Source organism: Ischnura elegans, chromosome X (assembly GCF_921293095.1).
Source record: "Ischnura elegans chromosome X, ioIscEleg1.1, whole genome shotgun sequence".
Classification (NCBI taxonomy): Eukaryota; Metazoa; Arthropoda; class Insecta; order Odonata; family Coenagrionidae; genus Ischnura; species Ischnura elegans.
This window is the reverse complement of record NC_060259.1, coordinates 79,417,520-79,994,235: the sequence shown is the minus strand read 5'-3', so window position 1 is coordinate 79,994,235 and position 576,716 is coordinate 79,417,520. Positions and strand designations below refer to the sequence as shown.

Below are 576,716 nucleotides of genomic sequence, written 5' to 3'. Positions count from 1 at the left end.
TCCATGGATGAAACGCATTTCTTTCTGTTTTTCTCGCACTAAGTCTGATACATTTCAAACCCATCAGGTTATAGAGAAACACACAGTACTTCTCTCACTGTAAGTAACTTTGAGCCAAGTATTTCTTCACTTTCTTTTTCAACCACTTCAATGTGCGAATTTAGTCTTAATTTCATACTTTTTCTTGTTGGCCTATTCTTAAAATGAACGCCACGTGTGTTCATGATAAACTAGTTTTTTTCACCACTTTTCTCCGTATATCCTAAAAAAACTTAGCACATTCTATCCTTTGCGCACTATAAATAAGAACTAACTATCTCTCCACATTGATCTACAAATGTGAACTGACTGCCTCGTTTCTTCTTCATAGAATATTTCTATCAACTGTTATGGCCCAGGAAGCCCTGCTCATTTCCTTCATTCCTTTATAATTCACAAACACAATTGTATCAAATACTTATAAAATTTTGTACATAAAGAGCACTTTTGAACAAAGCATGCGGTAATTGTGCGCGGTCGTATGGTGGCAACAAACTAAGGTTTAAGGGGTCGGTGCACAGTACATAGGACGGCGTTGAAGGGTTAAGATTGACGTTGTATGCTTTAAAAACATAAATCATGACACAAGAGGAACTATTCAATTCTGTACCACTAGCATGCAAATATTGCCAGCAGGAGCAAAGTCTGTGCCGAGGGAGGGGAGGGGGTGGAGGGGAAGTCTCTAGTAAGTGGTGCGGGCCGTACCTCAGCGGCGCCGCGGTGCGGGGTAGCGCCCTTGGGGGTGGATTGCATTACGACGGACAATATCTCGTAAACGCTTAGAGATAGGTCAAAACAAACAAAAAATCGGCCCTAAAGGGCTTTACTTTTACGTTTTACATAGAATTAGCACTTTTTCGGCCTCAAAAATCTCAATTGAGGGTCCTCGGTACTTAGGGCCCTTGGGGCACGGGTTGCCGTTATTTTAACCCGGCGGTAGTCGCGCCCATTTTCCCAACGTGAGTGGTCGCGTGGGGTGTCCCTGACACCCCAAATGATTTTTGTCTATTTTTTTCGTAAAAATGCATATTTTTCATAAGTTAACATTTATTTTGCGTATTTGATAATTGATATAATCAGTATTTAAAATCATTAACTTAAATTTTAATTTTTTATGTCAATAATTCTGAACACCCGAAGTTGGCTGTTCGAATTCCTCCATGAAATACCAAAATTTAGTTTTTCGTCGTTAGCCTAGGAATACAAACAAATATATTGAGATTAGCAGACATGGCATGTAATTTTATAAAATCTATCACTGTTTCTCATTATATATGGCATTATTCTTTTATTTAAAAAAATTTATCATTGACTTCTATTTGCCATGGGTAAACACTACTTACCAATAATTAATCGATTTCCCTACATGTATTCTTGAGGCCAAAAATTTACAATGAGTATACGATTGCTTTTAGCTATTAAATTACTCCTTTCAGAATTGCCATGCAACATTGGAAGGGTTAACTAATTTATTCTACAATCTTCAACAACAGTCAAATTTCATGCTACTGAAAAGTTTTATTGAATTGAAAGATACATAGTTGGAAATTATTCATGTACACTATTTATTTACTTTAAGCAGTCACTGCAAATTTTCAACAAATGCTTACCACACATTAATTTCTTACATAATTCACAACCAATTTTTGTTTTTATATCTTTACTTCTAGGGCAAAGAACGCATCTTCCAACTTTTTTCTTCACTTCCTCCTCTTTCTTTTCCTCACAATCAGACTCATTTTGCGCATATTTCTCTACTTTTCTTCTCAGCCCTCTGGGAATCGTGCTTATTTTTGATCTCATTTTTATGTATGGTAAAGTTAAGGATCGAGCTATCTCACGAAGAAAACTTCTCCGCAATTTTGAATTAGGATTGATATCCCTAAACATAATGAATGCATTGATGCCAGCAGTGTTTAGCAAATGAAAGAAAACAGTCATTGGCCATCTCCTGGTGTTTCTGTTGGTACAATAGGTGCTGCACATTTCATCTACTGTGTCTACCCCTCCTTTAGTTGAATTGTAAAAGGTCAATATTTCCGGCTTCCTTTTATTTCCCGTGGATTCGTCGATAGAAATTCTGCTGTGCATTGTTGATAATAAAATGACATTTTTTGATTTTTTTGGGACGTACGAAACCAAAGCTATATTCTTCCTAAAGCAGAATAAGCTGCTATTTTCTTCTCTCTCTCTTACATTCACTATATCCGGTGGTAATTCCCTTTTATTCTTGCGCACTGTTCCCACAAGCGTCAAATTATTGCTTATCATTTCCTCTGCTAACGGAATACTAGTGAACCAATTATCTACTGTGATGTTTCTCCCACTTCCGATTATAGGAGAAACCATTCGCTTTACCACCTCTTTCGGACTGTTATCGACAAAAAACGGACCCTCTGGTTGCCGTCCTGCGTAAATCTCTAAGTTCAAAGTGTAGAATACACTCGAATCTACCAGGGCAAAAATTTTGATGCCGTATTTTGCGGGCTTGGAGGGTAAATATTGTCTAAATGAACACCTTCCCCGAAAAGGAACAAATTGCTCATCAACTGTGGCAAATAGTCCAATTCTGTAATGCTGTTGTATATTAGCAACAAATATCTGAATTATATCCCTAATTGGTGCTAATTTGTCTGCCTTTATTCTCTCCATTCTAGTATTGAGGTCGTCAAAACGAAGACACCGAAGGAAAAAGAGAAATCTGTGATGGCTCATTGAAGAATAGCATAGTTCCACCCCTAATCCACTGCGATCCCACAAATCCAATAAATTCTGTCTCCCAGATTTATTTGCCCCGGCGAAAAGTAAAATGCCAATCAGGCATTCAATTTCTTCCATGTCTGTTTTGCTAGAATCTCTTTCACGAGAATAATTTTTAGCTACTTTTTGTATCTGAATATTGGTGCAACTTACAATACGCTCTATCATTCGTTCATCAAACATTGCACGAAAGCAGTCTATTGGTGTTCTGAACCCATTTTTGTTGCCAATAATCCCACTCCTCTGAGTAACAATGTTACTTCTTGATGTTCTGACGTTTGGTCTTGGTGCCTGCGTATTCCATTTAGTTACCCCATCCTTACCGACATACACATGGTCACTTCTCTTTTCTGAAAGTTCAACGTCACTGCACTGTTGTTCACTATCAATGCCATGCTCCGACATAGAACACCCGTCTTCTTCCTCATCCGAAGTTCCTCCAGAATCAATGACTTCCTCATCCGATGATTCATTCAAAAGACGAAGTATTTCGGTTCTTTCTTTTTCACGGGATACAGCTGACATCTATTATAGATTGGAAACGATGAATGTAAGTATTAGAAGGCCTATTGTCAACGGCAAATGAATGATAACACATAAATGATAATTTACGTGAATAAGTACTGCGCTTACCTTATTGAACGAAGTATTCAAGAAATCACCGCAAAAACTTCGCAATTTGCTGCGAAGGCAGAATGTAATAAGTCCTCCTCCAACTATTCAATCTAAAGTCGAGGTATCTCTGTCTTTTTTTCAAGAGAGGCTGCAGACATCTATAATGTATTGAATGCAAATATCATAAGTATTGCAAAATCTGTCTTTCATGTTACCGAAAAACTAGAAAAATGATTTCTATATCGATTTAAAAAAATTCTCTTACCTCATTGACGGTCGTCGGCAATTATCAAAGTCAGTGTTTCTCCAGAATGTAATAATTGGATGACGAATCCATGGAGATGATTATCACAGCTCTAAATATCTCACGTCTGTCTTCACAGGCCAACCATTCAACAAGACAAAGCAAACTGAAGTCACAGCCCTGTATATATACCCACCCCTGTCCTACTCCGATTAATCCCCAGCATTGAGCAATCATCCACCAGTGGTAATTGTTTTCAGACTAGATCAACTTACACGAGAAGTATCTCTATCACTTGCAAAGCATAGAGACTACCAGCTGTGTTCTCCTGTAATTCTTACCCAAAATTGAGCAATCATCCACCATTGGTATTTGTTTTCAAACTAGATCAACTTACATGAGAAGTATCTCTATTACTTGCAAAGCATCGAGACTACCAGCTGTGTTCTAGTGTGATTCATACCCAAAATTGAGCAATCATCCATCATTGGTATTTGTTTTCAAACTAGATCAACTTACATGAGATGTATCGATTTCACTTGCAAAGCATCGAGACTACCAGCTGTGTTCTCCTGCGATGCTTACCCAGCATTGAGCAATGGTCCGACTGCGGTATTTATTTTCCGAAGAAATCAAATTATGTGGAGAATATCTATGCCTCTTGCAAATAATTGAGGCTAACAACCTTGTTCCCGTGCTTTTTTAACACATTTTACATGCTTCCACCAGTGGTCATAGGAAAAATTGATTCCATTTGCTTACAGTATAACTGCGTGAAATAAATTCATTTCAAAAATTGAATGCGAAAAGGTAGTAAGCTTATGCATGTATGCATATTTCTCCAAATCTAAAAATGTAATCGTAAATAAAGAGGACTAGCAATGTACAAATAACTTACAGAAAAATAGAAATTGAGAAACTGGATGAAACTAACATTGAATTTGTTTATGCGAATATAGCCACTAAAATCTACCCATGCGTAAATATTTATTCGTGTAAACATAGAAAGACAACTTTCATTGTGAGTTCCAGAAATAGTAACAATCAAATGAAATTCAAATGGCTGAAAACATTTAGGTGACAAAAAAACTTATGAGGAAAACCGTAACGAGAAAGGTCGCGTGGGGTGTCTAACGCACCCCACTCTGCAGAGCTTTGACGAAAGTAATTTTGTTTAAAAACTTGTAGTGATATTATAATCATATTTCACAGGTGTCTTCAGAAAGCTTAAAAATTCAGCTAGAGGAAGGTACAGATCAATGCAGTCAAAACGGCAAGAAAAAATCGCGCTTTTATAAGGCTGGGGTGTCTGGGACACCCCACGCGACCACTGCCGGGTTAAAGTAACCAAATTTTAACACGTGAATATGAACCATCATTTGGATCATTTTGAGACTAGGAAAACATAACTTTTCTCAATTCTGAAAAATAAGGGCCGGCCTAATGTACACGTGGGGTAACGTCCTCGCCTGCCAAACAAGAGGTCGCGGGTTCGAGTCCCGACTGGGTAGATTTCCCCTGTCTAGGGCATGGTTGTTCTTGTACGTTTAGTTGTTAACTTTGTTGAATACCCCGATGAATAATGGCCAATATGAGTTGTATTCGGTGGTTTGAGAATAAAATAAAATAAAAAAAAAAACATTTTTCATGTTGCTTAGAAGCAGCATTTGGTTATGATGGGTTAAATAAAGCGGTTTTGATGGTATAGCCACACTATGAAGATGTTACCCATTAATACAAGCCATAACCAATGTAATTAGTGCGTACTATATAAGCTGTATCAATTGATTACTTTCGTCAGTTGATATTATGTTATAGCGCATTTCACCCGGTGAATAGTCGTCACAATTTTTCTCATGTTACTTTCTTATTTGGCATAGATATTTGAATGATGGTATTTCTATACACTGAACGATATTGGTAGGTGGCAAAAATGAAATAGGCTACTTTAATCCTCCGTTGGTCGCGTGGCGTCTACTAGACGCCAGGAAATTTTCTTATCTTAGCCCACATCATATTTTCATACATAAGAAACTCATATTCCTCGTATCTTATTATTTTATGATTTTGAAATAGTCACCAATATGATTATATCTTTTGTCACATTTATGGAATAAATTTTGACATTTTTTTGCTTTTGGAACCTGGTCGACACCTCTCGACGACTTGAGTTACAATCCGTTTTATGATAATAGTTTGATGATACTCATCGCGTTTAAAAGTTTTTAAATACGTTTATATTAAAAATAACTACTATCTAAAGCATTAAATCTTGGATACTCTTCTTATTGCCACGAATTTTTTTATTGTAATCGATTTGATATGATTTCGATGAAAAAAAATGTAAGAAACGTCAAAATAGTAGTATTCAGTCTTTTATTAATTCAAATATCTCCATCATTTAATGCATAAATTTGCTGTCCATTGATGGAATTAAGTTTTTAATGAATGATTTATTATAGCTAAAAATGTTATTTCTATTTTATTGCATTTTGTTAAACCCTTCCAAAATGTTGGTTGTGAGACGCCGTGCGAAAAAAAGTGATCCAAAATATGACACGACTTACGAAGGGTCAAAAGCGAGAACACTCTTAGTTAACGTATTTTTAACTTCAACCTCACTTCGTCTTTTTAATTGACTGATAAATTTACATTTGACATTTAATATGCATATCCATAAAATTTGCATTGCATGATTGCCACGTTGACATTCATTATGAACGACTCTTTCTATTTTTTATTTCATCTCTATTGCTAGGAAAAGTTTATAAAAGTATTATCCACCTCCCTTTTAGCGGTTACTGTTATCATTTTATGTTATAATTGTAACAGGCAGTTGTTACCTATCACTTTGACACGGTAAGAGTTTATTTCAGTCACACCTGGCATACAGTAACGAGATGCGCGGTGACATAAAAGACAACTAGCGGCCATCTTCGAGCTCCTCATTTTTAAGAATACTAGCCAGCTATTTGATCCACATTATCCAAACTAAATACTTGGAAATTTCCTCCTTTCCTTCCTTTCGATGCCTTATAGGTGTTTTTGTAGTAAAAAGTTCAGATTACTAATGGTGAATGTGTAGTTACTCTTCCCTAAGGACGTTCGATGTAATAATTGTTACACAAACAGAGTAAAAAGCTACGCATTATGCAAGTTTTCTCAATTGTTCTCACTCAAGAAATATCAAAATTCATCAGCATTTATGCTACGCTATCCTCTTAGAGGGTTGCACACATTATGTCACTATTTGTTGAACACCATATATTTGTGTCATTTACCGTATAATTAAATATATTAATGAATATTTCCTTATTTTCGTGTTCCGCTCGTCAAATTAATATAAACTTTGAAGACACACCATCACGTAAAAGACCATATATTTCTTCAAAACTGTTTAAAAAAACAGATTAATAAACTTCTATTCTTACGATAAAATAAGCGTATTATTTCCGGAAAGTGCTGCCATTTTACGGGCTTGCCAAGTTTTTATCGTCCAGTCATGAAGGGCTGACAACATTTTCAAAGAACCTTCTTTCTGCAGCTAAAAACTGGAAATATAAATTCATCCCAATGAAGATTAAGGGCCCTGAAGTAAATTATGCCATTGCACGAAGCGAGTTTTTTTACGGCTGAATCTAGCCGAGCCGTAACACGCTCAGATGATAACATTATCTTAGCACTACTGATGCTGATTACTGTGAAAATACATTTGTCACTTCAAATCATCTCTGTACCGATATCGGTTATATCTAAAGCTGTACAAAAAAATAGGTATATAGTTGTCGTTGGAGGACCAATTGCAAGTAAAAAATTCTCGTCAAATTCATTGAGAAATAAAACTATTTAATTTAAAGTAATGATCATGAAACCAATTCTTGTGTCCTTAGTTGATGTGGCTGCATTGATTTCGCTTGATAGCTTTTATTTTCATCATAAATAAACATTACTTAAATGCCTCCTCATTTATTTGTCACTTCTGACCTGCTAGACGCAATAATACTTCCTTTATGCGCAGAGTTGAGGACAACAATTAGTCTATAAGATTTTTTTTGCTTTCAGTAATAAAAAAAAAACATATTTCATCACGTAATCATAGAAGCAATATTGGTACAGTGTGTTGATACGTTTGCCGGTACCTTGTAAGTTTTCCAATAAATAAACATTGCTAAATATTTTAAATATAAAATTGATGGTTTGAGGCGTTACTTGATGGAATTTGTTCTTCTGTTATGAAAATTAAACTGTATTTCCGCATAAAATTGCACACATTTTATGTGGAAAAGCATAGTTCAATTTCCATTCAATTATAAATATAATTTTGATGACACATAGGAGGATAGGAAAAACCTGCATCATAAAATGAAAAACGCGCATCAAAGCTTCGGTACTAATAGCCATATTAGATGAAATGTTTGCGCGAAGAGCTAAAACATAAACCGGTGCCTGATGAAATTTTTATCTACTTAGCGTTACATAAATTTACAAAAGTATTTTGTTTTAATAATAAAATAGTTCGAAGAACTTGCTAAATATCAAGCCTGATACACTTATACTCGCGTACTTGGACAGTGGAGGGAGAAAATTGCGTTATGCGCTTACTTCTACATTCTCCTTTTGGCTCACGGAGGGACGTCGTTACGGCAAATAGCCCGGTCGCCTGCTCATTCAGCAGAGGTTCCCGGGATCTTTAAAAAAAAATACTGGAGGGCGAAAAGAAAATAATCGGTCAGGTATCACCTCCCTCGAGGAACTCTCGCCCTTTTCGTCGCCAGGGAAACGATCGGGACGCCGCCGAAAAAAAGCGACGGTCGCCAAGCGTACGTCTGGAGCATCTGCCATGCATTGCTTCCGCTTGACCAGACACGAGGCTTTTCCAATACACCCAGTCCTAACTTTAACTCGCACACTCGCCCAGGGATTCCACCGGAAGGTAGATACGAATAAGTATGGATAGAATTAAATAACAGGTGGTCATTTCGAACATTTGAGGTAATCATTTCGCACATTCATGGTAGGTAGTCAGTTGCGTTTCTTTTGTTACTTCATATTGAGAGGATAGGTAAGGGGACTTCCATGCCCTTCACCAGAGTTTTGAACCCCGGTCCTTTCGGCCAGAAGTTTTGCAGTCTACTCACTAGGCCACCACGATTCCCATTGAGACAATAGGTGAGACTTTTCTCAATTGAATAGACCTATTTTTTGCATAATGTTTGAAAATTCGCTCATTTTCAAATTGAAACAGCCGAAATGTGATAGATTCTTTAAAATCTAATAGGTTACAGGAAAGGATAACGATAATTATTTATCCTTTTCTACTATCCGGTATGCATCTTATATTAAATAGCCTGAGACTTCAATAATACCACGCTAAAGAAAGTTCGAAAATTATTTAATATTTAAGCTAAAAATTGACCGACGTCGATAACGAAACCAATATCAGTATCTTTGGTTGGTGCGGACATACTTGCATGGAATTAAGTCGGTGAAGTTTTACTTTTCTCGTGAATGTATTAAAATTTATTAATTCTCTTTTTCCGTATTAGTTTGTATGTTTGGCATATTAAACCCAAACTGAAAAGACAAAATTACCTCCATGCTACACAAATAAGCACAATCTGATCTCTCCACACCTCTTAATCACTTTTTTAAATATAAGTAAACTACATTTATGGATGAAGGGCTAATTAAGATTCAATTTTTATTCGATGAGCTGAAGAAATGGTTGACTTTTAAGTGTATAAACATTCTTGAAAGCTACCTTTGAGTTTGATTCAATGTAAAATTCCCTGCAAAAAGTTTGATAAAATGAATTTGTTTAATAAATTAGCACTCTGGGCAGGTTGCAGTTACATTTCAGTTATCTGCTAAATTCAATTTTTTTATCATTGTATGAGGTTAAAATATAGATTTTTAATTTAACAAGCACTTTAGATCCAAATATGAAATCGGTTTCTCCATTACTTGAGGATAATATACAAAATCAACATTTTTTTTTAAATCATTCCCAAAGGAGGGGGTGGTAGTGCGGTATTATACACGAACATATAGGATAAGATTAGTCGGAATTCAAATTTAAACATTCTGAATCCAAACTTAGTCATGTTTTCTATTTTGAAGCAATTTATTTGTTCAATAAAATTTACTACTATAATTTTATTTTTCGCCGTTTCCGATTTTAGACTTCAGTTAAGATTTATTTTTTTACTAACCAGCAGTGATCTGATAATACGTTTTATTCTCTTTCCACTGGTATCCACGTTATATTTCTTGAAGATGCCGATGAATCTCAGATAATCAGAGGGCTCGAATAGAAATCGGCTCTTTTCAAAAGCAATAGTGGCACCTGAGAAAAATAAGCATTCTTTTATGTTTCAGGGTGAACATGTCTGAACTTTTACATGTTGTTGGACGGCTATAAATGGTCGTATCTAAATGAATCCGAGCACCTTGTTCCATGAATTAACGTCCGCATTAACGCGAAAAATAAAATGCCATTCTTATAAAAGTGTGATGTAGTTCGGCAAAATGAGCTTCAGATCCTGGTGCAGGGTATTTAATTTTTCATAGAAATCTATTCACAGTGGATGCAATGAAAACTTCGCAATACGATGTTATTTCCGTGGTTTGGCATTCTCTCTCTAGCGTACATAGAGATGCTAACATACAAAAGAGCGAGTTGCCTTTTCATTGGATTTCGGAAAAAAATGCGGATTAACGGAGAGAAAAAAGCACAGTCAGAAACTGCTTCCTCCAAGTAACACCTATTATTTCCGTTCACGGAAACAACCAAGCCACCGTGAAGAGAAGGCAGGCGGTTCCCCGTAGTGGATGCTGCAATCGCCTCCAAGGGTATGCCTTGAACATTGGATGCTTCCGCATGATCAGAGCAAAGACTTTTCCGATTTGCGCAGTCTTTTTTGTACACAATACACGAAAACTTCCTCGTACTGAAAAAAATCCGACTTAAGAATCCAACTCACTGCTCTGAAAAATTTTTATCCTCACTATTTTCGATGAAAGCCAGTATAACCTCTTTGTTTTGGAACAATAAAGTTGAATTTGGTTTATATTTCTAGGTAATAATTTCCCCTTTGTTTTAAATCATAACGAACCTTTTTATTTCGATTTTACATATATTTTGTTATGCATATATTTATTTGCTATCCTCGGTGGTGGTGGGGTAAAGTCTTAGCTTGCCACCAAGAGGTTTCGGGTAAGAGTCCCGCCTGGGTAGATTATTCCTATCCAGGGAATGGATGTTTCCTTTTGTTTGATTGTTTACTTGAAAACCCCGATGTAAAAAGGCCAATGGTGCTGTTTTCGGCGTTACAGGAATTAATCAACTTCCAATGATTATGCCACATCTACCACACTAAATATACGAATAAAACTTAGTGTAACCATGTTATATGTAGAACGATTTTCGACTATTTTTACTGCGACAAGGACAGAAATCGCAACAATACAGCTCATGTGATGGGTCTGATTGGCTAATTAAAACCATTTCCAGGCATTTTTTTTGGTTACCCCTTCACTGAATCTTGATTTAACATCAATTTTCCACAGAGCTCAAAGTATAGTCACCCCAGCAGTCAAGTTAAACTGGTTTTTTTTAAACTTACTCTAACTTTGTCTCAAACTATTAACTTTTTCCATTTCCCACAACACTGAAATTTGGGGTATCTAAGTTGCCATCAGGTTACCGCGCTGTCACCTTGAGGGTTCTCGTATATATTTACACAGAGGGATCGAAGGAAAGAAAATAAACGCTCGAGGACCACTTCCCTCATGTTATACCCATTCTTTTCGTCGCCACGGAAACGGTCGGTCCGGCGAGAAGAATAAAAGAAGACGATCGCCACCCGCCGGCGTCCGTTTTGAGCGCCCACCGCCTCCGTGCGATACTTCCGCATGGCCTGAGACAAGACTTTCCTCATTTGCGCCCTTCCATTACGGGGCGGGGACTTTCTTATCGTTTGAACATTGCCGCCCCACTCTCTCTCTCTCACCACCGGAGCCGATGTCATCAGCGGGCCGAAGATTGGGCCGACGGCCCCCCCAAAACTCCCCAAGTTTCTTCTTCGCCCGCGGGCCCCCCCCCCCCTCCCTCACCCCGATTGATGGGGTCTCCTTCGCCCCCAGCTCCCTGCCCCCGACACGACAACCGAGCCCTTCCCGCCCTCGCCCCCACGGCCCCCGCATCACGCGCTCATTCTCCCACGCGAAGCGCAGCCTCCGGCCTCTATTACGCCCCCACACTCTCTACCTTCCCCAACCCCGCTACCTCCTCCCAGCCCCCAGCCCAACATCCGCCCCCTCGCTTCCTGGAGGGTCCCTCCACCTTCCATCCTGCCCCCGCCGCCTCCCTTCCGCCCCACCCCCCTCCCCTTCCCCATTAATTGCTCGCCCCCCCACCCCGGGCCTCACCAGACCCTCCTGTCGACTGATGGGCTCAATTTCGACATCCAAATGAAGTCGTTTTTCTGGTGTCATTGAGCCCCCACATGGTCGCCTCTCGTGATCACGGGCGAGAAACAAGACTTAAGTATATATCCGTGGAGGTAAAATAAATCATTTGCTTGGCTGCGGGAGATTTTTATTCCGGTAGGTACATGCGTTATAAATGGAGAAAAATTGTGCCACAAAAACTTTTACCCTGAATAGCTGATGTCAGTAGGAGCCAAAATCACTGATGATGTTTAGCTCTAAAACTCACCGTTTTCAATCAAACTGATAGTTGACGAGTTGAATTTGTGAAAGTCCATGCATGGTGATAATTGAAACAGCAGTAGTATTTTTCAACACTTTTTTCGAGAAAGAATAAAAATGTGGAAATATACTACTGCTCTTTCAATCATCACCACCGTTTTCAAATTTTACACTACAGACACTTTGAGCCTAGCGTTCCGATTGACCGAGAGTGTGTACTGCTGCAGGATTCCTTTATAGTCTTGTGTGTGTGCTCTTGTGGTGATCGGACGTGTTGCGCTTGCTTGGCCTTGCCTCTCTGCCTTGAGCTGTCTACTGAATAAGGGAGCGTAAGGGAGCTACTGAAGTGGTATCATAATGCCCACTTGTTCTCAATGTGGTTTAGCCACCAAAAGAACCCAAAAAAGTGTGAACTGTGACACGTGTGAGGGAGTGTTTCATATTGCCTGCGTTGCGCTCAGTGAGGCTGATTTGCAGCTTCTTGAGGACACAAATCTAACGTGGAACTGCGCAACCTGTATGGCGATGATCCGCTCCACCCGAGGTGAAGACACTCCGATTAAAACCTCAAGCATTGGACCTCTTCTCAGTGGAGATCAACCCGAGAGTTCCAGTTCCATTCTTAAGGAGTTGCTGGAACGTGTAAAGGCGATTCAGAACGACCAATGTGAGTTTTCAAAAGCTATAAAAAGTGAAATAAGTGAAATGCAAAAAGCTATAGCGGCTTGGGAGTGTTTGATTACCGATCACACAAAGTCTATCGCCCTCATAAATGAGTCACTAACGAGCAACTGTTCTAAAATTGATAGTCTTGTAGCTGAAAACCATAACCTGTCAAAAAGAGTAAACGACCTTGAAGCGCAGCTCAACTTCCTTGAGCAGGATTCTCTTAGGAATGTCGTGGAAATCCACGGTATCCTGACCAAGCCTGGTGAAGTGTTGGGAGCTCTAGTCTGCCAAGTTGGATTGGGCCTTGGGGTCAAACTCGACGCCTGTGATATTGACTATATTTATCGACTTAAAGCCCGCTCTAACACTAGCAATAGACCCCCTCCTATCAGAGTTCGCCTCATGAAGTGCAATCTAGTGCGTGAATTGCTAGAAGCTCGCCAAGAAAAACGTAATTTCTCTACAAAAGACATTGGCTGGAGCGATTCACATACCAATATCATTTACGTGAATGAATGTCTTAGCCTAATAAATCGCAAGTTGTATGCGAGGGCAAGAGAGTTAAAAAGGGATGGTAAGCTAAAATATTTATGGGTAAGAGGTGGAAAAATATTCGCTCGGCAATACGATGGGAGTGATAGACACCTTTTGCGCACTGAGGATGATCTCATGGTCTTCCAATGACAAAAATCTATGGGGCCAAGAGGCTTCTCACGTGAAGGTCTTTTAAGCTCGACCTTGAATATTTGCCATGTCAACGCTCAATCTTTATCAGCTCATATTGATGAATTCCGAAGTTATTTTTCATGCAGCAATTATCATGTTATTGCAGTATCTGAAACCTGGCTAAAGCCTTCAATCCCGAATGAATACGTGAACTTGGACCATTTTTCATTGATTCGAAATGATCGTTCAGTCAGAACCGGTGGTGGTGTATGTTTATTTGTAAGAAATCACTTTAGTTGTAAAGTGCTATCTAGCTGCAGTGAAAATTTTAAACCGGAATTCCTGTTTGTAGAATTATCTTGTAAATTCGGAAAAGTTGTAGTGGCAGTTGTCTATAGACCTCCTAAAGTTGGTTATCTTAATGACGACTTCGAGTCAACGTTGTACAGTGTACTACCTCATTATAAAAATGTAATTGTGTGCGGTGACTTCAACTCTGACTTGCTTAAAGTCACGCATGATAGCAAATGTATTAATGATATTTGTTACCGTTGCAATATGTCGATTGTACCGCTGCAACCTACCCATCACCTCCCTACCACAAGCACTTTATTAGATTTATTTATTGTCGATGACTTATCTAAAGTTATTGATTATGGTCAATACTCTATTCCATTTCTTTCAAATCATGACTTGATATATGTTAAATTTAGATTTAATATTCCTAAAAGTAAAACCAATGCTATATTCTCACGTGATTTCAGAAATTTCGATTTGACGAAGTTTCAAGAGGATTTTGATGGTCTTTCTTGGGCCAATTTTCTGTCTGTCCACACAGTTGATTGCAAATTGAGCATATTCATATCCAATGTGCATAAACTACTAGAAAAGCATGCCCCTTTAAGAAAGACACTACCAAAGAGAAATCTTATTCCATGGGTGACTCCTGATATCAAGGACTTGATGAAAAGAAGGGACATAGCGAGGCGTAAATTTAAAAGAAATAAAACGGAAGAACTTTATCATCAGTATAAAAGCCTGAGGAATGCGACCCTAGGTCTTATGAAAAAAAAGAAGAGCGAGTATTATAATCAATGCTTTTCCAGTAAATGGGATTCAAGGTCAATCTGGAATGAGATTCGACGGCTAGGGCTTGTTAAGACTAGTAAAGAAAATGAAAAAATGAATTTTTCTGCTGAGGAGTTAAACGCATATTTTCTTGACTCACTTAACCCCAGCTCCTCCAGCCTGTCAGGGAGAGGCCCATGCCCCCTTGTTTCCAACTATACTAACCCAAGAGATAATCAGGAGTTCGGTGATGACATCTTTTATTTTCCTTATTTTACTCCTGAACTCATGTTGAATTATTTTCATTGCATCAAATCAAATTCAGCCGGAATAGATGGGTTAGACAACAAAACGCTAAAAAATATTCTGCCAGTAGTTTTCCCAGTGATATTAGATATTTACAATTGTTCCCTAAACTATTCATCCTTTCCCGTCAGCTGGAAAACGGCTGTAATCAAACCTATCAAAAAAAACCACAATCCCTCTGAACTCTCTCACTTTCGCCCAATATCTTTGTTGTGTACCCTATCTAAGCCTCTGGAAAGGTTTGTGTACAACTCAACAATTGCATTTTTAGCAGAAAGGAATCTTATCGATAAATATCAATCTGGTTTTCGCAGCACCCACAGTACTCAAACTGCTCTCATAAGAGTAACAGAAGATATCCGTGTCGGCAAAGATAATAAGGAAGTTACTATTTTGGTACTCCTTGACTTTAGCAAGGCCTTCGACTGTGTCAATCATGACCTCCTCCTACTCAAAATGAAAAAACTTGGATTCTCTGTACCTGTTCTAAAATGGTTTAAATCTTATTTGTCAGAGAGAAAACAAGCAGTTAAAGGTAGTGATGGCCAACTCTCTAGTTTTTCTAATGTATCTTGTGGTGTGCCGCAGGGGTCAATCCTTGGCCCCCTACTTTTCACGATTTTTATTAAGGACTTGCCTTGTTCCTTAATTCATTCTATGTATCAATTATATGCGGATGATTTACAAATATATCTCCGCTGCCATCCAATTCACCTGCTTAAAGGCATTGAAAAAGTAAATGACGATATCAGCCGTATTTGTAATTGGTCCCGTGAAAATTTGTTGAAAATTAATCCTCTAAAAACGAAAGGGATTATAATTGGCGCCCCACAATTTATTAATAAACTTAATTTTGATGCATTACCCAAAATTTGTGTTGACGGCTTTGAAATTCAATACTCTCAGTCTGTTAAAAACTTAGGAGTTACTCTTAACAATGTACTCACTTGGGAGGAACAAGTAGCACATATTTCAAATAAGTGTTATATAACGTTGGCCCAGCTTAAGCATTTTAAGCATTTAATACCTCTTGAATTGCGCAAAAAGTTAATTCAATCGTTGTACCTTCCTCATATTCAGTATTGCTCGCTGGTAATGTCTGATCTAACTAATGAATTGTCTAATAAAATGCAAATATTGTTAAACGCTGGTGTAAGATTTATATTTAATGTGGCATTACATGAACACATTACTCCTTACTACTTAAAGATCGAGTGGCTAAAACTTGAAGAACGAAAAAAGTTACAGTATTCTATTTTTATGTTTAATTTATTGTCAAGCAAGACTCCTGATTATTTATATGAAAGAATAATGGTCAACATTAGCAATTGTGATAGGGTTGTTAGGGCGAGGAGACGTTTTAAAATACCTAAATGCAGAACAAACTCGTTCCTGCAATCCCCTCTAAATACTTCTATGAGAATATGGAATGATATCCCAGATTATATTGTTAAGGCTAATAACATTAAACAGTTTAAAAGGCTTATGACAGCTCACCTGTATCAAATTTTCCGCGCAAGCCTTAATGAAAAACCATCTGGTTCATTGGCCAATGTATAATAATAAGTGTATATATGTTATGTTGGTATATTTTGTAACTATTCATTTTCTGAAGACGTGTATAATTTATTTTTTGTTAATGTTTACCTGGGTATACTCTGATATGTGTGTTACCTTTTGTATTAATAAGAAAGTGCACTTATATAAGTGTATATGTATGTAAATTGTAATCCTGTTCCATAGGACACTAGTCCTCGAACAATAAAATCCTATTCTATTCTATTCTATTCTATAGTAATCGCAATCTCTGGCAGGCAAAGCGTTCCAAGTATTGAGTTGTCCAGAGGATCTGGCAATGAGACAATATCATAGCCAATCGAAGTACTTGGCTCAACGTCTCCGTAGTTTAAAAATGGTGCGCTTTTGACGTAAACATCAGCGTTAAGTTTGGTTCCTATTGGCATCAGCTATAAAGGGTTAAAATTTCGTGACACAATTTTTATCTTCAGCAATTTAAAGAAAGGTTAGTGAAGAGTCTGATCTGGAGTGCAGCGCTTTAGGAAGGAAGACGAGAAAAGACTGGAGGCATTTGAGATGTGGGTGTGGTGAAGAATGGAGAAGGTGAAGTGAACGGAGAGGAGGAGGAATGATAAAGTGCTGGACAAGGCGGGTGAGGAGAGGCAACTTTTAGATAAGATACGGAGGAGATAGAAGGTATGGATGGAGCGAGTACTTAGCGGGAAGGGGATGTTGAAAACATTGTTAGAGGGTAGAATGTTAGGTAAACGAGGGAGAGGAAGGAAAAGAATAGGATTTTTAGATAAAATGAAAGGGAGAAGGCCTTATTGTGAATTGAAGAGAGAAGTGGTTGATGGGGAGGGAGGATCACAGAATTCTTCTCAAGTACTCCATGGATACCTACCTTAATTGGTAGAATACTTTAATAATAAGGAATAATACTTTTTCTCCTCCTATATTAATAGGGTTTTACATCAGAGTTGGTAGGTTGAGGTGATCGTGTTGGTGAGGTGGCAAAGGGTGCTGGCTTCCAACACCGTAAGCCCGTGTTCAAATCTCAGCGGTGGCAGAGATTTTTCCCAGGCTTCCCGATCCCTGCTTGAGTTGAGGTAACTTCAAGTGTAGCTCTCCGACCGTCGGATGGGACATAAAGCCGTGGTTCCCTTTGCGTCTTTTATTAGAAGCTGTTTAATGCCAACGCTTGACTTCTCTCCACCCTTCCATCATGACGCAAATGACCACGGTCTGCTCCACTAAATACCATACCAAACCTCATTCAGATTTAAAGTCTTCGCCACTTATAAGGTCCCTTCCTTCCATCAACCAATACGTTATCTTTGCAGTAGTTTCTCACGCATTAAAAGGCAGCCCAAGGACGCGATCATCGCTTCACTGACATTTATAATAAAAACTAAAACACGATCCTGACTATAGGACGGAAATGGAATTTCAGAATTGGTGTTAGTCGCTGTAATTTATTGAAAATATTTGTAGTCAATGTGTAATATTTAGGTTACTGGGGGAAAAATCTTTCAAAAAGTTTGGAACGATTAGTTAACATAGTGTTAGAAGGTATATGAGGAAAATATCAGGATAAAATTTACGGTGGAATACGTTACCTTTGCAGCTGGTTCTCACGCATTAAAAGGCAGCCCAAGGACGCAATCGTCGTTTCACTGACATTTATAATAAAAACTAAAACACAATCCTGACCTTAGGACGAAAATGGAATTTAACGCGAATTGTATGGCAAAATGTACCTCATATTCAAAAATTAAATTTCACATTTTATTGTTCAGGGAAAATTTTTATCACAGTTATATTATTATGCACGCTTTATTATTCGAACGCGGCTAATTTATTTTTGTATCCGCAAGCCTGTACACTTTCACAAACTTTAACGAAAAAAGTATAAATGAGAAGACACTAATTCAAGTAAACCATCTATCTTTATTGTAATATCTCAGATAATTTCAAAGGCGCTGTACACTTCCATTCGACGTTTAGCGTTCGAATGCCGTCCTATAGTCAGGATCGTGTTTTAGTTTTTATTATAAATGTCAGTGAAACGGTGATCACGTCCTTGTGCTGCATTTTAATGCGTAAGAACCTGCTGCAAAGGTAACGTATTCTACCGTTAATTTTATCCTGATATTTTCCTCATATACCTGCTCTTACCGTGTTAACTAATCGCTCCAAACTTTTTGAAAAATTTTTCCCGCAGTGACCTAAATGTTACACATTGACTACATATATTTTCAATAAATTACTGCGACTCAACATCAATTCTTAGTGATGAATGCGAGAGTCAAAAATGTAGGTGAAAAATGATTTGGTAACTTTCGATGTAAACAGTATCCTTCCCCCTCCTTGAACGTCATGTATCCAAATCTTGGACTGCTTGAGAGCTCCTAAATCTCGTACATGAGGTAATAAAACTTAGATCATAAAAGATCCACGGTAGAGAGCATGGACCAGAATGAAAGGAAGAAGAGAAGAGGGAACAAAGATGATGTCTTGAAGAGGGATAATGTCGGCTTGAGTTGTTCTCAAGAGAGCATGGGATAATGTATTCGAGGAAAAGTAATCGCTACCGACAAGAGAAACGATCTTAATTACATAAAGGAAAGAAAGGCGCTCGAAGAATGAACTGTTGAGTAAAAGGAGCGGTTCTACCGATAGAGATAAATGGCTGAAATGAAGATGTGCGTCAAACGAGCACTCATTGCTGCTAAGAGCTCTGTTTGAAACGTAGCGAGTAATGAAGATGTTTCAAGTCATTGCCCATTTTGATAACTGCGGTTTAAACGCCGCATTTACTAATTAACACATTTTCAAGCTAAGCAGCTTATTCTTGGAAAATTCAAGGATGGGATTCGACGAGGAAAATAGTTTTGAAATGGAACTGAAATGATTATTTGCAAGACGGTGAGTAAAGTTTTCGTAATTAAAAGCTTTAGATTGGTAATTAACGCAACTGCTTGGTATACTTATTAATACAAAAACTACGCGGTTTTAAGTTCTGTTGAGTGCCAATTTTTGCTGTCGCAATTATGGTTAATTCCCGAAAATATACAGGTAGATGTACCTCACAAAAAACTTGAAAAATATAAACATTAAATAGATACGCATTTGTAAGTGATGTTCACGTTTTCTTATTTATTATTCATCATTTTCATTACTTTATCTGTTACGCTGAGGAGTACCAAAATATTCAGAACAGTAGACGAACTCCTCCGTACGTGAGTAACTCCTCTCACCCATGAAGCTGAAATGCAGAAATTAACTATATTGGATGACAGGCCAGGGCCACCTGGATACTTGACCGTAAAAATATCACCAATCAAAATTATTCATTACTTTATCCGTTGCAGCCTTGTCGCATGGGAGAACCTAAATGCACTGATAATTTAAACGCCCAGGCTAACCTCAAGTGCATATCAGTAAATATGTAGTTTTGAAAGAATTATTATTGATATTCGCGGATAATAATTGAAACTACTATGTTGTCTAATTTTTCTAGATAATTTAGAAGTAAGAATATGTATTGCTTTATTTACTAAATATTGTTGCCATATCAATCTATTGTGTTTGACATTATGCTCTTTTGTTTCCACTCCTCCTGTGTATCATTGGCCCTTACTCCTTTGGGCTCTTTTCTGTAGCATGTTCTAAAGAGGGTATTCCGAGCCAAAATTACCTCATAATAATTAGAGTCAATCTATCTTTATTGCCATGATATTCATTTCAGTTGTTGTAAAAGCAGTCAGTGGAATTTAACTTTTATTGATACTAATGTCTCTTTTTCACTATAATTTACGGAGTAAAACCTATGCCACCCATAAACTCCATCGACAAATTACTTCCCATTCCCTGGACGTATTCAGAACTTTTTTATAATTAGATTCAGGTAAGGTTCAAGCGCATTAAAGGACAAAATAAAAAATTTCAATGGATTTATTTAACGTTAGAGTGGAAATTTGTAATACTCCTTTTAAGTAAATTGAATTTCTTAGATTTTAATCTAAATATTATAATAACACAATCATAATTCGGCCATCAAATTACCATATTCTATCATCATTCATTCAATACTATTATTTACAGAAGATCCTTTTTAACTTAAGCACTTTAGCATACAGTTTTAAACTGTCTTTTTATATTTAAATCGCCAATCATTTACTCCCATCAGCTGAAACTAGCCAATCAGCACGCTCTAAACACGACAATCATTACCTCAAGTGAGCAATCCTCATTTTCTCACATCCCAATGCTTTCAAACTCAGTGTTCTTTATTCTTTTTCGGAAGGCACTCCTCACGGCATTACTCAGAGTGAACATCTTCTGAGTCAATATCGTCATTAATGCAATCCATAGTGAGCGACGAAGTGTACATAAGCGTCACCATACCTTACCACCGTGTGTTCCGAGTCAAAACGTTTCCGAGACATCCCCTTGTTTGCCAAAGGGGGAGAGAAGGATATGAATATTTTCCGGCGAGCGCGAATCGGTCGGTTTGTCTCAATTACCGCGGCGACCCCCTTCACTTGCCGAAGGGCCGACGCAGCCGACGCCGGCATTCTGTCGACCCCACGTTGCAATCCGACGAAAATGGGAAGAATATAGACGTGGAATTCAGTTGAGGCGCCACGTATTAGTTATTTTTTATCACGCATTACCAGTTAAAACCGAATGCTTTCATCTTGGAATATACAAAGTAGAACCTTGGTAACATTTTCCTATGGCTCAAATAATAAAATCCTATCACAGAAAAAGTACTGGGATAAAGTGCATGCCTCATATAAGAGGCAGAATTTAATATGGGAGTGTACACAAACATATAAAATGGGGCTTTATACGTTCTCAGTATAAATGAAAAATATCGCTATAAGTTTTCAAAGTAGTTTCACCTCGTCCAATAATATAGCATTTTTTAAACCTAACGTGTCACAAAAACTCCCTTCGAGCGCTGTGTGCATTGATCTAAAGAAAAGTATCTGGAACATCTCGTCAAATGGAATTTCTCATTTCTATGTTATTAGAAAACGCCTGGTTTCACAAGTGGTGTCAGCGCCATATCCTAACCCCTGGGGATACGGCGTGAACATCACATGGAGATCTTCGTACAATTGCTTTTTTATAAATTTCAACTCCTTCATAATTCATGGAAATAAGAATGAATGATTTGACTCCAAGCTTCTAGAGTGTAACTTTATTGGGCTCTTGACTTGCAATTTCACTTGTAAGTATGGACGATCAGTGCTGCTGCCACGTGCTGGTTGACTATGACGTGGTAGCTTCGACACCTTTAGACAGCTAGGCACGCTGAACTATACGTTGGTTGAGATCGCAAACTTAGCAACTTGTGCTCTGTGATACTACCGCACCTTGAGATGTAACAAGAAATGTATTAAAATTGTCCGCTATCCACTGCACCATTGAGATCGGCCTGTATTTAGCTCTTACGTATTTCACTTTAATGACCTAATTCCCAGTCAACTTATATGAGCAAATTGGATCCGAGGCTACCCACTAGAAATGGTGGCACTCAATGCCCAGACTGATCCTGTGAGTTCAGTTTATTTTTGTACAGCTTGGATTGTTCTTTGTCACATCATCAGAAGTTGGAATTTTCAATATATATTTTTTGGGGAAACTCTCGGTTACACACAATAACTTTTATGAATAGTGTTTCTTTCTATCACATCATAAATGCTCAAGGTGATCCATATGCAAGGGGAATGCCCATTTACATAGCAAATGCTAATATGAGGTCCATGCATGATATCAAGTCACTTTGTTCGTCTCTTTAGCGTGTATTGTGGCCGAAATTTTGTGAAGAATGTGAAAGAAACCAATACTGCCAGTGTTCCTAAAGCTATGCATGAGTGAGGAACTCATATATTTTCATAGGAAATTCTTCTACAGGGTATTTTCACTGAGAATCGATAATATTATATCAAAAATAGCTATAGGCAATACTAGCTCGAAGGCTTCTTGACTTGATGATGTCTTTTTTCGGGTATGCATTCTCGTCTGTTGATTTTTGAAAACATTTTCGCTTACTACCCTGTAAGCATTTCAGGTCGAAGACCCTTGTTCAGATTCAGGACTTTTAGTCTGACGACACTGTCTGGAAATTCAGTAAACAGTGGTCTTAAAACCAGCAGACGTGGACTCATATTCCAAAATGCAGAAATCATATTTTAGGGTGATTTCTGGGTAATTGTGTATCATCTCCGATCAAAGTACAACTAAGTTCTCAATCACCCGTTGAAGACCACGAAATGGACCACTTGTGACATCAAAAGTCATATTACGAAATAACTCTCTTTGTAATGTTCCTCAAAACTTGATTATTCTGACCCTTGGTTTCAACTACATTTCCACTTATTTCCAACTATATTTCCAGATCCGATAGAAGCGATAAATTAAGAGAGATGTTTTGCTGAACGGGTAGATATGGGAGTTTGTTTTTCCCCCGAACCGTGAAGGTCTTTAATCAACGCTAGTCCCAACTTCGTTGGAGCACTTCATTTTTATGTGTCAACGGCTGGTGTCCTGAACACCCCCTGCCACACGCCTTTTAGGCGGCTTGCGGGGTATTATGTAGATGTAGATGAACTGCTAGATGGCCATTACTTTGATACTAATTATCTAGGAAATGAAACCTAGGGTTGGAATAAAAAAGTTTTTTGGCACATCACAAGGTGAGCTATTTCGCACAATGGATATGTGGTTCCACCGAGTGAAGCTTGAGCACTTGATATGTGACAAAAGTCATCTTCTAATCCTGGACCGTGCCGACACTGTCAGTGGCCGTGACAGTGCAGGGTGGTGGTCGCGTTCGTCCGCTCACAGCTGCCCCAGCATTGATCCGCGGGCTCGAGATTTTTGGCGATGCTGCAACTGGGCCTCTCCTTGGAGGCGGAAGGTGCGGGGGCGGGGTGGGGGGGCAGAGCGAGGGGGTAGAGCGGTGGCGAAGATGAGCGGCGGCTGTGGTGGGGAGAGTGCTATGAATGCTGCTGCCCCGCTTGATCCAACGACTCTTGTCCTGTAGCGGACGGGGACAGCTCTGGGCCGGGCTATGGGTGGGCAATTTCACGGTTTTCGACGGGTGATTGACTACCGAGTTCTATTCTGATCGAACTCGGTCGATTAAATTCGATCATAGAAGAATTGAATTCCACCGAATAAGTTTTAAGTGAGGGGAGTGCATAGCGAATTTTTCCACGAGTACCTTTTTGTATGCGTATTATCATGCCATTGTCTTTGTTCCAATGTGGCCAAAAGTTTACTCAAGAAATTTAAGGAAACTAGCACTGACAGGGTTCCTAAACATTTCGAAATCGTATATTTCCTCAGAGAATGGATCATATCGATGTCGAAAATACCTGTGCACCCTCCTCACTTAAACTCTACCCGATAGAATCGAGTTCTACATTGATCAAGGTTAATCAACCAAGTTCGATTAAAATAGAACCCGGGCCCACAAAAAAGAGTAGAATCGAGTTTTATTTTGTAACCGGTAGAACCTAGCTTTAGAGTAGTAGCCGGTTCTACCGAGTTCTACTTTGATCGAAGATCATCGACAATGACCCTAATAAATGGTTCCAGCATTTTACAATTTGCGTTGGCGTCTGTTATTTTTAAGACGAAAGTTTACTGAAAATCTAGCCTTCTGTCTTCCATCTAAAAGTCCTGCACCTCAATTAAGGGCATTGGATCTGAGACGCTGACGAGGTAGTCAATTTTTATCGATCTCGGTTGATTAACTTCGTTCAAAGTAGAAATTGGTAGAACTGGGGTCTACTTTGCTTTAGAATCGTATAGATACATGACTCGGTATAATCGAGTTCTAACTTTATTGAAGTGCATTGAATATCACGCAAAAGTATGGTGCCTACACTTTATAATATGCGTTCATGTCTGTTGGTTTTAGGACAGCAATTTACTGAAAATCCAGTCACTGTCTTCAGGTTAAAGGACCTAAGGACCTTTGGGGGTGGTGCTTCACACTGATTGGAACTACTCGGATGAATTTTAAATCCGAACGCTTGATTCCCATTGGTTCGATCTATTGGTTTGGCACGATCGGAATCAGTGATATTTGAAAAATTTTCACTCCGACGACCATATGAGCAGTGAGTCATTGGCGTTAACATTTCAAAACACAACAAATTCCGAGGCCATCAATCGAATTGAATCCCTCGGGAAGAAAACCAATCGGAATTATTCCAATAATGATCATGCACACTCTCTAACCCTCCTACTATCTCTCATATCCTCCCCTATTATCCGAAAAAAAGAAAGTAATGAATAAATTTCCTGACATTATCTTTCAGCATATAATTGGGCATCACCAAAAAATTAAAAATCATTATTATCAACTTATTTTATTAAATTCCATCGTATAGGTATTTTGAGATTTCGTCTTCATAAACATCACGTAGACCCGAAGGTTCTTTAAACTAAGTAGAGAACTTCCCGGATAGAGCTCTTCTATGAGTAGAGCTGAGAGGAGAGTAGATCTCTTCCATGGCTTACCCGTAGACGCATTAAATTCAGAAATTTGGATTGAGGGGGACAGTTCCTTAATATAAACCCCTCGCTCTTCTCAGATTGTAGTAGGATAGTAAGCTTTGGACACCCCAAATAAAAATCCTCGAAGTTGAAGGTGGTCCAGGGAAATTACAGTCCATTTAATACTTGGTGGCCCCTGCGCGGACGTCGGTTTTGGCCAGGAGTGAGTTTGAAAAAGTACCTAATATGGGTTAAAATTAGGTATGGACGGTTCCAGGATTTTTTTCGGATCCGGATTCGGATCGGATCCAGATTCAGATTGGATCCTTGATTATCGGAGCCGGATCTTTCGGATCGGATATGTTCGGATCCAAATGCATTTTAAAATTCCTGACGCCGAGATTCCCCCGATGATTGCTCAATCTCTTGGGAAGAGTCACTCTATGTGCCAGTCGTATTTTGCCTTTTTTATTTCTCACGGCTGAAATTCTGCTACGTAACCTCTGCGAGAGCTTTCAAACAAAACGGTTCATGAGGTGGACAAGAATCGCATGCGACGGCGCATTCGAAGAGAGAATCGGAACTCTTTCCACCCTTATTGCGCGTTCCATTCACTGAAGCTATCATTTAAAATTTCGAATCCAGATCCAATTTCTTCCGCGACTTTGGATCCGATGTATCCATTGAAGGGAAATATCCGCGGATATTTGGATCCGAGGTATCCGATCTGACCATCCCTAGTTAAAAATTGTCATTTTTTCCGGGGACTTACCTCCATTCGAGTTCCACGCTTGACTAATTATGAAGCGCTTCGCCTCCCCTCGGAAGTTTCCCAACAAATTTACATTCTTCAGTACTAGCTGAAGTTGTAACTTCCCCTCTACCCTGAATGAGTGAATTTCTCGCAATCGAGGAATGGTCCAGCGTAGCCTCCACCAAAACTTACCGAAACCAACCTTCGGGTTGATCTCTGAGTTAGTCAATCAACATCAACGGTCAAAATTCCTATGACTTATATTAATAATAGATTTTTTTCAATATGCCAATAGTGGGCAATATATAAACCAGAACCTTAATTATTGGAAATTAACAATAAGATTTACTATGTTATTTATTTCAGTGACTTATTTACATTTTCTTTGCTAGTTATACTATTTATTTTGGTTGATATACTCATATACGATAACCTGTGCTAAACTTCTTGTTAACCAAGAGGTCCAGGTGATTATGTTTAGGGAAGCAGAGTAACCATCACGATAGAACATTAGTTGGTTTTTACAGTATATGGGTTTAAGGGTAGATATGTATCAAATCAATTTCTTTAGTTTATGGTCACCCATTTATGGATGAACCTTAGCGGGTAAATTTCACTTGTAATTGATTGTTTCTTTCAGAGATGAAGGAAACCATAACCCCTTCTAATAAATGCTTTCATAATACGTGCTACTGATGAGAGTTGAGCGTAGGGTTGAGCTTGAAGGTCCGTATCTTGTCCAGCCTGGACTCGAACCTTTTCTATTTCTAGGCAAATTTGGTGTCTCAAATGCCCCTACGATTCTCGTACTTAGGAATTACGTTAAAATACTAAATAAAAGGCACCACAGCATAGTTTAATGGTTTTTTATGGCATAGAGTCTGTTTCTATCGACTTTGAGCGAAAGAATACTTATGCTTATATACAGTGTTTGAGTGCTTCCTAACGCTCTCCCAAAATTCTTATTATTACTTATTCTAAAAAATTAAAATTCTTATTATTCATCGGGATAGAAGCAACAAAATCTGAATAAATGTATCCAATTTTGAAAGATGTTGCACATGTTTTTGCAATAAATTTTTGTGTAAAATGCGGGAATGGAGCCTCTCTCTTTCTACCGTATAATCAGACGGAATGGTCATTATTGCCTCTTTTCTAGAAATCGTTACTATCCTTATGATGAAATCAATCTTGAAAATATTTTTACGAAAGCAAGTCAATAGTTTACCATCTGTTCAAACTTGAAGAAATTTAGTCTTCTTTCTATAGATTCTAGTCTTTTACCATAAATTAAAACACCTGGCTCTATAGGGAGAAATTATTTTTCGATTTTCCGATATATCGAAGACCGGCGTTTAAATGATTACAAAACCTCATTCTCTAATGAAATACAATATTCAGGAGGAGAAAACTTCCTTCTTAACGTCATTTGCTTACTAATAGATAGCAAAAAGTCCTGTTCCGTAATTTCCCGGTGACAATTGCGGTCATCACGGTGCCAAGCATAAAATCGCGTTTAGATTTCAGCTCCAGCCTCTAATACCAAAGGCTGTTATTAAAAAAATAACGCCGAAGGGCATGAATGCCGTATCTTCAAACTATGCGCCAATAATCGAATAATAGCTCCAAGCTATGCGGTACTCGTCAGCGTTCATAGTCATTGTGGAGAAAAATCGCAGAGAAGGTATATTCATATAAAAACGGTAATTATAGTTTTTCTTCTACCTTTAGTAACTCATTGCCTCCTTCAAATTAATTTTTTAATAATAGCTATAAATTGAGGTAATAACCGAATGCTTGCGTTTGTGTCATTCAATGTTTGGTAATTATGTCAATGCGTTCCCTAAAATCGTGCAAACGTCTTATTTCCCATGGAAAAGGAGACACATTTTGAAGACCATTCCCAAATGATACCTTTTTCGTGCTAAGTTGAGCTATGATTCTTTGTCGACAAATCGATGGAGTATTCCTGACAAAAAATAATAGTAGTGATTTATTATTTAACTCTAGGATTGCATTCGGTGGCTGGAGTCTTTCAAGTTTTTATTCGGTGATTACATGCCTTTGAATTGGTAGCTTGGATCAAAATGTTATACTCTTATATGATTGCAGAAACTAACCATTTCTTCCATCCAAACAATTTTGCTACTCGTAATCACCTGTAGATTTCTTACGTACCGTAAATGAGTGAGAAATGAGGTGATTATGGGGAAATCAAAGCGTTGTCATGGCTTGTAGATACTTACTGGAGTGATTTTTAAAACCAACACTATATTCTTATCCTTTGGCTATCACTGTAGCTTAGAGTCACGGCCACTTATTGCAGGTGAAGATGTCAATACATTTAAGATGATAATTACCTAAAATATTTGGACAGTGTCCCAAATAATCAAACAAATATAAAACCAGGAATAATAATAAATAAATTGAGTTCTTGCCGTATCGGATAAGGAGGCTAACTATATCAAAGTAGTCAGGTCGGCTTTTGCAGAACTTGAACGTTAAGTTATAGCGTAATTAATTTTATTTTTTATCTTGCACATCGCTCTTTGAAATTTATATCACCTGTCTTTATTTTAATTAGGCAGACTTACAAAATCAACATAGGTATAGAACGTAAAATGAAATGGAGTAAGAATATAGGGATGGATTCAATGAGGATAGATTGTTTGTCTAAATTAATTCCAGTTTAAATTTTAATCCTGCATAAATAATAAATCAATCGTAAATTTTCGTCTACAAAGCTTTGTACTTTTAACCCATTATAACCCAATGTTTCCTTTAAGTACCATTAATAATTTATACATTTTCAGCTCTATTCAGGAAATATTTTAACCACGTGTTCTATTGTGCTGTAAATTTTAATGGCGAAATATGTAGCTGCCACAGTAGTTGTGAATGGGTAGAACATTTTCACATTTTTATACTGAGAAGACTTGAAATTTATTATCTCCCAGAAGCAGCTCTGACTTACAAGAAGGACTCAATTATCACTAGAGTAATCAAGCATTCCAAACATTTTATCTAAAATTTCGTCAAAAATATTTCGCCGAATGGTTTAAGCGTAAGTAAGTTTATCACATGCCAAACGGTACTAATTGGTAAAACAGTCTACTACAGGGAATGCTGTGGCACTCGTAAGAAATAAACGTTCTGCAATCTTCAAAAATCAATAATGCGAAGATAATTTTGTCACAAATATGCAATTTGTTCCCTTATCCACCTAAATTTTCAAATTCACGCATTTACTTACCCGTCCACTGGTTCTTCTGATAGAGGTGGATGAATTCAGTTATTTGGGAAGCAAGATAACTAGTGATGGGAGAAGCAAGAAAGAAATCATCAGCAGAATAGCCCAGGCAAAGAGAGCATTCCACCAAAAGAAAGACCTGCTTACAGTGGGAAACTTAAATATAGAAGTAAAGAAACTACTTATAAGAACCTACATTTGGAGTATGCTCCTATACGGAAGTGAGGCATGGAAAATGACCGAAGCGGAGAAGGCAAGGATGGAGGCCTTCGAAATGTGGTGCTACAGAATAATGATGAAGATCAAATGGATCGACCAAGTTAGTAACGAAGAAGTCCTAAGAAGAGTAGGAGAGAGGAGAAGCCTCATGAAAACCTTAACAAGAAGGCGGAACAACCTTATAGGCCACATCTTGAGACATGATGGCCTGATGAAGACAATCGTCGAGAGACAAGTGGAAGGCAAGAACGGAAAAGGAAGACCTCGAAAAAAATGTATGGGACAAGTAAAGAAGGATGTGAAAGAGAAGAAATACATAGGTGTGAAAAGATTAGCTGATAGGAGAACTGAGTGGAGGGCTGCGTCAAACCAATCCTAGGATTTTTGACCAGTGATGACTGGTTCTTCAGCAATCGTCTTCATCAGACACTCTAAATTTATCTAAAATTGACTAGAATCAATGTTTATCGATATATTTCATCATTTAATTGTTATAAAATACCTTGGATACACGACTCAACGATAGTGGAATTACTTTCACAATAGAACCTTTTTCCCAATGATCTTTATAATAACCAGTGTATATCAAAAATAAAAAAGTAGACTGACTGCGTAGTCTTTCACACAGTTTTTGATTGTGCAAAAACTGCTTCACCTACATCCTGTCAAATATCGCTTTTTGTTATTAGCAGTTTAATAAAAGGTTTTTTCAGCACAAATATTAATGGGCTTAATACAAATGGCTTTCAGTAATTATGTCAACACATTTGTCCAAAATTGTTTATACCTATACATCTACTATAATTAAAATACCATGATCAACAGTACTTTCAATTGATGCCTTCATCCTAATGCTTAATTTGGTTTTTACATGCATGCGTGGTCACTTCTGAAGGACAAAAATTTATCAAAACAGCCCTGTTTTAATGTTTACAGCACAAAAATTTTTCATGCGAAAATTTTTGTAACATGCTTTAAAAGAACAATTGCTTCACTTCAGTATTAAAGTTTTGCTACTGCAACCTACTACTTTGTTGTCATGCGGGCCAAAATATGTTCGATTTCATTTACTGTGGTTTTAACTAAGTACTCGGAAAAAATAATCAACACATAAAATGGTGAGTATGGAGCATTGGTTGTAGCGACGTAAAATGAACGCAATGTTTAAAACAGCGAGAATGTCATCTAGAATAACTAAAGCCATATAAAGGCAAAACTATGAACAATTTTAGAAGCATTTTTTTGTTTCTTTTTGTTTTGCTGATTTTTTGGCAACTATGTACTTTTTTGTTTACAGGGCTGAACATTGAGGCTCAGATTGATGATATGAGACTGGAAAATAGATCCACGTTCAGAGAGCAGGACGAAGTGAAGACTGAGTCCAAGTTTTGCCTGACGGGAACGCTGCCGAGGAGTATGTTAAAATTTTCTTTCGAGATCTTCTCTCTCCTTGGGATTTTAATGTGAATGCCCTGAAAATAGTGAAATTGATTTTGTGAATAGACACTAAAGATTAAATCATGTATGTACTAGGTAAAATGTTTTTAAGTCACATGTTTTATGCTGACTTAGCCTCCATACACCTTCAATGAAGATTGCACTTCTTTGTCAATACTCACTGATTGAAAAACAATCCTTACGCGTCGAAATTGAGCAGAAATGAAGTCTCAAAGGACTATTGAATCTTTGTTTTCTTCAAAACATCACGTAGAAAAACCAATTTCAGAAAATCGTTGCGTTTGGTGTAAGAGAAACTTCAATCCTCCGTAAGTGCATTTATCACCGTGGTGTAAGGTGGGTTTCCTGCCTCCAGGATAATTCTATTTAGTCAATGACGGCAACACCATGGAGGCATCACATAATTCAAAAAAAGGGAAAAATTCTTCCAAAATGGCTAAAACCAAGTAAAAGAAAAAGTATGAACAATTTCAGGTGATAAATCTTGTTGCAATTATGTCATTTAAGGCTTAAGAATGACAAGAGATGACAATGATCTCTTCACACTCCCACCCATCAGCAGATTAATAAACGTTGCTATAATTTAAGTTTTTACTAGTTGATCTTTATATTTTCAGAAGGATTTTGCGAAAATATGCTGTTTTTTATGGTCAAAGAGGACCGAGATTTGAAACTAAACGTCAGAGATAGCTACATTGTAGAGAAAGAAACACTTTTTTTGACACCCAACGGCCAACATACCACAAAATTTTTCCCTTATAACCAATCAAACGCAAGGAAATATAACAATTTTCGGTGACATTATGGCAACTTTGAAGAGACTGTGCTACCCGAAAAACAACCAGGTTTTTCGCTCTTTTTCAAGCTCGTACTGTGATATTTGTGGCCAAATGTACGCCAATCACATTTCAGATTATCTTATTAAGCCACAGAGATGATAAGCTCGTTTAATTATTTCGGGGTTGCTCTTCAAATGCAAATTAATGTTACAAACAGTGAAACGTTTTTCTTACATCACTCAAAAGCTAATCACATTGGTATGGATTTAGAGAGCACTTCAAGCCCTCCTAATAGACGATTTCACTTTTATTAAACTTTAGATAACCTTCATACGTTCTAAAATGCGACTTAAGACTCAAATCAAAGAGCTACGGAGGACGCAATCTAGGAGGCAATTTTTTCCCTAAGCATAAGAAGTTTAGAATTTTTTTCATCATTTTGTCAACAATAATACATAGTGGAAACTTCTCAAGCTAAATAGATTCTTTGATAAAAGACTAACCGTAACTAACCGTAAAATACTATTGAGTGAGAGTTCAAAAACCAATATTTTAAGAAAAAACGTTTTTAAAATATCAGGTACCGGTGAAGGATCTAGGAATAAACTTTTCATCCTTCCGAAGTAATCAAATTTTGTATTTAAAATTAATAATTTTTAGCCGCCTTCAAAACTCTCGCGGTGTGATCTATTGATTCTCATTTACTTTGCACCAAATCAGATTAATCAGGGTATCCACAGAAATGCTACGGCTACCCAGCTGCCTACGAATATCAAACTCCAACGCTGAATTATCTTTGAATTATCTCTATGCCACAAAAATCAGTATTATGTAATTTATTGTATCCAGTAAGGAAATTTATTCGTATTTCAAAAGATAATAATTGTTATGGAATGTAATTTGTCTCCCATATGATCGTATTTTCCCTAAAATAATAATTCGCTGAAAATGGCAGCGAATGTTGTTGCAATGAAGCCCTCATCAATTTTTAGGTGCCCGCTAACCCTGAGGGCATATTTTGCCCTTTCCTTGGTATAATTGCAGTTAAACGGTACCAGAAGGAATCGAACTCCGCAATTCTGGATTTTAAGTCGAGGGTGGAAACATTATTTAATGTTTAATATATTTATCGTTCCTATGTAATTGATAATGATAGGAAGACTTTACCGTATGTTCACCTATCCTATGAATACTTAGTATCAAATCCTTATTGCCATTTACGAAATTAGCCTCATGTTATCAAAAGGGGGAAGAAAAGGAAAGACCTCAAGAAAAGGAAAAGTGTTATCTATTTAAAATACGATTCTTTTGGAGCCACCCACCAAAAATAAAATCTCAACAGTTATCATATTTTTTAATAACTTTCAGATAACTTACCGGTTTTTAATGTATCCCTACAAGCTTCTAACCAGAAATAAAACCATTCCTGGTTCCACAGCTACATGATAAGAACAGTAAAGGATATCGCATATTCTCTATCATAAATCCTTATCAGATGATCCGAGAGACCATAAAGGGAAATAAATTTGAAATTTTACTTCCTATTTTTTAGGATGGGAACGTTATAACATTTTAGTTCATATTTTTTATTTTTAAGCTTTTGCTTGGGAGTTAAGCTATCTTATGGCTTTCGAAAACCAATACTTTTTGGCTGTACACATTTTTCTTTGAAAGAACTAAGAAATCCAGGACACTTCTCACCCATCAATTCTAATTTAACAACAATAATAAAAGTTAAATCGCAAGCATTACCATTCAATTTTTAGTGTGGATGAACATGCAGCCAGATCTTAAATAAATTTTAGGCGGAGGTGCCTATTTTTATCATCCAAGAGTCTATATTCCTGTGGAATTACTTTCATAGGAATTTAGAGCACATTAAATCCCTACCAGAAATACCATACCTGCCACGTCAATGCCGTTCAAGGGCAAATTACCCAAGACATCGAAGAATCACCCCTACATCGGCATCGGATCTGATGATAAGATTTTCTAGTATTTCAAATATTGTTTTATTGAAAATATTGCATACTTCACGTCAGCCCACTAATCTGAAACGGTCGGAAGGTAGGGCTGGTTTGAACAGAATGGCTCCCTCTACTATTTTATGCGTCATTTTTTAGCAATGAAATTCATATGTTAACTTTAATGTCGTGAAATACGTGATTTGAAAATAGGCGAATGTTGTATTACTCACGGCTGCATGTCTAAAAGAAATGTCTCGAAAAGATAGCCTTGAATATTCGAACGACATAACTTTGGATTAAAGGAAGAACAGGTTCGAACTTCATCGATGTCGAACATCCTAAAACCTCGAGATGGTAGTACGGATAGGGACTTCTTTTTCTTTTTCCGGCAATAACCAGGAATATATATAGTGCTACTACAAGTCCATAAGTCAGTATATCTTTCGGGACTGAAAAAATCTTTCGGGAGTAAAAAAAAGTCTTGATTAACCTCGAACGTGGTAAGCCATTATTGCTTCCTCTGCTTCCAATGAGAACGTGCGGCGTTCGAGTCTTTTGAAGCCCTTTCAAAAAATACACCCTACCAAATGCGAATCCTAGCGTAAAATAAATCCTCCAATTTATTGGTGACCCGACAAATCTCGGATACCTCGACCCAATATGACTCTCCCAAGAAACCCGACGAGGTTTCAGTTGAATGTCAAGTGAAGCTACCTTTTGTGAATTCAAGTAAAATAGCTGTGTGAATAATCGAACAAAAGATAGTCGTTATTTCCCTCTCGTCTGATACATATATACACATAAAATGTTTTAAAATAATTCTCGTTTTTAATTGGAAATGGAGTGTAATCGATGTTTGATTTTGGACGAGGCATAGTGGATATTGGAATCGTTTCGGAGTGAAGCACTTTTCCACTTGAATCTATTTCTAGATACACATCCAGATACATCTCGCCTCCAATAGTGGCGTGCCAGAAATTTTCTGTGGAAAGCAAAGTGAGAATACCACACAAAATATCCATCCCTGCTTTTGAATCTAAAAATTCTTCGATAAATTCTTCTCTACAAAACTGTCTTTTATGATATTCGAGGGTCACAATAACTACCGGCATCCGCATTGGCACCGTGAATTTTTGAAACTGACTCCGCTTATTATTGCAGACTGGTATTTTTGCCTGCTGCACCAGTACCTGTATTTAGGTAGGCGCTCAGTTACCGGTAGTACCCCGGAGAAAGGTTTTTTTTTCTAACAGGTTTTTGCGTCGAGAATAGAATATAAGTTAAACGCTAACTGAATAGAAGTTTAACGCTTTCTACTGGTTGTTAGCTGAGTATGAATTGCTGGTTCGATTTGTCCGATGGTAAAGTGGAAACGAGACGATGTGTTCCAATGTGCCCCTCAGGATAACTTGCCCCTAATACTCAAATGGTAAATGGCTTCCAGTGAAGATCTTATTCGTTAGCGGTGAATTCTTCTCGGATTTCCATCCGGGTGAGCTCCATCTCCATCGCTGCCGACGTTTCGATAGAATCCTTTTCTATCGTCATCAGGGCCGATGATGCCAGTAGGAAAGTGCCAGGTTTATATATCCTCGGTCGTTATGTTGGGTCGTTCTGATTGGCGGAGAAAGAGTGCGCTTTTCCCGCCACTTTCAAAATCGGGTTCCATGCCTTACTTAAGTTGAAACCCTCGTCTCTGTTGAAGTTTTTCTTGGAGAGTCGTATTTCAATTGCCTCCTTGGTGAGACGATCCCAGTAGCCGCTGGAGTGGCAGAGCATTTTGGTGTTTTCCCAGCGAATCGCGTGGTCGAGATTGATGGCGTGCTCCGCAACCGCCGATTTCGATGGTTGGCACAGCCGGAGATGACGCTTATGCTCTTTGATTCGGGTCTCGATCGTTCTTCCCGTTTCACCGATATACTCCTCACCACACTCGCATGGTATGCTGTAGACACCAGGCATTTTCAGTCCTGCAGGGTCTTTGGCACGGACTAAGACTTGTCTTAGTTTTTTGTGAGGCAGATGCACTGTCCGTCTGCTGTGTTTATGAAGAATGCGCGAAATCTTGCCGGATACCGTAGAGACGTACGGCAGGTATGCGTTGGCCACCGGTTTCCGCTCTTCTTCATGTGTCTTCCTTTTTCCTTCAAAGGCCCTTTTCAGGGCCATGGAGATTTCTCTCGAGCTATAACCATTTCCACGGAATGTCTTCTTCAGATGTCCGAGTTCTGCAGGAAGGCTTTGTTGGTCGGAAATGACTTTGGCTCTATGTAATAAAGATGAAAGAACCGCTGATCGTTGTGCTGGATGGTGGTGACTTCTTGCGTTTAAGTATAAGTCGGTGTGAGTCGACTTTCTATAAACCTTATGGCTCAAACTCCCATCTTCTTTCCTTTGCACCAATATGTCAAGGAATGGCAATCTTCCTTCTTTCTCTGATTCCATAGTGAATTGGATGATCGGATGTCGGCTGTTCATGTGGTCCAAAAAAGGCTTCAGAGTGTCAACCCCATGTGGCCAGATGACAAAGGTATCGTCCACGTAGCGATAAAAGTATTTTGGCCGGAGGGGAGCCGAGTTGAGTGCATGCTCCTCAAAATCTTCCATGAAGAAATTGGCGATGGCCGGAGAAAGTGGGGATCCCATGGCCACGCCGTCCTTCTGTTCATAATAACAGTTGTCGAAGGTGAAGTAAGTCGAAGTAAGCGCGTGGTGAAAGAGCTTCACTGTGTTGGCCTCGAATTTCTTTTCTAGGAGAGACAGAGTTTCATGGAGTGGCACTCTGATGAATAATGACACTACGTCCAGGCTGATCATGATGTCCGATGGATTAAGGTAGATGCCCTCTAGGATTTTGACGAAGTCAGCGGAATTTTTCACGTGATGTCCACAATTTCCGACGTGGGGCGCTAGAATGCCTGTGAGATGTCTGGCAAGATTATAGGTTGGCGAGCCAATGGCGCTAACGATCGGTAATCCATAAGGATGGTATCCCGCTAACGTAGCGGGATACCATCCTTATGGATCTTCGGTAGACCATACATCCGTGGTGGAGCTGGTGCCGGTGGACGCAAGTTCCGTGAAATATCCTCGGGGATGTTTGATTTCTTGATGAATTCAATAGTCCGTTTCGTTATTGATTCAGTGGGGTCCCGTGGCAAAATCCGGTACGCCGCATCGTCCAGAAGGTCTAACATTTTCCTGCGGTAGTCTTCCGTTTTCATAATGACGGTCGCGTTTCCCTTGTCTGCCGGCAAAATGGTGATGTCTTTGTTCCTTGTGAGTCTCCGAAGGGCAGAGAGTTCACTTGGCTTAAGATTAGCCTTGGGCGGTTTGGCCTTTTTGAGGAACGTGGAGACTTCATTCCTTATTTTTTCTGCTACATCATGAGAAACTTTCCTCACCGCCTGCTCTATCCCCCCAATGATGTCTTTGATAGGAATCTTATGCGGCGCTGGTGCAAAGTTCAATCCTTTGGAGAGAACCGCTCTGGTGGAGTCGTCAATTTCAGTGTCAGTTAGGTTCACTACCACTCGTTTTTGGTCGATTGCTGGTGCCTTTGGCCGACGTGCTTGTAGATGATCAAATTTCTTATTCAATCTCTCCGTTTCTTGCGTCAGGAGTGATTCTGCCGTGGCCATTGTGATTCGGTCAATAAACTCCCAATCGGAGGGTGAGAGTTTTGTGGACAGCCACAGGTGAAGATTTTTCCCGTGTTTGGCGTTGGCGTCCAGTAGTCTTCTCTTGTCATGAATCCTTTCCCGGACTAAGGCTTTGCTAGCACGCTCAAGGATACGTTCTGCTTTTGGCGACACAACCGAGGATTTTAATCTGGCGAAAGTTGGAATTACTCCTTCATCCCGGCATCTCAGAAGGAAGGTGAGACTACAGATAAGTGTCGCCTTCTCCCTCCGCTTTGCAGCATATTCCTGAGTGCTGCGGTAGATATCCTCCCCGTAGAGGCTGGTTATGTAAGATTTCACTTTTTCCCGGCGTATGATGGCGGTGAATTCTTCTCGGGTTTCCATCCGGGTGTGCTCCATCTCCATCGCTGCCGACGTTTCGATAGAATCATTTTCTATCGTCATCAGGGCCGATGATGCCAGTAGGAAAGTGCCAGGTTTAAGAAAAACTTCAACAGAGACGAGGGTTTCAACTTAAGTAAGGCATGGAACCCGATTTTGAAAGTGGCGGGAAAAGCGCACTCTTTCTCCGCCAATCAGAACGACCCAACATAACGACCGAGGATATATAAACCTGGCACTTTCCTACTGGCATCATCGGCCCTGATGACGATAGAAAAGGATTCTATCGAAACGTCGGCAGCGATGGAGATGGAGCTCACCCGGATGGAAACCCGAGAAGAATTCACCGCCATCATACGCCGGGAAAAAGTGAAATCTTACATCTTATTCGTTATATAAATCCTGATTGAGTGAAAATGAAATTAATTGTTTTATTATTCTTTTCAATCTCTTGTTATTAGATAACATATTATGCATCCATTAGTAATTATATTATACTATTTTTAACAAAAAATTGTACTTAATTTTCCGTTTTTTAGGTCTGTAATAGCATCACGCGCAGGATGGCGTTACTCAATGGTTATATTGATCGGAAGTGAGTTAACAGAATGAATCTAGTTAAATATTCATCGATGATAAATTGCTCTTGTAATAACGAGAAGTAATTGATGATGTTCTGATTGTCTCGGCACTAATATTTTCGCATAATCCTTAAATTTTAATTGCATTTCTATTTACCTCCTGGTTTTCTTCGGCCCTGATAAGTAAATTAAAATAATAAAATCTTGAAAGATGGTACTCGAAAAATTGAATTTGTAACTAATTTAACTAGCGTAATACGGGAAATAGGAATTCGTTCATTCCCGCGTGGTCATGCTTCAGAATTCGAGCATGAAATCAGGAGACGAACTCGGTTCGGATAAGTTCGAAAGGTTCGGAAGAAACACCCCATCCAGTCATTGAGAAAGTGCGAACTACTTCTAATTGAGTCTGCTTTGTATCTGTTTCTCGAAAAATAGAAAATAAAATAATCCAGAATATTTGTGAATATGAGACAAGGTTGAATTTTTACAATACTGCAGGACAGCGACTTTTAGTTTATTTTTAGACAATGACAGTGAGTTTTAAAACAAAGAAGACATGAAATATAGAAAAAAACTAAGCGTGGAGATTTTCTATAATAATCCACTGAAGAGTTTACCTCCATATAAGACTCCTAAGTATTATTAATTACAAATCCCCGTGGAACAAGATGTCTCGGATAGAGGAACTGGTACTCTTACTCGGTATGGGCAGTATTCATGAGGCCGTGCCTTTGTACGGATCGATTAATAGAATTAACAAAAAGCATCAGTTTGATTCGTTGAGTGAGTGAGGCCAGGGGTATATTAATTTACTAATGGTACTTCTATGAATTTAATGCAAATTCTAAGAAAGCCTTCATTTTTTATGACATAGTTTTATTATATTAATTTATTATGGGTCGTTTACTACCTACATTTCTTATCAAAATTACGTTAATTAGCACCCTCTGCGCTCGAAAATTATCAGAAAGGTACGACTTACACAGCGGAACCTAGTCACTTACTATAGGTGTTGATTGATTTACCTGCAGAGGTGTGGCTATTCACCATATTATGAGATAGCCGAGCAGCTTAGTGCTCTCTTAGTGATCACAATGACGGTGAAGGAATTTCAATGGTGATTCATCGATTTAATTTTCACACTAAAACCTTTGAGATAAGCTGCCCGCAAATCCATGTCCCAACCCACGCTCAGACATGCATCATCCGGGACAGGACAGAGGCCAGACGCCTCCGTAACCACAGCGACTCGAGCGCGACCCGTGGCGGCTGCGCGAACCGTGATTCAACTCATGAGGGAGTCGGCAGGCAACGGCAGTCATTTGTCGTCGTTTCGCATAAAATATCGTAGAATAATAATCTCGACGGAGACCACTAAGCGGCTCAAAGTTTAAGAGTTCCATCCACCTCGAGATTCGAAGCAGTCTGCACAAATCATCCCAGAAGAGATAGTAATTCTTCTGTAAAGAGTCCACCGCTACCACAATTTGAACCAAGGTCTTCTGGGATGGTGAAACAATGGTTTTTCTTCTAATGACTTGGTCGTTTCTTCTTTCCGATGATAATCTGTAAGTCATCTTATTTTTTTGGGTGACTCACCCTTTCAGTCACTAATAAATATACCCTGATAGAGAATACTGCCCGTATGCGTGTGTATGCATGAATAATTACGATTTTCTCGCACACAGTACACACTATGTCTCCAAGCACGAGAGTGATTTCCTATCGCAGCTAAATTTCTATGGAAACTACAGAGTTTTGTATGACTCGCTCCCTCAGTACGCAGAGAAATTTACTCTTAATAGGTCGCTTGATTTACTGGAAGTAAAAGGAAGAGCAAGGTGCAAATATCTTTTTCATTATATTTTTGGCTATTGAGTACAATAATTCTTAAATTTTATTGACGCATGATGCATATTTTTCCAAACCTTACAACATGATAATCACTCCACGGTTTTTCACGGTAGTAGGAGACTAATGTCTCTAAAACGGGCCACGGCCCCTAAATAGATGAATGTGAAATCTAATGGGCAAAGAGCAAATTGGAAATATCACACGAATAAGAGAAAGCGAAGTTTTGAATGATAAAAATAATAGCCTTTCGATTCTTTTGTTTTTTAGAAAAAATTAAGCATTGGTCCTATTTTTCCGTATCGTTGAAGTAAAAGAAGGCAGTAAATAACAATGACCAATGAAGTATTTCTAATCATAGTTCAAAATATCATCGATTTTTTCTAATATTGGATTACTGAGATACATTCCAATTTTAGCAGCATTATATATTTATTTAATATGATAACAATATGATACTCTATACTTGAGAATGGAAGTATCCGTCCGATGAGAAAAGACATGACGGTATAATCCACTAATGTATATTCCAGTTGCAAAGGCTACCTTCCGTTTTCAATTTCAATCCTGGTTGGTGTGCCATAGAAATTTCACTGAACCGGCAGAAATGTTTTGGGGTGACATAAAAGGGTATGTGACCATGGGGATGAGGAAATGAATTCGTCAGGGTTGGGCAGGTGGAACTGAAAAAACGCGACCATCAGGAGTGCTTGCAGATCGAGTTCGAGCCTCCGTTCACTCGTTGTTTTACAGAACTCGCAATTCTTATCGCTAAAAGTGGCCGTTATGAAAATCTAGCACGACTTCCAATCTTCATCTTTTGGATTCTGCATAGCGTTGGAGCTTGAAAGGTTTAGAGTGGAAGCATTAATGATGAAATTTTTGGATGAGTAGACAAAGCTGTCCTTTTTACCTTTAAGTGATTTCACCGATCTGTATTCACATCATTTGCGTATTTCGGATTGAAAATTATTTTCATGATAATTTTACCCTGTGATTCGCCGGGTTGTTCTACCAATGTACACCTAGCTGTCCTTTTTTTGAAAAAAAATATAATCATGTTTATATTTTTCCATCCTCGGCACAATTTGGGTTCATTGGCTTTTGTATTTAGTATGCTGTCTTTTAATTTGAATAAATTTGTACTTTCCCTCTCCATATTTTACTAATATTCATTCATATATTTATTTACAAGTTAAAGAAAAGAGATGGCATATAGAAATTGTAGCTTTGTAGTATTTCATTCTCTAATTTTAATCTAGAGGTGAATTCCGCAATAAATATTCAGTGAAGGTTCCAGCATTTAATGCTCAGTGTAAATGTAAACGTACATCATTATTTTAATGTACGCAGACGTATTTCTCCTTACATTCTCCACCTTCGTCCACCCCTGATATAACGTGATAATAACAAACTACCACCGATACTCGTACTGGACCGCAGCATACCTGAGGGGTCGTACTGAGATGGTCACATCGAGGAAAGATCGAGAGCAAGATGAAGGTCCGATCAAATGGCGCAGCACATCATTCGGAGACAATGAGACGCTAGCGAGCCGAGCACAAGTATCCAATGGATGGAACGCGCGGGGATGATATCGAGAAACCCGCTGGCGGAAATGGAAAAGGGAAGAGCACGGAGTGCGGGCGAAACTAATCCCTGGACTGTTAACTGTTGAGGATAATATCGCGGAAGGAAGGGTACGCATTTGTGATTACTTTTCGACTCGACGCGAATCCTTTCCCCCCACACAACCCCTAGGGGTCGCGTTGGAGGCCCTTCCCCCCTCATCAGGCTAACACCTTTTCCAGAGAACCATTTCATCTCCACGGCTCTACCTCAACCCACAAGCTCGCATTCCCCTCACCCCAAAAAGTTCACCTCCTCCAAATCACTCGCTAACCCTCCTGCAGCATTGTCCCCCTCCGCCTTGACAGTGCGAGCCATTTCCAATCTGGTGTCGTTGGCGCGAGCGGCGACAGAGGGTGGGAGTGCATGGTGCCAAGGTTTTGTGGCGCGCTATCCTGGGGTTGGGGAGGCAAGGCTGCTTTTTTCCGCCTCTCTTCTCTCTCTCTCCGTCCCCGCTTCGCATCTCATCCTCTCGCCGCCCCCTCGGGGGCTGGAGTCGGTGGCGAGGAGGCCTCCCACAATTGCAGCCGCACGTCGCCTTCCCTTCGCGGCCGACTCCGCCGCCATGGCCCGGAGACCCTTTTCGCGCGCGCGCGGCTTTTGAAGAGGCCGAAAGAAAGCTTTTGGAGTGAGTGCTTGCTTGCCGCTGGCTCACTCACTCTCTGTGTTCGGATCCATTCTGGGATGCGAAGAGTTTCAGTCTCCGCTGTCGTTGGCTTTGTTCCTCCCCGCTTGCGATTCGGGGAAGCGTACGAGCGTTGCGAAATCGAAGCTCCGCAAAGAGTTCTGGGAAATATATAAAAAAACATTATGAGTGTTAGAAAAAAGCTATTTATTCCCTTTTCCATCTCAGTTTTCTATTTTGGTTCAAAGAATAGCCCCTTAAGTGGCCATCGAGAGAGGTGGTATGACTTTACTCCGACTTGCATTTCTTTGCATAATATTTTTTTTAGATTTCATGAGTAATGAAATTCCTTGAATCACTGTTTTGAATATAGTCTTCCTGTCTTGTCTTTCGATATCATTTACGTGCAGATGCTAAAAGGTGTATTATTTTTCTTGAATTGTAGGAAAGAAACAATTCCAAGAAGACCACTGTTATTTCTTAACTAAGTAACCCTCACAAGTAACTTATCACTTCTAAAAAATACATGCTAAGATATCATAAATAGGAAAATTTACCAAAGTATGCTGCATTTATAAACTAGTTCCTCTTAGTTCTTTATTCAAATTCTATGACCATATCCTTTCATAAATTTTATTTGGAACCTTTTGATTCGATTTCAATGGAGAAAAGTTACATGGATAAATGATTCACATTTTTAAAAACGGAATACAATATATTAAGATCTTAATATATTGTATACTAAGAGGAACTAGTTTATAAATGCAGCATACTTTGGTAAATTTTCATATCTATGATATCTTAGCGTGTATTTTTTAGAAGTGATAAGTTACTTGTGAGGGTTTCTAATTTTTTTAGTTTGTTAACTTGATAGTCACAGCATTATAATAAGTTTTATGATTTCAATAGCAGCACTAAAACTTATCATATTGTAATGGACTAATATCCACTGTTAATGATACTATTAATATTGTATAGTATGATATTGTAGTATGAAATTCCACGAAATAATATAAAGAAATAAGAAAACTGTTAGTTGCACATGGTACTGAGAGTGCACAGGTATAGTTTCCTTTTATATTTTAAGACTTTTAGTTGACTCATGGATTGATAATTTTTTCTGCGACTGCCATTCGCAACAAATTTTGCCCAAATTTATTCGCCTCATTCCAAAAGATGTATTAATAAGATATTTTATAGAAGTTGGACAAAGGAAAGCTATCGTTAAGTTTTTGTGTTATTATCAATTTCACCAATAAAATAGCAACCTTGGCTTCATTAGAAATTTATCGCATTCTGCTGACTGGATCATTACTCTCTTCAACTTATTTTTAAATGATAGCAATAAAAGTTGTTTTTTTATTTTATTAACTTGCAATACCTTGTTTTACTATAATAGTTCTTGATTGCCACATATTCACTGATTTTCTTTGGCAAAAAATAGGCCTCATAGAAGGATTGATTTTAGGTGCGAATACTCAATAGGATAGTGAACCAAGTGGCCAACTCGTAGGCATGATAGTTTTTATAATATATAATTACACTAATATATTTTTGTATTGTTGAAATTCAACCCCTCTTGCTTATTATTCATCGCTTTCTGCTTCCAATTTTTCAATTATAAGAAATTACATCTTATATTTGTGTCCTTATGTATTAGCCTTTGGTGTAATTTTGTGCACTCACTAAGTACATCTCTAACATAACGATAATTCAAAACGCTTCTCTCCTGTTAAAAAGGTTCTATGAAATCACCTATAATATGCGTTGATGGATGTCACAGATGGAGTATTGGAAGGTTATATCTATGATATTTAACCATTTATTCCCTGATTCCCTATGCTTGCACTGACTACTCACATCATGATGTCCATGTGCCCAGAAAATGCGCAATGTGGTGATCAGCTTCTCCATATTTATTAACCTCCACTGAAGCGACCCCGTCCCATGGATGACGGCATGGAAGGATTTCATGGACTTCGCCGAGTCGTTTCTTTGTTCGTGCTTCATGACCTCTTTTCCGTAGAGTGATCTTCCGTTATAAACGAAGGTCACCACTCTTGCAGAGCCCATTCATCATCTTATAATGCTACTGAGGGGAGGACACACTCTTCACAATGGTCTTTCAGATGTGGTCTTGTGTGACATTATTAACTTCGGCCCGAGGGTCGGAGCTTGAGCTTACATGTCGCCGGTGACGGACCAGCGGAGAAGGAACGTCGCAATTCCTCCAGCCTCCCACAGCGTGTAAGAAGGAAAAGGCGGAAACTATGGTTCTCCACGGCAAACTTATATGAACACAACCAACGAAACTCATTAATTATAGCGAGGCATCGTTTTTGATTTAATGGAAGCTCGCTTTAAGTAACCACGAAGGAGTGAATTTGATAAATTGAGCGCAGACTCCTAAGAGTAGAATCATTCACTTATTCCTTAGGTTAACTACGAGATTTTCCTCTGCATATTTCCTGTAATTTAACCGCTATGAAAATATATGTATGATTAAATTTACGGTTATGGCACATATTTTAATTGCTGGCTGAGGTCTCATGAAATATTTGCTCTAATTCCATTTACATTGATGATAATAGTGACTCAAGAGTCAAATTTTTCTTGACAGTACTAGAAATTAATTTTATTTTTATTTTTTCTTACTTAAAGCGCCGCTGCTTCCTTGAAATACGTAGTATCTTGCGATGCAGTTAGTTACGTTTATCGTGCAAATCGCGTGGATAGCGGGGCAAAATGAAAATATGGACATAATTTAGAGGATAAAACAGTTAGCACTTCAGCACTCTTTTATACGATAATGCGCCATACATTTATAGCATCCATTGCATCCACACAGCATTTCCCAGATGTTAAGCGAATTAGGCTGAAAGCCGCTAGAGACTCGGAGGCTGCGCGCAAGGCTTAGATTGCTTGCATGGGCGTACCCAGCGAGGGGCAGGGGGGGCAGCTGCCCCCCAAGAAGCAAAATTTGCTTTAGTCTTTAAGCAAAATCAGTACTGAATTGAAACGAAATGATTCAACAAATTTTCACTAAACCCACGAAAAATTATATGCATTAGTATAAGATATGTAAATAAAATAAAACTATTTTCTCAAGGAAATAATCTAATGAACTAATAAAGCGCTGTTATAATTTTCTTAAAATGCTGGTTTCAATCACCTTTTCCATGCTAAAATGTCACAACTTGGCTTGAACAATTGAGAATATATATATTTAGGAGCGACACGGAGATGAGAGAAATGATCATCATAGAGCCCCTCTATATATACAGGTCCAACAGAAGCTATAAATTAAAAGAGATATTTTGCTGAACGGATAGATATGGGAATTCGTTTTTCTCCCGAGATATAAAGGGTTTTAATAAATGCTAGTCTTAATATTGTTTGAGCATTGACTTTATATATGTCAACGGCTGGAGTCCTCACACCCCCTGCCACACGCCTTTTTAGCCAGCTGGCGGGGTAGTATTTAGATGTAGATGCTTTATTTAATGTTATTGAAAGAGGTGATTCTTAAAAAGAGTAGGCATGGTGAAGTGAAATAGTTTATGATCAACTAGAAATTTTGAGCTAATTTAGAGGATGTAAATAATTTTCCATAGTATTGGCAGCATTTCCAAGGCAATTTATTCCACTTCTTTGAGGATTTCTTCCTTCATTTGGTATTATAAAGTAACGAAAATTTTCTTCACATGATCACCAAGTTTTGATATGTCAGGGTACGGCATATTTAAGTGCATATTGCGTCTAGAGTGTTTTCTAACATGAAGTGAAATTTTCTGAAATTTTTTAAAGGTACTCCTAGTTGACTCAGCCGCTCTGAATAGCTCATTTTTTCGGGTTATCCCCCTTAGGCATTGTTATCATAGGCTATCCGCTGTGATCTCCAGAAATAAGTGGCATGCAAAATGAAGGGTCAAGGGAAGACAAAGTTCACGGTTAGTGAAGAGATTAAGGTGAAGATGACTTGCTGTAATTCGCTGGATTTGAAATACTTATAATGCATGCGTTTTCATGTTCTGAAGATCTGTTGATATCAATGTTCGAAAAAATATATTGAAGATTCACCCACCGTCCACTTTACGTTTCAATCAGTGTAGCAATCCTTCATGAGCGAAATAAGCATGAGGAGCCTACTTACGGGTTTTCTTATTATAATAGCCAATGAACTTGCAAATAATACATTTTTAATCCCGCAATATATATCATTTTTTATCCCGTAAAACAGTGTCCATTCATGGAGCGCAATTTTTGGCCAATAAATCACTATAAACGATTATCTTAAACTGCTTTTGTAACCAAAGTAAATACACCAAGCCCACCCTGTCATTTAAGAATTTAGTTTATATTCGCCTTTTTGCTGTCTTTCTGATATCACTTACTTGATGGATACCTTGAAATAGATTCATCAAAGGCAATTGTTGAAATTATTTATTCGCAAACAAAATACTCTATTATTTACTTTAAAAAACTCAATTCAATACGCAGAAATTAACATCCGTCCATCGTACTTTTATAAGCAATAATATTTATTTTGTAGAGCCCATACGTAAGCCAATCTGCTCGCGATGTGTGTACGTCATCCTGAAAAAATCTGCTTTATAGATCAAAACATACTGATATGCATGTTTAATCATATGATTCCTGTAATATGCAAATAATTGTAAGTATTACTGTTCTTATGTTAGATAGCACAGTGTTAGGATTTAGTCGGCTTTATTTTATTAAGTTTCAATTTCCTTATTTAAGTTGATCCTTTTAATATATAGTGTAAAAAAAAGATAAATGATGAGGGGAATTTTTTTCGCATTTCTTTACTTTTTGGTTCATTTCGTTTATTTACCCATTTAATTTTCACAGTGCCTCGGAACTTTCATAAAAAAGTGCTCTCAAATACTTCGTGTAAGACAACCTTTTTCACGTCGACATTGCTAGAACTAGACATTGCATTATGTGGCTCGATACCTTGCGACGATGTGTAGCCCAGACTCTCCATCTTGTAATATTGTTCATTCCCACGGATCGCCTCTCCCAGCGATCAACCGGCTGTGAGCTCGTCTACCGCGAATTCGACATTAAGTGTCACCTTCTCCTCTTAATTCGAAGATACGGTTTTGGAGTTTCAAGGCTTTCTTCTCAAAATTGGTACGGCCTTATTTACAGGAGGTGACTACTTACACGGCAACCGACGCAAAAAATATGCGGTTCGATTCCTTTGAAGCCTTTTCTTTTGATAAAGAAAACCCTTTCGATTGTGACCAGGTGTGAAATAAATACACGATTTTACGTCTCACTACGCGGACGAGAAAATTTAGGGCTCAGCTTTGATTTCATTATTACCTTGGCATTCAAAGCAAAAAGTCCTTCGCCAGTTTTTCAGAAATGGCGTTGAATTTGGGGTGCCATGTACGAAATCGACAATTTATGTCACCCAAGGCTCCTTATCCGAAATATTTTCCACCATGAAAGGAAAATTCTTTGGAAAAAAACTCGAACGTGATCATCTTCTTATACCGTATCTTTGGATAAGAAGCTAAGGGTGGAACAAAACCTGAATTTGGTACGCGGCACATCCAGTTATGAAGTCTTCGTGCGAAAATATCGCAGGAAAGATATTTTTCCTACTAAGCCCATAACCAGGTGTGCCGCCAGTTGTAGCGCGCCTCCCTGGAGTAAGTAAGCTCTTCCCTCGAGAGGAAAGAAATCTGAAAAATGAGTTCGGGGTAATCATACCATAATTTCAACCTCGGCTTTTACTGCGAAGATGTCATATTCGTGTCTTTCGAAGTCTGTTTTTTTTGCAGACAGCATCTTGGTTCGGAAGGCATAGATGAAGTAATTCCTTGATTTTTATTCGAGAACTTTCAAGCCTGGGAACCATCGCATGGAAAGGTATAGCGGTACGGGGCGGAAAGGGAAAAGTTAACGCCCAGGCGGACTTACAGTACTATGGCCATCTCCCGTAAAGACGTCCTCGTTGGTTTCTTTAGCAAAGTATTTTTGTTGGATTACGTAGTGCAAGCTATTTTACCAGCATCTTTATTTGATCTAGACATAAAGTATGAAGCTTGTTTTCATAATTTTCATAAAGGAGTGCGAATCTAGTTTTAAGTCGACAGTGAAAAATATATGATTTTATAGGAGGAGCGAATAAACATTTCATAATTTCTCAGGGATGAAATATAGGGTGTTCTTTCTATAAAATAAAGGCACTAATAATTAGGTCATCCTCGAAAAAATAATTACCAAAATAAGTACCTCTGAGGACCAAAATCCTAAGGCTCCTAGATGAAATCTAACTGTTTACTCCACCCAGTGCTCAAAAACCTTCATCGCAATTTACGTATACGTTCATTTTTGCCTGCTCATTTCATAACATTTTTATACGTAAGGTTTCTCCTACGGACAAAGTTCACATTGGCGATTGCAGAAATGCACATAAACATTTATCGTCACATTCTTTCATGAAAATAATATTTCGTGTTGTATATTTTTCCTAGCGTAGGACTAAATACATTTTTCTCGATAATCAATCAGCAGTTTAACTCCTATCGATAAATTTTAGGATGATACTAAATGTAGAATTATACCGAAGTAAACTTCCTGACTTACATCCGACAAGTCCTGTCAAAATAATAGACTTGAGTACTGCTATCGGCCCAGCTAGACTTGAGTACGCCATCATTTTCTGTAGATTTCATAATTATGGCGTCGTGCAATGAAACAACAGCGTTTGTACATATTTTTCAAGATTTGTGCTTGAATTTTGCAAAGCGAATAGGTGCGGTATTTTCTTTCGTGATTCATTCGCGGGTAAACACTAGTATATACTCGATTTTTTACTATGGACGCCGCTCAGAATTTTATAATTTTAATGGAGAAATTTATAGGAAGTTCTTCCCATAAAACAAAGACCCATATTGAAAAATTGTAGTTCTCCTCACAGTAACAGTGTACCAAACACGTAACCCTGGAGAGAAGCATTCTGATGACTCTCAGACGAAACCACATCGTTAACCCCACCCACTGCTCAACGATCTTCGAAGGTTTGAAACAATACGCAGCCGGCGTTAAGTCCTTTTGCATATAAGTTGCTGACGTCATGAGTTCGTGTTGAGTGGTTCACCGCTTCCCACCAACTCCTCTCTCGACGCATCAACCTCGCATTTGTTGTTGCTTGCACTCTTGTAAGCGATAATTTCCCTCAATGAGCGATTCTTTTTTAACCACTAAATGAACCGGAACTCTATTGACGCCATTAGCTAATTGAAAGTGGACGGCCGAGCACATAACCACTTCTCAGAAATTCCTAATGCCTTCTTATTGGCCTCGCTTATTTCATTGTTGTTCACGATACTTTTCCGACATGAAAATATCTCTTAGAATAAATATATAAGTAAGAACTTTAATGACGTCACCTATAATGAAAAGAGAGTGGACTTTTCATGGTATTTTATTTATTATCTACTTTACTATCAACTACTTATTAGTTATTACTTTATTACTAATCATTGAATAAGTATTCCTTTTTAATTAATTATGCGAGAATGGATGAGGAAGATTTTTTCATTGTAGCATTCCTTTCCCTTTCATCAGCCGAATTATTTTTTATTGCTGTTTTGTGTGTGATTGAACAATCCCATTATCTTCCAGCTAAACCCGTTGTTTCTTACGACTAACCTCGTCCTCTATACCCAGGTACCCTCTTAGAAGTACTGGCAGTTACTTCACTCACTTCATCATAAAACTATCAGCTTTATACTACCATCCAACGGAAGTCCTTATTTCCAGTTATGTAATCATGCATCAAATGAGCTATATTGTCCACTTAGTATCGGAATTCTGGTTGGAAATCTATCCATAAGAGAGATTTTGAATTACACGTTTTTGTAGACGTAGATTTTTTATCATTTCCTCCTAATGATTGTATCTGAATACATTTATCTACGGTTTTTCTTTAGAAAGGAACTAAGAATCATGATGAAGGTAAAAGCCATTTTACAGGAGTGGCCATCAAATCAATATAATCAATTGAGATATTTAAGATAAGCATTGCATTAAAATATCATGGCTTAAATATTTACAGTCATACTAATTTTATTTTATTCCTCCGTGAATTAATGACTCTGTAAATATCGTGAGAAGGGTGGTAGACCTACTCTCCATTGATAGACAAATCGGCTAATATGTTCCATATAATTATGCAACTAATAAATGCGAGCTTAATATATTCTAGGAGAGAGAATTCACGTGGCTATAATGAGAGTAATACTTCTTTGGGCATTTGATGAAAACTTTTATTCCCAAGTGTTAGATAGTTATCAATTATTTCCAAACGCATCAATTACTGGTCCTTCTCTTCACGCTTAATAAGGGAAGGCCCGGGAAAGAAGCATAGTGTAGTTAAAAAGAATAAACGGTTTATTCAACAAATCGCTAATAGAAGGGGTCGCAATACGCATAGCGTGGGTCAGCTGAACGGTTGGGATAGGCCATAACGGTCAAAATAAAACAACAAAGGCGTGCATTTGTCGTTTAGTTGAATAAGAACGATTTCTGCTGCTTTCCTAAGAATTTCGCAAAGGCTTGTGCATTTGTTTTTTGCAATAATTTTCTAGTGATCAGTCATATTGTCGTGTACCAAACGACTCAGAAAAGGGGTTTAGTGATGCGTAGCTCAGATGTTCCGGATCTTCACACCTCAGAGACAGCCACAGCAAAGAAGTATGCACCCATTCTTAAGTGAAATCTGGCTGGAAAAGACGTTGAGAGCGACTGACTGTTGGAAAAAGAATTTGGTATTTGGTTTAAGACCAATAGTTACTAGTCGGAACACGACAATATGTTCCATTTATTCGATAGCACGTTTATTTAACTTTAATTTGAGACTGTAGTCTTCCACTAACCGCCAAAGATATCTGAAATGTTTATGCATCCTTCTAATATTGTGGCTTCGGTCAAGACGGATATGGGAAAAACGGATAGGTATTCGTTTTGGAGGAGGAAAACAACTTTGATGTGACTACCATATATAATAGGGACAAACAGGTGTGAAGAGCCGCACAATTACCATCACCAATAATTTTATCTATCAAAAGCAAAAGACAACTCGGAGTAGTGAGGAGTGCAGAAAGGGTCCACTAATCAGTGTTACTTGCTGCTGCAATGCAGCCGCTTGCTGTTTTTTGCGATTTTCGAAAAGGTTTTTACATATTTTTTGCACAAATTTTCCAGGGTTCAATTACACGTTCTATTTCTTTGATGGCAAGTTTCTTTGCGTTCATATCCCCCAAATCCCATTCCGAATGCTAGCCACAATACTTTATCGACTATTTTGCCGGCTCTCAGTGAAAATGAATTACTCGAAAGGACTAAACCCCATTGATTCCACTATGCAATTTGGACAAACAGAAGCACGATCAACACCAACACCTTCGGCGAAATTCACACCACTGCAAATCATACCGATATCCTATGTCAGCTCCGAAAATAACCGTAAACACATGAGACTACAATCAGAGATATTGACGTCCACTTCTGTTAAAGCTGAGCAGACCAAAAAATGGGAAAAAATTAAAGAACAAAATGATAAAGACAACTGAATTTTCAGGACCCAGCACATGCACGAAGAAAGAGAAATGTAAGAATAAGAAGGCCATATCACGGTTTCTTTTGCTAGGTGGGTACTAAAAACTACAGTTAGCCGCTTATCGAAGACTAGATACAGTGCAGCCAGTAACAAGGATGAACACCGGAGAACTACACGTTATATGCAGGAGTAGGCAGCTACTTCCGAAATGATTGTCAAGTCTAGTTCGTTAAATTTTCAAGTTATTATTGCCCTAATAACGTATCCGTTCTTCCCGGGTCAAAACGGACAATTGATACGTTTTTATTTAATTGCTTTTAGGAGAAGTAACCGTTTAAGTTCTTATTTTTTATATCGGAGACGAAATTTAGGTAAACAAAGTGCAGATCACTAATAGTGAAACCTCCCTTGATCACATAGTTTTACGTTTTTTACACTTTCCCTTAACATATGCGTTTTGCCCGGGCCTCCCAGCTCTAAATACAGCCAAACTAATTTTTAGAATTTACTTTTATATATTTAGACTATGGACTTCACATTACAAAGAGTTCTACTGACATTTTCTCTTACGAATCAAGCATATTGTTATTCCGAGTTATGTAATGTTTCGGTAGACGATCTAAAGCACTGCACGAAACAAGTAACTTTGTACGCAGTCACGTGCAAGGGTGCAATGGCTGAAATACACCTAGGCTGAAAATCGCCATGAAAAAAAAGTTTGAATTAATTGGGATACGAAAGGCTTGGGGGTGTAATTATTAGTATACTGACCGGCAATCGGAAAATCCGGATTCACATCACGCTAGTCCAAAATATTTTTAAATGGTAATTTTCATCCGTGGTGTAAATATCGGTAGATGACGTTCTATCACCTGAATAACCTTCAATTTAACTATTACAAAATAGACGAAATGTTTTACTTCCACCGTTATTATTATTTTTAGGCGTGAAATTTTTTAAATCACGAAATAGCATTTTTCCTTATTGTTTTCTGTTCACTATTCTCGTTGTGTATTTACTTTTTCCGGTTTACTTTTGATGACGCCACTAATGGCGCGGTGGATAAAATATACCTTCTCACGGTATCTCTTAGCCACTTCTTTGTTCTGAACAGAGAGATAAATTTTGAGGGAATAAAAACAGTTATTTATCTAGTGAACCTAATTCATAAAGTCGTGTTGATACAATGAAGGAACGAAGTGCGGAAAGTAACAATGTACCTTAGCTTGCAAATTGTCTACATTTAATCATACATAATGAAAAGTAAAGAAAACTTTGTAATCCTACATAAGTATTTTATTTATTTGGATTTCTAATATGTATTTATGTGTAATTCAAGGTCGTACCCAGGATCAAAACTAGGGGGGGCAAGCCATGGTTGTTCAAGTAGTAGGTAAGATTTAAGCATGTAAAAGGTGAAAATCAACATTTTAAGGAAACTGTAAGAGCTCTTTATTAGTTTTTAAAAAATTATTTGGTTGAAAAAAGATTATTTTCCCTATAGGCATTTGCGATTTTTGCTTCAAGGGGGGCCAGCTACCCCCTCCTGCCCCTCGCTGGGTACGCCCATCGAGGAATTACATAATATTCTTTACTCTTCATTATGTCAAGTAATTTCCATTCATTTCAAGTCAGGCCTGAAACAACTAATTAACCATACGTACCCATGTATGGTCTCCTAATAGACTAAAAATTTTTAAAATATTGAAAATCGCGTTGGTGTAACCACAGTGGAGGCACTGGCCGGGCGAACTGTTGACAGCGTGTGACATCAGGGCTTAGCGAGTGTGCGCCTGAACTAACGCCATGGTTTCGTAAGATAGTTTTGATTAATAAAAGTTATTGCGTTAAAAATTATTTTATAAGTTGCATAATGTCTATCAGTTGGTATCTTTAATAATAAATAGGAAATATGAAATATTTGCGCTTCCTCTGTCTCACCCATTGACCAATCATGGATTTTTGCAATCGGCCAATAAAATTTCGTCTCCTCACTTCGAAAGGCGCCAAAACAAATGATACACTAAATTATATCTACCAGTTTACAAACAATAACAATGACAATATATCACACTCTCTACATCAAGTTTTAACCCTGCGTATGGTGTGTGAAGTGGTTGAAAACGTTATATTTTCGAAAAAGTGATCATCTATAGTAGTCACGTATATTCAGCCCATTAATGCTTGTGTGGTGATCTTGATTTTGCCTACGAATTTGTGTGTTTCAACGATGAATAATCTCATATTCAGTGCAGTGAAGTGGCCACTGGTAAAATAATTTTCTTTGTGGTGTTCCTATCCCGTAATTTGTGATGACACTGAGGAATTATAGTTCGCTGTGTGTGTGGGTGCGAGGACTTAGCGTGCACAAGTGAGGCATGGAGAGCTGCTAGACAGGCTTTCGCCATCCTGTGTTTAGTGTTTATTTATTTACTAATTCAAATCATTTTACTTGGCAGCTGAGTGACTTTTTTATGTTAGCTTTTATTAAATAAATTGGCATTTGCTTTTCACATTTTGTGATTTCATTTCAATGATATCCCGCATTGTATCCCTACAGATGCAACACGCAAAGCAAGTGGAATGGGGACTGGAGGGGAGGGGAAACGGTAGGGGAGGGTGCTATTTTACGAAAAATTCCGCCGAATGCGCTGCAGTTGCCCCAGCCGCGTCGTCCGTTACGCTATCTACGCTTTTTAACATTGAATGTCATATCTATGGGTGTAACCTTGTTGTTTTGCGGTTGTTCTCGATACGATTACTTATTTTCGTTGATATTATTTCCTGCCAGAATCTCCTATATCACATATATATATAGTATCAGTTACACTCCGCTCTCTGTTTTCTAAATTATAGAATTGGAAAATTGGTGACAGCATAAGTGTTTCCTCTCGGTGCTTCAATGAAGTCTTCACCCTAAAAAACACGTATAGCACTTGTGAAATTTATGTTGCACATCATTATTTTTTTCCATTTTATTTCTGTCCATGAAACTTAGGTCTTTTTTCCATAATTCTCTCCATTTCCAAATTCCTTCTCTTCCTCTATTTTTGCTGTTATCCTTCATTTTTCCAAGCGATACCGGTATTTTAAGTTGCAGATAACCTACCGCGTTTTTCGTCGGAGTTCGATGCACCCTTCCTTGTCACACACTTAGGCTACTTTTTCCTTTCCCTGCTACTTCGTCCATTTTATCTTCACACTATCCTACCCTAACCCCAAGATTCGAAGAATTTTCCTACATACCAGCTTGTCCTTACAACTGATCCATCCATTGCCATAATGTGTACAAATATATCCTTACATTTCCGCGAAAAATACATATAAACAGGCTTCCACTCCGAAAAATATGCATGATATTTTCCAAAAAGGTGTTCATATTATACTCGTGTTCATAAGTAATATTATATGAGGTACCATTTACACCATCCTTGATAATAATGATACACTTTACGAGCTCTAGATGTAATCCTTTTTTGCAAAAAGTATTTATCTCGAAGAATTTTTTATATACCGTTGCTAAACTCTTTTAAAAGTAAGTCACGGACTTACCATAAATAAAATTATTCGGCATTGGTAAACTCGCTACAAGAATAAAATCACTGCATAGCTCAGTGCATAAAAAAACTCGATAACGTTCCTTTTTACGACAGCGGATAAAAACTGCTGTACGTACCTCCCGCATCAACATTTGCATTCCAGTTTGCGAGGGAATTTCCAGAAAAGAAATCCTTTTCCACACGCGTCCGGGCCACATGCTTTCATATTTGTTTTCGCTCGTAAAGGCGTTCGCAGGTGATTTATATGCATTGTATAAGAATTACATACAAAGACAAACTTCATGCATATGTATCCGTGGGCAACGCATTTACATCGCCTCTTGTTGCCGCGTTGCGACGGGAGGGCCGGAGAGGAAAATGAGGATTTCGAAATTTTGCCGAGGGAGAGGGTGGGGTTGCTGATGGGAATGACGCTTCTAAATAATAGGGAAAAGACAGGGTTGGGGTGGCGACGTTATTAAGAGGACCGTGGAATAAAGGACTAAGTGAGTTAATGAGAGGGGTTGATGGGAGTATTTGGTGCTAGGCCTCAGTATTGCGCCAGGGGTGGAAAGGGATTAATTGGTCGGCGTGTGGCAGGGGTTGCAAAGGCCTAGTCGAGGCTTGGCTTCACAGGGGTGTATTTCGTGGGTTGCCGGAGACCAGAATAAATAGGAGCGGGCTAAATATACACGAGTATATTAGTACTCAGATAGTACTAAAGTACCTTATCTAACGATCTGATCATTGGATCATATTTCCTCATAGAAAGATCCTCCAAGATCGTTAAAATATTAATAGCTTTGCCTGGTTTCGCTTATAGTCTCTTCGCTCTCATACTCTTGTACTAAAGTACCCTGACAAGTGCAATGAAACCTCTCAATTGCGGACGCTAACGGTTCTCGAAAATGTGTCCATATGTGAGAGGTGTCCGTAAGTCGGAGGTGACCAAGGGAAAATCTCTACGCTTAATACTACTCCGGAAGAATTATAATGCAGGAATTTAAACCAGTTGAATGAAATCCTTTTATTAAAAAAACGCATGACGATGGTGTCCGTCAAAGAGTAAAATTGTGCCTATTAAGTGCCCGTGTCCGTAAATGGTGATATCCGTATACTAGAGGTTATGCATGAATATCCTTATGTAAATGTATATCCTTCTGTCGGGGGTTTGAAAAATGTCCTTAAGTGAGATGTATCCATGAACAAAGGTTTTAGAGTTCACCCTTATTAACATGGATAGCACTGCTTGAAATTCATTTACTACACCATTAAGTTTTTCCTACCTCATATCTGTGCTTGGAACACGGTTTTTCTTCTCGCCACTCTCTCCTTTTCAAAACTACTTGTCTCTTCCTCTTCTTTTTGTTATTTTCGGCTATTTTCCGCCCGAGGACTTGAGTACCAGTAATATGGATTAATTTTGTAGCACACGGGTACATAGGTACATAGGTTTTCAATTGTCCCCTTAACAGTGTAGAACTTTCGTTGTGGAAATCATGTGTAGCGTAATTATTCCAGTGAAAGGTGTAAGAAACCGTACCGGGATCATTAGCTGCGGGATAAGCAACAGATGCATTGACCTCTCATGCTTTTCCTATTCGCTCAAGAAATTTGTTTTGATAATTCTCTTCGTTTTGGTTATATTTCCTGCTTATGCGGTCTCGTTAGTAACGTAACTATTGCGACGCTATTGCGGTAACTCATCTTTTTCATGCTTCCTTTTTCCTATGGCTGGGCAAAGCAAAAATTTTTAAGTTAGGTCTTGGTTTGGAAAATTAAACCCCATTTAACCCATAGTTACACGCTAAGCGGGGATTTCGCCGCATTTTTCGAAAATTCGAAATAGCGCGTTTACTGTGTACAGATCACTGGTGGCACACTTTGGTATTCTGTTTCTACACGTTTTTCTTGACCAAGAACATTATCGCCCGCAGTTCCTTAAGAAAAATTAATCGGAGTATCTACCAAGAAATTTGCATATTAATGTAGGAAGGTTACTCGGGATTTCCACCGGGTCAGGTTCTCTAACTCCATCTCGGCCGACGTTTCGATGAACGAGTTGTCCATCGTCAATAGGGCATGGGATGCCCTGGGATGCCCTGATGACGATGGACAACTCGTTCATGGAAACGTCGGCCGAGATGGAGATAGAGAACTTGACCCGTTTGAAATCCCGAGTAATCTTCCACAATTCTATACGCCGAGAAAGCCTGCGATAATTCTTCATATTAATATACTTTATTTTTGTCTATAAATTAAAGAGCAACATATTTAAAGTACTATTCATTATTAGGAGTTCTCCAAATGCGTTAAATTCCCTAAAATTTCAATGTATATTTAGGAAAGTTAAAAATATTGAAGTGCGGAAAAAAAGCCGCAAATGCACAATGGCGTTATCCTCGCGTGCGCGTGTGGCTTAGGGTTAAGTACTCTCACACCAGTTTAATAATAACAATAGTAATAATTTTGTTTATTTTCGTGGGCACTAGGGCCTATGATAAAATAAATGTACAGCTTTCTACATTTTCAGCATTGGTTGATAAATAGAAGAAAAGAAGTGAATAAATAGAATTAAAGACAAATGCAACCAGTGCAGATCACCAAAAGCATGAAAACAATTCAGCAAAACAATATTTTCAAGAAATAAAAAATCGCACTTAGATTAAACAGACTAATTACAAGAATTTAAGGTGATAATTCGTTATGATAATTATGTCAAACAAATCATTTTTTTAAAGAAACCAAAAAATTAGGATAACACTGTGACTTAGCACAATTCTAAATTTAATTTTCCGTCTAATCACATGTGTGTCAATAAAAATAACAATAACAATAATAATTAGGCTTAACATGAATATAGACAAAAGAAATTAAACCTGATGCTAAGGAGGCATTTTTCAGAAACCCATACGTGCTATGTTTAAATCTATTGATGTTTGTAATGCTTATTATTTGTGCTGGGAGAGAGTTCCATATTCGTGAGGCCGTTACTATGATCGATTTGTTCATATGAGGCGTGTGATGTTTTGGAATATGGAGGTCAATGGTATGATTTCGGGTAGGTATATTATGTACTTCTGTTTTTCTTACGAATTTCTCGTTCAAATATGGCGGGTAACCGGTTGTTAAGACACTAAAGGCTAGAGTTATTATCAGAAGGGTGAGACGCTCTTTATACTTAAGCCAGTTAAGGCGGTTGTTAGAGTTACTAATATGGTCGCATTTATTTAGGTCGTAGATGAATCTTACAGCTGAATTCATAGTTACTTGGAGTCTATTATTGTTTTCATCGTCTATAGGTTTGTGAATAAGGCTGCACAATAATCCAGGTGAGGGAGACTAATGTCTTTACTAAAGAAATTCGTATATACGATAAGTACATTAAACCTATTTTTTCCAATCAGTTTTCATTGACATTGTACCACACTTTTAACCATTTATAGCCAAATTTTTATTCCACCTATTATTTACTTTTATGACACAAATACATCCCTTAATGAGGTCTGCACTAGCCTTTGTGAAAACACTATTACCTCCAGAAAGGCTTCTTGACGCTCAATGATTGCCGCCATTCCTTGTCCGCATCAAGACAGGTATAAGCTATCATGAGCCCTGCTGATGTAGAACAAAAGGACCAATGAAACGTCGGCAATCATCGAGCCTTTCACCCACTTGGAATCCCAAAAAAACATTCCGCAGATTATTCACTGGAATAGCATCGGAAACTCCATTACTGCGTTGGTAACAATACGGGTTATTGACAATTACCCATGTATATGGTCGTCTAGGTAGTCGGATTAGCTATATAAATTCATGTTTACCCAAATTAATCACTATGTACACGATTATTCACGGATTTCTTCGACGGACGCAGTGCTATAATTGGCGTGCCTTCCTAACGGCATTGAGTTGTAGATCAGGCAAACTTACGGAAACCTCCAACACCACTAAGATTTGAAATCCGGTGGACAGGGAAAGAAAGAGTACACTTAAGCCATTGCATCGACCGGAGTCTTAAATCCCCCTATCTTTTGATGATGCTAAGGTATTCGGAGGAAGCTACTGACAGCTGAATTCATTCCCTCCACGACGGATAGCTATAAAAGAGAGTTGAGAGAAACGCGACGTTGGAATCAGCCTGCGCTTAGCGTAAACCGCCAAGGGGAACGGGGCATAACGTCTCATCCGGAGTATTATACTTGAAATTCCCTCCATGCATCTCCTCAATCAGGGATTTGGCAGTCTTTGAAAAATCTCAGTCTTTTCTGGGATTTGAACCAGGGCCCACAGAGTGTAGGAAGCCATTATTCTGGCCATCACAACAACCCGACCGTAGCGCTTGAGAAACAAACGTCTTCAAATAGGCAACGGTTTAACCTGCCATCCGACGGACGGAGTTTTGTGCTTGAAATGCCCTCCGCACAACAATCAAGTGGAGAACAGTCTACATTTTTGCGAAACCTCCGCCTCCATTGGGATTTTTAATCGGTCCCGTAGGATGGGAAACAAGCATTCTAGTCACCATAAAAATCAGTATCTTGTATTCTCTTAGCGTTTAACCCTTTGCGGTCCAACGTCGAGGCTGACTCGACAGTCCTAATGCAAGCATCACATCCAACGACAAGTTTAGATCAACATCACAAGGCACTGCGATTATTCAAGGGCTCAAAGGATTTTTACATTATTTCATGAGATATCACACACCGAAAATTTTCCGCGAAAAACCTCTTTGATAGAACATGAATACTGCTAAAACCAGTGGAATTTTACTTGAAAAAATGAAATAAGAACATTTAGAGGGCAACAATCAATCATGTCAATTTTGTTTCCTAAAAATTATTATGAAAAATATATTACAAAAAAAAATTGGACCGGAAAGGGTTAAACTCGGAAGGCCGTGTTCAGTGGCAGATGGATAAATAAAGCACTGTGCTTAACACGATTTAATTAATGTTTACATGATTTAAATAGGTCTGATGGATTGCGAATATTTAAATACGGGAGTTTTATCGCTAAAATAATAATAAAACTAATTGCTTAAATCAAAAGCTCGACTCACCTGACTATACAGGGAGGAATACCTAAAAATGAAAAATTTAATTTAAAAACTAGAAATCAGATATTTCAAAACATTGAGGTATCAAGGAGTGGAAAGCGTTATACAAAGATATTTTTAAGATCGCTTTTGTGAACGTTAAGCTTTTTAGGAGTGAGGGTTTCTCTAATATCGAAGATTTTTTTGTTTAGGCAAGGGTTTTAAACTTACGAATATTTCTCTTTATTTATACTCACATTTCATGGTTATGAAATTTGCTTTTTGCTATGTTTCTCAAATTATAGCTAGGTACTTTGTTTCATTCCTGCTGTAACTAACAGCGAATTGTTTATCTAAAATATCCATGCATTGAAGCAATCAAATTCATAATATGAAATTCAAAATTCATAAATCACCATGCAGTAATCAAGAATACACCAATTTGGATCCTCTAACTACCGAAATTCATTAGCACTGAAGAGTTCTCCGGTATCACAAGATAAAATTTGGCTCTTTTAAACATGAAAACTCGGTTATTTTCATTAAACCTTGACTCATAATCATGATGGACCCGCTAAAGTTTTGTCTCTAAAAAAATAAATTTTCAAAACGCATTCCATGCATGGATGTGTTAAAGGTCATAAATTCTACTTTTAAAGATAAATCCTTTTTAAAAAAATCCGGAGCTTTATGGAGGGTTATTCCGGTATGCCATGCCCCAAAACCCCTAGAGTTATGCCTTTTTTTATTATTCCCCTGCACTATTTTCAGGATCCACCCCTGGCCTCGGTCACCGCCCCAGGGTTTGGAGGCCACCTCCCAACAGGGCAGTGTTCTCCCCAAGGGTTTGGTGCATCCCGGGGTAAATAATCCACTAATGGGACAGAAAACTGTAATAGGTGGATGGGGGAGGGATCGAACGATAGACGAGGCGAGGCCATGCTTTATTTGCCCTCAATGGGTGATCAAGAGCCGGCCGAATCGTGTGGTCGGGAGATTATGACGCTATCCATCAAGGCGGAGTTCATTGTAATCAATACACCTCACGCCAGTCCCTGTCAATGTGGACGCCACATAAAAACCCCGATTCATGCGACAGCCTAGGAGATTCGTCGGCCTTTCACAGCTTCCCCCACATCCCCCAAAGTCCTCTGCCCTGTCTATGAATAGTTACTCTCCCCTCGTCTTAAAAATTGATTAGGAGTAATTGAAAGCCGGGAGGTTTTTTGTTTGTGAACGAGTAATCCAGTGAGTATTGAGGATTTTACGCGTTCAGATTCTATCGAGATATATTTTCTCAACCTAAAGGACAAATATTGTGATTTTGTTAGCTACCCGAAGATTTTATCACCTGAGATGAATATTAATTTAGGTTAGGAATTTTCTAAAAGGAAATATTCAATGTATCTCAAATTATTTATTCAACTTATGTGTCAGTCTCATCTCTTTTCCCGAAGATAAAAGTCTATTAAGCTGCCGTCTCATGAATTGACTGGAGGTACATTTGCCTTTTGTTATTTCTCCAAATGCTTGCGATGTGCTTCATTTCAATTCTTATTTTGCTAACAGAAGATTGCTTACCTTAAAAAACCATGGTATGAATAGAAAATAAGTAATTAAGCCAAAACTGTTACTCACTCAACAAGAGCACATTAATTGGGATGAGCTAACTACCGGAATTCATTAGCCTTGAGGCTAAATCACTTGCCTTAATATTCAATTTACCTAAAAGTATACGTGCGGCATGACATCTCATCATGCCATTGCCAGCACTTCCTAAAAGGGTAAATCTACAAGCAGAATTTTTTGTCATCTTGCACGGTCACCTAATATTCATACCTCCGGTCAATTAGTGGGACTTAATAATCTCCTCTCTTCTGGGAAGATATCAGCTCAAGATGAGGTACCAGTCGAACATATAGTTTGAGGTAATTTTAATACTTTCTTATAGTAAAATTCCGATTTTTAATTTAATAGCCGTTGTGAAGTTAATTGCATGCCATGAGTGCAGAACGAGAGAACTCAGTGCTGTTCAAAAAGTGCAAGATTGTTTCAATATAATAAACAAGCGCTTGATATGAAATAATTTATTACATATGCAGATCTATTTCAGCGGATCCCATGTAGCGTTTTCCCCAATTCCGAGCTGTACTTGCGGTGTAAAAGATAGAAAACCTTCCTATAAATTTAGTGTAACAGCCTTGGCAATTCCTTACGCAAAAACGCTGATAAATTCACCTAAATATGCTTACAATGTATCTGATACATTTATCCTATGACTATTTTTAGAATAAACTTTTCAATTTCAAACAATTATTTTCTATGAATTTCTACAAAAGTTTTAGAAACAACAGTGATTCTGCTACTCTACATATAATTCCAAATTTCCATTTCCTCAGCTTGAATAAACTAAAATAAGTAACATAGTATTATGATAATAATAATGGTATGCTTTTCCCTCAAGTGTTTCCCTTACCCAAGCTAACTCCCTCAATTCCCTGACGTTACTTTTCCATGTGTCCTTCTTTTCCGCTCGTAACTACATGTCTCTGTATCTTCTCCTGGGGAATTTTCTTTCAATTTTACTCTCCATCATATATTCCACATATAATTTCTACTTTTCATCTCATGGGCTGTTCTTCGGGTCCTTTAATGACTATAATTTAAGAACGGGTATGGTACTCCACAATGCCGTTCCTTCATCCATTGTTGGGGACATCTCGTTTCTCGCCATCTCCATCCAATTTTTCTCGCTGAAAAATAATGTAACTTTAATTTAGTATTGAGCTTGAGAAAAAATTATATTAATGAAGATCGTTGTTATGAGGAACTTATCAGTCGCGAGATTAAAGCATAGTTTACTCGGCGTCACAATTCCGAGAATCAATGAAACATAACGAAAGGTTTTAAGAAATCAAGAGCAATATACTTCATTCTTAGAAGTTTATAAAAAATAAGGAAGGCTGGGTGACTTGCTCGTGGATGAGTCTCCTATAATCACTCAGAAATTCTTTTTAATATAGTTTTATCAATAGCTTTCAACTATTTAATTAATTTCTTATCCATTGCGGCATTTAATATCGACAGGCCAGCCAGCGTTCGAGGTGTTCGAGGGCCAGGGAACATTTAATGCCTCTATTGCCATGATTTTATTGTACTCATCTCGTTCAAATTATTAAAATACAGATAATGTAGTGACGTTTATTTTCCGAATCGATGCCTAAAATATTTTAGAAACTCATTTTTTACCAGTTTATGTATTTTTGGGTATTTAAGAGACTATATTTATATAAATTTGATCAATAAAAACTATATTCTGATATGTAAGGACTTAAAACCTAGCAATTATCGAGAATATTGATCATTTTTGAGGACATAATCACCTTCATATTTGTTTGTTGATGGATCAATCAACTATATTTGGTACCTAAAAGTCATCTCGCGAAACACTAATTTCTGTGTCATTACAACAGTGACTGCTGTAATCGAGGGCTGACTAAGCATCAATCCTCATCCATAAAATGAGCAGCAAGTCATCCAGATACCCCATTAAAACTCATTCTAGGAGTTCAAAACTTAACTCCACGATGGGATGAATAATATTGCCAATAAATCATGTCACTACATGGCTGGCGGAAGAGAGACACAGTGTGGAGGATAATCAAAGATACACGAGCCATTCCGTTAGGCGCCAGCCCGGTCGTTAAATCTTTGTGTTACGGCGTCCAGCTCTTCTCTGATGGAGTCAGGATTGAGGAACATCGGCCATTGGTAGTGGTGGACGAAGTGGAGGAGACGGACTGATCAACATGTATGATAAAAAGATCGTAAAAATTTGCAAAGCTGTGGAATAGATAAATGTATGTATATGTATCGTCATTTACGGATTCATTAAGGGAAGTCAAATAAGTGATTTGCGAAACTGGTTCAATCCAAAGCATATACAACTATGAAATTACATATATGTCGTCTCTCATTTTTCAATGAGCATAAAAATATTTCTTCCGAGGATCAGCAGCCTGCGGTATCAAGTTTTTTTTTTGTTTTCAGTTAGACCTAATGTAGCTGAAGAAACACGTTGATTTATTTTCATTTTCCAACAAAATTACGTGAGGTTGTGTAGGATTTAGTCTGAATTAGGCATGCGAAAGTCAAGACACTTCATTTACATCTACATTGTATCCCGCAAGCCGCCTAAAAGGCGTGTGGCAGGGGGTGTTAGGACACCAGACGTTTACAAATAAAAAATGAAGTGCTCTAACGAAGCTGGATTAGAATTTATTAAAGTCCTTTATGGTTCGAGGGAAAAACGAATTCCCATATCTATCCGTTCGGCAAAACATCTCTCTTAATTTATCGCTTCTATCGGACCTGGAAATATGGTGTGGCTCTAATATTATGTTCTCTGTGTCGCTCTCAAGTATATCCATTCTCAATTGTTCAAGCAATCTAAGCCTAGCGCGCAGCCTCCGAGTCTCCATGGGCTCCCAGCCTAATTCGCTATACTTAATACCCGTCTTACAGCGAATACATCATTTTTTCATCTTCTGTTCCTCGTTTCCTCAGCTTTAAATTAAAACTCTAGGAGATAAAATGAAATCGCATATTTTTAATTCTTAAATAAGACGTGGTTTGAAGTTGTAATCTATGTTTCTATGACAATATTTTCATGGATGAAAGCTTCTCAGGTTTCCAACCGGGTCAAGGTTTGCGTGGTGTAGACCGACGTTACGTTGAGAGACTTTCCCGACATCCTCAGGGTTGATGATGCCGAGTGTGTCGCTCTGATAAACAGCTTTTATTTGTTGTTAATCGTTTCTCCGATTGTTTTAGCAATGTTATCTCTTCTTTAATTTCCCTTTCATAGGCTACCCCGGCCTAGATTTGCAAACAGAACTCTGTCCGTGTATGTTTGACCCACGTACTCGTTTTGGTGGTAACTAAGTTTTTGATAGTCATTTCCTAATCAAATCCATGATGGTGTAGCATATGTCATGGTAGGTCTTATGTATGTATTGTAAAAAAAACTCCCACCTCTGGTAGCGTGATGTTGTTGTACATGAATCCTATGTCGCTGTATTCCGATATTCATACCCTCCTCCTTCACCTTTGATTGGGTCGGGATTTTTCCTCCTTTATCGTCCTATTTAATGCCAGGTTCCAAGTGCTGCTTAACTGCAGTCCTCGATCTCTATTGGTGTTATTTTGGTGAAAACGGATCTCTATGGCTTCTGTAAGGCTTCTAGGAGGGTAAAAATATCGGAACACAGCGACGTCGGCATCATCAGCCCATGCCATTCACCGGGAAAAGATCAGATTCTTCATAATATTTTCAATCGTACAATAATCTTCAACGGTCAAAAATTCTGATGTTTTTGTTGACACGACTCTCTTTTCAGCTATCCCACCACTTCTCGAACTTCACAGCTATTCTCATTCATATCTTTCATCGCCTCATGGTGATAAAACTTCGGGGCTGCGTCGCCGCATCACTGTTACAAAAGGTTCCATCGTTTCACAGCCGATCCTTTATTATGGGTTATGGTTGGATAATTCTTGATTCGTCACTTCTATATCTGTATCAAATAATGGAGGGGAGGTAGATGAAGTTGGAAATGATGGGTTTCTTGGTGAATCAGGTTTTGGGTGGATACGTATTTCGCTGCCACATAGTAACACTGATTTTGAGGTTATCAATCCTGTTGAGATTATTTTGCTTTTATTTGCTTTGTGAAAACAATTGGCGTCGCACCGTCATCTTGCTTGCCGTTGCGTCAGCCATCATTTTGTACGAGTGCGAAATAAAAAATGGCAAAATCGTGAACTACGAGGTACACAGAAGCGCAGCGGTGGATTTAAATTACAATAATTCACAGTTGAAGGATTATAAAAATAAAAACGTTGAGGTCCATGTTTGTGTGCTTTGGGTCTGAAGAGATTAATCTGAAATTAATTACGTTCCTCATTCTCTTTTAACAAGTCTCCGCGGCTTAATTTCCGCACTATTATAATTTCTCCTTCCTCCATCGTAGTCAATAAACTCGTGTGGTCCATGAACTTTCCTTGGCAACTTTTATTCCGTCGAGAATTTACATACAACTTTCCATACATTATTTTTATTTTTTCTATACATACCACTTTTTTATCGAAAGGGTAATTATCTTTTTTTATTTTTATTTTGGTAATTGAAATATCTTGAATATGTTCTTCCCTTTCTTTAATAGCTTTCTTTTACCTAAGGAATACATTGCATCATTTCCAAGTTGAGTTTACTGTCGTAATCTGTCCCGGGGTAAAGTTTGAAGTCTTTCACCTGATTCTAATATCACTACTTCTCGAACGTGTTATGGATGCTAATGACATTTTATTTTTTCCTGACATTTTCCATCCTTTTTCTGAATCATTTATATTAGTTCAAGTACCGTTTAAGTAGTTGTTATCGTACTTGAAGGAAAACGACTTTCGTTTTGCTATCTATTGTAAATCTTACTTTCCCCCGCTGCCCTCTTCTCCAGGTAATGCAGAACGTACTTGTTAACGAACTCGCATCACCTAGTCACGGCATTTTCATAGATTACTGTGTCATGTTATCAGTTAATCTTACCCAAAGATTATTCACTGCGGAATTCAGTTGAATTTTCTGAGCAACAACGTATATATGACGGGTGAAGCTGATTTTCTCGAAACTAACCTCTCCACTGAGTCACCAACCCTTTTCCTCCAAACGCACAAGGTAGCTATTAACTTGGCGGCAGTGATTATTTGACGGATAATGTGGAATTTAACTTGATTTGAGCAGTTTTTTCTTTTATCTCAGAGCATAAGTGAGGAATGCGAAATTGATTGGCCAATTCCCAAGTATTTGCCAAATTAAGAGGCATGAATCCTGCTTGGATGGCGTGAATTTGTTTTTTTTTACCGCGCTTATTGAGAATAAACATAAATCGGTCAGTGATATAAACTTAAGGAAGAATTCCGTGCATAACATAGGCCAACAATAAAAAAACGTTTTTACTGAAAATACCTTATTCTTATGTTTTTTAAGTTGCTGAATCCAAATATGATGGTTTTAAAGTTGTATCATCCACCATTTATTCAAATTTCACAGTTACATTTATGAAATCAAGCAATATTTTTTTAGAATTTAACAGCTTTTTTATAGTTATAATAAAATTGAAAAAGTAGGTCTAATGACCGAAGATAATGGGGGATTACTGTTGGTACTTCACCGAGAAGTTCAGCAAGCGAATCATCGCAGAAAAAGCTACGTAAGAAGCTTCAAGGAAAAAAAGGAAAGAAAATGTAGACTAATTCCAGTTGACAAGTTAACCCTGTATTATGAAGCTGTAGTAAACACAAACAATTTTATTACGATGTAATGATCATTAAATACCAACAATTTTATGATATAACACAGTGTTTCATTGATTTCCCTATATACCGTATAGGGATATTTGACTTAATATTAAAATACATATTGCTTGGAAACTATGGGTGATACAAAAAAACTAAGGCCAGTTTTGGGTTTGGCACATAAAAATCTATAATGATCAGCTATTAAAATAAAAAAAGTTTTCAAACAAAATTTTTTGTTGGCCTGTGTAATTTGAAAATATACCAGTTATATTATGTTTTGCAATTGAATTATGATGCTATTTACCCACATGAAGATAAACTGCGAAAAATAAGTATATGAGCACTTCTTCGGACTACCATGGAGTTATATGTTTATATTATAATATGTTTCCTTAGGTGGTGGTAGTGAAATCTTTTTTTCAGGCATGATATAAATCAACAACGAATGACAGAGTGCTTCTTTCCCTTCTGTGCTCCGCATGATCATCGACATTATCTTCTTAAACTTAGGAATTCAAGACGTCTTAATCTATTCAAGCCATCAATTTTCCTACCTTTCCCGCGGGCTGAACATCTTCATATCATGTGGCCTCAAAAGATTTCCTACCTCCCATCATGTCCTTCATCCTCTTTTCCCTGAGTTTCACGAATATTTCCGGTAATTTACCCTCTTGCCTCGGTAATTTCGTTTTTCCCAGAGGCGTCTGGCCGCGGTAGGCAGTCATTTGGGTCCGTGGCGTCATTTCAAACACACACCTGGGGAAGCCAACGGGAGACCGTCTCAAATTATATTTTCGATGAGCTCAATGTGAAAGGAAAGATAGGTTATGTATAAAAAAATATGGCCAGGAGAATTTAAATTCTATTGGAAATTTGCTATGAAAACTGTAGACATTTTATATGTGTGATGAAAAATTGTTCCAGACCCCGAGCAGAAATTAAGTTGACTAATTATACAAGCTGTGGTAGTCCTAAAATATGCTTTCTGCTTCCTAACTATTCATGCGTGATACTTCTTTGTTCTAGTGGCATGGTTCCTTGTAGGTGAATAGAATTGAATTTTATCTCATCCTTAGGTTGAGAGGGTAGCAAAAAATGCATATTTTAAAGCTTTTATATCGTATATAAGTACAGTTTTCAAGGAATTTCTGATATTTAGGCACTGTTGATTGGTATTTATTGTCATCTTGAATCAGATAAATTTTCGTCATTCGTATCTTTCCGAGCCCTGCTGTGCTAAAGCGTGAAATAATTTTCATCCCCCTTCAATGTCATGGCTGAATAGAAATTTAAGTTTATTTCATCAGACCCATAGTTCTGAATTTGGAGTCCACCGTGGTATACGGTAAAACTACAATTACATCAGAAAATCAAAATTCAGTGCACATTCATCGAGAAAAGCCATCGCCTTTCCGAATAAATCTTTGTGATGTACTCTTGGAAAATTGTGTTTTAAGCCGAACATTAACAACTGCGAATGTCTTTCATGGTGTAAAATGATTCAGTCTTTTTGACCTAAAACTAATTCTCACATGTTTCATCATCAATGGTTCTAAGATTGGTATGATGAAGCTCTAAATTCAATTCTCCTATGAGTTAATATTTTCACACTTAATTATTTCTCCTCTTTTACATCCTCCTTTTCCTGTTCCATATATTTCATTCCAGGTCTCCGTTTTCCTTTCTTGCCACCCACTTGTCCCTCGACGATTGTCTTCATCAGGCCATCAAGTCTCAAGATATGGCCCAAAAGGTTGCTGCGTCTTCTTATCAATGATTGCATGTGGTTTCTCTTCTCTCCTAATGTTCTTACGACTTTCCCATTGCTTACTCGGTCGATCCATTTGATTTTCATCTACTATCTGAAGCACCACATTTCGATGGCCTCTAACCTTGATTTCTCCGCTGCTGTTATTGTCCACGCCCCACTTCCGTAGAGAAGCATACTCCAATAGTAAGTAATGCTACATTATTTCCTTACTTCTATATTTAAATTTCCCACAGTTAAAATATGTTCATAGTACGGTAAAGGTATGACTGCAATATGAGATGGATACACAACATTTTCTTTGTGAAACTTATGTGGCGTCCTTTACGATGAGATCGACCTTAAGGCTTGGCTAAACCGGTTTGAGTTTCCATACGAGACTAACGCTTAAGGAAATACAAACTGTTTCTGAGAAATCGATTGATTGACGGTTGAATTCGAGTTAATTTGCATTTCTTTACGTTATTCCTGTCACACGGTACTCAAACCCATTTGGTATGATTTTTCGGTCGGCTTGGCACTAAAAAGAGGTCTGAAGTTACCTTAAGATAATGTCAGAGTTACCTACCTTGTATTTGGAATTTATTATGATGAGGATTGTCATCAGTCCTGCATTTTCCACTGTACTGCAGACTGGGAACCGCCTCTACATATCCATATAACCTGTTAGACACGTATTTGGCAGGAGTGATAAATATGCGGTATGTATTTAGCTACCCACATGTAACCTTGATGGCCATGAAAAAATACACACTAATGAAAATAATACATACCTAGTAGCTTAGCCAGAAATATCGTTCGGGGGGGCCACAAAAGGGGGAAATTTTTTGAAAAACGAAGTGTAAAGTAGAGGGTTTTAAACTAATTTTAACACTTCTTATGATCGAAAAAACTTCATTTTTCAAGGAATTCTTTTGTAAATTAACAATTTTGTTTCCAATTCAATACTTCAATATTCCAATATTCCAAGTCAGTATTTTGTTTCCTTTTATGATGAAGCAAAGTAATCATATTTTAATATTTCGGGGGGAACCCGGGGGTCAGGACCCCTCGCCCCTCCCTTCCCTCCGTAAGCCACTGTACGTGCCCATTCATGTAGTTGTTGTGAGGCCCTACCAAGTGAGCATCGGTCTTTACAACTCGGGACTGTAGCAACAATACGCTCACATTGAAAGCTAAAATTGCCTACGAAACATTGCTAACATCTAATTCATTTCATTCAGAAAAGTTTTCGGGTTTTTCACCGGTTGATGTTGTCCATGTCTCCCGAAGTTTAGAGCAGCGACTTGTTGATCATCTTCAGGCGATCATTCCCCTTAGGATGATCAGCAAGCCGCTGCTCGAAACGTCGGGAGACATGGACAACGTCAACCGGTGGAAAACACAAGAAACATTTCTGCGCCTGATACGTCGGGAAAACATAAGATCATTCATCTATTCATTCGCTTCCGTCTATTAACTATGTAATCTCCAACACATCAACTATATACGTATGACGTGAAGGATATTCTAATATTTAATAATGATATGGAACAAGAAATTGGCAAAAAATGTCAATACCGCCCCAAATATTTGTCAGTGGTCCTGCAATATCGAAGAAAGATTGTATGTAGGGGTAAAAGAGTATTTATGGTGATATCGGTTATTTTTCATACTGGCTAATATTTAATTTCACGGATATTATTGGAATCAGACACCAAGTAAGGTTATATTTCTGGAATTTCTCAATGTAGGGCGGTAATTTACCTAATATAGTAATCCCTAGTGTGGTTAAAGGTAATCCGTAAGAGTTCCCTAGCTTAAGTCACTCATGGTGCCACTTGTGGTCATGAATTTCGTTGCTTGAATGAATAAAGAAATCTTCCATGCCATAAAATAAGTAAAATTTTAAATTGGTCTAATCTTCGAATGTTGTACCGCAGGTCTCTTTTGCCAGGAAATATGAAGCATTGCTTCATTGAAGTAATCCTTGATCCATAAGTTCGCCAAAAAATAATAAATACAATACAAAATTCTAACTGGTACAACGCAAAAAGGACTATTTTGGCTAAAATAGTGACCAATTTTAATAAATCTAGAAGAGTATTTATACATTCTCAACGGTGCATTAGGTAAGGTGACGTTACTACAAGTAACAGTGGGGATTACCTTTATGAATATTTTCATCCCTGCTTTGAGAAACCTCAGTAAAATTCTAACAATTTGTAATACGTGGGTGATGTGTCACTTGCTTACCGTATGGCTACAATCTTTTTCCATGGTTGAGGCAAGTGCGGATAACGAAGAATATGATATTTTTTAAGACATTTCTTGGAACAAACTTCCAACTGTACTAAAACTATCTAGCGATTTGATCGTTGGATAATTCTTCCTCATAGAAAAACCCACTAAAATAGCTGGCACATTAATTGCGTATGCTTGGTTTCGCTAATAGTAGGGCCCTCTTCGCTTCTATAGCGTTGAGGTGTCTTTCCCTCGTTCCGTCCCTTCCTTCCCTTTCCCTACCCCAGAGGCGTCGACGGGATCCTATCGCGGCGGCGCCTCTTTCCTTTTCGCTTCCTCTCCAGCCCCTCCCCGGGTGATCGGGCGTATAAGCCACGGGCTTGGTTCCCGGCCCCGGTGCGTTGTGTCCTTCAAAGGGTTCACCTAGAACCCTCATACCTACTCTCTGTACTGAAACTATCTAGCAATTTGATCGTTGGATTATTCTTCCTCATAGAATAATCTTCTAAAATCGCTGGCACAGCAATGCTTTTCCTGGTTTTGCTAGTGGTAGGACCCGCCCGCCTTTGTGACGGTGCGGGATTCCTCGTCCCATCCCTTCCTTCCCTATCCCGTCCCAGGAGGCTTCGTCGGGCTCCTATTTCGGCGGCGCCTCCTTCCTTTTTCCTTCCTGTCCTCCCCCTTCCGTGGTGCAGAGGTGATAAGCTTATAGCTTCAGACTTCGGCCCAGGAGAGTAACCCCGCGAGCCCGCCCTAGGGTTTCGAATCCACTGTACTTAAGCTTTTGACAGCCAGACAAATTGGGCTTGTCGTAAAATATTTTCTGGTATATAAATATAAAAGTCTTCATTTCTATACAGGCTATAATGGAAGTATTTGTCTGAGAGTTGAAATGCTAGCAATACCAGGGTTGATATCCACCGTTTAAAAATCAATCTGGGTTTGAAACTCAGCTAAACCAAATTATATACTCAAAGTGAATTTCATCTCTAGTATAAAAAACTCAGCACCGGTGCGCGAGACTACGTACAAATTTACTTGCTTGATTTTCCTGTCATTGCCAAATAAATGCTGCCATTCAAGTTAAATCACGTTAGTTACATGAAAATTGCGCTCCAATCTACCCATATAGCTGGGGAAAAGCGTGAGTTCAAGGATAAGCGGAATGCATGGGTTATTGGGATACACACATGGTCCATGGTAAAGCCCGTGAACTTTTCCAAACAAAATACTCGAAGGGGCCCAGATACAGGAACTCACTCCCTCACCCTGACTTTGTGGAATTCACAAGCCTCAGGTTTAGTTCGGGGTGAGCTCTACCCATACCTTTTCAAACCAACCTTCAGGTTCAATCACTGAGTGACAAGAAAGACCAAGTCTCAATTTCTATTCTTAAGATGCTTTTTCTCCTCAACGAGTGTTTCTCCTCAAAACTTGAATAAGAAATACTTGTATGGCTAGTGTGGCGAAGCCCTGAAGAAACAAGCATTTTTCAAGCGTATTGTGGGAAGATTTTCGGACAAGAAAATAAAAGAGAGGTACGCAACGATTCCTCCGGGGTATCCTTCCGCGTTTATCCATTTCACTGGGAAATATTTCGCCGAACGTTCCAGTTGGCTTCCTCCGGTCCACTGAAGGGGTCACTCAGGTCACTTCAGTGGACCTGAGAAAGCCAAGTGGTACGTTGGCGAAACATTGTCCAGTAAAATGGATAAATGCGGAAGGAAACCGGGAAGAATCGCTGCCTACCGTCATAATCTCCAGGAAAGCCTACTTGAAAACTAAAGGAGAGGTGCTATTTTGTGCTCGTCCGGCCGCACCTTCAATGAGTAGCGAGTTTATGGGATCTGGTGCAGAAAATCGTAATTTGTTTAGTTAATTTGTTTAAAAACTTAGTTTAATACAAAAGAAGGGTGTGCGATATGTCGAAAACTGCTGCGGGCTTACAGAAATCGTTACGCACGTGTTAAAAAAATTATGCTGGGAGCCGCTAGAGACTCGGATGCTGCGAGCTATACTTAAATTGCATGAGCAATTGAGAACGGATATCTTTAGGTGTGACAAGGAGAACATCATATAAGTGTTCAACAAAATTTCAGACAGAAACGATAAATTAAGAGAGACATTTTGCCGCACTGATACATAGTTGTGGAAATTTGTTTTTTCCTCACACATCTAAGGACTTTGATAAATGATAGGCTCAATTTTGTTTCAGCATTTCGTTTTTATATATAAATGGCTGATATGCCAACACCTCCGCCACACACCTATTTAAATTCAATTAATTAATTATCGTGGGCCATTTGGCCCATGAGATAATTTACAAGTGCACAACAATTCAGTAAAAATCATTTGTCGATAGTTCAAAGAAAAAAAACACTGCACCAAGACTCAGTAAATGTAAAAAAAAGAGAAAAAAAAACCAAAAACAAAAACAAAATATAAACCTATACAAGCATATACATACAATTGCATCCCGAATACGGATACCCGGGTCTCTAGCCACACAACATTTTCAGAGACATTAAATACATTTGAAACATTTTCACAATTTATTCAAAGAAAAATATTCAGGTGTAACGAAAAAACGTAGTACCAATAGAAAATTATATCATGAATACAGAATATATTCTCCCCTCATCACATCAGTACTCAATCATGTCAGCATGGCTAGTTACACTGGGAATTGCCATGAACTATCATTAAACAACTTATATACTCTATTCTTAAATACATGTTTTGATGGCAAATTTCTTATTTCTATCGGCAGTGAAATTGAGACGGCTTGCGGAATAGTATGAAGATGAACTTTTTTAGCGACTTGCATCACAAGTATTTGTTTTGCGTCACATCCTACCATTTTAATTTGACATACTCATTCTATTTTGGTCCTTTTGTGAGGACTTGCATCAGAGCACGATTGACTCTTGGATGGGACGTTCAATCCTAGGTCCTGATTTTCGTCAATGCCTGAGGCTGGGTTCTCTCCTTTCTTCGTTTGACCTTTCGCTTTTACCAATACACGCATCTTTCCGTCCTGAAGCGCTGATTCGTGCGGGACAAAGATTATATCCGCCCAGGATGGCGCCATAAAATCAAAGGTTTTCTCCTCGCGGACCTGATACCTGTTCCTTGTTTGGCAGAACACGATATTTTCACTGCTGGCATGCCTATTTTGAAGACAAAAGGGGACCAGTCAAGCGGTTGGAATTCTCATTCTCTATTCTCATTGTAATTTTTATCTAGCCAACATTATAGCCGTTTATATCCATTTTAACCGTTACAATAAATATTTGCTATTTAAGACCGGTTTATAGAAGCAAAGAATACAATCGCGCACTTGATAAAAAATTACCTTTACGTCTCCAGAGAGATTTTAAAATTAATAATTCTCACTGGTTGAAATTTATCATTATTTTATAAGCAAATTGCCGCACAAATCAGTGCTTAATTTATAAACATTTAGGTACTGGAACGCATACCTACGCATTTAAACGCGTATGATTTTCAAATATTACAGGTCGCCCCCAAAAACTTCTTATTTTTTAAACTTGCAATAAAAGTTACAACGAGGAATCATGTTTTGTCACACATAAAAACGATGGCTTTCTTGAAATCACCCAATTTTCCTTGAGAGTTGCTGGAACGCCGTTCCGGTGCAGTGGTGTGGCCAGGGGGGTCCGGACTCCTCCCCAATATAAAAACAATTATTTTCCTTCATAAAAGAAAACAAAATATTGAAAAATCGTGAATTTTCAAAATATTTCTTAAAATAATGAAGTTTTTTTTCCAAAAATTTTCACCTCTGGTTTTGGACCCCCCGCACAAATTCCTGGCTACACCACTGTCCCGGTGCGCTCCGTTTGAAGTGAAGCACTAGCACACACAATATTGACATTGAGTTGAGCTGTTTTTTAGTCGCGTCGATGTCTTTTCGGCGTATATTCTCTCATTCCCTATTATATTCATGATATTTTTGAAAGAAATGAATGGTACATGGCTGATATGTTGTGGGAATACATTTTAGAATATCATGATATTACGTACATGAACGTTTTTAACGATTTGCGTGAAAAGTATTTGTTACATTTATGGTGGGGAAGAAATACGATCTTGTCCTATGCCTTGATTAGGGAAATATACGACAACAGTTCTCAGCAGTGGCGCCAACTCCATGGGGCCTGAGGAGGCCCGAGCCCCCTCAAAAATTCGTGCGTGAGGAAAAATGGAATGGGCGTGAGAAAAAATGTGTCCGGCTTGTCGATTTTCCCCGAAGTGTCCAGATAACGATATTCGAGTTATCAGTGTTCTAATGTTGATCATATGACTTTTCTAAAATGCTTAAAAAACTTAAAACTCATCATTTTCAAAATTTCTTGGGGCAAGATCCCCAGTTTGGTTCCCCCCGATATTTTTTGTAAGTCGGCATCCCTGCTTCTTAGTTGGGGGTATGGGCTCTTATGGGTGGCATTGTAGGCCAAGTAGCAAAGAGTTACAATCTCCTCCTCCATCTGTTGATTGTTATGTAGCACTTTCTGTTCCTTAGGCTATGAATAGTCTCTGAAGTGGAAAGATTGGCAAAGTGGGCCACCCAGATGGGACGGAGGACGTAATGAAAAAATCTTACAAACAAAATATGGCATATATATAATATAAAACAAAATCTAGTAATTAAAGATAAACTATATAAAATACAAGTATATAAAATTCATTACTTTTTAAGAAAATCATTATAAAAACTAATAAATCACTGTGATATTTTTTTTTTTAAATTTTGGTTTCATTAACAGTTTACGTGCTAAAATTTAACTTGAACGACTACAGCTTGCCCCCCCCCCCCTATTTTTGATCATGTGTACGCCCTTGTTTGAGTTAAAACGAAACGGAAGAAAAGCGCATAAAACAAATGACTACGGCAGTGTACGTCACAAAAATTTCCCGAAAATTAAAAATCAACCTAACCCAACGCTTATTTTCCCATTAATTTAGATAGGTTCCTTAGTAATGTTTTCTACGATCGTCGCTATTGACGCAATATCACGCTAAATACTACCTGCGGTTAATATGGTGAATTGTTTGTTCCTTTTTATATTCCCAAGCATTTACGATACATTATAGATGAGCATAATTTAACAGTATGTATGCAATTTGCGTAAATAATAATATACGGATTCTCCAGCCGGTCACTTAATGTGATGTCACCCATCGCACAAATAAATGAGTTTTCAAACTTGCCACTCGCGGAGCTGACCATAGAGCGATCGGAATACCATAAATTACAATTACAGATGATAGCAGAAATATTTTATATTCGAGATGGTACAATCTATCAAATGCATAACTTCTCAATGCTATTCGAGAATCCAGACAACTATTGGCCGAATTTGGAAGTAGAGCTCCGAGGATACCTAAGGAAACCACGTTTACAAATCATTGGTTTTTTCTGGGAATTTACTGATTTTTCTAATTATATTTTTGGTATTTAGCCATCATAATGTCGCAAGTAATATATTTTAAGCATTCATATTAATGTAAAATGACCTTTCAGTTGCCATTTTTTGCTACAATTCATTATTTACTGAGACGGTGGTTTGTTTGTTTAATGCACTTGGGGTAACCGACGTATTGCAATTTTTCTTTTCTAGCCGGCTGAGAATATTGTTATTTTTATCGCAGACACTCATTTATTATCATTAGGAACCCTTTGAGTAATTTCCGTGAGATAGTAGAGGATATTTCAACTGAAATGTATTAATTCCTTCATCTTAACTGCTATTTGTCGTTGCCCGTGGGAATTGAAATACCTCCTCAAAGCCAAGAAAATCTTCTAAGATATTTTATACTTTAATTATCGCAGTGGCTCGACGACTCATTCTATTGCACCTGTGTTATCGTCAAAACAATATCCTCGATGCCTCAGCCATGTTGGCAAATTACGTCACTGCTTTCAGCGCCACTATCGGTGATTTGAGTCTCGAATTCATCTCATTATAAAAAGCGAGCGAAGCTGCAAATTAAATCAAGCTTCTATGGGACCAACTGGGACCTTCTCATTGGATTCCTTTGAAACCACGTGCATATTCAAAGTTTATGGCGAGTTGTGGTTTAAATTTGAGTTAGGAATAAAGCACCTAGTACTATTCCACAAGGGAATAATCGTAAAATTATGGTATCCGGATTCATTCGCCATGAACTGTATGGTATGTAAACAATCTCCACGTAAATTAATTAAGGAGGAGAAATACGGTGGGGTCCTAGGCCTTAATAAGGGAAATATCCGACGACACTTAATTGTTCCGGGAAAAGGGGTCTTAAGGGCGGCACTGTAGGTCAAGCGGCGACCAGTTACAGTCTCCACCACTATGTGTTGATTATTATGTAGCACCTTCTGTTCGTCAGGCTATAAATAGTCACTAAAGGCGAAAGATCCGAATGAGATGGATAAAATAAGGAGTAAAAATCCCATAAACTCAGTATGGCTTCAGATTTTTGGACAATTTCAAATTATATCCATGTCCACATACTACCCTGCAAGCCACCTCAATAAGCGTGTGTCGGGGGACGTTAGGACGCCAGCCGTTTACAAATAAATAATAATAATAATAAAATTCCTTTATTCGGGCGAGGTTGAGGCTAAGAAGTCCCCTCTTCCACCTAACCCTTCTATAGCGTCAATCCAAGCATATTAAAAAAAATAGTAGACAAAAGTTTGCAATACAAAGGACATATACAATATTTGTGAAATGTCAAAATATGAACAACTTTATGTGAAAATTTTGTGGAAAAAAAATTTCTGTTTGTAGGAATAAACATGAGAATTATTATCAATATAAATCGTAATGTGAAAAATGCATGTGTTGAAGCCCTTTATTTTTCGGGGGAAAAAGGAATTTCTATATCTATCCGTTCGGCAAAATATCCCTTTTGATTCATCTTTTCTGACAGACCTAGAAATGTAATGGGGTTTTAATACGATGTTATCCGTGTCTCTCTTAAAGATATCTATTCTCAATCGTACAAGCAATCTAAGCCTATTCTCCTTGTCTCTAGCTCCAACGCTCCTGAAACTTTTAACATCTGTGAGACGCTTTCTGTACGCCTGTAGAATTTTTTGACCCATTACCATAAGGCCAATAAGGTAAAATCCCTAACACTTTGCGTGTTATGGGCGTAATATTAAGCCACGTAAAACTTTCGATTTTTGCTACGGGCGTAATATCACGCCAATCATTTTTTTGAAAATGGTAGTTTGCCATTATTTAATAAAGTGGTAAACCTCTAGCTAAACAAATTTAAAAAAAACAAAAGGAAAATCCATTCTTTAAAATGATACTAAACACTTATTCCTCGCATCAAAGGTTGTTTGTTTCGAAATAACACAAAAGAATGGACAGGGACCAGAGCTGGGGCACAGATTTACAGTATTAAGGTTAGTATGGCAAGTGTTAACAAGATTATTTTAAAAATATAACTTTGCCTGATCAGACATTACGATACGTCCATCCGTCGTAAGTAAAGAGCAACAACTGAAAACGTACTACGAAATATTTATGGAATGCCTTAACATTGTTTAATTTGACGCGCTTAAATGATGAGAATCCTCCTCGTCTGTCCGGAACGCTCTGGAAAAAAATGGCGCGAATTCTCTCCATTCGTATGCAATGTGTTAAGAATGAGCTTTCTGGAAAGGGAAAATCGAATTTTTCCTTCCAATCATATTTCTTCAAAGATCATATAAGAGGATAATGTGTATAATAATAAGTGAAATTAAATAAATTTAAAATCTTTTAGTACATATATGTAGGTTTCATTATTGTCAACGTGATTAACAAGCACATGTAGGATATATATTCTTCTAATACCATTTATCCAAAACAGCATAATTTCATTCGACAGTATTTTGGGATGAAAAGCTTTTGTGTATATTTTTTTGATGTCGCAAGAGTTGTTCCCTCAATAATTTGCCATTGAGTAGATAAAAGAAATGGTTATGTATGCATTGATGAGAAAAACATGAATTTATGGCTTAGTTTGGATATGGTTAGTTTTATAGAGATGCAGAAAAAAGTAGTGCGTCAAAAATTTCGCGTTGACGCCATGTGTTGTTTTGGAAAATCATAGCTTCGTGTAGTGCATATTTGTCTTTAAATAGATCCAAATCTCGTCTATCAGTAGTAGAGAAGTTCCTGAATTTGTAATTGATCACAAACAGTAAATATCTTGTCATGCATTTCGATTCAAATATGATATATTACTGCTTATAAATATCATAAAATATTATTTAAAACTCTAAATGTTTCTTCAAGCAATCACTGAAAGGAACTTCGAGCACTGATGTTATTCCATTGCTTAAAAATAATATAATTCAAACCCATATAACTTATGGAGTTATTCTTAGGAACGTTTTGTCTCAGACCGGTCATACTCAAACAGATTGCATCATTACTAATAAGCGTCCAACATCATCTGCGAAGGTTTTTGCCTGGATTTCTTTTTATTTTTCATAAAGGCCTGTCGCGTAATGAAAAATGGAGAGGTCCCAATAGATATCGGTCAAGATTCAACTAACATGCCACTAAACACGGGACATTCATTGAAATGCACAAGTATATATAGACATCTGTCCGGATTCATCTGCTGGGTCATTTAAAGGGCATTTTTGAGGAAAAAATTATCATCATCACTGCTCAATAATGCTAAGATTGGTTTGACATCACTCTTCCCTCCATTCTCCAGTCAACTAGTATTTGTATTTCTCTGTATTTCTTCTCTTTTACATCCTTCTTAACCTGTTCCATATGTAATACACTCGCGGTCTTCCTTTTCCATTCTTTCCGTCTATTTATCCCTTGATGGTTGCCTTCATCAGGCCGTCACTTTTCACATTATAGATGATTAGGCTGTTTCGTCTTCTTATCGAGGTTTTCACGATGATTCTCTTCTCTGCTGATCTTTTTAGAACTTTCTCATTACTAACTCCATTTGATCCTCATCATTCTTCTATAGCACTACATTTTGAAAGCCTTCTCTCTTGATTTCCCCTCTGCTATCATCGTCAATGCCCACCGTTCAAAACTACTTAAAATTAGACAAAGAATAACGTAATTCATCCTTTAAAAATTAGATTCCTATTTTATTTCTGCAATTAAATGAAGAGGAACCTATTTTTTTAAGGACGAGTTACATTCTTCTTAGTCGAAATAATTAAGTTCCGCTGTGACTGAGTTCTCTTTCTCCGTTTCTAAGTATTCGTTCTTCGCCGAGTATTCTTGGCTCAATTAAATTGTTTCTTCTGTATGATATTCAATAAAAAAATATTTTACGGCTTGAGTTGTAGGAATACATATTGCACATTTAATAATCATTACTTATGTAAGGAAAATGGTAATTTTTGTTAATTATAACACCGTATTTTCTCCTTAATCCTTGGATGTGATTGGAAATACTGAACATTTTTGAGAATTGAGGGGGTGAGCGTTTAAGTAGAGTTAGCTGGCCAGTGTTAGCCACACACATTACACATTTACCTACGGTATAGTCAGTTTTAGTTTTAAAATATTTAAAAAAAAGATAGTGTTTCCAGTTTTTTTTTCAATTAGCCTCGGGGTGGATTCAGCCTCTGGGATGAAACAATTTATTCAATAATTTATTTCACTTATTTCATTTCCTCGCGTACAGCAGTGAAAGAATTTTGCCTCACTCTTCTTGTTAGGTCCTCTGGACATTTTTGCTAACAATAACGCCATGCTGAACGCGTTCCATCTCTTATCTTCCTTTATAGCTTTCCTTTTCTTGCATCCCGTGTGCCTTTTCCATCTTGATTTATTCCTTGCATCTTTATTTCACACCCAACTGAACGTTCTCAATCATCAGCTTACAAACCAGACTACGAAGACTTAAATAATTCTTTCGTCAGCTTTTCCAATGGCTCATATAAATGAGTGCCCCTCCGAGCATTGGACGCCTCGCTTCCTTCTCAGCTCGCTTCCTTTTGGGACCAGAGTCTTCTTCTCCGCCGTGCACGGCACTTACGACCGTGAGCAGTCTGCGATTTATGTCCCTGAGGCTTTGTCCATTTGATGGCCCTCTGAGAGTCGCTGATTGATTCCCTCAGCGGCCTCACCATCTGACTCCACTTTCCCTCTCTTTTATAGGCCGAGTTAATGTTCGGCATCCCTTCTGCAGACTGTTATCCTCTCTTTTTTAAACACTGTGGCCAGAATCTACTCGAGGGACTTCCAACGTGTGTGTATTAAAAGGACGCTTACTTCCCTCTCGAAAGGTCGTATTTTGTATCCTTCTTTGGTGACGCATCACTCCTATAAAACTTCGATGCATCAACTTTAAATTTTTTTAGAGGACATGGAGTAGACCTTTGTCAGCATTTGTTTTTTCCCATTACATGAAACCTTCGCAGATAAGAAAAATTTGAACAATTTTTTCTTGTTTGAGATATAGTCGAATTGTGATTAACTTCCCTGAAACGTTCTGTTGGATTTCATTCTTCCTCGAATATAATTCTGAGCAATATTTATTTTATTTGAGAATCATGAAAATATTGACCATGCATTAAATACATAGATAAAATGGACCAAAAGTTATCATGAAACTTACATGAAACCTTCGCAGATAAGAAAAATCTGAAAAAAAAATTCTTGTTTGAGGTACAGGCAAATATCGATTTGTGATCAATTTCCCTGAAACGTTCAATTCGATTTCATTCTTCCTCAAATAAAATTTTGAGCAATATTTTTCAATTTGAGAATCATGAAAATATAGACCATGGATTAAATACGTGGATAGAATGGACCAAAAGTTGTCAAGGTGATGTCATTCCACCTCAATTCAACGAACTTTGGTACCTAAGCGTCTCATAATTTAATGAAAATTTCTGTTTGGGTCTATGTCCACCTAATACTAAATACCCCGTGACTGCTCTGTGAGAAAAAATTATTTCTAATTTTAAGCACATTTTTATTTTTTCGATTTTTGAAAAAAGGTGCCTTGAATCCAACAGTTCCTATTATTTCACCACCACGCTGTCGTGTAGCCATGGTTTACGGCTTTTTGAAGCTAAGGCTTCGCTCAAGATACGGAATTCGTACCTATTTTATTAAATACCCTTTCCTATAGTTTTTATGTGTAATGTCTTTAAAAAACGTTAATTTGCTTTTTTCTTGAATGTTCAAACCTTTTTCAACAATCTGCACGCAAAGAACTTACTATTACATAAATGAAATTTAGTGCCAACTCGTAAATGCATATTGAGAAAATATTTAAACAATTACATTTTCCTCATGCGTGGTGTCCTCTATTGGAAATACATACCGCAGGCTTATAATAATAGTCTGTGGGTGTTATAACCGTATGCCATGCTGTGCCTGGCCTGCTATGCAAATTGCTAAATGCAATATAACTATAGCCAAAAGCTGCTATTATTAATATTCAACGCCGCAAATATTTTTAATATATATTATTAACAATATGCTCTTCGCGAGCCTTATGCGACAGCTGCCCTGAAGACTTAGATGAGTAACAAGCGAATAACATTTCACCTTAAATACCGGTCAAGGTATGCGTACTCTTACATTCATTCCTAAAATTGTAAGACGATATATATTCGAAAGACTATTGGTTGATCCAAATTTTATGCTATTAGTAGGAAAAAGGGTTTATGTTTTCAACTGATTTCGACGGCGTAGTTCACAATTAAACCCTTCAGTATAGATGCAGTCGGAGGTATTTTTTTTCATTTTTATTTCCTTTTGTCAATGAATATGGTGAATGTCTATAATGCATAAGGGATTTTAGTGAATACGTTATGTTTTTGGCTCTCACGAAGTAAATAATTGTTTCGTTTGAATATAAGCGTTCATGAACGCTGGAAATAAAATAAAGTTAATTGCATTTGCCTATACCTACTAAATATGAAGGTTTTTGGGTTAATTGGAATTCATAATGTAATTTCAATGGATTTTCAAAATTTAGCATTCCGTGTAATTCTCTTTTCACGATGTATAGAAATTAAGTGCTCCTTTAATTGCATTACACCTACGTATGCATACTACTGCGCAAGTCGCCTCAAAATGCGTGTGGTGGGGGTTGTTAGGTCACTAGGTGTTAGCAAATGAAAGGAAAATGCGCACACGTAATTACGCCTAGAATTTATTAAAAGGCTTTATTGTCCAGGGGAAAAAAGAATTTCCACACCTATCCGTATGGAAAAATATCTCTCTTAATATATCGTTTCAGTTGGAACTGGAAATAAAGTGAGATTCTAATGTGATGTCATTCGTGCCGCTCAGAAATATATCTATTCTTAATTGCCTAAGCAGGCTAACCCTATCAAGTAGCCTCCGAGTCTCCTGCAGTCCTCAGCCTATTTTTTTAACATCTATGTAACGCTTTCTTTGCATCCGTTACAGTTTTGACAAATAGCAAAGCTTCCCTTGGTATTTTACTGAGTTAACGGATTAAGCCTTTCAGCGCTGGATCCTATATGTTGGCTACCTATTCAAGGATCGGCTGGACAAGTGGAAATTAGCTACTCTCTTTTATTTTTTCATCCAAAATCTTCCGACAATGCGCTTGTCGAATTCTAGTCCATTGACGTAGTGGCCTAAACTCAACTAGCGAAGATCAAGGTATTTGGATGAGGCGACCGACAGCTAAGGTCATTTGCGCCATGAGGGAAGGGTGGGTAAGGAAGGGTGGAGAGAAACTCAGCGTCGGCATTAGCCTTCTCTTAACGAAAGGCGCCAAGGATACCATTCGACGGACGTCCTATCCCACGGACGGGGTGTTGTCCACCACTCCACAAAGCATTCAAGCAGGGATCGGGCAGTCTCTTAAATTTCTCTGCCACCGCCGGGATTTGAACCCGAGCCCGCCGGGTGGGAAGCCAACACTCTAGCCACCACACCAACCCGATCCCCGCGAAGATCAAATGGCCCGAGATGTCGTATGATGGATTACACTTCTTTATTATCCGTAGTGAGCGTGGGTCCTCATTTTGGAGGGGGGCACAGCCTCCTCCATTATATTTGACCCTGTATAGACTACCGTTAGATACTCTAAATATTGGTTAGCCTCGAAAGCAGAGCGTAAACTCGGTTATGAGATGCAATCGCGCCTGTTAGGGCACTTCAGAAATATTTGTAAAATTCCGTATGGCGATTTAGTTCCTAATGCCTAAAAACAGCGAATTGATTGGAGGCGAGGATCAATGCAAGGTTAGGAACACTTTTTTTAACTCATTCATTCCCAGAAATTTTTCTCGCCTATTGTAGTGAATTTTTCATTGAAGTTCATGAAGGAAATGTTCCAGGGATCACTGGAAAAATGCTTTAAACATCCTTAAACATCAGGTCGCAGTAATAATTTGGGCCAAAAACGACCCACTTTATTAATAGGGTGTAACCTGAGGTAATATTTTAAAACAATTTTTTTTTATTTTTCTCAAATCGTAATGACATCATAAATGCGACTTTTCACTCTCGTGTAGCTCATCTATTTTTTTATTTAAACATTTGAAAATATAATCAAAGATTGCGGTGCGAATTTAGTTGGTTCTTTATTTTTTTTCATTTCGTGGAGGCGGCGCATCCTAGTGTCAGATCTCCTGTGAGTTACCCCTAAAATATTTTCGCTAGGAATAACGTTATAGTAATTTCCATTTAGTTTATGAGGTTATGGTTTCAAGAATCCTGGTAGTGTAGAAGATTATTCGATAAAGAATGAGTTTATAATTATGTCAATTGATGAATATTATCCACTTCTTTGCAAACAGGCTCAAGATTTTTCATATTTTGCTTTTTTCTGTAGAATGAAGGTAATCTTTATGTTGCCAAGAAAATTATATCTAATTGAAAATATCTAAAATTATCATAAGCAGGCGATATATAGTGGAATGACATCCTTTAAGTAATGAAAGTACAGAGAAATGGCACTTTTCCACAGGTTTATTGTTGAAAGTACGAAGCGTTTCGACCGTCAGGTCATTACTAAGTACAATGGTACTTTAAATTAATTAACTATTAACTAACTAGTTAAATTACTAGACATTAATTTACATTATTAAATAACTATAATTTAACTAATTATACGAATAAATAATTTCGAGGATCTTGTTCCCCATTGTTTATTACTCCATGCTTTTTTTCGTTGGTATCGAAGATGCTTCCGTGTGTTCTGTATGCAGGAGAGAAAGTTGGACAAATGATATTGGTGTCTCGTCCAGAAAAAGTAAAGGTCTTCAGTGCCAAAGGCGGTGACGCTAAATAATGCCTTTTCGTTTTCGAAATGACGTCGCGATGGGAGCGCTTAGTAGTATCGCGGCGGGATGTTACTGCCACGAAACCTAAGTCATCATTGATGAATGAAATTTATCGTCCGTGCATTCCATCAATCGTAAAAATTGAGCCATGATTGTATTTTTACACTCATGAATTACAGTGGTATTTTAGATCCTACATAGTGTTTTATAAAATGATATGAGTGCAAGAGTTCCGTTAAAATATTTTGAAACCCCTACCAACCGCAATTCACCATATACTAAACGTAGCCATCTTTGACCTATAATTTATCTATTTATGTATTCAATGCACTCCAAAAACAGCACGAGGCTAAATACAGAGGACCCTTAATAACAAATAAAATAATTAACCAAGCAAAACGTAACCGACAATGAAAAAATTACATTCAAAAGTATTTACAAATAAATGACAAAGAATCGCAGACGGCATAGGGTGGTGTTGGAGTAGGGGGAATATTACGATAGAGATGGTGATGGAGGAATACGAACACTTCTTTTGGTAGATTGCACAAGAAGAGGTGGCCCTCAATTGAGCGTAGTCTTGAGTTAATCCTTGGTAAATCCTTTTAATCCATTCACATAAAAATTATCAATCCGCCATTATTTCCATCAGTGGTGTGAGATTGGTCATGTCATGCATTAAATCGAATATTTATTTCTCCTCTGGCTCCGGAATCGGAAAGATTTTCGCTAAAAAAATAGAAAAGAATTGAATGGTGAGCAGAAAATTAAAGCCCGCTTTTTTGGAATACAAGCCGAGGGTGGAGTGCGGGCTTGATCTTCTGAGGGCCCCGATTTTTTTTATCCCCGTGAGAGTAGTGCTGAGTAACTCAACGGAGAGAGTCGTAACTGAATTTCAGTTTAGCTATGGACTTGTTGAGTACCATTCGTACAATATTTAGGAGAGATAATAATAATATTGAGCAATTGAACAAGGTTATCATTTAAATATCATATATACAAAACCAAGTTTGGAGATTTAGGTTACTCCAGAATCTATTGCATGCTGGAAGGATCGCCATCAGAAATTTTATCGTAATAATGAGCATATTGTTGCATTAAGAAAATTTCTTCCAGATGAACTTTTGATACGAAAGTGATATACAATAAAGATATTTTAACAAAATAGCAATGGAATTGAAATCAAGTTAACAAAATTAAAAAAGGAATATAGTTTGAAAATAGTTTTATGAGTTATCCCTGGTAATATTTTTATTGCAGAATAGCCAGGGTTTCAAAGAGTTTGAGACGAAACAAAAAACAGCTCTTTCACTATGATTTTGCTCTCTTTGATTATTTTCGGCAATTTTTTGCAAATTTTTGTTCCCAAGAAAAAAAATTTACCGGCGGTGAATTTGAACTTCGACTCGTATCAAATCAAATAAAGCATTCAATGGTTTCCAGCTCAACTTTGTGGAAGTTGAAGTTGACAAATGACAAAACGACTTCAGTTTCTTCCACGGATATATTTGGTTGGTATGACATGTTTCAACCACTAGAGGTACTTGATAATGACCTCTTGAGGTTGATACCTGTCGTGCCGAGAAAATAAATCCGTGGAAGAAAATGAATTCGTTTTGTCATTTGTCAAATAAAGCATTTGTTTCGCATGATAAAAACACAAATGGTAATTTCCACACTATTTAATTTAACACTCAACGACCGACCATGGTTTCAACACTTTGTTTCATTTTCAAGGTCAAAATGACACAGTGTTGAAACCACGGTCGGTCGTTCAGTGTTAAATTAAATAGTGTCGAAATTACCATTTGTTTTTTTATAATGGATAAGGCAAAATTCCACAAATCAAGCCTGAAACGATTTTATACATTTATTTCGCCTTGTGATTATGATCCGAAGAGCTGTTTCTCGATAAAATGAACGATTTGAAATGACTCATACGATGTATCCTCGGATACAAATCTCTCTGTAAATGTGTTCTACATCTACATACTACCATGCAAGCCGCCTTTATAGGTTAGTGGCGGGGGATGTCAGGACATTAGTTGTTAACAAATAAAAAGGTGATGCGCGTACGAAGTTCGGCCCTGCATTTATTTAAGTTCTTTATTGTTCGAGAAAATTAACGAATTGGTATACCTATCAGCCCATAAAATATCTATTTTAGTTTATCCCTTCTGCCTGTCCTGGAAATATAGTGGGGTTCTAATATGATGTACTTCGTGTCGCTCGGAAATATACCTATACTTAATAACGTACTGCCTGAATCGACGCGATCAGGGAAAGTTATTTAATCCATGGGAAAGCTATTAAATCTCTCTTACCTAGTGAAACAATAATATTTTTAAATGAATGCTAGGAGCTGGGAGCGCTTTCCCACACATTTTTACATCCTATGGAATGATAGTTCAAGCGATAGGTTTTCAGGGTTAAAAAAGGTGATCGCTCAAACCATCATTTTTAAAATCACACATTCATTCCCACCGTCCCTTTTTTCATAGTTCTTCCCGTCATTTCCCGTATTTTAAACTCTCATTCTGTAAAAAGCCGAGCCTCGCGTTACATTTAGTGGCAGTGCGTTCTCATTGGCTGAAGGTTGGTGCCAGAGATGGTTTCATCGACGGAGTAAGGGACGTGCATACATCTACATCTACATAATACCCTGCGAGCCACCTCTAGGGTGTTTGGCAAGGGGTGATCAATCACCAGCATGCAGCATGTATTTGGACTCCCACATGAACACCACACCGTCCAAAAAACGTCCCGTATAATAACAAACTATACTACTATATGCTGTTAGAAATAGAATAGAAATTCAGAAACATGCATTAAGTTTTATATAGGTTAGTAAGCTACACTACAAGTCATGCAATCTATTTACGAGTTCTATTGCTGCCGTTATAATCTCTTATCGATCGTGGAAAAAATGACATTCGGAATCTGTCTGTTCTGCAATCTATCTCTCTTATTTTATTTATATGATCTGATCTTCCGTAGTACGTTGGCGTCCGCAAGATATGGTTAACTTCGTCAGAAAAGACACTGCTCTTGAATTTATCTAAAAGGTTTAGTCTATTTTGCAATCTACGGTCCGACAGAGATTCCCATCCGAGTTTATCTAAGAGGTCAGTTACACTAACAAGACTATCGTAACGACCTTTCATATACCTGGCAGCTCTTCTTTGCAAGCGTTCTAACTCTGTTATTAAGCCTTTTTCCTTAGGGTCCCAAACACTGGCAGCGTATTCCAAATGTGGTCTAACGAGGGAAAAGTAGCTAATTTCTCTCACTTTGTCGTCGCACTTTCCTAATATTCTTTTAACAAAACCCATTTTACGATTAGCTTGACCGGTTATTTCTCGAATATGTTTATTCCACGATAGATCATTATTGAGTCTAACCCCTAGATATTTCACGGATTCAACTGCCTTTAACTGGGTGCCCCGAATGATATAGTTACGCTGTAGGGAGTTATTCTTCTTCCAGAAATTCATTACGACGCATTTTTCCAAATTTAATTCTAACTGCCAAGCATCGCACCAAGCTTGGATAGCAGCAAGGTCATTCGTTAGTTCATCTATATCTTTGCTGGAACGGATTTCTCTGTAAATTACAGCGTCGTCTGCAAATAATCGTAACTTACTCTGCACTACTTCGCCAATGTCGTTTATATAAAGAAGGAATAGGAGTGGGCCAATGGCACTACCCTGAGGAACGCCTGAAGTAACTCTAACCTCATTGGAAACTGCACCGTCTAATACTACTCTTTGGACGCAGTCGCTCAAAAATTCTCTAATCCAGGAAATGACATCTTCGTCTAGACCATAAGATGGAAAAAGCGATGGGAATGCCATCCCTCGAGCAATCGCGGAAATGATGACGTGAAACGGTCATTTTTTTCCGCTATCATTGGAGCGATCGCTAAGCTGCCCCTCGCTGCATTCTTAACCTAGCAAATTTCCTCAGAGTCTGTAGCGCTCCCAGCCTAATTCGTTTAACAATCATTTAAAAATATTATTGTTTCACTAGGTAAGAGAGATTTAATAAGTTTCCCATGGAAACATATGCTTACACTTAAATAATAAATCCTGTGATAGGCATCCGTGAATTGTGGAAGTGATATTTTGGCATGGGAAGACCCTATTGAGATTATGAGCGTGCTTTGTAGAAAACGTTAGCGAGGACACTATAACATTTTTATGGAGCTCGTCTGGAAAACGAATATTTTCTCAGTGAGTAAAATTTATTTGACTTTCTCAGGCTGACGAACTAGCTGATCAATTAAATATCAATAATCTTAAACAGAAAAAAACATGTATCATAAATATTTAATAATGCTTTGTTGTTTTTGGATTTAATATACTACTTGAAGGAATATTCAGGAATGGGAAAGGTAAAAATAAGACTGCCTACCAGAATGGGAACTACTATGGAAAAAGTACCAGCCTATGTAATATTCAGCCGTGCAGAATTTTTCTTTGGAGTAAAATAGCCAATCAACAAGTAATCCCTCATATATTTTATGAGAAAATGTATTACCAGTCATACCAATTTGTTACCTAAAATGTATATTTCTAACAGCATGACTTTTGAAGAAACTATGACTGCAAATGATTATAATTTATTTAAAATCTTTTTTTTATTAACATGTATATAATAAAAGTAAGTGACTGACTGCGCCGGGAAAAGGTCCATTAATTTCAATCCTTCCCATAAAAAATCATTAAGGAAATATATGCTTGGCAGCGAGGTAGCCTTTTTAGTGCAATGATGGAATACTGACTGATCGTTGATTCAAATTATCTCCCTTTACTACTTGCGCAACAATATTTCATGACAAAAACTTTTCATTACCACACCATTTTCTAGCCACTTATGTTTTGCGGTCTCCAATTTAAAAAATTTTCTTTCATGTATGAAATAATTCATTGATAAATTTGATGCAATTATTGAGAAACTATAATAAATACGCATTGTAATTAATAATAGAATTAGCAACAACAACAATGACGAAAATAAATCAATAAAAGAGAAGGGATAGAAGCAAGGGATGAATTAGACGCTGCACTAATGGTAAAACGGTGTTGTTGAAAAGCTGTAAAAAGTGAGTTAACTACGTGCTTTCATTCTTATTTCATGGCTGGTGTATACTCACCACATGCCATACACCAATATGTCAACTTGCTGAATCTGAAATAGTGGATACATTCCACGTTCATGTGTCTCTTGTGGCGATGTAAATTAGCCTCGCAGAATCCGCTTACACTCCAGATTTCGTTGGCGAGAGAGGCATTTCAAAATAGAAAATTGGCCTTGATTAAATCGTAAAGGAGGGATAAGCGAAAGCCACACAGAGGTAGGTTTTCAGGATTAGGAATTTGACCTAGTGGAATGATGGTTGAACCCAGATTGGAGGCATTATTGAAACGCAAGACTGAATTGTAAAGATAGAATTAAGCTGTCTCGGGAGAAGCAAAAGTCGAAATCGTTTATGCATGGAAGACGGGAAATGAAATTTATCGGAAAATCCCAAATGAGGAAGTGGATATAGCCAACGAGAGAATGAAGAGTCACTGGTGTGCTGAAGATGACTCGATCGATGGGAAAATCTCGGCATAGTAACGGATATAAATAGCTAAATAGACCATATTTTTGATGCTATACGTATGCGATGTTTGTGTTTAAAAAGATGTTAACCTTACTTCGGGTGTAATGCATCACAAAGTCACAGCGCGAGTGTTTTTTCATTTCTCCGCGCCGCTAGGTGGCACAGACTCCAGACGTTCGTAGGCACTATTTGTTTTTGCAGGCTCTATGCAGCCTTTCCGCATTTCGCATTTATGCTGACGGGTCAGTGGTTGATTATTTAGCATAATAAAATAATATAATATGGGGATGGACGGAATTTCAGGATTTTTTTCGGATCCGGATTCGGATCGGATCCGGATTCGGATCGGATCCTTGATTGTCAGGGCCGGATCTTTCGGAACGGATATTTTCGGATCCAAATGCATTTTCAAATTCCTGACGCTGAGATTCCCCCGATGATTGTTCAATCTCTTGGGAAGGGTCACACCATGTGCCAGTCGTATTTTGCCTTTTTTATTTTCCACGGCTGAAATTCTCCTACGTAACTTCTGCGAGAGCTTTTAAACAAAACAGTTCATTAGTAGGACAAGAATCGCATGCGACGGCGCATTCGAAGATAGAATCGGAACTCTTTCCACCCTTATGGGGCGTTGCATTCACTGAAGCTATTTTCTTTTAATTTCGGATCCAAATCCGATGTCTTCCGCGACATTGGATCCGATGTATCCGATGAAGGGCAATATCCGCGGATATTTGTATCCGAGGTATCCGATTCGACCATTCCTATCATAATAGCATAGTTAGCAAAATTACATAGTATAATAAAGAACACGGAGCATATGGAATTCACACGCAAAAATACATTAAATTTAATAATACTAGAAGTTTAAAGGGCACGTTAAATCACTCCTTGTTGGATCGGTTCGGGACTGTATGACGGCATGTAAGGGGGTCTACGCATACATAAGACATCATTGAAGTGTTAGACAACACAAATAATGGTGCTTTAAACTTTAAAGTTGTACCATTGAGCCATGCTAAGATTTAATAATGTTTTTTCGCACGTGTTCCTACCAGGCATATTACGCCTGAACCCAGGAGTTCTAATGCAGCGCCTGTCGGAAGGTTAAGGTCGAATGAAAAGTCATTGCCAAATTAATATTCAATTATTCATTTATTTGAAATTTCACCATATTCCAACTATAGCTCTTTTGGTCTCAGTAGGTGGAAATTCGCGGAGTTGGCCATCAACTTAAACTATAAGTACTTTTAATGATGTATTACTATACTTCAAGGAATATTCAGTAATGGGAAAGGTATGAATAAGCCTTTCAACCATAATGGGCACTTCTGTGGAAAAGGTACGTGACCATTTAATTTTCAGTCGTGCAGAATTTTCTTCGAAGTCCGATAGCCGCCAATCAATGACCTCTCATGCTTTTGATGAGAAAATGTAAACGAGTCAAACCAATTTGTTACCAGGAATATCCCCAACAGCTTGACCTATGAAGTAACTATGACTGCGAATGGTTATAAGTCATTTAAAATCTTTTTTATTAACATGTACATAATAAAATTAAGTGAATGATTGCGCCAGGAAAAGGTCCATCAATTACAATCCTGCCTATATAAAATTATTAAGAAAATACATGCATGGGAGCGAGGTAGTCTATTTAGAGCAATGATGGAATACTGACTTATCCAAGTTCAAATCCACTTTTAGTTTTTTTGTGTATTCATCAAGAGCTAAAGTGATGTCTTTGTCATGATAGATGTTTCTAGTAATGGCCTATCGCAATTTCTTTGAGCTAGTTAGATAATGTCAGCTAAATACTCTGAAAGCAAACCTAGGTCAAACTTTTAGTTTATTTCCCATAAATTTGCCTTCGAAATTTCTAATCAAGCATTGGTCGCATGCCTAATCGCGTATTCAATTTATTTTACTCCGCTAATTTCTTTCCAACAATTTTTTTCCATCCTTTTAATTTTATTTATTTTTTATGTCGAACAGTCCGTCTTTATCGTTTTACACTAATTCCGTGTTTACTTAGCCTCTAGCTGGATCCTTCCCACTTCCTTGATTTTTATCGTCTTGGATCTCTAGTAAGTCTTCTAACAAGGCTTTCAACAAAATGTTCTCATGTCTCATTGCTGATGCGAATATCGACTATTGAGTTTTGGCCGTAAATTCCGTGCATTGATAAGGGAATTATTTCTTAACCTTGACTTTCATTAACTGATAACGCCATTTATAAGAAATAATAGTGTTCAAACTGGTTTCCCAGTATTTTTACGCATTTAAATGCCAAAAATCACATTTTTTCATTAACATTTTGCCATCATTTTGGCACTCTTCCCTTTGAAATATAACATAAATACTGTAAATCAAACAAGATTTTTCTAGGTTAGATTTTGAATCTGTTCACCTGAAAGCTGATACTTCGGGCGTTTTTCCATTCAAATTGATTTTTATTAAAGGTAACTTGGAAAGGTTTTTTCTCCCTTTTTCCTTACGATTGCCTTGCTCAGCATTTTACATGTGCAATAATTGGCATTTTTTAACTGAAAAATCTTTTTGTACAATCAAGGGCGTACCCAGGATCAAAACTAGGGGGGAAAGCCATGGCTGTTCAAATTGCAGGTAAGGTTTAAGCATGGAAAAGGTGAATGAAACCAACATTTTAAGAAAACTGCAATAGCTCTTTATTGGTTATTAAAATTATTTGCTTGAAAACATATTATTTTCCTTAAAGACATTTGCGATTTTTGCTTTTAAGGGGGGAGGCAGCTGCCCCCTCCTGCCCCTAGCTGGGTGCGCCCATGTGTCCAGTTTTACATTCTAGTTCCTCTTTTGTCAAACCTGGATGTAATGTAACATTTTCGAGTTAGAGACGATTTTGAATAAAATTTTAGGGTCTCTAAAGTACACATGCGTCGTATTACATGCATACATTCATCCTCCTCATCTTGAATTATAAGCCTAAATAAGCTCGAACAGGAGTCAATAGTTCGTTTTCCTGTCATGAATCCACATTAATCAACTCCCGTATGAAGTTAAGGTTTTCATTGCAACTATTTCTCAATGCATCGGTTATGACTAAAATAATTTCTTTTGGTGAAACCAATACACATATTCCCGATATCACAGAGAATTTCTCGTCTCTCCTACAGGTATTAATATTTCTCCAAAGGTATTGCTAGGCCTCTTTCTCACTCCTCTTAGCATATTAAATGTTATTGAGTCCAAGTAACATTTTTCTGGGGATATTGAAGAACGTTACCAGTCTGACTGCACATTAATAATTCTAAACATTCTCACAGTGTTTCTTTATTCTCTCCTACTATGCAACTTCTCAGCGTATTCTTCCCAACTTATCATCCACCTTTTTATCTTTAAAAGGAGTATTTTCCTTTTTCCTGTGATCACATTTGATTTGATTCATTCTTTGAGTTGCGGGCCTACTATATTTTCAAATGATTTTTCCGTTACTTTCTCAAAAACAAACTTGGCTTTCTCCTTCCCTTATTTACATCCATTTCCTGATTTTACGCCAAACATTTTAATTTCTTAGGTGAAGAGATGGATGACTAATATAAACGGCCATTTTCACTTCATTTGACTTTGACTCTTCAAAATGTTGCCTTTATCATTCCACCCACCAATGATATTTGATATGTGGATTTCTAACAAGGGCTGGGAATATCGCAGATTTCCTTGATGAAAGAACTCAACGCCTATGGCTTTCTTCCATGTATAAACGTACTCCATGTATATAATATCTGATAAATCCTTGACTTATTTTTTTATATATTTACTTTTTCGTTTTGTATTCTCTATAATATTATGCATTCGTCTATTATATTGATGTTCTATATTCCGTTTGAAGTGATGTCGTATCTGTGTGATTCGGAGCGATTTAATACGATATGAGGAAGATATTAATTTATTTTTTTGTATTCCGTTATCATATTATAACCCTCCTGCTGCTGATTAGCCTATGAGTCTTTTTCAAGAGCTATGGGGTGGATAATTATCCTCCGGTATTTTATGCATTTCCATCGATTCCCTAATCTACCGACGGGAGTACCTTCTCTCCTTGATAATGTTTTAAGCTTATTAAACCTAATTTCGCGGCCCGGTTCCAACTAAATATGCTCCGCTGCCATAGAAATTCGAAATTACGTCTTTGTTAGCACCCAACGGTGCTCCTTGATTCATCCAGCATCAGATTATAGTTTTTCCGTAGTAAGAGGAGCCTCTTAATCTTCTTATTACCGTTCGAGATGAGTAGGAGTATAGCAGATAAGAGGCATGAAAATTCCACCAATTTCTGCCCAAGAAATTGGCCATCGCCTAATGTTTCATGGAAATTTATTCAAATATTATGGATTTCATTGGTTCTGATTTTGACAATCCTTTGCTAGTCGTCAAAAAATTTAGGATGAGAGTAGAATAAAAATGCGTTTTCACCAGACAAGTGAATAAGTTAGATACACCAACGGATGAAGTTCGCCATGAAAAAATATTTGACTTAACCGGCATTCGAACCCGGATCTCCCGATTGCCGGTAACACACCTGACCGGCAATCGGGAGATCCGGGTTCGAATGCCGGCTAAGTCAAATATTTTTTATGGCGAACTTCATTCGTTGGTGTATCTAACTTTGCACCCGTGCGAGTGGCTCCGTACAAAGTCACTTGTTCCTGCAGTGCTTTGAAGTCAATAAGTCATGCCAAATAAAAGAAAATATAGAATGGAAAATGTAACGGTAAATGTTACCAAATTCTGGGTAAATTCAGTCGTTTCAATCGTGAAATAGTGGCAGTTTCTCATGATAAAATAAAAATTAATTGCACTTTTTCATAGTTACTTAAACGCGTAGCGCCCTTAACCATCGAGCGGGCGCGCTGGCACATGAGGTACGTCAATCTTCAAAAACCAAGGATTTCAAAATTGTACGTACAGTCTGGCATTACAGTGTACTTTGACTGCCCATGGTTCCGATCTAACGATTTGATCGTTGGATTATTCTTCTTCATAATATAATCCTCCAAAGTCGTTAGAACATTAATAGCTTTTCTTGGTTTCGCTATTTAGTGGGCCTTTTTCGATATTATAGCGTTGAAGTGTTTTTCCCCGTCCCGTCCCTTCCGAGCCTATCCCTTCCCAGAGGCGTCGACGGGATCCTATCGCGGCGGCGCTTCTTTCCTTTTCCCTTCCTCTCCAGCCCCTCCCTGGGTGATCGGGCGTATAAGCCACGGGCTTGGTTCCAGGCCCCGGTGTGTTGTATCCTTGAAGGGTTCCCTTGAACCCTCATAATCTTTGCCCATAGTGGCGGCTAGATAGTGGGCCTTTCTCGCTTCTATAGCGTTAAGGTGTTTTTCCCCGTCCCATCCCTTCCAACCCTTTCCCTACCCTAGAGGCGTCGACGGGCTCCTATCGCGGCGGCGCCTCTTTCCTTTTTCCTTCCTGTCCTCCCCCTCCCCGGGTGATCGGGCGTATCAGCACGGTTGCTGGGTCCCACCCCCAGAGTGTTGTACCCTCACAGGGCTCCCCCGAGCCCTCATTACTTCTTGTCCATAGTGCGAGTTTTCAAAGCTCGAAGTGTTGTAGCTAATTCATTTTTAGATCGGCAAGAGAAACCCATGGCGTACAAAGTACGCCGCGCGACCGGCCGAGTACCTCGTGCTTTGCTTTTCTTGAATGGTCTCGTGTATTCTTACAATGTCATTTTTACTGTCTATAGCGTGAGTTTTTAAGCCACAAAGTATTGTAGAAAATTATATTACATCGGAAAGAGGAAGCCGACAACCTTGGCGTAAAATTACGCCGCGCGACCGGCCGTGTACCACCAGTGTACCTTTATATCTGTATCACCTATAAATGCACAATATTGAACTAATTTCTACAAGTAGCGATAAATTTTGGCAAAAATCGAGTGTTATCATGTAAATGCATATACCGTGGACAAAGTACGCCACGAGCCCGGTCGTGTAAAAATACTAGGAGCGCCCTCTCGAGGGTTAAAACAACTGAGGAACAGTGCAAATACTTGTTATTTCAATGCAGTCTCTCACATTCAAAAGTTTTACGCTGTAAAAATGTCTTTAAAAATATTATTTTAGGTGAAATGGAGCAAAAATTGTCTGCTGGAAAATTGCTAGGTGAAAACTTTTCATTGAGTTGAAATTCACTTGCATTAGCATATATTTCAATGAGTCAAAATGATAAATGAGAAATGAAAAGAGCATGAGCGAAGCATAATTTGCAATATTCCACGCTGAAAGAACATAAAAAGCACCTAAGGGAAGCAAACACGCAAAAAAGCAATTTCGAATGCACCGCCTTTTTATTGCGGGAAGTGCTTCCTTGAACATAAATGGAGCATAAAATCTCGAGTGATGATCATCACGTGAGAAAACAGGTTAGTAGCTAAGTGTTTATTCTCACTCACGGGGCATTACCCATGGAATCGCTTGTTACTCTGAAGACCTGCAATTTCCGCTCACCGTTCCAAGGGCATTCTCTGCATATGAACGATTTAAAACTTTGAAATTACCATAACAAGACACTTGAGATTAATCAATGATGATGCTTATGAGTGCACATATGCGTAGAAATACGGATTTGAATAAATCTATATTTGTCATCAAAGATATATATGCTCTAGATTTTTAAATGGCCTTTATAAAAATACTTTTAATATAAGGCACGGTCTCAGGCGTTACTTTGTGGAATTGCTTCATCATAAAATAAAATAGAATCACTTTGTTTTATTCCACACTTTATTTTAAATAGCACGACCCGGGTTTCAACATCTGTACCTGATGATAGCATTAGATGCTGAAACCCGGGTCGCGCTATTTAAAATAGAGTGTGGAATAAAACAAAGTGGTTTTATTTTACTTTATTCTATTTATAAAAATAAGTTATCTGCTATTTTTTCTTCGTTAATAAACAAGACTGGGTGGATGAGAATGCGTAGTTTCATTATTACGAATTTTCTATCTAGATCACAGAGACGTGATTATTCATAAAAATAAAGGAAATCATCATCATTAGTCAAAATTCCTAAGATTAGTTTGACGCAGCTCTCCATTCCTCACTCCTATCCACTAGCCTTTTCTTAGCGATGTATTTCTTCTCTTTTACTTCCTCTATAGCCCGTCCATGTAACTCATTTGGGGTTGTCCCTTTCCCTTCTTCCCTTCCTCCTATCCTTCTACTGTTGTTTTCATCAGGACAGCATGCCTCATAATGTGGCCAACTAAGTTGTTGCGTCTCCTCCTTCAGTTTTTTGAAAGACTTATATTTTATCCCGCTCATCTTAGAACTTCCTTATTATTAGAGGGTCGATCCATTTTTATCTTGTGAAGGAAATTGTATGCTGTAATGATCTGGAAAGTGTGAGAGAGGCTTGATACCTTAATAATAATTAATCCAATAGAATTTCGGTCAAAATAATTAAGTTTATTACCACTGTATCCCTGTCGTTACAATGCATGTAAAACCTTTGAGGTTCATACGGTGATATTGATATCATGAGTGTGCAATGGTTGGGGATGTTAACGTCCGCTCCCTTTTTACGTGGGAAAAGCACTGCTCCACGTGGAAACTTAGTAAGGGAGGAGTGAAGGGCTATACATGTCTTACTCGGTGAAAAATAGTGTATATGAATGACCAAATTAAATGTCAAGTAAATGAAATGAGCTAATGAGAAATATCTCCAAAAATTATATTCGTTAAAAATGGATAGATAATAGAAATAAAAGGAATGATGTTAATCAAACTGCTGTTGAAACGAAAAGCCCTCACGTCAACGTGAACCGTATTGAAGATGCAGATATTTTTTTAACGAGGGAGCAGATAGAATAACGTGCTAATAGATACCTGTAATATAAGATGTATCTCAGTAGGTTCTGTTAATATGGTGGCATTTAGCATTCTTTAATTAATGGATTACATTTGAGCAATTTTAGATTGTAGTAAAAGCGATAAATTTAACAGGTGTTCTTGGTCTAATGCAAATTATTTGAACTTGTAAAGGTTCAACACTAAAGTAATAGCGAACTGGATGATGTATTTTCCACAAGTACGGGGTTTTCTCTCGATAAAACATAAATTATTAAAAATATATAGCTATTGGTTAATCAAAAGGTGATTTCCCGGAAGTATACCATTAATTTATCAATGTAACAATCGAGTGGTTCCACCACACTCATTGCAGTATTTTGTGTTTACTCTGCGCAGGTACACATTCCAACTGTTCAATCTAGTATAATGTATTGGTACTTCAGATATGGGTTGCATTGTCCGTAGAATCGAGCATCCCTTTAATGCAAACTGAGTATTTCACCTCCTAGTCACTAGTTAGTTATATAATTAGATTTAGATTATTTATTTGTTATGTTCACTATTACACTCACTAACCTGAGGCACGTATATTCCTCTCTATGTATTCTAATGTTGACTGCCGCATTTATGCCGTTTAGTTATTTACTTATTCTTCATCATAAAATACCAGCTTTTACTCCTAATTTAAAAAAATACCGCTGGATTCTAATTGCACCAATCTCAACGTAGATACTGAAGTAGAGATCCTACCACAGGCATACATTCCTTTTCTTATGGCAGCTTCTTTCTGGAATGGGACCAGCACAAAAAAATGATAATTAAATTAAGTTTTTCTATGTATCCTCATGGTTTCTGACTAAATTCCCCTCGTCTTTATGACACCATTGTAAGGCATTTAGGATTTAGACATCTTCCCTTACCCCATGTCACTCAGATCCATAAAATTTTCAACGGAGCACATATTTTACGGTCCGGGGCTTCCCAGCTTGGATAGCGGCCGACCGGCCACTGTGGGTGGTCTCTTGGAGGCGGGCTAACTTGGGCACGAAGTGCCTCACAAGGAGACTGGGGCTGTAGACATTTTCTCCCTCATCAGTTAATTCTATGCTATATGCTCCACGTTGCGTGACCCGAACACGAAAAATAAACAAAAAAAAATGCCTCGTCCGGTGCCGAGATTAGCTCCTGAATGTATGCATCGTACCTGTAATCCAGAGTGCTAATTGCGCTGGTAGTAACGGGGTGAGGTGATTTGTCTGTAGCATCTTTCGACTGAATCCTGTTTTCCCCTAAGTTATGCATGAGTCACTAATTACTTGAACGTTCTTCTCTGCGTTTTTGTGCTTCTTAGCTTCCTACTCCTTAATTCTACCCGATCATTCCCAGTCTCCGTATTTGCTCCTGTAAGTTGCACCATTGTGTATCTCCTCAACTTGGATATTATCGAGGGAAAAAACTTATTTCCATGCAATTATTTTTTAACCTTTGTGCTTGTAATTTTTTCACATTAAAGGTTACATTTTTCAGTAATTACTCTGCTCCGTTGGTAGCTTTTTTGTCGATAAGTATCCTCTCCTAATATCGCTTACGAGATGAAATTTAATGTGGATGCAGTCTTGAGCATTAGGAAATCTGGATTCACTTAAACTATGGACCCTGTTTTTCACTGATTTTTAGAAAAAACTGGGTGACCTACACAAAAATAAAATATTTATTTATTTTTCGTAGTCAAAGGTATTCCTTTTTGTTAAAGGACAATTTCTGATACCGCAATAATTGGTTAAAATTCAACTTTCATCATGTAAAAACTTTAAACCACCAAAAACTATATATTTTAGTGTTAAAATTCAGCATCATAAATTATCATAACTGAAAACTCTGAAAAATATGAAACATAAGATAGCAGAAAAATATGTGTATTTTACTGGATATGCTTATTAATTCTTTTGAATTTTGGAACTTTATAGCATACATATCCAGAAGAGAACCATATTAAAAGAATACAATTACTCTACGACTTTATCAATTTCTTTTCCCCCCTAATGGCCTTCTCGTTCACTCAGAGTCCAATAAAATTTATTAGGGAATTACGTTCCTCACGGTGAGATAATTAATTTGTTAGAGTGTATCACAAGTTAATGGGTCAGGACTCCTCATTTAGGGCGAGTTTGTTCGTTCCAATGCTACATCTGTTCCCTGAGGCCGATCCCCTTGGATTTATTTCTCTTTTCGTCCATCACGTACCCCATCTATCATGAGCCGAGCCAAAATGGTCGTCCCTCCCCTGGTCCAACATTCCGTAACGGACGCTTTGCCGCTGCCCTAATAGCCACCCGCCCGCTGTGTCCTTCTCTCCCCTTCCAACTCCAACCCCTGTCCCTTCTCCAACCTTCAGCATGCCTACATCTTCAAACGCGCGTGCATCTTTCACAGAGAAAATCCTAGGAAATGGGTATGTAGTCAATGTCATCAGCATTTCCTAATGTTATGAGGATGCCTCAGTCTGACTCAACCAATATTTATTCTCGACAAATTTTTCGCATTAAACTGTCGCTATATCATATTGAAATTTTCAGGTGATGGAGAGTAATTCCCTTCCAATATTGCATCGTCTCAAATTTAAAAGTTTTATCACCAAACATTTTCAGCTGTATTTTATAGTTTTTCAATGCCAAAAATATTGGCAAATATTTTCGTTAGGTAAATATTAGAAATAAAAATAAAGGCTGGTGAGTATCCAGTCTACATACATGGAAAGATTCACGATGATTTCCAAAGTTTTAAACAGGGAATACGTCCGAACATCCATTTTATATTCTATGAAAATTTCAAGATTATACCTTTTAGTACGTTTTTTTACAATTAATTCGTCGCGGGGAAAAAATAAAAACCGGTCGGTCGATAAAATTGATTTGTCACCTAAACCTGGCGAACTAAATTCCTTTTTCCTTGGTCTTCGACGACTTTTTCATGAATTCGAAAGGAATTTCGTGTTTTACTTTGAGTTGAGCCAAGGATGAGAATCGCCATGATAACCACAAGACCAAGGAAGCCATAACACTTCAGGTTTATTCTTGTGGCAGAATTGATGCTGCGGTTAGGGCCTTTCTTGTTTTCAGAGAAAGTAGAGTTCTGATGAAATGACTCTGATGAATGGGGAGGACACAAAACTCCCTCTAAAGCGGTCTGATTACCTGAAGTATTGCTTGTTAAAAACTTACGATGACATGGATAAAATTTAATCGCGCCTACCACTCGCTTGCGAGAAAGCAAAAGCCAGTCGAAAGTTCAGTTTCCGCCTCGTCATCCGCTGTTAGGGTTAGAAATGAAAGACGCTTAGTGAATTCCACAACTTATTTTTTGAAATATTACCGGTTTCGTCTGTTACGCCATAATCAAGTACATAAATACCCCATATACCGTCAATTTATATGTACTTGATAATGGTGATACAGCTGAAACCAGTAGTAAGTTTTACTACCGGTAAAGTTGTTGAAGTCATGAAGTGTTTTTCATTGCTGATATCACCACGTACCTTTCACTACGCACAAGCTTCACGTTTCGATTTAACGCTAATAGGGTCTTTGCTTCATCCATAAATCAATAAATTAGCATGCCATAACAATCGGTTAAATTTCATCCCTATCATTCTAAGAATCATTCATAACGCTATCTTTAACTTTTCAGTACGCAGAGAAGACCCTTATCTGTATCTCAAAATTGAAAATTTATCTTATTTTGAGGTCAAAGTTTCGCATTTGAGATAAAAACAAAGGCTACAGGGGATGCAATCTATCTACATGGAAAGTTTTATGACGATTCTGTAAGTTTTTAACGAGTAACACGTCTGGGAACGAGACATAATATATTACCGGACGAGCGGGAGTTTTTTCTGCTGGTAAATGTTAAATCCCCGTTGGAAAACTTTAGCGTTAGCAGCTCAAGGGACGCTCATTAACTGGCAGTAAGTGAGGAAATTTAGAGGCAGGAGCGGAGGATTCAGGAGTTGAAAGAATACCTACTCCCTGGTGGAATATTTCAATACACTATTCTCAATAGATATTATGACAATACTTGGCAACAATAAGGCCTAAGGTGAATTAAGAATCGCACTACCACTATCTTTTCTCTATTGGAAATATAGTCCTGAAACGCAAAAAATATACTTCCTTCTAATTTAATTTTAAATCTGCGCCTAAGCCAATTATTAACATGGATGGCATCACACTCAGGTCACTTATGCATGTATGTCCCAAAAAGAGAATTTTTTGTGAAACAATGCCATGGGTCTATTTTGTGAAATATTGTTATAAAAGGTAATGAATGGAATTGATTCCCCCAAAATTTACAGTAGCTTAAAATTTTATTCAGTAATATAAAAATTTTCTAGCGCCGCAGGGCGAAGTTGAATTCACTTGACTGATACGGGCAATGCCTTGGAAGTGTTATTAAGGAATTAAAACAGCCAATCTGGGTTTGTTTTTACGAGTTTCTGCAAATAAACAGATTTTAATGGTATATTATCCGAAAGCACACTAAATCATTGCCTATATTTCCATGCCTTTACTATATGTCACTCGTATCTGCCGATATCACCTCATGGGGGTGTGCTTAATACTAATCAGAATTACGATCGGTTTTCATTCGAAACGGTCGATTAGTTAGCAATGCAATCGGAATTTGTTACGTTGGACAAGCTGTATTTTCACGATAACATGAGTCCTCCCACTGAGTTGTCGGAGAAAATTTTTTTTCAAACTCTACAAATCCGATCACGTTGCAGACAATTGGAATTGACCGTTCGCAACTTAAACGGATCGGAGTAATTCGGATAAGTGCAGTGTGCATTTCCCCCCTTACGGTGCATCCTGGCATAACTTTGCTTTCTCCGTCACAAATGCATCGGAAACCTACCAATTAGCTAGCTAAGCGAAGAAGTAAAAGGAGATTAAATTATCAGTTTAAACATACCTTTAATGTAACCCAAGTTTCCACTCATCTGACCAAGAAATATCTATTTTCGTGGAAAGTCTTTATCCCTGTGCTTACATTGCCTTCAATTCAAGACAGAGACAATATTTAAGACATATAAGACAATTTGGATACAATATTGTGCGTTGCTTCCTTGACTGAAACAAAATACCCACAAGTGTATTTGAAAAAATTTCTTAAATTAATTAAATAATAAAATGAGATGGGGTTGTTACACTATTATGAATACTCTAATTGAGAGTTCTATTGTAAATACATATTAAAGTATGATAATATCAACTGATGAGGTACATAGTGATCGTCTATTAATGTACAAAAGTGAAAAACTTTAATAAGAACGGAACAATATTTTTGACGACCATAGCTTCTGATTTTTGCTGCCAGATATAATAATAATAATAATAATAATAATAATTGTTTATTACTCCAAAAAATAAAAGTACAGAATAGAATTAATTACATAAAACGGAGTAACTTTAGGTAGCCATTAAGGACAGCCTGTTTTTTGGCTACCATCATTTGCATAGGGTCATGCTGACATATAAACATTTGAATTGAAGCAAGCACAGCATTTGAATTGAAGCAAGCACAACATTTGAATTGAAGCAAGCACAACATTTGAATTGAAACAAGTACGTACATATATTACATGGTATTACATCATAGAAAAGAAATCCTCCACACATTGCAGTCTAAACAGCCAAGACTGAATATTTTTCATAATTACGTTATTATTTTTTGCTTTCAGACATGATACGGGTAATAAGTTGTACACTTTTGGCCCTATAAACAAGAAACAACGTTTATACAGCGTAAGGTTAGTCCTAGGTAAAGAAATACGTGATCTTCGTATGGTGAAGGAAGGATGGTTGTATAATAATAACCCCGTATTTCCACTTCTCATGAAAAATCGACGTAAAACCTTGTAAATGAAAAGATGTCTCAAGGGAAGCAAGCCTATACTATAAAATAAAGGAAAGGAACTTTCAATACGGCTCTTTTTTTAAATTACTCTAATAAGCCTTTTTAGCAATACAACAATGGATCTTATAGAATTTTTATAAGCTGCACCCCAACTAAACACACCGTAGTTTAGCCTGGTATTTACTATGGCGTTATAAATGAGTTTCAAAAAATATGTAGGGCATTTGTTACGGATGAAATAAAAATTTGATATAGTTTGCCTCATACTATTTGCAACATTTTCAACATGTTGACGCCATTTTAAACACTCATCCAGGATTATTCCCAGATACTTGAAACTAGACACTCGCTGTAAGGGAAAACAATCCGAACACTCATAAATGTGACAATCCTTTGAGTGGTAGTACAAATCCCAATCAATTATATACCTGTTACAAATATTGTAGCAAATGTATTTAGTTTTATTTACATTCATTTTTAATTTATTTGCTTCTAACCAATTCCTAAGATTAACCAAATCAATTTGCATATTGTTTTTTACAATGTCCCAATTTTCACTATCGTAACTTAAGGCAATATCATCAGCAAAGGCAGTGATGTGCCCTTTATCTATTGCATTCTTTCAACAGCAATCAAAAAAATCAGTTTTCGAAATAAATTGTCAACTAGATAGTTAATTTCATTATTTTGTAGTGTGTTTCATCTTGTTACTAGTATCATAGCAATGACGTATAATTCTGGCCGCGGTCTGACTAGTATTAGGAACAGCGGAGTAATAGATTCGTTCACGATCCGATTGCAGCAACATGTACGGTTCTTCTGTGCTCTGGGTATTCTGTGACACCACCCTTTCATCCCAAACATGGGCGTACCAAGCGGTGGGCGGGGGGTCAACTGCCCCCCCCTAGAAGCGGAAATAAATTTAGTTAAAAGCAAAAGCTATGAACAAATTTTCCTTTTGAATAAAAATTATATTATTATAAGACATGGAAAAATATATAAATCATTATTTTTTCAAGCAAATAATTATAAAAACTAATAAATTGCTGTCGTAATTTCCTTAAAATTTTGGTTTCTTTAACCTTTTCTGTGCAAAAAAAGTTACAACTTGAACGGCCACAGCTAGTTTTGCCCCCCTCCCCCCAACCCTAGTTTTGATTTTGGGTACGCCCATGATCCCAAATAATTCTAATTCCCACCCTAAGGCTATCCCCGTCTCACACGCAGCTCCTCCATTGCATGTAGGTGCAATCCGATGCGTTGTAGGTACCTACAAACGTATGGCAGTCCACCAGACTCGAAAATGATACAATTTATCGAAACCGATCGTCTCGATATAAAATTAAAAAGTTGACAAATTGCTCTTCTTTTCAACACCATTGTCGAAGCAAGACAGCAACTCATTACGTCTTACATTTGGAGCATTCGTCTTTGTGGTAGTGAGACATGGATGACGGCGACAACATACAAATCAAGGCTCGAAATTTTCGATTTTTGGTGCTACTGATGAATTATGAAGATCATATGGATATAAGTTTTCTTGGAAATTAAACTTTTACTTATGCCACTTCTTTTTTAACCCTTTCTAAGCCAGAACTTATTCTGGAAGAAATCAATTTTCAAGATTTTTCATTTTGAAAACTGAAAAATTATAAAAAAAAATTACATTCAATTATAATTATAGTGACAGCTAAATATTTCGTCATTAAAATTTACACAACAAAATAATGGGCAGTTAAGATATTTCCTTAAGAGAGCTGAAGGTTTCAACATTTTTGATGTTGCTTAGAAGCAACATTGGGTTATAGAGGGTTAAATAGCGCGACCCTGGTTTAACTTGCGCCTGAAGATGATATTAATTCATCGAAAACCCGATCGCGCTTTTTAAAAAAAAGTGGTATAAGTAAAAGTGTAATTTCCAAGAAAACTTATAATGGAATACCACATAGTAATGAGTTAGTGAATTTTGTCAAATGGATATAACTAGTCAGTAATTTGGAATTTTGGCGAAGATTACGGGAGGCGCAGTCTTTTGAAAATCTCGAGAAGAAGACAGGAAATCTTAATCGGCTACATACTAAGATATAACGGTGTGATGAAGACAGTCTTTGAAGGACAAACGGAAGGGGAAAACGGTAAAGGAAGGCCTCGGACAAGTAGTGTGGCGGAAATAAACCACATTTTCAAACATAATTGAATTTAATACAAAGAAAATAATGATAATACAGTAGTTAATGCGGCTCCGAAGGACCAGCGATGATAGACGTGAGCAGCCGTAGCCCATGCCTGTCACCGCGACGAGAAGCGTTGGAGTAGTTCCTCCAAGTTGATCGGCAGGAGAGAGAGGCAGAGAGAGAGGTGTTCCGTTGACGGCGACAAGTGGAAGAGAGAGTCCCTCGGTCGCTGCCTGGCTTCGTGGCGAGAGGGGAAGGAGGGGAGGGCGATGGTTGCTCCACTCATCACATATGCCACATTCACATTACGATTGTCGAAACTATCGTGCGTTTACACGATGATTGTTAAAACCTGTGCTTCCCTCTAGTGCTGACACAAGTGAACGGGAAATTGGCGGTTAGCAAAGCTGTTTAGGTATGCAGGGACAAGATATTACTGTGTTCAACGTGTATTTAACGAATAATTTTTCTTCCGCTCATATTCTTCCTTCCTAGGACAAATCCATGAAAAAAATAGAGCTTCACGAGCTTTTCGTCTTTCTCATGTCGCTTCCTTTTCCGGTCTCCCAGCGCCTAACCATCGCAAAGTGGCAACGTTCGGAACTACGTAAACTATTGTCAGGACGTGCATTCACACGGCTAGTTGGGCCAACTAACGTTAGGACGATCGCTCGAACAATCGTGATGTGAACGAGGCAATACTCTCACAACCAAGACAAAAAAGGAGCGTCTTGCGTAGTATCGAACAAGTAGTATGAAAAAGGCAATGAATGATGCATAATAGAAGAGTTATAAAAATATTTAAATGCCTAGCCGATTGGATAAATGAGTGCAGAGCCTCTATCTTCGAATTGGTGATTTTGGATGATTATACTGACGATAATTCACCACGTGATGAAATAGATTCTTTACCCTCACCCAAGGGCGGATCCAGGATTTTTTCCTGGAGGGTCAGGCATCAGGGCCTGAAAGGCATACGGTCGTCTCATATTTGGGACTAAAAGCCAAAAGAAAAAAAAATTATCTATGAAATTTACTATTAATTTTATTATAAAAGTTATCAATATGGAAATATTTATAACTTTTACAATAAAATATAAAATTTACTAATATTCGCATTAAAAATCATTTTTTTAAGCGCTTGGGGCATTGGTGGATTTAGGAGGGCACGTGCCCCGTGCCCTCCTAAATCCACCAATGCCCTCACCTATCTGAACCGGCCTTCAGGTTGAAGCACTAAGAGAGTTCATAGTGTTGGCAGAGTTTGAGAGGTGTAAATCAGGTTTTTTAATTAATGGGAGAGTAGGGATGTTTTTGGATGAATTATATATTTTTCAGTGATATATTCTTACAGCTTAACCATTAAAGTAATGGGTGAATATTCTGCGAGTATTCAAAAAATTCCTTCAACTTCCGGTCAGGTTCGAATTTGCTTTGCTACTCGAATTAATGTTGACAGACGTCGGAATCAATTAGATCGGGGTTCCTGCGTCGACGCAATTCTCTGCGTTCATATACACTTTGCCCCGATGATACCAAAGCGTGGGGAGAGAGGATATACCGTGTACAACGGAGGCGAAAAGACAATAACTTTGCAGTAAGATTCCGTTTTCATTATGAATGCTTTTTATCCATGAAATAAAATATTTTGATTACTAGCTTTCACACGATGTGTCCCTTGTAGCTTTTCTAAAATAAGGCGCTGAGGGGCTTCTCGAAAAGGTTTGCTGTAATCATGAAAACTTTATTTTAAATAAAGATCATTTTTAAAACTAATGTACTGGGAAAGTAAATTATATACGAGTAGGTATGTAGCTGGGGAGCTTGGTACCCCATTCAATGGAGCACAAGGCTTCTGACTGAAGTCTCTTGGGTTTAATCCTGGGAGAAGACTTCAGACACCCCCAAAGCAACAAGCCTCTTCGCGCGAGACTGTCCAGGAAAATTAAGTGGCCTTACACCCGGAATGTTTCCTAATTTTAAACCTGTGACTTAGTCTGAGGCGAGCTCTACTCTCACCAATGCCATTCAACATTCGGGTTGAATTACTGACAGGTTGAAATGTTTAAAATTACTTTCTGGTGAGAACTTCGATATATTCCTCAAAAGAGCATCAAACAAATAAGAAATCTTTAAAAAATCACTTCCATTCCAGCTTTTGTGCTTAGCAACACCCAGTTCCTTCGTGCCCGCGTCTGCCTACTTAATGATTTCTTTCGAGCCAAGAAATTTAATATGGCCAATGATATAATCTTTGTCATGTTGTAGCACGTGTATTCTAAAATATTCATTCACATTTTTTGGCAGCTCAGGTCCATACTGAAAAAATAGGTGATTTTTAGGCGGCTAAAAGCGCATGGGCTATCTTCTGTTGACTTCTGTGTGACCATCATTTGAGAAAGATCTCTTAAATTTGGGTCGTAAGCATCCTTATAATTAATATTATCATTAAATTGTTACAATTAGGCCATTAGCCTGGTGGTTACATGAACGTACGATGCAAAACGATTCGAAACATTCGTCGTTTCTAGGTCGTTTCAGTTCCTTATGGTCCTATTCAAGAAGGAGAACTGCTTTGCATTTGTCCTTTGTTATCGGCACTTTATCTTGAACTGCTGATCATTTTTTCCAGCAAAGCTAGGTTTTGTAATGTCCTTTCCAAACTCCTTCCATGCTTTTTTCCCATTCATTATTTTAAACATGCCACATAGCCTGCTCCTTTTCCTCCTCTCCTGTAAACTCTCCCACCTCAGAACTCCGAGCATTTCTGAAACGCTCTCCGTTTTCTTGCGCTTTCCCAACACATACCTAGCAGCCTTTCTCTGCACCTTCTCCAATTTCTTCACTGCTCCTTTATAATGTGGGTCCCAAGCAAGTGATGCGTATTCTAATGTTGGTCGTACTAGAGCTGTATAGGTCATTTATTTAGTGGCCCTGGTGTTACCTCTGAGGTTTCTCATCACCCAGCAAGGCCGTAGCTAGGGGGGGGGGGGTCAAGGGGGATTGATCCCCCCCGAAATGAAAAAAAATAGATATTTTATGCTCGCTTGGTACTCACACGACGATATTATATAGTGGCGCAGGGACATCTAGTAGTCCAATGCGACTCAAGTCAATAATTATCCAAGCGAATTTGTAGGTGCAGTGTGTGTAGTTGTAGTGCAGTGTGTGAAATAATAGTGCTGTGAATTAGTAGAGAGGTTAGTGACTTATGAGCCTCCTGAGGGACCGCAGAATTGACATCGACACCGAGGAGTTAATTCATTTGGTCGCTGCAAAAAAAGCTAGAAGGCGAAATTCAATTTTATAATAATATTTTTATATTTTCCTTTAAGGGTTTATAATAAATATGTATATTTATTATACCGTACCGTATACGCTATTTTATTTGTCCTATAAAAGTAATTTTATGTTTGTCTACTATTCCATTACCCCCCCCCCCCCCCCCCCCCCCCGAAAATATTTTCTGGCTACGGCCTTGTCACCCAGTGCAACGAGTCTTTACGAGTTTTTGATCGTTTGTTCGACGTTTAAACCTCACCTACATTTTTAGTTAAATGGACTCCTAATAGTTGACAAGCTTACATCCTTACCCGAATCCCGAATAAAGATGATAAAAAATCCATAAATTAAGAAAAATTTTCGGCCGTTCACAAGTGTTTATCAAATCCACATGCAGCAACAGGATTATTTGATAAACGTCTACATTTCCAGGAGGAATAGAAGTACCCAGTTTGGAGAAAACCATCAAAATATCTCTATACTAGGGCATCGCAGTATTTAATCTGTTCTTAACTTCACAAATCGACACTATTTATATTGAAATTTAAGTTACTTATATAAAAACGGGAATATATAGCATTGATTTTCAAGCTCATCAAATGAAATGCATTTCTCTATGGATTCACATTGTGTAGAAAGCAGATATTCAGCTTCCGGGAACTTCAGCTAAAACATTGGCGGCGCAGTTTCCAAAGCCCGGAATTCATTGATATGAATAAATATATACAAAAATCGAATTAATTTGATAAAATTCTTCATATCCTGATGCAAAATTAACTCGATTTCTTTTATAAAATTCCAGTTCTCCATCGTCATGAACAGGCTATTTACTTAATTTCCTCGACGAATTGAAATGTGGAATTTCACGTAAATATTATCACTTTTTAAAAAAGGCATTGCGGTCAGCCAAGTTGGTCTATTGATACATTTAATATTGAACTCAGACTTCGTAATACAACATGAAACTTTATCGACGGTCATATAAATATTTAGTTCAATCAACTCGCACTACAAATAATGTGCAACCTTATTGGATGTCAGTGAATAAACTAGGAGTAAGACTTTGGGAGCCAAATAATGCTGAGATTTAAAGCGTGAAACTTTGTTTTTTTTCTTTTGGAAAGAAATCTCATTTTTCAACGAAAATCAAGGACCATCCTTGAATAATTATTTTTACTCGGGTGTATATGAATGTTTGAGCCGAATAGCGGCATGGTTAATCTCAATATGATCATGTTAAACATCCTCTCAAAGTTTAATTCATTGGATTCAAAACACGGTCCAGGAAATAATGCAATGAGTTTTTTTAGATGCTGAGAAGTTATGTAAAAAACTCACACCATGAGATTTAAATCTCCATCAAAATATGGGTGCTCTTGTTTGTGGAAAAAATCACCAAATATTCCGCTCTAAGCTGGACCGAAAAATTCTTTTTACCCTTCCCAGAGCCGGAATTTAATCACCGTTGCAGGTGCAATTGAACAAAAGGCTGGTCCAGGATATTTTGTTCGATCAACTCGTCCTGCAAATTATGTAAAACTATTCTGGTTGTCTGCGAATTAACTGGAAGTAATTTCGCTCTTGGAGCCAGATAATGCTGGCAATGTAAGCGTGAAACTTTGCTATTTAAAATTTGTAGAGAAATTTCATTTTGCAACGAAAAGTTGAAGACCTCCCTTAAGTAATGTCATTTACTGGGGTCCTCCAGTATCCACTAAAAAGTATAAGGCAAATTTAGCGCAGTTAATCTCAATATGATCGGTAAAAGTCTAAGTTCAATATATTATTGAAAGCATTAATTCCTCGTCCCTAAAGCGGGCCAGGTAATAATACCAAGAAGAACTTTAGATTCTGTGAAGCCATACAAAATCATACTTTAAGTTCAATTCATGTAATTCGAAACGCGGCCCAGGAAAATATACAAAGATCCTGTTAAGTCATATAAAAACAATCACACCGTTTGATTTAAATCTCCATCAGAATATGGGCGCTCTTGTTTGTGAAAATATCTCCAAATTGTCCACTCTAAAAGCTGGACCGAATAATTCTTTTTCGCCCTCCCCAGAGCCGGAATTTAATCGTCGTCACAATTGAACAAAAGCCTGGTCCAGGAACACGGCGGATAGGATCAAAACACGGGAGATTTCGGATGTGGATGGCCCCATTCCGGTGGCGACCCACCGTGAGCGCGATGTACCCTCGCCCGCCGGAGGGGGCCGGCTGTTCCATCTACCATGCATTCCGCCCCCCACCCCGCCACGTCCGAAACACGCCGAGTTCGCCCGAGCCCCCCACCCCGCCTTCCCCGCCATCCCTACCGCCCAGCGCCGTCATTCCAGTTCGCTCCGCCAGTGCCGACCGGCCCACGGCAAGGAGAACACCGTTCAAACGACCCGCAACCAGAGACGACGCTGCCGCCTGCCCGCCGAGAGTCCGCCGCCGCCAGCGGTGATATGGTCCCTTCACTCCGAGCCGCTCACGTCGCGAGCTAGGGCCCTCACTCCCCCCTCCGATGGCACCCACCTCACGTGACCTTGTGAACGGGGCGTGAGCCGAGCAGACTGCGGGTCTACCTCCTCTCCCCGACTCGTGGGGGACTCGTCCCGAGATCTTTTTTTTCTACCGAACTAGTATCCCTCACCTTTGACATGTTATTCCACTTCCACTGCCGTTTGCTTCGAAGCCACATGGGCAGGAAAGCTAAAACGTGAGCCGCTGCTTTTGGTGTTACCAATAGGTTTTCCTCGCTCAAGAGACCATTTTTTTGACTCCGGGGGTAAATTTTCTACACGAGTGTGCTGGATCGTATATACCCTCTTTTTTTCCCCCGTCGAAATCATCGTTTCTGCCTCCAGTAAGCTCGTGAGCAGTGCTTCGGGGCAGCGGGTTCAAGGAGGAGAGTGAAGGAGGTCCGCCAAGGCCAAGGGGTTCTTCTTCTCTCGTACGCACATGGAGCCCTCGGAGGGCAAAAGGCCGCCGGCCGCGGCGGCCGACAAGCCCGAGTCCAGCGGTTCGCCCTCGGCCCTCGCGCTCATATGCTGCTGCCTGTGTGTGCTCAGTGTCACGTCGAATTCTTACTTCTCGTATCGCGAGCTGGCCCTCGAAAAGCGGGTGGACACCCTGGAACTGCAGCTGGCCTCGCTCGCGTCCACCGGCTCCGCCGACGGCGACGTCGTGTCCAGACTCCGCCGGGAGATGCAGTCCCGGTTCCGGCAGCAGATGATGGCCGAGCTGGGGAAGAACCGCGCCGCCTTTGCCCGCCACCTGACGCTGCTCACCGCGGCGGAACCCGGCGACGTCCTGCGCCGCAGCCGACGAGACACTTCCGACTGCGTTTGCCCGCCAGGTGAGAGAATAGTATATAATTTGAATAGATTTCGGCGATGCCTCGTGAAGCATGGATGACTTGATGAATTCACAAACGTTGTATTATTCCATACTTTTTATTAGAGTGAAGAAGTTGATGAGTGTATCCTAGATAATGGCTAGGATGTCAAAACTGGTCTAGAGAATGGTTTTGACGGCGTGTACTTCGGTTCTGTCGGGATGAGAGCATAACACCCGCACAGGTGGAGGTCTTCCCTTCGCCATAGATACCGGTTTTGCATAAAAGTCTCCCAAAGTTTTCCGTTACACTACCTCCCTCCTTACCCCTCCAGCCTCCGCTTCCCCTCGGACCACCAAATGAAGTCGTGGATATGACTCTCCCTCCGTACCGGTTTATCCAGGGTTTTCGGTATAAATTTCGTGTGTCGCCAAGCGTGACCCTTTAACTGTCTCGAGTTGATGTGTGAGTTTACCTGTTTTTCGTGTGTTTGATAACTCAAGGCCGAAATTCTGTCGCTTGGGTCTATGCGGCAGGAAGTGACTATAAACTCTCACGTATTGAGCTATTTATTTAGTATGACTATTTTTAGTTAAGGTACGTCATCCGTTATGTTTTCGTTTTATAAAGTCTAGTCTGTTATACATTTTTTGGTGTTTATTTAATGTAAGGAAGATATCGTGTTCAACGTCATAAATTCTAACAGTAACTCCACTTCGTAGACTTGAGACCCACTTCATTAGCCAAATTAACATATAAACGGAAATATGTCTATATTTTGTCATGAGATAGTATCCTACTATATCGAGAATGAACTAGGTAAGCGAACAAGCATCAGTTATTCTGCTATTTTTTATTTTATATTTTTCGTTTATTTATAGCAGCTGTGATTATTACTTACGCAGTAGTAAACTATATATTATATCATATCATAAATTCTCATATCGTCTGTGGAAATTTACGTTCCATAAATTTAATTATTTTCTTAGCCGAGTTTTCCTAACTGTGAAGCTCGTCTATACAAAGCCGCTTAATCGCATTATTTTTCTGGTAGGAATTTCATTCGCGTCGACAGTGACTACGTCCATGTGTATCAATTGACGGATGAATCTCGAAAATATTTTATCGCAATATCATTTCACAAGTGGCGGTTTCATAAATGCCCATCGAAGCATTCAACTGCTTACGTGCGATAGCCCTCGATCCAATGGAAAGCGATTGTGTACTACGAAATGTATTCAGTCCATAAACAAGAGTTGTATTTTTTCGTTCCCCCACCCTAGCCAGTCGATGACCCTTTTCCTGATATGGGTGGAATATCTTGCGGGGAATTATTCGGTGCGTGTTGTTTCAGGTGCGGGCACTTGTTTACTTTTCCTGCTCGCATCTTTGCGTCTTCTTTTGTTCACCGTGCTCTCTCGCGTGTGAAGAACGGGCAGAGGACCGCATGACATGGTGGCCAACCTCCACTTCTTTCCTACTCGTGCATCCATTGCTACTCTCGAAGCCTCGTATAAGGGGATAAAAGAGCTGCTATGTGGCGAGTGAAATGTCTCTCGCTTGCAAACACTCGGACAATATCGCCGGAATAGCGTGAATGCCCCCAGGTTGGAAAGAAAAAGAGAGAGAGAGGTCCAGACAATTGCGACAAGAATTAAATAAATAGTATTGCTGCGGTTATTTATTTTGAAAAGATGGCAAGCGCGATTTTTCGGTGGCTACAGATGGGAATATTTTCTTTTTTACTCATGCTATGCGTTGTGGCTATTAAATGCTCCTCATGATTCAGCGGTAGTTACAGGCTCACCATAGCGCGCCTTTTGCAGTGCCTCTCGTAAAGCCTAATGGCCGTTCCCACGAATATATTCGTCTAAGCTTACGTTATAATGTGTATGATTTCGTACGAGTCGCAGTTACGTGGTGTTTTGTCTTTTAGATGTGTTGGAGAATATTTGTCTACGCTTAACGCTTGTAAACCATACGCAGTTTTTTACTTTTTGTTGAATTTGAGTCGTGGACCTTTGTTATTTGTAGTATTAACGTTGTTTCCATTCTATACTCTCTGTAAATATTTGTGGGCTCACGACGAAGGTACTAAGTTTTTGCCATAAAAAGTAAATTGCACCTTTGTTGTTATTTCTGATTGAGGGATCATCTTGATCATACCTTGTAATGTAACTAGCCAGTGAGAATGCTTGTGTGAACAAGGGGCCGCTTGAATAATTTTTTCTTAGCCCGCTCTGTTTGGAAAATTTTCAAGGGAATATACGCGGTGCTAGTTATCATATCGATCGAATGATTTTCGTTTTTTGCTTGTTATAGGGAGAGAAAGGGAAAATGTGTAGTTTTCACTTGAATGAGCGCCGTAGCAGGTAATCTTCGCCGACGGCTTGAATACAAATTGATTGCTCGGCCCAGGCGAGGTGTTAACCCCTGATGCTTAAGAGGTGGGTGCATTGCTCTCATGAAATTCGGTGGAAGTAATTCATATCCTGGCACTTCCCTTCCATTATGTGGTCTACCTTAACTAAAGGAAATATTTCAATCATAAACTGCATCCCATTTGTAGGCAAATGTTTAAGCCTCAAACTGAGGGATGATTTCTCTGGACGAAGATTCTATTTTTCATTTTGGATTGGATGTACTTCTACGAGTAGGTCATATCTTGTGGAAAAATTACGAGAGTCATGCATTTAAATTTAATTGCATGGTCATCATTTTTTTTTATATTACCGTCATTAGATTCAAATTATCTCTGTACCGTTTGAAAACATGAAAGTCATGCATTTAAATTTACATGCGTGTTTTTTGGGTGGGTTAAAATCCTAAGCGTTTTGTTCAAAATTATTGCTCCCGAAAAATATGAATCAAATGCAGCGGTTACGAATCGTGAGAGTTCACCGATGTCATTGAGATGATTTTCATCGTCATTGCAATGATACACAGATTTGGTTGAACTCTCGCACCTAACCAGCATAATCCTAAGACATTTGAATATCCCTCATTTTATGTATGTGAAGTTTGCTATCGATTTCATCTCACCAAGTTAAAGTTATTTAATTGAATTATGTTAATATTTTCCAAAATTGAGGCAGTTGCTACGACACATGTATTTGGTTCATGAAATTAATGTTAACATGAGTGATAATGTTTACTGAAAGCAGTAAGAATTCATGAAATCCGAAAAAAATTTAGCGTGATCGAGTGGAATTAGTAGTGATGTCCATATTGAAATAATAAGAATAATAATCTGTTAAATTACCGGTAGAATGATGATGAATTTGGTATTCAGCGTCATGTCCTGAAGCGATTACTAGTATCGAAATGAAGGAATAACATTGACTAAACTGCATTTGGATGTTTTCGTCTATCCGTTGGCATATCATTCAAGTTGCCAAAGGGGATCGAGTAATTGGTTGTGTGATAATTTTTGGCCACCGGGATGACTAAGTAAATGTTTACTTTTGATGTCCCAGGCGTGGAATACATTCCCCATCCCATGTCCACAGCAATTCTATCCACCAGATACAAATAGCAAGTAGACGCGATGCCTCGGGCAAAAGTAAATTGGACATTAATCGAATTTCGTCCACTTTCCCGTCGTTTCACTTGCCAATAAATTCTTTGACTTTGCATCGGAGCGTATTTTCAGTTGTGACACCAGATGAGTCGGATCTTGTTTGAATGTTTGGCTCCGATGGAAAGTTGATGATGTCCAAGCGAGCATACCGGTTGATAGACAGCCTTGCTTACGTGGACCTACCGTAGCGTCGGCCTGCCTTAGGGCCTAATGGATCGCGTCAATATACGACCTCGCCAAGCTATGTGAAAGAAAATGCTAGATATTTTTCTAGCCGTGTAAATTTTAGGTTTTACTTGTTGAAATTGTTTCCTAAGTCCTATACCTGAAGCAATCTACGCAAACCATAGCAACCAACTTGGTTTCGTCGGTAAAGATTTTTCTTAACGGCAGGATGGGGTTCGAATCTCGGCTAAAGAGAATATGGTTCGTGATATTACGATCCGTTCTTGACGTACCGGTGGAAGATCACGTCAAAATAAATCTCTTTCATTGTAGCGTGTGATAACAACAGCAGGCTCTGTGCGCCTTTTTAATCGGAATCCCATTGTCGATTACTCGGCTAATATCACCTCCATACAACCCCTTATAATTTTAAATTTATCATTATCATAACCTACCTAAGTGGGCACAGCTGGCCATTCGTGTATGTTAAACCTGAAAGAAAACTTCCAAATTGTCTTTGCTTAGCGTATCGGTGGATTTCGCCGTGTTCTGAGGTGTCCCAAGTAAGGCGGTGGAGCCTCAATTCAATGCTCCGTCCTCAAAAAGCCCTAGTCATGGGTAGTTTTGTGGGGGGAGTTTTTTTTATATTCTTCATTTTATTATTACCATCCGTGAGTTTGTTGCGGTATGTCGTTATTAATTTCTCTTTCGTCTCCAAACGATGTGGGTAGCGATAAAATGTAGAATTTACAAAATGTAGTTTGTTACTTTTAAGTTAGATACGCTCTTTGAAAGTTTATTCTGTCGTTATCTATTCGTAAATTTTCCTTTGGGAATGTAGCGGAAAAGCAACTAATGTGTGATTAAATCAGTGGTGCGATAAGAAGGTCAAGACAAGGCAGCTGTGGGGGAAAAAGTAGGTAAGGAATCCGTAGGTCATTTACTCGCTCGTGTGCCTTAGCCTCTGTTCATGAAAATTGGACAAGCCGCCTTAGCTGTCAAAAAGCTGAGTCGGGCTGTGCGAATTACCATTATCAAAGGGAACAGTACTGGATGTTGCTCATAAAACAGAGAGTCATTTGTCGATTAATGATCGTTTGAAGACTTGATTCGAGTCCAAGGTATCGAGTATTAATATTCCACCTATCAAGCATATATTGTATGTTTAATGAATTCATAAAATTATATAATGCCTTTTTCACCAAAGGTTCTCGTATATGACTAGGGATAGACTAAATTAGCACCCTTGTAATTGTATGTTTTGTGCCATTTTAGTCTTAGGGTGTTATTAAATTAAATTTTAATGGCAAGGAGGTTACTCGTGCAAACATTATAGAAGTTATCTAAAATCTTCGATGGAGGATAGCGTAAGTGCTGAATCAGTTTCGGTCCTCTTAAATTGATTAGTTTTGAGGAAATACTTTTGCGAAGACTATTTTTTTTAATTGTGTAAAACATTCGCAAATCAGTCGAAAAATGTAACCACTAACATATATCAATATATTCACTGCGTTTTAAAGAACCTTACTACCAAGGTTAAGTCCAGTTTGCGCTCTTAATCGCGTACGAAGGAGTTAACTCCATTGAGGATGATGCATGTCTCTATCAGTTGGAATGATCTCGACCAATGAGTTAGGAATTGACTTAGAAGATGGAACAAAACCCGTGTTGAAATTCCCGCTCCATGAAAAAATTGGGTCGCCGTGCCATGCAAAATATCGTCGAATATTGTTCACTGCGGCGGAATTGTTATTGGCGTTATTAACCATTATCAGTAACGAGAGAATCTGGACCGTTTATCATGCATTTAAGATCACTTTGGAGCAATGATATCCAAAACGCGCTAGTCCACATAACATGAGTTTGGAATGAACAGGTTTTTTGTGCAGGTATTTTTGGAGCTACTGATCCTGTGGCTTTGGTTATCTTTTTCTATTGATGTATATTGTGTATATCAATATACTTATTCATTGGGAATAGTTTAAGTGATGGCTTATGTTAATTTGAAGATGTACAAAGAAAATAGGTTGTTTTACAATTTTTCTGAATGGACCTTTTGCTGTTTCGGAAATCACGGCTTCATTTAAATGAAATTGAGGCTCACCCATGTTAGAGTTTGAAGTCACTTTTCCAATTCTTTTATTAAAGAGTTAAGTTCACGGCTACGCAATTCCGAATAATATCTTTTCGCGTTTATCATTTAACAAAACTTCGCCACCATACACGGCATTAATGAAGGCTAGATAGAAAAAATATGGCACCGAGAACGTGGATAAATAATTCAATTCTTGTATTTTTAAATGAAAACTGTTTTCCCGTTATTTTTCCCCACCGTAGCGCCATTTTCATGAAACTAACGTGATTTTAATTCAAGTATTTGCTAACAACACCAACGGTATTGATTTAAGGAAACTACGTTTTAAGTTTACCATGATTCTAATGGCATAACGAACTTCTGATCAGTTTTTGTGTGGGCGTCACATATATCCTATCATTTATCATCATTTTTTCTTATGTTTAGTTCAGTTTGGCCACTAAAACCTCGTATATAAAAACCGGATTTTCAAATTCAATTCCGACTAAACGTAGCACGGAGGGCCTATTTTTGTGGGTGTCAAGTGATATAGCACGGTAGAATTTTTAATCTATGGAGGTCACATTGCCTACCTTGAAATTTTCATGAAAAAAAGTACACGTAGAAACTCGGAATGACCTTAAACTTCCGCGAAGTTGTTGTCGGTAGGGAAAGAAGCAGCACAAAACAAAGCCAAGCCAACGAATACGTCGCTGCAGGATGGCGAGAAAATAACTTACGAAAGCGAAACTCAATGCAGTGGACTGGGAAACTCATTGAATGCAAGCAGAAACGACCCTTGTTTATTTACTGCACGTGCTATTTTCCAACCCTTGTCTTTAGCTGGACGTGAAGCGTTACGCAGTAAATTTGAGGTAAATTCTTCCCCCATAAAACCCACGTTGTGCGCAAAGATGCCGCCCCCCGTCCTTCTTCCAGTTCTCTTCAACGGCGCACGAGAGTGGCTCTCCTGGCCGTTCCTCTTCTACCTGCATCCGGGGAGGGCGGTGTTGGGGGGGTGGGAAGAGGGGGGTTTGGGGGGGGGATGGGGGTTCGCTGTAGCCGGGGCAGCCTCGCGTCGCCGCCAAGAAGCGCTGTTGCAATGCCGACGAGGTGTGGGCTAGAGGCCGAACCGCCGTGGATGGAAGTTGTTCTCTCACGAGCGGCGGTGCTCCCTTGCCAGGACGTTAGTGGACCACGTGCTACCATCGAATATATTTTTTTTGGAATAAAACTGTTTCAAATCCCAAATTACGAAATACCTGAGAGTACAGATGGACCGCAAGTTAACTTGGTCAAACACTTCGCATCTACCGTTAAGAAGGCTGCAGGCATATGATCTACATTATATATCTACATATATATCCTCTTCAAAAACGAAACTCATATCTATTTTGGGAATAATACAATTCCAAAATCCCAAGTTACGAAATACCTGAGTGTAGTGACGGAGAATGAGTTAACTTGGTCGACTCACATCGTATCTACCGTTAACAAGGCTGCAGGCATAGTATTTACGTTATATCCTCTTCAAAAACGAAACTCTATTCTATTTTGGGAATAATATAATTCCAAAATCCCAAGTTGCGAAATACCTGATAGTAGTGACGGCAATGAGTTAACTTGGTCAACTCTCATCGCATCTACCATTTGAAAAGCTTCAGGCATCGGCTCCGCATTTTATCCTCTTCTAATACAAAACTCTATGTATTTTGGGAATAAAATAATTCCAAAATCCCAAGATACGATGTACCTGAGAGTACTGGTGGACAACGAGCTAAGGTAGTTGGAGCGCCTCAATACAGGTGACAAGAATTTGATGAAAATTTGGTCACATATTTTTTGAAAGACGCACTTTCAATGATCAAAAAAAAAGGAGATTCCCATGTGCCATTTTTGAGATATTAACGGTAAAAGTAGGATAATTAAACATTTACTCTGATGGAGAAACACGGTTTTTTCCGAGGTAGTGAAGCTGTTTGTTTCAGGAAATGGTTGAGATGGCACTCATTGGAAGCAATATTTCGTGGCTAATCTAAGAATGTACGGGAAATTATAAGTTCATGATAAGATGAGGAAAATAATTGCGAAAAACCGCCTAAACTATCAAGGCGGCTGGGAATCTCTGGTACCAACATCGCAAAACGAAAACCACTACACCAACAAATTCGCCAAAATTACGAAAAATATTTAGTTTCCCGACTTTTACATGCGTCTTGCATATATTTTGCTTATAAATATACATATTTACCAAGGATTTATCTCTTACATCGTGAATATTTAGTCAAGGTGTGTGGTCAACAGCTCAGTGTGCTAAGATTGGAAGCAGTGTTGAAACTAGTCAAGTTGACTGCTGTAAATACCTTTTAAAAATCATTTTTGACGCTTGAATTGTGCAGAGGCTCAAAATTGCACTCACATTTCATTCCTAATTATCTTTTTGTTTGTTTGAATTTTTTTGGTGACCCTCGTGCTCAAATAATAGGTAGCCCGAGTACATCAGCCGATGTCGCACCTTAACTTGGTCTACTCACAACTCATCTTCCGTTTAAAATACTGCAGTCGTAGGCTCCTCATTATATCCTTCTTTAAAACAAAACTCTTCGCTTCCAGTCAATACAAAATTTCGGTTGTACAACTCAGCAATCAAACAAATATTGACGTACGCATCTCCGGCATGGCAACAGGCAACTCCGTCACATCTAAAGAAAATCCAGAACGTATAAAACGAAATCGTGAGACGAATAATAGGCGTAAGCCGTAGCCGTAAGCGTAAGGCGTAGCCGTAAGCGTAAGGCGTAGCCGTAAGCGTAGCGCGTACCCGTGGTTCATAAGAACCGTAACAATCGTAAGGATCTGAAAATAACGCCAATCCTAGCATATCTGAAATATGCACTACTAAAGTTTTCTAGATCATTGTCTGCCACCAATAACCTTCTGCTAAGTAACCTCTTGGACTACGAACCTCCTACAACACCCAAACATCGATACCCAAAATGTGCCCTAAATCCTACCCACATCCCTAGCCGTAATTAAATCCTATATGCCATGACTCTTTATACTTTATAAAAAGTGAATTTTATAATGCCTGCGAAACCATTTATCCAGAGGAACACCCATTTGACAGTTATTTGACAGCAAGAGAAATAAGACTTTGACTTGGACCACGTGCTACCCGCCCGGCCGCAAGCCATCTTAAATGAATAATAAGTCGTGTTTATTGGTGCGGGAAGTGAGGCATTTAAAACTTTCCTCTCCGTGCTCACTGATCGATGCTCGGGTTGTTAAAGGAACTTTTTTTCAGTTGAGAGCGTGAAACGTACGAGTTCCATCGCTGATGAGGTCTCCGGAAAAGAAATAATTTAACGACTTAATAATCAAGGAGCCCAAAGGAGACAGTCTTGTCTTAATCGCCTCTCCAAATTCTTTATGACGCGTATATATTACTTTGTTTGCTCACTGTCGCGATTTATAACCTAAGCAAAGATTTATGAATGCTTTTCGTAGTGATTTAACAAGCGAATACGTCAATGGTTTTATTTATTTAGCTATATTGGCTTTCATTCTTTTGGGGCTTCATAGTCAATGGAAGGTTAGGACAGATCTTATTAAATAAGGAATTACCTTAATATTTTCTGTTTAATCATATGCAAATAATATCATGTATGACGGAGTATCACTACATGCTACGTGTAGGCCTTCGGTCATGATTCATTTAGGCTAATTAGCGAAGTGATATCTTTATTTTCCTTATTTCGGTGGCTTCCCCTTTCTACGCCCCTGGGCATGTGCATAGAACGATAGGCAGCCCAAAGAAGTCGTATGGTACGTTTTATCCTTTCATCAAAGGACCATGATTGACACTGTGGACCTGATACTACATTAGGTTGTATCTTTATCAGAATACGATTGATGGATTCAATCTGGGCCCAGTTCCAAAATGGCTTTTTCTAGACTCTCTCGCGTTTTTGTTTATGAAGCGAATCACATCATTTTCTTACCTCAATCTCGGTTCATCAACCTAGCAAAGATTTATGAATAAAGTTGATTTAATTTTCAGTTTTTTTTTCTTCTCAAGATTCCGCAGAGTGAAAGATGATTCTCCATTTTTTTCGGTTGCACTGCGTCCAGTGTTACAATTTCATTAGTGATTTTCCGGGCTTCCTTATGTGCGTTTCTTCCGGTCATGATTGAGTAAGGTTTTCGAGTACCATCCTCATTAGTCAACAGTCATAAGATTGGTTTGACGCACCTATCCATTCCTCTCTTCCATTCGCTAGCTTCTGAAGGGAGATTCATTCTCCTTTACATCCTTTATAACCTGCCCTATGTAACTCATTCAAGGCCTCCCTTGTACTATTTCCTTTCCGCGTGTCATTTTACGATTGTTTTCACCAGGCTCTGATTGTTTTCACCATGTCTCATAATGTGGCCAGTTAAGTTGTCCCATCTTCTAATTAAGGTTTTTAGAAGACCTCTCTTTTCCTCCACTTTTCTCAGCACTTCCTCATTCCTTACTCTGTCGATCCATTTTATCGTCATCATCTGTAGCACCACATTTTCAGTGGTTCCACCCTTGACTTCTCTGCTGCTGTCAACGTGCAAACCTCGCTTCGATAGAGAAACATGCTCCATATCATCTAATGAATGATCTAACATCTAATGAAATCTAATATCTAATGAATTGTTTTCTTACTCCCATGCTTGTATCCTCAGTTGTAAGAAGATTCTTCTTTTTGTGGAAAGCTTAAAGTGTTTCAAAAGTTTGCGAGTAAGAAGTGTGGAGTGATTTCCCGAGGTTCTATATATTATCTGTGCCAAAAAATGGTAGGTCTCGGGTGTGGAAAAAAATATTCGTTGCTCATATTCCTCATTTATCAGTGATTTTGAGGTCATTATGGACATTTTTTATTTCAATTTTTGTGCCCAGTTAGCCGAAAGACTGACATTTTACGGTCGTTCGGCAGATTACTTCCTTAATATCCGTAAACAGGTAGAGTTTGCATAAAAAGGTACTAATTGCTTTATTTTTCCCTCCGTATCTTTGATGCTTGCAATATGACCGAATTGAACGTTTTGGGTTTCTGAATGTTACCATTTAATTATTGTGTCACTGGTGGTGTCGAACAAAGTAGCTGTAAGTTATTTCAAGGGAGTTGCGAGGTTTTTTCCCTCCCGAGAATCGGGATCGGGTTCATGTATTTAGACCTTCAAGAAGTCATAACTTGTTGTTAGTCGTGCCGGCCAGGTAGGAATCCCCATGCGTGTTCATCGGGACTGGAAGACATAACTTGCGGCTGTTCGCTCGGCGAGAAAGACCTCTTCTGCCGATGGCATGGGTGGTCTTCTGTGGGAATGAAACTTTCAAGAGATCACGCGACGTCTAGTCTCTAGCGTCTAGAAGGTTAGTGAACACGAATAATAAGCCGTGCTTTAGTTAATGTATTAGTGCTATTGAAAAGTTGAAGGCTTAATGTAACTGATAACTTCAGGCTTGACTTTGTGAAACCTCTCCATATTGGAAATAAAGGAGTAAAACTTTGTCAGATTCACTATTATATTAATATGGGCACGACCCGGGTTTCATAACGTGCCCATACTAATACAATAGTGAACGTGACAAAGTTTTACGCCTTTGAAGGCTTAAATTGTCATAGTGTACATTACTTGGTTGTCGATGTTTAATAATTACCTGCGAGTTTAACTTTGATCAGACTTCTTACATCTGTTGAAATAGTAGGTAGTGGCACTTTTTCACAAGTACGTAATGCGAACTACCCGTTAAATGTCTGCAGAAAAGTGCATAACCATTTATTTCAATATATCAAACTTCCGCTATATAATGCTTGAATTGGTTGAACTTTTTACATGTGCTTTAATCTGTGGTCCCTTTCTCAATTGATGAAACTTCAACTGAAATTTTGCTAGTCGCACCGGTGACATGGATGACTTATATGGTATCTCTTCACTTTATTATTATTAACTCGCCATGATATCAATTGGATTACTTTAGGAAAGAGTTCCACAACCTGCACTTTCAAAGAAGCGATTATAAAATACATTATGGTCATAATAAGTGGGCCATTGCGTCTGCGGATGAATTGCTCCTTTTCGGTATGTTCATCAGTGATGACGACATATTTCGCTTTCGTTACAGTCCACTCCTTTCGTTCCAAAGGCAAGGAGTGAAATTTACCGAAATGCCAGCGGATCATGTCATATCAGATGAACGTACGCTGAAGAGAACCCTAAAAACTTTTAAATTCACCCATACTACTCCACGCTTGGCCTTCTATTGCGTCGTATCGTTTCCGTTTGGCCCCTTGTCTCCTAGGTAAAAGCCTGCAAGTTATTAGGTGTGTCGATTAGTGTGCCTCCCGCGTGGTGTCCGTTGCGGGAGAGGTATTGACCGTGGGATCAGTTAACTAGGGGTTTTCTCCGTTTGTTGGGGGTTCGCGAACCCTTGTACCCTAAAGAGTGGTGGGTTGTCTTAACCATCAAGGAATATTCACATAGTAGCATTTAAGTTTTTGGATTTTTGGTACATTTTCTCATAAAAACTTTTTTCTGGTTGATTTCCACCTATCCACATCTAATATTAACTTTTCCACACTCCCTTTAATTGTGCCTCAATTGACAAAAGTGTAAACGCAAGTGATCGTTAAAAATACGCGGAAAATTACCCAAAACAAGAATTATTTTAGTTATCAATGCTCCGTGAAATCGTGAATCAGAAAAAAACCTGGACTCCACTGTTACCCGGGTTCAATGGATGCTGAGCAATACATTTTCGTTGGCTAAGATTTCCGCTCTGATCTTACTTTTAAAACTTATTTCAGTACTACTTTTATAGCATTTACTCTTCATGGAGTTTCACTATGATATTTTCCATATATGATCCCGTTGGGAAATAATATTGCAACCAAAACGTTAACCATAGCGTTTACCTTTGGTGCCTATGTCATCTCGCCGGCAAACGCTTGAAAATTTTTATTCACGTAACTTCCGCTACTGTATACATTTACGTCTACCTAGAGGTTCTAATCTTCCATGCGTGAAAATTTCATGACTCAAAAGAGGATCGTCTACGATCAGGTACGCTGAAAAGTAGGATTACAATTTTGACAATCTCTAGCTTTTAATTTTAGCGTTCTGACGCAATTTATTTTCAGTTTGGTCCGTGGTTTTGAGAGATATAGATAAATAATTAATGAAATTAGATCACAAAGAACGTTGAAATATTCTACTAATAAATTTCACCATGTTTAACAAAAATATGTTTACCAATATCTTGAGTAATTTTTTTGTAAAATTTTGTTGTTAGCATTCTTATTCTTCCAATCCTTATGCCTGCGTCAAGAATTATAGGACTCACCGTCACTTAAAGGTTTGAATGATTGTGGATGGCATATTTGCTCCCTGAATATTTATATTTACTTTAAAATGTCAGTCATGACACAGTTTAGCAGATATGTTGGAAAAGACCGAAGGGTAGCGTTTTTGGACGGACTCGACACGTACTCAGCTAATCGTGACTTCAAAACTAGCAACAGTGCTTCAAGACAGATTGCATGCGTGATCATTCTTGGATGCTGATTTATGCGAATAAATGGCTAACAAGATGGCTTCCACTGTGGCATAGGGTTAAATTTTCTGCATTTTCTTCGATAAGATTAGTTAAAATAAATGCGTTACGTGGCTGTATTTTTAATAGGATTTAGATGACGATGCTTTCATATGCGGAGGAAAAGTGTAGATTATAGTTGATACATTAGTATAATTTTGGGAAAAACTTACAGGTGCCTTATCACATTCATTAAGCGTAGTATAAATAAAGCGTGGGTGCCTTATTATGATACTGTTGGACGTATTGTTTTGGCAAAGGAAGTAATAATAAGTTGTTTAGTGGAAATGGGGATACATTTCACTGGAACCCTAAATGTAAGTTTGAGTCGAAAAAATATTGGTATTCGTTGGCTTATCTACCTGAAATGTAGCCAAACTTGGATTTTTGACGTTGAATAATTCTGCATTTTCATTCAGAGTTGTTTGTACTGTTTTGTTCCCAAAGAACCGTGTAAGGGTAGGTTTACTCGTTATATTTTTTATCGCCACGATCTCTACCCTTTTCTACTTTGAGTCTTCTCAGACTTCTAGATTATTCCCACTATATTTCCGGGTCCGACAGAAACGATAAATTAAGAGATATATTTTACCGAACGAATAGGTTTCAGAATTTGATTTTCCCTCGAGCAATGTAGGACCTCGATCAGTTCTAGGCGTAATTTCGTTGGAGCATTTCCTTTTAATCGTAAACGGCTGGTGTCCTAACACCCTCCGCTCCACTCCTATTGAGGCGGCTTGCCAGGTAGTATGTAGATGTTCTCTGTTCCTTTCTCTCTCCCTCCATTTCGTCCGCTTCATTCTCCTCCAAATCCACGTCTCGGAAGCCGCCAGCACAGGCTATCCTCAACATCCTCAGAGTCCTTGTTTCCGCCGCGTAATTTCGCTAGCATTTTCTTGCTAACTTTCATATCTTCCTTTTAATCAACTATAATTTTTCGTATTAATTTCTTTTTTCTTTGCTAGTGTTAATTTATTCCACAATTCCTTCCTGTTGGGTCTGCCTTACAGCAATATGCTGCCCAAATAGGTGCACTGTTTTCTAAAATATATTCACGAAGAGTTTCAATTTCTAATAGTAATTCGTTTTGATTAGTGTAGTCTTGGTAGAAGCTACTCAATAGGTCGCGACGCTTCCTCTCGACTGTGGTCGTATTTTCTCTTTTTTCTAGACCGATTACTTATTTAAAACTTACGTATTCATGCTGAAACACTCTAGGGTACTAAGAGAAGGAAATTCTGCATTCGCATGCATCTTAGGTATAAAAACAAATTACCTGGTGATGGAAAATACTCAAAGCGAGATCAAATTTTCAAATTTGTGATGTAGGCATTTTTTGAGAGGGTGTTAACATACTTACGTCTCAGTGCAAATTTCAAGATGATACACAATCAATGAAAAAGTAGTTCTTCCTTCAAGTGGGATTGATGCATTTTCTTAACCGAACTCTTTCCTCAACGTTAAGGTAGGATTGCGGGCCTTACGTCGTGGGGGTCAAAGCTGGTCAACTCCACTCATCGGAGTACAGCGCGGCCCAAATTCCACTTGACGCTTAATTTTGAGCCGCCGGTCGTGGACAAAGTTTTAATGCGGTTACAATATTCCCGTGGCGTGGAGCGTTCCGTCACGTTTCTTATGGAGCGGCCGTGCTTGGAATGGAGCTGGTCCGTGGCCGGCGTGTCCGGCATGGGTCAGTGGGAGAGAGGAGTGGCACGGGTCGTCGATTTCAGACTCTCTTGTTTCCCATTCATGGTTCGTCCCCGTGGGCAGCGGTGGGCGGAGCAGGCAGAGGCGGCCTGAGACCATGTGGGACACTCTTTCTTCTCCGCTTCGGTTTGTCACGTGTATCTCTTTTGTAGCGAGCACTGTTTGCTTGTTGCTGGTAACTTCGGGTTCTCACCAAGGAGGTTGTGCATGTCTGGAGGCGCTGTTTCCGAGTTATTAGCGTCGTCAAAGTTCCGCCATCTTGGTTTGACAATTTTTGGACAATGCGTGCCATGGGCGTAATATTACTTCTATCTATTTTACTGACTTTGTTTGCGTGAAGCTGTAATATTTCGCCCATCGTACTTTTCCAGTTTACTGCTTAGTGGTTCTGTTATTTCAAAAATCAACTGCTCGATGGAAAAATAGTTCTTTTAATGTCTTGAGGACGAAAAGTCCTCTGAAGCTACCGGCACCCTTATCTCAGCCTACTTTGTGTGAAAATTCTTTGGAGGAAAGAACCGTTCGTTGAGGGTCCAGCGACCCTTTTTGTCATCCAGGATATTGAATGATGTGCTTGGAACAATGCTTTTGTATGATTTCCATGGTTTAAATAGTTCAAATTGAGCGTGATAAAAATATTATGCATTTTATGGCGGTACATCATTTGTTGCAACTTTTTTATATAAAAAAACGGTAGGTTTTCATTATTAAAATATATATTTAAAAGTTAGCAATAAATGTTATTCAACTCATTCATAAATAAGAGCAAATTCCATTTTTATTGAAATACACATCGATATAAATATATTTTTGATGATAATGTTTTAAAAAAGTTTGCAAATTTAGTAAAAATGGCTGGATTTTTCAGGAGGGCTTTAAAATTAGTGGCCGGCAGTCAAAGTGTTAAGCCCGTGCGACACTTTCCAATTTATTGGCCAATAAATAGGCGCGCAATATTGTTTAAAATATTGGGCGTTACGTACAGTATGACACGTATCAATATTTGTACCAATGTTGGCCGAAGTAGTGTTCTAATGTCCCGCTAGAGAACGCCATTGTATTTCGATGATTTTACGTTGCATAAGCATTCGTGCGCAGATTTGTACGCTTCAATAAGTATTGAAACAACTTCTTAAGTCCACATTTTAGAAACTTCTAGTGAATTTTCGGTATAAATCCAATGTTTTACAGCCAAACCTGATGTTTTGCGAAGAGCTTCTTGTTTTGGCCACTAGGAGTCAACTGACTTCTGATTGGAGATTGGCCGCGAGAAAATAGAACCTGTTCTAAATTACAAATTGGGCAATGATTTGTGTCCAATATTGTGAAAAGGATATTGGACTACAAATTGGTGCGTGTCAGTTGGACCACAATCCAATGAATTGGCCAATTGGGAAGTGTCATGCGGGCTTTAGTCTCCCACTGATATTTTGATGTGCCCAAGTTTTGTTCTGAAAATGCACTGCAAGGAGTGAAAAATGCTAAGTACTAAAATCACTAGTATTTCGCCCTTGATTGTTATTGGGTTTCTTCCATCATTCGCGATGCTTCTATTAATGTAGAAACTCTGTGTCTGTTAGCCATAGTACTGGTGGGCATATCCTTGAAAATTTACTTTATTACTGTAATTTTTAGATTTCCGTTGGCTACAATAAAATCAAATACCAGTATAAGTGCAGGTAAAAGACTAGTTTACTCTGGTAAATTTTATTTTCAGCTGAGCTGGTTGAAGAACGTAACCGTGGTTATTGTTAATAATTTTTCCCTGGGAAAAGATGGTTGAGTCATAACCTCGCGAAGGCTACCAATGAAGTTTGAAAAAAGGTTTACATTGTGCGTTCCATAGGTTATTTTAATGTATTAACGAGTTTTGGCTAAAAATTTCACCAAATAGAAAGCATTGACGCTTATTGCATTGTCAATGTTTTGGTCAAAGTGGGCGTGGTTTTTCCGACCCTAGCACCCCCATTCCGGCCACACTGCCCCCTCCAGACATTAACAACCTCCTAGGGTTCTCATGCGCAGCCACATGGTAAGAGCAGGTTGAGGTTGGAGCTGAACTTTCTAGCTCCCGAGTACAGTATACTTTTCGGCGTGGGGAGTTTGCTAGGGAAATTTTATAGAGGGAAATGGGTCTATATTGAAATAAACGCTTGAAATTTCCCACGATTGTAAACTTTAGGCCGACCTATTTTTCGATGTTACTACATCATCTTCAAGGTACAAAATGTCTGAGAACCAGATGGTCAGGAACCATTTTGTACATTGAAGATGGTGTAGTTACATGGAAGCCTAGGTCGTAGTAAAGTTTGTAATCGTTGAAAATTGCAATTGTTTATTTAAATATGAAAAATTCAACTATATCCCGCTTGAATCTTCGGAATTTAAAAATGAGTTTGGCTGAAAAATTATTTACCACCCAAGGGGCGGTTCTTTTTCTCCATAACGTCGTAACGGTGTTACGCTACAATAAAGTGGCGTATCTTATGTCTCTCTCATCTTCCCATTATTTCAATGACTCACTTAGCTAGCGTAGGCTCCTGTAACTTATCGCGTGATCGGAAAAATTATGTATTGGCACATAGATTAGCTATTTATGATATGCTATTTGTTACAATCCCGTGGCGTCGTGAAAACGAACAAGAAACAGAATCCGTATTACAATTATTGTGCCACTGTAATTATATTAAGTTAAGTTTCCTGGATATCAGACAATTACTTATACCACTTATTTTTTATCAGAACGCGACCCGGGTTTCAATGAATTATCATCATCTTCAGGCGCAAATTATGATAAAACATTATTAAACGTAAAGTATTAATAAATCATAATCATAATTTGCGCCTGGAGATGATGATAATTCATTGAAACCCTTGTCGCGCTCTGATAAAAAATAAGTGATATAAGTAATTGTCTACGTCTAGTAACGCAACGCTACCCACCCAGGCGAGAAAGCCTGTTCGTAAAGTTGGACGTCATGTTTACGTATCGCGTCCAGTAGGATTCGTGAATATTTTCATTTCTCTCTTTTTTCATTTTCTCCTCCTTACCTTTTCTATCAGTATTTTCGCAAGAATATATGAGTACAACCTCAGTCCTGCTGATCTGAACTGAGCGATCTTCAGCGGATACTTAGATGATGGGCTGCATAGGCTTTCATCCGGATTAGTAGAACCAGTTTTTCGGCAGATTGTTTTACTACAGTCTTCCGAGAATCAATCGCTCTCGTAGTTAGTTTCTATGGGTGGTGAAAAATAAGGTAATTTTTTTCGAATTGTGACGGAAGGCCCCTCACACATTATGTCATGGATTCCTCTGAGTCCACTTGACAGAGATTTAAAATGAAAAGCTTTATTTATATTTTTCGGACGTCTTTTGCTTTGATATCTTTTCTAATGACGGGTTTTACTTCAAGTAGCATGTTTATTTGTGGGATCAAGTCGAAGTGATTGTTTTGAAGATTACCAGAATAAGTGATTTGTCCAGCAACTTAGCTGAATGGACTCTTTTGGAATGCACGGAGTCAAGCGGAAAAAGAGGATTCTTTGGTGTTTCAAATGGAAGACAATCGGTCGCGAATTCGGGAGATCTGGGCTCTTATCCTGGTTAAAGCATGTGATTTTCCTCAATGGAAATTTTGAACTTTATGTGCACTTGCGGGTAACCCAGTGAAGGTATGCCGCTGGTTAATCCACCGTTATTTCCTTGAATTGTGATTTTATTTACTTCCCACACCTGAAATAAGAGACTACGTAAAGGAGTGGTCATTTAAGGGTTCGAAATGATTGTGCTTTATTCATGTCCAGGTATGAATATATCTTCAAATTTTACTCAAGTATACCAAAAATTGGGGTGTTTTCCTTGAGCTATTATTACTCAAGACTTTTACGTCACCAAGAATATCGCACTTGAACTTGTATTGAATGATTGATGAAGCACATAACTCAAGGAGGCTGTAAGTGACCTAGCGCCGGTTCTTAGCATTGGTGACTTTCAAGAAAATTTATCGTCAAAGATAGTCCACGTTCTTTATTTTCTTTATGGGTTCTCATTTTTGATTCCACTCTTGGCTTCCGAGGTCGTAAAAGCGATCTTACTTGTGAAGATGGATGTAGGAGATAGTTTCCGGAACGTATGGAATTCTGTCATAACACACGCGATTTGACGCGATGGTTGATGTCTAGTGTGGCTGTTCTTTTTCATCCGTTACTGTTCAACATTTACTCAGACTTTTATCATTTTTTTAACCTGATTCATGACAAATTTGCAGTAGTTTGTTCTAATAGGATGCGTGACCCTAGATGGTCAGGTTGTTAATGTGGAGTAATTGGAGTTAAAAATTGTATTTAATTCAAGAATTACCAAGTCATAGTTATGGAAGAGAGAAGACATCATCGCTTCTTCAGAAAAGTTTCTCGGGTTTCCCACCTGTTGATGTCTTCCATGTTTTCCCTGTCTTGGGAGACATGGAAGATATCAACCGGTGGAAAACCCGAGAAACTTTTCTGCTGCTGATACGCGGGGAAAACCTAAGATCATACATACATCATCGCTTCTTCTTTTTATGTTATCGTAAAACAGACCCATTTTAATTTTTTCGCTGTTGTTTATTACATCCTCAGATTATCCTGTGGTAAATGCTGTTTTTCGTCCTTTGAATACTCCTTATGTAGACTAATTAATCATTGAAGTTACCTTTTACATCTGTCGAGTGATGATTAAAATCGTTGCAAATACTCACAGTATTATATTGACTCTAATATTTTTATATTGACTCAATATATTTATATTGACTCTACAGCTATCTCGTTTTATCACCCCGCATCATTGAATCATGTAAGTGCATCATCGTTTCCTTATCAAGCATTATTACATCGCGTTAGTGCATTATTATAGCTGAAGATCCGCTCATTCGATGTCTTGAATTTCCCCCTCACCCTACCGGAAGCAATACTTTTTACATTTCCTCGCGTGTGTAGATGATAGCAATTACTCCTTCTTTGAGATCATTTCATTGATTTCCACTCGCTTTCGCTATGAGTGACTGACTGTTTCAGGTCGTGGCGACGACGTAATATTGGTTATGATTAGTCGGATGAAGCAGAAATGCGTTCCCCGTTTAGGGCTATGAACTTGACAGTGGTTCGAGTATTGGCATCTGACTCGTAAATTTCCGAGTTCCTCTCGGTATAGTCTACCCTTAACTCCCTCCATCCGCTTTGCCTCAAACCGAGGAAGTGGAAATATATGCTTGAGCGACTCCGTAATGATTAACCCCGCCCCCAGCCAGACTCTCACGTTGCACAGCTCCGTGTGGACGAAGGGCTGGCTCGTGGCAGGCGCCATCCGAAGCCGAGGTGACGGCATGATCGGGCTTAGTGCCGCTTCGGGTGCAGATGAATGAATACCGCACCCGCGCGGTCTTTCAACGCTGTGGGGGGGGTCCATGTTTCCTTTCTCTTGCTGCATTGCTCACGGCCCTTCCGCCAAAATTCATGCTTTTGCTCATTTTCAGCCCGCAAGCTAGCCGTTGCTCGTTCAGCGATTCAATCCTAAAGCCTGAACCACACGATCATTTTTTTTCGTCGCGAAAGTGATCTCTATCGAGATCATTTTTCCCGTCGCGAAAAGCAATCGCTCTAGTGATAATTTTTCTGAATCACACGGTCACTCCCGCCGTCGCTTTTCGCATCATTTCCAATATCACAGCTCGTTGTCATAGGACCCACATCACGGAAATATATAGCGTGTTTGTTTATTTATGTCGTTCCCACAATTGTCAAACGTTGCGCTGCAATCGCTCCACAGGGGAATGCGTTCCGATTGGCTGATATGGGGTTTTAGTGACGGTTTTAGCGACGGAAAAAGCGACCGCACGAGTGATGAAAAATAGCGATGGGAATCCTCATCGCGATCGCGAAAAACAATTGCCGGCGACGATCATTTTGCACAGTGATCGCGATAGTGATCACTTTCGCGACGAAAAATAATGATCGTGTGATTCAGGCTTAAGGGTGGTTTGGATTGGTGAGTATATAGCTCACCTCAGATAAAGCCACAATCGTGCGAATTATTAATACGAAGTGTATGAAGTAAGGTGTTAATTTCGCAAGTTGGGATGCAGGCCTTTCCCTTGATTCCATTCGCACTTCTTTAGAGATGGTCATGACGTCAACAATGGTTTGAACCCGGGACCTTTCTATAAACGGCCAAGAACTGCCCACTAGGCCATCACACTCCCCAAGTTTATTTAATACAGTTAATTTTTTTATCGTTACTTTTTTTACAATGTCACCATTTAGCATTTCCGAATTTTCCGTCAGTTTTGAGGTTTTCATGCGCAGCAATGAACTACTGTTTAAACTTCGTTAAAAAAATGTAACAGTTCATTTTTCTTCGAAATTATCTGTAATCTCTGTAGGAAAGAGATCCATTGGTGAATATTCCGAATATGTACTGGCGAATCGTAATTTTTCAACATGCCTATGAAGGCATCGTTGAAATTAAGGCCGCACTGTAGGAAGTGGCGTTCACATATTAGTTTGTGCATTCTTGTAGGAAAAATAACCGCCAGTGAACATTCCGAAGATGCATCGGCAAATGGTAATTTTTCAACCCGCCCTCATAGGCATCATTGAAGCTTGCACCGCAATGAAGGAAGTGGAGTTTTATTTGTTCACCTAAACTGTTTCCCCCTCCCACTCCCCTCACTCCAATTTCATATGCCCCCACCTCCTACCTTGCCCTGGGTATATGTACCGAGAGAGTTTTTGTTGGATTACCTTGACAATGACACAAAGTGTCGAAACCCTGGTCGGTCGTTATTTGTTAAATTAAATAGTGTGGAAATTACCATTTGTGTTTTAATCATGGATTTACATACTAGTTTGCGCATGCTTTGTAGGAAATAGGTCCATTTGTGAACATTTCGAAGACGCATTGGTAAGTCGTAATTTTTCAACACGGCCACCAAGGCATCATTGAAATTTCTACCGCACAGAAGGTAGTGGAGTTTTTGTATTAGTCTGCAACGGCTTTAAATAATCTGTTCTACATACTAGAGTGAGAGCTCTCCTACACCAATAGCATTTTCAACCATTTCAGATCGGGGCTTATCCATAGCTTCTGTTTCGTGGAAGTTCTCATTGAGTCTCATCACGTTCAATTCCCTCCAATTTATTCCCACAAACAGAAAAGGCATCTCCTCCGCTCTGGACTCGAATCTCTATCCCGGAAGAAGGCCCTTTTGTCAACTTTTCATTTCCTTCGGGCCCAACCCTCCCCTCCACCTCTCCCGTCCCTCCCCCCCCCCCCACTCCACCCCTCCGTTGCCTCCGCAATCTCCCGTCGCGTGGCGCTCGCCGCAAACCCGACGATGGTTTTTTATTATTTTTTTTTCACGACGCGACCGAGCGGCCTATGTGTGTAAAATGTCGGAGCAAAAAAATTGGGCGGTGACCAAGTCAAGGACACGTCAGGTCGCACGCTTTGTCCTTTAAACGCGAGTGCTTGAAACGTGGGGATTGCGTAGGAGAGTCCCCAGAACGTCTCTTAGAAGTTTGATTTGTGTTGCAAATTTGGGCGCATTTATAGCGGTTTCCAAAGGTTTCCGCAACGCGGCAGTGTTTCTAGGACGCAGGGGCGCAGCTAGGAATTAAGGCTGGGGGAGGGGTTTTAGACACAACTAATACTGGGGTGTCTGGGGGTGTGGAATACCCGCCAGGGTAAGCGAGAGGTAAGGGGGCATTCCTTTAGAAAATTTTCTAGATAAAGGGTTCAAAATGGTGAGTTTTACGGCTTTCGGAGGGACATTTTATTAATATTTACACTATTCTGTAAATAATATTAACACAATTAAGTAAGAATGGATTAAACTGTAAAACTTTTCTGAACTCTGGGAGGGGGGGGGTTTATCCCCCAAAACCCCCCCTTGCTACGCTACTGCTAGGACGATCCATTTCAAGGGCGTACCCAGGATCAAAATTAGGGGGGGAAAGCCATGGTTGGTCAAGTTGTAGGTAAGATTTAAGCATTGAAAAGGTGAATGAAATCAACATTTTAAGGAAACTGTAACTGCTCTTTTAATTTTTTTAAAATCATTTGCTTGAAAAAATATTATTTTCCTTAAAGTCACCCCAAGTACGCCCATGATCCACTTATTATTAATATGCATCTGTGATAAGATATTTTCACCGGCGAGGAATAGTATCGACATGTTATGAATGATGAGACTTTTTCTCGCCGGTGTTAAAAGTAGGTGAGGAGAACTTGAGCATGTAGAGCAATTCAACCATTTGGGCAGCGCATTAGAGAAAAACGTATACAGGAGTAAGGGCATCAGGAGGAGAATTGCGTTAGTAAAGCAAGCGTTCATGAACAGGAAGGAGCTTATGAGAGGATTGTTGTACAAGAGTTTAAATAAATGGTTAGAGAAGAGTGTGATCCGAGGTTGGTGCGAAGGCCCGATGTGTAGAAGTTTACGATGCAGAAACATGGACACTTATGGAGGAGCAGGGGCGCAGCCAGGAATTAAGGCTGGGGGAGGTTTAGGTGCAACTAATACCGGTGTGTGTGGGGGTATGGAATACCCACCAGGATAAGCGGTAGGTGGTAGATTAATAAATTGCGGAATTTTAAAGATAAACGGTTCAAAATGGTGAGTTTTACGGCTTTCCGAGGGATACTTTATTAATCCTTAAGGCCTGTTTACACGATACATTAACACGTACGAGTTAATTTACGTTTGCGTGAATGATATTTGTGGACCGGATCGGAACATGTATGAATGCATGAACCATATTAGAACATTTTCTATTTTCTTTGCATGCATTCGCACACGTTGGATGGTTACTCGGTGCATTTTGGCGTTCATTCTCGCGTTCATACATTTAGGCATTAGCCCGTACGTGTTAATGTACCGTGTAAACAGGCCTTTACACTATTCCATTAGTGATATCAATGAAATGAAGTAAAATGGATTAATTTTAAATATTTATCTGAGCTCTGGGGTGGGGGGGTTTATCCCCCAAAACCCCCCCTCGCTGCGCCACTGTGAAGGAGAACGAGAGAAGACTAGAGGCGTTCGCAATATGAGTGTGGATAAGAATGGAGAAGGTGAAATGGACGGAGAGGAAGTATAATGAGGATGTGAGAAGTAGTCATACCGGAAACTAGGATGTTGCTCGGGATACGCACATGCCACAATGCTAATAAAACTATTAGTTTGCAATAGAAAACGAAAAGCTAGCTTAGTAAGTGATTCATGCATGATTTATAACTTGTCAAGTAATGCACGCAGAGTCAGTTTCCACAATTATATTAAGTTATTAATTATACATGCTGAACCTGTTTTACCTAGTTCGAGTCAAGTTATCCTGGAGCTAAACAATCTTAGGTATTACGGTCCTTTATTTTACGCGAAGTAAAATAAATAAATAACACCTAAAATCAATCGGTTCGGCAATCTATTTATCTTATCTTATCCTTGAGATCTTTTCTACCATAACAATTAGCCTCTCTCAAAATACCTTGAGCATCAGGCACATAGTATTCGGCTCTAAATATCCGCAAAAGATTTTACCCTTAATTTTTTTCTTTCGATCGGTTAGACGTTCCGATAGTAAAATCCTAATTAAATCAATTACATATGATCATGAATATTAATATCAGTTAACAGCCCTGGTTAAAGCTTATTTCTTCATGATACTCGTGTTGTTCTGCGTCGGCGACAAGAGTGGCGGCCTCTTTAAATGCATTTTAATGCGCCTTGGGAGAAAGAATATTTTGTGGCCAACTGAAAGATCCTCTTCTGCCAGGACTTTCCACGAAGTTTGTTTTTTCGGTCTCGCCTATATCGTGGAAGTCCTTTTTTGGACACCGTTGGCACGTCCTTTCCAGGTTGAGGAATTTCTTTGGCGAAGCGTTCGCACATATTCTCATATCTTCTGGTGACGTAAATTTCAAGTTCACACGTCGAAACCCTCTCCCGATTTTGGTGTGGTGCAATCTACTTGCATAGCCTTGAGGATCTCCCGTAGAGCTTTTCCATGTATTAGCTTCATAAAAACTCGTACGTCTTCTAGAAACTAATTATTGCAGTTTTCGCTACGATCTTAAGAGTAAATGGCTATTGCGAATCATTCTAGTTGTGTTAGAGCAGTATTTTAATACTCTGTACAGTGGCGTTGCCGGGAATTTCGTTCAGGGGGGGTCCAAAAACAGGGGGGAAAATTTTTGAAAAACAGGGTACTAAGTAATGGGCTTTAAACTAACTTTAACACTTTCCACAATTGAAAAAACTTGATTTGTTAAAGAGATACTTTGTAAATTCATGATATTTTAATATTTTGTTTTCATTTATGAAGGAAAATAATTGTTTATTTATATTTCGGGGGGAAGGGGGGGGGGGTCCGGATCCCCCGGAACTCCCTGGCTACGCCACTGACTGTGTATAACCTCTGGATTTTTTTTCATAATGATTCGCTAATGATGTTTGCGTCGGAAGTTTTCAACGATTTTGTTTGGATATTTAACGATGGATAATAATTTCATCTCCCAGTTTCGATTCCCTTTACGAGTTTATTACACTATTTAATTGCATTACGAGTGTAATTTAAGGTAGGTTCATAGATAATAACGCCTGCGTTCCTGTGTATCATTCTGGGAGAATGTTCAATTCCTAAAAACACGCCACTTTCTTGACAATGTAACCTGCTTACGGTGCAATGTTCTTTTCATTCGCCTCAAGAGATGTTAAATCCAAATCTATTCCGTAATTTATTAAGGTATCATGTAAAGACTAATACTTTAATTCAATTAGGATATATTTTGGCTATATGTCGTGGTATTTTTTGTACTTTGGCTTAGTACAAACCGTGCAACATTTTATGTGTATTTTTGAGCCAAAATTGGGACCATTTTCACTTGCGATAATTTTTAATTAGATGATTTTTCCTCACTTTTTATAACTATTTTCTGGTACGTTTTTATGTTATGTCTGTGGATGTACTATTTTAATACTTAATCACGCTGCTGTACGATATAGGAATTACATCCACGCCGTATCTCGGCGTCTTCCAGGCAGAGTGAGCAAATACGACAGTCTCATGAAGATCCAATAACTTCGAGTTACAGAGGAAAGACTTTTATATTATCTTGGGAAAAACGCTCACAAAACGTCTTAGGCGGCGCATGAAAAGGAATGCTTAAGTAAATATTTGAATAGTTTTGAGTAGGGATGGACGGATCCAGGATTTTTTTCGGATCCGGATTCGGATCGGATCCTTGATTTTCGGAGCCGGATCTTTCGGATCGGATATTTTCGGATCCAAATGCATTCTCAAATTCCTGACGCTGAGATTCTACCAATGATTGTTCAATCTCTTGGGCAGAGTCGCACTATGTGCCAGTCGCATTTTGCCTTTCTTATTTTCCAGGGCTGAAACTCTCCTACGCAACCTCTGCGAGAGCTTTCAAACTAAACGGTTCATGAGTAGGACAAGAATGGCATGCGACGGCGCATTCCAAGATAGAATCGGAACTCTCCACCCTTACACTGAATTCACTGAAGCTATTATTTAAAATTTCGAATCCAGATCCGATGTCTTCCGCAACTTTGGATCCGATGTATCCGATGAAGGGCAATATCCGCGGATATTTGGATCCGAGGTATTCGATCCGACCATCCCTAGTTTTGAGCGGTGATATATAACTTTGCTGTTTGGGTCCCACTCCAACTCGCTGCTAGCATTAGAGGTTTACAATTAGTGACGAGGTACTAGAGAGATTAGAAATTCTAGGAATTTCATTTGCTAATTAAAATTGAAAGAAGCACATGACTTATAACCGTATGAGTTCTATAAAATATTTTTGTTGTCGTCAATTTCAATGTCATTTTGTAAACTGTTGTTTTTGGATACAGAGTCATTGTTAGGCGGAAGGTAAAACGTAAGACAGCTGAAGATGGTAGTGAAAGAGAATATAATTGAATTTCGAAGTCTTTCGAGGCCCATTTATTACGAACATGTTACTTTTGGACTATTCGGTTGGAATGTTACTACCATTTTTGTTAGCAAATCATAATTTCTCGCAGTGCAATGAATTATGCTACTAGTATTTTTATGTTGACGTGTTAATTGAATAAATGACAGCTTTTATTGTAATTAGTTACTTCAATTAAATCTGCTTAAATCGTTGTATACTTGTGATTGGAAACTTCATGCATGAATCATTAATACATTATAATTGACGCATGTTTTCCACGCAAAGTTTTGGCATTCTTTCAAGGTTAGTTTTTTTTGTAACTTACTTCATTCCTCTTGATATTTTTAAGTTTTCAACTTCTGCTTAGATAGGAATCCAGTCAAATATTCCGATGCACGGTTTAAATATTATAATTTTGCGCTAAAATGTTTTACTTCCTTTCAAGGTAATTTTTTTTCTATTCACTCCATTCTTCTTTATATTTTTAAGTTTTAAACTTTAGCTGATATAGGCATCCAGTAAAATATTCCAGTATATAGTTTAAATGTTATAATTTGCGCGCTAAATTTTTGCTTTTTTCAAGACAAGTTTTTTGAGCATTTCAATCCATTCCTCTTCAAATCTATATATCTTTATAAATAGAATAAAATACCTATAAATGCGTTTAAAATTGACTCAAGGAATGGGGTCGTCATTCCATCATTTTTCGATAACTCCCTTACACCATTTCATTAGCTTCCCGTGGAGTAATTTCGCGTTTATTGTCTCTGTGGACCCTTGCTCAAGCGTTGCCCCGCGGATCACGGTGAGGGTCATGTCGCGCTTCATGCCCGCCTCCCTTGATATGCCTCTCCGTGACCACGAGAACAAAAGATGAGCAGCGCGGCGCGACCGTCAGTGTAATGCTCGGCTCGCACTATATGCGGCGCTTCCGTGGGCCGGTAGATGGCGGGGTGTGTGTCCTCGTCTTGCCAAGCCAAGTGCAAACAAGTGACAAACAAATACGCGTCCTCCACAACTGTGCATCATAGCTGCATGGAGTTACTGTTCTTATTTGCATGAATTTAGAGCCATCAGTGCTATTAATTCGTACTCCTATACCACTTAGAGATTTATGTTTAACTGTGTTGAAATAAATACTTAGAATTTTCCACGATTGTAACATATTTGACGACCCAGGTTTCATTGTTACTGCATAATGTTCAAGGTTGAAGATTATGTATAAAATTTAAACTCGGATTGTTAAAATTTTATAATTGTTCAAGTTTGGAGATGATGTCGTAAAATTGAAACTTATGTCGTACTAAATTTTATAATCGTAGAAAATTGCAAGTATTTGTTTCAATATGGATAAATTTCACTCCATCACGCTGGAACCGGATTTTCCTTCGGATTATCCATTAATCTACTAATGTAGTATGAGATTGATGGTTTTCCCGACTCATAGCTGACTTGCTTGATCAATTTTTAATGATTTAATGTTAATTTATTTTTCGGTGATGTTATCCTGAAAAAAAACCTACTTTTACGTTAAATTTGTCCCTCAAATGGGGATTACAGGTAATATTTTGGTGAAACTCCACTTTTTGTTTGTCGGCTCGTTTTCACTTAGCAGAAATGCTTAAGCGTGTTGAAATTTATATAAATAGCATCGTATTGGTGATGGCGTTTGATATTCAACTTATATAATGTAAATATTAAGAGTGGAAAGCTGTAAACATTTGCATATCATTGAGGAATGGAATACATACAAAAAACGTTGACTGACTGACTGCTCTGACGTACATCATTCCACTCATTCTAAAATAAAGTTTAGTCGCAAATAGCATAGTAAGTACGCGCGTTTTATTATTTCACGCTCATGTTCATTTTTGACCGTAAACTAACGATGTGTTATTTGGATAATCACGCCGGAAATCTATCATAGTACAAAACTAATCTTTATTTGCGGATGAAATGATTCATGGTGTTTTTACGTGTTCAGGCCAGGAGAATGTAAGCCACAAAATGTTCTGGTGTAGGTACAATGGGTGTTTGCATTCTTTTTTGTTGACAATATATCTTATTATGTGTTTATGTTTTCTAAGTGTTTACAGGGAGTCAATTAGTGAACATTGATTTCTTTAATTATATTTACCGGTATCGGTGGCGTCGTGGAATATTCCTCGCCTGACAAACCAACGGTCGCGGGTTCGTGTCTCGTCTGGATTGGTTGTCCCTATTTAAGGCATTGGTGTTTGAAATAGTTCATCTTCATTGATTTTTAAAATCCCCTGAGGTAAAATTTGTTGTTCTATGGGAGGCGAAGATAAATAAATGGTGAGGACAAAAAATCGTAACGTTTTATTCTCCTTAATCATCTTCCCCCATTGTGAGTTCCCCTTAATAATTAATATCTCGTTTGTTTTGCTCATCCATCGAAACGATTTTACACAGGTAATTAAATTCTAAAGTACTCCCGATTTCCAAGCATACTCCAGTCGTTAGTCCATCGTAAACGATCATAAAAAGGATCGATTTCGTGGTCTTGCTTGGTCCAATAAGTATTATATCAGATTATCAGCTTGTTTTCATGATCTCCGCTATTTATTGGTTGATTGACAGTGGAGGGTATAATTAGGGGAGACCACTCGAAATGATATGTAAATTGCATGATTTGTTTACGCTCCATTTGGGTCGAGCGGCGGTGAAACTACGTTCGGAATTGGGATTCTTGTGCTGGTTTTCCAGCCCGCGGCCCACTCCACCCCATCTCTAAAACTCACGCTCGAGCCGGATGCTGATGGCCACGGGCGCAAGGAATTCAGGCTTCTGACTGGTTTTGTCCGCGAAATTGAATGGAGTCTCAGGGAAGGGATGCATCGCTGGTGGCTTTCATTTCACTGTTTGAACCTACAGGCATGCGTTTTGGAGCTCCATCCACCACAACGCCATTCAAAGCTAGTATTTATTCATACCTTACGAGTGACCATTTCATTATCAACACTGTCTTATTTTAGTTTTCCTAAAAAAACCATTTAAGTGCACTAAATTTCATCCTCGTGCATCAGTTATTTTGGGTATATAAGACACGGTCTCAGGCGTTATTTTCTTGGGATTGCTTCATCATAGATTAACATAAAATAACTTTGTTTTATTCTATCATGGCTTTTTAACCTATAGAAATACGTGTGTTTTAAATGCAATGTGAAAGAAATATGTTATGGGAATTTCGAATTTCAATTTATCTTATCACATCCAAACAATCACTTGTTTTACGATAAGGGTTTTTATCTTAAAATATTTAGATGTATTACATTTCTTTATTTCCTTATGAGAATTCTATGAGCCTTTTTCGTTAAATTATTGTATGTTTCGGCGGAAGAAATATTTCATGAGAGAAAGAAGCTAATAGTGAAGGTACTCGCTTAAAAGTTAACTCAACCACTACGCCATACTGAGATAATACTCGCTATGGTATCTCCTAAGGATCATTTTTTTGCGATATCTAATCTGCTTAAATTCAATCCAAGGAATACCAAACAGTTCTTGGTTTCCAGGCTTTCTGCCTTTACATGATGTGGACTAATGGCAGTAACAATCACTTTCGTCCCACTAACAATTTTCTCCGCGATGTTCAAATTCATCATTGCCATTGATTTTTAGAGGCATTGCGGCAGAAAGAACAATGTAATAGATAAAAATGTTTCTGCAATTTTCCGTAGGGTTTCAGTCGAATTTGGAGGGGGTCCATTCTATGAATTTTTGTTGCATCTCGTCTCGTCATCCCAAGCATTTGTATGGATGAGTCAAACAAATCATCGGTCGGAAGTGGTTATATAATATACAGATCAATTCCTACTTTTCGTGATTTATCTTAACTGTCTAAACTCGTTGTTTTTAGATGCAGCTAATTTTTTTCCTGGAAAAACATTTTAGTATTCTAAATTACATCCTCGTGAATTTTTTGAGCATCGTTTATTATTTTTTGCCCACAGAAATGTGTGTTCTGCATAGAATGTGAAAAAAATATGTGATGGAAATTTCAAGTTTCAACGCTAATAAGTATATGGGACCAATAGCCTTTACTTATCGAGCTTTGCGCTTTCCGTGGAGGTGGTAGGCCAAGACGTTTTACTTACAATTGGTAATCTCCAATCGAGTGCGTTGGGTTTTCATTCGTCCGCTTAGCATTATCCTGCCGCTGTAAGAGGTAGGGAGTACATTGAGTAAGATCGTAATCGTCGAAGGGCAATAAACTGGAATACTACGACTCCTATCGAGCGTTTTTCGTGTGATTGAGAGCGTGTCCACATAGTCTGGACGAGGACCTTCACCCCTCAGCACCTGCTTTTTTCCCACGAAGCTTCGGTGTCCAGAAAATCGTGCAAATAACACTTTTTGTGGGGATGCTCCAGAGAGCACTTACGGAAGCTGAATGCAACGCAAGCTCTGCTCGAAGATACTAGCACCGCCCACTGAAAACCTCTTGGGCCAACTGTTTTTTTTGCTTTGGAAGAGGAAATAAAAACAGTGATGAATCGTAATTTTTTTACGGGGTGGGTGGCAAAGTGATGCGACGGATGTTTCTCGTCCACAAGACCACGTCATCTCGTCACTCTTCCATCGCGAAGGGTTGCGTAAAAAATAAGCATCAATTTGCAGTGTTGTTAATTTATGGTTTATTTGTTCGTATGTAGGAGTTTAATCGTGAAATGGCCTGATGGTTTTAGTTTGCACTAATGCTGTGGCACTTTAAGTGTCTTCCTGGGATATTTTAGTCGTAAATGATTTAATAGTAGTTGGGTTCACGTTGGCAAGTAGTTTTGGTTCTTCTGATGAAATGAATTTTTTGCCGTGAGGAGTTGAAATACTCTTTAGAAAGATGAAATTTTGTTAGGCTTTTCGGGTTACAAGGTAATCCTCGGCAAGATAAGGAAATGTATGCAGTAGTATCATGTTTCGTGATACACGTATTTCCGCAAATAAAAGTAAATATGTTTGCATGAATGTTGTTGGAAGCCTTTTTTAGGCTAGGATAATAAGAAGTGTTCCTTGATTGAACTCACTTTTTTTTAGTGGGATTCTGATTCAATGCCAGCCTCTATGATGTGTTTTATGTGCGGGTGATTCATATTTCCCAGGCGTGGAGAGGTTCAGTTTTAAGTGGGAACAAGATTGGGATCCAGTAACGACATTGGCACTTGTTACAATAATATTGAAAAAAGAGGAAATGGTATGCTATTATATAAGGCCCATGTCATTTTATATGCATGGATTTCCAGTAAGTATTATTATTTGTGGCGTCAGAAAGGATAGCTTTGGTGATTTCATCCGATATCACTGATTTAAAGTATTGATAATATAGAAAAGGCCACGTTTCGTCTATTATTGAACTATTTTAAGTGCTCTAGCATCAAACTGACAGATATTCGTGTAATTGTACGTCAAGGTGAAGAAGCTCTCTTCCGTCGAAACACTACATTTCGCCTCTGCTTTCTTATAATTTTGAAGAGTGAGTATCGGAGTAATTGTAATTTTACTTCGTATGATAGGGAAATGACGAACTAGGGAATGTACCTCTATTCGTTTGTGGAGAGTATAATACCTATCATTTTTGTTAGCAAATTAGTGTACATTGCATATTATATTGGCGGGATACATTGGGAAATATGTATTTTTAAGGGGCTGTTTAGGCAGCAGAAACTTTTACGGGTAGGCACCTACATATTTGCCGTTTTTAATATGTCACTGTAATGTAATTACTATGTGTATCGAGCAGTATACATCGGAAAGAGATTTCTTACTATTACACCTTTGTATCGATATCGGGCAGTTATTAACCATATCGAAGTTATTAACCATTTGAAGTCTAAAATGTGAGCTCTACTTTTACCAATCTCCTTACCTGAAAATGCTGCTTTTTTACACGTGCGTATGTAAAAATACTGGTACAATTGGGATTCCTCTTAAGTACCAAATTTTGAATGATTGCTTTTTATCATTCCAGAAACTTCTAATGAGAATTCGTACGTTCAAACTGGTCTGCCTCCTAAAATTAATTACGTTAATAGTACATACAAGTGTTTCTTCCTCCCAGCAAGTAACTGTGCATAAATTTCCTCGGGATAAAATTTTTTGCAGGATATATTTTTCCCGTCACGCTAGTTTCCTAAAGGGGAAATACATTTTTTTTTACTCATTCCTTAAAGGTTTTTACCTGGAGATTATCCTGGATCATGGACCATGTGTGCGTTGCCCTTGCTCTTTTTGCGATTATAAAATGGAGTGGTATTCTGGGTAATCTATTTTTCTAACTGCTCTACATATCGTTGATACAAGTAATGTTGTAATATTCGTTTTTTTTTGGTACGGCGACAAGTTAGGCCATTAGCAACTCACAATTTCTACTGTTTGATCATTTTTCGAATATGAAGCGTAAAATATTATACAGGGTATCCGATGGCCGGGAAAACAGGGAGAAACGGGAATCATGCGTGGAATTCCCTGTCCCTGGAATAATGTGTGAATTACTCATGAATTTTCACATCAACCAATGATTACAAAATCCTTTATATATGATGAATTTTACATAAAATTTTACCATATCAATACCCATTTTCTGGCCTAAAATGTGTTAGGCCAGAAAATTTTAAGTGCAGTAGCGTGGCAGAATTGTTAAAGCCACATCGGAACGGGGAATGTCAGAAAAGATCACAGAATCGAAATATCTAGGATAAATATAAAAACTTTGTGTATGTCCATAGTTTTTATTGGCTTACGTCGCGTTTCAGTGAATAAGCTTCGCCATCGTACAGATAGAAGGTTTCAGTCATGAAGTCTTATATATATTTGCGGTTGATGGTGTTCGTCTTCTACTGGGTGAATTGTTTATCCTTTGCTTTTTGCTTATCCTTATGCTTCTTGCTTATCCTTTGAATACATCTTATCATTTAGTATGTCTATAAATGTCTATCTTGACTCCAGTAAGGTTCAAAAACACGAAAAATAGAATTCCAGGCGACATCAGCATCTACTTTTGATGTCAAAGCAGTTTCTTGGCTTGCATTGAATAAATAAAATTTTTAAATACAATGTTTTTACTAACCTATTCCTTGTGTATAATAAGTGTTAGTCTTCAAACTAGAAACGTAAAATAATGCATAAATGTAATATTTTTTTAAGTATTGAAGTAATTTTGGGTGTTTTTTTCTTGGAGCATGATAAGTTTTTATTATTTTTCTTTTCTTCTTTATATGATACGGCTGAGGGGATCAGAATCGTTCCCCGCATCCCTCATGTGAGATAGGAGGACTGTATGGATTTCAGAAAATTTGAGCCTTAGCTTATTGGCAATCCTTACATTCGTGTGTCATGGGCCATAGGATATACGGTGGCGTGTCCGCGCCTTCCGCTAAGCATTGCATGTAGGTGGCTCGTTTTTATGAATGGGGTCAATTAATTTTTTTTGCGCCCTCTTACCATGGACGGTTTTCGGTGAGTCACACTTGTTAGGTCGCTTAGGAAATTGCCCTGACGTGTTTTAATGTTAGAAGTTGTGATTTTATTGATTTTTTTACTTAACCACATTTAAAGTGTAGGTATAATAAAAGGTTACTCACTCCTGTCGTTGCTGACTCAGTAGCTAGAATGTTCCACGCCAATTGATTTCTCGAGAATTGTTTTGGTAATGTCTGGCTTGAAAACTTTCCGATTAATGTGCATGCTATGCGTTTCATTTTATGTACTTAAAATTTTTTATGCCCCCATCCTATATTAAGTGTTCAGAGCCACGCTCATGTCGAAGAATCACTACAGGTAAAGAGAATGAATGATGATTAAATATAGATGCTCTCGTATGATGTTTGTGTTGCCTACGAAATTTTTTTGAAAAAAAAATATTTAAATAAAGAGTCCACTTAATCAAAGTATTAAATATTCCCTCGCTTTTCATCGGCACGTACTTTTATATAGCATACCCCATTGCACGAATACTCCACCAGATGCGTCTTTGAATCTGGAAGTTTATCTTTCGCATCGGTTAGTCAAGTTATTTATTAGCTTTTGTCTGTCTGAGTTTCATTCCGAAGTTTATTCAGTGGCATACTATTTTTAGCATTTACGAAGAAAGTTATATTTTTATTTCATCGATGGTGTCTGATGAATTTTTTTAATCTCTGGAGACATTTCTGTTTCACTTAAATAGACTTCTTGAATTGATCAAGCAGAAGAAATAAATGGTTTGTATGTGGAGGAAATCGTCAAAGTATATTTTTGAAATCTAATGGGAAATGAAAGACTGTTTAGCTGGAATTTCAACTTTTTAGCTAAATCTGCTTCTTCGTTAAGTCTTCTGCGGTGACATAGCCCAAAAGTTTTTATTTAGCCTGACTAAATCTGGTTGTTGTGTTATGATTTATCTTTGTTGTGAGAGTATTTTTATCCAATATGTTATTTTTTTATTTATATTAAAAACTGTTTTGTTATGATTTATCTTTTGTGTGTGCTTTGCTATTCAATAAGTTGAAAAAACTGTGAAATAAGGATAGCCTCGAGAAAAGATAATTCATCTATGGTTAAGATATCGACTTGTCAGCACCGAAATAAAATTGGATGAGAGTATGTGTTTTTTTCATCTTCTAAATGTTATTTCCACGACGAAAAACTCGACGGTTCGTGTCACCGGAAACGAAGAAGTGTGTGCTATTTTGGTTCCTAAGCGCTGGTACCACCTGGCTTTCCATTCTCTTTTTTACCGAACAGTCTGACCGTAATAAGCTGCAGGCGTAGTAGGAGAGATTAGTCGTCGCGTAAAAAGTAGTCCTCCCTCGGCGAACATAAGAAGTCCTGCTTTTAAACTCTAATAGCTGGATGCATCGGAGATTTTTTGCCTTCTTTAATCGTTTAACCTTATTTAGGGCTCTTATTTTCGCTCCGTAGTAGTCTTCGTGAGTTAGATTAATAGGCAATGATGCTAAAAAATATAATTAATTTAAAATTCATGGGATTGGGAAGCACGAAGTTCCCAACTCTCTGCTACCATTTTTACGTTCTCCATTTGCTGAGCGGATTGCGATACAAAATCAATCATTGTAAATTTGTAGTTATTTGTCTTTTTTCCTTGTAGGAGCCTCGGATCATCAGTAAATATAGGCAGACATGATGGTTCTAGGACAGGGGAGCGAGCATCGAAATGTACCTTTCTGTGCTATGATCTCCACTTTCACAACTTTTTATTTCATTAATGTACATACGTTCTTCCTTTCCGTTCCATGATTTGGCACAACTACGCAATGGGAGTTTTAGTGCTACATTACAGATTGTTCCAGGATTTTTATGTTATTGAGGCGAAATGAGGTAGAGATGAAATTACTCTGCGTAAGTACAACTTTACTTTTTGATTTTCAAAAGTTTTAATCAAGGTATGCGTGTCTATTTTTTTTAAATATGCATAGTCAATTTGGGTTGTTAGTCTGCGTAAGTATAACTTTACTTTTTGATTTTCAAGAATTTTAATGAAGGTATGCGCATCAATTTTTTTTAAAATATGCATAGTCAATTTGGGTTTTTAGTCATGCCCCTATATTTCACGTTTGAAGGTTTTATTATCATAGCGTGCTTAGACTTAGCGTACATGAAGTTACGTGGGCGATTTCGATTTTCCGAACTCAGTATTTGACTCAGTGGACTTTCTGAATTCATCCCTTGGTTTTGAATTGCGATTGTTGTTGCGAGGCATATTTGCTATTGTAGTGAAATTAACCGCGGAGGCGACGATGCAAGAAATGATGGCCTGAATAAGGAAGACGTTTTCTCTGAGGTATTTTCAATGTAGAGTGCTTAAGTATAAGTTTAACTCAATTGGTTATGGTGCTGTAAATTCACGTTGTAGAGCCGATCTTCAATATCTATTTTCATAATTTGCACAGTTTTATAGAGAACATATTTTTCATTAGAAACTTTGATCACGCGAGTGCTCGTGCAACGCATCATACGTGATTAAGATCCTGCCCAAGTTTATTCGTGTATTCGCAGAACATGATGAGTAGATTATTTTGTTTTAAATTACGTTTTTGAACTTGTTAAATCATTCTTCTTATATTCTATTGATTACCTATACTTCGAACGTGTACGCCTCAATTATACCAATCTATACGTTTTACCATTGAGGCTGACTGTCCCACATTCAAACCAGATCAAATGACGTCACACTTAATATCTTCACCTGAGGAGGTTATTCATGAATAGTTTTTCAGCGGATTGTTTGGGGTTGCGCATATGCTGGGCGACTCCAGAGGCGCGTGATTTTGTTGCCAATGCCAGCTCAGACTCGACGACTCGTGATATTTTTGTTTGGGTCTATATGTTGCCCTAGAAATGCATCTCCTATTTATATGATCAAGAAATAGGGTGGTTTCCTATTATTTTTTTATTGCCTAAATCGAAAGATTATTACTCCTGGAGCGTATATTTAACGTTTTAAATTTTAAAATGACGATATCTATTTTTAGCGATTAAATGAGAAGTGAATATTTTCAAGCGCGCGAAAACGCGACGGCTAAGTATGAATGATGGGAAAACGCCCTGTGACGTCATTCTGGTTCCTGCTGTCGGCGTGTGAGGTAACCTTGGGGCGAGGCTCTGAGCGCTGATACGATGCAGGCTGCTAGCAGGTAGCGTTTTGATTAAATAAGGATTATTATTCCCCTATCAAACGAAGGAAACTTTCCGACCTTAGGCTATTTTAATGGGTGATTATTAAGAGATGTTTCCCTGATATCTGTGCCTCATGCGTGCATTGGTAATCTCAGGCGATGTAATGCTCCTATTTACTCGTAAAGAAACTAGGTCTCTGTGACGTCACGTGGAGTGGCATCGCATGGGCGCCAATTTGGCCTTTTTCAAATGCGGTAAAAATTGACCATTGCCATTCGTCTGAACTGGGATTTCTAAAACCAAACAATTTGTAAATCATGAATACACTAATGGTGGGTAACGCATCGCAATCATTGCCCTTCGTTTTCTTTGATGAAGGAAACTACCCTTTTATGCGAGTGATGAATTGAAACGAAGAATGTGATAGTGGACACGTTAGTCGCGTGTACTCTGAAGTCGCTTTTGGGCTTGAAGGCTGGATGTGTCGCCGCCAGGCTCTCTTGTGTCTTGCGGTCCATCGAAGGTCGACGCCTCGTCCGCTCCACGTTCTGCCCACCACCCTGCCCCCGCCTCGCCACCCTACCGCCCCCTCGGCCGGAATGTCCAACGGGTCCCACCGCAGAGGGGACTTGGTGTCACTCTCGTGAGCATGGAATGGGGTCGATTACTCGGACCTGATATTGTAATTCATTAGAATAATAGGGTAGTTTCCTTCATCAAAGAAAACGATAAGCATTGATTGCGATTCGTTACCTACCATTAGTGTATTGATAATATATAAATTACTTGGTTTTAGAAATCCCGGTTTAAACGAATGGAAATGGTCAATTTTATCGTCATTTGAAAAAGGCAAGAATGGCGCCCATGCGATGCCACTCCACGTGACGTCACAGGGACCTAGTTTCTATACGAGTGGATAGGAGTTTTACATCGTGTGAGATTACCAATGCATGCATGAGGCACAGAGCTCAGGGAAACATGTCTTAATAATCACCTATTAAAACTGGCTAATGTCGGAAAGTTTTCTTCTTTTGATAGGGTATTAACAATCCTTATTTAAGCCAATCTCTACCAGCTAGCAGGGTACTCTGGTACCTGCTAGCATCCTGCGTCGTATCAGCCCTCGAAGCCTCGGTCCAAGGTCATCTCACATGCGGCAGCGGGAACCAGAATGACGTCACACGGGGTTTTCCCAGCATTCATACTTAGCTGTCGCGTTTTCGCACGCTTGAAAATTTTCACTTTTCATTTAATTGCGAAAAATAGATATCGCCATTTAAAAATCTAAAAGCGTGAAATACGTACTCCAGGAGTAATAATCTTTCGGTTTAGGCAATAAAAAAATAATAGGAAACCACCCAATTCTGTAAATGGAAATGGAAAGGTAAGTGACGACGAAAAATGAATCTTCCTCCTTCAGCCATTGTCTTATAAGTTTAATACGAAATAAACTGAAAGTTTTATCCCCCTTTCCATGGGCTGGTGATGTTATCCGAGCTTTGGTTCATTTATTCGATTAGGGCCTTTCACGGAAGGAAAGAATTGGCAGTGAGAGTGTAAACAACAGCGAACCATCGTGTCCCATGAACAACACGGAGGTTTAGCAGTGATGCGCTCGACATGACCCCGCGACGTCATCAACTTTTCTACGAAAGTGTTGTCGCCGTCGATTTTTCGCTGCGGATTGTTCGAGAAGTAGGTATCGAAAAACGAATTAAATTGGGTCTGTTCATTTTTCAAACTGTAGCAAAATCAACGGTAAAAGAGAATACTAATTGTACTCTTCCAGGTGGCTACTCTTTTGAAAAAAAACTTCATACATCCACATCGTAAGGTTTGTTCGTCAAGCATCGTTTTCGGCACGATGTATTGGTAGTTTTTATTTTTTAAGTAAGATATAATGAGGTAGCTTGGTAACTTAATGTATTACATTTGGCTGTTGAATGAGGGGTCCCGGGATCAAATCCCGAATTAAGCCTTGGGGCTGGTCCACTTATAATCCTCGAAATTCGAGATGGCCCATGGAAAGAAACTGGCATCTCTACCCTAAAGGTGTGATATTCACACGCCAGTGGCTTAGTCTGTGTCGAATTGTACCCTCACCTACCCAAACCAACGTTCGGTTTTAATCACTCAGTGAATGAAGTAAGGAAGGCAATTGTTATCCATAGATTATTTACGTAGGATGCCTTTTCTTGTTTTTTACGACACGTGAGTATTTCACCAAATTCATCGTAATGCAAATTCAGTGTCTTATAAAAGCAACAAAATGTCAATATGTGTGGAAATTTGTGGAATGTCAGTGAAAATAACAAAAAATATGGGGAATTTTTCTTTCTCAAAAAATCTAATGCTGATTCTTCCTCCTACTCCTTCATTTATCTTCCATATTTAAAGATTCAATTCCCAACATTTTATTCAGGCGTTGCCGCATGACTAGTTCATCTAAATTTAATACCTTAATTTTGCTTTTTTTGGATTAATTATCGACTGCAATTGTTTGCATTTCACTTACTGAAGATATTTCGTAAAAATACGTATTTTCAAAAAGTGTGATAAAAGCGGAAATTCTTATTTCTTGGAATTGGCTTTCCAACAACTACGATAATATGAGCTCATTTGTCGATTGATCCCTGAAGTATATGAATAAACAATTTTTACTATTCCTTTGCAGTTAATGCCCACGATAATCTTTCAACTATTTTGAAAATAATTCCTATTAAAGGCCCAAAAATAATTATCATGCCAAAGATTTATTTAGAGGATAAATGTTATGCTGAAGAAAATGCTGACAAGTTTGTGGCGATTGGTCTAAGATAATTACTAAGCTAATATTAAATCCACTCCATATATAAATTTAACTCTAATAATTTGTAAGTGATGGGTTTAGGCTTAAATGTGTGAAACCTTTTCTTTATTTCAGAAAATGAAATATTAAACTTTGTTATGTTCACTAATTAATTTGAAAAAACACGACCCGAGTTTCATAACATAGTTACATCGTCACCTGACGTATTAGTCAACATAAAAAACCTTATTGCTCATTTAATTTTCTAATAATATGCATTTTTGCCAATTCTCGAGTTGGTCCCCTATTTTGGAATTCCGTCCAGATCTTTTCCAACCCAATGTGCGCGTTGCAATTGTTTCCTCGCGCTGATGAATGGGGCCGGTGTGTCACGGAACTGATTTTCTGGCGTGTCCGAACGTTTGCCCTGTGTGATTTGCTGGTTTATTTCTGCAACGCGGCCTACGTTGTCGTATCCGAATTCAAATCTGCCGACAGTTCTCAATGCAGCGGCTGTTATTAACGCCCGTGAGCATCCATATTGGAGGCGGTGCTAAAATGACAATCGCGGCGATAACTCGCGTGCCTTGCGCCCCATTCGATGGCGGCATTCTTCATCGATTCGAGATTGGGCCGCATTTCACTCGTTAACGGTGATTCTCTGCTTTCCACGGGATGAAATGATGTGTCCACCTAAGGGTTGAGTGAACATGCGCTGGCTTACGAGATGGTCGCTTGGAATTGCTTTGCGAGGTGCTGGATTGGCAGAAGTCCCCGAATTGAAATTTCCTGAAGGAATTGTGATCACTGTGATTAGATTCTCCATTAGTTAAGGGATCGATGGTCGATTTTGATTTGGATTGTGGTATAACCTATAGCTATCATTATAATTGAAGGTGTCAACACACAAAAATTTTCAGGCTTGCCTACTCTTACACGCTTTTTCTTACCTTGCGTCGTCTGTTACATTGATGGAATCTTGTAATTGATTATTAACCCTCCTACCACAGTCGGATCGGCGTTAAATTTTGCATACTTAATTGCGTTTGCTAATAGTACTCTACTCAATAATCAGATATTTGAAAATTTGTTTCATTTTTCTCAAATTATTTAACTTAATTTCCGTATAGTATAATGGTTCAAATTTTCTCAATACACGGCATTAGTTACTTATCATTTTTTGGTAAAAATTTCTTCAATTGCTCGGTTTTAACCGATTACATTAGTCACCACTAAAAATTAGAAAATAAAAAAAATAAAAAGGTAGTTTTAAGAAATAAGATTTTTCGCAAAGCAGCATTAAATGCACTAAAAAGTGAAAAATAAGCTTTCCATCTCTCAGGGAATAAAGCATGGGTCCTGATTGGGTTAAGGTATTAATATTGCGCGCCAATCGTTATTAATAAGGCTCTTCCACACTCATTTTTTATAAACCTAATCAGTATCAACACTTTATTCTCCTAGTGAAGAAAATATTATTTTTCACTTTTTATTGCATTTCATAGTGTTTTTTTAAGTGTGTTTTTTTATCCTTTTAAATTTATTTCTATTATGCTTATCTTCAAAGTCGCCAAAACTACCTCTTCGAGTTCTAGCCATGAATAAAAATGCTCCATGTCCTTCATGAAGGAAATCGAAGCTGCATTGTGCCGTGTTGGAATTCATCAGTTCAACTCGTTCTGGGCTTATGCAAATGTTCATATAATTCATATTATTTTGATTGGTAGCGCATTTAATCCTTCATTTTTGCCGCAATACCTGGTAAAATAATGTATTTATCATTCAGTTTCATGGTAACGCGACATTTTTTCTATTAATTTACACTTTAAAATTCTATTTTTTTGTTAAATTGGCCCTCAAAACACAACTGAAGACAAAATTGGTCACTTTGATAAAATTATCTGAATTTATTTGAAATTGGTTCGGAACGATGGATCCTTCGGAATTTTTTATCTGTGACAACGACCCTTAGCGTTGATGTGGTCGTATTACTTTGCACACGAGTCAGAGGCGGACGATATACCGTGCGTCTATTTCCCGCGTAGTTGTTGCGAAAAGGCACATGACCCCGTTGGGATGGTCTCGTGATTGATGGAGTGGGATGGAAAAATACACACGAGGACGAACGTGGGAGAGTTACGGCTGTGAGGAATATCACCGCACTACACATTACGGCGGAAGAAAGCCAACGACCAGGGATGGCTAGTGAAACGTAACTTAAGTCAAAACCAGTAAAATTTCAATAGTTTCGTGCCTCGTGACTCTGGTCAATATTGGCCTGCATCGCAACTTTGAAAATTTTACCACATGTCGACTTCTAATACTTGAGAATTGGAAAGGTCTTGAAACAGGTCTACATTATACCAGGGATAGCAATAGAAACTAAAAGAAAGTCAAAACCAGTAAAATTTCAATAGTTTCGTGCCTAGGAGCGAAATGTGGAAACGAAACGAAATGATTTTAAACCCGGGGAGCTAAACTCAGGGTCGTAAGGAAATCAGAGTCAAAACTACTTCGGATCAGTACTTAACTAAACTCTGAGACGAAACGAAACGTAAATAATGTTTCGCACCGGAGGGACCATGTGCTTCACCTTCGAACAGGTTAGTTTCGACCCACACACCGAGTACGAAGTATGCTTGAATGAAGTAGAGGATCGGCCTACCGCCATTAGATGCATGGGGCACTCATATTTATACCACTAACAGGATAACGGTGAACACAAACTGACCATTCGATTTTTAACCTCGATGTGTTAACCTCTCTACACGTATGTCAAACGTAATGGGTGGCAATTATTCCCTCTTATCCTCCCTCCGCTCAACTTCTGAGATCGAAACTTAACTGTGAGCAGCGGAGTTTCGATTATTTTAGTTTCGTTCCCGGGAGTAAAGTTTCGTCCTGGATCGAAACTTAACTCCTTGGTGATTTTATTTTCGTGCGGGAACGAAACTAAAACTAGGCCTCGTATTTTCGTTTCCCTCCGGGTCGAAACTAAACATTTTCGTTTCGTTTCACTTGCCACCCCTGCCAACAACTACTGTACCTACTACGTAGTCTAAAATGGTCTTTTCCAAATTGGTTATTGAGGAGTATTTATCATTTAGTTATTCACATACCACTGAATACAACACACATTGGCCATTTTACATGGGGTTGTTTAACACATTTAACAATTACGCGTACACATATAACGATACCGTAGATATGGGTAACCTACTCAGGCGGGACTCGAACCCGCGACCTCTTGTGGGGCAGACGAGGACTTTAGACCGTCGACATCAAGGCCGACAAATAAATGTCCATAAATAAAAATAAATTTCCACATTTATGTTTTATTTCTTTGAATTTTAAATTTAATATAAAAATAGTGGTCACCTGTTAGTTGTAATGATTGTCGTAGACAGCAGCGATAATTTACGGAGAAAATCATAGGGAGATATTTCTAATTGGTCGAGTTAAAGCGACTAAATGCATTTAACGGTGGAATTATGTCTGGCAATGCGCTAAAGTTAAAATTCCCTTTCCCCATATCTACAAAAATAAAGTTACTGTCATTACCATGACGTCAAAGGTGAGCTCTCTAAATTTTAAAGTCCTATCCTATCCTTCAGTTTCTTGAGAATGGAAAAAATTCTTCATAATGACTTCGTTCTCGATAAAACATGGGTGATGTATTCAGTTAATCACGTGAAAAACTATTTTAGTAATTTCTTTTTCGTATTCAAAGTTCCTGCTCAGTCCTTAGTTAAAACTTTCTTGGCGAAATAATAGGTATGACGGGTGAGTTACTTTCATTTCAATGATGTTTGTTGAAAATTTTCGAGCAAAGTTTTTCAGAGAAAGGTTTGCAGAAATATCCCTCGACAGGCTTGTTCTTTACTCATGGCCATCACTATTTCCGGAATAAACTACGGCGGGAACCGTTGTCATACGTTTATGGATGAATAAATAAATTACCGAATGCTTTTACTCAGTAGGATGACACAAAAATCAGAGGAATAATAAATTTTATGGAAAACCTATCTCTATTATTAGGGGCGAGAAGAAAAAAATTTGGAAGCCATTTGGTGACTCGGGACTTAGCACAAAGCTCTATGGCGAGTGGAATAAAGACCGTTAATTGTTTAACAAGGATACAAAAGGAATTGTTCCAACAGTATTGTGCGAACGAGAGAGAAATGAGATCAAAAACACATATTCTTTCTCGAGCATAAAAAATAAACCTTTGATCTAGCTAGACTTTGGACTCCTGTCATTCCCACTCTTTTTTTATGGTGATACACTCGTAATCGAATATTTCGCGAAAATAAGGCACAAAAGCCGAAAACATGCGTCGGAATAATCCAAGTGGCTTCCGAAACGGTGGAATTTGCTTCAATGACCCGGTGGAATTTTGCCGTATCATTCCTTTATCGTATTGTTCTCTCAAGTGGCTCAAGGGTTTCCCGCTGCCTCACAAAGTCAAGACCATGTCTTGGGGCGGTCAGTGAGGGATCAAAGGGTCGGGCCGCCTGCGTGGGACGTATTTTAATGGTCCTCATTTGAAGGATGTCGTGCCCTATTGATTTTAATTGTTCTCTCCTTTTTTAGCTCGTGACCCTCAATTTTAAGAGGAATGCTAAGTCTTGAGAATGAGCAGCCCTAAAAATCCTGACCTCACCATGAATTATGCTCGCGCCTCAGCTATAAGTACTGAGTTAGCATAGGCATAGCTAGGGGGGGGGGGCGGGGGTACGTGCCCCCCCAGAACCTTAAAAAATATGCAAGATTTTTAATACGGTCCCATTATCATTGCGTTCGTTTTGTATTATGAGGTATCGTTGTACCCCCCCAGAACAAAATCCTGGATACGGTCTTGCTTGTGCCCCTCCCAGAAAGAAAGCCTGGATCCGCCCCTGTGAGTTAGTAAAAGCTACCTAGAATAAGTATATCTATGAGTAATAGTATATATTTTTTATATCTTCTATATGTGTAAGGAAGTACATATTGGGTAATCACTCGGTCTCGGTGGCGACTGTGTGAAGTCATTGCCTACAAAACCTAAGTATGCGGGTTCGAGTGGCGCCTTAATAGGTAGCCTCTTTCGACGGTATGGATGTTCGTGTACGTTTCGTCGTTATAATGTTATGAAAACCCTGATGTTAAGACTAAATAGCGTTGTTTTAGGTGGTGTGGCAATAAATAAATATAGATTTATAAAAGAAGTTTTTTATTTATAATAATTATGTATTTTCCTGTACATTTTTTCGTCATAATCTCATTATTCACGCTTTAATTTACCAGCAACTCGTTTAACAGCAATTTCTTGTAGTACTCGTTGCACTGTCACGTTGATGTGCTTTTGGTAAAGAAATTCCAGCATCATGATTACATATTTTAGAAGCATGAGTAGTGCTACACTTTTTACTCCAGAATAGATTATTTCGTATGATTCATTAGTGAATACTTAATGTGCCTAGTTTCCTTTTACATACCTAAATCCAGATACAACACTTTTCCTGCCTTCACCGGATTACGGTGTGATTCTTGAACGACGATGCACAAAAATAAATTTTTACTTTTTTTAGGCTGTTTTAGGTTTTCAGTACCAAAAATTACTGCCGTCCTATTTCTTCTAGTGACGGTAACGCATTTTTTAAGAGTTTTAGGAGAAATTTAATTCGTAGACAATTGAAGTATGATTACTATTGTTTTTTAAATGTATATCAGAGCTGTTGTCAAGGTTGCGTTTGCACAGATTTGTGTGATGGCTTGCTCTAATACTTACAATTAGTGAATTGTGGAAAAACGAATTGATGTCATCCAATTTTCATGGTAGGTACTCAATTAGATATGTGAGGCTTCAGAGCATTCAGAACGTGTAAATCATCATTATATTGTCTTATCTATCATATTTCTTTTTATTTAATTTACAGTTGATTATTTTTGAGGAAGGTACTTTGAAGTTTCTTAAAATATGGTTCTTTTCAAAGGAATGAGGAGACCTGAAAATTCTCCGCTTCGAATGGGGATATATTTCCACCCTTTCATAACTGTAATTTTGTTTCCCATTTAATCACCTCGTTCCCTTTCTCCGATGAATTGATTGTTAATAATGTAGCCCTAAAAAGGCGTATGTCAGTTATGAATCAAATTCTCGGGGAATTCCATAGGGAGAAGGTGTTAATTTTCCTCGTGTTGACAGGCTGGTTATCAGTTTCTCAGGCAAAATTGTTTTCGTGTATAAATTGATGGATCTCTTGTTCCTTGAATTTACCTCGTAAATTACTGCGTTTAAATGAACTATACACCATTAGCATTAGGCGGGACTTGGCAATTATCTTCTTATGTGGACGCATCCCTCTGAGAAATCAAGATTATGATTTGCGGGGCCCTAGATTAAATTAAAGAGTGTTATTCTTCACACCGTCCAATTCATAATTTATACTGAGGAGTGGTTTCAGAGCGTGGAGAGGAAATTTGAGGGTCTTGGACATATGATACTTCTAGAGCCTCCAAAAAAACATTTGCTGTAGTACTTTGGTTAGATATGGCTTAAAGTGTGAGTTTTTTAATATTTATAGTGGTAATTGCCTTAGCTACCGTAGCTGCCTTTAATATCCACGTTTTAAACCTGCATATATTGATAGCATTTTTTATTTTATAGTTTGTAAATAGTTTAAGAAGCCACAGTAGTGCATTTTTTACATTTTGTGTCTATTTCATTGTGAAGGCGAACAGGAAAGTCTAATTGAGCTGTGTGCTGCGGGTTGGAATTATATTGCAACCTTTTTGCAAACTACTGGAATAACTAAAATGCTTAGTCTTACAGTACTAGATATTGTAGTACACCCCCACGAAATACTGTGTTCTTTTTGTCTATTTTGTTTTCTTGTGAAGTGGTGTTCCTATGACTCATTGTATTCTCTCACGCTTTTCCTTTTTTTTTAATTCATCGCAGTGTAAAATGAGGTACGAATCAAGAGTGCCAGATCATTACTATCAGCAAATTTTGGAATTTTAGTTTTTAACTGTATCTCTATCGTCTCAGGATCACCTTTGTGGAAGTTTATTTTGTCGTTCATGAAATTAAAAATTTTGTTTTGTTGCATCAATATATTTTTAGGCACGACTAGTTTCGACGCAGCGGCGGCATCCAAGTACCAATGGATCTCCTTTTTTAATATTTATGGGTGTAATTACCGTTGCTATCTTCAATCTTCGCGTTTTAAATTTGCATAAGGCGATGGAATTTTTTATTTTACAGTTTTTAAATAGATATAGAAACCACAGGTGTGCATTTTTTATATTTTGTGACATATTTTTTGTATCCTCATGTACCGATGTCGCTGCGTCGAAACCAGTCGTACCTAAAAATAAATTGGTGGAATATAAAAAAAGTTTTTTGTTTCATTAACGTGTAATCTTCTTTATAGTTGATGCTAACATTTATGTCACTGTTTTTCGATTCCTTGAGTTATGCAATTTGAATAGTGGTGATTGTCGTTTCAATTTCTCGATCAAATTCAATGCACCCATGTAACATGCGAGCATGGTCCCTATGTGAGTTGCTCGTAACTTAAAAAAACAACCAGCATGTAATGATCAGCTAGATCCTTGGATGACTAGCCAGATCCTTTCAAGGGGTTGGGAACAAGAGAAGCGCGGGAGCTGTATTTCCGGGCTCAAGTTCGAATACCCGCATCGGCGATTGATGTTAGCTTCATATTTACGGTGTGGCATGGTGCTTAGGGGAGGGCACCCACAGCTGGGGATGTTTGTTCCATGAGGGAAATGAACGGACGGAAGAGTGGATAGAACCAGGGGGTTGTGGTAAGCAGTATCACAACAAAATGTGCCTTGGGGACCACGCGTTAGCGTCCTATTCAGCGGATGGACTGTTGCGCTTAGGGTGCCGTCCATGCAGTGCTCAATCTGAGATCGGGCTTGAATAGGGTGGTTCTCTATTATTTTTTGCCTGAATCGGAAGATTATTACTCCTGGAGTACGTATTTCATGCTTGTAGATATTTTTTGGCGATATCTATTTTTCGCGATTAAATGAAAAGTGAAAATTTTCAAGCGCGCGGAAACGCGACGGCTAAGTATGAATGCTGGGAAAACCCCATGTGACGTCTTCTGGTTCCCGCTGTCGCCGTGTGAGGTGACCTTGGAGCGAGGCTTTGAGCGCTGATACGATGCAGGCTGCTAGCAGGTAGCAGAGTACCCTACTAGCAGGTAGCGCTTGGCCTGAATAAGGATTATTAATACCCTATCGAACGACGGAAACTTTCCGACCTTGGGCAGTTTTAATAGGTAATTATTGAGACATGTTTCCCTGAGCTCTGTGCCTCATGCATGCATTGATAATCTCAGACGATGTAAAACTCCTATCTACTCGTATAGAAACTAGATCCCTGTGACGTCACGTGGAGTTGCATCGCATGGGCGCCAATCAGGCCTTTTTCAAATGCGGTAAAAATTGACTATTGCCATTCGTCTGAACTGGGATTTCTTATACCAAATAATTTATATATTATCAATACACTAATGGTGGGTAACGAATCGCAATCAATGCCTTCCGTATTCTTTGAGGAAGGAAACTACCCTATTGAAAAAAGTCCACAACGGCCGGGATTTGAACCCAAATCCTCGGAATGAGAAGCTAGAAGTACTCTTGCCATCTGAGAAAATTCATCTTTTTGCGTATTTTTAAGCGTAGAACTGAAAATTCACTCCGTGCTTGTCATGATAATACCATGGTTTTGATATTAGTAAATCATCACAAACTTAAAATATTAGTGTGGAATGGACAAAGTGTACCTACATCTCATAGTACGTAGCTCTACATGGTTGGAGTCTCATAAGTCGTGTTTGCATAATCACAGATAAACGTGTGCGTGGTCCGCAGATTTTTGTAGAGTCTAATCGACCCAGGTTAGGGTCTACAAAGTTGGAGAAGTTAAACAGTGTTAACATAATCACAGACAAGTGGGTGTATGGTACTGATATTTAGAACCGAACTAGGTTTGGCTCTACAAGTTTGGAGAAATGAAGCAGTGTTAAAGTAATCATTGGCAATCGTGTGATTACTTTAACTCTGTGATTTTTCTGTAAATACGTTATCTGTCTTGCGGCTCCTCAAAATAATGCCATCTACTTCTACTCACTACTTTCGGTAAGCAGCGTTATCCGCGGCGCAATTCATGCTAGTAGGGGAGAGTGTTATACCACGGAACACTTTTCCAAATTGTTTATATAAAGCAAAATATATTTAGGTACTGAAGATTCAGTCTAATGGTAAAAATTCAATCCATCATGATTACTTAACATAAGTTTTAGACTTGTAATTTTACTATTAATGGATCTAATTAAAACTTCTAAGAGAGTTTAAAATTGTTCCTAAGTACATCAGGTTCATGTACCAAGGAACACTGCCTATTGTACCAAAGAAAACAAGTTAGATTGGTGGGATCAGTAATTTAAAAGTGAAAAATGGAAATAAATATGATTTCTTTATTTATAGGTACATCATGGGCTTGTGTTCCTTGGTACAAGAGTAGCCATTTTTAATGTGGGCTAAATTTACCGTTTAATATTTAGTCTGAAATACCAAATAAGTAGCTAATACTAATCACCATTATATCTCAATTTCACCTATGCAACGATAGCCACTGTTGGAGTGATCAATTTTTGTTAAAACAATTCGATATGCAGCCAAAAAGTTTTGCTTTTCAGCGTCAAAAACTTCAAACTAGCATCTTCTTTGTAAACACAATCCAAATGAACTCAAATTGACCTATGCTACACTCAAGTGCAGTGTTTCCCAAACTTCTTCGAGCAACCGCCCCCTTGGATCCATAAACCTATACTCAGCGCCCCCTGATCGGTAACTTTAAATTATTAATTAGAAACATAGAATAAATAACGAAATGAGTTACATTGCAATATTTAAATTAAAAACAGTCAATAAACGAATATTTATTTATAATTAAATCTATGTATAGTTTTCATAGAACATTTATGCAAAAGGCTAAGTGCACAATAAAAGGAACTTAAGTGAGAATATACTTTTAGCATAAAAATGAATTGTCCCCCCTGCCGCCTCCTTAGCTCTTTTTGCCCCTGAAGACTAGAACACCGCCCCCCCAGGGGGAAGTAGCACCCACTTTGGGAACCACTGATCTAGTGCTTCTTTTACGTGATGGCTTACTTTAAAGCTCCTAGGTCGCAGTACTTACCGATAGTTTTAAGTGTTCCTAGATACACTATGCCCTAAGTACACCACCCTCCCCTACTTGTGGGATGATTTGTGTGCACAAAATTTCGTTGGGATGGGCGTGATGAGTTCCTTTACCGCTGGGGGAACGGCGGCGGATATGTTTGTGCGAACGCAGCAATCATCCGGTGGAACTGTTGGCGCTGGTCTTTCCGTAATGCGACGGGGGTGATTCCGATATTGATGCGGTCGGAGATGCGTGGGGAGACGGGGGGAAGGTTTGGCGAAGGGGCGGGAAAGTTTTGAGCGAGAAGAATGAACTCCCTGATGAGGGTGAAAATGAGAGTACCCCCTCCTCCCCCCCCCCCAGTCGCTTGCTTTGTGAGCGGCACATCCGACACCCGGGGCTGCCTTCTATGGGGTCGTCCGATTGGGACCTGTGGGGTCGGGAGAACAAGTCGACTACGAGTACGCTACATTCCGGGCTCTTGTTTATCCGTGTCCAATGTGGTCGTTTTTATTGTTTGTCCTGCCGTGCTTTACGTAACTGTTTTTAAATGAGTGGAACTCATTTCCAGAGAGGATAAAATTCACCCTACATCCCACACGGTTGTCAGTTTACCTTGACGTAGTTACAGCGGCATCGACTGATTTCAAGTGATGTACTCGGGTTAAATATTATTTACGCAAAAGAGTCGCCAAAAAAGTAAACAAAAGAAAACATTATAGAATAAAATAAAATAACTTTGTTTTATTTAACACTTTATGTCTATGTCTAATAAAGTGTGGAATAAAATAAAGTTATTTTATTTTATTCTATAATGAAGCAATTCCACAAAATAACGCCTGAGACCGTGTCTTATATTACAAAAAACATAAATAGGAATGAAATCTGAGAGCAATTTTGCACCTCAGCTCAATGAAAACGTCGAAAATGATTTTTTAAAAAGGTATTGACAGTAGTCTACTTGACTAGTTTCAACACTGCTGCGAACCTTTGCTAACTGAACTGTCGACGACACAATTTGAACTAAATATTCACAATCAAAGAGATAAATCGGAAAGTTTTCTTCGTTTGATAGGGGAATAATAATCCTTATTTAAGCCAAGCGCTACCTGCTAGCTGGGTACTCAGCTACCTGCTAGCAGCCTGCGTCCTATCAGCGCTCAAGCCTCGCCCCAAGGTCACCCCATACGCCGATAGCTGGAACCAGAAATACGTCACACGGACTTTTCCCAGCATTCCTACTTAGCCGTCGCGTTTTCGCGCGCTTGAAAATTCCCCGGAAGAAGTCAAAAGAATTTGATGAAATGCCATTGCCATGAAATATCTGATGCCAAATTTAAGCTTTAAATACCCAGTTTTCAATATGCACTCGCAAAATATTACGTGGAGGGATATTTATCGATTTGGACGCCAGTTCTTGGGAACTAATTATCATCAAGAAATACAATGAACTTTGAAAATTCTTGGCAGCGGGGTTGTCCTCGTCTGCCTAGCCGATGGTCGCGGGTTCGAGACCCGTCTGTGTTTTTAGATGTCTTGTCCAAATATATTAAAATGATCGTAATTGGGGGAATCTTTTACCAATCCAGACATTATAATTGTAAAATATACAAGGTAATTCAGGCATATTGCAGTTTACCGGGAAAACCGGGATAGGGATTATGCGTGAATTTTTAGTCCCTGGAATTATGCATGAATTATTCTTGAATTTTTGCTGTAACTGGGAATTTCAAAATCCTTTATTTCAAATCCATTTCAGATAAAAATTTTCCAGTTCAACGCCCACTTTTTGAAATTATTATGACGAATGTCTTGAGTAACCAAGTGAGGCATTCATAAATTAAATGTGCAATACCTGTTACTGAGTGTAATTCTTTAAATTGGGAACGTAAACTAATGTATAAATATTATAATATCTAAAAGTATTGGAGTATTTTTACGAGCTTAAAAATCCTTAACTATCGCAGTAATCACGTAAGATTATCCAGGAATTTTTTTAAGTTTTTCAAAGAATAACATAAAATAACTCTGTTCTATTCCACACTTTATTTTAAATAGCACGACCCGGGTTTCAGCATCTAATGCTACCTGATGATAGCATTAGATGCTGAAACCCGGGTCGTGCTATTTCAAATAAAGTGTGGAATAAAACAAAGTTATTTTATTTTATTCTATGATGAAGCAATTCCACAAAGTAACGCCTGAGACCGTGTCTTATGTTTTTAAAGTTTCCCTGGAAAACCTGGAATAATGCCTGAATTTTCCTTCTTTGATTGGCTGGACACCCTAGTTTATGAATACTCCAATGGTGGCGTGCCACCTTGACTTAAACCAACCCCTAGCAACCGAAAACAGGGAAGTGTTTGAGAACCAGCTCGCCGTGGCAGATAGTCTGGGGAGGATGTCATCGAGGCATCTCTAGGGCCATCTTGGCATGCTGAAGTGTGAATGGCATGACATCTCTCTTCCATCTCTTTGTCACCGCCACCTGTCCCGTCGTCTCCTTGCCTCTGACATCTCCCAGCATCGCTTTCGAGGGCCTGTTCTGGACAGGAGCGGCGCTGACCGCTAAAGCTCTGTCTCCCAACGCACAAGGCCCGCCTTTAGGAAATCTGCATGATCTGACAGCTCTTGGCCCGAATGACTTAGCTCCTACCCTATTGTCAAAGACTATTTTGGGCACAACCGACCGCCTCAGGTTTCACTTCTTCGAAGTGCTTTGAAGGCATGGTTTAAATTTTACGTGTAGCGTTGAAATGTTACGCTATAAATCATTGCCTCATGTGACTCGTAGTTGGTGTTTGATTATTCACAATTGTTTTCGTTTATTCTTCACGACCACAGTCTTGTATTAAACGCACTAGGAGCTATTTTTAATTTACTTGCTCCGAAATCGCCCACCAAAGTGCATGTGTGGAAATATTTTTTGTACGTAGTGAGCTGCTGTATCGTTTTATTTAAACTTAAGAGGTCATTAAAAACGAATTGAAGAATGTAAATAGCATAATATTTGTTAAAGTCCACTACGCTTATGCTATAAACACATTAGAGCACTTTTTGGGGACTGAAGACATTTCATGAACATGTATATATAGTATATTATATTATATACATTGTATTATATATAGTTAGATGTAGGTTATTATACGATTTTGGAGGAAAAAATATGTGATAAACATGGAGAACAAGCCAATTTTTTTTTCAAATTGATCAGATTTATTACTGCACGAATGCAAGCATGTTTACAGAAATAATTGGGGAAGCTTTTATTTCGTGCATATTGTTTTATTCATTGTTTTAGCTGCAAGGTGTGACAAATCATTTCTCATGTTTTCACATTCATTCATTCGTGTAGCATTTAAGGCCACAATATACTTTTACATGGCGTAAGTACGTTTTGCGGACGTCTGATATGGGTGCTTGTCACGATCATGCATTGAGGGAGGTGGTCTAAAACCTTCGGCTCAAGTGTGGGGTGAGGGAAATTTCTTAACGTATTTTTTGTGCTGAATGAGATAAATACTGTATTGCCGTCAGTATTAAATAGCGCCTTATCAATTTTCAGATTGAACATCAGTGTGTTTTATTTAATTTCACCACCCCGAAAAAGCGCCTTTACATCAGAGGTATTCGGCAGTCAACAATTACAAATAAGATACAAAGTTACAAAGACGATAACAAACATCCATAGGTACTCTGGATGGGGGTAACTTATCCAGCAGGGACTTGAATTCGCGACCTACGGTTTGGCAGGCGAGGACTTCACCCCGCCGCCGCCGCCCCGAGGCCAGCAGAATTTTGATGAAATTACATTTCTATATACATGCAATCAAACATAGTTTTGCTTGCAAGCATCCATATGGGAGCCTTTCTAAACATTCCTATACTCAATTGCAATATCGAAAATATTTTTCATGGAAATCGTAATTTTTAATCAATAGCGGGTAACTTGTTATTTACCCACTTAGTAATTAAACTTAAGGTTTGTGTGTATGTGAGGGTAGAGTCCACAACGGACTAAGTCCTAGGCATGTGAATTTCACAGAGATATGTTGATAGGGCTAGCTCTTCAATCTACGCCACCTTGTACTTCCATGAGTTTTACTTTTATATTGTACTTTTTATTGTACTTTTCCTCTCATACTATGCATAAGGGTGTCTGCGTGGTGAAAGGGTAAATTCCATTGAGGAAAACCATTTGTCTTGTCCGGGATTCGAACCCAGATCTGTCGAGTTTGATTTTTCCTCGGTGGGGTTAATTTATTTTCCACTCTATTTGCACTTGGGTGTGACTCCGGGAAAGCACGCTGCTGCCTAGTCCTCGGTTGTGCCCTTGTCTACCGTCACCCAAGACAATGATCTCCTGGGACACATCGATCAGCAAGCAACCGCTATAACCACTACGCCGCCATACTCTACAGTATAATCTGAGATTTCAGGCGAGATGGAGTGGAAACGTGACATAATGAAGAAGCAGGAGCAATTTCCGCAATTTAAATTTAATGGTACTACCGGTTTCGCTTTACAGCATCATCAGGTTGCACACTTGATATATTGTACCTGAAGATGCTCTAAAGCGAAACCGGTAGTACCAATAAATTTAAAATTGTGAAAATTGCTCCTGCTTTTTCGTTATACCCTACAGTATTAATAGGATATATATTAGACGTAATGGACGAAACCAAGAACCAAATGCACGTGCTCCAGCTCGTTGATAAAGCCTATCTAATAAGGATCCCATATACCGGCAGCGTACTCTAAATGAGGTCTCATGAGGGAAGAGTGGTCCGTTTTTCTTACTTAGTCTTCGCACTTCCCGAGGATTCGTTTCTCACCAAGAACAACCAGCTACCGTTTGCGGAGTATAGACGTACGGATTAGTGGACCTTTTTCCGACTCATTATGACTGTCATAAAATTTTCGGAATACGGATGCTACCTCGGCATAGACACAATTTCACGCCGAATGGGGTCGTTCAAGGTGACGCGAAATCACAATTTATTGAAATAATTCGGTATATTGAAGTGAAAGATTAGTCACGAGCCGCTCAAGCATTCGCTCGTAAGTGTAAAATAAGGAAACGCGTAAGTTCCCGCACGCTTTCTACGAGTTGGTGACATCATTAGTGATCCGGCTCATTCACTCGCACTGAGTGAGTGCACGAGTCATCGGAAGAAGGAATCGCTCACACGGCAAGCGGGAGCACGCTTTTATGATTTCGTGACGTCATTAAATTATTTGCGTAAGATAGTTGATTTTTCTCCGCGAATAGCTCGAGAAGCACGCGTGGAAACGTAAAAGGGAAAACACGAGTCTTTTTATTTATAAAACTCTATCCCTGTGAATAGAAAAATGAGCGAGCCCGTTGGAAAATTCAACCAGATCGTCATTTTGACGGTCATAAAATGTTCAGAATGCGGAACCGGCCGTCCACTCTCCCGGGACGCGAACCCGGGACCGGGACGGGAGGGGGTTATGGGGCGAGACGGCCCGGGGGCAGGCGCCCTTGATGCCTGCCCCCTCGGACGCTCGCCGCCACCCCCTTATTCACTGGCCACGCAGCCCGCCCCTCCTGGTCACTCGAATTATTAATGAGAGGGGATGGACGGCGACCGTCTTGCTGGCCGAGTTGCTTCCCCAGCGTCGATTTGCCCGCTCGTCTTCTCATCTTTGCCCGCTGTCACGTGACCCACTACCACCCCCACGCCCCGCGCCGCCGTGACTCCGTGCCAACAGCCTGCCGGTCTGCCTTTCAACCCCATCCGAACTCACTCTACCCGCCCGTATCTTTTGATTCCGCAGAGCCCCACGAGTTTTTCATCCGCCTAGGACTGGTCTATACATCGAAACATGAGTGTTGCAAAAGAGCATCCTCAATATAATCTGGGGTTTCAGGAGAAAGTGGAAAGAGTGGAAGTCTTCTGTCACGTTTCCACTCAGTGTTTCTCAGAGTTTCAGAGTGGAAACGTGGCATAATGAAAAATGAAAAAGCAGGAGCAATTTCCACAATTTTAAATTTATTGGGGCTACCGGTTTCGCTTCACACCATCATCAGGTACCTGATGATGTACCGATGATGTACTGATACCGTACCTGATGATGCTGCGAAGCGAAACCGTTAGTATCAATAAATTTAAAATTGTGGAAATTGCTCCTGCTTTTTCATTTTTCATCAGGATCCTCAATGTTCTCGGTTATTTTGTATCATCTCCAGTGGCGCAGCGAGGTGGGAGTTTTGGGGTTAAATCCCCCCCTCCCCAGAGCTCAGAGAAATTTTTAAGTTTAATCCATTTTCAGTTCAACAGATTCAGGCTTCAATTGGTGGAAGTTAGACATAATTAAATAAATAATAATAATAAAATATCGTAGCACTTTTCCAAAACATTGTGGAAAAGTGCTAGTACGATCTTTTATTTATTTAAATTAATCCATTTCACTTAATTGGATTAGGGTTACTTATAGAATGGTGTTGGGATCATTCAAATATCCCTCAGAAAGCCGTAAAACTCACCATTTTGAACCATTAATCTTGAAAAATTTCTGGAGGAGGGCCCCCGCAACTCTCGCTTACCCTGGCGGGTATGCAATACCCCCACTCCCTTAAGTATTAGTTGCGCATAAAACCCCTCCTAGCCTTAATTCTTACCTTCGCCCCTGATCATCTCTATCCATGTCTCGTAATTTACAGCATCATCACGAGTTCTCAGAGTTATAGTACTGCCAATAGATTGACATAGTTTCAAATTTACGTTTTCGATACTTCTTTAGTTAATGAGCGAAAAATTCTAGTAAGGAATTTTCCCGCTGGCTATTCACATACGTGCGTCTTTATAAAGGTTCGCCGCGGGCGACTCTGCGGATTATTCCTTAAAGGATACTTTGCTGGTTTTTGATCAATTAGAAAAAATAACGAAGTAGACCGGGACTATGAACGGTGAAAACTTAACGGAGTCACCCGCAGTGCACAAATTGTTCGAAAATTCTACAGCGAAAAAAAAAACTTCCGCAGAGAGGAAAGAAGTCTCGTTAGCTTAACTGGTTAAAGTACTCGACCGGAAATCGGGGGATCCGAGTGCGAATCCCGGTTTAGGCGAATGATTTTTTTCCCTGTGGAATCTTCGCATAGTTAGGAAAACTAAGTTATCCCCGAGCCCAGTGATTCTATCCGCAGGTAAGGATGGGGTTATGGGGCAGATGAAGTCTGAGAAGTTCGCAGGAGTCTTCTTCCCACGAATATTACAAAAGAGGTTCCTCAAGTCGGGCTCTATATGTGCTGTCACCCACCGCGCATTTAAATGCGTTTACAAAAGTCGCCACTCGCGTCGCTGACGGACAAAGTGAGTCTCACGGGGAAATAAGGTATAATTAGCGGTTTTAAATTAAATTATTATTCATGATGCTGTGATATATCACATTCATAAAAGTCCAATGCAATTTCTTACAATTAAAAAAGTTGTAATGCAAAATATCGGAAAAATGGAACGCATTGCACTCTTACGACCGAAGTGGCAAAAGAAACCAACCTTAAATGGGATGGAATTGGGCCTCCTGTATGTATTCCCCGTGGATCAGAAAATACAGCAATAAATAAACACTTCGGGAATCCGATGTTTGCTGCTTACGATTGGTGATTTGTGTTTGTCCAATAAAAATCGTGAGGCATCGCTTGAATAAAAAATGAAAATACCGCGCCCGATAAAAATCATCATCACTGGTCAGCAATCCTAAGATTGGTTTAACGAAGCTATCCACTCAATTCTCTTATCGGATAATCTTTTCACACCTACGTATTTCTTCTCTTTCACATCCGTCTTCACTTGTTCCATATATTTTGTTCGAGGTCTTCTTTTTCCCTTCTTGCCATCTACTTGTCCCTCGACTATTGTCTTTATCAGGCTACCATGTATCACGATAAAGTATTTGATAAAAAAATCGCCACCTGTCAAGAGTATTTTAGTATATGATCCGATAAATATACTATATCACGTGTTAATCCGAGATCGTTATATTTAAGTGGGAGGTGATTTATTAATGGCTTATATATTATGATATTTTATCATGGCGTATCTCCCAATATTTGCCTGACAATAGTTATTGACTAGTCTAAGTTATCGCAAAAGCAAATTAACGATACTAAAAATTCATGTATGCAAAGAGCGATTTTTCAAAGTTCTCTTCAGCTTTAAACGTGTCACTTTAATGATGATATTTTTTTATTTTTTGGCTGAAAGCTCTCGGATAATGACAGGGCGTTTCATAGAGGCATTTCCAAGACCTATTTGTGCAGTATTTCGAGCATAAAATTCATTCCGGCTGCGCTCAAGTTTTAGGCAATATTCCTCTGTTGCAGGATCACTTATGGCCATCTTTATGTCACCTATTCAAAATTTTTGTTGAGGAAGGAAACCGGAAGTAAACAATTATACCATAAAAGGCCACCAGTTTTTCTAAACGTTATTATGACCTGTTTTATTTCACAGCAACTTTCAGTTAACCTCGAGTCAATGTTAGCTGCTTTGTGTTTCGGTTAGTTATAAAACCAACCCAGGCGTACCTTGTAATATGGTCTTCAATTTTACTCTAACATATTGGCAATAATAAGCATCATAGAAATTAAAATTAATATTTCACCAAATCAAACATACCTATTACTCATCGTACCTGCAGTAAGGTGTGAAGAACATGATAAAACAGCATTTCGCCAAAGAATTTCGAAAAAGAATAACTATCTCTTCAGTTGTGCCTTCCTTCTAGTGGCTAATGCCCTTATCCCCATTCTTACAAACTCCCTGACCCCATTAGGTGGTATAGTACCGAGGCATAGCCGTCTTCGCACACATATCATCTTATGTTTCCTTTATCAATTCAAGCCGGAATTCCTCACTCTTCCCAATGTGTGGTTCTGAATCCCTCTTCGGGGTTCTATTAAACGTCAAACAATGCAGGAATGTTTGTCAAGGGTTAAGACAATGTTACTCTAGGATGCATCCGCACGATGAGGCAATAAAAAATTTTAGTAGCGGAACACCCAGAAGTATTAGACGGATTTTTTGTTGACCCACCCATTCATATGGTACTCAGCATTAGGGTGTTAGTTTTATCCCGTAGTGAGTCCCTTAAACCAACAGAAGAGACAGCATAAGGGATGAAGAAATTGTGGAAAAGATTCGTTCAGGTCTATCTTCCATCGTACGATTCTCGACTGCAATAAAATAGATAGGCGCTTGCTCTCCGTCAACATATTTACTTTGATCGTTGCCACCTTTTCTGCCTCCTCAATACCTGTCGATTGTCTCCTAAATTGTCTACTTCGGTTGAGTTCTCCTGATTGATTTTTGAAAATTGATTGCAAATCAGAACGTGATTCGTGTTTAATATTATGATTAAAGAAACATGGCTTACGGCAACTTAATATTTTCCCTCACCAGAAAGTAGGTATGAAACTGAGATTTATACGAGTATTTTAATACCTTTTTTCAGCCTCCTGGAACGTACACTTTCACTTAGTGTTTTATGCGTTGTACTGTGTTTCACATTCCTCTAGAAGCAATTTATTTTTCGAGTGATATTTCCATGCTGAGGATTTTATTTTGATTTGAATCAAGATCGTCCAACTTGGGGGCTGGTAGTCCAGTGAGTACAACTTACCCAGAATGTGTGAAATTCACTCGTCTCTGGCTTAGTTCGGGGTGAGTTCTATCCCCCTTATCCAATCCAACGTTCTATGGGAATATCTAAGTGAATGATGATAAGGATAACGGATAAGGGCCGGTTTTATAACGTCAGGTTAACGCTAACCGTAAGTCGAAACAGCCTTCCATTTCACCTGGCGGTGGCAGAAGGATCTGAGGTTCTGGTTAGCTTCTCCATAAGATCCGACTTCAAGTGAACCCTAACCTTCTGGTACCAGGTGAAGTGGAGGGCTGTATCATCTTATGATTAGCACTAACCACATATAATAAAACCGGCTCTAAGTAGACCATTTTAATGATAACCGAACCAATGGAATGTTTTTACAATTTTTTAGCCTAAAAATGATCTTATATATATTCTTTAAAATTATGAAAGATCGTTTGGAAAACCAACATAAAGTGATGAGTATCATGAATTTGTGTGAGAAATTGAATAAAAATTTGTTTTCAATGCTTGTCCTCGTGTTTCGAACGCTGGCGACAGAACGTACACCACTGGCTTCTTCGCGGATGTTTCTCAAATCAATCCGTAATGCTTAAAGTTCCATCCATCCATCTGGATTTTTCCCTCGTGGCGGCGCCCAGTATTGACGTCTTCTCTTCTATTCATCCCTAGACTCTCCCGTACCTTTTCTTATCCCGCCATTCGATCTTCATCTCTCGTCCCTTGAGCCAAATTCCAAACGCCTCCTCTCATCTGAGTTCTAGAACCCGATTTGCGTCTGCATTTGGCCCTTGCAATATAACATTTTACCTTTTCAAGAACAAGTTCTTTGCAATTTTTTTTGTTATAGCGTGTTAAGTCTTGTTGATGATTTGTTGCGACGAGTATTACATTTCAAACGAGACTGGGCATCCGGAGCTTATTTATACTTAATGGTGCGTAATAAGTTCCAATTTTCGGTTGGATTCATCTACGTCTACGCAATATCCCGCTAGTGGTCTCAATAGGCTAGCTGCGCGAAGTTTCAGGATGGCAGCTATCAGTCTCTATTAGTATACACAAATATCTGGTGCACGTTAAGTATGATTTGGCTTCTATTATAGCATCTATTTAGCTCTCTTATTGCTAACCTTCTTCGTGGGGTAAATGTAGTACTTAAGGAAAGAAACATTATGAATCCATTTTTATTACGTCCATGTATCGTTATTTCACTTGATTTTAGGTGATCCAATTAATAATTTTAAAAAAATCATTTTTTAATAGTCATTAATGTACTTTTTGTAGCCCCACAACACTGCACAATATATTTTGATACATTGTATGTATTGCTTGTCATACATTTCGTTCAAGATGCTAAAGCCAGCATAGTGCATTCAGAAGACCCCCTGAGGGTGAACAGCAAGTCGCTGCTCCAAAATTCGGGAAACATGGAGAATATTAACCGGTGGAAAACCCGAGAAAATTTTCTTCACCTGATAGGCCGGAAATACCTAAGATCATACACTGACTTATATCAGCCCGCCGCAATCATACGGAAAAGTCCTTTATTACTCGGGGAAAAACTAATTCCTCGACCTATCCACTCGGCAAAATATCTCTCATATTTTATCGTAGATGTCGGATCTGGAAATGTGGTGTGGATCTAAGATGATGGTCTCCATGTTGCTTTGGAATGATCTCTGAATTTGACTACCAAAACAATCCAAACCTAGCTTGTAACCATTGAGTCTCATCTTCTAATTCTTGTAGCAAATTTGTAAAGGCCGTTTTACACGGGGCACGTACTTGCACAATCTGACGTGTGTACGAAGGCGCAGTCGAAATTGCATCGTGTAAAGCGGTGAATTGTTAGAACACATGCGAGAATGCGTGGACGTGAGATGGCAAAATAGCCCCTGTTCCAATTTCGTTCATGCATTCGCGCAATTCCACGCCATTTTAGAAATTAATGCAGCTTTAATCTGCGCAATTCCGTGCCCCGTGTAAAACGGCCTTAACGCTCTCTGTTCGCTGGGAGTAGTTTTGACGAATTGAGTCGCTTTCCTTTGTATTTCATGTAGTCACTCGCGTATTAAGAGGAAGGCAATGGAGAATGGTTGGGTGGATAATGAGAGCGGTAGAAATCATTTGTGTTCATTATTGTGTCCGTGGATACAGTCTTGCACCGCTTTTCACTTCAATACAAATCGGGGATGTGATTATGCTCCAACGACTCCCAATATCTTACGCCCGTGCTCTAAACGCGGTCAGTTACTCCAAATGCGACTCTTCGGGTCCCAGATTGAAGATGAAACGGAGGTCATTCTTGTGTTATGAGTCATCATGATCCATGGACCTTTCGATGTGAGCTCGGAAAAGATGTTCCGAGACGTATTGCGGTCGCGCTCAGATATTTCCCTTACTTTGTTTTTATTTTGGGACCTGTCCAACAGACATTTGGGGTCAGCGTCATCTTTTATTAAAGGAGGACAGCTAGCAGACATCGGTTAAAGGGGTGTAGAGACAATCCTTGTGGACCCTTTGCTATAAATCTCTCTTTCATGTTTGCTGACATTATACATTGGCTACATCCATATGATAGCTCGAACCATGATTGGTTCATTCAATTCAGAAATCGTGTATATTTGTCGATTGCTATTGAGTTTGAAAATTAAACAGATCCGTATTTTACTGTTTTCCAATCCGTCGCCTTGTTCTCGCGCTCTTCGCAACGAAAAATCACTTACCTCATCGCCAAAAAACCACCTTTTCGTATCTAAGTTGATGACGTCGCGAGCTCATGCCGAACGGGTCACTGCTCCTCAGCTTCTCTTCGGCCTCGTGTATCTCGTTATTGTTCACGCGTTTTAGAGCGTTTCCTTTCATTAACCAAAGGTTGAACGAGAAAATAAACCAGAACGCTGAAGACGTCATTAACTCATGACAAGTGGGAGGGAACTTAGACTTTTTTTTATTTGATACATTGAGAAAATGACGGGATGAAGAAGATGTTATGTTTTTTAGTTTTAGCATATTGTTCCGTTCCGTGTACCTCATTCTCCGAAAAAATTTTAAGTTTGGGCCTGTGTGGACGATGTCATTGACATGTTCGGCACGATTGCTTTCAAAGATAGCTTTACTGATAGGGATTTCCGTGATTTTTTCTGTAAGGGTGATATTTCCATCGAGGACCACATCCGCATCCCCTCCCCTCTACTTCCTGATGACATGGCTGACTTGTTAGTCGTGTTAGTAAATTGCATGTTTATGACGGATTCGAGACCGCCGCCTTCTTATCTCGTTTCCTAGAGCTTTAAACGAATCGTAAGAATCATATTGGCGGATTAAGTCCGCTTCCGAACATTTTTTTAGGTCTGCGATTCGATCCGCTGCGACCGTTCACGAGTGCATTTCGGGAGTATTTTGAGCTTTTTTCGGAGACGTGGTTTTCCAGGGGGTCATTTACTGCTTATTGGGGATTAGAAAAGACTAAGTTAAGTCTCCATGACCTGGTGCCTCTATGAACCCTTCCGTTTCTGTTAAGTTGGATTTGTGGGCTTCATAAACGACTAGGCGCGGAGGTAATCCCCTAGCGGTTCAGTCGCCGACCAAAGGAGCCGACCAGATCCAGGGAAGCTGTTGTCTGAGCTGTCATCCAGCAGTAACCCTTAGTTACTCCTTCCTGCTCGCTTCGGTCGTTTTTGTTCGCAGCGGCGCCGTTTGAATCCAGTGCACCTCTCGACAGGATTGTGGTGAGCAATGGAGATATTCTTGTTGACGCTAAGGGGAATGGAGGAAGAAAAAACACTCAGCTTCAGGGTGTGGAGAATTCTTCTTATTAGTGAACACGTATCGTACACCTAGAATTCTCGTCATTTTTTTCCCGTGCTATCCGGAAGGATAACGAAGATTCTCGTCATTTAGGCGCGTTAACTTTAACAATTTTTAAGCGTACTATAGGTATTTGGTTGTACTGAATCAGTTTTTGTTCGTTACTTATTACTCTGGAGAACATTTATTTTACAGATTATCTGTTGACTTCGATTTTCGAGCTGATTTAGCGTAAAATAAGCATGCGGATTTCAACACTTTAGTTAGTTTTATTCCACCGCGTCAAATTTTATCTCTACACCTTATGTGATTGTGACCACTCCCTGCGAGTTTGGATCACCGGAGGTATCATTGCTCTACAATAAGCTGGCATTAAACTTCTCCGACTGACGGCGACAGGTGATTAGTGGTACAGTTAGGCACGTTATACTGTAGGTAGAGCTCAGGTGATATGCGGGTTGCGAAAACCATATTTTTTCGTAAATTTGAACGCATTGACTGACCGTATCTTTTATTAAAGCAGCTATATATTTTTTACATAACTTTGTATGCATTAAATCATTTTGCCATGGATGGAATAACAGGTAATATTTCCTTTTAAATTCCTTTGTATGCAAATTTTATGTGAAATATAGAAAAACAGAGGGTATCCTGTTCCTCAAAAAGTTGATGTGATACATAAAAACCGAGGTTAGTCTAGGGGCCAAAATTTTGTAAAAAACAAGTCACATATCTAAGACCTTTTACATATATATTGCCCTTGTACGATGATCATGGAAACTTGAGTAATTTCATCGGAAATTTTCTTTCGTTCATTAATATTTCTCATGGAACATCTGTGTTTGACCATCAAGTAGCCCTTTGCGTGGTTTCGATAATCTGTCTAGTCTGAAAACATATTCAGAATCCAATATTTATTTCAACCCGAGTTTCAGCCCCGATTACTATTTCCAAAAGCATCAAATGTTATTTCAGACGGGCATTCGGTTGGTAGTAGCAATCCGTGAAAAAGCCTGTACCAGTTTCGAGAATATTTTGATAGGAATCGAACGCCGTATCTTCGGATTAGAAGCGAGGGTTGGAGTATGCGTTGGCATCGCTTAGGGTGGGATGGTAGGAATAGACGTTGAAACGTGTCTCTAGCCCCCAGCAGGTATAAAGGAAGTAAGAACTTATCAATGGGAAAAATTAGTAATCTCGTCGTTCTTGAAGTTAATCACGTAGTTATGAGAGAGCATAAATTATCTAAACCCACACTTTTATTTGTTAAATCCGGTGGCCAACAGGGGCGCAGCTAGAAATTAAGACTAGGGGGGTTTTAGGCGCAACTAGACCTGGAGTGTGTGGTATACCGGCCAGGATAAGCGGGAGGTGCGGGGGCCCTCCCCCAGAATTTTTTTTTAAGATAAATGGTTCAAAATGGTGAGTTTTATGGCTTTCTGAGGGATATTTTATTATTCCTTATACTTTTCTATAAGTATATTAATCAAATGAAGTAATATGGATTAAAGTTAACAGTTTCTCTGAGCTCTGGGGAGCTTTATCCCCCAAAACCCCCCTCGCTGCGCCACTGATAGCCAATGAGTAATTTAAGTCAGGAATAATAACAAATTTTCTATCTACAATTTAATATTTAATCGTCTTTAATCCTTAAGATGCAGAAAGGAAAGTTGTTGCCTTTCCTAACTTAAAATAGAATTCTACAAGGTTAAGGCCTCATCAATTCAGTGAAACGAGTTACTTTGTTGGATATATACTAGGTTTCCTCTGGGCCATGTAAATTTCACCGTCTAGTCTCCCTTTTCGCGGTTAGGATATCCTGTTCAGGCGGGAAACATGTTCGAAATCGATTAACAATTTCAGCCCGAGATCCATACATGGGTGCTGTTTGATCTCTGCATTTCTTCAGGGTTTTCTTCCGCGTCAGCTTGTTTGTAGACAACAGTTTCGCTGGCTATCCCGCCAGCATCTTCAGATCGAAGGTGTCGGCTGTTGGTTTCTGCCTCGCTTATATACCGAAGGCTGGATGGGAGCTGCACTGTGATTGGCTGTTTGACTGGGCGCTTCTCTCTGATTGGCTTTCTCTTTGATGACTCTTTTCCAGGCGCTGTGGAGAAAGTATCCATCTTCTTTATTGAAATTCAACGGTGTTTTTTAAATTTCATTTGCTTCCCTGATTTGTCTTGGGAAGTATCGGCACTCCTTAATTAAAAGTGTCACAGCGCAGCTCCTAACCTGCCTTCGGTATATAAGCGAGGCAGAAACCAACAGCCGACACCTTCGACCTGAAGACGCTGGCAGGATAGCCAGCGAAACTGTTGTCCACAAACAAGCTGACGCGGAAGAAAACCCTGAAGAAATGCAGAGATCAAACCATCGCCGCGGAAACCTACGTTCTAACATGAGTGCTGTTTCACTGAAATAAAAAAAACTAAAAAATGAAGTAAGACGGGCATTCATCTGGTAGTAACTATCCGTAAAGAATCCTGTACCGGCTTTAAGAATATCTTGAGAGGAATCGAACGTCGCATCTTCGGATCGGAGGCGAGGGTTGGAGTAAATGTTGGCATCGCTTAGGGTGAGAAGGTAGGAATAGCCGTCGGAACGTGTCTCTCCAGCCCCCAGCCTCAACCTCCGCCCCCGACGAGCATTGCACAAATATTTGGGGGCGGCGGCGGAGGAAGCAATTGGGGCCGAGGGGATGTTGGGGGTTTGAAATTACTGGTTTTGCCCGGTGGGACGGAAGGAGATGCATATCTGCGCGTCGCTCCCTTCCTTTATGGCTTCCATGCCCATGGAGCCCTTCACCCTGTAGAATAGGCCCACGGGTGAAGGGGAGATATGGAATTAGTCCTCGAGAAATTATTCCGCGATTAGCGCAGTGACAGTCTACTCCTCCCCAACCTCCCTCCTCTGCCCATGTCTCGTCTCGCTATTATGCATGCGATAAGGAATTTGAATTTAGGTGGGTGCGGGAGTGGGGAGCCGCTTGCCGTGAGGGGTGCGGTCTCGTCGTGGCGCGGTAAGTAATGTCTTCTTCAGGAGGATGCGGGCAAAAAAAGAGGGAAGGCTTTCAAGGTGGGGGATTCAGCTGCATTGTGGGCTTATTCCGGTCTCCATGACGCTATGTGTCGCTTTCGTCTTTGGCGAGGATTTTTTTAAGATAAATTTCTAGGAAAGACGTCTTTGACTTCTAGGTTGATGTATTCGCCCTGTATTACGGATTTATTCATACGGTTTACGTTCGTTTATAGTTGAGGAATGAATCCGACGATATACGAATTGGTTTTCGATCATGGATAAATGAAAAATGATTGGTAAATTCTGCAAAAGCTTTTGTGAGCTTCATAGTTATTTCATTTCATTTTTATGTTCCTGTACAACCAAAAACAGCAACATTCGCCCTTTACGCCGAGCTTTTTAACTCTAAAATCAAACGTTTACATTAATAAAAAAATTATGCTAATACTCTTCAAACTCTACAATAACTTTTGTGAACTCTACAGTAACTTCGGTTAACTACACAATAACTTTTATTGTGACGATCCAGACTTCGACACGTGGTGTCAACATCAAATTCGTAGTTAGCTGCAAGAGAAAACCATATTTGGCTCAGCCAAGTGGGAAATCTTTATTATAGGGTTGAATTCAAGAATTAATCCGCAATTTTCTTTAATGTATTCCAGTAAATCACGTAAATATGTAGGGGGTATTATGTACTTTGGCTGCCAGTCAAACTTTGAGGCCTTTGAGGAGCCCAAATGAGGTAATACTATCGTGGATACAAATGTAAGGTTGATAGTTATTATTCTCGTCACGCGAGGCTTTGTGAGTATATTTTTTACAGATAGTGTTTATTGACGTCTTACCGTTCTGTATCGCAGAATGTATTTGCCGTTACAATTGGGATTCCTATTTGGATGCGATACGAGTCATTATTGTTGCAGTGTTGTTGAAATACTTACTGGATGCCCTGAGATACACGCATTTCCCAATTTTTTTGGTTATATTTTACGAATTCAAGCCATTTCTAAGAGGAAAAAATCATTGGAGGAGCATATAGAATGAAGCGTTTGTCCTAGATGTCCTAGATTTGTCGTGGATTTGGCTTGTTGTGTGTCAAGGGATATTTATTCTCTCTGTCGTGGTTCAAAAAGTTTTCTCTCATGGTTTCAACCAAATTTTTTTGTCATTATAGTATTTATCTTGGTATATTTTGCAGCGCTATGTCTTGAGATCATTATAATTTAAATAGCACATGTGATGGTAAAATATGCTTGGTCCTTCTCTGTGGATCAATAACAATTGAATTGTTCTTCTACTACTTTTTCAAAAAATCTGGGAACACAAAGTCACCGGGGGTTAGAATTATGGACTTTTACGTCTCGATTATTGGTCCAAATTAAGGTACGTGGAATCTTTTAGAAAGTGTGATCGCTGTCAACGGGCGCAGTTGAAATCCATTCTTCGTGTGCAATTGTTTCTGCGCAGACAGGATGTGGCACGCATACATTTTTAAAATCCTAACTGGTGATATAGTAATTACGGCAAGCTCGGTGTTAAATTTATGTTGATGGAAAACCACATTCCCTTTGACGCTAGTGCGATAGAATATATACCATCGGACGTTGATATCCGACGAGAGATTGGCAGCGGTGGTTTTATTTTACTTTATTTAGAATGCATGGCTTGTTTTAATTTGTGGTGAGCGTACACGACCGATCATGACGGGGACGGATATAACTTTAGCCATTCGGTTGAATCCGTCAACTCGGGGCGTAATTTTAATGGATGCGTTTTGGGGGCTTAAAAGGCGACGCTTAACCACCGCCGCGATAACCATCTCACGATCTCCATACAAATGGCCGAAAGTCAACCCTCTCCCCCATCCACCCACTCCCCCCCATCCCCATTCTATCACCCTCCTCACTCCCTCCACCTCCCAAACCCCCACCTCCACCCTTCGCGCCTAGCGCGCACCGCCAGGCCATTGTTTCTGGTGTCTGCGCTAAGCCTTGGCGCCCGCGCACGATGAGATGATTCTTCTTCTGTGACTGCGCAAAGCAGAGCAAATAAATTTATTACAGACTTTTCGAGTACTTCGTGGAGAAAAACTACTTTTTTTTAAGTTAAACCTTTTGATATCAGGCTGTTGTGTAGATAGGAAAATCAGGGTGCATCATTTGTTTATAGTTGAGCTATATAATTTTTAAAGTCTACATATCTCTACCCATTTCAGTCGTTTTACGAGTGATTTCCTTTGTAACTTAAATTTTAGCTTTAATTTGCTCATGATATGATGTTATATGGGACTCAGAACGGCAAATATTTCGGATATAGTTGCATATGTCCAGTTGAACTTTTATTGTCTCATTGAAGTTTCATAGCTATTTTATTTGCCAAAATAAAACTTGACATTAGCATCAATCAAGTGATCAAGGGGTGATGACGAGATGAGTAGAATGGAAACCAGGGTCAGAGAAAAACCTATGGATCTGTAAGGACCGTAGCTTAAAGAATTTCCTTTTATCTAACAACGTGGTAACTCTAAGGAAACTATTCTGATTTATACGCAAAAAGTTGGCATTCATGGAAGTTGAACTGAAGCGTTTATAAGTATTACGAGGTTTGGTCACATCAAGACCTCATTACCTATCACTTGCAATGCACTGTAATGTAAATATCCGCTAAGTCGCCAGAAGTGCACAATTTTCACGGTAGTTCTTTTGTCATTGGGGTGTTTTTGCAGGTGCAGCCTCGTCTTTCCTCGGTGGCGCCGGGCTTAAAGTAACTCCTTACTTGCTAAAATAGAGGTCGCGGTTTCAAAATGGATAAGGCACCACCCTGGGCATAGGTATTAAGAAAGTTTGTAACATTTAAACCTGGGTAAAATATTGCTTTCAATGTTCTAAATTGTTCTAGTTACCCATACCTGCCCTCTTTGATGCTGACGAAATTGTAGTTACAGCCAAGGTATTAACATCGGAAAAAAGTATTCTAGCAGCTGTTTTTAAGGCCTGGTTACACGGTGCATTAACCCGTACGGGTTAATGTCTAAATGTATGAACGCGAGAATGAACGGAAAAATTCACCGTGTAACCACCCCAAAATGTACAAATGCATGAACGCGTGAACGGAAAATAGAACCTGTTCTAATTTCGTTCATGCATTCGCACAAGTTGATAACAGAGCCACCTGGTGGGAAACGACACATATAGTTGTCATCTGCAGGGCTATTCCACGGCCGTCTTGGCTATTCAGTAACTCTTTACGCGTATTTGTTCATTTGTACTGTATCGTAAGTGCTTGAATCCTACCACAAACTCACCATTTGCATCTACACTAATATTCGCGTAGATTATCCCTGTATGTATGCCGGACATACCAAGTTTATGCCTATGGTATCTTATTGGTTGTATTATGCCGGAACAAAACAATCGATGAGGTTGTCACAGAGTTTTCAACGCGACATTTGTGAAATACAACGGCTATCATACGACTTATAGAACACATTTAAACATAATTTATATCTTACGAATTAACGACAATTCTACCTTTTATACGTCCGAGGTGGGAATGCGCTGGCTCACCACAAAAATACGACTCACATTACGCAAGTTCATAAATCGACAAGACCTCTAAACCAACATCTTTTCCATCAACAGCAAATATCTTCTTAACTTTATAACCGTCCCGGACAAAAGTAGAACAAGGTATTAAAAATATCTACTCTCATACATCATCTACACTCAGTGAAACAGATGACAGAAAAATGTCAAGTAAACACGGCTTAAAAACAAGATGCGTCTACAAATTTTCAGCCTAAGTATTAACTTTGATAACGGTTTGAAATAAATAGAGTACTATTGAGATATAGCATTAAGCGAGCGATAACGATAAATATTAAATATAAATAAATATTACTGGCACGAAATGAAATAACTTCGGCAACTACAATGAAAACCACTGTTTACACGGCAGCGCAAATATATTACCAGTATGTGAAATTTCCTGGTCCTACATGAAACAACGAAAAGGGAATTATTTTCTGGTAGGTATCGTCTGCTTCCTACCTAATGATACTGTTTTCACAGTTAAATTTTGCGCACTGTAAAGGGAATAAACAAAAACTAAACGCCTCGCGTTACGAGAAAATGTGTGAAAACTTGTGCGAACGCATGTACCGTGTAACCGCTCATTCATGCTCCTCGTTCACGCAAACGTCCATGAATTCAGACATGCAAACAGACACGCATTCATACATTAACCCGTACGGGTTAATGCACCGTGTAACCAGGCCTTTAGCCAGGATGTTGCATTGAACTTTTGCAAATCTCATGGGTTCCGAGGGGACCGAAGCTCGAATCATTGTCGTAGTATTTTCGTTTTATGTGTAGATCAACGATTCATGCGAGGAACTTATGGTTATTTAGGTTATGAAAATTCTAAAACACGAGATTCACAACACAATTTTGATGGTTTAAATTATAAGGAGCTCAGATTAGCAAATATTTTCTGGAAGCTGGAGGAAATCCATTTATCCGATGTGTATTTAGAATCCCTTGAATATTCCGACCTCTTAAATCCACTTTGGGTATTCAGTTTTCGCTGGGATGACTCCGAAAAAAACGTAGAAGAAGGGGAGAACCGTAAGTTTGGGGACTGGGGCATTTGTGGACGCGTCACAGGATGACACCGGCAAGAGCTTCGGCAGGCCCTTGACTTAGGAAATGGGGCTGGGGGTAAAGGATTCCCAAAATGGAACTCTCCTAGCTGCCAAACTGTGTGTCACCTCATTCCTTTGCCCTTCGCTCCCCCCAGCCTCTCAGCCTACTCAGCAGTCAGCGCCCACCGCATGAGCCCTTTGTCCCACACTCTCTCATATGGCCGTTTCTTCGAGCCGATTGTTTACGGATCCACTGCTGCATTTGATAGCTGTCCCATTTGACCCATCACTCGCAGTGCTCGAGTCAGCTCCCCCGTCGACTCGGTGTCATTATTCGCGCCGTACCGTCATGGCGTCCGGCGACTTGTCGCGCCTCGACGCGCGGCGTTCCCGCGCGAAGTTCCCGCGCGATCATGAGTTTCGTAAATCCTCCCAACGCATCGCTTTATCCCGTCCCGCCCTTCAGGTGCCCGCATCCCGTCATTCCTGCTTGGACACCTGAAATCGGTTTTGAATGATCTGGTTCCGGGCAAGGGAGGATGTTGACTTGATTCCGCTCTGTCCTGCTTTTGTTTCGTAGGCCCATTGTAATCGGTGGTTGAGGATCCGATCGAATCATGAAGTAGTGCGTTAGTTTCAACCGGTGCGAAAAAATTTTGTTTATGATTTTAATTATGAAGAAATTCCGAGGCAATCTTTCACTCCAAGTTTATGATGCTACGCTTGATTTTGGTATGGTAGTATTCAATTTGTTAATTTTTCAATTTGATCATGTATGATTGCTCTAGTTTTGGGCTCATAATCTTGGAAACGCTTCAAGTTTTAGTCGTGAAATCTCGTTTGGATAATGTTTTTTAGAGATTCCTTCTTTACCTCACATTCCGTTTTATTGTCTCGAATAAGCAGGAAATATTTATAGTTTTCTTGATAGCTAATATTCAGATAGCATTACCGTCCATAAGAACGGCTGTGAGAATATTTTGACACGCTACTTCGTGAACACGAAAAAACTGACCTACCATCGTCCTCGTCCTATCTCATACCAGTTTTTAGTTTTCTTTTTTACTGTTACTGTGTAGAGTTATTCCTATTTGGTAATAATAATGCATTAAATTTTTTTCACGCCATAAGTAGAAACCCGATTCACAAATAATGTAAAACTCCTTCACTTCAGTTCAACTAGGGGAAAGTGCCGCTGCAGCTCTACCGAATAATGTATTTTATGCATATGCCGTTGCCTCAATCAGCAGAAGTAATTTTATCTTTCGTATTCAAAATTAGCTAATGTATGTGTCATAGGATTCTGTTAAATTGCGAAGTTGCAGTAAAATCATGAAGATAATTTCTAAGGGCCCTGGTAGTCCCACTTTATTTCCAGGTCCGACAGAAGCGATAAATTAAGAGATATACGTTGCCTAACGGATAGATATGCGAATTCCTTATTCCCCCAAACCATAAAGGACTTTAACCCTCTCGTGCATGGTATCCTCATATGGGGACGCCTAATCTCTCTCGATACAATGTAACCAAATGTGTACTGTATCGGTTTCCTATTCTCTATCTTGAACGTGATAATATATATAAATATGTATTTTAAAAATTCAATTACAAAGTCCTGCTAAATATGTTACTATGAATGTCAACTAAAAATTTAAGGTATTATAATACTCAAAGAGGTTCTAAACATTTTTTCTACCTAAAATATCCAATTCATAGTTACAGCGGTTTATATCACGATAACCTGTTTCAAGCATAATATCATCCTATATGAACGTCAAAATTTAGCCACTACATGCCAAGCATGTTTATTTATTACTATATCACTTCAATATTATGGTCAATTACATATAGAAACCTGGTTTTAAATTATTGTAATCGCTCCAATTGAGTAGCTCATGCATGAGAGGGTTAATAAATGCCAGTCGTAATTTAGTTGTAGCATTTCCTTTTTATGTGCAAATGGCTGGTGTCCTAACACCCCCTGTCACACGCCTTTTCGGCGGCTTGCGGGGTAGTATTTAGATGTAGTGTTAGGTATTAACTTTATCATGCCAATGACAGCTGTGACTTAATTATGTAGAGCTATCCAGGGACTGCGAATCTGATGTTATGACTCTTTAAGATGAGGTTGGCGTCCTTACAGCTACTTATTTTTCTTAGCTATGCATACGGTTATTCCGTTCATGTTTACCCTCGGTAGGTTATAGATAATTCTTCTATGCCTTTTTGTCTTTATCACTGCCACACAAATCGAAAATTGCTGTAATTATATCTGAACTCAATATACTCGAGATAAATCAGTTTTGTCTCAGCAATCGTGGACTAATATTTTTTCTTAGCTAACGGTGGTCAGAAAATGCCTATTGAAATTCTGGAAAGAAACGGGCTAATAGAATTGAAGGTGTACGAGATTTTATCTCGGAAATTGGAGTGGAATAATATTATTTCCTTTGCAATCGATATTTATTGGGCCCACGAAAATTGTGACGATAGATGTGAAATATTAAATGATTTGTTGTGCCCAAAAGCTGTTTCAGATAAGTATGTAAACGCTTCTCCCGCTAAAATTGGCAACTATTTTTCAATCCATATCCGCGTCCTTGCATAAGTTTTCCTGTTTTTCGAGTAACTAGTTGCTTCTGAAACCCCTACGTTTTTTATTCTTATGGATTTTTCATCGGTTCTTGTATTTTACACTTTTAACCCCTTAAATATTATAAATAAATCGTCAGCGGTGTTGGTTGGTGGAGGAAGCCTTCTCGAGTTCTTTCTTGCATTTTCCACTCACCAACTGTATCAAAAGCGTTGCTAATGCTAATTCATTCATGAAAGAATCAGAAGAACCATTCTTCCTTAATGGTATTCGAAGGAGGTGACCGACAGCTGAGGTCATTTGCGCCATGAGGGAAGGGTATGGAAAGAAGGGTGGAGAGAAACTCGGCGTCGGCATTAGCCTGCTCTTAACGGAAGGCGCCAAGGGGACCACGGCTTAACGTCCCAAGGGATTATTATTATTATTATATTATGCTTCAAATGTCCTCCACACAGCATTCTAGCAGGGATCACATAGTCTCAGAAAATTCTCTGCCATCGCCAGAATTTTAATCCGAGTTCACGGAAGCCAACTCTCTAGCCAACACGCCAACCCGAACCCCCATTCTTCCTTCCGATCTATCCTATAACTTTGCGTATCATTTAGTATTTTGTTCCACTCTTTTGTTTTCCAGAAAATGTTGGCTTCAAGTGTTAAAGAAACTAGCAGGCCACCCGGCGTGGCTCAGGGGGGATGATTCCCAGAAAAACGGGGAACTCGGAACTTTGAATTCATGGCCACATAGCAGGATTTTTACGTTTTCTCATGGAGGTGGTCAAGGGGTGTGCCAACTTGGCAGGGTGTCGAACGGCAGAAGTTGTATGACGTTACGTAAAAAACGGTGATGAGAAAACAATTCAAAGTACACGACGGACAAACCGACCCGAAAGTAGCATTGCGGCATGAGATGCATCTATGTACTAACATTGGTTGCAAACCGTGCAGCCGTATGGAAACGCATAGCGATCAGACAAACAGACTTTCTCTTTTATATAATAATAATAGTAATAATAATAATGATAAGATGTCCTTATTCGGGCGAGGTTGAGACTAATAAGTCTCCTCTTCCACCTTACCCCTTGATAGCGTCAATGCAAATAGATGTAGAATAGCAGGTCAGCCGGCGTTGCTCGGGAAAAATAGTACTCAAAAGAGGTGGGTAACTTATAACTTGGATGATCCTATAGCATATTTGTTTTCTCTTTGATCGTGTCAAGAGAAGTGCCTAACGGACAGGATGTCCAACCAAAGAATTTGTATGACGTGACATAACAAACGGTAATGAGATAACGACCGAAACGACACGTCTGACGAAATTAGAAGTAGCACTGCGGGGTTTGGGAGCATGAGATTCACCTATGCGGTGGCGCAGCGAGGGGAGTTTTGGGGGATAAAACCCTCCCCAGAGCTCAGAGAAATTTTTATGTTTCATCCGTTTCATTTTATTGGATTGATATTACTGATTGAAGAGTGTAATTATTAATTAAATATCCCTTAGAAAGCTGTAAAACTCACAATTTTGAACCATTCATCTTAAAATTCCGCAATTTACTAATCTCGCACCTACCGCTTATCCTGGTGGGTATTCCATACCCCCACACATCCTGGTGTTACTTGCACCTTAACCCCCCCAGCCTTAATTCCTAGCTGCGCCCCTGCACCTATGTACTTACTTTGATCGCAATCCGTGTAGCCGTATGGAAATACATGGCGCACATACAAACGGACATCCTCTTTTTATACATATGGTTTAAGTGTTTCCTCGTTTCCTTCAAGTTACCTCCCCTGCGATTTAGTGAGGACATTCGGAGACGCCTCCTCCTTTCCCATTGTGTCCTTTGCTTCCTTTAGCCTCGGGACGAGCCACGGAGCGAACCTGAGCCCAAATGGGAGCCGGTCCGCCGACTGGGGGTCGCTTCCTCGGTGGGGATGGGATAGGCATTGTTCTGCTCTCACCTCACCCCCACGGCGCGGAGCTTATCTCCGTCCTTCTGCTCCGGAGTGCGTTACGTCGGAATGTTAGGCGCCGCCGCTTCCCCGTCATCCCCGCCCCCGACTACGACCGCCCCACGAAAACACCGCTCCCTTCCCGCCCCCGCCCGCCCTTAATGTGGCCCCCTAATGTTTGGCCCCCGCAGGGATGCGACACGGCAGATATCTCGTCGTGTTCGGAGAGCGAATGAGAGGCGCGGCTTTGATTCCCCGCGGGCCGCTTCGCAAGGGCCGCCCAAAACGTCTCCGATAAGTGCTCTAGTGTCGCGTCTATTTCTTGAGGAACGGTTGCTCTGCCGCTGTCTCGCGATAATTGCTCCCAAGGCTTCCGGAAGCACCCTCCCGCCCTCTATTCTGTTTTTCTCCAGTGCGTGTGGTCCTTGTGTTTGCGAAAGGTGTTTGGGAGCAGTAGAGCCACGTGCATCTTGGGAGTAATTGTTATTATTATTGCCTACAGGGTTTAAGGAAGTACAAGTATTCAGTTCGCGGGAACTTATTTCCTTGTGTAAGGGTGTTATCTTACGCTTCGGAGTAAATGAATTAAAAAAGTATTCTTTTCAGGACTCTTGAGTCTTTATCGCTTGTTTAGCAATGAATTAACTCCAAAGATCCAATTGCGTGATGCTAATTCCATCACTAAGGACATCGATATATTCAGGCATTCAAGTGACCAGCTTAAGAAGCTTCTGAACAATATTGCATAATATTTTAATGCAAGCTATTTATTTCACCCCACATACAAAATATATTAAATATGTAAATTGCTGTAATTGATTTTGTTTCAGATTCTAGAGTAAAATTTATTTTTTTTAATATGTTGAATGTAATTGTAACTATTCTCTTCATTAATCTCTTTGAGATCACTTTTCTTTGAATGTCGTATGATGAGTTTGTGAAATTAATTACTTTTAAGTTTTTTTCACATATTTGTTATATTTAATATGTTTTAAACGTTTGAAATGGGTTATTAATACCCGTCAGTAAAAAATAAATATATATATACATTAATATAATATGTTTAGCAATGGTTCCAAGCCAATGTTTTGGAGAAATCGATTTTTATGGAGCATGTTTGGGATAATAGAGTGAAATTAGCCGTTAAAATTGCATAATTAATGTTTTTGAAGACTTAAATTTCAGCGGTGATTCGTTGAAATTAATATTTAATATTCTAAACTAATGAAATAAATTCATTACAACCAAATTAAGATAATTTTATTCGTCAGTTAATGGCGTAACAGGCCAAATTTGAGCACACGGCAACCCAACAAGCTTAGACGAAATTTCTGCTGTTTCCTTATTATTATTTAAGAAAGCATTATACTCGTCGTACTTCCCACAATGGCATAGAAAATATAGATCAAAACGTTATGTATATAGCATCTGTTTTAGTAAAATTCTCTGCAAGTTGGAAAACAATAATTTTTTGTCCCGAAATAATTATCTCCTACTTTTTTTAATCTGTCCCCAATAAACTATGAAAACTTTTGTTAGTGTCTCCTCTTTTCTGTAGTCTTATTCCATGAGATGTGCCACACCCTTCTCAGAGATATTGTCCTGCTTTCTTCCCACTTTGTGTGTTATATTATCATGTATAGTAGACGCCAATTCTGTTGGAAGATTTAGTTTGCCATGATGAAGACATTTTCTAAAAAAATCAGCATGAATCAGTGTGAAATAAAACGATGCTGAACATAGCCGATGTATTCTTACATCTTGTCGATATAATATATAGGAACTGCACCTGCTATTAATTTTAGATTCAGCTCGAAAGATCACTTTTAATATCGAGATTAATGTATTTAAATTTGGTTTTAGTTGTTTACTTTTCATGGAAGTGGGTTTTGAATTTTACGATTACTTTTTCATAGTCAACATTTAACGGTAATCACATTTTTTGGGACCCTTAAAAGTTGCCAATTACTCCAAAAATGAGATTGGAAAAGTTTTAACCATATATCATAACCTTGAACCATGCCTTATTGAAGATTAGTGTGGGAAATACACGGTTTTAAGAAAGAAATCGCTTTTTTTCCTCTGTGGAATGAAGCCCATCTGTAGTATAAATGTAATTTTAGACTCATGCAGTGAAATATTTTCCCGTGCGTAACTTGTGCTCGCTGCAAGTTTTTATGTCAGGACGAGGTGAATACCCTCCAGGATGAATTAACGTGCTTATTTTCTTCCTTTTTACATTTTATTTATCATCCAGAGTAAATTTATGTGTGCTTTTGAGTATGTTTCATGCATGAATATTAAAATTTCTAAGCAGTTATTTTTTTCTGGACTGGCTGTCCATTTAGTCCAAAAAGCTGTTTTAGACTAACTGGCTTGGAACAGAATCTATCTTGGTAAGAATGCTTTCTCTATGCATTAATTCTCTAAGAGAAAACCAAACCACATGCCGGGTTTCTCTCCATCTTTACCCACAGTTATGTCCAAGCGCGGAAAAATTCTATAGTCGGCCACCTCCCACAACCAAATATTTCTTCCCACTGTTAATGTTGGCAATTTGTCTCCTTTTATCTGTTGATTTCCATTTTCTGCAATCCTTCCAGTGACTGCGTCACCAGCGATGGAGTGGGGTTGAAGGTAAACCTTGCGAGGAAGAGAAAAAAGTCTCAAAGGCCTCGGAGAATTGAATGTCGGAAGTAGTTGATAAGGCAACCTGCTCGCTATGTCGCTCGCTAGTCATTCTCTCTCTTTCTGAGTCACGGAACGTCGTGGGGGTAAATGCACGATCAAAGTGCAAAACAAATCGATTTTCCGATTGAAAATGCCAAAGTTTCAATCGGAATTGGATCGATGGACTTAGTTAAGGATTTTCGTTGCTGACTCATTTTCTTTCTGTGTCATTCGCATTTGTTAGCAGCGTCAAAATTTGCAGTTTCCAATAAATGTTTTTTTTGTTTGCTGAACAGTGACTTGAATCAATAACGAATTCCTAATGGGTCTTTTCTCTGGTTCAAGGTCTCACTTCTTCAATTTGAATGATTTTTCTTTTTTTTCTGGCATAATAGTCTCTTCACTCACGTCTCTTAAAAGCAATGTAAACTGGCCATAGTTTTAAAACGATATGATTTTTAAAACCCGGTTTTCTTCCTTGAAAATAAATTTTTGGAGTCAAATTTGTGGGAAGTCATCACTGCATATAATTTTACAAGCAGAGTATTTAACTTGAGTAGATTTGTTCTTGTGGTTATATAGGTTTTTTGGGGCTTAAAAAATAACTTAAACCTGAATCAAATAAAAAGGTACCTGGAATATCTCCTGTGCGACCACTTTCTGTGCCGTAGGCAGCAACGAATTGGTCACAAACTAATCCGTCAATGAATTTTTCTGATGAGTATTTTTTTTTTAAATAGCTGCTTTACAACGTGTTCGTAATTTCTCATCGAACGCGAATATTTTCAGGCGTGTTATTACAAATTCTAAATGAAGAGAATATCTTAAGTAAGGATTTTTTCTAGCCACATACGTTGTGTGATTTCGCATTTTGTGTTCTTATTTTTGAACCCTTAAATAACTTTTACAAACTTATTTTATTAAATTTTCATTTCTATTTTCGTATTTAATGAAAATTTAACGTTGTTTTTCTCTGCTCAGGAACAAATTGCCAAACTTCGATTAAAGCTGTTTAAAGAAATATTTCTTTTACGTTTTTCTCTTTTGGAACATCGCATATCTTGCGATGAAAATTATGATCCTGTAGAGATATGAAGTCGTCTAGATCGAGAATGAAATGGAATGCGTTTTAAAGTAGTTAATGAAGGTATTATCCTGAAAGTTTGCAACTTTAAACGGTTATGTGTGGCCCAAATTCAACGCTTTTAGTTCAAGCACAGAACTTAGGTTGACACCCTGAGTGGGCTACTCAGATAAGGCTGAAGGAACGTGACGGGTAAGGTCATTTTGCATCGCTTAAGAGTTCCAAAATTAGAGAATTCTTACGACTGATTTCATGATAAGCACGAGAACTAGACCTGAACTGTTTGGGTGGCATGGCATGACTTTCCTATTGCTATTTTTATGCTTCGGGATGAGATCTATGAATGAAATCTTCAGCTTCGTTCGTTCGTTCGTGTGCGAACGAAATGACATTCGGAAAGGATAAGTGAGTGGCGTCAAGAATGTTCAGTATGTTGTTTTCCGTGGATTTCTGTGAATGATAGAATCACTTGTTAAATTTATTGACTTAATAATTGCGAGTACCTGTTATTACTTTTAAAAGTCTAACTGGAGGAAGGCGCCACTCCCTCTTGACTATCATTTATCTCTGGTTATCTTTTTTTGTTAATTATTAATATTTTACCCTTCCATCTTGAATTTTTCTCGCCGTATGGATTTAACACATATCAATACTTACTTTTAGTTCATACTTAAAACTTTTTCCTCTGAGAATCCTTTTTCTGGAATTTTTATATTCAAGATTCTCACTGTCATTTTTGACTCTGACAAAACTACTCGCTTCTTTGAACTACTGACATCTTCTGCTGAAAAAGGTCTATTGTGCAATCTTGGAAATTAGTCGATAATTTCCTTGAGGCGTACTAAAATCGTCACGAAAAAAATGTTGGACGAGGTGAAGAATAGTGCTCTCGTAAATCTCCCTACCAATGTTTTTTAAGCAGAATAACCCTGAATGAATTTTCATTAAAAAGCATTGATTGTTGGTGTTCGTTGAAAAAAAAGGCCTTTCTCTCTTATTTCTTAATATTAACGTTCTCTAAAGGTAGCAAAAAAATTCAACAACAGTCAGCATCCTCAATAAAAAGCGCCCGTGGCAAAAATTTAATTATTTACAGAAAAAATGAATTTATTGCAATATAATGTCTCTCCCATTGTGATTTTGATGTAAGCGTTGGTTATATTGCACTTTTGTTGCTTCATGTATAAAAATAATGTCCTTATGCGGAAATATTATATTCTATGCAACAAAATTTTTTTTAAAGCATTCTGGCATATTTACTAAAAGCGTTCATGGCAAAAAAATTGAATCATTCACACACTATAGAGTGGGCTCTTTTCATCAGGTTCAAGAAATGGATGAATGAAATTCTAAGCCCGTACCCCTTCTGTTCATTTTTCGTCGTACTTTCATTTAACTAAAAAATACCCTTTATGAATTCACTGCCTCCATCACTGTCATCATATATGCCCACTCCACCCTTCCACATTCTCCAATAACCTACATCGCTCTATTATCGCTCTCCCGCCACGCTCACCATCCTGCCTTTGTTTTTGGTCACCCGTGCCCCCCCCCACCCTCACCATTTCCCGCCCACACTCAAAACGACCGCAGTGGGTCAATTGATTAATGGCGATTATCACTCGGACACCCATTCCATGCCGCAAAAAAGAAATCAGGTTTTCAATACGATCTTAATTTAATCGTAATGTGGTATTTCGGTTGTGGCCTGTATTTATGGGGTGACTCGCGTTAAAATCACACACCTACGTTAGACTTTAAGGGCCACCATGTTGAAAATCAGCGTGATGGTGCTTAGATTTGTTTCGAATTATTTTATTTTTTTATTGTTTTTTTTAATTTTATTCTCCGGATATAGTTCTTATTGGCCTTTTTCTACAGGGGTATTCAACAAACGTAACAATTAAACGTACACGAACAACCATGCCCTGGACCGGGGAAACCTACCCAGGCGGGAATTGAACCCGCGATCTCTTGTTTGGCAGGCGAGGACGTTACCCCGCCATCACCGAGGCCGTTAGAGGCAAAAGGTGGATGGATTGTCGGATAAAAAAGATGGAATTAGGAAATACCATCCTTTCCCCCTATGATAAATCTCTGCATAGTTAATCCAATGGTTTACTGTCCCCCGTGTACTTTTGAGTTTTTTTTTTTATATTGCACTGCCATTTCAGTGATACGTAACTTTTGATTGTTCATCGACTATTGCTATCTTTTTGCAAGGCATATTCGAGCCTTATAGTACTCCGCTGTAATTTTTAATCGTCTCAAGGATATTATAAGTTTTTCTGAATAAATTTTATAGGTTTATTAATTTCATTCATGTTTTCCTTGGGATACGAGTTTTTTTAGCTTCCCTTGGAGACACTGAAAAAAGATAACCTCAAAACCTTTCTTATCAATCCTTCCGAGTTGTTTCGCAGGGAATGGTGCCTTATAATGGCTCATTTTATGTTCTCTGCTCCCCTTTTAATATTTGCCATCACTGCTACGGCTCCCTGGGCACCAGTTCTCGTAGATCTTTCATCTTTGAAGCAAAATAGTTTGTTTCGCCGGTTAATTTTGAATCATTTCATTCATATCCTAGGCAATATTTTCAACGCGAAGTTTGATTTGAGAATTTGAGGGTGGAGCTCACTCAATTGTGAGACACTGGAGCGTGATTATCGTGCATTTAGATTAGGGGATCATATTTTATCCATGGGCCACCTCGCTCTTGTCAGGGTTTTAGTCTGAGGATGTTCAAAGGCTTCCTTTGGGACCTTTTTTACTCAAATTTGTGCGTAGTTTTCCGGGGCAATGTTCACGATGACTGCTAAATTCTCCGGCCGCGTTCCTCGTTTTTGATTGACTACAGTTTCAAAAGCCATGCTGCTTTCGTCTTCATGTGATGTGTTGATTTTTCGCCACCTTATACAGGGTGTCCCATTTATCTTGACCACCCGAAATAACTTTTTTCCCAGATGCAAATTCAAAAATGTGTCAAGCAAATGTTCGTTAGCCGTCAGGGGGACATTAATTAGCATGATTGCCTTCCTTGTAGCTTTGTTATTTACAAAGATATGAACAGCGGTATGTCTTTTTTAAATGGCACCTGTACAAAGGAGGTCGCGGTTTTGATTCCCGCCTGGGTAGGTTGCACCTATCCAGGTCATGGATGTTTTCTCACATTTTATTTTGAAGTTAAAACCCCGACGTGAAAGGCCAATGGTGCTGTTTTCGGTGGTACAGGATCAAATAAAAAATAGAAAAATTTTAATTCGTTCATGATGGTATTTATTATAGGTTATGGTATTCGACACTTTAGGGCATGCATTTCCAAAATTCAAAATAAAAGCATTTAAATGCGTTGATTCTATGAAAACTCGGTCGGAAACAATTCCGATCGAACACATGATTGCGCGCTAGGCTTAAATTGCTTGGGCAGTTGAGAATGAACATCTTTAAGAGCGACACGGAGAATGTAATATTAGAGCCTCACTGTATCTGCAGGTCCGACATAAGCAATATATTAAGAGAGATGTTTTGCCGAACGGATAGATATGAGCATTCGTTTTTCCCCCGAACCATAAAAGATTTCAATAAATGCTAGTCGTAATTTCCTTAGAGCACTTCCTTATTATTTGTAAATGGCTGGTGTCCAAACACCCCCTGCCACACGCCTTTTAGGCGGCTTGCGGGGTATGATGTAGATGAGTGTAAATGGCCTCTATGTTTTAGTACTAGCAATAGCTCCACCATATCTCGTGGAGTTAACGTTTAAAAGCTCAACCTAAAAGCAAGGAAACCGAGTTTCAGCGAGACGGAATGGTGCCTCCTCATGAAATGCTTTTTATTTGTAAATGGTTGGTGTCCAAACACTCCCTGCCACACGCATTTTAGACGGCTTGCGGGGTGTTACGTAGATGTAGATGATTTGGAATTTACCTGACGATCGTTCCACCGGAACGGATTAATATTGCAAAGAGGGGCTCCAGTGCATTAGTCACTTTTGCCAGCCGACAGTCAAAGTCCGACAGCAATGCACCCACTATCCTTCAGATGACATTTGTACCGGGGAGATGGACTTAGCCGCTCCCCGCCTCCACCCCAGCATCGCGTCTTGGCCCCTCGAGGAGCCCCGTCTTCTCGCGGCCCCCGGGAGTCGAGGGGCCACTTGCCGCCCCCGCCGAGGACAATGCTCGCGGGGCACAATTACGTGTAGTGGCCCTCGAGGACGGCGCGGCCCTCGTGCTCGACCCTTGTCTTGACTCGAGGGCCCTCGAGGACTGGCGGCCAAGAAGCGTCGAGGGTGCGGCCGCTCGGATCTGCTCTCGAGGGTGCGGCAAAAGGGTGCAGTTCCTTGGGTGCCGGCCCCTCCAGCACCCGGCCCCCGCCGCACTCGAGGGAGTCTCTCTCTCTCTCTTACTCGACCAGGAAAACTATGATTATCCCTTTAAAATAGAGTGAACTCTTCGTCTCCACGGTTGAGCAAGCAGGAGGTGAGGCGTTGATGGATTCCCTTTGGCCCACACGCCGGGTCAAGGAACTTATCTAGGGTTCTATCTATGATTTTTAGTGTTACCATAACTTTAGCTGATCGCCGTATCCTCAGTGTCCGGAGACTCTTCTTAAAGATCATCAATGGCAAATGCAGATCCTCTGACCTTGTTTCTTTTTTCCGCTTCGTGTTCCTTCGCGCACGACGAGGTCGAGTGGCTTATTTCATTGTTTCTCCCCCCGCCTTTCTGTCTCTACACATCCTTTTCTATTCAGACTTTCTTCTTCCATTAACTCCTATGCCGAATGTGATCCAAATTTTGATCCTTTTTTTTCATCCCTCATCCATCTTGCACCATCACTATCGTAATATTCCTCGCACCACCCGGTGAAATATACTAGTCTTTGTTATTTTTTGTAAATGATTTTTAATATTTTTGTTCATTATTGGTTGTGTTGCTTAATATTATCAAATTGTTTCTCCTGTTATTGTGAGTTCTCTATAATTGGCCTCGTGCTGTTTTTGGACGGGATTAAATAAATAAATTACCGTATCGTAGGTTTTCTCTGCGCACTAGAGGAAATATTCTTTTCAGGTACTCCACAGGCTCAGGTTTACTTAATCCGATGTTTCGATGCTCGTCAGTTGCTATAGGATTAATTTGACGCAGCTCTCCTTTTTTCTATGATTTTTAGTTGTATCATTATCGTTGATAACGGCTTCCGGGTGCAGCTGCGTGTTGCGCTTTGTCGTGCAAGCTTTCGCGACCGTTGCAGGACGCATCATCAGGCGATGAAATACATCCTCATTTCATCGCCTGATGATGCGTCCTGCAACGGTCGCGAAAGCTTGCACGACAAAACGCAACACGCAGCTACACCCGGAAGCCGTTATCAACGATGCCCCTCGCTGCGAAAACCTACGTTCATTGTATCATTATCACCGGATTGTAGGTTTCTCCAGCGAAAAAGTCGCAGTAATTCTTTCATGGTTCTCCACCGAGTCAGGTTTCAAAAGCCGACTTTTCTATGATCGTTTCTCGCAACGTCACCTGGGTGAATGAGTTTGCCCTCTTTTCAAATAACTATGCGCGAATCGAGCATGGAAACGTCAATTATGGGAAACATGACCCTTTAGAGGACTAGAGAAGAACTCCTTCATAATTTCCTTCATCTGTTAGCGATCACAGGATTTGTTTGACGCAGGTCTCCACTTTTTTCTGTGATTTTTAGTGTTATCATCATCATCAGATCGTAGTTTTTTTTCTTAGCGAAATAGTTGCAGGAATTCCTCAGGGGCTTCCTACCTTATGACCTTTTTCTAAAGCCAACGTTTCGATGCTCGATTCTCGCACCGTCATCAGGGGGAATGAGTCTTTCATTTCCACTCCAATTTTAGTTGGTTTGCGACATTTCTCTTTCGGTTAACCAACTGCCTTGCAACTCTCCTCCCCAGTGGCGCAGCGAGGGGGGTTTTTGGGGGATAAAACCCCCCCCAGAGCTCAGAGAAATTTTGAAGGTTAATCCATTTCACTTAATTGGATTAATATTACTTATAGAATAGTGTAAATATTAATAAAATATCCCTCAGAAGGCCACAAAACTCACCATTTTGAACCATTTCTATGAAAATTTTTCTAGGGGAGGGTCCTCGCACCCCCTGCTTATCCTGGCGGGTATTCCACACCCTCAGAAGCTCCAGTGTTTTGCTCCTAAAACCCCCCTAGACTTAATTCCAAGCTGCGCCTCTGCTCCTCCCTATCCTTCAAATTTGTTCTCTTTCTTCTCTTTCAACGATTTTCCTTCCATTTCTTCAAGGATCCCTGCGAACCCTCGCCTGTAATCGAACTGTTCAACCACCACAACCTCTGCTTCCGCAATATCTTACCCAACAGTTTCTTCTCCTAACAATAAGCAGTCTGACGAGCACTCCCCCCTCAATCACTCCTAACTTCTCCACCCTCCCCGTTCTCACTTATCGTACTCTTCGTTCGTATTCACACCCTATTCTTCCGGCTATTTCTAGTAGCTTTATACCTATGTCATTATTGCCACGGTATTTTTTTTATCTCAACGTCCGTGTTCATTTTCATTTCAGGCATTGACCAAGAAATGAAATTGTTTTTTCCCAAATGGCCATTAGGGTGTTGCTAATTTCTTTTATTTTTCTCGGATTTTTTATTTCTACCTCTTAAAACATGATATGGGATGCAGGATGGATATCCAAAAACTTTCAGCTCGATTGTTTAACGTTTATAGGTCGCTCAAAGAGCATAAATGCTTTAGCATGTAATTTTGCTCATTTTTAGAAATAACATCATTTTCAGGGCTGGCGAACGATTTTACAGCCGGGTCAAAAAGGGTTAAGTGGTGGTGATAGAACACCTGCAGCACTTCGCGAATCAAAGGCAGCTTATTTTTCGCGAAACAAGCTCCTGGGACGTCGATTAGGAATATTTCACAAGATTTGCGCGCGATGAACGACGTTGTTTTCATAAACAGCGTTTTGACTCCGAAAATATACTCTACGCCATTCTCTGTCCGACTGCGATGGGGTTAAAGGAGGTGTTAAACACTCAAACCTGGGAAAGAAAACGTACACATAGTTATCTCCAAACATCATTCTTAATAGTGCCATATATTCTGCTTAATCGCAATGAAACAGTCTCCTGAATTTATAACAATGTAAAGCAATGTAAGTTTTTAAGTAACTCCTCCCTTCTTCCGCCGACTCTCGTTAGGGAAGGCGCTAGGGGGGCGTAATGCAGTGAGGGGCACAGGACCTATCAGCTGACCGTAAATGCGGCCTGCGAGCGACCAGCTGGCCGTCAGGGGTTTGACGCGCGGCTGTAGCTTGCGGAAAAGTATTGCAATTTTGGAAAAATGTTGAGCGGTCGTTAAATGGAGCGAATTTTGGCCCTGAAGAACTGCAAAATTGTGCGTTACCCCTGAAAATGATGTTCTTTAAAAAAATCAGGAAAATTAAATGTTATTGCATTTGTGCTCTTTGAGCGACCTCTAAATGTTTAACGATCGAGCTGAAATTTTTAGGATATCTACTATACACCCCATAGCATATTTTAAGAGGTAGAAAGCAAAAATCCGAGAAAAAAAAATAAAAAATAGGCAACACCATAATTGCCATCCACCGTTTTATCTGGCCTCACGTTCTTTCCATTAGCTCTTCTGAAAAATAAGCTGTAATATTAATTTCGGTAGTGTGCAAGTAATGGTGTCATAGCCTCAGAAATGTAGACGTATGTGGTGGAAAATCGGCATCCCTGATGCACGCTTTTCCAAACGGATCACTTTGTTTGAAATGTCGCTGAAACTAATTTTGTGTAGACTTAGAGAAATTGTGTATCTTGGTGAATTTAGTTCAATAAAATATTAAGCGATACAAACAATGAAAACTACCTAGTTTTGCAAGGAATTTGAAAATATTTGGCAATGCATTTATCCTGAATACGGCATCTTTCGCCGTATAAAGGAACAGTTCCAATATATTCGTTGATCGTGACTATAATATCGTTTTAATCATTGAAAGGATTGAGAGAATGAAAATTTTGATATCGACATGCGCGGACTGTAGCCTAGCCAGTCACATAGGTGTCCTCATTTGGAAGAATTGAGAATTGCAGAGCGTCTTAGTTCGTTGGGTTTAGGCGGAAGCGCTTAATGTGCAACAATTTCATTAATTTGTACGCTTTTCTACCTCCTAATATATTGCTTTCGGCATTTGATATGAGATAATTCCGAGTTCGTGTTGAGCTATGGTCCTGTGTCTTACTGTGAGACGTGAGTTAGAATTAGGGATATATGCACGAACTATATATTCCACATATATATAGATTGGACCATATAGACACCCATGCATATGATCCTCTCCCCTGACAATCAGTGGCGGACGACTTTAAGCCTTTCTATGATTTCGTTTATTTTCTAAATGAACAAGTCTCTGAAGTCTACGCAGTGAAGCCAATCAAGTTATGAAATTTTAACCTGATTGTCAATGTATCCTCGTTTTTATCTTTCCTATCTGCCTTTTACTCACATTCAAACGCTTCATGCTAGTATTTTGCCTTGAAAAATCTATTCATATATCTTCATCAAGCATGCTCTCTGAAATCAACCTTTGGTAAGGTTTGGTATTCGAAAAATCGTGTTCAATTTTTGAGCATCGGCGAAAATTGAAAGTTATGAAATTGGCTTCATAGCCGGGTTCGGGTGACATTTGTTTCTTTTTTTCTTTCCCCCCTTTACACTCGCGTTCAGCTGAGAACGTTAAGGGTTTCTCTGACGCGGTTCCCTGAAGCTCTCCGAATGTAAACACGGTTCGCTGCACTTCATCCTTGCTCCGCTTGAGTGTGGTACGGAGCGTTGGCGCTGCCAAACATCTAGCTCGCGAGATCGGCCGTAAGAGATGTCCCCGTCAAATTTTTCCTCGTGCTCTCTCCGCGTCAAGTCTCAATATTTACCGTTGGCAAACTCTTTGTCGTTTTGCTTTTCCCGCTCGGCAACCGTGCCATGAATTCCCTTTTTTTCTCTCTCCCGGTCCGAATGACCTGCTTCCACCCACTCTCCCAAATACATTCGGCGTCCATTAATAAAATCGAGACCCTCAAGTATACGACTGTGTGTGTCAGCGAGTGGGTTGCATCAACTTTTTTTTACCGAATATGAGCGTCTGATAAAACGGTCGCTCATAATTTATTCATGTGCGTGGATTATGTTTTCGTCTTCATGGTGGAATACTTCACATTTATCACTTGTATATATATGCGAGCACGAAAATTTCGGCGTGTTAATACAAGCAGCTTTATTTTAATTTGAAGCAATGTCTGATTTTGGAGGAAAGTTTGAAATTAGCTGTTATCGGTAAAACGTGCTCGGAAAAATTCACATGTAAACAGCTTTATACTAATTTTAGCACCAAATGTTTACGGATCCCCCGAGAGCTATTAAAATTGCTCTATTTTATATTGAATCACGTGAATAATATGGAGTCCCTGCTTGAAAGTCCTCCGTAAAAAATTGTCGCGCGCGAGCTGAATATATATTATCCTACCACTGCAACACGCTTGAATCTTTTATTACATTTTTACCGTTTCCTTAAACATTGACTGCTAAGTTAACATTGTATTGCCAATGACTGGAATTATTGACTACAAACTGAACTTTGGATTGCCAGTGACCGCAATGATTGTCTATTAACATGATTTCGGATTGCCAATGACAGGGATGATGCTCATTGGTATAATGAACATCGAGGTAGGGTGGTATGAAGGCGTTTTAGGCAGAACTTAGTGGTCATTTGCCATATTCATACGTGTATGATTTCCGTCGCATGTGGTCGTTATTGCTGTCGTTTGGGTGTAGCCGTCAATGTTGTGTGGACGTGTGGGGCGTCAAAACACGGCGATGTGTTTGGAAGCACGCATTGCCCAACAGCCCCTGCCACGCGCCCTCGCAACCGGCCATCCGGGGTCGCGCCCACGGCACCACCGCTGCGCCTACGCTGCACCATGACCGCAAAGGGGCGCCCCCGCTCCCGCCTCGCCTGCCCCCAAGGACGTCCTCGCGCCCCACGCAGCCCTGCGCCTCGCCCACGACTCCGCTCCGCCTCCCCTATGCTGCGCCGCGCCTGCGCTGCTCCTCGCCTGCACTGTCCATCTCCTGCAACTCCAATTGGTCTCAGATGTTTACATCTACATCTACATAGTACCCCGCAAGCTGCCTAAAAAGCGTGTGGCAGGGGGTGTTAGGACACCAGCCGTTTAACACTAAAAAAAGAATGAAGTGCTCTAACGAGGTTGGGACTAGCGTTTATTAAAGTCCTTTATGGCTCGGAGAAAAACGAGTTCCCATATCTATCCGTTCGGCAAAACATCTCTCTTAATTTATCGCCTCTATCGGACCTGGAAATATTGTTTACTGTTTGGTATATACAGTTTTCCCCGCATACTAGTTACTTTTGATCCAATAGATTTTTAGCCCTCTTCCAAACTCAGGAATTAAACCCGATGACTAGTTAGGATAGGTGATAGTGAAGGTAAACCCTGACTAAGAAAAAGTCATGCATCGAATAATCTTAGTTTTTTTCATTTAATGACTGGAATGAATTCTTCTTGGTTGTCCAGCTGAATGTTCTAGGCCGACGTTTCGTCGGGAGACTTTCCCGACATCTTCAGGGCTGATGATTAGGGATGGTCGGATCGGATACCTCGGATCCAAATATCCGCGGATGTTGCCCTTCATCGGATACAAAGTCGCGGAAGACATCGGATCTGGATCCGAAATTTTGAATAATAGCTTCAGTGAATGCAATAAGGGTGGAAAGAATTCCGATTCTATCTTGGAATGCGCCGTCGCATGCGATTCTAGTCCTGCTCATGAACCGTTTTGTTTGAAATCTCTCGCAGAGGTTACGTAGGAGAATTTTAGCCGTGGAAAATAAAAATATCAAAATACGACTGGCAAATAGTGTGGCTCTTCCCAAGGTATTGAACAATCATCGGGGGAATATCAGCGTCAGGAATGTGAAAATGCATTTGTATGCAAAAATATCCGATCCGAAAGATCCGGCTCCGATCAAGCATCCGATCCGAATCCGGATCAGAAAAAAAATCCTGGATCCGTCCATCCCTACTGATGATAAAGCAACTCTTAAACACGAAGGCCGTAACTCGACCGAGAAGAAGTAATTCAAAATGCAGGTGTGTTTCTCAAATTCAATGTGCGGGGACCAACTCCTTTCCTTGGACCATCTCGCGCTGAAAGGGGTTTTTCAAAGGGGTTTGCAAAGTCCGTTTTACACGGTACTCGGAATTGCGCAATCTGACGTACGTGCGAAGGCGCAATCAAAATTGCTCCGTGTAAAGCGGTGAATTGCTACAAAACATGCGTGAATACGTGGATGCGAGACGGCGAAATAGCCCCTGTTCGAATTTCGTTCATGCATTCGCGCAATTCCACGCCATTTTAGAAATTAATGCAGCTCTAACCTGCGCAATTCTGTGCCCCGTGTAAAACAACCTTTAAACTGGGATTGGAGTCCTACGATCAGCAGCCTAAAGTCCTGCATACTGGGCTAATACGCTCCCCATTTTCTTTTAGAGTCTCAACTGCACAATCCATAATTGCCAGTTTTTCTATCATTAGAAATCATTAAAATTGGTATTTCTCGATTTTTAACTTTATCACACTTTTCCTTGTCACAATATGTAAAGGGTATGATGTTTGTGACTTTCGAATACTCGAACAATATTATTTCGAATAATGTCTCTTTTATCGTGCCATGTCCCATCGCATGCAGTGTCATTTTGTGGGTTTTCCAAGCCAAAATATCCGAGAAACTCAAGTGAGAAGCTAAACCTTTACAAACTCGATGATCGCCCTGCTATTTCACGATGAATCAATCAGTGAAGTATCGGCTGTTTGGCAAGTGGGTAATAAGGTGATAAGTGAAATATGTACGCTAAGTGAAGTCTACTTGTAATATTTCGTTTTTTTCGTTACTTCAACGTTTTTTGCCGATTTCTCTCTTAAAGATGTAGGAATTACTTTATATGAAGCTTGTTACAGTGGGAGTGAATGAAATTTTGGATTTTAATGTTGAGGAAATACGCTTCTAGCAGATTCTTGCTTGACTGGTCGGGTTCTCTTTGATATGTTGTGGTCAATTGAAGGACAAAAACTAGTTCCTATGGAATGCATTTGCCGGAATTCATTGGAAATCGATTATATTCATGTTGAATTGGTAAAAAACTGATTGTATTCTCTTAAAAAATATTTTTACAGCTCTACAACCGAGTATGATTTCAGAATCCGGTGCCACTGTAAGGACCTATAGTTCTTGAATGATCGTATTATGTGCTGAAACCGATGTTAGTGGCTAGGCAAATAAATATTTTGTGTGTAAAAGCTAGGTGGATGTGGATCAAAATATGTGCCGGTAATTCGGAAGTCAGGCAGTAGAAGCTTGGAAGCATAATGAGAGGTGCTAAGTGAGGAATCAACCCACGAATGTTTCAAAAGAGGATCCTTAAGCCCGTATGACACCTTCCAAAATATTGGCCAATAAATCGGCATGCAGTATTCTTTAAAATATTGGGCGTTACGTACCGTACGATACGTGTCAATATTTGCACCAGTATTGTCCGAAATAGTGTTATAATGTCCCGCTAGAGAACGCCATTGTACTTCGATGATTGCATAATGATTTCGATGATTGAATGTTGCATAAGCATTCGTGTGATTTGTACCCTTCAATCAATAGTGAAACAATTTCTTTCGTCCACATTATTAAAAACTTCTAGCGAATTTTCTTCTTTTCTTCGATAGAAATTGAGGGCAGGAATTGCTTTTTGAACCCCAGGGCATAAATAAGTGAGTTTTTTCAGGTTATGTGCATGCGGTGAAGATAAAAATTACAAAACATTGCATCACGTGATCAAAGAGAGGACTAATTGCTTGTTCCCACCGTTAGCGTTTTTTACATGGCAATAGTCAATCTCAACGCGTTTGCATTTTGATTGGAATATGTATTTCTTTCAATACTCAAGAGAAAGGCGACCATTCACTATTTTAATAAAATATTGTAGTAGGAATTTTATTCACTATATTTTTCTTTATTAGTAATTTTTGATTTAGGGTTGTGAAGCTGGCCTCTTTTTATGGTTACTGCGGGCCAACATGAGCAATCTGCATATATACGCTAAGTATGACATTTTCCGTGAAAAAATATTTGGCTCAGCCGGGATTACGAGCTCGGATCTCCTCATGAACTAAATATCATTTTTTGCAGAAACTTTCATCCTTAATGTATATAACTTTGCACCTGCGCCGCTGACTGCGCACAAAATCACTTTTTTCATGCAGTGCTTTGAAATTATTGTCTATATTTACTCGAAGCTTTGAAAAATTCTAGTCTTAGTCAACATTCGGCCAATAATTCATCTATCATAATTAATACTAGCGGGCGTAACTTAGTGGAAATCCATAGTCGCAGGCATAGAAGGAACAACAACTTCGCTATTTCCACATAGTAATTTATTGACACCGACCATGGCTTCGTTACAGTTCGTTATCAAGGTGTTGATAATGTTACTCTGATAATGTTACTCTGATAATGTTACTCTGATAAAGTTACTCTCATAATGTTACTCTGTAACGAAACCATGGTCGGTGTCAATAAATTACTATGTGGAAATAGCAAAGTTGTTGATCCTTCTATTCCTGCAATTCTTCTATCACCAAGCGTGTCATCCCGCTTGCCGAGTCAATACGCTTTCAATTGTGTGTACCTTCTCGGATGGTGCTCGAGTTGACGGAGGAGGAAGCGATCGTGTTCCGTCTTCGGAGGGGAAGTGGTCCGATGCAGGAGGTGACTCAGCCCCTGTGTCCCGTCAGATCCCGCCCTTCGGCTGATTACGATGACCCCTGCGCCGACAAAGGACCCCGAGTGGCCGGGGGAACTGCTGTCCCGACGACCTCGAACCTAATGACTTCCTTCGAGTCCTTGGCGGTGGACGAGACGCGATCGGGGCGAAGAGAAGATGCCTCGGGCGAATGCTGTGAGGCGTCTGGGACCATCTATATCTACATGCTATCTACCCCTCAAGCCACCTAAATAGGTGTAGGCAGGGAGTGTTATGATACCGGCCTTGTACATATAATAACATAATTATGACTAGCATTTATGTAAGTCCTTTATGATTCGAGGGAAAAACGAATTCCCATATCCATCCGTTCGGCAAAATATCTCTCTTAAGTTAAGTTTTTCTGGATATCAGACAATTACTTATACCACTTATTTTTTATCAGAGCGCGACCCGGGTTTCAATGAATTATCATCAGCTTTGGGTCGCGCTCTGATAATAAATAAGTGGTATAAGTAATTGTCTGATATCCAGGAAAACTTATAATGGAAACCACAAGGAAATCAAAAGTTAGTGAATTTTGCTCTCTTAATTCACCGCTTCTGTCGGACCTGGAGATACTGTGGGGTATTTAGATGATGTTCTCCGTGTCTCTCCTAAAGATATCTTTTCTCAAAAGTTCAAGCGATCTAAGTCTAGCGTGCATCCTCTAAACAGCTTGCTCCATGAATTCCAAGGGTACGTAAACGGCGAAGAAAAGGTTAATGGGAACAGCTACCCTAGAAAAAAGCCTTACTTCGACATATTACCCCGCAAGCCGCCGCAGAAGGCGTGTGGTGGGGAAATATGTCGTCTCAAGACACCAGTCACTAACATATATGAAGGAAATTCGTGTACAAAGTTCCGCCTGGTATTTATTAAAGCCCTTCATTGTTCGGGGGATAAACAAATTCCCCAACCTATCCGTTTGGAAAAAGATCACTCTTAATTTATCGTTTCTTTCGATCGTGGAAATATGGTAGCATTCTAATATGACGTTCTCCGTGTCGCTCTGAAAGATATCTATTCTCAATTTTTTAAGCAGAGTAAGCCTAGCGCGCTGTCTTCAAGTCTCTACTGGCTCCCAGCTTAATTCGCTTATTATCTGTGTAACGCTCTCTGTACACACGTAGCAGCTTTTGACGAATCACGCATCTTTCCTTTGTATTTAATTTAGTTCACGGATGAAGCCTTTCTGCACCGTATTCCATATTCTACTTCAATGTGTGGTCGGGCGAGTGCGGAATAGCATTTTTCTTCAGCTTTCTCATCCGAAAATCTTCCCGCAATATGCTCGAAAATCCTAACTTCTTCAGGGTTCTGCCGCAAGTATTCCTTTTATGTGTTCCCAGCGATAGGTTCGAAGTTATCGTCATTCCCAGGTACTTCCGTCGGGATATCATGTTGAACTGGGAAATCATTGCTTATTTTATTATTATTAACACTTTTACGCCGGAATTTTTCCCTCCCATCTTTTCCTCTTTCAAAGAGTTGGCCGTCATTGAATTAAAAATTTATTCCCCAAATATCTTAGAAATATATGCAATGGTTTGAAGGAAATTACTTAGAAATGATATGGAAATGACATATTATCACGCTTGGCGGATACCGTAGCAATAGCATCACCGCTCTAGTACATTCAATTTCTCTAATAATCACTAAATTTATCTTTCTCTCCGGATAAAGGCTTTTTTGTTGTTTTTTTATAAGTATGCTATTGGCCTAGTGGTGGGTAAACTTGCGTTGAAAACGTTATGAGAAATCTTTGAAATATACTTATTTAACCGATTTTTTAAAACCATAGTTTTTCGCGACGGGCTCAAATGTTTTCGCTGATTGTATGGTCCCATATGGTCCTCCTCGAGAAAGAGACCTGCTTTACATTTTATGCGCAAAAGATTTTAAAGCTCATCAACGGATCATTATTTCAGCACCTGGTGCCATTTGCGAGGTGCCATGGTTCATTGGTTATGATATTAGGTACATGACCCATGGTCGGTGGCTAAGCAAAATAATATTTATTGCGTATAAGCTACAGAGGATGGAGTTATAAATGTCTGCTGAACGGCCGTTAAGTTAGTAGTAGTAAGTTAGGCCGTAGTTTAAGAAACTTCGAGGCATTATAAAGGCCGTTTTACACGGTACACGGAATTGCGCAATCTGACGTACGTGCGAAGGCGCAATCAAAACTGCGTCGTGTAAAGCAGTGAATTGCTGGAACACATGCGAGAATGCGTGGATGCGAGACGGCAAAATAGCTCCTTTTCTTATCTCGTACATGCATTCGCGCAATTACACGCCATTTTAGAAATAAATGCAGCTCTAACCTGCGCAATTCCGTGCCCCGTGTAAAACGGCCTTAAGAGGTGCAAAGTAAGGAATCAACCCCTCACGTATAGCTCCCTCTTTTGTCTGAGATACTCATCGTCATCATCGCGAGTCAATTTTAAGATTGGTTTGACGCCGCTCTTCGCACCAGTCCATTCCCAGCTAATCATATTAAGCTCACATTGCTCTCCTCTTTCACATCCTGTCGCATCTGTTCATCATCATGAATGGTAAGGCTCTAGGCCTATTGTGGGAAATGAAAAATTTAACGTGCCCACAGTTATGCCATCTTCACTGTCCCGTATTGCGTGCTTTCCCGGCGGAAGTCGTGCGCAAACCGTCAACGGGTCCGTCAACGCGTCGGGAACTGGGATTTATAATATGTCCCTCCTGATATCTCGACGAAGGGCTCGACAATCCTCATGAGGGCTGATCGAAGCTGATCGTTAATGTTTTGACTAATTTTTTGCTATCATCTCTAAATATGGTGGCTTATTCGTTCGTCGAAACGTCGGCAAAATCCCTAACCCTGACCCGGTGGGGTTTGCGTATTCATGACGAATTCATTATGGCAAATAAAAATCCTGATTACCCCTTTCATTCATACGTTTTCTCTTTGGAATGAAATATTTTTACATTTTACATTTATCGTAGCCCAAGAAATAATTGCCTGCAACATTGGCTATGTTTTATGTAGCAAGTTACATTTTGCTTGTGCCTATTATTGTGTAAAATTAATGGACAAATTAGCTGATTAGGTTGGGTAAAAAATCGTTTACTATTCATGGAAGTGTTCTGCATTTCACCTGTAGTTTTGTGTAAGAAGGCATTACTTTTGTAATGACATTGCAGTGCTGAAATTCTCACGTGGCCACATTACTCGTTTGAGGAAATCGAAGAAACCTGACAATTATAATGGGTGGGTGGCACATGGTCCTGCAAACCCCTCGCGGGGAGTGCAACGTGACTTTGGTTATGAAAATAATATCCAGCATAACTAATTTATTTGGTGCCTGATTGAAGTTAAGATGAACTCGGTACGTGAAATTTAGAGGGTACTGCATTTCCATTTTAACCCGTGATAGGAAATTGTAAGCTCATCGTGCCTCTCATTAATCCATTCGCGTTAATCCTCTCTTAAAGTCGACGATTTTAGTTCATCATCACTGGTCAACAATCCTAGGATTGGTTTGACGCAGCTCTCCACTCAGTTCTCCTAACAGCTAATCTTTTCACACCTACGTATTTTTTCTCTTTCACATTCTTCTTTAATTGTTCCATATATTTTGTTCGAGGTCTTCCTTTTCCGTTCTTTCCTTCCACTTGTCGACGATTGTCTTCATCAGGCCATCATGTCTTAAGATGTGGCCTATAAGGTTGTTCCGTCTTCTTGTTAAGGTTTTCAGGAGGCTTATCCTCTCTCTTACTCTTCTTAGGTCTTCTTCGTTACTATGTTGGAGATAAATATTTATAAAACCACAGTAAATTTGAGTGTCAGAATTGGAATACTTGTGGAAATTTCAATCGAAAATGGATATCAGAACGTCATCTGAGGCGTTACTGTTATTTGACTCCTAGTTAATACCAATTTGCTCATCATCATCGCGAATCAATCATAAGATAGGCTTGATGCTACTGTCCACTTCTATCTAATCCCCTGTCAGTTATCCTTTTACGCCTGCACAGTTCGCATCCCTTAGTTCCTGTACCGTCTGTGTAACCTGTGACTTTCTTCACCATTTTGTGTCCTCACTATAATCCTTTGATTGTATTAAGATGATTTCCGCCGTCAGACAATTAAGTCTCATGATGTGGACGGTTAGGATTCCTCGTATTCTTTTCAAGATTTTCACATGACCATTTTCTCCCACTCTCCCCTGGACTTCCTGTCCTCTCCTTCGATCCGTTTATCTCAATCATTTTGTAGCTCCTCATTTCGAATGCTCCCACCTTAGACTTCTCTGCTGACTTGGTCCATTATTCACTGATATAGTGACGCATGCTCTAGGTATGACGAACGGAACGGCTCCAGGTATGGTATTTGGTGAACGTTTTTCCAAGTAAATTAATTTTTTAGGGTCCGAATATTACTTACTTTACTTTTGATTAGATTTTTTGCCTGATACATGTTACTGGATTGTGCGTGGTTATTATTACGATTTTATTGAATTTGTGCGTCTGATTAATGCCTCTAACGGTGCTCTCATCGAGTAAAAGAATGTTATCATGATAACTTTCTCTTTTTCGTCTAATTTTTAGTATTATTTTTTGATTCCTAGAATACTTTCCAAATAACTTTTCAAACTTTATCGATAGACCACCGCAAATTAAGGAGTATCCACAATCAATCACCATACAAAAACGATAAGATAGGTATCTATTCAATCAGGTAGTGTCATGATACGGTTTAAGATCGACATTCTGCGTGGCAATCCGCAGAAAAAAATGCCGGTTCCTTGTTTAATCTGGCATCCTTCTGCTACGTCTCGCTTGAATATGATATTCTAGCCCTTCCAGTCATAAGGTCCATTAAAATGGACTCGATCTAGAGGTAAATTTAACCTTACAATATGTGTGCCCGTCCATAATTATGGAAATAGGCTACAAAATTTAATGCGTGAAAAATAGCCAATCCTTTCAGCGACAGTTTTCATGAGACTGGCATTAAAGTTAAAAAGAAAAATAATATTCATCAAAAAGGACAATAAATATCTGACTGAAAGTGCTAGAGCAGGGGTCTTCAACATTTTTTGATGCAAGGGCCAAAAATCGATTTCTTATCTTACGGAGGGCCACAGTGCTCCACGTCACTTTAAAACCGCATCAATTAAATAAAATAAAAAAAACAATTTCAAAGTGCAATAATTTCGTCGCTAAAAAATCAATCAATGCGATTTTTGACATTTTTTATTTTTGACGAGTGTGTCAATATATATTTTATATATTGTGGCGCGATACAACGTTTTCTTTAGCCTCTAGGGACCATAGAAGTTATCCGGCGGGCCGCGAGTTAAAGGCTAGAGGAACTTTTCAAACTTTGGTGTGGCACAACTCTGGAGTGTATTTCACAACAGTTGGTAAGCCTGTGATGAGCTCTCTTCCCAGACGCCCCTCGTCAGTGCATTAGTGCAATCCCTCCCCCTCCTCGGCGTCCCCCTCCCCCCTCCCCTCCGCTCTTCGCATCCGCAGTATTTTGTCTCGGGCAATCAACGCGGGTCCGCTTGAGTCGGTTACGAGCGCGGCTATGACTGTTTCGGGAGTCCATTCCGTTCCCCCATTGGCTCCTCCCTCCGACAAATGTTTTACGGCCGCGGTGCGTCTGAGCGGCTTAATTTCTGAAATTCCGACGAACGAGTCGGGAGAGGGGTAGTGAAAGAGAAGTTGAAGTGGCAGGGTCGGAGAGAAACACGGTGTCATGGTTACGAGAGTTCAGTCAATTAGATTTCATATTTTTGGCATTTTTAAAATATATTTTATTCCTTGGTGACTGCCGTTTGAAGCATTTAAGCCTCCTGGACTTATATTTTTGGAATCGAATTCCTATATTTCCGACGCCATGACACGGCAGTGCATTAAGAAAACACATAATTACACTTGGGTAAAAATTAGTTGAGACTGAAGGTAATCATTATTTCGACATACAACAGGTATATTGCGCGCTAACTGTCCTACGTTACGTCATTTGTGGTGAAAGTCGAAGTAAATCATAATTCCCTCATTAATTTTCCACCATTTTTTCTTATTTTCCGTAAAATTTATTATGTGTTATTCATTAAAATGGCACCGAATCTGGCTTCAACGCCTGGAAAAGTAAAGATTAGGATGCGCGTTCCGTCATTGACTTCTATGATTCTCCCTACTTACGTGGTCTATTTTTGCCCTATTTAAGGACGTCATCTATGAAATGTTTTACAAAGTACTATTTTGCAAATGTTGAGTAATACAATTTATTGAGAGAATTAATTGTATTGCTGCTTTATCATGACGGACTCACCGGGATCCGGAGCGCCCGTTTGGTACTGAAAAGATGCAAGGAACAATATAATTTTTGGTTTTTTCCCGGCGAACAATTGCAGTGAGGTTTTCGCGGGTTTCACACCGGGTCAGGTCCTCCATTTCTCCTTCCAACGTTTCGATGAACAACTCGCCCATCGTCTTCAGGGATTCAGGAATCCAAAACCCTGTGATAATGAACTTCAAAAAATATTAAATTATAGCATTACTAAGTTTGAAACGATTTTTTTTCATATTTGTTTGCCATGTTACAAAGCTCGAAAGCATCGATAGTCATTAAAATGAAGAGAGGAAAATTATTGATCCACGTCACTTCAGAATATTCAGGCTTAAAAATTATATAAAATGGCAATATCCTAAAAGTTGTTTCATTAAGATTCCCGATACCTCTTCTTCCACGTTAATTTTAACTGAAGGAAATAAAATTTTATCTCATGCTAAGCGAAGTCTAAACAAATAAGCAAGTATACGTCAAACATTCTGTCTAAGGAATAAGCGGATCTGCCCTCTTCCCCTGTCGCATACACCTTTTTGTGTTAGCATGTCATAGGATTTATGCATTTTTCAATCCGTTTCTCTTGTGATAAAAATATTTCTATATCTGCCAACAGTGTAATAAAAAGTACACTATACGTTGGTAGGGCAATGTGACTACAGCCTAAAAAAGTCCGTTATTGTACGAGAAAAAAAAAATTCATTCAATTGTGCATTCGCGATAATATCATCTTATTTTAATTAAATTGCATTTTTCATTCCATATCTCGTGTGATGAAAAATCTTTGTATATCTACCAACAGTGTACTAAAAAGTACGCTATACGTTGGTAGGGCAATGGGACTACAGCCTAAAGAAGTCCCTTATTGTACGAGAAAAAAAAACTAATTCATTCAATTGTGCATTCGCAATAATATCCATCTTATCTGAATTAAAATGCATTTTTCAATCCATATCTCGTAATGAAAAATCTTTGTATATCTACCAACAGTGTAATAAAAAGTACCCTATACGTTGGTAGGGCAATGGGACTACAGCCTGAAAAAGTCCGTTATTGTACGAGAAAAAAAACTAATTCATTCAATTGTGCATTCGCAATAATATCCATCTTATCTTAATTAAAATGCATTTTTCAATCCATATCTCGTGTGATGAAAAATCTTTGTATATCTACCGACAGTGTACTAAAAAGTACGATATACGTTGGTAGGGCAATTTGACTACAGCCTGAAAAGTCCGTTATTGTACGAGAAAAAAAAACTAATTCATTCAATTGTGCACTCACGATAATATCCATCTTATTTTCATTAAATTTTCCATACCTGCTCACGGGGTGGATCAAGAATGCGATAGCTGCGTTTCGGCATGATGCGATCGCTACGTTTCGACTGGACGAGGGGTGGGCGACACGGTTCGTGCGAGCGGGATGAGTATTGGCTGCGCGTGCAGAGGAGAGCGGAATGCCGCAGAATAATCCGACACCGGCGACTGTGGAGAGGCCCGTTTGTACACAGGGGTGCGGTAGTTCCCTCAGGGGTAGGCGTGGAGGGTGCGTTGGCGCCTTTTCCTTCAGCCAATATACTCGCATCGGAGTGTCGGGTTACTCTCCATTAGTGGGCGAGCACCTGACGCCAGCTGGCGGTCGGACCCGCAGGGCGCGAAGCCCGTCTGCTCGAGTCCCTCAGCCCTTCTTCAGCCCGTCCGTATTCTACGATTGATAACTTTTCGCGTGATTGTGTGTTTTAGTAAATAACCGCGGAATAGCCAGTAGCGGTTCTTTGCGGAGTCACTCACTAGTGACATAACAGAACAAAAATTCCACAGAAGAACCTTTACCTTGACCGGGATTTGAAGCTGGTTATTTCGAATTCACTTCAGGTTATCAACCACTTCAACTTCCGAGGCATCTTGTTTGATTTGTGGAACACTTTTGTGGAAGTTATTAACATTAGGTAAATGAAAAATTGCAATCTTTCCTATAATTATTACAATTCAGTGGAAAGATTTCAATAACTCATTTAACTAATATCAGGGCATCGTTTTCATCAATGTTTGCATCAAAAATCTCTGAAGGAGAAAAAGATATCTAGATACCGGTCGATGGAAATTATTTTTCCTCTTTGAAATTTCGGCGGTTGATCGTAAATTGATTGGACTGCCCATATTATGCCACGAAAGGAACGGTGTTCTTTGGTAAATCCTGTTGTCCTCAACAGGTTGCCTTGCTGCCTACTATTATTTTTTTCCTGTTAACTTCAGTATTAATTAAAATTTATAACAGAGCCTCTATATTAACATTTCTCAATTCATTTCCTTCCAATCACCTTCGACAATTTGCTCGAATTGAATTGGTTTTATGTATGAATGGTGGTATTTTCAAGGTATTTTTGGGCAACTTATGCCGCGAGAGGCTAAAGTAAATTTTAGTGATAAGTTAGTCAATCTTGGTGCGCAAACGTGGGTGTCGGGGTGGCCTATCCTGTTATCTATTTGATTAAAATCTCTGTGGTACCTGGTTAAAATTTCCTGTGAATCTATGGTCCTCATTATTTATTTTATTAAAAACTAATGATTAACTTTTGCTTTTGAATAGGTTTACAAAATCGCGTGAAAAGAGACCTCCTCAGGAAATACGCCCTGTTATTCGCTACCGGGAAAGCGAATTTATTAATCCAGATATAATATAGTGCGAATGCCGTTTTGATGATTGATGATTTGAGATCATCATTCAATTTAGAGGATGAATTGATTCGGTTTAGCTGCAAATTAGTTAATGAAATATAAAATGCCGACTTGCATATGTCGACTTGGGCGGTCTATTTTCTGTCCTCCGAAATCGAAGGTGTGGAAAGCAATGGGAAATCAACTGCAAACACACTTTCAATTGATGTTTGTTTAGTGAAGCTCATTGATTTTAAATTACTCTCTTCACACGCTGATTCAGCAGTGAAGAAGAACTGGATGTGACTACTCGAATACCTTGGGTGTGCGACAATGTGTTTAAAGTTGGTCGTGCCCGTAAGGGGTGGACCGAAGTGGGTGAGTTACTTTGGCATCAAGGAGTAAGGGTGGAAGAAAACCCAGCGTCAGCAATCTTCAAGCCTTACGCGGAAGGGATGACGTGGAGCAGACGGGGGAGCATAGGGGGTCGCATCAGGCGGGCGGAGCAAGTGTTCCGGCTAAACCACTGAAAAAAAGTGTCGCACTTGTTTTTTTTGACGGACATAGTTTTCGGCTCGCGTTTTACAATCATGGGAATGCATTAATTATTTTTTCAATGATGTAGATCAAAAATTTCCCATAATTTCCACCTGTTACAATAGTGCCTCACAAGCCTGGACTTAGGTGGACTGAAGGTTTTGCTTATGTTTCTCAGTTACTTTGTATCATCTCTATCCATATTTCGTAATTTACAGCATCATCAGAAGTTCTCAGAGTTATGGTACTGTCGATATTATAAAGCATTTTCAAATTAACGTTTTTAAATACTTCTTTAGTTAATGAGCGAAAAATTCTACACAGGGATTTTCCCACTGACTATGCATATGCGTGCGTCTTCGTAAAGGTACGCCGCTGGCTACTCTGATGGTTGTTCCTGAAAGGATACTTTCTAGTTATTGATCAATATGAAAAACTAACTTAGTATACCGGGACCAGCCTCGGTGAAAACTTTACGGGGTCGCCCGCAATACGTAAATTGTGCGAAATTCTACAGTGAAAAAAAACTCCCGCAGAGAGGAAAGAAGTCTCGTTAGCTTAACTGGCTAAAGCACTCGGCCGGAAATCGGGGGATCCGAGTTAGAATCCCGGTCCAGGCGAGTGAAATTTTTCCCCGTGGAATCTTCGCACAGTTAGAAAAACTAAGTTATTCCCAAGACCGGTGATTCTATCCCCATAGCATATAAAAAGTCTGCAGGTAAGGATGGGGTTATGGGACGAATAAAGTTTGAGAAGTTCGCAGGAGTCTTCGTCCCACGAATATTACAAAAGAGGTTCCTCAAGTCGGCCTCTAATTGTGCTGTCATCCACCGCGCAGTTAAATAGGTTTACAAAAGTCGCCACTCGCGTCGCTGACGATCATAAAGTGAGGCGAGTTTCACGGGGAAAATAAGATATACTTAGGGTTTTTAACCGAGATTTGTGCAAGTAATGATGGGATCTATCAAATTCATAAATTTTCAGTGCTAATTCTTGCAGAAAAAAAATTTTAATGCGAAATATAGTTCCGCTATATTATTCCGAAATATAGTTCGTATTGCCAGGGGCGCAGCTAGGAATTAAAGCTAGGGGGGGGTTTTAGGTGCAACTAATACTTACGGGTGTGGGGGTATTGCATGCCCACCAGGGTAAGCAGGAGTTGCGGCGGCCCTCCTCCAGAAAAAAATTAAGAATAATGGTTCAACGTGGTGAGTTTTACGGCTTTCTGAGGGATATTTGATTAATCCAAACACTATTCTATAAGTAATACTAATTCATTAAGTAAAATGGATTAAACTTAAAAATTTCTCTGAGCTCTGGGGGGGATGTTATCCCCCAAACCCCCCCCCCCCCTCGCTGCGCCACTGCGTATTGCAATGATCACCGCTCCGTGAACATTTTTGAAAATCGAGTAAAATGCTACCAAATTGGCAACAGAAATCAGCCTTCTCTATGGGATGGGATTGGGCTACTCTATGCGGTCCCCGTGGCCATGGGAAAAAAATTGTTGGTAAAGATGGGGTTATGGGGCGGATGCAGTCGGAGAAGTTCGCGGGAGTCTTCGTCCCGTCACGGAGAGCGGGACGAGTCCGGAGTGCTTAAACGGCCTTATTGACGTGCTCCCACCCGACCTCCCCCAGAGTCAATTAACTCGATCGCCGCTGTCTCCCGCTCTGCGTGCGGCACAAACTTCTCCGCTTTACTTTGGCAATCCGTGCGGTTAAAACCTCCGTGAAATGCATCTGGGAGTGAGCCGCACCTCCCTACCTCCCCCCCGCCCACTAGTTTGGCCTTCAGCACGTGTGTCAATAGAGTGCGGGGAGCTTTTACGATGTCAAAAGTGGTGCGGCACCATCCCCGCTCCCCAGCGCCACTTTGCCGGAAACATCCCCCGCCACCCTCCTCGGTTTGGTGTTTCCTCCCTTTTCCTCCGCGTGGGAGAGCTACTTCCGGGCCCGGAAAAGGCCAACCCCTCGCCCAAGGGAAGCACTCGTCACAGGGCGATCTTCGGTCGGGAGGGAAGAGCACTTCGCTTGGTCGGTGCGGCGAAGATTTGGTCCGTTTGCTGCATGTCTGGATAAGGAGGTTTAATACTTCTCCCAGTGTAGTGGTGGTGTCGGAACGCGCTAGAACTGTGAGAATAAACTAAAATGGTAACCTTCCACACAGTTTTATTTACCAAAGTACCTTCTAAATTTATTTACTGAAGTACCTAGATATATTTACTAATAGTACCTAGAAGGTACTTTGGTAAATAAAACTAAGTGAAAGGTTACCATTTTAGTTTATTCTCATGGATATAAAACATTTCCACCAGATATCGCCGGACACTGTGAATTATGCGCTAGAACTGGTTAAGAAAAGACCTTATAATCAAAGAAGCCTTTTGTCAATTTTGGTGGCACAAATTTTCAAATAAATACGTTCCTAACCGTAACAAAAATATATTTTAACATATGCAGGCGTAACTTGTCGATAAAAAAATACACAGAGTGATATTTCACTGTATTTCGATGTTACTGCATCATCTTCAAGGTACAAATAGTGTGTCATGCAACACGATCATTTTATCCATCTCTTCCGAGGGACGGTTCGAGCGATCGCTCCAATGATGGTGGAAAAAATGACCGTTCCACTTGATCATTTTCCACGATGGCTCCACTGATAGATATCCCATCCCTTTTTTTATCCCTCGGCACTGTCATTGGCACCATCCTTCGGCCAGTCAGAATGCACGGCCATTAACAGCAAATGCAACGCCACGCTTTAATTTTGAATGGATGGCAGTTGTAAATACGGAAAGTGACGGAATAAGCGATGGAAAAAGGGACGGTGGGTATGACCGTGTGATTAAGAAAATGATGGGTCGAGTGATCGCTCTTTTGGTCCCTGAAAACCTATCGCTGGAGCTATCATTCTAAGGGACGGAAACATTATTGTGTGATTCGGGCTTAATGTAGGAAAACTTACGATCATTCAGAGTAACGACCAAAATGATAGTTGGCCACAAATTATATACATATATTCTTTATCTTTACCTACATCTATTAAATTATCATGAGTAAATATATGTGTACTTAACTGAGTGAATCCGCGTCAGGCGATACAGTATCGTTTCGGAATAGATTTTTTCCTTAAGATGATTTAATAGCTGTATGCATATGGCATTTCCGACTTGTAACTAGACCTGTGTTGAACTTCTCTATTGCGGAAATATAAATCGAACTTTATGGTGCTTCTCAATTATAAGGAAGTCAATACTTTCCGTCATCACTTGGTGGAAGGATTTTATCATTAATTAGCTAAACAACTAATAGCTCTAATATGGTTTTAAAAAGGGGGTTTCACCTGTTACGACTTCATCGTGGTGGGAAAGTTTGGGGTCCGTTTATGGATATCTGGACAGCAGACGATGGATGGTGAAATAATTTGTTCCCTAAGAACTGGCCGTTCAAATGCCTATTATCTATCTAATACGGGAACTAGTTTCAGGATGAACTTTTTGGAACCTTCTCATTATTGAAAAAAAAAACAATATTCTTGGTGGCCCATTATTTGAGAAAATAAAAAAAATTATGAACACTTTCTGATGTCACGCGGTAGAACCATGGCATAGTGAAGTAATACAAAAGCTTTGTGCGGTAATTCTTATTACTATTGTTGTATCTAATATGGTTTCTCCTGCTCCAGTTCTCCAGTATCATCAGGAATTGTGAAAAATTAAGTGTTTGCATTATTTAATTACATTAAAACTCTCTATTGGTTGGACCATTCCAATGTTTGAAATTCATTTTTATTTTGCTGGTACAAGTTTCGTGTGCTCTTTAACCAAGGAAACTAAATCGATAAGTATGTAACTAATGTAGAGGAGAAATGGAGATGTTCCGCGGGAATTCCGACCGAGTTTCAAAAATAAAGAGGAATTAGGGACATAATGCTTGCTTACGGAAAATTAAGGTAGGAATGGTGGATATTGACATAAATATCTACGTTTCTCTCCACCCTTCCCTCAATACCACTGCCTTAATGGCGCAAATGACATCAGCTGTCGGTCGATTCCTCCAATACCATACCATTCCTGAGCAGTTCTCGCAAAATTGTAAAATGCATAAACCCAATGTCCACGAGGCACCTACAAGTGGATTTTTATCCTCTTTATCACTCTCCAGTGTCTCGCGTATCCGACTTCAATCAGATATAAAATGCATTTACTATGCCCTGGATTCCCACTTGGACAGTCCTGGTATTATTTCCTTCGTCCACATTAGATTGCCTTCCCGCCACGCCCATTGGGACTCCCTACTCCACATGCCAATACCCAGGCCATCATTGATTAAGCGTTCTCTATTCTACCGGCTTTCAGTCCTTGCAAACTCTCTCCCGACTGACATTAATCCATTTTCGTTATCATTTAAAATTTTTACTGACTTGGCGTCATCTCATTTAATGCGAAATGACTATGTAACTTACTAAATACTGAGGTACTGGCCACCGTAATCATCTCGTTGTTTTGTTTTTATAACCGTTTGATTTGTAATTGTTGTCAGCATCTTTGTTATTCGATTTTTGTTATGAGTTCACTTTTATTTGACAAACTGGCTGCATGTGTACTATTTTCTTTAGATAAAAATGAATGATAATATAACAAATACCACCGAAATATTACCCTCACCAAAGGTACCTAATCCTTTATGATTAGATATATTAATCCTTTATGATTAACTATAGCCGGCTAGACTGCGTTTGTTTATTCATTCTGCCCTCAAGAAGCGAAACGTGATACTAAAGAAAACAGTAGAAATAATACTCTCCGTCCGATAACTCGGACTTTTCATTTGTTATCTGTCCGAATAAAGTTTTTGTATTGAATTCTGCTCGCGCTTGGAGTGTTTTACCGGACGAAAACTCTGTCATCCCAAGTTAAAATTGAGTTTGTAGGATGCAATTGAATTTTTTACGCGGAGTTTGTACAAGCATATGCTCTGACAAGTGTAGGAAACTAATCTTATTTTTTTAAATAACGCATGATATCAATACCAATAGTGTACACATGAATCACAAAAAAATTTAGTTTCAGTGAAGATACAGTCTCATTTTTTTGCTGGCCCTTTAACCTGTATTGTGTGCCATACCGCTAATATTGCATTTTCTTAAAAGCGCTACTTCAGCAAACATATCAACTGTGTATGACTTCGTGTATTTCGATATCGTTGATAAGTTTACCGGAAAATAAATTGATTATGTGATCAACGTTGAAATAGCTTCGTGTATTAAATTATTGAACAGCTTCGTATCTACATCTACATCTACATAATACCCTGCGAGCCACCTCTAGGGTGTTTGGCAGGGGGTGATCAATCACCAGCATGCAGCATGCATTTGGACTCCCACATGAAAACCACACCGTCCAGAAAACGTCCCGTATAATAACAAACTATACTACTATATGCTGTTAGAAATAGAATATAGAATAGAAATTCAGAAACATGCATTAAGTTTTACGTAGGTTAGTAGGCTACACTACAAGTCATGCAATCTATTTACGAGTTCTATTGCTGCCGTATGGGATGGTTTCCATGTATAGAACTCCATACCTTCACTTACTGCAAGTGAAGCATTATTAACTTGAGAGCATTGTCATTTTATTGCGGGAATCGCTCACAGTATTTTCCTGCCTCGATCTTTTATGTCTAAAATATTCCCGCGGACAAGTCACAGGGACAACCTCCGCCCGATACACCCACAGATGGCTAAGCTCATTAGCTTTCCATTGATATTCACTGGAACATCACGCTTCTTTAAAGTAGCTCCTAGTCAAACTTTCGTATTTCGTGCTAATTTCTGAAAAAGGAATAATTCCTGCCGATGATGCAAATTTTGACAGACGACGCACTTTTCTTGGTAATGACGAGAAGCTGGGAAGAATTCCCTGTGGTGTGAACCCGTGAAGTATCGGGAACTGGGGTAGCTTCGGCCCATCTTTTCATGATTGAAAACATACTATCTTATGGGATTTTAAATTAATAAATAATGTGTATAAAAAAGTGCAAATTATTGACAGATCGTGTTCCTTCAATTTTAGGCTGATTCGGAATCTCTTCACCATTTTAACTACCAGGATTGTTTTAAATTGGGTCATTTACTCAAATTAAGGTAACTTCGGCTTAATCTAACAAAAGCATGCGAACCTAGTAGTAAACCATGAGTTGGAGCCAAGTTACCCCACCCAAAACCTCTTTCAATATTCAGTTTTCAAGTATTCAATGCATTTAACCTGTAAGTTTATTTTATTCGGGTAAAAATGAAAAATAAATAAAACCGTTTCTGCTGGGGAATATCATATTATATTGCAATGCATCACTGTATATATAACTAGTTCATATTCAAATTCCTTCTTAACCGTCATCAGAATGTTAATTAACCTTCATCAGAAGAAGAGTCGTAGCTGTTACCTGTCGACTGATACTAAGACAAAGTCTATAACAAAGTCTTAAATGGCAAAATCAAAAGGACTGCATTAAGGAGGCCCAATTCCATACCACAGCAGACTGATTTTTGTTGAGACTTCGGTCGCATTTTAATCAGTTTAAAATAATGTCAGCGGTGCTGTGATGAGTGCGATGTAATCTACTTTTTTCCAATATTTTGTTTCATAGTGTTTGTAATTGGGAAGAATAGCATTTAAAATTTATTACTTTGATAGATGAGATCAGCATGCGTATATCTTTCAGAAACAACCCTAACTAATACCTACCTTATTTTCCCGTGAAACTCGGATCACTTTTTCCGTCAGCGATGCGAGTGGCGACTTTTGTAAACCCATTTAAATGCGCTGTGTGTGACACGCATTTAGAGGCTAACTTCAGGATTTTCTTTTGTAGTATTCGTGGGCTACATACAGAAATATTAACCTTTTTGCGCCATTGGGCTAAAGTTACTCGGAAAGGGCCGAAGTTGCTCCAGGTGATCGTCGCCAACGTGTCTGTAGCTACGTTGTCAAAGGGCCGAGCATCCTCGAAAAGAAGCACCACGTCTGCTCCGGAGTTATTCCCTCGCCGCGGTGCTGTTCAGGGAATCGCCCATCGCGGCAGAGTCCCCGCCCCCTTGGCCGCCACCTCGCCCCGCGATGACCCCGTGGGTGAACGTCCTTCGACCGTGCGCGCGACCTCTCAACTCGTGGCCGGGCAATGTGTTGGCGCGTAGGTACCCCATCATCCAGCCAGTATGCGTGTTTCGCTGGTGTGCATCTTAGAGGAAGTATGAACTAAAGTGATTTTTCAGCTTCTGCGCTTTCTCATCATCATGCATATAAATATGAAACTCCCATGATAGAAATAGCAAAATTCCGGGTCACGCGGCCCGTGATGTGTCTGATTTTGCGTGTAGCGTTCATTAGCATTATGTTTATTAAGATGTTTAATTGTATTGCAATTAATTCTTAAGCTCACGATGAGGGAGGGATATCAGCGTTGTAGTGAATTGTATATATAAGTATTTCATATTTAATTTATTTAGTTTTTTTTTATTTTCTATATTGGTTGGCGTGGTAGCCTAGTGGATTGAGTGCTAGACAACGAGCCAAATTTTTCAGGATCCAAACCCCATGGGTAGCCTTCGGACAAATTTAAACAAAAATTCTCCAAATGCGAGGTGGTCCAGGAGAAGGAACTGACCCCCACATGCTTAATACCGTATTTATCGCCTTAGACTGATTACAGGTTGAGTTCTAACCTCGCCTATTTTAAGCTAAATGCTTGGTGAGTCACTGAGTGTTATTAATAATGAAGTTGGAGGTTTAGATACTGAACTCAAGTCGTTGATTGTTTCTCAGTCACGCTAGCTGCCCTGTCCATATTTACTGTAAGGATTGGATACTTTGCCTGCCGCGAGTAATAAAAAAATTCCGAGAAAATAATTTTAAAAACTAATAAAGCGCTTTTATAGATTTCTTGAAATTTTGGTTTCAGAACCTTTTCTGTGTTACAACTCGAACGAGCATGGCTTGTCCCGCTCTAGTTTTGATCCTGGGTACGCCCTTGAACTGAACTACTGATCTTTGCTACCGTAACCCGTGTGAAACTGTTTTTGGGGCGATGGCTCTTTAATAGCATCGTGGCCTCCTCATCATCATCATCATCACTGGTCAACAATCCTAGGATTGGTTTGACGCAGCTCTCCACTCAATTCTCCTATCTGCTAATCTTTTCACACATACGTATTTCTTCTCTTTCACATCCTTCTTTACTTGTTCCATATACTTTGTTCGAGGTCTTCCTTTTCCGTTCTTGCCTCCCACTTGACCCTCGACGATTTTCTTCATCAGCCCATCATGTTTCAAGATGTGGCCTATAAGGTTGTTCTGTCTTCTTGTTTGAGTTTTCATGAGGCTTCTGTTTTGTCCTACTCTTCTTAGGACTTCCTCGTTACTAACTCGATCGATCCATTTGATCTTCATCATTCTTCTATAGCAACACATTTCGAAGGCCTCTATCCTTGCTTTCTCCGCTGCGGTCATTGTCCATGCCTCACTTCCGTATAGGAGCATACTCCAAATGTTGGTTCTTATAAATTGTTGTCGCCTCCTCAGTCGCCGAAAAATATAAATTGAGACAAAGAATGCTTTTATTCGCTTTTTCCACTTTTTGTTCAAGTTGTGTTCCGGCTCATATGTCTTGATGATCCACCTGACGAATAAAAACGTATCTATCTCTATTTTAAGGGAAAGGGGATGGTGCTGCATTAAAAAAAACGCTTTAATGTATTTCTGAGTTTGATTTTTTATAAGTCTTGTCTAACTCAAATGAAATCCAATTCCTCTGATGCGATTCCCGTTCAGCCAGTTTTTTTCATTCTTCTCTTAACTTGAACTTGGTTCAAAGGTTTTTGAAAACTGCTTCTAGCTTATGTTGGTGTTTCAGAGTTTATATTTTGGACATTGAAGTTATCCATAGTTTTAAGTGGATTCCCGGTCGTAGTATTTTTTTCTCATACCAGTTTCTATAGACCGAAGGTTACGAGAGACAAATTTCAGGGTTCACTAGAAACTGGCTCCATACCCGAAGACAAGAGTTCCTTTTCGATGATGGATATCTCTGAGTTTCCTACTCATAAGATACCATGCCTTTCCTGGTTAGGCACTGGGTTTGTAAAAGATGATGTTCAACTGTTGGAGGAAGAGCCTTGGAGACTTGACTTAGTCTCAGCCTGATTATTTGCCCAGTGACTTACATTTTATCGAAAGAAACGTTATTTAAGTACTAAGCCCAAGTAGAACCTTTAACTGTGTCAATGGCCACGCACCTCTTTTGCTTTATTTTTTCTTCATTATTTAAGGTATTTGTTAACAGCAATTTTTCTGCTTATTATCTAAATTCATCAATATTACTATCAGTTTCACCAATCACTTCTCTTAATTCTCTGATCAGCTAATATTTTAATGCCTATATAATTATTATAATTTAAATTCTTTATCACCTACCACATATTTCTCACATAATTCCTCCATTTTCACTTTTTCCCTTCCACTTGTACTTCAACGGTTGTCTTCGTCACATTAAAAGTTTTAAAAAAATCTTGTTTTTATTTTCTCTTGATCGGCTATATTAATCTAATTTCGTTTCCATTAGTTTTGGGTCATAATTTCACAATAGGAGTTTTCCCAATCGTAATTCGTGTATCCATCGGCTGGGCAACCGCGATACTGGCGCCCAATCTGGCTCTTCCCTGGTCTAACACCCAGTTGAATCATCTAATTGAAATTCTACTATGTGCGTATTAATACGTCCCTATACGTCCAAATAAGCTGTTCCTTTCGAAAAGTATCAGTAGTATTAATATGAATGGTGGCACGTTTTTGGGTATTAGGCGTTTTTGTACTTAATAAATGACCTTTGAAACGAATGCCAGAGTAAAATAAATAAAATAAATTTCTTGGTTCTATTGCATACTTTATTTTAAATAGCACGACCTGGGTTCCATAGGACCACAAAGTAACGCCTGAAACCGTGTCTTATATTAAAAGAATGTCAGAGTTTTTCATAAGGTAATGATGCATTTCAAAATCTATGGACCGTATATTTCTTGTACAGTTTCACTTTTTTCATGATAAGTGTCGAAAATATTCGTAAATACTATCTGAGAAAACCCTCATTTTATTTCTCTATCCTTCATCGTATTAAGTTTCGGCGCTACCCGTTAGGAACTGGTTTTGTATATCTCTGCATGTTGCGTTCCATTCCTGTTCGTTTCCTTGAATAATACTGAGGTACCAATCCACTCACCCGACTTAAGTGGCGCAGATGAACCCTGTTGTCGGTCACATCCCCATGGAAAGCCATCAACCAGGAAATGACATAATCCTCAGATAGTGAAGAGTTGATGGTCCGGGTAGTATTGCCTGCGACCAAGGTGTGGGACCCATGGCTCCTCTTGTCCTTTTTGATAGCGTCTTCGTGTCTCTATCAAACCGGTTGTCTGGGAAGCCGTCCGGGAACGAGAATATATTTTTTCCCAGCGCAGTTCAGTGTTTTGAACCGTCCGTATCTATTACCCCATGCATTGTTAAGGTTCGTTGTCATTTTTATCCGTACTCAACCGTGTTAATTCAGCTGCGTTCAGTTACTATTCAGTTCAGTTTTGTTATTTTCTTTTTGCTTTTATCTATTGTGCCGAGGTCTTCTTCTTTATTCAGTGAAATTTGTTTCATGCTACCTACGAATGCCTCATGTCTTAAAATATGGCCTATCCATCTTGACATTGTCACCCTCGTAAAAAAACCTTGATGAAAACCGTTTGTTTACAGTGAGACATGGTGGAAACGTTCCATCCATAATTTCATTTGTAAAGAAATATTGACTGATTTACTTTCTTCTCCGCTTCCTTTGTTTTCCGCAGTTCTTATGACTTCACCCGTCTTATCTTTGGCCTAAGCTTGTGGCTCATCATTTACGTCTCTATCTTGAGATGGTTCTCCCGTTATATCTCTCAAATGGTCCTTGTATGTTTTCGAGGGTGCATTAAGAGATTCAATTCATTCGAATGTTCTCTCGCGCCACTTATGGCTGCATGATTGCATTTTCTTTACCTAGGTTCGCTGGAGAGCTTTTACATATTTGGAGACCGCCTCATTCTCGCTCAACCTGTTGTACTTTGTCTTTTAATTGACGCATTACTCCTTTAAAACTTTTACCATTACAGTGAAATTTTCGTTGTATTTGGTGAAGATAATTATTGAAAAGTTGCCCCCGTCTCAAATATGAAAACGATCATCTTGGAAATGCTTAAGTAAAAATTTTAACTTTAATACATAGTTAAATAATGCCAAATGTTTCCTCTATTTACCCCATAAATTTCAAGGTTGTGAAATATTGTTTTACACCAAGCATTGAACTTGGATCTTCGGGAAATGAATAATATATTTCTCTCCACCGCACTAATTTGATCTCTTTGCCTAAATATTTTTTCTTGTTGTCAAACATCTATTGATCTTTGATACCTCGTTACTCGAAGGCCTTAAATTTGAATAGTAGATAGTTCTTCATTTCTATCAGCCCACTTCTCTGCCTTTCGAACCTATCTGTCTCTGTTTTTGGTCGTATTGTTTCCTCTGCCACCTGTTCACTCCCAAAGGCAAGAATGCTTCAGAATAAGATAGCAAGAATGAAGTCGGAGGAGAGAAATTTCTACGTCCTGGGCCTTGATTCAGGGCGTCCAGATGGTGATGGGTTTGATGTGGAAACTGTGTCGTCGAGTGTTTCTTAGTCTTGTTTCAATGATTCTCTTCCTTGAACCCGATATTCGGATAAGGGAATCGATTGTGTCTCTTATGTCTTAGGCGTCATTTTTCCTCGAATTTCGAGAGTAGTTTGGAAAATTTTCAACGTTTACGCTTACCGGGTGGGTCCAATGCTTGCGAACCAAAGAGTGGCGTATTTGATTGGCTTTTGGTCGCTAAGCTTTAAAAAAAAATTTTAACACATTTTTCTTTATGTTGTTAGAAATTGTTTTTTGCAATTTAACCTGATATAACTGTTTGAAATCTATGTTATCCATTTTTTGAAATCCCACCAAAGGTGATTCGTTATTCTTTTGTGATGAGAAAGTCAAATTGGTGTTGAATGAGCAAGTCAAATTCTTGTGACTGCCCCGAGTGTTCCAGTGCCATGGGCAGGCAGTCAGCTTTGGGACACCTTATTGAACGGTTGTACGTGAGAGTTCTCCTATTTGTCAAAAAAGTCATCAGTCTGAAGATTTACATTTTCAAATATCGTAAGCCGCCTGGTCCTTCGGAATTTTATCAAGTAACCATCGTGTACAGTAACCTAATGAACACTTTTGCCAAAGAATTTGACTGATGTACAACTCAGGAAGAAGGAATTCTTTGAATGTCATTTCCATTTAAATGGACGCCATGACTGAAAGGGTTTTTTATGGTTGAGACTGTTGAAAAATTTGCCATGATTCTTTCTCATAAACCTCCACTTGCAATTTACTAGTTTGCCTTGACGTTCTTAGTCAACTCTCGCGTTCCGTGTTTCAGAAAGGTTCTAGGCCCGAGTGATTATCAGATTTAAGTATTTTTATATTATTTGTTGTATCGTTGAGGTCGGGCAACATATTTACTATTTGAAGTGTCTTGCTTCATCATTTCAAGTAATACTTTCATGCACTGTTGTATTACATGGCGGCGTTTAATGTAGGTTCATAAAAGGTAGGAGGTAATTCCAAAATTTACCCTAATCGGAAACGCTTTTGCGGGATAAAACCGAGAATGATAGTCGTGATTAATCGTGATTTTGGAAGGCTATTCTCCGAACCGGATGTTAATAAATAGGATGATAAATTTAAGTTTTCATTGTAAACGCCACGCCAATTCATACTGAAAAGAACATTCAATATTAGATATTTATAGTCCTCGTTCGGCAGCATAAAGGCTTTATTTATATTATCCGGTATCATCGATGCAAATGCAATGGTACTGTGAATGAATTACGCCTGACTGTGATAGTATTGGGCAATTAATTTAAATTCCTTAAAACTTCTTATCCCTTGATTCGAATTTATAATTTGGCTTTTATCACAAATGAATGTTGTTTTTGTATTATTTGTAGCTGAATAATAATTGTATTTGATTGGTGTTATCGATCTTGATCTTTTTCAATGAATTTATTCATGTGCGATGAGTCGATGAGCTTTATATTAAATACCTTATTTAAAGGCTGGACTGTTAGGGTCGGAAATAAGGGAAGTTTTTAACCCTTAACGGCATTACTTTCTAAATACGTGTCACAAAATTTCCTCCTATAATATATCCAGAAATGCTTTAATTTTTAATAATTACTATACATTTTATTAACTTTTTTTGCTATTTTTTTATTGAAAAGGAAAATTTGAATATGTAACAAATATGATACATAATGGTAATAGACAACTTTACATTAAATTTATATGTATCACATATGATACCTACACGTGCTAATTGAAAGCTTCTCATTGGCGTCCATACCTTTACTAATTACTTTCTCATAATGATAACATAATTATACTAATTACCCAAGAGATGGCTTGGGAAAATCCTCAGGTTGTCTTGCAGAGAGCGGACTTCCTTCTACATAATGAGAAGCTGATCACCTATAACACCTACTGACTGCATCGAGAATCACATTGTATAACGCCGGGGTGTATCATATCTGATACACCATGCGTTAGAGAGGAAGAATTGTGCAGAAATGACCGGCTCTGAGTGTAGTGTGTCATATACGATACAAAATGCAGTGAAGGGTTAATATGTATCTTTGTTACAGTATTCAGAGCTCCAAGATTGCTCTATCTGTTGACTTTGTTTGCTTTGTCCGAGAGTGTGGGAGTTTAATTGATGAATAGTTTTTTTGTCTACACGGCGATGCTACTTTAAGCATGGAGACCTCCACGTTGCCGTAGCTATTTTTAAACCCCATCTCGGCCATTCTCTTCTCAGTATTCTTCCTTTGCAATTCCGTTGAAAATGGCCCGTTTGTTTTACGTGGCTTTTAATTTGGTCGTTGCGGGCATTAGTGGTGGACCGCGTGTGTGTGTGTTTTTTTTAATCTCATGATGTGTGCCTTCGGGGCCAAGTGGTTCGTGAACTGTGACCGTTCTACTTTCAAACCGACTGCTGGCGAGAGCGGGGCTAGAGTTGGGACGTCGTAAAATTGCTCATGCGGTATTTTTAGCGAATGTGTATGCTGTTCCTGAAAAGTGAGAGAATTAAGCGCAGATTTCAGCAGTTACACATTTCGATATTTTATTGCTTTGGTGTTTTTTTTCTGGGCGCGTTTAGTGATTGAATAACCAAAGTCCATTTTCGAATGTATTTTGTGAGATTGGTGCTAAAATTGACTAACTTTCTATTTAATCAGATTATCTGCTCAGTCATGCGGAATTTTTAAAAACTAGTCCTGTCAAATTTTGTGGAGTCGTATGTTTCGCCTTATTTTTTGTTCCGAAATTTCGTTTACAATTGTTTATACATAAGATGTCAGTGTGTTGCGATAATATTAATAACGAAAGACACTTTGTTTCTCCCATAAGTTTAAATTTTTTGCTATTTTATTACTGGTTTCGGCTATTACACCATTATCAAATACAATAATAATTATTTGATAATGGTATAATAGCCGAAACCGGTAATAAAATAGAAAAAATATATACTTGTAGAAGAAACAAAGTGTCTTTCATTATTAATATGGAACCCGTCCACCACGTACGTGCTTCAAGTTTCGATTTAAAGTTGTGATAATATTGGGGAACGATATTGTATCATAAATATCGGTGCCATACGCTTCCTACTGAATATTTTGAAGGAACCGCACTTTCAAACAGTGTAATCTTCATCTAAAAAAGATCCACGTAGAGCGGCTATCCTTGGGCTAGTTTCATGCTCTTGATAAATTCTCTTTTCTTAAGCAGAAATTCATTTATAAGGTAGTTTCTCTCTGTAATTAAACCTGAAAATACCGTGAGATATAAAGGCCAATAGGAATTAAACCATATTTTTCTGGTATCAATATGCTTTACTCCCGAATATTTTATTTACAAATTTTAATTATTTGCTAGCACCTAGAGCTTTTGGGCCGAGAAAGTTCTTATAAATATGAATCTGCGAGAAATTTAAATCACAGTAAATATTTACCATGTCAGGAGCTTCCCGCAGCACTCATACAACTAGATAAATTTTCGAACGGCATAAATGCCAATAAATGGTCAATATTAGTACGAAATATTTAAATTCATTCTTTTATTAATTTTTAAATGCAGTATCTTCGTCGATTTTGATAAATTGCAATCGGTGTGAGCATCATGGTCGTAGCAAAAAGGATACGATGAAAACCAACGTTCATCTTAGCTAACAGCGTCCTCCTGGTACTCAAAAAGCCACCTCGCTTCCCCGATTGCGTTACGGCCGGTGGCATAGCCAGCATCATGACTTGAAGTGCGCCGGCTATTTGCCCACAAAACCGCGGGTGGTTGTCTCGAATGGCGTCGGTCACACGAAGCACGGGAGGCGTCTTCAATTGCGCGTTCGTCTAAATTCCAGGGTGTTTACGAACTGAATGACATCATCTTACAAGTCCATTTACGGTTCCAATCGCCATCTCCAGTGGATACGAAAATAATTTGTGCGTAATTCACGGGAGTAAAGTCCCGTGGATCAGTGAGTGAGAATATATATATACATCTCCATTCCACTCTCGTGTCGGTCTTCGTACGGTCTAAAGTGAGGGGAGGAGATCTTATGGAGCGGATGCCGTCGGGCGACGAGGAAAAATCCTTAATTTTATGGGATAGACGGAGGCGGGGGGGGACGTGAAGCTGTCGCCGTCACAGCACTTGTGGGGAAAGGGAGCGGGACTCCGAAGCCATCAACATGGAAAGAGCCAAGGCCTCTTGAAAACAAGATCTGGTTATATCTATATGCTTTTTTTACGGCCACAGTGGAGAGAGGGGCGGACACTAAAATTTAAAATCATTTCTCGTCACTAAGTTTGGTCGAGAGTGGGAGCTATGGAGGTTTTCCGTGAAGGGTGTGGGACGGATTGGAATGGGGTAGTGTCAGGGACTGCCCACCGATCGTCTTTTTTTTTCTCTCCTCCCGGCGGGAGACGGGTGGAGGGACGAGGTGAAGTTCGAACGTGAAGAAGACTCGGGGCTCATTGGTGGCACTCGGGTACACGGCGGGGAGAGCAGGGAAGTTTCCTTCATCAAAGAAAACGAAATGCATTGATTGTTATTCGTTACCCATCATTAGGGTTTTCATAATATAAAAATTATTTGGTTTTAGAAATCCCAGTTTAGACGAATGTAAATGGTCAATTTTAACCTCATTTCAATTAGGCCAGATTGGCGCCCATGCGATTCCACTTCACGTGACGTCTCAGGGACCTAGTTTCTATTCGAGTAGATAGGAGTTTTACATCGTCTGAGGTTACCAATGCATGCATGAGGCACAGAGCTCAGGGAAACATCTCTTAATAATCACCCATTAAAATTACCTAAGTTCGGAAAGTTTCCTTCGTTTAATAGGGTATTAATAATCCTTATTTAAGCCAAGCGCTACCTGCTAGCAGGGTACTCAGCTACCTGCTAGCAGCCTGCTTCGTATCAGCGCTCAAGCCTCGCCCCAAGGTCACCCCACATGCCGACAGCTGGAGCCAGAAATACGTCACACGGACTTTTCCCATCATTCCTACGTAGCCATCGCGTTTTCGCACGCTTGAAAATTTTCACTTTTCGTTTAATCGCGAAAAATAGATATCGTCATTCGAAAATATAAGAGCGTGAAATGCGTACTCCAGGAGTAATAATCTTTCCAGTTAGGCAATAAAAAATAATAGGAAACCACACTATTACGTCCGATAAGTGTTCACGGCGTTTGGTGGCGAGTCGTGGAAGGTGTGGGGTGTGGCGATAGCTGCAAAGAGCGTTTGAGGATAAAGAAATGAACTGTTTTCATTGTTTAAAATCCGAATATCCAAGCGTAATGTAGTGGAATGTCTCCATATTGAAATAAACACTTTTCCCAGGATCATATATATGATACAATTTTCCAGGATTATATGAAGTACTGTTTTCCAGGATTGTATCGTCGGTCATGGGAAAAGCTAGGTAAGTCGTTGAAACCAAATTTTACAGGGGAGCTATTTTAAACTTCAGCGACTTATCAAAAATCGTCTTGCCTTTACCATATAGTGAGTATGTATATACCACTTGCAGTAAGTATATATAAATACCAACTCTATGGTAAAGGTTACACGACTTTTGATGAGTCATTGAAGTTTAAAATTGCTCCCCTGTAAAATTTGGTGCCAATAACCTACCAAGTTTTCCCCGTGACCGTCGATATAAATAATCATGGAAAATTCAAGGTGTTTCTTTCAATAAGTTTTATTGATAGTAGGATAGGATATTGATAGTAGTTGGTCGGCTGAGAGCATTCAAACTGTAAAAGTGAGTATTAGAGACTGATTATAAAGATACTTGTTATAAAAGTAGTGAAGTACATGTAATAAATGAATTTATTTAAATAACGTTAAAGAAGCAAGAAAACATTTGCATCAGTCATTTTTTCGTACAATAACATTTGGGAAAACAACAAAGAAACAATGGTTATTAGAGAGGTTGCCTCGATCGTTGGCAAGTCAATTTATTGGAAATTTATTTGTGGTATCATTCATTTGAAAGGTGGTAAATCTTAATGGATTAAATGTGTAAGCGTGGGGTGTATATTTTGAGTATGTGCAACCGAAAATACTGATTAAATTTTCATTGCGGAAACAAGCAGGCAAGTAGTTTTTACAACGATAGAAAATTAAATATCTTTAACAGATAAAGATGAAAAATCACTGGTTGCTGAATAAGTAGTAATTTAAGGCTATTCTTCGGATGTTAAACCCTTAATTTGACATCATTTTTACCAAAAATTAGCATATCATACAAGATATTAGATATTTGAATTTCAATTTTACGAATCAAATTGTTTCAGCATCTCTCACTACGTCTGATTATGTCTCTCATATGACATGAAGTGAGCCTGGACTGGGGGTGTGAGTTTGACATTGATGGGAGTTATTTCGATCAGTTGTCATTACGAGCGGCTGATTGATGATTCCGAGTGGCTGGCAGAGTCATCGGAATTTGGTTGTTTTTTTTTTAATTTTCATTCCAGTGACTCCATGACTCTTAGAAGTGTTCATCCTTTCGTCACAATCAAAAATTTCAACCTTCAAATTTCAAGCACTCCCAGTGGTTCAATTCGACACCTAGAAAACACACGCTAATGTCGCCGGGAAAAGCCCTCTGTTGTCACGTGGCTTATGTTGGCCTCATTTCCCTATGAGAGCTAACGTTTAAACCTAGGCCTGGGATTATCGAAAATTCAATATTGGAGTACGATAATATTAAGCATTGATATTTGGCGATTACGATAGCTACATTCGGGAAAATAATATTCTCTAAATCGAACCCAATAATAAATTGCTTGTCGATAAAATTTGGCGATATAACGTCTAATGTAGCGTGATATCGGATATCAAATAATACATCGTGTTATGTTATCGAGAGCGATGTTTTCATTTTTGTTAAACTTTATGATTTTTATCGAACAGCATGTTAAAAAATTAATGCCCGATGAAAAGTAAATATTTCAATACCGTGATATATTAATTATTTGCTATCACCTGCAGATTCATTTTATCACAGCCTCCATGGCTTCAATAATTGCAAAAGCTATTTCGACGCGGCTAAATACGTAACAATCAAAGTCTAGATTTGCGCAGGTGATATTATTTTTAGTTTCCACCAAAAACAATGAGTAAGATAAGGGTATAATTATCATAAAAACTATGTAAAGCCTGGTGTTCTTTTTTGGCATTGAAAAAATGTCCTCAAATCTGGTTATTCCTTTTTTCGACCTAAACCGATATTTTTATTGTTGTCAAGACCGTTTAACATTATGAAAACAGTGTGGACAACACTAAGTTTGTGTCCTATTTAGTATGATGAGGAGAGCCGACTTTCCCTCTCCCATGGATGTCTAAATTCTGTTTCGTGTGCTGGTCCGTCGCCCACATGGTCTTCCTCCCACGGCCCGCTTAACGCCTCCGGATTCCTCAAAGACCGTGAGACGTGGATTCCATGGCGAGGGCATCGCTTCTCCCTTGGGAATACTAAGTGATGAGGGCGTCAATGCCACAGATTTGTAGCCTAGAAGATAGCATACGAAAGCGTATCGCTGCGGACTGCGTAGAATTATTCGATATCCGTGTAAACCGTTAGTCATCGGTCACTCGTCAGGAATGCAGCCTTTTGGAGTTAATTTTCATTTCTTTCCTCTTATAATATATAGTTTAGGTTCTATCAATCATGTGTTATCACAGCTTCCAGTTATTGAAATAGCCATCATGGCGCGATAAGTTACTTTGCGATGTTGGCATTACAGGCCTAAATCTGGGCAGGTAACGCTTCCCGAAAAGATTATTTGTTTCCTCCAGAAAATTAAATATGATAAGGGTACACATTTCTTAAAAGCCATGTAAAGCATTTTTTTTGTTTAGAAATATGTCCCAAAATCTACAAATTCCTATCTTGGACCAAAGTCCATCTTCAGAACGACCTTAATTTACTAAACTTGACGTAAATAGTGAGTTGAATTCTCGGAAAGGGCGTTTGCCGGTTCACAACCTGGCTGGTTCAAATGACGTTTCTTGACTCGAGATTAGAATAACCTGTAGCAAGGAAGAGAGGTTTCTTTTTGGAGAGATAAAAACCAATTTTTACTGTGATTTAGAGAATTTTTCATTAATTGGTCTGGTTCATAATGAGTCGAATTTTGGCGAGTAATGTTGTTTTTATACTACCCGGCATTATTAATTGCGAAAGTTTTGATCACTCTGGTGTTCGAAAACTAAGTCTTTTAAGAAAAACGCTGGAATGTTGCACGATTCTACTTCCAATCATTCTGCAATATTTCAATATTCCTCCCCTTCTCCGTACATTTAAACCAACTGATTTTTTTTACTTTTCCTCCCCGTCTCCCCTACCGAGACCGAATATCGGCGGAGCATTCAAAGTATGGGTGTCAGTAATATGCCCATATTTTCATTTGACGATTCCTTGCAGGCCAATTATTCCAAGCACTTTGCATTAGGCGGTATTGAATAAAATGTAAGAAAAATGCGACAGCGCGATATTAATAATTTCCACCGATCAAAACAGTAAATTTATTTTAACCTTCTGTAACTTCTTCCGTAGCCTTCGGTCGATTATATTCACTATTTTTTATTACAGCGAGCAGTAAATTATTGCTGTAGTCGAAAAGGACATTGTTTTCCATAATGTCGAGATGTTACCGTAGTGGATTGGAAAGAAAAATTAAGGAACCAAATGGAGTGGAGATAGAATTGAATTTCCCTTCCCCATTTTCCTTCCGACCGCGCATCCACCGAGGAGAAATTTTTAGTATTGCCTCATGATAGTGGTTTTAAGGTCGAAAGCTTTGTCACTGGACTAGCGGGTCATAATGTAGATTTCATCCGTTTTATTAGTATAGCTTTAGAAAAGGAATATATAGCAATGTGTACAATTATTTCCCCGGCTTTCCCTGGCTTCTCAGTTATAGTAGACTCTCTATTTCATGGGTACTGTCGGAGATTATCAGAGGGTTTTCTCTCACTGGGTGAATGAAAAAATTATCACTCCTCTAGCCTATGCTAAAAAGTATGAAACTGGTAGGAGGAAGTTCAATGAAATATAGCAATATTGACGCTGAATTTATTTCCGAACGACGCATTTCTATATTGCAACAGCATTACGTATCATACGCGATAATTTACTCTCAATTTGATTTTCAACTTTACGAATCAAATAGCTTCAGCGTCTCTCACGGCTGGTGTTTATGTCTCTTGGAAGTTCGATTGGATTCAATTAACAATTCACTCCATTCAACCTGTTCACAAAAGAATTGAAAAATTGTGCCTGTGTTAAATTTATCGTAATTTGTGTTGTGTTTGCAAGAATAAGAAGGGTAAATTACTTGTTACCAAAAAGTGGGTCTAAATAAAATTGAAATAGCGAAAAAAGTATCAATTAAATAGATTTCATGTACTGCATGAATTAAAAAGTATCATTGCTCTAGCTTATGGTAAAAAGTATGAAACTAGTATGAGGAAGTTAAGTAGGATATTTCCACACGATTTATATTCGTGCTATACGCGTTTCAGTGTTGCAACATTTTCAAAAGGCGCTTGAAAATGTTGTTGTATCAACGAAACGCGTCCTGCGAGAAGACATTCTTCGGAAATATACTTAATTTCCACCCAATTGTGCCTCATACCGTACAAGAGGAAGTTTTAAGCATCAGCCCCTTCACTTTTGTCGTGAAAAGTTAGAAAAAAATTTCCTCTTGCCTGATATAATTTAGACATTACAGAAGAGGATAATAATCCTCGATTAGAAGGATGTAATTCATCCTATATCGTGTTATTTTAGCAGGCAGAGGTATATTTTGCGTACTATATGGGAGAATAAAATTAAATGCCTTGCTGAATTCATTTTCCTGAGATTTCGCTAGAACTGTACAGCGGAAACCCGAATTGTGTGAAAATCGCCAAATTAATCATTCAACAACCGTCCATAGGATACCATTTGTTTGAAACTTCGCATGGCCCCGGACTGTGGAACGGAAGCAGTTCGCGACGGTATAAGAATCAAAAATTGCTCTTTCATCGAACAGTAGGCAGAAATTTGTGTACCTATTTACATTCACCAGCATGCACCAGGCTGAGGAAATTTGGCCACCTTTGATGTATTGTTTCTAACGCCATTCTTCCTTATTGCTTTCTCTTTTTTTTATTCGCTACGTCTTTAGATGTTCTCGTATTCCTTCTTGCCTCAGCGCACGTTTGTTGCCGTCCCAAGGAGCCATAACAATTCATTCCATTCAACCAGTTTGCATAAGAGTTGAAAAATTGTGCGCGTCTGTTCGCTATGTATTTATATTATTTATTTATTTCCAACTTTATAATAATACAACATATAAAGGCTTTTATAACGGAGGATTAACAAAGTTCGCCGGTAACATCCATTGCCTGGATTTGCATCACCTCCACACGCGGGATTCGGACCCACGACCTATGTTTTGGCAGGCGAGAATTTTACCCCACCGCCACCGTGGCCGACTATATCGTATTGTGCGTTGTGTTAACGAGAATAAGAAGCGTAAGTCCAATGCAAAGAATTGTTTATACAATTGGATATTTACAAAGTTAAAATAATGAAAAAAGTACCGTTTATATGGCATTAGCGATTTTCACAGTTTTATCTACGTGATACATTTCTTATGTATTTGTGCATAGTTTATTAATATCGATTTAGCATTTTAGGAATTTGCTAAGCATAAACATCTCGCAGAAAATATTGTGGTGAATGTCGTTTCTCTAGGAAAATATATTCTACCGAATACTCAAAGAAACTGCATAGCGTTATAGAATTGTTGCGCTACGCTAATTTCATTTTTATTGCGTTATCATAGCATGTAAAGGCCTGTTTACACGGTACATCAACACGTACGGGTTAATGTCTAAATGTATGAACGCGAGAATAAACGCCAAAATGCACCGTGTAACCACTCAACTTATGCGAATGCATGCACAGAAAATAGAACCTGTTTTAATTTGGTTCATGCATTCGTACATGTTCCGTTCCGGTCCACAAATATCATTCATGCAAACAGACATTAACTCGTACGTTTTAATGTATCGTGTAAACAGGCCTTAAGAATTGGCATGTAGATATATATTTTGTATTTTTATCATTCATTTGTTTTTCAGCTCAATTGCTTTTATTGCGCTATCTTATTTTGTAATGTGTTAACGAGAAGAAGAAGCGTAAATCCAATAAAATGACTTGTAACCTGAAAATGGATCTGTATTAAATTAAAATAATGAAAAAAATACGATTTAAATGGCTTCAGCGATTAACATTATTTTATCATAGTTTATTTATAGTTTTGTGTAGCGTTTATAAAATCTATTTAAAATTTTATGAATCTGCTAACCATATCCGTTACGCGGCAAATTTCTGTGGCAAACGGCGATGGACTTAGTAGTTTCTACGGAGTATGAATAATCGTAGAAACTACAAAGCGTTATAGAATATTTGCGCTACTCTGAGTGCGTATGATTTTTATTGCATTAACATAGCTATAACGATTGGTATGAAGACATATCTCTTGCTGTTTTCTCATCCGCTTGTTTTTCGGCTCAATTGCATGTCGGGCCTTAATAATCACATCTTGTATTTTCCCTTGCAATCGAGATTTCTTTCAATGATGAGGGAAACAGCCAAGGGAATTTGGAAATACGATCGGCTTCCCTGAATTCTGACAGGCTTGCTCGTTGCAATTGGTCATCAATTTTGATGGGTTTCAACCATTTTGAGAGTAAGTCTGTTTTAGCCGGTAACAACGTAGGCTTCTATTGCTTCGGGCGGCTCACCGGGTAGCCGTTCACTTGGCTTAACTCGGAAAAAGGTTGGCCCGTGGCCAAAATTGGGCCTTTTTTTCGGAATCTGGGATGAAACTCTATTGATCTACTATACCCGGACTCCAATAGCAAGATGGTAGTCGTAGAGCTTATTTCGTGTACTATAAGGGAATGAAACGTACGTAGTCGGGTCAGTATCCTGTGAAGTCATTAAATGTGTGAGCGCTCTACACGGACGACTTCACGTGAATTCGAAGAATAATTCTGGGCGTAATGCAATGTGACATTCAGTGGTAAACCGGAATTGAAATGAATTACTTCAATCCATTTACCAGCTTGTATTAGTGTCACTTCACAAAATTTTCCCTCGTAGACGAAGAATTCTCCGGCAAAGATGTCTTGATTTTATGGTGACCTAAAAAATGTTGTTACTAGATATTGTAGATTTTAATTCAAAATATAGAGGACTCAACGGGTCGTATTTCGTCATTTTTGTGGTGTATTACTAAATTAAAATTTAAAATATCGTATATAAATTTTCAAGGTACATTGAGTTCACCTTTGTTAACAATTCTCTTTATTTAAATTATAAAAATTTATTTCTGAGAAAATACCGGGGTGATATATTTTCAAATTTAAGATAAACGAAATATGTTAGCAAAATTTAAACGTGGTGCCATAAATAAAAAATCTGATAAATAAGAACGGTTGAGCGTGAGCGTGTGTTTTCTTAACAATGATTTTTACTCGTAAAATTTCTGAAAAATAATAATTAACTTGCGTCAATAGCTTTGGAAATGATTTAGAAATATCCTAATATGATCCGACTTATGTTTTTCTCAATTTCCATATACAATACAAATCTTGAAATGGCAGCAGTGTCCACTGTTAAATCCTCGGATCCAAATTTTTAATCTGCTGCTCATTAAATGTTTCAAAGTAGCCTATAGTCGTAGTACCTGGCTGTGAATGCGAGGAAAAATAGGGTGTACAAAAGTTCAGATGAGCATTACCTCATCGAATTTGTATATATAATGCGGCGCATTTTTTCTCCTTGGATTTTTCGCATTCTTTACTACTTTTCTTTTATAAGTCAATATCGAGGAATGTTCCCTTCCTTATGTATGCATAGAACCTCAGTCAGTAGTAATGAACTCTCGTTGTGAATGGTGTAATGTAAATTTGAAATGGTAACCTATTCTAAAATTTGAAGCACCTTAGATTTCTGCCGGTAACGTGAAATTTTATAGCAATGGAACCAAATCCCTTATTTTTTGGTCATTTACCATCAATGAAACCACAAATAAAGTGTTCAGAATATGCTAATCAGCTTCATTTCATGTTTCACTTTTTATCTTGCCGAGTGTTATTTTAACGTAATTTTATTTGATGAAATTCTCCGCTCGTTAATAGAAAACAAATATCAACCTGTATTGATTCGATAATTTTGTTTGTTTATCGCATTCATAAAATTTCCAGTGAGTGATTTGATTGGAAAATATATAATATGAGGCGAGATTTTGATGGCTTAGAGCCCTCCACTGATTCAAGGCCGCAGATAACAATAAAACACGTTTCTACTCTCCATTAGTGATAATTTTCCTTTCTTCTTCCGTGTGTCCTTTTTATTCTCTTAGCGTTACATCAAATTAATTTTATACATTCGCATACTTGTCGTTATGGGCAGAAAATTGAAAGATAAAATGATGGACCTCAACGGTTTATTACTCGTTAAAGCCGTGTTGTCGTAATTTCTCTGGGAGAATTATTCCTTTACCGTCATCCCAAGATTTAATATGCGCTGTTTTTGCTTTACTTTTCAAACATCGTAATGGATTTTGAAATAATTATGTAAAGGGACTTCGTCTTGAATTTTATAAATTCTTAATTTTTTTGTGCTCCTCAATAAATGATTATTTGCTTCCGCATCCGTTGGACCACTTAACGTGATGTTTTATTGCCAATCCTTTTTTTCGAAGAGCGAAAAGTGTGCGAAATGATCCACGAGTTACGTTTTGCCAGTCCACACCACCTGTATTCGGAAGTTCCATTTGGAGTGAATGACACATAATTTATCACCCTTCCGATATACATATATTGGTCGCAATTAGCTCGAGCGAGTTTGTGGTCCCGAGCTGTTAAATCAGTTGTTAATTGGCCGTTAGCAAAAGTAGTTAAACGGCAGTGATGTAAATGGACGGATATATAATATTTTAGTGGCGTGGGCGAGATTTGATGTGGTCAACTCGGAAATAAAATTTTAATTGGTGCGTGTGTTTTTTTTGTTTTGGCTTCCCGCTGATATCATGAGGGAACTGGTCGGTATGACATAACCGTGCTCCATTAGGTTATACTTCGTCGTCGAAAAGACACTTCAGTGGTGGAGATTCATCAACAATTCCAAATAAATCTTAATAGTCGTTCTGGTGGAGGCTTCTGGCCAAGGCTGAGCGTTAGATATGTTTTTTTCATTTCTGTTGCCCGAATTTATGCCTAATGAAGTTGTCTTAACCAAAGCGTTGAATTGAAATAATAATTTAATAAAATGTATGAAGAAGACCTGTAGTTTAGGGTTGTTGAAGCATTAATCAAACAGGTTTCTGCTGGGGAGTGCTTCATTCTTCTGTAACTTAGACTGGTGTTAAATTAGGGAAGAATATTTCTCCATCTAAAGTGTGTATACTTGGTTGTTTATGCATTTCCTTCAACGTTAGAGCGTAGGTTTCCGCGGCGATGGTCTGATCTCTGCATTTGCAGAGATCATTTCCTTCAACGTTTTCCATACGTAAGTAGATTATGCACATTTTGATGATAACATCTTTTTTTATTTATCTTTTGCCGCTTTTTTCTCTTCCTATTAGACAAACAAAATTAGTATTATTGATTGAATGCGGATATTGGTTATATGACTATCAACATCGGTATCATCATTATGTCTGTCATCGTCTATTAAAATCTTGTGTACATTTGTGAGAGAAATACCCATTTCGTGGTCATAACTTCCATGATTAGTACCTAACTTTGCTGTGTATTAGCCTAAACCTCGCATTTAAATGTGGTAGGAAAGCAAAACATTGGAATCAACATGAGGAGAACATTGCGGAGTTGTCTGCATGAACGGATCCCGTCCCATGTAGTCGCCCTGAGGGATCCGTTTCTTTTAAATTGCGATTCTGCCGTTTATCTCGCAAGAAAATGGACCACCAATCGCGCGAGTGTTTACTCCCGTGTTTTTTTTCCGATCCAATCAGGCGTTGACATGGCCTGTTCTCCATAGAGTGGAGAATGAAAAAAACACCGTTTTGTGTGATTTTTTTCGTCAAATATTGTTTGTTAATTATCGTTTTGTTGTCAAATGCTTACCATTATTGGGCTTAAAATTGACTCCTTGGAATAAATCACTGAATTTCTATCACAATTTTATTACTAGGTTCTCTGTTGGTATGGTTCGTTTCTTTCGGGACTGGGATTGAAAAAAAAGCCGAAACACTCTCCAAGATGGCAGTGAATGTGTTCTGCCACCCGGGTGAAAGGGCTCTCTAAATGGTTATGGGTAAGATGTCTCACTCGTTGTAACTTGATCGCATGCTATCAAGTTCCAATCGCTCTCTTCATCCAATGTCAATTTTTTTACCCTTGGAAATTTTGTTTCTGGTCCTGTCCTTTTTTTAATGCCTATAAACGTTACGGGCTTGTGAAATCACCATGCTTCTATCTCGTCATCGTAATGTCTTCAAGTTATGATAGAAATGGACGCATTTTATGTTACTACTTTGAGTAAGCTGTTAAGACGGTTTTATCGAGAGTCGCTTGCGAATATTTTTTCTTTACTTCATTGAGAACGTCATGGTAATTACGTTCTAGGTATGATGCGCCTATTGTTGCATGATTGTTGTTTCTTTACATCATGGAGAGCATATTTTTTCTGTGATTTACGGAAGCATTCATGAAGGAGATAGGTTTGGTCGTTCCAGTTTTCCCTTTTTGTGATTAAGGATGTAAAACTGGTCTCTCGCAGAAATCAACAAAATTAAGAAATACATCTACATCTACGAATAAATGCAGGGTGAGAGAATTGGGATTTAATTTTTCCGCAGACATGAGCGAGGAACTAGAGAACTCTTCAACCTGAGAAATAAAACTGGAATATTTCCAATGCATATCGTCACAATTTACCGCACAACGCGGGAGATAACCCAGAAGACCGGCTTTTGCTAAGCCAGGCTCGCGGAAGCCAAATTCCTTACCAATCATTAATGGACTTATAATTAATGCTTATTAGATGCTCACCATTAGGTTATTAGGCTAGTGTCGCGAAAGTGAACGTATTAAACCTTATTTTAAGTTAATCTATTGCTATGAATATTTAAGATTCCACACTGCTTAGGATCCCACAATTAGTTAGCTTTTTTATAGGTGCAATAAACACAATGATTATATTTTAATCCGAAATGAGAAGGAGTTGGTGGTTGAAGGGTGTGAAGTTTAAAATATTCACTGTTTTTTTAATGTTGCAGAATGGAAAGAAGTGTGTGGAGTCCACTGGTCCGTTCTGTGCTCATTTATGCTGAATAGAAAAATATATTACTTCAGGGTAGTGCCGAGTTGGCGAGGATTTACCTCTGCCCTGTTGGGGGAAGCGAGCCCCTACTGTTAGTCTCGAAACGTCGATGAAGTTCTTGAAAGACCTTTAATCCCCAGACCCCCACGGTTGAGCATCAGGGCTATAAAAATAGACATTTTTGAATTTAAGGTTTCCCGTGCTTAGGTGTGCGGAGATGCAGTCTCTAGTGGTAGTGTACAATAATATACCGAGGGAGCTCTTTGCTAGAAAGTTTTTTTTTCAACTGTCAACCTCTAGGGATGCACAAATTTTTTCGTGAAATTTCATTTAGACACAGTACTCCCTCTCAACAGATCCTGTTTTTCTACTTATTATTATTATTATTATTACTATAATTTTATTACGTATATTCCATAACTATCCCCTTGAATATCTTGTATGATGATAGGCACGATGTGGTGGAAGTTCGTAATATTATTAAAATGAGACATTGCAATATTTCCACTCATAGTTTTATTCTTACACAACGCGTTTCGTCTCATTTTAATAATATCCCCGTGAAATTTTTGAGCCCCGAATCAAGAATCGCATATAAATGAAACACGAACACGTTACCAGGGTAACTAGACTGAGACAGAATTTTCAGGGTTGAACTTCCTTATTCGAAGCAAAGTTTTCTAATTCCAGCATTAAAAATTGAAGCTTTAATTTCCAAGATGGCTCAACTCCATTTGATTGGAAATTTTGATCTACATGTCACGTGATGGCTCTGGTATCTTTTAAGATTTGCAGAGACGACGGTTTGTTTCAATTATGTTCTGAAAGGACTTGTTCTACTTTGTATTCACTGTTTCAATTTCGTATACAGGGAACATGTTTTCTAGGTTCCTCTCTAATAGGGATTAGAACATCCAACTATCCCTATGTATATATTTTGAATGAAGTAGATGTAAAAATGTCGTGGCAAAGCTTCTTGGATACACGACATTCTGAGAGATCGCGAGGAAAACGTAGTTCTTAGTGGAACTAGCTATGTTGTAGCTAAAGTGATATCAGGTGTCAGGTGTAAAGAAGCGTAATCGGCCCTCTTTTTTCCATTATATAAATAATGACCTACGCTCTCGAATAAGCAGTAAAATACGTTTATTTACTGACGACTGTTATCTATCGCGAAATTAGAGACTTTGAAATTCCATAATCGGACTTAAACAAAAGGTTCATGTGTGAAGTCAAGTGTGGAGACTCGAACTTCGAGCAAATGCACGGCGGTACATTTCTTGTGGAGGTAGTCCAGCCATCCCCATATATATGCTGTGGATGGTGATAACTAGGGATGGTCAGATCTGATACCTCGGATCCAAAGTCGCGGAAGACATCGGATCTGGATCCGAAAGTTTAAATAATAGCTTCATTGAATGCAACGTCCCATACGGGTGGAAAGAGTTCCGATTCTCTCTTCGAATGTGCCGTCGCATGCGATTCTTGTCCTACGCCACTGGTCAGTGTATTATCCGAAGATTTTTCCTATTTTCATTTCCAAACCCAAGCGTAACAGTTTAGGTCCTGAGCATGTAAAGATGTTAAAAAAAATCTTGAAAGCCTATAAAAATGATTTTTAATTCATAAAAATATTAAAATGTGCATGAAAATCTAAAAAACATTCCTTCGATTGTACGTATCCAGAATAAACTTGAATAATTACTTCGTTTAATAGCAGGAATTGCAGGAAAATGCATTTGGATCCGAAAATATCCGATCCGAAAGATCTGGCTCCGAATATCCAGGATCCAATCCGAATCCGGATCCGAAAAAAATTCTGGATCCGTCCATCCCTAGTGTTAAGTGACAGAGGAATTGAAGTAATTGGGAGTTTCGACAACTCCGAACCTATCGTGGGGAGCACGTACAAAAAATATCTGTGGCAGAGCCCTGAAGAAGTTAGGATTCGTCAAGCGTGTTGTAGGAAGGTTTTTGGATGAAAAAGTGAAAAACTGTGCACGCGTAAGGCCGCACCTTGTATACGCGGTGAGCATACGAGATTCTCCAACGCGTGCCTTTTCTTTATTTTTTGATAAACCACTGCTGTCCTAACTTCCTCGCCACTCGACGGTTTGCGGGGTAGTATGTAAGGTTTACGTAATACCCCGAAAATTTCAAGGAGACGGCGCACGTTCTAAAACGAATGAAACGTCAGGAAATCAAGACAAACCACTGCCGGTCCAGTCGAGGGGGGGTGATGCATGTGTCCTAAGTGCTTGTCATCAATAAGTCCGGATTGTGGCTTGCGATAGTCGGACAGTTTTTGGGAATCCGGGTTCGGTGAGCATTTCTCTCTTGGCTGTGGCCTGTGGCGCTTGGGAGATCCGTCCAGCTGTCACACGCGCGGCAATCCTGCGGAACGCGGAAAAATATTATCTTCCGTGGAATTTTTCACGCCTTTGCGAGGGGAGCGGGGTCGTTTATCAAGAGGACGTGGCCGACGGGGGTGCCGGAGTTTGACTGCGAGCGATGTGATTTCTCCCGCGTGGTTCTTATCATCTCGTTTGTCCCTCGGACGCAGGCAGCAAATTGCTCCGTCCTGTAATGGCTGACTCAGTCTTCGGACACGTTGCTTCTCTGCTTAGGAAGACGATGCTGAGGTGGGCGCCGTAGAGAAAATATAAGGCGAATCTTATGTGACTATTGTCGATTACTTTTTTGCCAGTTTTTTTTTTCAGGAATTACATCTGGAGCATGTTTATTCATGAGGCGTGGACGATGATAGCAGTGAAGAAATAAAGGTTGGAAGTTGATGGTTTCAAGCGTCACTTTATGGAATTTAATCATGATGAATGAAATTGAACTTTGGGAACCTGAGGATGACGCAGTGCGTCGAAACCGCGGTCGTGATTAAATAAACATATATATGGAAAAACAAAGTTCAATTTCATTCATCATAAAGATTGGAAGCTTTCGAAATTCCGTGTAGTAGAAGAGTGATGAAGGTCACATGGATAGGTTATGTGATAATGCGGAAATTTTAATAAAAGTAGGAGAGAAGATATCTCTTTTGAAAATCTTGGGCAAAAGACGGTACAAGTTAGTTGGCTACGTCACGAGACACGATGGAATAATGGAAATTATCTTTAAAGAATCGGCGAAATGAAAAAGTGAGTGAAAAAATAATGACGGACGTAGACCTCGGATGAAGTGCATAGAGCTGGTGATGAAGCCTGTATAGCATAAGAATTATGTAGGTATTAATTAATTCGGAGATGGGAGAATTGAAGCGTTGACATGGGAAAGGTAGTAAGTCAGAAAAAATCGAAATTTCGTTTCGAAGGTTGAGCATGCACGTACCAATGGTATGGATAAGGTAGAAAGCCGATTGGTGCAATATATATCAGTTGCTACGATTGACGAAAGTTGTACAATAATATAAGCTTCACACTGTTGGCAAACCTCTTTCTTTTCGTCTCCAGTAAAATTCACATTTTGTGACATACTACCTTTCCCAAGTCGACGCTTCAATTGAGTGGATGACTGCGTCAAACAAATAACAGGATCGATACTGTTAATGGCGGTGATGATCAGCTGTTACTATCACTGGAACTACCACGTCTATCATTTTTCCCCCTCATACCACCAAGCAACTTGTATCCTCGCTAATATTCCCCCATATTGGTTACTGCTGTCTTGTGTAGCATGACCTAACTAAAGAAATTAGCACCCTGATTCAACGGCAATGAAATATGTGTGTCTGGTTCATCTATGACCTTAAAAAAAATGTACATACATCTCCTTATTTTTATAAGCTAGAATGGCTTAAAAATAAAACAAGGAGGGAATACGTGCTTGCCTCCTTTTTATTTAAACTCTCCAATTGTAAACAGCCTGCATATATCATGACATTTTTTCAGCCTAAAGAGGAAAATCGAAATGCTGCAACTCGAGTGTCACCAGAATTGTTCCACAACATCGAACCACTACATTTAATTAACCCTTTTCTATTGTTGGGGAAAGGATTTGGAATAGTTCTCCAGAGCTCATTAAAAACTCCAAATCATTGAGGTCTTTCAAAAATATACTTTTCAATAAAATGCTATTACATGGTTAAAAATTAATTTTACCTATATGCTAGTATTTATGTCACTATTATTGTATCATTATCGCATGTATCCAATTTTTCTGTGTACTCGAGCTCTGATACTGATGTATACCTTTGTATGTTCTTAGTGGAACAAGAGTCCAAGAACAATATACATTTCTTTATCTTTATCAGTGGATAACGTGTTATTACAATTAATGTATCATTCTTCGAGAAAAATTTGGCTTTGGATTTCAAATGTAGTTCCCTATACCTCAGGGAAAATGTATGCAAGAGCGATCGGTTTCTACACTGTGACCTAGATTTTAACATAAAAATAAATATCAGGTATGGGTTTCATTTGTCATTTCACTGATTGTAACAATAGCTTTCCTTTTCACGTTTTTATTCAGTGTAAATTTTGTACAATTGAACCCAAATCTCTGGAAGAAGGAGAAGTATCACAGTTTAAATTAATCTGTATATTTTTTATGTATATACTTTTAATTGTATTTAATTTTAATTTTTTATATTAACTTAGCATCCCCCATGAAAATACTGTGGTTAGGATTTCAATGCCGACCTCGCCTTTCATAGCACTCGTGTAAAAGTTTACTCTGAGCCTTCAAAAATCGGTGAATTGACATAATATGATGCAAAGTAGCGTACCGTTGACATCAGAGGAATTCGTTTTATATGGCGAAAATTTATACCCCGAATGCTCTTGTAGCAGGTAGACTGTGAGACGCATACCAAATTCAGATAGGATTTCGTAGAGGAGACCCCAGGCCGTCTCATAGAAGCTTCATAGTGCCCAATATAACCCAAAGTTGCTTCTAAGCAACATCAAAAATGTATAACTTGTTCATCTCTATTCAGGAAAGATTTAAAGCACATGTTCTTTTGTGCTTAAAGTTTAATGGTAAAATATGTAGCCGCCATAATAATTATAATCGAGAGAAAATGCCCTCATTTTCATGATGAAAGATCTTGAAATTTAATTTGTCCCTGATGCAGCTCTGGGTTTGATATGGTTACCCGGAATTCATATTCGTGATGATGATATCTGTCAAATCCACTACTTTCCAATGCTATTCCTCGCGATTGAAAATGCTAAATTGCAGCTAATGAGAATAAATAGATCGCAACTCATTCATCGCCGCATGGGCATCTTTGAATACTGTTTAAAATCCCCCAAATTCGTAAATCTTTTACGTGGCGGACTAGAAAATTCCTTGATGAAGCCTCGTTTAAGTACACAGGTCAACGATGAAAAAACTTTTTTACTGAAAATACCTTATTCTTATGTTTTTTATGTTGCTGAATCCAAATGTGATGCCTAAAAAGTTGTATCACCCGCCATTTATTCACATTTTACAGTTAAATTTATGAAATCAAGCAATATTTTTAGATTTTAACAGATTTTTATAGCTAAAATAAAATTGAAAAAGTAGGTTCAATGAACGAAAATAATGGGGCATTACTGTTGGTACTCCACCCAGAAGTTCAACAAGCGATTTATCGCAGAAAAAGCTACATAAGAAGCTTCAAGGAAAAAAAGTAAAGTAAATATAGACCAATTCCAGTAGACGAGTGAACCCTGTATTGTCACGCTACATTACTATTGTAAGTAATTTAACAGTAAGTACAAACAATTTTATGATGTAACACAGTGTTTCATTGATTTCTCTATATACCGTATAGGGGTATTAGACTAAATATTAAAATACATATTGCTTGGAAACTGTGGGTGATACAAAAAAAACTAACGCCAGGTTTGGATTCGGCACATAAAAATCTATTAAGATCAGCTATTAAAATAAAAAAAAAGTTTTCAAACAATATTTTTTGTTGGCCTGTGTTATTTACCGTACCGCCAAGAACAACACTTTAGCCTTTTACATCGGGTTTTCTTTAACGAGTCAACCATCAAAAGTACATGAACATCCACACACTGGATACTACTCAGTTGGTACTCGATCCCGCGACCTCTTGTATAGCTGGCGAGGATTTTTCCCGCCGCCACTGAGTCCGGATTTCAATCCAAAGTGGGAACTTCAATTTCAGGCTTCTTTCTATCGGATGGGAGGCAAAATGTTAACACAAGGGGTTCCGTCCCACCCACCTTTCCCCCTGCAGCCGCTCATCTCCGTTTCATTCATATTCTGCTCTAACCTGTACCCAGAGAGAAATTGTCGTCACGAGCCAGCCCTTTCCCTTTTCTACGGGCCAACCAGCATCTCTTGAACGCTCTGAGCTTGCGTCATTGAGTAGGAGCTTTGTCTCGTTGTTGCGTGGGCAACCGGGATGGGTGAATGAAACCCGGTTTTCAGTTATAGACCATGAATGAAGTGGGTGGCGCTTTCCAACGCTTGAACATCAGCGGTTTCTAAAGCCAACTTGTATTGTATCTTCGATCGTACAATAACTATCATCAACTCATGAATTGATTATGCATATTTAGTCCATAAATTCATATTATTAAACCCCCTTTTATGTATGGTGGGTGACAACACGCATAGTCACCTAATGGAGAATTTTTCAGCTGTAATAATCTAGCCAAGATTGCTCGACAAAAGCTTTCAGTACACTCATTACAATAGAAGACTCCCTAGTCCGCCGGACAAATTATGGACTTAGAATTTAATAATCTGTGGCTTCTAATCGGCAGGTAACTATCCCCATGGTGTGGATGCAGTTAATATGTAGGCTTCAAATGAAGTCAAATACGAGGGAGTATTAATCACTTAAAACTTAACGTAAGACACACATGAAATAATCATTTGCGGCAGAGCCTTATAGAAGGTGGGATTCGTCAAGCGAGTTATGGAAAGGTTTCTAAATGAAAAAGTGATTTCCACACGGACCGATAGTTGCGGCACAAACATTGTCGAGGTATTTTTTCGCCTCCTTTTTTCCGTGAAGTTCAAACATTGCATCTACATCTACGTACTACCCTGAAAGGCTACGATAAGCATGTGGTGGAAGGTGTCAGAACACCAGCCGTTTCTAAAAATGTTAAATAAAAAAATCTTAAGCAGTGCACGTTGGAGTGATTTGTCTATTAAGTCCTACCTAGCTTTATTAAAGTACTTTCCTGATCGGGGAAAAACAAATTCCTAGACCCATCCATTTGGCGAAATATTCAACCTATTTAAACGTTTTTGTCAGGCTTGAAAATGTTTTGGGGCTCTAGGATAATGCTCTGTGTCGCTTTGAAAGGTATTTGTTATTTGATTGTGACGGGGATGACACTGCGGTTCAATGTGGATCGAGGGTGCCATTTCTCGGGTTAATTTCTCCGAGGACTTTACCCCGCCGGCCTCGGTGGCGGCGGGGTAAAGTCCTCGGAGGTGCCAAACCGAAGGTCGCGGGTTCGAGTCCCGCCTGGGTAAGTTACCCCTATCCAGGGCATGGATGTTTATGATTGTTAAATGTTATCAACCCCGATGTAAATGCCGAACAGTGCTGTTTTCGGTGGTGTGTGAAATAAATAAATAAATAATTAAAAGTTTTTTATCCAGTATTTTCTTCTCGAGACCTTCATCCAACAAAGGAGGATATTTATGAGAAAGGGTCACACGAATGTATTTCTCGGGTCACAAATTGCTCGCGGGCCAAAAGCTGGGCGCACAACTTCTCTTTTCAATCCATGTCCACGAAATGGGGAAAATCACAATTGAAGCCGTAAATTCTAAAACAATTTCAAGTCCAATCCTTACATTTATTTAGGAAAACCACTTCCTCTGTACATTATCAAAGCAACCAAATCATCACAGTTCTCCGCATGATGAGATGCGTGACTTTTATCCAGTAATATTCATTCACACGAAACAAAAAACCAAAGGAAAAGACCGTTTAAGTGTCCTTTAAGGTAATCTGAAGACTGCTTAGATGAATTCTTTTCGGATTTCCAACTGAGTCAGTTTTTTTACTACCGAAGTTTCAACGCCTAACTCTGCCATCTTCCTATGGGCGTTGATGGAACCTCAAAACCCTTAGGAAGATGGTGGAGTTAGCTATTGAAACGCTGGCTGAGGAAGACCTGGTCCAGTTGGAAACCCGAGAAGAATCCATCTCATTGGCTCGCCGGGAAAAAAAACTCCTGAAAAGCGGCTCATCTCGAATTTCTGCATGGTAGGCTTATGCCAGAATATTCATCAACTTGAAAAAAGATTTCGTGCTTTCCCGGCGAATAGATTGATCGTTGGATTATTCTTCCTCATAGAATGATCCTCCAAGATCGTTAGACCATTAATTGCTTGCCGGGTTTCGCTTATAGTAGCTTAAGTTGATGACTAAGTGAAGAGTTCTCGGGATCGCCACTGGGTCAGGAACTGCAAAACTGCCGACGTTTCGATGCCCGACTCGGCCATCATCCTCAGGGCTGTGAGTGAGGAATATGGCCGAGTCGGGCCCTGAAACGTCGGTAGCTATGCAGTTACTGACCCGGTGGCGATCCCGAGAACTCTTCACTTAGTCATCAACTTATCTGCGGTAGGGTTAAACTGTCGATTATTCACGGAGAATAAGCTCATAAAAATAAGCACCTCGTCGAAAAATTAAGAATAAGGAATATTTTTTTATCAAACTCTGTAAAAAATCGGCAATAAAACCAAAATAGTGAACGATCCTGTTGTGTGGAATGCTCTTTGGCGCGTTCAATGGTTGACGATACATACGAATGATTTCCTTTTGTCCGCAGATGGCGTATTCATCCTCGGATAGAGGCCCTGTCCCGCCATCAACTTATCACCGCCTCTCTTTCGTCCCTATCGCCCTCCTAATGGGACGTTTCTCTTTCCAATTGTGGCCACGGCGTTCACATCACCATCACGTCCGCCATCATCATATTAATCACGATCGGAATTATCGAGTCGCTCAGCATTCCGTCAGCATCGCCACTCTTGGGGCACCACCTCTTGAGCCCCGCCGAAGTTGGTCCCCCTGCCGCAGTAACTGGTCCTTGGGGAGGGACCCTGATTTGAATTTAAACTTGAAAGGAATCCTTGATAGCGTACGGGGAAAATTGATTCAACATCCGACGTCCGTATTTATCTAGAGCGGAGCTCCCTCCGCGCAACGAAATCTCCGTATTCCTCCCCCAACCTCCGCCCCCAGAGTCCCGCCCCTCCGATCCGCCTCCTCTCCCGCCCCCGCGCCCCCCTGTGGGCGGCGTCGGAGTCCCCAACCCCTCCCCCCCATGTGGGGTGCGAGACTGACTTTCTGTGGGCGTGGAGGTGGGGGCGCTGCTGACTGATGCTACAATTCCCCATGCGGGTCAGAATCGCAGAGTTCGGAACTTAAGCCGGAGGGATAATTACCGTACCCGTTTTTATTTCGTGCCCGCGACTCTGTGATTGCTTTTATAAGTAAATACTCGCGCTCGTATATTCGGGAGTATTGCCTCCAGGTTTGTGATTCTGTCGGGATCATCGGGTGTCGAAAAGCTCCATTCAATTAATACCTTTCGATGATTTTCGGGTGCGTGGGGTTCGCGTGTAAACATAAAATACTGATCAACTTGATGGAAATCGACGTTGTTACTTTTTACGATGAGGTTGAGTTAAAATAAGGCAAGAAAAAATATTTATCCCCATTCCATGGGGGTTTCAATAATTCCAATTGATTTTTCCGTCATTCGGTCATCGTTAAATTCAAAAGTAAATTTTCCAGAGAAAAGTTTTTACTGCAGACGATTTTTAACTTGTATTCATGACAGTAACGCATATATTGATCGTAAGCACAACAAAATCACATTGGAATTCACCTATATTTTTTATCACCACTTGAAGTAGAAACTTATGCCAGCCAGCGGTATTCATGAAAATAATTGTAAAGGAACCGTCGTTCCTGCATACTTCATCACAAATTCAGCCAGTTTTAGTCATTTTAAAATAATTCGTTCATCATCGAACATCACTCGGCTGTCTTTTTCGTTCTGTCTTCTGTAGGAGAGAAATGTTTGCTGGTTTATGTTTTATTATTTTCAAATACTTTCACTTCCTCACTAGCTTAAAAACTTTATCTTTCCTCCGTTTTCCTACCCTTAAATATATCTTAGCGACAAATGTTTTATTTCACTCCTTACGTCCAAGTGTTTAGTTCTACGTGATTGTTTTAAGTTTCGGCATTTCAGTAAAAAAATTAGATCGCCATGTGCCGATATCAGGAGAAATACAATATTACTCCAGGTTTGAAAAAATGGTTCGAATGTAAGTGATAAAGTAATCGTATAAGATAAAAGTTAGAAATACATAATTTTAAAGTTAGCGTTACCTAGCTCTTTACCTTCACTGTAGTTAAGAGTACTCGGGCAAACAATATGTGAATATAGCTGAGCTTACGGGATATTGTTGCGTTTCTTCTATGAAGGGAAGCATGAAAATCTAAGTTAACTTGTCATTGTTCGAGGATATTGAATATTGCTCACAGTCATTTTTTCGACAAAATTTGGAAAAAGTCTCTTATTGTTAGTCCTTCTAGAATAAAAACGTGTGAGTATTTCATAGCTCGTTCTGTTCTAGTTTCTACACGCTCACCCAAGAACGTTTTTATCTCCTGTATGTGCGAGGTACTCCATGTTTTGTATAGGCTGATGAACACGAAATTGCATTAACTTTTCGCTCAAAGCCGATTCAGTCACAATTCATCACAAAGCATTTCGAGAGATGATGGACGATGGATTACATGTATACCGAGAATAATGAAGTGAATGCTTCTTCTTTTGAACCCTCTCAGCGAGTTTGTAGAGAGAAAAATTGGGAACAAGTTTTAGAAAACTTTCATCACAATGCAAATTCTATCGGGTTCGTAAACTTATTCAGTGTGCTATACACGGGAGAAGTTAAAAACGGGAGGATTCATTTCTAGCCCTATTCGTGGACTATGCCATTTAAAGAAAAAGTTCAGTATGCGTAGAGTATGCATCACGAGTGTTATTCAGGCAAATCATGTAATACGAGATTTCCATTCCCGTCATACTGATAACAAAGCATTCACTTATGTTAACATCAATCATGTTACAAATGTAATCTTGATATTTAAATTATCTCTTTGGTGTTACAAGCCAGCGCAAATCCATTTGAAAATTTAATCAAATTTTATGTAACCATTTTTACGGGCATGCAGATAAAATGTAGCTGTGATTAACTCTATGAATTTGTGAAACTAATAACGTAGCAATGTTTGTGGTTAGCGTCATAAAAATTGAAGTGAGATCTGAGGCTCTCCCGGCGAATATAGTCAAGGAAGGGTTATTCTAGCTTTCAGCCGGGTGGTGCCTCTCGGCCAATCGCGTGAGACCTTCCACCCGATGAAGAGTATACAAGCTGGCCAACTTCATCCACACGCCATCAGCCCTGAGGATGGAACGCGACTCTAGTTCCGAAACGACGCCAGAATGTAGAGAGACCACCCGGCAGGAAGCCCGAATAGCCTTCTTTGACTCATAAAAATGGGGTGGCTTTATATTTTCTTAGATGGCTAAATCGAAAGATTATTACTCCTGGAGTACGTATTTCACGCTTTTAGATTTTTAAATGGCCCTATTTTTTTGCGATTACATGAAAAGGGAAAATTTTCAAACGCGCGAAAACACGACGGCTAAGTATGAATGCTGGGAAAAGCCCGTGTGACGTCAATCTCGTTCCAGCTGCCGCCGTGTGAGGCCACCTTGGTGTGAGGCTATGAGCGCCGATACGAAGCAGGCTTCTTGCAGGTAGCGCTTGGCTGAAATAAGGATTATTAACACCCTATCAAACGAAGGAAACTTTCCGACCATAGGTGATTATTAAGAAATGTTTCCCTAAGCTCCGTGCCACATGCATGCATTGGTAATCTCAGAAGATGTAAAAATCCTGACTACTCGCAAAGCATCTAGGCCCCTGTGACATTACACGGAGTGGCATCGCATGGGCGCCAATCTGTCCTTTTCAAATGAGGTTTAAATTGACCATTAACATTCGTCTACACTGGGATTTCTAAAACTAAATTATTTTTATATTATAAATACGCTAATGTTGGGTAACGAATCGCAATCAATGCCTTTCGTTTTTAATGTCAGTTAATTATTATAGTCAATTAGTATAAAATTCAATTTATTTTTCCTCTGTGGAATTTTGTCATTTTAACTTGCACTTGCGGGTGACTCTGTAAAGTTACGCCTTAATTATGGCTATTCATCGGCTATTCCGTTTGATAATATAATCAGTGGTCATACTTGAAAGTGCCTTTGCAGGTTCCACTTAAAATATGTATTCACTGAACGACGCATTTCGTTGCTTGAGTTGAGCAGGATGTGAAACACTTGAAAACTGCGCATCCAAAGCTTCCAAACGCGTTATTTAGGATAGTAAATAAAGTTTTTAAGTCGAACATGCAAAATTCCTTTCATGTATTGTGGATTTGTTACACCACATCTCACCTGAAATGACTAGTTTTAATATCAATGATTTCATTATTTGTTTCCTTTTTCAACCTTGACCGCCGGATTAGAATGAATGGCAACGAGAGATCATAACCTATTTCAAGTTCTCTGCATGAAGTGAAATAAAGTAAAAGTCATACGTTATAATCATTCGTTGGTAGAGGAAATGAATTTCGAATTTGTTCGTTGCTAATAAGCTGAATTTCCCGGTTATCCCCAGGGGTAATCAATTGGTAATCACACCACCGTTACAGTCAATGGATGTTCACGTTCGCTTCATTGAATGACAGCTGTGATTCACGGATCGAATGACTGCGTTCCGGTCGCAATTGACGAGCTATGCAATGGATGATGTGTTCTTTACTGTAGATTTCCCTACACGCGCTTTTGTATCGCCTACTTATAAGATATTTACGGTACTATGGTGGCTTTAACGCTTTCTAACCCAGAGCTGATTATGGGAGAAATCAAAGTTTAAGATTTTTCATTTTGAAAACTTGAAAATTTAACACTCAATTATAATTATAATATAAGTCTTGGCAATTAAATATTCTATCATTAAAATTTACACTAGAAAATAATGGGTAGTTTATGTACTTTCTAAATAGAGCTGAAAGTTTAAATATTTTTGATGTTGCTTAGAAGCAACATTGGCTTTTAAATGGTTAAGGGTAGGTATTACTCCCGCTGGAAGGGTCTTTGGTCGTGACGCAAAATTCGTTCAAAACTTAAGATACCTACCATGTTCACACATTGCGTACGATAGCGAAAATTGTCATTTTTTCCAGAGCGTTCCGGACGGTTGGCGAAGATTCTCGTTATTTAGGCACGTCAGCTGACAACCGTTTTAAAGAATACCATAGTTATGTGTTGGTGGTGTGTTTTCAGCTGTTGTTCGTTAGTTACTATGAATGGACGTATCGTAATATTTGACAATAAAAAGTTATGTATAAAAATTATTTTTATAACCACATATCTTTTTTCATGTTAGTTCGCACGAATTGGCACATATTTTCTATCTCAACACCATTGCCAGGTACGTCGTTCCTTTACGTTCAAATACCCCGGTACGCTACGTGTTAAAAATTTTATTACGAGATCACCAAAACTCTAATGACGTCGCCATTTCATGAGAAGTGGGCGTTATCTTTCGCCTTTTTTACATTAATTTTGTTAGATAATGGCTGCCAGGGAAGATTTGTTTATTCGTTGTAACTTATCTCTCCATTTCCCTGTGGTGAATTCTTTTGCTGAAGTGGGATTACAGATCTGAATATACGACCCCATTTGCCTCTTGTGGGACCTTTCGATTCTCCCTGACTAAGTCTGCGGTGAGCTCTCCCCATCCATGCCTGATTTCCAACCTTCAGGAGGAATCAATGACTGGAAGAGAAAAGACAAGGCTTTTGAAAATGCTCATTGCATATTTATTCTATGCCCTTCCACTGTACTGCGCCCTTCTCTCTTAGTTATGATGGCTATTACTGTTGGTGTTACTCTGCCATCTCTTCTGTTCACATTGGAAGTAGAATTGTTCGTCCTATTCTTGAGCTAATCCATCGAAATTTTACAATTTGTTTCGCATACATTTCCGCTTTTATTCCAAAATATCGATTTAATTCGGCAATGTAGCGGATACTGCTACCACAGTTATTCAACGGAACTCAAAGAAACGTAATACTACAAAAGGCTCCGAAAAAGGGGAGTAAAAGTAATAAAAATAATATAATAATATCCAAAACATTGGCATATTTTGAGTTTGTACAATATCGTGATCTACTTTTGATGATTACTCGCGAGGATAACCGTTACTTAAGTTAATTGCTCGGTACTCATAGTCACGTAAAAAAGGATCATTAGTAAAACCCGAAAATGGGGCTTATTTGGATCAGTATGGAATTAATGATCTAGCTAACTCGAGGCAGAAATGCCCATTACCAAGCAGATCGAAAATGGTACAGTTTAAGTGAACAAGTCATCTAAAATAAAAATTTAAGTAGTATAGAAAGTAATTTCCTTCTCTAATTGGTAGTGAAAAAGTTCCGCCGTAAATACTTCTGCTTATATTCGAAAAAAATCCCAATTTGGGATAAAAAATGGCATCCCTGGACCGACTAGCTGAATTGGCTTCCCGCGGTAATTATTGCCTCGAATTCATCACTCGTCGTTCGAGGCAAAATCTGCGATAAAGATGAATGGCGTGTCAATTGCACCGCTATCGACCCCAGGCGCGGTTACGGCCGGGCGCCGCACCCTTTGAACGAACGGGTGGTGCGGCAGGGTGCTCATCTCTCTCGTTTTGGGTCTCAATCGCCGCTCATTGTCATCGGACATCGGAAATTGGCACCCCCTGCCCCACTCCTCCCTCAATCGAGGTGTCATCCTCGCCACAGCCTCACCATCCTTCCCGCCATTCATCGCGACTCCTTCCGCCCACCCGGCCACAAAGGGAATCGGGCACGACCGCCGACGATAATGTTTCGATGCACCGGAATGCGATGTTTTCGCAAAATGCACCGCGAAATCCCGCTATTCCGAAACTCAATAATCTGTAAGCTTTCAAAACTATAATGGATTGTTAATTCTTCAATTGTTTATTTTTGCTATTATTTTCATAACCCCCTCCTTAGTATTTAAATAAATATTTGCGATTTTCCATTACTGTATTTGCGAAAATATCGCGGAAAATAATATGAATCGTGGATAATTGCAAGTATTTATTTCAATACGGAAAAATACAGCTCCATCACACCTGAATTTTTAGATTTTATTCTCCCTCCTTGACGCTGATAACCTTGATTATACCGCAAAATGACGATAGGCGTACGAAATAATAAATTTATTAATCCATTTGGTCAGCTATGCACATCCAAAGATAAATTTTGTATTCCTTTAGGCTTAGCTAATATTTTGAATACCTCAAAAAATAATTATCGATGAGAACAAATTAGGAAGTAAATATTATGAGGATTGGGATCCCAATTAATTTGGATTACGAGTTAGACTTGAGGCGCATTCCGATTTGCCAATTTAACTGTACCGGTATATTGAACCGGTATATTGAATATATGAATATTTTCAATAGTATAAATTGTGCTTCTTTTTTTGGCCGTATTTGTAAAATAAACCTCATCCTCTACGTATTATGCTTTTCTGTGTACTTCCATTTTGGTTTTCCAAATTCTGGATGGTGAGGTGAACTTCGTTTCAGCCACTATGGCAATCAGTTATTTACAAATATTTCACCGCGAATGTGATTGTTCGTTATATTACAGTGGAAACATTTTTGTATCTTTTTTTCTATTTCCGGAAGTCTTGAGTTCATGTCTCTATGGAATCTGAGGCCATCTAGTACCATGTGGTATAATTTATGAATGATACGGAACCCTTGTGCATACAAGGGTTCAGCTTTCAAATTCTAAATAAAAAAAAGGGAATACTATAATACTTTACAATCTCTATTCTAGGTTGTTAGTAGAGTTAAAACTAAGATTAATTTAAAAATCGTTCTTTCAAATTCATTCATGATGGTTTCAGAATATTCGTTAAAGGAAAGTGCTCCATCCTGAATTCATCTGTTTACATCGCTTGATAGAAAAAATAAACTTCTTTACTAGCGTTTATTGGTCTTGGTAATGTGGCCTTCCTAGTTTTCGTCCTATGTCAATTGGTCTCCTCCGGAAGTTAATCTCAGTCTCGTCTAGTGGTGATCTTATTTATGTTGGATGATTGGAGTCACTATATATATTGGTATACTTTCGTTCCGTCTTTGGCAAAGGCATTAATACGCAACGGTCAATTGGGGTCAATGACAAAAGTATAAAAAAGTAGGATATATGTTCTTTTCATGGGGATAGTAAATGAAAATGTTTGCCATAGTTTTCATCTGACGTAAAATTTAGGGATGGCTTCGATAAGATAAAAGAGACAAGTAGAAAATCTCTCTTCGTTATCTTTATTGCACCATGTTGGGAAACATTTGTCGTTATACTAATTGTAAAGTCACCTAATAGCAATTTTCCCATACTTGACAATATATTCAGTTCGTTATTAAAAGTCCTTCATGTTCACCGTATGTTCATCATCAAAGTTCTCCACGTTCTCCACCAATCCCATCAATTGGGAAATACGTGCTTGGTAATATAAAAACCCCTCGAAACGGAGATTTTCGATTAGCTTACCCACCTTTATCCTGATATATTGTATGCTATACATAGATGGTTGAATTTTTCACCGCATGGCTAAGTTCATCAGTCCACATTGTTTGAAAGGATGCAATGCTAGCTATAGAAGAAACTTTGTCACTTCCGCAGTATATTCAAAAATTCGGACCGGTTTCGGCTGTTACACCATTATCAAGATTGAATATAATCTGAGGTTTCAGGCGAGATGGAGTGGAAACGTGACATAATGAAAAATGAAAAAGCAGGAGCAATTTCTACAATTTTAAGTTTATTGGTACTACCACTTTCGCTTTACAGCATCATCAGGTACTGTACCTGATGATGCTGTAAAGCGAAATTTAAAATTATGAAAATTGCTCCTGCTTTTTCATTTTTCATTATCAAGATTGAAAATGGCTCTATTTGCCCCCCAACCACTCGATAATTATGTAACAGCCAAAACCGGAGGGAATCTTTAAATGAATTGTGGAAGTAAAAAGTGCCTTTTATTGCTAATATGGAGCCCTTCTACCACGTACAAGCTTCAAGTTTCGATTCATCTCTTTCATACCCGGAGCTGATTCTGGGAGAAATTAAAGTTCTAGACTTCTCATGTGAAAAATGTGAAATTTTTCTTTTAAATCATAATAATTGTGGCAGCCACATATTTCGCCATTAAACTATGCAGCACAAAAATAACTAGTTTAAATCTGTCCTGAATACATGTGAAAATGTATACATTTTATATGTTGCTTAGAAGAAACATTGGGCTGTAAAGGGTTATGGATGCAATACATCGACGTTTGAATTTTTTCACCGCTTGGCTAAGTGAAACGTCGTATTTGCAATTTTTTCCATGCGCCCTGACAGATGACAGCATCTTACAGAGGTATGATTCAAAGAAATCGCTAATGTAGTTTGTTCATATCTAATGGAGTAGATATGTCCCGTAACTGAGGAGGTTATGTTTTTACATGTACATGACGGTGTGAGAAGCCAAGGGAAATTAATGATTTTTATTCCAAACCCATTTAGGTATAGATGAAGTACGCAAACATTTGGTGGCAAGCGGATGCGATTGAGTCTCTGTTCTGTGCTGAAATCGGGTGGAAAATCAAATACACTACTAAACGATTATCTTGTTAATCTCGTTCGTTTTTTGCCTAATTTCTGTTCTTAACTTTGTTTAAAAAATCACTCATGCCCCTTGACTTCTCACCCACTCATATGAGAAACTGATGTGAGCAGTTAGTCGTATTCTCCTATCAAGTCGATACGTATCGATGCGGCGGTACAGAATAGCGCGCTGGATCGATATAGACCACGCATCGTTGCCGCAATCCCCGGCAGCACCACACACGCCTACCCTCGCACATCTTCGCGTGCTTTTTTTCCCTTAAATCTCGCGCTATCGTTTTATATCCGCTCCGTTTTTTTTATTCCCGCGCCCGTGGTTTACTCCGACGGAGAAGATCCTTATCAACACCGCCGAGTCGGGGACGTGAATGTGCCCACACCACCGCCCCCGGGGGCCGGACGGAGGGGAAGGGGGGCGGCCCCAACACTCCAACCCCCGCCCCCAACACTCTCCGATCCGCCCCCCCTCGCGTGGGTCCTATTTATTCAACAAACAAGGGGCATGTAACGAGATTCGGTGCCGGCCCTGTTGGGTGGGGCGGACCGCGGTTACGAGGGAGTCATCCTGGCATCCTATCCTCCCCTTCAGTTCCCCGTTGTGTTCGCCCATCCTACCCTAATATCCCCTGCGGTCTTAAATAAATACCCCAGGGACTTCAATACCCTTCCTACCCCACACCATTCCCATAGCCCATATATCCCGTCTCCGTTTGCGTCCGTGTCGAATATAAATCGCAGCCCAGGACTCAATCATCGCACGCGAAACAGTTTCCTGATGGAAAGAAAACATTCGAGATGTGTAAAAGCCTTCCCTTACCTTTGTGGATAAAGTTTCATTCCGGCTTTGCCTTTTGCCCCCCCCCCCCCCCCTCATCCTCGATTCCCCGCTGGTGTAATCGGTCGTTGAAACCCTCTTAAAGCGGAGAGTATTCCATTTGATGCGATGTGAATTGACAGAGCGTGTTTTTCAGGAGTCTCTCTCTTGGGAGTGGTAAGGCGACCATGTTATCCGTGGTGATTATTTGTGGGTGAGAGGGCGTTTCCTGAATCCGTGGCCACTTCCCCGAATGTGCGACATCAATCAGAGCGGATTTTTTCGCCATTTTTTTACTGTTACGGTTCTCCTTTGCATTTATTTTGTATTTTTGTCGTAATTTTATGCACAATAGGGTGGTTTCCAATAATTTTTAATGCCTATATCGAAAGATTATTACTCCTGGAGTACGCATTTCACGCTCATAGATTTTCGAATGACGATATCTATTTTTCGCGATTAAACGAAAAGTGAAAATTTTCAAGCGCGCGAAAACGCGACTGCTAAGTATTAATGCTGGGAAAACTCCGTGTGACGTGGTTCTGGTTCCCGCTGCCGCTAGTGAGGTGACCTTGGGGCGAGACTTTGAGCGCTGATACGAAGCAGGATGCTAGCAGGTAGCAGAGTATCCTGCTAGCTGGCAGCTCTTGGCTTAAAAAATGATTATTAATGCCTTATCAAGCGAAGGAAACTTTCCGACCAAGGAGTTTTAATAGGTGATTATTGAGAGATGTTTCCCTGAGCTCTGTGCCTCATGCATGCATTGGTAATCTCAGACGATGTAAAACTCCTATCTACTCATATAGAAACTAGGTTCCTGTGACGTCACGCGGAGTGGCATCGCATCGGCGCCAATCTAGCCTTTTTCAAATGCGGTTAAAATTGACCATTGCCATTCGTCTAAACTGGGATTTCTAAAACCAAATAATTGGTATATTATGAATACACTAATGGTGGGTAACAAATCGCAATCAATACCTTTTGTTTTCTTTGATGAAGGAAACTTCCCTATTGCGAACTCGTGGTGTTTAGGGATGGTCTTGATTGAATACTAATTTTTAGCAAGGATTTTATGGTAACGAGACCCTGCTACATAGATCCTGAAGAATCTGTTCTAAACCCTTTGTAGCCCAGGGCTGCTTCTGGTAGATTTTAAATTTCAAGACTTATCATTTTGAAGAAAGTGAAATTTTACTGCTCAATCATAATTATTGTGGCAGTTAAATATTTCGCCATTAAACTCTACAGCACAAAAGAACACGTAGTTGGAATCTCTCCTGAGTAGAGGTGCAAATTTATATATTTTTGATGTTCCTGAAATGCAACATAGAGTTATAATTGGTAAAATTTCTTTCTCCGTTGTTTCAATATCTTTTTCTTTCTCTGCAGCCATTCCCGTTATAGGTCGCTGTTGTTAACTAATCGCCTCCATGTTACTCGAATCGCTTTCACTCAAATCATTCTGGACACAGACCCTCTCCATCTTCTTTTTGGTCTTCCCTTCTTCTCGTTGTTTCATGATAAATAATTTATAAATGTTATAAACTTTTTCTGAAGGCACGGAATTGTTGGGGCTTTACCCTTGTAGAACTCCATTTTAATTTCGTTAAAATAACAAACTTTGCTTTCTATAACTTAATCTTTGACCGTCGACTAGTTTCAATATACTGAATCTATTTCATGATTAGATTTTTTCTCTATAGAGCTGAGAGGCAATCACATCAATCAAATCCGATTATTAAATCATTATTTTTCGTAAATTTTCTTCATGGCATTCACTTTGGGCTTTCTTCCTAATGTAATGGTTTTTTCTATACCAGTAGTCTTTAAAGATGGCCAATACTTAGTACTAATTTTTATTTCCAATAATTTAATGGGAGCAAGACCCAGTTCTTCTTAAGGATACGAAGAAATGTCGCTATTAACCCCTCTCCATTGTTAAATGTTCAAGAGAAATGGCATTATTAATTAACTCCTTATGGTCCATAAATATTGCAGTCATAAAATAGCATAACAAAATACGTTTATAGGCTAAATTAATGCATAAATTCCAAAAACATTTATATTAAAACGATATCTCTAATAGTTTCTTAGATAAAGTCTGGGCCGTGAAATAATACCAATCATCGATCCCTTATGGTCCATAGGGACATGTGTGTCACATGACATTGACATATATGTCCCTGTGGATGTGTCCCATTGACACATATGTCCCATTCATAGAAAGCCCATTACTAACCATTAGCAAGATTTTTTATGAATAAGCATGTATATTGGGGGATCGGGTTGGTGTGGTGGCTAGAGTGTTGGATTCCCACCCGGCGAACTCGGGTTCAAATCCCGTCAGTGGCAGAGAATTTTCAGAGATTGCTTGAGTGTCATGTGGAGGGCATTTCAAGCGCAACACTCCGTCCGTTGGATGGGACGTTAAGCCGTGGTCCCCTTGGCGCTTGAGCCGTGGTCCCCTTGGCGCATTTCGTTAAGAGCAGGCTAATGCCGACGCCGGGTTTCTCTCCATCCTTCCTTACCTACCCTTCACTCATGGCGCAAATGACCTCAGCTGTCGGTCGCCCCCTCCAAATACCCATACAATACCAGCATGTATATTTTGCTAGTACGCGTAATATTTTTATATTGGTGCATTTGGCGGTCCTCTTGCACGCTGCATGTTGGTGATTTCTCACCCCCTGCCAAACACCCTAGAGGTGGCTCGCAGGGTATTGTGCAGATGTAGATGTAGACATAAAAACACTAATTCTGTGAAAATTAAACCAAAAATGCGGAGTTTTTCGCACTAACTTCACCGGTTAGGTACACATGAAGGATAAACCGCAAGTCTTGTTATAACTGACCTTCTCATTGATTTGTCGTTAACTATCAAGTTTCCACTTCGTAAACAGCATTAAGTGTGAAAGTTCATGACAATGTGGAAATTGCAATAACTAAAGGATATCACAAAAAGAATTTTAAACTAGAAACCAATAACCTATTCTTCAATAGAACCAATTTTTACAATCATTCAACTTCTCATTTAATTTTGAGATAGTTTAAAATATTTGAGATACATATATCCCTGGGACCATAAAGGCTTAAAGGCATATATTGGAAAAATTCACGCGCCCTAAACAGCTGAGGGGCATTTACCGCTAGGAAAAAAGAACTGAATGAATAAGACTGTAAAGCACAGGGTACTTGAAGCATATGCGGAAGACTGTACGCTTAAATAGGGTTAATATGATTAAATACGAGTGCGTCCATCGAAGAATTCGAGAGGAGAAAGTAGTTGAATACTCCTTTTAAAACTTTTGTTTCAGAGTCATGCGATGAGGTTGCAATTATGCATAATCTCTTGCCTCTTGTATTCAACAAGTCGGGTAATACATTATTCAAAGTGAAAGTTTTCGCTAAATGTTCGCTTTCATTGTTTTGAACCTATTTTAAAACCAAAAAACTAATGTGGATAAATTCTGGCGCTATAAATTAAACATAGGTAATTTTTATGCGATTTAAAATGTTTATTTCTGTAACACACTGCAAATTAAAATGGCCATTCTTTTAAAGGAAAAATAATTTTGATCAGGAGTTAATTTACTCTTAAATTAGATACTTTAGTTAGAAGATGGTTTATTGATTGGAAATCTAGAACTATCGGTGTCAGATTTATTCTGCCTTTCAGTCATATATAGAAGTAATTGTCTTTTCTAAAGCTTATATGATTCTTTAGTCCAGTAATTAATCCTGTCAGAATTGGTATGCGTCGTTAATATTAGTTTGAATAGTTCTTTCAGTTGCATGAGTTATCATTATTCGTCCTTCAAGAGTTTTTTCTTTAGTTTCTGTTAAATATGAAACTCATCGATTTCGTATTTCATGTAGACGATATTTCATTCGGAGAGAGAATATTTGTTGAGGTTGTTAAGGTATTATTTTGGACGTTAAAGTGAAGCATAGTGTCATTAATATTGCAGTCAATTTAGTCGAATATGAAAAAAACATCTTTTATATATCCGAGCAGTTTAAAGCTCATTTAGTGTGTTTCTGTTGAGAAGATGTTTGTTTTTACGGAGCTTGCCCTACTAACGTCATGCCCGCATGAAGAACTTACATAGTGGTCCCGCTTGTGCGTCTAATGATGGAATAAAATGAATAATCCGTCACTTTAAGCTCACCACCGTGAGTAAAAATTCTGAATAACGGTAGGTGTTAGAGCTTCCTGTGGTGAGTGAACAGCAATAGCCTACAGGTTCCCTCAGATTTTTTTTCTGCAGAAAGTATCCCATATCGCTATCAATGTTACTGCATCTCTCATTCCTGAAACAATTCGGCTTCAGTACTTCACTCGACCCTCTTTTCTCTTAAAGGCTTTACGCTTTTGCGGTTTAAAATTGAATGGATAACATTCGGGTATTGGTGGAATTTATAATGGGATGTTCCGGACTTCAATGTGTTGAAAAAGCTTTCTACTGTTTTGCTTACTGCTTTCTCCTTACACAAATTTGTGAATAGACCTAATTATAGACACATATCGATAAATAGCAAGAGGTGGTGATGAAACTGGTAGTTATTGCAGAAAAAGACACCCAGAAGGGTGATAAATGCTATCGACAGCTTTTTTGCTGCCTCAAAATCACTCAGCTGCGGCGTCGAAGCTGAAAGAAAAGTCATTCTGACGCCCGCAAAATCAACGCTAAACTGTTGAGAACTGATCTGAATTTCAACTAGGTATTTTTAAATTCTACGTCGTTGACATGGGTGTACCCAGCTAGGGTGAATAGGCAATAGGAGGGTTCAGCCGCCCTCCTAGAAGCAAATATCTCATAAGTCTTCAAGGAAAATCAGGACTAAATTGAAACGAAAGTTTTCGGCAAAGTTTCTTTAAACCCACGAAGAGTGATATAACTGTAAGACATGTAACTAAAATAATTTTTTCAGGCAAATAAATTTTTAAATAATAAATCGCTATTATAGTTTTCTTAAAATGTTGGATTCATTCTCCTTTTACATGCTTAAATTTTACAACTTGAACAACCATGGCTTGCCCCCTCCCCTCTACTTTTGATCCTTGGTACGCCCTTGGTCGTTGACATTAATTTCGCTTCTCTTGCGAACCCTTAAAAAGGAAGTAACTTTTTCACTGAAATAAATTCAGATGTCGTGCAAAATCCTATTGGTTGTTAACGCATTCCCTTTTTGTAGCCCAAAAAGATCAAGTTGATAAAGGTTTCCTGTGGAGAAAGTGCTACGGCCTCGAAGCAATTTTAATTAAGAGCCTTGTTGTTATTTACTTTAAGGCCTTTGACGTTAGAGCCTTGGATGAATTTTCCTTCGAACGAGGTGTTTTTCTGCACAGCAAGAGGAAGTTGAAATGTGTATACTTGACCGTAGATGTTTTCCATCTGTGTGTATTTAACTCGTGGCTTTAGTGTTTAAATGGCGAGGGGTTTTCACTGATCAATTTTCGTCGAACGCTCGTTTTTACGTGCTAATTGATTATAATTACTAGTGTAAGTTTTCTCCCTAGTCAATTTGTGAGGCGTCAATATGCTTCCTGAAAGGTTCATCGTAGTTGCTTTCAGGTATATAAACTCTCAATTTAATTTTCCGTCAGTATATTTTATCAAACGTAATGTTATATAACCACATGTTTTCAGGATATATATTAAACGCTTACACGTCGCTGAATTCATTTTGGAGCGATATAGGGCAAATGGAATGCTAAATCAACTATTCTATGGTAGCTAAATGACAGGGCTGATATATTTCTAGTATTGAAATCGACATATTCCCTAGTCAGTATTTCATTGAGCATAAAATTTTGTGGATGGAGAAACATAATTCATTTCAATTCTGTATGTCTAACTAATTTCTTAGGATATATTGATACTACCGCATTTTAGCTGTAGAAGCAATTATTCAGATTTAAATATTTCAATTTTATGGAAACGTCAGGATGTTGTCCAGTTGACGACGCGAGTCTCTCTTTTAAAACATCAATTCGCTCTTTTCTATACTTATTTCTTCCGTGAAGGTTTTATTAAGCCTAATGTTAAGTACTTAACGGCTAGGTAACAGGAAAAAGGTAAGAGCGGTCAATCCAGTCTGTCCTGTCTTTAAAACTGAAAGCGTATGTTTTACTACACATGACTGCAAATATCGAGCAAGATCGTATTCCGCACAAAGATATTATGCAAGAAGGACCATGAAACGTACCAAAAGTTCAGGAATCCGACAAAAATTGGGTGGACGGGCGCATTTCAGTGGATTTAAAAGAGTTCCCACCCCGTGGGCTCGGGTTCAAATCCCGGCGTTGGCAAAGAATTTACAGAGACTACCCGATCCCTGCTTGAATGTTGTGTGGTGGATATTTAAAGCGCATCACTCCGTCCGTCGGATGGAAGGTTAAGCCGTGTTCCCCTTGGTGCCTTTCGTGAAGAGCAGACTGCTGCCGACGCCGGGTTTCTCTCCACCAATCCTTCCACACCCTTCCCTCACGGAGCAAATTACCTCAGCTGTCGGTCGCCACCTCCAAGTATCATACTATACCAGAATTAAAAACATGAGCAATGTGCGTAAATAATTGGCATGGTTTTTATATGTTTGTTTAAATCGCCCATTATTTATGAAATTTTTACAAAAAAAATGTTTGAATTTCTTCAATTAAATTTGTGGAAAACAATTAAGTCGGGTTGATCGGTATTCTTGGCAAGCAAGGATTCTCCCTCTTGATCTTTTAACGTTTTTTAGTAGGTACTCCAAATATCTTGCATCAGTAGATAAGCGCCACATTGGTTATCGCTTACTTCGTAATTGTGCGTTATTTTTTCCGGAAACTCATGCTTACATTAGTGGGATTTCACAAAGTCTCGTGCATGAAATGCTATTTAATCCCTATACGTAGCGAAACTTCAACTACTTCATTTGTTGACATTAATATCGCTTTCATTATTTAATGAATTTCAATTGTAATTGCATTGGTTGCGGTTAGTTAAATTGCTGCGGCACGGAAATGAATTGTAATATCCGCCCTTGGCTTGGCTCAGCCACGGTCATATGTTTGCGAATGTGGGTAATGCATCAGTAAATGTGGAAAGTCTCTTTCATAACCTCTCATGAAAACAACGCCGTGCTGTATGCTATGTAAAAAAAAGGAATGACTGTGTTTACACTTGCTTCAGGGATTCCACTTGGTATGACTCATTTTATTTGGAGTAGAATCAAAGTCTGAACCAATCCGCTAACTCTCCCTCCTGATATCAATCTATTAAAGGCACTTACATTTAAATTTAATTAAATTAAGTGCCGCCCCGGGATTTGTTTGCGCACATCAGCTTTTGGAGTATTCATCACTTCAATTTCTTCCGTTTTCTGGCCTAAATATCATTAAAACTTGCAATCCGAAGATTGGTTGGCTGAAGCTCTCTGTTCTTCTCTTCGTGCCCACGGTTCCTTTATGCCATTGTGGAAATTATGGTCCGTAAACAGCCTCTATGTACGAGACAAAATTACTGGTACCTGTTATCGCCTATAGGTGGACGCTTCGCTCTCATCTTCCACTTCCTCATTGGTTCTGCTCTCTGCGATTTGTAATTGATGGTAATTGATGGACTGTAATACTACGCATTTTTATTATGCTGGAACTATTTATAATCTTTCGGTATTACATTAATGATAACATTGTGGATGATAAATAATGGTCGCAGGCTTTACCGGCGTGTAGAATCGTGGAAGATTACTCGGAAATTCCACCGGGGCAGGTTCTCCAACTCCATCTCGGCCGACGTTTTGTTGTGCGAGTTTTCCATCGAAATCGGAAATGACCATCATGCCCTGATGACGATGGACAACTTGGACCATTTTACTTTCAGCAAGAGCAAAATTTTGGTATTTTTCTCGGATGTTTCTTATGTATTAATATGGGTCCTTATTTATCAGTATTTGAAATAGATGTTTAGGTTTGAGCAATGACTCCATGTTATCCTTTTTATCATCTTTTTGTGATGTACCTACTATTTGTCTCTAAAATGTAACATTTATCTTCCACAGGTGAGCTTACTATTTAGACGGGAATCGTCAAGCAGCATATCCGACGAAAATGCAACTGGTGTAAATGAACCAGCACTTATATTAAAACTAATGGCAGACTAAGGTTGGTAAGTGGAATATGCATGCGGAATTATCTTTACTCATAATTCAGAGAATTATTTCTATAAGATAACTTGTATGGTAATATCGAGGTGAAAGGCCTTTAGGAATGATAAATGTGTAATTATCGCTTGCGAAAAATGTTCGTTAGATAATCAGACCTGTTCGAATTCGTGACCTCTGGAACGGATCATATCACCTATACTATGAGGTATGATTACAAAGAGAGTAATTTTGTTTTAATGCATGGACGATATTATTTATTTCTGACATTAAAATTAATTACTTTGTTTTTATACCTGCGAAATTTACTTGTTGGCTTACTACAAATTTTTTACTCTTGATAATGGTTATAATAATTTACACGACTGTGGAGTGTGGCGTCGTTGCAAAAATGTTCCAGCTACCTAGTTTTTCATTTACATGGTTATTGTTAAAACTTTTTATTTTGCATGGGAGCATTTCAATTTCAAATTATTCGCATGGCAATGTGCCGCTGAACTATTGTAAGGTATACTTTGATGAATCCATCTCTTCGGCTTCTCTATCGTGCTGATAAGGTGGCCAAATCGCTGTTATAGACTATTTTTATCCTCGCTACATGAATCGTTAAGAATGCCGTTCGCTACAGGCCGAGTCGGTCTAAGGTGAATCGTGGCCCATTGCTGGGGTTCATGATGGGGCCCTCTCCAGGAAAATTTTCGGAAATTGCATGCCTGGATATGGATTTTGGCACTAGTGTGGCTCTTAAAAAAAACTAGATAAAATTTAATAAATCATAGCAATTTCGTCAGGAGAGATGCTGCGAGAAGTGAGAATTTCAGTTTTTTTAAGAATAAAAATCTAAAAAATCTCTAAAATAAGCTTTCCGAAAGAAAAAATCAGGTTCTCTTTATTCTTCAAACACCTTTAATTTATACATTTTTATGTGATATTGATACCCTGAGTATTTTGTAAATAAAGGGAATTAATGAAAGCTAGGAATTTTATAATTGCAAAAAAATTCTGCGGTCCAAGTAATCTGTGTCTTTTCATTATAAGACCTTTCATATACACATCACGATAGAAGCGAGCGTTGTGGGGGCCCCTTAATCTCGGGGCCCTCGGCGATCGCCGACCAGCCGACATGGCCAGACCGGGAATGGTACCGGGGTACCGGGAATATTGTGAAATAATATTTTTTCTTCGCTTGTAAGAGAGGCATGCTGGATCGCTTAGGCTGGCCAATCATTCTTCCTCCGTACATTGCTGGTTACTACGTTTTCTGGTTTACAGAATTCATTCACGTCCCCCAGTTTTGTTAATCTGCTTCATCGTTTTTCTTGGTCTCATCTTCTGCAATATTCTAGTACTTAAGTTTTTTTATTTGTTCTTAGCTTACAATTGATCATTGCTCCTCTTATGCCCATAGAACCTTCAAATTGCTCTCCGCCTCGGCTATAATGGTATGTCATTGGCATGCTAATTTTTCTCACGGATATTCATTTCTATAGGATCTATGAGACAGATGTGCATTTTAATTTCCTAAAATAATATTTTCAATCAAAAATAAATTAAGAAATAATTTTTTTATTTAAAACTCGTGTGAATTTCAAGAAATGAGCATAATTCCTTAGTATCGTGCTAACCTGCTTCGTGTATATTGCTAAAATGGAAGAGATATTCTTCATATACGAACTGTACCCAACATAATGAAGTGTCGTGGAGACCAAATAATGATTTTCCCTCCCTTTTTTAATTTTATCCTCTTGCATCACTCACCGAGCCAAATCGCTCTTCAGTCATCACTCGAGCTACCAAAAGTGTCGAAGTATTCGCCATTATATCAACAACTTGATGAAGGACTGTGAATCTTGTTGATGAAGTCTTCTCGCGACATCAGCCGGGTCAGGATGGACATTGCTGCCAACGATTCAATGGCCTTCTCTGCCATCGTCTTCAGGGCGAACGCCCTTGAACCTTCAAATTTCTCTTTGCCTCGGCTATGACTGCTATGTTATTGGCATGCTAATTTTTCTCACGGATTTTTATTTGCATAGGATATATGAGACAAGTGTGCATTTTTTATTTGCTAAAAAATATTTTCGATCAAAAATAGATTAGGAAATTAATTTTTTATTTAAAACTCGTATGAAGTTCAAGAAATGGGCATAATTCCTTATGGCCTCCATTTCAATGGCCTTCTGATAAACCAAAATTCACTAAATCTTGATTTACTTTGTGGTAATCCATTACTCTTACCACTTATTTACCACAGAGGTGAAAAACGTAATTTTGCTAAACACTTAATATGCAACTGCCATGGGAGCGATTTTAAAATGAATATTTTAAAATTTTGCAACGACCGCCGTGAACTGGACTCTAGGGAGCAGTTAGAAATTTTAAAAATTATTGACAGTCAGGACAGTACTCTTATAAATGAATATCTCTACCCATCCTTTTCCCCTATTCTGGCGTCCGTTTTAAAATTCATCAAGTAGCTAGGTAACAATAATAAGATAAACAAAACATAATTTGTGCCTGATGATGATGATAATTCATTGAAACCAGGGTCAAGCTCTGATAAAAAATAGGTGGTATAAGTAATTCATGCGTAGGTTTCCGCGGCGTTATTCACGATGACTGCTAATTTGCGGGTTCTCCAGCCGCGTCTGTCGTCTCTGTCAACGACAGACGCGGCTGGAGAACCCGGAAATTAGCAGTCATCGTTATAAGTAATTGTGTATATTCAGGAAAACTTCTGATAAACCATTCTGATGCGGAGAGTATGGTGCAGATAGTCTCTTATGCAGATGGTCTCTTATGCAGATGTTCTTGGAATGATCTTGCAATATATTCTCCTCATGCATTCGCCCTGAAGACGATGGCAGAGAAAGCCATTAGAACGTTGGCAGCAATGTCCACCCTGACCCGGCTGATTTCCCGAGAAGACTTCATCAATATCAACAACTTGTTCTCCTGGTCCAAAGTACATCGGCCCCCAGCTAGCCAACTAGGTGGTTGACTAGGCCAGGGATCAAAATGGCCCCTTGGCGGTTGTAGGCTTGAAATTCGGTGGACCTAGTGTTAACCAAAGTGCGGGGGCAGTGCTTGCGGCCCCTCGGGAGCAGTGCAGGGGCGGACGAAGAGGCCCCCGGGGGCCATACTCTCGCCGCAGACCACACCCCCAACCCCCACCTCTTCCCCCGGGGGCCCTTATCGAGGGAATGATGCCCCCGGGGGCCATGTGCGCGAGGTGATGGGCAGGTGTGGACCCTGGGACGTCGGGCCGCGTAAAGACCTCTGGCCTTTTACTGCCTCTCTGAAGGGCCGGCGCCGGAATTCTTCCGGAGCGCCAGGCCGGTGGATGGCCCTACTCAAAGCCAGTCCCTCATCTGGATGGATTCTCTGCAACGAAATAATAGGATGGTTTCCTATCATTTTTTACTGCCTAAATCGAAAGATTATTACTCCTTGAGTACGCATTTTACGCTTTTAGATTTTTAAATGACGATATTTATTTTTCGCGATTAAATGAAAAGTGAAAAATTTTAAGCGCGCGAAAATGAATGCTGGGAAAAGCCCGTGTGACGTATTTCTGGTTCCCGCTGCCGCCTTGTGAGGTGACCTTGGGGCGAGGATATGGGCGCCGCTGCGATGCAGGCTGCTAGCAGGTATCGCTTGGCGTAAATAAGGATTATTAATATCTTGTCAAAAGAAAGAAACTTTCCGAGCATAGGCAGTTTAATAGTTTATTATTAAGAGATGTTTTCCTGAGCTCTGTGCCTCATGTATGCATTGGTAATCTGAGGCGCTGTAGAACTCCTATCTACTCGTATAGAAACTAGGTCCCTGTGACGTCACGCGGAGTGGCATCGCATGGGCGCCAATCTGGCCTTATTCAAGTGCAGTTAAAATTGACCATTGCCATTCGTCTAAACTGGGATTTCTAAAACCAAATAATTGTATATTATGAATACACTTATGTTGGGTAACGAATCGCAATCAATGCCTCTCGTTTTCTTTGATGAAGGAAACTACCCAATTACTGCTTAACATATACAGGGTGAGAATAAAGTCTTGCCTTGATTATAAAAATTTATTACAGAATAACCTTTTGACATAATAATTTAAATTTGATGCTGTTTCATAGGTCAGTGTTACCAGTTTTTGTAAAAACCAAATACGTTAATAAACTTCAACGTGTGTCCCCTTGATAGCTCGGAGAATCTAGAAGTGGTATTCCAGGTCCCGCAAGGTGTTGTGTTCTAGTAACACTGACCTATGCAACAGCATCAAATTTAAATTATTACATCAAACCATTCTGTAATATATTTTTATAATCAGGGCAAGGCTTTATGTTTACCCTGTATTTTAAAACGTAATTCAGCATTTTCAGCGATTTTCGTTCTGAAAAGCGTAGTCATTTCTATTCATTTAAGTGATTTGAAATTAATACCTTTCTGCAACTCATCTAAGAACAGTAACGCGTAATTCTCACTATTGCTTACTTCAGTGGCAATATTTTATATAATGTAATGGCATAATTAAGTACACCGTTTTTTCTCGCTCACAGTGTCATTCTATAGATTGCTTAGAAGAGGTAAAGGTGTTGCTACCCCAGAAAAAGCCAAATCGATAGGATATCGTCAGGTACTGTCAACATTCTATTACTGTACTACACAAAGTACCTGTTGAAGATTGCAAGCCAATCGAAACGCAGGTAATAGAGTTCATGAAATTAAAATTAAGAGGATAGCACGATATCTTTGTGTATCATTTCATTTGCTGTTCAGCGATATCTTTCCGGAAAAAGTTGACTTCATGTTAGTCGTTTTCTTAAGTTGTGTCAGACAAGTAAAGACTTAACTCTTATAACATATTCCAGCCTTGATGGATAAAGTCTATTTTTTGAGGAGAAATGCAGTGGAACAGCATATCTTATGAAGAACTGCGAGATACTTTTTGAACATTTGCGTTAATTAACAACAAAATATCCGCTCTAAAAATAAGCAGAAGCTATTTTATTAATCTATGTTGATGTCTGCAACTTATTGTGGAAGATGAATGATGTAGATTTGTTTTCTGTAGGTTGAGTTACAAAGTTCATGAAGTTGACAAAACGGCTAATTTTACGGTGGGCGGAGTCATTTATTGCATTGGCGTGTTTACATTTTTGATTTTTCATAATATAAAAAACATATTAGAATTAAAAATACAATTTTCTTTAAAATGACTTATTACTCATTATTATAGCATGCACACAAGGTAATATATAAATTTGCATGGTACAGCGGCACATCATTTTAAGGCCGACAGTAAGATGTCGTATTGCCCACAAACTTTATTATAACAGCTTACTACACGTATTTATATTGTTACACAATCATCATCAGGCATAGTGCCTGCTGATGTAGTGTGTGTGTAAAACACGTGTAGTAAACTGTCATAATAAAATGTGTGGTCAATATGATATCTTAGTTGATCATTAGCCTTAACAGTGGTGTTGCTAGGAATATGCTTTGGGGGGATGAAGGGGCTTAGGGGCTGATCAACCCTCCAGGAAACGAGGGATCTGGAAAATTTTTTGAAAAATGACATGCTTGAAAATACATTTTACATCATTTTGGCAATTAAATTTTAACTTTAATCAGATGCAGTTATTATGCATCAAAACTAGACAATAATTTCAAATATTTTTTTTATTTCCCTGAGGCTTGGGGGGGAATCTATCCCCTCATCCCCCATAGTTACGCCGCTGAGCCTTAATGTGCTCATATGAGCAGCAGTTAGTTATTTTATTCAAACTCCGTAAATGAAATTAAATTACTATGATTTTGTAAATGAAAACCACTAAAAATTGCAGAATAACATTTCAAAGTATATGTTGAGAGCATTCCATTCATTCGTGGTTTACTGTGAGTGAAAGTGAATCGCAGATCTCTTTTAAATTCATTTTTACGCGAAGGTTCTGCGCCATAATACCTATCCGTCGCGAATCTTCCCTTTTGGCCCAATGATGGGCGGGTCAACAGCCATATCGTCAGCCACGCTCCCGTCTCACATAGTAAACACGCGGTCTCCGAATTGCCAAAGCCTCCCGTGGCTATTGAATTGGATAATAAATCGATTAGAGCTTAGAGATATGGCTCCATTCCACCCCGTATGAGCATTTTTGCTCGTCGAATCGAAGCAGCGGGTCGTAAAAAAAAAATTCTGTGCGATGGGTAGCTGACCGAGGGGGTTTGGAGGGAGGGGTAAGATCACGTGTTTGTTTATCATGGAATGGTTACATTTGGGCCAGACTCGGCGTTTACCAGCCGAGCGTATCCGGTCTGGGTCGTATCGCGGTATGAAATCTCACATTTTGAATTTTCGGGGATTGGCAGTCGAAATTCTGGCGAGTCCAGTGCACCGAGGGCTTCGGTCATTGGTTTTGTAGCGATGTCATCGGTCGCGATGAAAATTCGCAGATTTGTGGTTCCAGTGCTGAGATCGTGCCGATGGTATAACCTGACGGGAGGACGTTGATTTAGTACCGATTAAGAGATACCAAAGTCCGTCAGGTGACTTATTTATTCTCGATCTGATCGAAAATCTTCGAATTTCCAAATTTTATGGGCGAGGTTAACCTATCACTCCGATTTACACTTTTAGGTCTGAATAGTTGAAAAAAAAGCATGAATACCCGTACAAATTACCGTATCAGGCACCCAAAGCTAACTTTTGACAAGTTGAAGCATTCTTTCCAAACCGTTGATAATAATTTTATTAATTCCCAAAGCAATATTCACAAAACATAACAAATGCCATTAATATCCATGATATAAAAAATTGTTGTTCCAAGTAGTATCTATACTGTCTGAAAAATAAAGTCACAACATGTTGAGGAAGCTTGAGATAGCCTCTAAAAAACTTATGAGTGGTTATCCTACACACAATGCTTGCTGCATATGGTCATAATAATTATTTATAATTAAAAATTGGAAAGATATTTATACAATTCAGCATATATATAAATAAATGCATGCTTTTCTATAAATTTATCGCCCACTGTATAATTAAGTTGGTTGTTTCTGGCGATTTTCTGTGGAAAAACTAAGTTTAAATTTCTTCATTCAAAGCACTGTGTAGTTATTTGAATGAATGAACTCATGATTTTATTACGTAGCATCTATAAGTAACAATCGCGGTTAATTTTTCATTCATCTTTCATTCCAAAAAAAAATGTGTCGTGATTTCTATCCTATAAGTTGTTAATTTCCATATAATAATTGTTAAATTTCAAATCAATATCTATTTGATGCCAGAAAACGAGACGTGCTGACACTGTTTGTAAGCAGTATTAAAAACTCATTGTTAGCGTTGGGAAGAGGCCAAGCTAAAATGCATTGGATGCCTCAAGGGGAGAATAATCCACAAACACTGGCAATGGGGAAGGGTTTTTTTTGCCCCCTGAACCCCCGCGGTTCCTCTGTAAACAGAAAATCGCTCGACCCCCGGTTTTATGGGTGGGCAAGAGGCTACTTACTCAACTTTCCCCCCGTTCTTCACCGAAATGTGAAACCCTTGCCAGCAACCGTCATCTCAGGTAACCTAAAAAATTGCTTTTACCTTTTTTTGTGCTCATCGGAAGCATGGTGGACGATTCTTCCGAGTATGTGGGGATTCCCCGATGCGTGACCCTTCGGAAAACCTATTTTTTCACGTCTCAAGCCATTGGTGGTCTGTTATTTCGGCGGTCGACGTGGAAGGGAGGTTATTTGCGTCATTGAAAACCGAGGGATGGGTTCGTATGGGAAGGATTATTTATGGGACGGTGAAGGAAGGGTGAAGAGGTACCAGGTGCTGGAGTTAGCCTACATAAACGGAAGGCATCCAGAAAACCACTGCCCAACATCCCATGTGGCGAGTACAGTACTATCATCTACATATTACCCTAACTTCTTGCCGGCCTCGGTGACGGGTAACGTCCTCGCTTGTCGAACAAGAGGTCGCGGGTTCGAGTCTCGCCAGGGTACGTTTCCCCGATCATGGTTGTTCGTGTGCGTTTACTTGTTAAATTTGTTGAATACCCCGGTATAAAATGGCCGATGAGAGCTGTATCCGGTGGTTTGAGAATAAAATAAAAATAAAAAAACATGCAACAGAGGATCAAAATTTACTCCCATTAACATGCACTCCGCGTCATATACCTACGCTACATATTACAAATAATCTATGTCTTTTTCATGAAGGCAATATGCCTATTTATTTTTATTTTCTTTATTGCCATACCACCGAAAATAGCTCTCTAAGGCCTTTTACATAGTTTTTTTCAGCATGTTAACAAATTTAATGTACACGGAGAACCGTACCCTGGATAGGGGCAACCTACCCAGATGGGACTCGAACCCGCGACCTCAGGGCAGGCGAGGACATCAACCCGCCGCCGCCGTGGGCGACAAAGCTAGTGTATGAAAAACATGTTAGGAATACCAAGGAAATTCAGAAACGTGCTGTAATGAATGCTTATAAGACTATATGTTTTACACTCTATCTCTCGTAATTTTTTTATGATCTGATCCATGTTGGCGATCGTAAGATATGGTTAACTTCGTTGGAAACTGAACTGCTCTTAAATGTACATAGTTTTAGTCTATTACTATCCTTGAAGTTAATTTAATTTAGCCGTTATATTTTAAAAATTCCTCAGCTACCGAAATGAAATCTAAGCTGCTGGAACTGTTAGACCATAAGCGATCTCTTGGCTTGCATAATAATGGTGATCTTACATCTTCTCGAAGAATCTACCTATTGGTTGGATAGGTTGGATATTGCCCAAGATTCCACATTAATTTCCTCCTTAGACAGTACACTTACGATTTTAGTCGAACCACGTCTCTTTGGCTTACCTAGCCAATCCACAGGCTTTTAAAATTTCTATAGCAATCATCGTTAAATCTTTTACAATCATCCTCCGTCAAATTGCCCCGGGGAGTGCGAACCGTAATTATTTACTTGATATTTGCATTCATCCGCAAAATCTAGGGTATTTGGTTCAATGGCTTTTGAATTAGTTCTTTGAGCCTCTAGTTTTGGTTATATTCCTGGTCCAACTGAATTTTCCTTCTTTTTTGTCGCCATTCACGCGAATGATTTGGGATCGCAATATTAATGGAGGAGAATGGAGAGCTGGGCCGGACTTACCGTAAGGCAAAATAGGCACGTGCCAAGGGGCGTCGCAGTCCAAGGGGTGAACGGCTTCAAGGGCTGTAGTTCATTCAGTTACAGCAGTGCGTAATGCTTTTATTTTTGAAAATACACTTCTTTTTTGTTGTATGAATTAATGCTAGACATTATTTTTGGAAAGGGTATTCATAAAGTGTTTTAGTTGCATAAAAGTTAAACTGTTTCATGTAGTTTTACTCCAAGCTGTTTTTCTTTAACTGTATTGTCTGTTTTCCCTGCGTAAAAATTCAACCATAAACTTATGCGGTCAGCCATATATGTGTTGCTTTTTTTCCGTACCTTACCTCATGCGAGTGGCTATGCCTTATCATAAAAATCGGGTCGGGGGGCTCAAGTGAGGAGGGGCGCTCAATGCAGAGGTACCTATAGCGTAACTTTGTGTAAATCCGGCCCTGATTGAGGGAATAACATTCTTCGGTTTCTCGATCAACTCGACACTCAGAATGAGTTCTATGAGTGATCTACCATAAGCTAAGTAGGAGGTAATGTGCCCTAATACATTCTTCAAACTCATAATTGTGATTACATTTTCTTTAATTCCTTTACCATTGGTGTTATTTGAGTCGACGGCCAGTAAACGGCTTTTGAAGTAATATGTGAATACAATTTTTCCTCGATTTCATTGTTGCTTGCGGCTTTTACATGAGATATTAATAATTCAATACCTTTCTTAATCGTGGAATAAATCTGAAATAACGTAATGCGTACTAACATCATATAAAAACTGGAAACGATACGATGCGTAAAAAATCACGTTCACGAAAATCAAAGTGTCCTACAAATGTGATTTCTTCCATTTCGATTAAAAACTTCTGGCATAATTTTTTTCCTCAAAAATGCGCGTTATATGCTTCAGGAACAACAAAACCTAAGGTTGCTTTTGGTGGTTTCCAAACAAATGGAAGCATTTGACACAAATATGGAGGGTATAGCTGTTTTAAAGGTGGGCTTTAAAATGAACGAAATGCAAGTTCAGATAGTTCTACTGGAACTTGGTTTTTCAAACTAAGTCGCTCTTATGTTAACGTGATGCTCTCCTTGAAAGCTTCAGGCATTGATGTGTCGAAGATTGGAAGGAATAGCAAATACTGAAATAAGGAATTCATGCGTGGTGCGGGGAAGATATAACCCTAATTTGAAAGTCTAGAAGGCAGGAAAACTGTTCATGTTTTATTTTAGATTTCCTGACTAAACCTATCATAGCAGCAAGGAGTTGTAAAAACCATCATTGGAAATGGAGCATTTTAATATGGATAACTTAAAAATAGTATTCATTATTATCCCTGTACGAGTACGAGTTCACTTTCAATGTATATTAAGAGTTAAAAAACGGATTTTAATAATCAATATGGCACAGTTATTGAAATAGCTCTAAGATAAATTTTCTGCCAAACGAGGTCACGGATATAATGTTGCCTGTATGGAAATAAGACTTAAATGTCAAAAACTCCTCGAAAATCGTCGAAGTTTGTGTCAGATAATAAGGTGTAGAGGTATAGGTTGAGTAATAATCGCTGGGGAACATTTTCGGAGGAGTAGCCTAAAGGATAGTGACTTATTTGAGATTATTCCTATAGTAAAGGGTGGATAAATTTTAACATTAATAGCAAGGAGGATGTTAATATTTATTCCATTTAGATGGTGGTAGTCGTAGCTATTGGTTGCCAACAGAGAGAAAGGAGACAATCTATGAACTTAACCCCTAACCACGTTCTTGTTAAACCCAGTGAAATGCTGTCTGGGAGACCGCAATAAAACAAAAATTCGTAAAACGTTGCAAAGTCATTTTTATTGTTTAGTTCAATGTTTCTTTGACTTCTCAACTATTATGAAACTTATATTTAATACATTTAATAATTTATGCATTCCAAATGCGAACCAACATTTTCAGCAAAAAAATTTATTTGAAACAGGATCAAAAAACTGATATAAAAAACACGTGAGGTATTATTTTAATTATGGTACTTTTTTAATTAAGTACTTAATTATCCACGTTATGCAACTAAAAATGCTTCCTTAAAAATTATTAATTATTATTATCATCATTATTATTCTTGGAAAATCACTGGGAATTGTTTTTGACAACTTTTTTATTCATTTCCACCGGCATTACGTTTATTGGGTTTTTCAATTTAGTGACGTGAGGTCTCACAGATCGCAACTAAAATTCAGTGGAAAATTTTCAGAAATAAATAATAAGATCGTTAAATTTCAAGAGTGTCCTTATTATACAAAATTATCACGCTCACGAGGATTATGGATATTTTGAAATAGAAATTTTGAAAATATTCATAATTTAAGAAAAGCAGCGGTCTCTCAGACCGCACGTCACCCGTTAAGGGTTATAGACGATGGAAAAATGAACCATCGACATCTGTCGAATGTGTTAACAAAATTCATTCTTCAAATATTTCAAAGGTGACGGTATGTTCCAAAGCTGGGCGTCAGAGTAGCGAAATATATAGAATATAATCTCTTATTTTACCATGAATCCTGTCGGGAAAAGTTTATGAGATTCCATGAATGAAATATAAATTAAAATTTTCCTTCAGTTATGATAAAATGTATTGCTCCATGAAGTTTGATGAGAGCATAGTGCTGTTTTTACAAAATACAGAGCCTCTGCGAAAAATGAATTTGAATTTTTCTCAATTACATCGCCTTATACTAATTGTGGTCCAATTTTTAGCTTGATTCTGTTTCCTTTTTATTCATTCTCATTATTATTCATGCATAATTTTTCTCAGTTGGGAGGCGCTGTATCCATTTCATCAAAGAATGGAAAGGTTGGGAAGGGAAAACTGAGGCCTCAACTTTTATTTCGCATTTGTATGCTCGAAATGATTCTCCGCCTCTTGTATTAGCCGCGAGGTAAATATTTGCGTTTGCCTTTCCCGGGAAAAAATGATTGTTCTGCGTTATTCTGGCGTGGAATCAACGGAATTAATCACCCACGCGAGTCTTTTGTTCGTATTTTTTGTATTCACGCATCAATTTTTACGATATTTTTTTCATTATTCATTAATCTTTCGCAGAGAAAAGCCTTCTTTAAGTATCTCTGAATAAATAGCAGGTCTCAATGAATAAAATAAAACGGGTCTTTTAGTGGTTCGTGCTAGGTATTCGAACTCAGTTTTCTCGTCATTTCCTTCGCACTAGAAATTTAACTAGGGGATAAAATTGATTTTTTTCATGTGGTGTGGCGTAAATACTCGGTGAATACAGTCGTTCATTCAGAACCGAAATGGAATAGAGTCGTTCATTCAAAATCGAAATCGCAATATAATAAATTAATTCTGTAGATGAAAGGGCAAGATAAGTTATGACGAAAAAAAATTTTTTCTCCTTCTGCCATTTTCTCATAACTAATTTTTTTGTAAATGCATATATTATCGCCAACTTTTTCGTGAGTTAGTAACGTCATTAAAAATCTGGGTCACTAAGTATTTCCGAGAGACCAGATCCGTGACGGAAAGAATTGGGAAATAGAGTCGTTCGTTCAAAACCGAAATCGCAATGTAATGTGACAATCCGGTGGAGATAGACTGTAGAACAGACAGATTCAGAATGTCTTTTTCCACGATCAATAAGAGATTATCACGGTGGCGTTAGAACTCATAAATGGATTGGATGACTTGTAGTGTGGCCTACTAACTTATGTTGAACTTGATGCATGTTTCTTAATTTTATTGTTATTTATAACAACATATAGCAGCATAATGTTTTAGTGTGCGTGACGTGTTTTGGACCGTGTGGTGTGCATGTAGGAGTCCAATTGCTTGCTGGTGATTGATTACCCCCTGCCAAGCACCCTAGAGGTGGCTCGCAGGGCATTATGTAGATGTAGATCTACCACGGCTTGCCCCCCTCTAGTTTTAATCCTGGGTACGCTCTTAGTAGATCAGTTAGTGATTGAAGCCCTCTATTTACCCTCTCAGGTGTGTGGGAATTTACATATTCAGGATATGGGGCGTGATCCTCTCCCTGGTTCACCTCGCACCTCGACGATTTTTGTTTTTGAGCGCCGAAAGGCTACGCCAGGAAATGGAACCTGGGAAGTTTTTGTCTATAACCTAGAGTCATGTACCCTATGCCAATCCTCACCTACTAAAATACACATACTCACATACTAAAAGGAGTCAGTGGTGTAGTAAAGGTGGTGAGTATGGAGACGTCCCCCCGTAATTTCTGGTAAAATTGAAAACTTGGTCATATACGTGGTCGTTTAATATATCACTCTCAGATGTCCACTACGGGCACGGAGATGAAAAGCGCCGTGTCAAGTGTATTGAATGGGTTGGCTTGGTGATACCACCACCCCCACGAGCGTTCGCCCGCTCCCCCCTTGTGATCACCGGATGGGACGCCAGGCGACTCGCCGAGCGCAGCGGCCCTGTCGTCTTCGCGGCCGGGAGAGGCGAGAAATTGGCGCGGGGAGCGGCAATTGGCGCTGAGCCTCTGCATCCGGCCCGCGGAGCGGCGGACCTCGACCACTCCACTCCTCCACGCCTCCCACGCCGTCATCATACCTCGGCAATTACGCTGCATTTTTTCCATCGGAATCCTTATCCCTACTTGGCGTTTCATGTTGAGGGGCACTTGAAATGAAGCGCTTCGTCCGTCGGGTGAGGTGCTAAATCGTGGTCCATTTGGCGCCTTTAGCTCCGAGTAGGCTAATGCCGTGATCATAATTGAAGCGACACTCAAATAAACGTTTCTCTCTCTCTCTCTGGTCCCTCGTCCTATCCTGTTCCCTCGCTCCGCAGTGCCTTGTCCTCCAGTGGAGGTTGCTGTGGCACCTCATGTCATGCCCTGCCTCAGACCACGAGGCTAATATCGGCGAGTAGGTGCTTGTCAACGCCCGGTCTCAGTCCTTTCATCAAGCTTATTCATTGTGGACGTTGTCTCTTTTCACGTATATAATATGAGGTTTCAGGCGAGATGGATTGGAAACGGAACATAATGAAGGAGCAGGAGCAATTTCATCAGTTTTAAATTTATTGGTACTACCGATTTCGCTTACAGCATCATCAGGTACAATATATCAAAGTGTGCAACGACTTAAGTAGGAAAGGCAGGATGGGGGTGGTAAGACGGGAAGGCGGAGGAGGGGAAGAAAGGAAGGGAAGGGTGGACGCCTGTGATTTTAGTACCGGTAGTACCAATAAATTTAAAATTGTGGAAATTGCTCCTGCTTCTTCATTAGTCTCTTTTCACCCTCGATTGACCAAAATATGAGAGAATGGCCTCGTTCAACTCCTTTTTTAATTGCCGATTGTGATTGATGTCGAAATATCAAGACCTTTCGCTGATAATTTGATGACGTCACGAGCTCATTCCGTGCGGGTCTCTGCTTCTCAGCTTCTCCTCGGCCTTGCGTGTGGGCCTTGTGACATACTGTTTCCTTTTTTTGTAACAATTTGATCCTGCCACGTGGACGACGGTGAAATTCACATGCATTGCAAATAGATAATTTCCTCTTGACCGCAAATCGAACCTTTGGCTTACCGAGCTTTTGCGCAGTTCACTACGCTGTCTAGTTTCCCGCTTTCCCATGATATTTGTACCGAGGCTCTTGGTACTAGATGTTTAACCCTCGTGGTCCATCAAGGATGGCAACACGACGGAGAAAGCACTTCAAAGACACCAACACCGGCTTAGATCTAATATCCAGTACCATGAGCCTCGCTAAAATTGCCATTGAAAATCAGGAACCTGGATAGTGTAGTGGTGTGCGCGTTGGCCTGGAAAGCCTAAGGTCCGTGGTTCGATTTCCGGTCAGGGAAATTTTTTCTTTTGGCAATTTGAGTGTGTTTCCTTGTTGTTCGCAGCTTCTACACTACGACCGTGGTTTACACTCTATTTCTTCCTTTAAGGAAAGGTTCTTACTGAACGAATGAACGAACGAGGCCTCTGACGATGTCACCGACTCATAAACATTGGGCGGCAACTTTCGCGTTTTCTTATTTTTGACTTGCGAGAGAAAGGCTTCATTGAGAAGATGTTTTTCGTCGCAACTCTTTCTTTCACCCTCCGGTTTCTTTTAATGAATTGCTGTTCGGGCCTGATCTAGAGATCCATTGCATATCTGTAGATCTAAATAAATAATAATAAATTTAATTAATAGTAGCGGGCGTAACTTGGTGGAAATCCATAATCGCAGGAATAGAAGGATCAACAACTTTGCTATTTCCAAATGGTAATTTATTGAGACCGAACATGGTTTCGTTACAGATTAACACCTTGACAATGTTACTCTGTAACGAAGCGTAGGTTGGTCTCAATAAATTACCATGTGGAAATAGCAAAGTTGTTGACCCTTCTATTCCTGCTCTAATAAATTTTTTTCTCGAAAAACTCTTACAGTTTTGGTGTATTACTAAATAAATTGTCTCCATGACAGCTATGGCGAAGAAATTCAACCGGTGCAGGGGAATTTTCCCACTGAACATTATTGAATTTCATTCAATTGCATTGAGTTTACTGCTTTAAATTCTGGCTCGGTGTTCTAAACATTCTTTTAAGATGGTAAGATAAATTAGATGCTGTGCGGTAAAGAATCCTATAAGTTTTAAGTTGATCGTTTTCCATTCGTCTTCGTCATGCTACTGTGATAACCAGTGAGTTGAACTATCAACCTGCGGACCCAGGTTTAAGTCCTGGCCGTGACGGTACTTAGGAGCTTTATTCTTTAAATACAGGTTTAGTTTAACATATAGAACTCTAAAATGTCATCCTTTGGGAGCCTTTCGCTTAGGAAGACTAATGCCGAGGCCTGATTTGTATCTACATTACTTCGTTTGTATCTATTCTTATGGCGGACTATGTGCTATTCGTCGGTCATCTTTTTGGAATCTCAAACTGTTACACTGAAAAGTAGTTGGCGAAGTACGCTGAGAGCACAGTAAACCAAACTTAAGTCAATGGGAACTTACCCGAAATCGCTCCGTCGGGGAATTGTAGCCTTTGATGGAAAAACCAACGTAGTCCTCTACCTGTGGGAAATGGAACCTATTTTACTTGAGTGACCTGTTTACCCAATAAATCCGCCCGAACTAGTGTTTGCATGTTAATGCAAATATTACCGACTGTAAAATGAGTTCAACAGATTCAAATGAGAATTCGAATGAGAGTTCAGAATGAGTTCAATACAGGCTTCAATTGGTGGAAGTTGGACATATTTAAATAAATAAAAGACATTAGCACTTTTCCACAAAATGTTTACTGCGTACAACGCGATTCGGCTCACAAAGCCATCATCTGGTACAAGGCTCTGTGAGCCGAAACGCATTGCGCGCAATAAAAATATTGTGGAAAAGTGCTGCAATCTTTTATTTATGACTATAGAATGTATTATACTGAAATCAATTGCAATTTATACCCTTTCCTTCGTTCATTAATTCATTTCACTATAGGTTAATTCATTTATATATTTCACTTTGTTAGAATGAATGTACGAAAAGGCAGCATTTTATATCCTTGTCGTAGATAAGTCAATGCCTATCATGTCAGGTACTCCTCATACATGCCAATTATTTCCATGGAAGAATGACCGAAAATGGCAGGCTGGATGTGTCAAATGGAAAAAATGATAAAAATTTAAAACATTTAATCTTCTAAATATCTACTTTCTTTTCAAGTCCCTGTAATGTCGTCCTCCGATACTATTATATATTATAAGTATGATCATATTTTAGTCGAAATAAGTACTAATTAGAATGGGGTAATTCACTCAGACGCGGACTAGCAATTCGTTCACATAATTCGGTGTATGGAAGGATGGGATAAGTTACTGCGAAAGACAATATCTTCCGCATCCAACCATTTTATGGTATGTCTAAAATAAGAAAACGCGAAATCTGCCGCCCGCTTTTCGTGAGTTGATGAGGTCATTAGATCTGTCTCATCTACTCGTTCAAGTAGAACCTGAAATGTAGGGTAAGAATTGCTATAAAATGAGCGTAAACAACAACGAACCATGCTGGGCACATGCCCAGCGGTGAGGAGGAAATCCGCTGGGCATGTGTCGTCACCAACTAACTAGCGAAAGGATTAGTTAGTTCACTAATAGGGCGATAATCCGGCGACGTATCGAGAAACGGAAAAATAAAAGTCTCTTTATTTTCCAAACATCGTCATAATTGAAAATATTTTGTACATAATTTGTGAATAATTCCATTTGAAAAGGTTGACCTCTTTCATATTCAGACTCCCTTCTTCCATTAACTCCTATGCCAAATTGATCCTTTTTTCATCCCTCATCCAACTTGCACCATCACTATCGTAATTTTCCCCCTATTCCTCACACCACCCGATAAAATTTACTATTCTTTGTTATTTATTTGTAAATACTGTTGAATATTTTTTGTTCATTATTGGTTACGTTGCTTAATATTATTTAATTGTTTCTCCGGTTATTGTAGTCCTCTGTAATTGGCCTCGTGCTGTTTTTGGACTGGATTAAATAAATGAAATAAAAATAAAATATCTTTATTAGGATTCAATTTCCGTCACTCATTGTTTATGGTAATGCATCGAGTAGCAGCTGTTGTGCCCGCCAGAAATATTCATCGGCCCAGTCCCCGCATTGACTTGAGCGTATCACCCGGTGCTCCAGTCACATTGAGGTCGCCTCTCGGATATCGCCCGCCAGATAATACCTTCTCGGCTGCGGTTTTATGGGCCGCCGCCACCTCCGTCCCGCCTCGAAGCGTCGCCGTCCCATTAGGAAAGGCGAGGATTCCCCCCACGCCTATTTGCCGCAGCCTCGTGGACGTTCCGTATCCTCGTGTGAGAGCAGGAAACGTCGTCCCCTGGGAAAGGCAATCTCGGCTCGCCCCAAAACCCTTTAATAGGACAGCTGCTTCCATTGTACCCTCGCCGTGTCGCCTTCACATTGCCTAGGGTCCCCCTGCCTTAATCTTGCATATCTTTGCCAATCTAGGGTCGAGGGTCGTGGGCTGTTGACAGTGTTCTCCTTGCCCTTTCGTGATTTTTTTTCGAAATGTCGGAGTGCATCAAAGAGCGAGGATTAGTGTTGCGTCCTTTCGGGCGTTTGGAGTGGAACATGATTCGTAGCAAGCTTTGCGTTGAAAAGAGGGTGCGATGTTTGCATTTTAAGCTACGTGTTGGATTCAGATTCCGCGTTCTAGATGAGGGGGAATAGTGTGTGATGATTTTAATAGGGTGGTTTCCTATTATTGCCTAAATCGAAAGATTACTACATCTGGAGTACGCATTTCACGCTTTTAGATTTTTAAATAACGATATCTATTTCCTATTCTTCATACGTTGAAAATCTCAGATTGATTTTAATGTTTTTAATGGAGTAAATGTTTGCGAAATAAGACTGGTTGACCTCTCAAAGACACCATACACTAAGTACAATTTTTTACATTCCCTTGAATATACTCTGTGATAGATATGCGGAAACATCATTAATGGTATTTCCCACTCTTAGAGAATTTTAAATAGCATCATCATCAAATCATTGGCAATATTTGGTGCAATTTTCATGAGGCAATTGTGATGAAACACTTAGCTAGTCAACTCCGTAAGCAATTCTCCTCTGGGAATAGGCTGGTTTCCTATTATTTTTTTATTGTCTAAAGCGAAATATTATTACTCCTGGAGTACGCATTTCACGCTCTTAGATTTTTGAATGACGATATATATTTTTCGCTATTCAACGAGATGTGAAAATTTTCAAGCGCGAGAAAACGCGACGGCTAAGTATGAATGCTGGGAAAAGCCCGAGTGACGTCATTCTGGCTCCTGCTGTCGCCGTGTGAGGCGACCTTGGGGCGAGAATATGTGCGTTGCTGCGATGCAGGCTGCTAGCATGTAGCAGAGTACCCTGCTAGCTGGTAGCGCTCGGCTAAAATAAGGATTATTAATACTCTATCAAACGAAGGAAACTTTCCGACCACAGGCAGTTTTCATAGGTGATTATTAAGACATGTTTCCCTGAGCTCTGTGCCTCATGCATGCATTGGTAATCTCAGACGATGTAAAACTCCTATCTACTCGTATAGAAACTAGGTCCCTGTGACGTCACGTGGAGTGGCATCGCATGGGCGCCAATCTAGCCTTTTTCAAATGAGGATAAAAATTGACCCTTGCCATTCGTCTAAACCGGTATTTCTAAAACCAAATAATTTGTATATTATGAATACACTAATGGTGGGTAACGAATCGCAATCAATACCTTTCGTTTTTTTGACGAAAGAAACTACCCTCTTGTTTGTCGCGTCTTGAAATATCCGCGTGGTGGATTGTTATTGCTCCATATTTTTTTTATAGAAGCGAGGTGTCTGATGCGTGTGACAAAATCGTGAATTATTTTTATCGATTTAGCGGTCAGGTTTTATTTCTGTCCGGGGTCGACATATATCCCGTCATTGGTACGCCTGTCCGAATCCCATTCATGATCATTTTCCATGTCCCCGGCACCAAATTATAAAAACAAGTTTTTATTTATTCGAGAATTCAAATGTATCTACATCTACATGTTACCCTGCAGGCCACCTACAGAGGTATTTGGCAGGGGTGAACCGTCCCCAACGTGTATCAGAGGATTTAAATTCACTTCCACTGACAGGTACTACCCAACATGTAGACTACATATGATACGTAAGTTATTGGATTAATCATGAAGATCACTTAAGGATACTTCGACCAGCTCACCATGAAAAGAACTGCTAATTATTGATGTTAGCTGAGGAGTGGCGTAGATTTTGTCCGGGACTTAATTGTCAGTTTGATCTGAAGCTCTCCAAATGCAATAGTCCGTCTTGCTGATGGAGGAAAATTATTGTGGAAAGACTACCGCATCTCACATAAAAATAAATATCCTTTTGTTCGCATTTGAAGTGTGTAGAATTTTCCGCCGGATTCGTTGGAATTTATTTTTCCCGGCGGCAGCTTTATCTCCGCCTTTCGTTCTTTCTGATTTTATTTCGTCATTCTGGGATAACCAATGAAATCGGGTGAAAGTATAGGTAAACTTTTCTCGGGAGTTCGCGCGGGTAAGATTTTGTAAGAGTGCCGACGTTTCGGGTTCCGACTCGTTACCCATTCTCACGACTTAAAGCTATTCTGCATTTGAATTCTCAAAAAATCACAAAAGTATTTCTCAGCCTGGTACAAACTTGTTGCTATAACTTAGGCCAAAATTGACAACGATAAATACATGCTCTGCGAGAAATATAACCGGTTTCTACACACCTATTCGAAATCAATAGAAGACACATGCTGACTTTTTGAAGTGCTTTAATTTATATTTATTTAATTATATTTTTTGTAGCCGTGAGAACGGGTAACGAGTCGCAACCCGAAACGTCGGCGCTCTTAAGGCCGTTTTACACGGGGCACGGAATAGTGCATGTTAGAACTTAATTATTTCTAAAATGGCGTGGAATTGCGCGAATGCATGAACGAAATTAGAACAGGGGCTATTTTGCCATCCCACGTCCACGCATTCTCCCATGTGTTCTAGCAATTCACCGCTTTACACGACGCAATTTTGACTGCGCCTCCGTACACACGTCAGATTGTGCAAGTACGTGCCCCGTGTAAAACGGCCTTTACAAAATCTTGCACGCGCGGAATCCCGAGAAAAGTTTAAATATTCTGTTCACCGGGTGAAAGTAGTTTTGACAATGGTTAATAGTTTCCTTCGAGGTTGTATATGGAAAACACTCGAGCGACTTAATTCGGCGCGGTTCGTGAAAAACCGCTACGGGCGTACAGACAGCGTTCCCCAGATGTTGGACGTATCAGGCTGGGAGCCGCTGGAGACGCAGAGGCTGCGCGCTAGGCTTAAATTGCTTGAACAATTGAGAATGGATATTATTAAGAGCGACACGGAGAACAAAATATTAGAACCTCACTATATTTCCAGGTCCGACAGAAGCGATAAATTAAGAGAGATGTTTGGCCGAACGGATAGATATGGAAATCGTTTTTCTCCCGAACCATAAAGGATTTCAATAAATGCTAGTCGTAATTTCCTTAGAGCACTTACTTTTTATTTGTAAACGGCTGGTGTCCTAACACCCCCTGCCACATGCCTTTTAGGCGGCTTGCCGGGTATTACGTAGACTTAGATGTAGATGAACATCCATTTTGTAGTTGCCTAATTTTATCGTTTCAATTCAAGACTGCTCCAGCATTTATATTTGGCGTTGGATTAACGCATTTCCTACACCCGGCGAAAAAGGTTATATCGCTCGTTTTTTTTAAATTCCTCCATCCTTTGAAACTTTGGAACTCCTCGGTAACCTTGCATCAAGGTTAATGTTAGAGCCTCACTATATTTACAGAAGCGAAAAATTAAGAGAGATATTTTGCCGAACGGATATGTTTTACCCCGAACCATTAAGGGCTAAATAAGGGCTAGTCGTAATTTCGTTGGAGCATTTCCTTTTATACGTATACGGCTGGTGTCCTAACACCCTCTGTGCCATGCCTCTAAGGTGGCTTCCGGGGTAGTATGTAGATTTAGATATAGATGAAGGTTTAAAAGCTATGTTTAGATCATTTGATGAGTGACATTCATGCGATGGTCACAATCAATAAAAATGCATCACTCGTAATCATTAGGCCATAATTCAGTAGTTATGTTGTCAATATAAGCAATTAACCTTCGGGTGGAATCGCTGTGTGAGTCAGTGATGCACAAAATAATTCTAACTTTCTGTTTTAATTTAGTATTAATTGACGGCCTTGGTGGCGGCGAGGTTACGTCCTCGCCTGCCAAAGAAGAGGTCGCGGGTTCGAGTCCCTCCTGGGTAGGTTTCCCCTGTCCATGGCATGGTTGTTCGTGTACGTTTACTTGTTGAAATTCGTTGAATACCCCGATGTAAAATGGCCAACATGAGTTGCATTCGGTGGTTTGAGAATAAAATAAAAATAAAAAATAAATATTACTGCGCCTTTTAATTTTCCGCCGCGTTAAATTTGCGTATTTGATGAGATACTCGAAATATTTTGGTGCCGCCAGTACTGGTAAAACTAATATGGCAAATTATATTCATGACTACCATTACTTAATTATTTTTCCATGTAGTTGATTAATGCTAAATAAGTTATGGATAGTTTCAACTTTCGTATGTTTGGATATTCGCTCACGCGTCATCTACAGTCGATATGTGAGCGCTTTTCTTCAACTTCCGATGGGTCATAAAATGAAGGCAAAAGGATTAGAAATTATGTAATGGCTAAATATTCATCTCTATTTTGATTACTTTTCGATATAATCGCCTCGGCAATTTGAGGCAGTGGTCGTGCCAAAGCTTTACAATACCTTCTTCATTGGACGTTCCCGCCAATGACTTTCAAAGAATTTTACTATTCTCTGAAGCTCATCGTCCGTTTGATAATTTTTTTCCTTGGAGTCATATTCTTATTCTAGCGTAAAGATGAAGTCACACGGCGCAAGGTCAGTATTGCGCGGCGGGTGATCGAAAATGTCTCGTTGAAATTACTCAAGGGCCAGTTGGGCTTTACCAGCGCTGATAGATAAGGTGTTTTCATCTATTAGACCACTTCCAAATGTCAGCATGTGTTTTATTTTGTTTTGAATAGGTGTGCGCGAATCGGTTATATTTCTCACTGAGCATATGTATTAATTGTTGTCTATTATGCCCCAAATTATAATAACAAGTTTGTACCTACCTGGTTGAGCTGCAATGTATGGCAGTTAGAATTACATTTGAAAAAATGCGTCTTAATGAATTTCTGGAAGAAGAATAACTCCCTACAACATAGCTATATAATTCTGGGCACCCAATTAAAGGCAGTTGAATCCGTGAAATATCTAGAAGTTAAATTCAATCAATAATGATCTATCGTGGAAAAAACATATTCGGGAAATAACCAGTCAAGCTTATCATAAAATGGGATTTTTAAAAGAATATTAGGAAAGTGCGACGACAAAGTGAGAAAAATTACCTACTTTTCCCTCGTTAGACCCCATTTAGAATACGCTGCCTGTGTTTGGGACCCCCATGAAAAAGGCTTAATAACAGAGTTAGAACGCGTGCAAAGAAGAGCTGCCAAGTACGTGAAAGTTCGTTACAATAGTCTTGTTAATGAACTGACCTCTTAGATGAACTTGGATGGGAATCTATGTCAGGCTGTAGATTGAAAAATAGACTAAACCTTTTAGATAAATTCAAGAACAGTGTCTTTTCTAATGAAGTCAGCCATATCTTACGGACGCCAATATACCACGCAAGATCAGATCATATACATAAAATAAGAGAGATGGACTGTAGAACAGACAGATTCAGAATGTCTTTTTTCCACGATCAATAAGAGATTATTACGGTAGCGTTAGAACTCATAAATGGATTGGATGACTTGTAGTGTGGCCTACTAACTTACGTGGAACTTGATGCATGTTTCTTAATTTTATTGTTATTTATAATAACATATGGCCGCATAATTTTTTAGTGTGCGTGACGTGTTTTGGACCGTGTGTTGTGCATGTAGGAGTCCAATTGTTTGCTGGTGATTGATTACCCCCTGCCAAACACCCTAGAGGTGGCTCGCAGGGTACTATGTAGATGTAGATGAGCTGAAATACTTATTGTGTTTTTTTTTGAGAATTTAAATGCAGAGCTAGATGCGTAAAAGTTGGGATGTTAAGTTGTAGCGAATTATTTTGGGAAAACATGAGTGTACGCCTTTAAGAAATTAGTCTAGACAATCAAATTCATCTGCATAAGAAGTATTTTTCGCGGGAGGAAAGTTCACACTGATGTAGTATGGCCGTGATTCACAAACGCTGATTTAAATCATCCGCTAGTTCTTCCCCTGTACCCTAGGAAATTAAACCTAGAGCGCTCTTTTTTCCTCCCCCTAATAAAGAGTGAAGAATACCGTATTCTCTGCCTGGTTTGCAATGGGAGTGTTGCAAAATTAATCATATTCCCGAATTGACAGCGCCAAACGATATACGATCTTCAGAGAATATGTTTGATGTCTACATGTATCAATCCCCTTTGGTCCATCTCAGTGATTTTTCCATTGATCCATTTTCGCGTGGGGGTTACTTAACATCAACGTGCACCTGGATACACGCTTTAGTTGTAGGATAAAATATCTCAAACTAATGCACGTTTATGTGGATATGCCCTAATGTCAAGCATGTATCGCTCCATTCATTATTCAGAACAGGTTAAATTATCAGCCGAAGGAGATGAGATTATGCACTTTATGTGGACACAAAATTTGACCATGCAGAGATTGTGTCCGTTGAAAAATAAAGCTGGTAAACTGTAATTAGATAAACTATATGCTTTACATTGATATTATAAAAAATGAGCTCTGAATATTGTGTGGTCATTAATAGTAGAGCTTTTTACATATATAGCATACGTTTTCTTTGTCGTCATAACATTTAGGGTGCATGCCTACTATTTTTCTGGACACCAGACCAGCATTTTACGGTTGAATGCATCATGGCCGTATGTGGTCCTAATTATTACAGCCTTTAACGCGATTTCTTTGTCGGCACAACTTATGGCGTGCATGTCTACAAGTTTACTTGGCACCAGACTAGCTTATTACTACTGAATGAATCATGTAAGTAGCAGTGTACCGGAACGATTTCCAGCTATCCTGGCCTGGAATTGTAACAACTTTTGAATGCTCATTGTTAGAATCCCTTTTCGAGTATCCCCGTGGGCTCGGTACCTTGGCACTGCTCTGCACCACCCTCCCCGGTCTCCGGCGGTAGAGGGCCACTCTTGGCAGCTCAGTGGGCGGGGAAGGCGTATGAGCCAGAGTGGTGTTGTTGTGGGTTTCAAGTGGCTCCCAAGTCCAACCGACTCCCTTCCCCCTTCGCAACCCTACTCGAGCAAGAGGTCCTGAGCAAGACGGGGGGGGGAGCAGTTGCCCCCACCCTTAAGCCCTGGCCACCCTCCGTACCATATCCCTCTTCACCGCCCCCACTCAACTCCCCTAAATGCCCTCCAAACACCCCTCCCTCCTCCGCTGACCCTCTCTCGGCCCAACCCCTCATTCCCACGGTTCACTGGCGGCTCGATCCGCCCTCCTCCCGGCGATCGCTGGCGAGGCCAAGGGTGGGCCTAGGTTGGCGTGCCGGGGAGACCACCGCCTCCTATCCTGAGGACCCTGGATCGAGTTTCGCCTGCTGTGGGGACGTTTCTCACATTCATTCTCGGCTACCATATTGGCCTCGAGGACAGTGATCTGTTCATCAGGACGGGAGGTTTTTTTTTATGATCCTTGTGTTGTAAATACGGTGAGCGTTTGGTCGTAAGGCACTTTCAGTGTCTTCAGTAGGCGAGGGTTTGTTCTAGTTATTATTCGTGGTTGCTAACTCAAGTTAGCATAGAAATTTAGGACTCTTGCTTCGATTATTGTATCATCTTCTTATGGCTGGCTAATCTTAGTGGCAGATAAACTTTATAGACGATATAGATCCGGAGTAGACGCCTGGGAACGCGGATGGATTAAGTTCAAGTACTTTTCGTGACGCCTGGGGGGTATTCAATGCCCACCTGCGCTGCAAAACTGTTTAAGTATATGACTAAAAATTTCTGCAGTGTTGGATATTTAGGCGTCCCTCATTTCCTCCTGTGTAAACCTCTCATAGTATGCAGTAGCGGGATAGTATACTAAGTGTCCCGATTTCTTATGATGCTCAAAAATGTTTTCCCTTACTGCCTCATGGTTTTCCATTTATCTTTATGGGACACCCCACTATCCTCCTGGATTATGAATGATGCATCCGTACTCACCACATATAAAATCCTGTGATTCCAAAGATTCCTCTAGGCATTAATGGTGAATGGTCTAAGTGACTTTCTTGTCGCGAAGAGGGCAGTTTAAAGTCAGATGCATCGCACGACCATTTTCACGTATAAATCTGTAATCAATTTACTCCAATTGTGGTATTATTCCTGGGACAAACTTTAATCTCATTGACTGATTTCGCTTCAATAATCCCTCTTTTCAGCCATCCCCGGTCTTAAACATCCAACCTCTTCTAAAACATGTATTTCGAACGTATTAATTGCTCATACTTTTGTAAACGCCTTCCATCCTTCGTATTAATTACCTCTAGGCTAGTGTTGTTTTTTGTTCAATTCAGCATTTTTAATAAAAAACATGCTTGTTTTTTTTTTCGTCTACACATCATATGAGCGAACTCTCTCCTGCTGCAGCGTGCAATTGCTTTTAGAAAATTATCCAATTTTCGTTTTAAGCAAAATTATTGGCTTTTAATACCTTATTGGGTTGCCTATGCCTAAATACTTACATAATTGGGTTACACTTACATTTTATAACTTTTTATTTGTATGTTAGCATGTTCGCGTCTTTAGTACTTTCCTAGTTTCTGTTCTAACCGCGTGTGGTTGTCATGTGTGGTTGGACTATGTCCAGCAAGCGAGCTCGTTTCTGATTAAGGCAAGGGCGAGTGCTGCACGACTGGTGTGGACACCCTGGTGGTGGCTTGTGTGGTACCTCGTAGAGGTAAATGTAATAATCGAAATGATCCATCATCTGCTCATTGGGCATGTATTATTAGCTGATTGCGATGTTAGCCGTGTATACAGCGCCACTGTTTAGTGCCCTCAGCGTCTCTCTACGTTTTATTCTGGCAGCTAAACCGAAAATAAACCCTCTTCAAAGTAGGGATTGCCTCAGAGAGAATTGAAATCAAGAACAGGCTTAGCTGATCCTTGCATAGCATCATATGGGCGCATGGAGTATTCAAAGCAAATCGAAAAACAATCGGATATCTAAAACTTTTTTTCGACAGTAATATGATGCCGAAAATAGCTGATCATAAAAGGTGATTTAGCTATTAAATCACTGATAGGTACTAACTAATCGCCAAAATAGAGAGTAAAATCTTGTTATTTTCTCCTTAAAAGAGGAAAAACCATTTTTGGGGAAATGGGAACGTTAGGAATATCATTTCTTCCCTCATTTTCTTTGCTTGAAATTTCGGACTGAACTGGTCATATATAGTTATACCATCTCAGAAACACGTGGAACAACTAACACTCTTCAGGTGTGCGTTAATTCTTACATTACCATGCACATTATTTCTTCAAGTCAAGTTTAGTAAATATTACTTGGCGACAAACTTGATAGAGTGACCCACTACAATGCATCTTAAAATGGAAGATGAGGCCCTTCTAACTTCGGTATTTTTCAAGGGTTACAGATTTTTTCAAAAATAATGATTGGTTTACGTAGGTGGTGGACGGTGAAGTTTAAAACCGTTCAGTAATTATCTTTGCTGATTCATACCAAATGTCGAGCATTATTTACAGTTACGTTGTTTTAACAATGCGTTCTCATGTATCTTAGGTTTTTGTATATGCCCATCGGTTTTCATGAGCAAATATCGATGCATTATTTATTTTAGCCTGTTCCCAACCTTGCGTCTCCCAGTGATGGATACAGAAAAAACTCAAGGGGGGAGATATTTTGAACAGAAAAAACTCAAGGGGCAAAAGATATTTTGACCTATCTGTACTTTTATCATAATGAAAAATAATCAAGTTACATGCAAAATTAGTTTTGACTAGACATTACAGTTACAACTGGAGTCCTCCTTCCAACGTGGGTTCCCCACATCTCGTAGTTGTATCTTTTCCCACTGTCTCTACTCCGTACGCCTGTTCCCACCCCCTTCTTCAAAGATGTCAAATCCTTTCCAAACCCCTTTCTCAAGGGTATAAAGGTGATTTTCAAATGCTTTGCAATGTCTTGTACCAGGTGATGGCTCAGTGAGCCGAAACGCGTTGTACGCAGTAAAAAATCTTTGTCGAAAAGTGCTATGATCTTTTTTTATTTAAATATGCAAAATTTAAGATAGTTTTATTTAAACTGATTATTCTAATATGCAATGCAATGCTATCTTGTGACATAAAAAAGTTACAATTGTGGTTCTGCAATGCTCGGCAGTGGCGGCAGCCCCACAAGGTGCGGCCACGCGCCCCCATATGTATCCGTCGCTGGCGTCTGCATTCTGTTTAGAACTCTATTTTCCTTATTTTGGGTAGAACGGTGTACCCGCGCCTGTCAGCATGGTAATATGCATTAATAGGAATAGACTGCGCCACTTCCGCATTTCTGGCAGTGCTATCTGAATAGAGGGAGGCTTGCACTCGACCCACTTGTGGTTCGCAGCTTGCACAGCTAACGACGCACGAGTGGATCAGTAGATTCCCTCACTGGGTGCACTCCTTCGAATGCTGGAGGTCACGGAAATTTGAGTTGGCGGATACGTTACCTGAAGCTCTGCTGAATTATGAAGAAATTGTCGCATTCTTGTTAAGTAGTAAAAAGAGCTTCTCCAATCGTACATACTTAATGATTAAAGCAAAAATGGTAATATCCACACTATTTTATTTATCACTTAACCGACCATGGTTTCGACACTTGAAGTCATTTTCAAGAGCCTTGAAGGGACCTTGAAAATGACACAATGTGTCGAAACCATGGTCGGTTAAGTGACAAACAAAATAGCGTGGACATTACCATTTGTGCTTTAATCATGGATATAGCATTATTCCACAAATTAAGCCTGAAACAATTTTATACGTACATACTTCATCGGCGGTTGACGAAAAATGGGCTTATACCTTTGCAGATTGAGGATTTCAGAAATCCTAAATTTTCCCAAGTTTAACGCTGTACATATTGCATTTCTATCAAAATTTTCTATCTTTATTTCTAAAAAAGCTTTGCGTAAGTTGCGGCACGGTAATGGTAATGATAGAAATATTATGTACCTCATCAGACTCCGTACGGAGTTGATGGTGAACAATACTATAGAAGCAGTCAAAATATTTAGGAACAAATTGCGTATGGGAGGCTTCAATGGCTGGAATCAGTCCACAAGTAGATATATAGTCCGAGATATATCTGAGTATTCACATTCGGTGAGGGTAGTTCCTTTTTTAATCGGAAGATTTCATGTCTTACATAAATATTTTTCAATTTTATGCGTGAATAGTGCGATAAAATATTTTTTCGTATTTCTCAGTCGCAGTGGAACCACCTTGAACTTCATGGATAAATTTTTAACTTTTATTTAATGAAGTTATCTTTGGTTGTTGAACTGCTTAATTCCTACTGCAAGGCACTCCCGTTTCTAAATTCTCAAATAGCTGACATCCTTGTAAAGATGACTCCGACAGCAATGGGCTGATTCCATTAATTCAATATAGGAAGGGTAAAGTCTACATTTTATATTCCTTTTGTCAACTGGTATCGACCCAAGATGTTACAAATTGATTTATTTTATTTCTCAGAGAATAAATTATCTGATTCATATTGTACTTTCCGCAATTTATTTTATTAACTTCTGGACTACAATTTTTCAAAGCTTTCGGTTCAGCATAAGGCCTATTGTTTCTGTTTGGCATACTTTTCCACAATATCTCGCCATATACGAATTTGTTCCTCAAATTCAATTTAACTAACGAGTTAACAGCATTTTTATGTTGTTTTCGAGACTGTTAATCACTGGTGAAAGCTCAATATTTTGAAGCCGCTGTCGGTGTAAGAAACTCTTTACTCTAAATTTAAGTGTTTTTTTATATCATGAATAAAGGTGGCTTCCTCCGAGTGAAACTTAAGGCAAATTTTCAAGAATGGCTCTTGCGTCTCAGCTATCGCTGATAAAATCATCATGGTAAATATATTTTTCTTGTCCACTAATGGCTAATTCGCTTACAAATTCTGATTACAAGTTGGCGATATTCTTACGGGGCAACTTTGGTTGTGGAATTGCGTAGCTTAAAATTTTTTTGCCATCGTTATAATCATTCAGTGTTATCTGATTATATCCGATGAGAAATATTCTTCTGGTAGTAATAAATAGGACACAAATACAATTCTGTCCTTTTTATCACAAATTTTCCTCTAGAATATTATCAGTGTTTTCGGTATATCGCGATTTATATCAAATATAGCGCATTAAAAATTGTAATTACTATTTGAATTCGAAGCCACGTAGTTCGATAGATTATTTTGAAGAAAGAAAATAAAAGAAAGATTTTCCTGAGATACTTCGGAATACGAAGGAACGGTTGTGTACGTGATAAATCCGGGAATATTTCAGTTATGGGTCATAAAAATGCCGATATAGCTGATTCTGTAGCTCAGTACACGAAAGGAATTCTCTATTTAATTCACTTATAAACTTTGGGTCCACGAATATATAATTTCCAGTGCTATACTTGAGGATCCACACGTTTTTTTGCCACCAGCTGAAGCTCCATCAGAGACCGTCTCCATGTTTATAGACAACGTGTCGTTTTCACGAGCCTCTTTTGTATTCCTCCACCTTTCTAGCCAACTCGAGAATTGTATTGGTGCAGAGGCGGCCCATGTATTGGAGCGCTGCAGAATGGGAGTATCCATGGTTTGCCCTAGTCCATTATGTACTTCAGGAGCCATTTGTTTGGGTTCCCACTTGATGGTCCTTCAAGCTAAATGCCGTGGCTGTCGTGAGTGTTCCTCAAGCAGTGGATCCATTCCGTGTGGAGAACACCTTTCCCCCCGCTTCGTGGGCTCGAAGCTTTCGCCCCTTCTGCTTCCCAGCCAAGCCTCGGCTAGATGTGTCACCTTCGAGGTCGTTCCAGGCCGTATACGTTATAAGAATTCCAAATTCTTGTGGTATGTTTAAGAATATTCTCAGGTCATTTCGACTAGGGTTGAATCTAGGCTTGTAAAGGCAGTAAGGTATTTGAGATATGTTCTTCTTCATGTTCATGTTCAGGTGATATCCGATGATTCAAGCGTGATGGAGTGGAATTTCTCCATATTGAAATAAATGCTTGCAATTTTCCACGGTTATAAAATTAATTATGAACTAGCGTAACAAATACTGTCGTGGAGTGATTCGAATTCTCTGTCTACATATCTACATCCACATAATACTCCGCAAGCCGCCTAAAAGGCATGTAGCAGGGGGTGTTAGGACACCAGCCGTTTACAGGTAAAAAAATTAAGTGCTCTAACGAAGCTGGGACTAGCGTTTATTAAAGTCCTTTAAGGTTCGGGGTAAAAACGAATTCCCATATCTATCCGTTCGGCAAAACATGTCTCTTAATTTATCGCTTCTATCGCACCTGGAAATATAGTCTGGCTCTAATATTATGTTCTCTGTGTCGCTCTTAAAGATATCCATTCTCAATTGCTCAAGCAATCTAAGCCTAGCGCGCAGCCTCCGATACTTCGTCGTATCGTGTTAAAACAAGTTTTTGGATGAATTCTGGTGTGTATTATCTATCGAGACTCCCTTCTCACCTTTTGGCGTATCTACGATTATCTTTCCCCAATTTCTAAGTCTAGAATTGGAGCATGCACTGAGTATACCATTCGGCTCCTTACCGTGGTGCTTCAAAGAAATTTCACCACGACATTATTTCCCCTCTATCGTTACTACGGTACAATTCATTTATTAATGTTTTATACATCCCCACCTTTTCGTCTTTTATTGATTTCTTTGAACCAGAGTTAAATTGAATTTTAGGAATTTATGTATTACTTTCCATAAGACCAATTTTGACATATTTCGCATAGTTAATTTCCATTCATTTTTAGGTAACAAGAGCTCAGTGGCTCTGTGGTTAGATCACTTGAAATACCGGTTGTCTTTGGTTCATATATAAGATTGAATTTTCAAGGCATCACTTCCTGGAATACTTGCGGTTCATTTTCGAACCATACGACATTCTTGAGAAATTGGAAATATCCCGGAGAAAGGAAAAGTCCCCTCTCTTGCCTCGAATTTATAGCATGCCAGTGGTTTATTTGGGGGAGAAGTTTTTCCCAAAATATCTGTACATAGCCTTCAGGCTGCGGTTGCGAGTGTAATCAAAATAATAGTAGATAAGGAAGTTGAGAGTCTGGGAAAGTTATCATGAGTTATTTACAAGTAAAACACTATTTACAGAAGAACAGCAATTGTATTTACGCCGATTTACAAGCTATGCAATGGTCCCACTAGCTTTTAGGGCTAAATGATCTGGAAATTCTTTCAATTTAGTGGAAATAGAATGACTTCCAAGCAGTTAAATTTTCTTGGATTGAAAAGCATTTCAAAAAATTGAATTGTGTTTAATTTTTAGTTTTACCGAAATTTAGGGTAATCCAAGGTATTATGATCTTTATTTCTTATCAATTTTTCGGGATATTAAAGTATTTAGATTCAGTCTCGTTCCAATTGATTTGGGTATTTTTTTATTCTGCTCTATTCTCCAGTGGTGTATTTTATTGGGCATTAATGGTTAGCTCTCAGTGGATTGTAATTTGAAAAGGTTTCACAAATTTTAAGCAAAGGATGAATCATTTACTCCGACTTTAACTCACACTAGAATTCAAAATTCTGTTTGAGGCTCGTGCCTATGGTTTTATGCACCAGAATTCGACACATTTTAATGATACATTCCGTGAGGTTAATAATGAATTTATTTTGCGAGTAAAACGTATAATTACTCAAAAACATAAATTTTACTCTACGTGACTCACAAAATAGTTAATTATCCGCATTACTTTTTGGGTAAATATTTCTGGAAACTATACGTTCCCAGATAGCCCACGAAATTCTTTAAGGAAGAAGATCCCTAGGTTTCGTTAGCGTATAGCAGTATCTGACGCAAATATAGGGGTCTCTTTCATAAATATAAAAAGTTGAATTTTTTCATCCTTAGCATAATATTGTTGTACAATATATAGAAATAGTAAAAGGGATAATGTAGATACCCTAGAAAGAACAAGAAGTGAATAATTATAACCTTGACTCAACCATAGCTAAATATTCTGAACGAATCACTATTATTAGACATGCATTCTTAAAGAATCTCCTTTAAACCGAGAGAAAGTCGAATTTTATTTGCCAAAATATAATTGTCTAGTGAATTTTTTATCTGTATTAATGGATATGTTTTGATCGGTCGTCACCTATATGTGTGAAACCATTTTACAGAAGGGGAGCTTAACACTTTGCGTGTCATGGACGTAATATTACGTCCTGTTAATCTTTCTGAAGATTGCCATGGACGTAATATTACGTCTTTCTATTTAATTGGCTTTGTATGCGTGAAGCCCTTATATTTCGCCTGTGGTACGTTTCCAGTTTACTGCTTAGTGATTCAGTTTTTTCAAAAATCAACTGCTCGATGGAAAAAGAATTCACTTTATGTCTTGAGGAAGAAAAGTCCTCTCCTCTGTACCTACCGGCATCCATATATTAGGCCTCTTTGCGTGAAAATTCTTTTGCGGAGAGAACCGTTCGTTGAGGGTGCAGTGACCCTTTTTGTCATCCAGGATTTGAATGATTTGCTTGGAACAATGCTTTTTTATGATTTCCATGCTTTAAATAGTTCAAAATGAGCGTAGTAAAAAAATATTATGCATGTTATGGTGGTACATGATATGTTGCAACTTTTTTTTATTTTTCAAAAAGAGTAGGTTTTCATTGTTAAATTATATATGTAAAAATTAGCAATGAATGTTATTCAACTCATTCATAAAGAAGAGAAAAGTCCATTTTTACTGAAATACACAAAAATGTACGAATTTAGCAAAAATGGCTGAATTGTTCAGTAGGGCTTTAAAATTAGAAGCCGGCACTCAAAGTGTTAAATCAATCGAATAATCCGGCCACTGTTGACACATACTACGCACGTGGTCGCACTCATCTACGATCTTATGGGAAGCTGGTCTGGCCGTGTGAAACATTTGCTGATGCCATACTTGTGGGAGGCGCGCGGGTGGGAAGGATGGTCCCAGCGGTGAGGGTTCTCTATCCCCTGTGGAAGCAATCACGTCGCCTCATGCGACTTCGAGTAATGGTCCCTCCCCATTTCCCTTTCCTGTGACCCAAGTATTTGGGAGGGGAACCCCTCCTCTCCGCCCCCTCCCCCCCGCCGAGCCCACCCTCAAGCCCTGTCGCCTCATCCATCGCACGAGAGTGGAACGGGAATCGGGTGTGAAAGCCTTGCCGTCTCCGCTTCCTGAGAGAGCCGGAAAAATTACCCCCGCTCGGTTACAGTCCTGAGCTGGCAAACACGTAATTGCCAATGAGGGGGATGTGCTTGATGCTTATCGGAATGTATTCCGATCGGTTTTGATTCTGATCGGTTTTCGTTCCGAACGGTTTTCGTTCCGATCTGTTTTCATTGCGATCGATACCGATCTGTTTGTATTTTATTGTGTAACATATTTATTCATGCGGAAAATCTGAATTAATAACTTCAGTAGTAGCTTTTGTAAATGAAGTTTTACACATGTGCGGGTAAAGTATTGTGTTTAAAAATTCGTGCTAATGATTTTTTGTTGTTAGGAATTCTAGACTTTATCAACTCGATTATGAATTTTATAATCTAAATCTGATCTTGGCTATTATGTCAACAGTGTTTACAATTACTACCACCTCTCGGACAACAAATAATGTGTTATATTGTCTTTGAAGCTTGTTTACACTTGTGTGTCCATAACGAGCTCTACTTAGAAAGAGAGCGCATTAGAAAATTTCACCGAGCGACTTTCATGGAATTTCATTTCTGTTCAATTCAAAAATTTTCTTTTTCAATTTCACTTCATGAAGTATCAAAATACTTGGCTTTGCATTCTATTGTGGAGGGCATGATTTTCAAAATTTCAGAATTCCTCGAAGGCTGGATTATTGGATATACAGTGTTGTTTTGTTTTTACTTAGGGTATTTGTTGCTGTCGCTTAAATTTCTTCCTATAAATGGATATTTCATGGCTTGTCTATTCATGTTGAGCATTTGAAGTGATAGGTTAGGTTGTTTTGCATGAGTCAAAGCTTAGGTGAAAGGACCAACTTTGTTTTGTAATTCACGTCTTCAATTCTGGATTATTATTTTCTCGTGTAAGATGAATTAGATGTAATCAGCGCTTGACAAGATAACGCCCTAACTAATTGTGAATTCAGACTTGTGGGGAAGAAGAAACTAATTTCAATGCGATTTGTCTTCATTTCTGATTAGAGAAGTCTCAACTTTTTGGCGATTAAAACTCAACAATAGAATACAATTAGCGTTCTTAAGCAACCATAACTGGTAAAGGAGCTGAAACCGATGACTGAATGTGTTCCTGTAATTTTTGGCAGCTCAATGGAGAACGATTGAAAATAACTTCTGCCCGTCGTTCTTGGTAAAAATGACCGTAATAGGTCAAAGCTTTGAAAAAAAACTAATCTTTTAGTAGCATTAGTCTGACTGACTGTGCACTTGGTTCTTTCAAGGTATTGTTGAAAATCTACCTTGAGCCACGGAATGACGAAATAAAAAAATCACAAAACGCTGTTATTAAATCGGGTCAGTGCTGATTCCCATCAATCCTTCTGGTGCTAACTTACTAACTCAAACTTTCGTTTGTTTGCACTGTTGACAAAATGGTGGTTGGGTCATTGTGGCGTCATCGTTAGAAAATTCATGGAAAATGCAATAATATTTAATTTTTAATATACGCATATTTTTAATTCGTGTCTGAAGAAAATTCAATGGTGATCGAGACTAGACACATTGTAACCGAAGTTAAAAATCGTATTTTTAAATTTAGTTTCAATTATATCTGCTGGTATATTCCAGTAGCCTTTACTGAGTTCTCGGAAATAGTCCAAGAATTTAATGAAAAGAGATGATTTTGACATATTTTATGACATTTTGACCTAAAACCATTTTATTCTGTTAAAAATTTATTCTAAAATTATAATTGATCGCATTTACCTGTAATGCCGTCTTGCTTTACTTCATTGTCATTATTTTCAGAGCTAGGGACTTGTAATAGCCGACGACGCAGAAGAATGTCTGCCAGCATTGAGCTTTAAAGTATCATACGACATAAATGACAAGAAAGTCACTATTGTTTTATATAAAATTACGGGACGATAGCAGCTTATGATTTCATTTTAAATATCACGATCATTCGAAGAAAATCCCTTAAACGTAATCGTACCAGTTACTTAGTTTCTTTTCGTCAAACCTAACTCCTGCTACAGTCCTCCGATCTTTTGGAATCGTCTGGCCTGCCTATTTCGGTGTTGATGCAGCTTTACGATTGGCGTAGACGTTCAACTTCAGCTGCGCGTCTGGTAAATTGGTGTTTACGGTGGTGTTTACGATCTTGTGAACACGTTAAGCCGTTAACTTCAAAGTTGAGCTGGATCCATTCATTGCTTTTATTGTTAGCACCCGTGCCTACCCTAGGACTTCGCCAAAGGAAGCCATTCGCCGCGAGCTTATTGAGGCGTTTTAAATTATCTATTTCCTCAATGCGTTTTCTGTCTAGCCGCGGCGGCCTGTCGATAGTTTTAGCGGTTTTTTCTTCCGGCCTTGCGCATCCCTTTGCTGGCCTTGGTAGGAGTGGGGAAGAGTCCTTGAATGCCTGACGGAAGGTCGAGGGTTAGTATTCCGCCTGAGGTCATTCTCTTCTTCTATTTAAAGACATATGTATAACGTTTGACCCATGAATATTCATTGTAAATCAATTGAAAGGGTACATCCCCGATTTTTTTATTATTTATTTATTTCCATTACCCCATAAATAGCACATTTATGGCCTTTACAATGGGGAATTAACAAATAACAATGAAGGACATTCACACACGGATAAGGGTAACGTACCCAGGCGGGACTCGAACCCACGACCTTCGGTTTGGCCGGCGAGGACTTTACTCAGCCGCCATCGAGGCTTGCTCAATAGGTTTTTTTTGCGACGAATATTTTTTCTCATAAAAATCTTATCTTCATGAGTTTTTCAGGGTCTATAGAGAAAATCCTTATTAGCAAATGCCTGTCTCTCAAGTTTGTAAGTGGAACTACCAGTGAGGCAAGAGTTTCGACGCCCAAGTATCGTTTTTTCGTATATTTTTTACGAAAAATTCCATATTTTTATGCAAATTGATTAGACATAAATGGGGATAAAAAGTTATGAATTTGTTGCTGAAAGAAATCATTAATGCCGCAAATTGGGATTTGACTGATAAAGAGAGGTGAAAAGACCATCGCATTCACCTTGCTCAGTTGGCCTTTTTTGCGACGAATTTCACATAAAAATCTTATCTTACCTTCATGAGTTTTTCAGGGTTTATAGAGAAAAAACTTAGTAATATATGCCTGTCTCTCAAGTTTGAAAGTTTCACCTCTATATTTTCTGCCATGAATAATTGATGTAATTGAGATAACGGAAAATGTATAAGTTGCATTGCTCTTTACTCCACGAAAGCCTAATCCTAAACTATGATGAATAAATATTAAACGATTATTTAGTCGCAGAGAAGACAATTATCGAGAGGCCGAGACGGAGTGAATGTGTCCTCTTAAGAAAACCGCTGGACCTTAATTTTGTATGACCTATTACTCATGTAAAACTCATGTTTTCATGTTGAAATTGCGGAAAAGTTGAAAAATTATTCCTCGTTTTTTTCTCATATGTGATACTTGATTGCATTTGGACTGGCATCTACTGTATACGCCCTGAAATATTCATCAAGATTACGTGAGATTTAAACGAATAATATGACACGAGAACGCACAAGGACGGTTTAGAGGGTTGTATAATTGTATCGTTAATTTGTGCCCCTCATAGAAATAACATGAGTCTAATTCTCTATTCATGTAGCTTTGCCAAAATATTATTTTGATCTGAAAAAACTCTGAGGTCTAACATTTGTCATAATTACTTCTACATTTATGTTCTTAATTTCTGGATAATATACATGAAAACGTATGCTTTTGGAATCGTGTTTTCATAATGGCAGCAAAGTTGCTTCTGGGCAACTAATCACTTTGTCACTTCGATCATTCATGTGTAGCTGCTGCATGCTGGACTTTGGAAACGAGTAATTGTGATGATATCCCACATAATTTTTTATCCATTGTAAATATGGGGAAAATAGTTGGAACTTATTATTATTGAATCGATTTGTGCCGGCAATTTTCATTTAGTAATCATAAAAATGATTTTTTAAGCTGGAGTAAATCATGCCACAAACTTTACAGCACGGATGAGTTCGATGTTATCTCTCTGTATAAGACACGGTCTTAGGTGTTACTTTGTGGAATTGCTTCATTATAGAATAAAATAAAATTGCTTTGTTTTACTCCACACTTTATTTTAAATAGAACGACCCGGGTTTCAGCACCTAATGCTATTATCAGTGAAAGTGATGATAGCATTAGGTGCTGAAACCCGGGTCGTGCTATTTAAAATAAAGTGTGGAATAAAACAAAGTAATTTTATTTTATTTTATTGTATTATGTCTCTGTCTTTCTATGCTAAGTGATTTGATTCTTCGGTGGCTAATACGTATTCGATGCGATCCATTATTCCGTGGTATAATTGAGTTTATGTTCGGCAGAAATCATTGTTATCCAAAGTGTATCTGTTCAATTGCTGTAGTGTATGATGAAGGAGAATATTATAATTTACAATACTAGTGCCCTAACCCGCTACACCACCGAGGTAGGTGTGAGGGGTCGTTTACTTAAGGGAAGTCATAGAGCACGAAATCTTTACATGCGATAACCTCTCGAACAAGGGCCTATGTGGAAGAGCCTATGCACTTTTTCTACCTCACCTGTATAGTTTCAGAAAATAACATCGGCATCCAGATACCGAACATCACTCTAGCGATGTCTCCTGTTAGTATAATATATTTTGCTTTCGTCTGGTGATTTGAGGTATCTGGTTATTCAGAAAAGCATATTAACCTCAGGTGGACCGCATAATTAAGGAAGCAATAGAGATCCGCCTCAATCCCATAAATTTCAATCGGGACACCGGCTTTCATCTTAGCAATACATTGAGACCTGTAAACAGCTGTATAAAAAAACATAAGGGTTGAACTTGAAGAATTTCAAAAGGCCTACAGCCAATCGGACGACACCTGAGCCGCATTGTTGTCCTCGGTAAACGGTCGATCCGGTTCAGTGTGAAATTGGACTTCCATAAATTAACGCGGCCTTTAGGATGGGAGACAAGTCGTCTCTCGAAACGTCGGCTTATATATAAGCATTAATCTGGCTGAGAACCCGAGAAATATTCATCAATATTAACCTCTATTTATCTGAAAAAATCCTTACTTGGTACTCGGCTTAATTAGGTTGTATTAGTCAACAATTATTTCTTGATTGCGATATTACTCTGAATGCTGGAAAAATAACCCGCTCTCAAAGTGTGCGCGTCTCTCCATCTTTTTTTCCACTTTTAGGGTGCACAGGTGGCTATCCCATTAGTGTTGACACCAGACGTACTTACGAGACTTGGGTTCTGTCTCGCCTCTGTCTGGTTTTTCGAAGCCGATTATCCTTCCCAGTCACGCCTTGTTCAGTCCAGTACCGGGAGGTCTTGAGTCTCGAGCGTTATCCTCACCGTGTTTAAAAAAATTAATAACGGACTCCTTTTCCTCGCATTAGTGATGTCACATAGTCACAAACTCGTAACCTTTTGCCCCATTCACATCTAATCAATTTGTATTGAAATATGAGATGGTATTTTGTATAAAATACATACGATGAGACGCTACTTGATTGCCGAATTTCTTGCCTTACCTGATGGAAATGCCTGATGCCTGTCAGCCTTGCCTGCCTTGACTGATGGGAATGATAATTACAATTAAATAATTGAAACATTCGGGCTAGTATCCTTTCATTTGATTCGCGATAAATAATTATGCGTAAAATATTGTAAGTATGTGCTTATAACCGTGATATTCATGTAGAAATACCCTCTGTTGTGATGCATAGAATAAGTAATGATAGGATCAGGATCGTAACTAGGGAATGTTGATGGGTAAAGCTGAAGTTGATTATTGCCGCAGACTTCAAAGGTTCTATTTACATGATATATTAACCGGTATGATTTAATATTTAAATACGTGAACGACAGTAATGGACCGGAGTGGAGCATGTACGAATGCATGAACAAAATTTTAACAGGTTCAATTTTACGACGTTTTTCCTAACTCGTTAAATTGTTTGTTTGTCATCTTGTCCGTTCAAATCTTGCAATTCATTTTAAATCTACTTTCCGATTAGCTATCTATCTGAAGTTCTTTTATTATGATTTGAACTGCATCTTGATTATATTTCAGAATGGAAAATTAAAAATGGAGATAGTTCAAAAAATGGCCACCAAAATGTAATGGCAGCGCTACGATCATTGAAAGATAGGAGGATTCTAAAATAATATAATTTTCTCTGCATCAAAAGTGATTGAAATAAAAAATTTTAAAAGTTTATGATAGTAGAAAAATAAATTCGTTATAAATGTTTTTTTCACGGATTAAAAAAGAATGGCATAAATTTTCTCTAAACTTGACTTAGTCTCTAAATAAAGTCATCAAGTCTTCATGTGCCACGAGAAACGTTGTGTGCATGTTCCACTATAACAATCTATTTCTACTTAACATCAATTAACGCAACGCCTAACTTATTCCGATGCATTGGAAGCAATTTCTTTAGACAATCTTTCAGGTCTATAAAAAATTATTTCATTTTATTCCTCTTTGCTATCGAAAAAATGTTATTTTTTCATAAAACTTAAATTTTTATATCGAAACTTTATTCTGTTCATGCATCCGTACAATTTGGATGGTCACACGGTACATTTTGACGTTCATTCTCGCGTTTATGATTTTAGATATTTACTCATACGTTTCAATGCATCGTTTAACCCGGCCTCTCGACTCGTGCGTGTGGAACGTGACTAAAAAGCAATGAGAAGTGAGCAGGAATCAATTGAGGTTGTGATTCTATTAGCGACTAGGAAGTATTTCAACTTTGAGCTCAGTAGGAATCGATGGCTAGGTGTGTATCGCAAGCGACAAATGTTGGTGTTACGACGAAGGCAAAGAATATAATTACGCTTTGTTTTTTCAATAATTTTATACGAGAGATCAATGGTACACCAAAATTTAATTGAATTTGCTCATGAAGGAGAGGTTATAAAATTATTTCTCCTTCACAAATGTCACTTGCTTTATTTTTTAACTCCGCCATCAGTGGCGTAGCCAGGAATTTCGTTTCGGGGTGGTCCAAAACCATGGGTGAAAATGTAAACAAAAACCGGGTACTAAGGAGATGGTTTTAAACTAATTTTAACAATTTTCACGATCGAAATAACTTTATTTGTTAAAGAAGTTTGCGTAAATTAATGATTTTTCAATATTTTTTTTCTTTTATGAAGGAAAATAATTGCGTTTTTATATTTCGGGGGTGGGGTCCAGGCCTCCCGGGCCCCCCTGGCTGCGCCACTGTCTGCCGTTTCCCTAGATCGTTAATAGGTGAATGAACAGTGTCGTCGTTCAGCACGAACCGCATGGGCAATGTGAACACTTCTATGTTGAAACAGGAGACGAAGGAGCATTTTTGATCTACCATGGCCTGGTATTCGACAGTTTTTGCCATTTGCGTCGTAATAAAATGGTAGGGAAGAAAGGGCGGAGAGAAACCCGGCGTCGGCATCAGCGTGCTCTGAACGAAAGTTGTCAAGGAGCCACGTCTTAACGTCCCATCCGACGGACGGATTTCTGTACTTAAAGTGTCCTCCAAAAAAACTCCTGCATGGATCGGGAAGCCTGTAAAGGCCGTTTTACACGGTACACATAATTGTGCAATCTGACGTACGTGCGAAGGCGCAATCAAAATTGCGTCGTGTAAAGCGGTGAATTGCTAGAACACATGCGAGAATGCGTGGATGCGAGACGGCAAAATAGCCCCTGTTCTAATTTCGTTCATGCATTCGCGCAATTCCACGCCATTTTATAAATTAATGCAGCTCTAACCTGCACAATTCCGTGCCCCGTGTAAAACGGCCTTAATACATCACGGCCATCGCCAGGGTTTGAACCCAGGCGGGCGGAGTGGGAAACTAACACTAAACACTGCAACAAGCCGATCTCCTGGTAAGGTCGCAAGAACTGGGATTTTGATTACGTTACTTCGGATGTTTTCAATTCAAGAATAATAATAATTCGTCTTTATTGGGCGTGATTTGGGATTAGAAAGTCCTATCTTCCATCTGACCCATAAATCGTCCAACCAATCGATGCAGTGCAGCCATAAATCGGTCTATTTAGTAATTGCCCAGTGGGAATTTCAACATGCACTAAGGCCTATGGAATCCCTTGAGTTAAGTAACACAAGCGCATCCTAAAGCTCTTAAGCAGAGATCGGGTAGTCTCTGAAAAATATCTGCCACCGCCGGGATTTGAACCCGAACCCACTGTTCAGATTATTAAAACCACTTGTCTGTTTCCACACACTTTTATTTACATCTACCATGGTTTCGGCAACTTGTACCATTATCAACCATGGTCGGTGTAAACAAAAGTGTGTGGAAACAGACTAGTGGTTTTAATAATCTGAATATCAAAGATTTCCACCGTATCACGCCGGACACTGTATCTTTCATCCGAAACCACTGGGCTGGGTGAAATCACTCTGCCTGCCAATCCAAGCTGAACCCCTCTCGAGCCATTAATAAAGCAGTGTACTAGCGCATGTCCACCAATCTTCACTGGTTTCGATCCATTGAAGAGTGCTGATGAGATGGAGCCATTGTTGAAGCAACGTACTTGCATATATAAACAGTTTCGATCAATCGAATAGTTTTGATGAGATGCGTGGATTTGGAATCCTTCTTCCCAAGCTTTGCCCCTCCGCCGACGCTCTTTCTTCGACGTCGGGATTATTTCCGTCTCCAAATAGTCATTGGGCGGCCCCCTCCCTCCCCCCTGGAAGCCTTGCTTTTCCTGGAACGCCGCCTCCTCCTCCAAATGAGAGGATGGCCCCCAGAGGGAAGACAAATGGCCTCAGCAACGCCAGGCGTCGCGGTCGCGCCCCGCCGTCGGCGGCCCCGCGACGAAAGATGTCTCTACTCGCGCCCCCACCAATCTGCTTCCTCCGTCTATCCCCCTCTCTAAGACCCGGGTTCGACCCCGAGCGGTGGCTGTGACTCACCCACGCTTCTGAAGGCTGTAGCTCAGTGGTCGTTAACGTGTAAGGGATAATCTCTTTGCCTTTCGATTTGTAGTATTTGGTTTTTGTTTTCGCGATGACTCTAACAAAAATTGCGTTAACACCTTGAAATTAACTGTCCTGAAGCCGCAAGCTCTGTGAAAGCTAACGTGTGAGGACGTAACGTACACCCGAATGCATTATCGTGAGAAAATGGACTTCGATTATTTCTTTAAGTCCGATTAGTTATCTTTACATATTTATACTTTTTCCAAGCTTTTAAATATTTTTTATGACCGGAGAAAATAAAGTTTATTTCGCATTCAGAAATGAAAAATGAGTAGAAATAAACTATCAAACAATAAAAACACAACCAGTGCTGGCTTGGAAAATTAACTGTGGAGAAAGTTTTTTTGGAAAAGGACAAAAAGCACCCAATTCAAATGGTCCACGTGGTTGTTTGGAGAGAAATTTGTAGGAAATTTTGAGTACTTCAATTCTGAACAGAGACATTATTTCTGAAGCATTGAAATATTACAAGGTATAAACGAAAAGGCCAATATTCCTGTTGATCGGTCGTGTTGCGTTTTTTTCCGATGAATCACCCGCATTAAAGTTTACATTAGAATATTGAAATTAACTCTCCTGAATGCTGTAGCTCTGTGAAAGCTAGTGTGTAAGTACGCATACCTGCCTGTCAATAGGTAGTGTTTTGTCTTTTCTTTTCGCGGTGAATTACCTGCACGAAATTTACAGTTTCATCTTGAAATTATCAGATACTGTTGAACATTTTCATTGTTTCAACTCCGTTTTGGCTCCCAAAATCATGAAATTAGATGCGGACTTTTTTTTTCTTGTGATCTTTTAAAACTACTTCAACTCGAAATTCGGAGTGTAAATTCGTAACTTTGCTCTGAAATTGGAATGTTATATCAAATTTTTCTGTGCAATTATTCTTTATGCATAGTTTTATTGTGGAAATTGTACTTTTAAATCCATATTTATCCTTTGTTTTTCCATTTCAACAGTATAAAATAACCGTAGCAACGAGACGTAAATGTGCGTAGAGAAGCATTTAAAGAGCCTTTTAATCTATTTTCTATGATACTCATCCCGGAAGTGTTCTTATTTCACTAATTCATATACGTCAGTCACCCATTCAGTGATTCAACCCCGAGGTTGGTTTGAAAAGGTGAGGGTAGAGCTCACTCTGAACTAAGCCACCGGCGTGTGAATGTCACACATTCATGGTAGGGGGGGGGGCAGTTTCTTTCCTTGGGGGAACTTTGAGGATGATGTTTTTGGGGGATTTCATCTACATCTACATAATACCCTGCGAGCCACCTCTAGGGTGTTTGGCAGGGGGTGATCAATCACCAGCATGGAGCATGCACTTAGAACATGCACACCACACAGTACCAAATACGTCACGCATACTAACAAATTATACTACCATATGATGTTAGAAATAATAACAAAAATTAAGAAACAAGCAATAAGTTTTACATAGGTTAGTAGGCTACACTGCAAGTCATCTAATCTATTTATGAGTTTTATCGCTGCCGTTATGATCTCTTATTGATCGTGGAAAAAAAGACATTATGAATCTGTCTGTTCTACAGTCTATCTCTCCTATTTTATTTATATGATCTGATCTTTCGTAGTAAGTTGGTTTCCGTATTTCCTTCACCCTGGATTTGAATCCAGGACTCCTCGAACAGCAGCCAAGCGCTCTTCCCACTCGGCTACCGGGCTCCCCTTAATTAATGTAAATAATATTCCCATTAATTTCACCCCCTGCGAATGTCAACGGGTTATATAAAAGTGTTACATCTGAGAATATGTGGAGCAGTGGCGCGAAATAAAGGCCGTTTTACACGGGGCACGGAATTGTGTCGGTTAGAACTGCAAAAATTTCTAAAATAGTGTGGAATTGCGCGAATTTATCAAGGAAATTAGAACAGGGGCTATTTTGCCATCTCATGTCCACGCATTCTCGCATGAGTTCTGGCAATTCACCGCTTTACTCGACGCAATTTTGAGTGCGCCTTCGTACACGCGTCAGATTTTATAAGCACGTGTCACGTGAAAAACGACCTTTAGAATTTGTTTCGGAGGGATGGCCTGAAGTGGCTACCCCTACCTGGAAACCGGGAAAATTTTCGAAAACCGGCATGCCTAGAAATACATTTTACGTCATTTTGGCACCAAAAATTTAACTTTAAGCAGATGCTGTTACTGTACGTCAAAATTAGACAATGTATTTAAACATTTTTTTATCTCTCTGAGGCTTTGGGGGGGATCTATCTCCCATTTCTCCCCCATAGATACGCCACTGATGTGTAGGAAGTTCCAAATTTGAGGTATCGGCAAATGTTGGGTAGGGTCTACCATATAAACCCTGTAATGTTCAGGATGATAGCTTACCTTAGACGAGTAATTCTCTACGTCTGAAGACGGGTCGAGTGTTAAGGATGTGTCTAGGAGTACGCTTCTCTCCTCTTCGATTGTTCCTCCTCTGTCATTTGCATGTTTATAAATTACGTTATCCTCTTGAATATTTCAGTGTGTCTAGAATAAGCAACAGTATGCACTTGTGAGAACCTGAATTAAAAATTCGATATTTTCAAAATTTCCACACTAATCGTAATAATGTCGTCTTACTTTACAAGCGAATTTAGGACTGGATAGTCCTCTCTTACAATTAACTTGTTTGACAGACACATACATCCAAGCCCTGGGTGGTGGTCAAACCATCCAGGCGGGATTCGAACCCGCGACCTCTAGGTTAGCAGTCGAGGACTTTACCCCGGCGCCACCGAGGCCGGCAATTGTAGGTACAGGTGATTATTTTACAAGGGCATTAATAACTTAAAATTTACCAGCAATTCTCCGAGAATGCTTTAATTTCGCGACCGGTTTCGATACATGTAGTATTGTCTTCGAGTGGCGTCTTCTCTGGAGTTTACAACAGGCTGTTTATCCTTTGCTCCTTTCAATTATTTGCGACTGAGATACTGGGTTTAAATAAATATCATTGCGCGGAAATCTATTTTCGGATTTGATTATTTTGAGCAATTTGCCTATGTTCTTCGTTTTATTCTGTTAATGGCTTTTAGTGTTCTTCACAGGAGAAGTCACCAGAAGATCATGCTGTAGTGTAGAGAAATTCATGGAAACGAGTCATGAAATTTAAACATTTGTGGAATATTGATAGCAACTTTTAATTTTCTTAATACGTTATAATTCCTCAAGGTTGAGCCTGAAAACAGTCTCTTTTCTTTGCGAAGGGGAATTTTCAATCACAAAAAACTGTCCAAAGTTGGTTGAATTACACAAACCAACATAAATAAAAACTCCTATGCCAAATGTGTTCCAAATTTTGATCCTTTTCTTTCATCGCTCATCCATCTTGCACCATCACTATTGTAATATTCCTCGCACCACCCGGTGAAATATACTATTCTTTGTTATTTATTTGTAAATACTTGTGAACATTTTTGTTCATTATTGGTTACGTTGCTTAATATTATTTTAGTGTTTCTCCTGTTATTGTGAGCCCTCTGTAATTGGCCTCGTCCTGTTTTTGGACTCGATTAAATAAATAAATAAATAATGATTTAAGAAAAAAAGAAATTTGGAGATGAACTGTAACAAAGGGACTTAGTGTTGATCTAAATGGCTTGAAAATTTCGAAATAATAGCGTTAATCTTTTGACTAATGTCACTCCAGAAAAATAAGACAAAATACAACCGGCAGCGGCCGGAGTGGGCACCCTCTTTGGCATTGGAGTAGGAGGCGCCCTCGTTTTTAGCCATTTACTTTATCACACAAAACGGAAATTTCACCAAATTGACGCAATTTATTTGACGACGATTATTTTTGTTTCGTGGAAAAACTGTCGAGATCGTTTTCAGGGTCCATGATTCCTACTCAATGAAGGAAATTTTTTTTTTGACCTATCCATTTCCCATGGCACGGATCGCATGAATAAAGATTTTTTTAATACTTCTTTTTGTTGAAGTGGGCGAAGACATGACAATTTATTTCAGACTTGAGCTATCTGTAGTGGCTTCCGGCATTTGACTGCCACTTATAATTTCTGCGACCCTCCTAATTTGTTTTCCATGTTCGGGATAAGGGAAGAGATAAAATTGGTCCATCTCTCAGCTCGTTATGTGTTGGTTGTTCTCTTCCCTTCTGCTTTCTAAAGCGTCGCCGTCATGACGTTTTACATCTGCGAGTCCAGTCCCCTGCGACTTGATATTTCTGCCTCGGCTACATTCTTCCGTTACGAAGATAGATTACTCCCAGTCTTAACTCAGTCTGACTGCCAGTCGTATTATTTGCTGAAATGTTTTGGATTATCTGGATTTCATCATGGCACGGGCCCTTCATATATCTGTATCTCGAATCATTACAAATCAAAAGTTTTAAGATCGGTTTGCCGCATGTCTCCTCTCCGTTCACTTACCTACCAACCGTGTCATATTTACGTATTTCTTATATTTTACATCCTTAATTTCTTTTCCTATGTATATCTTGTGTGATGTGAGGCATGATATGGTGGAAGTTCTTAATTTTAGTTAAATTAGACATTGCAATATTTCCACTGAGTTTTATTATGACACTACGCCTTTCATCGTTACCAACAACATTATCAATACAGACGTCCTTACATTTGATAATGTTGTTTGTAACGACGAAACGCATTGTGTCATAATAAAAATCAGTGGAAATATTGCAATATCTAATTTTACTAATATTGTCCTATGTAACTCAATAGGTGATGTCCTTCACCTTTCTTCATTTCCACTTGTCCTTTGACGATTGTCTTCATCATTTCTCATGATGAGGCCGATCAAGTTTTTGCATCTATTCTGAGTTATCAGAAGACTTTTCTTTTCTTCTACTCTTCTTTCAACTTCCTCATTACATACTTTGTCGATCTATTAAGGCCGTTTTACACGGTGCATGCATTCGCGCAATTCCACGCCATTTTAGAAATGAATGTAGCTCTAACCTGCGCAATTCCGTGCCCCGTGTAAAACGGCCTTTATATCTTCATCATTCTTCGGTGGCTCGAAATTTCGAATTCTTCCACTCTTGACTTCTCTGCAGTTGTTAGCGTCCTTGCCTCGCTCCTATTATCTCCGATTATCTATGATTAATTTCTTCTTTACCTCTATGCTCTTATTCTCCAATGTGGAACATGAGTTTTTATCCTCGGTTATTTCCCTAAGAGGAGCGTGGTGGCCCAGTGTATATAGGGCATCGGGCTTCTGATCCGACGGTTCCTGGGTTAAAACCCCGAGTGAAGTCTCCGGGACACCCAAACAAATATCCCCGGAGGGCGATGTTCCCCATGTCCTGATCTCCTGAATGCTTGGAATTCATCCCCCTTAGGCTTAGTAAGGTAAAAATTAGCACAAAGGAAACCAAAGTACTAACTAGTATGCAGCAGGAGAAAAGAAGTCAAGACTAACATCAAAAAAGGGAAAAACAACTGGTAGAGGAATTTGAACCCTCAGAATAAAATAAAATTACTTTGTTTTATTCCACAATTTATTTTAAATATCACGACCCGTGTTTCAGCATCTAATGCTATCATCTGGCAATGCTATCATACCTGATAATAGCATTAGATGCTGAAAATGGGTCGTGCTATTTAAAATAAAGTAAAACCCGGGTTTCAGCATCTAATGCTATCATCTGGCAATGCTATCATACCTGATGATAGCATTGGATGCCGAAACCCGGGTCATGCTATTTAAAATAAAGTGTGGAATAAAAAAGTTATTTTATTTTATTTTATTCTATAACGAAGCAATGCCACAAAGTAACGCCTGAGACCGTGTCTTATATTAGAATATGAATTCTCTTTTTTGGGATACAAGATTACTATCCATGGGAGAATTAAGAATGAAATTATCAGCAGAATAGCTCAGGTGTGGAGAATATTCCGCCAAAAGAAAGATGTACATACAGCGAGAAATTTAAACGAAGAAGTAAGGAAACAATTTATTAAAACTTACAGTTGGAGTATGCTTATCCACGGAAGTCTGGCATGTATGATGATAGTAGCGGAGAAACAAAGAGTGAAGGCTTTTGAAATGTGGTGCTACAGAAGAATGATGAGGATCGAATGGATCGACCGAGTTAGTAATGAGGAAGTCCTAAGAAGAGTGGGAGAGAAGAGAAGCTTCTGGAAACCTTGATTCTAAGGCGGAATAGTCTCGAGACGCGAGAGCGTGATGAAGACAATCGTCGAGGGAGAAGCAGATGACAAGAATGGAAAAGGAGGACCTAGTGTAAGACATGTGTAACAGGTAAAGGATGGGAAAGAGAAGAAATACGTAGATGTGAAGAGATGAGCTGACAGCGCAATTGAGTAGAGATCTGCATCAAACCAATCTTAGGACTGTTGACCAGTGGTGATGATGTGGCTTAGTCTGAGGTGAGCTCAACCTTTGCCAATTCCAACCATCCCTCCTGTATGAATCAGTGACTAAAATTTTCATGCATGAGATGCTAGTTAATGTTATCTAGGGCGTATGGAAAGTTTTGCATTAGCGTATTCAAGACGATATTCCAGGAGTTAAACAGGTAATACGTCAGGGAAAAAAATAAAGAAACGTCTGGAGAGTAAATCAACTGCCGAATGGCATAAAAATGCCTTCATTCCTACGATCAGTGAAATTTAAGTAATGCGTTTTTAATTGCATGCTGTGAGGCTCGACTGAACTGATTTCTCAGTAGTTCTCCTGCTTTTTGTGTCAAGGGACCGGGTTAAATTCATGAACCTATGGTTCATGAAGTTTTTGGTTTAATACTGCAACTAACTATAAGCCTTACTCCGTGTCTCACCCATTTTTAGAGCAAATTTTAAATTATTTGTAAAATTGCTTCAATTCAAAATCCATGAATATAGATGTAATAACGTTCCAAAAAAAAGAGCTGAAGCTGTGAATTTCCGTGAACAAATGAATGGTTTTGAATTTAGTGTATATACTATTTTATTTCGTTCAGTAAAACAATAGCTATGACAGGTTTTCCAATCAGCTAATTCCTACGCATTTCTTTATATTCGCGTAATTTAGTTCTTAACTCCTTCTCCATATCCTCATGCTTTTAATTCGAAATCATCACCTTCACCTATGTGTAGAAGGAGTTCCCGTAGCTATGTAGAAAGATTTGTCCGCCAATCTCCCAGTCATCAATGGTTACCTACATTCCCTCCCTTTTGTATAGTTACATTTTAAGTGCGTTTTTCTCCCAATGTAGGTCTAACTTACTCGTTAGCCGCAATCAAGATACCTAGAAAGTAACAGGGGGCCCCTTTTTACCTCTAATCCTTTCATTATTTTTTACCTTTCATTATATTGTTTTATATGGTTGTTGCTTTGTATTATGGGTACAATATCCATTACAAGGTCCTATATTTCTGTGTTCTCTTCCCATTCACTTTTCTTGGTGTATTAGGTCCATTTTGTTTTTTTAGCAAAATTCAATATGTCATTAATTCCGCATACGAATTCTTCGACTCAACGCGGATGTCTACGTGTGTGGCATTGTGAGAACGTTATAGGCAACTGCTCGTTTTTATGCAAAGAGTTCGAATCATAATCAGTTAACCACGTGATGTTAGTATCATTATTCCAACTACCAAACTCGCTTTCTATTCCATTCAATGTTAACTCTTAGCATTCCCCCAATTACTTTCATGCAAATGTGAGTTATCCCTCTCTCTGCTCAATTTTTTTAATAGTTTTATTTCTTGATTACCTTTGAAAAATAAAAACTGTAAATGAGTGTATGGTTTCAATATTCGGACTAAGTTTTGGCGCAAATAATGTATAAGATATCGTACCTTATCAAATGATTACTTTCCTCCGACTCCGGAGGCAAGTACCGATTTAAATTAAGGATTTATTTTAGAAAATGCAGTCTGCATTTAAATTATTTCCTCTAATACCGCCTGATACTTTCAAACTCTACCGTTAGACGTTCAGTTTCGTACAATCTGGTTGATAAGGTGATTATTGTTGCTTTACCGGTCCGAATGTGATGCCTAACAACCTTCATTAAGGACTGGTAACACGTACGGGTTAATTTCTAAATGTATGAACGCGAGAATGAGCACCAAAATGCACCGTGTAACCACCCAACTTGTACGAATGCATGCACAGAAAATAGAACACGTTCTAAGTTGATTCATGCATTCGTACATGTTCCGTTCCGGTCCACCAAAATCATTTTACGCACACGTCGATTAACTTGTACGTGTTAATGTACCGCGTAACCATTCCTTTAGGCGTGGCCACAAATATGTCTGGAGTATGATTTTCTAGATAATTCCCTCCTTTTCTATGTGACCACCTCTTGTATAACTGATCTATTTTCATTTTATAATAACGGATAATCCACAACGTACCACACAGTATATGCTGCTGCCGATGTGTTTTTAGGTGTTGTCGTGAGTCAGGTGAGTTATTCATAGCAACTAATGACCTCTCACTCCTCGCGACAGAAACCTTTTTTTTCGCCATAATTCATTCTTTTAGCGTCCCTAATGATGTGCGTAAATCCATTCATCCGCAACTACCTCTTCATTAATTTCTTATTTCAAATTTGTTTTATAGAATGATGTGTTTCTCGGAAAGGGCTGGATAAGTTGGGACAGCTCCAGTTGGTGTTGTTACAATTCAGGAGATGCTGACAGAAATGAAAGACGAAGGGTGAAAGAATAGATTTGCACGTGAGATTTGGACTTTTTTGACTGCAGCATCTGTGTATGAGTGAATAAAGTCTTTCTTTATCGACTCAGCTGCGCTAGTGCTACGTATATAAAGTACATCGTTACTTCAAATTTCACCCTCCCGATCATGATTATTATTTGCCTTTCCTGCTTAAAACTGTTTCATAGTAATTATTTTCCGGTTATAATTTGTTCCTCGACGATTTCGGCTTATAATTAAATCTTCAAATGAGTAACTGGCTTGGATATTTTAGCTTAGATATTGGATTTTCAATGTCGTGTCAATGGTCTTTACGAAAAAAATTAGTATAAATTTGTCATTCTTTTTACGTCCCTTTGTTTTAATAATCACAGCTTTGTTTTTCTCCAAGCAAATTCATCCGTCTATCCTGGTGGCGCACTATTGTTTCTGAAATATCATTATGAATTTTATTTTCATAAGGCGTATCATTTCAGCATTGATATAGTAGGATGCGTTAACAGCGCATATGGTTATTATTATAGCATTGGATCATTCCGCTGTGAGTATTACACTTAAAACTAGAATAATGTGTTCTTCTTATTCATATTTCCTTCAAGTCTTTCACAATAAATGTATATTCTGGTCTCATTTGCTAAAAAAAATACACATAAAATTACAGAATATGTGTTAAATTTTAGGCTTTCAGTTTTAAATTTGTTTAGTTCAGTAAATTGCAGGCACTTCAGGGAATCCAACTGCCTCTTATACTTTGGATTCCTTAATTTTCACCCTTCATAGCCATAAACTGAAGTGAGTTCAACCTTCAAATTTAAACTGCTAATTATTAATTTTCTCCATAGCTTTAGAAAAAGAATTTCAGCATTATAAGGTTTCTTGGTTAGTTAACTATTACTTATACCACTACTTGATACCTTGGATGCGTCCTTAAAAATTCCAATATTTACCAAAATAATATCCAAGCAAGTCATTCATTTGAAGACTTAACAGATAGCTGAAATAGTGGAGGAAAAACGGGAAAATAATTTCAATGAAACAGTTTGAAGCAGAAAAGTAGTGGCATAAGTAAAAGTTAACTAGCTAAGAAAACGTATAATGCTGAAATTCTTTTTTTAAAGAAATGGGGAAAATCAATAATTATCAGTTAACATTTGAAGGTTGAACTCAATTCAGTCTAAGGATATGAAGGGAGAAAATTAAGGAATTCAGAACAAAAAAGGCAGTTGAATGAAGAGCAGCAGAGAGTTCTGAACCATCAACCAACCCAGCGCCACCCACCAAGCAATAATAAACGAATTTCCAGCCAAATAAGGACATCTATGAAATAGGAACAGTTGTAAATTTTGCATTTATGAGCATTGAGACATACATGCTGCGTTAATTGGATTTCAGTGGCAACATCAACAATTTTACAGTACGAAAATCAAGGAAGGTGCATGGATTGTAATGCATCTGTTGCTTGTGTATATATTGTTCATAAATTTGCTGATAATTGTGTCACTTGCATTCCCTATTATTACGTTACAAATTGCAACACCTTGAAACAGAGGGCCTCCCGGTCTCCAACCAAAATGGCCTTGGGCCACCCACATCCTAAATCCGGCCCTGAATACCACACAGTTAAGAATGAGGTAGTTTTAGCTTTGTTGCTCCAGCACAAAATGTACATGGACTCCAACATATGGGCTATTAAGCATGCAGGAAAGCGCTGTAAATTTTCGTGACAAGATTTTTTATAGGCTTTAAATATATCTTTCATAGCCGAAGGAAGTGGCAAGCGAGATCCTTCGGGGAAGGATATGTTCGCTTATTACTCTTTGTTTTGTGGTAGCTATCCGTTTACCAACTTGTTTTGAGTTACGGTGCCCTGTAGAGCACGATTTAACGCGAAGTGATTCGTGTTCAGTGAAGCTGTTCCATTTTTTTTGGGAATGGCACTGCGAAAAATCATGAGTTCCGAGAACCTATGTTCCGGGAGCAGGGCCAAGAACGTGTATTCCGGGAACTGCTGTCTTGGGATGCCAGCGAAGTTTCTGTTTTCATGTGAGGGCGTGCAATCATCCTTGTATCCGGTAATTATTTCTCATTTCGATTAATGACGTGGAATTGCGTGGCAACATTCTCTCTAGAAGCAACCTATTAAATATAATAATCTTCTATATTATTTCTACTGTATAGATGCCTTTTTCTCAACTTATACGCAACCAAACTCTACAAATGAGGTACCAAAATGCACAGAATTTATCAGAGAACATGCAACGGCATATCTTTCTTCCTAAATATTGCTATTGTTTCCTAAAATTGTTTTTTTAAATAATTAAAACAAAAACAAAACAAAAACAAAAAAATAAAAAACCGGTAAATATTCCTGACGTTAACGGTGCAAAAGCTGATACATTTGTTCATTTTCAACAATATCTCGCATTCTTTAAATAACTTTTATCAAAATGCGGCTGATTCCACATTCAAGTCTCCTGTTGATACGTAAGTATGAGTCACCATGTGCGTTTAACAGAGGATAGTGTAATTACTTCCAATGCTGTGTTTAAAGAGGTCCTCTGACCTCAATTTGTACATGAACATTCCAATTAAATTTATACGTTCGACCCTGCCTTCTTTTCTACATTTTAAAACCAGAAACGATCTCTGTGGGCCTGCATTGAAAAGAGCGGGGGAAGCCCGCTGGGAGCGGGCGCATCACGCTCGTAATAATATATTTTTAATCCACATTATGGTACATGAAATTAACAGCTTAGTTTTTACAAGGTGGAATAAAGGCACCCCTGTGGTAAGGACCAGTGTTGGGGTTGCCACCTCCTAAATTAACAAACTGACAGCTGGCTGGTGCGGTCAAAATGAAAGAATAAGCCATAACTTATAAGTCAAAGTACACTATTCTTATACTTGTGTTCACTTGAGAATATTGTGAAGGATTGAAACACAATACATAAAATCAAATGAAAACAAATGCATTAATTACCATTATGCAAAGAAATATTCCATACACTTTACAAAAATCGGACTAATAACATACAATGCTATAATAATGTACAAAGATAATGATTACAAGTACTCTTCAATATTGTCTATGGAGAACAACCATATTTTCAGTTCACGTAAACACAACGTGAAGGACTTATAGAGGCGATCTGAAATGGTTGAAGGTTAAACATATTAGTAGCTGACCCGGCAAACGTTGTTATGCCGTATGAATTATTTCTAGTTAAAATTTTGGCTATCAAATAAAAAATAATGAATTTATTGAATTGAAGTACATAATGCAAGAAAACTGTTTACGAATAATTTATTTGTTCTTTCATTATTTTACCAACCTTCACAATTATAAAATACGTCTATGTTTCTCTTTTAACTGTAAATGATTACCGAAAAATTTGCAAGCACTGAGTATCATTTTACTCATAATCTCCCAAAATGATTTAGGCCCCAAACTTTTGTGAGTCGGAAAAAGCTTATTAAACTTTATAATGGCTATGACAGAGGATATTTTTTGATTAAACTAAGAAAGAGATGCCAAACATCATAAACAAAACTGACGGTCGCCAGTAAGCCAAAAACTAAAATTTCAGCAATTTATGATTTTTTTCAAAATTCACCATAAATCGTGTGGGAAACGAAATTTGAATGCAATAATATGAGTGTGTATTTTTTTTTATTTTCAATGGTGTATATGTTAACGACATGAGGCAATTATCCCTATTTCAAATATGCAAAAGAAAAAGGCCTCAGGCAGTAATAAAGAACTTTTCGTGTATTTCTAATGGAAATGATTCAGAACCTAATAGAGTATGTGCACATTTTTGGGAAGTGATCTTAAAAAAGAATTTACACCTCAATTAGGCTAAATTCCGAGTCTGAGAATGGAGAGGTACTTTTTAAGCGAGATATTAATTATTAAAATTTGCAAAATTAATGATGCGCTGAAACACCAGTCGGCCATATTCTCAAGGCTGTGACGTCATTTTGTTCGACGTGTTCTCAGGCATTCCTTGGTCTTTAGGGTGAGCCCCTCTACAGCGTATACTGAGTTTGGAAAGAAGCCATGGAATGCCTTATGAACTAGATTTAAAGTGTGTACATGCCATCATCTACATCTCTTAATTCATTTGTTTCTCGGTTACGCTGACGACAAGACTCTATCCACTTTTCTACCTGGAACTACCTAATCGTATTTCTTACTCCTCGGTTCTCGCATTTGCGTTCGTTTGCAGATTTATAGTGACATTAAAATTAAGAGACACTTAAACAGTGATGATCCTTGAAAATAGTACGACTTAATTCGTGAAAACTAAGTCACTAATTAGTAACTAACTTAGTAACTGTACCCGTACTACTAACTAAAAAACGGAAAATTAATTTTCGATAAAAAGTGATAGTTTGGGTATTTAAAATGTTTGTAATTTAATTCCAAACACAGTGATGCTAATATTTTCTAAATCGAATGTGAAATAAGCTCATTATTACGTATCACAAGTCGGGACTACTTTTTGGAAATGCACCGCGCGCAGGGATTCCTCGCTTAATGGATAGCATAACCGGTCATAACAAGACACTTGTACCTTGAAAACCAATAAACTTATGCTGTGAAGAAATATAAAATGAACCAATTATTAAATTGTGCTAACAAATGCTTCGAGAAGCATATTGAAACCGAATGAATGAAAAGTAATCGTCTGATCTAACTATCAAACATTTGATTTCCAGCCCGAGAGATTTCCGTCATTCATCCGGACCAAGTTTTCAATAACCAATTTTTAGACATACCTCACAAATGCTATTCATACACATCAACCAAGCAAATGTACATCTGACTGACATATCTATGTTAGCGAACTGAAAATAACTTGTAGAAACATTGAGATAATCAGAACTCTGCTTTTGAATACATTAATTCTACGAAAGAACAAATACGTCGACTAAAAGTGCTTTTTTTTAAGAAATTAAGATCAGATTACTGCTTAAACTGGAGCAAAATGTAACTTCAGTTATTTTTGCTTACGTTTAAAACCTTAAATAGCCCAGAAGAAGAAGAACCCAGCTCAGTAACGGCAATTTAATAATTAACTATGGATATTCATGCAGTCACCACGGGCCATAATTGAACATGAAAAATTATTTTTCGCGAGTGAGAAGGTTAAATAATAATAGAATAGAAAATAGTTAAATAGATAAATTAAATTATGATCGGTATTTGAAATGACAATAATACAAATATCGATAGTTATCTACCTACCGGCACTTTATTACTTCCGTAAACCTTCGAATCGTGCTAACAAACTTTTGGCCAATTACCTACTGTAAACAATCTTACTTAATTCACTTATGTTAGACCTAATTTCCGATGAGGTTTTTCGTCCATTTCTCTTTATTATGAATGAGACAAGACAACAAAAAAGCTCCAGTTTAACATTAAAACTTCGTGCCGAGGCATGTAGGTATAGTCCAACATAATCAGCACGGTCAATCATTGAAGCATCCACCTTCGGGATATTGTTTGAAGAAACCCTCACGAAACCTGATTCCACGATAAGCACTTAAACGTATTTCCCATTACACAGATCAGATCCACCAACTTTTTCCAATGCACACGTAGTTTATTGAATCATAAACACGATCATAACACGATAAACACCTTGCACGCTGATGAGATAGACCAGAATGACGTCACATACCGAGGAGCCAATAGATGAGCGTTTTCGTCTGCCTAATATCGTTGCGAAAACAATGCATATTAAATAGTAATTATTAAACAAACTAAGCAACAATTAATGGTGTTAATCGAAAGTAATGATATTTATGATACACTTTATCGAATAAACTGCATTTCAGTCGTATTCCTCCCGAGTGCACATACTCTATTGGCCCTGCGGAATGATGAAAAATAGTTTTTGTCCTATTCTCACACGTACTATATATGAACACAAAATTTCATAGGAATCGGTCAAGCCGTTTCGGAGGAGTTTTGTTAAAAACACTGTGACACTAGAATTTAATCTATATTAGAAAGAATAGGGTGGTTTCTTTTTATTTTTTGTTGCCTAAATCGAAAGATTATTACTCCTGGAGTCTACATTTCCCGCTCTTAGATTTGCGAATGACGATATCTATTTTTCGCGATGAAACGAAAAGTGAACATTTTCAAGCGCGCGAAAACGCTACTTCTAAGTAGAAATGCTGGGAAAAGTCCGTGTGACGTATTTCTGGTTCCAGCTATCGCCCTGTGAGGTGACATTGGGGCGAGGCTTTGAGCACTGATACGACGCAGGCTGCCAGCAGGTAGCAGAGTACCCAGCAACAGATAGCGCTTGGCTTAAATAAGGATTATTAATACCCTACCAAACGAAGGAAACTCTCCGAACTTAGGTAATTTTAATGGGTGATTATTAAGAGTTGTTTTCCTGAATCCTGTGCCTCATTGGTAATCTCAGACAATGTATAACTCCTATCAACACGTATAGAAACTAGGTTCCTTTGACGTCACGTGGAGTGGAATCGCATGGGCGCCAATCTGGCTTTTTTCAAATGAGGTTAAAATTGACCATTTACATTCGTCTAAACTGGGATTTCTAAAACCAAATAATTTGTATATTATGAATACACTAATGGTGGGTAGGGAATGGCAATCAGTTCATTTTGTTTTCTTTGATGAAGAAAACTACCCTATTGCTCTTTGATGCTCTAGTCTTCGAATGTTTCTACTCGGAAATTCGTGTTACCGAAACTGTCTGAAGTTAAAAATGTAAATTTTCCAAGTATTAGTGGTCACTTCATTATTTTGGATTATTTTGTCCCTTTTTGTGTTTCGTTTGAGTTTCCTCCTTTCACACGTGAAAAAGTTGGTTCCCCATTGCTCCAGTCGCTGTTATGAGTGGGACTTATCGATAGTAGGGAAGGCTGCTTGGGGGCTCTACCGGGTAATCTCCTCAGTTGGCAGCCATGGGTGAAATTAACCGGTTGAGCACCCGAGCAACCGTAATTACCAGCATACGTCAAGAGAGCATCAGATCTTTTTTCGGTACTTATCGTCCATTTTTTCCTATTAACTTAATTTGGGGTAATTAACACAAATAAAAGTAATCGTATTTAGGAATAGAGGGATCGACAACTTTGCTATTTCCACATAGTAATTTATTGACATCGACCATGGTTTCGTTACAGAGTAACATTATCAAGGAAGGACACCTTGAATAAATGAATAGCAAAGTTGTTGATCCTTCTACTCCTGCGATTATGGATTTCCACCAAGTTACGCCCGCTACTATTAATTAAAAACGTATGTACGTATTAAAACAAATAGAGATTAGTTTTTCCTTGAAAAATCCTCTATTTTACTGGTAAATGCTTATTTATTAGCAACATTCATTTCTTCAATTTATGGATGGATTTTGGAACATTTTGATACGGTGATCCGTGTCAAACGCATCCTTCCTATTTAAGTAAATAGACCTGAAAACCGTGAATGGCAAGTGAAACGAAACGAAAATGTTTCCTTTGGACCCGGAGGAAACGAAAATACGTGGCATGAGATTAATTCCCTTCCTGCACGAAATTAAAATCACCAAGGAGATTAGTTTCGTCCCGGGACGAAACTTTACTCTCGTGAACGAAACTAAATTAATGGAAACCCCGCTTCCCATAGTTAAGTTTCGATCCAAGAAGTCGAGTGCAGGGGTATAAGAGAGGATAGTTTCGACCCATTACGTTTGACGTACGAGAAGAGAGGTTAAAATAATTGAGCTTACAAATCGAATGGCCTGTTTGCGTTCATCGTTCTCCTGTTAGTGGTAAAAATATAAGTGCCCCATGCATCTAATGGTGGTAAGCGGAACCTCTACTTTATTCAACCATACTTTGTACTCGGTGTGTGGGTGGAAACTAAACTGTTGGAAGATAAAGCACTTGATCCCTCCGGTGCGAAACATAATCAGTGTTTTGTTTCGTCCTAGAGGTTTAGTTTAGTTTTGGCTCCGATTTCGTTTCGACCCTTAGTTTAGCTCTTCGGCTTTAAATCAATTTCGTTTCGTTTACTACATTTCGCTCCCTGGAACGAAACTAATTGAAATTTTACTGCAGTTGACTTTCGTTCAGTTTCTGTTGCCATCCCTGCTGAAAACTGCATCCTGAAACTTCAAAAGAACGCTTTATGTGAAGCATTTATGCTAATCGCTCCAATAACGGGGGTAACGGTTTCTCTCCCTTGTACCAGAGATGAGAATTTTTTTAATGCAATATAAGCTTTTACCGAAGGGTGTTCTATCTTATTCCTTGTTTCCCAACAGAGGTTTATTATTGTGTTGTGGATGTTTGGCCGTTTTAAGGCAGGTTTCCATGAAACTCATTACTGATCACCCTGGCTATTTCTCCTCATATCGAGTATTCCCCTTCAATTCGCAATAATGTCTCCTGATACCCAAGTCACCACTGACATAACATCCTTCTATCAATAGGGTGGTTTCCTATTATTTTTTATTGCCTCAATCGAAAGAGTATTTCACGCTCTTAGATATTCAAATGATGATATCTATTTTTAGCGATTTAATGAAAAGTAAAAATTTTCCAGCGCGTGGAAACGCGACGGCTAAGTATGAATGCTGGGAAAAAGCCCATGTGACTTCAATCTGGTTCACGTTACCACTGTGTGAGGTGACCTTGGGGCGAGGCTTTAAGCGCCGCTACGATGCAGGCTGCTGGAAGGTAGATAAGCACCCAGCTAGTAGGTTGCGCTTGGCTTGAATAAGGATTGTTATTACTCTATCAAACGAAGGAAACTTTCCGACCTTAAGCAATTTTAATGGGTGATTATTAACCGATGTTTCCCTGAGCTCTGTGCCTCAGGCATGCATTGGTAATCTCAGACGATGTAACACTCCTGACTACTCGTATAGCATCTAGGTCCCTGTGATGTTACGTGGAGTGGCATCGCATGGGCGTCAATCTGGCCTTTTTCAAATGAGGTTAAAATTGACCATAAACATTCGTCTACACTGGGATTTCTATCTCAATCAATGCATTTCGTATTCTTTGACGAAGGAAAACACCCTATTTTTATTTATGATTTGCGGAATTCGGTGGCGGGAGGCTTAAGTCCGCGCCTCGTTATCCAGAGGTCCCGGGTTCAAATCCCGCTAAGGTGGATTTTCCACTGTAGAGGGCTTGGATGTTTGTAAACTTCAACCTCTTCACGTCTCAAATGAAAGAGAGCACTTCATAATCCTAATATCTCTTGGATAATGAAGATAGCATATTTCTTATTATGCCTTTTTCTCCTGTGGTAAATCTCCCTTCTTAGTTTTCGTATTATTTTTACCATCTTCATTTTTTATAACTTCTTCCGTGATCCAATATTTCCATACAAAAATATTCATACTTAGGAACTTCTTTTGTGGCCTCCTGTAGTCCATTTCTTATGTTTTCCAGTTATCATTCACTGATTTCTGAGTCAGATCTACTCTTCTTTTTACTCTTGAAAAGTCAGCTGGTAGTGATCCGCATTCAAAGTTTTCCTTACCGTACTTTCATCACTTTTTACCTAAGTTTTTCTGAATTCTGAACGTTTCCAACGATTAATATCTCACTGAAAAAAATCATTGGAGGTTCTTAGTCCGTCAAATGAAGACGATCAACTTGCTGCTCTCTCCTCGGGTTATGAGGAATGTAATTGGTAGCGGCCTCCCGTTGCCAATTCCCGGAATATTCTTAGGTTTCTTTATAATTTAATTTCCCAGCCGTTCTTGCATGGAAATAGATCAAAGCCACCTTGCAATTCCTTCGCGCTCTGTTTGTGACTGCATAGTCGACCACTTAACTCGTTTATCTTGTATTTGTATTCTATATGTGGAGGTCCTGTGGCGTAACTAAGACTATGCTTTAGGGGGATGGGATAGCCCGGGGTGGCGATCCCCTACCCCCGTTGGGAAAATTTAAAAAAAAAATAACATGCCTGGAAATACTTTTTACATCATTTTCGCACCAAAAATTAACTTTGAGCAGACGCTGTTATTAAATGTCAAAACCAGGCAATAGTTTTAAATATTTTTTTTTCTCAGAGGCTTTGAGGGGGATCTATCCCCCTCATCGCCCCCATAGTTACGCCACTGTAGAGTTCCACCCACCAGCTCAGTATCGAGACACCCACGTGGACAATTTTGGAAACACAAGAATTAACTCAGAACTAATGAAAGATAATTATTCAGCTCTTAGAAATGGCAGTATATACTGGTAGGCAGTTTATAATTTAGTTCAAATGTTCGTGCTTCAAATATTAATCAAGATTACACAATTTATATCCATAGAAGTATTTGGCAGCAACGAAATAGTGGCTGAGCATCACAATGGTGCGAATTTTACCGGGTCAGGTGTGCATGTCAATTCTCATTTAAGAACCGTCTATCTTCCGTTGCAGGAGACGTCTTTGGGTAAAAGTGAAGACCTGGAGATGTCTCCTGACGCTGCGGAGAAATTGCCGTCAAATGAACGGTGACATGCGCACCTGCTCCAAAGAATGATCTCCTACTTGTAAAGCGAATTGAAGTTTTTTAAGCCTTCTTCACTATAAAATGCTATGCTGCAGGTCAGGTCGATTCTATGAGGTGGGTAGCCCTATCGTGTAGGAAAAAGAACCCCTTTTAACTCCAAGATTGGAGGAAATCTTTTATATCCTCAAGAGAAACGAAATTTCTTCACCTAACCGTTCGAACATGTATCTCCCTAATTTGTTGTTTTCATCTGATCTTGTTACATTACGGATCTAAAACGACATCCTTTCTTGTTAAATAAAAACTTTTGGACTATGTCGCCGCGTCAATTTTAGGGTGGCCCCGACATTTCATTACCAATACTGGTCGTTTTCTCAAGGGAATCTGATGAAGTGGGAATTTAAATTCATATATATAGGCGTCCGTGTCAGGGGGTGGAGGAAGGGGAGCAGAAGGTTGGAGGAGTAGTTTTTTCCGGATTACGGGTCGCCTATTTTAAGGCCAGTGTTCCTGTTAAAAATTTTCTCCTCTTTAGTTATTTCTATGGCTTCTCTGACGAGTCTTTGTTTAAAACTTTTCACTTTGGCAATAAAAGTGGGAGGAATGATGTTAAAATCAGTGAGATTCGCGGATGATCAGGCGTTGATTAGCTAGTCGGCGAAGGGGCTTCAGGCTCTAGTGGATGCGTTATACGAGCGTTGCGAGGAGTATGGGATGAGGATTAATCAGAAGAAAACTAAGGTAATGCGGTTTTGTAAAGCATCACGAGCGAGGAATGTGTGACTCAAGATAAAGGTGGGTGGTGAAAAACTTGAGCAGGTTGAGCAGTTCAACTATTTAGGCAGTTCGTTAGAGGAAAACGGATACAGTAGTAAGGACATTAGGAAGAGAATTGCATTAGCAAAGGAGGCGTTCATGAACAGGAAGGAGCTTCTGAGAGGATCGTTATGTAAGAGTTTAAAGAAAAGGTTAGTGAAGACTTTGATCTGGAGTGTAGCGCTCTACGGTACAGAAACGTGGACATTGAGGAAAGAAGACGAGAGAAGATTGGAGGCTTTCGAGATGTGGGTGTGGAGAAGAATCGAGAGGGTGAAATGGACGGAGAGGAAAAGGAACGACGAAGTGCTGGACATGGTTGGCGAGGAGAGGCAGCTTTTAGATGAGATACGCAGGAGACAGAAGTTATGGATGGAGTTAGTGCTTAGCTGTGAGGGGATGTTGAAAATGGTGTTGGAGGGTAGAATGTTAGGGAAACGAGGGTGGGGAAGGAAAAGAATAGGATTTTTGGATAGATTGAAGGAGACTGGGCCTTGCAGTGAATTGAAGAAGGCAGTGCTGGAACGAAAGGGAGGCTCCCAGATCACTTCTTGAATACTCCATGGAAACTTACCTTAATCGGTAGAATACTGTAATAATAATAATTCCCTTGAGAAAGCGACCAGTATCGGTCGGTACACGTTAGGGCCAACCAAAAGTTGACGCGGCGACACCCCAAAAGTTTTTATTTAACTTGACGAGCACCCGCTTAAGTTTTAAGGATGGATACCCTTTCTGTCGCGTAGGATTATGTCTGTTATAATCTCCTCAGACAGTCGATCTCTTGCGCGTAGTCTTGGAGTGATTCCCAACCTATTCCTCGTAAAAGCTGTATAAAATGCCTGCAGGAAGATTTCCGGATTTATTACCGGGCGGTTATTCCCTGGAATACCGACGTTTCTAGGCCTTATTTCGCCATCAACTTCTAGGTGGTAGGAGTTCTACATCTACATTCACACAATATCCCGCCAGCCGCCGAAAAGGCGTGTGGCAGGAGGTGTTAGGACACCAGCAATTTACATATAAAAAGGAAGTGCTCTGAGTAAATTACAGCTAGCATTTATTAAAGTCCTTTATGGTTCGGGATAAAAATGAATTCCTATACCTATGCGTTCGGCAAAACATCTCTCTTAATTTATCGCCTCTGTCGGACCTGTACATATAGTGGGGCTCTAATATTATGTTCTCCGTGTCGCTCTTAAAGACATCAATTGTTCTAGCAGAGTTGTAAAAAAACATTTTACCATCGATACGACGGCGGACTAATCCTTGCAGTCCAACAAAGCTACCACCCGGTGGGATACCCGAGAAACGCCCACGCAAATTGTACACTGAGAAAATGTGAAATTATACATGTGTAGCGCATTTTTTGGCCGTCGCTATGCCAAAGTCGTTGCGATTGAAGTACTTTAACGCTTCAATACTCGGTTTATTGGTAGATGCGCTAATATTACAATGGAGGGGTAATTATGAAGGTTGATTTAGTTGAAGGTATAGCTCTCCGAGTTTTACTTTCATAGCGATATTGGAAACGGCTTCATCGAAGCAGCCTATATTGCAACCGGGTTCTTCAGATCACTAAAACAGTCGATATTGCAACCGCCTACTTCACATCACTGAAGCAGACACATGGGTGAAGTTAGAGTTCTTTTTTGGTGGGGCAAGCAATCCTGCTGGGGGTTTAGGGGTAATGGAATATACCCGAGTGAAACGGGGGGGGGGGTTATCCCCGCGTCCTCCTCTGGAATTTTTTTAATTTAACTTTAAAATTACGTTTAAGTTTAGATTAACCTCCGTAAACAGCATTTTAATTACTATCTGAGATAAAATTTTTAGGAATTTATGCAGGTTTCATATTTTTTGGACAAGTTACCATTCCATTAAAAATTACCAAGCTTCCCCTACCCTCCTCCCAATACTTCGCCCATGAGCAGCCGATATTGCGACCGGATTCTTCGGATCACCCGAGCCGTTTGCAATTTCGGTGAAACTGTCGTCCGGAAGAAATATGGGCCAACTCGGAGTGAAGCCGGGAAGAGCTAAGCCTGTAATTACAAAGATAGGGGTTTAAAATTCGGCCTCAAAGGGATCTGTCTCCCATCGCGAATTATAATGAGTTAGTAACAGTCGCCAAACATGACGATGGTGATAGAACTATCTGAATATCTCTTGGAAATAAACTATAGTTAAGGGAAGTGACCAAAAATTGTTATCGAGATGGTATAATATATCGAATTCACAACTTTTTAATGCTACCTTTCGCAAGTGAATGTACTATATTGCAAGCATTTGGAATAAATGGATAGTATTGGTATGGTATTTGGAGGAGGCGACCGACAGCTGAGGTCATTTGCGCCATGAGGGAAGGGTAAGGAAGGAAGGGTGGAGAGAAATCCGGCGTCGGCATTGTCCTGCTCTTGACGAAAGGCGCCAAGGGGACCACGGCTTAACGTCCCATCCGATGGACGGAGTGTTGCGCTTGAAATGTCCACACATCACTCAAGCGGGGATCGGGCAGTCTCCGAAAGTTCTCTGCCACTGCCGGGATTTGAATCCGAGCCCGCCGGATGGGAAGCCAGCACTCTAGCCACCACACCAACCCGATCCCCAAATAGACCGTTTTGTGCTCAACGCTACACTACATGCACTTTTGAAAATCGATTTAATGGCGAGCGGAGTAACAGCATAACTAAAGCTTCTGTCAGATGGACGAAGGACTCGTACGTGGAGTAATCATTGGTTTACAAACTTCATTATATTCCTCGTATTTTTCTTGCAAATCCTCTGCATATTCCTGCGAAATTGAATGCTCGGTAATAGAATGAGGTCGTACACTCAGACCCGAAATAGCAATTTAGGTAGAGAATTCAAGTTGGTGGAGGAGAAAATTTAGTTTCTACGAAGGTAAGTATAGTCTTTCTCTATCAGCCATTCCCTTTTAATTTATAATACGGTAGTTTCCCTCATCAAAGAAAACGAAAGGCATTAATTGCGATCCGTTACCCGCCATTAGTTTATTCATAATATGCAAAATATTTGGTTTTAGAAATGCCAGTTTAGACGAATGTTAATGGTCAATTTTAACCTCATTTGAAAAAGGGCAGATTGGCGCCCATGCGATGCCACTCCACGTGACGTCACAGGGACCTAGGTGCTATACGAGTAGTCAAGAATTTTACATCGCCTGAGATTACCAATGCATGCATGTGGAACAGAGCTCAGGGAAACATCTCTTAATAATCACCTATTAAAATTGCCTAAGGTCGGAAAGTTTCCTTCGTTTATAGGGTATTAATAATCCTTATTCAAGCCAAGCCCTACCTGCTAGCAGCCTAAATAGTATCTGCGCCCATAGCCTCGCACCAAGGTGGCCTCAAACGGCGGCAGCCGGAACCATAATGACATCACACGGGTTTTTCCCAGCATTCATACTTAGCCGTCGCGTTTTCGCGCTTGAAATTTTTCATTTAATCGCAAAAAATAGATAGGATCATTCATAAATCTAAAAGCGTGAAATACGTGCTCCAGGAGTAATAATCTTTCGATTTAGGCAATAAAAGCATAATGGGAAACCACCCTGTTGTTAAAACCCGAAAGTTGCCGCCAACGTTTCTTGGGTTTTTCACCATTAGAGTTTTGGTGGATTTGGTAGTTCAGGGCGGACCAATCAACATTAGTTTCGCCTTAAACCCCCATAGCCTTTATTCCTAGCAGCGCCCCTGATTACAGTAATACATAGGTTATAACTCATGCAATTGGCGAAAAATAGCTAGTGTATGCGAATGTGAATAGTGTGATATTTAGTTACACCAAACCAATCATCTAATGAATTAGTGCAGAATGCAATGGGAACGCTACGAAAATGGACCGCGGCCCGTCTCGCTGCTGCAGCCGGCGCGGCTCGCTGTGTCTCAGTCATCGCCCTGCTGGCGGCCGTGGTATTTTGGTCGAGCTTCCGAGCGTCGTCAAACGCGTAGATTGGGGCGGAACCTGGTCTCACTTATGTGCTCTTACCCGAAAGAAGCACGCGTTGACAGGCTGGATGAGAGTTTGTCCGTAAGCAAATAAAGCCGTCCGCTTATTGCCAACGCTCCCGATGATATTTTAGGTTTCCCGACTTCGTCACCTCGTGGAATAGAAATGGCAAATCCGCTCCTTGTTCGTTTCCGACAGTGCTGGGCTTAGAGCCGATGTTTTCGGAGCGAGTCGTTACCGCGCTTTCAATCGGAGTTACCGATTTCTCATGATTGGCGCGGGATTTTCCAAACGACCTTTATTCTTACCATAAAAGTTCCTATGTGGCAAGAATAAAGGTAGTTTTGTCGAAAGGTCTAATCTCTATAATTCTTACCATATCACCAGTGGACCATGTAAACCATTTAAAGCCTCATTCACTCGTGTATATTGCAGTAATACATGGGCTATAACTCATGCAATTGACGAAAAATAGCTAGTCTGTGCGAATGTGAATAGTGTGATATTTAGTTCTATGAAAGTAATCATCTATTGCTACTCATGCAATCGCCGAAAAATAGCTAGTCTATGCGAATGTGAGTAGTGTGATATTTAGTTGTATGAAACTAATCATCTAATGAACTAGTGGCTATACTAGCATTAACCTGAACTCGTGCTCTAGTACCAGTTAAATGTGCTGTGAAAATTGAGATGATAAAAGAAGTTTCAGGTGCAACTAATACTGGGGGGCTCGGGGTATTGCATACCCGCTAGGGTAAGCGGGAGGTGCGGAGGTCCTCCGCCGGAAAAAAATTAAGATGAACGGTTCAAAATGGTGATTTTTACGGCCTTCTGAGGGATATTATGTCAGAGTAATTGAATGCGTTTGCATTTCACTTGATGTAAAATAAAATAGGGAGATATTATAGGAAGTTTTCAGTTTTTATAAATTCGATGCTAAGAGTCAAATTTTGCTGTATTTTTTTCAAATGCATTTATAGTGAATTTTTTGTCTTTTGACATTTTTCTTTTTAAAAACCTTATTCTTTCATGAAAATATGTATAATATTTTTTTCTGAATACTTAGTAGTGCCGTGGTAAAATATTGATTAAATTTTTTCTACTCATTTGACGTTATTTCATAATAGATGCAGCAATTAGCGATTTTCTGCGCATATGACTATGGTTTAAATAGTTTTATAAAAGATCACGTGATTGGTCAAATGGATCTGATTTGCTTATACGACGATGTCCTTACACTTGAAGTTGTTTTTTTTTCGGGAGGAAATTGTAGAATTTGCGTAGGATAGTGGCGTAGGATAGTCTTTGAGGATAGTGGCGTATAACCTTGTCAAGTTTATGTCAATAGTCCAGTAGCGTCGAACAAATATACAAATTAAATATAATAGTAATTATATCCAAACTTTTTATAGATCACATTTTAGAAGAAATGAGTAATAAGAAATATGGCGAAGAAATGTAATTTTCTAGACTTATTCTGGTTTTATCATAAGGGTGGTAGCTGGTGTAGCATATCCATTTGTGCTCAAGCAACGTCTTCTCAGTGTTCCCTAGGAATGAATGAGAAGAATTTTTACATTTGATAAACATCATTATGTTAAGTTCAAAAGGGTTCGGTAGAATTTTTACAATTAACTTTATCTTATTTGCTCCGTAATTTTTTTGCCTTTAATTAAGGTGCCAGACCATCAAAAAATAAAACGACCCGAAAATTTAGTTATTTAATTTTCAATGCTTCAAGCACTCTAATAGAATTCCATGGTTGTGAATGGTAAAATTTCTATCCCGTTGTATGCTATACTATCTCGATTATTACTGAGATGGTGACATTTGTAGATATTTTTTCCCTATGAATTTGAATACTACTGAAAAAGAATATCGGTAGTTTGGTCAACGTAAATGCCATCATTATGTTACTTCTTTTCATGACTGGAAACGTCTATATTTTGTTTCAATAATTCAAAGAGTTACACATGCGTGAGGATATAAATTATTAGAGATGGAAAGATTGAATATTTAAGTAATTATAGTTTGTCTATTTTCGGGACTAGAATTTTTAAACACAAATAGAAGGTTTGAGCGGAGATCTGCGTTAAACCAATGATGAGATTTTTGACCGGTGCTAGAGATATGTTTTATAAAAAATGTTTATACATCTATGCAGAAGAATATTGGTGATCAAAAAGTTCCCACGGAACTGAATGTTAAACAAATTGAATATACATCCTATCGGCGAGAGACACTGTAAGTAATTCTCCTTTGAGTACAGAGTAATTTACCGCCGTAATTGTAGTTGAAATGTTAACCTACATTCCATAGAAATTGAAGTGCAGGCTGTTTCTTTCACAGGAAAAAAATCATTCGTATTATTGTAGTTAATTTCATTTAACATTATATTGTTACATGTACAAACTTTCCCTCTACCCTGCAGTAGATCTAAGTTTATATCATGCTCATAATAGCTTTTGATGCCGCTAAACTTGTATGTTGCCAGGAAGGAAAGCATATTAAACGGCAAATTGTATCAGAGAAAACCTATCTTTTCATAACTTGCGTAAATGCATGTTCCCTATATTTTTCTTTTACAGGCAACATCCAACACTATAGGAAAAGTCAGAGGGATTGAAAAAATTTATCGTGTACATAAAATATAAATTTTATCGTCTCTAATATATACATATACGTCGTTATTGAGGCCAAACCTCAATGGATCTCAATTAAATTGCTCTGTAGGTGGCGTGCTATTTCTGGTAGAAGTGCTCATTAAAAACTCCATTGAAGCCGGTTTTCTTCTTTTCAATATTTGTTTTGTCTTTCTTTATATCGAGCAAATGCATTTTATGCTAGGGTGAAGCCAATATTTGATCCAAATAGGTGAAAGAATTGTGTATTCTAAATATGAAAACCAAAGATTTTAATTCCGTTGGATTTTAATTGATTCTCCTATTTGCACTGGCGCGTTCGCGTTCTTTGTGGGTGACTTAGCTAAATAATCAGCGGAATTCCACCGGCTAGCTGTTTGCGGGTAAGTGGTGGTGATGTTACTTCTGAGCGAACCTATGGTATGAGTGCTATTTGGAGATAATTTGAACGAGCTATTCGCAAGAATATTTTTAAATTTAAGTCGTCCACTGCGTTCACGACTGTACCCTTCGCTTGTTTTAACCGCTAGTCGATTACGGATATTTTTTACGTGAACCAGCACGAAATTTAACGCTCGATTCTGGACCGGAATGGTGTGAACATGGTCTCCACAGATCCATGATTTTCTTCATTTTTCATGACTGGGAATTTTCTGTGACATAATCGGTTGGAAATTAAAAAATGTCTTTTCAAGTCGTCCTATTTTATCAACATAAATCAATAGTAATTACATGGATGCGTAAAATGACGACACGAACAAGGAATGCGTTATTTTCAAGGAGGCAAAATTCTATTTGTGGTAATATGGTTGTTAATTGCATAGTCTTTCTCCCTTGTACATTTAGATTTGAGATGTTAACGAACATTCACGTTCGGTGTATTCGGTGTAGAGGATTGAATTGTTGCATACCTATATTTTTATTTCGCTCTGTGATAATATTTTTCCATTTTTATCAATTTGATCGTCTTAAAGTGGTCTTCTTTTCTAGAAATATGGCTAATATGAACAGAAACATTGAGCCTCTTGAACCAATGTTAGTAAATATTAATCATCATGAGTAGCCCCTGTCTCATCTTATGCCGTTGATGAACGTGTTTCGTGAAAATAAATTTTTCTGTTTTCGCGCCCTTACCTTTTTTATAGGCATAATAGCAAATAAACCCTTGCTCTGGTGCATTATATTGACTCAGTGTTTTTGCAAATCCAATAAAAATTTTAGTAATCAAAACAGTTAGACTGTTATATTTGAGTCGCCTTTGAGAGTACGTTGTTTACATTATCGTGTGCTTATTTTTATTTTATCATTTTGTTAATACGGACTCTTTCTCTTTTCAGGTAAGCGAAATATTCCAGTGACCAAGAGTGAACATTTCACTGTAAGGTTTCCCATCATCGTAAGTAGAGTCATCTTTGCGATCTTTGTAAAAGACCACAATGCATGCAGAAGATTATAAATTCGTGATTACATGATGCACTTACCCGCGTGGGTAGATGTGTAAACACATCCACCGTAGTAATAGGGTGGTTTCCTACTATTTTTTATTGCCTAAATCGAAAGATTATTACTCCTTGAGTACGCATTTCACACTCTTAGAATTTGGAATGACGATACCTATTTTTCACGATTAAACGAAAAGTGAAAATTTTCAAGCGCGCGAAAACGCGACGGCTAAGTAGGAATGCTGGGAAAAGTCCGTGTGACGTATTTCTTGATCCAGCTGTCGCCCTGTGAGGTGACCTTGGGGCGAGGCTTTGAGCGCTGATACGACGCAGGCCGCTCTCAGGTAGCAGAGTACCCTACTAGCAGGTAGCGCTTGGCTTAAATAAGGATTATTATTGCCCTATCAAACCAAGGAAACTTTCCGAACTTAGGTAATTTTAATGGGTGATTATTAAGAGACGTTTCCCTTAGCTCTGCGCCTCATGCATGCATTGGTAATCTCAGGCGATGTAAAACTCCTATTTACTCGTATATAAACTAGGTCCCTGTGACGTCACGTGGAGTGGAATCGCAGAGGCGCCAATCTGGCCTTTTTCAAATGAGGTTAAAATTGACCATTTACATTCGTCTAAACTGGGATTTCTAAAGCCAAATAATTTGTATATTATGAATATACTAATGGTGGGTAAGGAATCGCAATCAATGCATTTCGTTTTCTTTGATGAGGGAAACTACCCTATTTTACCGTATAAGCACCCAAAATGGCGCAAATACACCTAAACATGTTTAATAAATATCCACTATTCTGATTTCGTGAATCTATCAGAGTATTTTTCCTGCCGCGTACTTCCATGGGTAAATGTATCGTGGAAACGTGGCTTAAAATTTTTAATTTCTTTGGTTAAGCGGGTGATTCCAAATCGATTTCAGGTCAAGGCTGATGACCTGAAATAACTTTTTTTAAGCTTTGCCTTTTCGCAGATAAGTTTATGGCGTCACGAACTCTTGCGGAGGGAGTTACCGCCTCGCCCCTGCTCCTCGGAGTCGCGTGGTTCCTTATGTTTAAGCTATTGTGATCAATGACTTCCATTGGTGAGTGGTTCTCCATGAACGAGTTAATGAGTGGGAACTCTAATAACGTCACCAACTCATAAAATTTGTGCGGTAACTTTTTCATTTTACATTTCATTTCATTAGTTAATGAACGGAAACTCCATTGTCGTCACCAGCTCATGAAAATTGGGTGACAACTTTAGCTTCATTTTCATTTTAAATATGGGAGAGAATGGTTGAATGAGGAACGTTTATTTTTCATTCTCCCTGATCTTTCCGTCGATCGTCGTTGCTTAAACAATTGTTACCAATACCTTTCATCGGTGAGCGGTTCTCCATTAACGAGTAAATAAACAAGAACTCGAATGACGTCACCAACTCACAAAATGTGGGCGACAACTTTCGCATTTTTTCATTTTACTTTTCTATGGGTAAGTTAATGAACGGGAAACATAATAAATAATACATTTTTTTATGTTCCACAGAAGTTTTCAAAGGTAGTACATAGTGTAATATCGAAACCTGGGTCGGTTTAGTAAACCTTCTGTGGAACATACAACAGTGTATCTTTTATAATGTTTCCTGTCACCAAGTTCCACCAAGTATCGCCATCCAGCCTGAAGTTGATTAATGGATGGAAACGACGTCATCAGTTAATGAGAATTAATAATAATTAATTAATGAGAGAAAGGTAGGGACCAAGGGTTTCGTTATGATTCTATCAATTTCTTTTTGCGTCGTATTTTCATGTTACCACCAGGTCAATGGTCAACTTGTAACAATCTAATGATAATGATAATATTTCTTTTGTTATTGCACATATGAGAAATTGGACACTCTAACACAAATTGGGCGACACTATAAGAAATTCACTGGTATAAAACGCAGTACAATTGTTCACCTTCGAGTGATAGCGATAGTAACGGTTTTTGTGCTCATTAAAACGATCTTTAGTGGATTAATATGCTGAAACTATAGTACTGAGAATTGGGCGACAACTTCAGCTTTACTTTCAATATGAAATAATCACCTGTAATTTTCCACAATTATAAAATTTATTCCAACCTAAGTTTCGATGTTGCTACATCACCTTCAAGTTCGGAATTTTTTATAATCGTGGACTATTGCAATTGTTTATTTCAATGCGGAAAATTCTACTCAATTGCGATTGGATCTTCGGAGTTAATTCATAGCAAAACAAGCGATAAAGACTCAGAGTCCTGAAAAGAATACTTTTTTAATTCATTTACTCCGAAGCGTAAGATAACACCCTTACACAAGGAAATAAGTTTCCGCGAACTGAATACTTGTACTTCCTGAAACCCTGTAGGCAATAATAACGTCACTCCGTCACGCTTGCATCTTCGGATATTATTCATTTCCATTGCAAAGATATGAAAGAGTTATTGATTAAGCAACGTTTAGTTTTCGCCGTAACTAATCTTACATTTTGATCTCCCGAATTCTTTCAAAGAATTGCGATTTGGGGTCTGAGTGAACGACCCGATTTGTCCATGAACCGGATGAGAAAAACGTGTTCACGTCCGTGGGAGTGTGATTCCCATCCCTCCGAAGCCTGTGACCGCTGCTATGCTCCCAATGTTCTCGACTCCACGAGGTTCAATTGGTCGACCGGCGGAGGCCGTGACAGTGTCTCGGTCGGGAGAAACATCGCCTTTGTGGACCACTTGATGCACACTCCCCTCCCCTGTACTCTCATTGAACAAGGGGGCTAGTTTGCTCCGTCGTTGAATTCCTTCTCGTCTTGCAATGCCCGAGTCCAATCAGGAATCGCTGTCCTGATGGTTGCAGCAAGTCACTTCCTCGTTGCAATAGGGTAGTTTCCTTCATCAAAGAAAACAAAAGGCAATAATTGCGATTCGTTACCCACCATTAGTGTATTCATAATATACAAATTATTTCGTTTTAGAAATGCCGGTGTAGACGAATGGCAATGGTCCATTTTTATCCTCATTTGAAAAGGGCCAGATTGGCGCCCATGCGATGCCACTCCACGTGACGTCACAGGGACCTAGTTTCTACAGGAGAAGATAGGAGTTATACGTCGTCTGAGGTTACCAATGCATGCATGATGCGCAGAGCTCAGGGAAACATGTCTTAATAATCACTTATTAAAACTGGCTAAGGTCGGAAAGATTTCCTCGTTTGATAAGGTATTAATAATCCTTATTTAAGCCAAGCGCTACCAGGCAGCAGGGCACTAGGCTACCCGCTGGCAGCCTGCGACGTATCAGCGCTAAGCCTCGCCTCAAGGTCACCTCACCGGGCGGAGGGGGAACCAGAAATACGACGTACGGAGAGATTTCCCATCATTCCTACTAACGCGTCGCGTTTTCGCGCGCTTGAAATTTTTCACTTTTCATTTAATCGCGAAAAATAGATATTATCATTTAAAAATCTAAAAGCGTGAAATACGTACTCCAGGAGTAATAATCTTTCGATTAAGGCAATAAAAAAATAATAGGAAACCACCCTATTAGCCAAGATTTCCTGTACTTCTCTTTATTATAATTTTTCAACAACTTTAGCGTACTGGCAAAGTGGGAAAAGCGCTTTATTCCTCATTTCTCATTTTGTAATGAAGGCTTTAATTATTGTTGATCTATTGGAATTCATAGATGCGAACTGCGATTGGATCATTTTCTCCGCATGATTGAGCTTATACACCTCTATTGAAATAAACAATGTTTTGGAAAAATGAGATGCACGTAGCACGTAATATAAATAGTTCAAGTCAATATCAATAAACTTAGAATCACAAAAAAAGAAGCACTCACACGGGAAAATAAACTTGGAAGCTTTCGAAGTACCGACTTCTTTCTCAACCTAAGTAAGAGCAATTTTCCATAATATAATTGTAAATATCACATCCCGATTGAAGCCTTTAATGACTTCAAACGGAATTCTTGGAAGCAAGACGTGCCCAGGGGAAGTAAACATAGTTCCGAATAATTTTATGATCATCTTTTTATATTTATTTTGTTTCTATAATAATTATCAATGTTGAAACATTAGTTATTTTTATATAATTTTTCAAGGCCCTTCTACCGTGAATTTTTTAAATTCAGGCGCCATACTCACGAAAAAGCTTCGCGTGAGACTGCGTAACACAAATTCTGAAATTAAATTGCGCAATTTATTCAAGGTCTTGGTCAAATTTATAAAAATAATTGTTGTTAGTTAGTTCCCTGTTTATTAAGTACAGTTTCACATCTGGATTTTGGGTTTAAGGAACATGCAATTCATCCCACTGTTTTAAACGCTCTTGTGAAATCGTTTTAACTTGATAACGGAAGATAACGGAGTTATTATATTTAACTTTACGCACCACTTGACCTCCCGTGGATAAAACGGCTTTCGATACTTCATATCACCGATTGTTTTGCAGTTGAAGGGAGATTGACGCAAGCACTAAGTCCCGTAAATGTCCCAATCCGCGGAACAATTTACCTTTCTCTGCCCTGGAAACTCGTTAGCAAAGATTGTTGATTGAAACGTCGTACCACTGCATAGGCATCCTCACCCGACAAAAACTTTGGGCAGCGAAGTTCCCGCCCGTCATTGCGGCCAATTGCAACAAAAGTGCGCTCGCTTTCTGGCTGAGTGAAAAGATTACGTAGTTCCTTCACCTCGCGAAATTAGTTTATTCCCCTACATGCTGCCGTCGGGCTTGCTTCATCAGCTAATTAAATCCTTCCCTATCTGGAAAACGGTTTCCCCGGCCATACCTGAGCTTTTACCGCCTTGGTTACCGAGTCTCCGTGGAGCTGTGTAGAGTGCGGAATTAAATCGCGTCGAAGAAACTGCCCTAGACCTGTTGTTTTATTCTGCCCTCCGTATTTGGATTTTCCTTGCTCTACTTTTCGATCCCCACGTCAGCTAAGCTGCTAACCACTGTTGGAAGAGCTATGTTCTTTTAAAAAGTTTCTTTGGTGCAATGGTGTTAAAACCAGGGTAATTTCATCTTTTTAAGTTCTATTCTTGTCCATATTGTCACGAATTCCATTGGTTTGTTATGTTATTTATGGAGCCAAAGGGCGTGAATTAATGACTAACGTGTTCTTTGACGCATCATTACTACAACCATAACAGTGAAATCGATGATTCTTGTTTAATTTCCATTGCCTATAATCAAAGCTTCAGAGAGTAATGTTTTCCTAAATTAAATTAGTCAATTATGTGTATGGGAAAAATATTTGCGAAATTAAAATATTTCTTCTTGGTGATTATTTTGTTGAAAGCATTTTGCTCTTTACATAAGCTAAGCTGCTAACTGCTGTGCTCTTCAAGATTTTTTTCTTTGGTGCGATTCTCGTTTTAAAACCAGGGCAAATGGATCTTTTTAAGTTCTTTTATTGTCGATATTGTCATGAATTCCAATGGTTTGTTACAGTATTTATGGAACCAAAAGGCGTAAGTGAATGACCAACGTGTTTTTTGACGCATCATTACTACAACTATAGCAATTAAATGGATGATTCTTGTTCAATTTTCATACCCTATCATCAAAGTTTTGGGAGTAATGTTCTTAAAAAATTAAATAAGTTAATGAGTATGGGAAAAATGTTTGCATAATTTAAATATTTCTTCTTGGTGATTATATTATTCAAAGCAAAATTTTTCACTACAGTTCATCAGAGCATGATCTGTGCAGTGACATTATTGTTTCTGTTGCTGCTTAGCTTTCTTATTAAGGCTTAAATTTTACCTCTTATGTATAGGCCGCGTTTGTTACTACGTGTGTAAAGCATTTTGAATGGATATGCCAGTGATTTTTCCGTACTTGAGAATTTTCTGTAGAAATTCGTCTTTATCATCCTATTTAGGCATTATCCGTGTTTTTCTTTTGAACAAAGATGGACATCACCATCTACTTAAGCGCTTATGATTGGGACATTTCTTATCTTCTTTCTATTCCATCCTTAAATACTAGTTGATTAATTAAATTATGTGTTTTAGTGTGTGCAGTTTTACAAAGGTATTATTAAAATTATTAGGGGACTATTTCAAATAGTTAAATTTATTTTGTAAACTAACAGAATTAGACTCTAATTCTCTGAGTCACGTTGTTAATATTATAGCAGGAAACTGGATCGTTTGATAGGTAAACGAATTACTTAAATACTGGGGAGTGGATCCACATTTAGTGGCGATCTGAGAGGCTACTTAATCTCAAGGCGAAAAATGTATTTTATTAGTGTCGCGGACAGAATATAAATCATTTTACCATTTATATTTTGCTCGTGGCTATAATTAAATATATTTTTCACCGTTTTAATAACTATGCACTTTTTAGTGCATGCGCAATGTATTTTGTACAAATTGTCGTGCACTAAAATCTACATAGTGTTTGCTTACCTTAAAATAGATGGAATTGATCAATGGCGAGGTATTTCCGTTATTGGCCCACTAAACCAATTTTAAGAATGCGAAACCTCATGAGAAATACGGCGGGAGTATCGGCAGACTTAGACGTGTCACAGAAATTCAAGTTGCTGAAACTTACCGAGAGTTGTCCGCTAGAAGTTACACGGCTGAGTGTGGCTGCTTAATTTCATCTGGTGATTTGAACAATCGGCTTCGATTCCCTGATCAAAGTTGTGAGGGACTCCAGACGACCAGGCAGCTGTTGCCTTTTTTGTCGTGGCTTGCGTGCACTGAGGCATAAACGGGCGAACTTCTCATGACCAAAGAGCACAATGATGTTGAGTACACGTGTTTATCTTGCATTGAATTCCGAGTTGTGAAGTTAGAAGTTGATTATCCGCTGCATGAGTCTGGGAGTAAGCCGATGATTTTTTTTCACCGTTTCTCATTGAGAAAATCCTTGTTCCCAGCATGCCATGCGTGGAAGGTAAAAGGTGAAGTTTCTTTTCCAGTTTCCTCATTTCACTAAGTTTGACCGAGGTTAGAATTGTCGTTTCCCGGCTTTTGCTACGGTTCGGTCGAACCTTCTGCCTCGTGAGTGTGAACCAAATCTATCGTGCTATGCTTTTGCTAATGCTTTTCGTTTTAGCTGGGCCAACCCTCCTGTATGAAGACTTATAATTTGGATTCATTTTTTTCATTTGCATCATGTTTTGCTTTTGAAATATCTGCAACATATTGGCGTGTGGAGGAAGCTTTTATCCATTTTCACAAAAGAAATATTAATTCAGTTTCTACATCTATTCATTCTTTTTCGTAGACTTAGGTGTCAGCAATTCATGCAATTATGACAGAGTGATGATACGAGAATATTGGCTCTTATAGTGCTGCACCTTAAAAGTAGATTATTATTACTATCTCTTTAAAGACCTAACTAACTTAACAACTGATTTTATTATTTTTTGCATATCCTATTTATGTTACAACTAAATACGAGATATTACGAAATAAAACCCGGACAAAAATTTTCAAATGCGTTTTCATGCATGTTCACAAATGCGAACACGCCACAAAATTTTACTAAGTTTTGCTTGGAAAATAAATATACACTTGGGCAGAAAACTAAGTTTGAAAACGTAATACCGATCCATTGATTTTTTTTAATAAATGAGCATTTGTCACTAAAGAGCAAATGTAGGGAAAAATATCAAGTAAACCACATACTCAATACGGAATAGATAAAAATAACCGATTTTGAAAAGGTATAGTTAACGACTAATGTATACACAAGCCATGCGATTTTTTTTAAAAAATACTTCGTAATCACATACACGAAATGCAATTTTCATGAATTTTTAAACATCTGTTTCCAAATGGGAATATTGGGCTGTAAACCGATGCTATACCCATTTAGAGTATCGTATCCTCTTGGAATTATAAATTGTAACTACTTCCGTCACTGGTGGTGTATGACGAGTTTTGAAATTGCGCTTGTCCTTTCATTTGAAATACTGTTTATCCTGCCAATTTTCTGTACAAACTATTAGAGAAATCATGAAGAAAGTCTTGGAGAAAGCGACAACTTATTTTTTGCCTCTTGATGAACGCTTTAGTAATCTATCATAGTGGGACAATTACATTCCATTTTCGGGTGTACGTCAGCGTTCTTAATATTTAACTCGACGTTTCGTTTGGAGACTTGTACTTAATGATTATTTATTTTGCGCTCATGATACGTATAGTTTTATTTGGTGCTCTTCAATTCTGCTCTTAATTTTTTTAACATACTTCTTTGATTTCTTTTGTGATGATTCATATACATATGGAAAAGTCCTCCTGTAAGGCTAACAGATAGGCTAAAAGCCGACCAGACTGAAATGAAAATGATTCATAGCCAGTATAACCTCTTAATTGCAAGATATCATTGCCTCAACTCATCAAGATATTAAGCGGCTCCATGAATTTATCGCTCCCATTTTTCACGTCATAAAAACTCCAGGGCGTAACAGGAGTAAGCGCATTTTCTTCAGCTTCCGGAGTTCTCTCCTGCTTCACATGTATTTCTTTCGACTGGGTACTAGTTATTGTGTGAGAGAAAGGGGGAATTTGAGATGTAGTGTGTGAAAATTGTCGGTCAAGTACCAGACCTCCCAACAGTAAGGGTACTGACGACGTTCCCAGCTGGAGAAACGAAGCGTCGAGTTAAATATTAAAAGACAATTAAATATTATTGTTATTATATTTTTCACTTATATTTTGAATAAATTATTGTAAAAAACGCTATCGTAACAGTTTAAAGTATACCGGGACTAGCCGCGGTGATAACTTTTACGGGAGTCACCCGCAATGCACAGTCGTGCGAAAGATCCACAGAGAAAAAATCATTCGCCTTGACCGGGATTCGAACCCGGATCCCCCGATTTCCGGTCGAGTGCTTTAACCGGTTAAGCTACCAAGGCATCATTCTTCCCTGTGGATATTTTCGGACACTACCGGACAAGGTGTTGCTGGACTGCTGAGCATAAGATGCCACAAGCAGTCCAAATCGTGCGCACAGCGCCACAACCGGAGAGCAGGCCCGGACATAGAACACAAAGAGGTGTTCGCTCTAGACTAGTTCGCAGGAAATCGGGGGATCCGGGTTCGAATCCCGGTCAAGGCGAGTGATTTATTCTATGTGGATCTTTCGCACGGCTATCGTAACATTTATTTATGTAAAAATATTGTATATCTTTGTTATCTTTGTATTTTATATTGTTCTTTTGTTTTTTCTTTCATAGCCCTGATGATGGTTTTAAATAAACAGGAACGTTGGCTATCACTATATTGCATAACATACGTTGACCTTCACTCCAAGAAATATTTTAACATATGTTAAAGATTAAGCACGCAGACATACACCCGAAAATGGAATGTAATATTGCATCTAATCGCTGCGGAAACCTTAAAATCAAAATCTATCATAGTGGGAGTAGAAAAGAAACCGTACTAACCTTAGATTTTCCATACTTTTTATTGATCATAGTTTTGGCGAATTACTTTATTATTAATTCCCAGGTATATTGAAACGATAGTTGGTGAAAATAAGGCATGGAAGGTTTTTTTCAGTCACCTAATTTCACAAAGTTTGACCGAGGTTTGAATTTGTGCTTTCCCTGCGTTTCCTATGGTTTGGTTGAACCTTCTGACTCCTTAACGAAGTCTTGAGCTGCTTACCGTTTCAACAATTTTTGTACTCATCCATTCAAAAGTCCAAATAGCCATGCTGCAGTCCTTACTTTCCTTGCGGAAGGAAGGTTTGAAGAAACTATGTTCATATTTTTATGTGCCTGGCGACAAGGTGTGGCAGTGTAGAGTGCTCCTTACGATCTTATTACTTACTTTCTAAAATAGATGAATAGGAAACGCTGGATTTTCATTTTAATTTACTTAAATATTTACTTTTTTAAATACTTGACAACATCTTTTTATTTGACCGACCTTGATTTCGGTTAGACAATCGGCGTTGTCGATAATTTTCATTGCTATGCTGAGTATGAAAAATAAGGCAATAAGGTCGATGTGGTGAAACTGTTTCATTACGCAATTTTGCATGCAATGCAATTTTCCACTTTTTTACCTCTTTTTTTTGGAAAACTGTGGAAGAATGCATTTCATTCAATAGAACATGATAAATATTAGAATATGCCATTTGTGCAATCTTTGTTAGGGTTGCAGTTGTGCACCTACGCCGTCATTTTTCTTCTTGCACCGAGCGATTTGATTTGTTTTCCGTGCTAATCCGTGGAACATTTGAGGCGCGTGGTGATAATTTTGTCCGCTCGACCCTCTCAGTGGGTCTCCAACCGAACGACTCTCTCGTTTTCGCCTTTGTCCGCCGGAGAGTTAATATTTATGGCATTTAATTCACTCTCCATCCACACAATGCAGCCTGCAAGGGGAGTATCATCCAATTAAGCCCGCCACAAATATCTCACTGTGAACCCAAAGGAGGAAATCTTTTGTACGGTTCCCCACTTGTTTGAGGTCGCCCATTGAAGGGACCTCTTCCAGCATGGGTGTCGCCTCGGGTCTCCTCGCCCACAGACCTCCGAATTTGTCCCATGGGGGCCATTGTTAGACTCCATTGTTACCCCCTCGTCCTCTCCCGGTGGCCATAAATCAAGGAATGCCGTGATCGGATCTTTGGCCGGCCCTAACCCGACCTCTTCTCGTTCCCCGGCTGGGACAGGCCCTCCTGCGGCCACGGACAGACGTGTCGTCCCGCTTCGGGATCTCTGGTGTGAAATCTCTGGCTGGCCCTGTGTGGGAACGCGCTTCTGTCACCTGGTCGCTGTCACCTGGCCGGTGCTCGTTTTTACGTGGCATTGCAGATGTGCATGAAGTAGTCACTCGCTCTTTTTCGCGTATCCTAAGGACTTCATTCCGTATTCCCGTGCGTGACTTCGTGGCATCAACTTATCGTTCTAAATAATGAGAATAGTTTTGTTTTCCCATCTTGTATGAAATAGATTTTGCAGGTTCCATGTAAAAACCTAATTCACTACTATACACATCACTTCTCTTAAATCCAGTAATACATGTGGGTATAATTTATCATTATCATCACTGGTCAACAATCCTAAGATTGGTTTGACGCAGATCTTCACTCAATTCTTCTATCAGCTAATCTTTTCACACCTACGTATTTCTTCTCTTTCACATCCATCTTTACCCGTTCCATGTATCATTTTCGAGGTCTTCCTCTCCTTCCGTTCTTGCCATCCACTTGTCTGTCAACGATTGTCTTCGTCAGGCCATCACGTCTCAAGATGTGGCCTATATGGTTTTTCCGTCTTCTTATCCGTCCATTCTACCGCCCCTCTAACGCCTTCAAGGGTATAAATTCTATGTACTGATACTTGTAATTGCCAGATGATGATACGCTGTATCGAAACCGGTCGCAAATATATTTTATTTTGTGAAACAGCGAAGTCTTTTCTTAACCTTTTGTGCATCATGAAGGAGTTTCACCATGTTACGCCAACCACCATCGCAATTCTTATCAAGGTTTTCATGAGTCTTCTTTTCTCTCCTACTCTTCTTAGGACTTCCTCATTACTCACTCGGTCGATCCATTTGATCGCCATCATTCTTCTGTTGCACCACCATATGATATATACATCTAATTTATGTGGAAAAGTGAAAAGTATCATTACTTCGTATTGTAATTATTGAATTCTTAAACATTTTTCTAGTTGTCGCGCCTAAATGACAAGATATTTCTAATATTCGCCATCCGTCTGGAGCGCTTGGGAAGAAAAAAGACTATAATTCTCGCCATCTTAGCGCAACGTGTTATGCTGGTAGCTATTTAAGTTATAAACGAGTCACACGCCACGAGAAAAGATCGCTTCATTTGGACTGATGCGTCCCCTTAAAGCAACAACAGTAATACGAGTGTGTTATGCGTAAGCGATACAAAATACCGTGGATGGAAATCGGAAGTGTAGAAAGCGTCATCCATTGCATAGGTCGTCAATTGTGACCGATACATAGGGCGTTATTCGATCCGTGAGTCACAGCTGTCATTCAATTAGGCTAACGTGAGCGTTCGATGTCTCCATTGATTACACCAGTGGTGTAAGTAGCGACCGATTACGCTTGGAGATTGGAGGGCAATTTAGCGCATTAGCCATGAACCGATTCGAAAATCGTCTCCTCTGCCATCGAATGATTTTTGACGCATGTTTGACTTCCCTTTCATTTCATTACATGCAAACAGCTTGAAATAGGTTACGATCACTCTATTCCATACGTTCTATTCCATCCGGCGGTTACGGTTGAAAAAGGGAACAAATAAGGAAATCATTGATATTAAAGCTGGTCATATCAGGTGAGATTCGGTGTAACCGATCCAACATACATGAAAGGGATATTGCAGATTCTGCCCGTGACGTCATGGAAAAATTAGCACTTACGGAACGCACTTTTTCAGAAGTGATATATTACTCAGAGTGTTTTATATTGCGAGTTACTGTTCACATTTTATAACAATTTTTTTTTGTTTTGGTATCGAATGCATATATTAGAAATTTTGTGGCAACAAAATTGATAAAATTGTTATTTGACCATTATGCGTTTTGTTAACCAGTGCCGGAACGTCGTTCCTGCGCTTTCCGGTACCATTACATCGTTGGATTCTACGTAAACATTTAATTCACTAATCTACACGACGCGTTTAGATGCTTTCACATAATTTTCAAGTATCTCCTCTGAGTGTCACTTGAAGTCTTTTCAAGCGTCACCTGTCGATGTGTGTTGTCAATTAAAATTCATGTTAATGAGTCGAAACGCGTCGTGGTGTAGTGAATACATTTTTAAGTGGAACTTGCAAAATTTAATTCATTAAATATGGAACCGTTCCACAACAAGTCAACTAAAACAAACACTTTTCTTTGAAATATTACTTGATGCTTTCCCGGCGAACAATGTGGGTAAACTCTTCTAGGGATTCCCACCGGGTTAATATATCCACAAAGGCCAACGTTTCAAGCCCCAATTCGGGGCTTATCCTCAGGGCTAAATCCACCATCTTTTACATTAAAGATGTTGTGGTAACATCGAAAGTTAGGTCTTAATAAATTTTATAATGTTAGTGGAAAATTGCAAATATTTATTTCTATATGGAAAAATTCCACTCCATCATGCTTGAGTTTTCGGACTTTATCTCATTTTATTATTTCTATTAGACCAGGGGTTCCCAAACTTTTTTGTACCACGCCCCCCCCCCCCCGCTACACATATCAGCTTTCCATTTTGCAATACCCTAGTTCCACGGTGCCGTACATACCAACTCCTACTTGTACTCGTACAAGTATGTGCCTACTTGATACGGTGAGTAGGTAGATTTTTTTGTTCACTGTTGAATGCGTGAAACGCAGAATGGAGAGATTACAATTATGAAAACTTAGAAAGAATTTATTTCAAAGATCTGAGGAAATTATTTTTGTAATTTTTTTATTTATTTCATTTTGGTGTCACGCCCCCCCTGGACTTTCTCCACGCCCCCCCCCCCCAGGGAGGCGCGCCCCCCAGTTTGGGAACCCCTGTATTAGACAGTGAATTATGATACGGTTATAAGATCATGTTTTTACGTGTTAATTTGAAAGATAATAGTTGATCAAGAAATCTAAGCCTAGCATTTAGCCCTTGAGTCTCCAGCTTCTCCATACCTAACCCATCCAGATCTCCGTAACGCTCCATGTTCTCTCGCTGTATTTTTTGACGAATTGTGCTACATTCCTCCGTATTTTATTCAGTCCACGGATGACATCTTTCTGCACCGGAGTTTGTCAATAGTGGTGATAGAAAATGTTGACCAAGGAGCATAATTTACCCGGTGCAACGTAGAATTTGAAGGTTCTTGAGGTAATTTGACGATGAGTCACCCGGAATCAGATCGGCCAAAATGTGTATGCATGTTTAAAGGATTTTTACACCAACTCCCTCCTTTATTATTACAATAGATTTTTTAATCCGCTTTTTTCTTTGCTCTAATCCAACTTTTTATCAATTTTTTTAGATTTTTATTTATTTATCTCAATCGTCCCCCGAAAACAGCACAATGTGGCCTTCACGTCGGGCGATTACACAATCAACAACAGACGATCACACATATCCATCTCCTGGAAGGAGCAACCTTTCCAGGTGGGACTCGAACCCGCGACCTTCGGCATGATAGGCGAGGACGTATTCCCGTCGCCACTGAGGGAGACAAATTTGCTTCCGGAACACTTGTGGGCGTATTTATATGTATTATTTCATATTCATTTTCCGCTCTCTCGACAGTCGAATTTGTAAAGTTGACCTTGGCAATGTTCATAGTAAGGCTAGGACCTAATGTATCTCATACAGTATCGCTGATACTAGACTTTGAGAGTTCATTGGCCGCAGTCGGAAGGTCCCTAGTGTGTATCATTATCATTGTATTGTTTAATTTAAATGCAAACATTATCTTCTGTCTAATTAGGTACTCTTAAATTTCCTATTATTAGACGTATGTATACGTATATTTATGGTATACCTGTCATAAGATACCCCAAGGCGCGAATATTATTAAGCCATATTTACCGGCCAAATTATTACTGTTGCTATTCCGCCAAATTTGGGGCAATATTTATTTATTATTAATGTAATTCTGTATTAGCGAAACGAGTATAATCTATTGGATCATTACTTAGTTTTGTAATATTATGTCACCAAATTCTTCATTTCTGTAATTAGGTACAAATTTAACTTTCAGCTAATTATTATAAAAATGAGATCAAGGGTCTAGCATAGACAACCGTGGCGTATAACCCAATCTTGTGTGAAGTTAAAAAAAAAATCAACAGTAATTTTGAAAATGTCATCCACTCGTAAATAACATGCAATTATCTCCTTCACTTGTCTTCCCCTTACTAGGCCAAAGTTTGTTAACAGTCATTGAAAATGTTTTCGTCGGAAATTTTTAGTTTGCGTTCCTATACGTACTCCAGTTTCATTGTTGTTGTTTATTCAATTCCTTATAGTTGTGAATCCCACTCTTTGGTCTTGGTCCTTTATTTTTCGCTTGTAAGAGTCTGATCTGGAGTGTAACTTTTTATGGTGTGGAAACGTGGACACTTAGGAAGGAGGACGAGAGAAGACTCGAAGCATTCGAGATGTGGGTGTGGCGAAGAATGGTCAAGGTGAAGTGGATGGAGAGGAGGAGGAACGATGAAGTGCTGGACATGGTGGGTTAGGATAGGCAGCTTTTAGATGAGATACGGAGGAAACAGAGGGTATGCGTGGAGGGAGTACTCAGCGGGGAGGGGATGTTGAAAACACTTTAAACCTACTTTAATTCCTAAGTCCTACTTTAATCAGTAGAATACTTTAATAATAATAATTACAATAATAATAAGGTATGATAAAATATTTGCGTGCATTATTGTGAGCTGTGAGTAGGTATGATCATGAGGGTTCTAGGTGAACCCTCTTAAGGATACAACACACCGGGGTCGGGACCCAAGCCCTCGGCTTGATTCGCCCGATCTCCCGGGGAGGGGCTGGAGAGGTAGGAAAAAGGATAGAGGCGCCGCCGCAATGGGAGCCCGCCGACGCCTCTGGGAGGGGATAGGAGCGGAAGGGTGGGGACGGGGAAAAACACCTTAACGCTATAGAAGCGAAAAGGGCCCACTAAATAGCGAAACCAAGCATATGCAATTAATTTTCTACCAATCCTAGTGTGAGTAGGTATATCATTCTGCGAGGAAATAAAACGTGGAGATAGCCATTGATCGATGGGAACATTTAGATATGTTCTCTGGAGCTTCCCTCCTCCGCCGAGTAACCAGGAGATACGGCAGAAGGAATGAATGGAGCGAGTACTAAGCGGGAAGGAGATGTTGAAAACAGTGTTAGAGGGTAGAATGTTAGGTAAATGAGGGAGAAAAAGAATAGAGTTTATAGAAAGAGTGAAAGGGAGTAGACCTTATAGTGAAAGGAAGAGGGAAGTGCTTGAAGGAAGGGGAGTCTCCCAGAATGCTTCGTAAGTACTCCATGGAAACCTACTTTAATTGGTAAAATACTCTAATAAATAAAATTTCTACTCGTTAATATTCTGTATTGAAATAAATACGTGCAATTCTCCACGATCATAAAATTTATAACTTCATTATTAGTTCATTTTCCAGAGAAGATTCAGTAACATTGGTGGATAAGCCAAAATCCAGTTATATTTAAAAAATCAATGAGACGTTGAAAAATGTTATCAACCGGTGAATAAGAGGCAATTTTCCCCTTCACTTAGCTTTCTCTAACTCAACCTATGTGCGTTCAAATTTATTGAAAAATATTAAGTGGAAATTTATATTTTGAGGTTGCTCCCTTCACGTTGCTCAAGTTTTAATGTTGTTTATTCAGTTCCATAAAGTTTTAAATCCCTTTTCTTTTTTTTTCAAATTTTTATGGATGATTTAGTAACATTGAAACCTAGGTTACTCGAGTTATGAACTTGAAATATTAACGTATAAAATCGTTTCAGGCTTAATTTTGTGGAATAATTCTATATCCATGATTAAAGCACAAATGGTAATATCCACACTATTTTATTTATCACTTAACCGACCATGGTTTCGAGTTCCGACCTTGAAAACGACACTAAGTGTCGAAACCATGATCGGTTAAGTGATTAATAAAATAGTGGGGACATTACCATTTGTGCTTTAATCATTGAAATGTTAAACAAAATTGAAAAAGGAAAAATTCCACTCCATCACGCTTGAATCTTAATTTTTGCTATTTTTCAAGTTAGGTGTTTCTTAATTATGCCTTCACGAGGACGGATGAGGGTAATTTTTAATTATTATTCCGTAGAGGGGGACAAAGAGGGTACTGCTCTTCCCCTTACTCCTTCCTCCCACGACACAGCAGCCCATACTCCACGCAATCAAGTCCTCAGGCTTTTACCAATTCTTCTCGCTTCGGTGGTGATGCATTCGCGGAGGGTCAGCCCCCTATTTTTTCCCCTTTTACGGGGTACATTGGCCGCGGGCGAACGTGGACGTCAATGCAATTACGCGTTATTTCGCGACTACAGAGCAGACGGGTTGAATGGCGTGCGCTCGGACGGGAATATAAAGCCCCCCGACCCGAAACCTCGTGGAGTCTTCGCTCATAATTGCATGAATGCAGGTATGAAAGAATAGATTGAAAAAAAGAGTGAGGAATCAGAGACCATGTGTATCGTTCTATGGCCCAAAAGCCTCTTTGAGGAAGAATCGCCAATTTGGAAAATGTTATCTAACTGTAAATAAGATATAATTTACTCATTCGCTCAGCTTCCCTTTACTCGACCGAATTGCGTTAGAATTTATTGAAAAATGCTTGTTGGGAAATTTTTTGGGGTGCCTGTACTCTAGCTTTAATGTTGTTAATTTAGTTCAATATAGTTGTAAATCCCGCTCTTTGAGCCATTTTTGGTCCTATATTTTTCACTAATACTGATATTTGTTCATTCTGTCTTTATTGTGTATACCAATGACTTACAGTTTACTTGCGCTTGGCGTTAAATTGCATGGTTATTAACTTGCCAAAATAATTAGGAACACTTCGACCGGGAAAAACGTCCCGGAAACCCGTGGTTTCTTCGCTCACAATTTCATGAATGCATAGATGAAAGAATAGATTGAAAAAAGAATGAGGAATCAGAGACCAAGTCGATAGCTCTATGGCCCGAAAGCGTCTTTAAGGAAGAATTGTCTATTTGGAAAATGTTATCTAATTGTGAATAAGATACAATTTGCTCATTTGCTTAGCTTCCTTTTACTCGGCCGAAGTGCGTTAGCATTTATTGAATAATGTTTAGTGGGAAATATTTATTTTGAGTGCCTATAAGTTGCTCAAGTTTTGATGTTGTCTATTCAGTTCAATATACCTTAAATCCCACTCTTTGGGTTAATTTTGGTCCTTTATTTTTCACTTATATTGCTATATTTTCTGTTCTGTATTTATTATTGATAAAACTGCGCTTAGCGTTATCTTGCGTGGTAAAATATTTCCCCAAAATAATAAAGAGCAGTGTGGCATGATTGTTATGACTCTAGCCGTGATGATAATAAGGGGATATGAAGAGATACCTAATACCTAATTGTTAATATGACCCAACAGAATGACACAGATGGTTTCCCGCTTTGACAGTTTTCAACTCTAGTTTCTGACTTTCTGTGGAAGTTTACTGCCCGGCGATCCTTCGTCGATTTTTTTTCTTTCTATATCTAATGCAGTCTATCCTTTTTCTACTACTTATACTTACGCATTCTTCATTCATTCGTCATTAGTCATTCTCAGTTCATATTTTAACTTCAGTAATTTATGGAGAGAAATAACATAAGTGCGCCATAGATTTTGTAAATTTATTTAATTCTTCTGGCATGGCATTGATGCTTTGAGCCCAAGTAACTAATTTGGTGAATTTTATCCCTTAATTTTTATTGATACTAGGAAGAAAAGTGCATTAGTAAGTGAAACTAACTCACTAAGGGATATTGCAGTTCCAATGGGGATCCTCGATTTTGTTAATTCAAAACCTTCCATTGTTCACCTGCGAGAGGTAAATTTGATTACGATTCTTCGAGTAGCCAGGTTTTTGCTGTTTATTGTCTGTTGTATGAGCTCGCCACTGTTTGCTGTGTTGTGAAAGGCAGCTTTAGTGCTGAGGTATTGAGTCAAAGCGACCTCGGTGATCTAATTATCCAGAAAAGCTTTAATACTGCAATCTATAGGCACGCCTCAAGTTCTTGCTTCCAGATGACTTTTTTCTGGAATATGCATCCCTTTATTCTCAGTTGGGGTTGGAAGAATTGGCCACGCTGTCAAGTGACGGTTATGGATTTCCTATCAAGCCAATTTACGACTCTATTTCGTCATTGAAGCTGATAAAATAAGAAATTGCATATCACTTGATATTAATTGTTATCATGGTAGCGCAATTAAAAAAAAAGCGGAATCACAGAATAACATTATTCTATGACGGAATGTAACAAATGCATATTGCTCGTTAAAAAAACTCTCCATGGATTGCCGTGAGAAAAAATTAGATATTAATTACCCTCCATCTCGTTACCTCCATTCCTTGAGTTAAATCATTATTCTTTGCATTATTTTAATGCAGAAAGGTTGAATAAAATGCTCTCTGATTTAATAGAGATATTATTAATTGTATCAGGGCTAAGTTTTTTGTTGCTACGACAAGTTGCTATTTATGCGAATGAATATCGAACATTTATATGAATCTCGAGTCAATTATGTCTCCTTTCGCATTTGGAATTTCGCATAATGTTAAAACGATGAATGTAACTATTAGCACTAATATTAGTGGCTCGTATACTTGCTGTAATATTTATGTGCACTTTCAAAAGTTTTGATTATATTCAAAAGAAAAAAATTGGCAAATTTCATTGGTATTTTACTTGATCGGATCACACATTTTGGTTGTGTTTTCAATTGCTTCCTGTCGGTGGCGTAGCCAGGAATTTCGTTCGGGGAGAGTCCAAAACCAGGGGGTGATATTTTTAAAAACAGGGTACCAAGAAGAGGGTTTTAAACTACTTTTAATACTTTTCATTTTCGAAAAAAGCTTCATTTTTCAAAGAAATCTTATGTAAATTCATGATTTTTTCAAATAATTTGTTTTCTTTCATGAAGAAGTGTAAGTGTATTTTTATATTTCGAAGGGGGAGGGGTCCGGACCACCTGGTATCCCCTCGCTAGGCCACTGCTTCCTGTCTTCTTGAAGCAATGGTGTTAAAATTTTCACTACCTACATTTTCACAGTTAAAGTTGCCGGATATTTTTAGTTTTGCTGTGCATAAAATTTTTATTGCCTTTTCAGGCCAGTCATTTTCTATAATTTGAATTCTTCTTTGTGCCGAGCATATATTAGGTTAATATTTACAATAACTCTAAAAGATGGAAATGCGTTGAAGTTATCTTTAATGAACCGTATTGCTTGAGGCCATGTAAATATCGGATGAAAATGTGCAATTATATTTAAAGAAGGCCTATTTTATGCAAGCTTTTTTTATCAATCATGATTTTTATTTTGCGATTTACTAGTCATCAAGAAAAGTAAAAAAACTATTTTTTTCTAACAATAGAGAAAATATATATGTGCATGCATGGAATCTTATGTAACTTCGTTCTCATTTTCATTTCACCATTTTAAAAACATGCAATTTCCTATATTTTTGGAAGATTAAACTTATCTTCATCGTGGTGTATTATAGCGCCGTAATTTACGCGTGGACTCCATGAAGGCACAGCAGTTCATGGAATCTTGAAATTATTATCTTGTGTCGTTATTTCGGACTATTTATTGCAAACAGTTTAGATTTACGTTTGTGCATGAACACTTTCATGAATTATGATGCGGATAAAGGCCTTGCGCACTGAAATTATTTTACTTTAATTATCAATTTTGATTCTTTTTAATAAGCGCGATACGTTTCTCTCCAAATTAACGCCGTCTTTAAATTTACGATTTTAGCTGTTTTCATCTTGGTCATTCACGTGCACTGGTTCCGATTTTCGGATTTTTTCACATATTCTTCTAGTATTTAATGCTTTCTCTTCTTTTGTTTTTTGAACGTTGTATGATTATTTTTACATACGAATTGTGGAGTGTTGTCAATCGTTTTCCTCTAACCAACTGTTTGAAGTGCACTGTGACCACTATAAAAATAAAATAACTTTACTTACTTATTTTGGTAAATAAAACCTCACAGATAAGGTACAACACGTCAGTAATAGCCGTGATAATACCATACATGCAGTAAAACTTCATAATTACTCCATACAATACTATATATTTGTTCAGTGGTACAATTATTGGACAAAAATTTCATAGTTTGATGTCATTAAAGCAAACTCATCAGAGTAACGTAAATGTAATAGAAAATAATTATTTTAACCACTAATTTTTTTAAAGATATGTTTAAAAATTAGGCGATTAAAACATTCTGATTTCAATGAATACAATAGTATCGATGCTCTGTGACACTTCAACCACATAACCTGTGACCTGGTTCGGGTATCGTAATTATTTTTCATTTCAGTTATGTTATTGGACAACTTTTCCAAGCGTATAATTGGGACAGTGAAGAAAATATTGATATCTTTTTAACAATAATTCTTTACAGAAATGTTGGTTGATTAGTAGATTAAAACACTCTTATTTAAATGAATACAACATCATCGATTTTCTGTTACACTATAGCCGTTTAACCTGCGTTCTGGTTTGGGCTTCTTATTTGTTTTCATTAAGTTATTTCCACGAGTAAAATTGGGACAGTAAAGAAAATATTTCTTTGAAACACTAATTGTTTCTAAAATTGTTGGTTGATTCCTAGATGGAAACGTGCGCGCAAGGCTGAGATAGTCTGAACAATTTAGAAAAGACGTCTTTAAGAGCGACACGGTACACATCATCTTAGAGCCACTCTATATTTCTAGGTACGACAGAAGCGATAAATTAAGAGAGATATTTTGCCGAACGGTTAGGTATGGAAATTCATTTTTCCCCCGAACCATACAGGACTTTAATAAATGCTAATCGTATCTTTGTTTAGCATTTGCTTTTTACATAAATGTTTTATGTAAATGGCTGGTGTCCTAGCACCTCCTGCCACATGCCTTTTGAGGCGGCGTGCGGGGTAGTATGTAGGTGTAGATTCGTATTCGAGTAAATCCAATAGTATCGGCGTTCTATGATGCTTTAACAGTTTAGCATTTGCTCTTTATATAAATGTTTTATGTAAATGGCTGGTGTCCTAGCACCTCCTGCCACATGCCTTTTGTGGCGGCGTGCGGGGTAGTATGTAGATGTAGATTCGTATTCGAGTAAATCCAATAGTATCGGCGTTCTATGATGCTTTAACAGTTTAGCATTTGCTCTTTATATAAATGTTTTATGTAAATGGCTGGTGTCCTAACACCTCCTGCCACATGCCTTTTGAGGCGGCGTGCGGGGTAGAATGTAGATGTAGATTCGTAAATCGAATAGTATCGGCGTTCTGTGATACTTTAATAGTTTAACCTGTGTCCTGGTTCGGATATCGTAATTTTTTTTCATTTCAGTTACGTTATTTGACCTTTTTTTCCTCGAGTAAAATTGGGACAGTGAAGAAATTAATCCGGGAAATGTTCATTGGGTGCGCGACCCGTGTCTGGGAGTGAGAATTCGAGGTAGTTGAACCCGCGATCGCCCCCAATGACGACTCCCTCGCATTATCTAATTCCCTTCATCGTGGAAAGAATGAGCGGGGAGGCTTCCTGTCTCTCCCCCTTCCTGTGTCGAATGGAAATCAGGCCTGTTTGAACGGCATCGGAGGCATTTGACTCTCGCGTTCGATAACCTCGCAATTATGGCATACTTTGTAAGTTCCACCGAGGATTGGAGGTAATGTCTTTTCCATTGTAGATCCAACATTTCTATCCCCAAATAGTTTTCTTCATTCGGTAATGATAAAAATGTTGCTGTCTACGGTGTATTTTACGGAAATGGCATTCTAAAATCGGAAATATGTTCTTATGATGTGCCGGTATGAGCATATTCAAAATGTTGGTCATCTCCATTATGCATTTGTCGTTGTCACAAAATATATTTAAGGAAGTTCGGCTTGCCGTGAGAATATCGATAAAATCAAAGTAGAGCCAAATCACCGTACTTCTTCTTCAGGTACCACCAAACGAGTGATGAAGTTGGTGTCCAATCATTTTGTCCACACGTAAAGAGGACAGTGGAATTCCCTGGATCTGGATGTTGATCCAAGAGTTCGACGTTCAAAGCTTGGGTCAAGCCTTCGGACCTCCCCGAATAAAATCTTCAACGTGAGAATGTGGCCCTGGGAAAGGAAGTGGCCCCCTTTGTGGCATAGAATGGGGTGAGCTTTATCCTCACCTATCCAAACCAACCTTCGGGCTGAATCAGTGAGTGATTGACATTTGTTTCGGATATCAGAGTGACAGGGAGACTTCCTTAGAAGGAATATCACTCTCTTTCGCGCCATCTTTTTTCCTAACTTATTTTTTGTTTCATCATCATCACTGGTCAACAATCCTAGGATTGGTTTAACATAAGTAATCATCCGATGCGTGGAATTCGCACGTCTGTGGCCGAGTCTAGGGAGAGATCTACTTTCAAATGTTCTTAATAATCCTCGGGTCGATTAACTGAGTAAGTGATACGAAAAAGTAATACATTTGGTTAACACAGTCTAAAAAAATATAGAAGCTTTTACCTATAATCTTTGATTTGTCCGAAATACCTTGCTATTGCCCTTATTTTGATTTGTGACTTGAGTGGATGTTACCTTTTGGGCTCGCCAGTTTTCCAATAATGTGCGTTAAATATATTGGTTTTAATTTTAGACGCTTTACTCTCGACCAATCCTAAGTTTACATTTTTCAGCACGTATTATAGCTGAAAACCTGCGTAATCGCCCAGAAATTTTCCAAGCATATGGGGTAGGCCTTTATCAATGATATCATATTATGTATCTGAAACACTATCACTTTTGCATTTGATAAAGTACTGTGGTAAAAGTTTCAAATTTGATTCAAGCAAAAGTTGACAAAGTTGTATTCTTCATACGTTGAAAATCTCAGATTGATTTTAATGTTTTTAATGGAGTAAATGTTTGCGAAATAAGACTGGTTGACCTCTCAATGACACCATACACTAAGTACAATTTTTTTCATTCCCTTGAATATACTCTGTGATAGATATGCGGAAACATCATTAATGGTATTCCCCACTCTTAGAGAATTTTAAATAGCATCATCATCAAATCATTGGCAATATTTGGTGCAATTTTCATGAGGCAATTGTGATGAAACACTTAGCTAGTCAACTCCGTGAGCAATTCTCCTCTGGGAATAGGCTGGTTTCCTATTATTTTTTTATTGTCTAAAGCGAAATATTATTACTCCTGGAGTACGCATTTCACGCTCTTAGATTTTTGAATGACGATATATATTTTTCGCTATTCAACGAGATGTGAAAATTTTCAAGCGCGAGAAAACGCGACGGCTTAGTAGGAATGCTGGGAAAAGTCCGTGTGACGTATTTCTGGTTCCAGCTGTCGTCGTGTGAGGTGACCTTGAGGCGAGGCTATGAGCGCTGATACGACGCAGGCTGCTAGCAGGTAGCAGAGTACTTTGCTAGCAGGTAGTGCTTCGCTTAAATAAGGATTATTATTACCCTATCAAACGAAGGAAACTTTCCGACCTTAGGCAGTTTTAATAGGTGATTATTAAGATATGTTTCCCTGAAGTCTGTGCCTCATGCATGCATTGGTAATCTCACATGATGTAAAATTTCTATCAACTCGTATAGGAACTAGGTCCCTGTGACGTCACGTGGAGTGGCATCGTATGGGCGCCAATGTTGCCTTTTTCAAATGAGGTTAAATTGACCATTGCCTTTCGTATAAACTGGGATTTATAAAACCAAATAATTTGTATATTATGAATACACTGATGGTGGGTAACGAATCGCAATCAATGCATTTCGTTTTCTTAAGTGAAGGAATCTACCCTATTCTCCTCTGTGAATTGGTTAAGAAGGAACTAATGATGCAAACCGAGGAGTGTGATTAGTTAATAATATGCTTCAACGAGTTCTTCATTTAAGGGTAGGCATCACACCCTCGCGATCAGTCATGTTATGCCACGATAAATCTCATACTTAAAACGTTTTCCATCACCTATTTCTAGTGAATATCTCTCGGATTTCAAATTAGGTGAGGTTTTCCATCTCTCCTTAATATTGCGTGGGAATTTAATTTTGGGGAATGTCCTCTCTTTGGGAATTTTAAATAGAATCACCATCAATTCAATGTGATTAATTAAATACACGAATATTACAAAGAGGATCCTCATGTCGGCCTCTAAATAGGTTATCAAATACCGTGCATTTAAATTAGTTTACAAAAGTCGCCACTAGCGTCGCTGACGAACAAATTGATCTGAATTTCATTGGGAAATAAGGTATAATCAGCTGTTTTAAACGAAATTTATGTGCATGACGATGTAATGTATCAAATTCATACTCTTCAATGTTATTCCTCGCATTTCCAGCATTATACTGCAAAATATTCTAAAATAATGGATTGTATTACACTCATCACCGCGCCGCGGACATTTTTGAAAACCGATTAAAATGCGGCCGCAGTGTCAACAGAAATCAGGCTCCTCTAGGATGGAATTCGGCCTCCTTAAAGCAGTCCCCTTGGTGCACATATCTCATGAGGTACGTGGTATAGAACATTCCGTTTTCCCGAAGATAGCACCAAATCTGAGGCACGCCATCGATAGTCGCGTTGCTTCCCATTCCCTGCGTCTTTCTTTCAACTCCTTCCCCCTTTATTTGAAGCGGAAGTGTGTGGTCTTAAGGTGATGATAATGCGGTCCTATTTTCGCAGACACCCCGCCTCGCCCGCACGCCCCACTGTTATTCTTGGCCCTATCGCGCCTCCACCCTCTCTTCCTTTGGGGGACTTGCTTGCCGAGGAACGAATGATTCAGACCAGGCAGTGTCATCAGATAATGATCTGGCTCAGCGAGTTCTTCATTTAAGGGTACGCATCGCACCCTATCGACCGGTCGGATTATGTCGTAACGTATTACTTGTTTAAAACATATACTTGCTAACTCTTACTCCTGTGGACATTGGATACCTATCAAGAGGTAACGGAACTCCTGTTGAAACCGGTTTTGTTTTCAATAAACACCGTGTGGAATATAACAGCGTTAATCTTTAATCTATTATGCCAACATTCCACGAAGTGAACTCGCCAGCCATTGGTTTGATACAAAAATACCATTTTTTCTTTTCCTGTATCTTTTTATCATCATCACAATTGTCATCTCAGCGTGCTTGAATGTATTGTGACAACAACCTCAGTACCAATTCTATACGTAGACAACTTAAGTGTCAATTTTTTTCTTTTCTTATAACTACATATTTTTATCGTATTTTCCATCTCGGCGTGATTGAATGTATTCTAACAACATCCTAAGTACCAACTGTATAGGTACGAGGGCCGTTTTTTTCAACCTCCGATGGGTCATGAATCATGATCACAAGACGAAGTGATTGAAAAAAATTATTTCATTGCTAATTGTTGACCACAATTGTGGTGTACTTTCGACATAATCGCCTCTACTATACCTTCTTCATGGAATGTTGTCGCCAATGACCTCCAATGAATTATGCCTTTGTCTTGAAGCTCATCGCTCGTTTGAAAACGCTTGCCATCTAGCCACATCTTCATTTCAGCGTAAAGATGGAATTCCCCCGGCACTAGTTCGGCATTGCACGGCGGGTGATCGAAAGTGTCCCATTGAAATTGCTCAAGGAGCAGTTGGGCTGCATCAGCGCTGAGATGACGGGCGTTGTCATGGATCAGAACACTTCCAGAAGTCAGCGTGTCTCTTCTTTTGTTTTAAATGGGAATGGACGTAATTTTTCACACTGTTAAACACCCTAGCCGCATTATATTAAAGAAAAATTCTATTTTATCGACATAAAGGTCAAGTCAATGCCGAAGCCATTCGGCGAGTTTTCTGGCTGCCTCTCCGCAGTGCACACTTGGTGGGAGAATCAATTGAGGCATTGTAGTTAGTGAGATTACTTTAGACCTTTAACTAATAACTTACGGTCAGAAATGACTTGAGCGTGTGGTGCGGAGGACGCGCAATTGCCCTACCTGCGCAGTACCCGCCTGTCGCTTGCATGGTGTTTTTGATGAGCTATTGGAGGTTAATTAAAAAAACCTGCCACGTATATAGACAAAATGAATAACAATTTATTCCTTTCTTGTATATAATAAAATAAAATAACTTTGTTTTATTCCACACTTTATTTTAAATAGCACGGCCCGGGTTTCAGCATCTAATGCTATCATCAGCATCTAATGCTATCACCTGCTATTTAAAATAAAGTATGGAATAAAACAAAGTTATTTTATTTTCTCGATAATGAAGCAATTCCACAAAGTAACGCCTGATATCGTGTCTTATATCCTTTCTAGTATTTTAAATTTAATTTATTAACTTTATATTTTCGTCATATTTTTCTTCTCGGCGTGATTGAGTACATTTTCGGAATCTCCTCCCGCCGCGCCGTAGCTTTCCTTCTCTGTGGCCACCCTGGCTGGCGTGGTCCACGAGTTGGCGCAAGCATCCCACCCCTTCCCACAGCCCATCCTATCATCCGCGGAGGCGAGAGGGTGGGGTTGCGGACGTTTCGCTATCTGTCGTGGGACCGGAAAAAGGTCCACCGCCTACCCACCCCCTCTCCCCCACCCCGCCTGTGTTATTGCGGGGCAATAAAGGATCCCAGCTGATAGGAAACCGACGATATGAAGCGTGGAATAGGGGCTTCACTCACGGGAGACGGGCCACGCTGCGAATTAAAATCCCATAACATCATTACACCACCTCCACCCCCGGCTCAATTTACTTTCTAATCCTATTATGTAGCTCTTTTCAAAAGCGTTTATGAGGTAGGAGCGCCTCCCTATTTTCTCTCAGCCCTCCTCTCCGTTATCGCAGTCGTACACTCCTGTGTCGCCGAGGGAGTCCTCCTGGTTTGAAATTGAGGGACTGAGCAAAGTTCTTCAATTCTTGCGCATTAAACTGGAAAACGTTTGGCTTGATTGGATAATGCCATTTACGGAGTTAGTTCGTTACTTGCGTTTTGAGCTATAACTTCGGCTGTGGGTGGGATAGGGAGATGTCGCGTTTGAGGCTTAAGGTGGTTGAACCTTCGCTTCTATCGCCTCCGTGCCTATTTATGCCGAGTAAATCTTCAATGTCAAAGTAATTACTGTGTTCGCACATTAGAAATCGGTTTCTCTTTGTTTAGGTGTGGAGATTTATCATTGTGTATAATGTCGTGTAATTTTCTTCTTTTAATAATGCTGCTAAAAACTATTAAGGCCGTTATACACGGGGCACGGAATTGCGCAGGTTGGAGCTGCATTAATTTCTAAAATGGCGTGGAATTGCGCGAATGCATGAACGAAATTAGAACAGGGGCTATTTTGCCGTCTTGCGTCCACGCATTCACGCATGTGTTCTATCAATTCACCGCTTTACATGACGCAATTTTGATGAAACGAATATAAAGATTCATGGATAATATCCACGATGAAACGGCATTGGTCGCGTATATATATTTATTTGTTTGTGCCAATGCATATGCAGATTCAGGGGGGTTTGCACGGGGTAACTTACCCCCTCCCCCAGACGCTTAAGGGGATCGGTTTGGTGTGGTGGCTGGAGTTTTGGCATCCCACCCGGCGGACTCGGATTCAAATCCCGGCGGTGGCAGAAAGTTTTTAGAGACTGCCCGATCACTGGTTGAATATTGAGTAGAGAACATTTCAAGCGGAGCACTCACACTCACTGTCCGTCGGATGGGACGTTAAACCGTGATCCCCTTGGCACCTTTCGTTAAGAGCAGGCTAATGTCGACGCCGGGTTTCTCTCCAGACTTCCTTTCATATCCTTCCCTCAGCTGTCTGTCGCCTCCTCCAAATACCATACGATATCCGGCCTCGGAGGTGCCGGGGTAAAGCCCCCGACAGCTAACCTAGAGGTCGCGGGTTCGAATCCCGCCTGGGTGGTTTGACCACCACCCAGGGCATGGGTGTATGTGATTGTTTAACAGGTTAATTGTAAGAGAGGACTATCTAGTCTTAAATTCACTTGTGAAATAAAGACGACATTATTATTTTTACTATACCAGACGCTTAAAATATGGACAAGATTTTTAATACAGCCATGTTATCATTACTGTCCCTTTGTTTTGTGTTTCGGAGTACGGAGATGAAGAGAATATTTCGTACAGTCATTGATGCATGTTGTTCTTTATCCTAAATATGAGAGAACCGTTTGCCATTCAGACCCATGTGTTCCCCTCCAGAAAAAAATCCCCGATCCGCCCATATCCCCATGCTACCGAAAAGAGCGCATTGGCCTTTTAGGTCGGGGGTTTTCAGCAATAAAGAATTAAACGTGCCCGAACAACCATGCCCTGTATAGGAGAAACTTTCCCAGGCGGGATACGAACCCCGACCTCTTTTTCTGCAGGCGATGGCTTTATCCCGCCACCAACGAGGCCGGCGGGGTAATTTACTCATTTTTTTACGAGTCTTTCGAAATTCGGCAAAAAATAATTTTTCACTCCGCAAGAGCTTAACCTCCCTAAACAAGAAACGCACTTATTTTGATAGTAATTGATTTTAACCTTTTCTAACCCACATCTGCTTCTGGGAAAAAATCAAATTTCAAGATTTCTAATTTTTGTAAAAGAGAGTGAAAATTCACCTCTGTGTCCTAATCATCGAGACAGCAAAATATTTTGCCATTAAACTTTACAACACCAAGTAAACTTAGTGTAGATCTTTTCTAAAAAGAGCTGAAAATGATGTTACGTAGAAGCAACATTGGGTTATAATGGGTTTAGGCAATAGGTATGCTTCCCGGTTATGAGGGGGCTAGCTATATCCGCGGTGCCAGAAGTAAGCGACGATCCTAAAACTCACTTTAGCCCTTTCTAGCCCAGAGCTGTTTCTGGGAGATATCAAATTTCAAGATTTTTCATTTTGAAAACTTGAAAATTTTACACGCAATGATAATTATCCTGGCAGCTAAATATTCCGTCATTAAAGTTTACACTACAAAATAATATTTAGTTTAGATATCTCCTAAATGGAGCTGAAAGTTTAAACATTTTTGATGTTGCTTAGAAGCAACATTGGGTTATAAAGGGTTAGGTGGATAAAAGACGATAAAGGGGAATACGGATGAAGTGATAGGATAAGGCAGAAAATATCAGACAGGAGTCTAATCGGGTCCCTCATTCGCTTCTGTCGCCGTGTCGAAGCGCGATACGAATCGGCCGGAAGCCAGGATCACGTCTAAGCACGCTGAGAAACTTATCTAACGGGGGATGGGAAAAAAGAGGAGCAAAGGTTCGGATAGGATTAGGGCCTTAATGACCACCACTGTCTCTCGAGCGGGCAGTTTCTCGATAGGAGGGGCATCTGCACTAAGTGGAATTGCCCGTTTGCAGCGAGGTACACCGGGCGACGTGTGTGGCATCGGCGGTGGGTCGAACGTCTAGCATTCGTGACTGGACCCATTGAGGAGTGCGGAAGTGGCTTGCCGTTGCTAAGTAAACAACTCCGGACTCGCGACCGTCTGGGGAGTGCTGACGGCCGTCCTCGAAATCTTCGGTGACATCCGTCTGCTTCTTTCTGGAGGACATTTTCGGTCACGCTGCCCGGCTTCAGCCGGTCTCACCCCTTTTAAGAATCAGTGGGAGAGATACAGTAGATTCCGGTGAATAGGGGCATATCGGGACTTGTGCACTTTGCCCCAATTATGCGGCTGCTCCAATAGGGTGGTATCGTATTATTTTTTTATTGCCTAAATCGAAAGGTTATTACTCCTGAAGCAGGTATTTCACGCTTGTAGATTTTTTAATGACGATATCTATTTTTCGCTATTAAATGAAAAGTGAAAATTTTCAAGCGCGCGAAAACACGACGGCTAAGTAGGAATGATGGGAAAAGTCCGTGTGACGCGAAGACAATTTTATATTTCTGCCATTTCATGATGCATTATATTGAACAATTAGGTAAATTCAGCAAAAACAGGTATTTTCTCAGAAATGTGGTGTATTCTCATTTGAAATGCTATAAAGTACCTTCATTGGAAGCATAAAATGAATCAGTATTTTATTTCTGGAAGCGCAAATACTCGCGATATCAAGTTGCTTTTTCCTGGCACAGTAGCGGATACAGAAAAAATTCAAGGGGGGCGCAAAAGATATCTTGAGCTACCTTTACTTGTATTGTAATGAAAAATAATCAAGTCACATGCAAAGTTTAGGAAATTTTTATTTTAAATGATTATACACATATATACAAGGCAATGCCATCTTATGCTATGAAAGAGTTAAAATTGTAGTTCTGCAATGTTAGGCAATGCAGGCGGCCACGTAACAGGGGGGTGCGTACCCCCTTCGCCCCCCATATGTATCCGCCACTGTCCTGGCATTACATGTATTATGTATCGCCGATGGTGGAATGGACTGATTACTTTGTTTCTCGTTAAACTTACCGCTGGCAATGTAATCAAGATTTCAAGCTGGAAAACAGTATAGGAAATAATTAACTTTGGTGAACATTGGCAATGAAACTATGTACTACGCTACGTCACCCAAAACTTGTACTTTGTATTCAATTTCAAGTCTCCGAAAGATATACCTGACATAAGGAGGAATTGGCGCTTTAAAAACTTCTCAACCGTCTCTTTTGTAAATCATTTTTTGTTTCTTTTGTTGCACACCCCTTGCTATGTATGCTTCCCATTTACCGCTGAGAAGAGAAGACTTACCTTAGTGATGGAGCAGAGGTGAAATAAATCTGAAATAGCTCTACCATCAGCGCTGTCAGCAGAAAAATTCAAGACAAATTTTCTGTACAATTGTAAAAGATGTTAGTACATGATTCGTACGTACAAATCGAAGAGATTTATAAAGTGTTTGGAATATTTCTACCCTCAGGTTATCACCGTCTACCTAGTCGATGGCTTTATCGGAGGTCATCTCCAGACTGCACCATCAAAATAGTTTCTCAGTCAATGCGAAGGGACAGGTTTGAAGAAATTTTAAGGTTTCTGCATCTGGCAGATAATTATTATAATGGGAAGATTGATGGCAAGGATAGGCTATGTAAAGTTCAACCTATGTTTGAGATTTTGAACTAGACTTTCAAAATTGTAAGCGCTGGAGAATACTGTTTGGTGGATGAATCACTCAACCCCCTACTATGGTAGATATGGCTGCAAGCAATGTATTAGAGGGAAACGAGTAAGAATTGGGTTACAATTATGGTGTATATCCGAATCAAGTCAATCTTTATCACGCTGTAGCCAACCTTCAGAGAACAGTTTTTGGTCAAGGAGGAGATGTAGTTTAGCACTCGTGGATAATTGTAAATTACTGCCAGTTACAAATATATTTTTTGACAACTTATTCACATCAGAAAAGCTGCTTAGAATGTTGACTAGAAGGAGCTTGTGTGGCACTGGAAGATTTCGTGAAAATAGAATCAATAGTGTATACAACCTTCCAGAAAAAGCTGCATTTCAAAAATCAAAAAGGGGGACTGCTCTAGTTAAATCGAATAATTTATAACAATGATAAATACATAGATACCATGATTACTAAAAGCAGGCATAATAAAATGAAAACTCCTGTTTGTTATTCTGTTTCCGAAAAGAAAAAATGGATGTATCAGTTGCACAGGGATGGCTACGGTAAATAAAACTGGGATAAAGGGACACACTGCTGTAAAATTTCAAAATCAAATGTAAATTGTTCACGTAATAATACTACAATAATACTCAAAATTATTTTATTTGGTGCATAATAATTCTAATTCATGTATTAAAAACTAGTGATGAAGGCATGAGTAATGAATTATATAGCAAAAACGTGCTTAAACACAGTTAAACGATAATGTACATTTTTGACCCCTTAAGTGCCCAGATGTATCTTAAGATACGTATAGGATTAAGTACTATGCTAATGTTAGAGATTTTTTAAAACATTTTTTCCGCATCAGATACGATATCTAATCATAATTTAAGCAAAAAAAGTAAAATGTTTTGAAAAAAATCTTCTGGACATTATATGGGTTAAGCGGAGAATACTCTGGGATATTCCTCTATTGGGTTCGGTTCTTCAAGATCTGCCCCAATTAAGCGGCTGTCCCAAGTAACCGGTGGACCCATTAAACGGAATCTACAGCCAACAATATGAGCAGCGATAGGAAAAGTATAGATAAAATACAATCGTGCTCAATTTTAACTACGCTGTCAAATTTGGAATGAATTACAATTACAAATTACTCTTTGAAAAAGTAATCCGTGTAATTAAAATCACGATTTAAATTTATGTTTTTATTTTTCTCCTGTTTATGATGCAATCTCTACCAATACTTTCTCGAACAGGGAGTTCTAAAATTAAATCCAATATGATCTACCAAATATTTACATTTAAATCAGCGCGTGTGGAACTCAAGTTTTCACTTTTGTAGCGATTAGTTAAACGTAGCTATTACTCGCCTGAGTTTTGGAGTGGATTAAAAATAAAAATTACGTTTTTTAATGTATCGATTACTCGTAAAAATTTCCAAGGATGTAATCGGTAACAGTAATTCGATTACTTTTACTTGGTTACCCTTTGAAGAATCAGGGGTAGAACTACCAACAATAACAGCAGTGATAGGAAAAGTGTTGACAAAATTTTATCTGGCTAAATTGCAATCACCGTGTCGAATTCGAAATCCATTACTATTAAATATTGTCATTTCAAAAAGTAATCAGTGGGATTACAGTTACTTATTACTTTGCTCCTATACATCTTCCCACTTACCCGCAAGCCGCCTCCATAGGCGTTTGGCGGGAGTTGTTAAGACGTCAACCGTTTACATATAGAAAGGAAATTCTCTAACAAAATTACGCATGGCATTTATTGAAGTCCTTCATTGTTTGTGGATAAAATGAATTCCCACACCTATCCGTTCGGCAAAATTAGACTGAAATCTGTCTGAAAAACTCATGCTGAAAAAAAATCTCTCTAAATTTATTATTATTTAATACCGTTGCGTATAATAATAATGAAAATGTTTGATTTAGGCATTTTGGGCATAAATAAATATGATATATAGAATTTTTACTCCTTTTGATGAAGTTAGTGTAGCTGGAACTGTCTTTCGATCAGCGCGCGTGGAATTCAAGTTTTTACTTTTCATTACCAAAATGTAACAATTACTCGCACGAGCTTTCTAGTAGATGACGAGAATTAAGTAATTTTTAATGTATCAATAAAAAATTATAAATTACCAATGAATTAATTGTTAACATTATTGCGATTACTTATACTTCGTTACATCACATTACTAAATTAAAATTTAAAAAAGTTTACATAAAATAAATTAATTGCGTTGCCCAGATTGTGGACAGAAACCTCATCGGTCCAGTGGTCATACAGGTTTTTGTGCAATAGTATAGGTATTATAATATTTCGATCAATTGGGATAGATCGAGATCGATACACTGAGCCTCAACTAAGCGGTTTCCCAATATTTTATTAATTAACTAATGCATTCATTTCCATCTCCCTTGAACAACTCAAACAACTCAACTCTCCCCAATTAACCCAATACCACACCCGGTGGGAAACCCGAGAAATTTTTCATCGATCTCTCGTGAGATTATTGGTTGGGGTTGGAGCTAAATCTCACAAGGGGAGAAGGGGGTCCAACAAGTGCCAAAATCACCTCATGTAATTAATGAACGCCCCCTAACCTAGATAATAGATCAGTCTGTCATAGTAACGGATTATTCGCTTTAGTTGAATGTTGACGGACATCTGTTCCATACACTCTGAAATATTCTTGGTAATAGCATAAGTTTTAAATGATAAATACCCAATCAAAAACGGGAAATACACGGAGGCGTGGTACGACCTCTAAATCTGCGCAAAGGGTATTTAAGAAAGAGAACGCCTGCTTTGGATTTGTTCAATGGTGAGGGTGGGTGTACAAAACAGGTTTATAGTGTTTCCAAAACGGCATATGTTCGCATCAGTATTCGGAAAATACCACAAATACGTGGCCCGTGCAACAACATATTTTCTCGATTTATCTGAGATAACTTAAGGTATTTTCTCAGTTGTTTTTGTTCGTGGAGATTTGTCCCTAGTAAGCGGCTTTCCCTGATATATGGTTGCACAATCAACCGGAGTATACTGTATTCTTTTAAACAGAGGCGTTGCCAGGAATTTCGTTCGGGGGGGTCCAAAACCAGGGGGGGAAATTTTTGAAAAACAGGGTACTAAGTAATGGGTTTTAAACTAGTTTGAACACTTTTTACATTCGACAAAAACTTCATTTGTTAAAGAAATATTTTTAATCCATGATTTTTCAATATTTTGATTTATTTTATGAAGTAAAATGATTGTGTTTTTATATTTGGGGGGGGGGGTCCGGACCCCCACCTGGCTACGCCACTGATTTTAAAGACTGTAAGATTTCAAGGTCATAGTTAGCTATCTGTGTGTTGCTAGTGTAAGTGCTGTTCGTAAATGAAATTGATATTGGAATATTTCTATATTGCAAGCATAACTTTAGATCACTTTTCATACGGATTGGTATGCAATATAGACGTTTGTGTTCATTAATTCCTGAGGAACCCTGCGCGTACGCCTGCCCTATTCAGACTCCTGATATCCCATAGAAATGGTGAATCGAATCCGGAAAGCGAAAGGTAGGTCCGTAGTTCAATTCCCGGCCTAGAAATTTTTACTTACGTCATATCATGTGAATTTTCACTGCATCTTATTTTTACTACTACTTATTACAAAATATTTCATCAGTAGTTACCATTATGCTCAATGTTTTTATTTGGTTTAGAAAATAAAACTGAAATTTTTTATGAGATAGCGGTTTAATAATGCGCTCCATAAATATGATCTCAGGAGATTTTCTTTACATTGTAGATCATTGTGATGATCAATCTCTTTGATGCAGATAATTTTCGCGCGTACGTCATCGTGAGAAACATTATTCCTTCCTAAAAACTTTCAACATTGCACTTCGTAATCACAAAGAAATCAAGTTCGGCACAATAGTTTTTATTGCGAAACTTTTCCATTCTTGCTCCAAATATTCCTACCATTTTTTGTGCCAACTGCTCATGCATAAAAGAGAAGGTTTTTTTGGCTCGGCTGCAAGGTTTTATTTTGGACCAATGACCCTAAGAGCTTGCGCGATGCGTGAGTCCTACGACTTAGCTCTAAAAAGGTGTAATTTGCAAAGGGCTATATCGTGCCCGGACTTCAAAGACATTGGTCTAAAATGTTGGTGAGCGTGATTCTGCGTTTTTTTCTGTGATTGTGATGCCAAGAAGTTTTCCCATCAACGGCCACCTTGTTATGAGTCAGGAGATGAAGTTGTTAAATTTAGTCAAGAAAACTGAAATTGTTTCCAAGATAAGAGGAGGACTTTCTCCTATGGCCTCGAAGAGAGAGGTGAAAGTCAAGCGGTATCAAACCGACCTATGTGGATTTCAATGGGGCGAAAGTAAGGAGGCTGTATTCTGTGATGGAAGAAAGTTGACCATTGTGACCCGAACGGGTTGGGTTTAATGGTATTGCCGCGTGATTTTTATCCCGCATGGCTATGAATGGTGCTACAAGGCTAATCCTTTCGCTGGGAAATAGTATTGAGGTTCCCCATGCTTCCTGAAATATGGTAAAGTTAAAACTTTTTTGATGGATGGAATGGTGGAATTATAATAACGGATCCGCTGTTGGTGTTGCTGGCATTAATCCTTGGTAGGCTTCACCTACGATGCCTCTCTAATTCTATTACTATCCTCCAAGATATTATCTCACGCACCCTATTGGTATCGGTAAAAGGAGCTGTGCTTTTTGAACGAGGTTAATGTGAAAATTTGTTTTCATTTTATCCATTGGCAATAAGGAACTATAATAACAGATCCTAGATGGATCCACTATGTAATTAATCCTTTTTTGGCTTCACCTGCGAGGTCGTTCGAAGTGTATCACTATCCTAGATCAGAAGATAATCTCACACAACCTATTCATGGCGGTGAAAGGATGCTATGCTACATCATCTAAATACTGCACCGCAGGACGCCTCAAAAGGCGTGTGGTTGGAAGTGTTAGGATAACAACCGTCGAAAATAGATTTGAAGTTACGCTTTTGAGATATATGTCTTCTGTCCATACCCAGCATTAAGGTTATTATTTTTCGGGGGAAACTTATTCCTATAGCTTTCTTTTTGGCTAATTATCTCTTTTATTGTATTGCTTTTTCGTATCCAAAAACATATTTAGGTTCTAAAATGATACTTCACCTCGTGCCTATGATGGCTCCCTTATTGTATTGTTTTTTCGGATCCAGAAACATATTGAGGTTCTAAGATGATACTTCACCTCGTGCCTATGATGCTTCGTAATACTGCTGAGTAAAAGCAATTGAATGGAAATGTTGAATATTTAATATTGGATAGCAATTGAATATTACCTTTTCCTTCCGTTTATATAAACATTTCCCTACTTTTAACGTAAAGTCATGAAAAAGCTTAATTTTGGTGATTCCTTGTTAACACCGAAGCTCAATTTCATTGTTCATAACGGTCTCAAAGCAAAGACTGTCGTGCATCCCTTAAGAGCCATTCTGCTCCATTACTAAGCCTGTCCTCACCCTTCTCGTGATAGCCTACTTCCAGATGGTATGAAAGCTGGAGATGAGTAATATTTTCAGTATGTCTCTGCTATTTATAGCTGAGCAGAAGCTGGATGTGGTATTTGTGCCATCAATTTACATGCCTCCCCTCCTTAATTGAATGCTGAGAGATTTTAATTTGAATACTTTTTCAACACTTCAATGTTTTGAAGCACGGAAAGAATATATGTTTGCGTCGAGAGACTATTTTAATATTCTCATTTCTGCCCCGGCGTTAGTAGTAAATATGGGTTCCGTGGATGGATGGGCGCGGAGCCGGTAGAACGAATTGGTGACAGGGACAGTTAAATTTTGTTCATTCATAGCAGAAAAGAAAATTAAATTACTGAAGGCAATGAAAATTATGATAACGGAATTTTTAACAGTAACTACACCTACATGCTACACCGTAAGCCGCCTAAAAGGCGTGTGGCAAGGGGTGTTAGGATACCAGCCGTTTGCATTTGAAAAGCCGATCCTCAAACAAAATTACGACTAGCATTTATTAAAGCCCTTTATGGTTCGGGGGAAAAACGAATTCCCATGCCTATGGGAATTCGGAAAGAATGGGTCTATTTTTTTCACACTCCTTCCCAATTGATAAAATAATTCTTGAACGATCCCACTCTCTAGGCCTATTTACACGATACATAAACTCCTACGAGTTAATGTCTGATCGCATGAACGATTTTGATGGGCCGGAACGAAACATGTAGAAATGCGCGAATCTAAAAAGAATAGGTTCTATAATCTGTTCATTCGTTCGCACAAGTTGGGTGGTTACATAGTGCATTTTGGCGTTCATTCTCGCGTTAATACATTAAGACATTAACTTGTACGAGCTAATGTACCGTGTAAACAGGCCTTTTCATCTCCTTCTCTACCTACTCCTTAGTGAAGAATGTGTCATCAGCATGTTTGAGGAAAAGTTTTAGTGAAAAGCGCGAGCGGACGAGGTGATACAGTGGTCTCTCGGTTATCCAGCTGATATCAGACCATACCACTGACGGTTAATCAAAAACGCCGCATTATTGGAAACTACTAATAATGACGCAGTTAAACGACAGTAGCTGTTTTATTGTATAAATATGTGTATGTAATATATTTTATTATACCCTACATTAGAACATACGTGTAAATGCAATTGAAGTGTTAATGTAAAGTAAAACTACAATTTAGAAAAAATTAAACTTACATTACAGTACTGCATTGCTTCGTATCAAAAGTTCATATTATTCCAGTGAAGTGGAAGGCTCCACTCTCAGCTGGCACTACTTCCGCTATTTTCTGAGTTAGATTAGGCCCTCCTGTGAAGTAGACTAGTCGAAATTACGGATATACCCACTTGGTAGTTGCGTGTGTGTCGATTTTTCTTGATTTCAAAAAAGCATTTGATAAAGTTCCCCACGGAAAGTCAAAAATATATCTGAAATATTATGGCCTAGATGAAGATGTGTCATTTCCTGGATAAGAGAACTTTTGAGCGACCGCGTGCAAAGAGTAGTATTAGACGGTGCAGTCTCCAACGAGGTTATAGTCATGTCTGGCGTCCTTCAGGATAGTGTCATTGGCCCACGCTTATTCCGTCGTTATATAAACGATATTGGTGAAGTAGTACACAGTAAGCTACGATTAATTGCAGACGACGCTGTAGTTTACATGGAAATCTGTTCCAGCAAAGATAGGGATGAACTAACGAACGGCCTTGCTGCTATCCAAGCGTGGTGCTATGCATGGCAATTAAAATTAAATTTGAAAAAATGCGTAGTAATGAATTTCTGGAAGAAGAATTACTCTCCACAACATAGCTATATCACTCGGGGCAACCAATTAAAGACAGTTTAATCCGTGAAATATCTAGGAGTTAGACTCAATTATGATCTATCGTGGAATAAACATAATCGGGTAATAACAGGTCAAGCTAATCGTAAAATGGGTTTTGTTAAAATAATATTGGGAAAGTGCGACGACAAAGCGAGAGAAATAAGCTACTTCTCCCTCGTTAGACCCATTTCAAATACACCACCAATGTTGTGATCCTCATGAAATATGCTTAAAAACAGAGTTAGAACGCGTACAGAGAAGAGCTGCCAGGTACGTGTAAGGTCGTTACGATAGTCTTGTTAGTGTAACTGACCTCTTAGATAATCTCGGATGGGAATCTCTGTCGGACCGTAGATTGAAAAGTAGACTAAACATTTTAGGTAAATTCAAGAACAATGTCTTTTCTAACGAAGTTAGCCATATCTTACGGACGCCAACATGCTACGGAAGATCAGATCATATAAATAAAATAAGAGAGATAGATTGTAGAATAGACAGATTCAGAACGTCTATTTTTCCACGATCAATAAAAGATTATAACGGCAGCGTTAGAACTCATAAATAGATTAGATGACTTGTATTGTAGCCTAATAACTTATGTAAAACGTAATGCATGTTTCTGAATTTTATTGGTCTTTTCAACGCCATATTGTAGTATAATTTGTTAGTATGCGTGACGTTTTTGGGCCGTATGGTGTGCATGTGGGAGTCCAAATGCATGCTGCATACTGGTGATTGAATTTCCGCTGCCAAACACCCTATAGGTGGCTCGCAGGGTATTTTGGGTATTTTGTAGACGTAGATGTGTATAATAACGGGATGGCAAGTGAAACGAAACGAAAATGTTTTGTCTCGACCCGGAAATACGAGGCCTGGGTTTAGTTTCGTTCCCGCACGAAATTAAAATCACTAAGGAGTTTAGTTTCGATCCGAGACGAAACTTTACTCCCAGGAACGAAACTAAATCAATCAAAACTCCGCAGCTCATAGTTAAGTTTCGATCTCAGAGGTTGAGTGGAAGGTATGAGGAAATAGTTTCGGCCCAATACGGTCGACATACATATAGAGAGGTTAAAACATTGAGCTTACAAAGCGAATGGCCAGATTGTGTTCACCGTTTTCCTGTTAGTGGTAAAAATGTGAGTGCCCCTTGCATCCAATGGCGGTAGGCCGGACCTATACTTCATTCAACCATCCTTCTTACTCGGCTTGTGGGTCGAAGCTAAACTGTTCGAAGGTGAAGCGCGTAGTACCTCCGGAGTAAAACATTTGTATTTACGTTTCGTTTCGTCCCAGAGTTTAAGTTTAGTTTCGATCCGAATTAGTTTTGACTCCGATTTCGTTTCGACCCAGAGTTTAGATTCCCAGGTTTAAATCCATTTCGTTTCTATATTTCGCTCCTGGGAACGAAACTATTGACATTTTACTGGTTTCGATTTTCGTTTAGATTCTATTTCCATCCCTGATAAAAGCACCACATTACTCACAGGGCAGGACATGGGAAGTGATTTTAGAGGGAGTACTGTATTGGATTGCTGATACTCGGATCTACGTCCATTTAAAATGGCATCGTAGTGAAATAGTTTTAATGCGTTTTATTTTTTGCTTTTAATGTGACATATCCTCTTAGTGCCTTTCCCTGGTATTGCTGTTTTTGTGAATCGTGCCTACTCTTTTATGACATCGCAGAAGTATCGCCTCAACTTCTTCGTATTTGTGGAATCTTTTTCTACGCTCTAAATATCAATTTGGGTATTTCTCCGATTTAATGGTCCTTTTCTGTGATTTCATGATCGTATCTCCTTGCTCTTGGGGGTTTCTGTGTTAATTTCGTAGTCAGTGGCGCCGACTCCATGGGGCTTAAGGGGGCCCGAGCCCCCTCAATAATTCGTTATGGGTGTGAGGAAAAAATGTTTCAGGCTTGTCGATTTTCCCCGGAGTGTCTAGATATCGAGATTCGAGTTATCAGGGTTCTAATGTTGATCATATGACTCTTCTAAAATGCTTAAAACACTTACAATCACTACCTATACAATTTCCCGGGCCAAGATCCCCGGTTTCGGCCCTCCCAATATTTTTTTGTAAGTCGGCGTCCCTGTTCGTAGTCATTATTGAAGATGCTTGAACAGCGTTAATTTTAATAAAATCGGTCAGTATTCGTAAATCATGTCTGATTCCACTTAAGCATCTCCGTAATTGGTACCATATTTAACGTTAACTTAATCTTTAAAAACTGGCTCTTGGTTGTTAATAATTTAGTGTACTCCTATGAAGTACAACAACATCTGAAGTCATGCTGTGGATTGGTTTAAAAAATTTCCGCTTGAATCAAGGAGTCAATTTGAGTGGGTTCTGGTAAGAAGTGGGTTCTGGAAAGAAGTGGCTTTTCCAACCTTTAGCTCTTCCATTTTCTTCTGTCCCTGCCAATCATTTGATTTTTTCCTCTGTGAATTTAATTTTTAGGGAAAAAAAACATAAATGGTGGTTATCCCGTAATTACCTCCTATTTGATTATGGTCATCTTCTGCCAATGTAGTGTTTAGCTTCAGTCTTTTTTCCGTGTTGTTTTTTCCAATTTCGTCCCAGATTGGTGGAATTATCCTCCGAGCAACATCATAAAAAGATTCGCTCCCTCGAAGGTAGTGGCGACCGGTTTTTTACTCTCTCCATTAAGTTTAATAGCGAGAATTAGGTTTCTTTCTCCATTCTTCCTCCCGAGCCGATCTTACGTAAAACATTTCCTGTTTCCTCCCATTTTTATGGTGGACTACGCTCATAATATCCCATGCCTGCCTCATTTACTTAATCGATCAAAACTGGTAGAAATTAGTGATTTCTCATTGGGTTGTGTCCACTTCAGTCTTAATCTGTTTCGTTTCTTCCATTTTTTAAATACAATTCTGTTTCCTTTTCCTTGCCTATCTCCCTCATTCCATACTATCCCGATTAAATCAGTATTCATCGTTATTATTTAATGCCTTATAATTGTTTCTAAATTCTGTTATGAAAACCGATGCGGTTTTAAATCACCATAACAAATTATTGCGATTGATTGATTGATTAATTCCTCCTGGATTTTAGTATAGTCGTCCCTAATTAGAACATAGCAATATACTCTAATTAGTGGACCGTTTTATGTGACTTTTTTTCTGAAATACAGTGAAACTTCATTTACGGACACTAAAGGTCCTCAAAAATATGTCCGGAAGTGAGAGGCGTCCGTAAGTCGGAAGTTAGCTAAATAAAACCTCATTCTTCCGCTTAATATTACCGTTCAAGTATTATCGTGTAGGAATTAATGTCAGCTGAATGAAATTCTTTTATTTAAAATCTTTCAATATGTGAGATATCGTTAGAAAACCCATGCCGATGGTGTTCATAAAAGATTAAAATTGTGCCTAATAATTTTTCGTGTCTGTAAGTGGGAGAGTGGGCATTCTATTCTTATACAAATTATATCCTTCTGCTGGGGAATTGAATACTGTCCTTAAGTCAGAGGTGTCCACAACAGAGGTTTCACTGTATTTACATGCCCCTCCCGAATGGTAATTGACTCTTTATAAGATTTTCTGTGGAAATTTCATCTTCTTATTCAATATCCGTTGGTATGAATTAGCCTTTCACTATATTCTGGATGTGTGCTCACGACTAATTGGCAGACGACTAACAATGGCTGATAAAGGCAGATGCCGGATCATTTGAAACTCTTTTTTTCTCCGTGAAGCGTCTAGTCCGAAACGGTTTCCATTGTATTGGTACTCATATTATGGGTGTTTATATGTGCTCGTGTTATTTTATATCTATTCATGGTCAACTGCCTTTTCTGTCACATTTTCTCTCTACGTTAATTGCTACGCCCTCGTCAGTAATTTCTGGTTATTGATATATAGAAAGTTTTTTTGCTTAAGGAAGATTATAATCCCCGCCTTTTCAGATTTCAGTGATGGGTACATACATGCACGATCTTTGCTTTGATGCGAAATTACTTTGCTCTGTTGTTCGTCATATTTGACGACGCAACTACTAGATAGATTCATACAATGAATTTAGGTATGTGCTACTTCCATTATGTTCAATTAACATTTTATTTCTATATTCCTGGGGATTATTTTTTTCTGAATTGGGTATTATTTTCATTTTTCTCCAACTTTCTAACCTCAAACTTTCAATCCATTAAGAATATTCTCTATATTAAAAAAAATATTTAATTTGCTAATTTACTTTTTTCGTACGGAAATTTTAATTTGCTCCGTGATACCTACTATGGAATTTGAAGTTGACTAAATATTCCAATTCCTCGTTTTTCAGTGAGTTGGAGCGAAACACCAACTTTGGTAATCTATAACTCGAAAAAAATCATTACCAAACTATTACAATAGCAAAATGCACATCTTTGCTATAAATAATTTAAGCTTCGATGACCTATGTGATAAAAACAAAAATCTATTATCAGTGTCGTAAAATGCGGGAGAAACTGTGGTGCGGTATCGTAGAGTTTCACTCTTGATATCTTTGTAATCAATGCAACCACAACCAGTGGCGTAACTATTGGGAGGATGAGGGGATAGTAGCCCCCCAAAGCCTCAAAGAAATAATACATTTTCAAAACTATTGTCTAGTATGGACATATAATAGCTGCATCTTCTTAAAGCTAAATTTTTAGTGACAAAATAATGTGAGATGTATTTCCAGGCATGTTATTTTTTCAAACATTTTTCCCGGACCCCTGCCTGGGGGAGGGTCTCGCCACCCCTAGTCATCCCATCCCCCACCAAAGCGTATTCCTAGTTACGCCACTGGCCATGACGTTGTTAATTTTATATTGATATTTAAGGCAAAAGTGCTTATGACCTGTATCAATTGATGTTAATTCGAAATCGAAATGAGTTTTTTTAAGCAGACGACGAGGACAACATCAAGAACGATGAAATTATAACCATAACTATATGGCTAGAGGTATAATTTTGTCGCTCTTTGTGAATTTTTAGCCGAGACTTGATTACTTTTTAATTAATAAGCTTCTTGTTGTAGCGATGTTCCTGTGATGAAGGAAATATATTCCAATATTCAGTCAACGAATATGGCGATTTTTACGGGATGCTCTTTTATTTAACATAGAAAATGTAAATAATAGCATCCTCTTCAGTGGAGAATCGCAAGATAAATCGCGTCCTCCTTCAAAAAATTGTTTCCTTTGAGTATTAAGTATACTTAGTCAAATAGTTTTTCATGGCGAACTTCATCCTTTGGTGTATTTATACTAAAAGTAGTTTGCACAAGTATTGAGTGGATGTTTTCACACACGATTTACGGAATAAACTTATGGTAATGAAATAATGAGCTTGAATAATTAGGATAAATAATGAGCTTCTTATTGTAGCGATGCTCCTGTGGTAAAGAAAAAATATTCCAATATTCAGTCAACGAATATGACGATTTAATTTAGTAATAGCACTCTCTTCAGTGGAGAATCGCCAGACAAATTGTTTCCTCCTACAAAAAATTGTTCCTTTTGAGTATTGAGTATACAAAAATTAGTTTGCTGAAGTATTGAGTAGATATTTTCATACGCGATTTATGAAATAAACTTACGATAGTTAAATGGTGATACTTTGTTTTCCATTCAGAATTACTCTTCATCCTTTATAATGCTCAAAGTAACTCATTGCTGTCGCTGCTTTCCGTCTTGAGACTTGTGTCCTCCAATTTTCCGGGACTAGAGAGCGGAGTAGTGGCAATTACCTTGAAACGAATTCCAGGATTTGCACGATTGAAAGACGAAGAGCGAAGCGTCGAAAAGAAGGAGGGCGAGAGGTGGATAGCGGGGAAAGGGAGATGCTGGACTGAAAGGGAACGTAATTTTTTTTTAAGGATATCGCGTATTCAGCATTCTGGTGACCAGCGCGAATTACGCTTGGGGCAGGCGGGCAGGCGATATTAATTCGAGCAAAATTCACTAATTCTTGATTTACTTTGTGGTACTCCATTAAAAGTTTTCCCGGATATCAGACAGTTACTTATAACACTTATTTTTTATCAGAGCGCGACCCGGGTTTCAATGAATTATCATCATCTTCAGGCGCAAATTATGATTTGTGTATATTATTATTTTTAAAAAAGAAACAAAAAAAGATAAACAAATCATATAATTTTTTGTTTTTTCCCGGCAAACAATTGAAGTGAAGTTTTCTCGGGTTTCACACCGGGTCAGGTCCTCCATTTCTCCTTACAACGTTTCGATGGGCGAGTTGCTCATCGAAACGTTGTAAGGAGAAATGGAGGACCCGACCCGGTGTGAAACCTGAGAAAACTTCACTGCATAAACAAATCATTATTTGCGCCTGAAGATGATGATAATTCATTGAAACCCGGGTCGCGCTCTGATAAAAAAATAGGTGGTATAAGTAATTGTCTGATATCCAGGAAAACTGATATTTATTCGTCTCTTTCAAAGAGTGATTCACTGTCGGAAAGGAAAAAAAATCCTCCTGGCAATGGTGGCGATGCAAATTTCGTTGGGATACTTTTTCCCCCCGTAGTGCATTCTTACCATAATCCGGTGTAAAAATAAATGAGTGCCAACCATGCCACCGCGACTTGTATTTTCATCATGTATTCCTACTATGTGAAGAACTAAGCCGCGTTAATTTTGGGACGTTTGCATATTTTAATCTTCCTTGAGGTTTTAATGCTGCTCTATTTGCCTGTCCACTAAATTTTTCGAGTTTTTTTTCACCAAAGGGAACATAAGAGTCTCGACTTCTGGGCGTTTCTCCGCGTTGAGTTGTCCATAGGTGACGACAGTGTCTCCAGCCATCCTGCTGGCGTCTTCAGGTCAGAAGTAGTGACTACTTCTCAACGACTCTTCAGTGACAACTCAACGCGGAGGAACGCCCGGAAGACGAGGCTCTTATGAAGAAACGTCACGGAAACCTCAGCTCAAACCTTAAAGGGAGCATATTAAGTGACACGTATTGCCAATAATTCTTTCTCAATAAATGTATGCAGGTTCTTCAGCTTTATTCTGAATTAGGCTATTTTACTTTTCAAAGTTTACTTTATCCTTGCTTTGCGGTGTCTTTCCTTTACTATCATGTCAGTGTTTTCTTACCAACGCCATGCTTAAATTTCCACTCTTACTCGTGTATTCCATGACATTTATCAGTCCCTTTCTGATGTTGGGAAGGATTAGGCGTAGAATAGGTTGTTTTGATATATTTCAATCAATTGGATGCATTTCCACCCGGTCATTTCTATTCCTCTGAAAGGCCTAGAAGTTCTTTTTTTCTTAGTCAGTAGTAGCTAAATTTGAAAGTTTTTTCATGGCTGAAACAAACTTTCTATCGCAATTGTGCTGACAATGTCGAGAAAGTGGCTGCAGCCGCTACTAGAATGAGTATTCTTTCGATTTATTGAGCTGGTTGGACTTTGTGAAAACAATTAATTGTGATAAGGCTATTTGATCGTATTGCGTGGGTAGAAACATTGATTCTTTAGGTGAACTCAAAGAAGCATGATTTCGAGATCCACTTCTGTCGAAGTATTCTTAAAAAAAGTGGTATTCTTTGTTATTGGCCTGCATTGAAAATGGAAATCAATGTTTGCTTCAAGCCTGTTATCGATGGCTGGGCTGATGTTCTTTTCATCCCGTGGGCTCAAAAATACCGCGAAGGACAACCGGAGATGAAGGGACAGGACCCAAAGGAAATAGAGGCTTTTGGGTCGAGTGGGATGGCGGGAGGAACACAGCGAAGCTTCCTGGGCCTTGAACCAAAGCCTTCTGTAGTATGATGTAATATTCACCTGCCGAAAAAAAATTCTTAGATGGCCCTTGAAAGAATTCTTTGGGTATTGAATTTTTGATGCTGTATGTTGGGACATACATGTATGTTAAATGTATATATGTATGTGTGTGTTCATAACTGTCCAAATTAAAACTTATATTTTTGTGTTATTATTATTGAATATTTTATTTTTTTGTATAAATATCTACTACTTGTTAGCCTAGCAGTAATCTCCATAATGCCTTATTTTTGTCAAAATGTCTTTTATTAAGAGTAGAACATTTCCTGTATTTTCTATTTTTTGCTCTCATAGGTTTTACGTAGACCGTAATAAAAATATTCTATTCTATTCTAATATTCTACATTGTGATGTTTTAAACGTGTGGTTCAGTTTTGATGCTCATTTATTTTGTGTTAATGAAGAAGTTCTGGAAACCATTGGCTTGGTTGGGGAGTTGTACTTTTGTTGTTTCATTAACCCATTCAGCCAGGCTGGGTGGGAATGTCTCTAAAATAACCACCTTTACTCCATAAAACTGAACGATCTGTACTATTTTGGTTTACGTCATGTGCTTAATTTTGAAATGAGCTCGCGGGATATTTGGCTATCTGTTTAAACGCACTGCCAATAATGAAATTATATCTTTTACCAACGTAATTATTGGGTTTTAAAGAAAGGCTTAAAAAGTTTAAGCTGCTTTTCTTTGGGAATTATTCATAACCTTCAAATGAATGAAACGGTTATTTATTTAAGAATGTAATATTTTATGTTTTTTTAGATCTGTAGAATACCTACGAAAGTTTTCCCGTAGAGTATATTTTGTAGAGCTAAATTCTAAGCCAAGAGATTGTACCGAATTTGTGTTGAATTCTTACGGAATACGTATGTTCTACGGGACTTCCACGGAAACAGATATCTATTGAGTTGTACCGGAAGCATTCTTAGAAAAGAGAGGCTTCGGTAGGTATCTGAAGATACGTACAATTTTTTTATAATAAATCATGTATTTAAAGACATCCCTGATACATTTCTCATGATTATTTTGTAACTTCTCGGGAATAGGGTGGTTTCCTATTTTTTTTTATTGTCCAAATTGAAAGATTATTACACCTGGAGTAAGCATTTAACGCTTTCAGATTTTTAAATGACGATATCTATTTTTCGCGATTAATTGAAAAGTGAAAATTTTCAAGCGCGCGAAAACGCGACGGCGAAGTATGAATGCCGGGAAAAGTCCGTGTGACGTATTTCTGGTTCCCGCTGCTGCCCTGTGAGGTGACGTTGGGGCGAGGCTTCAGCGCTGATAGGACGCAGGATGCTAACAGGTAGCAGAGTGCCATGCTAGCTGGTAGCGCTTGGCTTAAATAAGGATTATTAATCCCTTATCAAACGAAGGAAACTTTCCAACCTTAGGCAGTTTTAATAGGTGATTATTTAGAGATGTTTCCCTGAGCTCTGTGCCTCATGCATGCATTGGTAATCTCAGACGATGTAAAACTCCTATCTACTCGTATAGAAAATAGGTCCCTGTGACTTCACGTGGAGTGGCATCGCATGGGCGCAAATCTGGCCTTTTTTAAATGCAGTTAAAATTGACCATTGCCATTCGTTTAAACTGAGAATTCTAAAACCAAATAATTAGTATATTATGAATACACTAATGGTGGGTAACGAATCGCAATCAATACCTTTCGTTTTCTTTGATGAAGGGAACTACCCTAGTCTTTTCCAGCTTAGTTACAACTCCCATCTTGAGTCGTGAAGAGAGAGCTTACGTAGCACTATCGTCGATTTAGCCTCAGGAAGGCTCTTTACTCTTTTCGTGTTTCTCATTTGTCTTCTTGAGGCCGAATTAGAGATGAAAGTATTTGTTTGATCGAAGGAATTGTGTGAAAGGAAGAAAATGAAAGAAACGACTGGAAGAGCGTTCATTAGAGGCATTAACTCAGCTCCAGGGCTTTCTTGGTATGCTCGCTTAATGAATGAGAGCTGCTAGATGAGGATCGTACGTGCTATTACTAGAATGAGTCTAATTTAATGGATTTTCATGGGTGCAATAAGTTTCTTCGCTCCCCTCATTAATCATCCTGTACAGCTTTCCTAATATCTAAAATGGATTTCTGCGAGTGGATAAGTACTGACCTCACGTTTTAATATTGTATTTTCATTCGTGTTGATTGATAATTGAACTTTTCCACTAGGTAATCTTCAGTGTAGACTCATTTGTATAATTTGGTCATGCGATTTCACATCTTATGTGTATTAAAGGTTCGAATAATCACTCAAGTCAATAAAAGTTGGTGGCTGAGATCTTAATTTAATTAGCATATTTATTGACTAAGCACATTCGTCGTTAACTATTCGATCCCATAAGCCACCAATCCGAAAATGAGAATAAGTTTTCGAAGATTCACATTGAAGTGAATAATTTGCGGAATGAAGAGCGACAGGAGAAAAATTACTTATACATAAAATAAGAATATTTACTCCTTTTAGTCGTCGTGTTATTCCAAGTCCTTAGAGTGTAGCTCGTTCTCTTTCTAATTTTTATGAACAAAAGAGTATTGCCCGGAAGAGAAAAAATTTCATTTTCCTATTTGAACTCGTTTTAATTTTTTATGGTTCAAGAAAGTCACCTTACTGTCAATGAATGAATCCGTCAGTTACTGTTTTGACATGGTATTCGGTGCCTTATATATTAACACTTTTCCATGACCCTGTTTCTGCAAGTCAGGGTTAATGCATCCCTTGTTGTTTTTATACATTCTCCTTCTTCATTGTGTAGTTTTCTTACATTCCTACATTTGGATAAAATAATGATGGAGGCCTTATTTAGTTGGGAACCACAATATGTTTGAGTGGAATTTAATTTGAAATGAGAGGAAGTTGTATGCTTTTTTCACTCGTTATTCTTATACTATCTACTCATAAATTCCAAGGTTTTGAGAAAAATTACGTATAATGTCTTTGATGAATATTTTTACCGGAAGAAAGTTACAATACCTGATGTACTTTCGATATAGTTTTGATTGCAATGAACTTCTTACATATTCAGTGAAGGGAGGTTGAGCGCTTGGTTGGTGACCGAAAGGTACTGGGTTCAGGTCCCGAATTTAGCTTTGGGACACCCCTGAACAAGAAACTACAGAGAAGGCGCGGGATTTAATTGGCCACCTAACCTGAATGTGTGAATTTCGTAATCACATAACTTAATACGGTGTAAACTCTTCCTTAACCTATCCAAACTTGCTTGCGGGTTAGTGAGTTCCCTAAAATAAATACCTGGCGGGACATATTCACATCATTCCAATGTGCTCTTTTTCTCTTTTTTGTAAACGGATAATGTCCTACCTCTCTCACCATTCTGGTGAGGCAGCTTGCCGGCTTGTACGTATATGTAGATGATTTATTGAGATTCATCGTTGTCTTCCGTGCACGCGAGAAAGAAACTTTATTATTTTTCTCCTTGTTGACATCCACCATTTACCGTAGAAATTTTCCAAGGTCGCCGTCTGTAGAGGAATTTTAACTAATGATTCTTCTATTGAAGCTAACACAGTGCGGTATATCTTTGTCAAATTGAATAAATGCCGAAACTTTGGTACGGATGGAGTATTTTTTCTTCTTTTTCCTATGCTGAAGGGTTTCGTGGAGTCGTGATCCCATTAAAGTAGTCTGGGTGATTTTTATGGATTTGTCTGCTCTGTGCTGGATCTCATCCAAGCGTTATGCGTGCCCAGTAAAGACATGAGGTGGGCATTAACAGATGTCAGACACCAGGGGTTACACCCCTGCTTTTTCAAAAATAGATCTTCAGCATAGTGCATATTTAGGTAGCACGCCAAATAGAAGAGTGCACTGCGTTCTATTGGCTCTTCACAAGAATTGAAGGCATGATTAAATTCTGGAATAACCTTGTTTATTTTATGAATGCATGAGTCAAAATTTTGTACAAACATTAACCCGGCGTTACTCGCGCGAGATTCCCGATCGAGGTTACTCGCGTGGGGTACTCCTGACACCCCAAAGAACATTTTTTTTAAAGTATGGATTCGACAATATTTTATTTGAAAAAATTACTAGGATAAATGTATTTTCAAGGATAGTATCATTGAATCTACGATGGGTCGTCGTATAAAAGAGTAAACAAATTAATTATGGTAATTATCAGTGTCCAAATGCGATACAATAGAGATGAACGAATGGAATTAGATTTTATAGTGGAAGAACCTAATAGAAGGGAAAAATTTAATTTGAGTTTGCCATTTAATCATCTGAAAGTACTTATTATGATTTAAATCAAATTTTACTTCCGATTCGGGCATTCTTCCGATTAAGGTGGGTTTCCACGGAGTGTTTTAGAGGCCTTCTGGTATCCTCACCTTCCTCCATGTACTGTCTTCTTCAATTCACAGTGAGGCCTACTCCTTTTCATTCAATCTAAAAATTCTATTCTCTTCCTTCCCCTCCCTCATTTACTCATCATTCTACCCTCCAACACCGTTTTCAACATCCGCTCCCCGCCAAATACTCGCTCCATCCATGCCTTCTGCCTCCTCCGTATCTAATATAGAAGCTGCCTCTCCTTACCCACCATGTACAGCACTTCGTCGTCCTTCTTCCTCTCCTTCCACTTTACTTTCTCAATTTTTCTCCACCCCCGCATCTCGAGCGACTCCAGGCGTATCTCGTCCCCCTTTCAAAGTTTCCAAGTTTCCTCATCGTAAAGCGCTACAGTTCGGTTCAGACTCTTCACTAGGCTTTTCTTTCAACTCTTACATAAGGAAAAGGTCGACTCGGAATTTCAAATATTAATAATTTTTCATGATCTAAAATAAATATGATAGAAATTTGCTGTTGGTGTTTCAAAATATCTCGTAAAGTTTTATAAAAAATTACATGAAGCTCTGAGAGAAAAATGAATTCTTTAATACCATTGCCCGTTCAGGTAAAGTTTTCCTCGTGAACATTCGTGTAAATATCACCGTCTTACGAGGACAAGTCAAGTCAAAGTGCTAGTTTGCAAAGCGAACCTCTTTCGAAGTGCTAGTTTGTTAAGCGAACGCACAGTCACCCGAATCCATTCGTACTCAGCGGTTGACCGTGGACTCGAGGCGAGTGAGTGGCAGTGGCGGCTCGTGAATCTAATGCTGAGAGGGGCACACTCCACCGGAGGTCATAATTTTTGAAAATTCTGTATATTTTAGAAAGTTTTTAAGGCAATCTAGAGACCATTATTTCTCGCTTATACACAAAGGTGCCGAAAGACTTAATCCGCGAACTGAATATAATACAAAGGAAGGCTGCGCGTTTCGTCAAAAACTGCTACGGGCGTACAGACAGGGTAACCCAGGTGTTATGCGAATTAGGCTGGGAGCCGCTGGAGATTCGGAGGCTGCGCGCTAGGCTTAGATTGCTTGAGCAATTGAGAATGGATATCTTTAAGAGCGACACAGAGAACATAATATTAGAGCCACACTTTATTTCCAGGTGCGATAGAAGCGATAAATTAAGAGAGATGTTTTTCCGAACGGATAGAAATGGGAATTCGTTTTTCCCCCGAACCAAACGCTATTCCCAACCTCGTTAGAGCACTTCATTTTTTTTTAGTTGTAAACGGCTGGTGTCCTAACACCCCCTGCCACACGCCTTTTAGGCGGCTTGCGGGGTTTTATGTAGATGTAGATGAAAGCAATCACTAACACTAAAACACTAACAATCACTATCTCGATTAATTCAACTACAACAAGGCTTATTTATTTTTTTTTAATTTACACATAATAAGTCAACTGGTCACCAAAAAAAGGTATTCTGCAACACTGCAACACCAAGAACAGGCCGGCGCGACGATGTCAACTTACTAGTTACGTCTCTCTGCGCCTGCTCGGGCGGCGTCCCAAGACTTCCATAAGGCACCAGCTTAGACGCGTCATAGCACCAGCAGCCCCCACCACTACCACTCTTCATATAACTACATGCTAATGGATTGGGACGTTCTGGCTAGCGCCCCGCGGCTACAAATGCGAATTTCCTGCGCTATTTTTGCGTGTTTTTCCTACATTCTGATGTATGCGATTGAAAACACTTCGTTTAATTAGATGTGTAATTATAATTGAATAGATATTAAATTTTTTCCTTTTTCAAATCTTTGGGAGTCCGAGAGTCCTTATGGGCAAGCCGCCACTGGTGCGGGGTGGCTATTTCTTCGTCTACGCTGGTTATTCAGCTACCCAGGTAACAAAACTCTTGTTAAATTCTTGTTAAACAAGCTATTGTTTTACTATTTTGATGTTTTACCACGCCTCCTATCTTTTGGTGCATACTAATATCTTAGCCTTCTTCTGTCGATTTTCAGCTGATATCTAGACACTATTCTCCCATATTTGTCATAGCCTTCTTCAAATCATTCTGTCTTTCTTAGACACGCCTTTTCATTGATTTCATTGATGGCTTTCTTGATGTAAACAATAAATATTACGAAGGACAACGCACATCCTTGTCTCATTTCTTTTCCTAATCCGGCTTCTGCATAGTAGGGTCCGCATTTTATCACAGATACTTGGTTTTTATACAAAATGTGCTCAATTCTACCACCATTTCGGAGCTCTCCAATTTCTATCAGAATTCTAAGCATTTAAGCAGGCGTCGCATGGAAATACGAAAAATCCTTGTGTCTTTATTTTTCAAGCTCTATCGCAGTCGGCAATAATAAAAAAAATGGTGTAGAAGTCCGTGATTAAATTCTATTTTCTTGCACTGTTATCTCTCTTTTCAATAAGGCCTGAATGGTAACTTGTGAGGTGTTCTGGTACTGGTATTTGGAGGAGACCACCGACAGCTGAGATCATTTTCGCCGAGGGAATGGTATGGAAGAAAGGATGGAGGGAAACCCAGTGTCGGAATTAGCTTGCTCATAATGAAAGGCGCCAAGGGGATCACGGCTTAACGTCTCATCTACATCTTCATAATACCCCGCAAGCCACCTAAAAGGCGTGTGCCAGGGGGTGTTAGGCCACCAGCCGTTTACACATAAAAATGAAGTGCTCAAACGAAGTTATGACTAGCATTTATTAAAATCCTTTATGGTTCGGGGGAAAACGATTTCCCATATCTATCCGTTCGGCAAAACATCTCTCTTAATTATCGCTTCTATCGGACCTGGAAATATAGTGTGACTCTAACATTATGTTCTCCGTGTCGCTCTTAAAGATATCCATTCTCAATTGTTCAAGAAATCTAAGTCTGTCGTGCAGCCTCCGAGTCTCCAGCGGCCCCCAACCTAATTCGCTTAACATTTGGGTAACGCTGTCTCTACGCCCGTAGCAGTTTTTGACGAAACGCGCAGCGTTCCTTTGTATTTTATTCAGATCGTGGATTATGTCTTTCGGCACCGGATCCCATACGCTCGCTGCATATTCATCCGACGCTGCACTTTAAATTCCCTCCACATAGCACTTAAGCAGGGATCGGGCAGTCTCTTATCACTCTCAGTCACCGTCGGGAATTGAACTTGAGTCCACGGGGTAAAGCGCCAACACTATAGCTACCACATTAACTCTCTCTAACCCAGAGCTGTACCTGGGAGAGGTTAAATTTCAAGACTTTACATTCGGCGCGCTTGCTTTAGTCGGAAATATTCCATTATGTCGCGGCTTTACTGCACTCAAAGATATTGTTTGGATCATATACCTTCTCTAAAATACTACAGTTTAACGCTACGTTTGTTGCTTCTTGTGGTCGTGCTTGCATTAAAAGAAAAGTTATGTTTGACGCATTTTGGCTTGGAATGAATAAATGGCGATTTTGGTGAACGACCCTTTAGGGATCCCGCGGCGTCGAATTCTCGCGAGGAAGAATGATGGCTTGGCCTCGAGGTTCTCGCGAAGCCTCGACTTGAGTTCCACAGCAAACGAAAGCAAACAGCCAAGCGCTTGAGAGTCTCTCGAGTGCGGTGGAATGTGGCGCCTCGGCGAGCTCTTCGTGGCATTGCATGCGTGGCGCCTCACGACAGTGGCGCCTATGCAACGGAGAGTTTGACGGGAAATCTGCCAATCTCAGGTTATATCCCTCAACACTTTCTAACCCAGAGCTGCTTTTGTGAGTAATCAAATTTGAAAATTTTTCATTTTGAAAACTTGAATATTTTGCACTCAATCATAATTATCGTTGCTGATAAATATTTTGTCATTAAAATTTACACCACAAAATAATACGTAGTTTAGATATTTCCTAAATGTAGCTGATAATTTATGCATTTTGGATGCTGCTTAGAAGCAACATTGGGTTATAATGAGTTAAAGAGTACGAATATCTCTTTCTCGATCGGTCTTTCTTGGTAACGGATTACTCTCATGAAATTTATATTAGCTTCTTGAAGATTTATTGGCGTATTAAAGGTCGGTTTTATAATTTCTGATTAACGATAACTATAAGATAATCAAGTTCATAGCTTTGCCTAGAGGTGGTTGAAAGTTCTGGTTAGCCTCTGTATTGGATTAGACTTCAAGCTAAGCAGAACTTTCAACCACCGCCAGATGAAGTTGAATGCTGCATCGTCTTATGGTGAGCGCTAACCAAGCTTTATAAAACCAGCTCTAAGGAGAACATTTTCAGAATGTGCACTTATTTTAATTTCTAAAAATTAACTTCTACCCTTAGATTATTTTCTCAAATTTAATTTTTTTTTATACTTCATATGTATCAAAGTTGGAACAGGGTTCTTCTACCCGTTCGGACTATTTCAAGATGGAAACATTAATATGTTATTGAGCACTTCAGTTATTCACATTCAACAAAATTGTAATAATTTTATTGCTATAGCATACATTTTCCCTTCGACAAGTATAACAAAAAGGATTTGAGAATACTAAGGATATGAGAAACAAAGAACATGAGAATAAATTGTAACTTACAAAAATATTGTTGGGAATTCCCTTTTACTCTTTCATGGAACACTACGTAAAGAACTGATTTCAAAATTGCAAATTTTTCATTTTTGCATTGCAATACCCTCAAGTAAAATATAATATTTTGCTGTTGCTTGCTATTTCATGCGTCGTTTAGTGTACAGTTCAAGTCTCTTTTCGTGATCAATAAATGTCAAATATCAGGTTTTATTTTAATTAACGGTTGTTTTGTAAAGCCAAATTTTAAAATAAAAAAATATGCATGATATAATAATATGTTTCCTTTTTGTTTTGTTACCATTGGCATTACATTTACTTATGGCATTACTTTTGTATTTAGAATGCCTTCATCAGTATTGATGGTAACTTAAATATCATGATTTGATGGGCTTAAATATCATTTGGTCAGATAAAAATTGAACTACGCTTATGAGACGCATTTCGATATGGCTTCAAGATCGTAAAAGTCCCGTGCCATATATACGAACAGGTGTGCTCACAAACAAATCTTTCTAGTGTTTCATTTGATCATTTATGAAATACGGTGACTTTATGCGGAATATTAATGTCATTTCAGTTCACAAATTTGCCGAGACGTGAAAACTTTGTTAACGCATTAATTATTTCCTTCAAAACAACAGTTTACTCTTTCTAAGAATTTTAATTGACAATATCGTAAAATGTATTAACTTCGTAATCTTCACGTTTTCGTGATTGATGAGAAACGTAATAGGTCACGAAATTTCGAAGACCGTTTAAGCAACCACCATAAACAACATCTAATGTGTTGCATCCCTCATCTAAGTATCAGAAGTTGTTAATTTGCTGATTCGTTTTAAATAAAACCGTCATTATTGGGTTTTAATTGCTTGAGAAATCAACGGGATACCCACCGGTACCAGTGATATATTTGTGACCACTATCCAGTAATTAAGTCTCGCATCCACGACATTAATTACTTTTCTTCAAGGGGAGTAGTATCAATTTCTCGATCAAGGTCCGCTGCCTGCTCTTATGTGTGCGAATATTATGTCGTCATTGCCACTTCGGCCAAAGGGTTGGCGCGTTACGGACTTATGTAAAAGGATGGGCGCTAGGAGGTGGGGAAGTGAAAGTAGAAAGCGAAAAAAATGCGACGATGGAGCGAGCTGGAGGGGGAGGAGAGTTTTGTTGCTCGGCGAAGTTGAGAAGGGCGAGCAACCAAACATGTTTTGCGGCCGGTGACCACGGGAGGCGGAGGTTTGGCCCGAGGAATGTGGCGAGAGGGTAATGCGTTTGATGCTGCGGCTTGTTCTCCGCGGCTCGGAAGAGGTAAATGCGACGGGGAGAAAGTAATGGGGTCTGCGTATCGTCTTCCCGCGATTCAGTTTCCATTCGCACGATAACAAACTCCCATGAGCTCGTTCACCGATCCTCTATATTATTTCTACTGTATAGATACCTTTTTCTCAACTTATACGTAACCAAAAATCTACAAATGAGGTACCAAAATGCACAGAATTTATCGGGGAAATGCGAAGGCATATCTTACTTCCTAAACATTGCTATTGTTTCCTAAAATTGGTTTTAAAAAATTTAAAAAAATAATCGATTCCGGCAAGATTGTCCTCATCCCAAGAATACTGTTAACGTCGTCGGATCCCACCATGCCTTTTAATTTGACTCGCAGACAATTTCCCATTAAGGTTTCCTATGCGATGACTATTAATAAGGCTCAGGGTCAGTCTTTCCAAGAGCTGGCTTATTCCTGCCTGACCCTGTATTCTCTCATGGCCAACTTTATGTAGCATTCTCTAGGGAAAGATCTTTTCAAAATATTTTTGTAAATATCAAGGAAAACGCTAAACAAGTATTAACAGAGGATAGTGTAATTACTTCCAATGTTGTGTTTAAAGAGGTCCTCTGATCTCAATTTCTAAATGAACATTCCAATTAAATTTGTACATAAGACCCTGCCTTTTTTTTCTTCATTTTAAAATTAGAAACGCGCCTATCCCTCTGTGACCTGCATTGAAAAGAGCGGGGGAAGCCCCCTGGGAGCTGGCGCATCACGCTCGTGTTTTCTTAATGACGATTCTGATATATTTTGAAAAATGAAGAGGCCTATGTTTATCCCATTTTTCGAACCGTCGCGCAATGGTCCGAAATCGGAAAAAACCGGACAAAAGTCCGAAATAGCGTTTTTTTTTAGATAGAGACTTGAAACTTGTCGTGTATGCTAAAAAATAATTGATGATCATGAAATAACAAGTCATTTTTCATAGATCTCATCCGTTGCTAAGATACAGAGGATCAAACATGACCAGATTTCCAAAAACACGCCCGATCTAATTTTTCTTCGAAAAACTTTGAAGTTATGCTGCTGGTAGAGTTTTGGAAGGATTTTAATGACGTAAAAAACATTACATTCCAGTAATATGGTACTTAACCTACATTTTCCATTATTTTTAAATATTTTTCTTGATATTGACGTGGTATAATGTCGCAAAATCACCACTACTACCGCTTAACATTGTAAAAATGTTATAACTAACCAAATAACCATTATACTTGATGCCACCCGGTGAAATACTGGCTCGTTGTCGAGGCTATGGGAAAGCTGCGTGCGTAAACCTCTTTACTATGCAATACTACCTCTACCTCCGCCTCAATCTCTATCTCTACCTCCTCACTATGCGAGTACCCTTGGTGTCCATCTTCTTGGCGAACTTCATCCAGCTTAGAATAGAGATCACCAGGGGGACGTTTTGGGGTTGTGAGCACTCTTTACAACTTATTTTGTACCGTAAACCGGGACAACTTTGCCATTTTTTTCTTTCAACTGCATTCTTGTAAGTTCATGGATAAAAATGATTTAAAACCATTATCAGCCATTATTCTTGGTCTCTACTTTCAAAATGTGTGAAACAACTTACAACTTAAGTAAAAGTTTATACGTTAAAAAATTGAAAACCTAGTCGGCAAAGATTCTCTGGAACTGGGGTAACTTTGCCAACGGAGTTATATCCAGCGGAAACCTCAATAAAACAATGGAATAAATATTTTTAACTTAGAAAACTCTTAAATATAGAATGGTACAAACAGATACTCAAAGCACTGAACATAATATACTATGGTTATTCCCCCAATTTTTTTCTATTTACAAGTTCCTCCAATATGATTCTGTATGGAGGTGCTTGGAAGTGATCAAGCGTGATTTTTTCCACGGTTTCTCCTGAGGCCACATTAATTTTCCGTCTTCTTCGCTATGGCAAACTTATGTTTGGTTTACGACGACAGGCTTGAAGATAATTCAAAAATTAAGCTCTTACTCTTTCAGGACTGTCATTACGATCAGTTTTCTATGCATCCAGAATTCAAGACTGAACTTCTTTGGGATTGAGTGGCACGATGCCACATTTCTCGAACCCTGATATGATTTTTGAGTTCATTTTACCTCCTTCATGCAAAGCACTGAGAATTTTTGCCAAATGTGATGGAAATGCTCTATTTTCGAGAGTTTTATAACTATTAAAGTTCCACAATTTATGGTCTGTCAGTATGGCTCTCCATTTATTTTTTACAAGGAGCGAAGACTGAAACATCAAAAGGTTGTCATAAATGATTGGACGATGGTGTAAGAACACAAAACGAATCAATCATCAATCAATCGCATTAAAAGGCATTCCCTGGTCTGCATAAACAAGAACATGTTCAAGGATCTCTTCTTCCTTATCCATGCTCAATGCCGTCTGGCGCCCTGGATTCTTTGAATGGCGACACTTCACCTTACTGTCAATTGTCCTCTGTGGAATATTATATTTCAGGGCTGCTTTTCCATTGTTCATTTCATTATTAATCACTGCAGTCACAGCAAGTTGCAGCGTAGTGACATTATAATTTCGATACCTGCGGCCTCCCAACTTGATATTAAAGCGTCTTGGCATCTGAAAGGTCTATAGAACGAATATGAAAAACGCACCTTCAGGAAAAAGTGTACTAGAAGTTAATAAATAACGATATTGCCAGTTGGCAAAGTTGTCCCATTTCCACCAAGCTTCCTGGTGCAACATTACCAAGTTACATTATTAAACCTTAGTAAAACATACATTTTACCATTTAAAGCGATTCTGAAAGTAAAATATATGCCCTATTGAACGACAGAAGAAGTTTTTACTTCCGGTAGAGATAATGGGCAGGGCGAGACACTTAAATAGCCTACCAAAATATTCAGTTTGGCGCGATGAAAACAAAACACTAATAAATACCTGCAAAAAGCCAGTACAAGTGTGTTGAAAGGCTATCACTCAATATCTTTTCTGTCTCATGAAAACATAGGCCCTTTCTTGGATAATTAGGGAACTTATTAGGGCACTAAAGATAACATTTTTCAAAACCTGGAAAAGTTGTCCCACTTGGCAAAGTTGTCCCGGTTTACGGTATTACACAAAACCTTCTCCTTTAAAGTAAACGTACTATGAAAACTTTCATTAAAACCTTTTCGACACCTAATGATTTATGATATGGATATATTCATTAATCCGCAGATTCTGGTCCCAACATTAACCCAGAGTGATTACGTTGTTCTGTTTGTATTTTATTGGAGGAGCAAATTCATAACTTGGTTATGAGGGTAGTTTTCCAAGGTTATGCACGCGTCGTATGACTCAAAAGGCGTGTGACGTTAGTGGTCCGAGGTAACCTCGTCATGACCTTTCATGATTTTTTTTTTAAATGTTGGTACCATTAATTTCTATTATGAACGTATCGGCTGATTACATGATCGAAGCCCTGATCTTTGGAGGTAATTCCCCGGAAACCCCTGTCTTCCTGTGTACTTTTCACTGTAGCGGAACCTACCCGACGAAGGATTTGCGTATTATAATTCAAAAAAACTTTTGATGACCCATCTCACTGTCTATTGTACGAAATTCACGTTTGGAGATAACTTTGATTAATTATTCAAAATGTACCAAAACGCTTCCAGCATAACCATCGTGCGATTTTAACATAGATTTTCATCGAGGATTGTTAGCATAGAGCAGCTGTAATATTTCACGCTGTTTTTTGCGTAGGTGTTCCCGGAATAGTGTATATTCGGCAACGTATAACCTCGCAATTGCAATCCCTTTACTTTTTTAGTGATTCTAATGTATCTGTTCAGCCATCAGAAATTTGTTTTCTGCCCTAAGTCTGTGAATGAATTGAAAATAAAGAAATAAAAACTTTGTAAGGTTCACTGTTATTTAAAATAATTAAATAATTAAAAAACAGTGAACCTTACAAAGTTTTTATTTCTTTATTTCCAATATGGAGAGGTTTCACAAAGTAAAGCCTGAAGTTATTAGTTATACTGTGAATGAATACTCGCCTTATACTATTTTTGTACATAATTACATTTTTTAAACATTCTCTTTATGCATTGCTATCATGTACATTTGAGGGTGATTAAATATCCCTGACTGATGATTAAATTTTACTTTTGCCTACTCCACCCGACGTACGTGGATAAAACAGAGCGTTGAAGAACCTCGCAGTCATTGTTGTCTTTTCCGTCCTATCCTGTGACCTTATTCTGTGCGTTTAACCTAATCAAGCTGGTTGTTTTAGCATCAATATCAATTAGGGTGCAGTGGCGAAATGATGCGAGAGTTCCTCGCCAATTTCGTAAGCCATCCTGTCACTGGTTGGGAATCCCACGTGGCGATTGAAAATAATCGGCCTTTGATTGCTTCTTGTTGATTTTCATTCCGTCTCTGTGCCAGTTTTTTCCGTAATATATTTCACTGTCGTGAGGTGAACGTCTTCCTTGATGTTTCTTTGAAAAAGGATCGGAAAGAAACATTTGCGTCGCGTTCGTTTTATTTCTTGTCCCTGCATGTTCCAAGCATTTCAAACGCGACGCTTTTTGATGGTGGTGTTTGTAATATCTTCCGCTCAAAATATGTGTGCCAAAGGAAATAATCATGCTGTCTCGTATTTCATGGGTTTTCAGAGACTGAGCTATTCCTGTGATGAAGGAATATCTCTTCTAGTACCAGAATGTTTTCTTTTGCCTTCTGTTTTAGCCCATAGGCGTTTAGAAAGTAACAATTTTTCCCATTGATTAGGTAGTAGTTTTAGTTAATCATGTTGATATTCGCAGGAATAGTAGGATCAACAACTTTGCTATTTCCACATAGTAATTTATTGACTCCGGCCATGGTTTCGTTACAGAGTAACATTATCAAGTTGATAATGTTACTCTGACGTTTTACCTTGATTATGTTACTCTGTAACGAAACCATGGTCGGCGTCAATAAATTACTATGAGGAAAGAGCAAAGTTGTTGATCCTTCTATTCCTGCGATTATGGATTTCCACCAAGTTACGCCCGCTACGATTAATCATGTTGATATTGCTGAACTTATTGTTGTACTTCATGATTAACAATGCTGCTTAGAAAAATAAATTTTTTATGTTATATCTTAAACATTGCGTTGATAATGAGGACATAGTTCTAATAATCAAAAGTTAACCGAAGATAGCGTGGTCTTTAATAAACCTTAGACTAATGGATTACTGTTCGCACATTAAGGACTAATTCATGTTCAGGTTTACACATTTTATGGTTTAAAATGCATACGTATACAATTAATGGTATCACACTCTCTGAACTCATTGATTTACTTCGGGAATGCATTATCGTGTTTGGAAATATAGCTTTTTAATTTTTATTGGAATACTTGAAAACGCAGCCGGGAGTACAAATCTGTTGCTCGATGTGGAAAGTTTGGGCATTATCGGCTTCACTCGCTCAGCGATTGGTTTACGTGATGAAATGGGATCGTTAACTGTGGAGTGGACCAATAATTATGATGGTGTTGATGTTGGTGAAGTTGATAATTATTTTGAAATTATTGGAAATGCATTCTAGAGGGCATGTCAAACTTTAATGAATACATAGATATACTTAATAGATATTATTTATATTTTCATGTGGAACAAATTTTTATTGAACTAGTAAATTTTGACTATGGCATTATAGGACCAATAAAATAGAAATCATAATTTTAATTAAATACGATAATTATATACGTATTAGATAGTTCTTATATTAGATATTCTCAACAGTAGCCTTGCAGTTTGCATTTATATTATTGCAAATAATTGAATTGCGGAGCCAATTTTACGGAAAAATATAGGGAAGGAAAAGGAAAATCGTGGGATAGTTAATTAGCTGATACAGAAAAATAATGCTCCATTGGAAAAAGTATTTCATGCAGACACCTAATATTTCATTGATTTTGTAATGAAGTTTAATGATTTTCCATGGATATTTTAAAAGTGTACACTGATGGAGAAGAAAATGCTGGTGAGTGGGAATGCGAGATGTTTGACACACGTTGAAAAAGTTTTAACTCCATCTTATAACGTGTAGGGAATATAAATATTTTGTAAAGAGACGAGAAAGTTATAGTGAACGTTTCCCTCCTCAGCATTTTCTTAAAATGGAATCAAAGCAGTATTCGTGGCGGCGATGGTCGCTTTCGTGGCAACCAGTAAATATAACTGCGGTGATAGAAATTAGCGTATTCTGCCATGATGTAATGGCAATCGGTGGTGAATATTAAAAGTGCTGAAACTTTTTCCATTGGTTTCATTACTTCTTGTCTTTAACATCACTTTTTTCAACGAACTCACTCACTCAGATTTTCAGCATAAGGTTTGTGTGTATTAATAAGTGTAGAGCTCACCCCAAACGAAGGTACTGGCGTGTGGTTTCACAAATTCCGGTGAGAGGCCAGATCATCTCCCCGGGCCACCTTTTACTCGACAGACTTAGATTTGCGATTGACCGAATTAACTATGTTGTATTTTACAAATGACACGACTTCAGCTTTCACTCAGCAGGTTTTCGCAGGTTTTTCACGCCCCCCTTCTTGTGTGGGCGTTTTCCTGCAGTGGGTTTTTTTGCTGAAGGATACTGCACCCTTATCCTCATGTTTTTTTCCACAAATGGAAATATTTTTTACACAAAATTTTCACATATAGTTGTTTATATTTTTGACATTTCACAAATAGTGTGTATTGTACATCCTTTGTATTGTAAACGCTTGTCTACCATTTTTTAATATGTTTGCGTTGACGCTATCGAGGGGTTAGGTGGAAGCGGGGACTTTTTAGTCTCAACCTCGCCCGAATAACGGCATTTTATTATTATTATTAAGGCTTCACTCAAGGTTTGAACCCAGGACGATGGAATCATAATTCGAGAGCTATACCCTTAAGACCATGAAGCCCCCTCTAGGAACAGATTACACAAAAAACATCTCGTGGGACTTTTTCATGCTTTTCCGTATTCTTAAATTGATGCATATTGTTTGTCAAGTAATTCGTTAACGTCTCAAATCAACTTTTATCCAAAAGTACACTCAATTCATGGAGTGAATTTGGAATTTAGTATGGCGAGACCAAAACAAACCATTGACACAAAAGTATATCTCGTGGAAGTTTTTCCACATTTTAAATACTCTAAAATTTTGCATGTTTTTTGCCAAGTAATTTGTTAATGTTGCACTCTAAAGAATTTATATAAAAAATTGCGCTCAAAATATAGAGTAAAAATGGAATATATTATGCACAGTCCCCATAGTGTCCTTATATTTTCTATTTTTTCAATGAAAATTTGTGGAAGCTCTAAGCGTGTCGATAATTTCGCCAGCGGTTCCTCTGGGCAAATATATTGCGGACCGTCCGTTCGTCCGTGGATCAATTATTTTGGCAGCGAAGTCATATCTTTTCGGTGGAAGTGCAGACGTTTGAGAAGGTTTTTATTTCCGAGCCATAAATGTGTGCGGCGGAATGGATTCTTTAAAAAAAATTGAAGGGAACGAAAGCAAGACTCGAGTGCTTGGAATCCCTTGTCGGATGGGAATGGATCAAAAGGCAGCACCTAGTCGTCTTGTACAACTTCTCATCAAATGGAGTAGTATCGATCCTTTCCAATTTGCGGCGCGCGTTTGCATCGCGATGAGCCCGAGGCCTTCCGGACGGCTAAGCTGTCCTCTCGCGCTGATGCACTCTCGAGTTCCGCCTGGCCTCTGCGCTAACCAGCATTCCCTAACAGTATCTACCGATTGCAGAAAAGTTTCTCGGGTTTTCCACCGGTTGATATCGTCCATGTCTCCCGACGTTTCGATCCGCGACTTGCTGATCATCTTCAGGGGATCTTCTGAATCAGGAGATCCCCTCGTCGGGAGACATGGACGTCATCAACCGGTGGAAAACCCGAGAAACTTTTCTGCAACTGATACGTCGGGAAAACATAAGATCATACAGCATCTACAGGGGTGACTCTATTGGGGAGACCCCAGAGTCCATCACGTGAAAGCTCGATTTGTTCAATGTGTCCTATAAAAAATATTTATACATGTTGAAAACAAAAAAATTTCTGTTCGTGTCCCAGTCAGGTAGCATTTTTACTCTCTGATTTCAGGCTTTGTCCATGTACCACAGCGCCGTTGTCCTCGTCCTTTTTCTTTAACATGTTCCTATCCCTTTCTTTCCTTACCTTTGAATTTATTTGATTGGAAACAAAAAATAATTATATGATAAAGTAAAATGAAAAAGAGTGAAAAATTAAAGACTTGTAAAATTAAAAATAATATATATATTGCTAGTAGCGATGAAAAAAAGTAGCAAAATTATTTTTCAAAAGGAAAAAAGAGAGACAAAATACAAGAAAAATGGCAAAACAAATATATCTATGTTCTCAATTTGCTAAAAGTTGTTTTTTATATCTCCAATCAGTGTTTCTTATGCAGGCATGTGCGGTTTTCTATGGGATTTTCGATGTTTATTTAAAAATTTCTCAGGATATGTGAGTTAAAAAAATATTAAAGATTAATTTTTATCAAGTCAAATATTTACTTTAGATATTCATCGACCTATTTTTCCATCCTAACAATCACTCTGAAATGCAAAAAGTAACAAACTAGAGGTTTTGAAACTTTGATTACAGCACTAGTTGGTGGTAACGAAATGATACAAATGGATGTCAAACTAGCGGAGACATTAGCTGACTATCGACTGATGCCACTTGAAAGTTATTATGATGGTATGCAGCGCGACGTATAAATCAAATATTTCCGAACGAAGTACAAAATTTTTACTTGTAATACCTCAACGTCGGGTTTTACACATCGTTTTCATCAATTTAGTAAAAGCTTCTGATATCACAAACAACATACTACCCGCACAACAATGAAAAACGCGCTCCATGAATATTAAATATGTACTGGCTAACTGTTGAGAGCTTGGTTTACCGGTACAGCTGAAACGCGACTGCGCCATATAATGAGATTCCGGTCCAAGATATAATCAACAATGTGAAACCGGGTAGTCCTAAATACACCCCAAACCAACCTAATGAAAATGGGATTTAATATTTTTTGCTCACGTTTGCGTTGTCTGTGTTGATTCAATGCTTGCGTACAATAAGAAAAGTTGTGAAAACATTTTAGCCGTATGATTTAAAGGGAAAAAACTTATTACGAAATGAATGCAATTAATGATGATTTTTAACTATTGATTTTTAATCGAAATGAGCTCAACTTTTCAACAAAAATCTATATTTGAACAAAAGATCAATTGATAAAAATAATCTTAGGTTCTTTTATAAATAAATGTTGTAATAAACATGTTTTATATTCATCCGATAAACACTTAAAATACTCACATGAGTAGCAGAAAAGATCTAATTAGAATACATGCTTGAATTAATGGTCGTAAAACTTTACAGGTCCACGTACATTAAGTTTTGGGATCACCACTTGGAACCATTCGGCTTACCAATTTTTTTTAAGGAAAATGAATTGAATCAGGTGCTCTCTTGATGATCGAGAGCGTGCCTTTCCAATTTTATCGACCTTATAGAAAAGTCTTACTCATGGGACGGGTGACGCAGTCATTGGTCTAATATTGACGCTGCTGTGATCAAACGGTATGGGCAAGATCGAAGATGAAAAACCGAATCTAGATCGAAACTCCTCGACTATTATGACTCGACTTTTTCACGAAGGAATAAACTATAATAAGGCAGTTATTCGAAATTTATATTGGTTGTTATATTTGATTTTAATAAAAATCGAATTGTCCATCACTAAATGCAGAAAGAAGAAAGAAATTTTTTTTATGCTGCCGCTTCTCTCGGTTTTTAATCAGTTTTCAGAAAGGGCCGCAGCGTGGCGATGAACGCAGGGCGATCCATTTATTCCAAATGTTTGCAATAAAATGTATGAACTCGCGAGGAATATCAATGGAAAGGTTTGAACACAATATTTGTTTGCTTAAATTTTTATTTTTATTTTTAATTCCATTAAAATCCGACACAAGTGGCAGCGTAAAATGTGCCTTTCTTCTCATTGCACTTAGTGATGCAAAATTCAATTAAAATGAAAATAGAATATAATAAACTAATATAGATCTCGGATAGCGGCCTCATTTTAGTTTATTTCCTCGTAAAATTTGGGTCGTTCAATCGTCAACGCCGCTGGCGGTGACTTTAGTGAATTTATTTGAATGAGCAGTTGCTGACGGCACATTTAGTAGCCTAAGTTAGAATTTCTTTATCGTAATGTTCGTGGTCTCTTTTCCAACAACCCCTGAAATGGTTCATATACATCGCAACAGAACGCATCTATAATGGTCTTTTTTCTAGGTTCATTTCTTGTCCAAAACTTTAACTTGGAGGCACAAAATATTTTCGAATGGCATAGAATGATTTCATTAAAATGTTTCTATTTTTCATCCATAATTTTAATGCAGTCAAAACTCTGAAGATTGCTTTATTAAGCTACAGCGTGGAATTTACTTTTGATAACTTTAAAAAATACTGATATTATTAATAAATTTGTTTCTCCCACTATGTTTATTGTACGACTAATGTGCGACCTAGAATTCCAAGATCTTTATCACCAGGTAAATTCCAATATGTCCAATGTTCCTGATTATGATGATCCTCTTCGAAACTAGGTCCAGAATAGTTTTGGTCTAAATGTATATGGAATAACAAACTAGTTTTTATAACTTCTCCAACATGCATAAGGTCTACTTATTACATTTTGAAATGGCCTATATTGCAAAGAAAAATCGCTTAATTGAACTGTGTTAGCACTGTTGGCGAAAATAAGATGCTCATGGTTCTTTTTGTTTGCGAAGACAACAGCGTAATGGTCAGTGGCGTAACCTCAAGTGCACATTCAGTGCAAGCATTCCACGGAGGAAAGGTCTTCAGGCAACCTCTTTGGAATTTTCCAACCTACGCTACCATCCTGAAAACTTCAAGGGAGATAAGAGTTCATCAGATCATTGAGGGCAGAAGGCGTAACTTTGTGATACTGTACAGTATGTATCATAAAGAATAATAATTACGTAACTTTTATTCAAGCTTTATTTTACCAACCCAGGTTTCCAATCATATTGTGTCATTGCCTAGGCCAAGCGATGCCTACTACCATAATAATGAGACATAGTTTGTCTAAATCTGGGTCGGTTTTATTGCGTTTTGTGAAGAATTTTCTACGTAATTCCCATGCTTAATGATTTAAATTACTCCCTTGTCAACATTTGCGCCAAGCTCAAATTTTAAATTTTGCCCAGTTAGTTTCTCAGGTGGACGACTGTTATATTTGGGAACTGGTACAAACGAGCTTCTCCTCAATACTCTCTTACAGTTCCATGGTGAAAGGGTAGTGCTGATCTGATCCAATGACTTCATCAGTCAGTGTTTGTTTTAGGGGACGTATCACCCCCGGTGAATAGTTTTTTTTTCTTTACGTCGTACGTGTTTATAACTCATGGCATTATCTTAAAATTTCAGGGCAAATAAAGTGAACATAATTTGTCTAAACCTCGGTCGGTTTTATTAAATTTTATGAGGAAGTTCCCAAGTTATTCTTATTCTTACCACTGCTTACATTTACACGTATCTCAAATGCAAATATTTTATCTCACAAAGAATAATGATGCAAAATTTACATATCAAAGCTGAAGTTTTGAACACGTTATAAGTCATGAAAATGGAACAAAATACGAACGGTCAAGCGGAAGTGAGTCCGTAGGTATCATTTCAAATGAGTGAGTCAAAATATATGCTTTTCGCTTGCTTGATTAGTAAATTTTGCTTCTATTGTTGAAGTATGTGTTGTGAAAAAGCTTGAAAGGTACACGCTGAATCTGAACAATTCATTCTAAATCATTTTTAAACTAATGCTCATTCAAGCTTTAATGGCCCTACCGCAGCGCTATTTTCGTTTCCCCTTTGATTAGAACATTTTTCTGTTAATAGCACAAAATTACGATAGTTGAGATTTTTTAACATGGCCATTTTGTTTTCGCCAACTATGAGTAAGTAATTGTCAAAACAACATATTTTTCTGTGATTAACGTTTTTCCTAATGCTTACAATTAGACAACGATCGCCGAGAGAGCTTAAGTGTACATTCTAATTTTGAAATGCCACTCCCTTAAAATACAGTAAGGAATGCCCATTTTTTATCGTCAGTGGATGAAGTCTTACTAGAATAGAATATCTAAAATTTCATTGATAGAAATTCTTAACGTTTCTCGGAGAAACCACGTCAAATATGCATTTTGAACAAAATATGCAATCATGAACCACTTATAAACCAGAGACTTATTCTATAATTACATCCGTATTTTGACAAAATTGAATGTAGATGGGAGGGATCCCCTGTCAATCCTCTATGCTCTTGTAACTACGTCACGAACCCTGGCCGTGTCCATTAGCACTAGAACTGCGGCCGGGGTCAACATGACCTCTAATCATTTTTGCTTTGCATTTTTCACTCAGGATTTTTAAAGATTACAAATGTTGTGTAAAATCATCGAACATTTGTTTTTAATTACAATGGCATCATCTTTATGTAGATTTGACGTTGAATAGTTTATTTTACAGTTTTTATTAATTATAATTATACGTTTCTCGGTGTCTACCCCCTTTTACTCAAAGATTACTGTGAGTAATTATAAATTGAAAGAAAACAAGAGTCATTAACGAAGAGAAGATTTTTCTTTTCTTTTGAGTAATGCGGATTGCTTACCTTAATATGTGCAACCAAATAAGGCCATTTGAACTTTATCAAATTAATCATGCAAAGCCAAGAAGCTTAAGTATGATTATATTGAAACAATGAGTTTAAATTATTTACGTGTGGCGGGCGAAGTTTGCCGTTATAACGTCTCACTTATAACGTAAAGTGAGTCTTGCGAAGCGTAGCATTTAATTTTCGTTTCATAAAACATTCTGGAGGCCTCAAAACACGTCAATTGTACTGCATGGGGTGCAAGTAGGCAGTGTCGCAGTGAGGGGGGTTTTGGGGGATAAACGCCCCCCCCCCCCATAGCTTAGAGAAAAATTTTAAATTCAATCCATTTTACTTAATGGATTAGTATTACTTATAGAATAGTGTTAGGATTAATCAATTATCCCTCAGAAAGCCGTAAAACTCGCCATTTTGAACCATTGATCTTAAAATTTTTCTGGGGGAGGGCCCTCGCAACTCCCCCTTACACTGGCGGGCATGCAATACCACCACAACCCGAAGTATTAGTTGCGCCTAAAGCCCCCCCTATCCTTAATCAGGGTTCCCACTCAACCGTGAAAACCTTAAAACCGTGAATAAGCCGTGAATTTCGTCTACCGTGAAAAAACCTGGAAATAGCCGTGAATTTCGTCATAAAACCTTAAAAATCTATCAAACTTATAGAAAAAGAACTACAATTGACAGATCAAAATCAAAGATATTTCAATCATGTTTCAAGGCCGAGCCACATACAGACACTGTCCACGCATTTATCTCCACACGTATATTCGAAGTGCAATTATTGGTCCTTGTGCCATGACGACACATTGATCTTGAGCCTGTGATTGGAAGACCGGCAAACAAAGTGTTCATTAACCCTGGCGAAAAATCAGACGCTTCTTTACTCCCCTACCTCACTGCTCCCTCCATTTTGCCACTCACAAGCTTGAACTTCGCCTAAATTTTGATATCGATAGGTGACATCATGAGAAATAGCACTTTCATTGGTGCGTTTGAATTCTCGGCGCCTGTCGCGGTTGATAAATTTTTAGTCAACGCGCGGGTGGTGATTGTTACGCCATCAATACTTCTGCCTAAAATGGCTTATCAACAGACCGTGAATTTGACGATATTTAGACCTTGAAAACCTGGAAAAAACCATGAATTTTATAATTTAGTTGGAGTGGGAACACTGTTAATTCTCAGCTGCGCCCCTGCAAGTAGGGAACATTTTGTACCCGGTCCGCTCATCCGTGGGTCAACGTTCTCTGAGACCGTGCTATTCTCACTTTGCGCCTCCACCTCCGTATGTACCCACGGCGTGCCTCGGCGCCTCTCGCCTCATTTCTTCCGAAAAATCGCTTCCCCCTCCCCTCCCTCTGAATCTTTCCCTCGTGTCATTTAACATGAGCATCTCCACGTGTCACTGCAGAGACACCGACCAAGACGTTATCTCTCCTCGCAGTTTCTTCTCCTCCACTATCGTGTGAATTCTTTCCCTCTCGTTCTCATGTATGCGTTTGCCTTATGTCATCCTGTCGTCTTTACATGTGTCCGTAGCGCCTTCTCAAATTTCTTAAATCGGCTAGAAAACCGGTTAGACTAGACACGACAGTAAGAATGCTAGACCGCTAGACCGGTCTTTATTTCGTGACGCGTCAATTAATTAAACCATTTTTCTATCGTCTTGAAATTTTCAAGGTGGGAACAGCACACCGTTATCTTTTATTTCAAATTATAAAATTTTTAATTTTTATATTTAATAATGAGATACACCAAATTATGGCGAACAGCGATATCGTAGAATCCAATCAAACTATTTTCCTCTGCGTATTTAAAGTTTCGACTCGGAATGTTATGTAGAAATAATTTTAAATACTTTAAATTTGCTGAATTGAAATGCACTATATCGCTATTTGCGAAAATTGGCTATCCCTATCTATGATTTGAAATCATTATATGTATTTGAGATAATGGCTGTAGTTGAGCGGTTAAACATACTCGGAAAATTTATACGTGACGGTGTTAAGTTTTAAACATATCGTGCTCACGAAAAATGGCCGACTGAGCGAGTCTGCTCATGAGTTTTGCCTTGACTCTGCTCTCAAAACAAACACATAGCGGCGAACAATCCGCTCGCGATTAATTGACTGGGAGTGATGCGTCTTCGTAAGGACTTATCCGGCTGAAGTAATGAAGTTCTCGCATTAGTCAGCCGAAAAGACCCGGAAATGGAGTCTTACAACGAATATTTTTAACGTGTTGATGGAGACTTTCGTGGGGTGGTGCAGCATGCGTAGCAAGGTTTTCGGGTTGACCTCCGCGTCGTTTCATCTTCTTGACGACAGTTTCGCTGGCGTTGCAGCTGGCGTCTTCAGGTTCGAAGTATTTGATGCAGGTTTTTGCCCGTCTTATATAGGCCTTGGTTTGGGCTAGGTGCGTTCTGATTGGTCCATTTGGGTAAGAGTCTCTTCCAGGTATTTGAGAGCGAATAGCTGTCCTCCCTGTTGAATGTGGATGTTTTAGCTATTTCGATAGCCTCTCGTATGAGTCGGGGCAAGTAATGCTTTTCTCTAGCAATGATTTTTGCATTTTTAAAGTCCACATTGTGTGTTGGTCCTTCCCATACGTGATCGGCGATGGCGGATAACCGAAACTGTCTTTTTTGGTGGCCCTTAGGTGTTCTTGCATTCTGCATTTCATGGCTCTTGATGTTTGGCCAATGTATGAGTCTCCGCAAGAGCGCTTGACTTCGTGTATTCCGCTTTGGGTATTCATAGGCACGCGATCCTTGGCATAGTAGGTTGGATTTCTTTGTGACACAGTTAAAACGTGTCAGTATATTATGTTTCCCAAGAGTTCTTGCGATTTTTTCCAATGTCCCGGCTACTTAGGGAATTAAGGCATAATTGGAGATTTTCTTATCCTCTATATTCCGTTCTTCTATATCCCGAATATTTTTAACGCTCACTTTTTCCAACTGCTGGTATTGACTAGCGTATTGACAGCTAGCGTATTTTGACTTGAGATACACCGATTACTTGCTTGCAACTGAGTAAGGAACATAATAAGATGGGTGCTTTTTCGTTTTATCTCGACTCTCGAATTGTGGCGCACCGTATCAGTCTTCATCAAAATGAGATTCCTATTCCAGCTGTAGCCTCTATTTTACCAACGTGTAGCAGAGGATAATGAACTTCCCTTTGAAATTTTAATTGCTATTCCGGTAATGTGGAAATATTGCTAGAAAATTAAAATTTGTTTACACTAGGGAAATTACATTAGTACACTCACAATACATTACAGTACACTACATTGTCAGTAAGCTTCGCCTTACATTTTTCATGGTCAAGACTCGGGTTTCGTTACATCTTCTTCGTAATGTAGTTTGAAGATGTAACTGCATCACGAAGTTCAGGCCGTGTTCATTTAGCATATATACTGGACCTTTTAATTGTGCTATTTTTATTTTCCACATGCAGGTATGGCAAAGTTAAGTCAGCAGTTATTTGTTACGCATAACGCGAAGAGCGAACCTCTATGCGAATGGATTAGTGGGATCAGGATAGTGTGGAATGGATTATTGGTAAAGAGAACATCCCTCGTTTGTTTTATTCCAATTATAATTACGTCGAAGATCGAACGTGAAATTTCTGTTCACGAAGGTGCTTAGTATGTATATATATATATATATATATATATATATATTTAATTTTTATCTTTCCACTATCTAAAGCTATTGCTTTCGGTAAATAACATATTTTCTAGCCGGCTCAAAGAGCAATTGTTCCTTTACATCCCTGATGAATTTGATCACCTCTCACATCACCACGTCATTTCACGTGTGGCGTCACTATATTGGTTTACAACCTGCTTTATTGATTTACAGCAACTAATTAGATATAAGTTTAGAGAAATCGGTGATGAAGATGGCTTGCTCGGCCAAAAATATGATTGAGATATACAGACTGTCCCAGAGGTCGCGTGTCATTTTTATCCTCTAATTTTAGTAACTTCGGATCGAGCAATATTCATGAAAATTGACATACCTATGGATAAAGGTCCTAAGCTCGGTGAGTGTAAGTAAAATTTTACAATTTTGACCTTTTGACCTCACAATGCGGGTCCAAACCAAAAATTTGAATTTGCCTTATTGGGTTTCAATGTTTAAAAAATGTATGTATATTTGGGAATGATCCCTCTGCCGGTGAGTATGTATACCACCTCTTCAGTGGTTTTGATTTCGCGATTTAATGCGCACTTAGGGGTCAAATGATACAGCAAGTTTAAGGGGCCAGTATTACCTTTCCAGTGTTGATTAAGGATTGGCACGAAAAATTAATATCCAAACCTAATCAGCCCCCATGCTTTATTCTCCGAGCAATGAAAAGCTTATTTTTTGCTTTTTAGTGAATTTAATACTACTTTTGGAAACAGCGTGTTTTTATCATTTTTTATTTCATTTTTTTTAAATCAGTGAATCATATAATCTATTAATAAAATAGTAATCCATAGCTGTTCACCCTTAGCTACAAGCACCCGCGAGGATATCAGTAGTGAAGGCTTGCGGTTTTTTTCCCGCTCTTTAATATTTTTGGTTTTCCTAAATATACATTAAAATTTTAAGGTATTTTAACGCATTTGGAAAACTTCCAATAATTAAATGCACTTGAAATATTTTTCTCTTTCAATTTTAAACAAAAATAAAGCATATTAATATGCAAATTTCTTGATAAATACTTCAAATATTTTTTCTTGAGGAGTTGCCGACGATAATGTTCTTGGTCAAGGAAAAAGTACAGAAATAGAATACCAAAGTGTGCCACCAGTGATCTATACGCTATTTAGAATTTTCGAAAAATGCGGCAAAATCCCCGCTTAGCGTGAAACTAAGTGTTAAAGAAATGTCAGCCAAAAAATTACAACTTACGCCATCTACTGAGTAAATTTAACACTCATGTCTCATTTGGAAATTTAGTTTGAAGGAATTCTTATTTTAAATTGATGAGGTGCAGTTAATAGAAGCGCTTCACGTCGTTTGAACGGTTAAACTTCTCTTAAATTAATACTTGAAATTGACATTTACGTCATAGCTTCATTCTCTCCTGGAGTATTTAATTCAAAAGTAATGGTGAAAATGAAAGGTAAGTATTTTCAGAGGCTACACGCTAGGCTTATATTGCTTCAGCAATTGAGAATAGACATCTTTAAGAGCGACACGGAGAACATCATATTTAAAGCTCCGCTGCATTTCCAGGTCCTACCGGAGCGATAAATTAAGAGAGATGCTCTTCCGAACGGATTGATATTGGAATTCATTTTTTCCCCGAACCATAAAGTACTCCAATGAATGCCAGTCATAATTTTGTTTGAGTATTTATTTTTATATATATAAACGGCTGGTTTCCCAAAACCCCCTGCCACTAGCCTTTTTAGGCGGCTTGCGAGGTAGTATTTAGATCTAGAATGTTTGTAAAGGTTTGTTTGTGTATAAAATTACCTTCAGCTATTGTTCAGACCTATTAGTATCAGTGATGAAGTTTGAGGTGTTTCTACTGATTTTCTCTGTATTTTAAATCATTAAAGCACATCGTTCTCTCTTTTCAGGTATGAACACGTTCCTTGTTTTGCGAAGACGGGGATGACTGGAGATTACCCGACCTCCATTTCAGAATGGCTGCGTTTCGCTGATGCCCTAATTTACGGAGAGGTGAGTAGCGGCAGGCATTCGACCGCCGCTCGTCGTCTCGAGGAAGCACATGTCTTTCGTCGTGCATTCCCTTCGGCAAAACACTCCACGATCTGAATTCATCATCGCCGGCCACTTCACGAAGACGGGAACAGCGGCTTGCGAATTTAGTGAGACACACCTCGAGGCTCTTGTCGTCGGCGGAGCGAGGGGACAGGAGATGTAGCATCTAGCGGGGAAGGTGTTAATCCGTTACCGCGCGGATGGTTTGGCATCCCCAGACCCCGCGGCAAGCTCTCGCGACAGCGACGATTGAAGTTGAGAGAACGCTTTGTAGCGCGGTTTAGCGGGCGTTTCCTTGCAGGAAGGGAATCATAACTCTCAAAGCATTCCTTATCACTGCGTATTTCATTTCCATTCCCACCTAGTCACCGAAAAGGAGAACACACGAAGAGTCAGTTATATGAGTGAATAGGGTAGTTTCCTTCATCAAAGAAAACGAAAGGCATTGATTGCGATTCTTTACCCACCATTAGTGTATTCATTAAATACAAATTATTTGGTTTTAGAAATCCCAGTTTAGACGAATGGCAATGGTCAATTTTAACCTCATATGAAAAAGGCCCGATTGGCGCCCATGCGATGCCACTCCACGTGACGTCACAGGGACCTAGTTTCTACACTAGTAGATAGGAGTTTTACATCGTCTGAGATTACCAATGCATGCATTAGGCACAGAGCTCAGGAAAACATGTCTTAATAATCACCTATTAAAACTGCCTAAGGTCGGAAAGTTTCCTTCATTTGAAAAGGGATTAATAATCCATATTTAAGCCAAGCGCTACCTGCTAGCAGCCTGCATCGCAGCGAATCGCATACCCTCGCCCCAAGGTCACCTCACACGGCGACAGCGGGAACCAGAGTGACGTCACACGGGCTTTTCCCAGCATTCATACTTAGCCGTCGCGTTTTCGCGCGCTTGAAATTTTTCACTTTTCATTTAAACGCGAAAAATAGATATCGTCATTTAAAAATCTAAAAGCGTGAAATACGTACTCCAGGAGTAATAATCTTTCGATTTAGGCAATTAAAAAAATAATAGGAAACCACCCTATTGTTAATGGTTTTTTGATCATTGCAGCGATGGCCCGATTGTTTAGAATTATGTTACTGATCTTCATTTCAGTCACTGCCGTCGATCCTGTGGGGGACATGTCCCCCCAATATTTGATATATATGTTATGTCCTTCAGAGAATTTAAAGAGGTTATTAAGGATTTAATTAATTTTTGCTCCTGGTGAGGTGTAAAATTAAGAATAAAATGGGGTAAAAAATGCTTTGATATAACAAGGTCTATGATTTTTTTACTTCCGGGAGAGGGCCCCCGGACCTCCCGGATGCCTGGCCTTGCAAAGTTTTACTGCAATCGATGCCAATGATTATACTTTCTTGAAGTAAGAATTTATATTCTTTATTATTGAAGCAAGCGATCATAAGTACATTGCAATCTCAGCTTTTGAAAATATTTTTGTGCTCTTTGATTTTGGGTAGAGTTGCGATCTCCAAAAGTTCGACACAAAGTGGTTTTTTGACGCATTACTTGGAATGTTAACTTCAGCCTTACATCTATATAACAAAATGCTGGCAAGTGGTATTTTGCATGGACTTCTCCTTTACGAATTGGCATTTCTGCTGCATCAAATCTAACTTGAATTAAAAAGTCAATGTCTTCATCGAATAAACAGATATGTATTTATCGATTTCTTAGATTAGTTACAACCGTATAAATATTGTAATTCTTCATATCAGTGCTGGAAAATATTCCAAGAAAAGTTATCTGGTAAGGAATAGATATTTAAAAGTAGCAAAAGACAAACGGTTGTCGTAGGGGGTGGTTAAGTCACTTTGACTTGATCATTGACAATAATTTCATTATTGCGCCTTTCGCTTTTGGAAAATGTTTTCTGTTTCTTTAATGCTATCTATTATCTGTTTCGTTAATTTACCTATTTGCTACTGTATCTGGTCGTAGGTCAATATTAGTGTTTGTCGCATTTTATGTCTTTGTCATTGGATGCGAGTCGCACGTTTATGAATAACATTATGGCATTACCACCGTTTACTCTTCTCTTTTGCATTATTATCTCATTCATTTTGTCCACTTTTTAATCACGATGGGAACACGCGGATGCGGGTGACAGTAGCTGTTCCTGCTGATTGTTAAATTGAAAGAAATTGATGCAATCATCATGAACGCCGGTGTCGTGAAAGAATTGTCCGCGTGGCTTCAGTTCCGTTCGTCGTGGCGCTAATTGATGCCGACTCATGCTTTGACGATTTCTCAAATGGAAGTTCACGTCGTGACTCAATATTTGATGTCCCGGGCTGCGTGATGCTTACTCCCCTCGAGTGAGATTAATGTTGCCGCCCAAATTGGAATTCATCGTGATTTGGGAGGCGAATTAGCGCGTGGATATCATTATTATTTATTTTTACCATTTGGAACAAGAAACTGTGATGGAGCTGTCCTCACCAAATAAGTCAGCTTGCCTTTCTCAGCCCGCTTCATGGTTATAGATAGTTGTTTCAAGATTAATCTGGTGAAATTATCATATTAAAACTTGCAAGCAATGCCTGAAGATGACACAAAACGTATGGAAACCGGTCGTGAAGTGAAATTTAAGTATTAAAGGGAAGTTTAAAGCATACCGGGACTAGCCACGGTGATAACTTTTACTGGAGTCACCCGCAATGCACAATCGTGCGAAAGATCTACAGAGAAAAAATTATTCACCTTGACCGGATTTGAACCCGGATCCCCCGATTTCCGGTCGAGTGCTTTAGCCAGTAAAGTTACCGAGGCATCATTGTTCATTATGGATATTTTTGGATACTACCGGACAAGGTGTTGCTGGATTGCTGAGCATATGATGCCACAAGCAGTCCAGTATTAAAGGGAAATTGTGAGTAACTTTTAATACACTTTACGCCTCCAAGTATTATTTTTTTCGTCGTTGGTCGTGGATGTAAAAGCTTCATTGGCACAAAATTATACATTTGGACGTTCCGAAATTTGCTGAAATTGAGCCTTAAATACTGGCACATCTAATTTTATCCACTTATTAAAATAAAATGTAATTACACTTTTCCTCAAATATTTAAATTCGCGCTACGCCAGCGGTACCGGACCAAGGTCTCGTACAGGACGATGGCTCGGTGCGCCAAAACTCATCGCACGTATTAAAACAACTGTGGAAAAGTTTAATAACATTTTATTTTGATATGCTGAACTTACAGTATTTTACGTCTAAATCGGTTGAATTTAATTGAAATCACAGTTAGAATTAGGGGGTCTTGGTTCGGATATCCGTGGGAAAATATTTTTCTGTAACGAAATACATGAAATGACTGACTATTTACGTATATTCTTTGCTAGTATAATTTCCATTTGTGGACACTGTATTGTCTATATGCATTTTATGTATTATCGTATGTAGTTTTCTGTTGCACTCCAGCTGTTGAGTGTACGTTTAATTCAGGCCAATTAAAAATTTATTTGTAAATGAGTGAGTCAGCCTCAAACGGCGCCTCATTCCTAATCTTTGTGTGTACGTACTTCATGTATTTTTTGTGTCATGAGGAATGAAAATTATTAATCATTATGTAGGCGTGTGAACTGACAGTTAAAATGGAGTTTCAAGAATTCAGAAGTGCAAAAATTATTAGATTAGATATCGTTATTGCATTGATAAGATTAAGAGTAGATATCGATATTGCATCCTTATATTTAGTATATCCTGGGAGATACACAACCTTATCTTTATCAGCGTCGGCGCCTTGACTTTGACTAGCATTTGGTGTCGGTGGCATTCACCACCAATTACATTTAACGGCTACGAACTATGTATTTGTGAACCTTAAGTTCTTAATAGAGTCGTTTGTATTTCTACTTACAATATTTCCTGTGAATTGAAATTATTTGTTCAGACTCAGGCTCGCCGCTCGCCATCTCCAAAATTCGCGGCTGTAGACAACGATGCGGCGAAAGCATTTCATAACCCTGACTCCATATATTTCCCCTCTCTTCGGCACATTTCCTAGAAAAGACGGAAATGATATTTTTTACCTTAAAATATGGTATTACTAATAGTTGATGCGTAGTTTTCCGCGGCGTTGTCTAGATGATGTCTCCATGTTCCTGGGCTTCACCGCGTGGATTTTTCTTTATGACGACAGTTTCTCCGGTATTCCAACCGGCGTCTTCAGGTCGATGTCGGGATTCAATTTCTGCTGACTTATATAGTTCATTTTTGGCGCCAATATTTCATGCTGGATGCTGATTGGAGAAAAGAAGGTGGACCAAACAGCATCCAGCATGAAAAATTGGCGCCAAAAATGAACTATATAAGTCAGCAGAAATTGAATCCCGACATCGACCTGAAGACGCCGGTTGGAATACCGGAGAAACTGTCGTCATAAAGAAAAATCCACGCGGTGAAGCCCAGGAACATGGAGACATCATCTGGTATTACTAATGTATTCTATAAACTCTATCTAAAAAATTATGCTTTCCCCGTCTAGTTTTTTCTGCTTTATAACTAAACATTTATATGCAGACAGTATTTCAAAAGCTGAACTGACTACATTATTCAGGAATTTAAATGCTGATCTGACAAGCTGATAGCAGTTATTTAATTTTTGACCTAAGGATAAAGATGCAATGAATTGTATAATATCATAATGGTCTCCAAAAAATTAAACTCAGGCAAATACCTTCACTCTTTTACTTCGTTTTCGGCAAATAAGTGAGGAGAAATACATTACTTGAATTCAAATTGCTTTCTGCCTATCGATAATATTATAGTATCGTATTTGATAAAAAATAACAAAAATATATTAGGAGAAAAGTAATAATAATATTATATTCTTATTCAACATAATAAACTTATAATATATAATAGAAAATAATATGCTTACATATAATAGTTACCCATAAGCTTTGTACACTAATGGTTATCCATTTTTGGAAGAGGGAAATGAGTGTGAATGTGCCCTAATGATATGTCTCCTATATATGTTTCCTGTTCTATCAAAATATACACGGATGAATAAAATTTAAATCCTTGTTAAACATCTGGTTGTAGAGAGTTTTCGTGTCTCTCCGTAGCAGTAGTAATCGCGACTTCGGCACTGAGATTCCTTGGATTCGCACGAGCCACAAAGATATAAAAATTGCGCAATAATTAGGTACTGTATATTTACCATTACCGTATCAGGTACCGTAATTGCCGAATGAGAAAGTAATTTTTCCAAAGAGTCTATTTCCATACGTCCTTATATTATCTTCCCTGCAAATGCGAAAATTTTTAGGTCCATCCAGTGTCCATCACTTATTATATCACTTATTATTGATTAATCACGTAGTGGTTTAAAAGGGAGAGTGTGAAATTAGGTTAATTGGGTCAATGTTCATTTTTTAGTTGTATTATATTAGAATTAATATATATAATAGATTGTTTGAAATTGGTTTATTGGGACAGTGTTAAATTCTTAGTAGTATGAGATTGGAATTAGTGTATTATTTTTACCATGGGTGTCTATTCTGTTTCTAAACTTTTTATTAGATAGATAGAAACTTTGTATGTACACATTTGTTATTCATGTACATCTAATGCTGCCACTAGGCAATAGTCTACTTGCAGCAATGTGTAATAATTATAATAATAAATATTCACTGAAAATCCGCTGAGCGATGGGGGTTGCGGTTTGTGCAGGATAAACGTTATTAAATTTCGTTATGCTTGGAAAAATAATACGAATGGCCAGACAATTTCATGATCGCTTGTTGATGAGTTCAAACAGAAATGGAAATGAGATGGTAATGTTTTTATGGCAGAGACTGAATTTTAGATAGGGGCTATTATATTGTAAGCCATCATTCTTTGGATGTGACAAGTATCTAATACCGGTGCTAATTATTTTTTTGCTCTCTATCCTATAGATTTAAGAGGTGGAATCAACTTATTTGCAAAGTTTCGTCAATTATTTTCCAAAAAATCGTGGATCCTTTTTCAGCGCTCAAATGGTACATTTAACAAGCTTCTCGTAGTACACGTGTACCATGTTATTGAGAAGTACACAACCATTTCCAATTTCTATGAAATAATTTCATAGACATGAACTTTATGGCGTGAAGGTTGACTATTACCTTATATATAATCTCGGTTTGGATTAGCGGAAAAACTCGTTGACACAGACCGATATGGCCCTGAAAAGAAAAACCGACAAAATGTAATAAGATAATTACAGTCATTTACCTGGGTAAGGTAATTGAGGAAACGGTCCATAATGACATAAAATTATGGCTTTATTTAAACATTTCAATATGTCATATCATTCTTTCTTACGCAGGTACGCACCGTTTTTTATGGGATGTTCGATGTTTATTTTAAAATTTCTCAGGATATGCGAGTTCACAAAAACATTGAAGATCAATTGCTATAATATCAAAAATTTACTGTAGATGTACATCGACCTATTTTTGCATCCTAGCAATCTCTCTAAAATGCAAGAAGTAACTAACTAGAGGTTTAGAAACTTTGCTTACAACACCAGTGGGTAGTATTGAAATAATGAAAATGAATCTAAAACTAACGGAGCCATTATGAGACAAATGATGGTACGCAGAGCGTCCTATTTATCATTTATTTTCGAACTAAGTACACCGTTTTAATGTAATACCTCAACGTAAGGTTTTACATATCACTTTCATCAACTTTTTGGGCAGGGCCTTCGACTAAAATTCATAAAACACCGGATATGCTTTGGGGTACGTAAGCGTCTGGGCATATTACTAGGGCCTCCCTTTCGGAGATATTCTTCTAAATATCCATCTTTAGGAAGATGTCGAGTTTAATTATCATTCAGTTATGGTCTTTCTGCGACCCTAAGCATTTCTCGTCTTGTTCTCCGAAGAAATTAGTGAAGAATACACGCTTTGGCATATCTATTAATGAGGTTGTGTGTAACCAGTATTTCAAATAGCCGTCTGTATAGTTGCTATGGGGGCGTTTTAAGGAATTTCAAAGTATGCTTACTTTGGTTGTTATACTCCTAATTATTGCTTTTAATAGCTAAAAACATTTCCACAATAATAATGTTGATCGAGATCCAAGAACGCTTGGCAAGTGTTAAAATTTTATTTTCCTAGTAGGAAAAATCAAATTCCAAATGCTCCATTTTTAACAAGACGCTTAAATGGAAGCAGATGACTTTTATTATATCGAGCATCGCGTGCGAAATTTCTTTTGCGTTGGTGGCAAAGTAAAATTTGCGATCCTTCGTCTCTGTTCGCACGTAGATTTCAAGTTGTTACTAAATTCAGGAGGTTTTTACGCACGCACGCACTCCTCTGTTGATATTTAGAAATCTGGAGCTCTCGTTCTAACATCACATTGTAAATCAAATGAGTTTTACAATCGTAGTGTCAAATTTATTAAACCCTGGGAGCATGAATATAACTTGTTTACCAAGACGTCTTTTCCAAGACAACATATAGCATTTGGCAGTTCACCAATTGGCATCATTTTGTGAACCAACCACAGTTAATGGGCCATGGAAACGAATAAAGCTTAAGATATGAAATGTTTACTGACATATTTATAATGAAATACCGAAGATATAAATGTGAGTTTATCATCCATACTTTCCAACAGAATGAATATTAATTAATTTTACTGTATTGTTTTGCTTTAATGCGTGTAGTTATAGTTTAAACATAACTTTCTTATCCCATTACGAGAAGATCCTTTGGATTTGAATTTACTAAGTAGAAAATGTTCGTTTTCAACCGACAAACGTGTTGCTGCTCTGCTCTGATGCCGCAATTTGAGTGATAAGTAATAAGGTTTTTTTAGCGCGTAAACTTTTGTTTACTCTTTTTCAATTACAACTAGATATATATAATACCATAAAATTTTGGTTTGAATTAATGATAAATAAATCGTCATCTCTTATAAAAATGTAGAAGTAGTTTAATTTATCGGTTTTTGCCAGATTTTTACGGTAATTCGGTGAACATTCGGAAAACGGCATATCCCGTTTTCCAACCAGTAAAATGGCTAAAAATATCGACTCTGCAAAGAACCATGCAGCCCTATTTTTTCCAGCTTTTTTTCGTATGAAGGCGATTTATCGATCCGGAATACCGCAATTAATGTTCATTTAATGCCATGTTTCATTTTTACAGCGAACTCGAGGAGCTGTAAGAGGAATATTTACGACTTATATCCTATCATTGACTTATCATTGCATATAGCCGAAATAAAAGTAATTACCTTGTCATTCATTCATCAAAATAAATCACTTCCGTTTACTTCATGCTTTTTCAGTTATTACTGTGATTACGATAGCAATATGACCAACTAATTATAGCTGAAAAAATAACTAAATTGCTCCTAACTAATCATAAATTATAACTTTTTTGGTACAGCCTGATGTTATAAGGATGTAAATGCTATTTTGTTTCCCGTCCTTTATGCTATAAATCATTGGTTACGCATATATTTAGCACCAATTTTTGTTTTGAATGACTTTTGTTATGTTAATGGGTGACTAAAATGATTCTCATTTAATGTTTAAAGCTAAACATCCCCTATCTAAGTGAAATCGCACCCATTAAAACTCAAGGACGTTAGGAAGGAAACTTGTTCTGCCCCTTAATATGGACTTCAAAATAAGAAGTATGTGATCTCATAAATGAGTAAATCATTAATTCATGATATGAGATAAACGTTAATTTTAGCCTGTTTTCAATTTCTTTCTAAAATTCTCACAGATTCTTTAAACTTTTTGAAAGCTGATGATAGAATTCAGTTATGCGTTCACTATTAAAATCTTCACGTTCTAATGTAGCATGGAATCGGAGATTTACGAAGAGTATCTCTTCGTCAGCAAACTATCTGTATTACGACACTTAGGATTTCATGGGTTAGCATTAATTGTCGCATTAGATGGGATTTACGGTTTAAGGGTCTGGAAAAAATTATTTATTCCTGTAAACTTATTTCAAAGAACTTTCGTTCTCTGGAAAAAATCGACTGTGCGAATTCGGGAAATGTCATTTACGGATAAATATGCATTGTACTAGCAAATAAAAAGCATTTATTATTTCAAAGAATTAGCCACTACCAAATGAAACTGGAATAAACCCATTGAAATAAAAGGCAGATGCCTTTTTCCACAATTATTGCGGAAATGTTGTGTTAATATCTTTTATTTCAATGTGTCGAACGTCCACTATATCATATCTGAATTGGCTGAACTTATTTGTAATGAACTCATGTTGCACTGTGTATTTAGAATTGTAAAGGTAGATAATCGTGCTAAGTGAAACTTAATGTCTTCTTAACCCTCAATCTAGAGGTAAAACCTAGAGCAATGGTCAAACTATGCACTGAAAATTTTCCCGTAGTAATTTTCTCATTATTATTATTATGTGCATGTAAAATTCATTGCACGTATTGTCATTAGGGAGTTAATATTCGTATTATGTGGTTATTTTTTCATCAATTTATTTGTCTCTTCTTAGAATTGTAAATCCCATACATGCATACACGTGTTATGCATTGATGGTCATATTATGCACAAAGAGCAAAAAATATATTTTTTGGCTATCGTATGCGATAGTCAAAGATAGTCTTAATTATCTCCTTTTTCGTCATTTTTTTTAGTTTGCTGTCAAGATTGCGTACATCGAACGACGCAAGTTTTAATGAAATTGATGCAGTGAGCTAGCAATATCGATCTTAGTGAATTTTAATATAATCCTTTGCTATGTGCTACATTTTTCTCTATCACTAAAAAATAAGAGGTCGGATTATCAAGTATGAGCGAGTGGTTTGTGTTAATTACGAGTAATTTTTATTTTGTTCATTATTTTATACATGAAGTGTCACGAAGCAATTTTCCAAGCTATAACTGGAATTGTGTAATTACCTTTCTTGTTATTAAAGTGGCCTTGGATATCATTGTATTTTCAGGCAACGGTTAAGCGTAAACAGTCATCTAATTTTTTATTAGTTAAAGTATTAATGTATTCTCTGAAGTCTGGCTATGTATTCATGTCGTCTCATCAGTTAGAATCGCCAGTAAAATATCGTCCGTTTATGCTATTATTTTCTGTGTTCAGGAATATATTTTGGGAGGGCATGTTTAAAAAGGTGTTGGATAGGAAGAAGGGAAGGAGATGGATGAGAATAGGTTTTACCAATAGATTGAAAAGGTGTTGGCCTTACTGGAAATTGGAAAGGAAAGTCATAATAGGGAGATGAGGCAGGCTGAAGAAATCAGAAAAAAGCTCCATGTATGTCTACCCTAACCGGTGGAATGCTGAACTAATGATAATTTTTCATTGAGCAGTTTGTAGTTGCAGCTGTGTTAAAAGGCTCCCTTCGTCCGATGAACTATGTTTTCCTTGGGAATTAGGGCAAGGATAGAAGCTTGCTTGCGTAGTGCTGCTCTTAAAATCGAGGATAACAGACTCCTACTGTATGATAGTTTCGACGTACGGAATTTAGCGTGCGATCCGAGCTGGAATTTCCTTCACTATTAGTCATCTGCTAGAGGTTAATTTCGTTTTGCTGGAATCTATTGCATTTGCGTCTCTTTACACCGACGTATTGCATTATTAGGCATTTTTTCCACCATGTAAGGTCCATGTGCAGTGTCATAAATGACAACATTATCAGTACATAGCCTTTTGATCTTGTTTCGTTAAGAATCATTAACAATTTGGTGGTGTAAGCTCCGAAGTAGGTTGAGATAGCAAATTACGAGCGCATGGGAAAAGTTGTGCATTTCAGGTAGTGTTTTTGTCTTATTTTGACTGACTATTCACTGTTTTATTAACTTAAATCAGAATAGACAAAAATAACACCGTTCGCAAGCCAATTTTCCTGGATCGCTGCCGTTGCCGAGTAACCAAGAAATGTTCGTCCCTTCCTTCCCGGTGAGGAAGTTATAGTGGGCGGTGAAAGTCTCTTCGTACTCCGGCGAGTCTAACTGATTTGGCTCGATCCTCTTCCAACTGAAGCTCGAAATGATCGGCCTGCCTTCATTCAAATTCACGGTCAAACCCCTCGGGTCATCCTTAAGCTATTTGGGTCTGCATAGACCTTGAATATAGTAGATAGCGCTTTTGTATGCTAAAATCAGGGGAACTTCTCAGAGGAGCCTCCAGCTCATCTCGAAGAATCTTCATTGTTGCTGCAATTTAGCGCGCTTTATTATTTTTTTTCAAAATGTGCGCTGAGCGATGTTTACAGCAGAGCGACCCATATTCTTAATGTTTCCCGTGCAGTATTTGAGCTCGCTAGGGATTGGTTGACAACGGCACTATTGTCTATTCACTTTATGTCTGCGGGTGAGCTTTCGTGAGACCTCGGACACTCTCGGATGGTTTCGCTGATAGGGGAGGGGTAGAACCAAGAGAGAGAGGAGGAGCGAACATAACGTTGCCAAATGTACATAGCGGCCCTACTTTGTCCCTGAAAACGTGTGAGTCATAGGTGGCAAAAGGTATTTTGGCCCGGCGCCGAGACAATATACCTACTCATTTGGAAGGCATTGGGGATAATCCTTTCACCGAAGCCCATGACATTGTCAATTACCGCGCTGAATGAGGCACTGTTGTCTCATACAAGGAGAACGCGTGAGGTTTGGCAACACTGATCCACAAGCAGATTCACGATATTCACTCGGCGTAGGTCTGAGAGTGACTCACTGAGGCCACGCCTACTGTTTGCTGATTGACAAAGGCAAAGTCATATGCAAGAAACTTTCCCTCCCCTCATCTCCACTTGCTTTGGCCACACCAGCTCACCCGTAGAGATAAAATGAACAGAGTATAGTGGCAACATTAGGAAGTCCACTCACTCTCGCCGGCGGTCTTCTCTGGTCACTCTGCCAGTACTTGCAATTTTGTTGAACCCTGTGATACGATACCGTATCTCCCTCGATTGATGAGGTGAAAATTCGCGAAATGGTGAAATTTCACGATTTTTCGTAGATTAAAAGCGCTCCGTTCGGTATGAAAATTGGTTTCTCCACGTACCACGCGGTCTAGACTGACATTTCTGAAAAATCGATTATTTTTTACCCCAAATGCCCCCAAAAAGGAGAGGCATAGAGGCAGTTGGAAAACACTAATAGATGGAAAATTAGTGTTTCGACAATTTTTCCTAGAAAATACACCAATGGATGAAGTTCGCCATGTTAAAATATTTGACTTAGCCGGGATTCGAACCTGGATCTACCGATTGCCGGTCAGGCGTGCTACCAGTTGCACCACCAAGCCATTTTCTCAGAGTGAATTACGGGATGGATTTTACCGAACAAGATGTTGACGTCACAAGTCCACACTGTGGCACATGTGGCGAGGGTTGTGCTTACTAAGCCACTGTCGGGGTGAAAAACCCTTATTTTTGCCGCTGGTCTGCGACGACGTGTTTCAAAGCACTGCAGGAACAAGTGAATTTGTACGAAGTCACGCTCACGGGTGCAAAGTTAAATGCACCAAATTTTTCCTAGAGTTTTGAACGATTTTAAAGAAGTTCTATTCTTTGACTTTTTGTCATATCTCTTCTCTTTCACCCCGAAGGTTTGTGTGAATCAGTCATCAATGGTCGGAAGTGAGTAATTCCAATTCAAACGTCGGTCTGACGTTACCTTTGGCAGATACATAATTACATCTGAATAATGTACTACTGATTAATTAAAACCAACTACAATCCACACAATAGAATGCAATTTACAGTGTTATCTTCCACATGATCAAATGATTACAGTACTTAGATTAAAAGACGCGATTAGTGACAACACATTTAGTGGCCTACTGAGGAATCCTCTCTCATAATATTATTTTTGGCTTAATTATATTGGTCGGTGGAGCGTATGTGAAACGTTCTGTGGATTGTACAAGTGTGGCGGCTTAAAAAAACTTGAATTCTACGTACTCGCCTGAGTCTTTGGAGGTAGCGAGTCCATCCACTCGTATTCTGAAACGCTCTTCCAACGAAGTATGTAGTTATTTAAATTGCCCTTTGCACTCCTCAGTTATGCCGCCCAGCATGTAAACTATCCCTCTTGAAATTTCATGACGTAGTACTCCGTATACTTATATTCGAGTTTTGGGGTCCGAACGAAACTGGGGGAGTACGGTATTGCTAATCCTAAGGTCAAGCATATGTACCAGAACGCTTAAGTTAGTTGAGTGGTTAATAAAAGTTGATGTGAACATGAAACTCCAGCTTCAGAGTATTATGGGAAGTTGAAAAGTTAACAAATGAAGTACTAGTAAATTAATCTTTTTGAAATCCTAATACTCCTCCCTCTTAATGAGTATTAAAGCTAATGGATATAACATTTGCAACATAAAAAGGAATATCAAACCAAACGGTACCCGAGTAGTCAGCAAATCAGATCAGCCTCAGAATATTGCCAGATCCATCACTTGATCTTGGGTTTTGCCGCTTCAATTTGGTCCCATGCGCGGAAATCGATGATCACTGTTATGTTGGCTTTAAAGGTATTACCTCGAAACCGTGTATTTAACTTTGTGATTTCTTCCCATCGTACTCCCAGAATTTATCCATTTCTAATGACTCCTTTGCCCCAATTCTTCTGCGTCCCAAGCAATAAAAAAGCAATTGTGGGAAGAATTATTAGCTCTCGAGCTCTAAGCGTACCAGTAGGCGGATATCAACCGAGCCTTCCCCGGCAAATGAATTCGAATAGCGGTGAACTGAGGCGTAATTTTAAATTCAAAGAATTGGAAAGTGCCTCTTTTTTTTATATCGTGGTGGGCGTCGGAATCCCCCTAGACCAGTTTGCCTTGGCTAGGGCGCATATTTCCGTGGAGTCGTCTTTTGTTGCGGCCAAGAGCAGGGAGTCGTGCACTCGCTAATGTATGGAAGGCGGAGCTGGGAGGATGCGTTGTGCATTGTTTTTTGGATGGGCGCGGTCGGGGCGGAGGGGACGGGCGCTCTTTGGGACGCCCCGCGGGTTGTCAGGGAGGTGACGTCACCGTGGATTACGAAACTGCGGAAAAGATTTTCTGGAAAGTGGAAGAAGAAGGAAGATGCGTCCGTGGAGAAGAAGTGGGGTCGATGATGACACTGAAGCGTTTGAACAGTGGATTTACGCATTAGCTGCACAAGCTCTAATAACACAGGCCAACAAAAAAATTTTGTTTCAAAACTTTTTAAATTTTAATAGCTGATCTTTATAGATTTTGATGTGCCGAATCCAAACCTGGCCGTAGTTTTTTTGTATCACCCATAGTTTCCAAGCAATATGTATTTAATATTTAGTCTAATACCCCTATACGGTATACAGGGAAATCAATGAAACACTGTGTTACATCATAAAATTGTTGGTATTTACTGTTCACTACATCGTGATAAAATTGTTTGTATTTACTACTGCGTGATAATGCAGGGTTCACTTGTCAACTGGAATTGGTCTACATTTTCTTTCCCTTTTTCCCTTGAAGCTTCTTGTGTAACTTTTTCTGCGATGAATCGCTTGCTGAACTTCTGGGTGAAGTACCAACAGTAATCCCTATTATCTTCGTTCATTGGTCCTACTTTTTCAATTTTATTAAAACTATAAAAAAAGCTGTTAAATTCTAAAAATATTGCTTGATTTCATAAATTTTACTGTAAATTGTGAATAAATGGTGGGTGATACAACTTTAAAACCATCGTATTTGGCTTCAGCTGGCTTGACCTGTGTAATGGAAAAATCGATTTCGATTAAAATCGAGTTTTAAGTGCCAAAGATCAAGGAAATCGAGATCGAGATGATCTTAGAGTATGGTTCCGAACCTGATTTTTCAACTTCCATCTTAACCATTCCGTTTGATATAAGTGGCATCACTACCATACTATGATAACTTCATCCGTCCCATTTGGAGGACTTTTCTGTAAGGCCGGTAAAATTGGAAAGCAAGCCCTCGATTATCAAGAAAGCTTCGCGATCAGTGGATCTTTCTCAAAAAAATTGAGAAAAGCCGAATGGTTCTAAGCAGGGATTGGAATCGAAACTAAGCGAAAGTCAAAACCGGTAAAAGTTCAATAGTTTCGTTCCCGGGAGCGAAATGGAGAAACGAAACGAAATGCATTTAAACCTGAGGAGCTAAAATCAGGGTCGAAACGAAACCTGAGTCAAAACTAATTCGGATCGAAGCTAATCTAAAACTGGGGAACGAAACGAAACGCAGATCAACTTAAGGCTGGAAGGCGATATTTGGTGGAACTTGGTGACAGGAAACATAATAAAGATACACTTTTGTATGTTCCACAGAAGTTTTAATAACCGACCGAGGTTTCGACAGTACACTATGTCATTATCAAGGTGAGACAGGGAGGAGGTGGTGATGGTGGGACGGGTAAGAGCTAACGAGGAAATAGGTTCCTCAAGGTCAGTGGGTTTACTTGCTGAGTCCAGGAGAACTGATAATAGAGGAGAGGAGTGGGAGGGGTACAAAAGGTCGTTTACCACCCGTACATTTTTGTTGCGAAATGCTCTTAAAATTTCTAAATGCTCAAGAAAGTCCAGCTTTTTACCTTTACAAAGATTGTGGAGAACCTTGGCATTGAAATCACTGCTATGGTTGCAGTCTAACAAATGTTTAGCAAATTAAAGGTTGAATCGCCTCTTACCCAACACTTCATGTGTTCATTTGCCCTAGTTTTTATGGCACGTCCAGTCTGACCAATATATACAGAATTACAATCAGGCGTATTGCAATACAATTTATATACACCGCTTTGGTCCTTGTCGCAGATAATGTTTCGCACCGAAGGTTCCATGTGCTTCACACTCGAATAGTACCGAACAGTTTCGGCCCTAACACCGAGTACGAAGTATGGTTTAATCAAGTCGAGGTTCGCCCTACCATCATTAGGTACATGGGCACTCGTAGTTTAACCTTTAACAGGATAACGGTGAACGCAAACTGGCCATTCGATTTTTAAGCTCCCTGCACGCATGTCAAATGTCGAAACTATTCCCTCCCTTTCACTCAACTTCTGGAATCGGAACTTAACTATGAGCAGCGGATTTCGATTAATTAGTTTCTTTCCGGGTCGAAACTAAACCTAAGCTTCGTATTTTCGCTTCCGTCCAGGTCGAAACGAAATATTTTTGTTTCGTTTCACTTCCCATCCCTGGCTCTTAGCGGTGTTCCAAAAATTTGAATGTGGGTGAATGCATAAATTTTTAGTGCTAATCATTCACGTAGGAACTCTAAGTAGATATTTTGCGATTTTTTCTGCACCTGCAATGTATATTTTGAGTGTTTTTGAATGTATCATAAACATGTTTTTGTACAAACTGTATTTAGAGAAAAGAACCGTTGATTTTTTCAGTTAATCGATTCAAAGGTTCAAATTTCGAATTTTGTTGAAAAGTCAAGCTTTTCATTTTGGTTTCTAATTGATTTCTCGAAAAATCGATTTTGACCGGCATTTTTCACTAAAAGACTCAAGCTTAGGGCTCCTACTTTCTTTAGGGTCCCGATCAAATTTATCCTTGTTAGTCATTGGCCATAACTTTGGCCATAAATTTACGGTAGACGAGAAAGAGAATATCTTAGTTTAATTTAATTTCGCATTATTAGTAAAATACTGCAAAAGTTTGAAAAATAAGGCTTTTTAAAATGTCTTTTCAAAGAACTTTTGTTTCTGTTTACCTGTTTGCATTTTTCTGTTTGTGACGAATTAAATGATTTTAAGTAAGGGATTACTGAATTCAGTGGCGCAGCAATGGGGGGGTTTTGGGGGATAAACCACCCCCCCCCCAGAGCTGAGAGAAATGTTTAAGTTTAATCTATTTTACTTAATTGGATCAGTATTACTTATAGCATAGTGTTAGCATTAATCAAGTATCCCTCATAAAGCCGTAAAACTCGCATTTTTGAACCATTACTCTTAATTTTTTTCTGGAGTAGGGCCCCCGTAACTCCTGCTTACCCTGGTGGGTATGCAATACCCCCAAACTCCTAAGTATTACTTGCGCCTAAACCCCCCCCCTCGAGCCTTAATTCTTAGCTGCGCCCCTGACTGAATTTTCTATCTCACTATAAATAAACTTCTTAATTTAATGTCATCTTGTATCCCAGTATCCCAGAATCATAAAATTTGGCTGTGGCCAATAATATCTGGGCTTATAATAGGCTCCATACCTCAAATCACTTACAGCCTATTTAAGCCTAAATCCGGCCCTGAGCTTGAAAGTTCCAAGAAAGTCCTCATGCGTCCGCGCTCTTTAAAGTAAGAGGACGCAACCGCTCCCAACCAATATTTTTCGCGAAAAATTACTCAAAAATTTACGCTGTTTGATACCTATTATTCTAGGTATCAATACCGGCAGTCTTCCTACCCTTCACGAGCTTCCCTCTTCCATTCACAATAAGACTTCCTCCCTTTTATTATATCTACGAACCCCACGTTTACCCAACATTCTAACCTCTAAAACCATTTTCAACATCCCCTCCCCGCTCAGTACTCGCTTCATCCATACCTTCGGTCGCCTTCGTATCTCATATATGAGCTGCCTCTCCTCACCCACCATGTCCATCATTTCGTCGAACCTCCTCCATTGCACCTTCTCCATGCCCATCCGCATCCACATCTAGAAAGCCTCCAGTCTTCTCTCGTCCTCTTTCCGAAGTTTTCATATTTCCGCACCGTAAAGCGCTCCTCTCCCGATCACTAATCTTTTCTTTAAACTCCTACGTAACAATCCTCTCATAAAAACCTTCCTGTTCGTGAACGCCTCTTTTTCCAATGCAATCATCTTCCTGATATCCCTACTGCTGTATCCGTTTTCCTCCATGTGATGCCCAAATAGTTTAATTGCTCTACCTGCTCAAGATTTTGTCCACCTACTTTTATTTAAGTCTGCCATTCCTGGTGCGCGATGCGTTACAAAACCGCATAACCCTGGTCTTCTAAAGCTATACTAGTAGCGCCAATACGATATATCGCTACTTTTAACACCACAGGAGTGTCCCATGGGTGCCAAAACGCATAGCAAATGAAATACAAATGATCGCTCTGCAAATGCAATGACCTGATTATGTGTATAAACAATCAAGTTGAATTGGACGTAAGCGCGCGGTGGCGGAAATGCATTTTTCACATGCATAATCTGTTCATTTGAGAGCCTACCGGCACACAGTGGTAAATATTACCTATCTAGGGTGACATAAGTTAATCTTCGAATCGTAAAATTTTTTATCCAGTTTTTATTGGTTAACCTTTCTTCAGGCGTAATACTGGAATTTCTGAGTTAAGGCGCAATGTGCTTGACGGACACAGATGTTAAAACTATTATTGACTCTTAGCCTAGCTCTTTAGTACACTTTTGAACTTTAAAGCTCTATTAGTAGTGTAGTCGAACACATACATGGTGTCTTTCGTGATATGCATAGATCCCTTTACCTGCCGTCATACAACCCCGGACCGATCCAGCAAGCTGCCATTTGAAGAGCTCTATTATACGTAATGTATTTTAGTATCTGAGTTCTATAACATCTATGTTTTTTATTTCACCATCTTATTTATCTAATAATTCTTTTGTTTTTCTTTATTGTGACATGATATTGCTTAATAGGGTGGTTTCCCGCTGTCGCCGTGTGAGGTGACCTTGGAGCGAGGCTCTGAGCGCTAATACGACGCAGGATGCTATCAGGTAGCAGGTTACCCAGCTACCTGGTAGCGCTGGGCCTAAATAAGGATCATTAATACCTTATCAAACGAGGAAAACTTTCCGACCTTAGCCAGTTTTAATAGGTGATTATTAAGACATGTTTCCCTGAGCTCTGTGCCTCATGCATGCATTGGTAATCTCAGACGATGTAAAACTCCCTATCTACTCGTATAGAAACTAGGTCCCTATGACGTCACGTGGAGTGGAATTGCATAGGTGCCAATCTGGACTTTTTCAAATGCGGTTAAAATTGACCATTGCCATTCGTCTAAACTGGGATTTATAAAACCAAATAATTAGTATATTATGAATACACTAATGGTGGGTAACGAATCGCAATGAATGCCTTTCGTTTTCTTTGATGAAGGAAAATACCCTATTATTCTGAATAGTCTGCCACCGATCTGTCGGTATAAATGCGGAAAGTAAGAGGCTGCATAGCGTGTGTCAAAACAATAAGCTAGTATAAGCGTCAAAGGTCTATGCCGCCTAGATTCACGGAGGAATGAAAAAAAAGCTCGCGCGGTGCCTTTCAGATCCATTGCGAAAGAACTCATGAAGGTCCGAGGTAGCAAGATTCATATTCGGCTTAGAGCATAATATCTGATAGTTCTCACCTAATCGTAAATTTTATATAGAATAAACACCTTAGTTTCCACCTTTTTTTAATGAATTGGTGGTTCCATTAGAGTTTTCGTTCTTTGACTTGTTAAAAGGAAGAACTGCTGATTGATGAAAGAAATCGCACGCGCGTGTGTAAGGACCAACGGACCACGTTAGGCCGATGCGAGAGGCTGCGGGGTGGGGTTGAAGAGTTGACGGATTAGACAAGTTTTTATGACGTCAGCAACTTATCCACGAAAAGGTTTAAGGGCCTATATTTTTTTCCAGGAATAATAGTAAGTAGATGACGGATAAAGCAACGGTATATTACGGCTCTCTTAACTTTTTAAACTTTTTGACAATTGACAATTGAAACAAATGTTGATATTCTGGGGCATAAAGAAGTTTTTTGGATGCTGATCACTTTCTGGTTTTATTCAACTTATTGGTGAAATCGGCAACACACTCGAGCAAGTGTTGATGAAACCAATACTGATCCATATGTCATTATTTTCAATGTTGTTTTATGTGTGTTTTTTTATGACACACTAACTGTTTTCTTGTTATAAAGAAGTGCCTATTGAGAAAACTCATTTAAAATACCATAGAGCCGTTTGCCAAAACATTCAAAAATCGTTGAGACATTTCGCTGAATGGAGTTCGCCGAAAGGAACCCAAAAAAAGGTTTTTCTCTTCAAGTTTTGTCCGTCCTTCACCTACCTTAGTGTGAATGAATAAAAGGTATATTTCTTCCAAAGTAATTAACTTCCGTTTGGGAATATATGCCGTGAATAAATACCAATTCATTTCAGCTTTTTCTTTTGTTACTTATTCATTTTCTTTTAGAAATGTATTATTTTCCACCTTAGACCTCTTGATTAGTTCATTATTGCGTTAGCGTAGAATGGGGTCTCTGGGACGAGGGGTCTATTTTTCGTATTTTTAATCTCGCGCCGCGACCGCCAGTCTCATAAAGGAGATGCACTGGACATTTCATTTGCCAGACATGCTGCGACATGTTACGGCTGCCGGATGGAGCTTCTTGGCACGTATAGTTCTTTTTGACGCCATTGTCTAGCAATTCTATTTTTTGCTCTTTCGGAAGAGGAGGGAAACCTTATATCGTGAAAACGTTTCTGTAAAAGACACATCTAAAACGGGTATGCGCATTTATTTATGAGTATGTTGTTGATGCAGGTCTCAACGCCTGCAGCGGGACAATAATTATAACGCCGCGAAGTCGTTGCCTTGAGATAGTTTATTACAATTTAAGAAAAAATTTGGTTGCTAATACAATTGAACATGTGAGTCCGTTCTGGTTCCTTTCACGACTCGCTTCACGACTGCTGACGTCTCGTCGCCCCCACACACTCCCTCCGCGAACCGCCGGCAGCGCCACGCCTCGTCTCCCCGGCGATCCACGACGGTGGGAGTATGAAAGGCCAACATATGTTGTGCAAATTATTTTAGAATATCGATTAAATGAAGCCATATTTGTTGAACATACGAGACAAAAACTGGAATGCAAGCACTTTGTGTGGTGACTTTGTGACACGTGAGATTGTCACAAAGTCCTGGTTTTAGGGTAAATTTTATCATGTTTCTTTTGTCTTCGCAAAACTGAAAGGAAGAGGAAGACTCATAAAAAGAAGTTGGGTGCGAGGGCCTAAAAAAATTACTGCAACCACTAGATGTCACCATATTCAGTGTTCGAAAACTTATTTAGCGTGCAATTTTGTCGGATTGGAAGCAATCAACTCCCGGTAGCCGGTGCACCTCCGCTCCAAAAGACGAACTGCCTCGTATGTTAAAGAAAATGATGGACAAACTAGGAAAGCAGTAAAAATATCTCCAGTCAGGATTCAGGATGACTGGAATTTTTCCGCTCAACAAAATGGAAGTTCTCCAAAGACTTTAGAAGTCCGTCTAGGAAGAGTCTGCAGTCAGTGCCGGGAGTGGTTGATTAGATTATCAAAGAAGAGCTAAAAAAAGAGAGAGAAGATCCCCCGTGAGAAAGAGAAGCGAGGGTTCTTTGAGGAGAAAAATATCGATTAAGGAGCACCCAGTTAATTGCCTGCAAAAATGCTATAGCTTTGCCAAAGCATAAAGCACTTGTAAATTAAGTAAATACGAGCGTGCTGCGCCCGCTCCCAGCGGGCTTCCCCCGCTCTTTTCAATGCAGGTCCACAGAGGGATAGGCGCGTTTCTGATGTTAAAATGTAGAAAAAAAAGGCAGGGTTTTAAGTACAAATTTAATTGGAATGTTCATGTACAAATTGAGGTTAGATGACCTCTTTAAACACAACATTGGAAGTAATTACACTATCCTCTGTTAAACGCACATGATGACTCATACTTACGGATCAACAGGAGACTTGAATGTGAAATCAGCCGCATTTTGATAAAAGTTATTTTAGGAATGCGAGATATTGTTGAAAATGAACAAATGTATCAGTTCGTACGCCGTTAACGTCAGGAATATTTAAAGTTTTTGTTTTTTTGTTCTTGTTTGTGTTTGTTTTTTTTTTTGTTTTTTTTCTATTTAAAAACCAATTTTAGGAAACAATAGCAATATTTAGGATGTAAGATATGCCGTCGCATGTTCTCTGATAAATTCTGTGCGTTTTTATACCTCATTTGTAGAGTTTGGTTGCGTATAAGTTGAGAAAAAGGTATCTACACAGTAGAAATAATATAGAAGATATTTTTTTATTTGTCGAAAATGAGACATTATTTTTAGCGTACTTTGTTACAAAAAAAATGTTGTTGACAACGTTTTCCCTTAATTTAGTTGTTCATATTAAAGATAATGATTTTTTGAAGACATGATCTTTAAAAGGAAGGTTTAAGCTATCTTATGGCGTCATCCATTTTAGTGAAAACGTGCAAAACTTGTCACAAAGTCACCCCATGCTACGGTATTCTTCGAGATGAATTTCCGTTCTTAATTCTTCATTGCACTTTACATCACAAAATAGGACTTAGTCCAGAACTTTCGCGAATATAGCTGACATTCTATTCATTTTTGGTGTAACTTAGAAGCAACATTGGGTTATAATAGGGTAGTTTCCTTCATCAAAGAAAAGAAAAGGCATTGATTGAGATTAATTAGCCACCATTAGTGTATTCATAATGTACAAATTATTTGGTTTTAGAAATCCCAGTTTAGACGAATGGCAATGGTCAATTTTAACCGCATTTGAAAAAGGCCAAATTGGCGCCTATGTCTGCTACCTACTAGCATATTGCGTCGTATCAGAGCTCAAAGCCTCGCCCCAAGGTCACCTCACTTAGCGGCAGCGGGAACCATAACGACGTCACACGGGGTTTTCCCAGCATTTTTACTTAGCCGTCGCGTTTTCGCGCGATTCAAAATTTTCACTTTTCATTTAATGACGAAAATATATATCGTCATTTAAAAAACTAAAAGCGTGAAATACATACTCCAGGAGTAATAACCTTTTGATTTAGTCAATAAAAAATAATAGGAAACCACCCTATTGCTTAAAACCGCAACTCTTCGATCATCATAGACCTTCTCACACCGTTGATCGAACGAGAAAAATTATGAAATCTTTTCAGGATTGACGTGGTGGAAATGCGATGTGTCCATGATAAAATATGTAACCCAAATGATAGTTTCCACTCTTAAACTATAACTCCACTGTCGACCATGGTTCGACGCATTATGTTATCATTTTTAAGGATCTTATTAACAGTATTACACTTAAATTTGTCATATTCATTCTACCATCTTCATTTAAAATGACATAGATTGTCTAAACCACGGTAAGTAGTATAGTTATATATTTAAGTGTTTACAGTACCATATGTTATTTATAATTTATCATGGACGAGAAAAAATCATGCAATTGGGCTTGTACTCATCATATTGATGACGATCATCTCCTCCACTTGCGAGAAATCTTCTTCCAAACAGTCATTAACTCATATTTTTTATTATATTTTTTCGTTACGTAACTTAACGAGGAGCTAGTTGAGCTGAAATTTTCCGGTCGTTATAGAACTTCTCACCCGGTTGATTACACGAGAACAATTCATCCAAGTATGCTTTTGTTCATTTTTCGATGACTTTTTTCTCCCCCACATTTGAGAAAAATTCTTCTAAACAGTCAATTAACCATATTTTTTTTACTTTTTCGTTACGTGATTTTACGAAGATCTAGTTAAACCACAAATCAGTTGTCATCATAGAACTTCTCACCCTGTTGGTTACACGAGAAAAATTCTTCCAAATAGGCATATACTCATATTTTTATGATGATTCTACACACTCAAGAAATTTTCTTCCTAAATACCATTAACTCATATATTTACTACTTTTTTCCTTTGCATTACGATTAGCTATTTATACTGCAAATATGCTGTCATTTCGGTTGATTGCGCGAGAAATATTAATCGAAATATGCGTTGACTTATATTTTAAATGACGCTCTAATCCTCCATAGTCAAGAAAAAAATCTTCCAAATAGCCATTACCTCATATTTTTCATTACGTTTTTCGTTACGTTAGGTAAAGAGGAGCTAGTTGAGCTGCGAATCTGCTGTCATCATAGACCTTCTCACCAGGTCGTTTACGTGAGGAAATTCATCCAAAAAGGCAACCTATTTTTAATGTCGATTTTCTCCTCAACAGTCGAGAAAAACTCTTCATGATAGCCATTTGTTCATATTTTTACTATGTTTCTCGTTACGTTGCGTAAAGAAGAGCTAGTTGACCTACAAATCTGCGGTCATCATAGACCTTCTCATTTGGTTGATTACGTGAGAAAAACTCATCCAAATGGGCATTTACTCATATTTTTAATGACGCTTTTATCCTCCACGATCGAGAAAAAATCTTTGTTTTTATGACACACTAACTGTTTACTTATTATAAAGAAGTGCCTATGGAGAAAACTCATTTGAAATACCGTAGAGCCTTTTACCAAAATATTCAAAAATCGTTGAGACATTCCGCTGAATGGAGTTCGCCGAAAGGGACCCAAAATAGGTTTTTCTCTCCAAATTTTCTCAGTCTTTCGCCTACCTTAGTGTGAATGAATAAAAGGTATATTACTTTCAAAGTAATTAGTTTCCATTTCGGAATGTATGCCCTGAATAAAAACCAATTCATTTCAGCTTTTCCATTTGTTATTTTTTCATTTTCTTTTAGAAATGTATTATTTTCCCCCTTATATCTTATGATTAGTTCATTATTGCGTTATTCTTCGAGATGAATTTCCGCTCTCAATTCTGTCGTTGATAAATGCATGCATGACTAGTTTATTTTTCATTTCAAGCGTTTTTGAAAAAACTTCCAGTGTGAAATATATTTTTTGTCCTTCTCAGAACTTCATTCCTTATTGTGTGTACCGTCATTATTTTTCCTTTTTACGTTTTCCGTTTCGCTTGTTATTTTCTGAGAATCCGGATTTTTTTCTCTCTGCCTGTCTTTATAATCTCTTCTGTGGTTTGAAGAAATTGTTTGTAGAAGATTGGGTCTTATTTTTCAATTACGTATCTCACCTTGCAACCTCATCTTACTTCTTAATATCTTTCTCATTAACTTTTCAGAACGTGAATAACGTAAATTCGCTCTAATTAACGTTAAATGTATAAAGTAAATCACATCATAAGAAACTTTATTTTCTAATAATATTATTAATTTTATTTTATTAACAAAAAATGCACAGGTAATGCGCAATCTATTAATCATCACTGGTCAACAATCCTAGGATTGGTTTGACGCAGCTCTCGACTCAGTTCTCCTATCAGCTAATCTTTTCACACCTACGTATTTCTTCTCTTTCACATCTCTCTTTATGTATTCCATATGTTTCATTCGAGGTCTTTCTTTTTCGTTCTTGTCTCTCGACGATTGTATTCATCATGCAACCATGTGTCAAGATATGGCCTTTTAGGTTGTTCCGTCTTCTCATAAAGGTTTTCATAAGGCTTCTCTTCTCTCCTGCTCTTCTTAGTACTTCTTCATTACTTACTCGGTGGATCTGCAATCTATTAACGTAGCTAAATATCTTAAATTTGATCCATCCCAAAATGTTTTCAATTGATAAACTCGGCATGTGTCATGGATCCTGCAATTCTGGAGCATAATAATTGAGAAGTGTGCTCCTATTTTTCTTCAATGGCCGTCCAAATCTATTCTTGATTTCTTGGTCGAGCGTCCCTTTCCTCCATATCCCGAAAAATCCATGTGCAACTGGTCAGATGGATTAATGAGACGCGTTGCAGAGTGAAACTAACTTTTATTCCAGTTCCGGTGAAGTAATTTGAACAATTAGAATTTTTTCGTCCTTGACTATGGGGTCGCCATTCCTAAATTTTCATGAAAAATCGGGGGAACATCCGTCCATCTACTATGAGCCTTTCTTATCAACAGATTTTAGGGCCCTCTTTCCTTGGTTCTCATTAAATGCAGTTCAAATATTATGGACATCGATTGGTTCCCTAAGCAGTTAATGTATCGCTGTAAGCATGTGTTCATTCTTAATATTGAGGTACTCGACATGGCTTTCCGCACCCGATATCATCGGGGCAGTTTCCATTAGCCCTCGTTCATAGAGGTAACTAGCTAAATTCTATACGCCCAAAAATACAATAATGACTGAGATGGACTATCTGTCCGGGTAATTGCTGGTGATGAGAGGAATGGTTGAGGTTAATGACTACTTGGAAGAAAATTTCTTGCAAGTGCAGGAGGTGAACGTCATCAATAAGCTTAGTCCATGATAAATTACAAATAATAAATGGTAATTTCAGCACTTTGACATATAGGCAGGTTTGATAAAAAGAAAGGCTAAAAAAGAAGGGGATTTTTCTTTGCACCAGGGGCTCTCGAGAAATGGAAACAATATAGTGGGAAAACCAGTATCGGTAGGAAAATCCCAAGTAAATGTAAACAGGTGGTACGCAGAAATGAGTTAAGGGACTAAATGTAAGTCATAAAGGCGTGCCGAGTGTTCATCTAGGAATACATGGATTTTACCGGGAACCCTAAATAATTTATTTAGTCTAATCTTATTCGCGATCGGCTTTTTTCAATGGTTCACAAAGTATATTACGTAGTAAGGCAAGAGCTTCCACACTTATGTCTTGTCTCCAGCAGGCAGGATTAGCTACATTATGGGTGGAAGGCGATCACGGTTTATTATCCCATATGGATTGGGAAGTGGAGCCCTCACGTAGTGCCTCCTGGGTCATCGTAAATAAGGTTCTGTTCAATTGCGAAAATAATAGTGACCTAGATGTTGAGTAAGGAGAGTGGGTGGGGAATGAAGCTGCCAGAGGCCCAGGAAGGTTTTATGGCAGGTGATGAAAGTGGCGCACATTCAACTAAAGAAAAACAGAATTTGTTTGCGATGAGAATATTTTGAAAAATAATGGATATTTTTTTTGTAATTCTTTGGCTATAATCGCAGCTAAATGAAGATCTTACTTAAAGCTTTGCGCCATCGTTAATCACAGAATAAAAGGATTATCCCCTAGCCTTTGTTCCTCCCCTGTTTTCTTCTCGCAGTGAAATACGAAGCATAACGGTCTCTCAACCCACATAATCACGATCGCGAGGGCATTTCCAAGGATTTAATGCAACATATCTAATGGTGTCGACAAAATAGCCTTTCAATTGTAATCGGACATGTCCAATCCCGAAATACGAACAAAAAAGCCCAATTGTGAAGGAAATGACGACTACTTCGTAACTCAGCTCAGTGAGGAATTTACACTCACTAGGAGATGAAGACTCGTGCGCACTCCTTCATTAAAAACACATTACTGGTCAAATTTCCTTGCTAAATGAGTTACATACTCCTTTACTACCTCACCAAAGAAAAGACTCTTCCTCAGAGAGTTTGATCCCATATACGGAGGAATGGTTCACCGGTATTGCCAATCCTCAAGGCGTCAATTCGAGACTTGAGAAAATTTTACGCTCCTGGGTGATATGACTTCCATGTCCGGAGCTATACCATATTTAGCTCAGGAGGGATGTTATCGATATGTATATATATTCATATCGACATTGGTTCGTAGATAAAAGTGGTCGTTAAAAATATTTTTTGGTACTTCATAGAGACGTGCTACTTCAATGGATGTATTTAATGGCTATAAACTGTATGCATAACATGTATAGAAGTTATTTACTCACAGGGCCAGATGAGATTCTAGATAGAATTCAAGATATTTCCTAATGTAAGCGAACTACATGCCGACCCCGCTAAAAATAACCTGAGAGATGTTAGGAATTCTATCTGGGCACCTTTTAAATGAAATACAAATCCTTAGGAATAAGGGTCGATATTCAAATATCGGCCTGAACTAATAACGTGCTTACTCTTATATATTGAATTTGATATTTTAGAGCTAAAAAAAACGTTATGTAAAAAATTCAGAGTAAATATTTTAACTTATTCTTTTGCTTGACGCCCTACGCAGCCGCGAACTTTGCTTACCGCTTGAAACCGCGGCCCTGTGTACTCATAATTTTTGAGTTTATAATTTACATATGAGCATATACCTATAATTATTTGTATAAACAATAAGACTTTTTCCTCGGATTCAGTAAAAATTCTACATTTGCGCCTATCTCTTTTACCATTGAAGAGCCACAACTCTTTTGCAATATATTTTTACATTTTTTTGTGATTTGATTCCCTCGTATTAATTATCCAGCGGTTTTTAAATGTAATATTTATAATTGCTTACGCTGCGGTCAATGTGGTCTCTGATGTATGTGTTTAGTGCAGCGTGAATATACGATTTAATGCGGAACGGATCTTATCCATGAGATTGAATTGCAATTCAACCTTCAGCCTCAACAAGCAACACCAGCAGTTCCTCATTATCAATAGATGTCATCATAAAATACCGGCATTTATGTGCTTTAATTCTTAAAATAATTGAATTTTTAATTTATATTGATATACTTCAGGCCTTAGTGTACTTTTAAACGCTTTCACATATTATGAATGCCGTTATTAATGGCTCGCGTGAACGGTAAATTATTGCTTCGTACTTACAGTTATAAAACCGGTATGAAAAACAGATATGTGTGAAAGATTTCATGATTTACCCATGAGCGAGGAGGGTGATATTTGTCGGGTTATCCATCGGGAGAGTTGGTCCATGGCAGCCAACTTTTTGAGGTTCATTAAGTTACTCTTAATCAGGATAAACATTCATTTCATCGTGATGGCGAGGAGAGATTAACCATTTCTAACCCAGAGCTGCTTCTGGGAAAATTAAATTTCTAGATGTCTCATTTCAAAAATGTGAAAATTTTCAAAATGATTTCATCATAATCATTGTAGCAGATACATATTTCGCCATTGAACTTTACATCATTAAATAACACTTAGTCCAGAACTTTCGCGAATAGAGCTGACATTTTATTAATTTTGGTGTAACGTAGAAGCAACATTGGGTTATGATGGGTTAAAACCGCAGCTCTTCGATCGTCATATACCTTCTCACACGGTTGATTGAACGAGAAAAATTATGAAATCGTTTCAGGATTGAAGTGGTGGAAATGCGATATGTCCATGATAAAAATGTGTACAACTAATGGTTATTTCCACACTTCATTCATCCAAGTAGTCATTCACTCATATTTTTAATGACGATTCTCCACACTTGAGAATTTTTCTTCCTAATTGTCATTATATAACTCCACTGCCGACCATAGTTTCGACGCTGTATGCCATCATTTTCAAGGATCTCTTTAACGGTATTACTCTTAAATTTGTCATATTCATTCAGACATCTTCCTTTGAAAATGACGTATATTTTCGAAACCATGTAATAGTGTAGCTATGCATTAAAGTGTTGAAATAACCAATTGTTGCTTGTAATTTATCATGGACAAGAAAATTCATTTGATTGGGCTTTTACTCACCTAATTGATGACGTTCATCTCCTCCACTTGCGAGAAACTTTCTTCCAAGTAGTCCTTAACTCATATATTTCATTAGTTTTTTCGTTAAGTTACTTAACGAGGAGCTATTTGAATCGAAAATGTCATTACAGAACTTCTCACCCGGTTGATCACCCGGGAAAATTCATCCTAGTATGTATTTGCTCATTTTTTGTTGGAGTTTTTCTCCTCCTTATTCGAGGAAAATTCTTCCAAATAGCCAGTTACCCATATTTTTTACTTTTTTCGTTACGTGATGTTACCAGGAAAGAAATCATAGAAATTCTCACCCGGTTGGTTGCACGAGAAAAATTCATCCAAATAGGCTTTAACTATTATTTTTAATGATGATTCCGCACTCGAGAAATTTCTTCCTAATTGCCGTTAACTCATACTTTTTACTAGGTACTTAAAATTACGTTTTTCTTTACGTTACATAACGAGTAGCTAGTTAAACTACAAATATGCTGTCATCATAGACCATCTCACCCGGTTGATTATGTGAAGAATATCAATCGAAATAGGCGTTGACTCATAGTTTTAATAACGTTATTCTCCTCCAAGGTCAAGAAAAATTCTTCCAAATAGCCAATAACTCATATTTTTTATTACGTTTTTCGTTACGTTAGGAAAAGAGGAGCTATTTGAGCTACAAATCTGCGGTCATCATAGATCTTCACACCCGGTTGATGACATGAGAAAATTCATCCAAAAAGGCATTAATCCCATTTTTAATGACGCTTTTCTCCTCCTCAGTCGAGAAAAACTTTCTGATAGTCATTTGTTAATATATATACTGTTTTTCGTATCGTTACGTTAAGAGTAGCTGTTTGAGGTGCAAATCTACCGTCATCCTACACCTTCTCATTTGGTTGATCACGTGAGAAAATTCATCGAAATACTCATTTACTCATGTTTTTAATGACGCTTTCTTCCTCCACACTCAAGAAGAAATCTTCTAAACGGCCTTTAACTCATATTTTTTATTTCGCTTTTCGTTACGTGACGTAACGAGTTACTATTTGAACTTCAAATCTGTGTTCATCGTAGACAGTCTTACTCGGATGATTACACGAGAAATATTAATCTAAACTGGCATTTACTCATGCATAGATGACATGTTTCCCCTCCGCACTTGAGATTAATGATTCCTAATAGCCATTTACGTTTGATTACGTTTTTTTCCCCTTTTCGTAACCCAACGTAACGAGTAGCTAGTTGACCTGCAAATATGCCGTCATCATAGACCTTCTCACCCGGTTGATCACGTGAGAAATATTAATCGAAATGGGCGTTGACTCACAATTTTGATTAAATTTTTCTCCTCCACACCCGTGACTCGGCTGATAAATTTATCTCCACACTGAAAAAGTGAATTGCTGCCTGTCACCTCGTTTTTTCCCCCTCGACTCAATAGAGCTTTGAAAGTAATTATATATTAACATGTTAAAATATAATCCGGAGCGAGAAGCTGTTTCCGCCGACGCGTGTTCAAAATGTCCTTCACGCCCTGGACGGCCGGTGTGGCACAAAGGCATTTCCCCGCGGCGCTCATCCCGTTTTCCATGGACCAGTTCTCATCCGTTCTCTTTGAAGAAGCGGTCGGTAATTATTTCCGCGGGCAGTTTATGTTCCCGCAAATTAATTATTCTACCCCCCACCCCTTCACATCATACCCAGCCTCGCCTGTGTGATCATTTGAATAATCATTGCCAACGGAGTGACTTGATGACTTCCATTATGAGTGGCGTAGGTAAACGTTTCCCCGCCAACGTTGGGCTTTGAAGTATCTTACGGCTTTTTAAAAGGATTTTTCAGTGATTTTCATTGATGGTTTGTGTGGATATCCGCGTTCAAAAAGTCGTCGAAAAAAAATATATGCTCCAGGTGGGTATTCATTAGTGGGAAAGCTTTTGAGAATTTCATGAATATTTAATGGGCTCGTGTTGTAAGGCGAGTTGTTTCAAGATTTTAACCCTGCCCCATGGCTTCATTTTTTTTAAGCCGAGAGCAAGTAGAGTTACGCTTTATATGCTAAACTGATTAAAGTATCCCACGTGGGGAAGTGAGTGTCGGAAGGCCATAAGCGTTTCATCCTCTCGGAAAGATAAGGCGTTCCTTTCCGGAATCAAATCTATAGAAAGGATTGACGGAGTGGTTTTCGCCGTTGAGAGCGGACTAAATAGTTATAATAAATGTATGTATGTATTTGGGGTAAGTATACAATGTTATTATCTGAACTGATTCTCGTCTTTGAGAGAAATATCTTCGCAAATGAGCTGTGAGTCGAAGCGTCTTGGGTAAGCTCAATCCTCGCTTATGCCTACCAACCTTCGGGATGAATTCCTTGCGTTGGTGATACTTATCGTATTATTAGGTTTTGGGCGCCGCCGTATCCAATAGGGTGGTTTCCTGTTACTTTTTTATTGCCTGAATCGAAAGATTATTACTCCTGGAGTACGAATATCACACGTTTACATTTTTAAATGGCGACATCTATTTTTCGCGATTAAATGAAAAGTGAAATTTTTCAAGCGCGCGAAAACGCCATGTTTCTCTCCACCAATTCTTCCACACCTTTACCTCATGAAGCAAATGACTTAAGCTGTTTGACGCCTCTTCCAAACACATTACCTTTTTACGTTGAAATAATTCTCTAATTTGAAGGAATTGTTACCGTAATCAACCGCCACCTCCTTACAAATTCAACAGAGAAGCCCTTTGTGTTGCGTCCATTGACTCACTGTCGAATTGTCATCCGGCTAACGGGATAAGAGAAACGGGAAACGAATTTCGTCGCGTCATTTCTCCCTTAGCTTATCGGGAGATGATTTTTTAAAAGCTTAAAGAGATGAATGGGAGTTAGACGGGAATTTCATCGGTTCCGTTGACCTCGCGACGACGGGGAAAAAATTTTGGAGGGAATTTTTGATTATAATCAACCGTGGGAGAGATTCTCAACTAAGCCCTCTTATCGCTCTTTTATCGACAAATGGTTAAAGGCGAACGTTCCTGAACCGTCTTCCATTCACTGGTCTCCTCGTGCGTTTCTTTGGATGGGTCTTAAATAAAGTGACCATATCTTGAAAGGGACAAAGCGGGACACATAGCGTACCAAAGCATTTTCGCGCGCGAAATTTTTGAGGTAGGGTATTTAAATTTTAAACATTGCCCTTTAAAATGGCCAGGTGATTTAACCATGGGAGACTTTCAAACATTCACTTTATTGTGTTGTTTACGGTTAACTACATGTACAAATTACAAAAAAGACACTAACGTCGTAAATGTCGGATACCAGTTTTTCCCCCTCCATATTCTTTCGATTCAGTATAAGGATATAGACAGTGAAATAGCTCTCTAGCACCATTAGAAACATAATTATTTATTATTTATGGCTGTTTTTGTCAGGGCAACAAATTTCTAAAAGGACGCAAAATGAAAGTTTCAGTATTTCACACAGATGCAAGTCAAAAACCAGGACATTTGCCTGTCCCGGGGAACATCGCGGGGACACTGGGACAAGCGTTCTGAAAACGGGACTGTCCCGGGTAAACTGGGACGTATGGTCCCTTTATCTTAAATGCTCTGCACCCTGTCAATATGAAATGCCACGGGGAAAAATGAAAGTGGCCCGATGAAAGGAGCGATCGAGAGCAATGCACACTATTATGATGGACGCCTTTCTTTTACCTTTTCCCTGTTTTATTTTGTTATTTTTGTGTTATGTATAATTTTTTACAGAGGGAAGAGTATGGGATTCATTGATGTTGATTTCGAAGGGTGAATGATGTAGAGCTTGAGGAAATATAATTACAGGTACACTGATATTGTATATTGTAACAAATCTTCAATGGTCTAACCCAGATTTAGGCACTATACACTATGTCCTTTGAAAATTATACACTTTGTTCTTTCGAAACTTATTTTTTTTATTCTAAAACCACCGGATACAGCTCTAATTGGCCATTTTATACCGGGGTATTCAACAAATGTAACAATTAAACGTACACGAACAACCATGCCCAGGACCGGGAAAAACCTACCCAGGTGGGACTCGAACCCGCGACCTCTTGTTTGGCAGGCAAGGGCGTTACCCCGCCGCCACCGAGGCCGGTAAATGAGAATGACATAGTGTAATTTGGGGAACATTCAATAGTAGCGCATCTGTTATTACGTTTCCTGTTACCAAATATCGCCATCCACCCTAGCTTGGCAAAACTAAAGTTTTTCTTTCTATGATCTGCAGGAATAGTTCTCTGATTACCAACCGGGTATTAATTTGGGTCCCAGCGTTTCGTCCCATTAATTTGGGCTTTGTCCCAACGTTTCGACGGCTAAGTCTGCGATCGTCTTCAGGGATAGAATATGAAGCCAAATTCTTGTCGGTATGTATACCCCCGAAGGTAATCGAGGCTATAAATATCAGTACTGTTACCAATTCGGCACCTTGAAACGTTGCATGTACCCAAAGCAATGCCCGGTGGGAAACCTGATAAATAATCCTGGGTAAATTATGTTGCTGGGCTGAAACAAACAGGCACTGAGTTGTTATAGAGCCATGGATAAATTTGCAGGCCTATGTGGATACCAATAAATTTGGTAAAAAAAAATCACTAACTCTTGCTTTACTTTGTAGTATTCCATTATTAGTTTTCCTGGATATCAGACAATTACTTATACCACTTATTTTTTATCAGAGCACGACTCGCGTTTCAATGAACTATCGTCATCTTCAGGTGCAAATTATGATTTGTTTATCTTATTATTGTTACCTAGTTACGTGATGAATTTTAAAACGGACGCCAGAATAGGGGAAAAGGATGGGTAGAGATATTCGTTTATAAGAGTACTTTCCTGACTTTCAATGATTTTTAAAATTTCTAACTGCTCCCTAGGGTCCAGTTCACGGTGGTCATTGCAAAAAACAACTAACTAGGTAACAATAACAAGATAAAAAAATCATAATTTGCGCCTGAAGATGATGATAATTCATTGAAACCCGGGTCGCGCTCTGTTAAAAAATAAGTGCTGTAAGTAATTGTGTATATCCAGGAAAATTAGGTAAATACCAAATTATGAGAATCACTCTGAAATAAGTTTGATTTTTCGTAATCAATAGCGTAGTGAAATTATAAAAAAAGAAGCATGGATACTACTCATTGTTAGAGGATATTTGACAAACCAATTTGAATTTAAAGGTAGAAAATTGGAGGACGACGGCCATTTCCTTAAGGTTTATATTGCAAATGTAGTGTTCCTAAGAAAGTTTTCAAAAGAACGAGAGAGACAGCATAATGAGTGTATCATTAATATTACCATTTTTTATATTTTCACTTTTGTATAGTATTCTTCAGAGGCCCACTTAGTAGAAAATAATTTAACAAAAATTAGAAGTGAAACATGAAAATCGAGAATCACGGGACGATGAGAATAAAATGAGATATCACGAGAATGGGATTCATGTGTCAATATGGAATTATAATGAAAGAGGTCATTTTTCACTCACATGTTGGAGTTTTTAAGATATCTTGAGGAGCCTGTGGTTAATTTTATCACTCCTACGTATGTCTTCTGTTTCACATCCATCTTTACCTGCTCAACGCATTTTGTTCGAGGTTTTCCTTTTCCTTTTTGCCATCCAATTGTCCCTCGACGATTGTCTTTATCAGACCGTGTCTCTATATATGACGTATGACGTTGCTCCGTCTTCTTATTCAGGTTTTCATGAGACTTCTGCTCTCTCCTACTCTTCTTAGGACTTCCTCTTTACTAACTTGGTCGATCCATTTGATCCTCATCATTCTTCTGTAGCACCGCTTTTCGTTGGCCTCTATCATTGCTTTTCCTGCTGCTATCATTGTCCATGTCTCACTTCCGTATAGGAGCATACTCCAAATGTAGGTTCTTAGAAATTGTTTCTTTACTTCCATATTTAAGTTTCCCGCTGTAAGCAGGTCTCTCTTTTGGTAGAATCCTCTCTCCGCTTGAGCTATTCTGCTGATAATTTCTTTCTTGCTTCTCCCATCCATAGTTATCCTGCTTCCCAAATAGGGTAATTTCCTTCATCAAAGAAAACGAAAGGCATTGATTGTGACTCGTTACCCACCATTAGTTTATTCATTATATACAAATTATTTGGTTTTAGAAATAAAAGTTTAGACGAATGGCAATGGTCAATTTTAACCGCATTTGAAAAAGGCCATATTGGCGCCCATGCGATTCCACTCCACGTGACGTCACAGGGACCTAGTTTCTATACGAGAAGATATGAGTTTTACATCGTCTGAGATTACCAATGCATGCATGAGGCACAGAGTTCAGGGAAACATGCTTTAATAATCACGTATTAAAACTGCCTAAGGTCGGAAAGTGTCCTTCCTTTGATAGGGTAATAATAATCCTTATTTAAGCCAAGCGCTACCTGTTAGCTGGGTACTCTGCTACCTGCTAGCAGCCAGCATCGCAGCAGCGCACACATCCTCGCCCCAAGGTCACCTCACACGGCGACAGTGGGAACCAGAATGAAGTCACACGGGGGTTTCCCGGCATTCATACATAGCCGTCGCGTTTGCGCGCTTGAAAATGTTCACTTTTCATTTAATCGCGAAAAATATATCTAGAGAGATAGAGGGGAAAATAGAAACCCCGCCATTGGCGCACCGATTAAAATTCTTACTTCTTATTGCGGAAAATTTACTAAATATTTGTTCCCATGATGTAAATGGTGTATTTAAATATTCATTTCTACAGAAAATTGTTGAAATAGTTTCGGTGATGAGTTGCAACTCTTAAAAATATTGCCTTTGGTTTTCACCTTTGTATACGGTGTTTCCCTTAATCGTGGTTATCAAAGTAGCCCCTCTTTTATCGGTTGCATTCAAGCCTTCCAGTAGCTTAACTTTCTTATTTTGCTAGTCAGTTGTAGTACCGTAGCAGATTTACCGCACGATGCCAAAAATGTCATTTTTGCAATAACTTGAACATTTTTTGCATGCTGCCTGTCTAGATCCTGATTTGAGCTCTGAACGCTCATTGTCTGCCTGAGCACGCAGGACGGGATAACAGGGGGGTTTTCTTGAAAATCTGCCCCTGAAATATGGTGGAAAGTTACAGAAGAGACGGAATAGATTAATAAAAAGGATCGACTCGGCTAAGTATATCAGCGTTGAATCAGACAGAATTATGATGTTGAAAAGGATGATACCGAAGAAAAAGCCGCTACATCTGGATGTCGTCACTTCCGATGGTCGAGACTTCCAGGCCGAAGATTCCAATGTTTTTCACAGAATATATCAGCCAGAGTTGAATTTGTAGCTAAGATATCTTGAATTCACCTACAAAAAAGCAGAGCTCGTGGTGTCAAGACTGAAGCATCAGCGTCTACTCCAACCAGAAATCAAGATCATGGATTAAGAACTCGTCACAAGAATTTTCTTTATTTTTGTAAAAGATGTCCTGTATTTCCGCTGAAGGCTTCATGAATTTATCCCCTGAATATTACTCGTGTTTTAATTGAGTGGAGTTTGTTTATAGATTCATCCAAGTTCATTTTGAAAGCATTCTCATTAAACAACGGCAACCTTCTTCCTTACATTCCCGTTGGGCGTTCCGTTCATATCAAACTATCAAACTTGCGATTACTTCCAGATTCAATCAAGCTTAAAAGACCCTTGGTTTAAAAATCTTTTGGTGGGGGTAGAGGGAGCAGTCTGGAACACTTTAAAAGGTGTATTGTAAGTATTTTTAGTCTACAGAAAACTGGAGAACTACCAACACTAGGTGAAAGAACTCGCAGAAAAGTTCTATTGTATCGGTTGCAATAAGCCACTGAAATTTCATTTCCTCCACTCCCAACTTGTTTTTTCCCTCAAAATTGAGGGGCTGCAAGCGGTTAGCATTGTGTTTGGATTCACCACGATCTCTCTACAAAGATATCAGGGTCGTTATAGTCAGTCAATGCTCACCGGCTACTGCTGAACTTTGGCAACAAATGCTATGGATTTTATGTAGGTACGAGAAGCATTTCAATAAGAAATAAGCCCAGGATTAGGCTCAAATCAGCCGCTGATTTAAAAGAAATCCATGGCTTAATGAAGGTGGGGATGTGAAGTGAGTTGTAGTACACTCATTACGCAGGAGTTTCATTCTTCTTCCAGGAAAGGTGCATTTTGCGCATAATCTTCCATTGGGTTGTTCTGTCTTTAAAACAAGAGCTAATGAAAAAATTCATCCACACGTTTGTTTTTCTCGACCAAAAATTAATTATAATTAGTTATTTTTAACCAGGAGATGGGATAAATGTTTTTTTTATTGTGCAGTTGATTGGAACGAAAGTTTTTCGCATTCTGCTTTAATTTTATGCTGCGTAAATACTCTTTTAATGGAATTATTCTGGTAGCGGTAATCATAAAATTTTAATTGATGTCAATTAATGGAATTTAGTCGTTGAAATGTTTTTGGGATGGCAAGAATTTAATTTCTTAATTATCTGATCAAATCATTAAAAAATTAATTAATTTAATTAATGATTCTGGTCGCGTATCCCATTTAACGCGTGAGTGTATGACGGATTGTTTTTCGGGAGTATTCAAAATCCAATAGAATATAATATAATTACTTTCAAAGAAACTTGTGCTGCTTTGGTTCTTATTTCCCTCAGTATACCTTCATATGATCTGAAAATGTGTATTTCAAAATGACCATTTTTTATATCTCTCCTAATAATGCTCTTATCCGAGTGAACAGTTTTTCTACCTTCTGTGTTGTAATCGTCATATTTTTTATGTAATAAATTGTCAAGTTGGCACTTCAACTCCTCAAATACTAGGTATGGAAATAAAAGTATTCGATCTGTATGGTATAAATGCATATTTTTCTGTAGAAAAAGATAGTGGGAAATCCACTGAGAAAAAAATTAGGCTTGGTGAAAAAGATTAGTAAATGATTTCAGCTGGCGTTTTCTTTTTTGAACTTATTGCGCGCTTTTATAGGCTTCAAATAAATTAAATGGAAAACGCAGATAAATATTGGAATGTAATTGAAATATTTTTCCCCAGTATACCACCACGTATTATGAAAAATTCAGAACGAGGTGTTTGTACGCCGTTTTTAAAATACCGTAATTTGTCGGAAATACCTTACTCACTGCATACCTATGTGAAGTAAACATGGAGAACAAGGGTTGACTAATGAATTTATTAATGCCGTCTACACAGAAATAGGCATTTTAGGGAAATTGTAAGTGATGAAATTGGACCTACATATTTAGATTAAAACGTAAAAGATTAGATTACTAGGTTTAGTATATTTGAAAACAGAATGGTGGGCCAAAACTGATTATTTAACTTTGAGCTCGAGAAAGTCTTGAAAAGTAAATATTCGAATAATAGATTAAGAGAGAACTTGGACGTGGAAATTACCAGCATTTTAAAATGGTCGTGTATTCTCCAGACCTTTCTTTAATAAGGTAGTCGCCGAATGTCATGCTTATTCCCAAGCGAATGATAGAGGCACTTCCATAGCATCGCTCAGTAGTTATATCCATTGGAAAGACTCGTACATTAGCTTCGTTTTCAATGTCCTCACTCTACGATAATGAAGCCACTGGACTGGAACGAAAATTATAAGTTCATATGGACTAGCTTTTACATTTTTTGCCGTGAAAGGAGTAGCAAAAACGATTTTGTGAAGCTACTTAAACTGATCTATTCAAAAAAGCCCTGATTACCATTCGACAAAGAGTATTCCTTGTAATTTTTCAATTCGAAAAATGGGGAAAGACGCCAAAATGCATTATAATTGTTCATAAAATTTTCATTTACACCATTTTATTAAGATGACTCAGTTGCCTTCAATAGACACATTTTATGTTGTAAAATGCTTTCAAGGTTTTTTTTGTTCATCATTTTCGTTTTGAAAGTTATTTTATTTAGTAGGAAGGTTTTTGGTAAAATATAAACTGCAAATTTTTTATGACGCATTTCTCATGTAATTGGGTGTTAATAATGTAATTATAATGAAAAATCTATTTGACACGGGGTAATTTTCGTGGTTCTACATTTATAGTATACCATTAAAATAATATGGGTACGGTTTATAGGCCTCAGGAATAAATATGATTCTTTTTTGACGCAATTGGAGGGATTGCTTTTGGGGAAACACTTTCATCACATATGCTTACAGATATTCTATAATATAAATAATTTCTCCAATATATATAATTTCCACGAATAGTGGAATTTGACCGTTTGAAATATGAAAATTCCGAGTGATCACAGATCGTGGTACACATGAAACTCGCCCCTTTTCTGTCCGTCGTGGATTCGCCCAAAAACGGCCGGATGAGATGTATTTAAAGCCAAGGAAAGCAAATGTTCCCATTTCGCACTCTTCGGACTTGCTTATGCTTTCTGATCTAAATTTATTTCCAAATGTAATCACGTTCCCGGGTGGAAATCTCACTGCCTGATCGGCGTGCGTTTTCTTTTCCATTTCCTGCAAATGTTTGACGTGAGTATGCACAGCTCAAAAAATAATCCGTTTGGATCCCGAGGCTTTGGCATCGAACATTTGGGGGAAATGACAAATTTGACACCAGGAGGAAATTTTGAATATTTCTCTTCGGATATGTTCGAAACTTAATCCTTCACTAATTTTTGGTATTCACTATTACCGGTTATTTTTAAAGTGCACCATTCTTCCTCTCAAACGCATGATGTATCAGATCATTCCGTCGTTATACAATGTGATTCTCAAATCTGTCAGTAGGTGTCAAAGGTGATCAGCTTCTAATTATGTTGAAGTAAGTCAGCTCCCCGCATGATAGTCTAATAAGAGGATTATCCAGAGTGTTATCCATTTATGTAACTAGTAAAGGTGTGGGCACAAATGAGAAGCTTTCAAATTCACACTTTCCGCAGCATCTGCCCGGAAAGCAGAAGGTCCGTGGTTCGAGGTTCAGGTGAAATTTTTTCATGTGTTTTCGGCCTTCATTCCATCTCCACGCCACACTGTGTCATCGTCCTGTATTTATGTTTCTGTCTCTTTGTTTCAATTTCTATCTGTTATTATGTTTGTATATTTGCCTGTGGCGATTTGTGTGAATGTGAATATAGCCTCAATATTGTTATTCCCTTAGCTACGGGGAGAAAAAATTGCTTACAACTACAAAATATTTTTTTCACTCACGCACACAGATTCGATCACACACAGACCGATCTCGAACGCACTAAGCGGCTGAATGGTGACTTTGTTGAAGCTGCGCACGATAGAAGACTCACGTGTCCACATCCTTCAGTTTTACCGAGGTGATACAAATTAGTAGCCGGTACAATTTAGGTAACTCTCTCCTGCAGCCATGTGTCTTGTGATCTTGCTGTGATATTTCAATTTGCGGTGGGTGACAACAATGTCTAGCTGCACGCCACCGCATCGCACCTTAAAAAGATACAAGCATGCGAAAAGAAATTGTAAGGAAAATCTGAATAGCTCATTGGTCCATTACCAATCGGTATATCAACATAGCAACCTCATCAACCCATCAACAACATAGCAACCTCTTCGCAGGAATAGAAGGATCAACAACTTTACTATTTCTACATAGTAATTTATTAACACCGACCATGGTTTCGTTACAGAGTAACATATTCACCTTGATAATTTTACTCTGTAACGAAACCATGGTCGGTGTTAATAAATTACTATGTGGAAATAGCAAAGTTGTTGATTCTTCTATTCCTGCGATTATGGATTTCCACCAAGTTACGCCCGCTACGATTAATTATAATTAGCAACCTCTTTATAAACAATCTAAAAAATCAATCAAGAAAAATATAAATCAACATATAAATGTATTAACTCAAAAGCCGTATAACAAAAAATAAATAAAATTAAATGCCATAAATAAATTTGAAGTTTGACAAGGCACGACGTTACACAATACATAAAAGTGAGAAAATGCTTGGTCTTGGTCATCCATCGGCCGACTGGGAAATCCTCTCTTGTAATATTCGTGGTCGAGACACTCCAAGACGATCGCCTGAGGGGGCGGGGGCGGGCGTCGGAGAGCATCCCCCGCCAGGGCCAAGCGCCGGCCGGCCCCCCGCAAGGCGGAAGGGGCGAGGCCGGATGATGGCAGATGGCTACTGATGGATCGGAGGGGCACAATGCACAGTGTCAACCGCAGGGGAAAAGGCGAAGAAGACTTTTATGTGGCGTACTATCGACCGGGCAGGGGTGGCGGGCGGCGGGCCCTTCCTTCCCTTGTGGAGGGGTTGCTTTTCTCCTTCCGCCAGGATGCGAAGCCCAGGGGGCTATGTTTTCTTCTCCGATGGTCCATTCCATTCCGCAGTCCTCGATGCCAAACACATGTGGGGCTGTGGCTCATGTACGGGGATGAGGGTGAAATTCCCTTCCCCCTAGAGTCAAAGGGAAAAAGGTTTTTCGGCAAATAATTTTAACACTTCAATTGCCAGCCTCAGTAGATATGCGGTTTCTGATCACGCGGCGTTTTCATCAGATACAGGTATGTGATGATGACGTACTGCGTCAAAACCGGTTATACCTTTAAATAAATTGAAGGAAAAAACAAAGCTTTTTTTCATTTCATTATCAAAATGAACTTCAACGAAGTCGAGGATGAGTCGATAGAGATAAGGTCTTCTAATGTGCTAATTATTTTCTAGCACATTCTTATTTTTTTCATATTAATATTTTAAATAATTTTCAGAGAGGTGTGAACAATTAAAAAAATTCTACAGCCTTTGGTAAAAAATATTCAGGCAAGCGTGTAAAAAATCGGTTCAGGGTTGGCGTGGTAGAAATACGATAGCACTTCAATTTATCATTCTCAGTGGTATGCTATTTTTTTAAGTACTTTTTTAACTGTTATTGGTAATCTTTTAAATAATTAACAGAGATGAGATATTAATAATAGGTTTGGGGTTACGGGTGCGTCGACAACTAAGGTCACCAAGCGCAATTCAATTGGATGATAATGATGTATTTTATTCCCAATTTAATACTACGGCAGCAGTAGCGGATAGTGAAAATAAAAGTTTTACCAATTACATTGCATTTATAACGCCAGTTTTAAAGGAATTGTGTGACACGGCTTAGGCGATCAGGGTCATCGCCCAGAATGAATTCTAGACTACCGATGACGCCTAGCCTGTCGCGTTCATAATGTGTGTGAACGATTTATCTCATTTTATTGCCTTCGCTCAAAAATATTAAGGCATGCATGTAAGAATTTTTTTAGACCGGAAGTGATGTAAATACGATGTATTCATGATAAAATATAAAACGCCAATAGCAATTTCCACATTTTAATACACAACTCAAGGAGAATGACCTAAAAGTGTTGAAAACATGGTTTAGTGTGAATTTGTGTATTTAATTGGGATAATTACAATTGGTATTATATAGTTTACTATGGACATGCATGTAAGCTTACTATGAGTAGCCTACGTTTGATAGTCGCTTAAGTTCTTTATTATTTACGAGTTTACCATAAACACCATATGATGTGGCATGATGTCCTAATGAAGACAATAGTTGAAGGGCAGTCGGGAGGGAAAAAATAGGGTAAGGACGGCCCCGAATCTGTTGCGTTGATAAGTTTAAGGCGGTTTTACACGGGACACGTACTTGCACAATCGGAAGCGTGTACGTAGGCGCAGTGAAAATTGCGTCGTGTAAAGCGGTGAATTGCTGGAACACATGCGAGAAGGCGTGGACGTGAGATGGCTAAATAGCCCCTGTTCTAATTTAGTCCATGCATTCGCGCAATTCCACGCCATTTTAGAAATTAATGCAGTTCTAACCTGCACAATTCCATGCCCCATGTGAAACGGCCTTTATTAAAATTTAAAAGAGGAGAAGTACTTCAGAATTAAAAGGTTAGGAGATAAGAAAGCGAAGTGGTGAGCCACGTCGAATCAACCTTCGGCTTGTTGAGTTTATGATGATGATCATCATTAATTCAGTAAAATTCGGTTTGTGCGGCTCAACAACATGCGGGGATGTATAAGCATCCATTTTTATTGATAAATTTCTGTGAACAATATTTATAGCTTTTGGCAATTTTTTTTCGATTTGTAACCACCGTGGTACAGATCTTGTCTGTGAAACCGAAGGTCGTGGGTTTGAGCCCCACCTGGGTTATAGACTCCTAGTCGGGGTATATGTATAGATAATCATATATTGTTTTTAACTCCCTAATCTAAAAGGCCCTAGCGAGCATTTTACCGGGGATCTGGGCATATATTACTGAATAAACGTTTATAAGCCAATCATGAGTAGATGATGCGTCAGTTTCGATGACTGAAGATAATATGGAGTATTTAGAATTAGGTACTAAATTGTGGAACTATGGAATTCCTGGTTTAGTTCTTCTACTAGGGAATTCACAAAATTAAAATCAACTGATTTGGGCGTTACTTGGTGGAGCGATGAAATGTTCATGGTGAAACAAAACCCAGTACTATTCCATAAACTTTAATTTTAACTGTCAACTAGTTTCGACTACCGTACCTAAGTTAATCTTGATAATGACTTACCGTTATTATCAAGACTAACTAAGTCTTGATAATGACGGTATAAACGTCGACACTAGTTGACAGTTAAAATAAAAGTTTGTGGAATAGTACTGGGTTTTGTTTCACCATGAATGCAAAATAAAATCATAAGCACAGTATTTGTTCCTGAGTAATATGAGAGTCCAGAATTCCCAGAAATGATCCTTTCTAAATAATTTGTATCCACTCTTACCGTAAATAGGGTCTTGTAAGAGCCTGAAGGTAATCGAACACCCAATTGGGATATCAATAATTTCCGTCCGGTAAGGAAAAGAGCAGGAATGCTCTCACCAATTCTGTTTTACTATCGTTTGTGATCGAGTTTTTCTTTAAAAAGAGATCCGTATTTTTCGTTCTTCGATCCGAAGCATACATTTCGAGCTATTATCAGCAAAAAAAAATTAACGGCTCCAACCCGTCGCAGATAAGTTGATGACGCCACGAACTCATTCCTAACGCGTCATCGCGTCTCAGATGCTCCTTTGCCTTGTGCGTGGGCCTCATATGATTCGTTGTCGTATACACTCCTGCTAACGTTTACTCCCCTCGGAGAATGGTTCTTCCTGATCGAGTAAAAGAACCGATGCAGTGATAGGTTCTTCCTAATAGATTTTATGAACGCAAATTTTAATGACGTCACCAACTTATGAAGAGTTGGCTGCAACTTTCGCGTTTTTTTGTCGAAAACTTGAGAGCCAGTTCACGATAAATGCCGTTGGAAAAAAATCCTCAGGACTGGCAGTCGAAATACCATCCCGTTTGGCTTCGGCCATGGGAATCAAGGTGGCTGGATAGCGTAGTGATCTGCCCAGTGGCTCGGAATGTTAAGGACTCTTGGTTCGATTCCCGGTCAAGGGAAATGGCATTTATTGTGAATTTCACCGCCGTTAACATGACAGGTTTGAAATATATCGCACATAGGAAAACAGCTAGTCCTCACACATTTAAAAAGTTATCTGGTGGAAATCGGTTCACAAATAGAGATTTCATGGTCGGTTATTGAATATTTTGACGTTGGTGATTGAATATTTTGACGTTAACTTTTGTTTTTTCTATGGAAATGATTGCACACAGTTTTTTACGACGAAATGCTCGATTTGAGAAGTGTTTTCTGGGTGTAGGGCAGGCACAAATCGTAGGATATTTTGGGAAGTTGGAAGATGGTCGCAATGAAACTCTATAGAAATAATTGTATCATTAACCCGAACGTTATATTTTTATAACGTGTATATTTTTGATAGTTTCAAGATTAATGCATTAAAACTTGACAACATAGTGCTTGTCATAAAACCACACATTTTATAAGTTACATGGGCGAAATCGGTTGACAAATGGAGATTTTATGGTCGGTGGTTGAATATTTTTAGGTTAAGTTTAGTTTTTTCTGTGGAAATTATCGCTGATATTTTCGAAAGCTGCAGAGCGGCAGAGCCATTGACTGGTTCCTGGAGTAACTTGAATGTTAAATGTGTACCTCATGAGTTTATGTCGATTATCTTCATGACAGGATTCCCGAAATCTTATGGTTTGATTCGCGTTCTAAGTAATTTTTTCTCCCGCAAGGTGCTTGGTTTTCATCACCGATAACGAGGTTTATTCCAAATTTTTGTTGCTGGAGTGTGGTGTGATGTGGTGTGTAATATTGTAAGCATACAGTTTTCATAGAGGTACAAAGTTGCCCTGGCCCAAAGCACGTAGTTGCCTCAAGCGTAACGTCATGACATTTGTTTAGCATCGTGAATGGAAAGTTGTAACTCAGTGATTCGATTTTAATTTTCATTAAACCGCCTGGTTTTCGTCGCTGAACGTCATCAGCATGTTTTTTTAGTTAATTCATGTGAAATCAGTGAGTAACTTATTTTCATTATCTCCAAATATTCAATCACACGATAGCAAACCAGTATATGCATGGTATATCCCAGAAACATCAGTAATTGACCAACAATTATAGCTTCGCAGGCTTCATTTTCTGTCAAAATTCTAGATAGCATAAAAAGGTCAATATAATTTTCAATTTTTGCTGTGCCCAATGAATGGCTGTCTCTATCTTTTTAGAACCAAACTTTCCACATCCCACATTCCAGAGCTACCAGACAAAAGCAATATATTAACCTACTCTACTTCTTTCAGAATATCACATATTTCTCATAACCACAGGGGGGATCCAGGATTTTTTCCGGGGGGCGCTAGGGTCTGACAGGTCTCCTCATATTTGAGATTAAAAGCAAAGTGCAGCTATTACTATAGAAAATATTCTCTTTATTTTGAAATGAAAGTTATTAATATTAAATTAAAAGATGAGGCTCCTTAAAACACAAAATGAAACGAATGTTATGATAACCGTATTAAAATCTTGTCTTTTTTCAGCGTCTGGAGGGGGCACGTGTCCCCCTCCCCCCCGTAAATCCGCCTATGCATACCCATAAACAAGATAATGAGGGAGTTGAATAACATTTGATACAAGCATTTGCAAAAGGCGTCCTTTTGCCCTAAAACGTAACTTACTTACTATAACTAAATTCTTTGGAATGAAGGTTTCCGCGGTGATGCTTTCATCTCTGCCTTTTCTCGGGTTTTCTTCCGCGTCAGTTGGCTTGTGGACAACAGTTTCCAACCACAGACCTTTGACCTGAAGACGTTGGCAGGATATTAAAGGAAGCTGTTGTCCACAAGCCAGCTGACATGCAATAAAACCCGAGAAAATACAGAGACTATACTACAGTTTTTAAAGAGTGAGCGAATTTCGTGCCATCATTGTCTTAGCTGTATATTAATGATTGTATGTTGTTTTTTCACATAGGAGCAATAAATTTCTCGAATTTGAACAATAAATCATGCAATTTTTTGTAATTTTTGTTAAAGGGAAACTTTTCCCGTGAAATAAAATCAGTCAGTAAGGTAGTGGTGGTTAATTAGTAGTTAATGGTGGAAATTAGCGGATAAATTTTGAGAGGTATAGCGGATAGCGGATAAATTTTGAGTGTGGTGGTTAGTAAGTACTTAATGGTGGAAATTAGCGGATAAATTTTGAGATGGTGACATATGTTACAGTCATTTGGCTTCTTCGAAATATAGTCACTAGAAGTACAAGTAGAAAGAAATGAAGCTACATGGAGATTGGTGCATCTCAGTAGATTGGATCCTCTGGATTGTCGATATTGCACTACATAGTTGAGCCATAGTTGACTCTATGAGGGAGTAGTGTAGAGAACTGCCATACAGAGGACTCTGTCATTAGAGCTCCTGGTGCGACATATAGGGGTTTATCAGCCGGTTGATCCCCCCTCAAATACACGCAGCACGATTTCAAGTTCCCATCCCACAGTGCTGCTCCCGGGCGCCCAGCGAAGCAAACCTCATGCCAGGGTGTCATGTACAACAAGGATAATATTCGGAATGGAAAAATTAAATGATTTGGCCTTGCCGGAATTCAATATTAGTTTTATACTTCCGTTGGAGTATCGCAAGAATTGCGAAAATTGAAGGAATTTACGCCACATTGAAATAAAAGGTAGTTGCACTTGTACACGATTATATATGCGTACGACGTGTAATCGGCTCACCGAGCCATTATCTGGTACAAAATGTTGAACATTTCAATCTTCCATTTCAACATGTCGAAATTCCACTATATCACGCCTGAATCGGTGGAATTTACGTCGGACGTTTCTCAATGAAGATAACTTGCCCAGAAAATGCCAATGTAAATCCAGTTAGTTTCTGTGCTTTTCTTGCATTCAAACTCCTCATTTCGCATTAGTTATTACAAGCATGCTATTAGTCTCCATCGCACCGCACTAAAATTCCATTAATTCTCTCCGTATTCAGTGGTAGTTAGGCGATATGGTTTCTCAAAAGTTTTCTCGTCTCCTCCCCAGCTGCGGGCTAATTGGCATTCAAGCTTCTGCCGTCTCGCCGTTCGCCGCTCTTTGGGCGAGCAGCATCCAAAGCTAATGATTGAAGGGAGCCAAGTGACCCTTGGGCCGTGGGTCGGCTGACCCAGAAATTAACTCATTGGGTCCAAAATATTCGAGGCTTTGGTTCTGGAATCCCCATCTGGGTAATAACGGGAGAAGCAGGCTCGTAGCTTAGAAACCTCGTAGATAAATTCTAAGCTCTACGGAACTCAATGCGCTGTTATTTCCACCGCTTCACCTGCTGTTTAGAAACTATCTGATGACGCTTAAAAACTGAGAATAGGGTAGTTTCCTTCATGAAAGAAAACGAAAGGCATTGATTGCGATTCGTTACCCACCCTTAGTGTATTCATAATATACTAATTATTTGGTTTTATAATTCCCAGTTTAGACGAATGGCAATGGTCAATTTTAACCGCATTTGAAAAAGGCCAAATTGGCGCCCATGCGATGCAACTCCACGTGATGTCACAGGGACCTAGTTTCTATACGAGTAGATAGGAGTTTTACATCGTCTGAGATTACCAATGCATGCATGAGGCACAGAGCTCTGGGAAACATGTCTTAATAATCACCTATTAAAACTGCCTATGGTCGGAAAGTTTCCTTCGTTTGATAGGGTAATAATAACCCTTATTTAAGCCAAGCGCTACCAGGTAGCTGGGTAACCTGCTACCTGCTAGCATTCTGCGTCGTATCAGCGCTCAAGCCTCGCCCCAAGGTCACCTCACTTTGCGGCAACGGGAACCTGAATGCCGTCGCACGGGCTTTTCCCGGCATTCACACTTAGCCGTCGCGTTTTCGCGCGCTTGAAATTTTTCACTTTTCATTTAATCGTGAAAAATAGACATCACCATTTAAAAATCAAAAAGTGTGAAATGCGTACTCCAGGAGTAATAATCTTTCGATTTAGGCAATAAAAAATAAAAGGAAACCACCCTATTAATGAATTTTTCTTATTTGTATTTAGCTAGTAAGAGAGCCAGCCTTTTCAAGCAAACTACACCTTTTCAGTGCTATCGCCACCAATGTCAATGTGTCTATGCGTACAGATAAGAGGAACATATGCAGCACTAACTTCGTGCCCCTATATTTCCGACTTGGGAATCATGCGGGCACTGTTTGTAAATTCAATAAGAGACCGCTTACGGCGCGTGAGTAACGGCTCACTTGAATGGTTCATTTCCACAGGAACGGTTCATATCCTTCGTGTCATCGTGGTTGCCTCGATGACTGAATGAGTCATTGAGCGATTCATTTGAAGATCTAACGCCTCTCTGAATGTGGTCATTTTCATTCCTAAATGCAGAATAATGCGCCTGATGTTTGATTTTGTTTCGATATACGATGGCACAGTTCACTCTAATCTCAGGCTTTGGTGTGTGATTCACATTTCATAGGGTGAGCTCCTTTCGTTGGACCACTTTCAATGGGGTGGTTTACTATTTTTTTTAATGGCCTAAATCGAAAGATTATTACTATTGGAGTACATATTTAACGCTTTTAGATGTTTAAATGATGATATCTATTTTTAGCGATTAAATGAAAAGTGAAAAATTTCAAACGCGCGAAAACGCGACGACCAAGTATGAATGCTGGGAAAAGCCCTTGTGACGTAATTCTGGTTCCAGGCCACCTTGGTGCGAGACTATGAGCGCCGATACGATGCAGACTGCTAGCAGGTGGCAGAGTACCCAGCTAGCAGGTAGCGCTTGGCTTAAATAAGGATAATTAATACCCTATCAAACGAAGAAAACTTTCCGACCTTAGGCAGTTTTAATAGGTGATAATTAAGATATGTTTCCCTGAGCTCTGTGCCTCATGCATGCATTGGTAATCTCAGACGATGTAAAACTCCTATCCTCTCGTGTAGAAACTAGGTCCCTGTGACGTCACGTGGAGTGGAATCGCATGGGCGCCAATCTGGCCTTTTTCAAATGAAGTTAAAATTGACCATTAACATTCGTCTAAACTGGGATTTCTAAAACCAAATAATTTGTATATTATGAATACACTAATGGTGAGTAAAATATATTTAAAAACACGCATTTCTCAAAGACTGTTGATTGGATTAATCAGAAATAACTGTAGAAGTCGAAAGGGTCAATAAAGATCGGTACCCACGTTTTATTCTACGGATGATGAAAAGCCTATATTTTTACTATTTAGTGCATTTTATACTGTTTTTGGAAAATGCGTGTTTTTTTTCTTTTTTATTTTCTTCTTTTTAGTTAATGTTAACTTTAATTTAAATTTTATTCCATTTCAATATTATTTCCATCATTTTATAAAATGGAGACTTCTAAGGCTACGAAAAACTTCCTCATATATAGTACGAAATAGAAGACTAAATCGATGCAAAACCCGTAAAGTCAATTTGTGAAAACATTTGAAAATTTATGGAAAGCAATCGCTAATCAGCGTTTAAAAATTTAATCTTCTGCTCTAGGCAGACGCGTTAACCGTTGCGGCAGATGACACCTGCTGAGTTGTGCGAAAAATCAACAGAGAAAAAAATCAATCGCCTTGATCGGGATTCAAACCCGGATCCCTCGATTTCCGGATGAGTGCTTCAGCCATACGTATATGATGCCACAAGCAGTCCAAATTGGGCGCCTTGCGCCACAGCCGGAGGGCATTGCCTGAACTTAAGGCCGTATTACACGGTACACGGAATTGCGCAATCTGACGTACGTGCGAAGGCGCTATCAAAATTGCGTCGTGTAAAGCTGTGAGTTGCTAGAACACATGCAAGAATGCGTGGATGCGAGACGTCAAAATAGCCCCTGTTCTAATTTCGTTCATGCATTCGCGCTATTCCACGCCATTTTAGAAATAAATGTAGCTCTAACCTGCGCAATTCCGTCCAATGTGTAAAACGGCCTATAGACCACATAGAGGCAATCGCTCTAGACGAATTTAAGTATACCGGGAGTAGGCACCGTGATAACTTTCCGGAGTCACAAGGCGATTGATTTTTTCCTCGGTGGATTTTTCGCACAATATGTGCATTGTGGTTGACTCCGTAAAGTTATCAATGTGGCTAGTCCCGGTATACTTAAATTAATAACACCTGATGAATTTACGAAGATTGAAATCACTAATACTTACCCGGAAGTTAATCAACGTGGGCATACCCAGCAATGGCAGCTGCCCCTCACCCCTAGAAGCAAAAGTTGCAAATGTCTTTAAGGAAAATAATATTTTTTCAAGCCAATAATTATAAAAACTAATAAAGAGGTCTTTAAGTTTCCTTAAAATGTTGATTTCATTCACCTTTTTTATGCTTAAATCTCACCTAAAACTTGAACAACCATGGCTTCCCCTCACTAGTGTTGATCCTGGATACACCCTTGCACTTCAAAAGTTAATTTTCAAAAATTGTGGCTCATACAGAAGAGCTATGAATAGTCTAAGAATGGATTATCATCTAGTTCTGATCTGCACTGAAAATTTCAACTCGATCCGACAATGGGAAGTGGTTTAAAAATCAATTACAAGATTCCATCGATAAGGCAGACAACAGACGAAGCAAGTTAAGAAAAAACATGTAACAAGTATCGCGAATTTTAGACGTTTCCGAAGGAAAATACGATACCTCTGAGGCACCAATCCACGGTGGGCTGAAATCTGAAAAAAAATCTGGCCCCAAAATTAGCGAATGAGCAAAAACTTTTTTTGAATGCCCATTGTGATATAAAACTGAAATTTATTTCGTTTAGAAGAATTTATTCAATCGATACAGCGCGTAAAATAAACATGAATGATAACTGGAGTGCGCAATTTTTGCGAAATATTTCGAAGTTCTATACGGAGAGAGAATGCTGTAAACATTTGGATCTTATTTCGGAGATTCATTTATGGCATTATTCTACTAGATTTTTAGAGCTTATTATTTTCATAATTGACTTGATGAATTTGGTATTTAAAATAGGCATTTTTCGGAGTTAGCGCAGCTAAGCTTCCGAGGGGTACCCTCCACATCGAACCCTCTTCGTGACATAAACAGACATTTTTATTTTAAAGATTGTTTCAATTTCATTAATTCCTTAAAAAAGAAGTTAGCTTCAGTTTTTTATCACTGGGATATTCATAAATTTGTGTTGCTCATTCATGGCTCGAGATAAAAAAATTAACAACTAAGAGAAACCTCACAGCGCTTCACGAACTTGTCACGGAGATGAATCGACGCGTAGGACAACCCGGAAGCCTGGCTGCGCCTGCAGAAACAGGTCATATTTTAAATACCAAATAAATCAAAGGTAAATTATGAAAATGTTTATCTCGAAAAATCTAGTCGAATAATATCACAAATGAGTCTCCGAAATAACAGTAACAGCTAAAATTTATAGTTTACAGTACTTTTTCTCCGTATAGCACTTTGTAATACATATTTCGTAAAAAAAATCGCACTCCAATTTCCCTCGATTATTGTTTTAAGGGGTGCATTTATTTAAAAAATTCCATCACTACGGAATTAACTTCAGTTTTTATCACTTGGATACTCATAAATAGATGTTTCTCATTCCCAGCTCGAGATAAAAGTGACGAGATTGGAGTTTTTCCCAGTTTTTTTTCGGATTTCATCTCTATATTTTCCATCATTGTTCCAACTTGCCTCAACGGTACCGTATTTTTCTTCGAAAATACCTAAAATTCGCACTACCTTTTTCTTAATTCGCGTTACCTAATTCTTCACCACTCCGCAGAAACCATATCAACATGAACTTTTTCGCATTTGAGAATTTTAGCTATCGTAACGCGAAATAACAGGGTTCCCACTTAACCGTGAAAACCTTAAAACCGTGAATATGCTGTGAATTTCGTCTACCGTGAAAAAACCTGGAAATAGCCGTGAATTTCGCCATAAAGCCTTAGAAATCTCTCAAACTTGATTGTAGAACTACGATAGACGGAATTAAAGAAAAATCGATATTTCGATCATGTTTCAAGGCCGAGTCACGTGCAGATACTGTCCACGTATTGACCTCCACACGTGTATTCGAAAGCGCAACTATTAATTGGTCCATGTGCCATGACAGCACATTGACCTTAAGCCTGCGATTGGAAGACGTTAGCCCTGGCAAAAAAATCAGCCACTTCTTCACGTCCCTGCCACCCTGCTGTCTCCAGTTTCCCACTCACACCCTTTAACCGGACATGAATTTTGCTAACGATAGGTGACGTCATAAGAGATAGCACTGTCATTGCTGCGTTTGCATTCAAGGCATCTGTTGTGTTTGTTACATTTTCAGTTCACGTGCGGCCGATGATTGTTACGTGATCAATATTTCTGCCTAAAATGCCTTATCTACAAACCGTGAATTTGAAGACATTTAGACCGTGAAAACCTGGAAAAAAGCGTGAATTTTATAATTCAGTTAGAGTGGGAACCCTGAATAAGTACTTATTGTCTCTAGCCGCTCCGGAGATATTTTCGCGACAACTCCACTGGAAGAGGGTAAAACCAAGCAAAAAAAGTGAGCCGTGTATGCATAAGAGTATTTCCTCTGTGGTCTCGCCATCCCATCCGCGACGTCCCGCCCTCCTCTTGGCCAACATCCATTCTTCTTATCGTGGGTTTTTCAGCATCCCGTCATCCCCAGCGCCCTTATCTGCCTCTCCTTATCTCTTCCTTAAGATTTCCTCCGTCACCGACCACGTCAAGTGCCTTTTCCTTCCCCATCCAGTTCACCTTTCTCAATTTCTTCTCCGCCGTCTTCTTGTCCTTCACATTTACCGCGTTTTCGTAACATCCAAAGAAGCAATGCATGTAAAGTTCTTTCTCGTTCTCTCCTCGTACGGATAATTTTGATCTCTGTATAAAATATATATTTTAAAATGAATGATTGAATTCTGGCCAAGTAAATTTTTCACTGATTTGTCGGCTTCTTAACAGACAAAACATTGTAAGTAATGGATAGACGGTAATCATGGTTATGGTATTTATTTCTTATAGCATTATTTGCCCATTTGGGGAAACGACTTTTGTGGAATTTTTTCATCTTGCTCAGACCTGGGGCCATATTTTGGCCGTAAGTGTATGAAGGAATCCATAGAAGAGAAGATAGCATGCAGGGTTACGGTCTACTAATCGTTTGTGGCGCTGACATGCTACGTTCTAAATTTTCCTTTGCCTGGGGACTCTCCTCAGTCTTCTAACCTGGTATCATTAAAATTTTTAAATCTTTCTTTAAGACAATTGTGAGGAAATTTGTGAAACCTACGGCCCTTGGTGGCTCTTTGCGGATGCCGGGAATGTTATCCATGTTCAGTGGCGATGAAAACATTGTACAAGTGCACAGATTTTATCTCTCTGCGTAATCGATATTAGCGATTGCAACGCTGGTATCAAATCCTCCCTTGATATTGAAATAGTAATCGTTAACGTTCAGTCGGTATGGAAAAAATCTGGAGCCGAAATTTTTTTATTACCACTCATCCTACTTAATGTTTGTAAAGTAAGTTTATTTCATTCACTGAAATTTCTGTAACTAAATCCTGGAATGTTAGGGGCTTTTTGTGCTTTTTTTCATCCACCCCGCATATCCCGAGCGGTGCTTGAACTTGGCCGCAAATAAACCCGCAAGTAACGACCTTCGAACCGCGATAGTTTCGCGGGGATGTTAAGCCAGGGAAGCGCCTTGCCTTCAACGCCGAATATCCTGCTCCCAAATCCTCTCTTTAATTTGAATATAAGCCTCTCCTTTAGATTCCGTCCTCCTACAGGCGGGTTTTCTTTCCTCGTTCGGTCTGCAAACTTTTCCGCAGTGCTTTATAATTGCTCCGCAAGTCTTGTCCCGGGATGTTTAAATTGCTTCAAATTAGGTGAAATGTTTTGCGGAGTGAGCCCTCGGAGGGGTTTTTATCCGTTATTTGCTCTGTTGGGTCAACTCAGGTTGTTATTTGGATAACCCAGGGCCGTACGAGTTGCTGTGTGAAAGTTCCGCGAGATTGTCGCCAAGAAATTTCAGAAGTTTTTCTGTAGGATAATATTCATCCTGGGTGAAAATATAAATTATCTTGGTGGTGACATTTAATGCTGAAAACATTGTCGGCACTAATAAAGTCAAATGGTGGAATTTGCCGGGCGAAGTATTTTTTCTAATCACATAGTTCCACCTCAGGATAAATTTCAAGGGAAGGCCTAAGGTGACTGTTTAGTAGTTTTGGAAGCCATGCTGCTTATCTTATCAACTTATTATCACTGTATAAAATGGAAAATGTTAGTGAACCAAGGAATAATTAATACATATTGTATTTTAAACGTGATAACTCCTTCTTTGTGAGTGTTAAATGTAACATTGCAAGAAATGAAAATTCTTTATCTGTTAAATTACCTTCGTCGATGGAAATGCATTGCCAGATGTATGTTGATATCAATTGACAAGTATTTTTAGACACCTATAGACATCAAACGATAGATGAAAAGCCCTTAGATATCTAACTTTAGATGTCTATTGATATTTTAATTTAAATATATTTAGTTATGCGTCTTTAAATTCTTGTTGGAGTCCCCGTTCCCCGATGCGCATGTGTTATGTCTATCGTACTTTGTGAGTGCGTCTATCTTTCATTTCCTTTCCCCTTCTGTGTATTTCTTCCTTCTCGGCGCAAAACTATACTCCTGAGTCATCTCTTGGCCAAATCTGCATCTAGGAGGGATGGATTGCATGAAAACCTCCCTCCAAAAACATTGGCAATGAAGTAATTTCGATAGTTTGGTGGTCTGCGCATCTGCTCGAAATTCCAAAGATCCGTGGTTCCATTCCCGGTCGAGGTGAAACGTCTTCCACGTGTTTTCAGTGATATCTTTACTCCGCGCAACCGCTGTGTCAACGTCATGTGTTTGTGTTCATCTGTTTGCTTCACCTTCTATTTTTATTTATTTTCCTATAAATTAATTGATTGAGATAATTATCTTTATATTCCTTTAGGAATCTAACCTATAGATTTCGATAGGAATCTTCCTATAAGTTACATTCCGATTGGAATCTAACAAGTATCTGACGTCAATAGATATGCATCTATCCATAGATGAAACTAGACAAGATATAGATATTTATTTTCCGTGTGAGCAATGCCCTTTTCGCTCGTCCTTGAGTAGGTAAATTATCAATTCATATACCTACGTGAATGATTTTACTAGTACTAGTTTTATTCCCTAATCACTTACGAAATTCATCGACTTGAATCCTAAAAGTTGGGGTTTTAGCAAATGGGTGTTTGATAGTGCTCCTTTAACTGTACTGTGATTACAGGGAAAATCGCACATCAGCCAGTATTGAGCCAACTCGAAATTATACACCAGATTATTCGAAGTTTGAAAACTCTATCACGGAGAATTAGCTCAATTGGTGGAAGTAATTGGCGCTGATGTTGGAAAACTTGCGAATGAGTTGTCTACTATAGAATTTCTACACTTCGCTAGCATTACTCCAAGACCTATTGTTATCGACAAAAGAGACTAATTTGGAGCGAGTAATCTGTCACTAAAGGGCGTTCGGTCTAGCAGGAGGTAAGAGTCCTTCTTACCCTCACGTATCCAAACCAACCTTATGGTTTAATTGAAGTGAGTGATATGTTGAGGTATACTAAGCAGGAAGCCTTAGCTAAACCGTGAAGAAGTCTCTAGAAAATATTTTCGGGAGATCATTTGGGATGGATACACTGAAAAGCGTATCTCTCAAACATTTCGGAGTGGTTAGAACCATTGGCGCAGCGAGGGTGGGGGGAGGGTTTTGGGGGATAAAACCCCCCAGAGCGCAGAAATTTTTTTAAGTTTAATTCATCTTACTTAATTGCAGATTGAAATTACTAATATAATAGTGAAAGGATTAATATAACATCCCTCAGAAAGCCATAAAACTCACCATTTTGAACCATTTATCATAAAATTCCGCAATTTATTAATTTCGCACCTACCGCTTATTCTGGTGGGTATTCCATACCCCCACATACCCCGGTATTAGTTGCACCCTTAGACCAAATAAGCTACGTATCTAGGGTAAGTAGCATAAATGGTCTAACGGTATAAACGGTATATGACGGTATAAACGTCGAAACTAGTAGACTGTTAAAATAAAAGTTTGTGGAATAGTACTGAGTTTTGTTTCACCATGAATATATGGTCTAAAGTTGCATCTAAACCCCCCAGCCTTAATTCCTAGCTGCGCCCCTGGTTAGAACCCCTTGACCCCCCCGCAACGGTCGTGATGAAGTGTGTTGTATTGGCGTGGTTCTGATACGCGAGGGAGCTGGTATGCATTTAAACTGGAGTTCACGTGCCGCGTAAACCAATGCAAGCACCCAGTGAGGCGCTCCCGGAATGCCACGTAGCGGCCGACTCCGGAACCACGAACATCGATGAAGCTATCATGAATGGGCGCTCTTTTTCGAGTCTTGCAAATATTTTCTTTCGTCGCGATAGTTATGTTGTAACGATATTTTTTCTTTCGAAGATTAATCATGCGTCATGTTTACTCGTTTGTATTTTTTGTTTCTCATGGCATTATTCCATTTTTTCTTCAGTTAATCTTTATTGTATACTGCTTATGTATCAACAGTTCATCTGGAAAATATTTTTTGTCACGCAACCAGAGGCGTTACTATGATGAGGAGGGTAGATCCCCACAAAGCCTCAGAAAAATAAAAAAATTACTTAAAACTATTGTCAAGTTTTGACGTATAATAACTGCATCAGCTTAAAGTTCAATTATTAGTGCCAAAATGATGTAAAATGTATTTCCAGGTGTGTCATTTTTTTATTTTACCGGAACCCCCTCTTTCCCCGCCCAAAGCGTATTCGTAGTTACACCACTTTATGCAACAAAATGCGCAGTATTACGATTGTATTTCTGAAAGGTGATCCGTCTTACATGCAATAGCCTATGGCTGGGGTGTCAAACTCACTCACCTTGGCGGGCCACATTAGCCAACTCATACAGATCGAGGACCGCATATGTATTTCAGGACCAATTACAGGAGACTTATATAAAATACTACCGCAACTATATTATAATTATTATTATTTAAAAAGGCAACTGAAAGAGAAGAAAGTTATTTACTTAAATCCCTAGTACTAATACTCCCAGATACTTGACACCTCTTTGCATGTACAAGTGTATGAGGAAATGCATGTGGGTATAATGGATGAAGTGCCAGTAAGTTTTGATCTTCCAACCGCAAGAGCTGTAAATCTTAAAGGAGCAAAGGAAGTGTCGATTGCGATTGAAGAAGTCATGGTGCCGCGGGCCGCGTGTTTGACACTCCTGGCCTATGGGGTCACCTAATGCTCCAAAATTATTTTGTATCTATGATATTTAAATTTTAAACCGTCTAAAGAGCAATAAATGTATTGTATTATATTTTTTTCTTTCTTCTTCGTTGCAGGGCCTCCGGGTCCGCCCGGCAAAAGAGGAAAGAGAGGGAAAAAAGGCGACATTGGAGACTCGGGTGCTGCTGTAAGTGTTCATTTTGAATCTATGTTCATGTTCTTTCTTTTTGTTTACTCTTTGAATTATTTTTATTAAATCATTTTAATGTTATTTAGTCTATCAATAGTTAAACTTTATATTAAATTAAAATTTTCCCTAGGTTTTAGCTACGAACATAATATTCAGATCTGAAATTGGTCAGTGTATAGCTTTATTTCTATGGAAACGGTTGGGAACCAATAGGGAACTGATAAATGGAAATGATACGGAACGCTATATAATTTATTTCATATGCCTCCACGTTTCCAAATCTTGGTTCCATATTTGGTTCAGATCAAGGATTTCAGTGGCCTACCTGTTCCAGTTCTGACCTGATCAATATCATGTCTGATTTTATATGGGAACTAGTACGAAATTTTTGTACAAAAGTAGTTGGCATTTTAAAAGTTAGACTCAGTGTTGGTTTCTTTTACTCTATCGAGAAAATTGTTTCCGAAAAATCTGAAGATATCACATGCGTGTAAATCATCGAAATTACGATTCTAGATGGCAAATTTTTGCTAATGAGTAGTTTCTTTGGGCAGTCTATTACACCCAGTACTTCTGAACTGGCGATAACGACTAATCCTGCGCCTATGCTAAGTCGCAATTATATTTCTCAAGTGCCATACTGCTATCGAATTTCCATACAACTTCCTAAATTTATAGAAGATAAATTCAGTGCGTTTTCAGTTTTTATTCTTCTTTCGCCTATATTCACATTTTTCGATCATACCTAGGATTATTAATTCATTATGCGACGGTTTAATTTGTTTTATAATCGTAATGACTCATGGTATAAGGAAATTATCTCTGATTTTTTCGGAGAATCGGATGAATCACTCAAATTTGTTTGGAGAAACGTTATAGAATTAACTAGGCACTTTATAAATTGTCTTCTTTCATTGACCTTGTTAAATCTTTAGTTCCTACTTCTCGTATCTTAACTTTTGATATGCAAAATACCTAATTAGTGCAATTAGTTCGATTTTTATTTCTTAAGTAAGAGGCATTCACTTAATATTTGGTGCAGCGAAATAGTGTTTGAAACTTCTTCAATAGAATCTTGGTGCAATGTCAAACTCTAATGCGTTATATATATATATATTTGTGTGCGTGAATAATTATGCTTATTTTTCCTTTCTAATAATATTTCCATTTGCTTATCTTTGCACCATGATATCCTTACTCAACTGATGCTCCCGAAGGGGTCGCTTTTCTTTCCCCCTAAATGTTGTTGTTACCTTCGAGTATTGCTTTATCTGTGCGGGAAATCAAACTTATGAACCAAGGAATCTCAGAGACTGCTTCCTTTCTCTTTTGGGGATTGGGATCAATATTGACCCAGGGAAGGATACTGGGCCAACTCCTTCCTCATGAATGAAACGGACGAGAGAATTCGTTCTATTTATTCCCAGACTTCTTTCCGACTCCGACTGGGATTTTTATGTGTCCCTGACTTTCCTGATCACTTTCGTATGGCATCTTGATTTATTCCTATTCGTATTCTTGTTTGCTTTTGGGTCCAAATATGTGGTCTCTGTTCGTTCAACGACTGCTCATTTTCCATATCTTAGCTTGACGGCCGAAAGAGCTATAAATTATTCTGTCCACGTAGCCTGTTTCTCCTTGGGTCTCATCATTGTTTTTCTTGATCCTCATTTCTTATTTTCCCTTCTTCCTACGTGACGTGTCGTAGTTTGAGAGGAATAGCTCCTCAGCTGCCACTGGAAAATGACTTGGTTTGTGACATGTTCCATCTCGAGTATATGCTGCTTGTTTAACATTTGAGGGGAGAATATTAATAGTGATCCGCCATTCACAAAAATTTAAATAATTCTATACATAGGAATTCGTTTATCTTGATAGTAGATTTGGGAAAAGGTTATTTTGTTATGCAAATAGTTTTATATCATTTCCATTGAAAGCTGTGTACTACGAACAACGTTGAAATTTCTAAGATCTAAAAAATTATCCTATTGGATTAACCCATTAAAACCCTTAACATAACATCTTAAGTCCAGATGTAAATTATCCGTATTTTTTCTGGGAATTATAGTTTTTGTTTAGGTTTGTCGTGAATACTACTATGAAACTTATTATTTGTACCAGATAAGCTGTTTAACTCTCCCGTACAACGTTTTTTAAACTTTTTTAAGCATTTTTCGGTATGACGACATTTAGAAGCAAACCTTGGACTTCGATTTTTATAGACTCGTCAAGCATTTTCTTGAAATTGAGAAATAACGAGTTAATTTGCCATTTTCATTCACTAGAGAGATTTCCCATTCATGAGGGAAAAATCCTGGTTTGCACTGAAATTACTGTTTTATTAACTGAGGTTACTGCCAAACATGCAGCTGTGGCCATCAAAGAAAGTTTGCGGACATCAAGGAAATTATGATAACTGATTTCAAATGCATGTGTGGGTACGGGAATTTTTTCTCGTCAAATAATCCCTCAAAATTTCGTATGCATCTATTTTTATACATTTCTGTATGGGCGGCTCTGCAATTCTGAAATAGATAATCCTTTTTGTCTCCCAGAGGAACCCAATCCTCCCCTCCTCCAATTCCGAAAGTGAAAAATTAGAAAGTTGTATGCACCATCTTAGAGGTACTTGCATCCAAGACTGTCGCGACGTGGGGGGCAAGTAATTCAAGCATTCCAAAGTTTTGAGGGGGTTCAAAACTAGGCGTACCCCTCCAATTTAATCCCCTAAAGTAAATATAACCCCCTCCATTTAGTCAGAAATGGATGGATCAACTGATTTGCCCTTAATTTAAAATGTTTGATTGCATTTTTCTACCTTATAATACTTTCGTAGCGAGCTTATATTTTTATAATTTTCCTGTCTCTAAAAACTAAAATAATATCAACCCATTAGCATTTTGAGCTAGTGCAGTGATACTTTCGTACACAAATATTAGGTTGTCTTTATGATGTACCCTGATTTTCCTAATAATTACACATCCGGATAGCAACGCATAACTTTTTCAATGATTTCTTCAACAAAATAATTTTTGGTGCTACTATTGGTATAGATATTGTAGCCCTCTATTCCAATCTTTCCTGTATTTATAAGCTACTGTCTTTTGTTTGCTGGAATTTTATTTCTCTAGGTCTTGGTCGAAGAAATATTTCTTCGATTTGTCATTCCATTATCCTTTCATGAAAATGCCGTCTTGTAGCGTGGGCCACGCATCACGTTCTCCTCACTAGGGGAGTGTTCGAAAAGCGGGTCTCAGTATCCAATCAAACTTTATAGTGCCATAGTCAATCGGGCGCTGTTCACATGGGGTTACATAACCAATAGATTAAATAAAAACCGATTTTTGAACAATGATTTTTGGATTAATCTTGTCGAAGTTTAGTGATTACTGTGACCGATTGCTACGTTTAGGTCGTAAGATCGGGTCTCGCATGTGTCACTATTTTTCATCATTCTTTTTAATTCTTTTGTCATACAGAAGCCTGCAATTCTCAACTGCTTCCATGATTTTCATTTAAAATTTTATTTTTAATCGTGGTAACTTTTAATGCACATGCGTCGTCTGACGTTTTGCCATTTTTTCACACAGAAGTCTCCTTTGATTTCTCTCTTTTATGCCCGTGTCACAACACGACGCGGTATTACAATAATAATGTCCTTGGTTTCTTTTTATGCTACAATGTGTTATTCTGCTCTCATTACTCAAAATGCAAGCCTATATTTCCTATCTAGAATATGTTTTTACTACATTTTTTATGGCATTTTGGTATCCCTTAGTGGCTAGATACGACTTGGTGAGAGCATTGCAGAAACATTATCTTTCTTGTAATAATCTGCCCAATTTTACGCTAAAGAAAAGAAATAATTACTTTTTAAAACTTAAGTTCCTTGTTTTTTTATTTCCTTTTCCCTCATATGCCGTTAAATATTGTTATGCTGAAGTGGATATTTTTAATAAATCATTTCTTGATACTTAAAACTATATTTTGGTCATTTTACCTTATTACTGTATCATTTAAGTTAAAATATAAATGTAAATATACCAGCATCATATAAGAGTTTAAATAAATCATAAAATACACTTAAATTCTAAGGGTGGTCAGAGAAAATGATCATCTATATTGAAGCTATGAGAAATATTAAATTATCTTTTAACCTGAAAACATTTATTTTGTTATTTTCTGTATAACTCTTCAAGAATGTTTTTTCTGTATTTTATTTTAATTTACTTAGCTTTTATCCGCATTTAAGTATTCAACTTCAAAGCTTTTTGCTAATTTTATTTTTCTTTCGTTACAGGGTCCAATTGGTCCTCCTGGGAAAAATGGCTTCCCGGTATTTAAATACTCCTAATAATAATAACGATTACTACATTTATCGTTGGAAAACTGTTTTGTTTTGTACAGAAATAATAATAAGCATATCACTAAGATAATAGGTCCCTGTATAGTCCTAAGTTGTAAATAATTTTAATTTGCTTCATAAAATTTTATTTAAACGCTTAATGTCATCGTTTATTTGCGAATAAATTATTCTTTCGCTAAATTGGTAATAATATCATTAAAAAAATGTAATGCTTACTCAGTACCACTTTTATCATCTAATATGGGATTAACTTAAATAACCCATGAGTTGGAATAGACAAGCTAAAAGGCCTCATTTTGTTGCCATGCGCTGTAAAATATAAAATTAATTGCCTATAACTGCTATTTCGGTGCTAACCGTGCAATGCGTTAACCTGATCATTAAATTCGCTACCTAACTTTTTCACCATCTTGTAATTGGTAAAGATATTTGGATTATGGTTTTTCCTTGGACATATCCTCTCTTGTACTTTTTCTTACTTTTATGATCCTGCTAGTCTGTAGTATTTTCATGGTTTACCTTAATTGTTTTTCTCAAATAAAATTGTGTGCATTTGTCTCATTCAAATTCATTTTTTCAGCATTACTGTGTTTGTGTCTCGTCTTGCTGGTTGGGCTGATGTTCATTATTTTTACGTCTTGTTTGGCCCTAATTAGGACCCCGTCGTTACATGATATCCCCTAGAAAGGGCGCTCTGTATTAGCGAGGCTACTCTTAGGATAGTGTGACGTTTTTAATAGTGAGCGTTTTTTTTCCTCTTTGAGTGTTGGTGAATGCTATTTTATTTATAACTGTCCATGGCATTGTGCATGTAGTTAGTGTCACATGTCCGCGCACGATTCGTTTTTACATTTTTCATTGTTTTCCTCTACGTGTTGCATCATTTTTTTGTGTCAAGCTGTGTTAAAGTGAGACCATATTAGTGTTTCCAGCAGAATGAGCGGTACTTTGGGTTCTCCATATGATTAATTTTAGTGACGTGCGCATTCCGTGAATTTATTCCCCTAGCGAGTTCCACAAATGTGTGAGTAGATATAGTGAGTAGCATAACGGTCTATATTAAAACATACTCACTGCGACGAATCTACTGTGTTATTCTGGTTCAACCTATGCCTCAGTAGGTTGAACCAGAACTCGGTCAGTTGGTACTAGGAGAAAGAGTGGAATTGTACCATAGCTTCATTTGTAATGTGATTCTCGAAGTAATACCACAAGACAGTGTTGATTACCTATCCTATGCTGTGATGGTGTTCGTCGGTTGAATAGCCGTCGGGAGGTTTTTTAACGTTAGATCAACAGCCTTTACACTTTTTTCTAAGTGTCTTATCAATCACCAGTGCGAATGAAACCAACAGTTTTGCTTTGCTCGACCATAACTTGGTAACTCTCCGCCATTAGTGGCGCCCATTTATAGCTTACCTTCCTTGAAAATATACGTGTACTTTTGCTGTATATTTTAGGATACGTTTGGACAAGTAAAAACTTTGCTGAAAGCAAATAGACTCCCAGTAGTTTATTTTTCCGCGCAAAATCGCATTTTTAGTGGATCTTCACCTATTCCGTGATTTCTGTAGTATTTCTCACTTTTTCAAGGCACGCTCTATGTGAGTTTTATTGAATGTATTGCCTCTTTTATCTAAAAAAAAAACTCCAAGAGACCCTGAGAATCTTTCGAGCAAAGTACTTGAACTTTTTCACGAGTATTAAGATTTTCCCTTCACAGATTTTTATTATGCTTAAGTAATTCGTCATTCATTTTTAGCAAACCTCGACATTTAACAAAATTATAATGTAGCTAAGCTTTTAAATGTTTCCATTTTCAAAAATACAGGGCCCGGATATACTTTTCGAGTGGAAAGAATATTTTTCCATTGGTGTAAGTGGCTGTTGTTTGTAGGTTATCTTGAATATTTATTGGTCATTAACGATTATATTCTCATCCGCTATAAAATTTTATACAAAGGTAGGGGTGATATACAAAACAGTCATTTAACAATAAAAAGTCAAATGTAGAGGCCAAAATATAGCATTAAGGTCGAATTTTGTCTTTGAAATACAACACAGTTTTTTTACAATAATAACAATCCTGGAATTTTATTAGAAAAATTCAGAGGCATAACACTAACTTTTAGTATTTAAAAATTTTTCATTGCTCACAAAAAACGATATTTGATGTTTTATTGCCTTTTTATGCTATAATTACCTCTCAATTTGGCATGCCAATGTCCCTTGAGTATTTTTGTTGTACAAGAGCCCTGAGGATGAAAATATAATTTTTGAAATATTGGCAAAGAACTAAGTACTCTTTTATAGACCAAGCATCTAGATAAAAATAATCGTTTGGAATATCAGCCACTCCACCAAAAAAAAAGTATTCTTTCGTTTCGAAATATATATCTGGGCTCAGTACCTAGTGTTAAAAATGGCATTATTCATCTGCAAAGCCCTTTAGGAATTAAATGTAATGAGTGACGTGGTTCTCTAAAAATAGCAAAATACTACTAAGTTAAACAAAAATCATCTGTAGATACAAAAGTTATGAAGAGCGATTTCGAGATAACTGAAGTTCTCAGTGGTTAAGAAACACAGTAATTAGTTTTTCTTTGGTTCCAAATGACTGTAAATATTAATGAAACGAAACCTTAGTACGCGTCACATTTGGGCCAATTTTTACTGAGTAGGAATGAGAATAATGAAGATTCAATAATTATGGTTATTAAATTTATGCATTTTTAACTTTAGGAGGAGAAGACAATCGATTTTTTGTGAAGGAAGTGACTTGTAGTAACTGTAGTGTATAGAAAATTCTTAAAGATGTATCAAAATTGCTGTCATCAGCTTTGATTTCGAATAAACCTTGGTTGTAGATTTAAAATCTCGTTTAATTATGCAAGTTTCCTAAGATGGCGATAACGTCTGTTCTCGTCGTTAGCACTGAATTCTCTGCCTTTAAAAGCTGTTACTTAACTGTCTTTACCGCCTTAAATAAAATGGAGCGTTTCATCTTATTACTGTAAAGCATTTTGTATGCTTATTAGTATTCTTCAGACGTCCATATTGTACCCCGATATCGTTCACTCTTTGTCGTTATAGTTTCTACTTGAAGTCTACTTTGCGTCTTCTACCGTTCCACTTCCAAAATAATCAGGTCAATTGTGGCTCTACGGCGATGAAGTATGCGTGAATAGGCTTGTTTACACGATACATTGACACGTACAAGTTAATGTCTGTTTGCGTGAATGATTTTGGTGGACTGGAACGGAACATGTATGATTGCATGAACCAAATAAGAGCCGGTTTTTTTTATCATGCATTCACACAAGTTGAGTGGTTACACGGTATATTTTCTTCTTCATTCTCGCGTTAATAACATTTAGACATTAACTCGTACGGGTTAATTCACCGCGTAAATAGGCCTTAACACATTCAGCAGTTTAAATATTGTTTAGGCAGTAGGTCATTTTATTTTGTCTTTGCGGTCATTTGATCAATTATAGTTTTTTTTTAAATGACCCAATCTTTGTTCAACTTCAGTTACTTTGAGGTGCAGCTGCGTGTGAACTTTTGAGGTGCGTATCGTGATCAGTGTGAAATTGCTATATTTTCGTAGCATCTAAAATCGTAGTAATGAATTCCGCTGGTAACAGTGCAGTAGACCTTCGCTATCCGATGCAAAACCGTCTAGGACCGATCTTGAAAATAAATCCATCTTATATTGTATCGGCAATTGGCATTTCCAGACGTGGAATCGGTGTAAATAATATCAGATCCAATCCATTCAGGGTATGTGACGGAGCCAATGCATATGAAATATCGTGGATTACAATAATAAAAAAATATTACTAAACCAGTGTAAATTATTATTAATTTTGGTTTAGTAATAGTAATAACTTTAGTGCATGCAAATGACCTTTCCGTCTTTTACCTTCGAGGCGCTCGGCTGTCGCAGACAATTTCAGGGACTTCAAGATAGAAACTATGACTTTCTTTTTGCATTTTTGCAATTCCACTGCATTTATCAACGACGAAAAATTCCGATCAAAATCATCACCTTAGACTTAATACTTATTTTTACATTATTTTTCATCATTTCGGTATTAATTATTATCATTATTGGTTTAATAATAAGATTAATTGTTATTGAACCAATTAATAAGTTCAACCGATTTTGGTTTGATATATTGGAAGCTAGGCATATTGAAATAATAGGTAGTTGCACTTTTCCACAGTTATTTAATCCGCAGGACGCGTTTGTACCATGTTGTTTTGTAGTATATGATGGATCTGTAAGCCGAAAGTCGACGTACGCATTTAATAATTGGGGTAAAAGTGCCACTACCTTTTTTTCAATAGACCAATCCGTATGAACATTAAATGCGTAGTATTTAAATAAATAAAAGATCGTACTTTCCACATACACGTACACTTTTCCACAAATATTTTTACTGCGTACAACGCGTTTAAGCACACTGAGCCATCATCTGTTACAGGACTTATCACGTACAGGTCTCGTACCAGATTGTGGCTCAGTGAGCCGAAACGCGTTGTATGCAGTAAAATAATTTATGGAAAAATGCTACGATCTTTATTTATTTATATAAACTACCACCAATAGGGTAGTTTCCTTCATCAAAGAAAACGAAAGACATTGATTACGATTCGTTAACCACCATTAGTGTATTCATAATACACAAATTATTTGGTTTTAGAAATCCCAGTTTAGACGAATGTTAATGGTCAATTTTAACCTCATTTGAAAAAGCCCAGATTCGCGCCCATGCGATTCCACTCCGCGTGACGTCACAGGGACTTAGTTTCTATACGAGTAGATAGGAGTTCTACAGTGCCTCAGATTACCAATGCATGCATGAGGCACAGAGCTCAGGAAAACACCTCTTAATAATCACCTATTAAAACTACCTATGGTCGAGAAGTTTCCTTTGTTTCAAAAGGTATTATTAATCCTTATATAAGCCAAGCGCTACCTGCTAGCAGGGTACTCTGCTAGCAGGTAGACGATTGGCATTGGTCAATTTTAATCTCATTTTAAAAAGGCCAGATTGGCGCCCATGCGATGCCACTCCACGTGAATTCACAGGGACCTAGTTTCTATACGAGTAGTCCGGAGTTTTACATCGTCTGAGATTACCAATGCACGCATGAGGCACAGAGCTCTGGGAAACATCTTTTAATAATCACCCATTAAAATTGCCTAAGGTCAGAAAGTTTCCTTCGTTTGATAGGGTATTAATAATCCTTATTAAAGCCAAGCGCTACCTGCTAGCAGGGTACTCAGCTACCTGTCAGCAGCCTGAATCGTATCAGCGCTAAAAGCCTCGCTCCAAGGTCACCTCACAAGGCGGCGTAGAGAACCAGAATGACGTCACACGAGCTTTTCCCAGCATTCATGCTTAGCCGTCGCGTTTTTTTTTTATTTTTACATTTCGTTTAATCGCGAAAAATAGATATCGCTATTTAAAAATCTAAGAGGGTGAAATGCGTACTCCAGGAGTAATAACCTTTCGGTTTAAGCAATAAAAAAGTAATTGGAAACTACCCTATTGAAGCCTGAATGTGTTGAACTTATATGCGTAATAATTACCCCGAACATTTACACGAGGTTTTCTTCTATACACACCATTACGATCGTGTGTCGTCGAATCCATCGTGCAAGGTGACTGCATAGGGGAGGCCCAATTCCATCCCATACAAGGCTGATTTCTATTTTCTTTTTGGTCGCGTTTGAATCGGCTTTCAAAAATGTCCGCGGCGTGGTGATGAGTGCAATGAGATCCACTTTTATCCAATATTTTGCAGCAAAATTTTTGTAATTGCCAGGAATAGCATTGAAAAGTCATGAATTTGATAAATCACACCGCCATGAATGTCGATTTCGATTGACATCCCAAATTATACCTTACGAGCGTGATGCGCCCGCTCCCAGCGGGCTTCCCCCGCTCTTTTCAATGCACGTCCACAGAGGGATAGGCGCGTTTCTAATTTTAAAATTTAGAAAAAAAGGCAAAATCTTATGTAGAAATTTAATTTGAATGTTCATGTACAAATTGAGGTCAGAGGACCTCTTTAAACACAACATTGGAAGTAATTACACTATCCTCTGTTAATACTTGTTTGGCGTTTTCCTTAATATTTACAAAAATATTTTGAAAAGATCATACCCAAGAGAATGCTACATAAAGTTGGCCATGAAAGAATACAGGATCAGGCAGGAATAAGCCAGCTCTTTGCAAAGTCTGACCCTGAGCCTTGTTAATAGTCATCGCATGGGAAACCTTATTGGGAAATTGTCTGCGAGTCAAATTAAAAGGCATCCGACGGCGTTAACTGTATTCTTGGGATGAGGGCAATCTTGCCGGAATCGATTATTATTTTCTTTTATAGGTTTTTTTAAACCAATTTTAGGAAACAATAGCAATATTTAGGAAGAAAGATATGCCGTCGTATGTTCTCTGATAAATTCTGTGCATTTTGGTACCTCATTTGTAGACTTTTGGTTGCGTATAAGTTGAGAAAAAGGTATCTATACAGTAGAAATAATATAGAGGATTTCCTCGTGAAACTCGGATCAATTTGTCCCATCGACGAGAGTGGCGACTTTTGTGAACCCATTTAAATGCGCGGTGGGCGGCAACATATTTTGAGGCCGACTTGAGGATCCTATTTGGTAATATTCCTGCCATCGTACATCGATCCCATCTGAAAACGTGTGTCTACAGCGTTTTCAAAGCGAAAATTTGAAGGAACGTATCTCTGTTTTTCGAACAAAGTTCGTATTTTGCCTCGATTCCGCACGTTTTCCACCTCTCTTAACTAAAGGCACGATTAATTCAGTTTGAAAAATCCCTAGCTGCTACAAACAATAGATCGATTGTTAATATCTGCCATTAAAACCCACTTCCTACTAACAAGCATAAAACCCAAAAATAATCCCTCCTCCCCCACCATATCCCTACCCCAGAAGTCACTGCGATTCATCCATGACGACAATAACTGAAACGAAAATTTTAGAATCCCGCTGTGGATAGCCAAATGGCTTGGAACATTAAATAAACCAACAAGGAAGTTTCGGCTTGGCGTGGGGTTTTCCTTGCTTAAAACTTGTTCCATTTTCTATACGTGAGGGTCTCATGAGTTGATCATCAGTTTCTTACCGGAACTAAATTTTCTGAAAGGAGGAGCGATAGAGGTAAATGTTCAAAAAAACTTCGCTCTTCGTATCCTGAAATTTTAAAGACAAAAGTATAAGTTTTAAAGGAGCAATTTGTCGAGGAGAAGTGGCCGACTTCTCCTCAATTGGTGATAGGGAAATTCTTAAAGGATTTTCTGTTGTAATGTTATTGCATATGAGTGGAATAAAGTTATATTTTATATTATATAAATGGTTGTATACTAAATTTCAGACTTGTGAGCCATCATAGAGAAAAAACAAATGGTAGGTATTTGCATGTGAAAAGTTGTGTAGTCAGTGGTTGTGAATTGATTGTTGATTTTCGGAGTACCACTCGGCCATTTTTTTCAATTTCACGTCGGTGTATGACTTCCCCTTTCGTGCGGCAAGTTCCCACGTAGTAGTTCCCACCAAGTTGTTTACGCCTTGAAACGAAGAGGTGGAGCACATAAGTATTATATTTATGGTGGAAAATTTGATTGAAATCTTTTGTAGTTGATAAATACCGTGAAATTGTGAAAATGTATAAATAAAATCGTAGTTTCTCTCTTGAAGTACCTAAAGTTGTCCGCTATTGCCGAGCACCTCTTAAGCCTGCATGGCACTTTCCAATTTATTGAAAATAAATCAGCGAGAAATATTGTTTCAAATATTGTGCGTTACGCACCGTATGACGCGTATCGATTTTTACACCGATATTGGCCAAAATAGTGTTCTAATTTCCCGCTAGAGAACACCATTGTATTTCGATGTTTTTACGTTGTATAAGCATTCGTGTGATTTGTACGCTTCAATCAAGGGTGAAACAACTTCTTTTGTCCACATTTTAGAAATTTCAAGCGAATTCTCTAAACAAAACCAATTTTTTAGAACCAAACCGGATTTTTTGCAAAGAGCTTCTTGTTTTGGCCACTTGGAGACAACAAAATTGACTTCTGATAGGAGATTGACCGCGAGAAAATAGAACCTGTTATAAATTCCAAATTGGGAAAGAAATTGTGTCCAATATAGTGAAAAGGATATTGGACTAGAAATTGGTGTGTTTCAGTTTGACCGCAATCCAATATACAATGGTTTGGCCAATAAGTTGGGAAGTGTCATACGGGTTTAAGGTTTAAGCTAGGGGACTGCATAGAGGAGACCAATTCCATCTCATAGAAGGCTGATTTCTGTTGCCACTTCGATCGCATTTTAATCTGATTTCAAAAATGTCCGTGGCACGGTGATGAGTGCAAGGCGAGCCACTTTTTTTCAATATTTTGCAGTATCATTTTTATAATTGCTAGGAATAGCAATAAAGATTTATTAATTTGGTTAATAACAACATTATGAATGTAAATATCGGTTGACTCCCTTGATTAGACCTTATTTCCCTGTGAAACTCGGATCAATTTTTCAGTCAAGGACGCGAGTTTTTGCAAATCCATTTGAATGCGCGGTGTGCGACAAAACGTTTAGAGAGACACTTTGCGATTATCTTTTTGTCATATTCGTGGGTTTAAGGCTGAAAGGCGATTTGCACCTTTCAGCCCCTTTTTCGTGCGAACTATCCAAATACATTTTCTGCTACGCTTTGCCAAACCAGAGCTATGGCTCTCTATGTTCATCTGGTTTTTTCAAACTTGATATTTAGTAATGTTTTCCAGTTCGTTTTATGTTTCAATCGGTAGGTTCAGGGGGACAAAGTTTCCTCTGTAATTTAACTGGGCGTGCAATGTCCTCTTTATTGAATTTCGCTGTCTCATTTGATCGTTACAATCGCGTATTTATAGCATGTTTTATGTCTCATCACTCGACACTAAAATATTAATGCTGAACTGTAACTGATGTTATTATTAGATTATTACGCAGAAAAAAGTAAAAGTGGGATTGATGTCCAATGCCATCTACGGTGGTGTAGCGAGGAGGGTCCAGAATTCTCCCCTTGAGATGTAAAAGCAAAATGACTTTGCTTCATCATTAAAGAAAACAAAATATTGAAAACTACGAATTCACCAAATATTTCCTAAAACAATGAAGTTTTTTCGACTGTCAAAAGGGATAAGATTAGTTTAAAACCCTCTACTCAGTACCTTGTTTTTCAAAAAATTTTCTCAGGCGTAGGATCCCCCACCCAGACGTAATTCCTGGCTACCAAACTGGCTATCTTTTTTCTTGTATTTTTTTATTCAGTACACAGTGGGAAATACCAATGGGCTTCATTTTTTTACTTTTCTGTTGATGTTAAATTTTAGACGAACTATCTACTGTCTGCCTACGTCGTTCTGTGCCCCATCAGGTCAAAGTCCCGTTGTCGGAAATCGCCAGCCTCATTGCTGTTGTCAGAACTTCGGCTGGAAGACTGCTGTAGGAACTTGGGTGAAATTGTTCTCTCGGAAACAGCGACGAGTCGGAGTTTCCTGAGGACTAGAATGTTCGTGGATGAAGAGCGGAACCTCATTACTTCGTGAACGGCTTGGCATGAACGATAAACTTTGCCGCGAGGAGTATGTTGTTTATGCATCAAATAGTCTCTCTCAATGATGCTCCTGTATTGCAATGGACATGTATCGCAATTTTTCGCTCATAATTGCTTAATCTTAGTAGGTATTTGGGGAAAATATATGTTTTTTAGATAATTTCAATGCTTTTATTGCATTTAATTTTTTTCAGCGGAAGGCCTATATTCCAAGGAACTCACTTGCCATTAAATAAGATGTCAAAAAATATTTTGAAAACTCGTATAATTTTTATTTACCAAAGTAAAAATAGCCGTGAAGCTATTTTTTCTTTGTGTTAAGTGATATGACGAAAATAATCTCTCAAAATATTGTTCGGAATTCCGAAAAATAGGGTCTGACATTCATGTAGAACATAATATTTAGTTTTGGTAAAGTTATTTCTAAATTTGTCTTTGTAATAAATACGTTACTTTGTTTTGAAATCCGTGACGTACATGGTAAAGTGCTAAATAATGTTTAGAAATAATAAATCTCCTCTAAGAGCATGATAAAACGTGTTCTTCAGCCGAGTCGAGTTCAGCCGAGGTGATGCGCATTGAAACGGGAAATTAAGTTAAATCGCGCTCTCTATCGCGTTATTACATGGCCTATAATTCATCCCGACATATAAACATCATTCTAGAAGCGCACAGTATTCTCGTGTCCACAAAATAAGGTAAAGACGACAAACAGGAAAACTATCTTCGAATAGAATGTTGTAGAAATCCATTACTTCCTTGGAAATCTAATCCCCACAGTAGATCCTGAGCTTCCTAGAAAATGTATTCTTTGTACAATATAACTCTCCTTATTTTTTCCCATAAACGGAGAAAATTGTCGAAATTACCCTCTCTTTATTTCGGTGGCTCATGCGGAGGTAAGCAAATAATGATAGATATGATGAATGTTGTAGTAGGTAATTAATATTAGTAGCTAAGGAGATTATTGTCTTCGTTGCTACAGTGCTTCGTGATGGATGGAAATTCATGATAGCCTTGCAGCAACGTATGTGCTTGAGGAATACATTGACCTCCTGTCAGGCAGGCGTCATTGATGGGTCGTCCTACTTTATACAGCATTTAAGAATTGGATTAAGTTTTTTTAACAAAATGGCGCTGCTGATTTTTCGGGGTTAATTTCAGTTTATCATTTTCATTGTGATGTCGTTTCGTACCGATGGGCTAACGATTTTGTTGGATGAGAGAGGGGAATCACGGCAAACTATTTATGAAGCGTGAAATCTCCCCAAGAAAAGTTAAGCAGGCATTGTCTCATTTCCATCTATTTAAGTACTCGATATATCCAATTAGGTTTTCACACGATTATGCTACAGTTGTAATTACCGCCAAGAAAGGAAATTAGATTTAAATTCAATAGAGAGAGATAAATTGAATCATCGAACTGCGAGGTGAGCCTGGGAAAGGAACTGGCCCGCCGACCCTGAGTTCATGATATTTGCACGGCTGTGACTTAGTTAGAGGTTAGTTCTACCCTCACCTAACCAAACCAACCTTCGGGTCGAATCACTAATTGAGTGAGGCCAAGTTTTAAGTTAGCGGTACGTCACCGAAAGAAGATAACCGGTCGAGAGGGAAACATGGGTCCTCATGAAAGAGCCTGACCGTCCATCCTCGCCGTCAAACGACCCGTTCGAACAAGAGACTACATCAAAGGAGGACAAAGGACATGGCGGTTAAGCGTAATATCTTTTGCCGTTTCGCGCGCATTTTATGTGGCGGCGCCACTAGGCAACTGTATCTCGTGCAATATGACTTTCGCCATTAACCGTGGTATTAGTGGTCTTTTTGAGTTGACAATCGTCTCGCATGCGTTAAATTTGTGGTTAATATGATTTCTTGGCTCAGTTACTTATTACTGCCGCGTATTTTCTCGCGAAAAGTGGTTATAGATGTCTGGTAGCGGCGCGACTGGCGATATTTTAGTCTGATTTTATTGCGCGCGGAGTGGCAGCAATTCTAGCGGCGGACTTGAGAATCCTGTAATTTAATATTTGTGCTTTCGAATTCCGGCGGCCCGTATTCGGCCACGAGGCGGTGGATTGGCTTCCGAGGGCTAACCTCTCAGGTGCGGCTGGGGGTCGTGGACCGATTAAACCCACGCCGCAGCCATCCCGTCTGCCGATGTCTGGTAGCACGACACCTGTTTGGTAATCCTTCGATACCACTCGTCACAATCTCTTCTCCGTTAATCACATTTTGTGATTTCCATTCACAGAGAATATGCATGGAGGGGCCACAGTCCATCCCGTTGGTGGTTGATTTTCGTTGCCACATTTGGCGTATTTTAATTAGTTTTCATATTGCCCGCAGCACGGCGATGTGGTGAGAATGATCCATTTATTCTCAATATTTACTTTACAATATTTACAATCCTAAGCTATATCATGGAAAAGTTGTTAATTTGTAACATCAAATCATCATCAATATAAATTTCTCTTCACTGCTATAATCAACGCTTCTACCTCCGTTTGTATGGCTTCAGAGTCCTCTAGATCAGGGGTCTCCAAAATACGGCCCGCGGCCCGGATCCGGCCCGCGCACTCGTTTCAAGTAGCGCGTGATTCTCGCTCGTTTAACTCTGTGAGACGCCGCTAGGAGCATTGCAGCGCTGTACTGCATGTCAAAGTTGCCTTTAACTGCTCGTAAATAAGAAATACGCCACCGGATACTTCAGTAGACGTTGGTATCGAATACTTCAGTCATCGGCAAATTTGCAATCCGGTCCGCGGGGCGATTCGGAACTTGGAATGTGGCCATAGTGGCCTAGTAAATTGGAGACCCCTGCTCTAGATTGTACTCTCAATATTACTCCCTCACCCGGTCAACTTCGTAGTTAATCATGGGACGACTCTAAATGGCTCTGCCCGTCAGCGACGCCAGTGTCCACTTTTGTAAACCTATTAAAATGTGCGGTTGGTGGCAACACTTTTAAAGGCGCACTCGAGGATCCCTTTTTGTTGAATTCGTGGTCTCATTGTTCCGTTTCATCGGTAAGGCCTTATGGCTTGCGGGCGACATAGCAGCTCGTTTCACCGTCGCAAAATGTCGTTCGAGCGAGATGATCAAGAAAAGTGGCTTTATTTTTAATTTTGAATCTGCTCATTGATTGATGTTACGTTTCTAGGAAGGGTTTGCATTTTAAACACCGATGAGGCCTACCGGTAACATTGATTGAATACACAATATGAGATTTTATACCATGTCTATGACGAAATTCCATATAGTTACGCCGTCAGATATTAATTTTGGGCATACTAATTTAATTGCGGTCCGATCGAGGAAATCGTCGATTTTTTCATAAGCAGGTTTGATATAGAATAATCTGAACTCTATATATTTACATGAATAATTTTATTCAAATATTTTATTTCTATGTTTAATCTCCTACGGAGTTCAGTAATCTTGATACAGGAAGTCCTCTTTTCCCTCAAAGTCGTTTTGAAGCTACACAACTGCTTCAGAATAGACTATATTACTGTCTTCAGATGAGAATGGCACCTCGACCTCGAAACCTTGGTCTTATTGAAATCTATAACATAATAATTTACAATTTTTCTTCACGAGTTGCCTAATGCGAATGAAAGAAAGCAGGTAATCGTTTTTCATCATCGGTCACGACGCGCATTTTATGGCATACTTTGGTACCAAGTAAAAGAAGGCAGAGTTTCTTTCGGTTGAATTCTTATATTTTTTATAATGATAAAATAATTTTTGCAAAAAAGTTGCTAGCCAGCGTTTCAGTTAATTTAAAACTATCATCAGGGTTTAGCTTTGCACATATTTATTAAAATAAAAATTATAATTAAAATATTTTATATATCTTATATGTTTATTTATAAAATTTATGTATTAAAATATAAATTTTTATATTTATAAATATGTGCTAAGCTAAGCCATGGTGATAGTTTTAAATAAACTGACACGTTGGCAAACAACTTTTTAAACAACATCATATTTTTTTGCATCATATACACTTGACCTATACTGCAAGAATTATTTTAACGTTAATTAAATGAGGTCAGGATAAGAGGGAAAAAAATTAATTATATTTTCTGTCAGTGATATCGATGCCGCCCTCATCATTTGAATTATAGGTTTGTTGTCAATCGGGCGTTCACCGATTTCCTCTAATTGCTGCTTTGGAAAGGAGTAGAATGGTGGAGAGATCTGTGTTACGTAGTATTTCGATATATCGCCGTGGCCTAGTTATGCGTAGCCACCGAAATGTACGTTGTTCGTTGTACAGGCCAGAACAGTACCTTCCCTCCTTTAATTTAGACGGTCTATGAGAAAAGCGGAAAAACCACTTCCTATTTTATTCTTATGGCACATTTCCATAAAGTTCAGCGAAATCTTGTCGTAAGCCTCTTTTTATGTGCCAATTGAGTTTCATTCAAAATATTTACGCATTAGAGAAGGCAGAAGTATTGTTTAATACGAGTTTTGGCTATTATCACCAGAGAACAGTAGAAAGTTTCGTCAGCTTCCTACATTAGTCTTATGGCAGAGTTCAAGAAACATAAGCGCGGCTTATTTTATGGTCCACTTCTCCCTCTTTCATTTAAAACATTATGTATTATTGTATCTCAATTTTATATGTATAAAATTGTATTTTAATAGCGAAAAATAACCTGACAAATGAAAGATAAAAACATCCGATAGTAGTAATTCTTTGTACGACGTTCAAATGCATTGGATGGAATGGTATAAAACGCTTCTTTACCAGTCGTTAACGATTTCTTGATAACTGTAATGATTACTGTGTACAAGTTTACGGTAATAACCAAATATTAGCAGCCCAAAAAAAGTTATGTAAGGAATGTTTCATAGTATCCCCATTAGGGCATTCGCAAAAACGTGCCTGTTAATTTCAAACAGATGACAATCGAAATTCGGGTACATTTCGGAGGCGTCTATGAGTGATGAGTGCCCTCGAATCGCATCCAGTGGCTTGCCAGCTGCCTTCTCCGTACGCATCAACTGCCTGCCGTATGCTCGATAGTTTGAGTTTCCGTGGGAAGTACTTCATCTCAGCGGGCAGCGACCCCCCTTCGATGCTCACTTGCATCCGGCGACATCTGCCGACGCGCGTGCATTGCATCCGCGCGAGATACGTACATGCCCACCGGCGCCGTGTTCTGAGGGTTTTCTTAACCGGCGTTTGCCTTAGCGGGCCATGTGCCGGGACGTGGTTTGCGTGACACCCGATGAAGCCCGCGTTCGGAGTGCTTGAAGAACTACAAGGTGAATGTGACTCATTGCCTGTCGGTTTCATTTGAGGAGGCTGAAAAGGAAATGGAGGAGACTTCCAGCGTGGCAGGAATATGTGTGCTTGAAATTAGTGATGGAATTATGTCGATCGAAATCGATTTTTCGAGCAATCGATTTTTAATCGAAATTAAAGGCTCGAATTTTCTACAAATATCGAAATTTGAACCAAAAGATAGATTAATCGAAAAATTCGACGGTACATAAATAAGTGTACTTGAGATTAGTGATGGAAAAATGTCGGTCCAAATAGATTTTTCGAGCAATCGATTTTTAATCGAAATTAAAGGCTCTAAAGGTTCAAATTGGATTTTCAACAAAAATCTAGTTTCATTCCTAGTTTTCAAAAACCGAAAGATTCATTAATCGAAAAACTCGACGGTTCTTTTTTAAAGTTTGTACAAATTCATGTTTATTACTCTATCGAAAAGCAATCAAAGTACACATTTGAGAAGTAGAAAATTTCTACACAGAATACATGCATGAATTGTTCGTAGTAAAAATAAACAAATGCTCGAACGTTCATGTTGTGGGATTACCGCTTGGGACGATTCGGCTTGACTGAAATTTTTAGAAAGATCTACTAAATGAGATGTTTTCTTGATGATCGGAGGCGTGACTTTACAATGTAAGCCAAAGAGAAAACTCTTGCACTCGGGAAGGATGATCGTCGGCTGGTAGTGACACTACTGAGATAAAATGAAATGTTCAACATCAAAGTTGAGAGATCGAGTTGGGATCGAAACTCGAAGATCTTGGCTCGATTTCGATTTCCTCGATCTTTGGCTATTAAAACACGATTTTCGATTTCAATCGAAATCGATTTTTCCATCACTACGTGGAATGGTTTATTTCAAGGGGAAGACTTCAGTCCGTTCAGTAGAAGATTCATTGTTGTTGTCATGTGGGGCGAATTTTTGATCGGTTTTCATAAATGTCCGCAGCAAGGTTGATTGCAGAGCGATCGTTTTATTCCCAGTATTTGTAATCGCGATGAATAGCATTTTTAATTTGTGAATTTGATGGACGTATCGTCACGAATATAAATTTCTAATTACACCCTAATTTAAACACATTTCCTTGTGGAATTCGGATGGCTCTGCCGTCAGCGATGTAAGTGGCGATTTTCGTAAATACATTTAAAAACGCGGAGCGTGCAAACACATGTAATGGACGACTGTAGAAACCTCTATTTTAATGGTCCCGGGTTATATTTCCAATATTACAATGGAAGACTCCCCGCTCATTTGATTTCAAAAAATCTTACCGCATCTTAGTAAACTTCTTTTACTTTTACGTCAACTGATTGCTTGCAACCATTTTATGTTAACACAGATTCATTATGCGCTCAGGCACAGGTTTTAAGCATATTTTTCTCGTAAACGCACGAATGCTTCGTATTTACGGCTTTGTGGCAGCAGAGCGGATTGAGATATCAAAATATACTTTCCTTATATTTTAACTCTAGGCTTTCACTATGTATTATTAAGCGGCATGCTATTAGGCTCATCAGTAATATAGTTATTGGTTCAAATGTAATAATTCCTAATTTCCCAATCCGTGAGGCTGACATAATCCTCATTAAAACTATCTTAATGCTCTAAATTCCATCGTTTTGAATGCTCTAATGATGTTTTTGCGGACACTGTTAGCCATTTAATATCGTTAGACATCTATTTCGAGTTAGTTGTGCTCTGAACTGCCTGAAGTCGGCTAAAAAGAGTAAAGGTGTAACAGATGGTAGAAGTTTCATGGATATTTGTACCTAAACTTTCATCACGAGGCGCGGATAATCGCTGCTCATGTAGAGTTAGAATTTAGAGCCCTTTATCTATCACGGGGCAGCCTGTTGGTCTGTGCTAATTAGCATCATGATAGGGTAGTTTCCTTCATCAAAGAAAAGGAAAGGCATTGATTGCGATTTGTTACCCACCATTAGTGTATTCATAATATACAAATTATTTGGTTTTAGAAATCCCAGTTTAGACTAATGGTCAATGGTCAATTTTAACCGCATTTGAAAAAAGGCCTGATTGGCGCCCATGCGATGCCACTCCACGTGTCGTCAAAGGGACCTAGATTTTACACGAGTAGTTAGGAGTTTTACATCGTCTGAGATTACCAACGCATGTATGAGGCAAAGAGCTCAGGGAAACATTTCTTAATTATCACCTATTAAAATTGCCTGTGGTCGGAGTTTCGGTCGTTTGATAGGGTATTAATAATCCTCATTTAAGCCAAGCGCTACCTGCTAGCTGGGTACTCCACGCTACTGCCATACTCGGCAGCAAGCAGCCTGCATCGTAGCGGCGTTCATAGCCTCGCAACCAGGTGGCCTCACACAGCGGCAGCTAGACGTCACACGCGCTTTTCCCAGCATTCATACTTAGCCGTCGCGTTTTCGCGCGATTGAAAATTTTCACTTTTCATTTAATCGCAAAAAATAGATGTCGTCACTTAAAATTCGAAAAGCGTGTAATATGTATTCGAGGAGTAATAATCTTTCGATTTAGGCAATTAAAAAATGATAGGAAACCTCCCTCTTATCACTATACGCCGCGAACTTTGTGAAGCTAATTTGATATCTGCCACAAAAAATGCGAATTGACTCTTAATACGTTTTAATCTGGGAAAAATGCTAAAAGTGAAATATTTTATGAACTAAGCAATAAAATACTCTGAAGTTTAAATTGTACCCCAAATTTTGTGTATTGTACTCTTATTACTTCATCCTTGACATCCTTGACTTTTTTAAAGGAATTAGTGCCCTTGGTGAGCGAGTCACCTGGTCCATTTGCACATTTATGACTGCATGTGCTTGTAAAAGTGTGAAGTAGCCTATGCGAAAGTTACTTGACACGATTACAAGCGTAGATGTATAATATGAGTAATACGTGGCAAACCCCTCCAGCCTCTGAAATTAACCTTTGTCTCCTAAATATTGAAGTGTATCATTACCTATTATTTTCTTTAAAAAACTACGCTGGAAACAATGCTTCCGATATCACCTTTTTTATAAACAAGATGTATCTTTATTAGCATAATTACCCTTCAGCATGAATACTGCTCGACTTGTGGAGGACATGGGCGTTCCCTTTGCGGGTTACAGGCCACGGGGCAGTTGCCCTTTGACCCACCACGGGTGGACCTGGAGGCGAGATAGTAATCCATTTGAAGTTATGTTTTTTCGCAGTGGAGGACGTTCCAATTTTAAACCTCCATTTTATGTCAGAATGCTAGTAATCAAGTGGGCTATATTTAGGAGGCCCATTCCATTCCATAGAAGGCTGATTTCTGTTGCCACTTCGGTCGCATTTTAATCGGCCTTCAAAAATGCCCGCGGCGCGGTGATGAATGCAATGAGATCCATTTTTTTCAATATTTTGCAATATAATGTTTTTCACTGCGAGGAATAGCATTTAATAGTTATGAATTTGACCGATCACATAAAAATGTGAATAAATTTCTGTTAATGCCCCTAATTATACCTTATTTCCCCGTGACACTTCGATCAATTTGTCCGTCAGCGACGCGAGTGGCGACTTTTGTAAACCCATTCAAATGAGCGGTGGGTGACAGCTTAAGCCTTCTTAAAATATTAATTTAATTATTTTAACATCAAAGGCCTTTTGTAATATTCGTAGTAGTAATCCTGAATTTACCTATTCTTTCGAGGAGCAAAATGCTCTTGAAATATTTAGTTCTTTTACTGTTCCAAAGGAAATTATAACTAGCTGGTGCTCCATTGTCATGTAATTATTATTAATCCAACACTTGAGTTAGACGGTAATGTTTTAGATTACGACTTCCTTCTCGTTTTCGAGGCATGAAATTGCAGCTACTCTATTGATGAGTTCGGATTCAACTAGTAGTCTGTTTTATCCAATTATTTTGGGTGATATAAGGTTCAATTCTTGCGCTTCTTGTATTTTTGGAACAAGTTGAAGATGTACTGGCATAATAAGGAACTATTGTCGCGAATAATTTTTGCAGTTGCATCTTAGAGCTATATCACTATTGATTGAATGATTGTGAAGCGCGGTATTTATTTTTGTACACGCATGAATGGATCATTAAATTTTCTCAAAGACGAAAAAATTTGGTGACATACTGCTTGGTTGAATTTCATGCTGGGCAGATTTTTCTTCCTCAATGATATACTTATAGGATAAGTTCATTCCGAGGTTTTAATACTCTTTGAGTCCATGAAGCCGGCCTATTCATTCATTCCCTTGTTTTCTCAAAGATTTTTAAAGGAGTCCTGAAAATTCAATGTTGTATGCCGTCTTGAATGTCATTTCATAATACAAAAAAATACTGCGATGCCGCTACCACATCCGTCGGTTGAATTCTTAGTGTTTGGATATAAAAATTGTATTGAAGGTCACTCAATGCTTAAACTCGAAGGCTGCTCGAGACAGGTGAGGGTAAAGCTCAACCCAGACTAAGCCACAGACGTGTTACACATTCGAAGGGGGATATATTTTTGGTATTGTTCAAAAGACTTCGCTTAGATTTGAACTCGGAACCATTATATCGGTAGGTGCGCTCTCTGTCTAATAGGCCACCACGCACCCAAGTGTTGATCCGTGTTGAAATCTACCCTCACCTCAGCAAACTAACCTTTTCGTTGAATCACTGTGTGAGTCAATGAGTGATGGATGTACGGAAACGAAAGTTGTTAATTCTTTTAGCATTGTTAGCCCTGATGAGGTTACATTTTTGAACTATTCTTCAAGCGCATGGTATATCGATCTCCAATTGTTTTTCTTCCGGATATCTTTGTGTAACTCTTTCTCATTCGGGATATTGTTTACGGTTTTTTTTTTTCAGTTGGCTCTCTCGACGTATTACCTCGGGCGTTATCACCGAGGCAATGTGCAGTAGCCGCTTCTCGTTGGTTCCCTTATGATTTTCGTCATCATTTCCTTCTTTTCTGTTCTTAACTATTCGGCGTAAGGTCTTGCTATTTTAGACGTAACTAAGTATTAGTACACTGATTTGACCATTTTTTTCTCCATAGGGGCCGATTGGATTGGATGGTCCCAAGGGAGACCCGGTATGTATTTTAACTTTATGGTAATAGTCTGTGAAACAATCGTGATTTTTATATAAATATTACTTAAGTTCATCAATGTCTATTACATCTGGAATTACATCGTAGTCATAGCATTGCTCTGTCATAGTTTTACTTTGTTCTTGACCGGCACAGTTACCCCATTTCAGGGTAGACCAGGTGACAAAGGACAGAAAGGAGAGTCTGGCAGTCCAGGTTTTGATGTATTTTCTGCTGTGAAGGTAAATTTCATTATTTTTATTTTGTAAAACTTTTTGCAAATAGATAATGTTTTGTCAACATTTTAAATTTAAAAAAAAACTATCATATTCTATGTTTATTTTTATTTCATACAAATATTATGCTTTTGAAATAAAAACAGTGAATCTCACGTTAATTCTCACTCGAGTTATATAATTTGAGCTTTCATAAAATATTTTTAGATTCACAATTATGCTTCAAAAAATTTTCATATGCTATAAAATTTTAAACTTAATATGATCTTTAGTCATGTATATTTGTTTGTCAAATACAAATTCCATATAGTTTATGTATTTGTAGCGTATAAATATCTTAGTCTTTAATTCCTCGTCATTTACAGCTAATTAATTTCTATTGCTTTATCAACTCATAGGTGTAGCAGAAGTGGACTTGCCTTCAACGCTACAATCACCGGTGGAAACTGTGCCATCATCACTGCTAATATTTTCTAATTTGATTTCAGCACCTTTTCCAGCTACAATCTATCTGTAACTGTGATTATTTAAATATTATTGTTTCTTTTAATATTTGTGAGGATTATCGCAATTTTTTCGTATATTCCCCCCTTGAACATCATATTGTTGCTTATACATTTATTTTTTCTAGGTTTGCTCCATGCATTTGGAGGAGTTGTGTTCGAAATTTTGTAGCTCTACCGGAATTCGTATTTTAAATTATATATACCTTTTAAGTGAAAATAATATTAGTCGTTGAATCATGGTGAGCCATCGTATTATGGCATTCGCAAAATATTTCTATTGGTATAATTCGTTGTCTCTTGTTAGTTTTAATGAATTTTGTTTATTTTTATGTATCAAAGAAGTTTGCGACTGATTTCAATTTACCCCCTAAACCTTTGCAAGGTCAACTTGAATGCTAAAGTCATTCATGGCTAATTCATCATTATTCGGATCCCAATTTCATAAAAAGTTAAAGCTTTTTTTCTTGCTTTCTAATTTTAATGCATATTTTTCTTCGTCGGCATCGTGATTCGCATTTTATTAGTAACTTTTTCTGTATCAGTATCCGCATATACTAATTGCATCGAAATATTTGGTGTTGCTCAAATCACTCAAATGAATAGTATTCGCGTAGTCGCGACGGAATTTTACCTTCAAATTTGTACGACTTATTCTTAAAATATTTGTTTTAGACTCCGTTGAAATGTTTGAGAGCGTACGGCATCTAGTGGTATTACTTTTTCGGTCCATCCCTCGACCATTAATGAGCATGTAATTAGATTTGTTCTTCCTCTACGATTACGTGGTCAGTGTCTTGCAATGGATGCAATCATGTAGTAAGTGTACTTAATAGAGCATTTTTCTTGTCAGTTCCAGATGAGTAATTGAGTTGATTTTCGCATAGCTGTAGCCAACATTGTGACAAACGTTGGTCTTCCCGCCGTAGGAAAACAATTCCAATGCGGTAGAAAGAATGAAACTGTAAATGTTGTTGCAAACGTTTGAAATAAAGACTTAATAGGTTAAGGTTTTCGTAATTGATAACTATCCTTTATAACGCCGGTACTATTTGGGACGGAGATGTTTTGAGTTTTATATTCCCGAAAGCAATAAGTCCGACTCCCTTGAATTAGTTTTTTTACAATTATTATTTAATTTCACTCGCATGCCCCTTAATTTTGGCTCGGCCACACGTGAGAGAGACGTCCATTTTATGAGAAATTCTCTCTTTTTAACTTCAAATGTCTGCATCCATTAGGTATTGAAAAATTTGATTGAGGTGGGACAAAGTGTAATCTTCTGTAGCATTCATTTCCGATGACTTTGGTATTTTGCTGTAAAGGTTAGAATTGCACGCCAACCTAAATTTTTTCTTTAATTTTTCAAATTAATTGAGGCGTAGATAACTATTGCCTGTGTTATGACGTAGTCTTTGGCGTTATGATTCATTTATCTCTGTCTTTTTAGTGTTTTTCTCCTCGTTAACTTCCCATTTGGAGTGCATGACGGTCACAAAATAATCTGGCATCAACTTGAGCCAGCCTATATCAATTGCTAAATGGATATCGAACAAAGCAAAGCAATGCTTGACTCAATATCTTTATTGTTCATTCTTTATGGTTCTTAAGGATCCTGTGTTTGGATAAGGTCGTTGTTTTGTGGGGGAACTTCAGTACTTTCCGTAGCGCCTTCATGATATGCAACACCTTTCGGCGTTGATGCGTTTTGTGAGGTCTAATGACCGTAGGAAAGTGGCTTTTAGATATTTATTCATTGTTATTTTTTTATGCTGCTGATGTAAAATAATTCGCAAGAGAGCCACCTTAATTTTAAACGTTCTTTCTTGAATATTTTCAATTTTTCCAGAAATTTCGGGGGGGCCTGCTCCCCTCTTATTCCGGCGTCGTGCCTCATGATCGGTGAAGATCGCAGAGTACAATATGTTGAGTGCGGGTCAGGTGACCCGCCCCTCTTAAGATGACGCATCACTCCCGCTCGTCAGGTCTTTTTATGTTACGTGTATTAATTGGTTACAACGTATGCTTTCTTCTTAAAATTTCCGGGATAAACATCGTAGGCCCTTGTCAATATGTGCTGTACCTCAAATTTGAAAAATTTTCCTCAGTATTTACTCGGATGAAAACTTTTTATATTATAGGTACAGAAAAATGTTGATAAAGGATCAATCCAGAAAATTTCATGGTCCTAGCGTCAATATGTAACGAGCAAAATGTCGCGAAGTACACAGTGTATGATCGGTCGTGCGGGAGTGATGTGTGTCCTTTTAGATAAGAGGAAGTATTTAGTTCAAAAAAATAAGAGAGTTTAGCCATCCTTATTTCCACCTCTCACATGCACTTTTAGCGTATGGGTGAACCTATTCTAACTTTAGCGAACCAACACCAACTTGATATATTTTAATTATAACTTTGTCATATATTTTTGTGATTTTAATTGTTTTAGAATTGAAAACCTGTGTGCAAGAGCCAGATAATGACCATTTTGTTTGCTAAACAGAGTTTTCCAAAGATTAATGCAGGTCTTACTCCTCTTCACCGGTAGGTATTGATATTTTCAACATTAAATTCCAAATAAGTTCGGTAGACTTTGTTGAAAACTTAGGAAAAGTTCTACTCTCCTAATGCAAGAACAATTATATGTTCTTTGCGTTTCTTAAAACTTTACCTTTGGTTATTACCGCGCTCTTGCACTCATGTCCCCAATTATTATTACGCAGTATTTTTTAACTCTGTAGCATAATAAGTGACGAGAATGCCATCTTCCATAGCCGAGTTCCTGTAGGCCGCATGCAAGGCGTAACCGCGATGACCCTTGCCTCTGAACCGACAGACCATTTCTCCAATGTTGTTCCTTACATATATTTGTGTTTGCGACCAAGCGTCGTGCCCCAAAAGTATATATTTTTTCAGTCTATATTTTGAGTAACTGATAGAAAACGTGGATGATGAATCCATGCGCGCGTGGATATTTGCTTATAGTGTTAGCATTCGCGTTATTATTACGATTGGCTCCTTAAATCAGTGAAGTGTCCGAATCCATTTGACCCCAGGATGGTTTTTATATCTAAATGGAATAGGGTGACTCAAGAGGTCATTTTGAGTTTAACTGCAATGTTTTCTGGTGGTAAAGAAATGGGTAAATATCAAACGAGAAAATGACTTTCCTATGCTGAATAAAATCATAGGTTTCATTGATATTCTCAAAATTTTATTGGCACCTGATTGAAGTGGACGTATTCCTGATGCTCACAAGAGTATCTACGCAATACTCAAATTACCTTTCGACTCCGTCATCGTAAGTCCGGTTAACGAGGCCCTGATTACTTCTTAGTCTGTAGTTTCATCTGTTAAAAATGCACACAATTTAAAAGATTATTCGGTGAGCTTAAGCAGATTAAGCATAAGCTTTAAGCAGATTTACAGCATTTAATACATATCGTAGTTTTGGTCACTCTTAGCATCACATTCAGCAATTTGGAATATGATTTATCCCGAATTTCGTCTTTTATTTTGCTTTCTCCAGATTTAGCTTTGCTGTATGTAGACATCCAGAAACCATGAAATGTTAATTTTTCCTACTGATTTGGAATTTAATTAACTTAGAAATTAGTCACCTAAATTCCCTTGTTAAGCTTAGCTTGTGAGTTTGCTATGTAGCATTGTAGTTTCTTTATCTTAATAATAATTTAATTATCTTTTGGGTGCTAAGGGTAAATTTAATCATTATACCTTTTATACTAATTTACATAACGTGTTGAGATTGTAATGTAATACGCTTGCTTATGTACAATAAAATCATGCAGTTAATGTATAAACTGTGCATGTTATTATTTGTCCCTTGATGACGTAGCTATTTTCATGAATAGCTTTCCCTTCTTTATGATAAATAACTTGCATGTGTGGCGTAAATATAGCTTTCAACTGCTTTATTAACATTGGAAGCAGGATCAGTCCTTAGGGTCAAGGGCTATTTTATTCCAATTTCCTTCTTAATTGTCACATATTTACTAACTAACCGATAAAAAGAAATGGACCATAACTAAAATAATATTATCGTATTATTTGGCGCTTTGGCAGTCTAATACCTCTTAATTTCTATTGTCTTATATTATTTTTTTATGTTAACGAGCTTTGGAAATATTTCGCTCCATTGATTTTGGCTATTTCAATTTTCTTGTGTGTTGATTTGATCTTTCTATTCTATTGTGTTTTTTTCTGCTCTGACTATTGCATCCAACTGATAAATGATATCAATCAATTTCATTTCATTGAGGTGATTTTAATTATTTTAAATTTTCTATTGAATGTGTTATTTTGTGGCGCTCTTATCTAGAACCACGAAGGTCCTCTATTTTGGGGGAATAATTTAAAGGCTTGCTACGTCACAAACGTGTGCATCCAGTGTTGAATCTTAATATTGTTTGATTTTTTTTCCTATAGCAACTTGAGATATTCTTTTCAAGTATTGCAGTAACTTTAACGTAGTCTTCCACAGAAAATACTAGTTTTTATTTTCATATTCATGCATGGAACAATGATATTTGATTTTGACATGGTAATTTTATCATAAATTACCTCTACTTACATCACTTAGAGAATTTTTTGTATCTCTTTACGTGCCAGATTACGTACATTTTTCCAGTTTTATATATGCATTAATTCTGTCTCCATTTTGTATTTTGTGTTAACAGTGGTTGTGAACCTTTCTTTTTTTTATTAGATGTATATTCTCTCCCATCAATTGCATTTTCCAAATTAAGATTAATCTCAGTTTGTGAAAACTTAAAAAAACATCGTAGACATTTTGTTCGACATTGCTACAAATACTTACCAACCCGCTAATCTTTTATTAGATTCGTCGTGCACTTGTTTTTGTTTGTAATACCAAGTTATATTTGAATAAGACGAAGCATGCAACTGCGTTAATATTTTGCTTTGTTGGTGTGCGTATGTATTGATCGTACCCTAGTGACTGCTGCTATCCTGCGTTTGCTGACAGGGTAAAAATATTAATGTTTCAATTTTCATCCATTGACGTGACGCTATTACTAGAGTCATGCTCTTCTTGGAACTGCTTCTTACCTAGTTACCTTATCCCATCACTGTTTTTTTATTTATAGCAGTAAATTGTCCATTCTATATTCTGTAAACCTTTCACTTGCCAGAGGTATTAACCATAGTGTGCAATTACTTTTTCGTCGAGATGTCATTGATTTTAATCGACTTGAGTTTTATTTGGGTGAATTAGACGATAAAATGGAGGTGTACATGTATTCTAATGGATTTGAGATACGAATTTGGAATCGGAAGATTTGAAGATTACTTTGTGGGTGAATTTTTTTTTTCTAATTTTTTAATATGCATCAGTTACAAGGGGTGGAATGTTTGTAGCATCAGTACTGATTCGTTTTTATGTCTACTGCATGATAAAGTGAGTGTTGTAAAGATCAGTCTTGTCTGCAAATTTTTTGCCTAATTATACCTGCTGTAAAGTATGGTATTTGATAATATCGACGTTTTTTGCATTGAAATGACTGCAGTTTAGTTGCAGCTTATTGTAATATGAAGAAGGAGCATGCAACCATCTTCAAGTTAAAGTTTTAGTGTATCGTCTAAGTTACAGGATACCGGGGTTCATGACCCACCTTTTGCTCCTATATATGCTCCATTGCTTCAAGCACTGTCTGAATGAGGCTGTTTTCCTTTTATTTTGAGTCATTTGCATACTTATTGTTTTTCTTTTAGTTTCTAAATTATATTTTACTCGGCTACTAATCCAGTGGCGGCTCATGACATTTTAAGAGAGTGAAGTGCTGAAAAGATAAACTATTTTCCCGGTGTTCGAGTCAATGGTTTTCTCATCCTCTTTTGTAGGATAATCAATCACTAACCTAACAATAATTGACCTCTAACCTTTATCCCTTATAAACTTTTCTCCTCTAAGTCAAATTGAAAAATTTCCAACGGCCTAATTTAATTCCAATCTAGCACATTTCCATCGTATTAAACAGAATTATCCCAGGTGAATGTCAAAACGCGTTGTTGTGTAACTGAGGAAAGATCCGATGCATGTACTTTACAAAACGAATTTTTATTTTGCTACCTGAGAAGAATTTTGGACAAAACTTCGTCTAATTGTCAGGTATTTATATGATTTAGATACCCGCCATCATCAGTCTTCCTTGTTGTGGAGTTTTCAAAAAAAAATAATATTATTAGCTTGATTCAAATTTGACGACAAACACAAGGTTAGTGGTGTTACGGGCGCAGCATTACCTCACAGATTCTTCAGCAAGTGGAAGAAAAACTGGCGGCCGAGATTAAAAGCACAGTTGTGTCCTCCGGGTTGCGGATGATGAATTTTGGGTTCATTCCACGCGCGCCCTAATACCTGTTTTCAATTTTCTGCTCACTTACACTGCAAAGATAGTACTGGTCCTTCGCCTTTAATCTTCATGTTTTCGTTGGTGCCTATTAAGAACGGTCATTATCGGACGGAGATAGAGGAATACTCAATGTAGTACCAGAATGATTCCGGACGGAAAAGTTCGACCACAAGATGGCGTGTCACGGCGGGTTGCTGATGAAGATGTACCTCTAAATGTAGAGCAGAGGTTCTCAATAACAATTTATCAAGGTCTGTGCTAATTTTTATAGACTACCGTAAACTAGGCAACCTTTTACCCCCATTTGCGACACCCAAAACTTCAGATGCGTCTAAACATTTACTAACAAGAAATATAAAGTAGCATTTAGTAAATAAATTAGCAATGATGGCGGTCCGCCACTCGGATACCACTGATATGCAGGTTAGTTGGGGAATATTAAACTGCACCAAAGATACGTTACTTGGCGACGGGATGCAATTAGTAATTAATTACGCTTTTGATCATCCGAGGGCGATAATAGCAGATCTTCTTCGTACATGTATGAGTGGAGTTTGGAAAAGGAATGAATATCAAATGGATAGAAATATCCAAGAAGAAGAAGGAGAAAATTTAAGTCTTCTGAAAATTCGGAGAAGAAGGCAACACAACCTTTATCGACAATACCGTGCGACATGATGGCTTGATGAGGACGATCGTCTCAGGGTAAGTGTACGGAAAGCATGCTGCCCCAGCCGCGACGTGTGTCCATCCAGGGATACCGACTTACAAAAAATATTGGGGGGGCCCAAACCGGGGATTTTGTCCTGGTAAATTTAATAGTAGTGAGTTTTAAGTTTTTCAAGCATTTTAGAAGGGTCATATGATCAACATTAGAACTCTGATAACTCGAATCTCGATATCTGGACACTACGGGGAAAATCGAAAAGCCTGATACATTTTTTCTTCACACCCATAACGAATTTTTGAGGGGGCTCGGGCCTCCTCGGGCCCCATGGAGTCGGCGCCACTGTGTCCATCTCGAGATAGTCTCATCCTCCACTTCCTTGGACTCATCCTAGAATGGCGTCGCCGTCCCATTGCCGCCGCGGCGCCACTGCGTTGGGATGATTTCGGGGCATAAAGGAATTGAGTGTTACCGGTTTTTGTAGTTTTTGCATGAATTACATCTCATCGGCCCAATAAACATGGATATTTCCCGTTTGCGTAGCGTTTGAGAGAAGCAGGAAAATTTTTGTCAAACGTAAGTCACTCGGGTTGCGTAACCATAGGATAACGCCGGACGGTGCCCGTTGAAGTCTCCGGAGAACTCTAAGGTGAAAATTATTTTTTCGCGTCATTTTCCATATTTTCTAGGAGTCCGCAGCGTTAAAATTACTCCTAATGTATCGTCAGTCATTCCCCTATCCGTAAAATCAACAAATGTGTGTAATCGCGTTCTCACTTTCCATAGAGAACTCTATCGTACTTACGGCGTTTGACACTTTCGACTGTGGGTATGCATGGAAAACCCGGATTTACGATTTTTGAATATTTTTGAGTGTAAGATAGGGAATATCGGTGTATTCGACACTTTTTCCGGGAAGCACAGCGAAGGGGCAGTGTCTAAGCGATCTTCCTGACACACGGCGGAATGAGAGTCATCCATCATGTTGTCTCTCGAGTTGCATACGCCTGCCGGATGTTTGCGCAACCGATTGAGATTGAGGTTTTAAGACATATTTCTCAGGATTTCAGGAATTTTGAATACAAGAAGCAGACTACGCTATTATATAAGCCGATTGTTGATTTTTTTGGGAATTAGGAAGGTTTATTATACGAGTGAAGTGCTTTCAAAAGCTTAACATCCAGGTGGCAGTTGCCATGGACACAATTGTTGTTGATTGATGAAGATGGCCTCTATTTGAGTATTTGCATGATTGTTTCAACATTTTGCAATAAAACTTAGTGTTAATTATTTGCATTCTAAACAACTTGAGGCTCGCTTAACCTCTTAAAATGTAAATGAAGTGGTACTTCACTTGACGAGCCGCCACTGTTCCTACCAATAGCTTTAGGGTGGGTTTCATCGATTCATTTCCAGTGTGATATCTATGTTTTGAAAGATTTTGAAAGATTTATTGATTGGTTACTCCACTCTGTAGTGATGTTCCAGTTAATTTAGCATAAAGGTGGAGTGTGTTTTTGTTTATTTTTGTATTAAATATTATATTTTTTGCCTATTAATGTACCTATCTTTAATATTAAAGCAATTAATTTTGCCTCTGTTTTTACTTGCCATCCCTGTGTAAATAAATTTTATTGTAATGTGAAATTCATTGAATCTTTATTGCATGCTCTCCTTAAATATTTGTACACTCTTTTTAGTAGGTATATTGAAGTCTTCAATTGCTGGAGTATGTAATATATGAGATGATATTTTAATTTCAGGGGCTAAAGCGTTCAGTTACCACACTAAGGGGTGGTACTTTAGGTTATGCAGAAATAGTTGCTGTAAAGGTGAGATTTCTCTTGCTTTTTAAGCGAATATTGACACTAACAATGTCTTGTTTCAGTGGTGTTGCATTTATTTTGTAGTTATGGATTTTAGTAGTCTGTAGCTGTTGGGATGGATAGCCTCTCACTGAGGATATGGACTGGCAATGCTTTTCACCTTAGGAACATTATAACAACCCTTGTATTTTGTTGTAATATTTGTTTTTTCCCTAACCCCGCTGCTAGTAGTGTTAACCAAATTCTTTTAGTGTGAGAAGGGGCAGTGATGGCTTTACCTTCAAATATCTAGGTGTTTTATTTTTATCTGTCCAGTGCTGTCAACTGAATTGGAATTTATTAATGTCATTTAAGCACTCTAGTAGAAGTTGGTTTATTATTTTTTTGTAATATTTTTATTTTAAGCATGTGTTCTTATTTATGTCTGTAAGTCCATCTTCTATGTTGTAACCATATAAGTATTTCTTTTATAACCGTCTCAGCTCTAAGTATTCAGTTCTTCTAGCCACTCATTTTTCAACACTAATACTTCTAGGGCCTCCAAGAAAGTGGGCATAACATATCAGCTCAGAGCATCATTATGTTGAAAGTAAGTGCATACTATATATTGTAAATGAAATTTAATAACTGCATACCTGTTTGCATTTGATTCATTCATTTGATATTTTTCATGATAATTATGCAAAGAATATTATCAAGCTCAAATGGATAAAAATTATGAAAATTCCATCTTATTTGAATTATTCTCATTTTAAGGGTTAGGTTAATGAAAAACTGGTGCACTAATTAGATGTGTGGGGAACCCAGAAAGTTGCCTTCATTTTATCTAAAATACTCAATAACTTTTTCTTAAGCAGTTTTGGAGCTAATGAGATCATAAACTTTTTCTGACTTGTTAATTTATCAAGTTTCCCTTCCAAAAGTGGTTGTATTGATGCTCTATATTGACCATTATCAATCATATATTCAAATATGTTCTTTGATACTCTATATCTCAACCATGAGGTATTTCATTAACAAATTTTAATTTCATAATGGTCACTCAGTGTGGAATAGATATTATTCTATCAAAAGCTGTTAAAAAATCAAACTTTAAGGAACCTAATCTTTATCCTAAAAATTCTTTATGACGCTAGAAATTTTAATTTTTTTGGTCGATCAACTACCACAACTTTCTTGCCTAAACAAATATTCCATGAAAATTTTTATTTACTGTGGAGCTAAGATATCTTTATTGATGAACTTCTGTGATACATTCAAGAAACCAAATTTTGCAGCTGTAATGTTAGCAACCACAATGGAAAGAATTTATTACTGTTGAAAGCAGCTAGGAACCATTAAAACACCACCAAAATTAATTTAATTCAACTGTATACTGACCTACTAACTTATTTTTGTAGTTCCTCTCTTATTTTCACTCATTTGAAATTAATTTTTATCCATACTTATATTTATGTAGATTTTGTTAGATGAGTCCCATGGTTTACTTATGAAACCCTCTAACATTTGGCTTTTTAAAAGTACTTAAAATTTACAGGAATGCATGAGGAAATAATTTTGCACGTGTATTATCCTTCCTAAACAATCTATTTGTATGAAGTGCATACTATGAGTTTAATTATTGGAATATTTCTTTCAATATTAATTGTTTAGTAGGAAATACTTCATTAGTTTAATGTAGTAATTCCTCACTTAGCAGTTGTCTGCATTTAAAATTAAAAGTTACTTATTGGTGAAACTTTTTGTCTCTTGCATTTTTGAGTTTATTTTCATCATGCATGCTTACATCAGAATGCATACTGCATATTTCAGCCTATGTTTTTTTATTAGATAGAATAGAATCCACAGTAAGAGTCAAGATTGGTTTTAAATACCTCATACATTCTAGGGAGAGCCGGGTGAGCCTGGCCCCCCGGGTCCTCCAGGCCCACAGGGCCCAGAAGGCCTTCCAGGGCATGATGGAAGGCAAGGGATACCTGGTGAGCCAGGCCCTGCTGGCGAGCGGGGACCTGTTGGTCCTATTGGACCCCCAGGACCAGTTGGAATCGGAGGAACTCCAGGACCTAAGGTGAGCTTTTGTGTGAAATTTCTTTTTTGTCACACATTTTATCTTTCTATATGCCTCTTACTTCATACAGTATTTTTTTTCATTCTGGTCTATTTTAGGAGGAGGGCTCTTTATTGCTAAGTTTTAAAGTTTTATTAAGTTTTTAGGTGATAAAGATTTATAAATTTTAACATATCTTTTTCATAAAAATTTTCCTTTCGAAACTTATACTGTGTGGTGAAAATTTAATTTTAATGGCCTGGTTACATGGTATACTGACCCATACAAGTTAATTTCTTATTATATGAATACAGAAATGCACCATGTAATCACCCAAATTATGTGAATGTGTGAACAGAAAATAGAACCTGTTCTAATTTGGTTCATATATTCATTCATGTTCCTATCAGGTCCACTAAAATCGTTCCTGTATTCATCCATTAAGTTGAAAGTGCCAATGTACAGTGTAACTAGGCCATGAGATTCTATTACTTTTACTCTGTATTAACAAATAATGCATAATGATGTTTAACATTAAATCAATAAGTGTTTCCTCGTGGCAGTTTGCACTGTGGCTGCACTGAGCTCATTATGAGTTAAAGTGAAGTGGTCCACTGCTTTTGTTCTTTGAGGTGAGATTTTATGCATGTTTTGCTATGTCCATTGGGGAAGCTCCAATGGCATCCAGAATAGCTCAGGTAAACAAATTCAGATCAGGTGCTTCTGCTTACCCAACGAATATGCTGTGAAAATCTTTGGTATTCCCACCATTTGATCATATTGTAAAATATGGTGTTATCTCACAAGTTTTACAATGCTTAATGATGATAATAAGTGTCTTCCTGGTTCAAGGCAAATCCATTCACTCCTTATCTGTCCAGGGGTAAAATATTAGAGGTCAAACAAGAGTGTTAAATTATCAGTCACCCATTGTGATACTTAAATTTGGTCAATTATCGAAGAAAATTCTCCGCATTCTATCTTCGTTCAGGTATTTAATGGATTACTCATCGTTATATAATGGAATTTTAGCCGAAAATATCCTCGACTTTCTTTTAAGTGATACATTTGAAGCCACTTCTTGATTCCTAGGTTTTGTTTAGTTTATGATAACCATCTTAAGGCATTGTATTCTTGACTGACATTGCAGCCCATCTTGCTGAGAGGTAATAATGCCATAAAATGCTCTCTTGGTTATGTTAGAGATATGCATATTTCTCAATACTGTTGAAACATAATGAAGGTTTCAACAATGAGGGAGAGGTGTATGTGAGGAAATCGACCATTTATTGGTTGTAAGTTCTATTATTTTATATCATGTGGAATGATATTTACATAATTTGTATGCTTGGGTGCCAGAAGGATATATTTTTGATCCAGTTGGGGGTGGGGTAAGACAGCAACTGCCCTCCCTTACCCTCTGATACTAAAAATGTTTAATGCCTATGACATTGGAGAGAGTATTCCATACTCTCAACTGTCATATTAGTAAATTCTGCCCCCCTCCTGCTCCAGAGGGGATTAGCCCCCCTGAGACTTAATCCTGAATATACTGCTGGCAGGATATGATGGAAGGAAAAGGGATGGATTTTTTTAAGCTCCAGGAAGAAAAGTTAGGATATGAAATTGAGTGGCTGAGCAAACTTTTCTTCGTAATGAAATTGGCAACACTATTAAATATTTTCAGAAGAGGGAATCTCCTAGGGCAGTCAAATGAATACCTTTCCTAATATTTTACTTATTTGTCTGTCATATTTCCTTGATTTCTTTTTTTTTCACCTTCAGAGACAAAAGTGTGTGCAATATTAACCCAGGAAAGGGCACGCAGGGTGTATATGGTTCAAATATTTTTTATTTTATTTTTATTTTATCTTTATTTAATAAAAATACTTATTAGTATCAGTTTAATTCGGTGGACCTATTTAAAAAGGAACACAGCATAGCTATATAATTCCAAGGAAAGAGAAAAAAATAGTTTCTTTGGGGTTTCAATGACACTTCACATTCTAATGTTACATTTTGCGGCACACCCTCTCCTGGGTTAAGAATGGCATTAGTGCATTTAAAACAAATGCACCTTGGTATACAACTGAAAGATTTAATTTGGAGACTTTGGTATATTTGTTTTTCCTTTAGAACCCTGTCTTTTAAGGAAGTAATTCTGGCAAATTTCCTTTTTGAATGAAGTCTAAGAATCAAAATTTTTTTTCAAATGAACTCTTGCTTGTTAAAATCTGTAATGGATATTAATTGGTGAGCTCCATTGTCAACTTTTTCCATGTTATCTGGACTGAATGTTAGGTTTTCTTGAGAGAAGTGAACAAACTGATTTAGGTATTTACTGAAAATAGCTTAAACAAAAGTAAGTCTGATAAGGAGTGTGCTAGCCTGATGAGTTCATTTTTTATGTGTACTGTGGGTACAAAAAGAATCTTGATGTTGTAGGAGATGACTTATTGGACAGTTTGTGAGTGCAATTAATGAGTGCTTTTTATGGTGGAGATTTTCTGAGAACTTCTTGACGAGTCTAATGAGAAATATTAGGGAGGGTATGTTTAATTTTTGTTTATTATTGTGTTAAGAATTACCTATTGTTTACCAATTTTTGAGCCTTTACTCTGTTAGGGTCCTTTCCTTGGCTTATTGTGCATATTTTAGCTCCAAATAGTGTTTACAAGGCATAATTGTGTTCATAATTATCAATGTTAGTTTTGGAAGGTAATATGTGTCACAGGTGCTTGATGCCTCAGTTTTTTATCAATTTTTTGTGATAATGTATTTATTAGTTGGTAAATATTAATAGATATCTCCATTGAAAACCTTCAAAGGTTTCAGATGTATTTTAAGTTTAAGTAGGTAAATCAATGACTCCTGTATAATTTTCATTTGAACCATTTAAATAATTGAGATGGGTAATTTTTCTAGATATTGCTATAATCTGTCATATTTTGCCGTGAAGTAGTTGCTCATTAGGTAACTTACATAGTTGTACCATCTAGAAGAAGATTTGGCTTTGATTTGTGGATGAACATCAAGTATTTTTCGTTGTTCAAGGCAAAACCTGCTTTATTTTGAGAATTCTAAGGGACTCTTAATATGTAATAAAAAGGAAAGCAACTATTATGCTTATCCTTGATGTTGTTCAAGGCTGTTTTTACTGGCACATAACTATTTTATACATGATATATAATAATAACCATAGTAATTCTGAAAGTAATTCTTCTGTTGATTCAAGTATATCCATTAAAATATTATGCAATCGACTCTTAACATCCTTGGTATTGAAGGAAGTGGCAAAAAATGTGTGATAAAATAAGAGGGATACATTTATAATCATTTTCAAGCATTATTTCAATTCCAGTATTTTTCTTTCGTATTATATTTTATGCATATTCTATTTTATTTAATGTAATTGCTGAGTTGATATCTCATCTGTTTATCAGAACACATATTTTGTGGAAAAATATAGTTGAATCTTAAGTGTAGAAAAAAATTAGCTATTGTGAGGACTTAGACAAATTATAATAAAACTCTAAATGCCTGCAGCTGTCAGAGGAAGAACTACAAAATGGATTTACTTTACCAGTTGGACAAGTTAACACGTTGGGTACGGATGGCGAGAATTCTCGTCATTTTTTTCCCAAACTTTCCGGACGGATGACGAAGATTCTCGTCATTTAGGCGCATCAACCTTAACAATTTTAAAACGTACAATACGTATTCGTTAGTACATTTTCAGTTGTTGTCCGTTATTCATAATGAATTTATGCATCATAACGTTTGATTGGGTAAAGGTATATTCTAAACATTAGCTTTTTAACCATGTTTAAACCAAAGGCATTACGCCCTAATAGGCACATATTTCCAAATCGGCGTTCCTAAGAATTTAAATACCCTGGTACGAAACGTGTTAAGAATCATGAATTGGGTCATGAAAAGGATTGATAAAGACTGATGAATAATCAAACTGTCAATTAACATCATGTACTGAATTAAAACTGTCTGGGCTGTAGCGGGGAAAAAAGTTTTGGGGAGTTTTGTGGAAGACATTTGAGGGGGTTCTTTTCTAGGGGACACTCTGAATATCATTTCTTCCAAAAATTTCAAGGGTTTTGAACTCCCTTACCTCTCCCCATGCTTGCTACAGCCTCAAAAGCTATTCTGTTAATGCAGTATTGTCTCCAACAGAAGAATTATTTTATTTGCTGTTATAGGTAAATACCTAAGAAATAAATTCAGGACCATATTCCAGAACCTATTCCATCTTGAGTCCTCACTCTACCTTGATGGTTCAGATCTCAGACTTCAGTTGAGTTTTAGTTTAACTCCTATTTAAATAATATAAAGTTGCAATTTGTCTCATGTAAACTTGGACTCAACTCTTTTAGGCTAAAGTAGTTGTGGTAATCTTCAGTTGTAACATTTACAAAGTGCATAATACATTTATCCAAACTCATGTGATTCATGGTCTCCTGCTCACCAAAAACTAGCATTACTGGAGTATAATTTTATGTGGAAGTATATTTATGAGAGATATTTTATTTCAAAAATTTTAAATTAACAGTAACAAACATCTAGGAATTTTTGCGACTCAATTTGAGTTTGGACTCAACTTATAAACTTTGGAGTGTACGTGGTCTGAGTGGGCTTTGAGATTTAAGATAGTTATTGTAACATCAACATGGCAATTAAATTGAGTTGGGATCAAGCATTGAGTAACGCACTGGAATATGGCCTTAATTGTACACCCATTTGGGTTGTAATGGCTGAAGGACAAAATTATTAAGAGATTGATCTCAACTATTTTTTGATGGAGAAACAAAGTGTAATAGCCTTGAAAAGCATTACTTATGATCTATTAAGCCAAATTTCAACTGAGGGTGTATCTATTGAGCATAAGAGCATGAATGCCATTTCCCCTGGTTTTTTAATTGGTATCATTCAAATTAGTTAACTGCATGCAACTGCTACTTCAATCATGTCTCTTGTTAAATATGCTGGCAAAAGAGTCGTTTAATTTTTTGTCTCAATTAAAGCTTAAATTTTCCTTTTTTTTTTTGATAAATTGCAAGTAAAAATCCACTGCTACATAAAATGAAACATTGCTTACCATACTATTGTTACTTAATATAAGTGAATCCCATCATTTCTTCATTTATTGATGTTTTAATAACTTTTTGGTGGTAGATGTTAAAGGTTAACTTATTCTTAATGTGGTGTTATTGTTTGATATAAGTTTGAAATGTGGCAACTGCATGCTTCTATTAGATAAACTCTTGAACACTAAGTAACCTATGATCGGGATACATTCATCGTAGAATAGAATCCACACTGTAATATATTCTTCAGTCTAAAATACAGGCCTGTTCTTGTAGCACTTTAGTGAAGGTCACAATATGGAGTGCGTTTATTGCATTAAATATTTTGAGAAATTCAGTGAAGCACCCTTGTATCCATTGAAGAATTTAAAAATGCTCATATTTAATAGCTCATTGTTCTTCCATGAACTGTATTTTCACCCACTTTAGAAAAAATCATTTTTTGCCCATTGGTCCAGATTTAGATGAAGTCTCTCCTATAGTTGCATTCTTCATGGGTATATGGTTACCATGGGTATATTTGGTTCAGCTGGCTCTTCTTGCAGGGAAGTGGGAGTGAGTCAGCTGCCCCTGGACTTTCAAACGATCTATGTACCTTTGGAAGGAATGGCTCTAGCCCCAACTCTACCATATTGTTTCTACATAAATGGCCTGCATGCACATATCTGGTTTGCTGGTTGATGTGCACCAGGTATGTCACATGGCCTATAACTTTGCATACCTGCGAATTCTGTGCTAAAGTCTTATCAGTTTATTGATTTAATGCTAGCCCTTACCTCTACAAGACTTCTAATTTTCTTTCATCTTCCAATTCCTTTATTGCTTCTTTAATAAGAATTATAAATCTTTGTAGCTTACCTTCCGAATAACCCTTGGGCCCTTGAAATAGTTTACATAATTTTGCATGGTTTAGTAAATACAGTTCTGTTGACTTGAAGCTTTCCTTGTGGCTTAGTTTAGAGTTTTGGATGTAATCTAATTAGGTATTATTCATTTTGGCATGTGTTAGCCTATCTTGTAGTATGCACTCTGATTTTCATTTCTGCATGTAAGTTTGTTTTGTTCCCTATTTGACAAGAGACATTATTGGAATTTTTTCTGTGAGTATTCCTTGGTAACCATGTATTCCCATTTATTTCCTTCTTAAATGTTAATTTTACTATTTGTAGATGTCAATTTATACCAGGATTGGAAATTATACCAAAGAGTGTTTGAGATGAAAATTTCTGTTTCGTTGCATAATTTCAGTTAATTTCTTTTCATGGAGCTGAAATAAGTTTTAAATGTTTATCTTTTTTATCTTCCTTTTCTGAAAAATATGCAATTAAAGGGATATAAATAGGTATTAAGCTTATTTTTTGTAAAGGTGACTATTGTATTAACTTTCCCTGGCCCTGAATTTTCGTTAGCACTGGAGCAAACTTAAGAGGTGGCAGACCACTGCAAGGTGATCTTTCCAGGAATATTTAAATAGCTTGGGTGTATATTTAAATTCCATGATGCAGTAAAGAATTGATGGCTTGATGATTTTTGCAAAAATTTAAACTCTAAGTTTTACAAATGCTGTTGAGTCTTCTAGGAATGGTAATGTATTTTTACAAGGTGTATATGAGTGAAATGAGATATAAGTAAAGCCTATTGAAAATCATGTATATGCTTGTGTGGGGTGACAATGTTGGCCAACATTGAGGTTTCACTGGCACCCTGGCAGACTGTTAGCAGTGAGATAAGAACTAATGTCCCAATGTCCAATGAACCAATGGCCAATGTTAAATATCATATGGACTAGCTACAGAGGTCCAAATAAATTAGATGAATGCATTAAAACACCTGCTTTTGCTCTATATTGAGCATGAGCTGGAAATATTTGTAAATTTATTTTAGTAATTTAAAGGTGTGGTTATGTATACTTTGTGTAATTATTAGATGCACACAGTAGTAGAGTATATAGTAGGTGGTGGGGATGTAGCGTATGGGCACATTCAGGGCAATGAAAAATATGGGAAGACTTTTTAGGACATGGCACTGCATTCATGGATGCAATTTTTTTGCTCAATATATTAGGAACTTTTCTATGTGAGAAGGAGTCCATACATTTTGCTGAAACACATGCAAGTTCATTTATCATGTGGGCTGAACTTGATATCAAACTGAAACATTCCAAACCCTGAGAAAATATGCTTCAAATATTTTCATAATGTGCTTAACTTATTACATGGATTAGAGTATATTTTCCAAATATGCTTCAAATATTTTATGCACATGGTTACCCAGATATTTTCACATGAATAAATTATGCAAATAATATTTTCAACATGTTTCCTAAATATTCTGGTGAAATATTTCTAAAATTTATTGTGCTATTTAGATTTATATGGCAAATTTTTGCTTTCATTAAAGAAGCCTACAATTGCCTTTGAATATTCAACAGAGGGCTCAAATTGGTACTTGGTTTATGTTAGCCGGTGGAAATAAATAACACCATATTTACGCAGTGTGGTAGGCTACTTGGGGATATTATAACTGGTAAAGACCTTTATTACTTCCCCAGGGAAAAGATAGGTGATTAACCAAACATGACTTTCACATGAATGAACCTCCAATTGAACTAGAATTAGGTAAATCACGATGTCTACATGTATGTAACCCAAACACCTTTGGCGTATGGTGTGTTGCTTGTTTACAGGGGTTATAACCAATTATTGCAACCAAAAATTCCTTAGCCTTAAAATATGAATTTTGTTAATTTTTCCTAAGAACAAACCAGATTTTCTCATTATATTTGGTAGATTGTTAAAATTTTCCAATGGTTAGTTCATAATTTGAAGTTAAAATTATTGATGATATGCTTATTGATATAATTTTTAAAGTGTAAAAAAAATTATGGTAGGTTGAAATGTGTGAATAAAGACTCAGGAAATAAACTGGAGTTCAATCTATAACCTTTCCTGACTCTCTGTATTTGGTAATGGAAGCATTATTGATCTCTTATATTTCAATGATTATATTTTATTTAAATGATTTTTATGTGGATTAATAGTGTCTGGAAAGTTTTCCATTCATAGAGTCCATTTTCAATTTTGAACGCATGTTCTCCTCTTCACTAAAAGAATATCAGCTTCAGTTGAATACATTTCTCCCATCATCAATTTTATGGTAATACTATAAAAGTAAATATTAAAAATCAATCTAATTCAATGGACTTATTTAATAAAGTACACAACATAGCTGTATCATTCCAAGTAAAGAGAAAAACAATTTTTTTTCTTCGGGGTGTTGATGACACCCCACACACCTTCTAACATTGCATTTCGCCGTGTGCCCTCTCCTGGGTTAATATATTCGCAATGGAGTTTCCAAGGTATGCCCCCAAACCGTGAAACCTTTGTCCTAAAATCTGCAGCCAAAAAATATTTAATGTACTGGTTCAAAGGTGTTGGTTTCCAACAATTTTTTCAGTTTATTCAATCTCTCAGCATATTTCAGATTTGTATTTCATAGTCGAAAAATGTGTGTTTTACTACCTATTTTTACTGCAGTTTTTAAGCTGTTATATGAATAGCCCCAAAATGTGGAATTTTTTTCTTTTCAATGGCTTTTAAAATGTGAGAATTGTCTCTAAGTTATTCATATTTTTACATTCTAACGTAAATTACACTATTTACAATGAAAGTGACTCAGCATGTTGATTTATTTCATTGGTGTGGTATCATATTTATTCCTCATTCAGGGTGTTGAATACCTACTAAAGGACTTCATTGAAGCATTTAGCTGTTGCCCAAAAAACTTGATTATGATTTTAGGACGATTTATCCTCGGTAGAATTTTCTCACTCAATGTGTTTCTCCTGTCCTACCTCATATTTGTATATGTATTTTTAATTGGTCCCAGGAATTATTCTGGTGATAAATTTGAACAGCTAGCTGGTTTTGTGCGCAATTGTGAGAGGCTATTAAAAATTGCCCTGAAAATGTTTATAGGTTTTGGTGAAAGCAATAGTTGAGTGACTTTTGGAGGAGTTTTTTTCCTTTCACCAACCGTATCGTCCCATTAGCGCATAATGTGTGGTTTTTGAGGTGCTGGCTGATCTTAAAAGAGGAATTTTTCACGCCCATGGCTTAATGCACTTTGTCCTCATTGAATATGCTTTATGTGTGTCAGAAATCACTTAGTTTTGATTTTCTATCATTTTTTTATTTACAATTTATATCCTACCTTTTCTTGTAAAAGTTAAAAAAGCATTTTTATCCACTAGTTTTACCTCTAAGAAAATAGTCGTGACTATACATCAATAGACAGTCATTATGTCAAATGGTCAGCTTGTCCTTATAAAAAATGTAAGGAAGTTTAATTACCATTTAATATGAATGACCCATGCTATGAAATGTGACAATTCATTTTTAATTTTATTCAAATGGTAAGGTGAGTGTGTTGTTAATGAATTTCAAGATTTATGTATATTTTATTTAGCCTATCTTTTTAAAAGGTACTTGCATAAAAAGATAATTAAAATTCTTAGTATTATGTACCTTCAATTGTACTAAAATTTATTTTATGCTAGCTTTTCTAAATAAAATGAATGACTGGTTCATTATAATATTGTATCCATTGGACTAAGGAGCCTCAAGCTTTATGCTTCTGACATTGACTGATGGAGCATGATCTTTATTATTTTCAGCTGTTTTAGGATATTACGGTAACTGAAATTAGCTTGAGATGGATTGAATAGTTTTAAAAGTCAAAATGAAGCATGATGAATTTTTACAGCAATATTTATGTTTCAGATCATTGCCATTGCAAATAAATTACATCCTGTTCATTTCAAAGTATTTTGAAATTTAAGGTTAATAAATGAATGACAATTGATCTTTGCCAATTTCTCCTTCTGACCCTTTTTCTCTATGTGTATTTGATAGCACATCCATTATTACTTTTGCCACTGATGCTATCTCTTGAATCCTAAGCATCAGTTCATCAACATTCTCTCATTAAAGTAAAAGCTATAGTTTTTTGCTTTTGAATCTCTTGGCCTTGCCTTTAAAAGGATGTTAGCCCAGTGGCTTTCGATATTTGACCAACCACTGTAAACAAAGCAGCATTTGTTTCAGGTGTTACACCTTCTTGCTGTGTATCTTATGTTTTACATTAATTGTAAGTTAAAAAGTTGATTTCTGAATATTTAAATGTTAATAGTTAATATACTTCTTCTAATTTTATCGGCGTGGGAGTTTATGAAATTATGAGTGAAAGTAAATATTTTGCTAGCTCACTGTGATCTCTCCGAGACCTCTTTGATGCATACGTGATGTCGAAGTGCCTAATCTGAGATCTGTGAGAGATGTCTTAGAGATTTTCTCTGTTGTTTGGACCTATGCAGTATCTCAATTGATGGAATGGTTGAAGCTTTATTTTTCTTTATGGCTTACAAGCTGTACTTTTTTTATGATCATTTGACTTTGACACTTAAAAATTGAATACTTATGCACTTGAAAAAATTTTATTTTACTCTTTCATAGCTTATTTTGGTTTGTGGCATTAAGTAGTGTGAATGTAGTTTGTCTGATCATAAACATATTTTTATGAAGTTTCTGTTATTTCCCTTACTTTATATGGGGCTACATTTTAGTGCTGACATAATATTATCTGTTCAATCATATCAATGTGCCACATACTGTTTTATTGTATCATGCTCACTTTGTATAATTTGTAGTCTAATTTTTAATTACTACCAAGTGCTTTCAGATCAAATACTGTACTTTTTTTTATCTGCGCTGAGAAAATTTTCTTTTATTTTACTATTTCATACTTTGTGAATAAAATCTTTTAGTAGATTTTTTTCATTAAAATTCAGTTACTCAATGACATTTGTGTGCCAAAATAAGAAGCTCTCAAAATTGGCTTCAATTAAGCAGTGAATGCCTGTTCCAGGGAGACAAAGGTGACAAGGGAGAAAGAGGATTGACAACCACACTGAATGGCGACCAGTTCCCCACAGGAATCATTGAAGGCCCACCAGGACCCCCTGGACCACCTGGTCAGTTAATTTTTCTTCTATTTACTTTGCATTGACCCCAGCAATTGTAACATATTGCCTTGAAAAAAATAGTATGCAGTATTCTGAGGCCTCATACCAGATCAATGGGTTTATTATCTCCCATTTTTCTAGATGGAAAAGCTTTATACAGCAGAATTTGACAAGGTGTATTGGCATAGAAAACTCCATGAGTACCTACAATCCACCTGGAAATTATATGATCATAAAGTATAATGGAGTTTAAATCAGGTCCCTGAACAGATAGCCATCTCTCTCCTTATGTTAATTGTCAAAATATCAAAAATTTACTTTTAGGAGGATTTTAGAAATAAATGGTTTTATGAAGCTCTGCTTGGAACTAGCAATTTTGTATGCAGTCACAAGAGCTGGTGTAAAGTTATTTACACCCAGGGGAGGATTCAGCATCAAGTTTGGAGGGGGGTCATGACCTGGGTACAGAGACTATGGAGTACTCCCCAAGAGAGAGGGATGATCTCCCATGTAAAATATTTTGCAAGGAACGCTATTTTCTATGATAAATACAACTAAAATTTCTCTCATGTTTGGTTTCTGTTGCTATGCATTTGTGTATACAATGTACCCCTTCAAAAGGATACAAAAACTATTTAACCAATAAAAAATATAATTCTTTGATAAAATTTGGGGAGGGTTCATGACCCCTGTGGCCCCCCTGAATCTGCCACTGTTTACACCAAGAGTAAAATTAGCTATGAAAAAATCATTTGGCTCAGCAGGGATTTGAATATGGATCTTCCAGTTGCCGATCAGGTATCCTCCTGAAATGCATCTTGGAGGAAGATAGTTTGGTCGTTCAAAGGGTAAGGGGTACTTGTTTTTTTTTCTAAACAGAGTTAGGTACAGAAATTAGGTAAAGAAAACAAACAATATCGACTAGATATTTAGTGGTGGATATGAGTTTCCACTCAATGTCAGCACGGAACAGAGACTCACCTGTATTGCTTAGCCACCAAGTTTTTGTATACATCTTCTATCAATTTCTGTACCTGACTCTGTTTAAAAAAAATCAGTTACACGCCTTAGCTTCTTACCCCCTCATTTGAGATTTTGGGTTGGGGACCCATCCCGACTGTTAACTTTCCCTGCACCTCCAACTAATTGTTATGATTGTGTCATCCATGTAGGTCCAGAGGGGCCGCGAGGAGAGAAGGGGGAGATGGGACCGTCGGGACCTCCTGGAGTGCCTGGTGAGAAAGGCACAAGAGGGAAGCGAGGGAAAAGGGTAAGATTTGGGAGATTGGGAGACCAACTTTTCATATCATACAGCAAATTAACTCTTGTTTGCTTTTTTTGTTCCAAGGTTATTGGGCTTCTTTTTTTGGTAGATGAGTACTTTTTTTTACTAAGTGGACGTTATTTATGTGAGCACTGTTTTACTATTTGTATTTGGGATCAGTTTCAGTAGTTATTACTGTGCAGCTTCCTTGCAGTTTATACCAAGGAATATCCCCTTTAGAAAAGGCTTAGAAAGCACAAGTGGCATTGGATGGTTTATTGAAATTTGAAACGTTTGTAGGTAGGGTAGTTAGCTCTTTTATCCGTTCATCGTCTGTAATTCATGGCTTTCACAGTTCTTGAATGTTTGTGTGTGTGGTTTCTTGGATTTTGTGTGTCAGTGCTATTATGTATGGATGTGTGGTTTTTAGTTTCTACCTTTTAATTACAGTATGATGAATGGTAAAAATAATTTCTTTCTTTAACAAAATATCTGTATTTTATCCTGGTTCTACTGAAATCCTAGTAGCTTCACCTTATTACCATTGTCTGAAAGTAAATTTCACCTGTACACTGCATGTTTTCTTGTTCTCAAATCTTCATGCACATATCTCTTACTCTGCATGGACTAGATTTTGCTCATTGTCCTCATAGGGGCACCAATGCACCTCAATTAAATTGCTGTATAATCAAAACAAATAAACTCCCTCTCACAGACAGGATAAATGCAAACATTCTATAAAACTTGATCAAATAGTACTATATAATGACATCCACTGAATGGCCCAATTATAAAAATTAAGACTGAGTTACTAACATAAATTGGTGGTGGCAGCAAAATTTATCTATCTGTTTCAAGGATATGTGGGACTTGAATGAATTAATGTCATCTCTCTAATTTTATTTGGTTACAGTTTACCATTAACAACCTCAAAGCTCAACAATTTATTCAACGCTCAAATCTTACTCATAATATATAAAATCACTGATGTACTAACACATTTGATATTTTCTTTTTAAAACAGAAGTTATAAGTGTACTATTGCCAAGGGAACAACTAATGCAATGTTAATATTGGCACAACTAACCCACTCATATAGCTTCAGGTAGTTTATAAACAGGCACAGTACCAGAATGACATTTAAGTCCATTCCTGCCCTAATTTGTGATGTCCAACTGTCATATGTGTAATGGTGTCACTGGCCTACTGCCTCATGTTGGTTGCAGTATCAAAGTAAGTACATAACCTATCATAAATTGAAAATATATAGTCATGGAGTAATAGATTTTATAAGCATGAAGAAAATTTGTAGAAGTAGTAATTGTTGTAGACTAATGATATTAGCATGAGTAATTTCTTGTATTACAGTACATTGTTAATTAGCATGTTGGTAAGATTTTTAGCTTCAGCATCTATTTCTTAAGGATAAAACCACTTTCCTTGGTGTAGTCAAAATCACTGGCTTAACAGGTTACGAAAATGAACATTCCAATAAAAATAAATTAAATTAATTCGTCGCTCTTCGAATTCACGTATACCTAAGCCTAAAAATAATTGCATAAGCATGTGTTAATTACATATCTCCCAAGTCTGTCTTTAAACTAAACTGTAATGCATAATAATTGGCGGCTCCTCTTCAAAAAATCATTTACCCTAAAATGGCAAGACTTACGTAAAGATTAAATAATCCTAAAATTTCTTAATTAAAATTTGAATTTTAAATTCATCACCTCATAAGGTAATTAATAAACATAAAAAATTGATAGAGTCAGAAGTTGATTTGAGGAAAAAATGAAATTTGTTTGGTTTATATTTCTTTGTTATTTGGAGCATCATCTGCACATAGAATTTCATTTTATAGGGTAGGAAAGGCATTGCTGGTGAGTTTGCTGAGCGAGGGCTTCCTGGGCTGCCTGGGCCTAAGGGAGAAGTTGGTGACGTTGGACCGAAAGGAGAAAAAGGAGAGAAAGGAGATTTAGGACTAACAGGTGTGTGTTATTCCTAACGAGTGATATTTTGTGGCTAGAGTGTTGGCTTCCCTCCCTGTGCTTTCAGTCACCTCCACCAAATTCCATATCATGTTTTAATTTGATTCAGTTGAGTGAAACTGCTCACCAATACCATCGTACGGACAGCTCATCTGTTTCCCCTTCTAGCCCCTCACTCAAGTTAGTTTCAGGCTCATGAACTTCAGGCATTGGGTTTCATTGCATGCATTGCACTTAACATTATTGTTGGATCTGTGGGTTAAAGGAAACAGTCGACATCTTTGCTTTATCTATATGTATATAAAATCTTGAGGAAAGCACACTAAGCGATAATGTATGTATATGGCTGATTGGAGAGAACAGACAAAAATTGACAGTTAAAAAACACAGAAACACATAAGGAAAGGGACACTCACAAAAACTAGAAGGTGAACTCTACCTTCGGGACCGAAGATAGCGGGTCACCAAATCGGCCTGAACCTCACACACAGCGCACACAAAGATATAAAAACATGGCAGATGAATGGCAATGATGAAAACATGGCAACAAAGATGTTATCAAAAGGTGGGAGAGTAAGCAGAGGGTGAGGAATGGGTGCTAGGTGTCACTGAGCGCACTTTCTAGGTCCATCTCATGCTCCGGAACCCTGTAGTGCTACTTTTGGTTGCATCTCGCATGTCCTTTGCATCGTTTTCTCATTACCAAACCCTGAAAGTGCGCTCAGTGACACCTAGCACCCATTCCTCACCCTCTGCTTACTCTCCCACCTTTTGATAACATCTTTGTTGCCATGTTTTCATCATTGCCATTCATCTACCATGTTTTTATATCTTTGTGTGCACTGTGTGTGAGGTTCAGGCCGATTTGGTGACTTCCAGTTCCAATTTTGCATTTTCTCGTAACTTCACTGTTAACAGTTAAATGGTTCACAAATATCCTTGCTGTCATTTTAACCATGCATTCTGACAAGTTGTGTTTCTTAACACGTTCTTCCATATTTCCCCTTGGAGAGGTCAATATGACCGTGAATTCCAAGTTTTAAGTTTCCCCTTCACTGGGTACTATCCATCCCAGGGAACACCGGGTGGCCAGCTAGTGTTTAACATGTTCCTTTCCATGGACTTTTAGACGAATCACCCATTGTGCTGTCCTGTTTTTCTTTTTTCTTTCATTTAATACTTGGATCCTTTCCATTTGAGTTTTCATTTGCATTCGGCTCTGCACACCGCATCGGTCACGTCATATAAGCGGCACTGAAGAAGCTGTGACTGATGGCGTGCTATGAGCAGCTAAAAGAAAGGCTCATTCTTCGGTCATAATAACCAAAGCAGTGTGATAACGAATTACAGTTGAGGACCTCAAATCCATAATCCAGAAACCCATAAAACCAGAAATCCGGAATGTTTGAAAATTCCTCTGCGTAGTGTTTCGACTTGCCACCTCATGGCACCACTCTCCGAGCCTTTTCCTGGGACGAGTAGGAAGTTAGCACACGCTATGAACGTACACTAAAAACTTAGGCAGGGACACATATAGGGATCTCAAATATTGAGCACAAGAGCCTGAATGCATTTATAAATTAATTAATTTACAAAATATACCATGAAGACCAGAAATCCAGAAAAAAAACAGAAATCCAGAAACCCTTTAGTCCCAAGCTTACCAGATTTGAGGTCCTCAACTGTATATGTATTGGTCATTATGATCGAAGCGGTGCTGAATGTGTTAATAAACGCACAAGTACACGATTGCTTCTCAGTGCATGTCTGCCCACTATGCTGTTCCATACGAAAGAGAGCATTATCACCGTTGAAGCTATCCCATAAGCCAGAGGAAGAAAACACTAACATTATTACCTAATGTGGCAGACAAGCATTGGTACTAAGGCAGCAAAACAAATACCATGTAGGAATATTTCTCGGGTTTCCCACCGGGTGTCGTATCGGGTTGTAGTTCCCAACGTTTCCATGACTAAGTCCAGGGGTTAATTAACCCCTGCCCAGTGAGAAATGGGTGGTGGAAACCACGTGGAACCCACGTGGAGAATTAACGTGGATACCACGTGTTTTTGGTCGTGGAATCAACGTGGAACCCACGTGGAAATTTGGTGGAAAAATTAAAACAGCAGTTGGTGCTGTCCTAAAACCATTAAAACCTCAACCACTCTATATCTAAACCTTCTATATATGTGTCTACGATTTTTCATGTGCTCTCATGGCTGCCTTTCCACAAATTATATAAAAATAGCATGTGCGATACATTTTCACGTAACTAGCGTGGTTTCAGGATGATAAATGACGCAATATGTCACCAGAGAGTTAAGTTCCACAAATTAGGAATTCTGTTTAACATTTTATGATAATCACCACAAATCCACTTGAAATCAACGTGGATTCCACGTGGGTCCAACCACTCAATATCCACCACCACCAAATATCCACCACTCAACGTGGATTCCACGTGGGTTCCACGTGGATTCCACCACCCATTTCTCACTGGGTGATGACGATGACGGACTTAGTCATGGAAACGTTGGGAACTAGAACCCGATACGACACCCGGTGGGAAACCCGAGAAATATTCCTGCAGAGCATACGCCGGGAAAAACTCAGATTCTACAAATACCATGTAAATAAAGAAACTTACATACGCAACAATTTTCACAGAAATTAATCTAAGAGAGGTTTTGACTGGTGGCCAAAATAACTGTCAGGTTAATAATGGTGTAGTATGAGATCAAGTTTTGTCATTTTGATGCACGGTCTTGGAATTTCAATGTTTATTTTTCGGTCAAGAGAATTAAAGTTACGATCTGTTTGTCAAGTCGTGTCAGTTTGGAAATATCAAATGCATTACAGATGGTGGATTCTCACAGTTTAGATAGAAAATGGGTACCCTGCTGTGTTGTATATTCTTTTTTCGATGCATGTTCCTATAAATACAATATGCTGAACAATCATTATGCTTGTAGAAAAGTAGAAGTTACCACCAATTGGCGGAATGCTTCAAAAAAACAATGTTTCCTATGTATAACCATAGTTCCAAAGACCAGCTATCGGGCAACGCAATACAAGAATATTTTTAGTCATTGTACTCCGTCAAAAACCTTATTCCTGAGGCCACACCATATAGTTGCGCTGTTCTTAAGTTTTAATGAGAGGCAACTGAGGCATGATATAGTTCAGTGATCACAATTTGAACAGCCATGGCTTAGCCCCCCCCCCCCACCCCTTAGTTTTGATCCTAGGTATGCCCTTGAATCTGAAATGAATTTTTGTACATTATAGACCTGGAAAACCTCAAATCTTTCAGCAGGGGAAAGATATTATCCCTTCAAGGGCTGAGCTAAGAGAGAAAGGGTCAATTCCTGTAGTTTAATATTTCCATACCCCTCTTGGACATGAGGAGATCATACCATCAGTGTATAGGAATAGACTCCTTCTCTTCAAGTCTAGCCCTTGATGGTTTAACGTGTATTCTCCTCCCCATGCATGATTGCAATGTCAATCAAAAAGCCTGTTTTGGAGAGAATAATTTTTTACAACTTTAATGGAACACAGATATTTGCCTTCAGTTATTTGCTAGTATACTGAGTTGATAACAAAGTTAATGCAATTTGCCCACCCAGAAAGGTTTATAGCTGTAAGCAATACAATTACCAATTACTCCACGTTACATTACTCCATGTTGATAAGAAAATTTCAACTGAAAAATATTTGAAATTTTCATGCAAAAAGTTTAAGCCTGGGGAAATCATGTAAAAAAACTAAAATAATCATGATTTTATTCTATTTAATTGTTGGACACCATCAGTTTGGTATATCTTATCAAATTCATGAGGTGTAAATTTATTGATCAGGGTCAGGCACAAAGCCAGAGCTTTGCTTCGGGGGTTGCCTGGGTGGTGCATACATGGGCTGCCTATACTGGTAATTTCTTTCTCAGTCGTCACACATCAGAAAACCTTAACTTTTATTAAATAAACTGTAAATTTTGTTTGCCTAGTGCTGAAATTTGTAGTCATTGTTGGTTTTGCCAAAATGTTGATAGTTATTATGTCTTGGTCTATGTAGACATTTGTTTTCAAAAATCTGCCTGATTTTTTTAAAATAAAGTCCCACCCTGGCTACGTGCCTGACCAGAATTGTCTGACTCATATATGAGTTAGCAATGTTTCTCAAAAAGGCATTGTACTTAAGCATGATTTTCTTACTAGTCTTCCCATTTATTCACTCTCAGGTATCAAAGGAGATCCAGGTCCAAGAGGGCCTCCTGGAGCTGATGGACAAAATGGTGAATCTGGACCACAAGGACCACCTGGTCTCCCAGTATGTAATGCGATTTATTTGGTTTATTTTCAGTCATTTCACCATTCAATGGTTTATTTGGAATACTTCAAACTATTTTTCTGTTGTGTGCCCCAGGGGATGTATTATTGAAGCTTGTGGTATGATGTGGTATGTATTTAGAGGCAATTATTCATGATTAGTATTGAGGTGTGAAGGAAATTCCTTCATGAATATAATCAGATGACTGATAATCGGCTGACATGTGAATACATTTTTGAAATTATTTTTGAATACGGGAGAAATATTCATTTATTGAGAAAAAAATTAATGATGATGAACTTTTGTCAACTCATGCGACCAGGATATTTGATTCAACTTAGTTAGCAAAACTATTATGTAGCAAAATAAAATCCTCAATGACAAATCAAGAGCAATTTTGACCACCACTGGTTTTGTCACATTTACGGAGCAAGTATGAATTGGAAATAAGCAATCCTTCTGTCCTGATTGATTACCATCTGCATTTTTATCTACCTGGCAGAGTTGCTTGAATCTTCTTTTCACCAGAAGTGGATCCAGACAAATTTTAAGGGGACATCTTTTGCACCAAACATCAAGATAGCCAGAAAAGAAAGGCCAAGATATTAATTAAACGACCCACAATATCGCACTCACTACAAATTCAATTACCATGATACATTTCTGGAAAGTGTTGATTGTGTTAACTGAAAGTTACCTATAATTTATAATTCTGCCAATCATCTATTTATGATGTTTGGACATCTAAGAAAATTATCTCATTCACTCAGTGATTCAACTCAAAGGTTTTTTGGACATGTGTTGGTGGATCTCACTCAGAATCAAAGCTAGGCCTATGAGTTTCACTCATTCATAGTTGGGGGCCAGTTCCTTTCCCTGGGCCACCTTGTACTTAACCTGGGAAAGAGTGCGCTGGGTTTATATCACCCCATGGTTCTTCTTTATTTGATAAGAATAATTATTAGTATCAATTTAATTCGGTGGACCTATTTAAAAATGAACAGGGCATAACTATATCATTCCAAGGAAACAGAAACAAATATTTTCTTTGGGGTGTTGATAACACCCCACAACCCTTCTAGTGTTATATTTCGCCACGCGCCCTCTCCTGGGTTAAAGGATTTTGATTTAGATATCCAAAGGCTTCACCCACAATTTGGTCCTGCAATTGCTTGATCAGTATTCAAGTGCTGTACCCAGTGATATTCAAGAAGACCATAGTAGTCGAGGGCTCTACCCTCTTGATTACTATGGTCCTCTTAAATTTCACTCACCTGTGGCCATAGGCGGATCTAGGAGGGGGGAATCGGGGGCTGATGCCCCCCCCAGACCCTTCCAAAATATGCAAGATTTTTAATACAGTCCCATTATCATTGTGCTCGTTTTGTATTATGAGGTATCCTTGTGCTCCCCCCAGAAAAAAATCCTGGATATGGCCTTGCTTGTGCCCCCACCCCCCCCCCCCCCAGAAAGAAATCCTGGATCCGCCCCTGCCTGCGGCTAAGTCCAGGGTAAGCTCTACCCTCACCTATCTTAAACCAGCTGGGAGAGCATGGTGGCCCAGTGGGTTGTGCATTTGCATACCTCAAGAAGGGTCCTATGTTCAAATATCAGATGAAGTCTTTGGATGCTCCCTAACAAAAATCCTCTAAGTGTGAGGTGGTTCAGGGAAAGAAACAGGCCACCCTATCCTGAATGTGTGAGCATCATACGCCTGTGGCTCTGGAGCGAGCTCTATCCTAAATTATCCAAACCAGCCTTCTGGTTGAATCATTGAGTTAAAATGATCTAATATGGCAAATAGGGTAGTTTCCTTCATCAAAGAAAACGAAAGGCATTGATTGCGATTCGTTACCCACCATTAGTGTATTCATAATGTACAAATTATTTGGTTATAGAAATACTGGTTTAGATAAATGCCAATAGTCAATTATATCCTCATTTGCAAAAGGCTAGATTGGCACCCATGCGATGCCACTCCACGTGACGTCACAGGGACCTAGATGCTATACGAGTAGATAGGAGTTTTTTATCATCTGAGATTACCAATGCATGCATGAGGCACAGAGCTCAGGAAAATATGTCTTAATAATCACCTATAAAAACTGGCTAAGGTCGGAAAGTTTTTTTCGTTTGATAAGGTATTAATAATCCTTATTTAAGCCAAGCGCTACCAGCTAACAGGGTACTCTGCTACCTGCTAGCATCCTGCATCGCATCAGCGCTCAAAGCCTTGCCCCAAGGTCACCTCACTTGTGGCAGCGGGAACCAGAATGACATCACACGGAGTTTTCCCAGCATTCATACTTAGCCATCGCGTTTTTGGGTGCTTGAAAATTTTCACTTTTCATTTGATTGCAAAAAATAGATATCGTCATTTAAAAATCTAGAAGCGTGAAATATGTGTCGAAATATGTATTCCAGGAGTAATAATCTTTCGATGTAGGCAATAAAAAAATAATAGGAAACCACCGTATTGTGTACAGATGAAGCTTGGTTTTAATGTGTGCTGAACTATTTTTCTTAGGAGAAAAATTTTATTTTGGATTTAAGGTGGGAATTTTCTCCTTTCCCTCCTACCTTGATTGATTTTTGACATACCAAGTTATCTAAAAAATTTTTAGTTTGTGGAAGTAGACAATTTTGATATCTTGGAAATATGTACATACTCAGATATCTACATAGTGCAGTATTAGGGCGTATGTAGTTCCTTTGGCACACCAGTTCCTGTATGATAATCAAAGTTAAGCAGTGGTGGGCCCAGGCTAAGGTTGGACATGTGCCCATTCAAATCTTAACCGTGGTGCACTTATCCCATGTCTGCAAGTGGTGGGCATATTGAAAACAGGCTTGGTTCAGTGGACAAAAAAAGGGCAAAGATCCAGAGAGCCTGTGAAAGGCCTCCTCAGCCATGCAATCTATCATCGTACTCTAGAGCTGAGCAGTTTGCAAAGGAACAGAATATTAAGTTAAGAATTGACAATACTGTCTTCCAGTGATTCAGGAACCTGGATAGCATAATGGTCTGTGCAGTAGCCCAGAAAAGCCAAGGTCAGCGGTTTGATTCCTTGCCCAGGGGATGTTTTCCCTATGTCAGTTTCACTGTCGCTCATGTAGATTGTGTGAAATATTACTCATTATTGCTGTGTGTGACTTTTTTGCAGAGAATTTAGGTTCTCAACTGGTTGTGGCTTTCTCCCTCACATTTTCCCATGCCTATTTATGTACAGTTCTACTGATATTGTACTAATGGAACTTCATATTTACAGAACCTACTTTAAATAGTAAAATTATCAGGAAAACATTGATGCCATCTTATTCTTCTAGTAAGGTGTTTCACTACTTCTATATTTGTCTACTGCAATTGAGTTATCTTATGAGACAAGCATGGAGGGTAAGTCAATAATGAAATAATTTAGAGGAACCGTTGGTAGGTAAAGGAACTGACGTAGAGAGGAATGAAAGGATCCTTGGTATCCCTAGCAATGCAAATTTTTATCTAGCAACAGCTAGCAACTTTTATTACTCCTCTACTGTGTGTAAGCTTAAGCCTATACTTAGCTGGTCTGGTAGGATTTTAGCATACATACTTATATCTGGTTGGGTGTTGGGTCTCCCAAATTAAAAATTTGATGTTATTTTTTCAATCATTTGCAATCTTTAGTGTCGTTGTCTCTTATGCTGATCACCTTTCCCAAGTGGAGATATTGTTGCCTTTTTTATAGTAAGAGGGCATTTTTTGTGGCATATATAGTATATATGAATTGGAGGTGCAAATATTCGTCAATGGCGTGATAAATTGTTACGTGGGTTGCAGCTAATTAGGATATGGGAATATACAGTAGAAGATCGATAAGCCAGAATGCTTGGGGCCAAACCCATTCCGGAGAAATGCTATTTCTGGTAGATAGATCAATTACCTGGATGTAGGCAACACCGCAACCTATAAAAACAAACTTCCAATTGTGCTTTGGTGTCAGCAGAATGATGCATTGTTGAGTCAAGCATCAAGTAATGAGGAAAACACTATCAAATTCATAAAAATTTATGATTAAAGACATGTTTATAAAAGATTCACAACATGTGAAATAGTTCTTCACCATAAATCTGGAAGTTAGATAAGTATTGAAAGTAATTTTGATATGGCTACCTGTAAATGGAAGGAAAATGGCACAACCATTTTACAAACCAACTAGAATATCAATACTTCTCCCCTCCATATTTTTCAACGTGCACCTGTAGCAAATTCCATGTCATTTTCACAACTACAAATGTGAACTTATCGTTAATTATCAAATTCTACGAATGGAGGTACTCCCTCTTCGAATACGTTACCATAAATGATAACCGATTGTGAATTTTAACTCTTAAATTAAATATTAGCAGTTGCTACTAGTCTTATGCTTGTGGAGAATGCAAGTATTTTGGAAAAAAATGCATACCATTAACTTTATAAATAATCTTCAAATAGTCCTCATGCGGAGGTCTCCACTTCGACTCATACGGAGAGAGGCCTTTCAGGCTGTGGGCTTTGCGGCAGATGTTGCCCATCTAGCAACCTACTGGAAACAAAACACAATGCAGAGTGGCCTATCACTCCTCTCATGGAACTGCGTGTCTCAACCCCAGGTCTCAAACATGGACCATTAGGAAGGATTAAAAATGTTTTGAGAACATGTTCTTGTGAAAAGGGATTGACATATCTCTCATAAAAACTACTGCAAGGCTCCTGTGCTTGAAGCAACTGGCTATTTTTCTTGTGGATTTTCAAAAAAAAGGTGAACTTCTGATCGAAAAAAAGTGCTTTCACCTAGGAAAACTGTATTTGAAGAAATATTTTTTAAACAAAATGTTGATTCTCACTGCTGCTCAATGAGTGCATACAGATAAAAGATGTCGATAGATTTTCTCGTCACGGCCTCAATGAAAGAAAAATCATATTTCAAGGAGGAAAATAAACAATTATCATTCACGTGGCACACATTTAACATAAAAATGATGATCTTTTCAGGTAGAAGGTGTATTTTCGGCAATGCAACTTTAAAAATTAGAAATTTTGAAAAACTCTGAAAACCCTTCTGTTGCTTAGATCTTTCTGTTATTTAGATTTCCAGATTATCGATCTTCTATGGTAATAATGGTATGGTGGGAAGGGACTGGAAAATATTTCTGGGCTTTCACCAACTCATCTTCATTGCTCTAGATACTCCAGTGGCTTTGTTGAAAACATTTACTGCCCTCATTTGATTCTTGGTACAGGTCGTCATCAGTGGTTTCATTTTGTCAGCTGACTAAGATGATAATCTCACTGCAGCCTTCTTAGGAAATGTATGGTGTCATTATTTCTTGTTGTAAAACTCTGTTGACCCTTCAGCAATGTAATACACAGAAGACCTAATGTTGGGTAGAGCCGAAGTGGATTTTTCAATGCAAACGAACAGATGTCGGCTATAGCCAATGTGGGGGAAGGGAAGTGACCGCTGAGGTAGCAATTGTTGGCTGCATTCAGGCCCAGCCTGAGACTCAGCTTAGCGAGACCTCACGGTTACTCCTCAGCAATTTAGCCTGACTCCCCCACTCATTTATGATCATCCTCGCTGCAGGAATCCATTGTGAAGTGGTTATATTGTCAATGGTTTTTGTGATGCATACTTCAATTTTTTAATGCTTTGAAATGAATTCTTTGTTTTTTGAAGCAATTTTTTTAACAAAATTTAGCGTAATAAATGATGGACTTCTGGACTTTAAGTCTTAGCACCTAGTGATCACTCGCTTTTTTATTGCAGACATTCATTTAAATTTCTGCAATACTTAAAAAAATGTAAGTGATTCTAATAGAAGAGTAAATTGTTGAAAATCAAATGCAATATTTGGTTTAATAAGTTGACTGTGGACTCATTCTAAGGTAGAGTTAGAGGGATTAGCCCAGTGGCTAGGATAAGGGCTGGTCTGGGTTGAGTTGTGTCTCAAATTGGAGAGACGCGAATACCAGGGTAACTACGCCACAGAAAAGAGCTCCGTACAGAGAGGTTTAAATATTCTTTCTTATGCTACTCATAGTATAGAAAACTTTTTCTTCATGTAGGCACCAGCAGGAAAGGGTTAAGAACTATTTTATTAGTTAATCCACTCTCAGTGTAACATATGTTCATTATATCATTCAACATATTTTTGTTAGGAACTCTGTTGGAATCTGTTGGGTTTTTTCAGTGTGTTCCTACAGTACTCAGACTCTATTTTTCATGATTATTGGAATGTTCTATATTTTTTGCAGAAAGAACCATATTGCCATACCATTTAATTTATAATAGGGTAGTTTCCTTCATCAAATAATACGAAAGGCATTGATTGCGATTCGTTACCCACCATTAGTGTATTCATAATGTACTAATTTTTGGTTTTAGAAATCCCAGTTTAGGCAAATGTTAATGGTTTATTTTAACCTCATTTGAAAAAGGCCAGATTGGCACCCATGCAATGCCACTCCACGTGACGTCACAGGGACCTAGATGCTATACAAGTAGATAGGAGTTTTACATCGTCTGAGATTACCAACGCATGTATGAGGCACAGAGCTCATGGAAACATTTCTTAATAACCACCTATTAAAATTGCCTATGGTCGGAAAGTTTCCTTCGTTTGATGGGGTATTAATAATCCTTATTTAAGCCAAGTGCTACCTGCTAGCCGGGTACTCTACGCTACCGCCATGCGCGGCAGCAAGCAGCCTGCATCGTAGTGGCATTCATAGCCGTGCACCCAGGTGGCCTCACAAAGCAGCAGCCAGAGGTCACACGGGCTTTTCCCAGCATTCATACTTAGCCGTCATATTTTCGCGCCCTTGAAAATTTTCACTTTTCATTTAATCGCGGAAAATAGATATCATCATTTAAAAATCTAGAAGTGTGAAATATGTACTCCAGGAATAATAATCTTTCGATTTAGGTAATAAAAAAATAATAGGAAACCACCCAATTTTTATATCTAGGTTGGTTTTTAAGGGCATTACCAGGCATTTATTCCACAATTGTAGATTTTCTTGCAATGAACAGTCGTATTCAAAAGTATTGCAACAAATGGAGCTTTCACCGCAGTTTGGAAATCGAGTTTTGGCAGTGGGAGGGAAATTTGAACAACATTCCCACTTCCCGTAATATTTTTATAAACACATCGTTAAAGGGAAATGTATGCGGGATATGTGCAATGTTTAATACCACCTAAATTATCCAGCTCCTGCTAGATAATACATCTACATCCAGAACGTAAATTTACCTTCTCGCGCAAGTTGGCCAATCTGTCAAAGTACATTGTCTTACAATTAACGCTGAAGCTTTTTGATCAGCAATAGCAAACATAACATGCATATAAAATATCCGCCGCAATATCACAGCAAATAATGCCACTGAGTGTTTAAAATCAGTTTGATTTAGTGACACTAGAAGACTGGTTCATTCCCTTGCCTGACAAAGCTCGTAATGAATCCACTATGAAGTCAACGAGTGAGATGGACTAGTGGTTAAGGAGAAGACTTACCACTGCAGCAATGCGAAGTCGGTAATTCGAACCTCTCCGCACCAATTTTTTTTCATTTACATAGTACGGCAGTAACTTTTTTTATCCACTTTAACGCATATTTACTTAATTAAACACTGCTGTCATTTTAAAATTTTGAATGGGGAAAATTCTCTCTTTGCTTTCCATCATTATATATTTTTACCGAAATATCAGTGCACCAATAATATGGAAAATATTTCAGTCAGGTAAACTGCTCCATCAAGTCGTTTTTCGTATTACCCGAATATTCTATCGTTTTCAATAATATGTGGACACTCACGAGACCCGCTTAATTGAAGGGGCCGGGTCAGTGTAAACTTGGAAGGTTGGCACATGAAGCAACCTGCATTCGTTGCCTTCACAGCGAGCCGACGAGGACGGACACGGATGCGACTGAGCAACCGAACCTGGAGTCAAACTCCAGGAACAAGTGCCCAATCAAAATTAAGATTAGCAGATGGAATGTATTGAGGTAATTCACGTCCCCACAGATGTTGGGCCGTCGGTGTGTTTTCTTTCGGTCTCCTTGGCGAGGTTTTTCCTATATTTGGATTCATATTTGGACTCACCATTTACCTCTTATCACTACGTGGCTCCGTGGCCGAGTGTGTCTATACTCTATGCTGTAACTTTGCGAGAGTCCTGTGAGGGATCGAGTCCGAAGTAATCATACTTTTTTTCATTTTTTAAAAGATATATTCTTAATATCAACATAATCTATGCAGGTGACTCAAAAAAATTCAGTACTGAATTTTTTAAATGATTAAAGTTATCTTACTAAATATAGCCTCAGAGGTAGTCCACATTGCAAAAATCCTGATATCACATGAAGTAAATTTAGGAGCAGTAATGCAGGGAAATAACGATAATTCCAAAGCACTCTCCATACTCCAGGGAAAGCAATTATGTCTTAATTAATTAGCACTTTCAGAGTGATACACTCATCTTATACACATTAGCCAGGAAAAGAACCAACCAAAAGGCAATCTAAAAAATATGACATTAACTTTATCGCAATTAATTATCATTGAATTATAAACAAGAGTGCTAAAATGGAGTAAACATTTCAGGACGCAGACATGGCCATAGGAACAGAGAGTTGACTTGCGAAGGATATAAGCGACAGCGAAGTTTTCCTTCCAATATATAAGATCTACAATCGCAATCGACACGATGGAATAGGTGGTGGAGTTTTTCTAGCAGTTAAATCACTCAGCGCATTAACTTATATTGAAATAGATAGTTTTTGGTGCACAATTAATCAACAAAATAATATTATTTTCCAATTAGAAAATCAAGTACCTGCATTTACTTTTTCAATCCCGCATCTATAATTTTGGCTTCAATCAATGAATATATAAATCTCCGAGATCTTAGTAAACGTAATAGCAAATGACTCACTTGCACAAGTAGTTGACAAGGTCGCTAGAGGAAATAAAAATTATACCATTAATCAGCAAGCCATCCTAAGTTGATAAAACAAATCGATGTCATAGACGGCATATGTGATCACAGAGTAATTTTTGCAGCCTTAAAAATTGGAATAGAGTCATCTGTAAAACCAAAACGGAATATTTAATTTCGGGCATATTTTGGGGTAAACATAAAGGCAACAGATGAAGTGAAGTATCTGGGAGTTACGATGGCTTCGAACCTATTGCTGGGAGCACAGAAAAAAAAATATTTTTTGAGAGCCCTGAAAAAGTTAGCATTCGTCAAGCGTATTGAGAGAAGATTTTGGGACGATAAATTAAAAGAGAGGTGCTATTGCGCACTCGTCCGACCATATCTTAAATATGCAATGAGGATATGGGATGCGGTGTAGAAAGACTTAATTGTTGAACTTAATAAAACACAAAGGAAAGATGTGTAGTCTCAAAATAAAGAAAATTTTGCTATCACACAGTGAGGAAGTTAGGTTTGATCTACTGGTGGGTCATGCTACAGGGAAAGTGTTTCTATAATCATTTTTTAATTAGATTAATCATTTGATATGCTGAATAACTAAAGAGATTCTTCTACTTACTTTAGCATAATATTCTTCCAAATAATAGAGTGTCCTCTCAATGAGTATGGCCTTCATAGAGCTCTGTTCATTGGAGAAATACATGAGAGGGTGTAAGTTTTAGCTCATACAAGCAGGTTGGTGTGGTGAAATGTCATCTGTATTTCTTGCTTCATGGTATGAGATAACTTTATTGTGATATAAATGAGGTTTAATTAAAACTATTATTTCATCTTTTCAGGGACAGCCTGGACCTAAAGGTGAAAAAGGTGAATATGGTGATATTGGACCCCCTGGATTAATGGGACCACCTGGACTTCCTGGCCCACCTGTAAGTATAGTGAAATTGGAAATATTTTGGAAATTGTTTTCCGAAAAAATTTCGTGCATTCATTTTGAGCTGCAAATCTGCTGCTGCTTTACATGGCTCAGTTTCACAAAACTGGATGTCACTATTATTACTCAAATAGAACTTCTTCAATGGACTGGTTAAGTCTGATGTCACCACATTCAGTTGCCATGGTTATTGCCATCTTGTTTTCTAAGCAAATCCAAGTTACAACAGTTTTGGCCATAAGGAAATTTTTGAACAGTGAATTTCTGATTACTGCGGTAATTTTTGGCCATCTCATCACTATTGAAAGTTGCTGTAGGTCGCCCACTACTCACCTAATTTTTATACTGCCCCTGGTGTTAACTTTCCACCTATGAAACTGTTTTTTTATGGCTGTAGAGGTGACATTGGCATATTTAAGACACTTCCTTGGTTTATAAATTACCCATGTTAGCCCAAGTTGATTTGATAAATAAAAACAGGGACTGCATGTATGATTACTGTGCCTGCAAACAAAATATGGAACACCTAGCGCTTTATTTACGTGACTTAGTCTACTCACCGATGTTCCTGAGATAAACTTTTAATCTGCTGTACCAATTAATGTGAGTATTTCTGTTTTCTTTGCTTCATTTAAACCATATTATCATTCCTGAAAGTTGCTTATGATGCCCTCAACTGACCTAATTTTTATTTTGAGCCTGATGCTCACTCTCAAGTAACATGTACTTTTTAGTTACCACTCTCAAGTTTTTTATGGATTTTATTATTATTTGGACGCACAACAAGGAGAAGCCTCAAGAATTTTTTATTTATTTGAATGGTATGAATGACCATGTATAGTTTACAATGGAGATGGAGGAAGATGGAAAACTTCCATTTTCGATGTTCTCCTGGAAAAGAAGAATGGAACACTAGGGAATGCAGTCTATCAAAAACCAATAGCAACAAATCTCTAACTACACACACTATCTCATCCTCACCCAGCCCAAATAAATGGAGTGTTCAACACCTTAATTCACGGCTCCTACAGGAAAAATGACCAAAGCAACTTTCCCAAAGAAAGGCGGAAACTAGCGGAAATTCTGCAGGGAAGTGGACTCAATGACAGAATTATCTCACAAACATTAAATAAGGTCATGAAAAAGAATAACAAAGACAAAAACAACACCGCAGAAGCCGCAAACTCCTCAACAAATGACCTCAGTGACCAGAAGAAAGCCTTCCTGCCATGCATAAAAGGATGACTGGCAGAATAGGAAACATCCTATGAAAATTTCAGAGAAGGACAATCTTCTCTCCTCTCATGGAGATAAAACGTCTCTTAAAAACTATCAAGAATAGAAGCTCTGCTACAAGCTGAAGGGGTCCACCGAATTCCTTGTCAGACCTGTGGGAAGGACTACATTGGTGAAACAGGCAGGTCGGAGAAAACACATGTAGAGGAACACCAGAGAGCAATTCGACTGAGGAAGTCAACGAAGTCGGCAGTGGGCAAACTTGTAGCGCTGGGCCATGCAATCGACCTTAAATAAACAAATAATGTTGTCGAAGTGAAAGGTTTCAAATGGAGACTCATCAGAGAAATCATTGAAATAACAAAAGACAAGAAGAATAACTTTAAGACTAGAATATAATCAACAGATTTAGGCGTTACTTGGTGGAACGATGAGATATTCATGGTTAAATAAAAAACACAGTACTATTCCACAACCTTATATTTTTGCAGTCAAAATCTTGCAATCAAAATCAGTTTGACTGCAAAAATATAAGGTTGTGGAATAGTACTGTGTTTTTTATTTAACCATGAATTAAGACTAGAATGACCAGGGGTGGTCAATTGACCATTCGCATTTTTCTTTTGGGCACCATTTCGTTACTTTCCTATCAATATCGCTGAGATATTTTTTTGATTTTAATATTTTCAAACAAATAACCTGCAAATGAAGCTTTTTTTGGTGGTAAAAAATTCATGTTCAAAGAAATGTCAGCTTTTACCTAGAAAGATCGCGAGCGGTCAATTGACCGTTTTTGTATTTTTTACACCATAATTTAGCTCTCTTTGCTGATCCTTGGTGTCAACTTTATTAATTATCATAGTTTGCACTGTACCACACTCGAATACTACTCAAGTTTGGCTCTCATGTCATTAAAACAGTTTTTACGTGCAATTTTACAGTTTATGTGAAGGAGAGACACACAAGCAAAACCAAGGTATGTTGCGTCATAAAGAGTCGCCACTAAGCCTACTAAGCATTCTATGGGCTGTGATGAACATTCATTCAGTTGAAATTCATTGTTACGTTCATGCGTATCTCCTGCCATCCAAGCCAGGCACCGTCGCACCCCCACTTCTCCTGTGTGCCTGTGGGGCTGCCCGTGAGCGCCTGGGGAATACCCTTTCGGTGGCACATAACAACTTGAATGCCAGTCACTGTCTCGTCATAGATGCTGCTATCACCCATTCCTGTTGTTCAGTCCACACTGCGGTCATCTGGTTCACCAGAACTGGTGATATTCCCCTAGATCCTCCAATATAAACTATATCTTTTGAACAAATTTGGTGAAATTTTTCTGGGTGTTTTTGGTGCAAATTTTTTTTTTTTTTTTAATTGGAAGAATGAAATTTATTTCAAATGCGACATAGCAAAAACAATATTCATAGATTATGGCAGTTGAAATTTACACCAATTTCTACATCTGCATCTACATAATACCCTGCAAGCCGCCTAAAAGGCGTGTGGCAGGGGGTGTTAGGACACCAGCCGTTTACAGCTAATAAAAAAAAATGAAGTGCTCGAAAACGAGGTTGGGACTAGCATTTATGGTTCGGGGGAAAAAAGAATTACTATATCTATCCGTTTGATGAAACATCTCTCTTAATTTATCGCTTCTATTGGACCTGGAAATATAGTGTGGCTCTAATATTATGTTCTCTGCGTCGCTCTTAAAGATATCCATTTAATTGAGGCAGTTGAGGCAGGAAGGTGTGTGTTGTTTTTTTCTTCCCTGAAATTGATGCGGTCAGTCACTCAGAGGCATCTTTGGTGATCATCAGAAAAGGGCGAACGGTCAATTGACCGCTGGTGGTCATTCTATTACCTGGTTATAGGTATGCGGCTTACCCCGGTCATTCTAGTGTTAACCGGTATCCAGCCTTAAAATAAGTCATACTTGGCCACCCATAATTCGGAAAATTACTCAAAAACCCACTCCTCCAACCTCCCACTACCCTCCTCCCAGTTATTTGAAAGTTATTTGAAAAGCTTATTTTAGAGGATTTATTAGATTAAAATATTATAAACTGTGAAATTCTCACTTTTTACAGTATTTTTCCGATAATATTGCTATTCTTATTAACTTTTATCCAATTTTTAAGAGCCAGAATATGTAGCGTCAAAATCCATATTCGAGCATGAAAATTCATTTCCTCAAATTTTTCAGGGCAGGGCCCCATCATGAGCCCCAAGCCAAGGGCCGCCAATCACCCCAGACCGCCCCTGTGTTCATCTTATCTATGAAATGATGAATACTCTTAAGGAATTCATTGGCAATACATGGCTGTTGAAAAATGAACTACGGAGAAATTGAAATGGATTTATTAGCGATCAAAAATATAACAAGTTTAAAGGGAGATACAGATTACACTGCTCAAAATACACATTTCTTCCATATCCATATTCCATGCTTTTTTACTCCATAATTCAACAGAACACTATATTTTTTTTAAATAATTAGTGCTCATGCTTCAGAATTAAATTAATTTTCCATCTTGCATATTTGATTACCAGCATAAATATATATTTTTTTAAATCACTTCCAAACTTTCTCCATAGGCATTTTTGTATCCAGATTGAACTCATTACCTGAACGTGAATTGTGATTTGATGTCTTGATAGTTTACTGAAAGTATTGTATCTACAGAAAATCGTTGGATTGTTCTTCTCCATAGGAACATCTTTCCTTCCCGTAGAAACATTAAGTTATAGTTTGGCAGTAGTGGCTCATACTGCCCTAATGATGGCATTGGGATTTCCCTATCCTACCCCTTCCATCCCTATCCTTTCCCTGAAGGCATCTCCAGGCTCTCATCACAGCAGTGCCTCCTATCCTTTTTTTTCTTCCACTGTCCATCCCCTCCTGAGATGTGCAGGTGATAAGTTTTGGACTTACAGACCCATCCCACAGGAGTGTAATCTCCTGAGCCCGCCCTGGGTCCTTATTTCACCTGTAAGTTGTGTATATTAGATCCTGTCTTGGTATTGCAACTTTAGCTGATCGTCATGTCCTCAATGACTGGAGACTCTTCTTAAATATCGTTAACAGCAAATACAGATGATCTGACCTTTCTCTTTTCCCACTTGGTGTTCCTTCGCGCACGATGAGGTTGAGTGACTTATTTCATTGTTTTACTCCCTGCCTTTTTACCTCTAAATGCTCTTTGCTATTCAGATGCCCTTCTTCCATCAACGTTACAAATATTTTCCTTTTATTTCATGCCTCATTCACCTTGCACCATCTCTAATGTAATTTACCCCTACTCCTCGCACCATCCTGTGAAGTCTACCATTCTTTGTTATTTATTTGTAAATACTGTTGAATATTATTTTGTTCATTGTTGGTTACATTTTGCTTAATATTAGTTGATTGTTCTCTTTGTTATTGTGAGTCCTCTGTAATTGGCCTTGTGCTGTTTTTGGACTGCATTAAATAAATATATTAATATCAGTGCTGTTGAGCACTCAGAATCTAGTATTCTCTAATCTGAGAACAACCATTATTAAGCAGTATTTCCTAGGTATGCTTTGTGATGCATGACTTTGGCTGAATAATTGCATTCATCTTCACATGCTGAAACTATTTCCCATTCTTAACAAATATAGTTTCTTCTGTATCTGTTGACTATAGAACTCACAGTTACTCTCACAAAACTTTATTGCCAAGCCAGAAACTGTTACTTGCCCTTCTGATGCAATGCGATGTGCCCAGGCAGGACTCAGCTACAGGCTTAGCATGCCGCAGAGGAGATGGAAGACATTTTGGTTACGTTCCCTTTCTTAAGGCCGTTTTACACGGTACACGGAATTGCGCAGTCTGATGTACGTGTGAAGGCGCAATCAAAATTGCGTCGTGTAAAGCAGTGAATTGCTAGAACACATGTGAGAATGCGTGGATGCGAGATGGCAAAATAGCCCCTGTTCTAATTTCGTTCATGCATTCACGCAATTCCACGCCATTTTAGAAATTAATGCAGCTATAACCTGCGTAATTCCGTGTACCATGTAAAACGGCCTTTACATGCAGTAAAAAAAATATCATAGATTGAAAGAAAGTATGGTACATGAAAGATCACTACTAAATACCTAAATCAAGATGCTGCTATGCATAGCATATTGCATTGATACCTCACTGTGGAGAGGTGAGTATCATGTCACAGAGATGGGCTGTAGAAGATGGACAGTTGAATTGGGCAGAGTCTGTTTGCTTTGTCATGGCCCTCGCAAAGGAACCCTTTTTTCACCAGCAAGAATCCTCCTCCATCAGTTGCTCCTGATGTATGGATATTTGCACAGATATATTTTTTTACTCATGTCAATTAATGTTTGATATTCTGTGATTTGTAAATTAAACATATTTTATTTCATTTTGTTTTAATTTATCAAATTCTCTCGTAGAAAACATCGCAAATCATCTAATTATACTGGTTACTGCCACAGCATGCAAAATCCGGCACTATCCAAGTCCCAAGAGTGCCGATCTTGGCATACTCAACTGTACACATCATTTTTTTATTATCTGCATTCTTATATCAGGTGAAATACAACCAAGCTTTCCATGTGGAAATTTTCATATTTTGTGTATTCCTCCGTATCTAGACTCAAATGTGGCTCATGGGTTTACATAACGTTCTTTGTATGTTTATAATCTAATGCACACTGCAATGGTGGTGATACAGAATAGTTTTTAGGTAAAATATTTTTCATTTATGTTACGTGTATGATTTTAATAAAAATTGTATTTTCAGGGATATCCTGGTCAGAAAGGTGACAAAGGGGAAAAAGGTGAATCAGTAAGTAATGTTATTCTATTGATATAATACTATTTAATTTAATCCTTATTTTTTATTTTCTTAGCCTTACTATTGGCAATGTAACCTCATAAAGGTGCATATATCATTTGAACACATTTTCTGCTATGGCTTTAAATGACAAAAAGTGTAAAAATGTAGTTTTGTGATATCTTTTACTCTAAGGGGGATGATAATTTTTTTATGATAGTTCTGAGTAGTTGTAGGGAATCAATGCCTGAGTATTGAAAATGAAAAGTAGAGGCTCCAAGAGTTAATCACCACTCTTCTCAATAATAAAATGAAAAAAACTTTGTTTTATTCCATTAATTTTTTTTAATGGTATCACTAGTTTTGATGCAGCCGTGTTGAAACTAGTCATACATTTTAAAAAAATTAGTGGAATAAATCAAAATTTTTTTGATTTTATTATTAAAATGAACTTCCACAAAGTTGAGCCTGAGATGATAGAGATAACCACTCTTCTGTATCAGAATACCCTTTCCCCTAGTCTGGATACAGGCCTCCAATCATATTAACCTTTACCGTGAGGTACGGAAAAATCTTATTGATTCCACGGATTCAAAATTTGATCGAATCCATAGTTTAAGGATTTGATCCTTGATTACTAAATTTAATTATAATTTTAGAGCTATGTTCTTTTGTGAGAGTTTGTTAAGGAAAAGGTTAGGCTAATTCCTTGCCAATTTTTCTCTACGATTGCTGAAATGTTTGTGAGGAACTTGTATACTCTTTCATTGACCAGCCCTTAATAGAAATAAAAACATGCCTATTTAACTTTGTGGGCAAAATATATTCACATTTTACTAATTTTAGGGTTAAGAAGATGATACTGGGTTATTAGATTCTTCAAACCTCAGTTTATACCTATGATTTCTATGTTAGCAAATATGTATGTAAGTTTCACATGCAATAAGAGAATGAATCAGTTCTGCTTGGCCAACCTTTTTTTTAGTATCTAAAATGAATTAATTGATTAAACCGGTACTATACCCTTTTTCCCAACTGATGGCGGGTGACCTTGAACACGCTCGAGGCCCACCCACTCTTCTTGCCAATCACAGAAGTGTGGCAAATGAAAGTGTGTAGGAGGCCACAGTTCCTCTCTGACTTTCGTGCAGTGAACATCGCTCTCTAGCTTTCAGTGTTTGCAAAGTTAATATACAGAGATCACACTCCTTCTGCCTCACGTACAGTCATTTCCACGTACTGGCAATGCTGGTCGGCTATATTGAGGGGAGCGGAGGGGAAAAGGGAAGGGGATGGAGGGGAATCGTGAGGTGGAAGGGGCAGTGCTTCTGATGGGCTACTAGCTCTCTACTGCCCAGCCGCCAACAGTTTGGAAAAAGGGTATAGCCTCGGTGATAACTTTACAGAGTCACCTGCAATGCACAAATCGTGCAAAAAATCCACGGAGAAAAAAATCTGTCGCCTTGACCGGGATTCAAATTTGATCCGAAACAATTTGGACTGCTTGTCACCAGGAGCATAGCTAGGAATTAAGGCTAGGGGGGGTTATAGGCACAACTAATACTGGGGGGTCTGGAATGCCCGCCAGGGTAAGCGGGAGGTGCGGGGGCCCTCTGCCAGAAAAAAGTTAAGATAAATGGTTCAAAATGTTGAGATTTACAGCCTTCTGAGGAATATTTTATTAATCCTTATAGTATTCTATAAGTAATATTAATCTAATTAACTAAAATAGATTAAACTTAAAATTTCTCTTAGTTCTAGGGGGGTTTTATCCCCCAGAACCCCCCTTGTTGCGCCACTGCTTGTCACGTCATATGCTCAGCAGTCCATACCACCTTGTCTGCTATAGTTCTCAAATTTCCACAATTTTAAGAATGATGACTCAGTAGCTTAACTGGCTTAAGCACTCAACTAGAAACTGGGGGATCCAGGTTCGAATCCTTGTCAAAGCAAACGATTTTTTTTCTCTGTCGATAATTTGCATGAATTAAATGTTTTATAAATGATTGGTGTGTACCCATGAAAATTTCAAGATGATGACGTTAGTTTTAACATCATTATTTTTCACCAAAAAGGACAATACGCACCTATTTGAGGTAGGGTGATTTGTTCTCTTAACATAGGGTGATATGATTGTGCAAGGCATATGATATGATTGAAATTTAATTTGTTCAAAGTCAGGCCTGATTGACAATATAGTCAAGTCCTTCTATTTATGCATAGATAATTTGAGTTTGAGTGCTACTTTTGGGTGAGGAAAGCAGTTAGATATTTTGAAGTAACCTCCTGTTCTTTTGCAAAATTGCGAAAAGAGCATGAGTGCCACCAGTAATAAACTATTTGAGCATTTGTTTTCGATTACTTTTTGTATGTATAATATTTGACTCTCTAACTTGCTTTAACCTTTCTCTTTTCTTTCTGTGGCACTGGTTGCGGTCTACAGAAATACAAGAAGCTCAGGAGAAGACAGGTTAGTCATTTCTGTTACGTATATGTCTGCAAAGTATGCACTAATAGACTAATGTCATTGTTTTTGTTTCTGTGGACTTTTTCAAAAATTTACATACTTTATTAGACATTATTGGATATTTAACTCATCATAATCAAGGAAAATGTAATAATTATACTTTCATTTTTGGCATATGTACATTTTATGTTGCTATGGTTTCTCTTTTTATCATAGTGTTAAACACCCTGATGAGATTTATAGTGCTCTTTTTCCATTACTTTCCAGTAAAAATGTATTAATTACAAAAGTTGATTGGTAACCTCAATTATAATATAAAATCACTCACCTATTTTTTTAGCTCTTGAGTGTTTTCAGCACGCTCTAGCATTTTATAATAAATATGACTCCTTGTGCAAATTATGATGCCTACTTAAATTCTATTATTTTTTCTTTTAGGGAGATGGTACATTTGAAGGCAGTGGAGGAGAAATAGTAAGTTCAAAGTCTGATTTTTAATTCTTTATCCTCATAATTTTGTCATGCACCATAGAGTGATTTTTGAGAAGGGAGTGGGAGGGTTGCATAAAAAAGAGAATATGAAATGAAGAAATGAAGGATAGGGGAGGGATGGGGCATACTTGTTGCAGAAATGATTGACCATAGATTGATAGTTGATTGAATGTCAAAAATAAGTCCGTTTCTGTATATATTACAATTCATATTTATTACGGTATATCATTAGCTCTATTGTTCTGTTTTTCAGTCATTCAAATGTGTAAATATTAGTGATGGGTCGATTCCAAAATTTTATCGATTCCGATCCCGATTCCGATTCTGACATTTCGATTCCGATTCTACCGATACCGATTCCATCGATTCTGATGCCATAGGCTCCAAGAAAAATATCACTTAATTCCAGGCAACAAGAAAACCACTTTTTAAAATATTACTCTGTGAAAGAGTCAGTCAAACAAAAGCATCTTTCATATCATCACTATGTAATTAAAATATAATAGCTAAATTTCAAAACAGAATATAGGTACCTGAAAAGTGATGTTACATGATAGGTATTACTTTAGAGTATTAGCACTCATGTTTAAATTTAAAATAAAAGTATCTCCTTTAATATCTATCTTTTATTGATAATATCTTATCATTATCAATAATGTCTCTCAAATTTTGTCTCCTTTTACAGACTTTAAATTTTTGCTCAGAAAGCAAAGCATCTTCACTCTGTCAGCTGACAGAGTTAAGATGCTTTGCTTTCTAGGATATCCAAGGATAAAGCCTGTTGCATTTTACATCACATACTTTTCCTGCAGAACTAAATGTCTTTCGCTGAACACAGTGGATGGTGGTATGGCAAGAAACCTCTTCGCTAATACTTTCAGCCTAGGGTAGGAGACACAAGTCTTCCAGTATTTCCCAGGGAAGGAATTTGGTGGTGCATTCATCTATGATAAATAAGCTTCCACTTCAGCTTCAACAGTGTTTGCTATGGTGACTTTGGGTACTTTCCAAATGCATCACTGTATCTTGCAAGATACTATATACCTGTCACAGGCTCCCTAGTCTGCATTTGCTCCTTTGGAATATAAAAGGGATTTCCAAGTAGCACTTTTTGATCTCGAGTCGAGTTGAAAATTACTCGCAAGTATCAAGTCGAGTATGATAATTTCTGAACCAGGCAATACAGCAATGCATACTACAATATATTCTACTCCAATTTTCTATGATGAATGTCTAGCCTAATGTAAGAAGGAAAATATAATGAGGATCGTTGATGTCAGAAGTAGGAGATGAATGAAAATTAATTTGTCTTCAACTGTTCTATCTGTCTTCAACTGTTAAAATTGAAATTAATTAACCCCAAGTAATATGTCGACAATATATATGTATCCAAACTACAAGGGAGAGCCCTGAGTATAGTAATTTTCGCAGCTATAATAAAGATTACATACTAAGTACATATATGAATAGTGTAATATTTGGCCCTTTCAAATTCTCAAGCAGAAAATCCAATTATTCTACATGCTCAGCCAGCAGGTTTTGACATCTCCATGTTACAGTATTACTGTCTGCAGAAAATTGGCTTTCGCTGTGTGACTGGGCAAGTACTTTCCTACCAAAATTGCAAGATTTTGGAGACTTTGGAATTTTAATTAAAAATTATATCAACGATTTATTTGGACCTTGAATCTTCATGGAATTCAAGTGCACAAAGCGAACGAACTATAGAACTAAACTTTAGTTTTGTAGAGCCAAAAAAATTCTATACTTCTCACATCATTTAATCAGCGTTAAAACCTCTTGCTTTTTTTAAGTTCAAGAAAGAAACTAAATGCTACAAATGAATATCACATCGGACGGACGCAGTAATAAAAAAGGCTAAAAGATGCCTTGTGATATGAAAACTCCCCCTTCCGCGCGACTCACCTCAGCGAAGGTGGAAAGGGAAAAAGGGTATCAGTTGTTGCCTTTCGTGGAAACTGTTCATTTTTCTCTCTCTTAAGCATGGTGACTTAATTTCTTCACTTTACTTCAATACCCGAGCCATATTTCTTATGCGTGGGATGGTTCCGAAAAATATCCAATCCTTAGTATTTTCTTTCGAGTAATGCGCTAAATGGCCAAGTCGATCTATACATAATCCTTTTTAACATCCTCATTTTAGTGTTTTAAGTCAATTAAGACGATTATCCATGCTTTACATGACGATTTTCAAGACTAATGTTTTAAAAAACTTGAAAAATCGGCCTCAGTTACCGAGCCTCAGAGGTCCGCGGCGTGTAGGCCAGCCTTGACGCGCGATTGAAAAATCGCTCTTATTTCCTTCGTCGCAAACTTTCTTTTCAAGATTTCTACTTAGTAATCTTTAGAAATCTGTACTTTATATTGTGGTTCAAATTTTCCGAGTTATATTTTTCGTAAACGAAAGATAATGTCTACTGTATGTCAAATTTCACGTGAAAAACGGGTCGGCCATTTTGCGTTGTAAAACCAGACAGATGAGAGCCAAAATCTTCAAAAGTCATTGAAAATACAAGAAAAGCACCATGTCAAAGGAATATTGCGTTTTTTTATCCCATTAAACTCATCCAACGCAAAACCACCTGGATAAATTCAAAGATTTTTTGAGGAAAAACGATATATCGCGTGGCATTGAAAAATTGGTCATGTTTGGGCCACTGTATCTCACTAAAGGGTCGTCTTTATGTAAAACGGCATATAAATCTATATCTGGTAATAATTTATGAGTATTTACGCTAAGTTTCAAGTCTCTATCCCCAAAAAGGCCATTTTGGACTTCATTCCAGCTTTTTCCGATTTCGGACCAGTGCGCGCCAGGTAGGAAGACGATCGGCCGCCGCGGCTGCCGTAAAGGTATTCGGCGCCCATGTCGACAACTAGTGTATTCGGCAAGCTGAAACTATCAGGCCAAGGCATTAGGATGACTTATCGGCTTTAAAAACTGCATTAAAACACGAGTTTCATGATAGCACTTCCTGACGGCAGATCGCTAGGCCTACTATACTCGAAAGCTCATAACCTTAACTACTCGACTCGACATTCGTAATGCTACTCGAAACGCTCGAGTCGAGTACCAACTACTCGACTCGACTTGAATTTTCGAGTACCTACTCGCACATCCCAGGAAGATATGTGTTTTATTATCACGATTACGAGGCGCGAAAATTCAAATGAATTTTGGAAACGTGGTCGTATATTTTGTGGTTTGAAGTACTACTGGAATCGGAATCGATTTTTCACCTTGGCAAGTACTCGTTTTCGATTCCGGTTCTTGGCCGAGAATCGAGGAATCGAAGAATCGAGGAATCGAACCGACCCATCACTAGTAAATATCATGACTTTTGACTGCATGATAAAATATGAACTTTACTCTTGCATCCTCAAGAAATAAACAATTTGTCTACAACAATGAGAGGTGGAATAACTTGTTTATATTTTACCTCAGAAATTGATTTAATGTTCTTTTAATTCTCGTCAATCCTATACAAATGTTTTATTCCTCATCATGCCTTCAATAATGTAAAATAGTATTCAAATCTCTTTCAATTTAGAGTAATGATTACCGTTTTTCTGCCATTCCTTAATGTGAAGTAATTATTAACCGGACAGTACTTAATGTAAAATTGAGTACCCGCGAGAAGTTTAGAGTGGATGCATGCATTAAGAAAATGTTAATCAATGTCGTTATTTCATACCTAATGAATTTTGCAGATTGTTGGACCACCTGGACCGCCAGGTGCTCAAGGACTTCCAGGACTACAAGGACCTCCAGGCATCAAAGGTGACAGGGGTAACGATGGCGCGAAAGGTGAACCAGTGAGTATCTTCATGCATTCAAAGTTACTTCGATATTTTTTTTGTTTTTCCATTTAAAATTTTGTAAATTACTGCTAAACTTTCTTATAAATTTGAGGTGCAATAGTAAGCCCTCTATGGGTAAATGAAGCCATGAATGCTGTTGAATGATTTTATTTTAACTTCATATCATTTATTATGTAATTCTATTATTAATAGTGCAATAATGGTCTTCTCCAGACCATGAACCATTTGGTCAAGTTGAACCTTACTCTGTAAGATGGAAGGTAAAAGCCCAGGATTGATTAATGTTGATATAAGAATTTTTATCATCCTTTAACCCAGAAAAAGGATACTTATGCAAAAATTGTAATATTAAAGGGGATATGATATTTTTCTGCTACTACATTTTACAATTCACGATTCATAGAAAATCATATTTTGTAAATGTTTGAAAATTTTCTAAGAATAATCAAGTAATTTGTCTTAGAACTGTCCATTGGGTATAATTCTGTACACATTTTCTGCACTAGAAAATTTTATATCTATGCTATTATTGCTTGTAATATCATAAATTCTTATCTTTCAGGGAGAGAAAGGTGCCAAAGGAGATCCAGGACCAATGGGATTGCCTGTGAGTAATACTGAGTTGTAATTTATTATACCTATTTATGACATTGTTTTTCAAAATTACTACAAATATTTTGGGGCCTCAGGCATGTTATAATATTTAGAGAAACAGGCAAATGACAGAATTCACTTGCATTCTCTATTCCTTCTTTGATTTGGTAGTAGTGAAATTCATTTGCGTTTAAAATTATGTCTGAAGTGTACTGAATGACTTAACAGTGTTTCACCTGAAACTACTATGAAAGTGTTTCATTGGGATGATAAAATACTGTTTTGTTACCTCGTAGCTTGGCAATCACGAAGCTGTGACCTGGTTTGTTGAAACGGGTATTGAAATCTCTGGTTTTTGCGAACATGATGTCATATTGAATCTTTCTGTACATGATTTTTTTCTTTTAGAGCATAAAAACCTCTCACACATAAATTTTAATTCTATTCTGAGGGAAGGGCTAAATTTTCTGAAGGCTTATTGCAGGTTATGAAAATTTAGTTGAGTTTAGAAATTTCTGTGTGTATGCAACACACATTACAGTGAAGTGATTATTGTTGCGTACAATAGGAGTGAATTCAGAATTACAGTACTCTACCGCTAATCCATGTGCGGATTATCCATGTTGCGGAATATCATTGGATGGTTTTCACCCTCCTTAGATGTTTTCTGTGATCTTTATAAAAAATAAATTGAAATGCAAAAACACCAGGATTATTGTACTTACTGCAAAGATACACTAGGCTTAGTATTTCCATTTGTATTCCCTATGTATTTATTTTCTTCACTTGCTAACTAGAAATGCTTCAAGTTTACCTGGACATTTTCTCTAGTATTGTGGAAGATGATGAGTGGCGGAAAAATGCTCTTCATTAATTTTACACAGTATCTTCAGTGGATAACCAATCGTAATTTTTTAAAAATGTTATCTGCAATATTAAAATGTATTTTTTATACCACAAATGCATAATTATTGCCATGGTTTTGCATGCAGTTGAATACAGCCCTTAGGAAACCAGAAATTTTGTCACACTCAGCCATGTTTATAATGAGTTGAATTTGCAATGAAATATCAGGAGAATTTGGCTCTAATTCATCTATTCCTATTGCAAATTTCATGTCATTATAAAGTGAATAAATATTTTGTTCCATTCTATGTTAGCAGTTAAGTGGGAAGGGAAGAGAATTTGAGTGGGTTATGATTGAAAAACCGTAAAACTAGCAAAATCTATTTAACCAGTGACGTGAAATTCTTGTGCACTACCAGTGATGTGCGGTCTGGGAGACCGCATTATAACAAAAATTCATAAAACGTTGCAAAGTCATTTTTATTGCTTAGTTTAATGTTTCTTTGACTCCTCAACTATTATAAAACTTATATTTAATATTATTTATTCCAAATACGAACCTACTTTTTCAGTAAAAATTGTTATTTGAAATAGGATCAAAAAACTGATATCAAAACACTTGAGTTGTATTATTATCGTACTTTTTTTTAATTAAGTACTTAATTATCCACTTTATGCAACTAAAAATGCTCACTTACAAATTATTAATTATTTTTATTATTATTATCATTCTTGAAAAGTCACTAGGAATTTTTTGAACAACTCTTTGAATTATTTCCACCAGCTTTACGTTTATTGGTTTTCCCAGTGTAGCGACATGAGGTCTCACAGACCGCTAATAAATTCGGTTGCAAATTTTCAGAAATAAATAATAAGACCTTTAAATTTTAAGAGTGCTATGTCCTTATTATACTAAATTACAATGCTCACGAGGATTATAGATAATTTGAAATAGCGATTTTGAAAATATTCATAATTTTAGAAACGCAGCGATCTCTCAGACCGCATGTCACCGGTTGAGGGTCAGGAATTAGAATTAGATGAAGGTAAATCAGGTGAAGTTAGTGCTTTTTAGTGAAGGGACATTCCAGCTTTTTCTTTTAGGCCTGTGGAGTGGAATTTTGTAACATGGAACACTGAAGAAAAGTGCTTTGAGGAGGTCTTTTCTCTGAACTGTATTTTCTATCACAGGAGAAAGAGCTAGGGGCGTTTGGTCTTTCTCTGGTGCTTGTGCAAGCTCCTCTACCTCCAATTAATATTCTGTAGTGCTCATTGGAGTGCCATCTAGTGCTCCAGCTTCTCTGAGAGGAGATTCACAAAACACCAGCTGGGACTCCAAGCTTGGCCTTTCTCCAGTAGATTTTATGGCAGGTATCATTGATCTTTCGTAAAAGTGGTAGAAATTTTCAGCGATCTCCTTTGAATTTTACTGCCCCAATTTCTCTGATGTGAGTGGGCACTCTAAGGTAGCAATATTACGTGAAATATCTACCCAAATCTTGAGTTTTAAAATTAAAAGATAAATGATTGTCTGATATATCAGGCCTGATAAAGAATTTATTGATAAAAATGGTATGTGATTATATGTCATTGAATCGTAGCCAACATTGTGAAGGAAGTAATGAAGGTAAAAATCAATGAAGGGATAGACTTCAATCGATTTTTTGTGCATTGCAGACACAATTTTTTTGAATAGGCATAAAAATTGCAAGTTTTATGTATCGCTCGTAGTTTTCTTAAACAATTTTTCATTTCATTTTATCCACAGATATTGCATTATTTTATTTGCTGTTATGTATTTCTTATTTTTCATTATTTTTTGTTGTTTTGAGTTAGCCCATGTTGTATTTTTCAAGTTATTTTCATTGAGTGAATTTCATGTATCTCTATATTTATCTCCAATGATTCTTTATGCCTTTGCCCTCGCTTTAATTTTGCAGTATATCCTTGGGTGGTTATGATTGCTGAAATATAGGGATTATCTTCTGTAGGTATATCACATGCAGCTAATATCATTTGCATGTCATGTGAGGATTCTTACTGTGATATATGTTTGATTAATCATTTCATCTATCAGGCTAGTGTTGATAGTGCAATGACCTGTCTTTTGACTCTTTGGGAAGAATGTAGGAAAAAAGGAAATCTATGCGTTAAGATTATCTACATAACATAAGTATTAGGTTTTAGATATAGTAGGTGATGACTTGTTCATTTTGTACCCATGAAACTTGCTCCCAGTGTACAGTGATAGCTTTATGTCATTTTCTATGCTTTCTTTACTGATTTTCTCTTCTCCACTTTGGTTTCCCACTTAATGACATTCTACAGTCAGTGGTGGATTATGGCAAGGGGTGGCTGATCCCCCCCATAAATTTTGGAATAATTGAAAAGAAGATTATCTTCAAGGCAGCTCTCCAGTGAAAGTTTTTTTCACCAGCTTAATAAACAATGTTTAAAAATCCACTTAATGTATGCAGATCAGACCTCGGATGCATTATTGCTGAGAGGTATTGCATAGCACCAGGGTGCTGCAGAAAGTAATGATCTGTCCCCCCAAAACTAGAGCCTTAATTCAACACCTGTCCTCAAAGCAGTGTTTTCTGTATAAGAATTGTGGTTTTAAAGGGTTCCCAGAGACTTTGCTTTCCCCATTGCTGAGAGGACACCTTTCCTCATTGGCTGAGTCCTCCAATAAACATTCTCTCTTACTTCTGTGGTACATTTAGCCAAGACCATAATAATTGTCATCAATGGTGGATCCAGGATATGGACAAGGAGGGAACCTGGGGAGTAACCTCCCAGCAGTTGTGGGGTGCTGGCAACAAAATTTTTTATAATTTCGAAGCTTGTAACAATACTTTCAGGTTGTCTCATTACTAATTTTCCCAAGAGTTAAGTTTTTAAAATAAACATTTATGTACATTTTTAGTAATTTGGGTTTTCAGGGCTTTTCTCTCCTGTATATATTTGGCAACTGAACAAAATTACCATTTTCTCTAGTGAGAAATGGATACCTCAGTGGGGCTATAGCCCCCCTATCCTCTCTCTGGATCCACTGCTGATTGTCATTTCCCTCGAGTAACTTTGAGATTTTTATATTCAAAGTATCCTAGTAACTCCTTCAACTGAGTGTCAACTATAGTATGTGATATATTTTCTCCTTCAGGAATATTCATAGGTTTTGTATATTCAACATTCAGTTAGGTGTGGCAAGCAAATTTATCACCAAAGCAAGATGGTGAGAAGAGCTACAACCATTGGCTGATTTCAAGGGATCGGGCCTTTGGGCCTTCCAAACTGCCTTTTGGTGTAATTGGAATATTCATGCCCTTGAACTATGACAAAATTGTAGCCCTGATGAAAGGATGAGGAGTTGGTGTCACTCAATGCTGTTGAATTCTAATTGTTATTTAGTCTTACACATTACAAAAATTCATGATGTTGAAATTCTCAGTAAAATATTGTTTTTGCAAAGAAGTTCATATTACTTCTCTATGAATGGTGGTAGATTTCTCTAATATTAAGTGGTTTTGAAATGATGGGAATTCCTCCCTCTGTAAGGAAAATGTACTTGATGGTGAAGTGAGTTTATGAAGGGTAATCTTCTTTTTTTTAGTAAAGAAGGTGACAAAATATTTAATTATTTCCAATTTTTAATTAATATTTTTTTAATTTTTACATGTATGACTGGATATAGCCTTAACAAAGAAATTTTGGTAGTGACAGTCATGCAACCAATCATTTATGACAAGAATCTACGAATTAACTCATGATGTTTGATACATTGATTAGACATTTGATTAGGTCACTCTAAGGAATATTACCACTATATGTACTGAATCCCATCCAGTGAAAATTTACACAATATTATTTATTATCTATCAGACCTTATATTAGTCTGAGGTCTTCAATTTTATAAAATACATTGCACTTGATATCACTCATCACTTAAAGAACTTAAACTTCCATGCTAAAATTATCCTTAATGATAGCCTGGTTATTTTTAACTGCAAATATATTTTCAGATATTTATTATCTCATTCCTGCGTCTTGTTTCAATATGCAATAGAATGGGAGTACCATTCTGGGAATGGGTCAAGAATGTATGTGGTTCATCAAGTACACCTGAGTATTGATTATTTTTGGATGTATAAAAATTACTCCATATCATTCATTCTAAGGGTGATTAAGATCTCAATTTTAACCATAATTTGTAAAATATATGCTTGCGCAATCATGGAAATTGTTAATGTGCTTCCCCAGGGGTGCAGCTAGGAATTAAGGCTGGGGGAGGGGGGTTTAGGTGCAACTAATACCGGGGTGTGTTGGGGTATAGAATACCCACCAGGATAAGCAGCAGGTGAGAGATTAATAAATTGCGGAATTTTAAGATAAATGATCCATGATAAATGGTGAGTTTTATGGCTTCCTGAGGGGTATTTTATTATTCTTGACACTATTCTTTTAGTAATATCAATCCAATTAAGTAAAATGGTTTAAGCTTAAAAATTTCTCTTGGCTCTGGGGGAGGTTTTATCCCCCAAAACCTCCCCCTCGCTGCGCCACTGTGCTTCCCGACCTCATGTTTACCTACACACAATTTGGCATTATTTTCCCTCTCCTATCCCAACCCAAATGGCTCACTAATTTCATAGTTTTACGTATCCCTCATAATTTTTTCACATTTTGTTTGCGGCTGCAATTTTTTGAGTTGTAATGGGGTGATGTTTACTATTCTATTACAGGGTCCTATGGGTCTACGAGGGGAACCAGGTCGACCAGGGGAGTCGGGGAAACCTGGCTCCATGGTAAGGTCAGATGGTTCTCAGAACCCCCCTGTGCTCTCTACCCACCGTCATTCTAACACAAACCTCGACGCCAAATAGGTCGCTTCTCCTGAAAGCAAGTTCCTCTCACTCTCCAGCTCTTTTAGGGCCATATCCACAAAGTTTGTGACGCTTTCTTGTGAGTGAAATTTTTAAAAAAAAAGAACAAAGCATAAAAACTTTATAACGTGTACGGATAGAGAAGGGACTTACATATCTAGAATGATGAACACTCGTGTCGATCCTGTATTATGTACATTGATATCAAATAAATTTGTGCATGTGGCCCCACCTTGCCACTGATTTTCTTCGGACTCCCCCCTTATCCTCATGCTTCAGCTTTGGGGTTGTTTTGGGTGTGATTTCCCCTATTTTGCTGCTGCCACCAGTTTCAATTATTTACCAACACCAACCTTGTGCCTAACCTACTATTTATTTCTCCTTCGTGGTAATGTTTTTGCCATTATGGGATTTTAGAATTCTCATTTTTGTTTATATTTTCCAGGGACCTCCTGGTCTAGATGGAATGAAGGTATGTTATTTTGTATGATTAATTGATGAAATTAACAATTAATTTAGGAGATAATATGAAATATGTTAATTTAATCTAGATATTTAAAAAAATTGTGTATAATTAGCATCACTAACCACAGAATTGGTATTTTCAAAGTGTTCATTTGTTAATTCTGGTAGCATAAAAGGAATAGATTATTGGCTCCTATGAAGATGTTTCAGTTATACATTATCTTGTTAGATATTTAATTATTTATAAAATTGTGAATAAAACAAATATTCAAATTGACTTGGTGGTTGTAATTTTCCAAAATTTAACTGGGGTGAAAATGGCAGAGTCAGTCAGAGAAAGCTTTTTTGTGAAAATATGCAGAGAAAGATATGAGGATATGCACTGCCCAAGGAGAGTGCATAAGTATTGCTATTCATTTTGGCAAATGTAAGTATAAGTTATGTAATTTTAGATTTTAGCAGAGTTAATGCAACTTCTTTCAAAATTAATAGAATGTTGTGAGTGAGAGATTAGGTGTACTATTTAGGACTGGCATGTCATATATTGAGTACTGTGAGTTTTCGTGAGGATATAAATATGTATTAGCTAAAGGTGCATGCAGTTGAATATTTGATGCATCAAAGTATTTAATGCACATTTGAACAGTATTTTCCACTCATTATGTGTGATTTTTTTATTTATTTTGTAAAATGTAGCAATGGTGTATTGAATTTGAGAGTAATCCATTTTCCTTTTTTGGCAGGGAGCTCAGGGTGAATTTGGAAGTAAAGGTGAAAGAGGTGATCCAGGTTTGCCAGTATGTATAACTTTTTCTTTGTATATCTCATTTACAAGTGTACGTTATTAATATGTATTAACCAAATTAATTCTGTGCTATCTGCAAAGTATTGGTGGTTGGAAAATTCACTAACTTCGAAGGGTCAATCTCAAACTATTCAAGCAAGCATGTTTGAACTTGAAACCCCTAACCATTGTTTCAGTAATTTGATTTTTATATGATCATTCAATTCATCCAGGCTCCATCTGCTCAAATCTGTTTACTGAACTGGTTAAGAGATTGCTATTAAGCGTAAAAAGACTGACATAAATTGCACGTCAGTGACAAAAGCTTTCTGACGATATAATTGAATTTTCAATGTTTTTCTCATCTATAATTATAGCATACATTAAGTTCATATAATACGTGGGTGTTCTCTCTGATTCTGAGAAAATGACTGAGGCTCTTTCTCATTATTGACCAGTGTTATTTTCACCATAATATGAAATAAGCCAGACCTTACTTTACCTCTTTATTTCAAATAGCAGTATGATCTCAATTCATATATTTATGAATCAATTATCACTGGCATTTGCTAACTTGATGAGTGTATATTTTATGACATATTTTTGGTTTCAACCAGTATTTATCATAAGAACTCATGCCCGATTGAGCAAAATTTTGTAACTTTGACTGTGAAATTCCTTAAATCAAAGCCCGAATTAGTGCATTATAATGGAAAAAGGTAATAACATCCTAGTTCATGCCTCATAACTTTTTTAATGCTTTGTAACCTTCTACTACCAGCAAAGAAATCTTCTTACAGGCACTCATCAATAAGTTCATTTTAGCTGTACAATTTCAATTATTAACATCCTAAAAATACTTCTTATTAACTTATTGTAATAAGGACTAATTGATGGCAACAATATCATAAGAGAAGTGTAATTTGTTGTAATAACTCTGTTATCAATAGCCATTGGGGTTGTGCTTTGCTAAGTGTATTTCTACCTTCATTCAAGGGAAAAAAGTAATGGAATGGTAGAATGTTTCCAGTTAGTGCCATAAGAATCTTTGTAAGAATGATAGAAGATTTTTTTATTAGGCATTGCTTCTACAAAATGAAATAAGTAAAGTATTCAATGAAAATTATAAGGATGGCTCATCTCTTGTCATTTAAGGTCATCAATAATAGTTGCAAAGCGAATTTCTCATCTTCCTGCAAGTCTAATTTCATGGTTGAATTCCTTCCCTGACATTTTCATCTAACACTGCCTGGAATAAAGCATAGATTTTACCATACTGATGGACTTTATTCTCATAGAGAAAAATACAGTATTTAGGGAAAACATATTGTATCTTTAGAAAAATGAATCATCCCCTTCTAGTTGAAAAATTTTCTGGACAGCAGAGCTTTTCAGTAGATACTTCATATAAATAGCCACTCCAATTCTAGGTAAGTGGTACTAGGATGATTGCCACAGTCAGACTGATTGTATTGCACCACCATTTTCATACATGCTTCATTTTACAAATGAAGATGCAACCCTTAAATAAAAAAATAATAGAGAATGTTAGACACTTCCTTTCATTCACAGTTATGTATTTGGAAAAATGTGTAAATACCTATTTTAGGGAGTGTTTTATTGATTTTTGATCCAGTTATGTCCTAGTAAATATGTGTGCAAATATTATATTTATCACACAATGCACCTATTTCATATCATTCGGCTGAAACAGAATGTTTATGAACATGCTTAGTCCTGCCTTATAACTTTTCGGGATTAGTATAGTAAAATGTAGCATCTCCCTGGTTTTAAGTAGTGCTATCAGTTTCAAGTATTTAAATTAAATTTATGAAAATTGAATACATATTATTTTTATTTTCCCTTAGTTTTATGTAACTTTTAAAAATATCTGCTCTCCACAAAATGTATTAATTTTTTATGAATCAGCAAAATAGTGCAAATTAAGTGGCCCATGCATAGTTTCAATTATTGTAATATTCTTATTTCCATTTTATAGCTATATAGGTATGTAATTTTAGCCATTCTTAATTATTTACATTTAATCTAAGTTGGTTCCATTGAAAGTATTTACACCTGTGTTTAATATTCATAAGCAATCGAATTCCTATAAAAATTGGTGAATATTATTCCTTGCATGGGCGTACCCAGCGAGGGGCAGGAGGGGGCAGCTGCCCTGGCCCCCCCCAGAAGCAAAAATTGCAAATTTCTTTAAGGAAAATAATATTTCTTCAAGCAAATAATTTTAAATTGTTGCAGTTTCCTCAACATGTTTATTTCATTCACCTTTTCCATGCTTAAATCTTACCTACAATTTGAACAACAATGGCTTGCCCCCCCCCCCCTAGTTTTGTTCCTGGGTATGCCCTTGAATCCTTGTTGTAAACTATACACAATTTAATATGTCTTGAAAGCTATTATGCCGTGTCAGTGGATAAAATAGAGCATCCAATGGTTGAAAATATAATAGCTCTTTGTGATTCTCATTAATTACTTTCTTCTTCAAAACCATCACATTCATTTCCTTCATAGCAGTTGTAACTACAATAGCTTCCTGAGGACATGGGTTTGTAACTTGTTGTGACAATAGTGAAAGTTCTTTTAAAGGATTTGCATGCCTAATTTATAGAGGAGATCAAACTGCAATGATTGATGTGACCTTTCATACACATATTTTTATTATTGGTTCCGTTTTCTTAGTACATACATAATTGGCTGTTTTGGAATTATGTAAGATTTTTACTTAGTTCTGCTATTCGAAGATGTTATGAGTTGTTGCCATCACATATTGATATTATCTTGGTACTAACATGATTTTTTTCTGGCATTATAGGGAACTGATGGGATCCCTGGTGCAGAGGTAGCCCCTGCTTTTTAATTGCTTCTATAATACTATATTAGGCAGTAACACTTGCTTAAATTGCTTCTTACATTTAAAAATTGCATTCTGTGAATAAAGTCAGTTTGGATATGCAATTAAAATTTGCTCTGATAACTGTGGTTATCCTCTTTATCAATCAACTGCTGGTGAAATTTGCATGCTAGCATGCTTATACACTTAGCTCTTACTTCAAACTAACTTTTTCGAGTGCTTTTACTAACCTTAATATATGGCTAAAATTCTGTATGGATGTTGTTTGTAAATGCATTCAAATGAATGAAATTTTTCAAAATTCTTATCAAGTACTGCTTCGTTAAATTTTTCTCTCCTATATTTGGAAATCTATTGCTCATATCCTTTTAAATATAATCATATAAAATTATGAAGAGATTTTGTCTTTGTCAAGCACTATCCTATTCAATCCCAAGTAATTTCTTTCATGGTTCTTCAGTTTTATTCTTACTAAGTAATCCATTCACCTATTTTTGGCAAAGACCCTCTCTAAATTTTTCAGTGAAAGTAAATTACTGTATTTCTTCTCTCGTTTTTGTCCAATGAATCTATTTTGGAGAAATCCATTCAATAATTTTGTTTAACGCCCATTTTGAACTATTACTCCCTATCTTTCATGGTTTTCATCTTTGTGTGAGTGAGTGTGTTTTTCCATCTTTTCCATTGCAATTTATTTTATGAGTTAGAACACTATCATTCTGACATTTTGCCAATACAGCTGCCTGATTTTCATTCGTAGGGACCTAAAGGTGAAAAGGGCGCTAAAGGAGAATCTGTGAGTTATTTGTCATTTTTTTATCTATTATATAAAATAAATGGGAAGTGGTCATTTGAAAATCAATGACTTTTTCTATCATTGCCACTTACAAATGAAAACTATTACTGTAGTAAATAGATTGTTTGTCTGAGTTAGTATACTTTGTGTGTGTGTACTTATCAGGCAAAGATACCTAATGCTCGAGGGTATGGAACACATTGCACAAGTAGATGCCATGAGCTAGGTCATCATGAAATTAAGTAGCATAGCTTGGATTTATATCATCTTTTTACAGATATTAGGATTATTTCAGATATATCCACCTATATAGATACATTTTTAATATAGATTTTGATGAAGTGCTCTCGAAAGTGATATATCGTCATTTTTAATTCTATGAGTGGCAGGTGCTGGATTTTGATATATTTTTACTGTTATATTTTCTTGAAGTAATCACTAATATGATGGTTTCTATAGAAAGATTAGTTTTAAGATTTATTAAAGTTCATTATTTATGTAGTAATACAAAGATTTTTCAAAAAAGCCTGATCAGTACATTAAGCGTAAATGCGCTTTATACTTGTGGCTCAACATAAAACCATATCAAATAAACAATAAGTCATCTAATGCTGTCGATTTTCTTGGTATAAACTGGATACTCATTACAGTATAAAATCCTGCTAAAAATCTCATCATTGAATATCATCTTAACTCATGTAATATTTTTGATGGTGCTAAATGTTTTCTACTTAAAAAGTGTGTTAATCTATTTTCAGTGTTCAAGTTGCAGTTACAGTATTTTTTTCAGACCTAAAGAAAATGATTTAATGCACTGTAATAACCTAGTGCTCAGGGTTTAAATTTGACTGTGCTTAATTTTCAGGGGCCTCTTGGCAAAAGGGGTCGGAAAGGCGATAAAGGCGACAAGGGTGAGCAAGGTGTTCCTGGACTGGATGCGCCTTGTCCTCTTGGTCCCGATGGCCTTCCTCTTCCTGGCTGTGGATGGAGACCTCCCAAGGTAAGTGCTCATAGGTTACATTCACTGAGCTGGTGAGTCAGTGACATAATTAATCCTTTCACTGCTGTGAACGTACCTGGTGCATTCGCACGGCAGGCTGCTGTGAACGTACTTTTTTTTCATCCCTGCCATGCGCTCAGCCCTTGCGCCAAAGCACTTCGAAGGGTCCCTAATTCCCTAATCCGGTACCCTTTCCTCACTGGCTCCTCGCTGGCCCCTATTTTCGACCCTCAGAGCGGGGGGCCTCCCTCCCCAAAAGTGCATCTGCATCTCTGACTGCATTTTGAAAATCAACCAATCAATCCGATCATCAAAAAAAGATTGTTTGCATCGCACTCCTGCCAATCAAGTATGTCTTTGAACTGTGTTTCTGCGATGAGAAATAACGATTTTGTTAACTTTGCGAAAATGGCCATTTTCCGGTGGTCCGCAGCCACGTTTTTAGTAAAGCTAATAAAATCGTTATTTTTCATCGCAGAAACACGGTTCAAACACATACTTGATTGCTTGATTGGCAGGAGTGCGATGCAAACAATCACTTTTTGATGATCGGATTGATTGGTTGATCTTCAATTTGCTGTCAGAGCGGTCACTTTTCAGGAGGGAAACCCCACACTCCAAGATAAGGGCCAGCAAGGGTTAGCTCATTTAGGAAAGGGTTCTGGAATTGCGACCCTATAGAGAATGTACCATGCCCATCCTGGAAGTACCTGATCCATGGCCCAACGAAAAGCGCAGTTTAACATTTTCGCCGCATGTGAGGAGAAGGTTTTCGGATATTGAACAGCAGTGAAAGGGTTAAGTTGAGCTAATAATGAACTTATTCTGCAAATTTTATTATTATCGATAGTGATAGAGTTTGGAAAATAAAGAGGCCCTTACTTTTTCTGTTTTAATTGATTCATGCTTACTTCTCAAGACATCTGTGAGGAAAAATCTATGATCTTAACGCATTTGCAGATAAGTTGATAACATCAGAAACTCATTCCGAGTGTGTCACCACTTCTCCTCCAAACCTTGGCCTTTTGTGTGGGTCTTGCTTGCTTTGTTGTTGTTTACACTTTTATGAGTGATGACTTCCTTAGAGGAACAGTTCTTCATGAACAGTCTCTCTAATAATGTCACTCTCTCTTATCTCTCTGATGTGTCAGATTTCATATTACGCAACCTACCCACAAAAAGTGATCTGCATCTTTTGTGTTTTCATATTTTACGTGTATGAATAAATAGGTGAATGGGATAGATAATTTTTGTTGGCAAAGCTTATCTTTATATTCCATCTACTGAAGTCTTTTAATGCCACTAATAATTGCAATTTCGGGTACAAGTGAACGATCCCATTGGCTGCATCCATCAATTAAATGATTTGGCATGTGATTGTGGATAATAAAACGTTATTGTACTTTTCCACACGATAATAACGTTTTATTATTAAGAATGGATTTTCACAAAGTAAAGCCAGAAACAATCAAGTTTATGTGATTGTGGGTTTAACAGTTGAGGTAAAATTTTCTGTGTACTATATTCATTTTTTAGAATGCCAGTCAGTCATACTTTCCCCATTTTGTTTTTTTCTCTCTCAAGCTTTGTGATAGAAAAATGAGGTTATGTGCCTTTAATGTGGATGCTCTGTTTTCATGATTTGGTCTAAGGTTAAGAATTTCAGCAATTTCAGGAATAGGCAAAGGTGAAAAAAGTTGTTTATTTTAATAAAAGAGAAATACAGACTACCAAGTGTAATTCCGGCAACACACATAGTCACCTATGTTTTACGGGGAAGCATCGCTTTCAGGATACAATTTCTGACTCGGCTCTCTTTTTGAATGTGCCAGTGATCACTTTGGGAAGCAGTTGCAAAGAGCAATTTTTGTCCACTACACTTTTGTACAGTTCCAAGATTTTACCATATTCTAAAAAAGAAAGCTCCTGGCTCCTGCTCGCATCAGGAAAAAGTATTATTACCAAGGCAGGGTCAAAAAGGGAGAGTTGATTGCTCACTGGAAAAAAAAAAATATTTCAGCTTGCTTTCCTTTTCATTCCAAAAATAAGTTTCATTTTTTGGGAGACAACATACACTGCAAAAAGGTTGTACCCACCATTTTTCCCTTTGCTCATTAATTCCTCTTAAATCCTCCAGGGCTATTCTGCACCTGTTACCACTCCATCAACATATATTGCCACACCGGAGCCCCCATCAGATGTGGATTATGAAGAGGAATATGATGAGTATCCTGATCCACATTACCATTCCACAAACAATTAAGCAAAAGTAAAGTGAAGTTCAATGTTAATACTTACTGAAATGACAAGTAAGTAAATCAGTTATATCATTATGTATCACTTATATTTGTTCGCTAAAAATAGATGTTATTTGATTTTTGTGTGTGTTAAAAAATTTGAAAGTCTATCTCTGGGCTTTTCAATTTGTTCCACCAAAAACAGTGAAATAGTGATTGAAGCATGATCTCCCTGTGGTGTTCCCTGGTGAAACATGGTTCGTATCACTTCAGAAATAAGGCTCTGCGGAACTGTATCCAATAGTGTAAATATCGGCTCACCTTTTTTTCCTTTATTTTATTCATCAAAACTTTTTTTCTTAAAAATCTATAATTTCCAGAAATATTTTGTGCTTGTTTTTATGATTTGTTAATGTTTTCCTCATGCAAATTTTCCTTTACTTTTTGGGCCTCATCTTATCTTTTACTTCCACAATAAATCTTTACCTAAGCTTTTCCAATCTATGAATGATGGTAAATCATGGTTACTGGTGAAATTAAAATTATCGATAAATTTTCAAAATATTTAGACTTTTTAAGCAGATTTCCCCAAATGAATATTCCTTTTATTTTACTAGTTTTTCTGTTTGAAAATGATGTCTTCTGTGTCTGCCACCCACAGTCAAAATGAAGTTCATTAAATACTCAGTCAAAATATTGAAATGATCTTGTGCGCTGAATTGAACAGCCTAGTACTGATTGTTGGAAAGTCAGAAAAATCCAGAATAATGACCCCAGTAGCCTTTTCTGCAAGTGATGACATTAAAATTGACATAAATTCAAGAAATTTCTGAGGATGGGAATACATTTTTCAAACATCTCATCTATCGCTCAGATAATGAGGCTAAAAAATAACCTAACTTCCAAAATCTCATGAGATTTTGTTTCCCTCCAAAAATGTTGTAAAAATTGGTTCTTGTCTTTGAATTTTGTTGAAAAGTGCAGTTGGCAGAGGAAAAGTTTAATGTTATACCATTTCTTTCTATAGTTTTATGCATCATTATGTATTACTTGGACAAGTTCTCATAGTGTACTGCACTGTACTTCCAGATTCTTCTTATAATTGGAGCCTTTATCTATATGAAGATTTGATTCCTTCCTCTTTCATTTTTGGGTTCCCTTCCCAGTGAGAAATGGGTGGTGGAATCCACGTGGAACCCACGTGGAGAATTAACGTGGATACCACGTGTTTTTGGTCGTGGAATCAACGTGGAACCCACGTGGAAATTTGGTGGAAAAATTAAAACAGCAGTAGGTGCTGTCCTAAAACCATTAAAACCTCAACCACTCTATATCTAAACCTTCTATATATGTGTCTACGATTTTTCATGTGCTCTCATGGCTGCCTTTCCACGAATTATATAAAAATAGAATGTGCGATACATTTTCACATAACTAGCGTGGCTTCAGGTTGATAAATGACGCAATGTCACCAGAGAGTTAAGTTCCACAAATTAGAAATTCTGTTTAACATTTTATGATAATCACCACAAATCCACTTGAAATCAACGTGGATTCCACGTGGGTCCAACCACTCAATATCCACCACCACCAAATATCCACCACTCAACGTGGATTCCACGTGGGTTCCACGTGGATTCCACCACCCATTTCTCACTGGGTTGGCTTTGAATGGCTGTAATGAAACACACTGGAATAGTTATAACATTCTGTTGCATAAGCAAATTTTCATCTTGCATAAAGTACCTAATCTTTGACATTGCATTTATCAGTTCAAATATGTAAACATTTTTATTTTTCATTGCAGTTCCTTGCAGAAGAAGAATCCATTAAGCTTGGGATGTGATTAGTGAGTGTTATGTTTGTATATATGTACTTATCACAATGTGTGTACAGAATGACTTATTAGGGAGCTGATTTAGATTCCCTATTCTTCATGACAATGATGAAGCCATTGAGACATTCTTCGTATTCAATGGATGAAGAAACATGACATAGTCCATGACTAAAGTTAGAAGTTAAAGGATAAGAAGTTGAAAGTGCTTTCAGCATTCAACATAGTTGTTCGGAGTGACTGCTCTTGAGTGAATACAGACCATGGAAAGAGCTGTATATAGTTTCATTTGTGGTTCCAACATTTTGCACCATAGCTTTAAAATTGAATTAACTAAGGGCTGATTTTGGATGCACATGTGAAGAAAATCAAGACTCAAGTTATTTCATGTGAACTAATGGTGTTTGTTCCTTATTGATACTCCAGCAGCTTGGTTATGCATATTTTTGAATGGAAATATGCAAGAATTAAGTGCTAAAACCAGTATTTACAAAGACTTATATTTATGAAATCTGGCAGAGTTAATTCATAAAAATATGTACCATGTGAATAAATTTAAGCACTAATTTGTTTAACCTATGCTGTGTAACTGTTATGTAGTTGTGAAAATGATGTTTGTGGATTGACTTTAAGCCTCTCCAAATAATAGTATGTACCTATGTTGAAACCCTTGTGTTAAACGCTGTTGATAAAATTAATCTCTTATCCAACACTGGCAACTAAAATTATATATTTAATATGGAAATTTTTCTTTACTGTTTGTGATTGCTAGAATATTTTAAAAGTTGTAAGTTAAGTAATCTTTGGTCACATGTTAATGTGGTGTCTTTTTATATGAGAGAAAAATCATTTGCTTACTTTTCCCTCAAATTTCTGGATGTAAGAACTGAATCTTTAAATTTTCTATTGATTAACTCATTTGATGAGGCTAACAGCTAGCTTTCCCCTGCTGAGGCGGTAGTGACTTTGGGATCAAAACGATGCCATATGGCATCACTGCTCTCCCTGAGTGAGACTAGGATGACACCCAATGACATCAATCACTGTGAAGGTGTTTATATGTCAAGGGGCTCCTTTACCCTTGAACCATACGCTTAATAAAGCTCTAGGTTGATATGTGTACATCATACAAAACTTAGCATGCAGGAATTACATTGTCATAGAAAAACATTTTCAGTACCTATCTATCTGTTTAGTTCACAACCCTCTTTTTATTTAATTCATTCAAAATCATAGAGTTTAAAAAAATCAGAAGCCTCTAATGTGTAATGTAGTTTTCCACTCAGCATTAGATATTAATTTTATGAAATATTGAATTATTATTTTCTAAGTACAAGATTTCCAACTAAGTATCCTCTACAGATCATTTTCTCAAAATTTGAACTTAAAACTGATGAGAATGTTATCTTTGGGATTATTGGTGTGTGTATGTTTTTTTATATTGTGAAAATGCATGTTATTCTTCTTATTGTATTTTCATTTTATTGGGCTGGATATCTTGCTCATGCAAAGAGTCATTTGATAATTTTCTAATTTTGTGTCTTATATCTTTTTATAAAATTTAACCTGTAAAACTCTTGGTGATTATAAATGTAAACTTTCATATACTCTTATGAGCATGAACTTCAAAATATTTTTCTTTATGTTTCCTTATGATCATATTTCTTTTAGAAAAAATAATAATATCCACAGAGAACCTATCTCTCTAATTACCTGGTAAAAATTGAAAAAAAAAATCTGAAGCTAATTTCAGATTTCATTTTGAAACTTTAGTTTATGACAGCATGCAAATTTTCTGGAAATAAAATCCACTGAATGAAGTGTCTTATTGACTTACTGCTAATGTTTTCCATATGTCTCTGGACAATGCAATTGTAAATAAATAATTTTGAACCATACCCATAAGTAATGCCATTCTGAATTATTAACTTGTGAGTGCTTCATTAAAGAGTCATGAAGTACTTTTCTCTGCCAGGATTGGAACTGACTCTTAAATTTTACATCTTTAGTCGAATACAGTAATGCCTACGTACTATGTGGAGTAGTGACTTATCTACATCAGCAGACTCCCGATTATCCGGCTGCGGCTCATCCATGTTGCGGCTTATCCGTGCATGTGTTTTCCACTTTTTCGATGCTTTACGCGATATTAAAAAAAATGACGCAGAAGCACGCGGATATTTGCATTTTAATGCTAGGCTATGCCGGACTTATATTTCTGTTAGAATTCCCTTCGTAAAATAGAATTATTTGATTTACTTTCTGACAAGGTATGTTTCAAGTCTACTTGAACGTCTGATCTAGCAGTGCTGACGACGATCAGTGGTGGAAAAAAACTCTTAATTTATTTTGAAAGATTCTTCAATGTTCACCCAATCTTAAAGTAGGAAAAATGTTGTTAACGATCTTTAATTGCATATTTCATATCGCAAACTCACAATTATCGCCGTGGCCTCGCATGCGGTTGAATACAGCCTAAGGGAACCGGAGATTTCGTCGCACTCGGGCATGTTTACGCCGCGACAAGTAAAGGTCAAACTGGAGTGAAAGGGAATGGTAGAAGCGAAGGCAGCGTGGGAAGTGGAAGTAGAGATAGCATGAGTCGTAATCGGGCACTCGCATGCGTTTGAATACAGCCTAAGGGAGCCGGAGATTTCGTCGCACTCGGGCATGTTTACGCCGCGACAAGTAAAGGTCAAACTGGAGTGAAAGGGAATGGTAGAAGCGAAGGCAGCGTGGGAAGTGGAAGTAGAGATAGCATGAGTCGTAATCGGGCACTCGTCTGCGTAGACAATTTTCCGTAAGTCCTGGTTTCCTATAACTGCTCCTGCGCGATGGCGTGATTGCGCGCCCGTTGCCTTCACGGGAGTTCCGTGTTCCTGTTTTTCTAGCATCACGATGCTCGATCGCGCTCAGTGATCACGGATCCACATCCCGCAGCAGTTACATCCCGGACAACCTGTGCGAGACGCGAGTACGCAGCGTGGTGCCTGACAGTAGTTTCCGACCTCGTACAGTGGTTTTGAAGCATTCGTGTAAGCATCTTGCAGCCACAGATGCGTGGTTTTCGAAAACCAGGTAATACACGGAGCAGTAGGAATGCGAGTACAATCACGTTTTCGCCGCTAAAAAGATCGCGGTCGGGAAAAGAAAGCTCTTAATGCTTCCGGAAAGCAATCTAAAATAACGGACGATGTGCATAAATAATATTTAATCGTTTGATTTACATGAATTATGAAAATTAAATGGTTTTCAATTGAAAGTTTGGATTATTCGTGTTTTCCGATTATTCGTGCTGCCTCTCCCATCATTAGCCCAGATAATCGGGAGTATGCTGTATTGAAAATATTAACCGGAAGAAATATGTTGGATTGCTCAGATGGAACTCTACGTAGCTAACGGCTGCAGAATTAATCACCCATCAGGAAGAAGGAGAAACTCATCAGTCAGCTTTTTTTTTAAAGAAGTAGTTTTATGTAACATTTTATTTCTGTTGTAATTTGATGAATTTAATGAATTGTAAAAAATATTCTTCCATGATTTATTTGATGCAAAAATTTTAATACATTCTGTGTAATGCATTTTTATACAGAATAGGACTAGACAGAATTTTATTTGTAATAATTATTGTACTGTATGCCTTTTTTACTTTGCAGTACTTTTATTTTAGTTCTTAATTATCAGTCATTAATTATCAGTCCAATGATGTCACTTATCCTTCCCCGTTTTGTAGTTCAAAATAGAATGTGCTCAACCCTTTCACTGCTGTGAACGTACTTTTTTTTCCTCCTTGCCATGCACTTTCGCTAAAGCACTTCAAAGGGTCCCTAATCCAGGACCCTTTCCTCGATGAGCTCACCCACGCAGGTCTCATCAACCCTACCAGCCTCCATCCCGAAAAGTGACCGCTCTGACTGCAATTTGAAAATCAATCAATCAATCCGATAATCAAAAAATGAAAAATAACGATTTTGTTAACGTTGCTAAAATGGCCATTTTTCGGTGGTCCGCAGCCACGTTTTTGTTATCGTCGCTAAAATGGCCATTTTTCGGTGGTCCGGAGCCACGTTTTTAGCAAAGTTAACAAAATCGTTATTTTTCATCGCAGAAACACGGTTCAAAGACATAATTGATTGCTTGATTGACATGAGTGCGATGCAAATAATCATTTTTTGATAATCGGATTGATTGGTTGATTTTCAAATTGCAGTCAGAGAGGTCACTTTTCGGGAGGGAGGCCCCCTTTGAAAATAAAAAAACAATAAAAAGAGAGGTGGAGGCTGGTACGGTCGATGAGACAGTCCTGCGTGGGTGAGCTTGTCGAGGATAGGGTCCCAGATTAGCGACCCTTTGGAGGGTGTACTGCGCCCATTATTGAAGTACCTGCTCCATGGGCCCACGAAACACATTTTAACCTTTTTGCCGCATGTGAGGAGAAGGTTTTTGGAGATTGAACAGCATCAAAAGGGTTAAATCTTTTCGGTCCATAATCTATACCGCACACCGATGACCATGAATTATTATTTAGGGTGAGAATATCAGAAAATGCCCAAAAGCCAACAACCACCACCATTTCCTGTCAATTTAAACATTGCCAGATCCACTTCTTAATTTATCAAGGTTCCATTTCAGGAAAGCTTGTGGGACTGATAAGATTCAATAATTGATTTTAATTTTCCAAAACATCAAAATGCTTGCTTATCATCTCTGAAGAACCCTTTTTAGTCTGATTTATTCCATTACCATATACATGCTATTTTCAATTGAATCTGTACCCTGTCATAGGCGGATCTAGGGGGGGCACGGGGGCACGTGCCCCCCCCAGACCCTTAAAAAATATGCAAGATTTTTAAATACGGTCCCGTTATCATTGGGTTCGTTTCGTATTACAGGGTATCCTTGAGTCCCCTCCAGAACAAAATCCTGGATACGGCCTTGCTTGTGCCCCCCCCCAGAAAGAAATCCTGGATCTGCCCCTGTACCCTGTACTTCTGATATGTGAAATAACTCTCAGTGCTCCTGGGCTCCTTAGTAGCTTGCATATATTGATGGCCAGTCCAAGACATCTTTCAAG

At 38.3% G+C, this 576,716-nt stretch overlaps 2 protein-coding genes and 1 non-coding gene across 7 annotated transcripts; 1 reads left to right on the top strand and 2 right to left on the bottom strand.

The window, feature by feature from the left end:
* Positions 1-36,543: 36,543 nt before the first annotated feature.
* Positions 36,544-41,954, bottom strand: LOC124171189. The gene is made up of 2 exons (XM_046550328.1): positions 41,875-41,954; positions 36,544-37,378 (listed from the first exon to the last, which is right to left on the bottom strand). The coding sequence occupies exons 1-2, from the start codon at positions 41,952-41,954 to the stop codon at positions 36,544-36,546; spliced, it is 915 nt and encodes a 304-aa protein (XP_046406284.1).
* Positions 41,955-113,229: 71,275 nt separating this feature from the next.
* Positions 113,230-573,540, top strand: LOC124170671 (collagen alpha chain CG42342-like). 5 transcript variants are annotated; one of them, XM_046549555.1, is made up of 25 exons: positions 113,230-114,223; positions 477,750-477,820; positions 482,124-482,159; positions 502,170-502,205; positions 502,373-502,444; positions 512,359-512,412; positions 513,712-513,891; positions 524,898-525,003; positions 526,167-526,264; positions 528,120-528,246; positions 532,487-532,575; positions 542,376-542,465; positions 548,494-548,538; positions 550,970-550,996; positions 551,432-551,467; positions 555,218-555,322; positions 555,891-555,935; positions 561,514-561,576; positions 562,100-562,126; positions 562,863-562,916; positions 565,737-565,763; positions 566,536-566,571; positions 567,437-567,571; positions 569,709-569,880; positions 571,616-573,540. In XM_046549555.1, exons 1-24 carry the CDS (start codon positions 113,827-113,829, stop codon positions 569,832-569,834), a joined length of 2,082 nt encoding a protein of 693 aa, XP_046405511.1. In that variant the 5' UTR covers positions 113,230-113,826; the 3' UTR covers positions 569,835-569,880; positions 571,616-573,540. The 5 variants fall into 5 exon arrangements, 4 of the variants coding, with proteins under 4 accessions (XP_046405511.1, XP_046405510.1, XP_046405512.1 ...); XM_046549554.1 differs by lacking the exon at positions 512,359-512,412 and adding an exon at positions 511,761-511,829; XM_046549556.1 differs by lacking the exons at positions 512,359-512,412; positions 565,737-565,763 and adding an exon at positions 511,761-511,829.
* Positions 352,771-352,843, bottom strand: Trnas-gga. Its single transcript has one exon. It is a non-coding gene; the product is annotated as a tRNA-Ser (tRNA).
* Positions 573,541-576,716: the final 3,176 nt, after the last annotated feature.

Coding starts and splice junctions, on each gene's coding strand:
- LOC124171189 (XM_046550328.1), bottom strand. CDS start 41,954: ATGGCTCGCACTGTCAAGGCGGAGGGGGACAATGCTGCAGGAGGGTTA. Junction 37,379..41,874: donor GAGGAGGTGAACTTTTTGGG/GTGAGGGGAATG, acceptor AACTTTCGCCAG/ATTAAAATCCTCGGTTGTGT.
- LOC124170671 (XM_046549554.1), top strand. CDS start 113,827: ATGGAGCCCTCGGAGGGCAAAAGGCCGCCGGCCGCGGCGGCCGACAAG. Junction 477,821..482,123: donor TTGGAGACTCGGGTGCTGCT/GTAAGTGTTCAT, acceptor CTTTCGTTACAG/GGTCCAATTGGTCCTCCTGG. Junction 565,764..566,535: donor ATGGGATCCCTGGTGCAGAG/GTAGCCCCTGCT, acceptor TTTCATTCGTAG/GGACCTAAAGGTGAAAAGGG.